The sequence below is a fragment of the Bos mutus genome, chromosome 6 (assembly GCF_027580195.1).
Source record: "Bos mutus isolate GX-2022 chromosome 6, NWIPB_WYAK_1.1, whole genome shotgun sequence".
Taxonomy (NCBI): Eukaryota; Metazoa; Chordata; class Mammalia; order Artiodactyla; family Bovidae; genus Bos; species Bos mutus.
Window position 1 is genome coordinate 10,507,098 of NC_091622.1, and position 576,716 is coordinate 11,083,813.

At 38.2% G+C, this 576,716-nt stretch overlaps 2 protein-coding genes and 1 pseudogene across 2 annotated transcripts; 1 reads left to right on the top strand and 2 right to left on the bottom strand.

Moving 5' to 3' along the window:
- Positions 1 to 24,905: 24,905 nt before the first annotated feature.
- LOC102270097 (bifunctional heparan sulfate N-deacetylase/N-sulfotransferase 4) lies at positions 24,906 to 309,124 on the top strand. The gene is made up of 13 exons (XM_070372913.1): positions 24,906 to 25,883; positions 155,140 to 155,227; positions 161,581 to 161,735; positions 195,938 to 196,123; positions 198,001 to 198,129; positions 267,690 to 267,872; positions 285,725 to 285,821; positions 288,543 to 288,666; positions 290,792 to 290,966; positions 297,741 to 297,911; positions 298,792 to 298,901; positions 303,787 to 303,889; positions 309,005 to 309,124. Exons 1-13 carry the CDS (start codon positions 24,906 to 24,908, stop codon positions 309,122 to 309,124), a joined length of 2,619 nt encoding a protein of 872 aa, XP_070229014.1.
- Positions 309,125 to 438,944: 129,820 nt separating this feature from the next.
- On the bottom strand, positions 438,945 to 548,932 carry UGT8 (UDP glycosyltransferase 8). The gene is made up of 6 exons (XM_070372914.1): positions 548,377 to 548,932; positions 513,877 to 514,700; positions 459,731 to 459,873; positions 457,188 to 457,264; positions 443,279 to 443,498; positions 438,945 to 441,543 (listed from the first exon to the last, which is right to left on the bottom strand). The coding sequence occupies exons 2-6, from the start codon at positions 514,696 to 514,698 to the stop codon at positions 441,180 to 441,182; spliced, it is 1,626 nt and encodes a 541-aa protein (XP_070229015.1). The 5' UTR covers positions 514,699 to 514,700; positions 548,377 to 548,932; the 3' UTR covers positions 438,945 to 441,179.
- LOC138988252 (ribosomal protein eL22-like) lies at positions 449,102 to 452,557 on the bottom strand (annotated as a pseudogene).
- Positions 548,933 to 576,716: the final 27,784 nt, after the last annotated feature.

Below are 576,716 nucleotides of genomic sequence, written 5' to 3' on the forward strand. Positions count from 1 at the left end.
CCATTTTTAAATCAGCTTATTAAATTTCTTATTGTGGAGTTTTAAGAGTTTTTCATATAATTTGGATGTGTGCCTGCATGCTAAGTCGCTTCAGTCATGTCCAACTCTTTGCCATCCCATGGACTGTAGCCTGCCAGGCTCCTCTGTCCCTGGGGATTCTCCAGGCAAGAATACTGGATTGGGTTGCCATGCCCTCCTCCAGGGGATCTTCCAGATCCAGGGATTGAACCCACATCTCCTGTGGCTCCTGCACTGCAGGCAGATTCTTTACCACTGAACCACCGGGGAAGCCTATATTTTGGATGACAGTCCTTTATCAGATACTCCTGTTGTAAATATTTTCCCCTAGTCTGTAGCTTGTCTTTTCAATCTCTTGACAATGTCTTTCACAGAGAAGCTTTTTTCTTTCTTTTAATGGAGTCCAACTTACTAATTCTTTCTTTCATGGATCAAGCCTTTGGTGTTGTACCTAAAAAGTCCTCAGCCAAGCCAAAGTCATCTTGATTTTCTCCTATGTTATCTTCCAGGAATTGCAAGTTTCTTCTTTTTTTTTTTTTTGATTTGCAATTAAGTTTCTGATTCATTTTGTGTTAATTTTAGGGAACAGTGTAATATCTGAGTATTTATTATATTTTTTAACACGTGAATGTCCACTTGTTCCAGTATCATATATTGAAAAAACTATCCTTTCTCCATTGAATTGCCTTTACTGTTCGTCAATGGCCAGTGGACTATCTTTGTGTGGGTTTACTTCTCTGTTCTCTATTCTGTTCCATTGATCTGTGTATCTATTATTTTGCCAATACCACACTCTTTGATTACTGCAGCTGTACAGTAATTCTCAATGTTTGTTGGTGTCAGTCCTGAGACTTTGTTCTGCTTTGGTGTTGTGTTGGCAGCTCTGAGTCTTGCTTTCCATATAAACTTTGCTTGCTATTTTTAAAAATACCTATTTCCTTTTTATTTTTAGTACTTGGTCTTTGTCTCTTTGTTTCCAAAAGGAGAGATGAAATAGAGTAGCTGTTACGAGCATGAGCTTGCCGAGTTAAGATTCCAGCTTTGCCACTTTCTAGTCACATGGCCCTTGAGCACACTGCTTAAATCAAGCATTTCTCCTTTATTAAATAGAGTTGTGATGTCTGCCTTGTAGATTTATTGTGAAGATTGAATGAAATATTATAAATAAGGTATATCACATGGTGCCTGGCATAGAGTAAGTCCTTCCTTAGCCATGATGTGCTTCCAAATAGGGTTGAGACTAATTCTCCACCTTCTCCTCTGTTTTGTTGCTTTAAAGTTCTCCTTTGGCATCCCCACCCCACTGTTTTAAGTATTTAACTGTTGCTTCATGACTTTTTATTCTTTTTCATTATAGCTCATTACTAGATGTAGAATATGGAAAATGCAATGGCAACCCACTCCAGTACTCTTGCTGGGAAAGTCGCATGGGCAGAGGAGCCTGGTGGGCTGCAGTCCATGGGGTCACTAAGAGTTGGACATGACTGAAGCGACTTAGCAGCAGCAGCAGATGTAGAATATAATTCCCTGTGCTATACAGTAGATCCTTGTTGTTTTGCTATTTCCATTTTCCAGTGTCTTCATCTGAACTACTGTAATCAATTTTTAATTGATTTCTCCTTTCATGGCTTCAGTCTGTCCTCCTATTCCCTCAGAAAAATTTTTTAAAAACATTTTCCATGTCAGTGTTGAAATTAAAGTTTTTCAATAATTGTCCAATTTTCAAGGCAATTGTAAATCTGTAACATTTTGAATGAGATCTTTTTCATCTTCTGGTACCTACCTATCTTATCAACAGAATTACCAGAGAACATATTCAGAGAACATCAAGAAGGCCAGTGGGGTTGCTGAGAGTTCAGAGAAAGAGAAGTGGTACAAAGTTAGAGCTGTGGAGACCACTATGAAATTTACTGTGGGAGTTGATCAGAAGAGGGACCTAATGTGATATAACTTGTAAAATGATTCCTCTGGCAAAAAAAAAAAAAAAAAAACTGATGTGGGGAAAAGGCAGAGGCAGAAATCAATTAGATATAATGCTAATAGGGATTAGAGTGACAGCAAAGAAAGTTTTAAGACTGTTCAGATTCTAGCCATATTTTACAGGTAGAGCCAATAGATTGAAAATCTAGTGAGTCTGATGGGAAAGAAAGTCAACTATGCCCAAAGTGTGTGCTTCTGTGCATACGTGTGTGTGTGTGTGTGTGTGTGTGTGTGTGTCCCTAAGCAAATAAAATAATGCATCTATCATTTATGTATCTGGGGAAACAGTGAGAGGAATCCTTTTGGGGTTCAGAAAAGTATCAGGCAATCAGATTTGGTCTTTTTAAAAGAATTTTTAACAGAGTGTAGTTAATTTAAAATGTTGTGTTAGCTTCTGATGTACAGCAAAGTAAAATAGTTATACGTATACATGTATCTACTCTTTTTAAGATTATTTTCCTGTATAGGTCATTACAGAGTATTGAGAAGAGTTTTTTATGCTATATAGTCAGTCAGTTCAGTTGCTCAGTCATGTCTAACTCTTTGCGACCCCATGGACTGCAGCACACCAGGCCTCCCTGTCCATCACCAACACCTGGATTTTACTCAAACTCATGTCCATTGAGTCTGTGATGCCATCCTACCATCTCTTCCTCTGTTGTCCCCTTCTCCTCCCACCTTTAATCTTTCCCAGCATCAGGATCTTTTCAAATGAGTCAGTTTTTCTCATCAGGTGGCCAAAGTATTGAAAGTTCAACTTCAGCATCAGTCCTTCCAATGAATATTCAGGACTGATTTCCTTTAGGATGGATTGGTTTTATCTCCTTGCAGTGCAAGGGATTCTCAAGAGTCTTCTCTAACGCGACAGTTCAAAAGCATCCATTGTTCTGCGCTCAGCTTTCTTTATAGTCCAACTCTCACATCCATACATGACTACTGGAAAAACCATAGAGTTGACTACATGCACATTTGTTGGCAAAGTAATGTGTGTGCTGTTTAATAAGCTGTCTAGGTTGGTCATAACTTTTCTTCCAAAGAGCAAGCGTCTTTTAATTTCATGGCTGCAATCATCACCTGCAGTGATTGTGGAGTCCAAAAAAATAAATCTGTCACTGTTTCCCCATCTATTCACCATAACATGATGGGACCATATGCCATGATCTTAGTTTTCTGAATGTTGAGTTTTAGTCAACTTTTTCTCTCTCCTCTTTCACTTTCATCAAGAGGCTCTTTAGTTCTTCTTCACTTTCTGCCATAAGGGTGGTATCATCTGCATATCTGAAGTTATTGATATTTCTCCCAGCAATCTTGATTCCAGCTTGTGCTTCATCCAGCCCAGCGTTTCTCATGATGTACTCTGCATATAAGTTAAATAAGCAGGGTGACAATATACAGCCTTGACATACTCCTTTTCCTATTTGGAACCAGTCTGTTGTTCCATGTCCAGTTCTAACTCTTGCTTCCTGACCTGCATATAGGTTTCTCAGGAAGCAGATCAGGTGCTCTGGTATTCCCATCTCTTTCAGAATTTTCCACAGTTTATTGTGATCCACACAGTCAAAGGCTTTGGCATAGTCAGTAAAGCAGAAATAGATGTTTTTCTGGAACTATCTTGCTTTTCTATGGTCCAATGGATGTTGGCAATTTGATCTCTGTTTCTTCTGCCTTTTCTAAATCCAGTTTGAATATCTGGAAGTTCATGGTTCATGTACTGTTGAAGCCTGGCTTGGATAATTTTGCATATTACTTTACTAGCATGTGAGATGAGTGCCATTGTGCAGTAGTCTGAGCATTCTTTGGCATTGCCTTTCTTTGGGATTGGAATGAAGACAGACCTTTTCCAGTCCTGTCACCAGTGCTGAGTTTTCCAAATTTGCTGGCATATTGAGTGCAGCACAATCACAGCATCTTCTTTCAGGATTTGAAATAGCTCAACTGGAATTCCATCTCCTCTACTAGCTTTGTTTGTAGTGATGCTTCCAAAGACCCACTTGACTTCACACTTTAGGATGTCTGGCTCTTGGTGAGTGATCACACCATCATGATTATCTGGGTCATGAAGATCTTTTTTGTATAGTTCTGTGTATTTTTTCCATTTCTTCTTAAGATTGAAAGGTTGTTGCTGAACCAGAAAAGATTCTGGGATTCTTGGCCTCTGGAGGAGAAGAATTCACTCCAGGGCCAGAGACAAGGCTTGATCGCTCAGAGCTTTTGTGTAATAAAGTTTTATTAAAGTATAAAAGAGATAGAGAAAACTTCTGACATAGACATCTGAAGGGGGCAGAAAGAGTGTCCCTCCTTTCCACAGTAATAGCAAGCCCATCTGTTTTCACCTGGGTCCCTCTTGGCATTTTTCTCAGGCTGTTTAAGAACAGTTCTGACAGCCATTACAAGGGCTTCCATCTGTTCCTTTGTATTTTTCTGCCTTCCTTTCTTTCCTCCATATTCCCTACCATAATAGACTGTTTGAGCCAGTTGCAACAGATTATCTAAAGACTGGCTTGGTCCATACACCTGTTTTAATAGCTTATGGCAGGTATCTGGAGCCGATTGAGAAATCTTTTAAGATCACTCTTCCCTCTTCACTTTCAGGATCAATCTCAGTGAATCTGCAAAGGGCTTCTCTCAGTATATCTAGGAATTTACCAGGAGCTTCCTTCTCCTCCTGTTCTATGTTTGCCAATTTGGCATAGTTTAAGTCTTAGCATGCATTTGCCTGAGTCCTTCAAGAATATATCTGACAAAATGACTCAGAATCTTCTGCTTCTGTTAGGTCCATATCATTTCTGTCCTTTATCGAGCCTATGTTTGCATGAAATGTTCCCTTGGTATCTCTGATTTTCTTGAAGAGATCTCTAGTCTTTCCCATTTTATTGTTTTCCTCCATTTCTTTGCATCGATCACTGAGGAAGTCTTTCTTATCTCTCCTTGCTATTCTTTGGAACTCTACATTCAAATGAGTATATCTTTCTTTTTCTCCTTTGCCTTTTGCTTCTCTTCTTTTCTCAACTATTTGTAAGGCCGCCTCAGACAACCATTTTGCTTTTTTGCATTTCTTTTTCTTGGGGATGGTCTTGATCCCTGCCTCTGTACAATGTCACAAACCTCTGTCCATAGTTCTTCAGGCACTCTGTCTATCAGATCAAATCCCTTACATCTTTTTGTCACTCCCACTGTATAATTGTAAGAGATTTGATTTAGGTCATACCTGAAGGGTCTCATGGTTTTCCCTATATTCTATATAGTAGTTCCTTATATTTTGGTCTTATTCTAGTTTGAGATATAAATTAGATTTCCAAGTAGAAATACTAACAAGTGATTGAACACACAAATAGAAACAAGCAAAAGATTTAGCTAGAGATAAAAATTTTCATCAGCTTCTAGATAGTGTTTAAAACCATAAAACAGTGTGAGGTCACCAAGGAAATGAATGTAAATAGAAATGAGATGAAGTTCAAAGACTAAGCTCTAGGGAACTCCACGTTTCAAGGAGAGATGAGAAGGAACCAGAAAATGTGACAAAGAACTCATAGAAAACAAAAAAAAATGTATGATTTCCTAAAAGTTGGATAAAGATGGTTTGTGTGGATGAGGGGCTAGTCAGTAATTAGTGTATTAGTTTGCTTGTTTGTGGTTGTTCAGTAGCTAAGTCGTGCCTGACTCTTTTTCGACCCCATGGACTGTAACCCACCAGCCTCCTCTGTCCATGGGAATTTCCAGGCAAGAATACAGGAGTGGATGGCCATTTCCTCCTCCAAGGATCTTCCCGACCCAGGGATGGAATGCACATCTCCTGCTTTGCAGGTGGATTCCTTACTTAAGCCACAAGAGAAGCCCCACATTAGTTTGCTATGGCTACCATAATAAGGACTTCCCTAGTGGTTCAGCTGTAAAGAATCTGCCTGCAGTGCTGGAGATGCTGGAGACACAGGTTCCATCCCTGGGTTGGGAAGATCCCCTGGAGGAGGGCATGGCAACCCACTGCAGTATTTTTGCCTGGAGAATCCCATGGACAGAGGAGCCTGGCAGACAACAGTCCATAGGGTCGCAAAGAGTTGGACATGACTGACAGTGACTGAGCACGCACACCATAATAAAGTTTCACAAAATGAGTAGCTTAAACATTAGAAACTTATTGTATCACAGTTCTAGGGGATGGAAGTTTGAGATCAAGGTGTCAGCAGAGCTGTGCATAGCTGAAGGCCCTAGGGAAGGAGATGTTCCAGGTCCCTCTCCTGGCTTCAGGCAGTTCCTGACTTGTAGCAGCATAATTTCAGTGTTCACATGACATTCTCCACTTGCGTGTGTCTGGGTTGTGCTGATTGCTGATTGCTCATTTCTCAGTTCCTAAGTCCTGTTGGACGCTTTGTGCCTCTGTCCATAGGATTTCCCAGGCAAGAATATTGGAGTGGCTTGCCATTTCCTTTTCCAGGGCATCTTCCCCACCTATGGATTGAAATCACATCTCCTGCACTGGCAGGCGGATTCTTTACCACGGAGCAACCTAGGAAGACCTGTTGTGTTGATTTTCTCCTTTTTATAATTTCTCTTTTTACCAATCAGATGGGTTTAGGGGTCTTCCTTGGTACAGTATGACTTCATTTTAACTGATTATATCTTTAATAATCTTATTTCCAAATAAGTTCACATTTTGAAGTAGTAGGGGCTAGGACTTCGACATACCAGTGTGGAGGGAGACACAAATCAACCTACAGGAGCAACTCTCAACTTTGTCATAACATTTCATTCTTTTTTATAGATAGCTACTTTGATTTATAAATACTTTGTTTAGAATCTTTATGCTTTATATTCATGAATTATATTTCCTGTAATTTCCTTTTTTATATTATCCCTTTGTCAATTACTGCTGTCTACCAAAAGAGTGAGACATGACTTGGCAACTAACCAAAAACAACAGGTTATGTTAGCCTAATACAATGAGGTTGACAGGTATTGTTCTTTTTTTTTTTTTTTTTCACTTATTTGACAAAAGATTGTGTACAATTTGAATCATTGATTCCTTAAAACTTTGATTGGACCTTATGGTGAAGGAATCAGTGACTGGAGTGTTCTTTGTGTGAATGTTTTTGACTATTCAAATTATTGCATTTTGCTGTATTCATTTAAAGCTTCTTTAAGTCACTCTTATAAAGCTTCATTTTCTCAAAAGTTCATTTAATTAAATCCTTTTAAACATATTTTTATAAAGTCATAAATAATGTTCTCATATCTTTTCAATGTCTGAAGGAAAAGTTACTTTCTCTTTCTCATCCCTGTAGCGTAAAAGTGACTTATCTCCTTTTAATCTTAATGTTTGTCAAATTTGTCAGCCTTTTGAAAAGAATCAGGTTTTAGATATTTTTACTGTATTTTTTGGAGAGGGAATGGCAACCCACTCCTGTATTCTTGCCTGGAGAATCCCACGGACAGAGTATCCTGGCGGGGCTACAGTCCATGGGGTCGCAAAGAATCAGACTCAACTGAGTGACTAACACACACATTGTATTTTTATCTGATTTTCTTCAGCCCGTTTTGTTATGTCTTTTCTTCTACCATCTTTGTTATTATTGTATTATTTTTTAGCTTCTTGAGAAGACTGTTTGCTCATACTTTTTATGAGTACCTGCTTGTAAGATTCTAAATTTGTCTATTATGATAGCTTAATACACAAATTTTCATAGGTATTATTTTGGATATAATTTGTAACATAATGTATATATTCAATTTTTCTTTGCTTTAAGTTATTTAGAATTATGTTTCTAAGATTTCTAATATATGAGAATTTTTTAGTTGTTTGTTATTAGTTTCTAGATTAATTATATCATGGTTATAGTACATTTCTATATGGTGTTTAGTTCTTTGAAATTTATTGAGACACTCTTTAGGACTCAGTGTGATTAATTTTTGTAAATACCTATAAGATCAATATGCATTCTACAGCTGTGGACTATGATAGTTTAAGTATGTCTTTTAGACAAAATGTGTTAATTGTGTTTATAAGTATTTAACCTTACTAATCATCTGTCTGATTTTTCAATGACTTCTTGGCATATGTCATAAATTCATTCTCTATAATTGGAAATTTGTAAATGATAGCTTGTAGTTCTGCTTATTTCTATTTTATATATTTGAGATCATGACATCAGATGAACATAAATTTAAATTTAATGATTTCTAGTGAACTGAACTTTTTACTGTTTTAAAGTGATCTCTGTATCTCTAGTAACTCTTTTGCCTTATATCTAAATTTCTGATATTTATATAGCTTTATTAGTTTTCTTTTAATTAAAATATTTCTGATGTGTCTTTTTTCAGATGTTTACTTTCACACATTCTTTCATGTGTAACTTTTAAACAACATATATTTGGATTTGTGAGCTTTTCCAAGTCAGTCTGCCAATCTTGTTTTTAAAAGATAATTTAGTTTATTTATATTTAATGTGATTATCAGGGCTTCCCTGGTGGCTCAGTGGTAAAAGAATCTGTCTGCAGTGCAAGAAATGCAGGAGATGAGGGTTTGATCCCTGGGTCAGGGAAGATCCCCTGGAGGAAGGCATGGCAAGCTACTCCAGTAATTTTGCCTGGAGAATCCCATGGACAGAGGAGCCTGATGGGCTATAGCCCAGATAGTCCCAAGTAGTCAGACAATTTGATTACTAACATAAACAGACCTAAATATTTTTTGTTTTGCATTAGTCACACATATTCAGGTTTCTTTTTTCCTGCTTATTCTTTTTAATTAAATATTTTTTCTAGCACTTCTTTATTTCTCCTCTACTAGTCCCGGAGATATACATTCTGTATTGGTTTCATTAGAAATCAAAATAGGCATACTTAACAATGTCTTAAGTCAATTAATATCATGACCTTAATACAGGGTTCTTAGAACATTTTTACTCCATTTACTCCCTTCTGACTTCTATTGATTCTATTGATCTTATTTATTTCAATTGTCTTTGATTTTATTTTCAGTCCCATGAAAATTTATTATTATCATTTCATATTTTAAGGTCATTTAGTTTAATTTGCATTTTATCAATTATTTTATCTTCATTCTGTTCAACAATTTGAACTATTCTTATGCTTAAAAAATTCATGATCATAGAAGTTTCAACTTCTTCACATTAGATATCAGATAATTATTTCCCAGCCTCTTTCACAGCCAAGGCAGGGACGTGCCAACTGAAAGTGTATAGAACAAATTCCCTATAGGTTAGGGTGTCTTCATCTATATCCATGATCCAGAGACACCAATAGCAGCAGTTCATAGAGAACTGCCAGATCTTAATCCTGACAGTGATGTTGCTTATTATGCAATATTTGGTCTATGGCCACTTTTCCAAAATGGGTTTTTATGATTTGCATTGTGCATGCATGTGTATGTGTGGCCTTGACTATGACTTGAGCTGAATGATGTGACTAAATCTAATTAAGAACTATTTTTTAATTGCATTTTCAATCATCTTGATGTTTGCATTCCAGTTATAGTTTGAAAGCTATGTTACCATCTGATTCAATACTCATTTATGATATATTCTGTGATACTGAACATCATTTCTTAGTCTCTATACTTTAACAAATTTTAGTGACTAATTTATGGAAATAACTTTGGGAAAGTCTCAAAACATGAACATAAATAAATTTTGTTATATGTTTGTACATATTACTCAAGATGATTAATTTCATTGCATGGACAACCTCCTAATGATTCATTGTCTTTCAAATCATCAGCAACTATATACAAACAGGTATCTTTTACAGATTCTCAGGTAAATGATAAATTATAATGAAAACACATAATATAATTCTAAGATATAACTGGGAGCACTATAAGTTGGTATCTAGAAATCTTTGCAAATAAATCACAATTCCATTTTAAACAGAAATTGTGACCACAATTTTAAATTATTTTGAATAAATTCTTATGTTTTATATTACCACATAGAACTGAAAAGTAAAGTAAATTGGGAGATGACCTAAATCATTATATTCACATTTCTCTTTTGTATTTAAGTTTTTATTCCATTTATCTTATGTTATTTACTTACTCCTAAGATTATTAAAAGGAGGTAATCATTTAAGCAGAATCAAATCTTCAGAAATCATGTTTTTGCGGTCCAATGAAATTATGGCACAAACATGATTGCATGGTAGAGGAATGTAAAACTGAATGGTAACTCTATTTCACACAAAAAAGTATAGCATTCTACCCATTTAAGAAATAAAATTTGTATATCCTAAAGAAAATGTTAGTTGGAAACAAGATGTGGCAAAATTTGTTTTATACATCTTTGAATTACAGACATTATAATTTTGTTCCCTTAAGTAAAAGATTTAGATCTTAAAAGTTTGCAAAAATTAGTAAGATGTTAAGAACAGGTGATATTTCATTTATCTTTATCTTGGGTACAACAGCAAAAAATATATTTAATGAAAAAACAGAACTAAGAATTTGGAAATGGAATCATATAAGCAGTATAATATTGGTTGTTTTTATTTCAAGTATGAATTAACTAAATGTATTTGGCATAGAAATGTGGTGTAATTGGTATTTTAAGAACCACTGATGTTTCTCCGATGTCAACAGCAGAATGCTTGTCCTGAAAGCAGTTACCTGTGCACTTTTAATCAGCTACTTAGCATTTCAGCTGTCAACAAGAGGAAGTGCTGTGGTTCTATTTTAATAATAAAAGCAAGAACACATCGCCCTCTAGTGTTGAAAATGCTAGGAGATTCAAGTTTAGAAATAAGAAATAATGCATTTTAAAAAACAAATGTCTTATTTTTCTCTTTTCAAGTAAATGTAATATACCAATATTTAAGTTAACATCTTGAATCCTAGGAAAACAGATGGCAAACATAACTGATTAACTTATTTGTATGGCCTGTGTTATAAAAAAGGTTAACTAGATTGAGAATAAATTCTTTTTAATATTTTACTTTTTAAATTATATTACATTTTATTATAGTTGTAAGATTTATGAAAGATGAATTATAATACTTTATCTCCTAGAATTTATAGTAACTTTACTTGTGTTATAAAAATTAGTTGTAAGTATTCTTTTAATTGTTAAAAATGTAATGAACACGTGGAAATAGAAAGATAAACAGCTAAGTTTCTTTAGTTTCCCAAGGACAAAACTGAAGCTCAGACTTTTTCTCCCACCCCGCAAGTTTCTGGAGAAGATAGCATTTGAGTTATTCCTTGGGGTAGAGAAAAAGGTTAATATATGCAAAATGTGAAAAAGTTGTTGATTTAGTATGATTGTTTCATGCATGTGACAAAGACACTTTGCTTGACCAAACTCTAAGCAGGCTTCTGAACCTTCTCTCAGGTTTGCATTTTCTTGCAAAATCTAGTTTTAGCCAGAATCCTGATAACTCAATCTAATCAGACTCCCCACCCTCGGTATTTGCTCACCCTCAAGTCCAGTCTGGTTCCTCATCCCCTGCTGCTGCTACTGCTGCTGCTGCTGCTGAGTCACTTCAGTAGTGTCTGACTCTGTGCGACCCCTCTACCACACCCTAGACAAAGGCTGATAACCCTGCCTGTCTTTCAGCGAGAATCCTGTTAGGTAGTTTTAGCTGAAACCTCCCATATGTACAATGTTTCCTTTTCGTAATTTTCCACCCACTGATCTGACCCTGATCCTTGGCTCTTCTGTGTGTGTGTGTGTGTGTGTGTGTGTGTGTGTGTATGTGTGTGTGTGCTCAGTCACATTTGACTCTGCAATCCCATGGACTGTAGCTCACCAGGATCCTCTGTCCATGGAATTTTCCAGGCAAGAATACTTGTGTAAATTACCATTTCCTACTTCAGAGGATCTTCCACAACCAGGAATCGAAACTGCATCTGTTGCATCTCCTGCATTGGCAGGCAGATTCTTTACCACTGTGCCACCTGGGAAGCCCAAATTCTTAGTTGCCTATACTGTATTTGGAGTTGAGCCCATCTCTCTGCCCATTGCAGTGGTGCCTATACCTATCACAACGGTCCTAAATAAAGTCGGCCTGGCCACCTTGAAGTGTCACTAAATAGTTTTTGCCAACAGGGTGGTCTGCAATGTGCTGAAGATTCTGAATAAATTTACAGTCCCTGCTTCATGGAAATTCATGCATAATTACACTGAAACTCATATAAACTAATTTTTGCAAGGCATGGGAGGGAGACTGATTTTCTTGACATGGCTTTATCTAAACTGAACTTTTAAAAGTGAAATAGAGCTGGTCAAACTTAGAAATAGGAAAGACAGCATTGGTCATCCAGTACTGCAAATGATTCAAGATGTAAAGAGCAGGAATTACAAGATGAAAGAATTTTGCAAGAGAAAACTTTCAGAAAGTTTGGCTCTAAAGGTGGAAAGAAAAAAGACAGTTGCTAGGGCTGGGGTTGGAGGATAACTGTGATAGAAAATTATATGAAGATGAGAGTGATCCAAATTTGTGAAGAAAATTATATCTGTAATACAGCCATGAAATTAAAAGATGCTTATTCCTTGAAAGGAAAAGTTATGACCAACCTAGATAACATATTAAAAAGCAGAGACATTACTTTGCCAACAAAGTTCCGTCTAGTCAAAGCTATAGTTTTTCCAAAAGTCAGGTATGGATGTTAAGAGTTGGACTGTGAAGAAAGCTGAGCACCAAAGAACTGGTGCTTTTGAACTGTGGTGTTGAAGACTCTTGAGAGTCCCTTAGACTTCAAGGAGATCCAACCAGTCCACCCTAAAGGAGATCAGTCCTGGGTGTTCTTAGCAAGCACTGATGCTGAAGCTGAAACTCCAATATTTTGGCCACCTCACGCGAAGGGTTGACTCATTGGAAAAGACCCTGATGCTGAGAGGGATTGGGGACAGGAGGAGAAGGGAACGACAGAGGATGAGATGGCTGGATGGTATCACCAACTCTATAGACGTGAGTTTGAGTAAACTCTGGAGTTGGTGATGGACAGGGAGGCCTGGCGTGCTGCGATTTATCGGGTCGGAAAGAGTTAGAACCGACTGAGCGACTGAACTGAACTGAATCTTTCAAATAAATGCAGGCCAGGCAAATAGACTTAAATTAGTAAGCAAATGTTGGCAACTAAAGCCATTCAGATATTAAAATATTGTAATTACCAAACAGAATATATGCAAATACTGTTTATAATGAATTACTAAAATGATTATCCCCAGTTTTTAACTATATTCTCAGAAAAGAGAGGTTGAAGTTCTAGAAAATAGGTAGGGGCAAAAGGAAAAAAAAATAAAGATAATAACTTTGTAAGAGATATACATTTTCCACAGAACCAGGAAGCAAGTAAGCAAAGTGATTCTTAAATTTGGGAAACATTGATGGGAGTTAGTTTGGCTTCCTGGGTGTTGTTTAGGTAATGTATCCCTGACTTTCTATTTTCTTTGTAGCATAAATTGGGCCTTCCCTGGTAGCTCACCTGGTAAAGAATCTGCCTGCAATGCTGGAGACCCCATTTCAATTCCTGGGTCGGGAAGATCCCCTGGAGAAGGGATAGGCTAACCAGTCCAGTTTTCTTTGGCTTCCCTGGTGGCCCAGACGATAAAGAATCTGCTCACAATGCAGGAGACCCGGATTGGATTCCTGGCTTGGGAAGATCCCCATGGACAAAGGAGCCTGGTGGGCTACAGTTCATGGAGTCATAAATAGTTGGACAGGACTGAGTGACTAAGCACACTGTAAATTGAGGAATTAGGTGGTGGGTCTACTTGGCTTACAAAGTTACTGAAATCATTACAATATTATAAATTAGGTTAATGGAATAAAAAAAAAAGATGGGTATTAGAAGAATTTCTCAATCATGTTTCCCATTTATTATAACAACTTAAGCTATAGTTTTAAGTTAAAAGGTAAAATAAAAATTATGTTTTTGTCTGCTGCTGCTAAGTCACTTCAGTCGTGTCCCCATAGAGGGCAGCCCACCAGGCTCCCCCTGGGATTCTTCAGGCAAGAACACTGGAGTGGGTTGCCATTTCCTTCTCCAATGCATGAAAGTGAAAAGTGAAAGTGAAGTCGATCAGTCATGTCTGACTCTTAGCGACCCTATGGACTGCAGCCTACCAGGCTCCTCTGTCCGTGAGATTTTCCAGGCAAGAGTATTGGAGTGGGGTGCCATTGCCTCCTCCGTTTCTTGTCTAATCACAACAATTTATAGAAAATGAGCCTATTTTTGAGAGAAAATTAAGATTATATCTAAATAAACATACCATGGCATTGTATTTCTTCAGTCTTCTTTTGTAGCTCCCATGTAAATTGTTTATATGGCCAGAAAATAAAACTGAGACAGGAATTGGAAATGTTACATTAGATTGGCTGATTAATGGCCACATTCTTCACATTTAATCCATTAGCACAAGTTTTAAATCCACTGTTAAAAAAAAATAAAGACTTATTAGAAATGAAAGGAAAATAGTAAAGAAAAGAAATTAAGAACAGATGAAAGCAAAAGCCAGACAGGTGTGTTTATTTCTTTATTGATGAGATGATATAGAGCTGAATTTGAAGATACCTGAATACTTGAAAAATAGACTGTTTTTAATAAAATAATTCTTTTTGGCTTTAGTTTATTGATTACTTAGCCCTAAGTTTTTTTTATTTGATTAAATTAAATTAATTTATTTTCACCTGTGCTGGGTCTTGCGCGACCTTTCTCTAGTGGCAGCGAGTGAGGGCTGCTCTCTGGGTGCAGTGTGTTGGCTTCTCACTGCAGCGGCTTCTCTTGTGGAGCACAGGCTCCAGGCTTCAGCAGTTACAGCTTGCAGGCTTTAGAGCACAAACTCCGTGGCGGTGGCGCCAGGGCCTAGTTGCCCTGCAACATGTGGAATCTCTCCTGACCAGAGATCGAACCCACATCCTGTGCATTGGCAGGCGAGTTCTTAACCTCTGGACCACCAGAGAGGTCCAAAAAATAGTAGGCTCTTGATAAAAGTTGGTAGATTTTTGTGTTGAATGCATGTTGGATGAATGCATTTGCTTCTTACCTTATAGAGAAAACAGGAGCATTATCCAAAACTGAACTGATTGTTTGCCTTTCCAGTCCTAGTTTTATTTTAAATGTCCAATTATAAATATTAGGGCTTCCATGGTGGCTCATATTGTAAAGAATGTGCCTGCATTGCAGGAGATCCAGATTTGATCCTTGGATTGGGAAGATCCCCTGGAGAAGGTAATGGCAACCCACTACAGAATTCTTGCCTGGAGACCCCAAATCTAGACAAAAATTAGACAGATGCCACAGATCTATCCAAAGTCATCCCAAGTTTCTAAGGGAGTTGTCTGGATTTTTGGAGCCTTTAGGAAAAATACAGGCATGCCAGAACTGTTTAATTCTATTTGATCCTGGACCATACTGGAGATACTATTAAAAGCAAAAATCAATCATGAAATTTTGAATATAAATATGAAACAGAGTTTTACATAATGATTACTTACTCACCCCACACGGTCACAAATAGCATTTCTGCTACCATATCTAGAAGTCTGTGGCAAATCCAAGCAAATGTACACTTAGTATTTTCCTTCTTCTCAAAGGTCCCCTGTTTTTCTAATAAATAAGATAAATATACATACATATTTGCAATTTGACTTTAATACAAATAAATTTTTTTTTTGAAAATTGTATTGTTTCTCTGCTTTAGAAAACAAGACCTAGGAAAATGGTAAATAGGCACTATATATATATATATATATATATATATATCTGTATATATATATATATCTCTCTAGGAAATGGTGAGAAATCACCTTGACATTTGCTCTCTATTTACTGAGTTGCTTTCATAAGCTTTCGAACTGTGAATGTAACTGATAGCTCAGAGCTATGTACCTAGTATAATACGATGTTACAATAAAATACAGTGGTAGTAATGGTATCATTACATTTGAAATTACACTTTTAGGAGTTTTTAGTGATAAAAATGCACACTTTGAGGATTAAAGTAAGTGTATATTATATCACTGAACTCAAGAAAATATGAAATGTCTAAAAGTTAGACAATAGTCAACTGGTTATTTACAAGGGTAGAAAATATCTTTATTGTAGAAAAGGATAAAATAAACATGCTTCTTTGATTCTGATTAAATATAATAGTTACTCATCACTTTGTACATTCATCTGAAAAGTTATGTATGAAGCTATGGTTGTTACCAAAAATAATGTTGCAATATTTTGTGTCCTGGATGCTGAAAAGAGTACCAAGTGACCAAAGCATGTGTTATCAATCAATTCCTAGTCACAAGTTTGGTTAAATCAATAATGGATACTTTCAGGAATCACTTGGAATCATAAGAGACTGTTTTCATCTTCAGCTAAAACCTCTGTGTTATTTATAAAATCAGGTTAAATAATTTGAATTAGCTGTGCCTTCTCGAGTAGTGTTTCTCAAAACCTTTTGACCCTGACTCAGAATAGAAAATAATCTTACATTGAGATCCAGAACACTAATACACGCACACAAACACACACCCCACACACAAGACACACCCCCTCTCCCCCCGCTAACAACAAACATTTCCTAAAGCACTACTTACCTTTACCCCTGAAATGTATCTGTATTTCTATTCTGGTCCGTTTCATTTTTCTTTATGTGGTGCTGACCTATACTTTGAAAAATAAAAAGAGTATCTCTCTTGGAATATGGTTACAAATTTTGGAATTCTCCCCTAGAGAGTGAAAGTACAATTAATAAATGTATTTGCATAAATTGTTAAATGTTTACATAGCACAGTTTTTAATTAAGACACTGCTGTATATGAAATATAAGCTGTTTATTATAATCTTAAGGGTCAAACAAGAATCTCATGAAACATGTAGAAATGAGGTATTTGGTAAAATACCTTTCCCCTTCCATATATCATGAAAAGTCAAAAGTGATCAAATTGTTGCAATTCTTATGTCATCACAACTTACAATACAGCTTCTTTTGAACTGATCTACCAATAATTCACTTCTAGATGTTTTCTGCATTTGCGTTACATATTTTTAACTTTGAATATATGAACTTTTAAAGTTGAAATAAAACTTGCTGATATCTTAAATTATTTCATTATGGTAACTGCTAAGGTTTTGGTTTCATCTAACTTAATTTTGATTTTTCTCAACAAGTGCTATGGTGAGAAAACGGAACTCTAGCATCACAAATCACTCATGATGTAGCTCAGTCTTTTTCTTACACCCTCTAAATCTCAGTTTCTTCATTAAAAAAAATAGACTAATAATGGCTAAACAGGCCGATGAATGCCAAGAATGTAGAATAATGACTGGCAAACAGCAGCTTCTCATGAAATGCCAGTAAATATTTTCTCCTTTTTTTCAATTTCAGCTGAACTTTGAGTCTCTTTGAAGATCTCATCAGAACACCTTCAAGAAAGAAACAATCACGTGTATAATCATTGCTGATCCTAGTTCCTAACTTCTGAATTTCCTTCTTGGCAAAATTCGCAGTGACTACAGTAATACCTGCAGTTGCTTTGTTTACTGATTTCTCTGCTGCTACCAGAGATTAGTAAAAATTTACGATAATTGAGGACCTGTTGGGAAATGGATTTTGCAGACTGTATTTTAGAAAATCTATAAACACAATGTGGAAATGAGTCAAAGAGTGATTTTAAAATAGATACACAAAACAGTAATTTCTTCATAGTATCCAATCTTAAAAGAGAGGGAAATTCTGGTAGATATTTGGTAGATATTCCACTACTATTGATGTGATAAGTCACACTTGGAAGATTAGAAGTATAAAAAAGAGGAGGAAAGAAAAGAACGAGAACAAGGAAAGCAGCACCTATAAACCCCACCCCTCTTTTTTGTCCCCTCACCAAAATATGCATAGGAATCACACAGCTGGAACTCTGGGATAGATTGTTGCCAAAATAATGAGAAATTCTCCCTCTCCAAATTTTTAACAATACACTTATTCAGTTCAGTTTAGTTCAGTCGCTCAGTCATGTCCGACTCTTTGCGACCCCATGAATCGCAGCACGCCAGGCCTCCCTGTCCATCTCCAACTCCTGGAGTTCACTCAAACTCACGTCCATCGAGTCGGTGATGCCATCCAGCCATCTCATCCTCTGTCGTCTCCTTCTCCTCCTGCCCCCAATCCCCCCCAGCATCGGAGTCTCTTCCAATGAGTCCACTCTTCGCATGAGGTGGCCAAAGTACTGGAGTTTCAGCTTTAGCATCATTCTTATTAGGAAATGTAAAAGGCAGATTTAGCAGAATTGGGATCAAAGCATATTTAACTTGCTTGATGTGGTGCTTAAGGAAATAGTGCTTCACAGATGCAATTACTCCTTTATCCACGTGTGTCCATTCATACTGTAAGGAAAGTCCAACATCATGGTAGAAGGGAAAGTGGGCAGAGTGCCCCTGTGAGCCTGTTTGTTGCTAACTGGCCTCAGATTCATCCTTCACAATGCATTGTATTAAGGTAAAATTAAAATTTTAGCCTATCACCTAGACTCCTTCATAAAACACTCCATGTAATTTTGGATTTTTGGAGCAGCATTTTAATGGCTTCACTATTATCCTTAAATGAATATTAATTTTATATGACTCATTTAACATATGTGTGTCTCTCAGGTATTCCTACCCCTTTGCACTCTGCATTGTCTTTTTTTTTTTTTTTAAGGGTCATAATACCAGATAGGCGTATAGAAAACCTACTTTTCCTCCTGTGTGTTTCTCTTTTACTCTCATACTACCATCATACTTATAACACTTCTGATACAGGGAGTTTGAGGTTTTTTTCCCCATACCAACCAGTGCTTTGAGTGTGACACTAGCTGGGTGTGTGTGCTAAGCCGCTTCAGTTGTGTCCCACTCTTTGCAACCCTATGGACTGTACCCTGCCTTGCTCCTCTGTCCATAGAGATTCTCCAGGGAAGAATACTGGAGAGGGTTGCCATGACCTCCTACCGGGATCTTCCCAATCCAGGGATGGAACCCGCATCTCTTATGTCTCCTGCATTGGCAGGGGTGTTCTTTACCACTAGCCACATCTGGGAAGCCCAGGACACTAGCTAGTGTCCTACAATTCAAACTGGACTCTAACTGGAGTTAGCACAGACCCCATAGGTTAGGTAGGAATCAGTCCCATAAGACTGCTCCTCAACTTGGATTCAGTTACAAGTCCTGCGTCTGTCCTACTTAGCTATACATCAGAGGTTCCCAGGATGCCCCCACCTTGGATTTGATTACTTGCTAGAACAACTGAGAGAACTCAAGGAAACACCTACTTAATTTTACTCATTTATTATATAATAAAGGATATAGTTGAAGAGCTAGATGAAGTGATACGTAGGGGAGGGCTGCATGGTCCTGAGGGTGAAGCTGAATCTAACCTCCATATCCTGACACTGAATCAAATCTCAGAGACAGAGTTTTGGGTGAAGTGGAAAAGAACAGCTTTATTGCTTTGCCAGGAAATGTGAAGAGGGGTGTGGGGTACAGTGGGCTAATGTCCTCAAAGCTGTGTGTCCTCACTTGGAGAGGGTAGTGAGAAGTTTTACTGTAATGAGTGAGAATGTTTCCAAAGAGAGAGTGATCAGCTCATGGACATTCTTTTGATTGGTTGGTGTTGAGGCAAAAAGGAGACAGCATCATCAATCTAATGGTTCCAATTAGTCTGGGGTCCACGCGCTTGTCGGCAGCATGCCTTCATTGACCCTTAACTTCTCCCATCTAGTGGGCTTTTAGTACCTGCAAAAGAGTTTAAAGATAATGTTATGTATATCCACTGATGCAGAACAGGGCCTTGCCCCAGGGTTGCACTACTGTTTCTCTTGACTGTTTGTTTTCTCCATAGTCCTGAATCCCCTCCCTTCCTTAATCAACAACTGCTTGAATCTGCCCATTGGAACTCAGGGAAAGTCATGGAGTCAGAATGAAGCCTATTTCTTCTAATCAAATAAATGCACTAATGCTTTTGTGCCCAAGAGCTCCACAGGGTCCTGTGTGGTATTGCATCACTAAAACAATAGACACTCATATCACCCAGGAAATTACAAGGAATTTAGGAGTTCTGTGCCAGAACCTAGGAGGAGAGGTCAATATATATTGCTGGAGCTTAGGGTGGACCATCCCCAAATTTGCCAAAGTGGCATGTTGATTGAAAGTGTTAGTTGCTCAGTGGTGTCTGATTCTTTGTAACCCCATGGATTGTAGTTCGCCAGCCTCCTTTGTCCCTGGAATTCTCCAGGCAAGAATACTGAGATCTTCCTGACCCAAGGATCGAACCCAGGTCTCTGGCATTGTGGGCAGATTCTTTGCCGCTTGAGCCACAAGGGAAGCCCCAGATTAAGAATCTGACCGTCAATGCAGGAGGCACAGGAGGCATGGGTTCAATCCCTGGAGTAGGAAATGGCAACCCATTCCAGTATTCCTACCTGGAAATTTCCATGGACAGAATCTTGGTGGGCTACAGTCTATGAGGTCACAAAGAGCTGGACACAACTGGGCATATTGATTATTTGGAATTAAGTTACTTAAGAAATAACAGTGAAAGAACACTCTCCCTCTCCTTTGTCTCCAGAAATTAGGAAGTAATCCCATGTGAAAGGTATCCTCCTTGCCCCAGGAGGTAGGGAGACATCCTTATCATCAGAGATTGGAAATTCAGGGTGGAGAAGGCTATGTAAACTGCTTAGATTCTTCACTAAATAGTACCCAAGACAGTTTCTTTGTCTTGTCAGTTCTCAAATTTATTGTTCTTTGCCCAAAAGCTGCATGCTTTGTTCACTTCTTAGGTCCTGTATCTATGAGACCTCCATACATGTGAAAGTAAATTTGATTTTCTCCTGCTTTTTTCCTCCCATTTTAATGATTAGACCAGCCGAAAGAAACAACTGGGCTAGGCTGGAGATTTTTCCCCTCCCCAGATATATATACTTTGTTTCTTTGGCGTCCCAAACAATACCATACCATTTCTTTTCTCAGGCATAGAACATGAGTAAATTTCTTTGTTACATCATCTTCTGTTGTCCAGCCTTCCTCACCTTCACTGGTGAATCTTTTCTATGGAAGAATGAACAAGTGGATTGAATGAGAACTACAACTCACTTGATAAACAGACACACATAAGTGCAGAGTCACACACACACACAGACAGTGGTGGTAATATGCATCTATCATTCTTCTAACTCTGAACATATTAATGTTAAATAAATGTCACATTTAAATTTTATTCTTTTGGTTGGCAGATTCTGGTCCCATATGCTTTTTTATTTTATTTTATTTTTTACTATTGCATATTAGAATGCGCTGTTCTAATATGCAAAACTGACATCTCATCCTTTGTATATTCAAAAATAAATGTCACATTTTTGATGTCAGATTAGATAAGGATTTAACAAATATTAAGTTGTTACACACTTTGTTTCTTTTCAAATACCTGATTAAATATATTCTGAAAATACTAAACAAACCACCAAAGTATACAGATTAGATTTCTACTTTTGTGGGGTGATGCAAGGTGGAGGTGTAATTGCAACAGATTCCGTTTCCGTAAGTAATTTTTTTAATCAAATACTTAAATTTGGAGAAGTCTGGGAAAAATATGATAAAGACTGGATAATTTTCTTTGGCAAATTTCAAATCTCTTTTAATAATTATTTTATGCAGTTTAATTTGATTTTTATTTTTAAAGTTTACTTTATGAACATTTTCAAATAAACATAAAAGTATATGGTAGACCATACCATAATTGTTTTATGTATTTTATATCAAACCTAATAAAATACAACTGTATTTTATTTCTTTTCAGTAAATATATAATTTAATTTGTTCACAGGAGCAAAACTTTAAAACAATTGAAAGGTTTTGGGGGAATCAAATAGTCACTTAAAAATTATATTTGATAACAACATATTTGTAAGTCCTGGCATATGGCGTTAATTTTCCTTTAAAGTGAATTTGAAATCAGTGGGAAGATTTTCAGAATTGGTTCACTCTTTCAAAGGGGAGAAACCATGTCTATTTACATATTTGGAATCTGAAAAATAAAAATGTTTGGTAGAAATTTAAATTTTTTAAATTGTTAGCTTTTGAGATTGCTTAAATTTTTTTCCAAAATCTGAGGCATATTATTTTTCAACTTGTTGAAAATTTTTTAATTTAAATTACTAAGTAAGGAAAAACGTATTTGAGAACATAAAAACATAAAATGGAAGTAATGATATGCTTATATCTGTAATCATTTAATCTAACAATCTTCTAAAAATTTAATCTCTAATTAATAATAAATAATATGCATAATTTTTCAGTTTATTCAAATGAACAATTTTTAAAATAAATATTAAAAATTTACAAAGTGATGGAATGTACAGCTCATATTATAAAACAGGTTAATTTGTTCTCTATGACATAGTACATCAATAACACACAACTTACAGTATATGTATCACAAATTAAGAACATAATAAAAACACAAAAATTATAATGGAAAATTATATCCAGGTTGGTGAGGCAGTTTGGGGAAATTTGTTTTAATGGTTTCCATGTATTATTTAAGGCAATGCCAAAGAATGCTCAAACTACTGCACAGTTGTACTCATCTCACACGCTAGTGAAGTAATGCTCAAAATTCTCCAAGCCAGGCTTCAGCAATACGTGAACCGTGAACTTCCAGATGTTCAAGCTGGTTTTAGAAAAGGCAGAGGAACCAGAGATCAAATTGCCAACATCCACTGGATCATCAAAAAAGCAAGAGAGTTCCAGAAAAACATCTATTTCTGCTTTATTGACTATGCCAAAGCCTTTGACTTGTGTGGATAACAATAAACTGTGGAAAATTCTGAAAGAGATGGGAATACCAGACCACCTGACCTGCCTCTTGAGAAACCTATATGCAGGTCAGGAAGCAGCAGTTAGAACTGGACATGGAACAACAGACTGGTTCCAAATAGGAAAAGGAGTACGTCAAGGCTGTATATTGTCACCCTGCTTATTTAACTTCTATGCAGAGTACATCATGAGAAACGCTGTGCTGGAAGAAGCACAAGCTGAAATCAAGATTGCTGGGAGAAATATCAATAACCTCAGATATGCAGATGACACCACCCTTATGGCAGAAAGTGAAGAGGAACTAAAAAGCCTCTTGAGGAAAGTGAAAGTGGAGAGTGAAAATGTTGGCTTAAAGCTCAACATTCAGAAAACGAAGATCATGGCATCTAGTCCCATCACTTCATGGGAAATAGATGGGGAAACAGTGGAAACAGTGTCAGACTTTTTGGGGGGCTCCCAAATCACTGCAGATGGTGACTGCAGCCATGAAATTAAAAGACGCTTACTCCTGGGAAGGAAAGTTATGACCAACCTACATAGCATATTCAAAAGCAGAGACATTACTTTGCCAAAAAGGTCCGTCTAGTCAAGGCTATGGTTTTCCTGTGGTCAGGTATGGATGTGAGAGTTGGACTGTGAAGAAAGCTGAGCACCAAAGAATTGATGCTTTTGAAGTGTGGTGTCGGAGAAGACTCTTGGGAGTCCCTTGGACTGCAAAGAGATCCAACCAGTCCATTCTGAAGGAGATCATCCCTGGGATTTCTTTGGAAGGAATGATGCTAAAGCTGAAACTCCAGTACTTTGGCCACCTCATGACTCATTGGAAAAGACCCTGATGATGGGAGAGATTGGGGGCAGGAGGAGAAAGGGATGACAGAGGATGAGATGGCTGGATGGCATCACTGACTCGATAGATGTGAATCTGAGTTAACTCCGGGAGTTGGTGATGGACGGGAGGCCTGGCGTGCTGCGATTCATGGGATTGCAAAGATTTGGACACGACTGAGCGACTGAACTACTCAACTGATGTATTATTTTTCTTTTGAATGGTAGAAAGTAGTTTGTTGGATAAAAGTTAATATGGAAAACAATTTTAATTCTGATAAGAGATATCAGCCAAATTTAGGAATATGCTCTGAGAAAAGCATGTGAAGATTTTTCTTCTCATCTAGAAGAGGCTTCTGGCCTCTATTTCATTAGACAGTTCTGAAGATCCTGTTCCCATTGTGTTCTTTGTCCCATAGCTTCTCTGTCACTTTTCTTCTGGTAATGGAGAAAAAGAAATCCTTTATTATGGTTGTTTTGCTGAAGAGGGCCAGGTGTCTCCCTGTAACTTCAGAAAATAATATTTCCAAAGGGAAAAGTCCTTAAGTACTGTTTATTTGAGACAAAATCATTCTCTCACCTTATAATCCATATACCTAAGTACATACTTAAGAGCATGCTCCAGTGTTCTAAACCCATGCAGATACATGATTTCCTAATTCTATAAGTATATAGTGTTTACCAGGGTTATGGAAGCAAGTTGCATGATATGACCATTATACACTAAACCTTTTTTCTTACCATTTTTTTTTTTTGAGATGACTAGTTTGTAAAATGATCTCAATCTGTGTTTCTATATATTGATATATGGCAATCAAATAGGTAAAATCTAATAGGGTTTTATATTGTTGAGGACATGAAAAATCAACTACAATCTATGTAGTAAAATCTAGACTGTAAACCTTAGGCTATTAATATTTTAGCATATCAACACACTAAAATTATCTTTGATATGTATATTTCTTATGTATCAGCATAGGTATACCCACAAATACTTAGATTACTATTTTTATGTTAGTCATTATATTTTTTCTCTTTTTCAGGTAATGTTTCAAGGACTCTACAGCAATTTCTGGTATTGGACATATTCAAAATCTCTTCAACTTTTTCTATCCTGGTCCACTGTTCTGCTGCTTTAACTTGCTTGAGATCCCATCACGCATTTTACATGGTTTGCAATGGTTACATGAATGTTTGGGAAGTGGCATTTGTACCATCTCATACTTTATTCATGATGGCACTTTAGGAAAGTAATTTGGAAAAAGCTTCCAAAGCCTCATTTTTAAAAAAAATGAATCTTATTGTGAAGCTTCGGAGAAGTTTTCGAACATTGATTGTTCTCTTAGCCACCTTTTGCTTGGTGAGCATTGTCATCTCTGCCTATTTCCTCTACTCTGGCTATAAACAGGAAATGACACTTATTGAGACTACTGCAGAAGCAGGATGTACTGATGTTAAAATCCTACCTTACCGGTCAATGGAGCTGAAGACAGTTAAACCTATTGATACATCCAAAACTGACCCTATTGTCCTCCTGTTTGTGGAGAGCCAATACTCTCAACTTGGGCAAGATATTATTGCTATCTTGGAGTCCAGCCGATTTCAGCACCACATGGTCATTGCCCCTGGCAAGGGAGATATACCTCCTCTAACAGACAATGGCAAAGGGAAATATATTTTAGTTATTTATGAAAATATTCTGAAGTATGTTAGCATGGACTCATGGAATCGAGAGCTCTTAGAAAAATACTGTGTGGAATACAGTGTTAGTATAATTGGTTTTCATAAAGCCAATGAGAACAGCTCACCAAGTACACAGTTAAAAGGTTTTCCATTAAACCTTTTCAATAATCTAGCTCTAAAGGACTGTTTCGTCAACCCTCATTCTCCTTTGCTGCATATTACCAAAGCCCCCAAGGTTGAGAAAGGCCCTCTTCCTGGGGAAGACTGGACGATTTTCCAATATAATCATTCAACCTACCAGCCTGTACTCTTAACTGAATTACAGACAGAAAAATCCCTTTCATCCTTGTCCGGCAAACCACTCTATGCGACGGTGATTCAGGATCTGGGACTGCATGATGGAATTCAGCGAGTTCTTTTTGGCAACAACTTAAACTTTTGGCTGCACAAGCTCATCTTCATAGATGCCATCTCCTTCCTGTCAGGGAAGAGGCTGACCTTGTCTTTGGACAGGTATATCCTTGTGGACATTGATGATATCTTTGTTGGGAAGGAAGGAACAAGGATGAATGTCAAAGATGTGAAGGTAAGAACATTTATAAATAGCAATATTATTTTTCTTTCACTAACTCTGTGGTATTGATAAAATATCATTTTGAATATTTTAGATTCCAAATTACTCAAAAATTTAAGATGCAGTAAGTTTGAGATAAAGTAAAATTAAAAAAAAAAAACAACCTTGAACTAAACCTTAACTATTCCTCCATTCCTTATCCACTCCTGAAATGCTTCTGAGGGGCATAAAACTAAAATACCCCAAAGTTTCTTTGATCTTAATCACTTGGTCTCTTACGCTTTACCTGTTGGAGTGAGTACCCCATAGAACAGCCTTCTTTGCTCCACACATGTTACAGTTTGTAGCAATGAGACGAAGACAGTCATGAAAATCTGTCACTGGATGGATTCTCCTGCCCTACATGGGTTTGAAAATGGTGCTTGAAATATAGGATAGAGAAGCAGCCCAAGTCTTTTCTATAACAAGTAAGCATAGCACTTGCTTATATGAAGTGTTCATATACTTGTAAATATAGATATGAACAAAACTAGTTTTATAGGGAATGTGGTATTAAACTTAGCCTCAGGAGGCTATCCTCTATTATCACATCACTTTAGGTAACAGTGTCATTGGGAGTACTTCTAAATTATGGTCAAGTTGACTGCAGTATAGCAAATTCACCCTGTGATTGCTATCAGATAAAGAAAAAGTCAAACATGTTTTACTAGTTTGGGCAGGTAATTCTGAGAAAAATTCCCTTTTTTTATTATCTTGATTCAACATTCTCACTTGTGTCTATCTTGTTTTATATATAATTAAATTCATTCTGTGAGCAAATGATTTTAGCAAACGTATAAACAAAAATAATAGGGCACAGCTTAGAATAATAAACTAACTAGAGATTGTTAAGATCATGTCATCTTTTTTGAATTTCTGCTATTAGGCATTTTATCCTTCAAAGATGAAACCTCAGTACTACTTCAAAATAACAGCTTTTCTACCCATCCTAATACTTCATGACCTTTATAATAAAATATCTCACTTTGGACATTGTTATAAAGAGATTAAGTGATCCATCTTGAATCCTGGCTAGATTTTCTGGTTTTTTTTTTTTTTTTTCACATTTTGAGTCTTTACTATGTCTTTAAGTTAGTATAAATTCTACTTTTGTTTTAATTTTAAAGTCATAAACTTAAGGCAAGTTCATGTGGTGCAAATGGTTTTCTGAGTGATTCCTTTTCTGAAATCCTGAAAAGATTTTCCTAATTTTAATCTAATAAGCTATATGAATTGAAAAACTTCTTTATAACTCTTAACAAATTTTTCAGCTCTAATTCAACTATATCACTTATTCTCAACAGAAAAACAGAGAGCTATTTACCACTACTCATATAATTTTCAAGGATTACTGATGACTTTTTGAGTGACATAACCCCAAACAAAATAACAGAATACTGAAAATTTACAAAGGCTGGAGCAATGCCACAGGCAGATAATCATATAGTGTGTATAACTGTGCATTTGTTTACTATTTTTATATCCTACACACACATACACTCATACTCACAAGTGCCCAGGGTAAGTGTCACTTTGAAGAAAATCCTCTTTTTTGCCCCTTTGGGTGTTGTATCTGGCTCTCTCTCAGAACTATTAATCAAAGAATATCAGAAACTTGATTGGGACTGAAGTAACATGTTGGGTTACTTATAAGTCAATAAGGAAATGTTGTCTTTCAATATAAAAGTGATACTTTTAATCTTGGGCATTTGATTTCTCCTTTGACTATTATTTTTTGGGTAAAAATGATTTTGTGGCAAATGATCTCGAACTGTCCATAGAAAAGTTCTGCATTCTCCCTGTACTTCATCCTCATGTTCCTTTTCTGGCAGTATAACATTTCATTACACACTAATATGTGAGGAAAAGTCCATTCTCCCTGAAAAATCTCCCTGAATTTTCCAGAGCGAGGGTATTGGATGGCTGGTGAAATTTTTCTATATTATTCCAAATTAGAGAGTAGAGCTATTCTGTTCCTCCACAGGACAGTTTGAGGAAAGCTGGAGGGTTTCGTTTGAAAACTGTTGGTTATATGTGTGCTAAGAGCCTCCCTGGCCACTCTCACAATTAGACTGGGGCATAGAGCTGGGAGTAATTAAGAGCAAATTCAAACACAGCCTTGTCTGTAGCACCACCTCACTCTATGGACAAAAAATATATTAGCATATTATTATTTGAGTCATTTTTTCACTTTGAAATAGAGATTCTGGATCAAACTGCTGAAGAATTAGTATTTTTATGGCATAGAATTTGGTGCAGTGAAAACAATGCAGGTTTTTCAGTCTATATTCTTTCTATTAAATGATTCTGCCAGATAAACTACATAAACTAGGTAAACTACAGTATATCTAGTTGTTTTTTTTTTAGAAATTTGCATTTCATTGTTCCCTTATCTGACCAAAGTCACTGACATAGAAATTAATATGTCCTTTTCTAAGGGAAGCAAAATCAAGCTCAGACAATTAGAGTGACTGTCATCTGATTGTTAATAAAATTTCATTGTGTATCTAAAAACTCAAGATATCAGATAAATTTAATCTATAGAAACTTCCAGAAACTAATTGTATTTCTAAAGATTGTGAAATATTACCCATGGATGAAGTCAGAAAATATGGTCATGGTTTGTTTGTGTATGGTCCTCAAGGCAATCACAAAGCACTTCCTGTAAATCTAAAGCACTCAGCATGCTGACCTTAGGCTGTAGAGGATGATGTCTTATATGCTTGAATTTATTCTTTCTTGCTTATGTTTAGTTTCACCGAACCAGGGTCTCCTGCATTTCAGGCAGACTCTACCATATGAGCTATCAAGAAAGCCCTTAATTATAAAGTTCATTACCAAAGTGATATCAGTTAGATGATGCAGCTTTTAGAGAAAGGTAAAAGGACCATTCTGATTATTAAACATTTAATGTTCGGTCTTCTTGAAGCCTGCTAACCAATTTCTATGAATAATATTTTGTCCTTGGTTATAACACTTGATATAATCATAGAAGGGCTTCCCAGATGGCACTGGTGGCAAAGAACTGGTCTGCCAATGCAGAAAACGTAAGAGATGTGGGTTTGATCCCCTGGAGGAGGGCATGGCAACCCACTCCAGTATTTTGCCGGAACAATCCCATGGACAGAGGAGCCTGGAGGGCTACAGTCCATTGGATTGCAAAGAGTCAGACAAGTTAAGTGAAATGAAGTGAAAGTCACTCAGTCCTGTCTGCCTCTTTGCGACCCCGTGGGCTATACAGTCCATGGATTTCTCCAGGACAGAATGCTGGAATAGGTAGCCTTTCCCTTCTCCAGGGTATCTTCCCAACCCAGAGATTGGACCCAGGTCTCCCACTTTGCAGGCAGATTCTTTTCTGCCTGCAAGGGAGGCCACAAGGGAAGCCCAAGAATACTGTAGGGGGTAGCCTATCCCTTCTCTAGCAGATCTTCTTGACCTGGGAATCAAACCCGGATCTCCTGCATTGCAAGTGGATTCTTTACCAACTGAGCTATCAGGAAAGCCCAGATAAAACTGAAGCAAATTAGCGCACACACATACCCATAGAAATTTGAGAGAATTGAGAAGATATGTTCTTTTTTCATAGTTTACTTAAGACAGAATAATTGCTCTTTCTTGATGCGGGTTTTTAAAAACCTTGAACATGGTGAATATAGGTTTTCACACTGGCAACAAAATGAAACTTATTATTGATGCTACCAATACTTCTGTGACTTTCATCAATTCTGTTGACATGTCATTATTTCCTCTGTTGGCAAGCAAACATCATTACTAGCATTTTTATATGTCTTTATATTTATTGAGAACATTCATCCACTTAGTCTCTGGATATTTACTGTATATAAGTTCTAAGTTCTGTCGTGTCTGACTCTTTGCAACCCCATGGACTGCAGCACACCAGGCCTCCCTGTCCATCACCAACTCCCGGAGTTCACTGAGACTCACGTCCATCGAGTCAGTGATGCCATCCAGCCATCTCATACTCTGTCCTCCCCTTCTCCTCCTGCCCCCAATCCTTCCCAGCATTAGAGTGTTTTACAATGAGTCAACTCTTCACATGAGGTGGCCAAAGTACTGGAGTTTCAGCTTTAGCATCATTCCTTCCAAAGAAATCCCAGGGCTGATCTCCTTCAGAATGGACTGGTTGGATCTCCTTGCAGTCCAAGGGACTCTCAAGAGTCTTCTCCAACACCACAGTTCAAAAGCATCAATTCTTCGGCACTCAGCCTTCTTCACAGTCCACTCTCACATCCATACATGACCACAGGAAAAACCATAGCCTTGACTAGACGAACCTTTGTTGGCAAAGTAATGTCTCTGTTTCTGGATATGCTATCTAGGTTGGTCATAACTTTCCTTCCAGGGAGCAAGCGTCTTTTAATTTCATGGCTGCACTCACCATCTGCAGTGATTTTGGAGCCCAGAAAAACAAAGTCTGACACTGTTTCCACTGTTTCCCCCTCTATTTCCCATGAAGTAATGGGACCGGATGCCATGATCTTCGTTTTCTGAATGTTGAGCTTTAAGCCAACTTTTTCACTCTTCACTTTCACTTTCATCAAGAGGCTTTTTAGTTCCGCTTCACTTTCTGCCATAAGGGTGGTGTCATCTGCATATCTGAGGTTATTGATATTTCTCCCAGCAATCTTGATTCCAGCTTGTGTTTCTTCAAGTCCAGCGTTTCTCATGATGTACTCTGCATAGAAGTTAAATAAGCAGGGTGACAATATACAGCCTTGACGTACTCCTTTTCCTATCTGGAACCAGTCTGCTGTTCCATGTCCAGTTCTAACTGTTACTTCCTGACCTGCATACAAATTTCTCAAGAGGCAGATCAGGTGGTCTGGTATTCCCATCTCATTCAGAATTTTCCACAGTTTATTGTGATCCACACAGTCAAAGGCTTTGGCATAGTGATACATCTAATTATATCCCAGCATACATAAGAGGAAACCTTAGACATAATATAAAAACATTATACTGACAATTATTATACTGTTTTTTAACTGATAAGTACAGAAATAATTAGTCTCAGAATTGACTTACTATTTAAGACCTTAAAAAACAATAATTTAAGGATAGATTTGAGCTTTGTCTCTAAAGAAGTTATATGTATATTTTTAAAGAGAGACAAAACTAGTGGGAAAAAGAAAATCTCTGTTGTAGACCTGAAGTCCAAAATAAGTGGTTAATAGGCTGATTCATTTTACTTTTTCCCCCACATATTGCTTTTAATAGATCTGTACCTAGACTGTTACTAAAGTTTGATCCAGATAAAGCAATTTACTAATGTCTTAATTTAGATTTTTTACACATTTAAATGACTACATATTTCTTACATTGAAAACCCTATGTTCAAAGATTTATAGCACAAAGGTAATAAATTGTGCAAATTGAATGACTAAAATGGAGAAGCTAAATTAATAGATGTAAAGGAACAACTTAATAGAGGGTCTTGAAGTTCAGGGAAATGAGTTTTGATTAGTTCCAATACCTACTTAAAAGCCGTCTTACAATAAGAAAATGACCTCATAAAAATATTTGAGGTTTCCATTATTAATGTAAATATCTAAATAAAATCCTAGTTTAAAGTTTTATAAGAATTACAATGTTTAACAGAAACCAGATTACTATGAGTAGGAAAGAAGAAATCTATCCTAGAATTTGAAACTTTTGTTATTGCTTTTAATAAGTGTTAGATGAGATACAGAAAAAAAAAATCCCATGATACCTAAAGAAGTGATGTAAGAAAATAGAAAATTATTGATGCTATGAACATCTACACAGAGGGCTACATTGGCAATTGAAAAGATGAGCTTACTAACATTCAACTAACATTGAAATGGGTTTGTTATATTTGACAAATTAATAGAAAAGCATTTTTAAAAGAATCCTTGATATCTTTGGAGTCACAGTTATAAAGAGGAGGCTAAAAGAAAATGCTGGTATGTGGTAGATGGAATCCAGATATGATACATCATCAGGCAGTATAAATTTAGCAAAGCAGAACAGTCCAGGCAGCAGGAACTGGGTGGATGGCCCGTTGGAATCAAGCAAGCATCATTTCAAAGTTCCTGGGCAGTTTCCAGGCAGGTGAGTCAGTGTGCACTCGGCCAGTGTAGCGTCAGACCTAGGCAGTGGCTCGGGCAGATGGGGGAAGGCAGTTCTCAAGATACTTCATGGCAAGAATGAGTGGGTCGGGGTTTGTGGGCATGTCTTCTTTCTGAAAAAAGAAAAAAAAAAAAAGTACATGGGTAGAGGCCTGGGCATAGAGGAAGCGTGGGGTTTGACATCATGGAGTTTGGCAGAGAGCATGACAGAGACCTCGGAAGGCAACAGCTCAGTCACAACAACAGTCCTCTAATGCAGAGAGGGGCCATTAGCAAGACGTGTGAAGCTGCAGCCCTGACACTGGCTCAGACTCTAAATCTCCAGGAAGAATTGCATTTAGAACTTACTTAAGATGCCCAGGTGCAAAAACGTCGATGTACTATTTGAAGACACTCAGTGAGCTCAAAAGGAAAAGCAGATACTACCAAAGGTTTATAATAGGAATGATCCATTTTCTATATAAACGTAGAGAAAATTACTGTCAATTCAAATGTTTTATTTTATTTATTTTTCAGCTGGGTAATTTTATATTTTGTTTTTTAAAATGTTTATACAGCTTTTTAAAGTTTACTTTCCCTCTAAGGAATTACAAAATTTTGGTTCTGTTCCCCATGTTGTACAGTACATCCTTGAGCCTACCTTACAACCTGCAGTTTATACCTCACACTTACCGCTGTTACTGTCCTTCACTCCCCTCCCCACTGTAAACCACTAATTTCTTCTCTTTATCTGTATCTGTTTCTTTATTTTATATTCACGTTTGTTGTATATTTTAGATTCCACATATGCATGCTATCATAAAGTATCTGTCTTTTTCTGACTTATTTCAATTATCATAATAGCCTCCAAGTCCATTCATGTTGCTGCAAATGGAAAAATTCCATTCTCTCTTATGGCTGAGTAGTTTCCCACAATGTGTGTGTCTATATATATATAACATCTACTTTATTCATTCATCTGTTGATAGACATTTAGGACATTTAGGTAGCTTCCATATCTTGGAAGTTGTAAATAATGCTGCCATGAATATTAAAGAAAGAAAGTGAAGTCGCTCAGTTATGTCTGACTCTTGTGACCCCATGGACTTCAGCCCACCAGGCTCCTCCTTCCATGGGATTTTCCAGCCAAGAGTACTGCAGTGGGTTTCTATTTCCTTCTCCAGGGGATCTTCCCGACCTAGGGATCGAACCTGGGTCTCCCGCATTGTAGGCAGACGCTTTACTGTCTGAGATGCATTTAAAATGTTTTTGTAAGTAGAGTTTGGCTTGACTGGAAAGAGAAGCTACCTATGAATATTTTGGCAAAGTCAATAATGACTTCAGTACACTAAGAAGAAGGCAGCCACTGTACAGTATGTATGTAATAATTTTTCTTCCTTCATTTAAAATCTCAATATAAATATCCTACTTTTTTTTTTCTTCTGAATCCTTTCAAGTGGCCATATATTTAACTTTGTCAATGGAAGTAAAAAGTATTATTTCAAAAAAATTCCTTTATGGAAGCAAATAGGGTTTGTCTCCACTTTTAAAAAATTGCCCCAATTATGTAAAAGTACATATTTAAATGATAAGAATTAAAAAAGGATAAAAATATACACCAGTAATATCTCTTCAAAATTGACTATTCAATTAAACACACTTGCAGTTTGTATAATAGCTTCAGTTCAGTTCAGTTGCTCAGTCATGTCCAACTCTTTGCGACCCCATGAAGCACAGTACACCAGGCCTCCCTGTCCATCACCATCTCCCGGAGTTCACTGAGACTCACGTCCATCGAGTCAGTGATGCCATCCAGCCATCTCATCCTCTGTCATCCCCTTCTCCTCTTGCCCCCAATCCCTCCCAGCATCAGAGTCTTTTCCAATGAGTCAACTCTTCGCATGAGGTGGCCAAAGTACTGGAGTTTCAGCTTTAGCATCATTCCTTCCAAAGAAATCCCAGGGCTGATCTCCTTCAGAATGGACTGGTTGGATCTCCTTGCAGTCCAAGGGACTCTCAAGAGTCTTCTCCAACACCACAGTTCAAAAGCGTCAATTCTTTGGTGCTCAGCTTTCTTCACAGTCCAACTCTCGCATCCGTACATGACCACAGGAAAAACCATAGCCTTGACTAGACGAACCTTTGTTGGCAAAGTAATGTCTCTGCTTTTGAATATACTATGTAGGTTGGTCATAACTTTTCTTCCAAGGAGTAAGCGTCTTTTAATTTCGTGGTGCAGTCACCATCTGCAGTGATTTTGAAGCCCCAAAAAACAAAGTCTGACACTGTTTCCATTGTTTCCCCCTCTATTTCCCATGAAGTGATGGGACAAGATGCCATGATGTTCATTTTCTGAATGTTGAGTTTTAAGCCAACTTTTTCACTCTCCACTTTAACTTTCATCAAGAGGCTTTTTATTTTTTTATTTATCATTATTTATTTTTTTCTTTCTTTCTTTTTTTTTTTAATTAATTTTATTTTATTTTTAAACCTTACATAATTGTATTAGTTTTGCCAAATATCAAAATGAATCCACCACGGGTATACATGTGTTCCCCATCCTGGACCCTCCTCCTCCTCCCTCCCCATACCATCCTCTGGGTCGTCCCAGTGCACCAGCCCCAAGCATCCAGCATCGTGCATTGAACCTGGACTGGCATCTCGTTTCATACATGACATTTCACATGTTTCAATGCCATTCTCCCAAATCTTCCCACCCTCTCCCTCTCCCACAGAGTCCATAAGACTGTTCTATACATCAGTGTCTCTTTTGCTGTCTCGTATACAGGGTTATCGTTACCATCTTTCTAAATTCCATATATGTGCGTTAGTATACTGTATTGGTGTTTTTCCTTCTGGCTTACTTCACTCTGTATAATAGGCTCCAGTTTCATCCACCTCATTAGAACTGATTCAAATGTATTCTTTTTAATGGCTGAGTAATACTCCATTGTGTATATGTACCACAGCTTTCTTATCCATTCATCTGCTGATGGACATCTAGGTTGCTTCCATGTCCTGGCTATTATAAACAGTGCTGCGATGAACATTGGGGTACACGTGTCTCTAGTTCCTCTTCACTTTCTGCCGTAAGGGTGGTGCCATCAGCATATCTGAGGTTATTGATATTTCTCCCGGCAATCTGTATATTAATACACTCTAATTCAGTGTTCACATCACTTATTTCTCACCTATGAGCTCTGTATATTATTTTTCATTATAGAATTTACACAAATATGTGAAATATCTGGCTCTTGATTTCAGTAGTATAAGTAAGACATTCATAATTATCAACATTACAAGGCAAAGTACAATATATGCCATTACAAAATTACTATGGACAATGAGAACAAAGAAAGAGAAACCATATTTCTTCTAGGAATTAGGGATATTTCTTGGAGGAGGTGACACTTGAGTGTTCTGTGATGGTTTGACAGAACAGTAGCCAATCAAAATGGGGAAGTAGATTCTTGGCTAGTAGGTCAGCCCAAGCTAAGATTTGGCTGAGACTATGAGGACAAATGATATGTTGCTTGTGTTAGTTGGATGATAAAGTAAATAAGAAATAGTAGTGGAACTAAATGCTGAAGATTTGTTTGTGGCCATATTATGGAGCTCTCTGGGCAGAATGCCATTTGAATCATTGAAGATTTTAAGCCAAAAAGTGACATGATCAGATCTAGGGTTGAAGAAAAATATATTATTTGAGTCAGGGAGATGCTTTTGAGAAGATCTGTAAAAGAGCCAATTACAACAAGACAGACATAATAATTATTGCACATTTTAAAATAGCATTTATTTAAGATATTAAAAGACACTGAGCACTGGACTAGTCATTAACAAGCAGTATATCATTTAATGGGGGCGTCCCTGGCAGCTCAGGGGTAAAGAATCCACATGCAGTGTAGACATGCAGCAAGAGACACGAGTTGGATTCCTGGGTAGGGAAGATCTCCTGGAGTGGGAGATGGCAGCCCACTTCAATATTCTTGCTGGGAAATCCCATGGACAGAGGAGCCTGGCAGGCTTCTGTCCATGGGGTCGCAAAGAGTTGGACACCTCTGAGCAACTGAGCACAAAGCACATATCATTTATTAAAACAACATTGAGAAGAAATATTTTGTATATTTTCTGAATGAATAAAATGAGGCTTAGCAGTATCAATACTCAGCTACCCAATAAGTGGCAGATCAAACACAGACTATTTTGTCCTGAACATTTAAGCTCTCTGTTAGAATCCAATGCCTTGTTTGGGTTTCATTCTGGGCATCTGTTCTTACTAGTCAGCCTGGAACATGTTTGAAAACTTATCCACTTCTCAAATTGCAGATCTGTGTAAACAATGTAAACCAACACAATTCTCAGAGTTGTGATGAGCACTGAATGAGATAGGGATGAGAAAGTTGCTTGGACAGAGCTTGGCTGGTTAGATTGACACAGCTTGGTGGCAGTCAGGATAAAAAGGGGAGAATGGGAGAGACCACGTAGAACTGACATGTCTTGGGCACATGCTCAATGAAGGAGCAGAAAAGAAGGTGCAATTGCTATAGTATTATGAGTTTTAGCCTGAGCGTGTCCATAAACATGCAGAATTGGACAGAGGAAATGGTGCCAGGAAGATAAGAAGTTTGGTTTAAGGTCTAATGACATGAGACATTAAGATATAAGAAACCCCTCAACTTCTCTCTTGGTATGGGGAAGAAAGCCTAAAACAGTAAATATTGGTAGTCCTCAGGAAAATTAAAAGAATGCCTAACTGGGAACAACACTGTTCATGCAGCAGGAAAAGCACAGTCTTTCATTGGGAATTTGGTGTTTTGAAACTGTTTCCTTCTTATTTATGAACCTTTGATTAACAAGAACTGCAATAGGATCCCCTCCTAATTGATTGTGACATGTACCAAATGATGCTATCTCATAAATATCCCTCATAAATATATCATGTGCAATGATATGTAGGAGTTGAGTATTAAATGAACAAAGAAACTAAAGCTGCATTTTTAGTTATTGTGCCCAGAAATTATAGTCTATTCAGAGCATTTTATTTTTTACGTATTTATTTTCTTGGTGACATCATTTATTGTGTACATGGCTCTTTTTTGTTAGAAATGAGGCTTTTAGAAGCATACTTTCATTTAAACCTACTTTCAGCATATCAATCAATTATCATTACTTTAAAAAGCATATTTTAAAATAAGATTTATTACCAAGTATAATAATTTTCTGTTTAGGACATTTTTAAAGCTTTTCATATATAAATTCAGTTTTAATTTAAAATTAGACATGTCCTGAATTCATTCACACTCAAAACAAGCTAGAGCATAATGGATCTAACACTAACTTGAGTGCTCACTTTGTTAGTTCATAGTGTAAAATAATTACTGAGCAGAGAGCAGTCTCTTGACACGCCAGGAAAGTACACAATTACAGTCCATGCAGCTCCATTTTGATGCTTCAGATATAACAACTGTCTCCATGGGAAAGAGGAGATGTTAGAAAATACTTTGGTAAGGGCAACCAAGCTGGACACCTCCCAACAAAGTAGAAAACAACCTCTATTAGAGCCCTTCAATCTTATGGTTAATGCCTTAAAAGCCCCAGGGGTAAACACAGGGAGTGTTTTCTGATTGGTTTTATATATTTTGTCATTCTCTGTGATTATCTAAATAGTGATTAATTAATTAGCCAATTAATTGGCTCAGAGTATAATAAGCCTCTTTAGCCTAGGCAGCAGTGCTATTAATAATAATCACTGAAATATACTACAAATGGTTTCATATCTGAAGAATGACTGACAAGAAAAGCAAAGTAAAAACTTGCTCCTTTTATACTCCCTGTAGAAATACTCATTATATTTTGAAATATATCAAATTATCATGGAGAAGAGCACCTTGGTTATAAAATCTTGTAGCAGGTAGAATATACTATTGTTGTTATTATCATTATTATTATTCAGATAACAGATTAAGCTGTGAAGGCAGTCACAGACATTGTGTTTTATTTTCATTCAACCAATCACTTTTTATGAATACTCTGAGTTTTGCTCTGGAGCTCTTTGCTGGGATTGACAATTTCTACCCACTACTCTTTTCTACTTCTTTTAATTGAAATATACTTGACATATAATATGTGAGTTTCAGGTGTACTACCCAGTGATTTGATATTTGCATGCTTTACAAAATGATCACCACAAGAAGTCCAGTAACCATCATTAAAGTTATCCTTTTCTGTGGTGCACAAGCTTTTTATTGAAGTGGCTTCCCTTGTTATGCAGTGTGTACTCCAGGCACACAAGCTTCAGTAGTTTTGGTACACAGGCTTAGTTGCTCTGCAATATAAGGGATCTTCCTGGACCAGCAATTGAACCCATGTCCCCTGCATTGGCAGGCGGATTCTTAACCACTGGACCACCACAGGGAAGTCCTCACATATTCTTAAAGTGTAATATTTTAAAATGAAAGTCACTCAGTCACGTCCTGCCAGGCTCCTCTCTCCATGGAGTTCTCCAGGCCAGAACACTGGAGTGGGTAGCTGTTCCCTTCTCCAGGGGATCTTCCCAAACCAGGGTTGAACCCTGGTCTCCCACACTGCAGGTGGATTCTTTACCTGCTGAGCCACCAGGAAAGCTCAAGAATACTGGAGTGTGTAGTCTATTCCTTCTCCAGCAGATCTACCCAACCCAGGAATTGAACCGGGGTCTCCTGCATTATAGGCAGATTCTTTACCAGCTGAGCTACACTCAACTGAAAATCACTTAAAATGCCAACTTAAAGGATAAAATTTGCTTATTTTGTTTATAAGTTATCAGTTCAGTTCAGTCACTCAGTTGTGTCTGACTCTTTGTGACCCCATGAATCGCAGCATGCCAGGCATCCCTGTCCATCACCAACTCTCGAAGTTCACTCAGACTCACGTCCATCAAGGTCAGTGATGCCATCCAGCCATCTCATCCTCTGTCTTCCCCTTCTCCTCCTGCCCCCAATCCCTCCCAGCATCAGTCTTTTCCAATGAATCAACTTTTCGCATGAGATGGCCAAAGTACTAGAGTTTCAGCTTTAGCATCATTCCTTCCAAAGAAATCCCAGGGCTGATCTCCTTCAGAATGGACTGGTTGGATCTCCTTGCAGTCCAAGGGACTCTCAAGAGTCTTCTCCAATGCCACAGTTCAAAAGCATCAATTCTTTGGCACTCAGCTTTCTTCACAGTCCACTCTCACATCCATACATGACCACTGGAAAAACCGTAGCCTTGACTAGACAGATCTTTGTTGGCAAAGTAGTCTCTGCTTTTGAATATGCTGTCTAGGTTGGTCATAACTTTCCTTCCAAGGAGTAAGCGTCTTTTAATTTCATGATTGCAATCACCTTCCACAGTGATTTTGAAGCCCCCAAAATTAAAGTCTGACACTGTTTCCACTGTTTCCCCCTCTATTTCCCATGAAGTGATGGGACCAGATGCCATGATCTTTGTTTTCTGAATGTTGAGCTTTAAGCCAACTTTTTCACTCCCCGCTTTCACCTTTGTCAAGAGGCCTTTTAGTTCCTCTTCACTTTCTGCCATAAGGGTGGTGTCATCTGCATATCTGAGGTTATTGATATTTCTCCTGGCAATCTTGATTCCAGCTTGTGCTTCTTCCAGCCCAGCATTTCTCATGATGTACTCTGCATATAAGTTAAATAAGCAGGGTGACAATATACAGCCTTGATGTACTCCTTTTCCTATTTGGAACCAGTCTGTTGTTCCATGTCCAGTTCTAACTGTTGCTTCCTGACCTGCATATAGGTTCCTCAAGAGGCAGGTCAGGTGGTCTGGTATTCCCATCTCTTTCAGAATTTTCCACAGTTTATTGTGATCCACACAGTCAAAGGCTTTGGCATAGTCAATAAAGCAGAAATAGATGTTTTTCTGGAACTCTCTTGCTTTTTCCATGATCCAGCGGATGTTGGCAATTTGGTCTCTGGTTCCTCTCCCTTTTCTAAAACCAGCTTGAACATCAGGAAGTTCACGGTTCACGTATTGCTGAAGCCTGGCTTGGAGAATTTTGAGCATTACTTTACTAGCGTGTGAGATGAGTGCAATTGTGTGGTAGTTTGAGCATTCTTTGGCATTGGCTTTCTTTGGGATTAGAATGAAAACTGTCCTTTTCCAGTCCTGTCACCACTGCTGAGTTTTCCAAATTTGCTGGCATATTGAGTACAGCACTTTCACAGCATCATCTTTCAGGATTTGAAACAACTCAACTGGAATTCCATCACTTCCACTAGCTTTGTTCGTAGTGAAGCTTTCCAAGGCCCACTTCACTTCACATTGCAAGATATCTGGCTCTAGGTGAGTGATCATACCATCATGATTATCTGGGTCATGAAGATCTTTTTTGTACAGTTCTTCTGTGTATTCTTGCCACCTCTTCTTAATATCTTCTGCTTCTGTTAGGTCCATACCATTTCTGTCCTTTATCGAGCCCATCTTTGCATGAAATGTTCCCTTTGTATCTCTAATTTTCTTGAAGAAATCTCTAGTCTTTCCCATTCTGTTTTTTTCCTCTATTTCTTTGCATTGATCGCCGAAGAAGGCTTTCTTATCTCTTCTTGCTATTCTTTGGGAACTCTGCATTCAGATGCTTATATCTTTCCTTTTCTCCTTTGCTTTTTGCTTCTCTTCTTTTCACAGCTATTTGTAAGGCCTCCCCAGACAGCCATTTTGCTTTTTTGTATTTCTTTTCCATGGTAGTTTGTCTAATTTGTTTAATTATTTTAAGGAATTTTTGCTTTTATACATGCTGTATTTGATGTACAATTAAAGGAAAAGTAACATTTTGAAGGTGGAGACATCTTTGTATGAAATATTGTTTATGGAAAAAAAAACATATTAGTCCTTGTCATACAAAATCCCAAATATATACTAGCCCCTGAAACAATATTTAATAGTATATAAGATGGACTCTCACGATTGGTTCTCCGTTTCTCCCCACAATCAAGACATAAAATTTAAATTACCCGATGTGTTTCAAATATTACATTTCTATCCCATTTGAGTATTTTAAATAAAATTTTATTTTCCATTGCATAACTAATATGTAAATTTTGTTTTTAAGTTTCTTAGACTGTTGATAATAGTTTGTGTAATTGCAATTAAAGCTTTTATGATGCTTAAAAATGCATCCTTGACTTCTCAAAGTACACACTGTATTTTCACAGTGTAAAGGAAGTTACAGTAATATAATGGAAATACCATAAATTGCTCTCTCTTTCAAAACGTTAGACTAAATTAAGACGTAAGAATGTTCCTACTGAGAAGTGTTTATTTTGAAACTTTTTTTTTTTTTTTCAAATGGCACAAATAAAGAAACGACCTAGCAAATTCTGCAGAATGAAATAGGAAGACTTTGCTTGACAACTGTGCAGCAACACTCTGGAGTGTAAGTGAATTTCATTTGAATGATTTGTGTACCAAAATAGCCACTATTACCATATCATGTTTGTCACTTATTATTGGAGAAGACTCTTGAGAGTCCCTTGGACTGCAAGGAGATCCAACCAGTCCATTTTAAAGGAGATCAGTCCTGGGTGTTCTTTGGAAGGACTGATGCTAAAGCTGAAACTCCAATACTTTGGCCACCTCATGCGAAGAGTTGACTCATTGGAAAAGACTCTGATGCTAGGAGGGATTGGGGGCAGGAGGAGAAGGGGACGACAGAGGATGAGATGGCTGGATGGCATCACCAACTCGATGGACATGAGTTTGGGCTCTGGGAGTTGGTGATGGATGGACAGGGAGGCCTGGTGTGCTGCAATTCATGGGGTCGCAAAGAGTCGGACATGACTGAGTGACTGAACTGAACTGAACTGAACAAGCATGTTTATAGGATATAAACAATAAAGAAAATTTTTTCAAGGAAATAAAGAATAAGTATGAAAGGAACATCTGAGGGAAGACAAGAGCACTTGAAATAACAGAATTTTAGAGGTTTAGTGGGAATAACTCAAGAAAAGACAAGCCAAGTAGCTTCTTTACTGAAGTTTTAGAGCGAGCTCACCTAATAAGGTGAGTTCCAAGAACTGTTATAAAAGTTTGAAGATTTCTTGTGACTGCTCCTTATGTGCCCTTGTAGAATTTGTTTTTCTTGGTTAGTTAAAAAGCTTAGAAAACTTGGAAATGTTTGTGACTGATTCCCATGCTGGCTCAGCCGGTAAAGAATCTGCCTGCAGCTCAGAAGCCCAGGTTCAATCCTCAGGTTGGGAAGAACCCCTGAAGAAGGGAATGGCTACCCACTCCAGTATTCTTGCCTGGAGAATCCCATTAACAGAGGAGTCTAGTAGGCTACTAGCCCATGGGGTCTCAAAGAGTCAGACACAACTGAGCAACTAACACTTTCATTTTTTCACTTTTCAGAGAGTAGAATAACTATATGAATGTACCTTTATTTAAAACAAGAAATTTGGATGAAACACAAAGTAATGCTAAGTTAGAAAAAGTGGTGCAAGGAGAGACGGTCTATATAAAAGTTTTCTTTAGGAGAGTTTATAAGGAAAATCACTGAATTCTAGAGGTTAATAATATTGTCTACCACTTTGACATACTTCTAGGGCTGTCCTTGGTCTCTGCATATCTGTGTTTGTTCTCAGCTCATTGGAAAGCCAAATGTATCTCTTTGTAATTCTCATCGTAAATTATTACATTCATATATAGCCACATGTGTACCATATGGAACCCCTTCCCTAAATAAGGTAATAAAAGGTTTGATGAAGTGAAATACTACAAATGTCTGGATGTCCATAGGTATGTGGTTGGGGTTCTGTGAGCAAAGGGTAAATATGTTTATTTCCTAGGATTATATTTGTCATTTCATACCCAGCTTAATATCACTTCCAATTAATTTCTGATCTCTTCACTTTGATAATGATCAGTTCTTACTGTACTTATTATTGTAATTAGAAGTCAGTTGATTCTTTTTTTTTTTTTTGATTGTTGGGAGAGGTACTTTGGACTGTTCTCATCATTATACTATTAATATTTATATTATATTATTAAGGTTTTAATAATTTTCTTTTCAGTGCTATGTGCTAATAAAAAAATATATAAATTCTTAGTTCTTGGCCTCAAAAAATTCAATTTTGAGTGTGTGCAACTTAGAGAAATTTGCATAGTGCTGGCTAATCATTTGTTCTGAATCAATGAATCAATTTTTAAAATAAAAAGCACAATTAACTTTGCTACATGCTTAGTTTATGTAATTTAATTTCAAGTCTTTCTTATTTCTCTACTTAAGAAAAAGTTTGAGCTCCTGTGGAGTATAATTTCACTTTGTATCATTACTACTGAAAAAGGGATTTGAAAGAGATGTTGTTGAAACTGAAACTGCTTCAGAATATGCTACATTTAAACACTGCTGCTCTTACCTCAAAACTGAGAAATCAGTTCAAAGCTCTGTGTTCTGCTATAGAGAAGCACATTTGGATTTCAATGAAACGAGATGCCAGTCCAGGTTCAATGCATGATACTGGATGCTTGGGGCTAGTGCACTGGGACGACCCAGAGGGATGGTATGGGGAGGGGAGGAGGGAGGAGGGTTCAGGATGGGGAGCACATGTATACCTGTGATGGATTCATTTTGATATTTGGCAAAGCTAATACAATTATGTAAAGTTTAAAAATAAAATAAAATTAAAAAAATAAAATGTAAAAAAAAAAAAAGATAAAAGAAATAGGTGGTGTGCATTGAGGGGGTAAAGTTAAACTATGTTTTAAAATCTCAGAACAAAGTAGTAAAATTTAACAGGAAAGCAAAAGAATTGTTTCCTATATTGAAGCAGAACATAGAAAAGATATATATATACACACACACATATATATATATAACTAGGATAACTAGCTCATTCAAACTTAAAAAGCAGTTATAGAATACTTAGCATAGCTTGAAAAACCTTGTTGTAGTAACAAAGCCATCACAAAAACATTGTCAAATATATTGTTTTCACATTTGCACTGGTATTAATAATGTTGCTCTGCTATTCAAATGCAAGTGAAGGAAAAAGTAAATAGAGCAATAATACAGTTTAATATCATTAACGTTATTCAAGCAGTTAAAAAATGTTCTGTTCATCAGTGACAGTAATGGCTCAGGTGAATCAACAGCTATGAAGAGATGAAAGTATTTCTATGCACAGTAAGGAGAGAGAAAAAGGTGTGAAGGGGACCCTGTATATATATTTATTTATATATGAATGCATACATGTGTATACATATAAAAACATATACAGTGAAAACACGTGTGTGTGCATATATATGGAGTACTGTAAAAGACATTAGGCAGCTAGATAAACAGGAATCTCACATCTGAATCCTGTCCATTCTGATATGTGTGTGTGTGTGTGTGTGTGTGTACGAGCATTCAAATTTGTGTATATACCTGTGTAGTTATGCAGAAAATTTCTAGTCACATAAAACAAGGCTGTATCTATTCACTCAAGCAATTGATATGTTTATTGTCAGCCAAAGTAATAGCCTTGTAGGACTAAACTGAAATGTTTAAAAGTTTATGAAAATGTAAACTGCACACCTATATGCAGATTTTTTCCAGAAATAAAACATGATTGATTTGAAAATTTTGAAATTTCTGCCAGATGTCTTATAATTTAAGCATATTGTATTTAATTTGCTTGGATCACTTGACTGAAAAGAAAAAGAAATGAAATAATAGAGATGAGACAGTAATGAATGGCATTGATGTGTTAGAATGAACATTTTAACAATGAAGCAGTAGGTAAAAAGCAACAATAATAAAAAGTAACTTTTCTTACTACTGACTCTATGCAAAGTATTATTCTTAGTATTCTACAGATTGTAATTCAGATCCTCAAAGCAATCTGAGTCATGGGTGCTTCTATTACTCCATTTTACAGAATTAACAGAAGTGGTTTGAGTGTAAAAAATGTGTTCAAAGTTACATAACTGGAAATTAGGAAAGTTATTTGAATTCTAGAAGTCTAAACTCCTATTACTCCTAATATACTACAATGCCTCTTAATACTGACTTTTGATCTTGAAATTTTCCATTGGTCTTTATATTTACAGATTGTTATAGTTTTATTTGAACAAATATTTTGTAATTAGACTGTCCTTATCAAAAGATCCTAGTAATCCTAGTAAATGAAAATTTAAGGTAAAAGTTTTAATTCATAATTTGTTCCTTGGCCAAGCTCATCTAATACATTTATATATTTTAACATATGATAGTGAAGATTAAATTTAAAAATATTAGGTGGTCTGTATTCCCATCTCTTTCAGAATTTTCCACAGTTTATTGTGATCCACACAGTCAAAGGCTTTGCATAGTCAATAAAGCAGAAATAGATGTTTTCTGGAACTCTCTTGCTTTTTCCATGATCCAGCGGATGTTGGCAATTTGATCTCTGGTTCCTCTGCCTTTTCTAAAACCAGCTTGAACATCAGGAAGTTCACGGTTCACGTATTGCTGAAGCCTGGCTTGGAGAATTTGAGCATTACTCTGTGTATTCTTGCCACCTCTTCTTAATATCTTCTGCTTCTGTTAGGTCCATACCATTTCTGTCCTTTATCGAGCCCATCTTTGCATGAAATGTTTCCTTTGTATCTCTAATTTTCTTGAAGAAATCTCTAGTCTTTCCCATTCTGTTTTTTCCTCTATTTCTTTGCATTGATACTTGAAGAAGGCTTTCTTATCTCTTCTTGCTATTCTTTGGAACTCTGCATTCAGATGCTTATATCTTTCCTTTTCTCCTTTGCTTTTTGCTTCTCTTCTTTTCACAGCTATTTGTAAGGCCTCCCCAGACAGCCATTTTGCTTTTTTGTATTTCTTTTCCATGGTAGTTTGTCTAATTTGTTTAATTATTTTAAGGAATTTTTGCTTTTATACATGCTGTATTTGATGTACAATTAAAGGAAAAGTAACATTTTGAAGGTGGAGACATCTTTGTATGAAATATTGTTTATGGAAAAAAAAACATATTAGTCCTTGTCATACAAAATCCCAAATATATACTAGCCCCTGAAACAATATTTAATAGTATATAAGATGGACTCTCACGATTGGTTCTCCGTTTCTCCCCACAATCAAGACATAAAATTTAAATTACCCGATGTGTTTCAAATATTACATTTCTATCCCATTTGAGTATTTTAAATAAAATTTTATTTTCCATTGCATAACTAATATGTAAATTTTGTTTTTAAGTTTCTTAGACTGTTGATAATAGTTTGTGTAATTGCAATTAAAGCTTTTATGATGCTTAAAAAATGCATCCTTGACTTCTCAAAGTACACACTGTATTTTCACAGTGTAAAGGAAGTTACAGTAATATAATGGAAATACCATAAATTGCTCTCTCTTTCAAAACGTTAGACTAAATTAAGACGTAAGAATGTTCCTACTGAGAAGTGTTTATTTTGAAACTTTTTTTTTTCAAATGGCACAAATAAAGAAACGACCTAGCAAATTCTGCAGAATGAAATAGGAAGACTTTGCTTGACAACTGTGCAGCAACACTCTGGAGTGTAAGTGAATTTCATTTGAATGATTTGTGTACCAAAATAGCCACTATTACCATATCATGTTTGTCACTTATTATTGGAGAAGACTCTTGAGAGTCCCTTGGACTGCAAGGAGATCCAACCAGTCCATTTTAAAGGAGATCAGTCCTGGGTGTTCTTTGGAAGGACTGATGCTAAAGCTGAAACTCCAATACTTTGGCCACCTCATGCGAAGAGTTGACTCATTGGAAAAGACTCTGATGCTAGGAGGGATTGGGGGCAGGAGGAGAAGGGGACGACAGAGGATGAGATGGCTGGATGGCATCACCAACTCGATGGACATGAGTTTGGGCTCTGGGAGTTGGTGATGGATGGACAGGGAGGCCTGGTGTGCTGCAATTCATGGGGTGCAAAGAGTCGGACATGACTGAGTGACTGAACTGAACTGAACTGAACAAGCATGTTTATAGGATATAAACAATAAAGAAAATTTTTCAAGGAAATAAAGAATAAGTATGAAAGGAACATCTGAGGGAAGACAAGAGCACTTGAAATAACAGAATTTTAGAGGTTTAGTGGGAATAACTCAAGAAAAGACAAGCCAAGTAGCTTCTTTACTGAAGTTTTAGAGCGAGCTCACCTAATAAGGTGAGTTCCAAGAACTGTTATAAAAGTTTGAAGATTTCTTGTGACTGCTCCTTATGTGCCCTTGTAGAATTTGTTTTTCTTGGTTAGTTAAAAAGCTTAGAAAACTTGGAAATGTTTGTGACTGATTCCCATGCTGGCTCAGCCGGTAAAGAATCTGCCTGCAGCTCAGGAAGCCCAGGTTCAATCCTCAGGTTGGGAAGAACCCCTGAAGAAGGGAATGGCTACCCACTCCAGTATTCTTGCCTGGAGAATCCCATTAACAGAGGAGTCTAGTAGGCTACTAGCCCATGGGGTCTCAAAGAGTCAGACACAACTGAGCAACTAACACTTTCATTTTTTCACTTTTCAGAGAGTAGAATAACTATATGAATGTACCTTTATTTAAAACAAGAAATTTGGATGAAACACAAAGTAATGCTAAGTTAGAAAAAGTGGTGCAAGGAGAGACGGTCTATATAAAAGTTTTCTTTAGGAGAGTTTATAAGGAAAATCACTGAATTCTAGAGGTTAATAATATTGTCTACCACTTTGACATACTTCTAGGGCTGTCCTTGGTCTCTGCATATCTGTGTTTGTTCTCAGCTCATTGGAAAGCCAAATGTATCTCTTTGTAATTCTCATCGTAAATTATTACATTCATATATAGCCACATGTGTACCATATGGAACCCCTTCCCTAAATAAGGTAATAAAAGGTTTGATGAAGTGAAATACTACAAATGTCTGGATGTCCATAGGTATGTGGTTGGGGTTCTGTGAGCAAAGGGGTAAATATGTTTATTTCCTAGGATTATATTTGTCATTTCATACCCAGCTTAATATCACTTCCAATTAATTTCTGATCTCTTCACTTTGATGATGATCAGTTCTTACTGTACTTATTATTGTAATTAGAAGTCAGTTGATTTTTTTTTTTTGATTGTTGGGAGAGGTACTTTGGACTGTTCTCATCATTATACTATTAATATTTATATTATATTATTAAGGTTTTAATAATTTTCTTTTTTCAGTGCTATGTGCTAATAAAAAAATATATAAATTCTTAGTTCTTGGCCTCAAAAAATTCAATTTTGAGTGTGTGCAACTTAGAGAAATTTGCATAGTGCTGGCTAATCATTTGTTCTGACTCAATGAATCAATTTTTAAAATAAAAAGCACAATTAACTTTTGCTACATGCTTAGTTTATGTAATTTAATTTCAAGTCTTTCTTATTTCTCTACTTAAGAAAAAGTTTGGAGCTCCTGTGGAGTATAATTTCACTTTGTATCATTACTACTGAAAAAAGGGATTTGAAAGAGATGTTGAAACTGAAACTGCTTCAGAATATGCTACATTTAAACACTGCTGCTCTTACCTCAAAACTGGAGAAATCAGTTCAAAGCTCTGTGTTCTGCTATAGAGAAGCACATTTGGATTTCAATGAAACGAGATGCCAGTCCAGGTTCAATGCATGATACTGGATGCTTGGGGCTAGTGCACTGGGACGACCCAGAGGGATGGTATGGGGAGGGAGGAGGGAGGAGGGTTCAGGATGGGGAGCACATGTATACCTGTGATGGATTCATTTTGATATTTGGCAAAGCTAATACAATTATGTAAAGTTTAAAAATAAAATAAAATTAAAAAAAATAAAATGTAAAAAAAAAAGATAAAAGAAATAGGTGGTGTGCATTGAGAGGGGGTAAAGTTAAACTATGTTTTAAAATCTCAGAACAAAGTAGTAAAATTTAACAGGAAAGCAAAAAGAATTGTTTCCTATATTGGAAGCAGAACATAGAAAAAGATATATATACACACACACATATATATATATAACTAGGATAACTAGCTCATTCAAACTTAAAAAGCAGTTATAGAATACTTAGCATAGCTTGAAAAACCTTGTTGTAGTAACAAAGCCATCACAAAAACATTGTCAAATATATTGTTTTCACATTTGCACTGGTATTAATAATGTTGCTCTGCTATTCAAATGCAAGTGAAGGAAAAAGTAAATAGAGCAATAATACAGTTTAATATCATTAACGTTATTCAAGCAGTTAAAAAATGTTCTGTTCATCAGTGACAGTAATGGCTCAGGTGAATCAACAGCTATGAAGAGATGAAAGTATTTCTATGCACAGTAAGGAGAGAGAAAAAAGGTGTGAAGGGGACCCTGTATATATATTTATTTATATATGAATGCATACATGTGTATACATATAAAAACATATACAGTGAAAACACGTGTGTGTGCATATATATGGAGTACTGTAAAAGACATTAGGCAGCTAGATAAACAGGAATCTCACATCTGAATCCTGTCCATTCTGATATGTGTGTGTGTGTGTGTGTGTGTGTACGAGCATTCAAATTTGTGTATATACCTGTGTAGTTATGCAGAAAATTTCTAGTCACATAAAACAAGGCTGTATCTATTCACTCAAGCAATTGATATGTTTATTGTCAGCCAAAGTAATAGCCTTGTAGGACTAAACTGAAATGTTTAAAAGTTTATGAAAAATGTAAACTGCACACCTATATGCAGATTTTTTCCAGAAATAAAACATGATTGGATTTGAAAATTTTGAAATTTCTGCCAGATGTCTTATAATTTAAGCATATTGTATTTAATTTGCTTGGATCACTTGACTGAAAAAGAAAAAGAAATGAAATAATAGAGATGAGACAGTAATGAATGGCATTGATGTGTTAGAATGAACATTTTAACAATGAAGCAGTAGGTAAAAAAGCAACAATAATAAAAAGTAACTTTTCTTACTACTGACTCTATGCAAAGTATTATTCTTAGTATTCTACAGATTGTAATTCAGATCCTCAAAGCAATCTGAGTCATGGGTGCTTCTATTACTCCATTTTACAGAATTAACAGAAGTGGTTTGAGTGTAAAAAATGTGTTCAAAGTTACATAACTGGAAATTAGGAAAGTTATTTGAATTCTAGAAGTCTAAACTCCTATTACTCCTAATATACTACAATGCCTCTTAATACTGACTTTTGATCTTGAAATTTTCCATTGGTCTTTATATTTACAGATTGTTATAGTTTTATTTGAACAAATATTTTGTAATTAGACTGTCCTTATCAAAAGATCCTAGTAATCCTAGTAAATGAAAATTTAAGGTAAAAGTTTTAATTCATAATTTGTTCCTTGGCCAAGCTCATCTAATACATTTATATATTTTAACATATGATAGTGAAGATTAAATTTAAAAATATTAGATATTATTTGATCTATTAAATTCCTCCATTATGAGCATTCAGATCAGATCAGATCAGTCACTCAGTCGTGTCCGACTCTTTGTGACCCCATGAATCACAGCATGCCAGACCTCCCTGTCCAACACCAACTCCCAGAGTTCACTGAGACTCACATCCATCGAGTCAGTGATGCCATCCAGCCATCTCATCCTCTGTCGTCCCCTTCTCCTCCTGCCCCCAATCCCATCCAGCATCAGAGTCTTTTCCAATGAGTCAACTCTGCATGAGGTGGCCAAAGTACTGGAGTTTCAGCTTTAGCATCATTCCTTCCAAAGAAATCCCAGGGCTGATCTCCTTCAGAATGGACTGGTTGGATCTCCTTGCAGTCCAAGGGACTCTCAAGAGTCTTCTCCAACACCACAGTTCAAAGGCATCAATTCTTAGGTGCTCAGCCTTCTTCACAGTCCAACTCTCACATCCATACATGACCACAGGAAAAACCATAGCCTTGACTAGATGGACCTTTGTTGGCAAAGTAATGTCCCTGCTTTTGATTATGAGGATTAGATTTTGATAAATCATTCAAACACACATATGATATATGCATATGTTTTGTATATTTAATCACATTCATAAAAGTAATTTTTCCAAACATCTGGAAATTTGTCTGTTTATAGCTATTCTGTTCAATTCTTACCATGTTATACTAGAAAGAATAAAAGCTTTTTAGAAATGTATTTTATTTATCTCAAGCCTATTTTCTTATCTACATAGATGTTACTAATGGTTTGCTTGGTGTTGGCTATATTTTTACTTTAGTGATCAAACAATAAATTAATAAAAGTGTTTTGTTTTAAACATCAGATATGCAGAATGATCCTGGGTCCTGAAAACACAATTTAATGAAATATGTTAGGTGAAGTTGCAAGAGTTGTTTCATTCTTTTAATTTTTCAGCATTTTAAATCTTCACTGTATTATTGCCATTTTGATTTTTTAAAATGGAGTTGAAAGTTAAGGAGTTTGTAGGAAAATAGGAGCTTTACACCCGAGCTCTTCCATCTTAAGAATTTTGATCTTATTACGTATTATCCCTCTACCAATACTAGGATATGAATTGAAATATTGAAAATATTATATATATATGTTTATATATGAGCTGATCTGTACACACAGAAAGTCATAGATGATACGGAATACAGATTATTTTAAAATATCAGGATATTTGTATTTTTTTTTAATTTGGCTGAAAAAAAACACAAAGTCCAAATTTTTAAATGGATATGGGGTATATTTTTTAGTCTCTCAACTGAAATTGCTGCATCTTGCCTTACATGGGTTTATAATTTTCATATCAAAATTTGGATATTCCATTAGATAAGAACTTAAAAATCATTTTAACTAATCAAAAATGTGTAAGAGATGTGTGTGTGTGTGCACGCATATGCACCTGTGTGTATCCTCCCAGACTTATAGTGCTTGTAAACTATGTAACTTCTTTAAGAATATGAGCAAGACATATCAGCTCCATAAGGCAAGTTTCTGATAGTCTTGTTAAATATGGTTTATCAGTAAGTCAACCTCTTTATGCGTACTTTAAAATTCTTGTCAACTTCCAATAAATAACAAAATATGAAATAGTATATCCTAATGAAATAGCAATAATGCAGAAATATGCCAGAATTATCTGGTGTCTGGCAATGAGTGCCAGTCGTAGAGTAAACATTATGTAAGAGATGGTACTCTCTATAGAACTGGCTTAGCCATGATGAGATTCAAGAGAAGCTGAATTCAATCAATAAAATGTATTAATGAAATTCTTGCTGCAATCAAAGTGCAATTTTATATGATTTGGGCAAGAATATAGAGTAGCTTCTGGAAATTTTGAATAAGATCTGTGGTCTGCTAGAGGTAACACATATATGAAAATAATTGCAATATTTTATATAATATGACAAAAGCAAGATATAAATAAAAGATGAATTGTAGCTACTAGAATCTGAATTGTGATGAAGATAATCAGAAAAAAAAATTAAAGAGTAGGTGGTATTGAACCAGTCTGTTAATGATTTAAGAGAATGCCAGCAATCAGAGAATAGATCAGACAAAAAGAATTTCTCAAGAAAATTCTGAGATGGGACGGTACAGTATTTATCTGATGTGACTGGATCTTATATTTGTGTAGAAAAGATGAAATGGAAAATAAAAAGCTAATTTAATATTATTTTATGTTGGGTCACAAAGCACACAATGAGTTTAGGCTTCATTCTGCAGCAAAATGAAGAACCATTGGGTGTTTTGTTTTTTTATGTTTCAAGAAGGACCAATTGAAGTTCTGACTTAAACAGTGTAGGATGAGCGGGAGGACTTGGGGCAGGAGACAAGCCTCCAGAGACATGGCTCAGGGAATTGTGGCAATAAATCAGGAAGACAGTAACAAGACATGAATTAACCCTATGTCAGTGGAACTAGACAGGAGATGATGGATACAGGAGACATCCCGCAGATAAACATTTGCTACTCTAGAAGAAGGGTAACAGAGGTGGACATCTCTAAGGAATAGAAGAGAAGACACATCTAAAAATTAGTCTAAGGATTGAACTAGGGTCTTTTAAATGTTGGATAGGCCATCGAGAGAGAGAAAAAACTCAGTGTGTATTTTGGGGTCACAATTAGGAAGACAGCTGGAATGATAACGAAGATAGGAAACATACTACTGTTTATAAAATAAAAAGAGTGAAATGTTGAAAAAAGTTAGGTAAGTTTCATGAAGATGATGGGTATTGATCAAATTGTTCAAGAAAAGTAAAAGGAGAGAGACGAAAAGGCTGTCTGTGGAAATTCAATGGGAAACGAGGATTAAGGAACGGTTTTAAAATCCTTAAGGGGAAGCATTAAAAGTTACAAATGAAATTAGCTAAACTAAGCTGTATCTTTAAATTTATTCGGATTTGCTCACACAAACCCAAGGAAAGAAGTCATGGGGATTTGCCAGGACAGATTTTCAAGGACAATTGTGGTAAATTGAAGCAGGAAATCATATTCACATGGAGTTATATCCTGAGATGAATTCAAGCAGGAAAGCAAGGAGATGTGCTATTTCAGTGAGGTGTTGATGATTATGTCAAAGTGGTCACGTAAAAATGGGGAGGAAGAGATAAACCTGAGATATTTGATGGATAAATCTGCTGAAGTTGTGAATTGAATCTAAGGAACAAAGAGAGGGGAACCATGAATATCACTTTAAGTTTGCATTATGAAACTACTAAGTGAGGAGGAGATAATTCCATTGACAAAATGAGGATCATGGGAGGAAAATCCAGTTTGAGAAGATTTCAATCTAAGCAAGTAGATATGAAGACAAAAAAATTCTGAAGAAAATATTTGTCTAGTACCATATTTATAAGTTAACCAAAAGGAAAAAAGATATAAAAAAAGTTTAGAAAAGCATCTCATGATGATTTTCCTATTGTTTATTAATAATGTCAAATTTTATATTTTGAATATGTACATTGTGATTGGTATTTTGTATTTCTTCTAATCTCAATAATTTCAAACTGGTTATCATTATACCTAGATTGTTTTCAGGATTTGTGTTGAAACCGGTAGAACACTAAGAATAATGCTGTTTTGTACAGTTGTTTAGTCGCTAAGTTGTGTCCAACTCTTTTTAACCCCATGGACGTAGGTCCCCAGGCTCCTCTCTCCATCGGATTTTTCCATCAAGAATACTGGAGTGGGTTGCCATTTCCTTCTCCAGGGGCTCTTCTTGACCCAGGGATCTCTTGCTTCTCTTGCATTGGCAGTCAGATCTTTGCCACTGAGCCATGAGGGAAGCCCAGGTTTTTGCACAGAGTGGGTAGTAAATATTGAATAATTTACTTAAAGCCACAGAGTGAGTAACAGAGAAACAGAACCAAGCATTCTGTCTCTATATCCTTATTCCCCTGAACACTGCCATATTTCCCTTGATTTTCTCTGAAAACCATGTAGACAGAACACTTATTTATTACAGATATTGATGGAGATGTCTAGTTACATAGGAACCAAGACCATACTACAACACTACATGTTAATAACAAGAAGAATTTGAATTCAGTACTGCACATCAACTTTTAAAAATCATTTAGCCACTTCCATATCTGACAATTTCTGACTGACGTTTTCCTGCTAATCCCTCGTGGATCTCTATATTGCTAAGACTCTTTCTTTCTCCCGTCCTCCACCCTCTCTCCCTCTTCACCTCCCTCTCCTTTCCCTCTGCTTTCTCATCCCCATCCTCCTCATCCCCTTTTTCCTCCTCTTCCTCTGCTTCTGTTTCTCTTTCCTTCTTTAACTTGCTTAATATTCACCCAAGACCGCCAAACTGATATAATCTGTTATTCAGAACAACTTCAACAACTTTTGTTTAGCTACTTCTTTCCTTCCAATCCATGCCCTTGGACAACAACTTTTTGTTTAGCTACTTCTTTCCTTCCAATCCATGCCCTTGGACAACAACTTTTTGTTTAGCTACTTCTTTCCCTCCAATCCATGCCCTTGGACAATTAGTTCCCCCATTAATGGATTTGCTAACCAAGGACAGCTTATTCCAGAGAAAAGCAATCTCTCTTTCTTACAAGCAGAAGAAGCATCAGCCTCTGAGGTTATATACTATGGATTTACTTATACATATATGTTACCTTGGTTAAAGTAACTATTAATACAATTCAGTATACTAATACTCTTCCCATTTAGCAATATATTAATACAAAATATCAATACTTGCTTTGACAACCTTCTCATTTGGCAATACATATTCGTATACATGGGTTTCCCAGGTGACTCAGTGATAAAGAATCCACCTGCCAATGCAGAAGACCTGGGTTCAATCCCTGGTCGGGAAAATCCCCTGGAGAAGGAAATGGAAACCCACTCTAGAATTCTTGCCTGGGAAATCCCATGGACAGAGGAGACTGGCAGGCTACATAGGGTTGCAAAGAGTCGGACATGGCTTAACAACTAAACAACAACAAACGCATATACACTAAGCCCTTCCTATTAGGCAAAATATCATTGGCTATAGTCTGTCTGATGCTCTTCAACTTTATATTTTGCTCAGACTTAGATCACCAACAGGTTATGATGCGTAGTTTCCAAACCACTGACATGAGAATGTAGTTTGGTCTGATCATTATTACTAATAGCAGCTTCAAGAATAATAGCCTATCATGTTTTAGTCCAGATGTTAAGTCTAAAAAAAATACTTGATGTGGAAATATTTATGGTACATTTTGTTTCAAGTTTTATTTTAAAGAAATACTCTCCTTTATTAACAAGTGTGTATGGAGGGGGAAAAAAAAGACTAAGTATAAGTATTAAGTTAGGGTATTAAAATAATTTAAAGGATTTGTAACTATACCTATACTAATATGGATTCTATCTTATTTAAGTCAAAGTCTTTAGGGAAATAAATACTGCCTGAAATATGTAATCGGTGAGGAGTACAATTCCAGTTAAATTGAAATTTTAATTTCTGAAGATAATTTTACTATAAATATGGGTTTGTATGAGGATATGCATGAGAGTAAGAAAAAGGAAGAATAAAAATACAAAAAAAAAGTCAAAATGGTGCTGCTTTTTCTTACAGGAATTTGTTGTTGCTACTTATTGTTATTGTTAGGACTTACTAAGCTTAGCTGTTGAAACTAAAATCTGATGAAAAGCATCCAGAAACATGGATTTCTTTTTCTGTAATTTAAATTTCTTGGAGAGTAATTAGCCTTTGGAAATAAAGAAATCATGTTAAGACCCACAGTTTTGAAAGTCTATAAACTGTGCTTAAATCATAGAATAAATATTTATTCACTAAGCATGACCAGAAATATAGTGAAGAGTTTGGTTTTATGGTGATACAACAATTTCTAATAAAAGTTGTATGGCACATTGTGAAAGCAGCATTCTATCATAGACTGGGTAGAGGGAATCTGATTCCAAGTTTATTTCCTATGGCCAATAAAATGGTCTTTCAGAATGCTTTATGAAACTACAAATCACTTGAGCTGCTCCCTGGTTGAAAAACTTAAAATTAAATTGAAAAGAAACTCCAAGACAAATCAACAGTTTTTTGAAACTAAGTTAACTCTGTCAACACCACCATCACCCTTACAAGCTTACAACTAATAGAGAAGCCTATAGGGCAGCTTTTATGCTTTTTAAAAATTTAAGCTAATACTATAATTTTAATGCAATTTACTATGAGTTGTACTATTAGCCATGTCTCTATTCAGTTCAGTTCAGTTCAATTCTGTCACTTAGTCGTGTCCTACTCTTTGCGACCCCATGAATTGCAGCACACCAGGCCTCCCTGTCCATCACCAACTCCCAAAGTTCACTCAAACTCACGTCCATCGAGTCAGTGATGCCATCCAGCCATCTCATCCTCTGTCGTCCCCTTCTCCTCATGTCCCCAATCCCTCCCAGCATCAAGGTCTTTTCCAATGAGTCAACTCTTTGCATGAGGTGGCCAAAGTACTGGAGTTTCAGCTTTAGCATCATTCCTTCCAAAGAACACCCAGGACTGATCTCCTTTAGGATGGACTGGTTGGATCTCCTTGCAGTCCAAGGGACTCTCAAGAGTCTTCTCCAACACCACAGTTCAAAAGCATCAATTCTTTGGCGCTCAGCTTTCTTCACAGTCCAACTCTCACATCCATACATGACCACTGGAAAAACCATAGCCTTGACTAGATGGACCTTTGTTGGCAAAGTAATGCCTCTGCTTTTGAATATGCTATGTAGGTTGGTCATAACTTTCCTTCCAAGGAGTAAGCGTCTTTTCATTTCGTGGTGCAGTCACCATCTGCAGTGATTTTGGAGCCAACAAAAATAAAGTCTGACACTGTTTCTACTGTTTCCTCATCTATTTGCCATGAAATGATGGGACCAGATGCCATGATCTTCATTTTCTGAATGTTGAGTTTCAAGCCAACTTTTTCACTCTCCTCTTTCACTTTCATCAAGAAAGAGGTTTTTTAGTTCCTCTTCACTTTCTGCCATAAGTAAGTAAAGTAAAAGCCAACTTTTTCACTCTCCTCTTTCAGTTTCATCAAGAGGCTTTTTAGTTCCTCTTCACTTTCTGCCATAAGGGTGACTCTATTAGTGTTTTTCAAATTTGAATGTTTTACAAGTGCCTTTTAAGAAACACACTTATAAACAACAGTGATAACTTAAAACATTTTTATAACAGCTATTTAATTTTAAACTATATGTAACCTTGGAGTTTGGATGCAAGTTTAACCCCCCAAATCCACACTTTATATAAAAGCCAAGTTAACTAATGGTCAGTATTAAAATGAACATTAATGTAATGTGATGGAAGACGTTATTGCTTGAATATTTCTCACAATGTGAGTATCTGAACAGTATGAATATGGTACCATCTGCTGGGCAGGGACTCATGTAAGTTCAGCATGCTCAGACTTTCTCTTAGCATCAAGAACTCATTTGTGCATCCTATTGGTGTTTACTTGGTATCACTCTACCACCTACTTATTAATTATCCCTGTGTCCTTTCTCAGTAACCTATGAAATCAAATAAGTATTACTTTGCACAAATTACATTAGACACTCAAATTAGGCATTAATATAACCAGTACTAGACCATAAATTGGAAAGTTAAACACATTTACAAAATCTGTTTGGATTCAAGAATTGAAATGAATGACAACTTAAATTCAGAATAAGCTCATTTTCATTTTGGTTTATTTCCAAGTTAAAAAAAAAAAAACAGAGAATAAAAGGATTTATACAAGTTAATAATGTAGGCATATCATTGCAGATATTTACTCATGGGCAAGTGTGGACTTTACAATAGACAACATACTTTAATGGAATAGGAGCTCCCCAAGTCAAAGATGATAAATATTAGTTTGAATGCATGAAAAGTTGAATGAAGTGCTCTATCCTGAGTTTTGGGTTTTCTGACTTTTACAAAACAATTGGCCAAGGGGTAGGGACCATAACAAGAATAAAGGACTTAAAATTTCCAGTTAATAGTAACATATGAGGAAATTTTTGATATGTAATGGTCAGATGTACACAATAAGGCTCATAGCAGACCACTGACTGCCCTAACTGTTGCTCTGGGTCAGTGGTCTACAAAGGGGCTGGGTACACCCCACTGGAATGCCAAGAGGAAACAGAGTTTCAGCCTTTTAGGTTTTATCTCACCTTTCTAACAATCATATTTTGCAGTATAGCTGTATAAATTCATAGAAAATGAAAAGTTTGGCAATCATATTTGTATTTAATATTAAACATGACAATAATTTTTAAGAATATCACTGAAATAATATACAAAATTGTGTATTATATATAAAACAGACCTTGTATTAGTTCAGTCGCCCAGTCATGTCTGACTCTTTGTGACCCCATGAACTGCAGCACACCAGGCTTCCCTGTCCATCACCAACTCCTGGAGTCTACTCAAACTCATGTCCATTGAGTGGGTGATGCCATCCAAACTTCTCATCCTCTGTCGTCCCTTTCTCCTCCAGCCTTCAATCTTTCCCAGCATCAGGGTCTTTTCCAATGAGTCAGTTGTTCTCATCAGGTGGTCAAGCTATTGGAGTTTCAGCTTCAGCATCAATCATTGCAATGAATATTTAGGATTGATTTCCTTTAGGATGGACTGGTTGGATTTCCTTTCAGTCCAAGGGACTCTCAAGAGTCTTCTCCAACACCATAGTTCAAAAGCATTAATTCTTCAGCGCTCAGCTTTCTTCACAGTCCAACTCTCACATCCATACATGACCACAGGAAAAACCATAGCTTTGACTAGATGGACCTTTGTTGTCAAAGTAATGTCTCTGCTTTTGAATATGCTGTCTAGGTTTATCATAACTTTCCTTCCAAGGAGTAAGCGTCTTTTAATTTCATGGCTGCAGTCACCATCTGCAGTGATTTTGGAGCCCAGAAAAACAAAGTCTGACACTGTTTCCACTGTTTCCCCATCTATTTCCCATGAAGTGATGGGACCAGATGCCATGATCTTCGTTTTCTGAATGTTGAGCTTTAAGCCAACTTTTTCACTCTCCACTTTCACTGTCATCAAGAGGCTTTTGAGTTCCTCTTCACTTTCTGCCATAAGGGTGGTGTCATATGCATATCTGAGGTTATTGATATTTCTCCCAGCAATCTTGATTCCAGATTGTGCTTCCTCCAGCCCAGCATTTCTCATGATGTACTCTGCATATTGGCCCCAGGTCAATAACACAGGGAGGGAACAAAGCTCTACCCATCAACAGAAAATTGGACTGAAAGTTTACTGATCATGGCCCCGTGCATCAGAAAAAGACCCAGTTTGCCCCTCAATCAGTCACTCCCATCAGGAAGCTTCCATAAGCCTCTTATCCTTCTCCATCAGAGGGCAGATAGACTGAAAACAAAAATCACAGAAAACTAGCCAGTCTCATCACATGTACCACAGTCTTGTCTAACTCAGTGAAACTAGGAGCCAAGCCCTGTAGGGCCATCCAAGATGGATGAGTCATGGTGGAGAGTTCTGACAAAACGTGGTCCATAAGAGAAGGGAATTGCAAATCATGTCAGTCTTCTTGCCTTGAGAACCCCATGGACTGTATGAAAAGGCAAAAAGATAGGACACTGAAAGATGAACTCCCCAGGTCGGTAGGTGCCCAATATGCTACTGGAGATCAGTGGGGAAATAACTCCAGAAAGAATGAAGAGACGGATCCAAAGCAGAAACAACACCCACTTGTGGATATGATTGGTGATGAAAATAAAGTCCGATGCTGTAAAGAGCAACATTCCATAGGAACCTGGAATGTTATGTCCATGAATCAAGGAAAATTGGGAGTGGTCAAAAAAGAGATGGCAAGAGTGAACATTGACATTTTAGGAATGGTTCTACGAAGACCTGTAAGACCTTCTAAAACTAACACCCCAAAAAGATGTCCTTTTCATTATAGGGAACTGGAAAGCAAAAGTAGGAAGTAAAGAAAGGCTTGGAGTAATGGGCACATTTGGCCTTGGGATACAGAATGAAGCAGGGCAAAGGCTAATAGAGTTTTGCCAAGAGAATGCACTAGTCATAGCAAACACTCTCTTCTAACAAGACAAGAGAAGTTGTATGGTCACTAGAATAAATCCAATGATTCCAGTTTGAAAAATACTGCCTTACATATATACACCAAATCACAAAGAAAAGTAATTCAATGACTTGATGCCTGGTCTTCCTTTTTTACTTAGTAGAACTCACATGCAAGTGCATGATGCCAGTGATTTCCTGCCTCACACTAGATATGAGAGGTTCTGTTTCTTTCTCTTGCTCTATGATTCTTATAGTAAAAGATACCCTCTTTGTTTTATCTCTTCATACTCTTTCATATCTGTTTACTTATTAAAATATTTTAAATATTGATGTATTATTAAATATAGAGATCTTTATAATAATTTTGGCTTTTTTTCCCCTTTCAGAAAACTCGTTGTGACTTATTGGCATTGAGAAATTCAGGAGGTAACACATATAGAGATTTCACTTGATACAAGACTCTTGACTGACAGCTAGTATGATTAGTATCCATTGTGTTTCATAGCTGACATAAGTAAACAAAGACATTTGAGATCGTAAGGTAGATAGCCCTCATTGTCAGAGGGACAGTATCATGTTCATACCTGAGTGGTTACAGGAAGCTATTGAACCAGCATGGTGTTGATTAAAAAGATGAGATGTTCAGAGGCAGTTTGGAAGAGACCACATTATCTAGATTCATATTCTCTCACTCTCTTCATCTGTCTCTTTTACTTTGCTTGGCAGTGTAAGTGCATGCTGCTGCTGCTGCTGCTGTGTCGCTTCAGTCGTGTCTGATTCTGTGCGACCCCATAGACAGCAGCCCACCAGGCTCCTCCATCCCTGGGATTCTCCAGGCAAGAACACTGGAGTGGGTTGCCATTTCCTTCTCCAATGCATGAAAGTGAAAGTGAAGTCGCTCAGTCACATGCTCAGATCAGATCAGTTGCTCAGTTGTGTCCGACTCTTTGCGACCCCATGAATTGCAGCACGCCAGGCCTCCCTGTCCCTCACCAACTCCCGGAGTTCACCCAAACTCATGTCCATCAAGTCAGTGATGCCATCCAGCCATCTCATCCTCTGTCGTCCCCTTCTCCTCCTGCCCCCAACCCCTCCCAGCATCAGAGTCTTTTCCAATGAGTCAACTCTTTGCATGAGGTGGCCGAAGTACTAGAGTTTCAGCTTTATCATCATTCCTTCCAGTCACATGCTAGACAGTACTAATTATTATGACAGCGGTTTTGATAAATGGTTTTTGCATTCCCAGGAAAATGTTCATGTCCTTGAGTATCATTTTGTATGTGACCATGTTTATTATGTAAGTGTCAGAGTTATTCATGCATATTAGTAAAGTATTCTGGGAGTACAGAAGACTGAGAATTTAATAGTCAGAGAAGAGTATGGCATGGAAATAGAGACAAAATTAGGTCCTAGAGAATAATAAAATGTAGAGTGCTGTGACAATTACCTCATGAGTTTTTCCAGCTTTATTGAGATACAGTTGGCACGTAGCATTAAGTATAAAGCATACAATATGTTGATTTGATACATATTGCCAAACGACTACCACCATTCTCATACTTTTTAAAGAATAAGACTATGTGTTGAGTACGTTTTCCTGAAATTCCACTACTAATTCTTTACTGGTGGTTAGAATATTCTTCTCTGGTTACTATCTAGATTTCTCTATAAGTCAGACAACAGAAGTTTTATTTACATTGCCTGTATCATCTACAGCTGCTGCTCACTGGCACTGTGAGAGATGTGCTTATCATTCAGTTTTACTTTTAGACAATATATTAACTTCCCATAACATGATGGACCTTCTATTTATTGATGGTTCAGCATATTCTGGCCACCATGATTTTTCTACTGGGCTCTAGTATGGAATAAATAGGCTCGTGGGTGTGTGTTAGCCACTTGGTCATGTCTGACTCTTTGCAACCCCATGGACTGTAGTCTGCCAAGCTCCTCTGTCCGTAGAGTTCTCCAGGCCAGAATACTGTAGTGAGTAGCCTATCCCATCTCCAGGGGATCTTCCCAACCTAGAGATGGAACCCAGGTCTCCCACATTGCAGGCAGATTCTTTGCTGTCTGAGCCACCAGGGAAGCCCTTATAAACAACCGTCATTTCTTTAAGTAATTCAGACATTTTGACATAAAATATTCTTGTTTTTTAACTTCATTTACATCTGTACTTAACTTCAGCATTTATTATGCGGCCTTTCTATACTAGGAATCATGACAAATTTCAAAGTGATTGTCATTCTTTCTTAAATGCCTGTCTCTGGTAGGTTCTTAAAACCAAGCTAAGTGGGTTAGAATGAATCTGATATGCCGTACAATGTTTATAGGATCCACTAAATATTTGTTTGAATGAATGAAAAGGTGAAGGAAGTACTGTATCCTGGCAAAATACTAGGATGAAAACTTATGTCTATTCCTTTTCTCTATGTATTTTCTGAGAGGAGTTGGGTAAAAACTTTATAGGGGATCAAATGCTATTTCAACCTGATTGCCTACTGACAGAGTTAGTTTACAAAACAACCGCAGACAACTCTGGTTTGAAAAGAAAGCCTGGAGATGGAAAAGTATTTAGGTTTAGAGTCATGTGAATTTTAAGTCAATCCTTCAATGTTTGGTAAGCTAGAGACCAGTTTTCACATAAAATTTGCAGGAACATATGCTTTATATGTATTTATGTAAACTGTGTAAAGGCTTTGAATTTTAAACTTTTGTGGGATACATTTAAAACTAAACAAAATCATAAAGGCAAGAAAGAATTTAATAAAACTAGAAAATATACATATATAATACTGTCTTGGGGTGAAAAGAAAATATAGGAAACCAGGGAACAACTCCTAGGTCAGTAAAATCTTGCAATTCTAAAAAAGAATTCTATCTATAAAACGTGTTTAGCTTGAAATTATAAAAGAACATTCTTATTTAGGTAAGTTCAGAATTACTTAGAACAATTTTACTAAAATGCTTGCAATCTAAATAAAATGCTGTATGCCACTCTACGAAACCATTTTCCACTGATTAGTCAGAGGATTTGCTTCTGCAATAGGATTTTCTACATTACAAATCCATAATATTTTCCTGTTTGAAGGAGACTTTATATTATCAAGGCATGTATAACCCACTTATTTCTACAGTCATAAGAATTTAATGTAGTGTAACATCTGATATCTCACATTTTCAAATTGTGACTAATAACAGTCCTTTTAGAAGGAAACATGCAAACCCAGACTATGAATCTTTTATGACTCTCACAAACTGTGCAAGTCTCCTCCCAGTAGTTCCTGCTATGATTCATGGATACAATAACCAAGCATGATTAGGGTTTACAAAGTATTATTCTACTCAGTTCACTATTGACAATGAAAACAACGTTTCCCATAAAATGACATCATTATTTCTTTGAAAACTAGAAGCACACTTCTAAAGCATGGCCATAACCATAAGTATCATAAATATTTCTGGGCAGTCTCTGAGGTATTTCATTCCATTAAAAACCAACAGACATGTTCTCAACAGTGGTGTGTGTGTGGTGGGGGAGGGGTTGCTTCATTTTCAAAGTAATGTATGCCAAGTGAGTGGGTATAATTTATGATTAACTATACTTTTAGCTGTTTACAGCTTCTGGAAGATCATTTTGCAGTATTTATAATTAATGCCTTCAGAAAAATTTTTAATTGTGGTGACATATTTACATGTTTGAGTATTGTGGCTACCCAGGGCACAGACATAAGAACAGATCCAAACTATTATCAACAGGATCTTTCCTATATATGGAAGAATAAAACTTTAAGAAATCATTTTATTTGTATTCTGATAGAAGGGGAAAATGTGAACTCTATGGGAGTTAGTACGACTATCTAACATGGAAACAAGGTATTGAAAAAAAGTCACTTTTGGAGGGATGGAAAAAAATTAATGAGCCTGATAATCAGGAAAGTCAGATCTTGGTCCTAGTTCTGATAGAATTTTAGGCAAAATTCTCTCATTTAAGGTCACTGGATCTCAGCATCTTCACCAGTAAAATAACAATTTACTAGAGGTAATGTAATGAGCTAAAGCCTCCTACATGTTAATACATGTCATATGGATGTAACAGAGTATAGAGTATGTTTTATATAACTTCAATTTTAAACTTCCCCCTTTCATGCCATCACCTCATATTTTTTTCTCTATTAAACAAATTCCAACAATAATTTTACTTTTTACACCTCCTCATACACGTGTTATCATTTCCCAATTAATTCATTACAGGTTTAATTCCTTTTTATACACCCTTCAACCTCTGGCCATAACTCGGGGCAAAACTCTAGCCCTATTTAAATTTAACTGTCCTTTTACTCCACTTATGACTCCAACCGTGAAAGTTCATGGGAGAAAAACACACAAACACATTGCTGTTTTTCTTGTGGTTCAGTCGCTAAGTCGTATCCAACTGTTTGCAACCTTATGGACTGCAGCAAGCCAGGCTCTTCTGTCCTCCACTATCTCCCAGAGTTTGCTCAGATTCATGTCCATTGGGTTAGTGATGCTATCTAAACTACTCATCATCTGCTGCCTACTTCTTTTGCTTCAATCTTTCCCAGCATCAGGGTCATTCCCAATGAGTCAGTTCTTCGAATCAGGTGGCCAAAGTATTGGAATTTCAGCTTCTTTATCAGTGCTTCCAATGAATATTGATGGTTGATTTCCTTTAGGATTGACTGGTTTGATCTCCTTGCAGTCCAAGGGACTCTCAAGAATCTTCTCCAGCACCGTACTGCTGATTTAATTGATTACCTCTTATCTTAAAAAGGAGCTTAGTCATGTACACAGTACTCTAGCGCTAGGATTTTCCAAACAGCTAGCTGATGTGCAATCATAAGAGTACACAAGGACATTTCTAGCAGGAGTAGTTTTATGCTAATCAATTGCAACAGCCTAACAGTCCTATGCCCTCCTTCTTGTACTTGATTTTCATGAGAAGGCACCAGAGATTGTGACAGCTTACTGGTCTTCTTTTCTACTCTCCCTTGCATAATGGTCTTTTTTTCCGATTTGTAAAAGAAAGACAACCTAAATTATTTTTTCTCATCAAGCTAAATTTTGCCATAGTACATTGCTGAGTTACAAAAGAAATAGTTTCAAAATTTGAGTGTTGATAGAATATACTAACTAAAGATGAGGCAACAAACCATGTTTCAAGTCAAGTGGTTCTAATTGTTGCTTTCAACAAAGGTAACTGAACATCCTCAGTCATTTGGGGGGTAAGGGAGAACACAGAGTAAGCATAAAGAAAGCCCCTTTTAACATTCAAAAGAATCATTGCTTGTTTATTTATTGTTTCTTTTTCTCCTAAAATTTTGATTCCACTCAATTTATTAAACAAAAATTATTACCCTAGTGTAATTTATGTACGGAAATATTTTTGTTGTTCAGACTCTTACATAACTTTAACAATATGTAGTAACTTGAAATTTTGTAATGAGTTCTATTTCCTTTTTCTGTAAAATTCTAAGCTTTAAAAAAGTTCTTCTGGATTGAATTTCAGGTATTATCATTAGTAAGAGTTTGATTAAAATGCAATGATCTTGCAAACTTCTAAAGGAACTAGTAAGCATAACATATTTAATTTGAATTCTCTGGTGGCTCAGATGATAAGAAATCCTTCTGCAATGAGGGAGACCTGAGTTCGATCCCTGGGTCGGGAAGATCCCCTGGAGGAGGGCATGGCAACCCACTCCAGTGTTCTTGCCTGGAGAATCCCATGGACAGAGGAGCCTGGTGGGCTACAGTCCATGGGGCTGCAAAGAATCAGACATGACTGAGTGACTAAGCAGCAGTACGTCTTAAGGATGTTGATGAGGCCTATTTTTCAGCTTATATTTCCTTGAATGGATTTATTTAGAAAAAAGATTAGGTCAATATCAGTTCTCTTTATTTATTTATTTATTTTACTTTACAGTATTGTATTGGTTTTGCCATACATCAACAGCATCCGCCACGGGTGTACATGTGTTCCCTATCCTGAACCCCCCTCCCACCTTCCTCCCCATACCATCCCTCTGGGTCATCGCAGTGCACCAGCCCCAAGCTTCCTGTATCCTGCATCGAACCTGGACTGGCAATTCATTTCTTATATGATATTATACATGTTTTAATGCCATTCTCCCAAATCATCCCCCCCCCCACAGAGTCCAAAAGACTGTTCTATACATCTGTGTCTCTTTTGCTGTCTCACATACAGGGTTGTCGTTACCATCTTTCTAAATTCCATATATATGCGTTAGTATACTGTATTGGTGTTTTTCTTTCTGGCTTACTTCACTCTGTATAATAGGCTCCAGTTTCATCCACCTCATTAGAATTGATTCAAATGTATTCTTTTTAATGGCTGAGTAATACTCCATTGTGTATATGTACCACTGCTTTCTTATCCATTCATCTGCTGATGGACATCTAGGTTGCTTCCATGTCCTGGCTATTATAAACAGTGCTGCGATGAACATTGGTGTACACGTGTCTCTTTCCCTTCTGGTTTCCTCAGTGTGTATGCCCAGCAGTGGGATTGCTGGGTCATAAGGCAGTTCTATTTCCAGTTTTTTAAGGAATCCCCACACTGTTCTCCATAGTGGCTATACTAGTTTGCATTCCCACCAATAGTGTAAGAGGGTTCCCTTTTCTCCACACCCTCTCCAGCATTTATAGCTTGTAGACTTTTGAATCGCGGCCATTCTGACTGGCATGAAATGGTACCTCATAGTGGTTTTGATTTGCATTTCTCTGATAATGAGTGATGTTAAGCATCTTTTCATGTGTTTATTAGCTATCTGTATGTCTTCTTTGGAGAAATGTCTATTTAATTCTTTGGCCCATTTTTTGATTGGGTCGTTTATTTTTTTGGAATTGAGCTGCAGGAGTTGCTTATATAATTTTGAGATTAGTTGTTTGTCAGTAGCTTCATTTGCTATTATTTTTTCCCATTCTGAAGGCTGTCTTTTCACCTTGCTTATAGTTTCTTTTGTTGTGCAGAAGCTTTTAATTTTAATTAGATCCCATTTATTCATTTTTGCTTTCATTTCCAATATTCAGAGAGGTGGGTCATAGAGGATCCTGCTGTGATGTATGTCAGAGAGTGTTTTGCCTATGTTCTTATCTAAGAGTTTTATAGTTTCTGGTCTTATGTTTAGATCTTTAATCTATTTTGAGTTTATTTTTGTGTCTGGTGTTAGAAAGTGTTCTAGTTTCATTCTTTTATAAGTGGTTGACCAGTTTTCCCAGCACCACTTGTTAAAGAGATTGTCTTTTCTCCATTGTATATTCTTGCCTTCTTTGTCAAAGATAAGGTGTCCATAGGTGCGTGGGTTTATCTCTGGGCTTTCTATTTTGTTCCATTGATCTATATTTCTGTCTTTGTGCCAGTACCATACTGTCTTGATAACTGTGGCTTTGTAGTAGAGCCTGAAGTCAGGCAGGTTGATTCCTCCAGTTTCATTCTTCTTTCTCAAGATTGCTTTGGCTATTCGAGGTTTTTTCAGTTCTCTTTCTATATTTTGTTTTTATAAATGCTTGGGGGTAGATCTTCATAACCAGACTTGTCAATAAGGTTCCTGTTTGACCTAGATTGTAGTTCATCTGAAAGGAAACAGCTGTGAGCCATTAGCAGGCAGCACCTTGACAGTTGAAGGATGGATGTACCTTCTGATAAAGGTGATTTGGACAAGAACCAACAGACCCACTACAACTATCCATAACACCTGATACTTTGCCATTTCAAGTATGAGTAGCTCAACATGGAGTTCACTGCTCACGGACTTTGCTCGAGCTCTTCTCCTATCTCTCTCCCTCTCTCTACTAGACAAGACTCATCACACCCCCACATGCTATTTTATCTCCACCTTAAACCAAAATGAAGTAACCAACAAAAGTACTATAGGCAGGGAAGGCACATCCATATTAGAAACATGTGTCATTTATACGAGGATGACCAAAAGAGATCTCAAGGGAAAGTGGGGCCCAGTTACTCAATGTCAGTCTCTACAGCCGAGAAGGTCAGCCATTCAGCAACAGCAAGACCTAGAACAGCCTTGTGAGTGGGGTCCCCGAATAGCTTTCATATCTAAAAGCCACCCATGCCTTTCATAGATTATTCCCATGGAAGTCACTAGAGGAAGGTGAGTTGCTCTAAGAAGTCTACACTCACTTAAAATAGTCTCCTAGGGGCAGTATTGCCATGTTCCAGGTGGCACAATGGTAAAGAATCCACTTGCCAATGACTCAAGAGATGCAGGTTTGATCCCTGGGTTGGCAAGATACTGGAGTAGAAAATGGCAACCCACTCCAGCATTCTTGCCTGGAAATTTCTATGGACAGATGAGCCTGACAGGCTGTATACAATCCATGGGGTCACAAAGAGTCAGACAGGACTAAGCACCCACACAAGAGCAGTATCAGCAAAAGATCATTTTAAATTAAATTAACAGGTGAAGGTTTTGTAAATAACAGTTTGGATGATTTTGAACTTCAAATCCAGTAGCATATCTATTAGCTTAAGATTCCAAATTCTTCTACCACCCAGGCAAATTTTCCCTACCATCTAGGCAAATTTCCGTGCTCCTCTAAGAATAGTTGATTTTCACATTACCCTTAGACTTCTTATGTAAAAACCTAGGGTCTTGTTTATGTGTTTCTCTTACTAGACCTCATTAGAGGTTTTTCTATGGATTAGAATTGCCAAGTTGTAGGGAATGCACATGTTCATCTTTATAATTTGTGCCAAATTGTTTTCCAAAATGATTCTGCCAATTTGCATTCCCACTAAGAGAGTATAAAAGTTCCCACTGCTTCACATTCTTTACAGTATTAAGATTCCCGGAACTTAATTCTCCCTCATCTAGAGGGTGTGAAATGGCATCCATTGTGATCTAATTTGAATTTCCATGATTACTAATGGGTTCTAGCATCTTTTCATGTATTTATTAGCCATGTCTATGAAGTTGCCTAGTCACTTGTTTTTGTCTCATTTTACTTACTTATTTTATGTTTGTCCTTAAACATTCATGCATAATTATGCTGCATTATTCATCTAATAAGTCCAATATCTGATATTCTAGGCAGTCAAAATCTGTTTTGTTTTGTTTTCTTCCTTTCTGCTGACTTTTACTCACAGTGACTTATTTCCTTATATGTTTGAAACATTTGACTTTGAGTTGAACCTATGAAAATATGTAGGGCCAAAACTTGAGGGTGCTTCTTGTCAGAGATGATTTGAGTTTTCTCCTGCTACTGAATCAGTATTTATAATTCATTTGGAATATTTTGGGTCTTATCAATGACCCTGATATAATAGGCAGTCTCCACTTGACCCCCCACCATCCCACGACTGCAAGATTTACTGTGTTTCCCTGTAGGACACCCACATGGGCATTTGCCCTAATAGAAAATGTACCAATATCCTCTCTACTCACTAGTTTCCTCCTTATTGCTCCCTGCTCATGGTTCAGCTTATAGTTGTGTGTGTATTTATTTTTCCTAAATCTTCACTCTTTCCTCTGTTAATATTAGTTAGCCTATCAATATGAAACATATATGCTATTGTAATATATTCCAAATCTTGTAATTTGTCTGGCAATATCTGCAGAATATTTAGCCCACTATACTATCAGACTGAGATAAAAACTCCAAATCGGTTTCTGCCTGTACTTCAGATCAGATTCTTTCAAACTGTGGGACAGAATAATAACTTTGGTTCACCATCCAGGTAATCAGGATGGTGTGATCACCAACCTAGAGCCAGACATCCTGGAATGCAAAGTCGAGTGGGCCCTTGGAAGCATCACTACAAATAAAGCTAGTGGCTGCTGCTGCTGCTAAGTCGCTTCAGTCGTGTCCGACTCTGTGTGACCCCATAGACGGCAGCCCACCAGACTCCTCCATCCCTGGGATTCTCCAGGCAAGAACACTAGTGTGGGTTGCCATTTCCTTCTTCGATGCATGCATGTGTGCTGTCACTTCAGTCGTGTCTGACTCTGTGAAACCCTATGGACAGCAGCCCTCCAGGTTCCTCTGTCCATGGGATTCTCTAGGCAAGAATACTGGGGTGGGTTGCCATTTCCTAAGTGATGGAATTCCAGTTGAGCTATTTCAAATCCTGAAAGATGATACTGTGAAAGTGCTGCACTCAATATGCAGCAAATTTGGAAAACTCAGCAGAGGCCACAGGACTGGAAAAGGTCAGTTTTCATTCCAATCCCAAAGAAGGGCAATGCCAAAGAATGCTCAAACTACTGCACAATTGCACTAATCTCACATGCTAGTAATGATCAAAAGTCTTCAAGCCAGGTTTCAACAGTATATAAACCGTGAACTTCCAGATGTTCAAGCTGGATTTAGAAAAGGCAGAGGAACCAGAGATCAAATTGCTAACATCTATTGGATCATCAAGAAAACAAGAGAGTTCCAGAAAAACATCTATTTCTGCTTTATTGACTATGCCAAAGCCTTTGACTGTGTGGACCACAACAAACTTTGGAAAATTCTTAAATAGATGGAAATACCAGACCACTTGATCTGCCTCTTGAGAAATCTGTGTGCAGGTCAGGATGCAGCAGTTAGAACTGGACATGGGACAACAGACTGGTTCCAAATCGGGGAAGGAGTACATCACGGCTGTATATTGTCACCCTGCTTATTTAACTTATATGCAGAGTACATCATGAGAAATGCTAGGCTGGAAGAAGCACAAGCTGGAATCAAGATTGCCAGGAGAAATATCAATAACCTCAGATATGCAGATGACACCACCCTTATGGCAGAAAGTTGAAGAACTAAAGAGTCTCTTGATGAAAGTGAAAGAGGAGAGTGAAAAAGTTGGCTTAAAATTCAACATTCAGAAAACTAAGATTATGGCATCCAGTCCCATCACTTCATGGCAAATAGATGGGGAAACAGTGGAAACAGTGGCAGACTTTATTTTTTGGGGCTCCAAAATCACTGCAGAAGATGACTGCAGCCATGAAATTGAAAGACGCTTACTCCTTGGAAAGACAGTTGTGACCAATCTAGACAGCATATTAAAAAGCAGAGGCATTACGTTGACAACAAAGGTCCATCTAGTCAAGGCTATGGTTTTCCCAGTAGTCATGTATGGATGTGAGAATTGGACCCTAAAGAAAGCTGAGGGCCAAAGAATTGATGCTTTTGAACTGTGGTGTTGGAGAAGACTCTTGAGAGTCCCTTGGACTGCAAGGAGATCCAACCATTCCATTCTAAAGGACATCAATCCTGAATATTCATTGGAAGGACTGATGTCTAAGCTGAAACTCCAATACTTTGGCCACATGATGCGAAGAACTGACTCATTTGAAAAGACCCTGATGCTGGTAAAGATTGAAGGCAGGAGGAGAAGGGGATGATAGAGGATGAGATGGTTGGATGGAAGCACCGACTCAATGGACATGAGTTTGAGTAATCTCTGGCAGTTGGTAATGGACAGGGAAGCCTTGCGTGCTGCAGTCCATGCTGTTGCAAAGAGTTGAATACAACTGAATTACTAAACTGAATTGAATTGAAGCAAGAGACATCAAATATAGAAAGCAAATTATTATTTTGAACATATTAAAACTTTATCAGCATAAAGTTTTAATGTCACAAAAATGTAATTTTTTTGGGGGGGGTCATGATAAAAAGTTTGAAAGTCACTACTCTAAGCTACCTTCAAAAACACTCCTGCAATATCTTATTAGACCCTTCAAAATGTACTTTCTCTGTCCACATAAATATAGTGTTTTGATTATGTTATTCATGTAATACATCATGTAGTCAACTTTTTAATAATATCCCTTCTTTATTTCATTTATTCAATATTTATATGATTAATAATGTGTGCCAAGCAGTAAACTTTCTTGGGAACTTATTTAACTCAGAACAAAATAACAAATTGTATTTTCCAGCCTGGATGGGAGGGGATTTGAGGAAGAATGGATACATATAAATGGTATGGCTGAGTCCCTTTGCTGTCCACCTGAAACTATCACAACATTGTTAGTTAGATATACTCCAATATAAAATTAAAAGTTAAAATAATAAATTATTTACCCACTTTGTAAATGTGGAAATTGATGTGCTAACAGACATTAGGCAGTTTATTTCAGTGGTTGATCCAGGGTCTAATCCAGATCTCTCACGCTAAAAACCTATGTTCTTCATATTACCATGCTGCCTTTATGAAACTCTAAGCAGTGGTTCTTCACTTTTTTTTTTTTTTTTGCAAAAGATATGACCCTGATGAACACATATATATTACCAATACTCATGAATTTATCTTATATAGATGATATTATATAGATATTATTTAAATTTATATAAATTTAATTATATGTATTATATATATAAAATGAGCAACTCCTGATGAGCTGGATGTAGACAGAATATTTTATTTCCTCCATTCAATAAAATATACTTTAGTGATAACTTTGAACCACCTTTAGGTTGTTTTTAAAATGTGCATCACTCATTGGAATTTTGTTTTGATTTTTAGCTGTAATTTTGTTTCTTGCCTTGATTTTTTAAAGTAATTTTTAAATTGATAGAGTGTCTCTGGTTTCCTCTTGGTCAGAATCTGAACAAAGATTAGGTACTGTTTTTAATGTGTAAGCGGCATGTGCAGTGGTTAAACAAGTAAATCTGTATTTCCCAAACTTTGTACCTAAGCTCCTGGGAATGCAGTAAACACCCAAGAGTGTCACAAGATCTTTAACTATTTGAGAGAAACATAGGGGCATCTGTCAGGTACCAAACATGCTATTATTATTAAGTTCAGGAAGCCAAATATGTAATAATGGAACTGTAAGGTATTTCTTTTGGCCTAGGAATACCATGAAATAAATTAGTAAGACACTAAAAATGCTGTGAATGGAAAAAATTTGGGAACCTCTGACACAGAATCTGAAATCACCTTCTCTATGGTAGACTCAAGTCTACCAGTGCTAAACATGTCCGGCATATAATGAGTACTATACACTGTTTGTTAAATAAATTTAATAAGTAAATCATTTTCTCTGTAGCACCACCCTCAGATGTTGGCAAACAACAGGTACTTAATATTTGATGGCAATGACAGTGAATAAATGACTGAATAACTAAGATTTTTCACAGTAAGGCATCCCTTCATAAGTAAAAACATTACCGCCTTTTTCTTTTCAATTTCTCAAGTTATTTCCACAAATATTGAGGAGTGGAGTCTTTGCTGAGTGTATGCTGAGAAACTTCAAACCTATAGGCAGGGACTCAGACATCTCACAAGTATATAATGTGATTTGTCAGAAAAAAAAAAATGAAAAACACCAAATTGTGTTGATAATGATCACGAACATCCTTGGAGTGAAAAGGAGATAGATATCAAAGCTCTGTGATTAAATTAACTTCAAAACAAGACATGTAATCTTTTCCCTTTGCATTCATATTTCAGTGATACACTTTTTCATTCAGAGGTAATCCTTCTCAGAGAATGCCATTAGCCAGCCTGTCAGCACAGAGCTAACCAGAAACCACCTTGTACTGTATTTAATATTGAGGATTCTTAAAACCTGTTTGAATTTCCCTTCAGTGATCTGGGAGAGTTCTTCTGGAAGGCTAAGCTACTTGATAAATAATTATATATTTAAAAAAATTATATTTAGGAATGCAAGGGATTTCTGTGTGTTGATTTTATATCCTCCAACTTTACTACAGTCATTGATTAGTTCTAGTAATTTTCTGGTGGAGTCTTTAGGGTTTTCTATGTAGAGGATCATGTCATCTGCAAATAGTGAGAGTTTTACTTCTTCTTTTCCAATTTGGATTCCTTTTATTTCTTTTTCTGCTCTGATTGCTGTGGCCAAAACTTCCAAAACTATGTTGAATAGTAATGGTGAAAGTGGGCACCCTTGTCTTGTTCCTGACTTTAGAGGAAATGCTTTCATTCACCATTGCAACGGAAAGAATAAAATACTTAGGAATATATCTACCTAAAGAAACTAAAGACCTATATATAGAAAACTATAAAACACTGGTGAAAGAAATCAAAGAGGACACTAATAGATGGAGAAATATACCATGTTCATGGATTGGAAGAATCAATATAGTGAAAATGAGTATACCGCCCAAAGCAATCTATAGATTCAATGCAATCCCTATCAAGCTACCAACAGTATTCTTCACAGAGCTAGAATAAATAATTTCACAATTTGTATGGAAATACAAAAAACCTCGAATAGCCAAAGCGATCTTGAGAAAGAAGAATGGAACTGGAGGAATCAACCTACCTGACTTCAGGCTCTACTACAAAGCCACAGTTATCAAGACAGTATGGTACTGGCACAAATACAGAAATATAGATCAATGGAACAAAATAGAAAGCCCAGAGATAAATCCACGCACATATGGACACCTTATCTTTGACAAAGAAGGCAAGAATATACAATGGATTAAAGACAATCTCTTTAAAAAGTGGTGCTGGGAAAACTGGTCAACCACTTGTAAAAGAATGAAACTAGAACACTTTCTAACATCATACACAAAAACAAACTCAAAATGGATTAAAGATCTCAATGTAAGACCAGAAACTATAAAACTCCTAGAGGAGAATATAGGCAAAACACTCTCCGACATACATCACAGCAGGATCCTCTATGACCCACCTCCCAAAATTTTGGAAATAAAAGCAAAAATAAACAAATGGGACCTAATTAACCTTAAAAGCTTCTGCACAACAAAGGAAACTATTAGCAAGGTGAAAAGGCAGCCTTCAGAATGGGAGAAAATAATAGCAAATGAAGCAACGGACAAACAACTAATCTCAAAAATATACAAGCAACTCCTTCAGCTCAACTCCGGAAAAATAAATGACCCAATCAAAAAATGGGCCAAAGAACTAAATAGACATTTCTCCAAAGAATACATACAGATGGCTAACAAACACATGAAAAGATGCTCAACATCACTCATTATCAGAGAAATGCAAATCAAGACCACTATGAGGTACCATTTCACACCAGTCAGAATGGCTGCGATCCAAAAGTCTACAAATAATAAATGTTGGAGAGGGTGTGGAGGAAAGGGAACCCTCTTACACTGTTGGTGGGAATGCAAACTAGTACAGCCACTATGGAGAACAGTGTGGGGATTCCTTAAAAAACTGGAAATAGAACTGCCTTATGATCCAGCAATCCCACTGCTGGGCATACACACTGAGGAAACCAGAAGGGAAAGAGACACGTGTACCCCAATGTTCATCGCAGCACTGTTTATAATAGCCAAGACATGGAAGCAACCTAGATGTCCATCAGCAGATGAATGGATAAGAAAGCAGTGGTACATATACACAATGGAGTATTACTCAGCCATTAAAAAGAATACATTTGAATCAGTTCTAATGAGGTGGATGAAACTGGAGCCTATTATACAGAGTGAAGTAAGCCAGAAAGAAAAACACCAATACAGTATACTAATGCATATATACGGAATTTAGAAAGATGATAACAATAACCCTGTGTACGAGACAGCAAAAGTGACGCTAATGTATGGAACAGCCTTATGGACTCTGTGGGAGAGGGAGAGGGTGGGAAGATTTGGGAGAATGGCATTGAAACATGTAAGATATCATGTATGAAACGAGATGCCAGTCCAGGTTCAATGCACGATACTGGATGCTTGGGGCTAGTGCACTGGGACGACCCAGAGGGATGGTATGGGGAGGGAGGAGGGAGGAGGGTTCAGGATGGGGAGCACATGTATACCTGTGATGGATTCATTTTGATATTGGGCAAAACTAATACAATTATGTAAAGTTTAAAAATAAAATAATATTTAATTAAAAAAATTTGCCTTTGCCCTAAAAAAAAAAAAAATTATATTTAGTAAATAATAGATGGCTGGATGGCATCACTGACTCAGTGGACATGAGTTTGGGTGAACTCCAGGAGTTGGTGATGTACAGGAAGTCCTGGCGTGCTGTGATTCATGGGGTCGCAAAGAGTCGGACAAGACTGACTGAACTGAACTGAACTGAATGATATCCAAGTAAAAAAGTAATCATTCATTAAATATTTTTGTCTAAAAACTACTAACATTTTCTGTGTTTTCTATAAATTGAGAATTGACTCTAGAGACTAGATGATATTAAGGCTCAATATTTAAATAAAACTCCATCACAAAGGGAATTGTCTTCTTTCATCAGGAGACATACAATATCTGGTTGTCTCTATTTGGTTTTCAGTTCAGTCGCTCAGTTGTGTCTGACTCTTTGCGACCCCATGAACCACAGCACACCAGGCCTCCCTGTCCATCACCATCTCCCGGAGTTTACTTAAACTCATGTCCATCGAGTCGGTGATGCCATCCAGCCATCTCATCCTCTGTCGTCCCCTTCTCCTCCTGCCCCCAATCCCTCCTAGCATCAGGGTCTTTTCCAATGAGTCAACTTTTCGCATGAGGTGTCCAAAGTATTGGAGTTTCAGCCTCAGCTTCAGTCCTTCCAATGAACACCCAGGACTGGCCTCCTTTAGGATGGACTAGTTGGATCTCCTTGCAGTCCAAGGGACTCTCAAGAGTCTTCTCCAACGCCACAGTTCAAAAGCATCAATTCTTCGGTGCTCAGCTTTCTTCACAGTCCAACTCTCACATCCATATATGACCACTGGAAAAACAATAGCCTTGACTAGATGGATCTTTGTTGACAAAGTAATATCTCTGCTTTTTAATATGCTATCTAGGTTGGTCATAATTTTCCTTCCTTTAGCAACCATTAATGATCAATGCCTAGATCCATTAATTTATTAATAATTATTAAATGGTGATATTGTAATTCCTTCTCTTTTCATTATCTAAGGTACCTCTACAAAGGGAGATTTCATTATTTGGATATTTGTGGTACAGTTCATAAAGGAAAGGTGAAGTAAATGCTAGTTTGTTTTTTAACCCTCAAGTTTTCAAAAGGGTGTGTGTGTTATTCACTGAGTCATGCCCACCTCTTTGTGACCCCATGGACTGTAGCCCTGCCAGGCTCCTCTGTCCTTGGAATTCTCCAGGCAAGAACACTGGAGTGGGTAGCCATACCCTTCTCCAGGGGAGCTTCCAAACCCAGGATCGAACCCTGTCTCCTGCATCGCAGGCAGACACTTTCCCATTTTGAGCCACCAGGGTTTGGTTAACTGGCATTCTCCAACTGTGAATAATTATTTGCTTTTTGGTTTCTCTATCCTTATGAGCTATATAAACTGTATAAATATATACATGTTTATATTTAAATCCATTGACAATGTTCTTATTCATTATTGATACTCAAATTATTCCCACTTGATTTGTGGGAAACAGTTCAATTCACTATGTAGTTCAATTCACTATGTAGTTTAATAAGATGTTTCAGCTTCATCTTTTTCATTTTCTGGTCTAAAGCTGGCTCCAACTATTTTGCCATAAAGCCCTGGTTCTTGTAAGACATATTTCATGGCCACCAACCATGCCTAAAGATGCTTATTGTTTTCATATAAAATACATTATCCATTCAAGTGTCATACTCATGCTCGTGACACAAACTGGACCACAAAGTTGCATTTCTGTCTTAAATGTATATCTCATTTCTCCAATGCTGAGAGGTGTTTCATGACACTGAGAATATTAAAAAGGATAACTGACTTATTTGCCATATCTCACAATAACAACTGAACATTCCTGAGATAATAATAGTAGTTGGATTATTGATAACACAGAATCTTTTGTATTTCCTTTGGTTCTTAAGGTATCTTCCAGTAGAAAAGTATAGAAAATTACTTGGATTAAAAGCTTCATGGCTAGTACCCTACTGTGCACTTAACATACACTAGTGTGATCTAGTTGAATTCACATTTATCTTCAATTCTTTCATCTTTAAAAAATATTAATGGAATGCTTTTTAAAAATTATATTAAATTGCTATATGATTTCAAAGAAAAAAATCACCAAACAAGGTATATTCAAAGAAGTCTAGCTTTTAGATCTGTCTTTCATTTTATTCCATCAACCCCATGTAGGTTACCTTTTCAAAACCTGGCTTTGACTTATCCTTTTATTTTTTTTATTAAGTAGACACATATGTATTATTCATATGCCCCTCTTTCCTTAGATACATGATAATACACACTACAAGCTCTTCTCTACATTGATATTTTTTTTTTCCTTAACAAAAAGAAGTTGGAGGTCAGTTCATAGTAGTATAGTGAGATATACAGCACAGTATTTGACTTAGGATCGTTGGGCAATGTGAATACAGTTTTTTTAATAGATGAATTAAGCCATTTATATTTATTGATTAATCAATATGGATGACTTTGGTTTTGTTATATTATGTACGTATGTGTGCATACACACACACACATTTTGTATCAATGTGTTTGCCCTGCTTTCAGTCCTTGCTTAATTTAGATTCTGCCGTTAATAGTTTTTTCCCCCTCAGTATAGAATTTGTCCACACCGGAAGCTTCCATTATTCCTTATGAGGTTCATATGGCCAGATCTCTCTAATTACTGCAAGTATTCAGTGTTTCCTTGACTCATCTGTGGAAGATATGTCTGTTCTCAGGTTTTTCCTGTACCCTCTTGCTCCCTTTCACTTCCTCCTCTACAGATGCTGAAACTACATTAACCTTTTACCTGAAGGCAGTTTGAGCCTACACACTCATTTTGTGGGTTTCATTGGGAATACCTGTCCACCTACTTCTGTTTTAGATGCCGTCTGTACCTTCTAGTTTCCCTATATTTTATGTCTGTGGGATATTCAAAGAGGTGTGCTGCTGCTACTATGTTCCATAGTATTTCTTATAATTTAATTTTTAAAGGGGAAAAGTCACACGTTTAAAAAATAGGGCTTCCCAGGTGTCTCAGTGGTAAAGAATCTGCCTGCCAATGCAGGAGACACAGGTCTCATCCCTGGGTCGTGAAGATTCCCTGGAGTAGGAAATGGTAACCCATTCCAGTATTGTTGCCTGGAAAATCCCATGGACAGAGGAGCCTGCCAGGCTACAATCCACGGGAACACAAAGAGTTGGACATGACTGAGCTACTGAGCATGCACACAAGCTTAATAACAGGTTATTTAATGCTTTAAAAATAAATGATCATAAGTCTTTATAAGAAGATACAGTATTGATATTAGAGATGGGATATCTCAGGATCTTTGATTTGTTGAATGTTCAATTTAATAAATGGATTTTAAGTTTTTGGACTCTTTTTCAGACTTAAGTTTGCTTTTTGCCAATCAGAGAAATTTATAACTTCTTTGGTAGCATTCATCACCTCTTCTCTTGGATAGAGTTCCTTTTTCCATTGTCTTATCCTTTCCCCAAAGAGTCGGACACAACTGAGCGACTGAACTGAACTGAACTGATCCTTTCCCCAGTTTTCCTCTTTGTGTTGCCTCTGAAATTAAAGACAAATCAAATTATAATGATTTTTCTAGCGAATAACCACATAAACAAGACACAGGATAGCAAAAGAAAAAAGCAATGGTAGAAAGGTTATTGGACTTCCTAAAATTTATTGCAGGTGTTCCAGTTTATTGTTTCTCACTCTTTTATGAAATGGTATAGAAAAGCCCACTTGAGTCCATCCAGCCACTAAACAAATATTAATTGAACGGGTATAATGTGTCAGGCACTGTGCATGATTCTAGGTGCACAAAATGTACAATCCAGTCTACCTACATGAGGTTTTGACTTCTGATTTTACCCTTACTTTCTGATTTTAGCTTTGGATGCAAAGTCAAAATATGTATTTAATATAGAAGTCACCTGTGAACTTAACTGAAGTTCCCATCTTTGATGGCACATCTATTCCAAAGATATTCTCCCATCCTCTAGTCGACCCCTTCAGATATTTTCTCATAAATTTATTTCTTCTAATTTAAATGTAGGGTCCTGAAGCTGGCATAATATTGATGGTTTATTTTGTTGAATACCTGAATCAGTAATGATGATTCAGAACTGGCACCAGCTAGAATTACTAGGATCCTAAATTTGATTTTCAGCATTAGCTATTTATTAAGAGTTATTTAAACCAATTATTTATCCCTTAATTCAAAAGATACTATTTAACACATGTGATGTGATGTTCCAGATACTAAATTTATGCTCTAGAGATATTTAAAAACTCCCTGATCACAGAGAACATTCTGGAGAAAAAAGCATATACATTATGTTAATATATACGTGAATGCATAAATACACACACATAACAGTAGTTAGGAAAATGAAAAATTTTGTTACTGCTGAGGATTCACATGATGTATAGATAGATACATTAAAAGAAAAATTTATATCTTTTTCATTTTGCTATAGATTTGCAAACTCAACTCTTGATGCATAGATTATCAATTTATAAGTTCAATTCCACATTCAAAAGTCACCTATATCTCCTTCTGCTCTTTGGTAGTACATTTTGCTTATTTACCTTGACTTGTCTTGCTTGGACTCTATTTCCATGGGTCACCAGTCTCTAGCAGTGTTCACAGCGTTACAGATTACTCTTGCCTCTCTATCTTTTTCTCTTTCTGGAAGGCTCATTAATGGCCACCATCCTTTGAAAGGAAAAAGAACCTTTGGATCACAACCTTGTTGATCTTAATTAAATCATTCTATTTCTCTTCATGAAAGCACTTGTAACATATACATTCTCCACATTCCCCCTACCTTTGTCTCTCTCTTAAAATACAACATAGTTTACTAAGTGAAAGCATAAAAAGTTCCTTTCTCTCACATATTATTGAAGTTTTATTCTTATATTCTAACTTTTGTTTCATACTTAGCATCTTCCATTTGCTGATGAAAATATTATAACTATGAAAATAAATATAAAAATATTATATAATTGTGCTCCTTATTTAACATCAAAATAATGTTTGAAAAATGTTGTTACAATTGAATAGTGTACTATGTGCCCATGGGATTTCCCAGGCAAGAATATTGCAGTGTGTGGCCATTTCCTTCTTTAGGGGATCTTCCTGACCCAGGGATTGAATCTGCATCTCCATCTTTGCAGGCAGATTCTTTACTGAGTGAGTTACCAGGGAAGCCCAGAGAAATACCTAGCTTATATTAAATCTGTATTTAAAAGCGAATAGTGTACAGCTATAAACTATTGTGAACAGAGATGTTTTATATTTAAACAACAAGAAGATAAACAGAAAGATCATAGTTTCTTATATGATCTTGTGTTGTAAATATTTCCTAAAGAAAAAGCTCTGTTAAGAAATATTATGTGGTAGTCAACTTAAAGGAGAAAATTTTCTAACCAGATGAAACATTTTTCTCCTTTGAGAAGTAAGATTTTTGAAATAAGAAACACAGTTAACATTTACATTTTTATTAATTCTGTGTTCCCCACTACCTGTTAAAACTATGCTTAATAAACAATCAAAGAAAGCAGTCTAACTAGTCATTTACGTGAATCTTTGTTTCCAAAGTTAACTACTCAAAGGCTTTACAGTCCCAATTATCTTGGTTTGCATGCAGTGGCGTAAGATAAATCCAAGTTATGGTCTCATTGTCTTTCTGTATCCTCACTGGGTAATGACATTTTCCATTGTAAGTAGATTTCTGTAATTGACTTTCATGGAATGAGTTAGATTTTTTGACATATCCTTGGTATGCAGCTGACAAAGGAGGAAGTAAGCAAGGAGTCAGGAATCAACACATTACTTCTATACCCATATGTGACTTATATTCACTGTGTTTAAACATTTACAGTGTACCTATCCATGTGTGGGATGTTCTTACTCCTTAACTGGTAGTTATCTTAAAACCAAAACCACTGTATTGTATTTTAAATAACATGGCATGTATTTTAATCTCTAAATTTAATGGCGTCTACAAGTTATATTTCCACAATGAGTTATTCAGTAGCCTTCAAACAAATCACAGGTGCCTTTTGCTTACCTCTTCTGTGTCCTTTGTCCACACAATTCCTGCCATTCTCTTTCTTTGTATTATCTTATTTTGAGGAACCAGCACCAATACTTTGACCATGTGGACTTTACTCACTCTTTCAGTTACTTTTGTCTTCCCAATTCATAGCCTTTGTTTTCTGGGTTTTTTTTTTTTTTTTTTCTGTATCATAAAATGAAATACTATCAAATGAAATTTACTTTCTTCTATTTTGCATATTTCTATTGTTTAAGTTAGACACAATATTGTTTTTATCACAAACTTCCAAGTACCTTAGTGGTGTGGACTCTGGTTTAGGGAGGTATTAAAGAACCAGGTGTAGGAATAACAAGGAGCAGTCTGTTTCCCACTTCTGTCACTGTCATTTTTAAATCTGAGATGGCGAAAATAAAACATATTAAACCAGGAAGGGATCTAATTTCTTACTTATTGGGACTGAATTTCTTTCAGTTCCTGAAAACTAAACTGTTGTAACACTGAAAAAGTGAACAAGAAAGTTATAAGTTATACTGGAGATATCATTGGGGTTTAGAGAAACAAGACCCAGTAGAGAGGGGGTGATGACAATCCTGGGGAAATACTAGTTACATTTGGTACATTTGCTTAACATTTCCTTACCGAGCATGGTATCAAGGTTTCGAAACATCCTTGTAATCCTTTTTATGAATTATCTATTTTATCTAATGTTTCTTCATTAGACTGTGAGGTCAGTAATTGCCATATTATAGTACTGTCCTCAAAGGAACACGACACAGTTTTATATTCATCCTCAGTAGCATGCTCTTCCGGAGAAGGCAATGGCACCCCACTGCAGTACTCTTGCCTGGGAAATCCTATGGACGGAGGAGCCTGGTAGGCTGCAGTCCATGGGGTCGCTAAGAGTCGGATACGACTGAACGACTTCACTTTCACTTTTTACTTTCATGCATTGGAGAAGGAAATGGCAACCCACTCCAGTGTTCTTGCCTGGAGAATCCCAGGGACAGGGGAGCCTGGTGGGCTGCCATCTATGGGGTCTCACAGAGTTGGACATGACTGAAGTGACTTAGCAGCAGCAGCAGCATGCTCTTCACTTTGTCTTATAGACATCTTCTGACTTTGGCAATCTTTGGAGAACTCTCCACGCAACAGATTTTGTTTTTCTTACCTTGCTTTAAAATATTATTTACAAAAGTATGATCAGAATTATGTTTTGGCATCCTCCATTCATCTCCTTTGAGGATTTGTGTGTGTGTGTCTGACCATGAGATAACAATAAAATCTACTTTGTTATTTTTTTTTCTCAAAAACCTGACTCCTCTATAAAAATTCTCCTTTTCTGTATTAAACAGTGCAGGAAGTTTTTTTTTTTTTTTTTAATTTTATTTTATTTTTAAACTTTACAATATTGTATTAGTTTTGCCAAACATCAAAATGAATCCGCCACAGGTATACCCATGCTCCCCATCCTGAACCCTCCTCCCTCCTCCCTCCCCATACCATCCCTCTGGGTCGTCCCAGTGCACCAGCCCCAAGCATCCAGTATCGTGCATCGAACCTGGACTGGCGACTCATTTCATACATGATATTATACATGTTTCAATGCCATTCTCCCAAATCTCCCCACCCTCTCCCTCTCCCTCTCCCACAGAGTCCATAAGACTGATCTATACATCAGTGTCTCTTTTTCTGTCTCGTACACAGGGTTATTGTTACCATCTTTCTAAAGTCCATATATATGTGTTAGTATACTGTATTGGTGTTTTTCTTTCTGGCTTACTTCACTCTGTATAATAGGTTCCAGTTTTATCCATCTCATTAGGACTGATTCAAATGTATTCTTTTTAATGGCTGAGTAATACTCCATTGTGTATATGTACCACTGCTTTCTTATCCATTCATCTGCTGATGGACATCTAGGTTGCTTCCATGTCCTGGCTATTATAAACAGTGCTGCGATGAACATTGGGGTACACGTGTCTCTTTCCCTTCTGGTTTCCTCAGTGTGTATGCCCACCAGTGGGATTGCTGGATCATAAGGCAGTTCTATTTCCAGTTTTTTAAGGAATCTCCACACTGTTCTCCATAGTGGCTGTACTAGTTTGCATTCCCACCAATAGTGTAAGAGGGTTCCCTTTTCTCCACACCCTCTCCAGCATTTATTGCTTGTAGACTTTTGGATCGCAGCCATTCTGACTGGCATGAAACGGTACCTCATTAGTGGTTTTGATTTGCATTTCTCTGATAATGAGTGATGTTGAGCATCTTTTCATGTGTTTGTTAGCCATCTGTATGTATTCTTTGGAGAAATGTCTATTTAATTCTTTGGCCCATTTTTTGATTGGGTCATTTATTTTTCTGGAGTTGAGCTGTAGGAGTTGCTTGTGTATTTTTGAGATTAGTTGTTTGTCAGTTGCTTCATTTGCTATTATTTTCTCCCATTCTGAAGGCTGCCTTTTCACCTTGCTAATAGTTTCCTTTGTTGTGCAGAAGCTTTTAAGTTTAATTAGGTCCCATTTGTTTTGGTTACTATGACTTAAGGTTTCTGTCAAGATGACATTACATACAAGCTTTTTTGAGCAGAGCAGAATTAAGTTCAAACTAGCAGTTTTTCTTGTTATATCTTCCTTCTGAGTAAGAAATCATCTATAAATTCCATTAAAGATTTATTAGATGCATTAACAGAATAAAAATTACAAAATGTAATTCATGTAAATGCTGCTTCTGATCAAACCATATTTTGTACATTTTCATATTGCAATTTGTGTTAGGAAAACATCCCTGGTATCTTGTGACTTGTTGGTAGTTTCTATCATATTTTGGCAAATGTATCATTTCTATTTCTCTCTTCATTTATAGGCATTCAAAGTTTATACTTTCAAATTTCTAATTTATGAATTTTATAACAAAAGAGTAATCGCAATGAAACCACATAAAATATATTGATTTTTTTGTTTTAAAAGGAAAAAAAAAATAAACTAGACTTACTTTATGCTCTTCTGAGTTCCTCAAAAAATTATGCCCCACTTCTAACTATATACTTCCACACTCCATGTTCCCTACAACGCTCATTTGATTATGAACTATCTATCCTGCCTTCTCAACTTTTCTACAGAACACGTTTATCTTGTCTTCAATGAAAACTGGAGCTCTTACAGACACTCCATTCTCGGCAGCTAAAAAGAGACTGATCTAACCGAGAATTTGGCATTTTCCTGAGGCTTTACTGCTCCTCGTCCAGAATAAACATTTGGGTTGTTTCTGTATCCTGTTTGGAGCATCAGACCAATTAGCCACATAGACCTCAACCTGTGCCACTGTCATTTGAAAACCTCCTAATCATAGACTGAAAACTATGCTCTCATAGTCCCTTTTCCCATTTAGCTTTCCACATCTTCACCACTACTTCTGCTTTGTTTGTCTTGGAGAATTTCTTAGCCCATGATCCCCTTGTTTCTTCTGTCACACATGCATAACAAAACTCTGAATTGAATCAATATTAAAATCCATGTTCTCTACCATTATGAATAATAAGTTTTATGAGAAAATAATTTTCTGAGTTTGGATCTCTCTAATATAATGCTTCTCATACATAAAACATACCTCTATGTGCATGTGTCCTTCCTTTTCCCCCTAAAATATCAGATGAAGAAGTGCCCATCTTCCTGTTTAATACCAGATCCTCAATCTATGTCCTTAATCGCATCACATTCTCTCATAGAATCTTGGTTTATCAATGAATATCTTTGGTCCCTATGTTTTCAAGCTCTCCTTCTCTAAGGCATTCTTTGTTACAGCCTATTAACATGCTCCATACTTGCTTATCCTAGAAACCCTTCTTTGAACTCTCATGCCTTTCTGGTTGCTGCTGCTATTTTTAATTCTTCTTCTTACTAACGTATTTGTAAACAGCAGTCCACTCTCACTTTTAACACTTTTTTTTTTTTATCACATATGTGCTGGGTATCTTACATGTGACATGTGTCTTTCCAGATCTGAGCTGACCTATATGGGTTACATCACTGAACTGCCTTGTTCTACAGCTTCAAATTGAGTTTTCCCAATATGAAACACACGCAAAAGCTTGAAAAAAGGAAAGTGAGGTAAAACTATCCATTTCCCTGTGGGGATGCTGCACTCTGCTTTAGTGTCTTGACCAAAACCCTCAGCTCTCTCAGGTGGTCCCTCTACGTAGAATCATTTTTGTCTTTGATCTGGTGAGCACTCCCTCTTCATGACCTCATGACCAGTAAGGTTTGGAAATGGCAATGAAGCCTTGTGTTTAGGTTCTTAGATATTATATTATCCTTTGTGCTTTTTCCTGCTTCCCATCCTCATTTTTATAAATCACGCCTTTGTAAAATTCCCCTTTCAGTTCAGTTCAGTTCATTTCAGTCGCTCAGTCGTGTTCAATTCTTTGCAATCCCATGAATTGGAGCACGCCAGGCCTCCCTGTCGATCACCAACTCACCGAGTTCACTCAGACTCACATCCATCGAGTCAGTGATGCCATCCAGCCATCTCATCCTCTGTCATCCCCTTCTCCTCCTGTCCCCAATCCCTCCTAGCATCAGAGTCTTTTCCAATGAGTCAGCTCTTCGCATGAGGTGGCCAAAGTACTGGAGTTTCAGCTTTAGCATCATTCCTTCCAAAGAATTCCCCTTTAGTCATCTTAATTTTAATGAGTCATGATTTCTGCAAGCATCTTAACTAATAAATATTATGTTCAGTTCTCACCCAATGTACTCCGGCTCCTAGCACAAGTCTGTAATAGTTTTTCTTGCTAAATGTTCTAAGTACCTCTTAATTTCTAATTAGTCTTTTTTCATTTTTATTTTACTGACATTGCCACTATATATAGCAATACTTCCTGCAACTTAGTCTCTCCAGAAATTCATAGATACAGTAGTCTTTTGTTTTCCTTGTAGCTTTGTGTCTCTTCTTCTTTGGCTCTCCTGTTTATTTCTAATATCTCCTCCTTGCGTGTTGTGGCTCCCAGCAGTTCCAGCTCAGGCCATTGCTATTTTTATTCTGTAACTTCAGATTTCCAAGGTTGATCAATAGAGTTTCAGTACACATATACACTAATGTATTTTAAATCAATAATTGTGCCCACAAGTCTGTCCTGAGATTCAGATTTTTAATACTAAACCACTTGTTAGGCCCAACCCCTTGGCAGTTCCTTTCCAAAGTGTACCCACAACTCAACCCTTTATAAATGATTTTCATCCTGCATTTTTAAAATCATTTTTCTTTGATAGCAAGTTCATCCAACCAGATATTGCTGCTAAGGGTTCTGAGAGCCATGACTGATCCTCTCTATCACCTCTAACATCTAATCAGGACTTACGACTGATTATGCCCCCTAAATATCCCTTGGAATTTATGCCCTCCTATCTTTCTCTACTACAAGTGCATTCATATAAATCACTGAGATAATAATTTCTTCCGCCCTGGTTATTGTAAGGAGTCAGTGGGTTGATATATGTGGAACTCTTATAACAGAGCCTACTAAAAAAGTTAAGTGACCCAAAATAGTGCTTTAACATAATGGTAAACTTTAAGTTTCCAACAAGATGTAATAGACATGAAATCACAAAATCAGATCAGGATGTGAAGGGTTTACAAAGAAAATAGTCAAAAACTGTATCCGAAGATACTTAAGCCTTCTCACTCACTAAAAGACTATAAAAAAGATCAAGAGATCAATTTGAGAAAAATTCTTTTAAAAGATCTTGTGAAGTCTCATTCTTTTCCCTAGGAGAAGGTGGGATGTACGTTACTCTCTTTTTCATGTCAAACACACAGAGATTGCACTTCAAGGAGACAACTCAGAGAGCTTAATATGTTTTACCTACAGTTTTGAGACATATCATTCTCACCCAGAAATTTAGAAATCAATCCATGAGCTGAATTACTGCTTTGGTGGAGAAGTTAAGTGAAAGCAGGGTTTCATTTCTCATCACAGATGGCAAAGGATCTATGTAAGTTTCAAAGGGAGCAAATGTAAAACTCAGGGTCAGAAATGGGAGTCAGTTGACTTTAAGTCCTGCCGAAGAGGAACTTCTGAAGATATATGTAGACTCTTGACTCATTGGAAAAGACTCTGATGCTGGGTGGGATTGGGGGCAGGAGGAGAAGGGGACGACAGAGCATGAGATGGCTGGATGGCATCACTGACTCAATGGACGTGAGTCTGAGTGAACTCCGGGAGTTGGTGATGGACAGGGAGGCCTGGCGTGCTGCGATTCATGGGGTCGCAAAGAGTTGGACACGACTGAGCGACTGAACTGAACTGACTGAGCATAGTATGGTGCTGCTCGCCTGTAAAACTCACTGAAAAGGAGTGGCCAACAGGGAAATTAAATTCCATACCAATACACCATGTAGAAATGCAATCTGAGAATTCATAGTATTCACAGTACTGGAAACATTCAAGTGAAGTCGCCCAGTCATGTCTGACTCTTTGTGACCCCATGGACTGTGGCCTGCCAGGCTCCCCTGTCCATGGGATTTTCCAGGCAAGAACACTAGAGTGGGTTGCCATTTCCTTCTCCAATATTCAAAGAACCTATGAAAACACCCCAACAGAGAAGGGATCAGCTAGGTTACCTCTTTTCCCTACTATCCTTCCTTTGAACCAGTCTGTGAGTTAAAGAGCAACTAAGGAAAATGGGGGAGTCAGCAAAGACAACAGATGCTGACTACACCTTCTTTTCAAAGGCAGGTTGTAGAGTGAGGAAGGGAGAGAAAGGAGAAGTCTTATTTGAAATAATGATTAATTTGTATTTAATGTGATTAACATTTCCATCTACCTACTTTTAATTTCTGAGTGAATGAACCTGTGAGGAAGCAGAACTGATTACTATTTAAAATTGAATAGAAAAGTCTGTCGTCTATCGGGTCGCACAGAGTTGGGCACGACTGAAGTGACTTAGCAGCAGCAGCAGCAGCAGAAAAGTCTGAAGCCGGCTCAGGTGTTCTTTGTAGTGCAAAGGAACACTACGCTTTATTGTATGCACTCAAAAGGACAGTTCTCTTGCCAAAACTCTATTAGCCTTTGCCCTGCTTCATTCTGTACTCTAAGGCCAATTTGCCTGTTACTCCAGGTGTTTCTTGACTTCCTACTTTTGCATTCCAGTCCCTTATGATGAAAAGGGGATCTTTGGGGGGTGTTAGTTCTAGAAGGTTTTGTAGGTCTCCATAGAACCGTTCAACTTCAGCTTCTTAGCATTACTGGTCAGAGCATAGACTTGGGTTACAGTGTATTGAATGGTTTCCACTAGAAACAAACAGAGATCATTCTGTCATTTTTGAGATTGCATCCAAGTACTGCATTTCAGACTCTTTTGTTGACTATAATGGCTACTCCATTTCTTCTAAGGGATTCTTGCCCTCAGTAGTAGATATAATGGTCATCTGTGTTAAATTCAACCATTCCAGTCCATTTTAGTTCACTGATTCCTAAAATGTCAACTTTCACTCTTGCCATCTCCTGTTTGACCACTTCCAATTTGCCTTGATTCATGGACATAACATTCCAGGTTCCTATGTAATATTGCTTTTTACAGAATCAGACTTTACTTTCATCACCAGTCATATCCACAAGTGGGTGTTGTTTTTGCTTTGGCTCTGTCTCCTCATTCTTTCTGGAGTTATTTCCCCACTGATCTCCAGTAGCATATTGGGCACCTACCGACCTGGGGAGTTCATCTTTCAGTGTCCTATCTTTTTGCCTTTTCATACTGTTCATGGGATTCTCAAGACAAGAATATTGAAGTGGTTTGCCAATCCCTTCTCCAGTGGACCATATTTTGTCAGAACTCTCCACCATGACCTGTCCGTCTTGGGTGTTAGACAAGGCTGTGATCCATGTGATCAGATTGGTTAGTTTTCTGTGACTGTGGTTTTCAGTCTGTCTGCTCTCTGATGGAGAAGGATAAGAGGCTTATGGAAGCTTCCTGATTGGAGAGACTAACAGAGAGGGAAACTGGGTTTTGTTCTGATGGACAAGGCCATGCTCAGTAAATCTTTAATCCAATTTTCTGGGGATGGCTGGAGCTGTGTTCCCTCCCTGTTATTTACCTGGGGCCAAACTATGGTGGAAGTAATGAAGATAATGGCGACCTCCTTCAAAAGTCCCATGCATGTACCGCTACACTCAGTGCCCCCAACCCTGCAGCAGGCCACCACCAACCCACACCTCTGCTGGAGACTCCTGGTCACTCCCAGGCAAGTCTTGGTCAGTCTCTTCTGGAGTCACTGCTCCTTTCTCCTGGATCCTGGTGTGCACAAGGTTCTGTTTGTGCCCTCCAAGAGTCTGTTTGACTCTACACATGGACATCACCATATGGTCAATCCCGAAATCAAATTGATTATATTCTTTTCAGCCAAAGATGAAGAAGCTCTATACAGTCAGCAAAAACAAAACTGGGAGCTGTCTGTGGCTCAGGTCATGAACTCTTTATTGCCAAATTCAGACTTAAATGGAAAAAAGTAGGGAAAAACACCAGACCATTTAGGTATGACCTAAATCAAATCCCTTATGATTATACAGTGGAAGTAAGAGATAGATTCAAGAGATTATATCTGATAGAGTGCCTGAAGAATTATGAATGGAGATTCATGACATTGTACAGGAGACAGTGATCAAGACCATCTCCAAGAAAAATAAATGCAAAAATTGAAAATGGCTTGAGGAGGCCTTACAAATAGCTGAGAAAAGAAGAGAAGCAAAATGAAAAGGAGAAAAGGGAAGATATACCCATTTGAATGTAGAGTTCCAAACAATAGCAAGGAGAAATAAGAAAGTCTTCCTCACTAATCAATGCAAAGAAATAGAGGAAAACAGTGGAATGGAAAAGACTAGAGACCTCTTCAAGAAAATTAGAGATACCAAGGGAACATTTCATGTAAAGATGGGCACAAAAAAGGAAAGAAATGGTATGGACCTAACACAAGCAGAAGATATTCAGAAAAGGCAGCAAGAATACACAGAAAAATTATATAAAAAAGATCTTCATGAACCAGATAGTCACAATGGTATGATCACTTACCTAGAGCCAGACATCCTGGAATATGAAGTCAAGTGGGCCTTAGGAAGCATCACTATGAACAAATCTACTGAAGATGATGGAAGTCCAGTTGAGATATTTCAAATCTTAAAAGATGATGCTGTGAAAATGCTGCACTCAATATGCCAGCAAATTTGGAAAACTCAGCAGTGGCCACAGGGCTGGAAAAGGTCACTTTTCATTCCAATCCCAAAGAAAGGCAATGCCAAAGAATGCTCAAACTACCACACAGTTGCACACATCAAACTACCACACATCTCACACACTAGTAAAGTAATGCTCAAAATTCTCCAAGCCAGGCCTCAGCAATACATGAACCATCATCCTCCAGATGTTCAAGCTAGATTTAGAAAAGGCAGATGAACCAGAATTGCCAACATCTGCTGGATCACTGAAAAAGAAAGAGAGTTCCATAAAAATATCTATTTCTGCTTTATTGACTACGCCAAAGCCTTTGACTGTGTGGATCACAACAAACCAAAAAATTCTGAAAGAGATAGGAATACCAGACGACCTGATCTGCCTCTTGAGAAATCTGTATGCAGGTTAGGAAGCAGCAGTTAGAACTGGACATGGGACAACAGACTGGTTCCAAATCGGGAAAGGAATACGTCAAGGCTGTATATTGTCACCCTGCTTATTTAACTTATGTGCAGAGTACATCATGAGAAATGCTAGGCTGGAAGAAGCACAAGCTGGAATCAAGATTGCCAGGAGAAATATCAGTAACCTCAGATAGGCAGATGACACCACTCTTATGGCAGAAAGTGAAGAAGTACTAAAGAGCCTCTTGATGAAAGTGAAATAAGAAAGTGAAAAAGTTGGCTTAAAGCTCAACATTCAGAAAATGAAGATCATGGCATCTGGTCCCATCATTTCATGGCAAATAAATTGGAAAATAGTGGAAACAGTGAGAGACTTTATTTTTTGACTTCAAAATCACTGCAGATGGTGACTGCAGCCATGAAATTAAAAGACGCTTACTCCTTGGAAAAAAAGTTATCACCAACCTAGACAGCATATTGAAAAGCAGAGACATTACTTTGCGAACAAAGGTCCATCTAGTCAAGGCTATGGTTTTTCCAGTGGTCATGTATGGATGTGAGAGTTGGACTGTGAAGAAAGCTGAGCACCAAAGAATTGATGCTTTTGAACTGTGGTGTTGGAGAATACTCTTGAGAGTCCCTTGGACTGCAAGGAGATCCAACCAGTCCATTCTAAAGATCAGTCCTGGGTGTTCTTTGGAAGGAGTGATGCTAAAGCTGAAACGCCAATACTTTGGCCACCTCGTGCAAAGAGTTAACTCATTGGAAAAGACCCTGATGCTGGGACGGATTGGGGGCAGGAAGAGCAGGGATGATACAGGATCAGATGGCTGGATGGCATCACCAACTCGATGGACATGAGTTTGAGTGAACTCCGGGAGTTGGTGATGGACAGGGAGGCCTGGTGTGCTGCGGTTCATGGAGTTGCAAAAAGTTGGACACAACTGAGCGACTGAACTGAACTGACTGAAAAGGACAGTGAAAGACAAAATAAATTAGAGTTTGGGTTATGCCACAAACTTTTCACTCTGACTCTCTGGGTATTAGCTCCTATTATTATTTCTATTATTATTATTAATGAGGATGGTTACTATCTTCCCTTCTGTAAAATTATAACAGCTTTCCGATTTGGCATATTGGTGAAGAATCTTGTCTGCCAAGCAGGAGATGTGGATTTGATCCCTTCCTTAGGACGACCCCCTGGAGAAGGATATGGCAACCCCCTCCAGTATTCCTATCTGGAAAATTCCATGGACAGAGGAACTTGGTGGGCTACAGACTATGAGATCACAAAGAATTGGACATGACTGAGTGACTTAGCACATTTGACACCTACATTGCTGATAATGTAGGATCGAGGAATAACTGTGAGTGAAAATAAGAATTTGGCTGATTAAATGAATATTGAGAGATAAAAAAGAAATAAAAAAGGAAATGGTTTTGAAGGGAGAGCTTCACCTTATTTTTAATTTTTTTGATTGATATATAAAGTTTGTATTGTATATGAACAGTAAGCCTAATAATAATTTTATAAATTCTTTATTATGTTGACTCCACAATTGATTTTATAACCATTCTGAATTGTCATATAACACCACTTAATTTTGGTTCCTGATGTTTATGTAGAACTCTGCCCAGGGTACTAACTGATAATCAAAGATTTATAGTCCATCTTGCAATTACTCACAAATCACTTATTGAAGAGAATATTACGGAAATACTTTTTAATTTCGATTTTGTTTTTTCATTTTTATCCATTTGTGAAAAAATAGTCAAAATAATGAGCTGAGATTGCTTACAAAGAAAAAATTTTAAATATGCAGTTAAAAACTCAGTTGTGTCCGACTCTTTGCGACCCCATCAACTATACAGTCCATGGAGTTCTCCAGGCCAGAATACTTTAGTGGGTAGCCTTTCCCTTCTCCAGGGGATATTCCCGACCCAGGAATTGAAACAGTGTCTCCTGCATTGCAGGCAGAGTCTTTACCAACTAAGCTATCAGGGAAGCGTTAGTTAAAAACTCATCAGCCTCCATATTATAAATATTGAAAAGGAGATTTCATATAGAAAATTTATATAACATTTTTCCATATTGTACTGAGGATTTTAACTCTGTCTTCTATGAATAAATCTGCTACACATCATACTAGTTAATATGGCAAAATTTCTGCTGCACATGCACAAATGCAAATATTGCAATTTGGGTTAAAGATACTTGGAAATCAGTACATTGAGAGTAGGATTGGTCGTTGCTCTCAATGGCTATCATTTTTCTATTTTTGAAAAGAAATTATTACTAGTTTAATTTCATTTATAGTTATCAATTTTAAATATTTAGGGTACAGTAGTGTTTAGTGACAGACATATGCATGCCTCAACAGCATTGTAACATCTAAAAAATAATTAGATCTTGAAGAAAATATATATTGTTTTTCAAACACATATATACAACCCCCTACTACCAACCCATGATATCATAACTTTATTAATATAATAGACATATATTAAATTTTCTTCTCCAATATTTTTATGGGAAAAAAGTCTCTAAATATTGTAACCAAACAAACATATGATACTCTCCACTCCCCTCTCTGCCCAAAAGATTAGGAATGGGCTATGAAGTTGGACCGGAGAAGGCAATGGCACCCCACTCCAGTACTCTTGCCTGGAGGGTCCCATGGATGGAGGAGCCTGGTAGGCTGTGGTCCATGGGGTCGCTGGGAGTCGGACATGACCGAGCGACTTCACTTTCACTTTTCCCTTTCATGCATTGGAGAAGGAAATGGCAACCCACTCCAGTGTTCTTGCCTGGAGAATCCCAGGGATGGGGGAGCCTGATGGGCTGCCTTCTATGGGGTCGCACAGAGTCGGACACAACTGAAGCGACTTAGCAGCAGCAGCAGCAGCATGAAGTTGGACACTGGGAGACTTTGCTTTAATTCTGGATAATCTCTCATCTAAAAAGTTTGAGAAGCACTGTTCTAGACAATAGTTTTATGAATGATTGCTTTGTTATGACTAAGTAATCAAGACATTCTATGATATAGTTGGCACATTTTTACACTGGATTCACCTCCTGTCATCCAAATGTTTTACTATACATTCCTTTTGAAAATAAAATGGAATCCTTTCAAAGAAGTGAATTTGATGGCAAGGGAAAATCAAATCCATATCCACACCCTTTGTTGCCCACACTAACCTTTTCTGTAAGATTTTACTAAGTGGAATAAGATAATACTGGGAATTTAACTGTGTTTAGGGAAAGAAGGAATTGGCTAAGCAAGGAGTGTTCTGGAGAACAGAGTACTGTATGCAGCAATGTTCCATGAAGAAAAAAAAAATCTATTATGTGGCTCTTATTTGGGTGATGTGTTTGGTGGATAAATTGAACAAAATTATATATGTTGAATAAAAATGAAGAGTAACTGAGTTCCATAGAATTCAAAAGTGACATTAATCAAAAGAAAATATTTTGTAAGATATATAAGATATTCTTAGTTTTTTGGTAAAAGCATGTTGAAACTTTAAAAAGCCAATTTGCTTTATTAAATAGTGAGTTCTCCCTTAGTAACAGTTAGCAATACTTGCGACATTTTAAGTGTTTATTCTGTTTGAGTGACTTAATTGTAATTGAAGTCATTTTACAGTTAAGCCTCAAATAACTAAAAATTATTTCAAAAGCATAATAAATACCTACTTTCTGTTAAAGAAAACCTATTTCCTAATTTTAAGATCTTTCAGGTTTTTCCAAAATTGCTCTGAAGTCTGATTCTGACAGTTAACAGTACTTTATTGTATATTTGAAAATTACTAACAGAGTAGATTTTAAAAGTTCTCATCACAAGAAAGAAAAATTGTAACAATGTGGGGTGATGATATTCAGTTCAGTTCAGTTCAGTCACTCAGTCCTGTCCGACTCTTTGTGAACCCATGAATTGCAGCACACCAGGCCTCCCTGTCCATCACCAATTCTTGGAGTTCACACAAACTCACATCCATCGAATCAATGATGCCATCTAGCCATCTCATCCTCTGTCGTCCCCTTCTCCTCCTGCCCCAACCGCCCCCCTCCCCCCGCCCCAGCATCAGAGTCTTTTCCAATGAGTCAGCTCTTCGTATGAGGTGGCCAAAGTATTGGAGTTTCAGCTTCAGCATCAGTCCTTCCAAAGAACACCCAAGACTGATCTCCTTTAGAATGGACTAGTTGGATCTCCTTGCAGTCCAAGGGACTCTCAAGAGTCTTCTCCAACACCACAGTTCAAAAGCATCAATTCTTTGGTGCTCAGCTTTCTTCACAGTCCAACTCTCACATCCATGCATGACTACTGGAAAAACCATAGCCTTGACTAGATGGACCTTTGTTCGCAAAGTAATGTCTCTGCTTTTGAATATGCTATCTAGATTGGTCATAACCTTCCTTCCAAGGAGTAAGTGTCTTTTAGTTTCGTGGCTGCAATCACCATCTGCAGTGATTTTGGAGCCCAGAAAAATAAAGTCTGACACTGTTTCCACTGTTTCCCCGTTTCCCATGAAGTGATGGGACCAGATGCCATGATCTTAGCTTTCTGAAGGTTGAGCTTTAAGCCAACTTTTTCACTCTCCTCTTTCACTTTCATCAAGAGGCTTTTTAGTTCCTCTTCACTTTCTGCCATAAGGGTGGTGTCATCTGCATATCTGAGTTTATTGATATTTCTTCTGGCAATCTTGATTCCAGCTTGATGATATTAACTAAACATATTTTGGTAAACACTTTGCAATATACATATATCAAGTCATTATTTTGTACACTTTAACACTGTTATATGTCAGTTTTATCTTAATAAATCTGGAAAAACTAAACAGAGAAACAGATTAATAAGATATAGAGATAAGGAGATTGATTTATTATAAGGAATTGGATCTCGTGATTATGGGAGGCTGAGAGTATAATTATCTGAAGACTCTGGAGGGCTGATGGTGTAAGATCCAGTTTGAAAGCTGGCAGACTCAAGATCCAGAAAGTACTGACTGTTCCTTTTAAGTCTAGAGGCAGGGAGAGACTGATACCCCAATTCAAATAGTCAGGAAGGAAGAATTTCCTCTTCCTTTTTTCTTAATCAGATCTTCAACTGATTAAAGGAAGCTAATGCATATTAGGGAAGACAGTCTACTTTACACTGTCTACCAACTCAACTCTCATTCAAAAATACCCTCAAAGGCACACCTAGGATAATATCTGAACAAATGCCTGGGTGCCCTGTGGCCTAGTCAAGTTGAAATATGAAATTAACATGGAATTTCAGTTGAGTTATTCATTCAATAAATATTTGAGACCCTATGCTAAGTGTGGTAAGGTGATAGCAGATACAAATATTTTGGGCTATTCTTAACTCCAATTGAAAATATAATACATTAATAATATACTTATTGCAGAATGTTACTAAGTGGTATAAATTCAAGGCAGATTGCCCTTAAGCACAGTCCACATGACAATACTATTTGTTCAGAGCTGAGGGGTTAAGGAGGTCATGGTGACATTGCTTAGGCATAGAGGAGGAAATAATATTTTTAATAGGCTTTGAATTATAGATATAACTTGAATATGTGAAAATGAAGGGTAAGCTGAATGTCATTTCCCAAGGAGAATGGAATGCATATTATGTACATAGAAAATTTCCTCATTTAAACTTAATTTAATATTGTTTGAACTTGGGTTGCATAAGGAAAACTCTGGCAGGTAGGCTGGGAAAATAATGTGGGAGACATATTTTAGAGAATTTTGTATGCCAGACAATAGCATTTGAATAAACTTTGGTAGATAATATGTAGCCACTGAATGTTTTTGAATGGGCTAACATTGACAGTGATCTAGTATTGGGTTAATAAGAGTCTGAAGTAGTTAGAGGCAATGAAAAGATTTTAAAAATGGATCATGAGAAGAAAACTCTTAAAGACACAGTGGGCAGATGTTGAGAGACTGGAGCATGACCTTGATATTTTTAGCCTTGGATAAAGCATTAGAAATGATCATAGCATTAGAGGAAATCAGAAAACTGGAAGGGATATGATTTTGAAATGGAGATGAATTTTAGATATATTAAACTTGAGGTGATGGAAGGCATTGGACCTGAGAGATTCCTTAGGTAACTGGCAAGTGCACTGTGACTCAGGAAAAAAAATTCCAGGCTGGACATGTGTTTAAAAGGTGTGTGTAATGTGGTGGATAATTAGAATAATTTTATTTTTAAAGTATTTAAATTTTACAGAAGTGAAAATAGTATTCTACACTGAAAGTTAAGGAAAGCCAATGCAATAGAAAAAACAATAGGGATAGTAATAGAAGAGGATTACCATATACAATACCATGCAAAGACAGGGAAAGGATTTTTTAAATGTGATTAAAGAAAGTAAAGATGGAGGAAAAGATCTATTCTGCAGCTGTGTGTGTGTGTGTGCTCATTCGCATCTGACTTTTAGCAATCCTGTGAGCTGGAACGCTCCAGGGTCCTCAGTCCATGGAATTTTACAGATAAAAATACTGGAGTGGGTTGCCACTTCCTACTCCAGGGGATCTTCCCAACCGAGGGATCAAACTGGGTATCCTGCATGGCAGCTAGATTCTTTACCACTGTGCCACCTAGATTTTATTAATAGCAACTGTGTTGATTTTTTAAAATACTACCATTAAAATTAAATTGAAATTAAGTTTAAATTATGATATCTAAAATCTGGGCCATATTTAAAGTCTTCATTGAATTTGTTACAATGTTGCTTCTGTTTTATGTTTGGTATTTTGGCCTGGAGGCACATGGAATCTTAGTTTCTCAACCAGTGATTGAACCTGCACCCCTGCATTGGAAGGCAGAGCTGTAAACACTGGACCACCAGGGAAGTCCCTGTGGTGAATTTCTGATAATGCTAATTCTAGCTAAACTATGGGAAGGAAAAGAGTAGCTTATTTTTTAAAGAAGTTTGCTAGTGAAAGGACAGGCTTCCTTGGTGGCTCAGTAGTGAAGAAGCCACACGCCAATGCAGGAGACACAGGTTCAATCCCTGGTCCAGAAGATCCTCTGGAGAAAGAAATGACAACCCACTCCAGTATTCTTGCCTTAGAAAATGGATAGAGGAGCCTGGTAGGCTAGAGTCCATGAGGCTGCAACAGAGTCAGACACGACTTAGTAACTAAACAGCAATAACAACAACTTTAAAAGAACAAATGGAATAATACTGAGGGAGCAAGAAAGTTTTGGCGTCTTCTTTGCCAAGGTAGAGAAATTCTTCCTATTCTTTACACATTTAATAATGGTTTTGAAAAAGACAAAATAAAACACAAGTTAAAGGTAGGAAATTCCAACTGTTCGTTATTCATTGAAGTGCTCAATAACTTTACAAACTAATAAGGTTAATTATGGTATTGAAAATACATCTGAGTCAACATTTATATTATAGGAATCATAATATATGTTATTTTTATATTATATTCTTTACATTAAGAGTCATAGGGCAAGCACTCACTCCGAAATGAAAAGTTTATTTTACGTAATTTGGATGAAGAAATTCCAGTAAGAAAAGACAGCAAGTGAGGTCACAAACTATGGTGTTGGGATGATAGTTTTATTTTGTAACCATCAAGTATTAACACCATTGATTTAAAGTGACATTGAGCCATAACATCAGGTAGTGAAAATTTAAGATGCTGGTTCAATTTCCCATCAGATAACCCAGCCATTTATAAATGAAAGCTCCCATATATCAGTAATAGATATAAAAACAAGATGTTTTACTGGTTGTAAAAAATAGTCTCAGGAATACCTAGCTTTAATAGGCATAATATCTAGATTGTAAAACTGATAAATTATCATTTGTTTTATGACGATAGCAGTAATGGTTAGAACCAACAGTTGCTTGCTTATTGGTTTGTATTTCTTGTTTGTTTTATTTTGTTCTCTGAAATAATGGATTAGTTCTAAGACTCCAGTACTCATTCTTGGTGGTCATTAAATCCCCCTTTCACTTCATCCACTTCACCTCTGCCACACACACACGCACAAACTTTCTCTCTCCTTCATTTTGCTATTTCTGTATCCTATTTGTAAAGCTTTTATGAATTATTACAATTCTGTTACATTTAACAAACTATGTTTTTGATTGTAGACATGTAAAATTTACACTGGACAATGTATCTGTAACACTATTTATGTAGGCTCTTGTAGTATTAACAATTAAATATGTTATTTCTTATTTCTGTTCTTAGTGATTGGGTTCCATACAAAATAGTTCTGTTGCTTTAGGGAGATATATTGACTACTAAATAAAGCAAGTTTTGCATCTCTTCAGAAAGATAAAATACTTTAAAATATTTTGACGGGTGCTATATTGTTTGTGATTTTCAGATGAGCAGATCTTAAATAAATAGATTTTTATTGTTTATTTATATATTCGTATTTCTATTATACATTAATACTTCCCTTAAAAAAGGATTGTGTAAGTTGACAGCAGTAGGTCTTACAAGAAATGTCAGTTCATAAAGCTATCAATCATTTTAGAAAAGCAAGTATATACATGAAGATTGTATCATTAATAAAAGTGATGATCTGAAACTGTTATAAAAGTAGAAAATTTGATGGTGCATAAAGGATAATGAAAGGTTAAGAAATAGACTTCAATGGAGTATCTGAAGGGATAAGTGATAAGACTTTTCCTAGAGTGTAGAAATATAGATAAGTACCAGAATGGCATGACAGCTGTGAAGTGAAGCTAAGGTAATTGTTTAGTGTACAGCAGACATGTAACATAGAGATGAATAGAAAGTATTCAGCAGACAAGTCATGTAGCGGGATACGATAAGCACATTGTATCTGACTATTAAACTTCTGAAGGCAAACTGAATGTAAATAACACGGACGATTTTATCATTGTCCCTTTTTTTTCCCTTCAACTTGTGAATGCCCCATATTGTGGTGATTGTAGGAGAGTAAAAGCATTGCAATAAGATTGCATAAGAAAATTAAACTCTCATCAATGGAGAAAAAACTACCATAAAGGCTTTGATTATCATTTTGTATTATTTAGTTCTGAGTCAATGATAAACTTCAGCATTTTATCTGATCAAGATATTGCAGATATATTGCAGAATAGTTGCTGAATTTTTGTAAGCAATGATTCATTTTTTGTTTTAATTGAGAAAAATAAAGCTTCACTTTTGGAAATAGTTTGGAAGAAATTAGCATTGTGTTTGAAAGAATGAAGAATTTATATGGTAACTGTCTTTCATATTATCTGAAATTCCAAGTCTATATTCAGTCAACCATTTAAGATATTGAGGTCACAAGGAGCCATTTGACAAAATGAAGTGACAGATATAAAGAGATCTATCTTATTTCAAGTGGAGCAACAGAAGAATGAGAATAAGGAAGGCAAAATAAGATATATTGGCTGAAAATATTCCCAAATCACTGAAAGATATTAACTTCATGTTTTAAAAAATTGGGCTTTAAAACAAGAAATGAATACCAAAATAAATAAGTAAATAAAACAAAAGGAAAAAAAACTTCACTTGGACACATTGTGGCCAAGCTACTGAAAACCAAAGTAAAAGAGCATACCTGTAGGGGACCAGCTATACAAATTATATTGACTTTTCAAAAACAAGGGACTTGAAGAGTATGTGAAAGACATCTTTAAAATAATTAAAGAATAAAATCTGTGTATTAGTCTACTTGGGCTGCTGTAACAGATTACCATAAATCGGACGGCTAAAGCAACAGAGATTTATTTCTCTTGGTTCTGGAAGCTGCGAAGTTCAAGATCAAGGTGAAGGCTCATTCAGTTCCCGGTGAGACCTTTCTTCCTAGCTTGTAGAAAGCTGCCTTATTGGTATGTGCTCACACACCCTTTCCTAGGTGCATGTAAGCAGAGAGTGATCTCCCTTCCTCTTATTACCAAGCCACTAATATCATAAGAGAGCCCCACTTTCCTGACCTAATCTCAACTTTATTAACTCCCAAAGGCCACATGTCCAAATACTATCACACTGGGGGTAAAAGCTTCAACTTTGAGAGACACAACATTCAGTCCATTGTTCCCTGTGCTTCACAAAAGTCATGTCCTTCTCACATGGAAATACATTCATTCTATCCCAAGAGCACCCAAAATCTTAACTCACTGGGAGCAGTAACTCTAAAGTCTGAAATCACAGTTTTATCTAAATATCTTCCGGATCAGACATGGTAAAACTTGAGATCCAATTCATCCTAAGGCAAAGTCCCTCTCCAGTGCTGAACCTTTAAAACTAGATAAGTTATGTCTTTCCAAAATAGAATGATGGGATGGGCACAGGATAGACATTCCTATTTCAAATGGAGAAACAGATAAAAAGGAAAAGGCAATGGGTCCCAAACAGCTACAAAACCTAGCAAGGAAAATTCCATCAGATCTTAAAGCTCAAGAATAGCCCCCTTAGTGTCTTCAATAGCTGGTCTAGAGAAGCTAAGTATCTACATGCGAAAGACCTCATCAGAATCAGCCTTGATGTCCATGTTTCTAGCATTTACATAAAAAATCTTCCAGTTTCTACCCATTACCCAGTTGCAAAGCTGCTTATATATTTAGATATTCATTACAGTAGCACTCCATTTCTCAGTAATAAAATCTGTATTAGTCACTCAGGCTGCTATAGCAAAATACTGTAGATGGTGTATGAAGCATCAGATTTATTACTCATAGTTCTGGAAGCTGGTAACCCCAAGATCAAATTGCTGGCTGATTTGGAGCTGACATCTCACTATGTCCTAACATGCCGTCCCCTCAGTGTATAAATACAAAAATCTCTCCACCCACTAATCCCACTGTGAAGGCCCCACCACTACCTAATCTAACTCTAATTACCTCCCAAAGGCCACATGTTCAAATACCATCACATTGGGACTTAGGGCTTTAACATATGAATTAGCTGAGGAGCACACATTCAGTCCATAAAAACCTGAGTTCTGTACCCTATAAACATATCCTTTAAAAATTAAGATAAAAAATGTTTGAGACAGAATTAAAAACTGAAAGGGCTTGTTTCCAATACATATTGGTAAAGAATCTGCCTTCTAATGAGGGTTTGATCCCTGGGTTGGAAAGATTCCCTGGAGTGGAGAATGACAACCCACTCCAGCATTCTTGCTGGGATAATCTCATGGACAGAGCCCGGCAGGCTACAGTCCATGGAGTCACGAAGAGTCACACATGACTTAATATCTAAACAACAAGAATCAGATGCCACTGAGCATCTACATATAACCTATAAGAAGTGCTAAAATGGTGTTTCTGAATATAAAGTGAAATATCATATAAAAGTCAGTATTAGCAGGAAGCATTTAAGAACACCAAAAAGAGGTAAATATCTGGGTTAATATAATTGACACCTTTGTCTTTATTTTCTGTACCCACATAGTTTAAATTTTTAAAAGCCTATTAATTGCATAAAGTGACAAAATAGCAATATATTTTAGAGTTCAGAGCATATGTATAAGTGAAATATATTCCAACAAGAGTATAAAGAAAGGATTTACAGTATTGTAAGGCTTTGACGTTGTCAGTGAAGTAGTGTATTATTTGAATATAGACTGTAATGCCTTAAAGATATATAGTAATATTTAAAGCAATCTTTTAGAAATGGCTATAGCTAAAAAGTCAATAGAGGGGAATTAATAGAACATAAAATCTTCAATTTACCCAAAAAGAATGCATAAAAGTAAGAATAAATAACACATAAACCATCAGATCGGATCAGATCAGTCACTCAGTCGTGTCCGACTCTTTGCGACCCCATGAATCGCAGCACGCCAGGCCTCCCTGTCCATCACCAACTCCCGGAGTTCACTCAGACTCACATCCATCGAGTCAGTGATGCCATCCAGCCATCTCATCCTCTGTCATCCCCTTCTCCTCCTGCCCCCAATCTCTCCCAGCATCAGAGTCTTTTCCAATGAGTCAACTCTTCACATGAGGTGGCCAAAGTATTGGAGTTTCAGCTTTAGCATCATTCCTTCCAAAAAAATCCCAGGGCTGATCTCCTTCAGAATGGACTGGTTGAATCTCCTTTCAGTCCAAGGGACTCTCAGGAGTCTTCCCAACACCACAGTTCAAAAGCATAAATTCTTCTGCTCTCAGCCTTCTTCACAGTCCAACTCTCACATCCATACATGACCACAGGAAAAACGATAGCCTTGACTAGATGGACCTTTGTTGGCAAAGTAATGTCTCTGCTTTTGAATATCCTATCTAGGTTGGTCATAACTTTCCTTCCAAGGAGTAAGCGTCTTTTCATTTCATGGCTGCAGTCACCATCTGTAGTGATTTTGCAGCCCAGAAAAATAAAGTCTGACACTGTTTCCACTGTTTCCCTATCTATTTCCCATGAAGTGATGGGACCAGATGCCATGATCTTCGTTTTCTGAATGTTGAGCTTTAAGCCAACTTTTTCACTCTCCACTTTCACTTTCATCAAGAGGCTTTTTAGTTCCTCTTCACTTTCTGCCACAAGGGTGGTGTCATCTGCATATCTGAGGTTGTTGATATTTCTCCCAGCAATCTTGATTCCAGCTTGTGTTTCTTCCAGTCCAGCATTTCTCATGATGTACTCTGCATAGAAGTTAAATAAACAGGGTGACAATATACAGCCTTGACCATAAGAGAGATATTAAAAAAAAAACCAATGAGATGGTTGGTGTAAAAAGTAACCATATCAGTAATTATTTAAATGTAAGTGAGTCAGATCCAATTAAATTTGGCAAAACTAATACAATTATGTAAAGTTCAAAAATAAAATAAAATTTAAAAAAAAGACAGATTATAATATTGACAAATGTAAGGTCCAACTCATTTTAAATATAATGGTGAAATTAAACAAAAATTAGAAGCATGGAAGTGTGTGGTAAAGAAAGTCAATTTATCTAAGTTAATAACAGACAATAAACTTCAGGATAAATGGTGTTTTCAGATATAAACAGTGATTTCCATAATAATAAAAGGACCAATTCATCAAGAAAATGGCATACTAACCACAACCTGAGTTGTGAAGTACACGATGGCCATATTATTAAAAACAATAGTATAATACACAAATCCATAATTATAGATGGATATTTTAACACTCCCCTCTCAATACTTGACTGAAAAAGCAAATAAAAATTTAGCAGTGATGCAGAAGATTTGGACAGTGGTAACAATGGACCTGGGATAATTGATACCTTGGAAACACTATACCGAACAGCTATACGACGGCCATTCTTCTTAAGAACACATACACCATTCACTAAAGTATACTATATACTGAGCCATAAAAAATTCTTTCTACAAATATCAGAGAATCAAAATAAAAATGCACTTTTTTTTTTTTTTTTTTTTTTTTAAGCACAAAGGAATTCAATAAGAAATCAACAAAAAGATATATGGAAAATTCTCAAATATTTTTAAGTTAAATAGCTTGCTTCTGTATAGCCCCATGAGTCAAAGAAAAAAAAAAAGCTCAGAATAAATATAATATTTAAATTGAATGGTCACAGAAATACTACATATCTAAATATGTGGGTTACAGCTAAGCAATGCTTAGATGGGGATTGCTGCTGCTGCTCCTGCTGCTGCTGCTGCTGCTAAGTCGCTTCAGTCATGTCCGACTCTGTGCCACCCCATGGACTGCAGCCCACCAGGCTTCTCCGTCCATGGGATTCTCCAGGCAAGAACACTGGAGTGGGTTGCCATTTCCTTCTCCAACGCATGAAAGTGGAAAGTCAAAGTGAAGTCGCTCAGTCGTGTCTAACTCTTAGCGACCCCATGGACTGCAGCCTACCAGGCTCCTCCATCCATGGGATTTTCCAGGCAACAGTACTGGAGTGGGGTGCCATGCCTTCTCCAATGGAGATGGAGATTAGTAGCTTTAAAACCTATATTAGGAACAAAGAAAGGTGTAAATGAATAGTTTTCCAGCTTAAAAACTTAGAAAAAAGAAAGAAAAATTAAACTCAAAGTAAATAGAATTGAAAAAATAATTAAAAATAAGAGCAGAAATCAAATAGAAATAGGAAATAAGATAAAATTAACAAAGTAGTACTGACTATCTGTGGAGAAGGAAATGGCAACCCACTCCAGTATTCTTGCCTGGAGAATCCCGTCGACAGAGGAGCCTGATGGGCTGCTGTCCACGGGATCACACAGAGTCAGAGACATGACTGAAGCGACTTAGCATGCATGCATGCATGCATTGACTATCTGAAAAGATTAATAAAACTGATAAATCTCTTGCAAGACTGACCAAAAAAGAGGGGGTGGAATTAACTTTAGGAGTGAAATAAGGATTATCATTACGGAGCACAGAAGTGTTGAAAGGATAATTATAAACAGCTCTGTAACAATAAATTTTAAAACTTGAATGAAATGGAAAAATCCCCTGGAAAGACAACTTACCATATGTGACACAATAAATAAGTACAAAATATAAAAATTCTAATTGTAAAATGAAATTTAAACAAATACCAGTTACATTATCAAAAAACGAAAAAATGCAAAGTGTTTTACATTGAAAACCATCAACATTGTTTAGAGAATTAGAGGCCTTAATACAGGAATTTGATTAGTTCATGGATTAGAAGAATTTACAGTTATGATTCTTAAAATTTTTTTAATACAGTCACAATTGAAACTAATACAAATGTCCAACATCCAGAGAATTGTGATATATCTATACATTGAAATACTGGTAAATAAAAGTAATGAAACTACATGTTTCCACTGATATAAAATCTTGGGATAAGGTGGCAGGTTAGGATAGGGTGGCAGGTTAATTTAAAGAGTCATAAGGGAACATTTCAGGTGACAACAATGTCACTAGTGAACTCATTACACTAAAATCATTGAATTGTACATTTAAAATAGTTGTTAGTTTCTTTGTACTGTGAATTATACCTCAATAAATGTATTTTTTTAAAACACAAAATTTACTGTAGGGGGATAGAAATAAGATGATGTTTCTCCAAAGGGAGGAATTTACTGAAAAGGGGCTCAAGAGATCTCACTGCAGAATAACTGTTTTATATCTTGTTTGAGCTAGTGCTTACCCAGTTATCTTCAATTACACAAAATTCATTAGACTGAGCATTTAAGATCCATGCATTTCATTTCATTTAAATTATTTCTCAGTAGAAGCCTAACCTAAAAAGAAGCAATTTCAGGAAATCTCTTACTTTTCTGTGTTAGTTTTCAGAACAAGAACTGAAGATCATAGCACAAAATGTTTTATAATCATCAATATGCCTTAAAGTACACTGGACTGTAAATATATATTAGAACTCTTTATATTGTGATTCCCTCATATCCTTACCTTCTACTTCATCAGTAAATTATGTCCTTCTCTTGTTTTTATGTAGGGGATTGATTTAAAAATTATTCCCTCCTTTATCTTTGACCATTTATCAACAAGTTCTTAATATGTATGCATCATTTATTTGTTTTTTAATTTTTATTAACAAGGTTAATCAACCATGCTGTAATATTAATATAAAATAAAAATTAGTTTTGAGTGTATAGCACAGTGATTCAGTTGTACATACATGTGTATCTACTCTTTTTCCAATTCTTTTTCCATGTAGGCAATTACACAATATTGAGCAGTGTTCCCTGTGCTATACAGTAGCTCCTTGTTGATTATCTATTTTAAATATAGTAGTGCATACATGTCAATCATTGCTTGTTGATATCTATAAGAATTAGAAGCTGGGACATCATATCTTACATTCACTTTTAAAGTGAAAAAAAAAAAGGTTTCCTACACCCCTATGGAGGCAATTCATTAAATTAAAAAAGTAATCAAATGATATTACTTTAGATAAAAAATATAATGTGCCCTAGTACGGTGACACAGCAGAGTAAGTCATCTAATAGGGTGAAAGGAAGAGTGGAGGAAGATATACCAGAATTCTATTATTTTGAAGAGTTAAAATTAGTTTGGTTTCCATACAAATATTTTAATTAAGAGATTTTGGAGATGACAGTCCAGTTGCAAGTCTTCCCCTAACTCAGTTCTCTCTCTTGTTTAATTATCTGTATTCAATGAAATAGTTCTCAAGATTTTGAAGAGAGCACATCATATTACCAACACTGTCCTATATATCAATGACTCATTTGTCTAGAGTAGATATTTTAGAAGAAAGTGAGTGGTTAATTCAGTGAATTTTATGAGGAGATTTTCCCCTAGGAATCCTTACTGGAAGGTTACTCCAGTAAATTATTTAGTAAAGCACTGAAAGATCAAGGAAATGGCTGTGATCTCATCTCAAAACATTGGATGCTCTGCAGTTTATGGGAGGGCTAATAGGCAAATTGTTTTCTGTACCTCAGAAAACACAATATACCATCTGACATCCTTATGTGTGAGTGCAAGTGTATGCAATTGCTTGAGGCAAGAATAATAGCAATCCACTGTGTTAACACTAGTATGTATGTGACAATATTTTGGGTCAGTATTATAAAGTAAGCATTTCAGGGCTTCCCTTGTGGCTCAGCTGGTAAAGAATCCGGCTGCAATGCAGAAGACCTGGGTTTGATCCCTGGGTTGGAAAGATCCCCTGGAGAAGGGAAAGGCTACCCACTCCAGTATTCTGGCCTGGAGGATTCCATGGACTATAGTCCATGGCATCGCAAAGAGTCGGACATGACTGAGTGACTTTCACTTTCATTTTTACTTTCATAAAGCTGCCTATGTCTCTCAAAGACAGTCCCATAATGTAACTGTCACTTACTATTGCCAAATATATGGAGAAGATAAATTGAGGCAAATGCAGCAGTCAAGATTACTATCCAAACTTTTAGTTGAAATCTTGGAAACATCTTGAGTAAAAGATGAGTCTAGGTAAAGGAAAAATCTAAAATATTAAACTTACAGAACTAGACTTAAACAATGAATGTATTCATTGGAGAATCACAAAATCATCTTATGACCTCTTATAAGACATTTGCAACTATATATATATGGCAATAAGGAAAAGACAAATAGTATACTTAGACATAAAAGTTTTTATTGTGCCCCCTTGAAATGTATTACATCTTATATGTGCATGATGGAAATTCTATAGTTAAGATTTCCTCATCCATCCAGAAAGATCAATCGGAGTTTATATCTCTGAGGCTATTTTAAGGCCTACTCAGAGATTCTTTTCTGGGTCAGAAACCTTGAAAAAGCCTGTGTGCATGCTAAGTCACTTCAGTCATGTCCAGCTCTTTGGGACCTCATGGACCGTAGCCCACCAGGTTCCTCTGTCCATGGGATTCTCCAGGCAAGAATTCTGCAGTGAGTTGCCATGCCAGCCTCTAGGGGATTTTCCCAATCCAGGGATTGGCAGGCAGGTTCTTTACCACTAGCACCACCTGAGAAGCCCCCTAGAAAGGCCTACTAAGTTCAAAATATACTCAGCACATATTTATTTAAAAGCAAATAAAAAAAGTGTAACTGAATTATTCTTTTAAGGTCATATAGCACCAAACACATAATAAGTGTGCAGTGAATGTTCATAGAGTTAGTGATGAATTAAAACTTTAAATTATTAAATTTTAAGAATTGTATTAAAGATAAGCAATTTAAAATTGCTTTATTAAGGATTTGATTTAAAAGAATCAAATCCTTATTAAAAGTAGAGGGAAAATTCCCCCATTATGGTAAGACTGAAAAATATTCAACCTTGTAAATTCAACTGTATTTCAGTTTGATCATGTGAAAATTCAATTTGTTACAGCTTCATTTTCCTGTAAAAGAGGTTAAACTATTTTTCACTTTTTCTCCAGTCCCTAATTTAGAGACAATCCTAGGAACTTTTTGCTCAGTTAGCCCAGAAAAGGATGAAATATTAAGTACTGTGGAAATACCATACTCAAAACCAATACATCTGTTACAGTAGAATAACTTCCTATTAAATGTTCAAATGGTGCTGTAATTTGGGGTTGACTGAGAAGGGGTGGCTACTGTGACGAACAGCAAGATGAAGATACATACATACCAACTCCATGCTTGAGGCCAGCTTAATTTACAGAATGACAGATAAGTCATTTGTCAGCTACAGCTCAGAACACTTATTGTATTCATTGCACGTAGGGCGCCCAAAGCTTAGGGGTTGTGGAATAAAGTATTATGGAGTGCCAGCTGCAAAAGTAATCAGCAAAATCCCTTTACTCCCAAAGGAATGAAAAATGAATTGTACTATTTGAAAGACTATACCTTTTCTAGATCTCCACCGAAGAATCTCATATATTTACTGTTTTGACTATAAGTAAGTAATACGGATTTAAAGCCAAATATCTATCAGTACTGAATGATGACCATGATAAAACACCTCCAGTTCCTTTTGTTTGTTTTAATGGGCTATGGCATCGTGTAGTGTGCGTGTGTGTATGTATGTTCAGTTGCTTCAGTCATGTCTGACTTTTTGCAACCCCATGGACTATAGCCAACCAGTCTCCTCTGTACACTGGGATTCTCCAGGCATGAAAGCTGGAGTGGGTTGCCATGCCCACCTCCAAGGGATGTTTCTGACCCAGGATCTTCCTGACCTATATTTTAACCATCATTGTCTCCCGTGGCTCCTGCCTTGCAGGCAGATTCTTTGCCACTGAGCCACCAGGGAAGTTCCATGGCATTGTGTTAATACCAATGAGTAATTTTCCACTGTTTATATTTTTAAATTGAAATTATTTATTTTTAGCTACTTAAATAAAAAAATTAAAATTTAGGAGATGACATTTGATAGAAATAGGAAAGGGCAGGACATTTATTTAATGTTGAAAAGTAAAGGCAGCCATAGGTCAGTGAGTGATCTAAAAGCAGGTTCTTGCTATAATGGGCTGCCCAGTTGTCAGGGGCTTACACAGACTCAAATCGACTCATCAGTTGGCCACTACTGACCATGTAAACACATAAAATCCATTAAGAATTTTTGTGCTTCATTTATAAAATGATTATAAATAATTAACATTTATTAAATCCTTGTACCCATTTTATAATACTCTATATCATTGTATAGTAGCCTCATAAATTCAAGGTAGAAGTTATCTATTTATTATTTTTCTGAGTGTTTGTATGATCTCTATTTCTTTTAATTAATTATTTTTGAGTATAGCTGATTAACAAGGTTGTTTTAGTTTCATGTGTACAGCAAAATAATTCAGTATACAGCACAATTCTAACCCTGAAGGAATTTGTAATATTATATACACACAAGACTAATACATTAGTGAAAAAAGTAGTGAAAACACTTATAAATATGTAACTAAATTCTAATATAGGGCTCCAGTAAAAGTTACATAATATACAGACCTGTTCTTTGGCAATCAGATGGGATCAGACTATGGTTATTTTAAGTAAAATCAATTGATTGGAAGACATATGTATTATTATAAAGCTGAAAAAAAGTAGTTTTCAAAACAGAGAGCAAGACAGCCCTGATAGTCTAGGTGGGGGAAATTAATGGCCATACTCTACAGCATCGCTTAAATAAGTCAGTCAGCTCTAACCATCTGTCTTTGGGTCACTCCACTGAATAATTAAAATCCTAGAGGAGAGAGTCTGGCTGGTCTAGTTTGTGTGCATGCTCACTCCTTAGATAAAGCAGGACAGGCATTAAGAATCCTGCTATGACCTCGTGCAATGGAGAAAAATTCAGGTACTAGTACAGGGGAAATGAATAATTAGCGAGGAAAAGAAAAATGACCACTTTAAGGAGAAAATTATCATGGGTTCCCTGGTGGCTCAGATGGTAAAGAATCTGCCTGCAATGCAGGAGACCTGGGTTCAATCCGTGGGTTGGGAAGATCCACTGGAGGAGGGCAAGGCTACCGACTCCAGTATTTTTGCCTGGAGAATCCACATGGGCAGAAGAGTCTGGTGGGCTATAGTCCATGGGGTTGCAAAGAGGCGTACATTACTGAGTGACTAAGCACAGCACAAAAGATTTCAATGAAGGCTTCAGGAAAGATGTAGATCTTGAAAGACAGGATTTGAACAGTTGGATGCAAACACTCTTGCACAAGGGAAAGACTTTTTGCATAAAAACTAGTACCATACCAAGATTTTGTACAATACAGATGGAGTTTTAAGTTTCTGCCTTAAGGAATTCGGCAATTGTTTGGTTTTACTTTGTTTTAAAAATGATTGGCAATCCACCGGGAATGATGTTTAAACAGAGTTCTCACTGTATTCATGGAAAGGAGCTAAAACATTTTAAAATCCTTTACATCTTTGTGATTTATCATTATGAGTTGATTAATGGAGATATTTGATTACTTAGCAGACTCCTGAGAAGCATATATTCTCATGAGGCACTATATAAGAAAAAACAAAAGATTAAATTCCTAGGAAATCAAGTAAACTGTTAAAATAAAGATACTTGATTTTCCTACATTGTCCATAATTTATGTCAATTAACTTTACCCTCATTTTATCATTGTTTTGACTTGGCATATTAGTCAAATAAATTCCCAGTAAATGTAAGATGATCTGGCTGTCATGATATTTTAGAAGTGAATTGGATTGATAAACTATAGCCTTAAAGCAATTATAAAATTTGTTATTTTAAAACAATTTTAATATTTCACATTGTTGCATTACAACATAGAATAACAGATGTTCATGACTATTGATGAAAAAGTCAAAAGTGTATACTTAATTATGTTTTTTGAATATGTTCTAGAAAGATGGAAACATTGCCAGTTAAACTAAGATTGGCAAAATGAGGATTTTAACTGCAGATCTTTTAACTGATAACTTCTACCCTTCTACCAAGGGTCTTCCAATACATGTGAATTATGAGTTTATTCAATCTCTTGTTGGGACTGTGAGGTATTACGTACTTCCTAACTGTCTTTACCATGATGATTCCTTCCCTACTGTAGCCCAAACTTCAGAATAATGTTCCTGGAAAACTATGTGCTTACCTGTTGCCTAGAAAATAACTCCCAACATCTTAGCAAGAAGAGAAAAGAAAGGACATTCAGAATATTTTATCATTCCACGAACACGCCATGACCTTTGATAATTTCTGTCCTTTTTGCATGCATTTCTTATGCTTTAAATCTTCTCCATTTAGTAGAATCAGGAATCCAGTAGGTTTAGTTCAGTGAATGCACATCCAGAAAAACAATTGCAATGAGTGTTTTATTATGACAGTGTCAATCACTTATGTCTCTGTCTCTCTCTCTCTTTTTTTTTTGACTGCACCGGGTCTTAGTTGTGGCATATGGGAGCTCTAGCTGCAGCATGTGTTACTCTTGGTCGTAGCACGTGGGATCTAGTTCCCCAGCCAGGGATCAAACTAGAGTCTTAGCCACTGGACCACGGTCACTCATCTTTATTGAGTGCTTTCTGTTTGCCAGGAAGCAATTGTAAACACTTTCTATGTAACACCTCAACTATTGCTCACAAGAAGCTATTGTGTAGATACAAATATTAGTCCCATTTTACAGATGATGGAAGTAAGAGGTGAGCTAAGATCCAAATGGTCATACTACTACTACTTAGCAAGCCAGGATTCAAAATTCAGAGATTCTGCACATGCTCTGAAGCGATACCACCTATGATTAAATCCAGGCTTCTGACTCATACCAGCTGTTTGACTTTAAGTGATGTATTATACTTAACCTCTCTGAGCCACGATTCATCATCTATAACATGCAGTAACAGTAACATATACCCAGTTGGTACAGATTAAATGAGTTAATATGTAGATATTAATAGTACTTAGGACAGTGCTTACTAAATGCTCAATATAGATTAGTTTTTATTACCTATTATAATTTGAAAACCACATTTACAAAAATGAGCATGTGATTAAATATCTTGATGAAGCATAAAACTGTCATTAATATGTTAATCTATCCATTCATATGCACACATGCATTTAAGTATGTGTGTTTTTCATTGTAAGTTTTCATAAGTAAGTAAGTTTTTCATTGATGATATAGCAATAAACAAAATAGACATTGACTCTGCTTTTTATGAAGCTTCTTCTCTCAATCTTTCATGGTTGTTAACAAGAATTAAGCAAGATACATTCCCAATTTGATCCAAAGTATGGCCTAGGAAGCATCACTACTAACAGAACTAGTGGAGGTGATGGAATTCAGCTGAGCTCCTTCGAATACTAAAAGATGATGCTGTTAAAGTGCTGCACTCAATATGCCAGCACATTTGGAAAACTCAGCAGTGGCCACAGGACTGGAAAAGGTCAGTTTTCATCCCAATCCCAAAGAAAGGCAATGCCAAAGAATGTTCAAACTGCCACACAGTTGCACTCATCTCACACACTAGCAAAGTAATGCTCAAAATTCTCCAAGCCAAGCCTCAGCAGTACGTGAATTATGAACTTCCAGATGTTCAAGCTGGATTTAGAAAAAGCAAAGGAGCCAGAGATCAAATTGCCAACATCCATTGGATCATAGGAAAAGCAAAAGAGTTCCAGAAAAATATCTGCTGCTAAGTCACCTCAGTCGTGTCCAACTCTGTGCGACCCCATAGACGGCAGCCCACCAGGTTCTGCCATCCCTGGGATTCTCCAGGCAAAAACACTGGAGTGGGTTGCCATTTCCTTCTCCAATGCATGAAAGTGAAAAGGGAAAGTGAAGTCTCTCAGTCGTGTCCAACTCTTTTGCCACCCCATGGGTTGCAGCCTACCAGGCTCCTCCGTCCATGGGATTTTCCAGGCAATCTACTTCTGCTTTATTGACTATGCCAAAGCCTTTGACTGTGTGGACCACAACAAACTCGAGAATTCTGAAAGACCACCTGACCTGCCTCCTGAGAAATCTGTATACAGGTCAAGAAGCAACATTTAGAACTTGGAATGGGACAACAGACTGGTTCCAAATAGGGAAAGGAGATATCAAAGCCGTATATTGTCACTCTGCTTATTTAACTTATATGCAGAGTATATCATGTGAAATGCCAGGCTGGATGAAGCACAAGCTGGAATCAAGATTGCCGGGAGAAATATCAATAACCTCAGATATGCAGATGACACCACCCTTATGGCAGAAAGTGAAGAGGAACTAAAAAGCTTCTTGATGAAAGTGAAAGAGGAGAGTGAAAAAGTTGACTTAAAGCTCAACATTCAGAAAACTAAGATCATGGCATCTTGTCCTATCACTTCATGGCAAATAGATGGGGAAACAATGGAAACAGTGGAAGACTATTTTTCTGGGCTCCAAAATCACTGCAGATGGTGACTGCAGCCATGAAATTAAAAGACACTTGCTCCTTGGAAGGAAAGTTATGACCAACCTAGACAGCATATTAAAAAGCAGAGACATTACTTTGCCAACAAAGGTCCATCTAGTCAAGGCTATGGTTTTTCCAGTAGTCATGTATGGACGTGAGAGTTGGACTATAAAGAAAGCTGAGTGCTGAAGAAATGAAGGTTTTGAACTGTGGTGTTGGAGAAGACTCTTGAGAGTCCCTTGAACAGCAAGGAGATCCAACCAGTCCATCCTAAAGGAAATCAATCCTGAATATTCTTTAGAAGGACTGATGCTGAAGCTGAAACTCCAATAGTTTGGCCACCTAATGTGAACAACTGACTCTTTTGAAAAGACCCTGATGCTGGTAAAGATTGAAAGCAGGAGGAGAAGGGGACCACAGAGGATGCAACAGTTGGATGTCATCACCAATGCAATGGACATTAGTTTGATTAAACTCCGGGAGTTAGAGATGGACAGGGAGGCCTGGCATGCTGCAGCCCACGGGGTTGCATAAAGTCGGAAATGACTGAGTGACTCAACTGAACTAAACTGATCTGTAGCTAGACAGCATATTGAAAAGCATAAACATTACTTGATCAACAAAGGTCCATTTAGTCAAAGCTATGGTTTTTCCAGTAGTTATGTTTGGATGTGAGAGTTGGACTATAAAGAAAACTGTGCCAAAGATCTGATGCTTTTGTATTGTGGTGTTGGAGAAGACTCTTGAGAGTCCCTTGGACTGCAAGGAGACCCAACCAGTCCGTCCTCAAGGAAATGAGTCCTGAATATTCATTGGAAGGACTGATGCTGAAGCTCCAATACTTTGGCCACCTGATGCAAAGAACTGACTCATTAGAAAAGACTCTGATGCTGGAAAAGACTGAAGGCAGAAGGAGAAGGGCACAACAGAGGATGAAATGGTTGGATGGCATCACCAAAGCAATGGACATGAGTTTGAGTAAGCTCCAGGAGTTGGTGATTGACAGGGAAGCCTGGCATGCTGCAGTCCATGGGGTCACAAAGAGTCAAACACTACTGAGTGACTGAACTGAACTGATCATTCTCAACTTCATCCAAAGTTTAGGCCTCGAATGGAGGGTACAGCAAATCCTGTCTTGTTATGAGGCTTTGTGGTTGAAGTGACTCATCTGAGAAAGACAAACCCAATTTAAATCCAAGGCTTAAAATAGATCTTTTAAGCCGGTGAGAGATCCTCCACCAAAGCGCAAAATATACATCATGGGGCAGGAATCATAGCAAACAGAGGCAAGACCACAAAACACTCTATTGATTAAGTCTGGGGTTAAGTTAAAAAAGGTCTGATTGCAAAACTATAGTCAGACCAAAAAATTTCCTCTATCAGCAGTGTCACTTTGATGATATATCTGAGAGCAATGAGGCTTAGAAACCTGAATTCTAGCACTTATGTTATGAGGCTGCTTTTAATTCTTGCCTATAGCATGCTTTCTTTTAGAAATGACTTTTCCCTAAGGCCTTAATCAGGGGAATGAGGTATGCCCTACTCCAGAGTATCTGCTACCCAGGGAATTGTTAATGGGGTTGCACAATATGAGCCATAACCTTCAGGTCTCTGCACTCTGGAGAATCCATTTTCAACTTGGATTCTAAGCTGGAAGTGATCCTTTACATTAAAACAGGTTTCAAAAAGCCTCTCTCATAACCACAATATGCCAGGAAAATATCTCCAGCAAAGACTATACATACAAGATGCTCACTTGGGGGATAGGCAGAGAAAGCGGCAGTGTGAAACAGCCATTCTTGCATTCAGCAAAGCAAACACTAAGTTTTGTGGACAGTTGCAAGAATTCTAAGACTAGAGGACATGACAGGAAAGCAGGCAAGGGATAAGAGCCTCGAATGGAAATTATTAATCCTCAAGCCCTCTTAGTACAGAAATCCAGTCCAAAGCAGAATGATTCCATTAGCCACACTACTTAAGTTATCATCCGCAGAGAAGAATCAGCGATGACTATCACAAGGTACTGTAGATGCTTACATATCATAGACTACATATAATTTCCAATATAAAGTGTCATTTCCAAATCCTTTAATCCTCTTCAAAAGGATGCAAGTATAAAACCCCTAGAACCAGGGAAATGGTACTTCACTATTACAATCAGGATTTTGATGGTTGGAGAGGGCAAAAAGAAACATCACTTACATAATTCTTCCAAAGTGAGTCATATTTCTCTCTGGATATATTGAGAAATCTAATGGTGTATTCAGTTCAGTGCAGTCCAATAGCTGCTGTGTTTGTACTATGGACAGCTCACCATGCATATTTTACATAAGAAATATGAAGATAAATAAGATTAAGTTCCTCTGTCCAAGTCCTTGCTATCATGTAGGAAGTTAAGGAGAGACCCACAAAAACTAAAAGATTGAATCATTGGCATAGCTTTCTTCAGATATAATGTTATGCCTATATATTCAGATTACTTGTGAATGGAGGTAGATATTATTTTTATGTACGGGAATATTAGTCACCAAAAAAATTAGAATGGTGACATACTTCATAGCCTTAAAGAGCTGATTATATGAATTTTTGATAATATTATCACCTATTTTACAGATATATATTTCCTTTAGAAACTTGGAGAGCCTGTCTTCCTTTTTCACATTTGTTCTGTCTCCTTCATCTATATTGATGACTAAATAGGCTAGGAGAAGTGGAATGAAAATAAAATGGAAAAGGAAATTCCCTCGTAATGAAGATATGGGAAACACATCATGAAAATTTAGATTTATATGTTTATTTGACAAATGAGTAATTTTTATACTAGTTAGAGCAGCAGTGAAAGTGAAAAGTACCTCCACATGCACAGAAGCTCAGAAGTTGAAAAAAGATCATCTTTGCTAAGCAAGGAGTGATTTTGAGAAAAGCTAGGACCTGGAAACCTTTCTGCAGTGCTGAGATGCTTGCTTCTGGATGAAAGTTTGCTCCAGCAACAAAATACAAAGGAACTATATGGGACTAAAAATAACTGTATGCATTAGCAGTTGGGGTCAATTCTGGACAAAGGATACAAAAAGGCGAAAAAAACAAAACAAAACAAAACAACTTCCACTTCTGAAGAACTGGGAGCAGAAACAGGGTATTGGGAACAATCGCAGGGTATTGTGCATTCTCCCTGCACTCAACATCACTTAAGAAGTGAGAAAAACACCTAAGTCACACCTCTGGTCTGACCCTTGGATACATCCGTACCCTTACCCCATATATGGAACCAGCTCAACCATCCCTTTGGGGAGTGAGCAAGGGAAGCTGTGACTTGGTTTTGCTCCCTTCTACAGCCACAGGAGCCCCAGTAAAGCTTTGAATAGATTTCTTGTCTAGCCTCTAGTCAATTTCTATTGATTGGTGAAGGCCAATATATGGTCACCCTGCTTATTTAACTTATATGCAGAGTACATCATGAGAAACGCTGGGCTGGATGAAGCACAAGCTGGAATCAAGATTACTGGGAGAAATATCAATAACCTCAGATATGCAGATGACACCACCCTTATGGCAGAAAGTGAAGAGGAACTCAAAAGCCTCTTCATGAAAGTGAAAAAGAGAGAGTGAAAAAGTTGGCTTAAAGCTCAAAATTCAGAAAACGAAGATCATTGCGTCTGGTCCCATCACTTCATGAGAAATAGATGGAGAAACAGTGGAAACAGTGTCAGACTTTATTTTTGGGGGCTCCAAAATCACTGCAGATGGTGATTGCAGCCATGAAATTAAAAGACACTTACTTCTTGGAAGGAAAGTTATGACCAACCTACATGGCATACTCAAAAGCAGAGACATTACTTTGTGAACAAAGGTCCATCTAGTCAAGGCTATGGTTTTTCCAGTGGTCATGTATGGATGTGAGAGTTGGACTGTGAAGAAAGCTGAGCACCAAACAATTGATGCTTTTGAACTGTGGTGTTGAAGAAGACTCTTGAGAGTCCCTTGGACTGCAAGGAGATCCAACCAGTCCATTCTAAAGATCAGTCCTGGGTGTTCTTTGGAAGGAGTGATGCTAAAGCTGAAATTCCAATACTTTGGCCACCTCATGTGAAGAGTTAACTCATTGGAAAAGACTCTGATGCTGGGAGGGATTGGGGGCAGGAGGAGAAGGGGACGACAGAGGATCAGATGGCTGGATGGCATCACCAACTCGATGGACATGAGTTTGAGTGAACTCCGGGAGTTGGTGATGGACAGGGAGGCCTGGCGTGCTGCGATTCATGGGGTCGCAAAGATCGGACATGACTGAGCAACTGAACTGAACTGAACTGAAGAGCCCTGGTGGGTATCAGTATCATCAGCCTGGATTAATAGAGAAATGTGAGGAAATGTAAAGGTATAATGGACTCCCTCTAGGTCCCTACATTCAAAGTAAGTACGGCAAGGGCAGTTGAGGCAGCTGCGCCGTGGAAACCCAAACTGCCTACTCAGTTGAACAGGAACACGGATTGTTAAGAATGCATTGAAGTAAAAACAAGTCACTATTTCTTCTAAACATGACTTTCTGTTTTTTGGGGTTTTTTTCCCCCCATTTTAGTCAATTAGGCCACCTGTGAACACATGAAAGTGTTCTCCAGATCATTTTCTAATTTAGCCTGAGTGAAGAGACTCACACTAGCAAGTAATTTGTGTTCTCAATTTAAACCAGTGTGCACTGAATGAAAACTGGATTTTTAATATTGGCCATGTTTAAATAACTTAAGAAGATTCTCGTAATAAAAACAGGGGATGTTTATTTCATTCTAGGCTGATCACCTTTCTGACAGGTTCAGGAGGTACAGCAAGTGTCTGTAGAGCTGAGACAGAACTTTGGAAACAGAAGATTCAGCTCTGAGAATGCCTCTTGCATATTATTAGTGTTTGTGTCCTTAAGGTGCAAAGGTGTTCTCTGACACAGCAATATGGAGTTAGACATGAATAATAGCATAGCAGAAAATGAGGGATCAGAAAACAGCATCCCAATCTCTAAGATGAACGTCCTGTAAGAACTTGAGAAGTCTTATTGTCTGAGTTTTCTATTTCTCCATACATAAAAAATATATGCACAAGGCAGGTTTTCATGATTTGCATCATTAACAACATGACATGCACACAGCCTCAGTAGTGTCCAACTCTTCTGTAACCCCATGGACTGTAGCCCACCAGGCTCCTCCGGCAAGAATACTGGAGTGGGTTTCCATTTCCTACTGCAGGAGATTTTCATTAATTCTTCAAGGTAGATCTTTTTATTTCTGTTTTAAGGATGGGAAAACCAAGGTTCAAAAAATTTACTGTTAGTTGGCAACTCAAGTTTCTGCTTTAAATCTTTACTTCATTATAATTTTAACACATCAAAAAACCAATAGAAGTTTGTTTTTTTTTCATGTTAACAAAATAGATTTTAAAATATTATAGAGAAATTACAAAAGATATTTATAAGAATCAGATGTACAATATCAATATAGGAAGCAAACAGAAACCAAGGTATTCCAATTAAGATGAATGATTAGGAAGACAATTTTGGAGAATTGAAATAAAATTTGCACAGAAATGTCAGGATCTTTATATATCATTTAGTCTCTGATCATATGCTGGGAGGGATTGGGGGCAGGAGGAGAAGGGGATGATAGAGGATGAGATGGCTGGATGGCATCACTGACTCAATGGACGTGAGTTTGAGTAAACTCCGGGAGTTGGTGATGGACAGGGAAGCCTGGCGTGCTGCGATTCATGGGGTCGCAAAGAGTCAGACACGACTGAGCAACTGAACTTAACTGAGAAGAAATGTATTGGACCACACAAAATAATGTCTACACATGTGTCTAATGTAGATACTTACTCAAGTTAACATTGTATTTCAGTGTCAGAATTTCAGTAGTGTAATGATAATAGCTATATATAAGAGAGGTCAAAATACTTTCATTTTTATTACTTCTAAGTAAAAATATCAGAGGTATAAGTTTATTGAGAATTAATCAGTGATATAAATGATTATGAATCAAATCTCTTAATTCAAATAAAAATATGTTAATATATCATTGTAAGCATTTCATATACTGATTCTAGCTTCACGGTTCCTGTAACAGTGATGAGATAGCTCTGGCTTCATCTGATTATATCATTAAACACCATTTCATAACTGTATAACTTCCTGCCCAGTTTAGAGGAAATTAGAAAAGAATGAGAAATAATAACTTAAATGCTTCTTTGAGATTCTAGGAGAGGAACTGTGTGAATTATAGCAAACAGTTCAGCACACATTTCAGTCTCTAAATTTATACTTCTGGTACCACTTCAGTGATCTGTAATAGTTACAAATCAGAGAGAATTTCAGAAGTGACATCTTAAAGTGACCTCTTCCAAGAAAAGCAGGTAATTTATTCAGAGATTTTTTTCTGCTGCTGCTCAAAAAGTATTGAGATTTTTATGGTTTTCTCTATTCAGTGTGGCGTTTTCCTGGTTAGTTAATCAGCTTGTTGATTAATTAAAAATTTTTAAAAAATTTTAAAACCATTTTTTTTAAATTCTAGGGGTTTTGTTTTTCACAAGATCTAAATGTTCTTCAAGTTGCAATATTATTCTTATTGTATCATCCGATTATCTAACCCAACAGGCTCAAATACCTAGTTGTATAAAATGACTCAGAAACTGAGGAAAACATGTGTACCTTTGAACATGACCCTCTATTCATTTCAACCAGCTGACAGGAATTGCAACCGCACTGGAAATGTCTTCAACCTAGAGGTGTGAAATGTGAGCACCTACCTCCCAGTAATTGATCTCCATTGATTCCAAATACTGTCATCATTCATTCACTGCATGTTTATTGAGCACTCCATGTTTCAGGTACTGTTTTAGCCCCGTGGAATATCAGATCAGATCAGATCACTCACTCAGTCATGTCCGACTCTTTGCAACGCCAGGCCTCCCTGTCCATCACCAACTCCCGGAGTTCACTCAGACTCACGTCCATCGAGTCAGTGATGCCATCCAGCCATCTCATCCTCTGTCGTCCCCTTCTCCTCCTGCCCCCAATCCCTCCCAGCATCAGAGTCTTTTCCAATGAGTCAACTCTTTGCACGAGGTGGCCAAAGTACTGGAGTTTCAGCTTTAGCATCATTCCTTCCAAAGAACACCCATGTCTGATCTCCTTTAGAATGGACTGGTTGGATCTCCTTGCAGTCCAAGGGACTCTCAAGAGTCTTCTCCAACACCACAGTTCAAAAGCATCAATTCTTTGGTGCTCAGCCTTCTTCACAGTCCAACTCTCACATCCATACATGACCACAGGAAAACCATAGCCTTGACTAGATGGACCTTTGTTGACAAAGTAATGCCTCTGCTTTTGAATATGCTATCTAGGTTGGTCATAACTTTCCTTCCAAGGAGTAAGCGTCTTTTAATTTAATGGTTGCAGTCACCATCTGTAGTGATTTTGGAGCCCAGAAAAATAAAGTCTGCCACTGTTTCCACTGTTTCCCTATCTATTTCCCATGAAGTGATAGGACCGGATGCCATGATCTTCATTTTCTGAATGTTGAGCTTTAAGCCAACTTTTTCAACTCTCCACTTTCACTTTCATCAAGAGGAATATATCAGAGTATAAAGACGGAAAGCTTCTCTACCCTCATTTGAGTGTCGGGGAGAGTTGACATATATAACTAAGTAAATGTAGAATAGGATAAGGTGTACTGAGTGAGGTTTGGAGGAGGATATATTAGTATACCACAGTCAATGTTGTTTTAGGGGATATTAGATGGAAATCTTGAAAGAGGTCCCAGAATTAGTTAACTGTCAGTATTACTTCAACAAACCAAGGATCCTGTTTATCTGTGTGAAATCAAGAAAATCATTGTCAGCCAAGGAAGATCTATTCAAAATAAATAATTACATGAAATGATGGAATATAACTCCCATTACATTTGAAATGCAAATTATACTGAAAATCTCCCCAAGAGTTCCCTTCCAAGAAAAAGAGACTGGGTCACAGTTGTTTTGTTTTGTCTTTAAATAATGTCATCAGATTGATTTCATAAAGTTATAATCTATCATATATTGAAAATTAACATTTTAGAAGAGAGGAAGGAATTTACTAACATATTCCAAAAGGAAATTAAGCTACAGCTGACACAGCAGCCCAACACATTGAAAGATAACACATTGAAGACTGACGAAAAAAAGGAGGTTTGAGGTAATGCCAAATAACTCCAGTATATACATGTACATTTGATTTTGTGGAACTAACATAATCTCACACATTCTGGAAACTGCATGACTCAGATACATTCTTTGTTGTCATATAACAACATTTTGTGTTTATTGAAATCTTAAAATGTACCACATATTTTTCACATATAGGAGTATTGTATGTTACTTCAATTATTCCTAACATGTTACTTCAATTATTCCTAACATGTGGGAAGTTAAGAAACAGAAGGCATGAGTAATGTAAGCGGTAGAGCTTGTTTTGAATGCATACTGACTCCTTGGGCTTCCCTGGTGACTCAAGCAGTAAAGAATCTACCTGCAATGTAGGAGAACCAGGCTCGATCCTTTGGTCAGGAAGATCCCCTGGAGAAAGGAATGGCTACCCACTCTAGTATTCTCGCCTAGAGAATTCCATGACAGAGGAGCCTGGCGAGACGGGGAAGGGGACTACAGTGCCTGGAGTCACAAAGAGTCAGACATGACTGGGTGACTAACAGTTTCATTTTCAAACCGACTCCTGATTTCCTAACCACAGTGTGACCTTAACTCCTATAACAAGTTTGTCAAACACTACTCCAGTGTGGACTGAATACAAGGCAATCCATTGGCATTTGGGAAAAAAAGTACTAAGACACTGATTGATAGTCATCTAAAAGAAAGAAAGATTTGACCTAAATTATGATTTTGTAGAAATGAACCCTGATGCCCCACTAGACTGAATCTCAGACAGCATCCTATCTCAGACCATATGCACAGCATCCTTGGAGGAGAAAGGGAGTGATACAGTGAACAGCTTTGACAGTAGCAACCTCCCTGATTCAATTCCAATCTTTTGTTACATATTGTTTATGAAGTCACATAAAGGCATTTACAGATATGTATGCCCTGGTTTGACTATATTAACCCTCCCAGAGGAAGCGAGAAGTTTGAACACTCTTCCTAGGAATAGACTGCCTTTTAAACATAATACCAGGAACTCAAGCACAAATGAGTAGCAAGAAAATGGCACAGCCAGCAGTACTCCCACTTCCCGGATGCATGCTTTGTCTGTCAAGTCACATTACAGTTTTCAAGCCAGGATCTCTAATCAGATCTGACTTGTTCAGTCACATTTCTTTCAGTTAAGACATTAAAATTTTTGTTTGCACCAAACAAAGGTATTATGCTGTTAACAAATAGAATAAAACATTGAAAATAATGTTCATTTTCTCATTTCTATTCTGCATATTTTATAAAGAACATAAATGATTATAGGAGGACAAGTATTTGATTTATAGAAATAAATATTCATGTATTAAGGACATAACCTCAAAATATTTACTGACAGTTGTGAGGCCACAGATCTAGATCAAAACAATTATCATTACAAATGGGAATGAATTTTTATTATAAGATTAACATTAATTTATGTCTGTTTAACATGCAAATTAATAGACATTAAGTGTCCATACTTACCAACTTTTGAATAATGTCCTTAAATGTCTGAATAAATCTTACTGTTTCAAGGTTACTTTTAACTCTGAGTTTTTTCTGTCCTTTTATAAGTGATTAAATTTGGGACATATGCATGCATTTCTCAAGAATATAATATGTTTAATTCATCTTCAGATCATTTTAACTCAAAGTACTTAACACTCCACTGGTGTCACCATCCACACCAGTTATTTCCTTTACCTTCAATATCATTCTGTGAGTGGGCTTCCCCTGTCTTCTCAGATACTCAGGCTCAAAGATTTCTCTATTTCCTCTCTATTTTTTAGCAAAGAAGAAAACTGACAGGCCCTATGTTTTCTTCCTCTGCAAGGCACTCCATTTGTCTCTTCTTTGCATTCGCGGCTAACACCACACCAAAGCTCTTAAAATATTACTTTAATAACCTCTGTTTTGCTGGTTTCCCCTGTCATGCCCAAATCCCATCTGACAGCCAGGATTGATCTGTCCACATTTGCCAGTTTATTCTAACTTTAAAGATTACAGTTTTTTGAAGAGGGCTTATTTCCAACCCTCTTCAAAAAACCATCCTGAACTCAAATTTTCCCATCTGGCTCACAAAACTCTGCCTCAACTGCCTTATCCTGCATCCTTTGGCCTGCTCATTCTGTATTTTGCCTGTTGTCCTGGTATAAGACAATACTGTCAAGCCTCTTTTTGAATGTTCATAGCACTTTGCTGATAAAATTCTTATGACATTTTTCCTTCTTCTTTTTATAATTACTCAGGTACATCTTTTTCTTCACACTGATTATCCTTGAGGATAGACATCATGGTTCACAAAATTAAAAAAAAAAAAGAAAAGAATCTTACCAACTTCTAGCACTTTTGCATGCTGATAAATACTCAAAATTAATATTTGATGAGCTACTGCTAAGTCCCTTCAGTCGTGTCTGACTCTGTGTGACCCCACAGACGGCAGCCCACCAGGATCTCCCATCCCTGGGATTCTCCAGGAAGAACACTGGAGTGGGTTGCCATTTCCTTCTCCAATGCATGAAAGTGAAAAAATAAAGTGAAGTCGCTCAGTTGTGTGTGACTCCTAGTGACCCCATGGACTGCAGCCCACCAGGCCCCTCTGTCCATGGGATTTTCCAGGCAAGAGTACTGGAGTGGGTTGCCATTGCCATCTCCATTTGATGAGCAAAAGTAGTCTAAAATAATGTAATATTTTCCTAGTTATTTAGAATGGACTATAACATATTTTAGTACCGTACAGGCCCTAATTACTGTTTACATTTGTCTGTGGGATTGATTTTGAATAGTGTCCTCTTCGGCCAAACCCACCTGCCAATGTAGGAGACACAGATTCCATCCCTGGGTTAGGAAGATCCCTGGAGAAGGGAATGGCAACCCACTCCAGTGTTCCTGACTGTAGTACCTCATAGACAGAGGAGCCTGGTAGGCTATAGTCCATAGGGTCAGAAAGAGTGAGACACAACTGAAGGGACTTAGCAATAGCACAGGCCCTAATAGTCTCTATTTTTCATTGATCAGTGTATTTGACAGAATATTAGCTAACAGAAAGCCACTATGCATGTGGAAGCTACTTAGGGACATGTACAAAGAGGTAAAGGAAATTTGGCAGTATGTCATTTTATGGGAAGGTAAAGTATATTCTGGGTCAGGAAGATCCCTTGAAGGAGGGCATAGCAACCCACTCCAGTATTCCTTCCTGGAGAATCCCGTGGACAGAAGAGCATGAATGGCTACAGTCCATGGGGTTGCAAAGGGTCAGACATGATTGATCAACTGAATAACAACAAAAGTATATTATCACAGCCAGATATTTAAACTGTGTTATGCCATTTAAAATAATTCATTTATCTCTAAAATCTGAGAAGGGGAGAAGAGAGATACAATTTACAAAAAATATAATAAATAATTCACTTTTGCATACTCTTTCTCACCTTTCTTAGATTTATTTTTTCCTTTTTGTACATTAGGTCAGATATCATAGTTTCTTCAAAGATCTGTTTTAAACTCAATGAAATCTCTTCTGATTAACATTATACTGCACTTTTTTAAATTTTTTTATTAATTTATTTTATTTTGTTTTTTAACTTTACAATATTGTATTGGTTTTGCCATATATCAAAATGAATCCACCACAGGTATACATGTGCTCCCCATCCTGAACCCTCCTCCCTCCTCCCTCCTGATACCATCCCTCTGGGTTGTCCCAGTGCACCAGCCCCAAACATTCAGTATCGTGCATCGAACCTGGACTGGCATCTCATTTCATATATGATATTATACATGTTTCAATGCCATTCTCTCAAATCATCCCACCCTCTCCCTCTCCCACAGTGTCCAAAAGACTGTTCTATACATCAATGTCTCTTTTGCTGTCTCGTATACAGGATTATTGTTACCATCTTTCTAAATTCCATATATATGCATTAGAATACTGTATTGGTGTTTTTCTTTCTGGCTTAAATCACTCTGTATAATAGGCTCCAGTTTCATCCACCTCATTAGGAAAAATTCAAATGTATTCTTTTTAATGGCTGAGTAATACTCCATTGTGTATATGTACTACTGCTTTCTTATCCATTCATCTGCTGATGGACATCTAGGTTGCTTCCATGTCCTGGCTATTATAAACAGTGCTGCGATGAACATTGGGGTACACGTGTCTCTTTCAATTCTGGTTTCCTTGGTGTGTATGCCCAGCAGTGGGATTGCTGGATCATAAGGCAGTTCTATTTCCAGTTTTTTAAGGAATCTCCACACTGTTCTCCATAGTGGCTGTACTAGTTTGCATTCCCACCAACAGTGTAAGAGGGTTCCCTTTTCTCCATACCCTTTCCAGCAATTATTGCTCATAGACTTTTGGATTGCAGCCATTCTGGCATGAAATGGTACCTCATACTGGTTTTGATTTGCATTTCTCTGATAATGAGTGATGTTGAGCATCTTTTCATGTGTTTGTTAACCATCTGTATGTCTTCTTTGGAGAAATGTCTATTTAGTTCTTTGGCCCATTTTTTGATTGGGTCATTATTTTTCTGGACCTTGTATATTTTTGAGATTACTTGTTTGTCAGTTGCTTCATTTGCTATTATTTTCTCCCATTCTGAAGGCTGTCTTTTCACCTTGCTTATAGTTTCTTTTGTTGTGCAGAAGCTTTTAAGTTTAATTAGGTCCCATTTGTTTATTTTTGCTTTTATTTCCAATATTCTGGGAGGTGGGTCATAGAGGATCCTGCTGTGATGTATGTCAGAGTGTTTTGCCTATGTGCTCCTCTAGGAGTTTTATGGTTTCTGGTCTTATGTTTAGATCTTTAATCCATTTTGAGTTTATTTTTGTGTATGATGTTAAAAAGTGTTCTAGTTTCATTCTTTTACAAGTGGTTGACCAGTTTTCCCATCACCACTTGTTAAAGAGATAGTCTTTAATCCATTGTATATTCTTGCCTCCTTTGTCAAAGATAAGGTGTCCATATGTGCGTGGGTTTATCTCTGGGCTTTCTATTTTGTTCCATTGATCTATATTTCTGTCTTTGTTCCAGTACCATAATGTCTTGATGACTGGCTTTGTAGTAGAGCCTGAAGTCAGGCAGGTTGATTCCTCCAGTTCCATTCTTCTTTCTCAAGATTTCTTTGGCTATTCAAGGTTTTTTGTATTTCCATACAAATTTTGAAATTATTTGTTCTAGCTCTGTGAAGAATACCATTGGTAGCTTGATAGGGATTCCATTGAATCTATAAATTGCTTTGGGTAGTATACTCATTTTCACTATATTGATTCTTCCAATCCATGAACATGGTATGTTTCTCCATCTATTAGTGTCCTCTTTGATTTCTTTCACCAGTGTTTTATAGTTTTCTATATATAGGCCTTTAGTTTCTTTAGGTAGATATCTTCCTAAGCATTTTATTCTTTTCATTGCAATGATGAATGGAATTGTTTCCTTAATTTCTCTTTCTATTTTCTCTTCATTAGTGTATAGGAATGCTAGGGATTTCTGTGTGTTGATTTTATATCCTGCAACTTTACTATATTCATTGATTACTTCTAGTAAGTTAGAAATGAAAATGGAGAGATCACAACAGACAATACAGAAATACAAAGGATCTTAAGAGACTACTATCAGCAATTATATGCCAATAAAACAGACAACATGGAAGAAATGGACAAATTCTTAGAAAAGTACAACTTTCCAAAACTGGACCAGGAAGAAATAGAAAATCTTAACAGACCCATCACAAGCACCGAAATTGAAACTGTAATCAGAAATCTTCCAGCAAACAAAAGCCCAGGTCCAGACGGCTTCACACCTGAATTCTACCAAAAATTAAGAGAAGAGCTAACACCTATCCTACTCAAACTCTTCCAGAAAATTGCAGAGGAAGGTAAACTTCCAAACTCATTCTATGAGGCCACCATCACCCTAATAGCAAAACCTGACAAAGATGCCACAAAAAAAGAAAACTACAGGCCAATATCACTGATGAACATAGATGCAAAAATCCTTAACAAAATTCTAGCAATCAGAATCCAACAACACATTAAAAAGATCATACACCATGACCAAGTGGGCTTCATCCCAGGGATGCAAGGATTCTTCAATATCCACAAATCAATCAATGTAATACATCACATTCACAAATTGAAAAATAAAAACCATATGATTATCTAAATAGATGCAGAGAAAGCCTTTGACAAAATTCAACATCCATTTATGATAAAAACTCTCCAGAAAGCAGGAATAGAAGGAACATACCTCAACATAATAAAAGCTATATATGACAAACCCACAGCAAACATTATCCTCAATGGTGAAAAATTGGAAGCATTTCCTCTAAAGTCAGGAACAAGACAAGGGTGCCCACTTTCACCATTACTATTCAACATAGTTTTGGAAGTTTTGGCCACATCAATCAGAGCAGGAAAAAAAATAAAAGGAATCCAAATTGGAAAAGAAGAAGTAAAACTCTCACTGTTGGCAGATGACATGATCCTCTGCACTATTTTTTAATTTGGATTCACTGAGTACTTACATCTAGTTGCTTCTACCTTAGTAACAAAACATTTTGGCTAACCCAATAACATTCTTTACATGCTGCCTTTTTCCAGATTTATTTTGTTCTGTTTGTTCAATAGAAGATTGCTTCTCTTAGATATAGTGACAATTACTTTTATTTATTTTGGTTCCTGCTAAAACCATGGAACTGTTTCAAGTACATACTAAGTACTACATCTGTACAAGTTTCTTTGAATGGGAACAAGAATATGATTTTTAACGGGTAAGACACTATATATATTTAAAAAAAAAAAGTCAGCACATTCTTTTGGGGCTTACACAAATATATGTGAACAATTCAGCATCAATCTCTGAACCAAATAGCAAGGTTAGATATGGCTTTCAAAAATGAAACGGATAAAGAATCACAAAGGATTCCTTTGTTGTTGTTCTGTCACGAAATCATGTCTGACTCTTTGTGACCTCATAGATGGCAGCACACAAGGCTTCCCTGCCTTTCACTATCTCTCAGAGTTTGCTCAGCTTCATGTCCATTGAGTCAGTGATGCCATCCAGCCATCTCATCCTCTGTCGTCCCTTTCTCCTCCTGCCTTCAATCTTTCCCAGCATCAAGGTCTTTTTCCAATAAATCGGTTCTTTGCATCAGGTGGCCAAAGTATTGGAGCTTCAGCTTCAGTATCAGTCCTTCCAGTGAATATTCAAGGTTGATTTCCTTTAGGATTGACTGGTTTGATCTCCTTGCCAATAAACAATGTCCCTGTCAAGATGTGGAATGTAGTTGACCATGTATGAGTCATGAAAAAAAAAAAAAAAAAAAAAAACCAAGAATTACTAATCTACTTTTACCTCCTGAATTGAAGTAGTACAACAAAATCAGAGGAGCAGTGTCCTTATGGAAGTTCACTTTAAGAATAAGGATTTTCACTTTAAATAACTAGATAACTCCTAAGCAGATGATATCCTTGATGAGTGCACAGCTTTTCAGAATTCACATAAAACTTGTATAGGTGATTGCCTCCATCACTTGGTTTTGAAAGCAGGAGCTGGAATGTAAATTTAAAGATTATTTTAAATTTGTTCCTAAAGTACCCATAAATTATTTAAAAAAAAAAACAGATCTAAAAGTCAGCAGAATAGGGATCCCCTAGAAGATATCATCATAACAACTTGGAATTAATGCTGAGACAGAACTACTTTCAATTGTCTTATCCTTCCCCTGCCCCCACCACATCTAAAACTGGTCTTCTTTAAATCAGTCACAATAACTTGGAGGTTAGAGGGCAAAGAAACAACTAATAAGTTTGCATCTTATTCTATTCTTATCAGATAAGGAAAAAATATGAAGAACTGCATTATTAAGACAGGTTACTGTCAAAATAAATGAGTCTTAAACCTTTCAAATTGGGTGCAGTTTAGTAGTGGATCCAGATGAAATTCCTCTATCGAAAACACCTCTAGATTCTTAGCCTGTCAATAAGAGTAATGAACAAAAAGATTTTTTAAACTTTCAACTAAATTGTTTAAAAAAATATGAACGCTTTGCAATTTGAGTCTCATTTCTTTGAGATTCCAATAACATACTATCTATAGCACATCATGAAACAGTTATAATTATATAACATTAAATGTTATTTTGTTTACTTAAGTTTTGACTCCTTCCTGTGAAACATTAAATTCTGAAACTAAAGTGGCCATTTTAAGTAACATATATGTGGCTCAGTGGTAAAGAATCCGCCTGCTACTTCAGGAGAACCAGGTTCAAAACCTAGGTCAGGAAGATTTCCTGGAGAAGAAAATGGCAACCCACTCTAGTATTCTTGCCTGGAAAATCCTGTGGACAAAGGAAGCTGGCGGGCTGCAGTCCATGGGTTTTCAAAGAAATGAGCATGACTTAGGGACTAAACAATAATAATAATATGTGGATCAGCTAAACTATTCATAATTGAGCTAACTATCATAAGTAGATAATGCCACATGTGGCACAGTAGCCATAGGCACTATGAGGGACAAGAGATTTGGAAACATAAGATTCGGATTTCAGAGCCTGGTTGAGTCCCACCATTTTTTAAATGAGTTGCTAACCTCAGCCGTGAAATAAAGATATTATAATACCTAGAATTATTTTAAACATTAAATGAAATACTATATGACAATATTCAAAAAATTTTAAATTCTCAACAAACATTATTCATATAATAGCAATATTTTATATTTTCTCAACTTAAAAAAAAAAAGCTTTTGAAGTAAGCCTTCTTTTTTAAAATTCTATTCTTTTCCAAATCTAAGCTTTCCCCTCTGCATATTTGGAAAAAGCCAAAGCAAAGAAATTGTCAATGGCAAAATTTATAGCCAATTTTACTGTCTCTCATAACTGGGTATTTGGGGCTTTGTAGTTAATATACATTAATATTTATTACATAACTTTCCAGCACATAATTGACCACCTTAGATTTCATTTAAGCATGTTTAGACAAAAGCATAAAATTATGTTTAAATATATATGTAGTGATTTCTTATAATCAACAATAATATAGAACTTTAAGCTCCATTAAAACAAGGAATGCTCCTGGGTTATCTCCTTCCCATCTTATTTACTCTAGTCCAATTCACAGTGCTTTATACATAAAAGATGCTCAAGAAAATCTGATCTGACTTTATGAATTGAATCCATTTAGCAAATAAATGTTATTTCAAGCATTATCTATGAAAGAAAAAATTGGTAAGCAGGACTTCAGTAAAATTCAAAACTTCTGATGTCTTCTATGGGCTTCCCTGGTGGCTCAGCTGGTAAAGAATCCACCTACAATACAGGGGACCTGGATTCCATCTCTGAGTTGGGAACATCTCCTGGAGAAGGAAACAGCTACCCACTCTAGTATTCTGGCCTAGAGAATTCCATGGACTGTATAGTCCCTGGGGTCTCAAAGACTCAATGTCTTGTACAAAAGATATCATTAAAAGAATGGAAAGACAAGTCAGAGAAAATATTTGTAAAATGCATATCTAATAAAGGATTTGCATCCAAATATGTAAAGGACTCTAAAAACTCAACAACAAGAAAACAGGCAACCCAAATGAAAATGGGCCAAAGAATTGAATAGATACCTCACCAAAGAAGATAAAAAGATGGCAAAGTATTTGAAAAGATATTTGACAGTGTATGTTGTTTTTGCTATTTAGTTGCTAAGTTGTGTCCAACTCTTTGCAACCCCACAGACTACAGCAGTCCAGGCTTCCCTGTCCTTCACTATCTTCTGGAGTTTGCCATGAGTCTACTGTCATGTCCTTTGAGTCTATAATGCCATCCAACCATCTCCTCCTCTGTTGTCCCCTTCAACTGCTATCCTCAGTCCTTCCCAGCATGAGGGTCTTTTCCAATGAGTCGGCTGTTAGCATCAGGTGGCCAAAGTATTGGAGATTCAGCTTCAGCATCAGTCCTTCCAATGAATATTCAGGGTTGATTTCCTTTAGGATTGATTGGTTTTATCTTCTTGCAGTCAAACGGACTCTCAAGAGTCTTCTCCAGCACCACAATTCAAAAGCATCAACTCTTTGGTGTTCAGCCTTCTTTACAGTCTAACTCTCAAGTCTATGTATTACCAGGGGAAAAACCATAGCTTTGCCTATACAGAAGTTTGTTGGCAAAGGTCCATATAGTCAAAGCATATGTCATTAGAAAACTTCTCATTAAAACAATTAAATTCCACTACCATACCTATTAGAATAACCAGAGCCAAAGTACTGACATTACCAAATGCTGGGGAGGATGTAGAGCAGCAGGAGCTTTCAGTCATTGCCTATGGGAATGCAAAATGGTAAGTCACTTTGGAAGACAATTTGGCAGCGCCCCCTGGTGGCTCAGACGGTAAAGCGTCTGTTTATAATGCGGGAGACGCAGGTTTGATCCCTGGGTTGGGAAGATCCCTTGGGGAAGGAAATGGCAATCCACTCCAGTACTATTGCCTGGAAAATCCCATGGACAGAGGAGCCTGGTAGGGTACAGTCCATGGGGTCGCATGGGGTGACTGAGCCATTTCACTTCACTTCTATAACATTAAACATTTTCATACCATACCATCCAGTGCTTGCACTCTTTGGTATTTACTCAAATGATTTGAAAACGTATGTCCACACAAAAACCTGCACATAAATGTTTATAGTAACTTTATTCATAATTGCCCAAACTTGGAAGTAACCAAGATGCCCTTCAGAAGGTCAATGGATAAACAATATATGTATTTCTGGACAGTGGAATATTATTCAGCAATAAAAACATATGAGCTATGAAGCCACAAAAAGACATGGAGTAGTCTTACATGCTTATTGCTAAGTGAGAAAAACCGATCTGGAAAGGCTACATACTATATAATTTCAATTAAATGATACTCTAGAAAGGGGAAAATTATGGAAACAGTAAAAACATCAGTGGTTGCCAGGAGAGGAAAGGGATGAATAAGTGGAAAACAGGAGATTTTTAGGAAAGTTAAACTATTGTCCATGAAATTGTAATTGTGGATTCTTGACATTCTGTGTTTGTCAAAACCCATAGAATTCACAATGCAATGAAGGAATCCTAATGTAAACTATGGACTTTCGTTAATAATAATGTATAAATCCTAATTCATCCATTGTCACAAATGACAGATCTACAAGAAGATATAGGAAAAAAGATGTATATGGGAATTCTTGCTTTTTTTTTCTGTAAACCTAAAACTCTGTTTAAAAAAAAAAATAAGTGTGACTCTCATAGCCAAAAGGAGCTTAAGGAAATATGTACCTAAATGTAATGTGGTACCTGAAGCATAAACAGGAAAAAGTGAGAATATGAATAAAGTATAGACTTTAGTTAATAATAAGGTATCAATATTGGCTCATTAATTGTGACAAATGTACCACCCTAATAAAAGATCCCATAAGTATTGGTATATATGAAATCTCTGTACCATCTCTGCAGTTTTTTTGTAAATCTAAAAAAATTCTAAAATAAGTTTATTGAAGAAAAATGTTTATGGGTCATATACTCTTGAGTCAGGAACAACGCTTGGAAACATAAAAAGGAACATAATAGATTTCATGCATAAATGTAAATTTAGTTATGGAAATCATATGTTTAAATTAAAAAATATATTATCATTGAAGATTTAAGTATTAATTAGGAAGCCATGTACAAGATTAAAATCATTCATGTGTGGATGTATGTGCTGTCAGAGCAAAACGAAAATGTTTTTCATTTTAATCTAACCACACTATTTGTTAAGTGCAAAGGTTCCATGTAATTGTTATGCTCTAATCTCTTATTTTGGTTCATATTAAAATTTACATAAGTAGCAAGTTGTCCCTACTATCTGCTATGACAGGACTATATATTATTTAAATTTACCTTCCCCAGTGGTTAGACATACGCATTGCCTGCAAATACAAATAGCAACTGACATTCCTAGGAATTTCACAGTTTAGCAGCTAAGTTGCCTCAGCTTATACATATTCTTATACCTCATGCTAAGCCCACATATCCTATACATTATTAAAAATAGTTCCCCCCAAATACTGACTTGCTTTTGCTTCACAATCTGTGATAAATTATTTGAGATTAGTTTTTCTAGTCTCAATGAAAATGCCGTTTTCTCTCAACTTCATAACTCATTCCTCATGCAAAAGACAAATCTTGCTCCTGCAGCCCTATTGATCCAGGTGGCCCTTTTGGTTAGGAGTAAAGCCTCTTTAATTACTTTGGCTGACTTTCATTTTTTACAAAGTCTTAGGCACATTAACTGTCGTGCTGTAGTGTTCTCATTTGTCTTAAATTTAAATGCGCCTTAGTCTCCGGAGATTGATTGACTGTCTATATTCTTGAGAAACCACCTCCTGCCCAGTCTATATTAACTCTGCACAGCTTAGAAATCTGAAAGAGCCATCTCTCAGCTTCTCCTAGGGTTTGATAACCTCTTCTCTTTCCTTCACCAGAGGTGTTTTGACCTTTAATTAAAAGGAAAATTTGTTGTCTTCCTTTTAGAAGACAGCAAATAATGAACTCATTAAAATGAGGTTAGTGTTCAGGCCTTAGAGCAATAAGAGTTGAAGTCTCATTAGCAGCTAACAATGCAGAACACAGCACATAAATAAGCCTAATATGGCACAGCAAAATGCCTCAGTGCACTAAATTTGAGCAGAATCAAATGTTTACCATCAGTGATGTCTAGGGCATGAAGTTTTAATGCACTTAATAAAGGAAAGCAAATTGCTTCCTATTAGCCTTGAAATGTTACCACAGAAATTGCCCCAAAAAGTATATTATGTAAATGTAGGATATGTTAGTAATTAACAAGGATATTGTAGAAAAATACCTGTCTTACATAGTAGAGGCAGCAATTAGAATAAAGATGGCTCAAAATCTCTAAAGGTAATTCTAGAAATTAATGTAAAATACTGCAGGATGTGAGAGTAAGATTTTTTTAAGAGGCTTTATCTCATTCATGGCCCAAGGTGAGAGATATTTGCAATGTCAAACTAGAGAGCTGGTTAATAAAATGAAGCATTCCTGTAGTTGATTAAATATATTTTAGGAAAGAGATTCCTAAGAACTTATTTTAAAGAGTTAACTACACTGAATTTATAGACGTTCAGAATTGTTTCAACAAATTCTAATATTTGGTTAAGTTTTTTCTTATAATGCTAAATGAGTCATAATTAGTAAAATAAGAATTAAGTTTTATTGAGTTTTATTTCAGCAGTTCAGAGCATGGAATGAAAGTATAAATCCTGTTTAATATCTGATATCTTTACCACAATATTTACATAGAATGGTAATGATATGCTTTTCGGTTTACATTGTTTCAGATTCCTTATATAAAGCTAGTTAAATATGTTTAAATATATTTTCTCTGCTTTTTTTTTTGTCCTTTTGGGGGTTTTTCTTATATTTTAATTTTACTTTCAGAGAAAAAGGAATTTATTACAGCAGGAAGAATGAACATCTGCATATTTGTATCATATTTTTACATGAAGATTTTTTTATTCTGCAAGATTTCTTAATTTACTTTTTTTAAAATCAGAGGATAATTGCTTTATAACATGTGTTGGTTTCTACCATACAACCACGCGAATCAGTCATAACTACACACACACAGACACACACACACACACACACACACACACATATATATATATATTTCTCATCCCTCATTTTGGCCATCACAGAGCACCAGCTGAGCTCCCTGTGCTATACAGCAGCTTCCCACTAGCTATCTATTTTACACGTGTGTGCGCGCTAAGTTGTCAGTCATGCTGGACTCTTTGCGACCCTGTGGACTATAGCCCACCAGGTTCCTCTGTCCGTAGGATTTTCCAGGCAAGAATTCTAGAGTGGATTGTCATGCCCTCCCCCAGGGGATCTTCCCAACCAGGGATCTAACTATGTCTCTTATGTCTCCGTCATTGGAAGGCGGGTTCTTTACCACCAGCGCCAACTGGGAAGCCCTCTGTTTTACCTTCTCAATTTGTCCCACCCTCTCCTCCTCCCACTGTGTCTATGAATCTATTCTCCACATCTGCGTCTCTGCTGCTGCTGCTGCTAAGTCACTTCAGTCGTGTCCGACTCTGTGTGACCCCATAGGCGGCAGCCCTCTAGGCTCCCCCGTCCCTGGGATTCTCCAGGCAAGAACAGTGGAGTGGGTTGCCATTTCCTTCTCCAATGCATGAAAATGAAAAGGGAAAGGGAAGTCGCTCAGTCATGTCTGACTCTTCACGATCCCATGGACTGCAGCCCACCAGGCTCCTCCGACCATGGGATTTTCCAGGCAAGAGTACTGGAGTGGGGTGCCATCGCCTTCTCCAACATATATCTAATATTCATCTTTTAAAAAAAAATCCTTAGAGCAGTACTTTTACCTTATAATTCACTCCAGTATTTTTTCCAAAAATATTTGAAAAAAGCTTGCTTTAAGTCTATACTTTTGGGGCTCTCATGAAAACACAAAGAAAACAAATGTTATTTAACAACAAAAAATAATAGATTAGGAACACCTGCTTTCTATAGCTAAAGCCAGTTCACTAAATGATACCCTGGGGGTGTTGAAGAGATACTTCACTACCCAAGAATAAATGTGGTTGGTAATTTCCAGTGTTCATCTGATACACAAAATAGGGGAACAAATGCAGGAGTCATCATGCACCACATCCAGTTCTCTTATGACCTGTATTCAATTCATCATCCAATATTTAAAGTCCTAAATATCTTCAAACTACATCCCAAATCTGAACCACTTTCCTCTTACATTACCACCAACTCCAATGCACTTTTTTCTCAATGAGCATAGTTCCTTCTTCTAAATGTCTTCTTCTTCCACACATGTCCTCCTTGATGCAATTAATTCTTCATACAATGACCAGATTTTAAGATGTGATGAATATGTTATTTCTGCTTGATCAAAATTCTCCAATGGCTTCTTAGTACTGTCATCCTACTGCACCATTAGCTTATTGTTTTCTATCTGTCTCACCTACTTGAATATGAACTCATAAAGAAAGGACTTTGTTTTGTTCAAAAGCCAAATCTCTAGTATGTATGACAGCTGGAATATATTAGCTACTCAAATATTTCTTAATAAGTAAATACAACAACATATTTCACTTATTTGAGAGTCCTTCTCAAAATTAAATTAATTTAATTAAAATAATTTTTAATTCCAGAAAAATTCCTTATAAAAATATACTGTGAAAGGTGGATAATGTCAATCATAGAACTTTAAAGAATATCATTTACATATGAGATATTTTGAATGCTGCCTTCTTTTGTTGGGAAATGAGAACTGGACAGAAAATGTTACCATTAATACCAAAAACATTTTTGTTTTTGTCAGTCTCCTCTATGAATACCTCACTAGCTTTCCTTTATTTACTGAGAAGTGGAGTTGGTAGACTAGTAGGTGTTTATCAGATGATGTCAAGACTGTTTTGTTAAGAATCTGAATTGTAATTAGACTTTAAATAGAATTGAGCTTGAGGATGTGACAACATCTCACAGGAGCTTTCAATTTTCAAAACTCTTTAAGTTTTGTCAGAGGGAGGGAGAGACTTGCTAAAAGATGATTTGTCTACCAATATAGGAAATATCCACCTTAAAGTAGTTATACCATGAATTACGATACACTTAAGTTATAAACAAATCTAGGTGAATAATGACATGTGTATTTCACACTTATTTAAAAAAAAAACAAAACACAAATAGATATATCTTTTCCTTGCTGGCATTATATTGAGAAGATTCTACTACATATGAATTTAAACAATAAAAGAGATTTAATGCCTCAAATGTATGTAAGTTGACACATGACTTGATACTTAGCTTTTGGAAATGATTTTTTGATATGCATTTTAAAATGTATGTATCTGAATATATATTTGCAAAATATTAACCTATGTAGTATATGAAAAATTTCCAAAAGTTTATGGAATTGATTGTGAAAATTTTAAATAACCTAGATTTATTCAGATATGGTAAAATAACATGAAAATAAAATACAGAAATGCTTTCACCCAGAGACTATGTACTTATTTGCATAATTTTTAAAGGGGCACATTATATTAGCAAGACCTAGGAGACTGAAGATAGAAGTGGTTTGATAAATGCTTGCTGAAGTATAGTTACTTATAAAGTTTTTGGTATTTCCTTGAATCTATTTGGTGGCTACAGATAGATGTGTTTATTTACAAGTAATTTTTTGTCATTTCACCTGTTCAAATAAGGTAACTACTGAATTTATGCTATTATAATGAATAAATGAAAAACTAACTCTAGGTTCAATTCTATTATCAGCAATAACATTTTACTGCTTGTTTTCTAAGCCTTCAAGGGAATGTCCTTTAATTTTTTAATTTGACATTTCTGTCCTTTTATCCAAATATGTCAATATTCTGAAATAATGATGCTTTTTAAAAGTTAAGCAAATAAGTTATCATGCACTACCTTAAAAGATTAGACCCTGATAATAAATAATAAATTTGCTAATAAATGTAGTAGGTTTATTCATCTATTAGCTAAACTATGTATTCTAAAATAGATATCCTTATTCAGAAAGACAGTGAGAGACTATTTCCTTGGGCTCCAAAATCACTGCAGGTGGTGACTGCAGCCATGAAATTAAAAGATGCTTACTCCTTGGAAGGAAAGCTATATCCAACCTAGATAGCACATTAAAAAGTATAGACATCACTTTGCTGACAAAGGTCCATATAGTCAAGCTATGTTTTTTCCAGTAGTCATGTGCAGATGTGAGAGCTGGGTCATAAAGAAGGCTGAGTGCTGAAGAACTGAGGCTTTTGAACTGTGGAGTTGGAGAAGACTCTTGAGAGTCCCTTGGACTGAAAGGAGATCAAGTCTGTCAATCCTAAAGGAAATTAGTCCTGAATATTCATTGGAAGGACTGATGCTAAAGCTGAAACTCCAATACTTTGGTCACCTGATGCAAAGAACTGGCTCATTGGAAAAGACCCTGATGCTGGGAAAGATTGAAGGTAGGAAGAGAAAGGGATGACAGAGGATGAGATGGTTGGATGGCATCACCCACTTGGTGGACATTAGTTTGAGCAAGCTCCAGGAGTTGGCAATCGACAGGGAAGCCTGACGTGCTGCAGTCCATAGGGTCACAAAGAGTCGAATATGACTGAGTGACTATGTCGAATATGTGTGTGTGTGTGTGTGTGTGTGTGTATTTCACATGCCACCTAATCTACACATGTTATGCAATTTTTTGGTAGCCAATAAAGTCAGTGATTTATCTTTGTTCAAATCATTTATAGCATATCAATCTGCTGAATAATTACTACACACAACTATTTTCACCTTTAAAATCTTGCTCTGCCCCAGTGGTTACTTCAGTTGAGAAGATTCAGTTCAGTTCAGTTCAGTTCAGTCGCTCAGTCATGTTCCAACTCTTTGCGACCCCATGAATCACAGCACGCCGGGCCTCCCTGTCCATCACCAACTCCTGGAGTTCACTCAGACTCACGTCCATCGAGTCAGTGATGCCAACCAGCCATCTCATCCTCTGTCGTCCCCTTCTCCTCCTGCCCCCAATCCCTCCCAGCATCAGGGTCTTTTCCAATGAGTCAACTCTTCGCATGAGGTGGCCAAAGTACTGGAGTTTCAGCTTTAGCATCATTCCTTCCAAAGAAATCCCAGGGCTGATCTCCTTCAGAATGGACTGGTTGGATCTCCTTGCAGTCCAAGGGACTCTCAAGAGTCTTCTCCAACACCACAGTTCAAAAGCATAAATCCTTAGTTCCTTTTAAATTAATAACAGAAAGTCAGTAAAAATTTAAAATGTATGATTTTCAAGTACAGTCTTAATGAAATAGGAAAAGCTTGATACTGGAAAGACATTCGGATGTTCACTGGAAGTTTATTTATATTTTGAATAGAGAACAACTGAGAGAAATCACAGGGAAGATGAGAAGAGACTATATCTTTCTAAGAGAAAGTGGATAAAAACCTGCAGACAACTTGATGCTCTTAGTAATATATCCCTTGCTCCTGTGGGACATGAATGATGGAAATTGACAAGAAAGTTATTTTTTTGTTTGTTTTTTATTTTGAATGAAATGTCTGTAGATACAAAAATGGTTGGTTCCAGGAAATTTTTAGAATTATTATAAGACCAACATGTCTGCCAAAGCTGTGGCAGGAAGCCTGTCTCCAAGACCCTAAAAATGTGTCACAGAGTTCAGATGTTTCCAAGGTGTATCCATGAAAGAATGGGGAGTATTATAAAAATGAGAATAGAAAGTATACCTTCTGTGCTCAAGAAATACTTGGAAATTGTTATAATTTTTAGTGAAAGAATGATATGATATAATATGGCTAATAAGTGAATACCTTGCAAGTGGTAAAGCAGATGGCAAGAATGGACATTGACATTTTAGGAATCAATGAACTAAAATGGGTGGGAATGGGCGAATTTAATTCAGATGACCATTATATTTACTACTGTGGGCAAGAATCACTTAGAGGAAATGGAGTAGCCCCCATAGTCATCAAAAGAGTCTGAAATGCAGTAAGTGGATGCAATCTCGAAGACGACAAAATGATTTCGATTTGTTTCCAAGGCAAAACATTCAAAATCTCAGTAATCTTGCAACTGAAGACAGAGAAGCTCTATACCTTTCAGCAAAAACAAGACCTGGGGCTGATGGTGGCTCAGATCATGAGCTCCTTATTGCAAAATTCAAACTTAAATTGAAGAAAGAATGGCCACTAGGCCATTCAGATATAACCTAAATCAAATCCCTTATGATTTTACAGTGAAAGTAAGGAATAGATTCAAAGGATTAGATCTGGTAGACAGAGTGTCTGGAAAATTATGAACAGAGGTTTGTAACATTGTACAGAAGGTGGTAACCAACCCATCCCCAAGAAAAAGAAATTCAAGAAGGCAAAGTGGCTATCTTAGGAAGCTTTACAAAAAGATGAGAAAAGAAGAGAAGTGAAAGGATAACCACTGTGGTATGGTAACTCACCTAGAGTTAGACATCCTGGAGTGTGAAATTAAGTGGGCCTTAGGAAGAATTACTACGAATAAAGCTACTGGAGGTGATGGAATTCCAGCTGAGCAATTTAAACTACTAATATGATGCTGTTAAAGTGCTGCACACAACACATCAGCAAATTTGGAAAATACAGCAGTGGCCACAGAACTGTAAAAGGTCAGTGTTCATTCCAATCCCAAAGAAAGGCAATGCCAAAGAATCTTCAAACTACCATACAATTGTGCTCATTTCACGTGCAACTAAGGTTATGCTCAAAATCCTTCAAGCTAGGCTTCAGTAGTATGTGAACTGAGAACTTCCATATATACAAGCTGGGTCTAGAAAAGGCAGAAGAACCAGAGATCATGTTGCCAACATTCATTGGATCATAGAAAAAGCAAGAGAATTCCAGAAAAATTCTGCTTCATTGACTAAACTAAAGCCTTTGACTGTGTGGCTCACAACAACATGTGAAAAATTCTTAGAGGTGGGAATACCAGACCACCTTACATGTCTCCTGAAAAACCTGTATGCAGATCAAGAAGCAACAGTTAGAACTGGACATGGAACAATGGACTGATTCCAAAGTGGGAAAGGAGTACATCAAGGCTGTATAGTCACCCTGCATATTAACTTCTATTCAGAGTGAAGTGAATGTAGCTCAGTCATGTCTGACCCTTTGCAACCCCATGGACTGTCCGTGGAATTCTCCAGGCCAGAATACTGGGGGGGTAGCCTTTACCTTCTCCAGGGAATCTTCCCAATCCAGGGATCAAACCCAGGTCTCCTGATTTGCAGGCAGATTCTTTATCAGCTGAGCTGCAAGGGAAGCACAAGAACACTGGAGTGGGTAGCCTATCCCTTCTGCAGGGGATCTTCCCGACCGAGGAATCCAACCAGGGTCTCCCGCATTGCAGGCAGATTCTTTACCAACTGAGCGATCAGGAAAGCCCTTTTATTCAGAGTACACCATGCCAAATGCCAGGCTGGGTGAATCACAAGCTGGAATCAAGATTGCCAGGAGAAGTATCAGGAGAAATATCAGCAATGTCAGATATGCAAAATATACCACTCTAATGGCAGAACGTGAAGAAGAACTAAAGAGCCTCTTGGTGAGGTTGAGAGAGGGAAGTGAAAAAGTTGGCTTGAAACTCAGCATTCAGAAAAACTAAGATCATGACATCAGTCCCATCACTTCCTGGCAAATAGATGGGGGAAAAGTGGAGGCAGTGACAGATTTTATTTTCTTGGGCTCCAAAATCACAATGGGTGGTGACTGATGCCGTGAATTTAAAAGGTGCTTGCTCCTTGGAAGGAAAGCTATAACAAACCTAGACAGTATATTAAAAAGCATAGACATTACTTTACCAACAAAAGTCCTTATAGTCAAAGCTATGGTTTTTCCAGTAGTCATGTACATATGTGAGAGCTGGACCATAAAGAAGGCTGAGCATTGAAAAACTGATGCTTTTGAACTGTGGTGCTGGAGAAGCCTCTTGAGAGTCCTTTGGACAGCAAGGAGATCAAACCAATCAATCCTAAAGGATATCAACATTGAATATTCATTGTAATGACTGATGCTGAAGCTCCAACATTCTGGCCACCTAATGTCAAGAGCCAACTCATTGGAAAACACCCTGATGCTGGAAAAGATTGAAGGCAGGAGGAGAAAGAGGTGACAGAGGATGAAATGTTTAGATGGTGACACCAACTCAATGCACATGAGTTTGAGAAACTTTGAGAGATACTGAAGGACAGAGGAGCCTGGTGTACTGCAGTCCATGGGTTGCAAAGAGTTGAACACAACTTAATGACTGAACAACAACAACAAAAATGAATACCTTGGTGTTGAAGATTTCCAAATGCATGTGAGAAGAGAATTTTTCTAGAAATGAAATTAGGTAAGTCAGTTACAATACCAGACAACAATTACTGAATATCTGTATTGTGCCAAGAACTGTTATAAGAGCCCTCAAACTTGCACTGAATGATGAGAGATTAAAGAATTCAAAATGGAGACTGTGAACAAAGATAGAGCATGATTCCTAAGGAAGAATGCCAATATCTGACCCTGATTAAGACAGCTGCTTTAGAGGCTTGCATTTTTAAGACCTAAAATATAAAATGAGAATTTTTATCTTGAAATAAAACATAATTTTGGTAATGAAAACAATTAATAGTTGATTTTAATCATTTTTCATCAAGATGCTCCAAGAAGTAACATCATATTTATCAAAAGGGTAATTGTTATTTCTAAGTATATTTCCACAGTTTCATAATACTAAGAAATTGATTTTGTTCTTAAGCTCTTGTGGGATAAAAAATCCTGGAATAATGGAAAAGAACTCTTTTTCTACAGAATACATACAGATAGTTAATGCAATTATATAACTGAGTACATGTGCAGAACACATTTCTTATAAAATCACAGCTATTATATTTTGCACCTTGCATTGGATACTAAATAGGGAACTGTGTTTGATCAAGGCTATCATGACCCCAGGAAACACGTCTACTTCCAAAGTATTAACCACCTTTTAAATGTTTTTCCCTAAGACTATAGCTTAAAATTAGGCAGGTAGGAGTGTGCATTGCTGGCAAATAGTTTGGGGGGAAAACTAAGATAAGTCAGGTACAAAATGTTTCCTACTATAGTCTTTAGCATGTTAATGTGAATTGAGAACTTCCTAAGAGATATAGCTTCCCAGTGGTGTTTGTGGTATAGAAACCCACTTGCCAATGCAGGTAGATGTAGGTTCAATCCCTGGGTTGGAAAGATTTCCCTTGAGGAGTGCACAGAAACCCTCTCCAGCATTCTTTCTGGAGAATCCCATGGATAGAGGAGCTTGGAGAGCTACAGTCCATGGGGTCTCAAACAGTTGGGACCCCATGACTGAAGCAACTCAGCATTCAAGAGATATAATAGAGTTTTTACCAAACATTTTGAACATGAATTTACCTTTCATGGAATTATTAAATTTTACAGACTTAGTGACACACCAATCACCATTTGGAAATGTGTAATCAGGAACTCTTGTTTCACTGGTTGTTGGCTGTTCTGCAATAAAATCATCCATGATAACCCACTATTGAAGGCAGCCCAAGCTTTAACACTTCAAGGACCCCAAGCTAGCTCTGAAGATAATGATTCTGTCTCTGCCTCAGTGCAGACATAGCAGAACAAAGCATTTCTATCAAGTAGGCTCTCCAACACAGAAGTCAGGATTATTTATTCAGGGTGATTCAGATTACATACTAAAAGTTTCAACCTAACACAGAGAGAATTGGGGTCCAGTTTTGAATCTCTGGAAATATTTTGAGTTCTAAATGACTTTGCTCCCATCCTCACCTAAAAAAAGGTTTGACATTGTTTTTTTTGTCCATGTTTATGTTTCTCTCAGCTCTCTGATTCCTTAGATTCCTGAAGCTATCTTTCTGTCATTGGGCTTACAATGACCAGTTTCATTCTACATCCCCAAAGAAGTCCTAATATAAAATAGTTCTATCTCACTATTCTTTTATCATTTACTTAAACACTTCAGCCTAATGCAAATAAGACAATTATTCTTGCCATTACTCTATAAAATCCTTTGAAATAATCATACTATATGAGCCATGTATTCTGTTATACATGTATCTTTTTACAACTCAAAAAATTCTTATAGGCCATCATGGAGACTTAGGCCCAAAGCACATGGAATATATCAAATAATATAATTGACGGGGAGACTTAAAAGCACTAGTAAAGGACAAACCCAGAAATTCAAGAGGTAATATCTTAAGGGTCTTACGAGTACATGTTTATTTGAATTTATTTATTTGATTCAAAATCCCAATCAGTTAAGTAGAACATGAAAAATATGGAAACAGAAGTACAGAGAGAAGGGAATACTCAGTCTATGATGACCTTTGTGGACTGAACCTGAGCATAGCATTGAAGAGAAACTGGAGCGATATTTTACCACCTTTATGAAATTTTTCTGATTCCAGAGAGACAACCAGAGGGCTAATAAAAAAGCAGAAGCAGAAATTTATCTCATATACTTCCAGATTGGACTGAAGTCGGTGCCTTAGAATCCTGTGGAGACAGATATACCAGATACCGATGACATTCCCCCAGTGATCAAAGTATAGGGCACAAGACAAATTCAACCACAGTCGCTGGAAATGGAGAGCAAGACACATGGAGTGCTTTGCTGATACAATCAAATAAAATCTACAATACTCTAAATGCACTTCAAGTTTAATGATTTATAGCACCTTCATTGTGTTCTTTGATAATCAAGCAAAAAATGCAAACTCTTCACATACATGACATGAATTAATATTATTTTACAAGGTAAAACCAGTTTTCAAATTTGTCCTCCCTTTGCCTGTATCTTTTAATCAGTATCAATGTTTAAACTTCTGGTATCCAAAAATCACTCCTGGTATGTTGAGACCACTCCCCTACTAATACATACACATCTTGTGCATATTGGTACCTATATGCTATGTGTATTGGAAAGCAATGATGATGTAGGACTTTAAACTCTGTTTTTCATACTAGGGATGATTGGGGAAGAAATATGTAGTGTAGCCATGGAAGTATTGATTTTTCCCTCAAAACTTTTCTCAACTTTTCCTTCACCTCATTGAATGTCAGAAAGCTGAATCATAAATTAAATCACTCCACTTTACTTCCCACATAAGCTCAACAATAGTTATACAATTTACTTCTTTCCATGCCCAGTACCACCAGTAGAAGTCATGCCTGTATTCTCTCTTACTGGAACTACTGCAAAAGCCTCCTGAATGATTTCCCTATTTTCTTTACAGTTTTCCTATGATTCCTTCACAGCCAGGAGCCAGGGGAACCAATTTAAACTATAAATAATATGCTAGGTGAGGTGAAGTAGAGTGTGTATTAATAAATAACAATAATTAATTCATAAATGATAATTAATTAATAAATGATGAAAATGTAGGTCCTCTATTGTAGTTTCAATAATAGCATATACTATTTTAGCATATTATAATACTATAACAATAGCATATACTATATAACATTCAAAAAACTAAGATTATGACATCTGGTCCCATCAATTCATGGCAAGTAGATGGGGAAACAATGGAAACAGTGGGAGATTTTATTTTCTTGGGCTCCAAAATCACTGCAGACAGTGACTGCAAGCCATAACATTAAAGGCACTTGCTCCTTGGAAGAAAAACTATGTCCAACCTAGATAGCACATTAAAAAGTATAGACATCACTTTGCTGACAAAGGTCCATATAGTCAAGCTATGTTTTTTCCAGTAGTCATGTGCAGATGTGAGAGCTGGGTCATAAAGAAGGCTGAGTGCTGAAGAACTGGGGCTTTTGAACTGTGGAGTTGGAGAAGACTCTTGAGAGTCCCTTGGACTGAAAGGAGATCAAGCCTGTCAATCCTAAAGGAAATTAGTCCTGAATATTCATTGGAAGGACTGATGCTGAAGCTGAAACTCCAATATGTTGGCCACCTGATGCAAAGAACTAACTCATTGGAAAAGACTCTGATGCTCGGAAATACTGAAAGCAAGAGAAGAAAGTGACAACAGAGGATGAGATGGTTGGATGGCATCACCCACTCAGTGGACATTACTTTGAGAAAACTCTAGGAGATATGAAGGACAGGGAAGCCTGGCATGCTGCAGTTCCTGGGGTTGAAAAGAGTGGGACATGACTTAGCTACCGAACAACAATAATAATTGTTTTAACATTAAAAATAAAAAATTCAATTAAATAATTATTTAATTGATTTACCATGCATTTGTGTGTCTAAAAAGAGTGATAACAATATACAAAGTAGTTTTGTCTGTCAGACACTTTCTGTCTCCATAACCGAAGGTAGTTTATTTAGGCTCTTTGCAACTTACTTTGCCCACTTGTGAAATGAGGTTAATAAAGGGATCATGGAGAGACTTGAAGAGAGTGCTTGGAGTGTTTCTCATAGTACCTAACAGTACCTTACACATAGTAAGTGCTCAATGACGCTAGATATTGCTGTCACCATTCTCCACTGTGTCCTCAGTATCTACAAGAATGCCTAAAACAAGAAGCAGGGGTCCAATATCAATACTGTTTGAATGGATACATGAGTGAAAAACAGCACAAGGAGGTAGAGAGCCAGAGGTCCAGATTCCTGGCTTCCTGGAGACTTAAGTAAAAGAAGATGGGCAGCAGTGGAACACTTAGATGGTGGGCAGAAAGCAACAGGATAATTGCTCTGAAACAGTATGGTGTTTTTCTACCTGGCCAGTTGTTCTTCAAATTGATTCTGATTTCTGCAGAAAGACCCCCAAACCCCAAACCTTTTTCCCCATAAGAAACCACCACATCTCTTCACTATTATCAGAAGACTGCATTTATTCTTCCTTAATTAACTCACCCATTCCACAATCAGAGCTAATCTGCCCCACATAAAATTGTTTAGAAGACTCAGCACATTGGTATAATGTTTTGTCGCAACATAAATTATATCAGATAGTTTCCTCTTTGAGTAGCAATGAGGGTTTATCAGGAAAAGAAAGAGAATAGATTTCTGAAGGAATAGAGATTTCTCTTAAGGGGAAAAGAGACGAGAAAGAACCGAGGCACAAACCATCAATGACGAACTTCAAAAGCTTCATATTTTAACCCCGGGTCAGACCTATCAGTCTTCATTTGTACATTGACAAATAGTCTCTGCACAAAAGTTCGTGAAATTCTGAGTCTGTTTCAACCTGGGTGGCCACACAGATTTACTCTAGTGAGACCTGAAGTTAAGTCAGACCAAATGTTTAGGCAAACACGCTCAATTTTGGCACCCTTGCTTTGTTACCTGGTTGTACCATTTAAACTTTCCATGAAGCATTTTTTTCCCACTTGGAAAATAGTATAGATGTAACTTCTCTGATTCCCACATCAAGATCTCATAAGGATAAATGCGCTTGGTGGTACAGTTGTGTCCGACTTTGTGACCCCATGGTCTGTAGCCCACCAGGCTCCTCTGTCCATGGAATACAAGCAAGAATACTGGAGTGGGTTGCCATTTCCTACTCCAGGGGATCTTCCTGACCTAGGAACTGAACCCATGTCTCTTACATCTCCTGCAAGCTGATTCTTTACCACTGCGACATCTGGGAAGCCATGTAAATAGGACCCCATCTTGAATATTGAAAGTAATAAAAGACTGTCCAAGGAAGACAAAAACTATCACTCTTTGGTATTTGATTTGAAATTCTGGAAGTGTAAGCCTATACCAAAGTATGTATATAGTCATGACTTATTAATTACGTACATGTAGGGCAAGGGTTCAGTTCAGATCAGCCACTCAGTCGTGTCTGACTCTTTGTGACCCCATGAATGGCAGCATGCCAGGCCTCCCTGCCCATCACCAACTCCTGGAGTTTATCCAAACTCATGTCCATTGAGTTAGTGATGCCATCCATCCATCACATCCTCTGCAGTCCAAGGGACTCTCAAGAGTCTTCTCCAACACCACAGTTCAAAAGCATCAATTCTTCGGCACTCAGCTTTCTTTATAGTCCAACTCTCACATCCATACATGACTACTGGAAAAGCCATAGCTTTGACTAGATGGACCTCTGATGGCAAAGTAACGTCTCCGCTTTTTAATATGCTATCTAGGTTGGTCATAACTTTCCTTCCAAGGAGTAAGCGTCTTTTAATTTCATGGCTGCAGTCACCATCTGCAGTGATTTTGGAGCCCAGAAAAATAAAGTCTGACACTGTTTCCACGGTTTCCCCATCTATTTGCCATGAAGTGATGGGACCAGATGCCATGACCTTAGTTTTCTGAATGTTCAGCTTTAAGACAACTTTTCCCTCTCCTCTTTCACTTTCATCAAGAAGCTTTTTAGTTCCTCTTCACTTTCTGCCGTAAGGGTGGTGTCATCAGCATATCTGAGGTTATTGATATTCCAGCTTGTGCTTCATCCAGCCCAGAGTTTCTCATGATGTACTCTGCATATAAGTTAAATAAGCAGGGTGACAATCTACAGCCTTGATGTACTCCTTTTCCTATTTGGAACCAATCTGTTGTTCCATGTCCAGTTTTAACTGTTGCTTCCTGACCTGCATACATGTTTCTCAAGAGGCAGGTCAAGTGATCAGTTTTCCCATCTCTTTCAGAATTTTCCACAGTTTATTGTGATCCACACAGTCAAAGGCTTTGGCATAGTTGATAAAGCAGAAATAGATATTTTTCTGGAACTCTCTTGCTTTTTCAATGACCCGATAGAGTTAGCCTGATGGTAAACAATCTGAATGTTAGAATTGCTTAAAATGTATGCAGTATACCTTGAAATTAATACAAACAGTGCACTAACAATATTTTCTGAAGTTCCTTGATGGCTATAATCTCTAGTTTGAAGCTATAAGAATCACCATTATAAACACAGATTCCTAGGCTCCATCCTATTCTCCAATTCAGAATACCCAGAAAATGGGCCTAGGAGGAGCATCCTGGTGATTCATTTCATTTCTTATGGGTAAGCTGGAAACAATTGCTTGACCTTCTTTAAGAACCAACAGGGGTGTATAATGAAATACATGTCCTTGAGTCCCATCATAGACAGATTAAATCAATAATTCTTCAAGTGGGTGCACAGAATTGACAATTTTAGCAGTCTCCTCTAGAAAATATTATGTGTGATGAAGTTTGAAAAACATTGCTCTCTTCATTATTTTGCAATAAGACAAAGTTGTACTTGCTTTATTAAACACAGAGGAACTCATTAGAAGAATATTAAATGAATGCAAATTATGTTTATTAAAATAATGAATTTTTGCTTTTACTTAAATAAGTTATATATTTATTCTCTTTAGTATCCAAATGACTTAGTGAGTCCTTCATGAATAATGCAAGGAAAACCTTCAAAGCAGTTAATATGTATTTTTATGACTTATAAAATATTAAAATAACTAAAGTTTGTTATCTAAACATTTAATATATTTTATTTTACATATATTCTTAAAAGTTAGTCAAATTTGTCCACAAAATGTTCTGATAAAATTAATATATTTAAAGCTGCATATTATTTCCTATATTTTATTATTTGATTTTTATTTCAAATTGAGACATATTATTTCTAGTCCATTAACAAGTTTTCCTAAATTAAGGTTTGTTTTTTTTTTTTTGCTTTACTGTATTTTATTTATTCATTATTTTATATTTATATTTTTCCTGTCTGATATTTCCTGATATTTTACATTTTTCCTGTATTTTAATCCTTTATTTTTTCTATGCTTCTTCTTTAATTTTCATGATTTAACACTTTTTTCTTTTATATTTATTTCTGACTTTTATTTTTTAAGTTATATCCATTTTATACATATTAATTTATTTGTTCTCTTTTTTTTTAATCATTGAAAGACATGGAACCATTCTTCCCTTGAATTTTTAAACTCAAAGAACATTTAGTTACAATGAAGTAGGAAATTCTGAATCTTTTAGAATTTTCTTCTTTTTATCCATTTGTTTTGTTTTTGCTTATAGAAATTGTTATTTTACTCCAAATTAATCAAGATTACATATTGGGAGGTGTGACTAGACAACTCAAATTATTTTAGAAATGGAAAGGTCTGTCAAATTCTTCATATGGCTAATTAGCTCCAGTGGAAGAAAATCCATCTGCCCTGCCCTGTGAGAGCCTGTCTTACTACACAATTTACAATTTAAGATTATAAGACATCCATGTGATAAATGTGTGGGTGAAATACAGAATCCTATCTATGTCATGTAATGGTATGGCCCATGAGCCATTTTTATCATTTTACCATCAGAAAAAAATGTTAGTAATAAAAGTAAATGAAACTAACTCAGTAGGTTGCTGTATATTAATGTAGCTTTTATGTTTTAAATGTCTTCCACATATATGCAAATGTATTTAGCAACATGGCATATGTAAAATGAGCAGTAAATGAAAATGATGCAAGTCTTAAGAAAAACAATTTACGATCTTTCTTTGGGAGATGAGAAAAGGAAAAGCCTTAAGGCATCAAGGAAGGCTTCATACAAATAGATGACGTTTGGCCCAAGCTTTAAAAATGGGTAAGGCTGAAAAATGGGATGAGGAACAGCTGGACGCTTTTCAGGACAAAAAAAAAAAAACACAAACAGAAAAGACATGGAAAAATGTAGAAGGTGGACAGAGGACAGGGTGATTTACAGGTAGCTTAAACATGGAGACACCACTGATACCTACCTTGTGGTAAGAGATTGCCATATTACGTAGTCATCAACAGCATTTTTCAAGATTTTATTATGTACCAGGCACTTAGCTAAGCACTTTGTATGCCTTATACAATGTAATCTTCACAATAATTGTGTGAAACAAGTATTAAGCACGATCTCATTTCACAGATAAGGGAAAAGATAAGAAGAGAAATGACCAACAAAGCTGAGTCCCTAATTGAATGGCTTCCCTGACCACAAGGGTGAAGTGCATTGCTTTTTTTGGGATGTTAGCATGACAGCACAGGGTAAAATAGAATAGAGGAAGGTGGGAAAACCGTTAGTAGTCTGTAGTGTTTTAAAGTCCAAGAAAATAATATGTAGGTCTGCCTAAAGTTGGTGGCACACTGACTGGGAAAAAAATAGATCATTTGAACTTTTTTAGATGGCCCCTAGGAAAGCATCAAGTGGGCTCACATCCTCAGTCTAAATTAAATGTCTTACTGCATCTGTCACAACATGCTCTAGATTTCTTTCGGAGCTCTTATGATTTGTAATTTTGCATTTGAGGGATCCTCTATTTAATATCAGAGAAGGCGGTGGCACCCTACTCCAGTACTCTTGCCTGGAGAATCCCATGGACGGAGGAGCCTGGTGGGCTGCAGTCCATGGGGTCGCTTAGAGTCGGACATGACTGAGTGACTTCACTTTCACTTTTCACTTTCATGCATTGGAGAAGGAAATGGCAACCCACTCCAGTGTTCTTGCCTGGAGAATCCCAGGGACCGGAGAGCCTGGTGGGCTGTCGTCTATGGGGTCACACAGAGTCGGACACGACTGAAGCGACTTAGCAGCTATTTAATATCTCTCTCCCTCTCAGTAAAGCCCAAGGTGACAGAGGCTATGCCAAACCCCACATTGTATCCATCTAGAATAAATATTTACTGAATTTAAGAATGGATAGTGGATTAGTAAATATGGAATAAAGAATGATTTCAAGAACAGAGATGGAGTGGATGGGGATGGACTTGTGAGAACAGGGGAAGGAAGAACTTAATAAACTTAAATTTTGAAAAAAAAAAACAGAACAAAACTATTTCAAAGTATAGAAGCTCAGGGATTGTGCATTGAGTCAAACAATAAACACAGAAAAAAAAAAAAAAAACTTCCTAATAAAAAAAGATGCATAATTTTTTTTAAAAAGTTTAAAGCTATATTCCAGAGTATATAACAATAAGCTCAACTATTTATTTTTAATTCTATCTTTTTATTTTCATATATAAATTGCTTTTGGGGTAACTTTTTAAAACCAGTTACATATGTCTATTTTTTTTTCCTTTTTCTATTTAGCTGATGATATTTAATTAAGATTAGCCAGGATTACACTTAGTATAACTGTAACCTTGGATAACCAGGAACCATACAGCTTATCAACCTTGTAATTCTCTTTTTTTCTTTACAAATTTTCAGGAAAGCTCCCTTAACTCTGGGGGGAATAAAAAGTAAAGTTCATTCATGCTCAAAAGAAATTGTCTAAACCTCTGCTCTTTTGTACCTTAAAAAATGGATAGGAGTAACCAAAAAACAATCTTAGTTATATCTCTAGTTGGAAGGAGTTTCTCACTTACATCAGAAGAAAATAAACTCCCTTTTAAAGATTCATTAAAAATTGAGAAAGCATTCTGAATCAATAATCAAATTACAATGTCCAAGGATATGAGATTCTGAATTATACTACATATGTCGACACAGAAATAATAGCAGTAGAATGATTGGCAGAAAATTTAGAGGACTAAGTCTGACTCAAAGATTACTGTCCAGATGTTCTTATCCTGTCTACAAGCAGGAAATTGACCTCTAATAACTCCAGAATGAGAAGTTAGGAAATATTTTTCCATGTTTAGAGAGTAGTTCTTTATGGAATTACTGATTTCCTACCTCCACTTTCCTTGTTCATATCTCCAGGTCTGTAATTAACATCCTATAAAATATAAATTTCCCTTTAATTTGTAAAATAAAAATCCAAGCTTTCAACTCAATAAGTATGCCTTAAAAATGACAGGAGAGGTTGCACAGTTAAATAAAATACTCAGTTGGAACTCAAACTAAAGTTATCTTCCTATCCCTTACCAACAAATACAGAACATGTCTATATGCAACTACTCTGAAAAAATGTCCCCAAGGAAAAGAACTATAATAATCTAAAATTCAAGAAATGTCTCACATAGAAATGAAAAATGATTTCAGTGCTGTGTGGTTAGAGAATTGCCTCTCAGCAATTTATAATGTGCTTAAGACTTAACTGCTTCATAATTTGGTAAACCTCAATAAAAATAATAACAAAAGTGATTATAATACCTGGAATATGAATAGCACATAACAGTAGCTATCAAAACCCCAAAAAGCAACAAAGACCACATTATTTTGTTTCGTTCATGCATACGCACTTGAAAAAGAGGCATCCCAAAAGCTTCATATTTATTTTTCTAAAATCATGTTAATTTCTTATTTATTTCAGGCATTACTAGAGACTCAAAATTTACTGCGCACTCAGGTTGCAAATTTTACCTTCAACCTTGGATTTTCAGGGAAGTTTTACCACACAGGTAAGAAGGAGCTTTGTGTTCTCAGGCAGCTACATATAAATAGGAGAGAGGATTTTTAATGTTTTAAAAGTAGGAGAAATAGAATATTCAGACTGATTATGGGAAAAACTTGGGTGCATTATGAGTAGCGAAATCCAAAATCAATGAGACTTGCTTACTTTGGCAAATACTGTTGGAGTCAGGGCAAAACAGGAAGAGAAATGACTTAGTCAACTCCGTAAAAGAAACTATAACCATTATTCTATGTCTATGCATCCTGTGAAGCGTGGAGACGATGGTGGTGAAGATGATGACAATGAGATGATAATGATAATAATAACAATGGACAGTGTTTTAAAATTGTAGGACAACCTTAGGGGCACATATTTTTAGTATATTTTTTTTCTTTGGAAAACATATAGTGGTAAGAGAAGAATTTTAGCTTCAAAGAAATTTAATAGATGTTACGCATCATCTTGCTTAATTTATTGTCCCTTCAGGATTTTCCTTAAAAATATTACAATGATTTGGCCAACATGCATTAAAACCATCACACTCAAACTTGTATTTCTTACCACATCTATCCAATCACAGTTTCATTTCTTGTCAGTCTCAGCCTTCAGACAAATCCTCAAAATGTGATTGGTGCGCATGGACTACTCCATGTTCTGCTATTTTTCACCTCTTTACCCATCTTTACCTCCAGAATTTGACTCTTATTTTCTGAATGCAGCATGATAATGGCAGGTACTAGTATGGAGAAAACTATGTGGGTGAAAGTAATTGTCTTAATGGCACAAAATGGTGTCTTAGGGTTTGTATTAGGGCAATGCCTACTATCTGCTACTATTTCTGCATCTTTGGTGAAAGCTAAATGCTTTGTTTAGGGCTTTCCATTGTTGTTACTTCATAGTATTGTAGTAAAAACATTTCACAGTATTCTCTATGCATGCAATTTATTGACTCATTAAAAATATCCCATGCAAAGGTAGTCTTTAATTATCATAAGTTCAGTTCATTTACCCAAAGAGGTTTTTTAATGTTTACCCAAAGAGGCTCAGGAGGTTTATTAGAATATTGAAGCAGCAGTGTCATATTGGCTTTTCTTTAATGCTTTTTTCCCTCCTGCTTTGAAACATGTAAATCTGTTTAAAGTAATAGAAGGAAAATTGGTATTTAGACCAGTTGACAAATGAAATCACTGCATATTTTAAAAGGATATCTTGCAGTAAAAGATTTGGGTCATCACATCTGCACAGCCACAGCAATTCTAGCTTACAATTTTGAAAATAGACATGGTTTTATAAACCTTTTTCAAAACCCCCTCAAGAAATGAGTTCAGACCCAAAAATCACTGATTATGAAGTTATAAAGCAGGTAACTCTAAAGACTATGTCTACTCACACTGGGGAAAAAATATGGGATTGTTTGGAGTTCACACACTAACAATACTATTTTGTCTTAAATAGCTGTATAAGAAAAGTAAAAAGATTCTTCTGGCTGAAATATATCTGGATCACTGCCTCAGCTTTTATTTACTTTTCATATTCAAATCTACTAAACCTGTCAGACGTTTGCAGAGTTAATGTTGATAGCAGGTTATAACACTTCCCATTTCTTTTTTATAATCCTGAGCATGTACACACTACACATCCCACTAGGAAATGAACACACTAGTTAATATCACAGGGACCGTTGTTGGAGGAGGAAACCAAACAATAAAAAAAAAAGATATTTTAATTATATCTCTTAATTGGGCCTTATTGACACTTTATGTTGGTACTGACCTAATAAAAACAATGGAAGACACACTGTTCTGTTTTGCTCTGGGATAACGTGCTTTACAGATTCTGTAATATATATAAGTTCTGGAAGCTTAATTACCGTCACATAAATATGAAGCTTTATTTGATTGGCTACATTATGTGTAGAATCATTGAAATGCATCCATGACATTTTCCAAGGGTACAGTCATGCTATATTAAGTACTTATTTATTCACTTGAGGATATCAAGGTTTCTTCCAGATTGGAGTTAAATATTGATAGTATTCACTTTCGCTAGGGCATGCCTCTTCCCTATCTAGTCGCTTCCTATATGAAGTTTTAACTATCAGGAGCTTAACAAATCAGAAAACTTCTTTCCTTATCTATACACTTGATTGTGACAGGTAACCATGAGAAGATGGCCTTGCACAATCACCGTCTCAGATTCTCACAGAATGATCTGATTTTCCAGTGCATGAAGATGCTGATTGATGAGTTTCATTGTTTTGAAGACACTTAATCACATATGCCTAGTGTAATAAAGATAGATTCTGTATTCCTAGACTGCTTCACTTATTTGTATTTTCCATGTATTCTTCCCTGTTCAGCTTCTCTGTCCTTCACATGCTGAAAACAATCTCACCCAAAAAGCACATTCCTAAAAGTCATTCATTCATGGGTGCCAAATTGAAAGAGGAAGGACGTTCTGCTGATTGAAAGTAAAAAATAATAATAATAATAATAAAAGCATGGAGTTCAGAGTATAATCTTTTAGTCTGGAAATATTTTAAAGCATGATTGGAATTACACAATGAAAGCTCAATTGAAAAATGGAGACATTACAGTATCAAGATGACTTGCAGGGATGGAGAGCTACAAATATTTTGTGGGGCAGGATTTCTGGTGACAATCATTACCAGTTTTTGTAATTGACAATAAATTGAATATGACACAAACAATTACCTCATGTATAATATTTTCAAACTGGAAAAATACATGTCTTTTCCATGAGAGTTCACTTTTATATAAACAAAACAGAATCTTATAAAAAACTAACTTTTAAATATAGAAGTGAAAAAGTGTTACATTCATTCTCTTTTGCTTGCTTTTGTTTTACTTTATAATGTGCTGTTTCAAAGACTAGACATTGGAAACAACCTGCTTTTGTTTAAATCTAGGTTCTGACATTACACTAGCTATGTGAACATAAACAGATTACTTTTCTGTGCCTCAATGCCTGCATCTCCAAAATGGGAATAATAATATCTCTCATATAGAACAGTACATAGCATGTCATGATATGCAAATATTTTTATTACTAAATATTTTTGTATAAGAATCAAATATTATTTAAAAATAGTGAACTATTCACATGTCTCTGTTTTCCAAATTTGGAACTATAGATAGCTTTTAATCAATTTTAATCATCAAACAATTCTTTTTATTTAGTATATTTAATTTATTCTATACTCACCTATGTGGAAGTGTGCCAGATTCAATACATGAAGAAAGTTAGAAACCTCTTCTTACAGTTTCAGAATTACAATATTTCACATATAATAGCAAATATAAGACAAACATTTATACAAAACTGATAAGACTCTGGAATTTTATGTATCTGATTTTAATATCACAACTGTGCCTTATGGAAACTAATCTACAGCCCAGAACTTGCTAAACTTATTCTTATTTGGCAGACTAAAAAACTTTTAGAGGCATACTCTTATCATATAACACAGATACTCCAAAAGCAGAAACAAAGAAATGAGTGCATAAATAGTTTACTTCTGAATTAAACACTTTTATCTTCATTAACAATGATGTAGATTTGAATCTAATCAGGTTAGAGGTAAAAGGGTCCATTTGAACACAGACACCTGAACAGACTAGCTTCTGCTGCTAAGTCGCTTCAGTCGTGTCCGACTCTGTGCGACCCCACAGACTGCAGCCCTGCAGGCTCCCCCGTCCCTGGGATTCTCCAGGCAAGAACACTGGAGTGGGTTGCCATTTCCTTCTCCAATGCATGAGAGTGAAAAGTGAAAGTGAAGTCGTTCAGTCGTGTCTGACTCTGAGCGAGCTCATGGACTGCAGCCTACCAGGCTCCTCTGTCCATGGGATTTTCCAGGCAAGAGTACTGGAGTCGGGTGCCATTGCCTTCTCTGGTGCTAAATAGTCATGTATGAACTACAAATTATATTCTCACATGTAATTTCATCATATGTTAGGTATCAAAAAATAAGTATTTACAAACGAGTCGAAAATTTTAATATTTTCATTTAGCTGGATTCAAAAACATTTGAAATTCTTCTTTGATCCCTCAGCATGACTTGATGTCATATTTTTCATTAAGCAATTCTAATGTCATCAGCTTGCCTTATGTGGCTTTGAATTATATGACTTGTATAAAATAAGAGAAAGGCTGATGGGAAATTAATCCACGGAATGAAAAACAAAGAGGTCTTAAACATCACTCCTAATATTGTGGGGAGTGCTTACAAATTACCACACTTCCTGGTATAAAAATTACCAAGATTTTGTGATCAGTCATGCATCTGTTTATATCAGTAGTCAGAAAAATTATCTTTAAATTTGAGTAATTTAAAAACACTTCATACTTAAAATCCATCTGAGGAAGTGACAAACTTCTTTACATTTGGATTTCAATATTTGAAATTCTTAATATATTAGCAAAACCAATGAATTGTAAGTCTATAATGCTAATAATTTTGGCTCAAGTTAACAAAATTAAGAATTTTTTCTGCTTATCTTATTTATAGAACTTTATCACTTTCAAAACTTCTCTTTATATATAGTAGCAACTATTACAGTAGTAATACTGCCAATTAAACTTGTTGGTCCTTACACCTTTTGAGAATTATGGATTATAAAATATATACCAAGAATAACACATACATATAAATACACACAAAAGTTGACAGGCACTTAAGCTGATACATGAAGGTTCAAAAATTCAGTGACTATATACTAATATAGACTAAGGTAAAGTTTTCTCTTATTAATGCAAGTTAAAAGGATCCAATTTCAGACTTCAAGAATTTGATAATCTTGGTAAGGCAATATTTTTAAGAATGTGTGAAAATATGCAACTTTAGACCACCGCAGGCATAAACCAATAGGTACTATTTTTAAGAAGAAAGTGATCTTAATATTTATGAATCAATAATTCACAATGTTAAGTGCTTTAATAAATTGATCTCATTGATTCTTCATAAGAGCCCATGAGATAGATTTTTATACTTCCATTTTAAACCAGGAAACTAAGACTCAAACAAATTAACTTATACAAGATCACATAGCCAAGGATACACTTTAACAAATATATGCTTTAACCCTCTCATGGCACTCCTTCATGATTCATGCTGTCTTTACTACAGGACACTTGAAAAGGAATATTCAGAGAAGACTCTTTTAAAAATTCCTTTAATATTTTTTAAAGTAAACAATATAAAATCATCATAAAACATACTCCAATTTGAAGAAAAAAATTATCCAAATAAATCCACCTCACACTATAAGCCAGGATTTGTTACTTAGCTTGTTTAGTTAAGTATCCAGAGACCATATAGGAATCAATTATGTTACTGATTGAGAATATTCTAAAATTGAACTGTTATAAAATTGTACAAAAGTTATGATTTCATACCATGAAAATGTCCTTGGATTGCTGTAACATAGTGAATTTCCTTGGAACTAACTTGCTGATGTTGTTTTCCTTCCCTTATTTCCCTTCTTGTATGACAAATGGTTTTTTCCTATGCATTAGGCATTGTTAACAAATTTTCCTAATAGAGGATGAAAAATTAATACTAGTTTTAAATTCTCAATTCAAGTTTTTATTGTGTTAATCGATTTTTTGTTTACATTTTATTAAATTATTATATCAAAATGAGAAATATTTATGTTTGTAATGGTAAGTCTAAAATATAAGGACACAAACATATTTATACAGTAAGATCTCAACTTTTAAAAAAATAAGTAGAAAAAGAGTTAATGAAAAATACAAAAATGCTTCTACTGGTTAGTTCCAAAGATGATTTTTGGTTTTGGTTTTGTTTCTGAGTTTTATATATCATTGTCTATGCTTTCTTCCTATCTTCAATGAGAATATATTTTATAATAAAAAAAATTAACAGACATCATCATTTAAATTTAAAATTATTCAGTTCAATATTGGGCTTATATGCAGAAATATTTTTAAGAGTAAAAAGAATAATCATCTTTTACCAGGTTTCCCCTATTCATCCAATAAAGGAGAGAATTAATAGTTGATAACTTTAGAACAAAAATAGACTAAAACTTGCTCTGTTTTTTGCTGATGTTGTCGTTACCACCGTCTGCTAACAAATCTAAACAATGCCAGTGATAAAATATCGCTAAAATCTAAATGTAAACAACATCTGCACTTACCGCTTCCCATCCCAACCCCTAATCCCACTGCCTCTGATATAATTTAGGCTATGGTCATTTCTCTTTTATTAAAACAACACAAAATTGGATTTAGGTATCAGTAGCAAGAAGAATAATCTGACAAACATAACCTTTAAGCTAATACAAATTTTTCACTTAAGCCATTTTTTATGTTTTACAGGGACTGAAGAGGAGGATGAGGGAGATGACCTTTTGCTTCGGTCTGTGGATGAGTTCTGGTGGTTTCCTCACATGTGGAGCCATATGCAGCCCCACCTCTTCCACAATGAGTCATCTTTAGTTGAGCAGATGATTCTCAACAAGGAATTTGCACTGGTGAGTACATTTTATTGAAGTATTTTTCAAACTATGAATTGTGATGTATTAGTGGATTGTAAAATCAGCTTATTGGGTTTACTCCAATAGAAAGAGAACAGAGCAGAAAATACAGGAGTGTGCCACAAGTGTTAGGACTTCCCCAGTGGAGCTACTGCTAAGAATCCACCTGCCAATGCAGGAGACATAAGAGATGCAGGTTTGATCCCTGGGTTGGGAAGATCCCCTGAAGGAGGGCATGGCAACCCACTCCAGTATTCTCATCTGGAGAATCCCATGGACAGAGGAACCTGGAAAGCTACAGTCCATAGGGTTGCAAAGACTTGGACACAACTGAAGCAATTTTGCCACCATAAGTGTTAAGTGTACATACTGCTTTGTATTATTTTGTTTCAGGCATGTGTGTGTACATGTATATGTACTAGGTCATGATGTGCTATAAAATGTATTCAAAAAATTAGGTCATTGTCTGAAAGTTCCTATCTCCTGCTTTATGAAAGTATTATACTATGAATAGGGAAAATAGTACTTTCTCCATTGTATTCCTTGCTCTTGCTCAGTTGCTAATTCATGTCCAACTCTTTGTGACTCCATGGACTTCAGCACACCAGGCTTCCCTGTCCTTAACTATCTCCCAGAGTTTTCTCAAACTCATGTTCATTGAGCCAATGATGCCACCCATGGGATTCTCCAGGCAAGAATACTGGAGTAGGTAGTCATTCCCCCTCCAGGGGATCTTCTCAACCCAGGCCTTGAACCCGCATCTCTTGCATCTCCTGCATTGGCAGGCAGGTTCTTTACAACTGTACCACCTAAGTCAGATTTTTATTGTATTCTAGTACACAATAACTGTCCTCTCAAAAAGTATTTGTTGCAAGGTTGAATAAATCAGTTCAGTTCAGTCACTCAGTCATGTCCGACCCTTTGAGACCCCATGGACTACAGCAGGCCGGGCCTCCTTGTCCATCACCAACTCCCAGAGTTTACCCAAATTCATGTCCATTGAGTCGGTGATGTCATCCAGCCATGTCATCCTCTGCCGTCCCCTTCTCCTGCTGCCTTCAGTCTTTCCCAGCATCAGGGTCTTTTCAAATGAGTAAGCTCTTCATATAAGGTAGCCAAAGTATTGGAGTTTCAGCTTCAATATCAGTCCTTCCAATGAACACCCAGGACTGATCTCCTTTAGGATAGACTGGTTGGATCTCCTTGCCATCCAAGGGACTCTCAAGAGTCTTCTCCAACACCACAGTTCAAAAGCATCAATTCTTCAGGACTCAGCTTTCTTTATAGTCCAACTCTCACATCCATACATGACTACTGGAAAAACCATAGCCTTGACTAGATGGACCTTTGCTGGCAAAGTAATGTCTCTGCTTTTGAATATGCTGTCTAGGTTGGTCATGACTCTCCTTCCAAGGAGTAAGTGTCTTTTAATTTCATGGCTGCAATCAATCTGCAGTGATTTTGGAGCCCAAAAACATAAAGTCCTCCACTGTTTCCCCATCTATTTGCCATGAAGTAATGGGACCAGATGCCATGATCTTAGGTTTCTGAATGTTGAGCTCTAAGCCAACTTCTTCACTCTCCACTTTCACTTTCATCAAGAGGTTCTTTAGTTCTTCTTCACTTTCTGCCATGAGGGTGGTATCATGAGATTATTGATATTTCTCCTGGCAATCTTGATTCCAGCTTGTGCTTCTTCCAGCCCAGCGTTTCTCATGGTGTACTCTGCATATAAGTTAAATAAGCAGGGTGACAATATACACCCTTAATGAACTCCTTTTCCTATTTGAAACCAGTCTGCTTTTCCATGTCCAGTTCTAACTGTTGCTTTCTGACCTGCATACAAATTTCTCAAGAGGCAGGTCAGGTGGTCTGGTATTTCCATCTCTTTCAGAATTTTCCACAGTTTATTGTGATCCACACAGTCAAAGGCTTTGGCATAGTCAATAAAGCAAAAATAGATGTTTTTCTGGAACTCTCTTGCTTTTTTGATGAATAGAGTCCCTAGAACAATGACTCTAGGCCAGTGATTCTCAAACCAAGCATGTATCTTTTTCACTTAGAAGACTTTTTAAAACACATATGCTGGGGTCTCTGGTTCAGTAGATTGTCAAATAGGCCTGAGAATTTGCATTTTTGACAAATTTACAGAGGATGCCCTTGCTGTTGGAACTGCACTTTGAGAACCATTGCTTTGGACTAGGAGTTGGTAACTATGGCCAATGAGCCAAATTTGGCCTGTTATTGGCTTTATATTGTTCTTGAGCTAAGATAATTTTGTTTGGGTTTTTTGAATTTATGTTTTAAAGTGAAAAACAGAGACAATAATATTCTGTCACATAAAAATTACATACAATTCATGTTTCAATGTCCATAAATAAAGTTATTGGAATAGCACCACACTCTTCTCTTTATGCATTGTCTGCAGCTGCTTCTTCATTGCAATGGGAGAGTTGGGTAGCTGCAAAAGAGATTGGATGTCCTACAAAGTCCACCTCAAATAATTACTATCTGGACCTTTACTGAGAAAGTTTGCCCACCCCGTGCTAGATAGGAAGTAAATCATCTATCCTTTTAACAATCTACTGAAAGAAATCTTTTCCCCAGAAAAACACTCAGAGGCATATTCTCACATCTTCACACAGTGTGGCAGATGGTCACAAGGGGTATGTGAATCCCCCAAAGGCCTCCATCTTAAGGTGGTTTTTTAAAAAATAAATAGTTTATTTGCACTGTGTAATTGCTGATAGATATCATTTTTTAAAAGTCAAATTGGGAGGCACAAACCCAAGGCCTTATAAGTACTAAAATATTTTATGACATTATGCCTAATTATTATGTTAATAGATCACCCTTCTTTCCATCTCTAAATCCCAAGACTTATGTCAGATCTGCACGTAGGATCCTCACTAGTCATTGTGGGAGCATAAAAAGCAGTTAAGATCATGGACTCAAGACTGTGTGTGAATCCTGGCCTTCCATCAATGGCTGTTTGAACTTGAACAAAAATTACTTAGCCTCTGTGTCTCAGTTTCCCCATCTGTAAAAATGAGAATAATCATGACAACCACCTCATAGGACCACTTTGTGGATATGTATAATGTACTTAGCATACAATCAGCATTCAGTGGTTATTAATCAATTATGATCTTTCTAAATCCAGACAATTATGTGGTTATATCTTACTTTTAAAAAAATATTGTTCAAAATATGGCTTTACAAAAGTTTGATCTTCACTTACTTTTGGGGAATGTCTAAAAAATTTTGTGCTGCCTCATAACATTGGAAAATTAAGTAAATATTCCTTTTTCAAAAAATAAACTTACCTTAAGTAAGCATGCTGAATTTTCTCAGAGCAGTTACCTTGAAAATAAACTGTATTTATCATTTGGCTTGAACCTCCCCCCACCTCATTTTCTCTCTGAAGCCTTGCTTTTTAGGCATGTAGATTATATTTCATAATGGTTGATTTCACCTGTTTATGTAAAAAATTTTAAAGCCATGCTGAGAGCACTGGGAAAGACTCAGATGTAATTGCTTTGTAATGAAATGTTGAAAGCTATTTAGAGTCCATTCAGCACACTTATATTTGTTCAGTCAGTGTGCTTAGAAACTAGACTGAAACCTATAAGTATATTTTATAAGGAAAAAATCTTATTATAGTTTGCATAATCAAAATATAATAACTAAAGTGAAGTCTGTTAAACACACATACTGAAATGATATTGTTCTTTTCCTTCTGATGTTGAGCTCAATAAAACTAATCAGGATTCTTCTCGGGGTGACATTAGAACCCCAGCTTTATGTCATCCTGTACACATAAGATGACAATATGTGTGTTGTCCAGAGAGTCAGGAAGCATATTTCTTTCTTACTGAATTATTATCTTTCTATATCCAGATGACACTTCAAAACCCTCCACAGTATTAAGATGGGATAGGATAGTGAAAAGCATTATATTGGCAGGCTACATTTTACCCTTGACTGTTAGTAACATGTTCTAATACAGCTGGCACCTCATTTAATGTCTTCATACCTCTGTTTCCTCCCCTGAAATGGTAATGATTCCCTTTTTCACTCTCTAAACTATAGAGCTTTTAGATAATTAATTTATATCAACTCATCTGCCAACCTAAAGCACAGGACCAGATAATCCACTGATCAATTTCAGTTCTAAAATTCTGTGATCGTTGATATTGGTCCACAAATTTGAAATGAACATCTTGAAATACTCATCTAGCTACAATCGAAGCAATTATGGAAAGGGATTTTCAAACTAAAAGGCCAATTTATACTGAAAAACATCCAAAGTGTTTAAATCTCTTTTTTATTCCATCCTGACATTACTCCCTATTCCTTGGTTTGACCTTGGCTGGCAGAGGTGTGCTGTGCTTTTATCAGTGAAAAGCACAACTGTTCTCACAACATTTACAAAAATGATTCACCTAACATATTAATAGCTTCATATTGATATTTAAAAAATTGTTAAACAATCAAACAAAATGGTTCATTTGTAGATTTTCTCTGAATTGTTTCTGGATAGAGTTTATTTTGTGTTGCAATATGTCTAAAAATCATGAGAAAAACATATTGCAAGACTGTTTCTTTACTATTTCATTGTGTAAGAAGAATTATTATTACTGTAAAGCACCATCATTCCTTAATTCACACACACTTAAGTCTGCAGTGTGAATGTTTGTGTGTGGGGGCAATGACGTATGTCTATGTTGAATCCATGACCACATGTGTACATAGTGTGTGTTTGTGTGTGCATTTATATATATATATGTATGTTTAATCCATGAACATATATGCCATGAGAATGTGTTATAGAAGATGTTAGTCTATTGGTTAGCACAGGCAACCCAAATATGGTCATTGTAACGAGTAAGGCAGTAGGGTGGGAGAAATAATTTTGACTCTTCTTTTTTTTTTTTTTACTAAATCATACATTTTGCTGTCAACAGACAGAAATAACACTTCGAAGATGACAGCAAAAAATTAAGGCTAAAGAGAACAAGAATATTCAGCTAATCTGCTTGATGAAAAAGTTACCAAAAAATCATTCCTGACTTAACCCATATCTCCTTTTCAAAGGAGAGAGAGAATACCTGTAGCATAATCCTGAATTATTTATTTCATTCCACAATAGATTTGTGGGGAAAAAGTAAGAAATGGTGGTTTGTTGTTGGAAGTTTTGTATATATATATATTCATTAAAATTTCCAAATGAGAGGAGCTTTTTAATTCACTAACAGTAGCAGACCGAAAATATCCTGAAGGGAAAAAAGCACACTTTTCCTCTTCAATGGTGACTTTTCAAAAATGCTGGGGTTTTTTTTGACATTTTATCAAACAGTCTGAAACCTTATTCATAAGTAAATAAGTAAAAGTTTCTAGAAATAAAGGCACAGGTTTTTTAATCTGCTTTTAAAACACTACATGTATTTCTGAACTCTATATAACTTGTTTTCATAAGACACAATATTCCTGATATGAAAAATTCTGACACTAAAATAGTTCTCATAAAAAATCTAAATTCATCAAAGAGCAAATGTGAACAATTAGTAAGTGTCGCAGTGACCTGCACATAAAATCAGCTATGTAGAAATTTCAATTAAAAAATAAAAGGTATGTGATAGTGGAATTAATGGCACAATGAAATAAAACAGAGACAGTGCTGCCTTTCATTAGCTGCTAAACCTGTGTGTTTACTAAATGATGCAGTATATAACCTTATGCTAAGTCACTTCAGTCCTGACTCTGCAACCCTATGGACTGTAGCCCACCAGGCTTCTCTGTCCTTGGGATGCTCCAGGCAAGAATAACGGAGTGGGATGCCATGCCCTCCTCCAGGAGGTCTTTCCAACTCAGGGATCGACCCAGGGTCTCTTAGGTCTCCTGCATTAGAAGGCGGGTTCTTTACCGCTAGTGCCACCCAGGAAGCCCCAGTGCTGTATAGCAAATAACAGATGTCAAAAAACTCTGATAATTACAACCAATAGGGTATTTCAAAAGCAGGAAATGTAGAGAAGGTAATAATATTTAATCAAAAGTAAAACTGTGAACAAACATTGATTTGATAAAAGTTTTTGGGTTTTTTTGTGATTGTGTTTAGTCGCTAAGCTATGCCTGAGCCTTTTGTGATCCCTTGTGGACTGCAGCATGCCAGGTTGCTCTGTCCATGGGCTTTTCCAGGCAAGACTACTGGAGTGGGTTGCCTTTTCTTCTCCAGGGGATCTTCCTGACCCAGGGATTGACCCTGCATCTCCTGCAATGGCAGGAAGGTTCTTTCCATTGAGCCAACCAAGGAAAGTTTACTTTAAAAGTAAAGTAAACAAGTAAACTTTACAAGTAGAGTTTACAAGCCAACCTGATGAAAGTTTACTATGGAGCAAATAGTATATTTTGTAGGTTCAGTGATGTATAAGGCAGTCTGTATTTAGATTAAATATAAAGAAGCAAAGCATCTAGGCATAGAAAAGTTTCAAATATTTTCGGCAATTGCATGAGTTCTTGAGGGATCCTGCAACATACATACCCATGTGGTACAAATATCCAAGTGAAATACTTCTAATTACTAATGTAATTGGGTATATTTGTTATCTTTGGCTTCACAACAAGTTAGTCAAAAACTTAACAATTTAAAACGATGCACACTGATACCAAACAGTTTATGTGGGTCAGAAAGTTGAATATGACTTAACAAGATCCTACAGTTTAGGATCTCTCAAGAGATCTCAACCAAAGTGCCAGCTGGGGGAGCAGTCATTTCAAAGCCCAACTAGAAGGTGGACCAGCTCTGAAGCTCACCCACGTGGTTGTTGATCAGACTTAGGGCCTCGTGGGCTTTCAGGCTGTGGACCTGAGTATCTCATTTGCTGCCTGGTTCCACGCTCAGTTCCTCACCATAAGGGCTCCTCTAGAGGGAATTAACAACAAGCAGTTGTTTGGTTATTTGGGTTCTTTGAATTTCCATAAGAATTGTAGGATCAGCTTATTAATCTCTGCACAATGGCCAGCTAGAATTTCAATAAGGGTAGCATCCATGGCTTTCATGGATCAATTTGGGAAATACTCTCATCTTAGCAATATTAACTCTTCGAACAGGCTGTTTTTCCATTTACTTAGGTGGTCTTTAATTTCTTTCAACAATATTTTATATTTTCAGGGCATATGTTTTGCACTTCTTTTATTAAAAATATTTCTACTTCTTATATTCTTTTTAATGCTATTGTAAATGGACTTTTTATTAATTTCATTTCATATTGTGCATTTTTATGTGTAGAAGTACAATTGTTTTTTGTATATGGATCTTGTAACCTTCAAATTTGCTGCACTCACTTGTTAAAGAGGTTTTTAAAATGGATTCTTCTGGTGAGTCTATATGCAAGCTCATGTTATATCTAAGTAAAGATAGTTTTACTTCTTCTCTTGTCTGGATACAGTTTATTTTATTTTATTGTCTAATTTTCCTGACTAGAACTTGCAATATAATTTTGAATAGAAATGGTAAGAGCAGATATCCTTGTCTTATTCCTGATTTAGGAGGAAAAATCCAGTTCTTCACCATTAATCATGATGCTAGTTGTGGACTTTTGAAGATACCCATTATCAAACTGAAGTGTCTATCTATTCCTACTTGGTTGAGTATTTTTATCATAAAAGGCTGTTGGATTTGTCACATTTTTTTAATGTCTATTCAATTGATTGTGTTTTTTTCCCTTTTTTATTGTGATTCTATATTGCATTAATAGATTTTTAGATTTTAAACCAACTTTACATGCTTGTGATAAATCTCAGTTGGCCAGAGTACATGCTTGACATATGTTGTCAAATTTAACTGCTTAGTATTTTGTTGAAGATTTTGCATCTATATTCTCAAGGATATTCTTCAGTAGCTTTCTTTTATTACGAAATCTTTGTCTGGTTTTGGTGTTAAGGCAATACCCGTATATACTGATGCACTTAACAGTGTGCCACATCTCTCTGAGATTTTATGCAATTTTAATTATTTGTTTCCTCTCTGTTCTTCAGATTGCATAATCTCCATCAATGTATCTTTCTTTAAGTTTCTGGATCTTTCCTGTGCCAGCTCTTCTGTTGAAACCCTTTAATAAACTTTTTATTTTAGTAATTGTACTTTTCAATTCCAGAATTTCTACTTGATTCCTTTTTATAATTTATATCTTTTTATTGATATGCTCTATTGAATGAATCGTTGTCATCACACACTTCTTTACGTGTGTAAGTATGACTTGTTTCAGTTCTTAGAATGCATTTGAAATCATTGTCTGCTATGTCTGGCATCTGAGCCCTTTGACAGCAGTTTGCATTGCTTACTTTACTCTGCTATCTATGGGTCACATTTTCCAGTTTCTTTGCATATCTTGTAATTTTCTGCTTAAAACTAGACATTTGGTTTGGTGACTCTGGTTTTGACCCCAAGGTTCTACTCTTCCTACAAGTCACCACTGACCTCATTCCCTCTAGGCTCTGGGGTTCTGGAATTTGGAGGAGCTTTCCCTACCTCCCATTCTCTACACCACATACACATGCTTAAGAACAAACTAGAAAGGCATGGGTCAAAGAATATTTTAGTGACTTCATCTTTTGTTAATTCAAAAGTTATCCTTGCCGGTACTGAAAAGAAGTTGAGGAGAGAGAAGAAAAGTCTTGCCTTTGTCTCTTCTACCTAAAGGTAAATTGTCTATGTTCTGGTCTTATCTTCCACTTCCCCTTTTCCTTGCTCCTTAAGGATAAGACCACTTTTATTTTACTGCTTTTATCATGCAGTTCAATCTGTGTAATCCACCATCCTAATTCTCCATACCAAAGCTACCATCCCACTTTTAAATTTAAGCCTTGTGATAGAAATGAGGCTATAATTGTTGATAATTTCCCCTGATAAGCTAGAATTTCTAGACTAGGTTTCCAAATTAAAACCCACTCTATTTTTGGAAATAATTTTTTGTAATGGTATTTAATCCTAAAGCAGGCACAATGCATATATTTTTAATTTTGGAAAAAGCATTAAATAAGGAAATCAAATATTAATGGCATTTCCTTGGAAGATAGAACAAATGTTTAGTAAATGGAATATTTGTATAATCTTGAATATAGTTATTTAATTATACTTATTGGAAATCTGTAATGAGCAAAATGGTGTCAAACAGAAGAAAATACTAAAAATCACAGTGGGAAGTTTATAGAAACCAGCCAGCAAGCTTGAAGCACATTATATGAGCAATTTAAATGACTTTGTTACTGAATATAGAACATTTACTTATAGATGTCATTTTCCAGCTGTTTAAAAGTATTTTCGTATATCTATGTGGTCAGTAGAGATATCCTTTCATCATTATGCCTATATATTATTTTTGCTTTTTATATTATATATGCATATATTTCTCATATATTGTTCAGAAGTATCATTCACTCCATCACCATATTCCTTTCCTGTGACGGTACTGCCTGTCACAATCCACAATCCTTTGTGCCTTCCTGTCAATACTCTTGTGTTTAATTCACAATAAAAATGAATAAAACTTTGTGTGAAAAAATGGCACAGCTGCAGATTCAACCTTTAGTATATGCTGTATCAAGATGGAATATTGTGTTACAGTGAGTGAGCTATTCATTTGTCACTGAAAATCTTCAGCATTTGAGTGCTTTCCTGTTTTAACCATTTCAGAGAGTAACCTTTTAAAATACATAACTTACCACTTTTCAATTGATAAATGTGTACTAAGTATTATGCCACATTTTTTCATGATGGCTAAAAGCTTTCATGTTGATTCAGGTTATTTTACTATACTCTGTTCTTGCTGTGTTCTCAGAATCAACTGCAATTATGTGGATTGTTTGTTCCTAAACTATGTTCACAGAATTTTTTGAATTCTTGTGTCTACTTTTTCTAGTTTTCCAGTCTGTGGTTTGTGATATCGGTAGCTTTCTCTTCTAGCCATTGTCATACTATCTGGGTCTAGCAGCCAGGTTGCCATTTCAATAAAATGAAGTGGTCAGACTAGATGACTACTGAAACCCTGATGTCTCTAAAATTATATGAACTTGAATTGCCTTGAGCTTCGAAATCAGAGTAGGCTTCTTAGGCTTGCTTCTCAAGTAAAAATGAAAGCTCTCAATTTCACAAATGAAGAAACTGAGTTCATACATGACATGTACTTGGTCACACAGAGAATCCACATTCTGCCCTGGGGAGCCTAATTCAATGTTCTTTCAATTACACCACATAGCAACCCAAGCAAGAGCTGATGATTTGTGGGAGAACCAGACAGTCTCTCTCTAAGGCAAAATAAACCAATTTGTGTGCCCTGTTTTCCTAACGGCTTTTTGCTAATCATGCGTGTGTGCTGTGTGCTAAGTTGCTTCAGTAGTGTCTGACTCTTTGTGACCCTATGGACTGTACCCCGCCAGGCTCCCCTGTCTATGGGATTCTCCAGGCAAGAATCCTGGAGTGGATTGCCATGCCTTCCTCCAAGGGATCTTTCTGACCAAGGTAATAAGTGTGACCTCTGCAAAGTTGAATCATTGTTGAAGAACCCAGACCTATCTCCTGTATTGAGAGTAGATGGTATTATATAAAATTTCAAAGATTAATATGGAAATTTTAGTGTATTAATGGCATAATGACCAATGTATTGCATAACAAGCAAAAATATTTTGACTTCTCTCTCAGCTACCTGTTGACAGCAGGTAGGTTTTTTACTCTTATTACAGTTGGATAATACTATTTAATAAAATTCTAGTTAGTTTATAAAAAGAGCTGCTAAGATTCTCAATTTCTGTTTTCACCAAACCTATGACATAAAGAGTAGGAAAACTTTTAGCCAGGAAATTAGAATTGGTTTTTCACTAGCTATTAATATTCATACTGCTGAGTAATGGATTTAGAGAAAAGGAGTGACTTTTCTTGTCATGGTCAATCCTTGATTTGCCAGTGTAGTATTGACAGGTAGATGAAAGAATTTCCCCTAGATGGAAAATTTCTGCAATATGTATTTATCTATTTGCTATTTTTAGTAGAGGGCACCATTAGAAACCCCCGTCCCCCATATTCCTATCTTAGCTGCAACATTTTTTTTTCTGTAAAGTGGCTATTTTTTCCCTGAACATGTTTAAATTCAAAGGAATAAATACCAGCTAGAAAATACACTTTAATATTGAGCAGCAATGATTGAAGGAAAATGAGCTATTTACATTACTCAGATACATTAACATGAATCTATCAAGGTTTGCATCTGTCTGTTCCGAGTATCTTATTATTATTTTTAGTAACTAGAAAATCTTAAATGTCATTCTTTCTGCTTTATGTTTTTTATGTATTTAAATATTTTAAGATTAACTAGAGGAACTCCAGTTCTTTTCAGCTGCTGGTACATATATTAATTGCAACAAAGATTTCCCCTAGGAGGTAAGCTGATAACTGCTTAAAGTAGTTGTTAATATTTAATTTACTTACTATAAGGTAAATCCATATTTCCTCTAAATATTAAGTTTCATTTATATAATACTGTCCACAAAATACAAAAGAAAAATTCACGTTCCTCTGAAGAAAACAAAAAGTTAGTTATTTTTATACATAAACATCTTTTATGACATGAGTTTACCCTGTGGGAGCCCTGTGTAGTTGCCCAGAGTATTAATTAAGCTCATGTGTTTAGCTTCAGACATATCTTGGTTCAAATTGCATGTCTGCCAATTACTAGATGTGTGTCCTTAGCAAATGACTGAAAATTCCTGTGCGTTAATTTTCAACATGTAAAATGGGGATGATAATAGTTTCTACCTGATAGGTTTCTATGAGGATTAGATGATGTGTGTACATAGTCATATGTGTATAATGCTAAGCTAAGTGCTTGGCACATAAGTGTTTCAAAAAGTGTTTGTCATCATCACCATCACTGTTGTTGTTGTTTAGTCGCTGAGTAGTGTCCAATTCTTTGCAACCCCATGGACTGTAGCCCGCCAGGCTTCTCCATCCATAAGGTTTTCCAGGCAAGAATACTGGATTAGGTTGTCATTTCCTTCTCCAGGGGATCATCCTGACTCAGGCATTGAACCCAGGTCTCCTGCATTGCAGGAAGACTCTACCTTCTGAGCCTCCAGGGAAGCTGGAAAGTGTATCAAATTTGAATCATAATGATGGACAGTATTTCATGAATCCCTAATTAATGCACATCTAAACCTGCTGTGCCCTTAGAAATAATGAAATTTGTGGAACACAGAATACATTTAACTCTTGCCCTTATGAATCTCCAAAAGGAGCATAAAGAGTTGAAGAAAGGAAGAAGAAATTGATTTGGTGTCAGAAGAGGTTTGAGTTGGGAATCAAGAGAAAATTAGATTGTGTGGTTCTTGTGGGGCCAGAATATGCAGGAGCTTTTCCCCTTGGATTTGAGGGTCTCAGAAACCCTAACTTCAGCTGTACTGATCACTTTTGCTTAGAATGCTATCTTTTGACATTCCAATTCTCCAGATTCTCATATCACCTCCCCTAATTAATGTATCCTAATTTACTGCTCTCCTCTAACCTCCTAGATCAGGACTCTTATGTGCCTTTTATACATTAGATTAGGAAGTGGGCTGCTTAGCAACAAGGCATTGAGAATTCTTATTTCTTCATTCTCATTTCAGGGTACAGATGTCTTTAGTACTTGATGAACACTTCTAACAGAGAAGGCAATGGCACCCCACTCCAGTACTCTTGCCTGGAAAATCCCATGGACGGAGGAGCCTGGTAGGCTGCAGTCCATGGGGTCGCTAAGAGTCGGACACGACTGAGCGACTTCACTTTCACTTTTCACTTTCATGCATTGGAGAAGGAAATGGCAACCCACTCCAGTGTTCTTGCCTGGAGAATCCCAGGGACGGGGGAGCCTGGTGGGCTGCCATCTATGGGGTCACACAGAGTCGGACACGACTGAAGCGGCTTAGCAGCAGCAGCAGATCACTTCTAAATGCATCCTCAGTACCCATTTTTACACTGTTCCTAGTAAACAAAGCCAAAGTGTGATAGTGGAGCCAAAATGTCTAGCTAGAGGGCTGATTTTTCAGCTTTTTCTTTAAGGTAGAGAGCATTTGCTATCGTTCTGGCCAGTTAGATGCAAGACTGTGCTGTTGTATGGAACTTCCAGGAAAGCAGGTGAGATATGGTTAATGTCTGCCCTTTTGCACTCTGCCTTTGTTCCTTTCTCTTGCCCAGTATATTGTCTTACTGGCTGGAAATGACACATCCATCTTAAAACTATGAAGGAAAGGCCAAGAGAATCAGAGACCTCACTTCTGGCATTCTTGAACTTCTGAACCAACCACTTATCTCCAGATTTCCAATTACTCAAGAAAAATAAGCTTCTTTTTTTTAATCCATTGTTTTTTGTTTTCATTTTGTTTTTCTGATACAAAGTTTGACCATTTCCTATCCAATGCTTTTCCATTGCATTTTTTCTCATAAGTCATTTTTAGATTTGCCTACATCCAAATTGCCCCCATTTCTAAAATTTGTAGACCCTTCAAAGGAATATTCATATGGAATGCCCTAAATAAGCCTTGGCTTCCCCAGTGGCTCAGTGGTAAAAAATCCACTTGCAATGCAGGGGCCGCAAAGACTCGGGTTTGATCCCTGAGTCGGGAAGATCCCCTGGAGGAGGGCATGGCAACCCACTCCAGTATTCTTGCCTGGAGAATCATACGGACAGAGGACCTGGCAGGCTACAGTCTATAGGGTTGCAAAGAGTCAGACATGACTGAGCAACTTAGCATGCATGCACACAAACATGGCCTAACACTTTTTAAGAAGTGTTGATGGTGAAAATTTTATGCTAATTATCAATCAATTATTAGATAGCAGTTCTGTGAGTGAATTCTTAGAATATTCAATAATACCATAATTACATTTCACTGACAAATTTTCATTATTTGCCTCAGTAACCAAAGTTGTCTGCAATTAAGTGATTATGAGCTAATTAAAATCTGAGACTTTTAAGATTTTTTTCAAAAATTTAACTCCACTCTACTGAGCATACCCTATTCAGATTGAATAATCTATCAAAAGCATTAATCAACATGTGTTTTTCTCTTTTGTTTTTTCAATTTGAAAAATTCATTCAGCTCAATAGGTTTTTTGTTTTTTTTTTATGTTTTATCTATAGTGGTTGAATGTTTTCATCATTCTGTGATTACCTCTTGAGAGTCAACACTTCAGATCCCTATAGTCATTTCTCAGTATCCTGAATAATATGAGAATATGAGAAATTGTTTTCAAACATGTTGACAGTGGAAAGAGTTAAAGCTGGTTATTAATACATGAGAATTGGAGTGATTGACTGAAGTTGTTTTGAGATGAAAACTGCACTGATACTTTGATTTCCAAATGGGATGCTACTTTAACATGAGGATAAGAAAATGGAAATATAATATTTGGTATGACAACATGTCTACAGAAAACCAGTAATTTAATCATCTTTATAGGCAGTTACTTAAGTGATCATGATTTGCTTTTTATTATATAGGCACCATTTGTTAACATAAACTTACTTTTTATTTGATGAAATTTATTTAACAGGCTCATAAAGTTTCCACGAAATTGGAAACAATCACAGATGGAAATTAGTTTAACTCTTAGAGAAGGTACACAATGTCACAGAAGGACAAAATGTAATAATACCCTGTATTTTGGAGATGGGAAGGAAATTTACAACCAGAGGAATGTCTCATTCTCATACCAAATGTTTAAAGCATTTTTCCATAAATGCATTAAGCTGACATTAAGGCAAAAAATGACTCCTAAGGGAAATTTCAGCATGACTCAAAAATAATATTAGAAATAAATCCCATTGCTCAGAGAAAATAATAGTTTATGCAAATATATTTCTGCAAAGTGAAATGCTTAAATTAATGATTCCAAATCATCAGCCATATAATTGTGGAAACATCCAAAAATTAGGAAATGTGCACAAAATTTTTAAATAAGGGACATTCCAGCCAGCTTCAAAAAGAACAAGTTGCTCTTCTCAACTTGTCTAACACACACACACACACATACCACAGGCATTTCACTTAAACCAGTGCTTTATTTCAGAAACATAGATAAGCAGGTAGATTTTCTTTTTTTTTTTAATTTATTTTTTATAGAAGGATAATTGCTTTATAGAATTTTCTGTTTTCTGTCAAACCTCAACATGAATCAGCCATAGGTATACATATATCCCCTCCATTTTGAACCTTCCTCCCATCTCTCTCCTCATCCCACCCCTCTAGGTTGATTCAGAGCCCCTGTTTGAGTTTCCTGAGCCATACAGCAAATTCCCATTGGCTATTTTACATATGGTAATGTAAGTTTCCATGTTAATCTCTCCATACATCTCACCCTCTCCTCCCCTCTCCCTATGTCCAGAAGTCTTTTCTCTAAGTCTCTTTCTCCATTGCTGCCCTGTAAATAAGTTCTTCAGTACTATTTTTCTAGATTCCACAACATTTATCTTTCTCTTTCTGATTCACTTCACTCTGTATAACAGGTTCTAGGTTCATCCACCTTATCAGAGCTAACTCAAATCTGTTCCTTTTTATGGCTGAGTAATATTCCATTGCGTATATGTACCACAACTTCTCTATCCGTTCATCTGTTGATGGACATCTAGGTTGCTTCCATATTCTAGCTATGTGGTAAATAGTGCTGCAATTAATAATGGGATATGTGTGTCTTTTTAAATTTTGGTTTCCTCAGGGTATATGCCTAGCAGTGGGATTGCTGGGTCATATGGTTTCTTTATTCCTAGTTTTTTAAGGAATCTCCATACCATCTTCCAGAGTGGCTGTATCAATTTACATTCCCACCAACAGTGCAAGAGTGTTCCCTTTTCTCCACACCCTCTCCAGAATTTATTGTTTGTAGAATTTTTGATGAAGGCCATTCTGACCGGGTGTGAAATGGATATCTCATTGTAGTTTTTATTTGCATTTCTCTAATAAAGAGCAATGTTGAGCATCTTTTTATGTGTTTGTTAGTCATCTGTATGTCTTCTTTGGAAAAATGTCTGTTTAGGTATTTTTCCCATTTTGGATTGGGTTGTTTGTTTTTCTGGCATAGAGTTGTGTGAGCTTCTTGTATATTTTGGAAATTAATCCTTTGTCAGTTGTTTCACTTGTTATTATTTTCTCCCATTCTGAGGGTTGTCTTTTCACCTTGCTTATGGTTTGCTTTGTTGTGCAAAAGTTTTTAAGTTTAATCAGGCCCCACTTGTTTACTTTTGTTTTTATTTCCATTACTCTAGGAGATGGGTCATAGAGGATCTTGTTTTGATTTATGTCATCGAGTGTTCTGCCTATGTTTTCTCTGTAAGTTTTATAGTTTCTGGTCTTATATTTAGGTCTTTAATCCATTTTGAGTTTATCTTTGTGCATGGTGTTAAGAAGTGTTCTAATTTCATTCTTTTACATGTAGCTGTCCAGTTTCCCCAGCACCATTTATTGAAGAGGCTGTCTGTGCCCCATTGTGTATTCTTTCCTCCTATGTCAAAAGTAGGTACTTATAGTTGCATGGGTATATTTCTGGGCTTTCTATTTTGTTCCTTTGGTCTATATTTCTGTTTTTGTGCCAGTACCATACTGCCTTGATGACTATGGCTTTGTAGTATAATCTAAATTCAGGAAGGTTGATTCTTCCAGCTCTATTCTTCTTTCTCAAGACTGCTTTGGCTATTTGGGATCTTTTGTGTTTCCATATGAATTGTGAAATTTTTTGCTCTAGTTCTGTGAAAAATGCTATTGGTAATTTGATAGGGATAGCATTTAATCTGTAGATTGTGTTTGGCAGTATAGTCATTTTCACAATATTGATTCTTCCTACCAGGAACATGGAATATCTTTCCATCTGTTTATGTCATCTTTGATTTCTTTTATTAGTGTCTGATAATTTTCTGTGTACACACATTTAGTCTCCTTAGGTAAGTTTATTCCTAGATATTTAATTCTTTTTGTTGCAGTGATGAATGGGATTGATTCCTTAATTTCTCTTTCTGATTTTTCACTGTTATACAAAAATGCAAGTGAGTTCTATGTATTGATTTTGTATCCTGCAACTTTGCTAAATTCACTGATTAGATCTAGTAATTTTCTAATACTATATTTAAGGATATCTATGTACGATACCTAGAGCCAGACATCCTGGAATGTGAAGTCAAGTGGGCCTTAGAAAGCATCACTATGAACAAAGCTAATGGAAGTGATGGAATTCCAGTTGAGCTATTCCAAATCCTGAAAGATGATGCTGTGAAACTGCTGCACTCAATATGCCAGCACATTTGGAAAACTCAGCAGTGGCCACAGGACTGGAAAAGGTCAGTTTTCATTCCAATCTCAAAGAAAGGCAATGTCAAAGAATGCTCAAACTATTGCATAATTGCACTCATCTCACACGCTAGTAAAGTAACGCTCAAAATTCTCCAAGCCAGGCTTTAGCAATATGTGAACCGTGAACTTCCTGATGTTCAAGCTGGTTTTAGAAAAGGCAGAGGAACCAAAGATCAAATTGCCAACATCCACTGGATCATGGAAAAAGCAAGAGAGTTCCAGAAAAGCATCTATTTCTGCTTTATTGACTATGCCAAAGCCTTTGACTGTGTGGATTACAATAAACTGTGAAAAATTCTGAAAGAGATGGGAATACCAGACCACCTGATCTGCCTCTTGAGAAATTTGTATGCAGGTCAGGAAGTAACAGTTAGAACTGGACATGGAACAACAGACTGGTTCCAAATAGGAAAAGGAGTTCGTCAAGGCTGTATATTTTCACCCTGTTTATTTAACTTATATGCAGAGTACATCATGAGAAACGCTGGGCTGGAAGAAGCACAAGCTGGAATCCAGATTACCAGGAGAAATATCAATCACCTCAGATATGCAGATGACACCATCCTTATGGCAGAAAGTGAAGAGGAACTCAAAAGCCTCTTGATGAAAGTGAAAGTGGAGAGTGAAAAAGTTGGCTTAAAGCTCAACATTCAGAAAACAAAGATCATGGCATCCAGCCCTATCACTTCTTGGGAAACAGATGGAGAAACAGTGGAAACAGTGTCAGACTATTTTTCTGGGCTGCAAAATCACTACAGATGGTGACTGCAGCCATGAAATTAAAAGATGCTTACTCCTTGGAAAAAAAGTTATGACCAACCTAGACAGCATATTCAAAAGCAGAGACATTACTTTGCCAACAAAGGTTCGTCTAGTCAAGGCTGTTTTTCCTGTGGTCATGTATGGATGTGAGAGTTGGACTGTGAAGAAGGCTGAGTGCCAAAGAATTGATGCTTTTGAACTGTGGTGTTGGAGAAGACTCTTGAGAGTCCCTTGGACTGCAAGGAGATCCAACCAGTCCATTCTGAAGGAGATCAGCCCTGGGATTTCTTTGGAAGGAATGATGCTAAAGCTGAACTCCAGTACTTTGGCCACCTCATGCTAAGAGTTGACTCATTGGAAAAGACTGTGATGCTGGGAGGGATTGGGGGCAGGAGGAGAAGGGGACGACAGAGGATGAGATGGCTGGATGGCATCACTGACTCGATGGACGTGAGTCTGAGTGAACTCCGGGAGTTGGTGATGGACAGGGAAGCCTGGCGTGCTGCAATTCATGGGGTCGCAAAGAGTCCGACAGGACTGAGTGACTGATCTGATCTGATCTTATCTGATATACAGTATCATGTCATCTGCAAACAGTGAGAGCTTTACTTCTTTTCTGATCCAGATTCCTTTTATTTCTTTTTCTTCTCTGATTATTGTATTAGGACTTCCAGAACTATGTTGAATAATAGTGGTGAAAGTGGACACCCTTGTCTTGTTCCTGATCTTAGGGGGAATGCTTTCAGTTTTTCACCATTGAGAATAATGTTTGCTGTAGGCTTATCATATATGGCCTTTACTGTGTTGAGGTAGGTTCCTCCTATGCCCATTTTTTGAAGAGTTTTAAACATAAATGGATGCTGAATTTTGTTAAAGGCTTTTTCTGCATCTGTTCAGATGATCATATGATTTTTATCTTTAAATTTGTTAATATGGTATATCACACTGATTGATTTACATATATTGAAGAATCCTTGCATCCCTGGAATAAGCCCAACTTGGCAACCCACTCCAGTGTTCTTGCCTGGAGAATCCCAGGGACGGGGAAGCCTGGTGGGCTGCCATCTATGGGTTGGCACAGAGTCGGACACAACTGAAGCGACGCAGCAGCAGCAGCAGCAGCAGCAGTCATAGTGTATGAACTTTTGGATGTGTTGCTCAATTCTGTTTCCTAAAATTTTGTTGAGGATATTTGTATCTATGTTCATCAGTGATATTGGCCTGTAGTTTTCATTTTTTGTGTTGTCTTGGCCTGATTTTTGGATCAGGGTGATGGCGGCCTCATAGAATGAGTTTGGAAGTGCAATTTTTGAAAGAGTTTTAGAAGGATAGACATTAGCTCTTCTCTAAATGTTTGATAGAATTCTCCTGAGAAGCTATCTGGTCCTGGGTTTTCGTTTTATGGGAGATTTTTTTTTTTTTTTTTTAATCACAGCTTCAATTTCAGTGCTTGTGATTGGGTTGTTCATAATTTCTATTTCTTCCTGGTTCAGTCTTGGAAGATTGAACTTTTCTAAGAACCTTTCCATTTCTTCCAGGTTATCCATTTCATTGCCATATAGTTGTTCATAATGGAAGTGAAAGTTAAAATTGCTCAGTCGGGTCTGACTCTTTGTGACCCCATGGAATAGTCCATGGAGTTCTCCAGGCCAGAATACTGGAGTAGGTAGCATTTCCCTTCTCCAGGAAATCTTCCCAACCCAGGGAAGGTCTTCCCAAATCTTCCCAAACCCAGGTCTCCTGCATTGCAGGTGGATTCTTTACCAGTTGAGCCACCAGGGAAGCCCATTGTTCATAACTGTCTCTTAATCCTTTGTATTTCTGCATTATATGTTGTTATCTCTCCTTTTTCATTTCTAATTTTACTGATTTGATTCGTCTCTCCTTTTTGCTTTGTAAGTCTGGCTAAAGGTTTATCAATTTTGTTTATATTTTCAAAGAACCAACTTATAGTTTTATTAATCTTTACTATTGTTTGTTTCATTTCTTTTTCATTTATTTCTGCTCAGATCTTTATGATTTCTTTCATTCTACTAATTTTGGGGGGGGGGTGTTCTCTTTCCAGTTGTGTAAGGTGTAAAGTTAGGTTTCTATTTGATGTTTTTCTTGTTTCTTGAGGTAGGATTGTATCGCTATAAACTTCCCTCTTAGAACTGCTCTTGCTGCATCCCATAGGTTTTGAGTTGTCATGTTTTCATTGTCATTTGTTTCTAGAAATTTTTTGATATCCCTTTTGATTTCTTCAGTAACCTGTTGGTTATTTAGAAACATGTTGTTTAATCTCCATGTGTTTGTTTTTCTTACAGTTTTTTTTTCTTGTAATTGATATCTAATCTCATAGCATTGTAGTCAGAATAGATACTTGATATGATTTCAATTTTCTTAAATTTACTGAGATTTCATTTGTGACCCAAGATGTGGTCTATCCTGGAAAATGTTCCATGTGCACTTGAGAAGAAGATGTATTCTTCTGAATTTGAATGGAATGTCCTCAGGATATCAGTGAGATCCATTTCATCTAATGTATCATTGAAGACTTTTGTTTCCTTATTAACTTTCTGTTTTGATGATATGTCCATTGGTGTGAGTGGGGTGTGAAAGTCTCCTATTATTACTATGTTACTGTCGGTTTCTCCTTTTATGTCTGTCAGTGTTTGTCTTATGTATTGAGGTGCTCCTATGTTGGGTGCATCAGTTCAGTTCAGTCACTCAGTTGTGTCTGACCCTCTGCAACCCCATGGACTACAGCACGCCAGGCCTCCCTGTCCACCATCAACTCCAGAGTCTACCCAAACTCATGTCCATTGAGTCAGTAATGCCATCCAACCATCTCATCCTCTGTCATCCCCTTCTCCTCACGCAATCAATCTTTCCCAGCATCAGAGTCTTTTCAAATGAGTCAACTCTTCGCATGAAGTGGCCAAAGTATTGGAGTTTCAGCCGCAGCATCAGTCCTTCCAGTGAACACTAAGGACTGATCTCCTTTAGGATGGACTGGTTGGATCTCCTTGCAGTCCAAGGGACTCTCAAGAGTCTTCTCCAACACCACAGTTCAAAAGCATCTGTTCTTTAGTGCTCAGCTTTCTTTATAGTTCAACTCTCACATCCAAACATGACTACTGGAAAAACCATAGCTTTGGCTAGACAAATCTTTGTTGGCAAAGTAAAGTCTCTGCTTTTAATATGCTGTTCAGGTTGGTCATAACTTTTATTCCAAGGAGCAAGCATCTTTTAATCTCATGGCTGCAGTCACATCTGCAGTGATTTTGCATAGATATTTACAATTGTTATGTCTTCCTCTTGGATTGATCCCTTGATCATTATGTAGTGTCCTTCTTTATCTCTTGTAATCTTTAAGATCTATTTTGTTTGATCTTAAAATTGTTACTTGAGCTTTCTTTCCTTTGCATTTGCATGGAATATATTTTTCCATCCTCTCACTTTCAGCCAATATGTGTGTTGAGGTCTGAAGTGGGTTTCTTGTAGACAGCATATATATGGGTCTTGTTTTTGTATCCAATTAGCCAGTCTGTTCTTTTTGCTGGAGCTTTAATCCATTTACACTTAAAATAATTATTGATATATATGTTCCTATTGTTATTTTCTTAATTGTTTGGGGTTGATTTGTAGATGTTTTTCTTCTCTTGTATTTCTTGACTATATAGATCCCTTTAACATTTATTGTAAAGCTGGTTTGGTGGTACTGAATTCTCTTAACTTTTGATTTTCTGAAAAGCTTTTTATTTCTCCATCAATTTTGAATGAGATCCTTGATGGGTACAGTAATCTTGGTTGTAGATTTTTCCCTTTCAGTACTTTAAATATATCCTACCATTCCCTTCTGGCCTGCAGAGTTTCTGCTGAAAGGTCAGCTGTTAAGCATATTGGGTTTCCCTTGTATGTTACTTGTTGATTCTCCTTTTCTGCTTTTAATATTCTTTCTTTGTGCTTAGTCTTGGTTAGGTTGATTAGTATGTGTCTTGGTGTGTTTCTCCTTTGGTTTATCCTGTATGGGACTCTTTGTGCCTCTTGGACTTGATTGACTATTTCCTTTTCTGTGTTGGGGAAATGTTCATCTATAATCTCTTCAAAAATTTTCTCATACCCTGTCTTTTTCTCTTCTTCTTCTGGGACCCCTATAATTCAAATGTTGGTGTGTTTGATATTGTCCCAGAGGTCTCTGAAACTATCCTCAGTTCTTCTCATTCTTTTTACTTATTCTGCTCTTCAAAAGTTATTTCCACCATTTTATCTTCCAGCTCACTGATTTGTTCTTCTGCTTAGGTATTCTGCTACTGATTCCTTCGACAGTATTTTTAATTTCAGTAATTGTGTTGTTTGTCTCTGTATGTTTATTGTTTAATTCTTCTAGTTCTTTGTTAATTGATTTTTGCATTTTCTCCATTTTGTTTTCAAGGTTTTCTATCATCTTTACTATCATTATTCTGAATTCTTTTTCAGGTAGCTTGCCTATTTACTCTTCAGTTATTTGGATTTCAGTGCTTCTAGTTTGTTCCTTCATTTATGTAGTATTTCTATGCCTTTTCATTATTTTTTTAACTTATCGTGTTTGAGTTCTCCTTTTTCCAGACTTCAAGGTTGAATTCTTTCTTCCTTTTGGTTTTTGCCCTCCTAAGGTTGGTCCAGTGGTTTGTGTAAGTTTTTTATAGGGTGAGATTTGTGCTAAGTTTTTGTTTGTTTGCTTTTCCTCTGATGGGCAAGGCTGAGTGAGGTGGTAATCCTGTCTGCTGATGATTGGGTTTGTATTTTTGTTTTGTTTGTTGTTTGGATGAGGTGTCCTGAACAGGGTGCTATTGGTGGTTGGGTGATGCTGGGTCTTGTATTCAAGTGGTTCTTTTGTGTGAATTCTCATTATTTGATACTCCTTAGGGCTGCCATCTATGGGGTTGCACAGAGTCGGACACAACTGAAGCGACTCAGCAGCAGCAGCAGGGTTAGTTCTCTGGTAGTCTAGGGTCTTGGAGTCAGTGTTCCCACTCCAAAGGCTCAGGGCTTGATCTCTCAGTAGTTGCCAGTCCAACAAGCAAAACTAACCAGCTGCTCCACATCAGGGGCCAGAAGGACTCTAGAGAATGTGACATCTCAATCAGGACTTATATCCCCTCCTTCTCATACTGACACAGAGCAAGAGCGTAGCCAAGAAGAACCAAACTTAAGATGTGCAGTAGCACTTCTGATGTCTGACATAGGCCTTCCTGCTGCAGAGTGTTTCAGGAGGAGCAGTGAAATGAGAAGCAGGCACTCTGAATAAGAAACAAAGTCCAAGAATGACTAGAGGTGCTTTCCCAGTACTTGTGGCAGCTTGGAGTTACCCAGTTTTTGTGGAAATAGGATTGCCCAGGTGGAGCAGGAACCACCCTGATTTTCTTTATTTAATACATGCTGTGCATAGATACTTGAGGTGCTAAGAATAGATATATATGGCAAGGTAAATTAGTTATATTATTTACTTGAGATAAAATTACAAATGAACATGTGAAAATTCTGTGATTTGCATTAAACAGAATTATTTTGAGTACTTTCTTTTTCTCATTTCTGCTTATAGTAACTGTGGAAATGATATCATAATGGGATGGATAATGCTATTGTTGTTTCCATATCACTCAACACATTTACAAAGATTCTCTAGTGTTATTTCTTCCAGGTTAAAAACACTGTTACATGTTCTAAATATTTAATATCCAGTATCATTTCTCTTGTCACTAAGTTACTTCTAGAACTAGATCTTGACATGCAACAGAGGCAATAACTAATAGAAAGGTACTAACAGGCAGTCCTGGCATTTCTGGAGATAACCTGATAACACGTCTTTGCTACCCCTAACCCTTCACAGGTCTTTGCTTTCCTCTTTATTCAGCTTTGCTCAATAATCAATCACCATAACCATTCCCTTGAATCCTCCCTGAACTCCTTTATACTTCTTGGTTCATCAAACTCCCTCACAAAGTCTCAACTCAGTTTAAATCCAAATCTCTACCTAGTCCATACCCGTACCCCTGAAAGTGAATGTGGCTGGGACTAACACTGGACAGTTCTCACTTTACGAGGACTGCAGACCTCACGTAGATCCTCAGCGCTGCCCAGAAGTTAAGTAGCTACTTTGTTCACAGCCTTACTCCCCTGGACCACTCTTTCATACCTTCTCTTTCTGTAAAATATACACATCTTGCCCCATCCTCACTCTCAACTGATGAGCTTCTTATTTCTCTGAAAAAAAAAAAATATATCAATCAGTTGAAAGGGAACTTCTACTTGGCCCCATCACTACAGCTACTACTTCAGTGTGAGGATAGCAAAATGGAAATATAGGTTTGATTTTCATCTGCAACATGTGAACCTATCTAGACAGAAAACAAACGTAAAGATTGTAATAGTCATCATAGCTAGTGACTCTGGTGGTGATAATTATTTAGTACAGTTTTTTGAATATATAGATATATCACTTATTACCATAAACTGTGTTAACAGTGACTTAAATATACACTGTGGCCTGGCATCGGGAGCTTGTGGGGCTCTGGATCCAGCCCTCCATTCAAGAGCCTCTGCTACGAGCCCCCACATTTCAGCCGGTGGGAGCTCATCCCCGCGTGGTGGGCAGTGCCTGTGGCCTGTGATGTGTCGGACCTGCAGGGTGAGTCAATCACCCAGTGCTGGGAGATCTCTACCTGCATGCATGCCACTGCCTCATTGAGGGCAGGCACAGCGTCTTCCAGCATCTTCCTGGCTCTTGGACTGGGCCCAGTGGCGGCCCTGCAAAGATGCTTACCTTGAAAAACCAGTGGGCGGAGGTGGCACCTACTCTGCCAGTCACTTTGATGGGATCCCGTGCAACATGTACCCACCATCTCAGGGGACCTAGCACACACACCAGTTCTGTTTCATTATGGACCATGCCTTCTGCCTGCTGAAGACAGGAGCATCCTTGCCCTACTGCAATCTCACTCCCAGGGAAGCTGGTAAAGTCCAGGTACTCAGACATCACCACCGAATTCAAGGAGATGCAGGTGGACACTCTGCTAGAGGCTGGCTTCCACCGGGAGGACACCTGCACACAGGTTGAGGCCGACTGCCTCAGTGAGCCTTGTGGAAAATGATCACGCCCTGGACACCAAGCACTAAAGCCACCGGGCCCAGCTGCTCAACTGCCCACACAGCCCTGGGGACCCCAGGCTTCAGGTACAGCCAAACCCCATGCCCCCACTCGGCACCTTTGTGACCAGGAGTGCAGGCTCTGGCCTCTCAGCCCAGGTCCAGACCCACACCAGCTGCGCGAGGTCAGTAAGCTTCCCTAACCTTTTCTCTGCACCTGGATTATCACTACCTTCCTCCCAGGGTCTTGAAGGTGAAATATACATTATATATATATACACACACACACATTATATATACATATATGTAATATAATTGTATATGTGTATTATATATATGTGTGTGTGTATGCATCTGTATACACATAACTCAGGCAATTCCCACTTTTCTAAAGCATTTACCTTTCTATAAACATGCAGTTATTTTTCTCATCTTCAGAAAATCCAGTGCTTATGTCATTTCTCCCTCCAACTCCTGCACCATTTCTTGATCCTTCATTTTAGCAAAACTTTTTAAAATCTTTGTTATACTCACTGTCACCATTTCAGCTCCCTTATTCTCTCTTAAATCCACTCTGGCTTGCTTGCTCCTCACCACTCCATAAGGTCTTCTCTTTTCGGGTTCCCTAAACAGCACTGAGTGTTAAACCCAATGGGCAGTTCTTAGTTCTCATTGTAAATTCCTGATGTCCCTCCCGTCTCGCTTGCAGTAGTCTTTCTGAGTGTATTTCCTGGACTTATTCTACTTTCTCCACTTTCTTGATGTTAATTTGTCCCAAAGATTTACCCTAGGCCTCCTCTTCTGTCGGCATGCTCATTCTGTTGGTGATCTTAGTGAGTTTTATAACTTTAAATAAAATCTATATGTTGCTACCTCACCAAATTTAGGTCTCCAGTGGAACTCCTCTAAACACTAGATGTATTTATTTGACTGACTTCCTACCTGGTACATCCAATTGAATGTCTAATCCCAAACATGTGTCCTGTCTTTCTCCCCCTAACCTGTTTGATTTTTAAACTTTGCAGTCTTATTTGATGGCAATTCCATCCTTCTAGTTGAGCACCTTCTCTCATGTTTCACATTCAATCTATCACAATTTCCTTGGCTCCACTTTCACAATATATCCAGAATGAAAATTACTTCTCACTAGTTACATTGTCCCCACCCCATTCCACGCTATCCTTATCTCTCACTTATTATACAAACCTACTAATTGGTTCTTACCTGCCTCCTTACTTCCTTTCAGTCAACTCAACATAGCAGCCCGAAGAATTTTGTTTTTAATGATAGTCTAGATTAATCTATCTCTCAAACGTTCCCAGTAACTCCTCCTCTCATTCAAGGTAAATAAACATCACCATCCTTATTGAGGCATATTAAGGACTTACATGCTCTGCACCCATTCCTTCTTGTCATTGATACTGTGTCATGCAACTTCTGTAAAAGCATATTCAATGTGAATGGTGCCCCCTGGAGTTGTTCAGTAAAGAACTTGCAGCAGTGAGGCCTCTTGACATCACCTCTTGCTACTCTCCCCCTTTGCTCATGCTGTTCCAAATATAATTGAGTTCTTATTCTTCCTCAAAAATACCTGATGGGCTTTCAACTCAGAGCAATGTACGCATGTACTGTCCCCTCTGCCTGGAATGATCTTCCCCAAGTTATCTGTATGGCTTAATCTCTCACAACTTTAGACCTGGACTCAAAATACTACCTTCTTCATGAGACCCTCAGTGAATGATCTATTTATTATAATGTTGCCACCCATACCCTTTGTTTCCTCTTCATTTCTCTGCTGTGTTTTATCTCCACAGCTCTTGTGCTTAGCTGTTCAGTCATGTCTGACTCTTAGCAGTGCTATGGACTGTAGCCTGCCAGACTCTTCTGTCTATGGGATTCTCCAGGCAAAAATACTAGAGTGGGTTGCCGTGCCCTCCTCCAGGGCATCTTCCCAACCCAGAGATTGAACTCAGGTCTCCTGCCTGCAGGTGGATTCTTTACCATTTGAGCTACCAGGGAAGCTCTTAGCTCCTTCTAATATAATATTTATGCTCTGTGTGTAGTAAGTTGCTTCAATCATGTCCAACTCTTCGAGGCCCTATGGACTGTAGCCTGCCAGGCTCCTCTGTCCATGGGTGGAGAATACTGGAGTGGCTTGCCATGCCTTCCCGTAGGGGATCTTCCCAACCCAGGGACTGAACTCACATCTCTTATGTATCTTGCATTGGCAGGCAGTTTCTTTAGCCTAGCACCACCTTGGAAACCCTAATATAATATACACTTTACCAACTGTAATGTTGTTTATGATCTTGTTCTTACCCCACTAAAATATAAGCTTCCTGCTGGCAGAGATTTATATTTGCCCATTGCTATATCCTCTGTAACTAAAATGGCTCTAATACATAATAATAAATAATAAATAGATGTTGAATAATTAGGAATAAAGTGGGAATTCTGAGCACAAAAAGTTAGCAGTGAAAGTGCCTAATCAACTACATTTTATACAGTGTGAATGAAGACTTACTTAGTTTTCCTGTTAGTCATCTTTAAGCAGCTAAGTAGATCTTTAGCAGGTCAAGAATACTAAAGAGATGTGTCTCAATTGCTCAAAATAGCTCACTTAGAATTGGAAATTTCACACTATAGAAGCAATGCCATTGCTGTGCTATTTCTTTTTCAAAAGAAAAATCCATTTGTAACACAGAGCTCTCCAGAGATTTGTCACCATTTACTAGGCTTCGCTCCAAAAAGTGTCAGGACTGACCCAGCCAATTTCCAGGGTCATGCAGCCATTGCTTTTATCACTTATGAAAACAGAAGACAATCTCAGTACCCAAAACACAGTGCAAAATCAATGATCCTAGACTCATTCTCAAAGTTGACAATGTGATTCCAAGTCCTTATTAAAAGGAAAAATAGATAATGAGATCTGTTTTCTTGGGCACTAGTGTCACTCCCTAGAAGTTGTGTAATTAGGAGGACAAATCAATAATTTAAGTTCAAAAGGGTATTGTTAAATGCATTGTCTCTTTACTATGAGTATATTCATTTATGCTTTACACGTATATTCATTTATGTAATCATCATTTCATTTATTTTTCTTCTATATTCATTTATTAAATATATGTGATGAATTTGTTTAATACAAATTTTTATTTGCTATTTTCTTTAAAAAATATTTATAAAACAAGCATGCTGCTAGGAGTGGGCATATTAAACCATCCTAAAATGTGTTAGGTCTGGTTTCATAATAACAGGGAAAAATGCCTTTTGTCTGACTCTTCTCCTCTCTGTATCAGGACCTCCATCTATTGTTCAGGTTTCTCTTCAGCTATTGTGATTGATCTAGGGAATGTCTCTGGTATGTCCATGAATCCAGATCTCCCAACTCCCGTTTTTCTCCTTTTCTCCTCTGACTCTCTATGGTGTGCCAGGTCTTCTAAAAAGTACCTACCAATGATTGACCACAGAATTGTTCTTTCTAGCTCTTGTGTTGTGCCTGCAGATCTTTTGGCCCACATATTAGGATGTGGTTATCTTATGAAGGGGTATTCCTTTACATGCTGGCACAAAGGTGCTTGTAAGTCGTCAACATTAATACATTAGGCAATGTTAATTGCAATTGATTCACCTTCTCTTGTTATGATATGGTTTCACCATGAGTTGACCTTTGACATTTATTACTTAAGACTGATCGCATGTCAGTCAGTCTGATGGCCTCAGCCTGCAGTGGTATAACTCAGGGTGTCAGTTCTGGCCAAACATTAAGGTCAGGTTTAGGTGGTGAGGGCATCTAGCCACAAGTCCAGTGGTCAGTGACACAGCCCTGACTCATCAGCTTTGCAGAAGAGACTTCCCGCAAAGACTGAAGGTACTGAAACAAGTAAAGTGCTTATTAGAATGAAAAGAGAACAGTTATTTGTGGACAGGCACAGAGGCAGGCTCAGAGACTGAGTCACACCCCTGTGGTGGTTTGAATCACTTTTATGGGGCATTTCTTCCAGGTTTCCTTTGACCAATCATTTTGATTTGCCTGATTCTGAGTCTATATTTGGTATATCTCAGGAACCTCACATGTGTGTACTTAGGTCTTAACCAAGATGGATTCTAATGAAGAGGCATATGGGTAGTTGACATCACTTATCATGAGGTGACACTCCCTCCCTTTTTTACCTCCAAGGAGCCTTTCTGCACATGTGTAATCCAGGAGATCCCCTTGACTTCAAGAATGAGGATTATGTGGTCTTTTATCTCTTATCTGGGCAGGGCCCAGCCTCGTCCAGCATCCTGCTTTTATAGAGTTTCTGCTATTACGGAGATTTTGTCCACAGGGGAGAAACTGTTCAGCCTGGGGCCCATCTATTTCCTGCCTCAAGACTAGTCTTCTAGTTATTTTCTCTGTACACTAATCACTGGCTGATCAACATAAGATTTAATGTTTTTGTTGTTCAGTTGCTAAGTTGTATCTGATTCTTTTGAGACTCTATGGGCTATAGCCCACCAGGCTCCTCTGTCTATGAGATTTCCCAAGCAAGAGTACTGGAGTAGGTTGCCATGCCCTCTTCCAGGGGATCTTCCTGACCCAGGGGCCAGACTTGCACCTCCTGCCTTGGAAGGCTGATTCTTTACCATTGAGCCAGCAGGGAAGCCCAGGAATTAATAGTAATATATGATAGTAACCAGCTAGACAAATAAATGTTTCTCGTGTATTACTGAATTTTCTTGAAGATAAACCATGCAGTACTTTGGCAAACTCTCTCCTCAGTTTTCCTAGAATTCAAGCCACTGACATCTCACCTGAACCCCTTAAACCTTTTCTATTTATTAGAAAGGGGAAAGACCACCTGTATCAGTCAGATTTCCATGACAGAAGCAGAAGCCATTTGGAGCTTTTTTAAACAAAGAGAATTTTTATTCAGCTATTCAAGATTCAAGTACTTCCAAAACTTTGGAAAGGCTGATGGAGCAGATTCTAGGCTGTACTCCTCCTCTGGGACTTGCAGAGCCAGACAGAACTGGCTCCCTAGGGGAGCAATTGTTTCTAAAGTTGCTACTGGAGCTCTGACAGAAGTATAAGTTTTCACTGCTCCCCTGCAAATGGGCACCAAATTCTGCTTCAGAAAGGATCTTCCATACCAGCAACAGGAGCCAGGAGCTGCCAGGCTTTAGCATCTGCCCACCTACTGCCTTCTGACATCTTTTCTAAGTACTTCTGGTTGACTGAAACTTGTTTGCATCAAAAATGATAGCTGCAGAGTTTCGGAAGTGTATAATTTTGCTTTATAACCCTTCCAAGTAAAAATAGTGGTAAGAGTTCTGATTCAGAAATATATTTATATTAAAATCAGTTCCCTATTGTCAGTAAAGTGCTTCTAGTCATTACCTGGGAATGGGGAGAGAGGGTCACAGTAGTAGTAACTGAGTAGAAAAGCAGAAGCAATGAATTTAGAGGACTTGGGTACAATTCTAGCTCTGACATTTGTAAACATGACCAAGTTATTTGCCTTCCCTGAGCCTCAGTTTCCATATGTGATAACATCCAGGCTACCTTACAGGGAAATTATGAAGATAATGCTAGACATGAATGTAAAAAAACTTCATAAATATCCGATACTAAGCAGTTACAAGCAGATATGATCAGTAGGAAGGACTAATGAAAAGTTAAATGAGATCATGTCCATTACTGTTAGGTGTTTGGTGCTAAATGTATTTTATTTTATTCTAGTTTTTGAAAACTGATGACCCTCTTTTTTAATGGTCTATAAATTACCCCATTATCTCATTTTCAAGTCAACTGGGAATTTAACATAAATGTAAAATTAGATCAAGTTAAGCTCCCAATCATTATTTGTGATGCCGTGTCATATTATGATATCATAGAACTCCTAGATCCTTTAAAAGACATGGTTTTAATAAATAATATAAAATAATTTACTCTGTCATTTATATTTCTAATTTTGTAATCTCAAATGTTTCCTATATTCACATTAGAAAATATTTCAAATTTTGAAATTTTTGTGATCTTGTGAAAATATATTTAGTTCACTTTTTAGTTGACCAAGTCACTGTGAAGTATATTTTAAGCTCTAGACAGTAAAGAATGAAGGTTTCTACAGCAAGCCCCTTGATAACAGAAAAAAGAGTTACTAGGGAATTACTTTTCATTTTGTGTTATCATTTAGATGGAAAAAATATAAACCCATAATTATCTAGTGTGATTTAGTATTTTGATTGAGCTCCAGTTGTCAGTGTGATAAGATGACTTTATGAGCAGTAGAACATTAAGCCCCCAGAAATCAATAGATATAATAAAATCCTTTTACTGTCCCTTCCTTCCTACTCACCAAATCAATTGCTTTTTACCTTCTAATTTTTTTCATGAAAGTTCTACAATTCATTTTACTACCTGTCAAAAGTGAAATGTCTTTTTTTTTTTTTTTTGCTGAATAGATAGATGTTTAATATTTCAATTCTTTCATGATTTTATTTTCTATCTCTTTGCTTCTAGAAGATTCACATACTTATCTAGTGTTCTGAGCCCAAAATTTGGAATAAAGTATTGAAGTGAAAGTGAAAGTTGCTCAGTTGTGTCCGACTCTTTGCGACCACATGGACTCTACAGTCCATGGAATTCTGCAGGGGAGAATATTGGAGTGGGTAGCCTTTCCCTTCTCCAGGGGATCTTCCCAACCCAGGGATTGAATCCAGGTCTCCCTCATTGTGGGCGGATTCTTTACCAGCTGAGCCACAGGGGAAGCCCAAGAATACTGGATTGGATCAGATCTTCCCGACACAGGAACTGAACCAGTGTCTCCTGCATTGCAGGCAGATTCTTTACCAGCTGTGCTACTAGAAGTGATACAAATGAGGACTAACAAAGTGATTGGTAAAGATGTTAGAATTCATGCGTTGTTGACTTTGTTATTCTTTTAATCATGGAACAAGACTAATACAAAACCATATGAATCACTTGAAAGAATAATAAGAATATAACAGGTTGTCATCCCCTTTTTTTGTAAATCAGAACTACTTCTCTCTGCACCAGTTACACAACTCCTATTCACCAGACAGAGAGATTTGAACACACTTGATCTTAGACTTCTCTCATGAGAAACTTTATCTGTATGTCATACCCAGCTCATTCACATTTTGACTGCTGCATGATACTGATCCTCAGAAGGCTTTGGGACCATTCACTGAGCAACGTGGAACTAACCAGAGAGATCTAAGGCTTTTCCCAGTACATGTTCCCCAGTGAGTGTCAGCATAAAAGTAGTTACCTTTTCCTTCTGGTAGTTTCCTAGCATATTTATAACTGGACTTTGCCAACCTTACTTTATATTGAAAACATAAGCTCCTGGAAGAAGTATTTTTCTTCTGCATACACAAAGAAATGAATTTTCCTCAGTACCTAGCCAAAGACTCCAGCTCATTTTACAGCATTGATTTCATAATTCAGTTTTTCTATGGAGCCATTTATTGTAATAGATGTTGGAAAACACATACTCCTAGTGAAAGAGAGGTGAATCTGGCTGTACAGTGAGGGCCAGACTGTGAAAGGAAGAATGAAGACTTGTTTAGGGCCTATCTTCTGAACTGAATGTGGCATTGACTTAGGCATTGTAGACACGTGATCCATTCACTACTTGCTTATTATGCCAGACTGAATTCTTTCCCTGCTCTGTGTATCATATAATAGAAAATATATGTGGCAATTGTCAAGTCAACACTTTTTTGTGTTCTGTTTTTTGATTCAGTCAGCCTTCGTGTATTACTGAATATTGTCATCTATACCCTCAATTGATGAGATCCAACCCTTCAAGGCGTCTTTATAAAGCAGATAAGCATTTAAAGGGAGAAATACAAAGAAGCAGAAATTAGAAGACTACAGGTCGATATCATGTAGTTTACAATGTAATACCATCCTTCTACAATTTTCTCCTATTATTGTTTTAAATTTATCCTTCTTTCCTTTAGAGTTCACTGTTTACCCAAGAGAAGCATCTCATAGTAAACAGTAGGTTTTATAAAAATAAACTGAGCTGCTAAGATCTAAAACCAATCTTCACTTTTCCTTTACCCACTGTATCCACAACATCACTGACTCTCATATGGCATTTTTTCGTAGGCTTTTAATCTGACCACCAACAATCTAGGTTAGGTCCTCACGTTCCCTCTAAACGGTACGATCACAATAGCTTTGTAATGCACAGGCTTAATTCACATCTTCCTCACTTCTGGTTCATCTTCGCATATGTCACCATATCCTGCTTCCTAAGACATAGAGCAGTCACGATCCTCCATGATCACAGAGCTTCCTTGTCTATGCCATTCAAATACATTAATTCCCAATCCCTGATGTTAACAGTAAAAGCTCATCACATTATTGTATGTACTTACCTTTTTGGTTGTCTTCAACATCATAGACACACACCCTACATTGTACTATTCATCTCTTAGTTGGGCAACTTACACACATGCCATTTTTTTGTTGTTGTTCTTTTCTGAGGAAGGGCCATGTCCTCTTCCTATCTTCCTCCCAAACTTTCTGTATTCAAAATTCAGAATTAATCTTAGCATCCCAGCTGACAAAGAACCTGTCTGCTAATTCAGGAGATACAGTTTCAGTCCTTGGGTCAGGAAGATCCACTGGAGTAGGAAATGGCAACCTACTCCAATATTCTTGCCTGGAAAATTCCATGGAGAGAGAAATTCGGCAGGCTACAGTTCATGGGTTTGCAAATAGCCGGACATGACTGAGCAACATGCCCAACGAATTTACTATGATTATCATAAGATCATGAGTTACTGAAAGACAAAAATGCCATCCTATTAGTTTTTATGTATTTCATCCTTCTCATAGAATTCAATATATCCTAAATAGGTATTTGTGGAAATGATTTTAATTAAATTCAACTGACCACATGGCATATGATGTTATTCTGGCTTTCTTTTAGGAACATGGAATACCTATCAACATGGGCTATGCAGTGGCACCACATCACTCAGGGGTCTACCCAGTTCATATTCAGCTGTATGCAGCTTGGAAGAAGGTCTGGGGTATTCAGGTCACCAGCACTGAAGAGTATCCGCATTTGAAACCTGCACGATACCGAAAGGGCTTCATTCACAATAGCATCATGGTGAGCATGTATTGTTGTGTGTATCAAAGGCTCTCAGTACCTACATGTGGAATGAAGACAAAATCTAACTTCCAAAAAACTCGTTTACATGAGTATCATAAATCCCTTGCACACCATGATGGTCACACATTAATACACTGCTTGGCTATAGACTTGCTTCTTAAGCTGTGGGGTAGTTTTGGCAAATTCGAGACAAGCTCAAAATGTTGGAAGCAGGTTTCATGTAGGTCATCCCCTGCAGTTTCTGGATTTGTCTATGGACCTTATACTTCTGGAGAGTTTCTCTAGGTCCATTTGTTTGGCTGGTTCTATTTAGAGTTTTCTAGGCAAAATGTAGGTTCGTAAATCAAGAAAACACCTCTCAAATCACTACACTATCAACAGACAGAATCTAACAAGTAGTATCCAAGAGCTAAATTTATCCACTCAGTTTATTTTCAGTTTCAGACACTGGAGAATATCTTAGGATAGCAGTTTTTCATTGTTTTCTTCCTAGCATATTATAAAAATGAAGGTATATATTTTATTTTCAAATATATTAACTGAAAAATAACAATTTGATGGAAGGATGATGCATATGTTCCTATAAATGAAAATAAAACCAAAAGTATATCAGATGGGAATTTATAATTATTCATGAGAATGAAAAAAATTGTCTTGTTTTGCTTTGTGATAAAATAGCTCATCTTAAAACATCCATCCCCACATCCAGTGCCTTAGGTCATGTTCTCATCACTGGTTGCTAAGATCATAGGAAAGGTTTACAACTCTTCTCCCTCCTTTAAATATTTACACCTTTTCAACCCATTATTCAGGTTACTACTAGAATCATCTGCCTATCTATCTTTCCACCCAATAAGTATCTAAAACCAAAGAATAATAGCACTCATGTTAACAGAGATAATACTTAACATTCATTAATCATAAAACTTTAATTTTTTTATTGTAAATTGGTACTAGAGGACCTAAAGAAGCCTCAGATTTAATAGATCTATTGAAAATGCAACTAAAGGTATTGATGTCCATAGAAATCCAGCAGATATTAAAAGTTTTACCCTGATACAAATGCAGATCAGAGTGAAAGCAGTTTTCCCTTAATTGAGTAGTGTGACCATTTGCTATATTATTAAATAGAAACATTCCTTTAAGTCAGCACTATGTATTTTCATTTACCTTGGTTTTAATAAAACCTGTTATGAAAATTAAGCAAAGAATAAATAGTTATTCTGTGCAATTGAATACATGTCCTCAACCCCATTAGATTATAAGTGGTTTATTATTCAATACAAAGTTTTTGGAATAAAATTACCTATTCACTTTCTCTGTTGAACATTCTGAATTACAACAGAATTAAGCACAAGACATGCCAGAAGCAATCATTAGATAATTTGACTATTACTGGGATTAAAACTTTAATTCAGAGTAGTAAAAACAAAACAGAGTGGTGAGGCTGATGAAAACTCATTGTTTTGAGGACTCTGAGATGTAAGTACATGTAAACTGTATTTCAGGATCAAGGGAAAAAGCGATCTAATACCATGAAAAATGTAACCTTGGAGAATCTCTATATTTGAATTACGTTAACCCTAAGAAGCCTTTTTTTTTTTTTTTAACCAATTCTGTAATATAACTCAGCTGGTAGGTGAAATTTGTAGGCATGAATGAAAATGTTGTAACGTATATGTCCTATGATTTTGGGCAGCTGTCTTAATACTTACATAATTACATCAGTGTCAACTCTTGATTACAGTAAGATTTTGGCTTTATCCACTGGGAAACTCCAATAGGAATGATAATATGCAGACTCTGAAGTCATGACACAGCAATGGAACTTTTAATTAAGTCATGTCAATATGCTGCTTTTTCTTTTTTCTCAGGTCCTCCCTCGACAGACCTGTGGGTTGTTCACACACACTATTTTCTACAAAGAGTACCCAGGAGGCCCCCAAGAACTGGATAAAAGTATCAGAGGAGGTGAACTTTTCCTCACAATCCTTCTAAACCCAGTAAGTATCCTATTTATGCTTTTCACAATAATATTAGACCTTTCAAATATATGTTTCATTTTGTTTCCGTTGTCAACCTTCTCACAAGAGAGTAGATGGTAAATACTAGAGAGAAATTAGACTATATCTCCAAATTATTAAATTTCCTTAATAAATGTCAATCAAGAAAAGTACAGATTTGTTAGGATCCATGTGTTGACTATAACAATTAAATGTAAGCTAATATCTTGGTGTTGGCTCTTATACTTGAATTGTAGTAAAGACATATATACAGTTGTCTAGCAAGAGATACCAATTCAAGTGGGTTCGATCTCTTGGTCTGGAAGAAACTCAGGAGAAGGAAATGGCAACCCACTCCATTATTATTGCCAGGAAAATTCTAAGGACAGAGGAACCTGGCGGGCTACAGTCCATGGGGTCACAAAGAGACATGACTAAGTACATCCAAAAACATTCACAATATAGTGGTGTGTATTTTGTCTGTAAGTTGAATCTGCTTCTAGCTCAAGTAGTAGTATGTCTATCAGTAGACATACATATTGCCATCTCTAAAAATGATCACAATGAAAAGCTGCATTGAAAATACACAATGTTTGTATTTAGTTCCTCACTTACGTCTAAGACTTTGTCACCCCATGGACTGTAGCACTCCAGGCTCCTCTGCCTATATAAATTCCAGCCAAGAATACTGGAGTGGGTTGCCATTTCCTTCTATATAAAAATACATAACTATGCATTATCTTTAAATACTAGGGTCATCTGAGGCTTCTTTTTAAAATATTCGTTAATTTTATTTGGAATCAAAGCTAGAAAATTTGTCCCTTTTAGTTGTGCCCTTTGATTATTCAGAGTTTTTCAATTTGATTTCCAGTTATATGTGGGAAAGTATAGCAATATGGGAATATATTGTCACTAGATAATGTTGCAATTACTTCAGCTTTTTCCATTTTTTCCCTTAAGGATTTTATTTCTGAGGTTTTAGAGAGGCATGTCCTTTTTTTTACATCCCACTGCACACAAGAAAATGTGAAAGAGTGAGTTGTATGCTGTGTCTAACTTGTTTGAGTAAGAAATTTTCACACTGAGAGAAAATGATTCATGCTTTAAACAAAACTATGTTTCAGTTGTCTCTGTTGAAGCTCCAGGTATGTTTAAATAAATTTAGATCATGTATATGCTATTTGTAACCCATGAAGAAAGGAAATAAAAACCTACCTTGTGTATAGATGAAAACTTGTAAATTGGATTGAAGGGGTTGAGAAATGGGGGCAAAAATGCATGTTGTTATTCAGTCACTAAGTTGCGTCTGACTCTTTGAGACTCGAGACTACAGCACTCCAGGCTTCCCTGTTCTTCACCATCTACCAGAGTCTGCTCAGATTCATGTCCGTTGAGTTGGTGATGCTATCTGTTGCCCTCTTCTCTACCCTTCAGTGTTTCTCAGAATCAGGATCTTTTCTAATGAGTTGGCTCTTCCCATCAGGTGACCAAAATATTAGAACTTCAACTTCAGCATCTGTCCTTCAATGAATATTCAGGGTTGATTTCCTTTAGGATTGACTGGTTTGATTGCCTTGCAGTCCAAGGGACTCTGAAGAATCTTCTCTAACATCACAGTTTAAAAGCATCAATTCTTTGGCACTCAGCCTTCTTTATGGCCCAACTCTCACATCCATATATGACTACTGGAACCACCATAGCTTTGACTAGACGGACCTTTGTGGACAAAGTGATGTCTCTGCTTTTTAATACCCTATCTAGATTTGTCACAGCTTTCCTTCCAAGGAGCAAGCATCTTTTAATTTCATGACTGAAGTCACTGTATGCTGTGATTTTGGAGCACAAGAAAATAAAATCTGATACTGCTTCCACTTTTTCTTCTTCTATTTGCCATATACGATTGGGCCAGATGCCATGATCTTTGCTTTTTGAATGATACAAGTTTTAAGCCAGCTTCTTCACTCTCCTCTTTCATCCTCATTAAGAGCTTCTTTAGTTTTTGTCGCTTTCTGCAGTTAAAGTGATATCATCTGCATATCTGAGGTTGTTGATATTTCTCCTGGCAAACTTGATTCCAGATTGTGAGTCATCCTGCCTGGCATTTCATATGATGAACTCTGCATAGAAATTAAATAAGCAAGGTGACAATATACAGCCTTGATGTACTCTTTTCACAATTTGGAAACAGTCAGTTGTTCCATGTCCAGTTCTAACTGTTGCTTCTTGACCCACATACATGTTTCTCAGGAGGCAGGTAGGGTGGTCTGGTATTCCCATCTCTTTAAGACTTTTCCAGTTTGTTGTGATCCACACAATCAGAGGCTTTAGCATAGTCAGTGAAGCAGTAGTAGATGCTTTTCTCTGAAATTCCCTTGCTTTCTCTATGATGCAATGAATGTTGGTAATTTGATCTCTGGTTCCTCTGTGTTTTTTAAACCCAGCTTGTACATCTGAAAGTTTTTAGTTCATGTACTGCTGAAGCCTAGCTTGAAGGACTTTGAGTATGGGGAATGAGCGCTTTATCTGAGTATGAGTAATCAACAAACTTCTTCAAACTGCAGGACTATTAAAAACAAAACAATACATTTGACTCAGTTCTAATGAGGCGGATGAAACTGGAGCCTATTATACAGATTGAAGTAAGCCAGAAGGAAAAACACCAATACAGTATACTAATGCATATATATGGAATTTAGAAAGATGGTAACAATAACCCTGTGTACGAGACAGCAAAAGAGACACTGATGTATAGAACAGTCTTATGGACTCTGTGGGAGAGGGAGAGGGTGGGGAGATTTGGGAGAATGGCATTGAAACATGTAAAATATCATGTATGAAACAACATGCCAGTCCAGGTTCGATGCACGATACTGGATGCTTGGGGCTAGTGCACTGGGACGACCCAGAGGGATGGTTTGGGGAGGGAGGAGGGAGGAGGGTTCAGGATGGGGAACACATGTATACCTGTGGTGGATTCATTTTGATATTTGGCAAATCTAATACAATTATGTAAAGTTTAAAAATAAAATAAAATTAAAAAAAACAGAACTGTCTTTTTTGTTGGGGTTCCACTAAACTGGGGAATAGCTTGGATGCTCTATGATTTTAGTAAGAAATTTTATTTTTCAAAACTTGTTTGCTCTCCTGTAAGACAAATTTATAAACTAGACAATCTTTAGTGTTCCTCAAAAGTATTCCTTTTGGATACTTCATTTTGTATGTGTTTAATTCAAGCTCACTGAGACTTAAAAGAATCAATAACATCACAAAATATTTTTGAGAGTTGATATATACATGTGAATGTGAGTGAAAGCAAATATGGGAAATCTTTCTCTTTACTCCTTCCCTCATTAATTGAGAATTTGGTCTTCATAGAAGCAAGGGTCACATCTTCATACTGTTTTCACTTTGGGGTATACTCCCAACCCCAAATCTGCCCTTGTCCCCTCTTCAGGGGAAGGGATAAGCATCAGAACAATGATGATTCCCTCCCATGAACCTCTAGCCCCAAGGTCTGATTGTTACTGATATTCACCACCTGGGTGCCCATGGGGCTACTTGCCATTAAAGAGATGTATTTATAACTCTGCTTTTCAAAAACTTTGAATTTAGCACTCCATATATAGCATCATTCACAGACTAACAGTTGGCCCTTGACAGTGGTAAAGAACACGCCTGCCAGCACAGGAGACATGAGACCTGGGTTCGATCCCTGAGTTGGGAAGATCCCCTGAACAAGGAAACAGCAACCTACTCCAGTATTTTTTCCTGGAGAATCCCATGGACAGAGGAGCCTGGCAGGCTACAGTCCATGGGGTCGCAAAGAGTCGGACACAACTGAAGTGACAGGATGCAAGCATGCATAAATCGTTACTCAGAGGGTAATAGCTGGTCCTTTAAATAAGGTGGAAGACTATTTGGCACTTATACATGTAGCACTGCTATAAACTGACAAAATAACACTAACCTCACTTAAAAAGCTAATCATTGCCAACCAAAGTTATTTTAATTGCAGGAGAAATAGAACAATGAAAGAGGGGAGTTTTCAGGAGATTTCTAGAATCCAATAACAAACTATACTTAATCATTGTGAACTAATGGTGATCTTAAAGTAGGATTCATGAGTAAAAGCGAGAAACCCAGATAGACAAATAAGAAGGAGCAATGTTAGAGATGATTAACAGTGTGGATAATATAAGTCATTCTACGTACAGTGATATGAAACTGGGATCAGACAAATAGCAGTCCACAAAGATATGGGAGTAAGGAATAAATGCTGCTCAAAACATGAACAGTGTAATAATAGGCAATCCAAGTAGAGGCTACTCAGCTCTCTAGGGAGACACACTGTGGGTGGCATTTGACAGAACCCAGATTTAAAAAAAAACAAAAAAAAAACAGGTCTTAGTTCTAGAGCTGCATAAGCAGAAGTTATCAGATATATTAATCAGGGTTCTTCAAAGAAACAGAACTAAGAGGATGGGTGGGGGAGAGAATTATTATAAGGAATTTGCTCATGTGATTATGGAATTTGGAAAGTCTCAAAATCTACAGTGAACAAGCTAGAGTCCCAGGGGAGCTGATGGTATAGTTTTCGTAGAAGTTCTCTAGCCTGAGAACCAGAACAGCTGATGGTGTAGTTCTAGCCCCAAAGTAGACAGGATTGAGACCCAGGAAGAGCCAGTGTTTCACTTCAGGTTCTTAGGCAGGTTAAAAGAAAATAAAACACAGTAATCAGTTCAAAGGCAATGGGGCAGAAGAAATTCCTTTTTATTCACAGAAGAGTGAGACTTTTCATTCTATTTGGCCTTCAGCAGATTAGATCAGACCCACCCACCTTATCTGCTTTCCTCAGTTGACCAATTTGGTTGTTAATCTCATCAAAAGCATCCTCATGGACACACCCAGAATAACGTTTGCGCTGCATAACTTGTGGCCCAGTCAAGTTGGTACAAACTTAACCATCACACCAAATGAGGAAATGAAGATGGGAACAGACAGGAAGGGAGTGAAATAAAATGGGAAACAAAGGAAGAGGGAAGAAAGTGATGAATGAAGTAAAGATACTGTAAGCTTGGAATTTTTTGTAGCTGTGTCCTGTTATGAATAGAGAGGCACCAGAAGTGATGCATTTCATGCAAAGATGAGCACAATAAAGGACAGAAATGTTATGGACCTAACAGAAGCAGAAAATATTAAGAAGAGGTGGCAAGAATACACAGAACTACACAAAAACCAACTTCATGACCCAGATTACCACAATGGTGTGATTACTCATCTAGAGCCAAACATCCTGGAATGTGAAGTCAAGTGGGCCTTAGAAAGCATCACTATGAACAAAGTTAGGGGAGGTGATGGAATTCCAGCTGAGCTATTTCAAATCCTAAAAGATGATGCTATGAAAGTGCTGCACTCAATATGCCAGCAAATTTGGAAAACTCAGCAGTGGCCACAGGACTGGAAAAGGTCAGTTTTCATTCCAATCCCCAAGAAAGACAATGCCAAAGAATGCTCAAACTGCTGCATAGTCGCACTCATCTCACACATTAGTAAAGTAATGCTCAAAGTTCTCCAAGCCAGGCTTCAGCAATACATGAACAGTGAACTTCCTGATGTTCAAGCTGAATTTAGAAAAGGCAGAAGAACCAGAGATCAAATTGCCAACATCCATTGGATCATCGGAAAAGCAAGAGAGTTCCAGAAAAACATCTGCTTCTGCTTTATTGAATATGCCAAGCCTTTGTGTGGATCACAACAAACTGTGGAACATTCTTCAAGAGATGGGAATACCAGACCACCTGACCTGCCTCTTGAGAAATCTGAATGTAGGTCAAGAAGCAACAGTTAGAACTGGACATGGAACCACAGACTGGTTCCAAATTGGGAAAGGAGTATGTCAAGGCTGTATATTGTCACCCTGCTTATTTAACTTATACGCAGAATACATCATGTGAAATGCCAAGCTGGATGAAGCACAAGCTGGAATCAAGGTTGCCTGAAGAAGTATCAATAACAGCAGATATGCAGATGACACCACCCTATGACAACAAGCAAAGAAACACTGAAGAGCCTCTTGATGAAAATGAAAGAGGAGAGTAAAAATGTTGGCTTAAAACTCAGCATTCAGAAAACTAAGATCATGGCATCTGGTCCCATCACTTGATGGAAAATCGATGGGGAAACAATGGAAACAGTGACAGACTTTATTTTGGGGGGCTCCAAAGTCACCGCAGATGGTGACTGCAGCCATGAAATTGAAAGACACTTGCTCCTTGGAAGAAAAACTATGGCCAACCTCAGTTCAGTTCAGTTCAGTCACTCAGTCATGTCTGACTCTTTCCGACCCCATGAACCGCAGCACACCAGGCCTCCCTGTCCATCACAAACTCCAAGAGTCCACCCAAACCCACGTCCATTGTGTCAGTGATGCCATCCAACCATCTCATCCTTCGTTGTCCCCTTCTCCTCCTGCCCTCAATCTTTCCCAGCATCAGGGTCTTTTCAAATGAGTCAGCCCTTCACATCAGGTGGCCAAAGTATTGCAGTTTCAGCTTCAGCATCAGTCCTTCCAATGAACACCCAGGACTGATCTCCTTTAGGATGGACTGGTTGGATCTCCTTGCAGTCCAAGGGACTCTCAAGAGTCTTCTCCAACACTGCAGTTCAAAAGCATCAATTCTTCTGTGCTCAGCTTTCCTAGCCAGCATATTAAAAAGCAGAGGCATTGCTTTACTGACAAAGTTCCATCTAGTCAAAGCTATGGTTTTACCAGTAGTCATGTATGGATGTGAGAGTTGGACTATAAAGAAGGCTGAGTGCTGAAGAATTGATGCTTTTGAACTGTGGTGTTGGAGAAGACTCTTGAGAGTCCCTTGGGCTGCAAGGAGATCCAACCTGTCCATTCTAAAGGAAATAAGTCCTGAATATTCATTGGAAGGACTGATGCTGAAGCTGAAGCTCCAAGCTCCAATACTTTGGCCACCTGATGCAAAGAACTGACTCATTTGAAAAGACCCTGATGCTGGGAAAGATTGTAGGCTGGAGGAGAAGGGGACGACAGAGAATGAGATGGTTGGATTATATCACCGACTTGATGGACATGAGTTTGAGTAGGCTCCGGAAGTTGGTGATGGACAGGGAGGCCTGGGGTGCTGCAGTCAATGGGTCGCAAAGAGTTGGACATGAATGAGTGACTGAACTGAACTGAGAGTTGATCTGCTGTGATCAATAGTCCTTCATTGACATCCAGAAAATAAGTACTGAGACTGCTTGATTAATGGCTATTTTAAGTTAGGTGGTTTCAGCAAGACTGGCAAAGAAGAAGCCTTCTGGAAGGAAAATGAGAAAAGAAGAAAACAGAAATAAAGTAATACTGATACCCAGTCTTCTCCTCTGGTCTCTCCTTTTTCTCTAATTTCCACTTAATTCTTTGTCAGAGTAAAGAGTATCTCCTTATTCTTTTTCATCAAAACCATGCTGAAGAAAAAAAGCCTACAAATTCAGTGATGTGAATGTATGTTTTCAACATGAGTTCACTGATATGTTGACTCTAAAGACTATTTGTATCCTCACAGAGCCTGTTCCCAAAGGAGATTCTATGACTGCATTTTTTTTTAATGTATCAAAGTCCCTTAGGGAGATATGATTTCAGTAGAAACAATCAACATCCATGAAATCATAGAGAAAGATGATCACTTCTCCCACCTACTGTTTGAACTGATTTTGAACATGGAAAACCAATGTCTTGGGGGCTTATAAGTAGAATAAGTGATCATAGTGTTAGTATAAACTCTAAAGATTTAAGACCAATCTCACCTTATTTCATTTTTCAATAATGACCTAAACTTTCACATCCTGGAAATACTATAGACACCTTATATTGTGGCATCTCTCTTGCATAGTGATTCTCTTTGAGGATTTGTAAATGATCCATAGATTTTTGTCCTTAGTGTTGGGTTTTCAGTATATTAATGAACGGATGGATAAGGATAAGATAGTGTGACACAAAGGTGGCAGTGATGGTAAATACATCTAGTATACATAGCACAGTGAATTTACAGACCAAATCTAGCAAGATGAAATTTAACAGGCAATAATAAAAAGCCCCAAAATTACGTTCAAAGAAAATAGTGCATAAATTCCAGAATTATTTAAGTATAAATATTATATAAATATAGATTAAATCTGCCAGTAAATTGTATGGACTGCCTCATGACATATTTGGTTTCTTGTCATTGAAGCTGTATAAACAAAAATTTTGTAGGAATGTCAAATCTATTACTTTTAATATCTCATCTGATGCTAAAACTGTGTAATTCTGTTCTTATCCAGTTTAGACATAGGTATATATTTTTGATTATGAAACATAAAAAATATGAAGTAGGTTTAATTTTACATATTACAAACCAGCACTACATATTTAATTATAGTAGGGTCAGAGGAAAAAGGAAATGGCAGTTTATCAACATGTAAGAGAATTAATAATCAACCCTGCATATTCATTGGAAGGACTTATGCTGAAGCTGAAGCTCCAATACTTTGGCCACCTGATGCGAAGAGTTGACTATTTGGAGAAGACCCTGATGCTGGGAAAGATTGATGGTAGAAGGAGAGGGGGGCAACAGAGGATGTGATGCTTGGATAGCATCATTGACTCAATGGACATGAGTTTGAGCAAACTCAGGGACATAGTGAAGGACAGGGAAGCCACCAGGCTTCTAGCTCATGCTCTAGTCCATGAGGTTGTAGAGAATTGGACACAATTTAGTGAAACAACATCAACAATAAGAATTAAGGGTTTCTCTGGTGGTTCAGTGGTGAAGAATCCTCCCGCTAATGCAGGAGATATGGGTTTGATCCTTGAATCAGGAAAATCCCCTGGAGAAGCAAATGGAAACCCACTCCAACATTCTTGTCTGGGAAATCCCATGGACAGAGGAGCCTGGCGGGCTACAGTCTGTGAGGTCACAAAAAGTCAGACACAACTTAATAACTAAACAAAAACAATAGCAAAAGAATTAAAAAATTATATAAAATGAGAAGATATTCACTGGTAGATGTATTGAAGGAAGTAGAAGAGGAAGAAATTTCTATCATCAGTATCCTGAAAGAAATATTACTGCCAGATTTAGCAGAGCATTTGAACTGATTGAATAGTTTCTGGATTCATTTGTATGTACATATCCTATGAGGATAATAAAAGCTGGGAAAGGTATATGAGGGACTATCCTGGAATTTCCCTCTCTAGAGTACTTTAAAATAGAATCAAAAGCTATAGAGTTCTTCCTTATTGCCTTGAGGAATGGGACTGGATTAAATATCCTTGAAAAGTTCTACCCCCTTGTTTGTTTGTGTTTTGTTTTTCCTGGTTTATAACTTCCACAACTCTGTTCTGCAGTCAAAAAGGCCTGAACCACACTAAGACTTGTAGCTGCTTTCTCTGTCTGGCTTCCACTTTAGGAATTCACATTATTTTGTGTTGCCCTTCTCTAGAACAGACCTGTATATAGCCTGTGCTCGAAAGTCTCTAATATTTGTCTTTATGCATGTTCAATGTTTTTTTTTAATTTCATTTTGATTCTAGCTGCCATGCTGTTCTCATAGTTTTACACATTTTAAAATATATGTCATTATTTTCTAATACACCATAAAGCAGAAAATGGAAATTGGAATATATTTTTACATCTTGACTCATATATAAACTCCTGTTATTGTTGCCCATTAGATCTTTTGATTCAGCAAAATGCAATAATTGGGGTTTCTTGATTTCCTTAGATACCAACTGGTTTTGCCCAGATTAATGTAAAAAAATGAAAATTAAATGAAAGCTGTTTGAATGACATTTCAAAAGAATAGCTAAGCATCTGTCCACTTAACATTCAGATAACTTTCTCCTGGCTTTTTTTTTTTTTTAGATTCCATCATGACCTCATCACATATTGATATTTTCCTGCACTGTTCCACACTTGTCAAATGCTAACATGTATTTCCCTAGTGCCGAATTCTTCCTGCATTTTCAATATAATCTTTGTACAGGCAGGAAGAAATATAATTTAATCATGTGTGAGGTGAAACAGCTTACACCAGGTAACCCACTATCATTCAAGTCAAGACACCACCCCATAAATTATGCAACAATTTACTGTAGTAGAGGAAGCCTGGAGTCTTGTCAGTTGCTGTCATCACTAACTATAAAAGCTTAAAATGAATATGCCTTGCTGGATTTAATATTTTTATAACTCATTTAATTTTGTGCTCCACAAAGAACAATATGAAAATAGAATTTTTTAAGTTTTCTTGACAGATATATCTAAATATTCTCTGATTCTAGAAGGCTTTAAAATGGCAGTACTGGAGCCACGAAATCCACTACATCATCCAAAGTCCAGAGCAGTGCCTAGACTCACTAACCTTTGTCTGATTTTGGCCTGTTGCAAATCCAGGTGAACAAAAAATATGAGCCTGAAAGAATGGTGTACTTGCAGTTGCCAGTAGAGTATAATGAAACTGCAGTGATGTACTTCCCCACTACTGTCTCCTGAACCTTCACACACCTAGGCTGGCTAATGAGCTTTTCTTTCTTGTGTATATCAGTCTCCAAATTCATGGAATCTAATAGCAGGTGCAGTACATTATGAATTAGTGCTCGCTTTTCAGATAGATTAAAGACAGCTGCAAGGCTTAGGAAAACATCAACATGAACTAAGCTGAACTAAGCTTTAAGTTCTTTTAAATCCTAAAATAATATGGAAGTGGATATGTAAGATAATTCACAGAAACATATGCAGCACAGCAAAATAAAATGCACAAAATATCCCACAGCTTTTTTAAAGAAAATTATAAAGCATTACAGATTACTAATACTCAAGACATCCAAATATTCTTTGGTAATTTTGATTTCCTATGAATGCTGTGCTTTATAGAACATTGTAACCATCAGATATTTCATGTAGAACAAAGCAAATGCATATTCCAAGTGGTAAAGAACTGCACCTGGTTTTCCCTGGTGGCTCAGCAAAAAAGAAATCCACCTGCAATGCCAGAATCCCAGGAGACACAGGTTCGATCCCTGAGTCAGGAAGACCCCCTGGAGGAGGGCATGGCAACTCACTCCAGTATTCTTGCCTGGAGAATCCCATGGACAGAGGAGCTTGGTGGGCTATAGTCCACAGGGTCTCAAAGAGTCGAACACAACTGAAGTGACTTAGCACACACACAAAGAACCCACCTGCCAATGCAGGAGACATGGGTTCGATCCCTGGATCAGGGACGATCCCCTGGAGGAGGGCATGGCAACCCACTCCCGTGTTCTTGCCTGGAGAATCCTATGGCCAGAGGAGCTTGGCAGGCTACAGTCCATAGCGTCACGAAGAGTCAGACACAATCAAAGCAACTTAGCACACACGAACATAAAATGTACTTCTTTATAAAATAATATGTTAATATTTCTAACTCAGGATCATGGAAGATATTGACATATGTTCCAGCAGTATTTATTAAAGAATAATAAATTAACTTCTAACTGCTCTACTACAGTGAAATGTGCCTCTTATCTGGGCAGGAACTTTTGAAGCAATTAATGGTATTGGAGCTCTGAGGCTTTAGAGTCTGGGAGAACTGCCACCAACTGTGAGAAGAATGGACTCCTGTAGAGTATATAGATTGTGGAAAATTCTATTTCCACTTACTGAAAGACCTATAGTAACCTCTTTTTTTCCCTTTATCAGTTTTTCGTTTGGTCTTTAAAAAAAAAAAAAAAAAACTTAAAGATTTGCAAGACTAACCTTTACAAAAGAACATGAATCTTCACTTCTGCAACGATTCACACTCACAGTAGGAATGTTGCAGAATATGGAGTCCGCTAATATCCATGGCTTCACTACCGATAATACTGTTTTGTTTTTGTCTACACTGAAAATCAGAATCAGAGTTAGTATAACGTTTTAGAGAATGCCGAGAAATTTTTGCTTTCTCCCAATTTGGGAATAGTGCATGTTTTTTTTTTTTTTTGCAGTCAAATTTACTTAGCAATTAGTATTTCAGAATGTAAAGTTTGCCACCACAAAAGACCAGAATAGTTTGTATCCTAGCCCTGAACTCTGTCTTCTCATCAAATGAGGAAAAGGTTGCTATTATTATGTAGACATGCATCTTTCTATACCAGCGGTTCCTACAGGTCCTGATGGGATACAATTTACATTCCAATATATTTCTAGATCATGAACAAATCCATAAAATTGCACTGTTTTTTTTTTTTTCAATTCTGTTTCCCTAGAAAAAGAAATGAAAGCAGCATTATTTTATTGGGGGAAGTCTGTTTCATCTTGTGTAACTGGATAATTTAGTTTTCCCAAAGCATGTTATGAAAGATTGTGGAATAGCTCTTTTACATAAATAAATTTTCAACAGCAAAAAATACAACCTCCTATTTGTGTAAATGTTAGTCGATAGATTTCTCCTATTTTGAGGCTTATAATAGGTAAGTATTACATACATAATGTTCTTAATAAGTTAAGGATTCTTTGAAAGCAAAATCAGTAAATTTGTGGTTATCAAAAATAAATCGCTCTGTATTAGTGTTTATATGATTTGGTGGCTAGTGAGATAATAAGAAAGTAGGTGCATTCTGTGGGAGTCCACAAAATTAATACTGATTTGTGTGTGGTTTTTTTTTTTGGTTTGTGAGTTTTCACCCCACCATTTATTCTGTCTTCTCCCCCACAAATTATATAACACCTAGATATTTCAGTGTCTTGTTTCTTTCTTTAATATTTATTTATTTTTAAAATTTGAAGTACATTGAAGAAAGACCATTTTGGATCACTTTATTTTATTTCATTTTCATTATTTGTACTTTTCCTCTGGCTGCTCCTCAGAGTCAGATATTATGAAAATAAACTACAAATTATTTTCTAAAACATGTTATTTTCATTTTTTTATTTTAGAAAACCAAATTATTTTGTCTTAGATTTTCCATCGGTGGCTTATAATTTTGATATAATAAGGATATTTAATATTATATAGATATTAAACTTGCTGATATCCACTGAAGAATTAAAAAGTCTTGTCATTTTCATCCATATAGTCTTATCAGATGAACAAAGGTGTCTATCACTAAATTTGTTAAATGCTTCTTTGAGATTCATAAACTCTCAAATGTATTACTTGTCGATAAAAATAAGTGGGAATGTGGTGCTTAATTTATGGTGAGTTGTTAGAATGTCATCAGTTGCTTAGAGTGTTAAACCTTGGCTACTATTTATATCTCCACTGTTTGATTTTTTCAAGGAGATCTTCGTGATGTGTTCACCAAAAAGCAGTTCTGTTGTGTGGATATTGATGTGTGTGTATAAATCCATGAAGGAAGGCCTGGGAATCCTTCAAATCCTCAAATACCAATCCAGAGGAGTTGGTATTTGAGCTGAGCATTGTAGGGACTCATCAGACAAATGAGCTAGTGAGGTAGAAATAGGGAATGGGAGTTTGCAGCAGTAGAGGGGAAAGGTGTACAGCGTCACAGAGGGTAAAATGCTCATGGCAATTTGGGGAGCTATAAATGTTTGTGTTTTGCAAGAGTACAAAATGAAGGTAAAGTCATTGCTGCTGCTGCTAAGTCACTTCAGTCGTGTCCGACTCTGTGTGACTCCATAGACGGCAGCCCAGCAGGCTCCCCCATCCCTGGGATTCTCCAGGCAAGAACACTGGAGTGGGTTGCCATTTCCTTCTCCAATGCAGGAAAGTGAAAAGTAAAAGTGAAGTTGCTTAGTCATGTCTGACTCTTAATGACCTCATGGACTGCAGCCTACCAGGCTCCTCCGTCCATGGGATTTTCCAGGCAAGAGTACTGGAGTGGGGTGCCATTGCCTTCTCCGAAAGTCATTAAGAGTAGGTAAATAAAATCATGGAAATTTTTGTATGATATGTCACAAAAGAAGAGGAAAGGAATTCAAACAAGGAAGTGATAGACCCAAATAATATTTTGATTTATAATTCTAGCTGACAGGTTAGGGCCTTGGATACACACTCCTTCTAATGTCTACAGTACTTTTCTTTTTTTTTTAATTTAAATTTATTTATTTTAATTGGATGTTAATTACTTTACAATATTGTATTGGTTTTGCCATACATCAACATGAATCTGCCATGGGTGTACACGTATTCCGCATCTTGAACCCCCCTCCATCCTCCCTCTCCATACCACCCCTCAGGGTCATCCCAGTGCACCAGCCCCAAGCAACCAGTATCATGCATTGAACCTGGACTGCCGATTCATTTCATATATGATATTATACATGTTTCAATGCTACCCTCTCAAATCATCCCACCCTCTCCCTCTCCCACAGAGTCCAAAAGGCTGTTCTATACATCTGTGTCTCTTTTGCCTTCTCGCATATGGTTACCATATTTCTAAATTCCATATATATGCATTAGTATACTGTATTGGCGGAGAAGGTAATGGCACCCCACTCCAGAACTCTTGCCTGGAAAATCCCATGGGATGGAGGATCCCATGGGCTGCAGTCCATGGGGTCGCTAAGAGTCGGACACGACTGAGCGACTTCACTTTCACTTTTCACTTTCATGCATTGGAGAAGGCAATGGCAACCCACTCCAGTGTTCTTGCCTGGAGAATCCCAGGGACAGAGGAGCCTGGTGGGCTGCCTTCTATGGGGTCACACAGAGTTGGACATGACTGAAACGACTTAGCAGCAGCAGCAGCATACTGTATTGGTGTTTTTCTTTCTGGCTTTCTATTCCCATTACTCTCGACTTCACCTCACTGTTTTCCCTCAGACTCTATCTCTGATTTCTCTTCCTCACCTGGATCCCCTCACAGGTGAGCTCTCACTGCTACGTGAATATGTAATATATACAAAGAGCCACGTGTGTAATACTGCTCACAGTGGTAAATAGCTTTATGTTTAGTGAATGTCATCTCCCTCACCTGTGCTGAATGTACCCTCAGGAACAAGTATTCCCTCAACAGGCAACTGTTCAATAAGACAGTACATAAAAATTATATCATCAGACTACCTGTGTCGACTGCATGCCATCATTTCACATGAGTTGTTTAAATTGCTTCAGAAGAAAAGGGAAAGGAAAGGAGAAAGAAGGAATAGAAAAAGGAAGCGGGGAAAAGAAATGAGAGCAGAGGGCAAATGTGGAAGAAAGAGAAGGAAAAAGAAGAGGCAAGGATGGAAAGATGAGGAAGCTAGTTCTCTCTCTTTTTGTAAAATCAGATGAACAGCAGGAATGTAAATGTATTCACCAAACTCAGAAGTTCTTGTTTTATTTTTCCAGGCTGGCTAAATACTGAAGAAAAAGTTGTGTAGTTTCTCTGTGCTTCAGAATTTCTCTGTCCGTAAATGAAATGAGGAAACTAATGTTGGTTCCTTTAGAGGGAGTATGAGATGTGACAAAAACTAGTGTTGGATTTTTTTTCAGAGAAAATGTAAATAATTTGGAAGTAATTCTTATTTGAGAAAGTGGAAGTATATATCACTTTTATTATCAAATATATTTGAGGATGTTAGCAAACTGCAAACCCTGAGTTTATTTACAGTGTGAATTTGCTTGATTGTTTCTCCCTGCTAGAACACATAAATCATGTGATAAATGCATTCTCTTTTACAAAGGTATTTATTTTATTATAGGCTTCGCTTCTGAAAATGTTCTTGATTGTCACTTTATTGTGCCTTCTGAGCTATTTTTAAACAATAAAATATCCATCATTATTCTTTATTCCAGTGAAGCAAACTGTGTCATCAAATGCAGTGCTTGCTTGGTTGGTCAAGACTTGTTTTGTTTTAATTTGATTTTGTTGTCTACCAAAGTACGTCAGATGTTTTTGCCAAAGGTTTTTGTTTTTGTTGCTGGCCTTGCTGATTTTAAGGCCTTTTGTTTATTTATTTTATTTTATTTTATTTTTTTGGTTAATAGGAGCTCTGCTAGAAACACTAGGTCCATACTTTGATATATTTTATGTTCCAACACTGACTGTTGTGCTCAGATGAGGAGTATTATAGAATTACAGCAATCTCTGTGTTTAGTACATAAAATTAATGATATGAAAAATGGAAGACCTTCCCAAATGAGACATAATTACAATAATTTAGATGAATGAGTTGAACTTATTAGAAATAAGAAAACCCAAACCCACAAACCAAATGCAAAACTCTAGACTGACTTTCATTACATATTACAATGGGGAGACACTTTTCATGTCTGCCAGCATTGACCCTATAGATCTGTCTTCACTGGACTTCACACCTAACAAAACAGTCAGTGTTCAAACCTCTCAGTGATAACATTAACTAAAAGTAGAGAAGGATCCAAGAGATTTACTTTTCATGAAAGACTGTGTTTTTGTGAATAGGGTTCATGGGGAGTTTAGCCCTGTATGAAAATTACTAGCTTAAGCAATGTAAAAGATAAGATATCAAGCATGAAGTGTTTCCCTGATTTACAATTGTCGCTTTTAAGCCAATTTAAGGTATCCAATAATGTCATTCAAAGTATAAAGTGTAAGTAGCAGAATTGTGCTCCTTCTTGAAGCTGTTATTATAGCCACTTAAACTTTTTTTCACACATAGATACACCTTCAAACTAAATGTGAATAAAAGATGTGACTTGAAAATTGCCATTCTCTTGCAATTTCTTTTCAGAAGTCCATTCTGTAGTTCACTTAAATAACTTGCTCAAGCAATCAAATCAATACAGGTAGACTTTTCTACATGGGCTGCAATGTTATGATCATAAACACAAAGATTTTAGAAATTATGAGCTATTTAAAGAAATAAAAAAAGAAACTTTAAACACATCACAATGCCCCAAATTGAAATCATCTTCTATTCCATCTTTTGCTGAATACACCTTTAAAAAATATACGCTATAGCTTATAATGATTCTTGAATCTTTAGTAATTTAGATTTTAGAAAAACACCCATTCATAGGAAGTACGGTGATGGTAACTTACAATGTGAGGAGTTATTAACTCAATCTAATGATTGGCTTTGGAAATGATTTTGTAGAGAGCAGGCATATTCCCAAGTAATATCAGGAGACATTCGTTTTGCACATTGATGCTCACTATAGGTCATGTTGTGTATCTGTTGAATGACTAAATCTATCAGTGCTACTGCTGCTGCTGCTGCTAAGTCACTTCAGTCGTGTCCAACTCTGTGTGACCCCATAGACAGAAGCCCACCAGGCTCCCCGGTCCCTGGGATTCTCCAGGCAAGAACACTGGAGTGGGTTGCCATTTCCTTCTCCAATGAGTGAAAGTGAAGAGTGAAAGTGAAGTCGCTCAGTCGTGTCCGACTCTTAGTGACCCCATGGACTGGAGCCTACCAGGCTCCTCCATCCGTGGGATTTTCCAGGCAAGAGTTCTGGAGTGGGGTGCCATTGCCTTCTCCGTGAAAGTTTCTTAGTCATGTCCAACTCTTTGCAACCCCATGGACTATACAATATATGGAATTCTCCAGGCCAGAATACTGAAGTGGATAGCCTTTCCCTTCTCCAGGGGATCTTCCCCATCCAGGGATCGAACCCAGGTCTCTCACATTGCAGGTGGATTCTTTACCAGCTGAGCCACAAGAGAAGCCCAAGAATACTGGAGTGGGTAGCCTTTTCCTTCTCCAGGGGATCTTCCCCACCCAGGGATTGAACCCAGGTCTCTCACATTGCAGGTGGATTCTTTACCAACTGAGCTATGAGGGAAGCCATCTACTTTCAAAGTATGTTCCAATTAGTGTTTTTCTCTCCACTTTCCGATGATGGCCCCCTTATCTCTCCTCCAGAGAACTGTTAACCATTCTGGCCACCAACTCTGTTATTCCCAAGGGCAGTCAGAATGATATTGTTAAATCCAACACAGACAAATGTCGTGGTCATTCTTAAATGCCTTCAAAGGCTTCTCACTTAATCTCAGAATAAAATTCAAACTCTGGTCCATGACTTGGCCTTCTGCTGGCTTCTCTGCATTGACCAAGTTCCACTCAAACCACACCATGCTTGTTTCCGCACAGTCCTTCAAAGATGCCAAGATCGTTTGCCCTTCAGGGCTTTTGTGCTTGCATCCTTTTTGCTTATAAGGGTTACTTCTAGGAATTAACCTTGATGTCTACTGCCTCTCATGTCTCAGGTCAAAAGTCACCACCTCAAAGAATGGTTGCCTGGCCTTTTTTGCAGTCATTGTCTATGACTTGTCTGTCTTATTTTTCATCTTTTCATTTCATGGCTGCAGTCACCATCCACAGTGATTTTGGAGAAGAGGAAAATAAAAGCTGTCACTGTTTCCACATTTTACCCTCATATTTGCCATGAGGTAATGGTACTGGACTGGAAAAGGTCAGTTTTCATTCCAATCCCAAAGAAAGGCAATGCCAAAGAATGCTCAAACTACCACACAATTGCACTCATCTCACATGCTAGTAAAATAATGCTCAAAGTTCTCCAAGCCAGGCTTCAGCAATACGTGAACTGCGAACTTCCTGATGTTCAAGCTGGTTTTAGAAAAGGCAGAAGAACCAGAGATCTAATTGCCAACATCTGCTGGATCATGGAAAAAGCAAGAGAGTTCCAGAAAAACATCTATTTCTGCTTTATTGACTATCCCAAAGCCTTTGACTGTGTGGATCACAATCAACTGTGGAAAATTCTGAAAGAGATAGGCATACCAGACCACCTGACCTGCCTCTTGAGAAATCTGTATGCAAGTCAGGAAGCAACAGTTAGAACTGGACATGGAACAACAGACTGGTTCCAAATAGGAAAAGGAGTTCGTCAAGGCTGTATATTGTCACCCTGTTTATTTAACTTATATGCAGAGTACATCATGAGAAATGCTGGGCTGGAAGAAACACAAGCTGGAATCCAGATTGCTGGGAGAAATATCAATAACTTCAGAAATGCAGATGACACCACCCTTATGGCAGAAAGTGAAGAGGAACTAAAAAGCTTCTTGATGAAAGTGAAAGTGGGGAGTGAAAAAGTTGGCTTAAAGCTCAACATTCAGAAAACGAAGATCATGGCATCTGGTCCCATCACTTCATGGGAAATAGATGGGTAAACAGTGGAAACAGTGTCAGACTTTATTTTTGGGGGCTCCAAAATCACTGCAGATGGTGACTGCAGCCATGAAATTAAAAGACGCTTATTCCTTGGAAGGAAAGTTATGACCAACCTAGATAGCATATTCAAAAGCAGAGACATTACTTTGCCAACAAAGGTCCATCTAGTCAAGGCTATGGTTTTTCCTGTGGTCATGTATGGATGTGAGAGTTGGACTGTGAAGAAGGCTGAGTACTGAAGAATTGATGCTTTTGAAGTGTGGTGTTGGAGAAGACTGTTGAGAGTCCCTTGGACTGCAAGGAGATCCAACCAGTCCATTCTGAAGGAGATCAGCCCTGGGATTTCTTTGGAAGGAATGATGCTAAAGCTGAAACTCCAGTACTTTGGCCACCTCCTGCGAAGAGTTGACTCATTGGAAAAGACTCTGATGCTGGGAGGGATTGGGGGCAGGAGGAGAAGGGGATGACAGAGAATGAGATGGCTGGATGGCATCACTGACTCGATGGACGTGAGTCTGAGTGAACTCCGGGAGTTAGTGATGGACAGGCAGGCCTGGCGTGCTGTGATTCATGGGGTCACAAAGAGTCGGCACGACTGAGGGACTGAACTGAACTGAACTGAATGGTACCGGATGCCATGACCTTAGTGTTTTGAATGTTGGGTTTTAACCCATTGTTTTCACTCTCTTTTACACCCTCATCAAGAAATTCTTTGGTTGCTCTTCACTTTCTGCCATTAGAATGGTGTCATCTGTATATCTGAGGTTGTTGATACTTCTCCCAGCAGTCTTGATGCCAGCTTGTGTGCCATCTAGCCCAGCATTTTGCATGATGTACTCTGCATGTAAGTTAAGTAAACAGGGGGACAATATACAGCCTTGTCATATTCCTTTCCCAGTTTTGAACCAGTCCATTGTTCTGTATCTGATTCTGTTTCTTCTTGACCTGCATACAGGTTTCTCAGGAGACAGGTAAGGTGGTTCGGTATTCCTGTCTCTTTAAAAATTTTCCATGGTTTGTTGTGATCCATACAATCAAAGGCTTTAGCATAGTCAATGAAGCAGAAATAAATATTCTTCTGAAATTCTTTTGGTTTGTCTATGATCCAAGGGATGTTGGAAATTTTATCTCTGATTCCTCTGCCTTTTCTAAACCAAGCTTGTACATTTGGAACTTCTCAGTTCACATATTGTTGAAGTCTAGCTTGAAGGATTTTGAGCATAACCTTACTAGTATGTGAAATGAGCACAGTTGTCCTGTAGTTTGAACATTCTTTGGCATTGTCCTTCCTTGGGATCAGAGTGAAAACTGACCTTTTTCCAGTCCTGTGGCCACTGCTGAGTTTTCCAAATTTGCTGGCATATTGAATGCAGCACTTTCACAGCATCATCTTCCAGGATTTTAAATAGCTCAGCTGGAATTCCATTACCTCCACTAGCTTTGTTTGTAGTGATGCTTTCTAAGGCCTACTTGACTTCACATTCCAGGATGTCTTTCTCTAGGTGAGTGACCACATCATTGTGGTTATCCTGTTCATTAAGACCTTTGTTGTATAATTATTTTCTATGTATTCTTGCCACCGCTTCTTAATCTCTTCTACTTCTGTTGGGAGGACAGATTCTACCCACATTCTTTCAGCAGTATAGTTCAGTGTCTCTCCAAGTTAGACTACTGTTCAAAATAATAACCTGGGGAAAATCTGTCTTTTTGTGATAGAGTGATTTTAACAGCAATAACTAACTATATTACATCAACTTCCAGGGCTGAACACATTTATCGCAGATATACATCTATCTATATCTGTATTTTGGAAAATTCCTTGCCTACCTCTCAGCCGTAGCCTCCTTGATTCATTCATAAACACCTATTAAGTGTGGTTAGTGTGCCAGAGATATAAGAAGACAAGAGTGCAGTCTTCACAGACTGGTGGAAGAAACAAACATACAACAGAAAATTTGGATATGGCTTTTGTGCGATCACAAAAGGCATAGAAACACAGAAGAGGGGAGATTATCACTGAGTGAAAAAAATCAGAAGTCTTCAAGGGTGATATGACATTCGAGCTGAACAGAATGTATAGAGTTTTGAGTGTCATTGAAGGAGAAGTGTGTTTCACCCTGTGAGGAATCTAATGAGATAGTGAACCAGAGTTATATAAAGAAAAGGGGATGGAAAAAAAATAAATAATACAAAAAGGATGGGATAAGAGTAAAGAGAGGAAATGAGGTGAGCAGAGGGCTGGGGCTGCTTTGTGCAAGTTTTTATGGATCATTCAAAAGGACACTGACTGATGTGATGCTCAGATTTAGAGACAATGCTAATATTCTTATTTCTTAATATTCAAGCTATTCCATCAACATGTTCTTCTTTGAGAAAGGATCGCCTTTTATTTTAATCACACCATGAGTTTGCTAGAACTTTTGAAAAAATCATCCTCATTTCAAAGAGCCCAGAAACCAATCCTGTTAGTCCTTTGCTCACAAAGAGGATGCTGGTACAAGAGATGAACAGTATGTGCTGTCCTTTCTCCCTAGGATGCTTTGCAAAATGAACAGCCTCAGAATTTATGAAGGTTAGTCTTTTAAAATTAATTTTAAAATCGTGTAACAAATGGAAATATTTAATGTTGTGTCCATAGTCTTTGTGGGTTTTTTTTTCTTTTTTCTTTCTTCTCTTTCTTTACTTCTTTCCTCTTTTCCTTCCCTTCCCTCCCCCTCCCTTCCTCCTTGTCCCTTCCACCTTCCCTCTTCTTCTGTTTTCTTTAATTAAGAGCTTCAACACATTTATTTCTAAAATCAAGATAATTATTAGACCACAGAAAACATATTGTAATTTTATACTATCCACTGACATTTAATGTCACTTATAATGATAAAAATAATGGATTCCAATTAACAACCAATAAAGTAGAGTTTAAAATGAACTTATATTTAGAAAAACACACAGGCTTTGTAATATTTCACCTAATATCTTTAATGGAATGTTTTCTGTGTTAAAGAAAAACAGAAAGAAATCTGTTACACTGCCATTACCCAAGAAAAGTAACTTTTAACTTATAATTTTAATGATAAAAAGGAGGACTTTTTCATTACACATCACAAATGTGTAATTTTTGCACATTTGACTGTTAAACAGATGACTAAAAGGAATAGATTTAATATCTTACGTGTGAGTGTGTGTTAGCTTAGTTGCTCAGCTGTGTCCAACCCTTGTGACCCTATAGACTGTAGCCTACCAGGGTCCTCTTTCCATGGGGTTCTCTAGGCAAGAACACTGGAGTGGGTTTCCATTTCCTTCTCCAGGGTATCTTCCTGACCCAGGAATTGAACCCGGGTCTCCTGCCTTGAAGGCGGATTCTTTACCAACTGAGCTATGAGGGAAGATCTAATGTCTTGTGTGTGTATGTGTATATATATATTTCTTTAATTAGACTTATTAACCTCAGTGCATCTTATTTGGTGTCACTGGGGGGAAAATACTGATCCATTAACAAACAAAACCAAATTTAAGTACAACTAGTTCACTGGCTCTGCTATGGCATTGACCAAGCTTTACAGTTTCCCTCTTGGAGATCTCACAGCTTTGTGGTTCGTTCTTTGTTCTTAGAACATTGAGCAGACGCTACGTATTTTTGATTGCTGGAGAGCCCCTGAGAACAGAGGGAGTCTAGGGAGAACAGTTGCCTTCAAGGGAGGTTCATCTTACCAGTTTACTGGAGAATCTTGCTTTTCGAGTTCATAGTTAACACTTTTGCTAAGCAATATCTTATATCCAATATTTTTCTTCATTTTAAAAAATTCATTTGGATGCTTGCTCAGTTGCTCAGTCATGTCTGACTCTTTGCGGACTCTAGCCCACAAGGTTCCTCTGTCTGTGGGTAGGATTATCCCGGCAAAGATACTGGAATGGGTTGCTGTTTCCTCCTCCAGGGGATCTTCCTGAAAATAAAAATCAGATCAACATGTGTAGTAAAGGAGAAATTATAGGAGCAGACATAAAAATGCCTCTCTTCTTACCTGCCTTCTGTCTGAGTACAAGTTACCTGTTCTCCACCTGATGATGCCAGGAGTGCAAAATAATTTGATGAAACATTAAAGGGAAACAAGCAGTTGCTCTTGCCTTTCAAAAGCTAGCATTAAAAGTGTGAACTGGAAATCTGAGTCCTCCCCATCTCAACTTCCTGATGCTCCAGGATGGTACTAATTCTGAGAGGATGATTGTTATCTTCTTAAAAAAGTAAATGTAGATGGATGAAAGCATGTTTACTGAGATGGGGAATATTGGGAGAGGAGCCAGTTGGGAAAAGGCCTATTAAGAGTACATTTATTGATAAGTTGATTTTGATATATACTTTAGGCATCCACAACATTATCTGTTTGTTATTTGGCTACAGCTCAGGAGCTCTGTCTGTAATATCTGAAATAGTAAGATGTATTGTCATCAAGATGACATATAAAGTTATGGTACTGAATGATCTATCTACAGAGCAGTAGAATAGATTCAATAACATGCAAAATTTCTTTCTCATATTTAGGAATATTATCCAAACTGCTATGTCTTATTAGTAATTGCAAGGAAAATCTCATTTTCTCTACAACAAAGAACAAGTCACTACACACACATAGACACAAAACCCAGTCTCTGAATGACTGTCATAATATTGAAATATGGTGATGTTTTAGGGCCTCTTTTTTCTTCTAATAGAGATATTCATTTCCTGAAATGGAAGTGTTGAGAAATTAAGGACATGGATGACTGAGATGACTTTCCGATTTGCTCACATACTAAAGTTTATGCTTCGTTGGATACCTTTAATTTCCCCCCTATTTCGTCACCAAGCTTTTGAGTCGGTCTGAAGAGAAAGTGCTCTTGCATATTTAAGGCATTGTGACACAGGATCTATACCCATGATCATATCTCTTTAGTGTCTACAAGGTCTCATAGTATCTTTTCCCCAGCTCATCTTTCTTGCTCCCTTGCCATTTTGGACGATAAAGAACCAGCTCATAAATGTTTAACAGACAAGATAAGCTAATAAATACAGCTGCAAATACCATCCCCTTACAATAGTCCAGGAATTATCTATCTTGGAATAATTCTTATGCCAACCAAGAAGAGCTCTCTAGAAGCCAAACTGTTTAAGTCAAAATTCAAAACAAAATCTACATTTCAAATGAGATATTAGCAACTCTTCTGGCATTTTAATGATGCATCTTGCCACTCATCTCAATAACCTTTTCATTTAATACTAATGCATTAGATTGTCTTTACTAATGAGTAAGGATTTGCCCAAGGAACTTGGTGTTATGTTAACAAATAAATTTTTGAATGGCCATTGAATTAATATAAATTAGAAATGTAGCTTTCATATAAGTCTTAGTGGTTGAGATATTTTAAGACTCTAATCCTGATGTCATGTCAGCCTGTATGTAACAAATTACCTAACAGCCTCTTCATCCTCAACATGCATTATTCATAGTCATCATAATGATTAAGATAAAACATTAAATTATATATTTATTTAATATTTTATTTTTTTGAAGGGTGAGATATCCCAGAATAGGAAGAGAAAATTTTTGATAAGTGAATTTTGAAAATAATAATAAATAAATAAATATTCCTCTATTATAGGTTTGTGTAAAAGTGAGATACTATTTTGGTTAGGATATTGTGAGAGGAATAATATTGAGTAATAAAAGAGAACTGGTCCATTTCAAGCATTGTACTTTGTAACATATTTTTTGATAAAATTATTTTTAATAAAGGCATTATTTCATTTAATAAATTTAATTGGAGACATTATTTTTATTTGTTGAAACAAAATTTTAATAAAATATACAAAGACTCCAGTCTTGACAAACGGGCTCAAAAATAAATGCATTACAGTCCCTTCAGAAGGGCTGGATATTTTCAAATGCAAGTTGATTGGAAGCTTGCCTCCAGTCTAGATAAAGACCAGATTTATACATATAATATATATCCTCCAAACTTAAAGTCAGAAGGTCTATAACAAGATAGATAAAGAATATGATTTTATTCTGCTTCAGTAAATATGGGAAAAACTTAGCAAGTAAGTATTTTACATATCTTGTATCTGTGATGGTATGTGAAATTAACTGAGTCAGGGAACAGCTGGGTTAACCACATCCATTTGTTTACAGTATTGAAGTTTAAAGATTACATTTATAGTGAAAGGTGTCTTACTAAAGAATGCTTATCTGTAGAATAATCTTCCCCAAATATCTCCTTTCATAACAAGAAATGCTGCTAGAGGTGATAAAATGATGGAAAAATTACAGCCCAAACATAAAAGTCAAAGGGGCTTTTATCATCCAACTCCAGATACTTGATTAAATCTATTTCTCCCTAACTCAAGCTTTTCTGCACAATTTTTCTTCCTAAATATGATTGTGTAAGTCTATCTTTCTTTTCAATCTTTTCTCCTCATTTTCCTTCATAATACAGAGTTCCCAAATGAAGCAAAACATCAGGATGTAATGAAAATAATACATTCCTGCTTCATATCTTATAGTTAATTGTGTTACGACTCGTAGAAAAATTGATCCCAAGGTTTGTAATTTTTCTTTTTCTCATTTCTTATGTTTGAAAGCTGCCTTTCCACCATTTCCTCATTAATGTAAACCAATAGTGGTCCTTGTTTGAAAGCACTTAATCAGAATTAGCCTCAAGTGAGTCGACTGATGGAAGAAATGGTAATAAATGAACAGGTGTCAACAAGAGTGCTGTTGAGCAAAAAATTCAGTTACCTTCCAGCATAGACTACAGGATAATTTATTAAAGTGTCAGAAGCAAACCTTTAAGGTAAAAAATGGCTGATGCAAAGTTCTCTGATTACCCAAAATGAATCTTTAATGTAAGTAAATGGAAAAGAACAGAATTGCAACTGTGCTGTTCACAATTCAAAATTAATTGGAAAATGGTTGGCTTAAAAATATGAAATACTCTAGCAAACTGACTACATAGTGAATAACATTAATTCCAAGGATTGTTTACACATAGTAGAGATCCAAAATGAGCAAGTGCTTTGAATCATAAACCTTATTTTTAAAAAGCTGCATGAAATCAGGCAGACAATGGAAAACAAAAAGTCACAAAAACAAATGTATGTTTCACTAGTTCTTTGCAGTTTTTATAATTTGAATTTAAAAAAAAATCATTCTTAATCTAGTTCAGTTCAGTTCAGTCGTTCAGTCATGTCCGACTCTTTGCGACCCCATGAATCACAGCACGCCAGGCCTCACTGTCCATCACCAACTCCCGGACTTTACCCAAACTCATGTCCATCAAGTCGGTGATGCCATCCAGCCATCTCATCCTCTGTCGTCCCCTTCTCCTCCTGCCCCCAATCCCTCCCAGCATCAGAGTCTTTTCTAGTGAGTCAATTCTTCGCATGAGGTGGCCAAAGTGTTGGAGTTTCAGCCTCAGCATCAGTCCTTCCAATGAACACCCAGGACTGATCTCCTTTAGGATGGACTGGTTGGATCTCCTTGCAGTCCAAGGGACTCTCAAGAGTCTTCTCCAACACCACAGTTCAAAAGCATCAATTCTTTGGCGCTTAGCTTTCTTCACAGTCCAACTCTCACATTAATACATGACCACTGGAAAAACCATAGGCTTGACTAGATGGACCTTTGTTAGTAAAGTAATGTCTCTGCTTTTTAATATACTGCCTAGTTTGTTGGTCATAACTTTCCTTCCAAGGAATAAGCGTCTTTTAATTTCATGGCTGCAGTCACCATCTGCAGCGATTTGGGAGCCCCAAAAAATAAACTCTGACACTGTTTCCACTGTTTACCCATCTATTTCCCATGAAGTGATGGGACCAGATGCTATGATCTTCGTTTTCTGAATGTTGAGCTTTAAGCCAACTTTTTCACTCTCCTCTTTCACTTTCATCAAGAGGCTTTTTAGTTCCTCTTCACTTCTGCCATAAGGGTGGTGTCATCTGCATATCTGAGGTTATTGATATTTCTCCCAGTAATCTTGATTCCAGCTTGTGCTTCTTCCAGCCCAGCATTTCTCACGATGTACTCTGCATATAAGTTAAATAAGCAGAGTGACAATATACAGCCTTGACGTACTCCTTTTTCTATTTGGAACCAGTCTGTTGTTCCATGTCCAGTTCTAACTGTTGCTTCCTGATCTGCATATAGGTTTCTCAAGAGGCAGGTCAGGTGGTCTGGTATGCCTATCTCTTTCAGAATTTTCCACAGTTGATTGTGATGCACACAGTCAAAGGCTTGGGGATAGTCAGTAAAGCAGAAATAGATGTTTTTCTGGAAATCTCTTGCTTTTTCCATGATCCAGCAGATGTTGGCAATTTGATCTCTCGTTCCTCTGCCTTTTCTAAACCCAGCTTGAACATCTGGAAGTTCACGGTTCAAGTATTGCTGAAGCCTGGGTTGGAGAATTTTGAGCATTACTTTACTAGTGTGTGAGATGAGTGCAATTGTACTGTAGTATGAGCATTCTTTGGCATTGCCTTTCTTTGGGATTGGAATGAAAACTGACCTTTTCCAGTCCTGTGGCCACGGCTGAGTTTTTCAAATTTTCTGGCATATTGAGTGCAGCACTTTCACAGCATCATCTTTCAGGATTTGAAATAGCTCAACTGGAATTCCATCACCTCCACTAGCTTTGTTTGTAGTGATGCTTTCTAAGGCCCACTTGACTTCACATTCCAGGATGTCTGGCTCTAGGTGAGTGATCACACCATCATGATTATCTGGGTCGTGAAAATCTTTTTTGTATAGTTCTTCTGTGTGTTCTTGCCATCTCTTCTTAATATATTCTGCTTCTGTTAGGTCCCTACCATTTCTGTCCTTTATTGAGCCCATCTTTGCATAAAATGTTCCCTTGGTATCTCTAATTTTCTTGAAGAGATCTCTAGTCTTTCCTATTCTGTTATTTTCCTCTATTTCCTTGCATTGATTGCTGAGGAAGGCTTTCTTATCTCTCCTTGCTATTCTTGGGAACTCTGCATTCAGATGCTTATATCTTTCCTTTTCTCCTTTGCTTTTCACTTCTCTTCTTTTCACAGCTATTTGTAAGGCCTCCTCAGACAGCCATTTTGCTCTTTTGCATTTCTTTTTCATTGGGACGGTCTTGATCCCTGTCTCCTGTACAATGTCACAAACTCTCCATCCATAGTTCATCAGGTACTCTGTCTATCAGATCTAGTCCCTTAAATCTATTTCTCACTTCCACTGTATCATCATAAGGGATTTGATTTAGGTCATACCTGAATGGTCTAGTGGTTTTCCCTACTTTCTTCAATTTAAGTCTGAATTTGGCAATAAGGAGTTCATGATCCGAGCCACAGTCTTCTCCTGGTCTTGTTTTTGCTGACTCTATAGAGCTTCTCCTTCTTTGGCTGTAAAGAATATAATCAATCTGATTTCAGTGTTGACCATCTGATGATGTCCATCTCAGCAGCAGTGCTCTGCTTCTTAATCTAAGGCAAAGTCAAGTAAAGCCCTTTATCTACACTAATAAAGACATTCTGATTAAAAAGTCAGATTAAGTCTTCTCTGTGAGTAGTTGATAAGTTGATAAGAAATCCCTATTAACACATTACAGAGATTCAATTTGTGTGTGCTATACAGTGGCTTTAAGAAGAAGCTAAATATTATCTGTATTAATTCTATCAAGGATAAATAGGCCATTTAACAAGCTTTACAAATTAACAGTGAAGTGGTCTAGGGATGTATAATGTAGAGTTTTATAGGGTGGTGTATTAATTAGGTTAAGGTTGTACATGTACCACTTATTGATCTTTAAGAGGGGGAAAAAAGAAAGAATTTCCATCATGCCACTGAATTTAGGGAAGGACAGATGAAGAAAGAGACTCAGTTTAAGTAAGTTATTATAGCCTGTTTGTTTGTCCATTTGTTTTTCATTTTCAGCCTGATTTGATGATGTAGACAAAGTAGCTTTAAGGGTAAATTTTAAGTGGAAATTTTTAAGTGGAAATTTTTGACTTTACAAACCCATTACTGGAGAGTGACAATGTTCATTTTGGGGTCTGGTCCAGTCTTAATTAACTGTTAATTTATGGATGGGTAAGGCTAACAAAGCCTCAAAATTGCTTGATCACCTGAAAATTTCTGTAATGGATGTGTGACCTACAGTAATAGGTGGGAAGATAATCAATTTAATACCTATCAGTCTATTTGGAATTGCATATATTTAATAATATTGGTATTGATATATTATATCTTGTTCCTTATTGAAAACCTCTAGAACTTACTGAAATGATACCTGTTCTTTTTGTCCAATATCTCAGAATTACCAACATAATTATTTAAAAAATTTATTTTAATTTTCAGCTATTTCTAGCATCTATGTGGCAAAGCAATTAGATAAATATTGTCAAAAGTAAGTTTCAGATACACATATATTTCTCTTTTATATACATTTTTATGATCTTTAAGCAATCTGATATATCATGTACACATAAAGTGAACATGTATCATTGATACTAAAATTTGCTTGTTAGATGAAATTATGATTGGCAGTAATAGCAGTAATCATTACTAATAGCTTATTCAATTCTAGAATAAATAAACAAGAATATTCTGTGAGACTTTCTGCTTCTACACTGATTATCCTACTGTTTCAGATTTTTTCATATTGTAGATATGTATTAATGTGTTAGTTGAGGAGAAAAAACAGATAATAAGTATGTGATATACATTAAAGTAAGGACTTTTACTTGTGTGAGAAATAGGAATTGAAAAGAGTACTGTTACTCAGATATGAATAGTTCATATAAAAAAGTATAACTTTTTGTGATTTAGATCTCTCAAATTCTTCGTTCATACTTCTAAATATGCATTAATTAAAGAGAAAATATTTTCATATTTAAGTCATTAATATTACAAAAGATACATGACATCAAGACTAACATTTTTTTAAAATATCTATATAGGAATTATAATGCCAATCTCAAAGGAACCCTAAGTCAACCTTGAAGAATCTTATTTCATTCCATTAGCTTCTGCCTTTGGCATCTACAAGTTGAGTGAAAATCCCTGTAAGTGTCAATAATCTTGAGATTTCCAGATGCTGGAGAGTTAAAATGGGAAACCAAAGTTTAGATTACAAGTGTTTCAAGTTTAAAGATAGCACATATGTTGTTGTTTTTAATTTTTGTTGTTGTTGTTCATTTCTCTTTACTAAAAGTCAAACCAGACTTCAGATATCTTGTCTGGTATATAAAGAGTTTGGAAGTCACTACTCCATCCAAACAATAAATAAAAAGAAAAATCAACAAGTCTTCTTAGGTCAGAGAACTTAGGTCATAGGGCAAACTGCTATCCCCAAAATTAGAAACACCAATGAATAGGGATAATCACAACTTACTGGAGTAGAAACCCCCATGCAAACCAGTGGCCAGATAGAAAAAGCCTGAACTGTAGTTGATATGTCACTGGAGGCTCAGTAGAGACAAGTCTGAGGGTTCAACAGGGGCACTCAGTCCCAGGGGACTCCCCAAACTTTTGTGAGTTTTACATTTCATAAGCTCAACCAGGAAACTTCCAGTTATAAAATAAGCCACAGGAATGTAATATATAGCATAAGTGAAAGTGAAGTTGCTCAGTTGTCTGACTCTTTGTGACCCCATGGACTGTAGCCCACCAGGCTCCTCCATCCATGGGATTTTCCAGGCAAGAGTGTTGGAGTGGGGTACCATTTCCTTCTCCAGGGGATCTTCCTGACCCAGGGATCGAACCCAGATCTCCCACATTGCAGGCAGACGCTTTACCATCTGAGCCACCAGGGAAGTCCATAGCATAAGGAATGTGCCCAATAATACTGTAATAACTTCATATGGGAACAAATGGTTACTAGACTCATCATGGTGATCATTTCATAATGTATTCAAATTCATATCACCATACAGCACACCTAAAACTAGCATAATACTACACTTTGATAATATATATATATTTTTTAAGAGTGAACATCTGAGGAAATGCTTCTTGTGTTTCCAGCAAGGGGAAGGAAAAAGGAACCATTTCGATATACCCCAGAGCACTTTGTCTTTCTTAACAAGATCTTCTCTTGGGAGACACTTTTCAACCAAAGCCTAGCCTAAAGGGATTTTATAAGAATCTAATTGATCTAGGAGAAGGAAAACACCCAACTCCAGGCCAATCTAGCCATCCTGTCCCACCTGAATGAAGAAGGTGACTGAAAAGTCCTTAAGAAATTCACAGTCCAAGACATAGGCTCACCACATGACTGAGAGCTAATCATAGGACCATAAACTGCTTCACCTTCTCCCACACCTCACCACCACATCAACACACATCTATTTAACATAGTACTTTTTATCTAGTACATCATGTCAGGCTATTAAAAAAATTAAAAGCATAGTAAGAAACAAAAACACAATTTGAAGAGACAAAGCAAGCATCAGAACTAAACTCAGATACAGCAGATGTTGGAATTAGCAGACCAAGGTTTTTAATATCTTTATGATTAATAAGGTATACAGCATGCAAGAATAGATGGGCAATGTAAACAGAGAAATGGAATTTCAAAGGAAGCACCAAAAGAAATGATAGAGGTCAAAACACTGTAACTTAATGCCTTTGATGGGGTTATTACTTGTCTGGATATGGCTTAGGAAAGTGTCTCTGATATTACAGATCTCAAAAAAAAGAAAACAACTCCAAAACCAAAAAACAATGAAAAAAGACTGGGAAAAAGAAAAAAAACAGTACATCTAAGAACCTTGGACAACTAAGAAAGGTATAATATACATGTAATGGAATTACGAGGAGAGGAAGAGAAAAGGGAAAGAAGAAATATTGGAAGTAATAAGCAGTGAAAATTTCCCCCAATTGGTGTCAGATACCAAACCATGGAGCCAGGAAACTGAGAGAGTATCTTGTAGGATACATGCCAAAAAAACAAGAAGCCAGAGAGAAAAACACCTAAACCAAGACAGAAACAAACATAAAAATTACATCCAACTTCTTCCCAGAAACCATGCAAGTAAGAAGAGAGTGGAGTGTAACAGACTCAGAGATACAGATGACAAACTGGTGGTTGCTAGGGAAGGAAACAGTGGGGGCTGCGCACAGTAGGTGAAGGGAATTAAGTACAAATTCCCACTTATAAAATAAATAAGGCTTGGGGATGTAATATACATACTAGGGAATATACAACTTTATAGGATGATGTATGTAACTAGATTTATGGTGATCATTTTGTAAAGAAATACTGAATTACTGTGTTTTAAACCTGAAAATACCATAATGTAACTCTGTTATATGTAAATAAATAGGAAAAATGAAGAAAATGGAGTAAAATATTTAAAATGTTGAGAGAAAAGCATCCACCAAACTAGAATTTTGTGAACTATGATATAATCCTACAAAGTGAAGGAGAAATAAAGACTTTCTCAGACAAAAATTGAAGGAATTTGTTGCCAGTATACTTACCTATGAGAAATGTTAAAGACATAGCCCTAGAGAAGAAGAAAATTATATAGGACGTAAACTCAGAACTACACAGAATGAAAGGCAAAAGTAGGAACAAAGATTAAGGACAATGAAGAAAAAACTGTCAGGACCAGCCCAGCAATGAACCGACCTGAGGGAGTGGTTCCGCAGAAGAATAAGGAAAAAGAAGACTCAGAAATAAAGTGGGGATCAGGGGGCTGATGCTGTTCACAGGCAAAAGCCCGAATCCTAATCCTTGCACGCCTTTTACTGTTAACTTCTACTTCCTCATTTGTGCTCTAGAGATATCTATTCTTTACAATCTCAGATCAGGGATAAAGATATACAAAACCCACTTCAAGGCAAGAAGTTATCAGGAATAAAAACAGGAATTACATGATAAGGAATCATAAGGGATCAACTCTTCAAGAAGACATAACAGTTCTCAGCGTTTTTATGCTGAATAACAGAGCATCAAGCTCTGTCCGACTCTTTGCGACCCCATGCACTGTAGGTCGCCGGGCTCCTCTGTCCATGGGGATTCTCCAGGCAAGAATGCTGGATTCGTTTGTCGTGCTCTCCTCCAGGGGATCTTCCCAACCCAGGGATCAAACCCAGGTCCCCCTCTTTCCAGGTGGATTCTTTACCATCTGAAAAGGGTACAAACTGTATAACCCCAACTATATGACCTTCTAAGAAAGCAAAAACTATGAAGACAGTAAAAATATCAGTCATTGCTAGGAGTTAGAAAGCAGAAAGAGATGCATAGTTAGAGCATAGAGGATTTTTAGGGCAGTGAAACTATTCTGTATGATATTATAATCATGAATATCTGTCCTGTGTGTGTGTGTGTGCTAAGTCACTTCAGTCATGTCCAACTCTGTGTGATCCTATGGACTGTAGCCTGCCAGGCTCCTCTATCCATGGGAGTCTCCAGGCAATAATACTGGAGTGGATTGCCATGCCCTCCTCCTGGGGATCTTCCTGACCTAGGGATCTAACCCATGTCTCTTATGTCTCCAGCACTGGCAGTTAGGTTCTTTACCATTAGCACCACCCAGGAAGCCTGAATATCTGTCATACATTTGTCCAAACCAATAGAACATACAACATTAAGAGTAAACTCTGATATAAACTATGGAGTTTGGACGACAATGATGTGTCAGTGTAGATTCATTAATAGTAATAAATGTACCAATATGGTGGGGAATGTTGATAATGGGGAAAGTTATGTATGTGAGGAAGCAGGGCTTATGGGAAATCTCTGTACTTTTAAGTTTAGTTAATGCCATGAACCTAAAACAGCTCTAAAAAGATAGCATCTATTTAATACATGCATATATACATACATTCTTACATACATAAACCCTTGACTTTAGACGTGGCTGACTCTGACAAACATTTTGACAACAAACCATAATTTTCTTAAAAACATGACAACAAACAAGAACAAGTAGTAACCCTTAAAAAAAAAATGTAAAATAACTGTTTGCTTAGATTTTCTTGAAAATAATTTGCATGCAATTTGAATAATTAATATGTAGTCCAGGTGCATATTAAGAATTATATATATATACCAATATGTAGTTTTTTGTCCAAAGAAAATAATTTAGGAATGAGTAATCACGATGGTGTGATCACTCACCTAGAGCCAGACATCCTGGAATGTGAAGTCAAGAGGGCCTTAGAAAGCATGACTATGAACAAAGCTAGTGGAGGTGATGGAATTCCAGTTGAACTATTTCAAATCCTGAAAGATGATGCTGTGAAAGTGCTGCACTCAATATGCTGGCAAATTTGGAAAACTCAGCAGTGGCCACAGGACTGGAAAAGGTCAGTTTCCAGTCCCAATCACAAAGAAAGGCAATGCCAAAGAATGCTCAAACTACAGCACAATTGCACTCATCTCACACGCTACTAAAGTACTGCTTAAAATTCTCCAACCCAGGCTTCAGCAATACGTGAACCATGAACTTCCAGATGTTCAAGCTGGTTTTAGAAAAAGCAGAGGAACCAGAGATCAAAATTGCCAACATCCGCTGGATCATGGAAAAAGCAAGTGAGTTCCAGAAAAAACATCTATTTCTGCTTTATTGACTATGCTAAAGCCTTTGACTGTGTGTATCACAATAAACTGGAAAATTCTGAAAGAGATGGGAATACCAGACCACCTGACCTGCCTCTTGAGAAACCTATATGCAGGTCAGGAAGTAACAGTTAGAACTGGACATGGAACAACAGACTGGTTCCAAATAGGAAAAGGAGTACATCAAGGTTGTATATTGTCACCCTGCTTATTTAACTTATATGCAGAGTACATCATGAGAAACGTTGGGCTGGAAGAAGCACGAGCTAGAATCAAGATTGCTGAGAGAAATGTCGATAACCTCAATGACACCACCCTTATGGCAGAAGTGAAGAGGAACTAAAAAGCTTCTTGATGAAAGTGAAAGAGGAGATTGAAAAAGTTGTCTTAAAGCTCAACCTTCAGAAAATGAAGATCATAGCATCTGGTCCCATCACTTCATGGGAAATAGATGAGGAAACAGTGAAAACAGTGTCAGACTTTATTTTTGGGGGCTCCAAAATCACTGCAGATGGTGATTGCAGCCATGAAATTAAAAGACACTTACTCCTTGGAAGGAAAGTTACAACCAACATAGATAGCATATTGAAAAGCAGAGATATTATTTTGCCAACAAAGGTCCATCTAGTCAAGGCTATGGTTTTTTCAGTGGTCATGTATGGATGTGAGAGTTGGACTGTGAAGAACGCTGAGTGCCGAAGAATAGATGCTTTTGAACTGTGGTGTTGGAGAAGACTCTTGAGAGTCCCTTGGACTGCAAGGAGATCCAACCAGTCCATTCTAAAGGAGACCAGTCCTGGGTGTTCATTGTAAGGACTGATGCTGAAGCTGAAACTCCAATATTTGGGCTACCTCATGTGAAGAGTTGACACATTGGAAAAGACCTTGATGCTGGGAACGATTGGGAGCAGGAGGAGAAGGGGATGACAAAGGATGAGATGGCTGGATGGCATCATCAACTCGATGGACATGAGTCTGAGTGAACTCCAGGATTTGGTGATGGACAGGGAGGCCTGGCATGCTTTGGTTCATGGAGTTGAAGAGTCGGACACAACTGAGCAACTGAACTGAACCAAGTGATACTTTAACAGCTTCCCTGGTGACTCAGCAATAAAAAATCCACAGGCAATGCAGGAGAAGCAGGTTGAAGGTCTGGGTTGGGAAGATCCTCTGGAGAAGAGAATGGCTACCCACTCTAGTATTCTTGCCTGGAGAATCCCATGGACAGAGGAGTGTGGTGGGCTACAGTCCATGGTGTTGAAAAGAACTGGACATGACTGAGTGACTAACACTTTGCTTCCACTTTTAAGGCATCATTCTTATACAAAAGAAGGATAGACTTTATGACTCTTTGAGAAAAAGAATGTAGGAAGACTCACACAACTAGATTCCAAAGCTTATTTTAAAAATATATTATGTATCTTTCCGTATATGAGTTATATCTCAAAGCACAAGATGTAAAAAATTTAGGATAGAAAAATACAAGTAGGCTAATAGTACTAAGTTAATTATTCAAAATATATCCAACTATATATGATGTATATAGTATTCATTATCAACTCATAAATTCAGTAAGTTAATATTAATTGAGTGATCATAGATATAAATATGTTAGAAAAAATTCAAAAATATCTAAAATCCATTGCTATCTTTAAGGAGCTTCTAATTTAATAAGATAGACGTTAAGTTATGCTAGGTAAAAGTACATGTACTCAACCATTTTTGTCCTATAAAAGGGCAATTTCATATGGTTTACATAGCATAACAAAAACCTCACACGTTATGTTTGATATAGGCAGTAAGAAAAGGATGGAGTGCTACAATTATTCAGAAGGTAAGTTTGAAGAAGGACTAGAATTTCCAAAAGTAAAATGGAGAGCACATAGACAAGAGTACATACAAAGATACGGGGAAATAATTGTTACGTTTGAGAAATGGCATGCAGTTATATCAGAGTCAAGACCTGGATCTCGAGGTTAGGATTACATTGCAAATGGTCTCAAATAGTGTTGAAGTAGCTTTAGCATTAATTAACAGGTACTGAATGCAGTGAACATTTCTGAGGGAGAAAGACAAAGTTATGCTTTATGGTGAATAAAGTGGTGGCTGATGCTGAATGAACTATGGGGGCAAAGATAGAAATTTGGACCAGGGAGGAGAGTCTTGTAATAAAGCTAAGGAGAGGTAAATAGACTATAAATTAAAATGGTGAAAATGCAAATAGAAAGGAAACATTTGCAGCAAGACTACCAAGGTAGACTCAATAGTCAAATGACAAAAAGATTCTACACTGGTAGAAACGGTAGAGAGAAATGGACTTGGAGAAATAAATAAGGAGTTAAGAAAAGCCTGGAAGAGCCACGTCTCAGACTGTACACATGGCAGTAAACTTTTCTGATCTTGAAGGTATTTCTGATTCCCTTACTTTAAGGTGGTTATATAACGAGACCTTTTATAGTATTGGGAGAGGATATTGTATAGCAAGAGAAAAGGAAATAAATGATTATACACAGGACTCAGAGGACTTTTCTAAAAAAAAAAAATCTATAACAGAAAACAAGAAAGTATGACCTGAGTTTGTTATTATTGTGGAAGATGAGCACTGCAGAGGCAGAGGAAAAAGTCAACATTGTCAAGAGGTTGACACCTCAAGTGGGGTGACGATGTTAGGTTTGATGAAATCCTCTGGAGTTGGCAATGAGGAAGTTATTGTGTGTAAGTCGCTCAGTCGTCTCTGACTCTTTGCGATCCCATGGACTGTAGCCTACCAGGTTCCTCCATCCATGGGATTTTCCAGGCAAGAATACTGGAGTGGGTTGCCATTTCCTTCTCCAGGAGATCTTCCCAACCCAGGGACTGAACCCAGGTCTCCCGCATTGTAGGCAGACGCTTTACCATCTGAGCCACCAGGGAAGCTCAGAGAGTTTCTGATATGGAGGTCAAAACCAAAACCAAATTTAAAGTACTAATGAGTCAGTGCTTAGGGACAAATATGAAAGAATTTGACAAATTCAGTCAGGGGGACATAGCAGAAAGTTTGCATAGCTGCTCCAGGGTAGAAGTAAATTGAAGGCTATTTTAGAATTAAAAAAAAATAAAAAAAAGAAACCTAGATGATTGTAGACAAAGTGGTAGTGGAGAAGTAGGTAGAATAAATTGCAGGAGTTTGACTTAGAACAGAAGAGAATGGGTAATTAGTAGGAAAAATGCCCTGAGGACAGAAGAGAGTGCCACCAAGAATTAACCTTGGGCGGGCCAGCCTAATCTGGTTCTTCTGAGGAAGCAGGAGAGAAAAAGAAGATAAAATTAAAGATTTTCAGAGATATTGGGAAAGACATTGCGGGAATGCTTAACTATCTCTTAGCATTGCTTTTATACTAAGATAGGAGTAACAACTGTTAATACCTGTTCGGAGAAAATTTCTGCAGTAGTCAACTTCCATAATTTTACTGAAAATATTGGTGGTGATGACTCTTAAGGAAAAAGTGTTTTGGGGCTTCTCCCAGGACGTTCATGAATGAGTTACATTTCATTACTTGTAAGGTGATTCTATAGACAAGGCTTTGTGTGTTAATGAAGTTTTATTAGAATGCCCTTGACTTCCTGTTGTTATTTACTTAAAAGGGCTCTGACACTTGGGGTCACATGGCCACGACTTTGCGACTGAACACACAAACACACACTTTATTTATATTTTGACTCACAGTTCTCCCAATAAAATATATTAGATTTGTAAATATTCTTACCACCCAAACTATAACCTGGAAAATGGTACAAATGTAGACTCTTTAAGAGATGCCAAGAGATTTTAGAAAGAAATCAGAACTTTCCACATTTAACTATTCAATTTGTATATACTTGCTATACAATGATTAAAAGAACTATCGGTATAAAACAACAAATTATTTAGTGCTTTAACATTGGAGTTATTGAAGAATTGCTTCAGAAAGTTACTAAGATTTCTTAAGCTCCATCTCTGTTATTATTGTACTTTCAGTGAACATTCAAAAACACAGTTTTCTGTTCACTCTGAACCAAAGTACTTTTCTTCTCACAATAACCTTATGATGTGGGTATGATTATCCCCAGTTTGCAGATGGAGTCACTGAGTTTCTGAGAGGATAAATAACTTCCCCAAGGCCAGTAGTTAGAAAATGATGAAGTCAGAAGTCACAGACGGTTGCATCTGGTACGAAATTCTGTGCTTTTTTTCTCATCCAGTCTCCCTGGAAAGTGCAGCTGTTCCATTTGAAGACATCACATAACATTTTTTAAAGAAGTTTATAATTGATGTTTGCTTTGACATTTTCTAAAGGTCTTTGTAAACCTCTAAGAGGATTATCAATTTTGCCGCACCTCTCTTGAGTTTTGTGCTTTGTTCCAAGTATGGTTTAACTTTAAACACTTTATTACCTAAAGTGAACACAGGTTTTATTATCTCTGCCAGACATCTCATTCAGCACAGTCTTAATATTTGACTTAGTATATTCTTCAAGGTCATTGTCCATCTACTCCCTTAGACTTCTTAATATTTGATAAGAAATAACCAGTTCTGTGATCTGTATATTCATCACCTGCCTAAAGTAAACAGAACCAAAATCCATTTAGTGTAAGATGTACTAAATTGAGCCACTTCTTGCAAAGGCCATCTGAAAAAATACCCTTATTTTCCAAAGAAAGGACTACAAATTGAAATATTCACTTTGGTGGCAAAGGGGATAGCTGTTCTTTTGCTCAAAAACATGTGCTTTTTTGAGATACAAAAATCTATGAAAATTGGTTTGAAAATGTAGATGTGCATCTTTTTTACCACGGAGGATACTATTTAAGAAAGTATGATAATATCCAGCCTGCCTAAATGTGAAGACAGAGCAGAGATGTGTGGATGAGAACCAGGAGGTGGACATGATATTTAAAAAAAGAAGAAAGAAGGGAAAAGAAAGAAAGAGGAAGAAGGGAGGCAGGGAAGGGAGGGAAGAGGAAAGGGGAAAGAAATAAAGGAAAATAAATTCAAAATAGGAATAAATTGGTTCTGATCTTCAGAGTACCAAAAATGCAGAATGAGAAAACAAATCCAAACAAATACGGAATGTAAGATTCAGTAGCTAACTGTCATGATCTCTACAGAAGAAATAGGGACCAATTGTTTTTCTTAGGGCCAAAGTCAAGGGTTTCTCACTGGTCAGGAAAGTAGTAACAAGGCCAACAAAATTAAGGGGGTTAAGGAGGAAATTTTTATCAAATGTTAAAAAAAAATTGTGAATTAACAGGAAAATGATACATTACACATAGAATATTGTTTAAGAGGGTTTGAGAATCATAAACTCCTTGCATTTTAAATCCAATCTGTGTTATTGTGTGTAGGTATGTCTCTTAAGTTTTAGTTTCTTCAGAAATTAAATGAGCATATTAGGGCAGTTGCAATGCCTAGAATTTAGGTTTGTATGTACTTGTGATTAGATATTTTTGAACTTCAGCTGTCCTCTTACTCAATGACTAGGCAAATAAATGCTTTTAACCTTGGGCCTTAATAAGTAAGCAGCTTGACACTGAACTGATTCTACTTCTCAGGTGTATTATTTCTACCTGTAATTTCCATCACTTGCAGTGGAGTATACTTGCATTCTAAGATAGCACTGGCTATAATGAATAAGAGGAAAAGCAGCAGAATCAATGTGCAGACTCCAGTAAATTTGTTAGGATCCAGACAACCAATTATATGAGAAGAATCTTCCTCCCTTTCCACCACAGTGAAGACAATAAAGGAAATCTGAGATTACCTAATGACAGCAAGTGGGAAATCCCTAGGTATATTATCAATGTCCCTTGCTGACCTGTGGTCCAAAAAGTGAGAAAGGTAAATTGCATGGGGATAATAAACTAATTAGTACATGAACTGAATGTACTCCAGGTGAACAAAGATACTGTCTAACATTTCAGGGATTGTAAATGCCAAATTACATTTAGCTAGATAGTTTGGGGTTTCATAGAATAATTACTGAGCAGATCTACACATGGATGTCTGTTTTTGTGCCAGCAGGCAGGCAGGAGATGGCTCTAAGTTTTAATCACAGAGTCTCTTCTGTGCAGCTGCAGCTGAATGTCAAGTTACCCTTAGTCTAAAGCTCAACACTAAGCCTTATAGTATTATGTCCAGGCAGAGATTTCCTTTAACAGTTTTTACTTAAGCACTGTACTCTTTCTCATTCAGGTTTGAAATCTCCTGCATGATTCTTAAAAAGATACAGATTCCATTGTCACAATATTCGCTGCTTTATATTTATCTCTTTCTTTACATTAAAAATCACATTTAATTTTTGAAGTAAATTAATATTTACATTAACCCAAGAGTTTGCTGCTGCTTCTTAAAGTAAAGCAAGTTAGATCCTGATATTCTTTGTTGTTCCATTGCTCAGTCTTGTGTGCGACTCTTTGTGACTCCTTGGACTGCAGCATGCCAGGCTTCCCTGTCCTTCACTCTCTCCCGGAGTTTGCTCAAACTCATGCCATTCTTAAAAGTTTTAATTCATAAATTGTTTGGTTTCTCCTATGGACACTGATTTTAAATTCAGATTCTTTGAGAACAAAAACTTCAGCACATTTAGGAATACTTGGTTTCACATTTGCCTCTGGGTGCTCTATCGCTGTTTTTTAAGTATAATTCACAGTGGACTCATTCCTATTATGCACTTCTTAAAAAGCACCTACATAAGTCTATGTGACAGATAATATCACATACTCACTAAAATGCATAACTATGTCTTATCTTTTCTGGTTTTCTCAGTTCTCCTGTGAGGTCCTTTGTTTGCAAGGGGTTCATAAATCTAAGCCCTCTGTACTCACATAAAAATATTCAAAACTTCTGTTTGTTATTTGCCAACAAGCAGGCAAGAGATAAGGAGATGGGGAAAGTCCAGATCCATGTAAGCTGCTGGCTTTCTTTCTTTCCATCTTTCATCACATGTTTCTCATTTTCTCATTGAGTGAAGCAGCAGATGGTATCTAAGAGTAAGAGAAATAAATTTTTCCTGTCAAAAATGTTTAGTTCTACCAAAAAAATACATGGTAATGAGCAAAACTATAAACTGTAAACATAAAAAAGGTTTGTAATACTTTACAAGTTAGACAATACCCAATAGTATACAACCTACTCCCTTTTTTAGAGTTTACAACCTGATTGCTTATGTCACAAATATTTTATTTCTTTTGGTCAAGAATTGGCAGTGTGAAATCTTCATACAAAGTGGAGAAAACCTTCAGGAAAACAGTAAAGTGCTATGATGAAGTGTTTTCTGCATCTATCTAAAGAGCTCCTCAGTGAATCCAGGGACTCACCTCTGTGTTCTGAAGAACTTGATGGACATTCAGTTGTTTGTCTGATTCCAAGAACGAAATAGGAGAGCTACATGGACCAATACTTCTCTACTACACAAGACAGTGAACAAGTCCCCCATGAAACCACATATGCCTTTATTTGCTGCTAAGTCGCTTCAGTCGTGTCCAACTCTGTGCAACCCCATGGACTGCAGCCTACCAGGCTTCTCCATCCATGGGATTCTCCAGGCAAGATCACTGGAGTGGGTTGCCATTTCCTTCTCCAATGCATGAAAGTGGAAAGTGAAAATGAAGTCGCTCAGTCATGTCTGACTCTTCACGACCCCGTGGACTACAGCCCACCAGGCTCCTCCATCCATGGGATTTTCCGGGCAACAGTACTGGAGTGGGGTGCCATTGCCTTCTCCCATGCCTTTATTTATCACCCCGTAAATATCTTTCTCATTGCTGATGGTTCAGTGATCTCCCCCATCTGGCCTCAAGCTTTCTTAAGCTATATTTCACTGTCCAGCCACATAAATCCTCTATTCCTGCTGAAACAGTGTGCTCACTGTCTTAGTATGCTGGGGCTGCCAAAACAAAATGCCACAGAAACCAGTGGCGTCATCAGCAGTTACCTTGTCACAGCTCTGGAGGCTAGAAGTCCATGATCCTGAGACCTCACTCCTTAGCTTGCAGACAGGTCCTGCCACGATCTTTGCTCTGTGCTCATGCATCCTTGATATCACTTTCTTCTTATAATGATACCAGTTAAATTGTATTGGGGCCAATACTGGGCTTCCCAGATGGCTCAGTGGTGAAAGAATCCATCTGCTAATGCAAGACCCACAGGAGACACAGGTTCAAGCCCTGGGTGGAGAAGATCTCCTGGAGAAGGAAATGGCTACCCACTCCAGGATTCTGGAGTGAATAATATTATTACCTGAATAATCTCATGGACAGAGGAGCCTGGCAGACTACAGTCCATGGGATTGCAGAGAGTCAGACACGACTGAACTTGCAGACACAGGGTCAGTACTAAAGGCTACACTTTAATGTAATCACTTCTTTAAAGCCTCTGTCTTTAAACACAGTCATGTTTTGACATATTGGGGGTTAGGGCTTCAACAAATGAATTTTAGGGGAACACAATCAGCTCATAAGTTGCTTTTCTCCTATGTGTCCCATTTTCATGCTTTCCTTCCTATCCAGAGTGAAATAATACTAAATGCTTTCTTCTGAAGGTAGTCAAAATTTACTTACAGTCAAAGTCTAATTGAAGTTCCACCCATTTTGTAAATTCTTCCTGGACCATGCAACACACTGAAGCCCTTCTCTCTGTTTTCAAAGCAAATGTGTTCATCCAACTGCCTTGTAACTTAAAATATTTAAATTAAAGGAAAAGCAATCTTCTAAACTCTGCAAGAACTCATGCAATTTGAAATTCTCTTTCTGCTCTTAATAAGTTTTTTTTTAATTTTATTTTATTTTTAAACTTTACAATATTGTATTGGTTTTGCCAAATATCAAAATGAATCCACCACCGGTATACCTGTGTTCCCCATCCTGAACCCTCCTTCCTCCTCCCTCCTTATGCCCTCCCTCTGGGTCGTCCCAGTGCACCAGCCCCAAGCATCCAGTATCGTGCATCGACCCTGGACTGGTGACTCGTTTCATACATGATATTATACATGTTTCAATGCCATTCTCCCAAATCTCCCCACCCTCTCCCTCTCCCACAGAGTCCATAAGACTGATCTATACATCAATGTCTCTTTTGCTGTCTTGTACACAGGGTTATTGTTACCATCTTTCTAAATTCCATATATATGCGTTAGTATACTGTATTGGTGTTTTTCTTTCTGGCTTACTTCACTCTGTATAATAGATTCCAGTTTCATCCATCTCATTACTGGAAATAGAACTGCCTTATGATCCAGCAATCCCACTGCTGGGCATACACACAGAGGAAACCAGAAGGGAAAGAGACATGTGTACCCCAATGTTCATTGCAGCACTGTTTATAATAGCCAGGACATGGAAGCAACCTAGATGCCCATCAGCAGATGAATGGATAAGAAAGCTATGGTACATATACACAATGGAGTGTTACTCAGCCATTAAAAAGATTATTATTTTAAATAATAACTTTGCATTGCTTGTTTTTGTGTTTTTTTACTTTCCTTCTCTGTTGATATTTTCATTGGATTATATTTTCTTTCTGCATAATAATATTTAATGGTTCCAGGTAAGTATAACTTCAGATACTTAAGTAAAACTAAGAGAGATGTTGAAAGTGTTCTATAGTCTCTTTTTACATCTGTTCAGATCAGATCAGATCAGTCGCTCAGTCGTGTCCGACTCTTTGCGACCCCGTGAATCGAAGCATGCCAGGCCTCCCTGTCCCTCACCAACTCCTGGAGTTCACTCAGACTTACATCCATCGAGTCAGTGATGCCATCCAGCCATCTCATCCTCTGTCGTCCCCTTCTCCTCTTGCCCCAAATCCCTCCCAGCATCAGAGTCTTTTCCAATGACTCAACTCTTCACATGAGGTGGCCAAAGAATTGGAGTTTCAGCTTTAGCATCAGTTCTTCCAAAGAAATCCCAGGGTTGCTCTCCTTCAGAATGGACTGGTTGGATCTCCTTGCAGTCCAAGGGACTCTCAAGAGTCTTCTCCAACACCACAGTTCAAAAGCATCAATTCTTCGGTGCTCAGCCTTCTTCACAGTCCAACTCTCACATCCATACATGACCACAGGAAAAACCATAGCCTTGACTAGATGAACCTTTGTTTACATCTGTTATTTCCCTATTAAATGATGATTTCATGAAAATATAATAAAATATATAATTTTATTAAGAGCACAAAGAGAATTCAAATTGCATGAGTACTGGCAGAATTTCAAAGGTTGCTTTTCCTCTAATTTAAATATTTTAAGTAGCCACATATTGATCAAGCAATTCTTCACTTATTTCTTCACAATTTTCTAAATCTCAGTATGGATTTTTAAAGAAAAAAATATTTGGGGCTCACTTTCTAGAAAACTTTATGGACATTGCATTTTACTTGTAATAACCTTATGCATTTGCTTAGCATGCAACACAGATCCCATTATTGAAATTTAGAAATTTCTGATGCAATATGTATAAAATTGTTTGATCAATATATGGTGGCTTAAGATATTTAAATTAAAGGAAAAGCAACTTTTCAAATTTGCAAACACTCATTCAGTTTGAAAACTATCTCTTTATGCTCTTGATTTATAAATTTGTATAGCCAAAAAAGAGGTAAATTGTACTGCATTTTATTTTTGCAACTTTAAACATGTTATTAGTAGAATTGTTATCCATTTTATTAATTAATATAAATGTATGTTTTAATAAGTGATCACTTTTAATATACAAACAACTAGTTAGTGAAACTATGCTTCAAAATGTATGGGCTATGAAAATATTTTACTTTTCATGCCCTGCTTTTAGCCATTTGCATTTCAGTTGAGTGTCTTCTTCAAAGTTTATGAAACTCAACACATGGCCTAAATTCAACTCATAGACATGTTTTGTTTGGGAGGAATGTTGTTCAGTATTATTTTAAAATGTAAATACATTATCAAAATGTATAGGAAGTTTTGAAAAGTAGTATGGCTATCTACTGGAGAGTAGAGAGCAAAGAATTAGCTTTTCAGTTCAATACTAATGCCGCCACCCCTGACTGTCTTGAATGTGAATTTGAGCTTTTTCTCATTTGCGTCTTTTGGTTTGCTTTTATAAATCCAAACTATTTTATTGTACTTTAACTACTGCAATAAGTGCTTCTGAGTGTGTGATTCCTGTCCTTCTTATACCAGGAACTATGCAGAGTCCAGGGTAAAGAAATGTATAAAAATGTTTTCCCTGCTCCAGGTGTGCTGACGATCTAGTGGGAAAATAATTAATTAAAATATAGTAAATAAGCATATAAAGCCATATTCAAAGTGCTGTGGGAACACAGAAGAGAGAAAAAACTTTCATTCAAATCTTGCCTCTTTGGCCTTTCATTGAAGAAATATTACAAAGGAAACATTTAACTCATGTCAGATGTGCTGAAATAAAGACACATGGTATCTATACAAGCACCAAATTAAATCACAGGGACAATTTTCAGGCACATAAATTACCCTGGTTCAGGAGCAAAAGGATCATTAATATGAAAAGTGGTGAATTCGGAGACAATTTGTCATTATTAAAATTAGTGTTCTGTCAGTCCAAAAATCTCTGTTTCAGCAATCCTTTTGTGTTACTGCAGCTGTTTATTGAGTTACCAGATCCAAGTGTTACAGGAGGTCCAACAGTGAGTGTATTATGCTGTTAAATATACAGGAGCAGACTGTAATCTGTAATGGTAGACTGACAGAGGATGACACATGTTAAACACTCAAATCTCAAAGAACCACTGTAACAGATAACCATGCATGGAACTGTTTGGGTACTGAGAAATGGACACATAGGGATGTTTTTGTTCACAATGCTCTTCATGTATTTAAAAGTATAGCCTGCTGGCGTGTAGATCAGATTTTGACAGCTTGGAAATTATAGAACATTTTGCTAGTTTAATAAAAAGACTGAGGCCAGCGAAACCCATAGTTATGTCAATACACAACAGAGAGTGGAAAACAAAAATGGTAGCTGCTGCTGCTGCTGCTAAGTCGCTTCAGTCGTGTCCGACTCTGTGCGACCTCATAGATGGCAGCCCACCAGGCTTCCCCGTCCCTGGGATTCTCCAGGCAAGAACACTGGAGTGGGTTGCCATTTCCTTCTCCAGACAGAGGTTTAAAAAAATGGTGAAATGGAAAGATACAAATTTTTCTTTGTATGTGATCACTGCAAAACCACAAAGCTCGCAAGTCACTGAGATGATTATCACCACAGTAGGGTCAGCCTCCAAACCAAACTCATTTTAGCTACCTGGCTTACTTTAATCAAAATTTTAGTACCCCTCTATTTAAATATCTTAATATGTATTTTGATATTGTTTGTCCATCATGAGTTTCAATTGAGGAGTTATTATGATACTCTTTATTCAGCATCAGATGGAGAACCATTCATATCCTTCCCTTTGTTGTCTTCAGTAAAAGACAATAAAGGCAAAAAACACCAAAAAACCAAACGACAGATACTTTTAAATGAGAAACAATACATCTTGAGAGTTAATTTAAGTCAATATTATAAATTATAAAAATAAAAGATTTAACCCATATTAAAAAAAGTTTTAACAAACATATAAGCATTTCTTCTGTTAAAATATGTAGAGAAGATCATTTTAAAGACACTATATCACTATGAACTATTCAGTTCAGTTCAGTCGCTCAGTCGTGTCCGACTCTTTGCCACCCCATGAATCACAGCACGCCAGGCCTCCCTGTCCATCACCAACTCCCGGAGTTCACGCAAACTCACATCCATTGAGTCGTGCCATCCAGCCATCTCATCCTCTGTCGTCCCCTTCTCCTCTTGCCCCAAATCCCTCCCAGCATCAGAGTCTTTTCCAATGAGTCAACTCTTGGCATGAGGTGGCCAAAGTACTGGACTTTCAGCTTTAGCATCATTCCTTCCAAAGAAATCCAGGGCTGATCTCCTTCAGAATGGACTGGTTGGATATCCTTGCAGTCCAAGGGACTCTCAAGAGTCTTCTCCAACACTACAGTTCAAAAGCATCAATTCTTCAGCGCTCAGCCTTCTTCACAGTCCAACTCTCACATCCATACATGACCACTGGAAAAACCATAGCCTATGAACTATTAGAGAACCATTATTGGACAACATATGATTATATAAGTTTATTGAGAACACTCACATGTGCTGCATTGAACCCTACTTCCGACAAGGTAGAGGATTCTGTAGGTGTATCTTAACCTGAATCCATAACTCTCTAGCCACTTTTAGTTATAAGAACATTGTAAATATTTTAAGTTGAAAATTGTAATTTTCAACCCAAAGTCTTTTCTGTCTCCCAGTGTTAACTGTGTCTGCTTGTCTCCCCAGTAGCTTGAAGATGGTATGCGTGTGCATACATGGCTACATATGGGTGTGCAAGGGAATGTGTTACTATCTGAATGCTTATGTGCATCCGTGCACATGAGTGTATGAAGAGCATACGTGTGAGTTGCAAAGTCTGGGGTCTCTTTTTGGCAGTGTGTGTGCTCTTTATCCCTGAAAGTCTTCCTGTTCTGGAGCCGAGTTTTCTAAAATAAATGCAGGTACTCGAGCTGTCTTTGTTTCATGTCAGCATGACATATCTTTCCCCATCCTTTTACTTTTAACCTAGTTGAGTCATATTTAAAGTGGGTTACTTGTAGACAGCATATAGTTGAGTCTTGGTTTTTTAATCCACTCTTGTAATATCTTTCTTTTAATTGGTGGATTTAAAATATCTACCATTAGAGCAATTATTGATAGTTGGATTAGTATCTATCATGTTGTAATTCTATTTGCTGTATTTTCTCTTGCCCCCTACCCTTTCTTTTTTGGCCTTTGCTGGTTTTAACTGGACATTTTAAATGACCCTATTTTATTTTCTCTTTTAGTGTATCAAATATACCTCATTTTAAAAGATTTTTAGTGGTGGCCCTAGAGTTTGCAACATACATTTTTAACTAACCTGAGACTACATTCAAATAATGCTATACTGCTTCATATGCAGTTCAAGTGACTTGTACCAGAGTTTTCACAGTTCTTTCTTCCCATTCCTTATGATGTTCTGTAGCTAAAAGTGAGTAGTTTAAAGTATAAAAATATACTTTAAAGTTTGAATATATTGTTAATTATAGAAAGCACATTGAGATAATGTCAGTCTCTGTCTGCCAATCATTACTAAGAAATCCCTTGCCCCACTTTGTTTCCATCCCATTAATTTAACAAGTCCCCAATTCTGGAATAATTTAACTGCCTGCTCCCTTCAGATCTATAACCGACTTCTAAAATGGACAAAATGTTAAAGAATATCATACAGCTTGAAGTCTCTATGAATTGATGTGATCTCAACAGGACCCTCAGAGCAACCACAGCAAGAGACTGTGCTTTCCTTTAAGCTTTCTGTCTGGTTCTATATGACCACTATTTTAAAGCTTTTGTTTCTCTTAATCTCTTCTTCTATTTATTCCTTTCAGTAAAATTCTTTCAGTATCCATCAAGTTACTTATCCCAGAAAACTAAATGTCATCTTCAATTACTTCTTTCTTTCACTTTTCACATATAATCAAACAGGTCATTAGAGATTCATTATTTTTTTCTGTTTTTATAGAGATATGATTGACATATAATATCATGTAAGTTTAAGATGTACAACAAGGTGATTTGATGCATGTACATCACAAAATGATTACCACAGTAAGATTATCATCATCATCTCACATAATTATCATGTGGTCGGTGTATAGTAAGAACAATTATGATTTACTCTCTTGGCAACTTTTGAGTATATACTAGAGTATATAATACAGTATTTTTAGCTATAATCACCATGCTATACATTAGATCCTCAGAATCTATTCCTCTTATAGCTGGAAATTTATACACTTTGACCAACATCTCCCCCTTTCTCCTATCTCAGAGCCCCTGGTAACCAACATTTTAGTCCTTGTTACTATGAATTTGGCTTTTTTAGATTCCAGATATAAGCGATACCACATGATATTTGATTTCCTCTGTTTGCCTTATTTCCCTAAGTAGAAGGCTCTCAAAGTACATTTATAGTGTCTCAAATGACAGGGTGTCCTCCTTTCTCGTGGCTGAATAATATTCCATGATCTCCACATCCTTGGGGTTACTTACTGGAAGATTATTGTGATTCTTTGGCATTTTCTTGGACGTGGGGTAGCTCCTCTTGGCTGCCGCCCCTGACCTTGTACGTGGGGTAGCTCATCTAGGCAAAAAAGATGGGCTCAGTAAAGGACAGATATGGTATGGACCTAACAGAAGCAGAAGATATTAAGAAGAGATGGCAAGAATACACAGAAGAGCTACACAAAAAAGATCTTCAGTTCAGTTCAGTTCAGTCACTCAGTTGTGTCCGACTCCCTGTGACACCATGAATCACAGCACACCAGGCCTCCCTGTCCATCACCAGCTCCCAGAGTTCACTCAAACTTACGTCCATCAAATCAGTGATGCCATCCAGCCAGCTCATCCTCTGTCATCCCCTTTTCCTCCTGCCCTCAATCCCTCCCGGCATCAGAGTCTTTTCCAATGAGTCAACTCTTCTCATGAGGTGGCCAAAGTATTGGAGTTTCAGCTTTAGCATTATTGCTTCCAAAGAACACCCAGGGCTGATCTCCTTTAGAATGGACTGGTTGGATCTCCTTGCAGTTTAAGGGACTCTCAAGAGTCTTCTTCAACACCACAGTTCAAAAGCATCAATTCTTCGGTGCTCAGCTTTCGTCACAGTCCAACTCTCACATCCATACATGACCACTGGAAAAACCATAGCCTTGACTAGACAGATCTTTGTTGGCAAAGTAATGTCTCTGGTGTGACCACTCACCTAGAGCCAGACATCCTGGAATGTAAAGTCAAGTGGGCCTTAGGAAGCAGCACTACGAACAAAGCTAGTGGAGGTGATGGAATTCCAGTTGAGCTATTTCAAATCCTAAAAGATGATGCTGTGAAAGCGCTGCACTCAATATGTCAGAAAATTTGGAAAACTGTGTAGTGGCCACAGGACTGGAAAAGGTCAGTTTTCATTCCAATCCCAAGAACAGGCAATGCCAAAGAATGCTCAAACTACCACACAATTGCACTCATCTCACATGCTAGTAAAGTAATGCTCAAAATTCTCTAAACCAGGCTTCAGCAATATGTGAACCGTGAACTCCCAGATGTTCAAGCTGGTTTTAGAAAAGGCAGAGGAACCAGAGATCAAATTGCCAACATTCACTGGATCATTGAAAATGCAATAGAGTTTCAGAAAAACATCTATTTCTGCTTTATTGACCATGCCAAAGCTTTTGACTATGTGGATCCCAATAAACTGTGGAAAATTCTTCAAGAGATGGAAATATCAGACCACCTGACGTGCCTCTTCAGAAATCTGTATGCAGGTCAGGAAGCAACAGTTAGAACTGGACATGGAACAACAGACTGGTTCCAAATAGGAAAAGGAGTATGTCAAGGGTATATATTGTCACCCTGCTTATTTAACTTATATGCAGAGTACATCATGAGAAATTCTGGGCTGGAAGAAGCACAAGCTGGAATCAAGATTGCCAGGAGAAATATCAATAACCTCAGATATGCAGATGACACCACCCTTATGGCAGAAAGTGAAGAAGAACTAAAGAGCCTCTTGAAGAAAGTGAAAGAGGAGATTGAAAAAGTTGGCTTAAAGCTCAACATTCAGAAAACTAAGATCATGGCTTCTGGTCACATCACTTAATGGCAAGTAGATGGGGAAACAGTGGAAACAGTGGCTGACTTTAATTTGGGGGGCTCCAAAATCACTGAAGATGGTGGTTTCAGCCATGAAATCCTCCTTACTTACTTACTCCCTGGAAGGAAATTTATGACCAAACTAGACAGCATATTAAAAAGCAGAGATATTACTTTGTCAACAAACGTCTGTCTAGTCAAGGCTATGTTTTCTCCAGTAATCATGTATGGATGTGAGAGTTGGACTATAAAGAAAGCTCAGCACCAAAGAGTTGATGCTTTTGAACTGTGGTGTTGGAGAAGACTCTTGAGAGTCCCTTGGACTGCAAGGAGATCCAACCACTCCATCCTGAAGAAGATCAGTCCTGGGTGTTTATTGGAAGGACTGATGTTGGAGCTGAAACTCCAATATTTTGACCACATGATGCGAAGAGCTGACTCATTTGAAAAGACCCTGATGTTGAGAAAGATTGAAGGCAGGAGGAGAAGGGGATGACACAGGATGAGATGGTTAGACGGCATCATCGACTCAATGGACATGAGTTTGGGTAAACTCCTGGAGTTGGTCATGGACAGGGAGGCCTGTCATGCTGCGGTTCATGAGGTTGCAAAGAGTCGGACACGGCTGAGCGACTACACTGAACTGAACTTGGTGTTTTCTTGATTTTTTATATTCCTTAATGTCTTGCATATCTGCCTTCGCATTTCAAGTAACAATCACCTCCTCTAGTCTTTAGTAACTGATTTTAGGAGAGAAATACCTTCTGACAGTCCTGCAAGGAATTCTGAATCTTTCTCAGTTCTTCTATAAATCGTTTGCTTCACAGTCTTCTCTTTTGAGAGAGTTCTTAGTTTTATGCCTTCTCTGAATCCAGCTATGTACTAGGCTGGGTTCCGAGACTCTCCCTTTTGCTTTCCCCGAGGTGGAGCTAAAGCTCAAATTTGTAGCCTCTCAGAGGCAGGCTTGGCCTGGTCTCCTGTGCATGCTCACTATGAGTCTCGGGAGCACCACTGCAAGCCCGCCTGCAAAGTTGACCTGGTTTACTGCACATGCTCACTAGCTTTCTCAGGAACACATACTGAGGACCCTCCACAGGGTAAAGCTGTGTGTGGGTGAGCCGTGCAAAGCTCTGAGGTTTCCTACGGCCCACTTGAAGGAATCTGCAGACAGACATGCCCAAAGGCTTCTGGATGGGCTTCTTGATGGAATGAGAAGCAGTTCTCATTGAAGGAACTGAAACCCTTCAGTGCCTCCAAGAGTGTTATCTGCCCCTCTTCCAGCCTGTTCCCATCCACCAGTCATTCAGCTCATGACTCAGGACTCTGGATGGGTTGAAAGACATGAGGATTCTTTGGGAGCATCCTGCACAGCTGGGGGAAGTGGGTGCTCCCTCACAAGCTTTCACTTGCCCTCTCAGGAGAAATCGTGGCTTGAGAAAAATGTGTCTTGGCAGTGAACTGTGCTGTCCTGGGGGAAAGGTGATATGGGGTAAACTTGAACTCTTTCTTTTATCCTCTCCAGTGCATCCAAACTCTATTTTTTTTCCTCCACTGGAATCTGGACTTCCACAAGGGCTCTATCTTCAGTGGGTGATTGTCCAAGATGGTGTTCTCCAGGGACCCCTGGACTGAATCCAAGAGGAGCTGGACTCAGTTCATAGGCCACTGTAGGGGTCACAGCTGGGACCGAAGTCTGTATACCTATTACCCTTACCCACGGGTGGGATAGACTCCCTACAGTTCCCTTGGAAATGTTCCTGGATCCCACAGCTTTCTCAAAGGCACTTTGGTCGTTGTTGTTGTTGTTGTTTAGTCACTCAGTCGTCTTTGCAACCCCGCAGACCGCAGTGCACCAGGCTTCTCTGTCCTTCACTATCTCCGGAGTTTGCTCAGATTCATGTCCATTGAGTCAGTGATGCTATTTTACCATCTTATCCTCTGCCGCCCCCTTTTCCTTTTGCCTTCGATCTTTCCCAACATTAGGATGTTTTCCAATGAGTCAGTTCTTCACGTCAGGTGGTCCGTGAATGTACGTCAAATTGTTATTGTTTGAAGGTGAGACACAAATGAGGGACATATTCATTCACATTGCTGACATCACTCCTCGACTGATTATCTTAACACCATTTGAATCTGTTTAATTTGTGTCGCTTCCCATGGGTACTGGCCAGGTCATCATTATCTCTCAATCATTTGACTAGAAAAACCTCCTCAATGACTTCTGACCTCCAATCTTCACCTGTTTTCAAAAGAAAGTCAGGATGTATTTCTTAAAATGCACACCTGACTATACTTCACCCCTATTCAAAATTTGTCAGTGTTTCTCCATCGTTCTTAGGATTGAAACTCAAACCCTTCAAGAACTTAAAAGATCTATGTGAACTGGTCTTTTCCTTTCTCTTGCTATCTTGCCCCCTTGTATGGACTACATTGCATTTTTAGTTTCTGGAATGTAAACTTTCACCAACTGTCACACTCACATTTCTCTCTTCTAACATGTGACCTTAGCTTCATGTCCCCATTCCTACTCCAACTCATTCTCTTACATGAAGTGGCCCTAACTCATCATTTTTCAGATTTTTAAATCCAAGCTTCTTAAAAAAAAAAAATTTCCAAAAGTCCTTCTTTAAGATTTTTTTTTTTATATGAACCACTTTTTTTTTTTTTAATTTGTTACAATATTGCTTCTGTTTTAAGTTTCAGGGGTTGAACCTGTACCCACTACATTGGAAGGCAAACTCTTAACCACTGCACAGCCAAGGAAGACCCCTTCTACAAGTCTTAGATCAGTGCCCAGCTCCCTGCATCTGTGTGATGTCATAGAGTAGGGAATTGCTACATCACATTGTATTATAATCTGCTATGTTCTTTACTATATCACCACTTAACCCTCAACTCTTCTAGGCAAAAAGTATTTATAGTTTATTAATAATTATATCCCCAGTCCCTAATTAACTGACACTTGGTAGGCAATTACTATTTAATAAATTAAAATATTAATAAATAAATAATAAATTGGTTGATTGAAGAAATAAAAATTATTTCTTTTCCCCCTTGAAAACTGTTGAACTCTGAGGCTATTAGCGCAGCTTACACTGATCACTAAAGGACATGTTTCCTCTGCCCAGGGGCTGAACTGCCCATGATTATTCCTGGGATTATGAATTTGCACTTCTATGACTTTTACATAGCACTATTGAAGCATGGTTGGAAAGGAGATTCAATCTTTTGAAAAGAGAGTAATGCTAAGTAGCTCAGATGGGAAGCAGCTTTGGTTGGTTGTCTCCCTTCATGTAAAAACGATACGTCTTTGTTCAGAATCAGGCCGTGCTAAAAGGCAATTATGGCCAACATCTAAAACCTGGATTGTGACTTGACTATTAAAACAAGACAAAACACAAATATATTCAATAGTGATATGGTTGTGAGCATGTGTTGCCTTTTAATGACTTAGGCCTCTATTAATGTACAAGAAAAATGGAGAGTATAGCTCCTGCTCACTGAAATAGAGCCTGCACCCACTGTTCTCTGTTAGGACAGATGCCTTCTTCCCAATGGCTTTGACGTTCAGGAAGCTTCTTCATTCAGGAAGATCAGTGTTTACACTCTAGTTGGTCTTGAATCAAAATAGTTCTAATTTGTTAATAATTCACTAACCAAATATTATGACTGAAAAACTGGGACACTGGTAAATAATCAGATGCAGAATGGAACTTCTGTTGCATTTAGCCTGATAAATGGAAATGGAAAATACAAATAAAAAATGTAATTTAGCAATTCATTATCTCCTATTAAATACCAGCTGTTTTCAGGGATTTAGGATAGGGTGTTTTGTGTTTCCCCTCACGTTTGGAGAATATGGGGAATAATTGGAAAGCAATGAAGTTATTTCACATTTTCTACTAGCAAAAGTAGTGTATGGTATACCAAGGACTCATTTGTTTATTCAATAAATATTTGTTGTGAACCTAGTATTCCCTGACATCTTGCAAACCCAGGGTAGAGTATATGAACTCAGAGAGCTTACATTTTAAAATGGGAGGAGGGAGCAAGAAACAACCAGATGCATAATGTCAGGTGGTAAATGCCTTGAAGGACAAGGGTAGGGGTCTAGGGGTACTCTTTGATTTAGGTGCGTAAGGGTGGAGCAAAGCAGACATCAGCTCATGGCATTACTTCCCTTGAGTACTGTCTGTCTATGAAATCTCGTTGCACTTTGTGAAATAAAACAAAAGATTACATTTAACCATCTTGTCCTATATTGATTCTTAACTGCAGCTGTCGGAAGTGATTCTGGGGGATAAAACTTGCATTTATTAAGAAATTGCATGAAGACTACAAAAGAGCTTCATATGTTAGATGTCAAACAGTGATTTTTACTCTGGTGTAAATATATCCAACATTTTCTGGTCTGACTAGAAATCACAGTGACTATCATAAGCATGATATATGCAGTTATTTCAGCAAATCAAAGAAACACCAACTTTGCTTACAAAAGATATTACCTCTGAGATGTATATCAACTAATTAAAAACTATATTAGATATGTTAACTACTCCATAGTTACTTTAATTGAATATGCATAACGATAATACATTTTATAAAACTGTAATTTATTGTTTCTATTTATAGTAGAAAATTCTGAGATTCAGAGATGTTAATCTATATGGTAGGGCAGAGACAGTCTTAAACCCAGGCATTTTGGTTCCATATTTCATATTGGTACTGTCCCACTGTGTGCACACCAAATCGATGTGAATTATAACAGCAACCCAAAATCCTTTATGTTTTCTGACTTGGGCAGTAAAGACTCCCAGGATAATATGTTATTATTTCTTTCTCTTTTTTTTTTTAACTGTTTGATTAGCATTATTTTCTTCATCAAACCTGCTCTGAATTAAAAACAAAAGTTTAGTTTTTTACACACCCAGGAAAAGTCTTCCTTATAATAGTCAAGGGTGTGGGATGCTAAAGCATCAGCTGAGAGCAGTAATTAATTATAAACGCCTGTGGCGACGCTCATCTTACATGAAACCGCACTGAAAGTCACAGGGAAGGAAAGAGCTCCCTCTGCTTAGAGAAGCAGGGTGAGTGGTTGAATCAATAGCGGGAGTGTACTCAGTAGAGATTTAAAGACGTGAACTAAATCATCCCTACATTTTTCCTGTCCATCTGCCCTAGAGATGGTGAAATATGTTTGACTCTGGGCCTTTCTCTGCTTCCCTTTCTTCCCTTTGCTCTCTTCCTTCCTGCCCTCCTGCTTCTTCCTTCCTTCCACCCTCCCTCCCTTCCTTCTTTCCTTTCTTTGTTCCTTTCTTCTTGTTCTTGTCCTCTTTTTGTTTCTCCTTCTAAGACCAGTTTTAGAGAAAGACATTTTGAATGGTCTTTTGAAATCAATGTTTCTTTAATATTGAAAGTTTGGAGTTACTGTCAACTTGTAGAACACATTTCTATTAAGAAATACGCTAATCTTCCCATATGAAATAGCAGTTTCTGTCTTCACTGTGTATTATTTTGAAATGTTCAGAGTCAATAATCAGTTGAAATTGTATATGTGTAGAGATATAAATATTGAAGTAGTGACCTATTTCTTTCACTTCTAAAAACATTTAATACATAAATCAAATTTTATGTTAGATCAATTCTAGGAAAAGTTCACAAAGAAATGTTAGTTTTGACCTAATGTTGTTATGAATAAAATCTACCAGATAATTAAAATGATATAAGGAGAAAAAGAAGAAAATAGAAATTAGATAAACTTGTTACCAAAGTCTCTGGCAGAACCTTGGGTGTGAGCACTTATTCTGAATTCACATACCCAACTTTGAGCAATGATTTGCTGGGATTCCATTTATAATCTCAGAGAGACCACTCAAACCCTTTGATCTTCATGAACCTTTTCTCTAAAACAGGGTGAGTTCTTAGCACTTAATCAATACAACAAAAATGAACATAAAGCCCCATGGCAAAGTTATATAAATAAATTAATATTATGATTCAATAGCATCATGTATTTAAAAAATCAATCATTGATCAAATTTTCAACATATGATACTTTAAAAAAAAATAAAGTGGTATAATTCAATAGTGAATTCCAAGCTAATGATAGGCTTTTAGACTGAGTGGCAAAGTAATATAACTGTATTAGATTTGGGCAAATATTCCTTACTTTTGGCATCTGAAAACATAGACATAAGCATATACCAAGTTATTAGTTGCCCAGGTCTGAAAAGGTAGCATTGGGGTGCCTCTAATTATAATACAACAATTATGTCATAAGTGCTTAAAGCTGGTAATGTTGGTATACTGCTTAAAACTTGGTAATGAGTGCTTAAAACTTGGCAATGTTAAGCGTAGTTTAATTCTTAGTATCTCTTGGTGGTTCCAGCCTATGTTCAGAACAAAAAGACATAAGATCTCCTTTTATAGGAAATATATGAGTACAATGCCAAAGCCCATCAGATGAACCATCAGAGATGCCTTCCCCTATATTCCATCTATCTTCACATTTTATGAGAACTAAAAGCCTAATCAATAATTTAACAAACTAATGGACATATTTTTGAACACAATGAACTCTTTCTGAAGAGCAGCACACTGACAGGGCCACAGAGGCAGAAATGGAAACTACCCACAATTATTTAATGTTTATCTGTGCTGTGGCATGAAGACAAGTCTAGCTGCTTTAAAACAGGATACATTTCTTCTTGCTCTGCAAAGTTACTGTATCTTCCTGTATTTGTTATAATACTGTGCTTTTCCTATGAACCAGGTATCTGACAACTCTGAACAATTGCATTTTTAGAGGCACTATAAGGCACAGAATTGATACCCAAATATTTCAAGTGTATTTTAAATAAGAATATATGCTCTAAAAATGATTTTAAATTCCAATTTAAGCTACTACACTTGATTTTCTGGTTATGGATATTAGCATCCATACGATTTACGCTGCCATTGTGTCTGTCATACAAGTAGGAAAAGCCAGAAAACTGTTCAGGTATTGGCAGTCTAAAAATATTTTTGCTCAATTTAAAGAAAGTTGATGCTTCATTTTCTGGATAAAATAAAGCTTTTGTTTTTGTTTCCCGCCCCTCCCCCCCCTGCTTTTTCCCTTATCCTTTCTACTTAATAAGAGAGACAAAATAAAATGATATACAAAACAACTGAATGACTTGCAGCTAAAGACTCAGAAGAGCAGTCACTTGCCCACATTTACAGAATAATAATTTGTTTGTCGCTACAACAGGCTGTGCTTTTACCCACATTTAAAAACTAGCCTCCCCATGGCTCAGCAGGGGAAGAATTCACCTGCAATTCAGGAGACACAGATTCGATCCGTGGATTCAGGGTAAGATCCCCTGGAGGAGGAAATGACACCCCCCTTCAGTATTCTTGCCTGGGAAATTCCATGAACAGAGAACCCCGGGGGTTACAGTCCAGATGGTCACAGAATCAGACACAACTGAGCACGAGAATGACAAAATGAAAGGTTACCCTTTAGAGTTCCATTATTTTTTATCCAATTCCCTGTTACCAACATTTATATATCACTTTATTTAAAACCTCCTCTTTCTTTGAACAGTAGATACCTCCTTCAATAGATTTATTCCAGGTCATGATTTTCCTAAATTTGGTGCGTGTGTATTGCACCTGACATCGAGAAACTCTGTTTTATGTTTTTCATGAATAATTAGACTATGAGAGTAACTTCCAGCTTGATTTTAATTTTTACGACAGATTAAAGGAAGAATTTAGATTTTGTTCATGTTTGGTTATAATAGAGTTGAGAGTGTGGAGAGTGAGGGAGAGACACATGTCTCAGAGACAGTGACAAGGTGGAGGCGGCCCAGAGGCCAGCGTGGTGACAGAAGCCTGGCCTCAGTGACCCCTCTGGAAGCCTTGCCAACAGGGGGCCTACTGACATTAGCATTGGATATCTCATTCTTAATCTCATCCGTTGAACATGATGTCTATGAATGGTAAAGTGCTACGCAAATCTCTGAGCTACAGTATTTCCAGGTCCAGTTGGTCTGCATTTGTAAACCATTTGCAGCATGTATCACAGTCATACCTTTTCTAGATGATGCTTTGGGAAGTATTGGGCAGGAGTAGTTTTACTATATCCTTAAGGAAATAACAATCAGAATAAAAGCACAGGATAAGTGGAGGAACATATTGTTTAGTTGCAAAGTCGTGTCCGACTCCCCATGGACTATAGCCCTCCAGGCTGCTCTGTCCATGGGATTTCCCAGGCAAAATTACTGGAGTATGTTGCCATCTCCTCCAGGGGATCTTCCTGACCCAGGGATCAAACTCACATCCCCTGCATTGGCAGGCAGATTTTTTACCACTGAACCATCAGGGAAACTGTGGTGAACATATACTGTCATGTAAAAAATAGTAGCAATATATTATGTCTGTAAAAATTTATTTACAGCTATTTTATACTGAATTTCTTTTGACATTCCTTATTTATGCTTCTGAAAACATCCAATATTAATTTGTCTTACTCTTCCTCCATGCTTTGAATAGTTTTTTTTTTTTTTTTAATAAACAAGACATGTGGCCAGAAATCCTAAAACTAAAATGTTCTGTCTGCTCAACAGGCACTTTTAGCAACTCATATATGCACAGTTCAGCTGTGCTTACAGAATTTTTCTTCTTAAAGTGCAGTCAGTTGACCACGTACCAGCACTAATTTATTTCTAACCAGTAAAACATGCACGCATGCTGCCTGGTACACAGCTATTGGAACTGTTGTGGCCAGGTTGCTCGCCTTTTTTCTCAGCAATGGGACATTTAAATGCAGAGGCGTGCCTCAGCTTAGAACCACACAGTGTCTCCAGACTGCTTTCTTCCAAACGTGCATTTTCCATTTGCCTTGCATCCGTGTTTTACTTCCTTCAGAAAGCACAACTTGTTCTCCTAAGGAAATTCTGGATAAACGACAAAATTAGTAGGCCACAAAATCTTTTAAGAGCACTATGGCAATGCCCACTCTATAGTATACATCTGCTCATGATATAAAAATAATTTTTACCATATTCTCCAAGTAGTATTTTTTTATTTATGGTTTCGTCGGATTTTAGATAACAGGTGCCTTAAAATTCCATTTTAAAATAACAGTGCTAGAGGGCAGGTGGGAGATTTCTAGGACCTTATAATATTTCTTCAGACATTTGCCTGCAGCCTGGTTTTTCATAATAATTTCAGTCCTGAGGAACTATAATTATCCTGGACAATTCTACTTATACTGTCTTATTTCTTAATTATAGTAGTGACATGAGATAAATGTACACTTATTGGGATCAAATGCATATTATTTTGTGGTGATTACAAAGACGTTTTCATGACCGCAATTGCAATTATATGGTCATCAACTAGTGATACTATGTTATGTTCTAAAAAATCTATAATTAAGTCCTGCCAAGAGGGAACTTTCTATTTGGGGGAAAAAAAAATGAGCTTAAAAGTGAGAGAGAGTTTGACCAATGTAAAGACCCTGAACCTGTTCAAATGATTCCACATGAATCTCAAAATCATTATATCAACTAACATTTGAGGGATTTAATTTGAATTTCTATCTAAACAAGCTTTGTAAAGAATATTCTTTAAAATGGTTTTTCTCTCTTCTGACCTTTAAAATAAAAAGCTTTGAATACACCCCAGGGGGTTGGGAGGCGAGTAGGAATGGACTGGAAATATGATAGGCGTAATACTGCCTTCAAAGATAAATTTGTAGCCTATCTGTAAAATTCTTTTCAAATACTATAATTTGTTGTCTTAAAAATAATCATGTGAGTCCAAAAATAATTTATGTTCTGTTGTCATTCTGAGTTAAAAAAGAAAACCTTTACGTTGCCAAGATAATACCTAGATTTTCTACTTTCTTCATATTTTGGTCTTTTATTTTCAAAAGGCAAAAGTAAAGCAATGATGGATGTCAAACTCTATACATAAAACTGTTTAGGTGAAGGTTTGGGGTATATCATGTATCAGCTTTCCCTAGGTTTTAAATTCTGCTCTGCTGTTGAATAAGGGACCTGAACAAATTATTTAACTATGCCTCAGTCCATGGGGTTGCTAAGAGTCGGACATGGCTGAGCGACTTCACTTTCACTTTTCACCTTCATGCATTGGAGAAGGAAATGGCAACCCACTCCAGTGTTCTTGCCTGGAGAATCCCAGGGACGGGGGAGCCTGGTGGGCTGCCTTCTATGGGGTCTCACAGAGTCGGACATGACTGAAGTGACTTAGCAGCAGCAGCGGTTTCTTCATCTCTCGAAGGGGACAATAACCATACCTGCCTTATAAGACTGTGGTGAGGACTTAATCATTTCATACATGTAAAGGGCTTAGAGTTATGCCTAACACATAGTAAGTGTTATATACTTGATGGTGATATTTTATGTAATTCAGGATTTTGAGGAGAATAGTCCAAGTTCATCCACTCTCCTCCCTACCTTCAGCCATGATGAGGAGTATCTTTAACCAGCTTAGTGAGCTGTCCTCAGAAGATCCTTTTCAGCCTTCTAGTAAAGGGCATTCCATGAATCTGATACCTTTGACATACAGCTTATACTACCTTACCAGAGTGCTTTTTTCTTAATTCTTGGGCAAGCTAAAGCTCTATTTTTTTCTAGTTTTATTGAGATATGATTGCCATACTGCATTAAGTTCAAGGTGTACAGCACAATGACTTGACTTAGCATACATTATGAAATGATTACCACAATAATTTTAGTGACTATCCATTATTTTATATAGACACAAAATTAAAGAAATTAGAAAAGAAATATTTTCTCCTCATGATGAGAACTTATAATTTACTCTCTTTACAAGTTTCATGCATAACATACAGAAGTGTTAATTGTATTTAGCATGTTGTACATTATATCCTTTGTAGTTATTTATCTTGTAACTGGAAGTTTATACCTTTTTGACTAACTTCATCCACTCCCTCCTCCCTCTTCACACCCCCTCGCCTCTGGTTGCCACAAATCTGATCTCTTTTTCTGTGAGATTTTATATTTGTTTGTTTTTGACATATAATTGATGTACCACACTATCTTAGTTTCTGGTATACAACATAGTGATTCATTATTTCTATACATTTTTTTGCTTTTTAAAAAAAAATTTTAATATAAATTTATTTATTTTAATTGGAGAGGGAGAAGGTGGGATGATTTGGGAGAACGGCATTGAAACATGTATAATATCTTATATTTCTATACATTTTTAAATGACCACCACAATATGTCTAGTTACTATCTACCACCATACAAAGGTATTACATATTTATTCACTATATTCCCCACACTGTATATTTCATGAGTCATTGATTTTGCAACTAGAAGTTTGTACCTTCTCATCTCCCTCACTTATTTCTCTTCCCCCTGAGCCCCCTTTTCTCTGGCCACCACCTGCTTGTTTTGTAAATCTGTGACCCTTGTTTCTGTTTTGTTATGTTTGTTCATTTGTTTTGTGTTTTAGATTCCACTTGTAAGTGAAATCATACAGCATTTGTCTTTTTCTGTCTGACTTATTTCAGTCAATATAATACCCCCTAAGTCCATCCATATCACAAATGGAAAGATTTCATTTCTTTTATGGCTAAGTAATATTCCATAATATATATGTGTTACTATATATATATATATATATATATATATATATATATAGCATCTTCTTTATCCATTCATCTAATGATCAGCATTCAGGTTGCTACCATATCTTGGCTATTATAGATAACACTGCAAAAAAGATAGGCGTGCATGTATCTTTTCTAAATTGTGCTTTCATTTTCATCATATACATACCCCAGAGTAGAATTGCTGGATTATGTTAGTTATCTTTTTAATTTTTTGAAGACCCTCCATACTGTTTCTCACAGTAGCTGCACCAGTTTACATTCTTAGCAATATAGCATGAGGATTCTCTTTTCTCCACATCCTATCCAACGCTTATTATTTATTGTCTTTTTTTATAATAGTCATTCTGACAGGTTTGAGATGATATCTTACTGTGGTTTTGATTTGCGTGTCCCTAATAATGACTAGAGATCTCTTCAAGAAAATTAGAGATACCAAGGGAAAATTTCATGCAAAGATGGGCTCAATAAAGGACAGAAATGGTATGGACCTAACAGAAGCAGAAGATATTAAGAAGAGGTGGCAAGAATACACAGAAAAAATGTACAAAAAAGATTTTCACGACCCAGATAATCATGATGGTGTGATCACTCACCTAGAGCCGGACATCCTGGAATGTGAAGTCAAGTGGGCCTTAGAAAGCATCACTATGAACAAAGCTAGAGGAGGTGATAGAATTTCAGTTGACCTATTTCAAATCCTGAAAGATGATGCTGTGAAAGTGCTGCACTTAATATGCCAACAAATTTGGAAAGCTCAGCAGTGGCCACAGGACTGGAAAAGGTCAGTTTTCGTCCCAATCCCAAAGAAAGGCAATGCCAAAGAATGCTCAAACTACCACACAGTTGCATTCATCTCACAGGCTAGTAAAGTAATGCTCAAAATTCTCCAAGCCAGGCTCAGCAACATGTGAACCATGAACTTCCAGTTGTTCAAGCTGGTTTTAGAAAAGGCAGAGGAACCAGAGACCAAATTGCCAACATCTGCTGGATCATGGAAAAAGCAAGAGAGTTCTAGAAAAACATCTATTTCTGCTTTATTGACCATGCCAAAGCCTTTGACTCTGTGGATCACAATAAACTGTGGAAAATTATGAAAGAAATGGGAATACCAGACCACCAGACCTGCCTCTTGAGAAATCTGTATGCAGGTCAGGAAGCAACAGTTAGAACTGGACGTGGAACAACAGACTGGATCCAAATAGGAAAAGGAGTACGTTAAGGCTATATATTGTCACCCTGCTTATTTAACTTATATGCAGAGTACATCATAAGAAATGCTGGGCTGGAAGAAGGACAAGCTGGAATACCAATAACCTCAGATATGCAGATGACACCACCCTTATGGCAGAAAGTGAAGAGGAACTAAAAAGCCTCTTGATGAAGGTGAAAGAGGAGAGTGAAAAAGTTGGCTTAAAACTCAACATTCAGAAAACGAAGATCACAGCATCTGGTCCCATCACTTCATGGGAAATAGATGGGGAAACAGTGGAAACAGTGTCAGACTTTGTTTTTCTGGGCTCCAAAATCACTGCAGATGGTGATTGCAGCCGTGAAATTAAAAGACGCTTACTCCTTGGAAGGAAAGTTATGACCAACCTAGATAGCATATTCAAAAGCAGAGACATTACTTTGCCACAAAGGTCCGTCTAGTATGGATGTGAGAGTTGGACTGTGAAGAAAGCTGAGTGCCGAAGAATTGATGCTTTTGAACTGTGGTGTTGAAGAAGACTCTTGAGAGTTCCTTGGACTGCAAGGAGATCCAACCAGTCCATTCTGAAGGAGTTCAGCCCTGGGATTTCTTTGGAAGGAATGATGCTAAAGCTGAAACTCCAGTACTTTGGCCACCTTATACGAAGAATTGACTCATTGGAAAAGACTCTGATGCTGGGAGGGATTGGGGGCAGGAGGAGAAGAGGACGACAGAGGATGAGATGGCTGGATGGCATCACTGACTCGATGGACATAAGTCTCAGTGAACTCCGGTGATGGACAGAGAGGCCTGGCGTGCTGCGGTTCATGGGGTTGCAAAGAGTCGGACATGACTGAGCGACTGAACTGAACTGAATAATGATGTACGGAGAAGGCAATGGCACCCAATCCAGTACTCTTGCCTGGAAAATCCCATGGACGGCGGAGCCTTGTAGGCTGCAGTCCACGGGGTCGCTAAGAGTCTGACACGACTGAGCAACTTCACTTTCATTTTTTACTTTCATGCAATGGCAACCCACTCCAGTGTTCTTGCCTGGAGAATCCCAGGGACAGGGGAGCCTGGTGGGCTGCCGTCTATGGGGTCACACAGAGTTGGACACAACTAAAGTGATTTAGCATCAGCAGCAGCAGCAATAATGATGTAAAGCATTCTTTCATGTGCTTCTTGGCTATCTATAAGTCTTCTTCCAAAAATCATGTCTATTTAGACCCACTGTCCATTTTTTAAGTGAGTTGTTTGGACTTTTGTGGTGTTTTTTTGTTGTTGTTTGAATTCTTCATATACTTTAGATCAGTCAGTTCAGTTCACGTGTGCAGTTCTGTCCAACTCTTTGTGACCTCATGGACTGCAGCATGCCAGGCTTCACTGTCCATCAACAGCTCCCAGAGCTTGTTCAAACTCATGTCCATCAAGCCAGTGATGCCAACCAACCATGTTCTGTAGTCCCCTTCTCCTTTTACCTTCAATCTTTCCCAGCATCAGGATCTTTCTAATGAGTCAGCTCTTTGCATCAGGTGGCCAAACTATTGGAGCTTCAGCTTCAACATCAGTCCTTCCAAAGTATATTCAGGACTGATTTCCTTTAGAATTGACTAGTTGGATCTCCTTGCTGTCCAAGGAACTCTCAAGAGTCTTCCCAACACCACAGTTCAAAAGCATTAATTCTTCAGTACTCAGGTTTCTTTATGGTCCAACTCTCACATCCATACATGACTACTGAAAAAACCATAGCTTTGACTAGATGGACTTTTGTTGGCAAAGTAATGTCTCTGCTTTTTAATATGCTGTCTAGGTTGGTCATAGCTTTTCTTCCAAGGAGTAAGCATCTTTTAATTTCATGGCTGCAGTCACTACCTGCAATGATTTTGGAGCCCCAAAATGTAAAGTCTCTCACTGTTTCCATTGTTTCCCAATCTATTTACCATGAAGTGATGGGACCAGATGCTATGATCTTAGTTTTTTGAATGCTGAGCTACAAGCCAGGTTTTTACTTGCCTCTTTCATTTTCATCAGAAGGTTCTTCAGTTCTTCTTCGCTTTCTGCCGTAAGGGTGGTGTCATCTGCATATCTCCGGTTATTGATATTTCTCCCGGCAATCTTGATTCCAGCTTATGCTTCATCAGGCCCAGCATTTCGCATGATGTACTCTGCATGTAAGTCAAATAAGCAAGGTGACAATACACAAGTTTGACGTTCTCCTTTTTCAATTTGGAACCAGTCTATTGTTCCATGTCCTGTTCCAACTGTTGCTTCTTGACCTGAATACAGATTTCTCAGGAGGCAGGTAAGGTGGTCTGATGAATTTTCCACAGTTTGTTGTAATCCAGACAGTCAAAGGCTATGACATAGTCAGTGAAGCAGAAGTAGATGTTTTTCTGGAATTATCTTGGTTTTTCTATGATGCAACGAACGTTGGCAATTTGATCTCTGATTTCTCTACCTTTTCAAAATTCAGCTCAAACATCTGGAAGCTCTCAGTTCATGTAGTGTTGAAGTCTAGCTTGGAGAATTTTGAGCATTGTTTTGCTAGTGTGTGGGATGAGTGCAATTGTGCGGTACTTTGAACAAGTTTTGGCATTGCCTTTCCTTGGAATTGGAATGAAAACTGACCTTTTCTAGTCTTGTGGCCACTGCTGAGTTTTCCAAATTTGCTGGCATAATGAGCGTGACACTTAATCTTTTGAGTGCAAATTTGCTGGCACACTGAGTGCAACAGCATCATCTTTTAGAATTTGAAATAGCTCAACTAGAATTCCATCCCTTCCACTAGCTTTGTTTGTAGTGACCTTCCTAAGTAGACTTCACATTCCAAGATGTCTGGCTCTAGGTGAGTGATCACACCATCATGGTTATCTTGGTCATGAAGATCTTTTATGTATAGTTCTTCTGTGTATTCTTGCCACCTCTTCTTAATATCAGTTGACATCTTTTTTGGTGTTAATTCTAGAAGGTCTTGTAGGTCTTCACTGAACCATTCAACTTCAACTTCTTTGGCATTAGTGATTGGGGTATAGACTTGGATTACTATGATATTGAATGGTTTGCCTTGAAAACAAACAGAGATCATTCTATTGTTTTTGAGATTGCACCCAAGTACTGCATTGTGGACTCTTTTGTTGACTATGAGGGCTAATCCATTTCTTCTAAGGGATTCTTGTCCACAGTAGTAAATATAATGATCATCTGAATTAAATTCACCCATTTTGGTCAATTTAGTTCACTGATTCCTGAAATGTCAATGTTCACTCTTGCCATCCCCTGTTTGACCACTTCCAATTCGCCTTGATTCATGGACATAACATTCCAGGTTCCTATGCAATATTGTTCTTTACAGCATCAGACTTTACTTCTATCATCAATCACATCCACAACTAGGCTTTGCTTTGGCTTTGGCTTAGCGTTTTCATTCTTTCTGGAGCTGTTTCTCCAATAGCATATTGGGCACCTACCGACCTGGGGAGTTCATCTTGCAGTGTCATCTTTTTGCCTTTCCATACTGTTCATGGGGTTCTCAAGGAAAGAATGCTGAAGTGGTTTGCCATTCCCTTCTCCAGTGGACCACATTTTGTCAGACCTCTCCACCAATACCCATCAGTCTTGGGTGGCCCTACATGGCATGGTTCATAGTTTCATTGAGTTAGACAGTAATTCATATTTTAGATAGTAACCCAATAAAGCTCTACTATTTTTAAGGTGAAAGATGTCTTCCCTACATGATATTACTCCTACTTTTCTCATGAAGTTAATGAAATAATTGTATTCATTGTTCCAAAATATATATGTTAATAGTAAATAATAAAATGTATTTTTAAAATTCTTATATGTGTATATGAGGTTGAGGAACAAGTACAAGTATTGTCTATGGTAGAAATGATGAGCTCCCTTTTTAATGAGTTGCATTTGTAATTTCTTCAGTTTAGACGAAGATTATTCAAGTTCTCTTTTATTTGGTATTATTTTTTTCATTCCAGCTGCAATCCTTGATGAGTTGTATATAAGATTATATTTTTAATCACATTCGAATTTTTGTTGCTCTCTCAAGAGCAATCAATCTAGATTTATACTTTTTCCTAGACTCTGATCCACAATACCCAAATGCTGCCATATATTTAAAGTTAATCCTGAGGAAAGAAAAGTTATAAAAAAGTAATAAGTATGGAAGAGTAGTTGGCTAAAGGCAATCAGTGGCTGTGCAAACATCAACAGTTTCTTTATTGCAGTAAAATTCCTCATTAGACCCACAAAAAGACAAGTATTCTTAAGTTTGATTTCATTTCAACCCATATACATATATAGACTAAAAAAGTTCTGAAACAATTGTTTAATTTTAAAACTGGTATGATTCTGGTTCTTTGCTAGTCTGGAAGTTATTAGATTATTGAATTTGATAGTGTTGATTCCACAATGAGGAAAAAGCTAATATGTAAAGTAACACTATACCTTTAATGAACAATGAGGTTGGCTTATTCCAATTTCAATTTTTATTTTTAGAGTGAGTTTAAGAGTGACTTTGAAATAGAAATCAGATGTGTGACTTTCTACCAGTATTCAGTTCAGTTCAGTTCAGTTCAGTCTCTCAGTAGTGTCCGACTCTTTGCGACCCCATGAACCGCAGCACGCCAGGCCTCCCTGTCCATCACCAACTCCCGGAGTTCACTCAAACTCACATCCATTGAGTTGGTGATGCCATCCAGCCATCTCATCCTCTGTCATCCCCTTCTCCTCCTGCCCCCAATCCCTCCCAGCATCAGAGTCTTTTCCAATGAGTCAACTCTTCACATGAGGTGGCCAAAGTACTGGAGTTCCAGCTTTAGCTTGCAAACTGCCATAACAAGAGATTACAGACTGGGTGGTTTAAACAACATACATTTATTTTCTCAGTTTTTGAGGTTATAAGTCTATGATGGAGGTGCCAGAAAATTCAGTTTCTTCCTGACTTAAAGACAGCCACTTTCTGGCTGTGTTCCCAATTGGCCTCTCTTCTGTGCATTGCAGGAGGGAGGGAGCGAAAGGGAGAGACAGAGAGAAAAGGAGAGAGAGAGGGGGAATGCACTGTGGTATTTGTTTTCTTATAAGACCACCAGACCATCAATCTAGGATCCTTATGACTGCATTTAAGCTGAATTACCTCCCTAAAGAACCTATCTCTGAATACAGTCACATTGGGAGTTACAGTTTCAACATGTGAATGTGGAGGGTGGGACTACGATTCAGTCCCTAATACCACCTAAAATGATAATTGTACTTCTTATAAAATTCCACGTTTAGGTGAAGTTCTTCTTAGAGCTTCCATGCCACTTTTGAGCATATGCATATGATATTTCTGGTCATTTTTATTTTTCAGATCAGCATTTTCATGACCCATTTGTCAAACTATGGGAATGACCGCCTAGGGTTGTACACCTTTGTGAACCTGGCCAACTTCGTTCAGAGCTGGACCAACCTGAAATTGCAAACTCTGCCTCCAGTGCAACTAGCGCACAAGTACTTTGAGCTCTTCCCTGAGCAAAAAGATCCTCTCTGGCAGGTAACACTGAACATTCTCTCCTGGGGTGAAAGAAAAAAACTAGCAATTTGTGAGTGCTGAATTGATGTTGGGAACTCAGCTGGAAATACTATAGCTGGCATTCAGCACAAACTTCTTTTTTATCCAGTAGTTGTATTCTCTTCAATAATGCTTTATATTTGTTTTGTGGATTAAGTATTTGCATTTGGGATCTGTTTTTCTGGGGTTTTGTTTGTTAGTCAGTTGGTTTGGAAGTTTTGCCTAGAGGATATTGTTTCATTGTTGGTATTTTCTCAGAGCTAATCGTTTTGACTTGCATTTAGTGTGGCCACTGACTAGCAGGAAAACAGTTAGGTGTTAGGTAGCTAGTGTTGCGGAGAAGGCAATGGCACCCCACTCCAGTACTCTTGCCTGGAAAATCCCATGGACAGAGGAGCCTGGTGGGCTATAGTCCATGAGGTCGCTGAGTCGGACACAACTGAGCAACTTCCCTTTCACTTTTCACTCTCATGCATTGGAGAAGGAAATGGCAACCCACTCCAGTGTTCCTGCCTGGAGAATCCCAGGGATGGGGGAGCCTGGTAGGAAGCCGTCTATGGAGTCACAGAGAGTCAGACACGACTGAAGCGACTTAGTAGCTTAGTAGCAGCTAGTGTTGAGGCAGTCCGAGTGCAGGTTGGAAAAGAATTTCCAGACATAGAACATTTCAGAAAGGAGGAAGTTTATCAAGAAAAAACAGCAGAGATAAAGTGGGCACTGTGAGCGCAGTGGGCCAACACCTCCTGACAGGCCTGGGAGAGTCAACCATTTTTGTGAGTTAATAGCCAATTTTTATAGCCTCAGGACAAAGGAAATTCTTGCTGGATGGTTTGCATTAGGTGATTTGTTGGGGTGCTATAGTGTGTTTACTGGAGTGGGCATCTTTGCCTAACTGGGAGTCAGGGAGCTTGTTAGTGATTACCAGGGGGCTTTTGGTAACAGTTACAAAGGGGCGTAGTCAGCTTTGGAGGTGACCTTGGTTCTGTGGTTCTGGGGCAGGACCCATCTAAGAAGATGGGCTTCCCAAGTGGCTCAGCAGAAAAGAACCTGTCTGCAATGCAGGCGCCACAGGAGACATGGGCTGATCCCTGGGTTGGGAAGATCCCTGGAGGAGGAAAGGGCAACCCACTCCAGCATTGTTGCTGGGAAAATCCCATGGACAGAGGAGCCTGGTAGGCAGTCCATGGATAGCGTTGCAAAGAGTCGATCACAACTGAGCATCTGACCACACAGAGTACATGTCTAGGAAGACAGAAATCAAGGGCCACCATAATCTAAATGCCTATAACTAGACCTTGATATGTACGTGTACAACACAGATAGTCTAAATAGAAAAGGAAAGGCAAGTGTTGCTTCAAGCCCATACAGATTCTATCTATTGATAAAGAATTGTCAGTTTTAATTCAACTTTTTGTGGGAGCCACTGAGCCTCAGGGCATGAAAATGTAAACTAGCTGCTTCTTACCATTTATCTAGGAAAATGCTACCTTCTACTTTCTTGGTTCTTTATGCATCAGATTACATTGACCCACACAATCAATAAGCTGACTGCAGAGAGCAGATCAGATGGTCCCCTGCTAAGTAGTCAGTAGAGGAGTAGCATCCTCATTAATGAGAAATCACTGTGAAACACACTTTTTACCATTTCCTCTCCCTTTCTTGTGTTTCTCTTTATTCCATAATTCATGTTACATGCCCTTCTGTATCTATATGGTAAAAAAAAAAAAAATCCCCCATATGTTTATTGAGCATCTCCTATGTATAAGGCAAGGCTAATTGCTCTAGAAAATTCAAAGAAGAATAAAATGCAGTGCTTTCTCTCGAAGTCAATAGAACATTTTCTTGTTATTTTTATTGACCATTACATATTTTTAAATCTGTTTTAAAACAGCTACCGTAAGTCATACTTTATTTTAATGATTTATTCAGCAGTTTGGTGTATATGTTAAGCAGACAGAGAAGTAAAAACATAGTTTTTATAATGTGTGTAGTCATACTACATAGATGTTGAATTTCATAAAGGCAAAACCTTGTGTCCCATAAATGGTAGTTAAAAGTGCTCACATATGTATAAACTTGACAAATCATTGATAGTAAATCAATTCTTTTCTCACATATTTTTATTTATAAGATATCTATAATTCATGGTACAGGAACAATAAAAAGTAGCCAACTTAACAAAGGTCATAGATGACCTAAAAATGAGTCAGTGACCCCAAACTCTACTATCTTCAGAGGGAAAAAAAATGCTTTTTAAATGAAAAATTTATACATCTTAATGCTATATGAGTTTTAAAAGATAAATAATTGTGTTCACTGATAGTTTTCCATCTTAGAGACAGTACTTGTTTTCTTTGGAAATGAGCATAATCAAAAACACATCAGCTCCAATAAGATTTGGTCAATATGATGGTTTTAAATTTAATGATCAAATGTTAGATATGAAATACTGTGCTAGATGAATAGGGGTATAAATGAAAATTAGAAAAAGAAAACAGTGTTATTCCTTAGAGAACTGCATCACTTTGGAAGACATGAAAACATATGCATACACACACACAAAAAGACATTTGTGAGTGTGACTGTTATAATTTTGAATAGCATCATACAGGTAAATTCCTAGGGAGTTCTTAATAAATGATATAATTAATCAGAAAAGGCATCAGATCACAAATTTAAGTTGCTGTTTTCGTTCATATTTCTATTATGAAAACATAGCTTATTATAAGAGTATTTAAATAATACTCAACAGTAAATGTTTACTAAAAGTCTCCTGCTTTAACACATGAATTATACTATTTATATGGTTACTTTTAACTGAAAAATGAAGTTGTAAACATTTCTTATTAACTAACATTCCATATGTTCCCAAATGTATTTAAGAAAGAAAACAAGAACTAGTAAACAGAAATACAGTTAAGTTGAACAGGGAAATATTCACATATATGAGATTTTGAGAACCATAGACTCATTGAAGCAAAACTTTTCCAGTCATAAAGGATATCCAGTGAACTAGTGAAGTTGCTTAGTCATGTCCAACTCTTTGTAACCCCATGGGCTGTAGCCTACAAGGCTCCTCCATCCATGGAATTTTCCAGGCAAGAGTACTGGAGTGGGTTGCCATTTCCTTCTCCAGGAAGATATTCCTGACCCACGGATCGAATCCAGGTCTTCCGCATTGCAGGCAGACACTTTACCATCTGAGCCACCAGGGAAGCCAGAAAACTGCAAATGATCTAGTGAAGATAAAGGGCATAATACTTTTGATTTCCTTTCTATGGTGGTTTTCTCTTCTTCTCATTTCCTGTTTATAATAGCAAGCAAACAAAACAGCTATAAGCATTATCATTGTGTCCTTTGAACAGCATCAATTTAATTTTACAAAATATATATAATCTTGAAATTGAAAGTGTTGCTCAATCATGTCTGACTCTTTGTAACCCCGTGGATTGTAGCCTGTCACATTACTCTGTCCATGGAATGTTCCAGGCAAGAAGTGGAGTGGGAAGCCATTCCCTTCTCCAGGGATTGAACCCAGGTTTCCTGCATTGCAGGCAGATTCTTTACTACCTGAGCCACAAGGGAAGCCCCACACATAAGCATAACCAACACTAATTAAAGGTTTTACAGTCCATTCATGACAACCCTACAGAGATAAGATCAATTAATATTACGTATCTCTGTCACTACTATACCAGAGAAGGCAATGGCACCCCACTCCGGTACTCCTGCCTGGAAAATCCCATGGATGGAGGAGCCTGGTAGGCTGCAGTCCATGGGGTCGCTAAGAGTCGGACACGACTGAGCGACTTCACTTTCACTTTTCACTTTCATGCACTGGAGAAGGAAATGGCAACCCACTCCAGTGTTCTTGCCTGGAGAATCCCAGGGACGGGGGAGCCTGGTGGGCTTCCGTCTATGGGGTCATACAGGGTCGGACACGACTGAAGCGACTTAGCAGCAGCAGCACTACTATACATTCTCTAAATGTTGCAGATACTGTATTATATTTAATATAAACATGCCTTTTTATTTAGTGTATTTTACTTTTAAAAAGTCAACTGTTATATTTCCTTAGATTTTCAGTTCACGCTTTTTTATTGTCACAAATAAAAAGAAAATGTGCAAAATGATAATCTTAACAGCTATTTAATTTCCGTTGGTTCCTTATGTAGATTTTCATTAGCACCAACTAATGGATATGTGAAAACTTCTTTGTCACCTAATTAAAAAGTGCAATATGAATATCTGCCAATGGCCAGCAGGGAAAGTACAACACAGAATGTTCTCCCTTCACTGGAAGTGGATTCTTTTGAAGTTGTTTAATATGAGATATGTACTGAGCACACAAGGAACTCGATCCCTAGAGTACATCTGCCTCAGTGCAGTCCCTGGCATGTAAGATTCCTAAAATTATACTCATGGATTTCTATTAGTTCATGCCCCTTTTTGTTTGGGTGGAATAATCACTATAAAGCATAAAGGAATAAGGTTTCCTCTTTTTTTTTTTTTAACTCCCATTATAGAAACCCAAACCCCAACATGGAGGCAGTTGGAAGGTCAGATCATTGCACATTCACTAATCGATGCTTTTAAGCTCTCAGGCTGTCAGGTTAGCTCAGTCTCTATCTCCAGTCAGTCACTCCAGGGTCTCACTATCAATAAATGTGCCAAGCGTGATGTGGATTCCTGCTCGCCTGTGTGACCAAGGGAATGCTCAAAGAGCTGCAGCTCCTCTCTTTCCAGGCCAGTGTCTCTAAAAGTAAAGAAACAGGGGAACAAAGCCACAGGGTGGTAACCTTAGGGAATTAACACCTTGGTAGATTCTCGCTGGGAAATCATCTAACTCCCGCTTAGAAATGTTGAAATCTGAATGTCTATGACATAAACAAATCACATGGTCTAGTGATACAAACACTGTAGATTCTATAAGTTGGTGCTGACACGGAGAATTAAGGATTGTAACAGCAAGAGGCAGTGGGGCATCTAGCTCAACCTATTCATTTTAGACACCTGAGGAGGTGCAATGTCTTGTTCTAAGTTACTTGACTTATTAGGGACAAGTCAGAACTGAAGCTCAAGTTGCCTTATTATTCCTGGAACTCCAGTTTAGTCCCAACCACACCAAGATGGTAGTTTTATGTTTAGAATAATAAATATACTTCTATCATTGACTGTCTATGTAGAACGAAATAACAGGAATACCTTGTGACTTCAGAAGCACAGGATGGAGTACTCAGTGAGAATTTATGCAAACAATGCTTTTGAAATACCTGTATAATAAAAAGAAAGGTCTTTGCCTTCATGGAATTTACAAACCATTATAGCTCCTGGTTATGTGAACAAAATGACATCATAAATTTGTCTTCATATTTTCCTCCTTTTTGTTCAGTCTATACCTCATTTATGACTCTAGTATTGCATTTACCATATGGTATTGCAGACACTTGTGCTTGTCATATACCGGCTCATGCAAACCTTAAGGGGTAAGATGTTCGTAATCTAGAACCTAGCATAGTACCATGCTGCTAAGTCACTTCAGTCGTGTCCGACTCTGTGCAACCCCATAGACGGCAGCCCGCCAGGCTCCCCCGTCCCTGGGATTCTCCAGGCAAGAACACTGGAGTGGGTTGCCATTTCCTTCTCCAAAGCGTGAAAGTGAAAAGTGAAAGTGAAGTTGCTCAGTTGTGTCCGACTCTTAGCGACCCCATGGACTGCAGCCTACCAGGCTCCTCCGTCCATGGGATTTTCCAGGCAAGAGTACTGGAGTGGGGTGCCATTGCCTTCTCTGATAGTACCATAGCTACTGTCATTAAAGTGTCACAAATGTATCAGCAAACACAGAGGGTGTGTGTTTTTGTGTGCAAAACAGCAATAACGGTGGCACACTTGTTTCTTGGTAAGAGTAGGCATAGGACATGACCTTGAGGAGCATGCGCAAGCCAGTCAGGAAAGCTTTGTGAGCTGTCAGAGTAATTTGGGTTTGATAGGCAACAAGTGTGTTCTGAAGATGAGAGGGAAATACTTTTTTAAGTGTTGGCCAAAAAAGATCATAGCAGAAGTTTTTGTTTGTTTGTTTTCGTTGACAAATGAGAACAAGGAGGAGCTGGAGTTAGGTAATAATCTAGATATGAAAGAGGGAAGCCCTGAGTAGCTTCATGGCTATGGGGGGAAAAAGTGAGATCTTAAAAGAAAAAGTGTTAGAAATTGTTTGTGGGTGAGACCCTGAGATTAAAGGAACTCTGATATAAGTAATTATCCCCATAGCTGGGGAAATAACGGTTCTATAATTTCATAGTCTTCACTTCCCTTTATTCATCTTTTAGCCTTTCCGGTAAAATAGCCAGAACACTTTTATCACTTCACACTCAGAGCAGAGGCCAGACTTCAACACCATCTGATACATTTTTCCTAATCACCATGTGGATTTACGTGTTACAGCACTACATTTCTCTTCTTAATTCCGAATAGTATTTAAACCTTTCAGAAATTCTTCCCAAATACTCAGGTAATTCCTCATGATTTTAATTCTTTTAGTATTTTAGTTCTTTGGTTTACCATGTACCATTTCATTCTTTTGAGCATACAAGGCTGTCAGACAGTCTGACATCCAGATATGGTGACATAAGTCATGGATTTTTTTTTCCTGTCAATCAGTTGCAAATACAATCTTGTCAGGTGTCAGATTCTCCACACAAGTACCTTACTAAGGTTTCATCATGGAAAAACTACTTGCAGATAGCAAAAGAAAAAAAAATTATAATACTTTCATACTTGATGAATCAAAATCATCATCAGATAACTATTTTGAATCCTTAATCCAAGTATAACAATAAAAAGTGAATTTTTTGTGTATGCCCTACAGAAATGTCTGATAACTTTTAATATACTACTAGGGAAACATTATATGAGACCAACCTATTAATAAGAGTTTAAAATACAGTTTCTTTCATTGAGTTGATTATCCAGATTCCCTGATAGTATATTCATAAAGCCATAAATAATAATATAAGGCATTATATGCAAGAGTGTACAGTCATGTTTGAAGATACTCAGAGCTACAGAGTAAACTTGTCACTTCCCCCTGGGCTCAACTATGCTTTTGAGAATATTTCATGGGAAAATACAAATAGTGTGAATTTATTGAATAAAGATGGTGTAATATGGTGAGTAGCTTAGGTGTTTAGGATAAATCAGAGGTATTTTGTGCTTAAAGCAATTCTTTTGCACTATTACCGTGATCCACACATGAACCGCAGGCCTCTTTCACCAATCTCACCCCCAGAGGCGGGCGTTTATGCACCTTTGTAAATCAGACTGGACTCCCAGATAGTGCTAGTGGTAAAGAACCTGCCTGGGTTCGATCCCTGGGTCAGGAAAATCCTCTGGAGGAGGGTATGGCAACCCACTCCAGTGGTGGGCCTATGAGTCCATAGGGCCCAAAGAGTCAGACACAACTGAAGCAATTTAGCATGCAGGCACGAATCCGAGTGCTTTGGTAGAAAAGTTTTCTGAATAAGAATCAGACTATTACACAGGAGTTCTGTGGAGAAGGCATTCATTATGGATCAGTGCACACAGAAAGGAAAAGCTCTTCCAAGGAGCTGATGGACTCCCCGGCTTATGTGATGTGCAGGTAGAATGGAGTCTTTGCAAAGATGGTGTGCGTCTCAGAGTTTCTCCATAAGGATTTGCTGACTGAAGCACTGAGGATACATATCCCTAACCTATTAAAATTCTTCATCAGTGTACGTGGATTGTATTAGGCTTAAATGACTTTGAGAGACAAAACATTGAAAGTCACCAGCTCGTATGATGCAGACTTGGAAAAGAATTTTCTTTAAAGATGTGCGCGTGGCAAAGTTTAGTAAGCAGAATAAAATTTAAAACAACACACCAAGATGGGCGGAAGCTGAAGAACTTGAAAAACAGAAACACCTTTCGTAGCATTCTCCTTTAAACAGTGAGGTCAGAATAGCAGAAAGCAAGCATAGGGAATGGAGAGAAAACCAATAACCTGGAAATGTTTCTAATTAACAAAATAATCCTTCTACCATGAGCACTGGGCAATTTTAATGTTTCAGCTATTAAGGTCTAGAGATCTCCTAGTTATCTGGAAAAGACACATGACCTGAGACAGGATAATCAGTCCGATTGATAGTTCCATGGTGTCCTTCTCAGGGAAGGGTGTGGAGAAGCGGTGAACAGAACAAATTGTTGGTAAAGAAAAGGCAGGTAGGTTGGAATAACCAGATCTAATGAGAGCAAAAGTTATTTTCATCATTCTATAAAACATGAATTTCAGGATCAGGACAGTGGTGTGACTTTTTTAAAGTATGTGTCTCTAGCTTGATAGTAAATTTGAAATTTTTACTTAATTAGAGAGGGAAAATCTGAGTGCTCATACCCTTCTTAGTAACATGATTTCATCAGAATTACTGCCCTTTCTAAGTCTGGTTAATCATCTCAGGGAATCTCATGTCCACTCTACCTATATCTACCAAAAAGTATATCTGCCTCACCTCATCATATATTCCATGTACAAAAGCTACCTGTATCCCGTTTACCTGTGTGAGAGATAGTTGCATGCATTTTCACTATGCTGGCACTGTTATCATACACACTGCCTAAAGCAGTTTTAACTGAGTATTTTTCCAAAGTTTCAGCATATCTATCATGCTACATACTAAAAACAGAAAATTACAGTGTGTAACAGTTTCAGATATGTAGGGAACACTCAGGGATATAATTGCTTTATAAGTTTCTGATCTTTAGAATTAAAACAATAACAATGGCACAAAGTATGAGAAAGTGCATGCAAATGAACCCCTTTTCTTATAATCACTGTAGAATCTTCTCCCCCTGCATCCCTTCTCTCATACACACACACACACACACACACACACACACACACGTGCAATTTAACAGCAGAGACAACCCCAGCTTTGGATTTAAAATCTGAAACTAATGTCCCGTGTCACCTTCAGCAAGACCTAAATAAAACACCTTGCATCTCAGCTTCCTCAGCTATAAAGAAGGGATAATAATATCTGTCTTGCCAGGTTGCTTTGAGGATTAGAAATAATCTATATCAAGCAAGTGCCTGGAATATAGACGGTGATCAATAAAAGTTAGAAATTATGTTAGCTGTTATTCAGACAATAAAAGGAGAGTCAGAGTAGGAAAAGTCTAAACAAACATTTTCAGAATATAAAATAGGAAATGCAAACATCCTGTTATTAAAGCTGTGATTAACAGAGACAAGAAGGAACATACCAAGAAAAGATGAAAGAAGAAATGTGGGCATCCCAGTAGGCCTAAAATGCTCTAACATAGAAGGAATGCAGTTAGAAATAAAGTCTGTCCAGACCAATGTATACAAATGCCACCAATTATAAAATACCTACAGGAAAACTGAAGTAGTATAAATTGAATTAATAATAAAAACATTTGGGACAGAAATATACCTGATAAGGAAACAGCTTGGAGTTTCTTCAGGCAAACTTGAAGCTATAGGCTATTCTACCAAATGATGCAACGACTCCTATATAATCCTAATTCAGTTTATTTCTGGATATTTTTTCTTCACATTTTATTATATTTAAACATAATCTAGATACATTTACTGCTTACTCAGATGGCTTTTAAACAATGTTATTTTATTTTAATTTATTTTTTAAAAAGCTTTTAATGTTGTGTTGGAGTATAACCGATTAATAGCGCTATGGTAGTTTCAGCTGAACAGCAAAGGGACTCAGCATACACATACATGTACCCATTCTCCCCCAGACTCTCCTCTTATCCTATTTTGGGATATTCTTGCTATTTGGCTACTGCGACTCATCCACTTCATTATTTTAGCACTTGTTGTCATTCAGGGCTCAACTCACGTATCACCCCAAGCCAGAGGCCTTCCCTGATGACTAGAGCCAAAGCACTTCCTCCCATTCCTGTTTCTTTGTAAGAGCTTCCTGTCATGTTTCCTTCACTGCATTTCAGTACCCAGAATTATTTACTTCAAGTGTGTGTTTCTAGTCACAGTATGTAACATGCATACTAATAGTTGGTTATATTTCCAATAATTATATTCAACTAGAATGTAAGTTCTCTGAAGAGGAGACCTCTGTCTTCTTTATTGCTGCACTCTAATACATAAGAGTTGCTTGATAATTATGGACTGAATGGTTGATTAACTGTTATAGGATGGGCACCATAAACATTTGGTATAAGCATAGGCAGGCTTTGATACATGTTTGAAAACTATTGTAATATAAACTGTGTAGATATTTTACTTCTCAAACACCCACAAAAATTTCAGTCACTGATGATGTTCTTCATGGTAGCCCCAGAAGCTATTTCTTGCTATTTATTCATATTATCACTATAGAATTTAATCTTTATTTTCCTCGTATTATCATTTAACTGCATCATTTGCAAAGAAATTTAGTTTTCTACTATATTTTAGATATTAAGCAATAGGAAAGCAGTGTCAATTGCCTATTCTTATTGCATTTCACCATATATAACTCAACAAAGAACAAATCTCAGAATAGGTGTTCAGTTCATTATCTCAAATGGTTTTCTTACAAAGTGGATGAGCAAACTGATTGATTTTTTCAGTGCCACTGTTGAAAGTCAAAATCTTTTGTGAGACCTCTCTTGGTTCTGTATGTTTGACTAAACCTCTTTTCTTCTTTATCACAATATACACAGCTTTGCCATTCAAATTTCTGCATGCAAAACTGGTGAAACAAAACTCTCAGAGAAATAGGCAGATTGATAATGTAAGACTAAGAGTTTGACTCTCACACACAGAACGTGGATAAACATTCATTTTGGCAGACAAAGACACTAGTTATTTTAGTTGTACTTTCCCAGGAAATTACATTGATGGGAGTAAACTATAAAATAAAATTACCTGGTGCTAAGGTGGGCTTTCCTCGTGGCTCAGAAGGTAAAGAATCTGCCTGCAAAGCAGGAGATCTGAGTTCGATCCCTGGATTGGGAAGATTCCTTGGAGAAGGGAATGGCAACCCACCCCTGGAGAGTATTCTTGCCTGGAGAGTTCCATGGACAGAGGAGCCTGGCTGGCTACAGTCCACGGGGTCACAGAGTTGGACAACTGAGCTCCTAACACACTGGCACACTGGCACACTGGCAAGATGTTACAATATTTCTAGATTCAAATTTAGAGGAATCAAGGGATTATTTATATTGTGTGCATGCTCAGTCACTCAGTCTGATTCTGTGACCCCATGGACTATAGCCTACCAGGCTCCTCTGTCCATGTAATTTTTCAGGCAAGCATACTGGAGTGAGTTACCATTTCCTTCTCCAGGGGGTCTTCCCAACCCAGGGATCGAACCTGTGAGTCCTCTGTCTCCTGCATTGGCAAGTGCATTCTTTACCATTGCACCACCTTGGAAGCACTTTAAGTATAATAAGTGTGAAAAAAAATAATATCCATGACTGATTATATAGGAGTCTTTGGATCATATGATAGAAGAGTCCGTAGCTTCAAGTTTGCCTATATCTCATGCATCCCAGGAATCTAGCCATCCAGCTCTGAGAAGGGGCAGTCACCTTAGTTGCTGGTGCTTCTGACAAGGACCAGGAAGTCAGATCTCAGGATGAATATCTGCAATAAACCAGTCCATCAGCAAGTGTAATCTCTTTCTGCTGCTTCAGTTGCCTAACTAATCTGAACAAAGGGGAAAAAAGAGTTTATGGGAGATCACAGAATAAACTTCCCAGGTGGTGCTAGTGGTAAAGAACCTGCCTGCCAATGCAGGAGACATAATAAACGAGGGTTTGATCCCTGGATTGAGCAAATTCCCCTGAAGTAGGAAATGGCAACCTGGTTCAGTATTCTTGCCTGGAAAATCCCATGGACAGTGGAGCTTGGCAGGTTACAGTCCAGGGGGTTGCAAAGAATTGAACACGACTGAGCGACTGAGCCCACAGAGTAAGCACTTTTTTTTATAGAGCACAATTTAATGTTGTTTAATATATTAACTCATTTAATGTTCTCAATAACTATGCAAGGTAAACAATATTAATCATGATTTAATGGATGAGAAACCTGAAGTCCAGAGAGTTTGGGGAAATTGCTTAAGACACAAGCCTCCTGAGCTCACACTCTTAACTACGGAGCTCTGCTGCCCCACCAAAATAAATAGGAATGATTTATGACAGATATTAGCTTCAATGAGAAGAACTGGCAAGATTTTGACCCTGCATTGTAGGAAAAAAATAAAAGTGTTGCCCAGAAATATAAATAATTCAAAGATTCACATGCGGGTATGAGTGTATCTATAATAGTGAATACAGCAGAACGGAAGCTTCGGTTGGTGTTGGCATTTGTTACCAGTGCCAGTTTCTCAGTCCTGTCTGACACTTTGCAACCCCATAGACTATAGCCCACCAGGCTCCTCTGTGTCCATGGAATTTTCCAGGCAAGAATACTCGAGTGGGTAGCCATTCCCTCCTCCAGAGGATCTTCCCGACCAAGGGATCAAACCTGGGTCTCCTGCACTGCAAGCAGAGGCCCCTGAATAGGTCTGAAGTATTTGTTGACGATTCACCATGAGACAAAAAGATTGTGCCAACATATAAACAATCTATATCAAAAGCAACCGGTTACTTCATCCAGAATCTTTTCTTTTTTCCTGCAGTGAAATGTTCTTGTTGAAGTATGCAGTGCAGTAATTCATATTGTGACACAAATTTATTTTATTTTTACTAGTGTTTCTATTTTCTGCAATCAGTTGTTATGTAAGATAGATAAGACCTGTTGCGCTTATTGGCTTGTAATCAACTACTTGATCACAGTTTCTATAGATGAATTCATCAAGAAATTCAAGATGTATAGGAGAACCTTTTGTGAGGTGAATTCCCACAGATTGCATACATGACTGGCATTTTTGTATTACACTGCACTCTTGTTCCAGTGAAAGATGGTGATGGAAAATGCATCAGTTCTGTGATATGGATCTGGTTCAATGATTTGTCGAGGAAACACTTTTAGGAAAAGCTTATAAGGGAAAATGTGGAACAGGAAAAAGCAGAGCACAATGCAGTCTTAGAAAAGCCAGGCCTCGACTGGATCTGCAGGGAGAGAGCTAATCATACAAATTGTCTGACCTTGAAGCAAGCTGGTCAGGCTGTCACACCCCTGAATCAGTCAATCACTGGACACGGGCCATCTCTGGAAAGTGGCAAGGGATGCATGACTTCCTGTCAAGTGGCTTCTATTTGGCCAAGGCAGTACTGTCTCCCCAGCTTGTCAGAAATAGGGTGTTTCCTTCAGTGGAGGAAAAGGCATTCAACCTCTATCACTGCCCCATCCACACCTTGTACCACAAAGCTATACCTGCTTCTCATAGTACACTCACTCACCCAGGCACAATTTTTCCACAATTGTGAACATAATTCCTGGGGAAACCTATAAGCGGAAGGTCATCAGGAGAAACTGCAGCCTCATTGCTGCAGCCAGTTCCAAAGCTGAAACCAACGCACATTTTCTCCACACTTTCCCACCTCTGTATCCCCTACTCTGGCTTTCCCCCACCAGTGGGTAACAGTCCTGCTGGTATGGAAAGCTGACCTGGTGTGTTGAGTAGTTTCAGGACCAACTTCAGTAGCAGCAGCTTTAGTTTGTCCCACTAATTCCTTTCTTATAATTTTCTCTGGGAATTATGACAGAGGAAGGCTATGCCTGGATAAAGATAACTTATGAAGAACTGTACCAAAAGATCTTCACGACCCAGTTAGTCATGATGGTGTGATCACTCACCTAGAGCCAGACATCCTGGAATGTGAAGTCAAGTGGGCCTTAGAAAGCATCACTACGAACAAAGCTTGTGGAGGTGATGGAATTCCAGTTGAGCTATTTCAAATCCTGAAAGATGAAGCCGTGAAAGTGCTGCACTCAATATGTCAGCAAATTTGGAAAACTCAGCAGTGGCCACAGGACTGGAAGAGGTCAGTTTTCATTCCAATCCCAAAGAAAGGCAATGCCAAAGAATACTCAAACTATTACACAATTGCACTCATCTCACACACTAGTAAAGTAATGCTCAAAATTCTCCAAGCCAGGCTTCAGCAATATGTGAACTGTGAACTTCCAGATGTTCAAGCTGGTTTTAGCAAAGGCAGAGGAACCAGAAATCAAATTGCCAACATCTGCTGGATCATGGAAAAAGCAAGAGAGTTCCAGAAAAGCATCTATTTCTGCTTTATTGACTATGCCGAAGCCTTTGACTGTGTGGATCACAGTAAACTGTGGATAATTCTGAAAGAGATGACCACCTGACCTGCCTCCTCAGAAATCTGTATGCAGGTCAGGAAGCAACAGTTAGAACTGGACATGGAACAACAGACTGGATCCAAATAGGAAAAGGAGTACATCGTGCTTATTTATCTTATAAGCAGAGTACATCATGAGAAAAACTGGGCTGGATGAAGCACAAGCTAGAATCAAGATTGCCAGGAGAAATATCAATAACCTCAGATATGCAGATGACATCACCCTTATGGCAGAAAGTTAAGAAGAACTAAAGAGCCTCTTGATGAAAGTGAAAGAGGAGAGTGAAAAAGTTGACTTAAAGCTCAACATTCAGAAAACGAAGATAGTGGCATCTGGTCCCATCACTTCATGGCAAATAGATGAGCAAACATTGGAAACAGTGGCTGAATTTATTTTGGAGGGGGGCTCCAAAATCACTGCAGATGGTGATTTCAGCCATGAAAATAAAAGATGCTTACTCCTTGGAAGGAAAGTTGTGACCAACCTAGACAGCATATTCAAAAGCAGAGACATTACTTTGCCAACAAAGGTCCGTCTAGTCAAAGCTATGGTTTTTCCAGTAGTCATGTATGGATGCGAGAGTTGGACCATAAGGAAGGCTGAGGGCTGAAGAATTGATGTGTTTGAACTGTGGTGTTGGAGAAGACTCTTGAGAGTCCCTTGGACAGCAAGGACATCAAACCAGTCAATCCTAAAGGAAATCATTCCTGAACATTCATTCGAAGGACTGAAGCTGAAGCTCCATTACTTTGGCACCTGATGCAAAGAGCCTACTCATTGGAAAAAACCGTGATACTGGAAAAGACTGAAGGCAGGAGAAGAAGGGGGCAACAGGATGAGATGGTTGGATGGCATCACTGAATCAATGGCCATGATGTAGAGGCATCAGTGAGACCATGATAGGTAACATGGGGTCTGGGCACTTGTAAAGTTTACTCATAGCCTTCGTATCTTCTTGAAATAAATTGCAGCTGTATCACTCCATCTTATAATGAATAGCTCCTGGGTATGCTTGAACTTGACTTGGTTGGTCTGTCAGTATTAAACTTATGATAGTGAATTGTGACCACATGATTACTTTGAAAATCCATGACAAACATAATCTCTTCCAGGGCCCAGTAGCATGCCAGGAGCTACTGTTTGAATGAGGTGCTGCAGAACCTTAAGGGTAAATACTGTGCTTCTCCTCTGGGACTTGACCAGAACTCTGTTTGGTGTCCTTTTATACCATAGAGGCCATGGTCCCATGGGTCTGCCACAATGCACGGCCCAAGTGGGAGGACTGCTTAGACTTCAGACTTACCTCTTGCAGGGCTCTTTCTTGTTCTGGGTTCCCTCAAAACCAGCAGGTTTCTGCATCATTCAGTCAGTGACTCAGAGAAGTATTTCCTAGGTCCAAAAAAAAAAAAAAAGTGTCTAAAACCCAAAAGAAGCCTATCAAGCTTTGTGCTTCTATCTTAGTGAAAATGCAAGTGTTAGTCACTCAGCCGTGTCCAACTCTTTGAGACCCCATGTACTGTAGCCCGCCAGGTTTCTCTGTCCATGGAATTCTGCAGGTAAGAATACTTGAGTGGGTTGCCATTCTCTCCATCAGGGGTCTTCCAAAGCCAGGAGATCAAACCCAGGTCTCCTGCATGGCAGGCAGATTCTTTATTGTCTGAGCCACCAAGGAAGCCACTCTATCTTAGTAGTAGGAATTGCAAAGTACAATACTCACCTTTTACTTTGGAAGGCATGTCACCACATGCTCCAGGCCCCTGGGCCTCTAAAAACCAACCAAGGTGATAGGCTCCTGAAACTTGGCTGGTTTAGTAAAAGCATTCTTCAGAGGAACTTGGGTGACATATTACTAGAGCAGATATGGATTAAAAAAAAAAACTGGTTTAAGTACATAAATATGCACCATAAATGATTAATTATCTTATGCCATTTTTAAATTGAATAATAAATGTAAAATTATAATTGTTAATGGTCAACATATAGTTTTTAAAAAGAATTTTGCAAAAATAATTTTTGAATATATTTATTAATTAGATTACCAATATAATAAAACCATTTTGTCAGTCAATAGATATTTTAAACGAAACCCTGTATGTGAGACAGCAAAAGAGACACAGATGTATAGAACAGTCTTTTGGACTCTTTGGGAGAGGGAGAGGGGGATGATTTGGGAGAATGGCATTGAAACATGTATAATATCATATAAGAAACAAATTGCCAGTGCAGGTTCAATGCAGGATACAGGATGCTTGGGGCTGGTGCACTGGGATGACCCAGAGGGATGGTATGGGGAGGGAGGTGGGAGGGGGGTTCAGGATTGGGAACACATATACACCCGTGGCAGATTCATGTTGATGTACGGCAAAACCAATACAATATTGTAAATTAATTAGCCTCTAATTAAAATAAATAAATTTAAATAAAAAAAAAAGTGGTATCACTATCGTTTACCCTTTTTTTAAAGATTATTTAGTTACTTATGGCTGTCCTGGGTCTTGTTGCTTTGCATGGGCTTTCCCTAGTTGCGGCCAGCGGGGGCTACTCTTGGTGCAGCACTCGGGCTCTTCACTGCAGTGACATCTCTTGCTGTGGAGCACAGGCTTTAGGGCACACAGGCTTCAGTAGTCGTGGCACATGGGTTCAGTACTTGTGGCTCACAGGCTGTAGAGTATAGACTCGATGGCTGTGGCACATGGGCCACGAGTTCAGCGGCATGTGGAATCTTCCCAGACTGGGGACTGAACCAGTGTCCCTTGCATTGGCAGGTGGATTCTTATCCACTGACCCACTAGGGAAGTCCTTAGGACTCTTAATTCTCAAGTGTCATGAATTGGATGGTAAATTTGGACCTCTATACTTGAACAGAATGGAGGCTGGTATAAGAGAAAGTTGAGATGGAGATAAAATTGGATATATGGCTATGTTGGTTCATTTCCTCACCACGTCTGTGCAACAGTGACATATACACAATTTAAATTATTGTTTAGGAGGAAAGTAGGGACTAGAAATAATGATCTACATGGTATCTGCTTGTGGAATATGGCCAAACTATGAGATTATCTGGATCAGCAGAGAACAGCATATAGTGTAAAAAGGGAAGAAAAAATTGGCCAAGTCCAGAGTTCAAGGATGACTTTCCAGCCCTCTAGAGAAAAACAAGTAGGAATAATTAGGGCAGAGCACAGATATCTGAAAACCTGAGTTCAAACCAGGTAGAGACAAGCTAAGGATCAAGTATACAGATATAAAACATGAATTCAGAGGTAGGGTGGAAACTCAGAAGTTAGAACACCAAGCCAAGCCTGAGAAGAGTGATGGCAGGAGAGACTTGATGCAGAGTTCTAGCCTTGAAGGAAAGGAAGGTGCCATTTTAGAAGGAAACAATTTGAAAATCAGAACCAGAACAAGGTCTATCTCTTAGCTTAAGGGTAGTAGGCAAGAATTTGATGCTGTGGTTTGACAATTTTTATGGAACAGAGCCAGGTATTGATTACACGATAAGATTCATTATTCTTCCTTCTTGCAGAATCCATGTGATGATAAAAGACACAAAGACATATGGTCCAGAGAGAAAACTTGCGACCACTTACCAAAATTCCTCGTGATCGGGCCACAAAAAACAGGTAAGACTAACCAACTGTGCAGTTTGTGGGGGTTTTTGCATTTGTTTGTCATGAAACACAATGTCATATAGTATTAGATTAAGTTTGCCTTGGTGAAATATTTAGACAGCCATTCAAGTTCATTATTGAATTTCTCTTCATCCCTATGGATCATCTTTATGCCATGATCCTCAAAGGGACCCTAAAGTTGCTCATTTAATTAATTAAGACTTATGGACTAAATTTTTAAGTATGAATTTTAAAGCTGTTCAACAGACAACACACTTTTGACAACTCTGAGCTTATATGTCACAGTTGTGGTATCTGATTTTTAATTTCTACCCTTTTTGTGGCTTTGCCTAATTAACTGCTGAATTAAATTATAAAAGAGAACTTTGGCTTCATTCAAACTATTTTATACTGCATATGAACCTTGAATTGGCTTTTTTTCAGAACCACTGTCATTATCACCTTCAAATATTCTACCTGTGTGGTTTGTTTGTTTCTTTGCTTGTTTTCAAATAATCTTTATGTATACATATGGTTTGGATTTATTTTCTGATGCACCTTAGGCTTATTAGGCAGCTTTTCCCCATGATATTTTCTCATGTGCTGAAGGACATGTGTATAACAATGCAGTAAAAGAGAGTGACAGTATTTCGCCAATGAGATGACACTTTCAATTAGACTATTTTATACTTTCTTCAGCATGTGACAGCTTTATATACTTTGCTCATGTCCTGATTAATTAAACTTTTTATTGACTTGCTGTATTTTGAATTCACAACTCTGACTAGAAGCATTTTCATCAGTGAGTGCACAAGCCATAACACAAAACAAACAGTGACGATAAATAAGCCTGGCCCAGATGAAGATATTTGTAATACAAGCAAGTAGATCATTTTAAAGGTTGTGGGCAAAATTTCCAGACTATTAGATATTGGCTGTTGAAATATTTTTTTCCTCCAGGAATATAAATTGCGTTGCAACAATAAGTTACATGTGTGCAGGGAGAGAAAAAATGCAGCGCGTATTTTCATATATATCACTTTTGTTATTGTTCTTGTTATTTAAAATGTTCATTAATTTTCCACCAACTCCCTCACAGCTGTTCTAACACTGGAATGATGACTAAAGAAAGAAAGCATTTCTATGTTGTAAAACTATGTTGAAATTTTAATTTAAAATCATATCTTCTATCATTTGTCATTGAATATTACTACTTCTTAGTTCTACTAGGACACTACAGGTTAGTAAGTATAAATCTAGTTTTCCTCTTTGCTGGTTGTATTTATAAAGACAATAACTTACACCTTTAGATTTTCATATTTGACCTACCAGTGTGGAAATGATAAAGCTTTTAGCTGGTTTGAGCTTTCCCAAGATGAACAAACAAGTCAAAGAAATTGGATGATGATTTTTATATGCTATAAAAATGAAATCTCCTTAAGGGCATTTATTAAATTTTGCCCTGCCATTGCACTAGGAGCCACCATTCTGGATTTCCTGGGTGCCCTAAGACCTAGTGTTACTTTCTTTACCTACACAGTTCTCTGTGATCTCTTCTTCCAGATGCCCAGCGGTTATCATTATTGTTCTGCCAGTCCACCTGTGTAGTTCATTCCACGCTCTCCTAGGGTTGGGAAACCCAACGAAGTCTCCTGAGTGCACCATGTTACAAAAAGAAATAACCTTTTCCATAGGGAAGTTTTGATTTATGAGAGCCAGTCATTTCATGGTCCTTCCTGCTATGGCCCTCAATTTCTGCCTTAACCTAGGTTTAGCTGTGACACTCATGCCTTCTGTGATGTCATCCACTCAGTGGTTAACGTCAGCCAGTCTGTTCAGCCTAGTGCCTCATTATCAGGCTTGTCAGGGTAGGACAGTCAACTGCTGTCTTCCACAATCTTGCACCTCTCTTTCTGCCTTTCGGGAAATACTGAAATTTTTAAGGTACAATCTTGGGAAATGCTTCCTCCTGGAAGCCTTCCCTGATAGCCCGAGTCTAAATTACCCATTTTCTCATATATTGGAAAAGCACTCTACTCTTTTCTCATCATGGGACCTTCCTCACCTGTTTACTTGACTCAAATCCACAAATACACTTAAAGTCTACTGAGGCCAGCAAATATGTTTTTCTTATCAAGAGTTATCACCAATCATTACTACAGCGAGTTGTTCAGAGTTGCACTGGTCGACATCTGTTGAATAGTTTGATTAACTTTAATTGATTTGAACATAGTATTAATTGAGGTTCAGGTACTGTGCTGGATGTTTTTGATACTTTAGCCACTCATCTGACTTCAGCAGGGAAATCTAATCACCCAATTTCTGAATTTCTCCCCTAGCTGTATCAACCTACTTAACTTTGACTATGTACTCAGATTAAATGAAATGTTTAGGTCAATAGAACCATGAAGACGAATATAAGAACACAAATCATTGCCACATGAAATGCACTTAACTGCTTTTTAGGAAATCATTTTGACACCGGAATGATTTGGTCTTGCATATTACTTTTTGAGCAAAAATTTTGATAAATATTTGTCTTAGGACTTCCCTGGTGGTCCAGTGGTTACCACTCTGCACTTGCAGTGCAAGGGGGCCTGGATGCAATCCCTTGTCGAGGAAACTAAAATCCCATATGCTACTCCGCAAGCCTCCACCCATAATAATAATACAATATTTTTCTTGTCTTTTATTGCTATATAACCTTTTGTCTCCTTTTTTTTTTTGTAATAGGAACAACAGCACTTTATTTATTTCTTCTTATGCACCCTTCCATCATCAGCAATCTCCCCAGTCCCAAAACATTTGAAGAAGTCCAATTCTTTAATGGAAACAACTACCACAAGGGAATTGACTGGTAAGCAAAATAACAAAAACCAAAGTCCATTATTAGCACATGCTCATTCACAGATGGGCAATTATAGGTGTATGCAAGGCATCTACGTAATTACAGAATAAATTTGTTATGTTCAATTCTACCATAGTGAATTAAAAATTAATTTATAATGATGATATGTTTAATCAGTGTTGCCTATAATTTGATTTGGACAGTGCAATAATGATAATATTTTTCTGGTAAATTAATATGATTGAATAAAGAGGATTATGGAATATTTTCATCAGAATTATTCATAAGGATATTTAAAATTCTCCTTAAGCATATTATTATTTTACTGAGTCTAGAGGTTTTTTTTTTTTTTACTAAATACATAATTTGTCTTCACAATAATGCCTGAGAAAACAAATAAATCAAAAGGTTGTTTTCTTTTATACTCTGTGACTTGTATCTTCATTAAACACATAGATGGTAAATGTTGTATTGTAATCTAAGCTGATATTTGTCATGCAAATACCAGAGCGTTTCTAAAACCTTATTAATGCTAGTCACACAAGTGCATAAGAGGAAAATTACTTTGTACTTAATAAGTTATGAAAATTTTAAAATCACAATATTATCCCTAAACTAAAACAGAATAAACCTGATACTGTAACTGATGTTCACTCTGGTTTTTTTTTCCTAGCCATGTCCCAATTTTTAAGGAAAATATGGCCCTGATTTCCAAATCCCAAGTATATAAGGCAAATTCCCCCTGAGGTAAACTCCCCTCACTGCATACCTGGGTAGCATGTACTGATGGCTCAGTGGGTAAAGAATCCGCCTGCAATGCAGAGACCAAGGAAATGTGGATTGGATCCCTGAGTCAAGACAATCCCCTGGAGGAGGGCACGGCAACCCACTCCAGTATTCTTGCCTGAAAAATTCCATGGACAGAGAGCCTGGTGGGCTACAGTCCAAAGTGTCGCAAAGAGTTGGACACAACTAAACAACTTAACATAGCATGTAATGTTATGTCAACATCACACGTGAATCTGTCCTCATGAAAAGCTCATTCTTTTAAGATGCAGCTAGGATGAGAGTGGGGCCAAGGCGATGGCAGTGAGCAGATTTGAGTTCCCATTATGAGTATGGACGTGTCCACTCTGCACCTAGGATAGCACTATTCTGTCTTATTTAAAAAGACTAAATGAATTTGGAAATTGCATGCAAGTTACTGAAGGCAGAGCAGCAATTTCCTCTTATCTGTGGGCTCAAATGGAATGCAAATTGTTAAGCAGGAATATAGATGAGACTTTTCACCACTTCACATTTGGGAAACATAATAACAAATGTCAAAGAGGAAAATAAGTATCTTATATGAATTCTTAATTGCTCTCATTATTTATTTCTAGAACATTTGAGGGTTAGAGAAGTGGTGAGCTGTAAGGAGGGTTACACACATAATTAATGCCTTGCACTGAAATAACCTCTGAACATATTGATTCTATAACCTACACACAGAGGACTGTTCCGACAGCATATGGAGGGGTGAACATGCCGAGGCTCCGCAGGATCAACTGGCAGGAAATATCTCCTTAATTACTCTAGATAGACTATAATGTGTTCACATTGCTATACACACTACAAATTATGCAGAAGTTAAAAAGGAGGAAAGCAGCTATGCCCTAATCTGTCTAGTATTTTATAGCTATTCTGACTTACACATTTTCCTCTTTTGTGCACTTTAATCTCAATTTAAGAATTTAGCATTCAAGTATGCAAACATAAATTTACTATTTTAAAATATTTACTAGGCAATATGGTGTAATTTGCTGTTTGCCAAGGGTGAACTTAACTTCTTTAGATTTGGCTTTCAATAGCACAGAACATCAACCCAAATTTAAAGAATTTTCCCTCCGTTCCTTAGCAACCTACCCATTCCATCTCACTCTTTCGCCTGCCCTAAATAGCCCATTAGAACAGTAATACCTGGGATTGTTTTCACTTTCAGAGTGTACAGAATAGTCTCTATTTTAACTATTATAATATCAATAATTAAAAATGTATATAAATGGATGTAAAAATGTTTAAATAATTTCCTATCCATAGTATGGTAGGAAACAATTAGACCTCAAATTAATTAATTGTCTTTCTCTGCCTTCAGGTATATGGACTTTTTTCCTACTCCATCCAACATTACAAGTGACTTTCTATTTGAAAAGAGTGCTAATTACTTCCATTCAGAAGAGGCTCCCAAACGAGCTGCATCTCTGGTCCCCAAGGCCAAGATCATCACCATCCTCATTGACCCTTCGGATAGGGCATACTCTTGGTACCAGGTATGAAGCAGTAAAAAATATCGTTAAAAGCATTTGGTGATAACTTGAATGTAAGCAATGGTGAATTACTAAAGTCCAGATGTATTCAACAGTCAAATGTTAAAAGAGCTATACAAACAAGCAAAAACTATGAGAAATAAGAGCTAATATCTAATTCATATCAATTTGGGCAAGGAATTTCAAGCATAACATAATAGAAAAAAAATCAAAACATTAAGAGATTGAACCATGTAAGCATGTAAAATGTTGTTCTGTCATAATTAACAAACTTAAGTATCCAAGTAGACCATCTTTAGCAATACATGGTAAAGGGCTTAGTTCCCTCAATTTGTGGGAAAAAAAAAAACTTCCTGCAAATTGTTAAAAATAAATAAATAGTAGAAAAATGAGGAAATAAACAAAAGACATAGATATATGATTTATATACACACACACACAAATCCAACTGCACAATTTCTGTGTAAGAATGATCAACCCAATTATTTATCAACAAAATATAAAATCAAAATGGTACTCATAAATATCATCCTAGCATCCTGTTACCCTTATTCTCTCTGCTGACAAGGGTGTCATAATAAAGATGCTCAAATGTTCCAATAGAAGGATATATATGGAGATGTTTTTTGAAAACTGATGACAGTTATCAAACAGTTTGTAAAGATACTTTTGTGGTATGCTTCCTCTTCTGGGAGCAGCCATAAGAAAACTTCAAAAGGATTAAAAATATATATCCTTTTTTATTCATCAGGGTACTAATCATAATAACAAAAGGAAAAGGAAATATCCAACAATATAGAATTGTGTCACACCAAAATGGAGTCTTCTTCAGCATTGAATGCTGGTTTTAATCCATAGAATGATAATTAAAACATTGTGTTCATTCTAATATGTGAATAGTAGTTTTAGTCGATCAGTCCTGTCTGACTCTTTGTGACCCCACAGATTATAACCTGCCAGGCTCCTCTGTCCATGGGATGCTCCAGGCAAGAATAGTGGAGTGGGTGGCCATTCCCTTCTCCAGAGGATCTTCTCAACCCAGGAATCGAACCCAGGTCTCCTACATTGCAGGCAGATTCTTAACTGTCTGAGTTACAGGGAAGTCCTAATAGATACTGATCCAATATATCTCATTAGAAATTTTGAAAGCACTGTGAGGAAGCATGAAAGGTGCTATAAGAGCAGTCTGGAGAAATAAACTTTAGACTTAAAACTGAAGGACAAGTAGGTATTAACTGAGTGAGGCAGAGGGAGACTGGACAAGAGAGAAACTCTGTGTAGTCCACTGGGTACAAAGAACCACAGCCTAGCTAAAGAACTAAAAACAAAGTCCATGTGATTAGAAAGCAAAGCCAAGGAGAACATCTGCAGGAGATGAGCCTGAGAGGCACATGGGAGCTGGAAGCCAAGTGGGAGACCAAGTGGCCACCATTCCTTGAGCAATCAAAGTGAGGTGAAAGTGAAAGTCACTCAGCCATGTCTGACTCTTTCTGACCCCATGGACTATACAAGTCCATGGAATTCTCCAGGAGTGGGTAGCCTTTCCCTTCTTCAGGGGATCTTCCCAACCCAGGGATTGAACCCAGGTCTTTTTGCATTGCAGGAGGATTCTTTACCAACTGAGGCACGAGGGAAGCCCAAGAATACTGGAGTGGGTAGCCTATCCCTTCTTCAGCAGAATTTCCCAACCCAGGAATCCAACCGGGGTCTCCTGCATTGCAGGTGGATTCTTTACCAACTGAGCTACCGGGGAAGCCCTGAGTGATCAAAAGCCTTTTAAAAGTGTTAAGCCAGTGTGTAACTACCAGAATTTCTTTTAGAAAACATGATACTATCTGATCTTTGAAGAATGGATTGGAGTGGAAGAAATGACCACTCAGAGAAATCAATTAGAGGCTGTAGCAATAGTCCTGCTGAGAAATGGCGGTAACAAGGACAAAAATAGGAAGCAGAAACTAGGTGAGGCATAAAGTATCAAGAAATCTTTAGGGATTAAAATCAATAGAACCTGATTATAAAACAGTGTCAAGAATAACTCGAATTTCCAGTCTGGGCAACTAGATGATAAGCATATATTCCCATGAAAAAGTACTGAAAAAGGATACAGGCATTGTGTGGGGATGGGGAAGGCTAAAGATGTGACATAGATGGAGATCAGGAGCTTATGGAATCACTGTCACACGAAAAGCAATAGTAGAGGTCGCTGGTGCTCTAGGGAGAGGTCTGAGCAGGAGACGGAAATTTGCAACTGAGAGGCCAAACACAAAATCTGGTGAAATCATCTAAGGAAAATGTTTAGAGGAGAAAAGTATAGAACAGAATGAGGCAGCCAGAGGGGTAGAAGAAAAAGTCAGCGGTGTCATGATACCAAATACTAGGAAAAGAGCACAACCAAATGAAGGATCAAACAGCTGCTAAGAAATCAGACACCATGGACTGCAGCCTACCAGGCTTCTCCATCCATGGGATTTTCCAGGCAAGAGTACTGGAGTGGGGTGCCATTGCCTTCTCCGAGAAATCAGACAAGCAGGCAAAATAAGGCCTGAATTATTTTCACTCAGTCGAAAGACGGGGGAAGAAGTAAAACCTTTAACAAACAAGAATCCATGCACAGCAGTCTGGATGGGTCAAGGAAGGTGTTTTCTGTGGTGGTGATTTGAATAATAATGAGAAACTTTCAAAGGAAGAGGGCAGTTAAAGGCCCCCCAGGGGAAAATGGGAAATCAACCCTGGGAGGATCCAAACTTCATATCACAAGGGTGAAGGGCTCAGTCTTTGCGGCCTCATGGACTATACAGTCCATGCAACATTCCAGGCCAGAATACTGGAGTGGGTAGCCTTTCCCTTCTCCAGGGGATCTTCCCAACCCAGGGATCGGACCCAAGTCTCCTACACTGAAAGCAGGTTCTTTACCAACTGAGCCACAAGGGCAGGAAACAGCTTAGATGGGAGGCAGCACTCCTTTTACAGAGTCTTACTTTTCTTGTGCTGGGTCCATCCTGGCTGTCAGATGAGTCTATGCGCTCCATTTCAGAAACATATTTTCAAAGCATTAAACTATATAATATTACAAAGGAAACAAGTATATAGAAGTATAATTATCAAATCAGTATATACCAATATATCAGAAGTATAATGATCAAGTTTGCTACTTTTAAAAGTAACATCATTAAATGGCAAGATCTAATGCTGGGGATAATACTACTGTTTGAAGCAGTGATGAGCATAAACAACTTTTGATAGAACTGAAAGACCTATAATGTGATATAAAAGAATTGATTCTTATTGGTGGTAAAATCACAGGTACAATAACTGCTAAATTTTATTTAAAAGATACTAAAAATAAAGAGGCATCTTCTTTTTTTACAGATCCAAGTTCTAAAGTCCTCTCAGTTCTATCAGTGGGTATCTATTAAGAACCCCTGCACTGAAACTTAAGGGAGGAAAAGTGTATAAATGTACATGCTGGTAAATTTGGAGGTCTGGGATAGAGAAATTAAAGTGACTATGACTGTCTCTTTTATTTTAGAAAGTTGAGAATGAATTAACCTAGGAAAAAGAGAGGGATAATTTGGGAGGCAGTAGTTTGAGGAGCAAAAAGAGAGGGTGTGAATTCTTGGTACAGGAATGAGATAAACTTGACCAGAGAAATGTAAAATTGCTTACTGCAATGAACACCTAATTAAAGTTGATGCTCTTGAATGTATGGTGATAACAATCTATATGTACTAAAAACCAATGAATATGAATGTATACATAAATTAATGCCAAAATAAAGAAGATTAAAACATTTAATAACATTTTTAAATAACATGTAATTTTTATTTTTCCTTTTTTCTCTTGGCTTTTCAAATTTTTTTCAATAAACATATGTTGCTGAGAACAAATAGCAATGGACAGAAAAATATGGTTCTGCAAACTGAGATTGCAAGAGGTTGGGGACTGAAGTGGAACACTTGTCTTGGGAGCAAAATCCAGAAATTATTAGTAGAATCCATGAGTCAGTGACTCTCTCAAGATACAAAAATGTGTCTTTCTCACTTTATCAAAATTCATGTTGCAAAGCAAGATAATTTTTTTAATTGTGCCAAAAATACTGAGATGTTAAGTCTTAATGAAACATTTTGAATGTGAATACATGGGGCAAAGTATTGCACATTTTCCTGGCAGAAAGCACAATCACTACTCAGAACAGATTTATATGAATCTTTTTATTTCCACATGGATTCAATCATTTTTTAAAAAAAGAGAAACTATGCGTCTTTTTTCAAGTAAATTCTTTGAACATACACATTTGAAAGGAATAATTTTTTTCTGATAATACTTTTTACTGCTATATTGCTAAGAGTAGGTTCCCCAGACCACTGTACATTTCAAAATAATGCAACCTATTACTTAGCCAGCCCTGTCTCTTCAGTAAGTACCATAAATCTGAAGCTTGACAGGTATAATTCAGAAACTCCTACAAATGTCACCTGCCACTATAATTTCTACCCCACATTTTTATAATGGGCCTCACAGAGGACCTGCAGTGCTATTTTTTCCAGTTCTTTTGTGACTTCTGGTCATATTTTTATGCTAATCTTTTTCATTGCATGAATATAAAAAAGTTGATGCTAGACTGGTGTAAGTCAATATAAAGCAGAATAGGTACAATTCCATATTATCACAGTGTGAAGTAAAAATGTTAGCATTACTTTATTAATAATGCACAGGGTATATTTATATTTATTCAAGTTATGTTGTTTCTACATCTTATATTAAGTAAATATATTATGTAGTCTCTATGTATATAGCATTTACAGAGAAGGTCAATAAATATACAATTATGAGAGAGGTTCAAAAGTTTTATTTCTACCCATCTACCACTCTTTGCTGCTGCTGCTGCTAAGTCGTTTCAATCATGTCTGACTCTGTGTGACCCCATAGACGGCAGCTCACCAGGCTCCTCTGTCCCTGGGATTCTCCAGGCAAGAAAACTGGAGTGGGTTGCCATTTCCTTCTCCACTACCACTCACTAGTTACTCTTTAACCATCCATCAGTTAATCATCTTTACTTTCTTAGTAGTTTTTATTTCTAACATATATGGGGCCTCAGTTCAGTTCAGTTGCTCGGTTGTGTCCGACTCTTTGCAACCCCATGAATCGCAGCACGCCAGGCCTCCCTGTCCATCACCAGCTCCCGGAGTTCACTCAGACTCACGTCCATTGAGTCAGTGATGCCATCCAGCCACCTCATCCTCTGTTGTCCCCTTCTCCTCCTGCCCCCAATCCCTCCCAGCGTCAGGGTCTTTTCCAATGAGTCAACTCTTCGCATGTGGTGGCCAAAGTACTGGAGTTTCAGCTTTAGCATCGTTCCTTCCAATGAACCCCCAGGACTGGTCTTCTTTAGGATGGACTGGTTGGATCTCCTTGCAGTCCAAGGGACTCTCAAGAGTCTTCTCCAACATCACAGTTCAAAAGCATCAATTCTTCACCACTCAGCTTTCTTCACAGTCCAACTCTCACATCCATACATGACCACTGGAAAAACCATAGCCTTGACTAGATGGACCTTTGTTGGCAAAGTAATGTCTCTGCTTTTGAATATGCTATCTAGGTTGGTTATATAGGGCCTACTATTACATAATTCTATCAGGCTGTGATATACTTCCAAACTTATCCTGTAGTAAATTTTCTTTAAGTTCACTTTGAGATATCTTGCAAAAGCAATTCATCCATTCCCACACACCTCATTCATCTTCACTCAGATTTACTTTAAAGTTCTTCTGTTTCCACATTAATTTTTTTTCTGCTTATCAAAATCTTTCTCACTATATTTTAGCTCAAAAGCTTCAATCACTAAAAAATACCTTCACATTTCATTCTGAACTGATCACTTATTGGTCTGGCTATCACAGCAAAAAACTTATACCTCTATCATACATATGACTTTATCACAATCTGTTGATTTGTTGCTTTCCATATAAGGTTTTCATTTCTTTGAAGATAGCATTTTGTCTTACCTATATCTTTTTATCTCTATAATCTATTGCAGTTCTTTATTCTGGCAAGGATCTTGATAAATGCTTGTGAAATTATATTGACTTGTGTTGGGCTTTTGAACTTGACCAATGATGGTTGGATGTGAAGGACTCAGAGGATTTGGTACTAAAAAGCAGCCTAGTGAATTCATATTTAGGAATTAGCAGAGTTAGGTGGAAGCCCTTGGGAGGGAAAAAGCAAAGTGCCTTGGGCAACATCAACATGAATGTGACACCTAAACAAGTGTTATAGACACCTGTCTTCTCTGTACACATAGCACCTGCCACACAGGGATATTGGGGAATTGTCAGAACTTGCCGGAGCGGCTGTAACCAAACAAGAGCACAGTAATGTGGAAGCCAGCCCCCGCCAGTTGAAGTCTGTTTTCATCAGGCTTGATTCATCTGGTCCCTGATATCTTTTCACTTCTAATCAGATCCATGGAGAAAATCCTTGTACTCTGTCTCTTGTCTTGCACCTAAATATTTTATATGTGAAGACAGCTACAGGCTTACATGAATGCCACTTGATATGTATAGAAGGCTTATACTCTAGAGAAGCCATATGCCAATGCCTCGGTTTCAATATAGCATGTACTTTTCACCTTGTTTCTCATTCTAAAATCAAGTAATCATTTTTCATTACTTTTTTGGAAGAAAAGACACACACACTCATCCACACATCAAACACATACAGGCACACATACGTTTGCAGGCATAGTGATTGATTTTACAACTAACTTTCTTGTTAAAGCACCAAAGATCACATGAAGATCCAGCTGCCCTGAGGTTTAATTTCTATGAAGTTATCACAACAGGACATTGGGCCCCATCTGACCTGAAAACTTTGCAGAGGAGATGTCTAATACCTGGCTGGTATGCGGTCCACATAGAAAGATGGCTCACTTACTTTACTACTTCTCAGGTAATGTCGTGAAATGAATTTCTTCGGTTTATTGTATCATGACAGTGTTGCACTGACAAACAGAAAATATAAATTAACATTGCCACAGATAGCAATTTATTATCAGAGATGATCATACCTGAGGAAGAAATGTGGCTTTTTACATTTCTAATGGCAGTGGTAGTACTACAATGTTAAGTGACTATGAAACACGTTCTTGGGATCTTGTCCTCACACAGGAGGCTTCAGGTGCTTCATAGGCAGTAACCAATAGCAGAACTGCCAGTTAAATGGAACATCTATTGAACTCCATGTGCAAATACCCATGCATCACCTATCCCATGGAACTCTTATGAGAAAAGAAGGCCATGGATTAGACTGTCAAAATGGGAAGAACCTGGGATAGAACAGGAAATAAGGATTTGAGGAAAGTGTCCACATCCTTTATCTTCTTCATTCCTGTTCGGCTCACAACCATGTGAGTTCTCTGCCATGGTTTGTAAGGAGAATAGATGGGTAATTTTCATCTGTATGTCCATTATTTCTAAGCCCTTCACTCTAAAATTAACTCATGGGACTTCATAGTTTGGATAATTTCCTGATTACAGAACAGATGGAAAATCGTGTTTCTACTGCACTACTGAATCAAGAAAGTGTCAATGTCTATTTCTAATTTACAATCACATTAGTTAAGGGTTATGAATAATGCCTTTGGCAAACTTTGTTGTTTTATTTGGAAGGACATCAGAATAGTAAATATGCATATGTATGCTAAAGAGTGCATATTTTCTTTCTACTCACACTGATCTAATTGATTAACATCCTACCAGGTCAAGGGAGACAGATCAGTCTACCTAATATAGTTTTGTTCTTCATAGAGTGACTATTTTTGACTCTACAGTTGCTAATTATTGATGGACAGCAGCTGAGATCTGACCCAGCTACTGTGATGGATGAAGTCCAGAAGTTTCTGGGAGTTACACCTCATTATAATTACTCTGAAGCACTAACGTGAGTCTATTCTCATGCTTGATTTCATTTCCATTATTTGCCATCATAAATTATCACTGGTAGGTGTGTATATAGCATCATTAATACTAGCTATGAATTTATACATCATTATGCTTCTCAAAAGCAGTCAAAGGAATGTCCTCATTATTCATGTAGTACATCCCTTTCGAATACCAGGATATTTTATTGGCTAAGAACATGCCTATAGAACACCTTATAGCCATTTTATATATCACAAATTTCCCTTTTTGTGAGCTCTTTCCCAACACAAGTTTATGTAAATGTTTTACATGCCTACTCTGTGCAGAAAGTGTCCTAGGAATGGAGGGTACAGAGGTGAAACAGATGATCTTTATCTCCAAGTAATTTGCACGTTAGAAATAAAATGTTGATGGCCACGATTAGCCCTATGAAAATGAATAGTATTTCAGGCAGAACTGGGAAAGGGATGCATTCATGTTTTACTCTGTATTTATTACATTGTATATAACCAAAAATAATCATGTATAACATTGCAGTGGTCTATTATTGTACAGTAAACCTCCCAAAACCTACCAGCATGTAACCGTAGCCATTTTATTATGTTCATGGATCCTGTGGGCTGGGAATTTAGACAGGACATAGCCAAGACAACTTGTCTCTGGTCAAAATACCTGGGACCATATCTGGGAAGACATGAATATCTAGGTATGACTTGAATGGCTGAAGACTGGAGTTTTCTGAAGGCTTCCTCACTCACATCTTTGGCTCTTAGACTGGATAGCTCAAAGCTGAGCTCAATGGGAGGAGATCTCTCTGGGTGGCTTTCTTGCAGTGAGCATCCTAAGTCACTTCAGTCATGTCCAACTCTTTGGAACTCCATGGACTATAGCCCCCCAGGCTCCTCTGCCTATGGGATTCTCCAGGCAAGAATACAGGAGTGGGTAGCCTTGCCCTCCTGCAGGGGATCTTAGGCCCCCTGGGATCGAACATTGGCAGGCAGGTCTTTACCACTCACACCTCCTGGTAGAGACTGTGTGTTCTGAGAGGGAACGAGATGTGGAGGGAACACGGTTCAAGGCCTTCTCTGACCTAGCCTTGCAAGTCATGCAGCATCACTTACACCATATTCTGTTGATTGCAAGCAAGGCACTAAAGCCAGTCCAAACCCACGGGGAGGGAAAGGCACCTCCTCATCTTGCTGGGGAGGGGCAAGGGCGTCCTGCAGAAGAGAGTGAAGGTGGGGAGGGGTTATGGTTGCAATCAGCTTGGGAAATAAAATCATATACTTCGGGTAATTAAAAATGGAACAAAAAAGGAAAGAGGCAAAATAACAAACAAAAACAAGAGCTCCAAGCTGTCAAAATATACATTTAAAAGGTCATGTTCTTGACTCCCTTCACAAGCCCTGATATAAAGTCTATTATGTTTTAGACAAAATTTTACAAGCCTGATTATATAATTTCCCAGTTCAAAGCAGATTAGAATCAGCAATTAGACAGAGAGGGTAATGGAGGGGCAGGAAAAGCAGTAATAAGACTGGGTTTTTCCTTATCCACTAAAACACATCTAATGAAGTTTTTACCTACACATGGAAATAACACACGGCATGGCCCCCACCGATTAAGTAGACAGATCGTCCTCTAATACACTTACATGAAGAGTCATTGGTGTCAGCACGGCCTCCCCTTACTCCCTGCAGTAATTCAGGGAATGGTTTTAGCCTGTTTACTACAAATAGTTCCTTATGGTTCAATAAACTTATAAAATCATACTTTTAAAGAAGAGATTGCAAACAAGTACAGAATATATGGTTTTTAATATGTCTCACACATCACAAAAATTAATAACTACAGTGATGTTCAATGTAATAAAAGAAGTCTTGTGGCAACCAATTCATGTCCTCAAAGTTATCTAACAGTTATTTGAAAAAGCCTTTGCATCTTAATTTCACAATTTCATGCCTGCTAAACCAAACCATAAAACAAGGAATTGATATAACTTAGCAAGAATAAATGTCCTTTGTTAGACTCCGTGTTTATAACATTGCCAATGCAATAAATGATACCAGGACAGCAAAATAATGTGGATTCAAGGTTTTAACAACCCTATCTAAAAGAATGACTTTCAATAGTCTGGATGGCTCTCCTTCCTCAGATCATATTAAGCTCTGCCTCATAACAGATGTTTGGAGAGTGAGAGAGACGGGAGCCCGTCCTGAGACCTCTGCACACCCGAGAGCAGAGGAGATGCTCTCAGTGTGTATAAATATCTTGACTTGGTTGCCAAAGCTGTATTTTACCTCAATGCAGTTAAACATTCTCATCCTGAGGCAGGAGATGCTGTTTAGGGGCACCGTTATGCCACCTCCCCCATTTCATTTTGCACAGCATGCCAAATTGTTCTTCCTCTTGGGAAATTAATGAAAACGAAAGAAAGGCCTATGATAGGCAAGACGCAGATTGGAAACGTCCAGGTTGGAAATGACTCTGTCTTCCTTTTATCCATTTAACCGGTGATGTATTTAATTTTAATTGATAGCATGTACTAGGACAACCTGGACTGTGAGGATCAGGTCTCTAATAATAGATTGGGCTGGGAACTGTGAAGAAAATTTCCCTCTCCCCCTAAATGAGTTCACATATGTGCAGAAGCAAATTGCAGGTGCATCGCTATTATAGGAATGGGCCCAGGGCAACAAAATATTCTGCAACTAATTAACTTTACATCCTAGTCAATTATGCTTCATCCTCCTAAAACATCTGCTGAGAAACAAAAATGCAAACCTTTTCGATGTTTTATGCATGCAGCAATTCCCACAGCAGTAAATTTAAAATTTCCCTTCCTATTTGGTTTATTCTTTCCTTTTTCCTATCTTGTTAGTCCTAAACAAAAATTCTTACATATCTGAGTTTAAACAAATAATTAGATTACACATTCTTTCTTTGGTAACTTTGTGCGACCAAGGATGCAAAACAATGTTAGAATACTTTTTATGAGTATAGAGATCTGAATGATCCAATAGAATCATTCACCTTCAACAAAAGAAAAGAAGAGTTGTCTAATGTTCCACTCACCATTTGTATAACCCATGTCTTATTTTCTCTGGAAAAAATACTGAATTATATTGCTAGCCTTTTAATTTCATCCTTGAAAAGTGTAAACGTTTTGAACTGTTAAAAAAATCAGTATTTTTTCAATTTGTTAATTAGGTATATTACATTGATTGATTTGCGGATATTGAAGAATCCTTACATCCCTGGGATAAAGCCCACTTGGTCACGGTGTATGATCTTTTTAATGTGTTGTTGGATTCTGATTGCTAAAATTTTGTTAAGGATTTTTACATCTATGTTCATCAGTGATATTGGCCTGTAGTTTTCTTTTTTTGTGGAATCTTTGTCAGGTTTTGGCATTAGGGTGATGGTGGCCTCATAGAATGAGTTTGGAAGTTTACCTTCCTCTGCAATTTTCTGGAAGAGTTTGAGTAGGATAGGTGTTTGCTCCTCTCTAAATTTTTGGTAGAATTCAGCTGTGAAGCCGTCTGGACCTGGGCTTTTGTTTGCTGGAAGATTTTTGATTACAGTTTCAATTTCCGTGCTTGTGATGGGTCTGTTAAGATTTTGGAGAGGGTGTGGAGAAAAGGGAACCCTCTTACACTGTTGGTGGGAATGCAAACTAGTACAGCCACTATGGAGAACAGTGTGGAGATTCCTTAAAAAACTGGAAATAGAACTGCCTTATGATCCAGCAATCCCACTGCTGGGCATACACACTGAGGAAACCAGAAGGGAAAGAAATACGTGTACCCCAATGTTCATCGCAGCACTGTTTATAATAGCCAGGACATGGAAGCAACCTAGATGTCCATCAGCAGATGAATGGATAAAAAAGCAGTGTTACATATACACAATGGAGTATTAGCCATTAAAAAGATTACATTTGAATCAGTTCTAATGAGGTGGATGAAACTGGAGCCTATTATACGGAGTGAAGTAAGCCAGAAAGAAAAACACCAATACAGTATACTAACGCATATATATGGAATTTAAAAAGATGGTAACAATAACCCTGTGTACGAGACAGCAAAAGAGACACTGATGTATAGAACAGTCTTTTGGACTCTGTGGGAGAGGGAGAGGGTGGGATGATTTGGGAGAATGGCATTGAAATACGTATAATATCATATATGGAGCAGTCTCAGTCCAGGTTCGACGCACGATACTGGATGCTTGGGGCTGGTGCACTGGGACGACCCAGAGGGAGGGTATGGGGACGGAGGAGGGAGGAGGGTTCAGGATGGGGAATACATGTATACCTGTGGTGGGTTCATTTCGATATTTGGCAAAACCAATACAATATTGTAAAGTTTAAAAATAAAATAAAATTTTTAAAAAATCAGCATTTTTCTTAGAAGCTTTAAAATTCATGTTTGTATTTAAAGAAATATGTTTACATTATATTGTCACCTTAATATATACTATTGAATGATTTCAAAGAAATTTGCTAATATATTTTGACAGGGAAATCATATAAATAAAAAAATAAATATTGTAAAGTCTTGTGTATATGATTGTAGTTTTGTTGATTCATCCTTGATCTTTTATGGATGAATAGGTAAAATATAAAAACCTAATAATTTCATCATAAAAAGACTAAATATCCATATGTCTTTTTCATTACATTAGAAATATTAAAAAATATATAACATATAGTTTATTTAATTTTAATTAAATTCTCTCAAATTGATTCAATTAATATTTATAGAATTGAATTAAATTAAATCAAAGCATGAGTATATGAAAGTGCATTTCCATTGTACAATTGGTGAGGTTCTCTTAAAATTCTGTATATAATTTATAATCATTATATCTTTATTTTCATTTATATCTTTGATCTTTTGTAGTTTTGATCCCCAAAAGGGTTTTTGGTGTCAACTATTGGAAGGAGGAAAGACCAAATGCCTTGGAAAAAGCAAAGGTCGAAAGTATCCCCCCATGGATCCAGAGGTAATATTTTCCTTATCTTTGAAATTCTCTGGTAGTGCTGAGTCCAAGCATGCTCTGCTGCAGCACAATAGGCCAATGAATCTGAGCAAGGAGGTGTTGGGATGAGGAATATGACTTTATTTCGAAAGCTGGCTGACAGAGAAGATGGCAGACTACCATCTCAAAATAGCCGTCTTATCTGGGTCTGGATGCCAGTTCTTTTATGGATCAGAGATGGGACAAGGTAAGGAAACAACGTAAAAAGGCCATTAATCTTGCAAACATTTACCAGAATGGCAAGCCTCAGGCAGAGGGATGTGTTAATTTCTTCCTGCCATCTACAGGCGGACAGAGTTCTGAACAAAGGCACTTTAACAGTCAGGCAGAGGGGCAGGATTCTCTGAGGCAGACCATTAATTATGATTATGATGACAAAAGCAATGGAAAACAAGTCAAAGAAACAGTTCCAACATGAAGTCAGAATTAATCCTTTCCTGTTGCAGTAGAACCCTGTATATACAACTGTTTCAAAATTAGTAGACAATAAACTTGACTCCTTTTTCTTGACTTTCTTTGCTATCAATAGTTTATATATTTAGAAGAGAGATAGACCAACAGATAGAGATGATTAGTAGATATTTATGGAAATTGTATCCTGTTGGGATGCAATTCAAATATAAATACTGAACAGTAACTTCTTTCCAAATGTGTAAAGGGCTCAAACAAATAATCTAGTAAAAAATGATTTTGTATAAAATATACAAGTATTATTGTTACATATTGAATGTGTATATCCAGTGCCTATACCATGCATGGTATGGATCTAACAGAAGCAGGAGATATTAAGAAGAAGTGGCAAGAATACACAGAAGAACTGTACAAAAAAGGTCTTCATGACCCAGATAATCACAATGGTGTGATCACTCACCTAGAACCAGACATCTGGAATGTGAAGTCAAGTCGGCTTTAGAAAGCATCACTATGAACAAAGCTAGTGGAGGTGATGGAATTCCAGTTGAGCTATTTCAAATCCTGAAAGATGATGCTGTGAAAGTGCTGCACACAGTATGCCAGCAAATTTGGAAAACTCAGCAGTGGCCACAGGACTGGAAAGGGTCAGTTTTCATTCCAGTCCCAAAGAAAGGCAGTGCCAAAGAATGCTCAAACTACCGCACAATCGCACTCATTTCACATGCTAGTAAAGTAATCCTCAAAATTCTCCAAACTAGGCTTCAGCAATATGTGAACCGTGAACTTCCAGATGTTAAAACTGGTTTTAGAAAAAGCAGAGGAACCAGAGATCAAATTGCCAACATCCTCTGGATCATGGAAAAAGCAAGAGAGTTCCAGAAAAACATCTATTTCTACTTTACTGACTATGCCAAAGCCTTTGACTATGTGAATCACAATAAACTGTGGAAAATTCTGAAAGAGATGGGAATACCAGACCACCTGACCTCCCTCTTGAGAAACCTGTATGCAGGTCGGAAGCAACAGTTAGAACTGGACACAGAACAACAGACTGGTTCCAAATACGAAAAGGAGTATGACAAGGCTGTATATTGTCACCCTGCTTATTTAATTTATATGTAGAGTATATCATGAGAAACACTGGACTGGAAGAAGGACAAGCTGGAATCAAGATTGCTGGGAGAAATATCAACAACCTCAGATATGCAGATGACACCACCCTTATGGCAGAAGTGAAGAGGAACTAAAAAGCCTCTTGATGAAAGTGAAAGAGGAGAGTGGAAAAGTTGGCTTAAATCTCAACATTCAGAAAACTAAGATCATGGCATCTGGTCCCATCACTTCATGGGAAATAGAGGAGGAAACAGTGGAAACAGTGTCAGACTTTATTTTGGGGGGCTCCAAAATCACTGCAGATGGTGATTACATCTGTGAAATTAAAAGACGCTGACTCCTTGGAAGGAAAGCTGTGACCAATCTAGATAGCATATTCAAAAGCAGAGACATTACTTTGCCAACAAAGGTCCATCCAGTCAAGGCTATGGTTTTTCCAGTGGTCATGTATGGATGCGAGAGTTGGACTGTGAAGAAAGCTGAGCACAGAAGAATTGATGCTTTTGAACTGTGATGTTGGAGAAGACTCTTGAGAGTCCCTTGGACTGCAAGGAGATCCAACCAGTCCATTCTGAAGGAGATCAGTCCTGTGTGTTCATTGGAAGGACTGATGCTAAAGCTGAAACTCCAATACTTTGGCCACCTCATGGGAAGAGCTGACTCATTGGAAAAGACTCTGATGCTGGGAGGGATAGGGGGCAGGAGGAGAAGGGGATGACAGAGGATGAGATGGCTGGATGGCATTACCGACTCGATGGACATGAGTTTGAGTAAACTCCGGGAGTTGGTGATGGACAGGGAGGCCTGGCGTGCTGCGATTCATGGGGTTGCAGGGAGTCAGACATGACTGAGTGACTGAACTGAACTGAACTGATACCATGCATGGTAGTGAGTTGAGCCATGGAGAGTAAACTGTTCTGATCAACAATTACAACATGTGGTAGGGAGGTTTTTCCATATCACCAAGCAAGGCTCAGATACCAGCTGGGTCTCCAGAACCCAACACAATACTGACACTCTCTACAAAGAGAGAGTGTGTCAGGTCCCACAGGGAAAAACAGCAACCACCTCACATATCCAGATACCACTCTAATGGTAGAAAATGAAGAGGAACTAAAGAGCCTCTTGAGGGTGAAAGAGGAGAGTTAAAGAGCCGATTTAAAACTAAATGTTAAAAAAAGAAGAAAAAAAACTGAGATCATTGCATTCAACAGCTTTACTTTATGGCAAAGAGAGGGAGAAATGGTGGAAGTAATGACAGATTTCCTCTTCTTGGGTCTAAAATTACCACGGATGGTGACTGCACCCGTGAAATCAGAAGACATTTGCTTCTTGGCAGGAAAGCTATAACAAACCTAGACAGTGTGTTGAAAAGCAGAGACATTACTCTGCTGGCAAAGGTCCATATAGTCAAGGCTATGATCTTCCCAGTGGTCAGGTACGGTTGTGAGAGCTGGAGGCATAAAGAAAGTGTAGCATTAAAAGAATTAATGCCTTCAAACTGTGATGCTGGAGAAGACTCCTGAGAGTCCCTTGGACAACAAGATCAAACCAGTCAATCTTAAGGGAAATCAGCCCTGAATACTCCTTGGAAGGATTGATGCTGAAGCTGAAACTCCATTATTTTGTGATCTGACACAAACAGCTGACTGATTGGAAAAGTCCCTGATGCTGGGAAAGATTGAGGACAGAAGGAAAAGAGGGTGTCAGAGGATGAGATGGCTTGATGGCATCACCGATGCAATAGACATGAACTTGGACAAACTTCAGGAGATGGTGAGGGACATGAAAGCCTGGCATGCTGCAGTCCATGTGGTCACAAAGAGTTGGACATGACTGGGCAACTTAACAACAAAAACAAAAAGCCACTTCATTAACATAACAAAGTATACCTTTACCATTATCTCACTTTGGAAATTCCAAGTGCGCCTTGTGCCAGAAATGGAGTCAATGACCAACTATATATTTCTTATTGTAATTCAAAATGTCACAATAGGTTACAGGATAAAACAGTTATTATGAGCCTAGATTTATTATAAGAGAGTAAATTAGTTATGGTCACTTGTTTATAATAAAATATATAAAACAATATCAAACTGCAAAAAGGCAGGGGAGAAAAATCTATCAGTAAAAGTTATGAGAAGACAGAAGGATTGGAAAACTAGGTAGCAATCAACTGAGCAGATATAATGAGTTATCTCTCCTAAGACAGTGTGGGCCTAAGGAGGATGGAAGTGATTAGGTGTTACTATGGAAATAGAAGAACCAGAAGGTTCTCAAACTACACCTTTGAACCCAATAATTTCAAAAAGGCTTCAAAAATCACGTTGATCTCCCAAGAAATCAATGTAACAACTCCACTACTTCTATAAACATCTTATCCAGAATTTGAAGTGTTCACAATCCACTCGAAGGGAAGAAATGTGGTGAAAAACCTAGTGAGCGGACAAGAAAAAAAGTAGTTATCTGGAATTCATTTCCACAGTATATAAGTTGCTAAGGGAATTTTAGGAGGAAAGAGACTAATTTGTGCTAAAATATTGGGAGGGGTTTAAGAGAGATGGTTTAAGTTTGACCAAATGGAAACGGCTGCCCATATTTCACAGGAAAAACATTCACCTCTATTATTTTATCAAAAAGACACAGAACTATGTTCAATGGATTCTAATATAAGATAAATGACATCCAGAGAAAAACCCATTAACAAGTTTTTTGTCTTCTTGGAATAAAATAAACTAAAACCACAGACTTATTTTATAATCCTTTTTTCAGCCGTTCATCTAAAAATTGTCAATCACTCCAGCTTGGTTAGGAACATAAAAATTCCAAGAAAGATCACTTTAATGACCTTTATAATAAGACCTTGTAATATTTGTGAAGTAGAAAAGCTTAATGGTTTTTCAAAAAAATCTGTTTTGGTCCTAAATAAATATAGAAAGCATTTTATAACATGGCAAGTTATTTCTTTAATCATGAAATTCAGCTTTTATGATTATGTTGACTGATTATCTTAATGCTGTGACCCAATTTTACAGACAGTGACCAATTTCATAAACCTAAGTGTTTCTTTTCGTAGATTTTGTGCCACATCTGGTCTCTACTTACCTCATTCTTCTTTAGTATTACATGCCTCTCATCAACCTCTTCACCAGTCCCTCAGTAAATAAGTGTGCTTTATATTGAGTGGGACACCATGCCCTCCTCACTGACAGATGGTATTTAATGTACAAAAATATTGACTCAATGTTGTATACCCAAAACTAATATAATATTGTAAGTCAAATTATACTTCAGTTTAAAAAATTCAAAAAGCTAATTCTCCAAATGCTCTAGGAAAAATAAGCTATATAAGTTATTCCTGGACCCATTTTTATTTTGCAACAACTTACCTTTAGGAAATCTTTCCTAAAGGTAAAAATAAGTGGCATCCGTGGGAAAATAGAAAGAAATGCCTGTTTTATATGCAGTCCCATTGCTGGAGAATTTCTTAATAAATTTGCAAAATCTCATTTAATGAACTAATAACTCCCTTTGTCTTCTTTTTGCTTTCAGTCTAGAACCTTCCTCTCTAATTACTACCGAGATCATAATGTGGAACTGTCCAAACTGTTACACAGACTGGGGCAGCCTCTACCATCATGGCTGAGACAGGAGCTTCAAAAAGTGAGATAGCACTGGAGAGGAGAACTAAGACTCACAAGACACTGACTTTTACTATGAAACCGAAAAGCAAACTCCCCATCTTTTATCCCTTTAATGCATTTGTGATTGTCAATAGAGGACCGTGTGAATAAATCTCCTATCTTTTTCATAAAAATGAAAACTATTATATATGCACGCATTGGCGATTACTAGCATAATTCCTATGTGAGCTTTTGGGAAATAATGTGGGCTTTTATGGCATTATCCAGCTTCCAGTGTGGGGATCATGACACAACCCAGTTCCTCCTTTAACCATAAAATTTTGGAAACTATGTTTTACTGAGAACCCTGATTATATGCAATTGACAAGTTGAAATCTTAAGAAACACACTGTGATATCTGTAAATGAGACTGGTAGTAACCCAATATCAGAATTAAGGGTATACATTTTCCCTTGCTAATTTGAAAACAATTTTGCATTTGTTGTGAAATTATCAGTGTAATCTTATGTTCTTATTTTGAGCAGTTATTATTTATTCTATTTATAGAGTAAATAAAATACATTTTCCTCTGTTAATCCTCTTTAGGAACGTCTTTGACTTGCCCAAGTTGTAAAGTTGTAACCTCCCACATGCTTGATCTGTTTTGATCTTGTAGGAGGATACCATCTGCAAGTAGCTCATAATAGTATTTTATCTGGCCAACATGCAATTCTCGGTGAATTTTGCATTGTGGTTCCAACACCATCTATCAGAGATTTGGGGGATAAATGACTGTGAAAGTGCGTACTTTACATGATATTAACTACTATGTGTAAGGCCATCTTTCCATGGGTAAAAATCTTCAGTTCAGTTCAGTTCAGTTCAGTCGCTCAGTCGTGTCCGACTCTTTGCTACCCCATGAATCGCAGCACGCCATTACCATACTATTAATCTAGGTATTTCCACTTTGATAATGATGTAGTATTTATATATTTTTTTCTCTATCCCAGAAGGAAAAAAAAAAAAACTTTATTGATAAGGCTGGAATGAAAATACTAATATGTGTTTACAGGTAGAGTGAGGCACTCGTGCCTTTTGTATAGTATATGTCAGTCATTTAAACCATGGACTTTTATGCATGCCAGTGCATATACTAATGCAGAAGATTATGTTTTTAATGCCTATTTAACAGAAGAAATGTAATCTAAAATTTACCTCTTTAAACACCACAAATTCTCTAAATTAAAACCTATTTCTCAGCCATGTCATCCAAAAATTAATTTCTGGAGAAGAAATGATACTCTTCCTGTCTTAGAGTTGTAGGTTACTCTCCCATTTGGAAATTGTCATGCTAGTTGAATGGTTGTCTCATTTGTCAATGAAGATACGTTAAAGCTTTGTTAATCTTTTCAGTGATACATGAGGGTAAAATTTAAACAGAACAGAAAATCAAAGTAAATTTGGAACGTTACCTATGAATTCATCCTTCACCAGAGTAATTTTTCTACAGGCTGTAAATAACATTATGCTTGACATAATTCTTCAAAGGAAATGGAAGATCTTTGTTTTTGTTTATTTGTTGTTTGTGGTTTTAAGCAAACAATTCAAGTATAATCTAAAAGAGAACCAATAATTTTTACATAGTTTATTTCGGGATTCAACTTTGGATTTGTACTTTATTAAGATTTTTGTTTGCTTTTCGTTTTCCTACTGCATCTAAAGGCTCTCTCTATTTTTCAGAAAATGTTAAGATTTTTTCTGGGCATGTGTTGATACAAACCACAAACTGATGCTTTTGTTGATTCTTTGTTAGGCATGAGGCTTAATTTCTCAATCTTACTGTTACTTAGGTGAGCATGTGCTTGATAGCATTCCATTAAGCACACTAAAATCATAACAATTGTGTATTTAGAGCTCTAGCTTTTTTGTTAATTTCATCCAGTTTGCATTCTAATTTTTTCTTTTGTGAACTAGAGATTAACTTTTTTCCCCCATAGATATTTATAGAAATCAGATGAGATACTTTTCATATTGGGTAAAATTCATGTAATTAAGAGTCCAACTTATCTCTAGATTTTTTTTAAATGTAACTAATTTTCAGCATTTTCTTATTTTTTCCAAGTAATATATACAGTATCATTCACCTATGTGCAGAGAGCTGGGAGAAAAATTCCCCCAAATTCCAAGTTCATCTAGTCTCTTCTCCCCTGGTTCATTTCAATCAGTGTGTACATTTTTCTTACTGAGACTGATAATACAGACAAAACAAAATTTAATTATGTAATTCATCTCTTACAGTGAACTACTTAGAGGGACTCTGGGCTGTGAGATTATAATAAATCTGAAAACTTTCAGTTTTAAGAATATCTTCGTTTTCCCAAATTTCACCCACTGGCTATTGAACTATTGACTCAAGATTTAACATACATAATTATTTAACCTTCTAAATAAATTATCTTCATTTTGAATGACATACTTTTTAAAATTTTAAAGAACTTCCTAAAACCTTTAAACAAACAAGCCAGTATCTTCTCTTCATTCCTTCTTTTTCTTTATTCCAATTGCTTAATTTACAAATATAATAATTGATTACATTAATAAAGATGAGACAATATCTGATATAAATCTATATCAAAATATGTGTGCTTGTCAAATACCAGTCTCTAAAAATTACATTACAAATCTCATGCAAAAACAAATTTTGCTTGTATTTAACAATGGCCTCAAAATAATTAAGCAACAAGGGAGAATGCTAGAGAAGAAAATATATATTCCTCTAACACTGTATTTTTTCTAAAAAAAAAAGTTCTCCATCCAATAAGAGATTTTATTTGCCTTGATTTCAACAAACCCATTCACATGTACCTTATGGAGTTTTCGTTCTTCTGTCTCACTGTTTTAATATGACACAAAGTAACCTGTTGACCATGAGTGTTGATTCAATTATGCGAGCAATTTATAGCCCAATGATATTTTGAAAGCCTGTTTTTGGTGGCTAGATAACATATTAACTATTTGCTTGGTGGAGTTTGCTTGAAAACAATTGTGGTCAATAATTTTAGAAATAAAGAAATCAAACAGTCTTGCATATATGGTTTAACTTCAACTATAGGAACACAGCTTGGCCATGAGAACATATATATAGTCTATAGATGATGAGTGTGTGTGTGTATATATATATATATATATATATATACACAAATGATTATATTCTTGTGTGAGCCTGTGAGGTGAGCAGGAAAAGCAGAAAGAGAACTCTGCATTTACTGAAATTGTTAAATAACTGATGTGTTAATAGTACATGCATAACGTATCTTTGGTTCTCATTTCTTCAGAATAAATACTATTGCTGGTATGGTCACTAAAGTAATGTTGTTTCTCCTCTGAAGCCCAAAGTTTTAATCAACAGATGAATCTTTTTCTTTCCCTTTTCCTTCTTTTGCTCTATACACACTCCCTGAATTCCAAACATATAACAAGTGTAACCAGGAAGCTAGGAGAGTGGATTTGGGGTATCTGGGTTTTACATCTCAATCCTGCCTTGAGCAAATTGTGTAGCCTCAAAAATTTGTGGAACTTCTCTGAGTCACAGTTTTCTTTTCTGTAAAATAGAGACAATGGAGTATTACTTACTGGGTCATTGTAAACATTAAATGAGAATATATTTAAACAACTAACTACAATGCCTAATGTAGTTATGCTGAAACATGTTTCTTATAGAAATAATGTATAATATTCAAACCACTCTTTCTTGATTCATCAAACAAGTATATGTTTTTCTACTCCCTTTAATAATAAAGCATATATATCTTAAACATATAATTAACTGTATTTGGTTAAAAATAGAAATTTTCTTCACCATCATTATCCAAAAAAAATTTTTGTATGGCTCCCTGATATTATTTTGATAAGTATTCAGAGCAAAAGTTTTCCATCTCAGTCCATTCTATTAAGGTCTCTTTATCCATTTCCTCCTACTTACTTCTCCCTCCGTTTATCTAATAGAATATCTCCCTTGTAAATCTCTCTCTTCAAATTTTTATTTAGCTGGCTTCCCTGGTGGCTCAGCCAGTAAGGAATCCACCTGCAAGCAGGAGATCCAGGTTCGGTTGGAAAGATCCCCTGAAGAAGGAAATGGCTACCCACTACAGTCTTCTTGCCACTATCACCAAACCTATAGCTTTATATTGAAGAGATAAATGCTGTTCCCTCAGATAAGACCCTGAGGACACATGGATCCCATTTCAGTAGCATGGCAAAGCTGAAATGAAAGACTACAACAGACTTAGGTAATAAGAAGTTATGCCTTTGTCACAGGTAACATACAATACATACAATCTCCAACCGCTTCTTCCCTCAGCCAACTTCAATCGATAGAAATAATAAAGTGAGCATTTATCAGCATGCGTGCTAGTCTCTGAAATGAACCAATGAATAAGACTCCCTCGTGATTTCTGTGACAAAGTCTATTAAACTATTTGAATTATTTCAACCTGAAGAAACCCAGTGCATAATGTGGTACATAGATTTCTGAAGCCAGAGTCACAGTTCAACTCCTTGCAATCCCACGGAGGCCTGGCGTGCTGGGGTTCACGGGGTTGCAATGAGTCGGACACGACTGAGCGACTGAACTGAACTAAACTGAACTGAATCCCACTTAGCACTGTGTAAGTTTCCTTAGGCACATTCCTTACACTCACCGTGCTACAATTGTCTCAGCTCCACATTGTGGATAATAATAACAGCCACCTCTTGAGGTTATTGTGACAATTATGTGAGTTAAAATACATAAAATAGTAGCTGGCCACTGTAAGAGTGTTTGCTATTGTTAACTATTTTGTGCGTTATCTATTTTAGATGTACAATACTCATCTTAAAAAAGCATGTCCCAAGAGAGTTGGTTTCATATAAATTTAATTAAGTATATTCAAATCACAAGAATCCACAGCCACAAGACAGTTATAGGTAATAAGAAGGCAATAACACGGAATCACTTAAAACATCTCCACATTTTAAAATTCTAATTCTGTCAACTATTTTTATATGGGTGACCAAATCATGGGATTCCTCTGAGCCTCATTTCTTCCTGAATAAAGAACTGAGGATAGAAACCCAAGAAATGAGCATGGGATAAAAGAAACTAAAGTCCAAGAACAATGAATAAAAATTTATATTTGAACACTGAAATATGCTCATTAAATTCAAGTTTCCTGGAAGGGATGGATTTATTCATCATAACACTGAGAGAATGTGCAAAGTAGATCATCATATCATCATATTTATAAAAACAACAATGCAATATTGTTTAGGCATTATTATTGAGGAATAAGGGAAAAGAGAAGTTCCCATTGATAAGTTCTAGAAAATATCAACCTAATTTCTTTAAATGGAGAAAAAAAAACAGTGTAATCTATAAATAATAGATCATTGAATGTAACAATATGTGCACATGGGCAAGTCTGCAACTATTTTTGCAAAAAATATTCCACAGAAAACTAAATTGTCAGGACATAAATCTAGATGAGATAGAATGTCCAAATTCCTCATGTGATTCAAATACAGTCTCAGACAACTCTTTTTGAGATTTAAGAGTGTACATATTTAAAGTTTTGAGACCCCAAATATATCTAGATTTCAACAAATCCTGTCAGCTTTATCTTCCAAACTCTTTAGACCCTAAGAATGCTGCATCATACCCAAACTTGGCACCCGAATTCAAGCCCCCACTATCTTCTCAAAGGGAATTAATAACACTTCTCACTTACAGATGTGGGTGCCTGTACCTATTTTCCACATCAATCAGAGCGGTTCTTTGACCACCTTTCCCATCACTTTCCCTTTGTCACCATCTTCAGTTCACACCAGCCTCCTTACTTTCCTCTGAGCATATGCCAAACAGGAGGCCAGAGTTTTCACACTCCCTGTTCCCTTAGCATGAATACAATTTCCCCAGGCACCTCCTCCTCATCCCCCTCCCTCCTTCGAGTCTTAAATGTCACCTTATCAGACAAGTCTTTCCAGACCCCACACCATCAATCTCCCAACTCTTTACCTACTTGGTTCTTCTCCCTACCACACCTACCAACTGACCTATAAATTATTTGTTCATTTGTCTGCTTCCCCGAGCTATATTTTAAGGTTCATGAAAAAAGGGCTTTTCTTTTGTTCATCATTGTGATGCCTCCCTGTGCCTGGAGTTCACTAGAAATTTGTATAAACCCTCAATAAATTGTAGTGAAAATAATTAAAAGTAAAGCCAAGATGCTAAGAAGCATAATACATGTAGAGGACATACAGAAACTGGAAATGTCTTAACAGAAGTTTGGGTATTGACAAGGAAAATGAAGTCAGCAAGAATAAGAATAGGTTTCAAAAATGTGTTCGTCTCAAGACTCTGTCACAAAAGGAGATAGAAGTTATAGAAAGGTAAATTTCCTTTTAATAAAAAATGCTTTTTAGTAAACAAGGCAATTGGAATGATCTTGAAAGAGTAGTAATTTTCACACATTTTTAAGTCTTTAAAAACAGAATAAATTGGAATTTTAAAGGAAAATAATAAAATGAAAATCTCAGCTTTATATTCCCTTCTCATTCTGAGGACTATGATATTAGCAGTAAGAAAAAGGATATAACATTTGATGGAGAATGATAGCTAATGTTTGATTGGTTGATTAATTGTGTAGAAATATTTCTATTTTTCAAGTATTTAATTTATTCTTATATTTAAGAATGCTGCCAACCATCTTATCTACAGACTAGGAAAGAAACTTGTGAGCAAGGGACTTATCTCTAACGCCAGGTAGAAGAGGAGTAATAGTCCTCGTTTTCAGATCAAATCATCTTCCTAGTCAGGAAAATACACGTTATATATATGTATATTTATATATAGTATATATATGGAATATACGGATGTGTGTGTGTGTGTGTCTGCCTTAGTTAGTGCTAGTTGCTCAGTCGTGTCCAACTCTTCACAACCCCATGGATTGTAGCCCACCAGGCTCCTCTGCCCATGGAATTCTCCAGACAAGAATACTGGAGTAGGTAGTTGTTCCCTTCTCCAGGGGATCTTTCTGATCCCCAGGGATCAAACCTGGGTCTCTTGCATTGCAGACAGATTCTGTACTGTCTGAGCTACCAGGGAAGCCCTATATACACAAATCCATATATAAATGAGTACACATTATCATGTGTATGTGTGCTGTAATAATACAGAGCAGTAATCACATCTCCAATATAGGAAGCATGCCAAAATATTATGGTTTGGAAAAAAACCCTGAAATTTATCATCACTGGGAATGCAGTACTATTATCTTTTTCAAGCTGTTTCACTTCTAACAGCAGCAAATAAATACTTTTATTTTGTCTATAGCATTTTATTCTTCACATTATGACACTTATACTACTTATCACCAAATTCTTTCTTTCTAGTTGATTTTACAATTCATCTTCTCCAATAAAAGTTTTATAACAGGAATCTAATGAATTAGACCCTACAGAAAGAAAAGCAAATTGGTCTGTTTCGAAGCTCAAAGCTACAGCAGTAAGTTCTATGGATTTATGGCAAACTCCTCCACTGCTCCCGAGAGGATGCCGAATGCATTGTTTCCTAGCCTCCTTTACAACTTTTTTTAAAAGGAAGAAACTGCTCAGATCTATTCCACTAGAATCATAAAAGACCCAGAATTCACAGAGCAGCCAAATAAGAAAAGTCATCAAAAAGATGAGCACTGGAGAAAACAGTGATTGTGTGGGATGCTAAAATACGGCATTCAGGTACTGGTCTTAGAAAGCCCATCACATGAAGAATCCAGGAAAACAAGGAAAGCCACAGAAATAAACCTAACTCTTTGGGGAAACATCAGAGCAGTTCCGGAGGGTAGAATTGGGCAGGTCAGGGCATCCTTGTGACCCAAGAAGCCTAGAAGAGAAGCAGCACCCAGGACATCAGAGATTGTGGCTTGCATCTCAAAGAGCACAAAGCGAGAAACTTATAAGAGGGTTATAAAATAAAATCCTTGACTTTATCCGTTGTTAAATTCTAGCAAGGGATTGTCTTTTATTGTTGCTGCTGTTTACCTTGCTAAAGTGAAAGTCTTAGATCTCAGTCAAATCGTGTCTGACTCTTTGCGACTTCTTGGACTGTAGCCCACCAGCCTCCTCTGTCCATGGAATTCTCCAGGCAAGAATACTGGAGTGGATTGCTATTCCCTTCTCCAGGGCATCTTCCCAACCCAGGGACTCAACCTAGGTGTCCTGCATTGCAGGCAGATTCTTTACCGTCTGAGTCACCACGGAAGCTCCTTACCTTGCTAGGAGGAAACCAAAGAGATCTGGAAAGGTCACTTTCTCTTAGACACACTGATGCTTACTAATTTCTGTAAAGGCTGCAGGTCTGCTACATATGTCTTGATGTTAGATTTAGATAAAAAAGAAAATAAAACCTCAAATCATTGAATTCATTGTTAAAATAAGTTTAAAAATAGGAAGAAAATTAAGCATAGCATTTACATGATTAAGCAAATGGCATTCATTTTAGTTGATATATAGGTGATAGCTACTTCACATCCATAATTTATCGTCATAATTTAGCAACCAATAATTTAATTTAAAAGGATTTTGAATGTGAATGGATCAAGTGGAAAGTACAAACGAAAAGTTGCTAAAAATCCACCGTTTTCCTTTTTAACATGCTTAAATCATATTTAAATAAGAAAACAAAGTTATTGTGGGTAATTAGGATAGTATTTTTGATTAAAATAATCATCATAAGGTTCTTCAAATGAACAAGAAATTTGGGAACAGTAAATAATAGGCAAACTTTAACATACTACATTGGTAATATTATATGAAGTTGCATTTTTCTTAGCATTTATGAAGATAAAATAATAACAAAAAATGTTTGTCCATGACACCCAAATACTTAACAGAAAGGTTTTTTTTGTCTATGTATTATATACTACTGACTGGTCCATATATAATTAAAAGCATATTTTAATTTAGGATACATTTGTTCATATTGACACTATTCTGCAATTGTACAGTCACCAATTTTATTGAGCAAATTAGCCTCCATTCATATTAATAAAATTGTTTCAAGTGTATTATGTATTATATTACTACAGATAGGTATTAGAGGTGCTTTCTATGTTTGAGAAAAAGTCCCCACCAAATATTAACATGCCTTCTACTTCTCCCGGAGGAATGCTGGTGCCTCATTATCCCACAGTAAACCACTGCTGCCATGTCAAGTCACAGCAGTTGTCCAAATTTCTCTCCTTCATTCCCCCTACAGACTTAGCGTGCCATTTTTACGAAGTTTTAAAAATGGGCCATTCATGTACTTCTACTGAAATATTATTGCACCAGTATTAAGCTTTGTTGATCAATAGAGCTTTTAGTTTATATTGTTAGAATTCTTTTTTCTTCAAAAGTTCTGTCTCTTCTTGTTTATTCTCCAACACAATTTTAGTACTTGAGAAAAGTAAATAAATACATTAATTCTATTAATGTTTTCAATGGAACTGCATTATATATAAAATGTAATTTAAAATATCATTAAATCATCCAGTCTTTCCATCAAAAATATTGTGCAGTTGTCTTCTTTTTGTATAAAATTATTATATGTGTAATATAAGATTTTAGACATGCTTATTAAGACATCTGTGTGTGTGCTAAATTGCCTTAGTCACATCCCACTGTTCGCGACCCTGTGGACTGTAGCCTGCCAGGCTCTTTTGTCCATGGGATTATCCAGGCAAGAATACTTGGAGTGGGTTTGAATCAAACTCATGTCATCTCATTAATATTAATTAGTCCCTAGTTTCCTCCATGCATTATATAATTTAGCTGATATTAAGCATGAGGAAATTTTTTCCCCAGTGTTATTTCTAAAGTAATAGTTTTCATTATGGGGAACCTGGGAGAGTTATGAAAATCTTTGAATTGTTTTGGTTTGGTACTATCTGATGGCTTTCCAAAATTTTTGTTTTTTTCAGTTGATTTGAGTTTCTTGGATAGCAATTTTTGAAATAAAACAATCACATTCATTTTATCTCTTCCCTTCATATGGCCATATATCTGTTTTTATTCCATCATTAAGAACTTCAAAAAGGTTGAACACAGTATTTTAAATTAATAAGACATATTCAGTTTGGATAACTTAGATTTTTACAAGTTTGTATTTCGTGGGGGCATATATGAACCTATAAAGTACGTTCAAAGGTAAACTAATTTAATCATTTTAAGTTTTAAAGCTTAATGTAGTTCAGATTTGCTAAATATGGCATTTTATTATATTTAGCAAACTTTATCAAGGTTTAGGCATTAGGGATAAACCCTAGGGACTTCAAAACATAAGTATAAATAAGAAAGAAACATATCTGGAAGGTTTGTAAAATGTGAGCAAATCATGGAACCATTCCTGAAGGAGCTTGTTAGACCTCTATCACCTACCTACAAAGCCCTGTGAGAGTTTCACATACTACAAATGTTAGAGCCATTCAAGCTCAAAATATCGTCAGGATATTATAGACAAAATTGCAGTGATAGGAAGAAAGTTCAGAGATGCCTGTGTATAGCTAAGCTACTCAGTATGAACAGCGCCAAAATAAATTTTTAATTAAAATGACTAACTTTAACATTAATCATTTGATAGAATAATTGGATTAAATTTAAGAGGAATATGCAAGTGACATTTTCAAATGTGCTTTCTATAGTATCTTCTACTATAACAAGAAGACACTGTTATTCATAAGATTGAAAATCATCAAATGAAAAGATAGCTATACCTGGCAAGAGAGTTAAAGTACTATTTCACTTTATAAATCGTGACTTTACACAATGAGATAACAGACAATAAAAACGTATATGGCCATGCTGTTTTATTGTTGAACTATATCTAATATCTTTATGACCACTACCATATTAATCTAATAATTTACTCTGTAAATTTATTTTTATATTGATTTTTCCATCCAGAATATAAAAATGAACACAATAAAATTAGTTGATCTGCTCCTAAGATATATCATTTAGCTTTCACTAATCAGGAAATATAAAAATAAGTGATAACATTGTACTTATGAACTTCTTTCAAAAAACTCCTTGAACCTGGGTCAAAATCAAAGGAATTAACATTTTTTTATAGCATTGATCTACCAATGCCCAGGTCTATGCATATCCATCTGATTGTTTTCAGATCATTAATTTAAATGTGTAGTAAGATGATGCCAACTATTCTCAAATATCCATTCTTTATAATCAGTTGAAATATTTCTTGTATCTCAGACCCTCAGAGAGTCTATATCAGAGATGCTTGAAATTGATTGACCCCTTTCAGATGGATTGACATTTCAGCTATAGCTTCACATACGTGAGTCATTCAGTCACTAAATAGATATTTATGTGTGCGTGCAAAGTCTCTGCAGTCGTGTCTGACTCTTTGCGATACCATGAACTGTAGCCCATCAGCCAACTCTGTCCATGTGATTCTCCAGGCAAGAATATTGGAGGAGTGTGTTGCCACGCCCTCCACCAGGGGATCTTGCCAACCCAGGATTGAATCCACATCTCTTATGTCTCCTGCACTGGCAGGTGGATTCTTTACCACCAGTGCAACCTGGGAAGCCCTTTGATATTATAGAACTCTTAAAACAATTCACAATTGCCACATGTTAATGAAAAAGATACACCTTCTGCCTTCCAGTTGTTCAGAGTAAAGCAAGGGAGGAAGCATATGACCAATCATTTCAATGCAGAATGTTAGTATTCTGTTAAAACTCTCCATGGCTTTACAAGGAGAAATAAGAAGGGACTTGATGGGAATATAATGTACAGTGTGGCTATTATAGGTAATAATACTGTATTGCATATTTAAAAGATGCTAAGAAAGAAAATCTTAAAAGTTCTTATCACAAGAAAAAATTATAACTATGGAGGTTTACAGATGTTAACTAGACTTGTGTTGATCATTTCACAATATGTATAAATATTGAATCATTATATTGTATACCTGAAACTAACATAATGTTAGTTGCATGTTAGTTGCATGTCAATTATACTTCAATTTAAAAGATTTAAAAGTAAAAAAAAAAACAATAAAAATGTCTTATAAATGCACAGACACACACACACGCACACAGAAGGAACGTGACACAGGCAGTAGGTTAGGAAACACTTCTTAGTTTATTATTTTTTTAATTTTATTATTTAACTTTACAATATTGTATTGGTTTTGCCATATATCAACATGAATCCGCCACAGGTATACACGTATTCCCCATCCTGAACCCTCCTCCCTCCTCCCTCACCGTACCATCCCTCTGGGTTGTCCCAGTGCACCAGCCCCAACACTTCTTAGTTTAAATTGATGGGAGAGATGGGAATTACAGAGGTCATAGTGAAGAAAATTCCAAAAACCCATATTAATGGAGTAGGTGGTTATTATATGAGTGTCTATGTATGCAGTCCTGGGAAGAGATTTGACAGTCATCAATATCATTTCAGGTCAAAAAATTCTCTAACCTGATATATAATAGGTGGTTAGTTCAAAGGCAAATTTTTTTTCAGGCTGGAATGATACAAAAAAAATTTTTTTTCTCATTACAGTATCTTTTAAAAAGCTCTACTGCCTCTGCAGAGATTGGTGCACGCATGAGTAATCAATTGTATCTGACATTTTGCAACCACCTGGACTGTAGCCCTCCAGGCTGCACTGTCCATGGCATTTTTTAGGCAAGTATATTGAAGTGGGTTGCCACTTCCTGCTCCAGGGAATCTTCCCAACCCAGGAACTGAACCCGTCTCCTGTATGTCCAGTATTGGCAGGTAGATTCTTTACCACTGTGCCACCTGGGAAGCCCCACAGAGATTGGTACCACTTGTGAATCCTGGTCTATACACCCCTCCCACCCTTCTGAGGTCTAAAACCCAGAAATATGATCCAACTTACAGGGACAACTGTCACATTAAACATTCTGATTTTGAACAATGAAAAGCAGATGACACCACCCTTATGGCAGAAAGCGAAGAACTAAGAGCCTCTTGATGAAAGTGAAAGAGGAGAGTGAAAAAGTTGGCTTAAATCTCAACATTCAGAAAACCAAGATCATGGCATCCAGTCCCATCACTTCATGGCAAATAGATGGGGAAATAATGGAAACAGTGACAAACTTTATTTTGGGGGAGGGGGAGGCTTCAAAATCACTGCAGATGGTGACCACAGCCATGAAATTAAAAGACATTTGCTCCTTGGAAGAAAAGCTATGACCAACCTAGACAACATGTTAAAAAGCAGAGACATTACTTTGCCAACAAAGGTCCGTCTAGTCAAGGCTATGGTTTTTCCAATAGTCAGGTATGGATGTGAGCGTTGGACTGTGAAGAAAGCTGAGTGCCGAAGAATTGACACTTTTGAACTGTGGTGTTGGAGAAGACTCTTGAGAGTCTCTTGGACTGCAAGGAGATCCAACCAGTCCATCTTCAAGGAAATCAGTCCTGAATATTCATTGGAAGGACTGATGCTGAAGCTGAAACTCTAATATTTTGGCCATGTGATTAAAGTACTGACTCACTGGAAAAGGCCCTGAGCTGGGAAAGATCGAAGGCGGGAAGAGAAGAGAATAGAGGATGAGATGGTTGGATGTCCATCATGTTGATGGACATGAGTTTGAGTAAGCTCCGGGAGTTGGTGATGGACAGGGAAGTCCATGGGGTCACAAAGAGTCAGACATAACTGAGCGACTGAACTGAACTGAATTGAATTTAGGAAACTTGGACAATCTATATAATCCTTAGCTATGAAAGTATTAAATGTGTTCGACTCTGAAGCCACAATATTTAACATTTGAAGCAATCACACAAACTTACCAGATGTAGCATTAATTTAAAGAAGGCACCTAGAAGTTAGCTACAAGATAGAAAATAGTGTATCTTGATTTTGTGTTTTTAGGGAATATCAAATTATTAAAATGGATACTTTCCCCAAAGTTTCTCAAAATGCAGAGTTTATTAAATTTGTATGTAAAAAGTCATTTAACCAAAATGCCCAATCAGCTTTAATTTCTGCCATCAATAGAGCAGCTGAACAAAATGTTCATAAGCACATTCTAAGTAAGATGTCTCAAGAATAAAGTGAAATGCATATTGTAACTCATTATAAACACAACTAAATACAGAAATTAAGACACAGTAGCACAGAAATGAAGTGATGTGAACCCATAAAAGAGTATTTGCAGGATCTAATGCACTGTTTCTGCTCATCATACGAAAAAAATCAAATTTTGAAAAAAGTAACTATAAGCAAGTAATTTACCTTGAGATATCAAGGAGAATGAGCACAATGTCATAAATAGTATTTGGAAAAATACCCTCCTTAATGGTCATCTACAGCTCATTGAGTGTGGTTTTTATCTGAAGTTAAGGGCACTTTTCAAATTTAGTTTCACAACTGATTCATGTAAGTAACAGTAAGTGCATTTTGGATTGATAAATTTGTATAATTCTAGATAATAAAAATCTACTGCAATTTTTACAAACGGAGTTGCCTTCCAGATGCTCACATGCTCAGGAATGATATTATATTTTTAAGACTTCTTTGTTTTGTCTAAAGAATGAAACATGTCTCCACATGGGAGATTACAGTGTGCCCATGTATACTGAGTACCAGGTGTATACTTAAAAGAAATATACTCAAATGACTGAAACTTGGGCCTTGAGATGAAAAATGATAAAAAATAAAAGTTTACAGTTTACTACATATTTATTGTAGAATATCCATAAACTAAACATTTTTAATGTTTCAATCATTATAAATGTATTATAAGCACTTCTACACTTATTGAAAAGAATTAATGAGTCAAAACACTGAATCAGTTCAGTCGCTCAGTCGTGTCCAACTCTTTGCGACCCCATGAATCACAGCACGCCAGGCCTCCCTGTCCATCACCAACTCCCAGAGTTCACCCAGACTCACGTCCATCGAGTCAGTGATGCCATCCAGCCATCTTATCCTCTGTCGTCCTCTTCTCCTCCTGCCCCCAATCCCTCCCAGCATCACAGTCTTTTCCAATGAGTCAACTCTTCACATGAGGTGGCCAAAGTACTGGAGTTTCAGCTTTAGCATCATTCCTTCCAAAGAAATCCCAGGGCTGATCTCCTTCAGAATGGACTGGTTGGATCTCCTTGCAGTCCAAGGGACTCTCAAGAGTCTTCTCCAACACCACAGTTCAAAAGCATCAATTCTTCGGTGCTCAGCCTTCTTCACAGTTCAACTCTCACATCCATACATGATCACAGGAAAAACCACAGCCTTGACTAGACGGACCTTTGTTGGCAAAGTAATGTCTCTGCTTTTGAATATGCTATCTAGGTTGGTCATAACTTTCCTTCCAAGGAGTAAGTGTCTTTTAATTTCATGGCTGCAGTCATATCTGCAGTGATTTTGGAGCCCGAAAACACAAAGTGTGACACTGTTTCCACTGTTTCTCCATCTATTTCCCATGAAGTGGTGGGACCGGATGCCATGATCTTCGTTTTCTGAATGTTGAGCTTTAAGCCAACTTTTTCACTCTTCACTTTCACTTTCATCAAGAGGCTTTTGAGTTCCTCTTCACTTTCTGCCATAAGGGTGGTGTCATCTGCATATCTGAGGTTATTGATATTTCTCCCGGCAATCTTGATTCCAGCTTGTGCTTCTTCCAGCCCAGCGTTTCTCATGATGTACTCTGCATATAAGTTAAATAAGCAGGGTGACAATATACACTAATATACATATATTAGTGATACTAATATATTCTCTATTTAGCTGATTTGATGAAAAAAATTAAACTATGGTTTAGAATACCAAATTTTGCATTTTGAAAATTCAAAATGTTAGTAAACCTTTAAAAAATTTTCCTAAAAATAAATAAAAGTATTTCCTTTGTGTTAAAAGATTAGATTTAAATAAATACCACAGATGTCAATGATATTTGACAAGGAATAGGATTTAAATTTTCAACTCTTTCCTTATTCCTCAAAATTATGCATTTTAAAATAAATCTCATGTCATTTTTGTATACCTATTATTTTTGTATAGTTATTTTGAATTAGTAAAACTTTGTGTGGCATATGTATGAAGTAACAAAAGTTATTTGTTATTTTAAGTACCTAATATCCTAAACATTTTAAGATTACTGCATTAGACAAAGAAATGAAACAGACTTCTGCACATCAGTATTCAAGCTGAGCAGAATGACAAAATGCAAACAGCAAGGACAATGAATGACAAATGTAGTATCACTTTATAATTCTTTTTTTATAATAGTGTATCTAAGGAAGTCATTAAATTAAAGTGAATTCTGTAATTGCTTTCATTGAACAGACAATTGAAAATAGAATTGTATAATGCAGACTCATTTAACATTGCATTAATTTCCCATTTTTAGGAAATTGACAAGACTTCCAAATTACTCATTACATTTCACACTCACTTAAATAGCTATCTATATAAATAATATTCTACATAATATAACAATATGATGTAAGATTTCAAATGCTGTGTTTGGGGCTTGTTGTAATCAATCTTAGCTCCAGGCTTTTTCTTTCCCTTTGACTAGTCACAAAAGTCTTCTATCATACTACTAAGAAACCCGAAATTCCTTTCCTTACCTTTTTTAAAAATAATAATAATTATGTGCATATATATAGAAAGATATAGACATATGCTATACCCCTCACAAGAGAAATCAGAATCTAGCATGATCTATTATGTCAGTGTATCAGTTACTCTCACATCTTCCTTTCTTCCTCATCAGTACCAAACCTTCAGTCAGGTGACACTAGTCACTTAGAAAAAGAGAAAGATAAGCATGCAAATAATTTCAGAAAATAATACAACTTGAAATTTAGAGCCTGAACTGATTGCCCAATTGAAAAACTGGTGAACCTCCCTGGTGATCAGTGGTTAAAATTCACTTCCTCTGCCTAGGGAGCAAGTTTGATCCCTGGTCAGGAAACTCAGATCCCACATTCTATGTGGCACATCCAAAAAAAGAGAAGAAAGAAAGAAAAATTGGTAGAACAACAACAGAGGAAAACCAATAATAAGCCTAGCACAGAAGAGAAAATCTGAATGGCTAACACACCTGTGAAAGGATGCTCAGAATTATGCATTACCTCACCTACTACTCAAATCTAGGCAGAAGTACTGTTATATTCTTTCAATAGATTGGAAAGCCAAGGCTCAGATACGGTGAGTGTATTAATATCAAGGTCACACAGGTAACAAATTACAGAGTTGAGATTAAATCCAGGTGCCACACTAGGGAAAACCTAAATTGCTTAAGATAATGAAGTAAAAACATTTTTTTTAATACACAGAAATCTTTTTACTAAACTACTAAAGGGCAGAAACATATGCAACTATAAATAGGATACAAAGAAAAGCAAGGACTAGATGAGAGTGAAAAACTAGCTTAAAACTCCATATTCAAAAAAAGCTAAGATTATGGCATCCAGTCCCATGACTTCATGGCAAATAGACAGTGTATTAAAAAGCAGAGACTTCACTTTGTCAACAAAGGTTTTGCCAGTAGTCATGCACAGATGTGAGGGTTGGAGCATAAAGAAAGCTGAGCACAGAAGAACTAAAGCCTTTGAACTGTGGTGCTGGAGAAGACTCAAGAGTCCCTTGGGCTGCAAGGAGATCCAACTAGTCCATTCTAAAGAAAATCAACTAGTCAATCCTAAAGGAAATGTAGCCCTGAATATTCATTGGAAGGACTGATGCTGAAGATGAAGCTCCAATACTTTGGTCACCTGATTGGAAGAGCCTACTCATTGGAAAAGACACTGATGCTGGGAGAAGGGGATGACGGAAGATGAGATGGCAGGATGGCATCACTGACTCAGTGCACATGAGTTTGATCAAATTCCAGCAGGTAATGAAGGACAGGGAAGCCAGCATGCTGCAGTCCATGGGGCTGCAAAGAGTAAGACATGATTTAGTGAGGAAGCAAGAACAAATTGCCCAGAGTCAAGCAGAATGACATTCCTACCCCACTCAGATAATTTACTTCCTACCAAGACAATTTATGGAGAAGGAAATGGCAACCCACTCCAGTGTTCTTGCCTGGAGAATCCCATGGACGGAGAAGCCTGGTAGGCTGCAGTCCATGGGGTCTCACAGAGTCGGACACGACTGAAGCGACTTTGCAGCAGCAGTAGCAGCAAGACAATTTAAACATTCTGATCCAGAGTTTTTTTATCAGTCAAATGGGAATAATCATTTCAACACAGATTTTTCTGTGGGGGTTACATAAGGTAATTGATATGAGAGTCATATAATAGTATGTTGGTAAAAGAAAAAACCATCTTTAAATATTAATTTTCTTACCTACCCTTTGCATCTGCTACTTATTACTTGATTTGTCCTATGTATGTATGCTGATAATCATGTCATTAGATGTTTTTTCTTTCTGCAAAGCTTTGCACTTAGTCTTATAAAAAATGGGTTAGGAAAAAAAAAAAAAAACCTCAGCCTTGTTATAGTTCCAGGTTATTCATTAATTGCAGCACCACTCAGCTTTCTCAGAGAATATGTTATGTAGCTGTGACCCAGTTTACAATAATGCTTAGTAGCATTACTTCCTTGTTTCTATATTAGAAAGTAGATGTCATGTTTTATTAGTCACACAACTGTTAAGAAGTTCCAGCTGCCTGTGGAAAAACAGAGAAAGAAAGTAATGCTGTTCCTTATTAAGTTTTAGAAGTAATATTACAATGTCTTCTGTGTATTGGATATTAGAGCCTTATAGTTAAGATCATCAAAACATTAGAACATGATCACTTTACTGTTGCAAAGTCTCATTAAAGGTAGTATCAACAAAAGCAACTGATAAGCTGCCTTCTTAAAGCAAAAATAAATTTGTGATAATAAACCAATCTCCAACCAGACTTCAAAATCTTAGAAGACACAAAAATAATATTAATGCATGGTTATTTTTTTAATGAAATGCATATCAACCATTATCAGAAGTCTACTAATAAAGAAATGATTATGCATGTTTCATATGCTCCATTCATAATTATAAAGATTTTTTGTTACTTTTCTAGTAGAGATTTTATTATTGAAAGTCTGAACGTTCATCATTGTGATCAAATTTATTTTGAAGATATCTCACTGACTCTAGTGTACATGTAGCAATGGAAAATTCTGTGATAAACGTTAAATGCAGTGTAATGGTGAGGTACTCGTTAAAGTGACACTCATATTCCATTACAGTGCTATCCTCCATTTAACACCCCACTTCATAGTTTAAATAACAAACCTGCTCTAGAGAGCAGAGACCCTGAACTTTCCCATTTCCAGTTCAGGAGTGGTGTCAGATGAATTTCTAACACTGTCTCTTTACGACCACCTGGCGTGGGTGTAGTTTAAGTCATTTTCTTCATATATGTGTATATATGTATATTTTTTTTTCTTCTTAGGGCCTCAATTTTCCCATTTGTAAAATTGATGTAAAAATAAAATTTGAAAAGGTAGGTAAAACATCTGAATAGACTTGTTTTCCAAAAAAAAAAAATGGGTATTTCTTCCTCACATCCCTAGTTTCTTTGTGTAAATAACTGCAGAAAATCAGAGGTAAATATTTGGAAAGCCTCAATAATAGGCCCCAGTAGGCTTCAGTATTTGAAGTGGAGGATGAATATTAGAAAATGGGTACCAATTTTTTTTGCATCCATATGCTGCTACTGCTAAGTCGTTTCAGTCGTGTCCAACTCTGTGCGACCCCATAGACAGCAGCCCACCAGGCTCCTCTGTCCATGGGATTGTCTAGGCAAGAACACTGGAGTGGGTTGCCATTTCCTACTCCAATGCATGAAAGTGGAAAGTCAAAGTGAAGTCGCTCAGTTGTGTCCGACTCCTAGCGACCCCATGGACTGCAGCCCACCAGGCTCCTCCGTCCACGGGATTTTCCAGGCAAGAGTACTGGAGTGGGGTGCCATTGCCATCCATATGCAGTAGAATATAAACATATACATGAGAAATATACACACAACCCTGTTACCTTGGGCTTAGATGTATTTGTAATATTATATTTTATTAAAATATCTAAATCAATATAGCAAAGAGTCACAGTTTTAATCTTGGTAGTTATGATTTTCTGCAGGTATGAAATACATCAGAAGTGGGGAATTGAAATTCCTCCCTAATTATCTCAAATGTTACATGCACAGTGAGCTGGGGAAAGTCTCAACATACTATGGTACCATCTGGAAAATATTTATTTTCTTTAATATGAATGTAGATTCTATATCTGAGAAAGACATGTGAGTTGTTAGTATTTATATTTCTGTGAGTTCTTTACTTTTCAAGATTTAACAATGAAGCAAAAGCTGAAGGGGAAAAAAAGTGGAGAATTTAAAGGGGCCAGGACTTGAAATGATTAGTGTCATTCCTCCCTGTTCTGCTGTAGTTCCTCCACATTATGTTATTGTTCTAACCAGAATATTTCTAACTTTCTTGAAACTAAACTATGGTTTATTTTAATCACTGATTTCCTTGGTAAGAGGATGGGGGAAGTGTGTGAGTGGGTGCTAATTATAGGGTGAAAAACTCCTTGTAAATGTAAAATGAAGCTTTTCCAAAAGTGATTGAATACTCACAATAAATGAGTAAATAAGTGACCTTCTGAGCAATGTGGATATAGACAGAGGGCAGCAACACTAGGAAGTATGTACTCACTAAGGGAATATTATAAAGGACATAAATTATCTTTTCTAGAGTAAAAGCAGGTTTATTTAGCATCTAACTTATTTTCCCTGTAATATACTCAGTTCTTACTATCCTCATCTCTCAAGTCAGAAAAGCATAATTGCTGTCAGTTATGTGGGATACAAGAAATAGCATAGTGCTGAGTCCTTGATTTGCCTGCGAGTTTAGAACTGAATGGAGAAGGCGATGGCACCCCACTCCAGCACACTTGCCTGGAAAATCCCATGGACGGAGGAGCCTAGTAGGCTGCAGTTCATGGGGTCGCTGAGGGTCGGACATGACTGAGCAACTTCACTTTCACTTTTCACTTTCATGCATTGGAGAAGGAAATGGCAACCCACTCCAGTGTTCTTGCCTGCAGAATCCCAGGGACCGGGGAGCCTGGTGGGCTGCCCTCTATGGGGTTGCATAGAGTCAGACAGGACTGAAGTGACTTAGCAACAGCAGCAGCTGTTTTTCTGGAGAAGGCAATGGCAACCCACTCCAGTACTCTTGCCTGGAAAATCCCATAGATGGAGGAGCCTGGTGGGCTGCAGTCCATGGGGATGCTAAGAGTCAAACACGACTGAGCGACTTCACCTTCACTTAGAACTGAGCTGGGCTTGGAGAAAGGTAAGCCCTGGGGCTAGATGCCTGGTTCTAGGAAACACAAAGGATACCCAGGGATAGGCTGAGAACAGCAGACCAAGTCAGGCAGGAGCCGAGAATACATTACAAGGGGGGCTGACTCAGTGGGGGATGAGAGAGAGCTCCTTCTCCCTTCTACACACAACTGCTAGGAGATGAAGCTTGAGGGGATTAAGTGGATATAGACAGGACTTCCAATTTCTCATCTATTTCTACTGTTTTTCAGTGCTTGTGTGGAGTCCTAAGGAAGTGCTTCCTTGACTCAGAGTAAATGGTTTAGGAGAATGGCTGAAAAGGTGAGCTATAAATCCAATAATCCTTTTCACCGAAGCTTTTTCATTTTTTTAATTAACTAATTTTTTTTATTGAAGAATGATTGCTTTACAGAATTTTGCTGTTTTCTGTCAAACCTCAACGTGAATCAGCCATAGGTATACATATATCCCCTCCCATTTGAAACTCCCTCCCCTCTCCCTCCCATCCCACCCCTCCAGGTTGATACAGAGCCCCTGTTTGAGTTTCCTGAGACACACAGCAGATTCCCGTTGGCTATCTATTTCACATATGGTAATGTAAGTTTCCATGTTACTGTCTCCGTGCATCTCACCCTCTCCTCCCTTCTCCCCATGTCCATAAGGCCTATTCTCTATGTCTGTTTCTCCACTGCTACCCTGTAAGTAAATTCTTAATACCACTTTTCTAGATTTCGTATATATGCGTTAGAATACGATATTTAACTTTTTCTTTCTGACTTACTTCACTCTCTATAATAGGTTCTAGGTTCATCCACCTCATCAGAACTGACTCAAATGTGTTTTATGGCTGAGTAATATTCCATTGTGTATATGTACCCAAACTTTTTTATCCATTCATCTGTTGATGGACATCTAGGTTGCTTCCATGTTCTGGCATGTAAATAGTGCTGCAGTAAACAATGGGATACATGTGTCTTTTTAAATTTTGGTTTCCTCAGGGTATATGCCTAGAAGTGGGATTGCTGGGTCATATGCTTTTATTCCTAGTTTTTAAAGGAATCTCCATACTGTCTTCCATAGTGGCTGTATGAATTTACATCCCCACCAACAGTACAAGAGCATTCCCTTTTCTCCACATGCTCTCCAGCATTTATTGTTTGTAGACTTTTTAATGATGAACATTCTGACTGGTGTGAGGTGAAATCTCATTGTAGTATTGATTTACATTTCTCTAATAATGAGCTATGTTGAGTGTCTTTTCATGTGTTTGTTAGCCTTTGTATGTCTTCTTTGGAGAAATGTCTGTTTAGGTCCTTTCCCCAACTTTTTGATTGGGTTGTTTGTTTTTCTGGTATTGACTTGTATGAGCTGCTTGTATATTTTGGAAATTAATCGTCTGTCAGTTGTTTCATTTGCTATTATTTTCTCCCATTCTGAGGGCTGTCTTTTCACCTTGCTTATAGTTTTCTTTTGGAGAAGGCAACGGCACCCCACTCCAGTACTCTTGCCTGGAAAATCCCACGGACGGAGGAGCCTGGTAGGCTGCAGTCCATGGGGTCGCTAAGAGTCAGACACGACTGAGCGACTTCACTTTCACTCTTCACTTTCATGCATTGGAGAAGGAAATGGCAACCCACTCCAGTGTTCTTGCCTGGAGAATCCCAGGGACGGGGGAGCCTGGTGGGCTGCCATTTCCTTTGCTGTGCAAAAGTTTTTAAGTTTAATGAGGTCCCACTTGTTTACTTTTGTTTTTATTTCCGTTACTCTAGGAGGTGAGTCATAGAGGATCTTGCTTTGATTTATGTCATCGAGTGTTCACCAAAACTTTTTATATGGACTTCCATCTAAGAATTAATCTGTCAAAAGATTCCTGAGACACAGAAAAGGAGCAAATAAAATTTCTATTTTTATTAAATAACAAAATTTGTATAATACAGATAAAATAAATAAATTATGTTTCTCCACAGTGGCAGAATATGAAGGGAAATAGTCCAGGTATTTGTCATAGTAGACTGACACTTTAAAGATCTCTATAATACTACAGAATAAGTTACTTTTTTTTTTTACTTTAAATTTTCTGTCTTTGTAGAATTAAGTTAATCAAATCCTTAAGCTTATAAGCAGAGGTTTTAAAGGAATGAAAGGAATAAAGTAGTTTTGTGTTGTACAGAATTTAAATGTACAGAAATTAATCCCACATTGAAGAATCTATTAGAATAGAGGTGCTCACTGTCCTTTCAAATACCTGCTAACTAGTAATTAATAGTAGGTCAACTGGTCAAAAAGATGTAGGAGAACTAAACCCTTGAGTGTTACCCTTACCTTTTGGTGAATGCCTGATGTTTCTAGGCCACCATTCCAAAATGTAATTTTGTTATCCTTCCTTTCTTGACTATCAAGATCTCAGAAATCCCCTTTGGAAAGTCTTTCATATGCTGTAACTGAGTCTTTTTGCTCACTACAGATATAGGACTATCTGTGTCATCTGTAACCCATAACCCATTTCTTTAGTATCCCTCCTCACTACTATGAGATACATGCAGAGTGGAACAAGAAAAATGAACATTATATCTCCTCCTAATTCTGTTAACCAACTGATAGTAATCCATAAGCCTCCATGAGATTGTGTTCCCTCACTTGAAAATGAAAGTTTATTCTGTGGAATATGATTTCATTTCAGATGTTAATAAGTTTTCAGAAAAATATTAAGTAACATAAATCGTTTTATTTCTGGCATGACTTTTTAGGACTTTTACTGTGCAAATGTTCACTGTAAATCTTCAAAATTGTGCACCATTTCCTGCTTTATTTTATCATGAAACCCCGAGTTACCAGGACATCTTACAGAAATAGTGTTATAGGCATCAGATTTAGGGAACATGGCTTTTGATATTTCTCCCATCCAAGCTTCTACCTTACATCTTTCTGAATGTAAGAAAAGTAAAGGCATAAACCCCATCAGTGGCAAGGTAACATAATGGGTTTTCTCAGACATATTTAATCAGAATATCTAGGGTAAGAGGATTAGGAATATAAAAAGCATCATGCATGCATGCTTAGTCATGTCTGGCTCTTTGGGACCCCACAGACTGTAGCCTGCCAGGCTCCTCTGTCCATGGGACTTTCCAGGCAAGAATACTGGAGTGGGTTGCCATTTTCTGCTCCAGGAAATCTTCCCAGCTGAGGGAACGAATCCTGTCTCTTGTGTCTCCTGCATTGGTAGGAGGTTTCTTTACCATGAGCTACCTGGGAAACCCAGTGAAAGAGTATGTGGTCTTTCATAGAGCTTAGACTCCAGTGCATCCAGCACACTCTGATACCCATCAGCAGCATATGAAAAAAGCAGACAAATATGACATTTTTACAAGGCGTATGCTAACTTTTCATTTTATTGTGAAGAGGCTTTTATATTAGAAAATCAACTGATGGAATTCATCATGTTAATAGATTGAAGGAAAATAGATGTATGATCATATTAATAGAGGCAGAAACACAGTTGATAACAAAGAGTTTATACCAAAACTTTTTGTACTAGACACAGAGTGATAAATGTTTAACTGGATATATCTGTGTTAAATATATACTCTTACATGTATATATGAAATATTCATAATAAAAATGTTTAAATATTAGTGATTGTAATTCATAGTTATACCTAGTAATCATTGTTCTAAATGGCTTATTCTGTAAGGAATAAATATAAATATATTGAGCAAAAATAATCTAAAAATGTATTTTATGTGTTAACTGTAGGATTTAAAAAATAGCATATATAGATAACCAACAGGGATCAACTGTATAGCAGAGGGAGCTATACTTAATATTTTTAATAACCTATAAGGAAAGAGAATCTGAAGAATATATATATATATATACACACACATGTACACACACACATCCAACTGAATCACTGTGTGGTACACCTGAAACTTACACAATACTGTAATTCAACTAAACTTCAATAAAATAAATTTGGTTCAAAAAATGATGCATACAGAAGCATAACATGTCTCACTAGCAGCTCCAGCTAATCTTCAGTTCAGTTCAGTTCAGTCTCAGTCGTGTCCGACTCTTTGCGACCCCATGAATCATAGCACGCCAAGCTTCCCTGTCCATCACCAACTCCTGGAGTTCACTCAAACTCATGTCCATCGAGTCAGTGATGCCATCCAGCCGTCTCATCCTCTGTCGTCCGCTTCTCCTCCTGCCCCCAATCCCTCCCAGCATCAGGGTCTTTTCCAATGAGTCAACTCTTCGCATGAGGTGGCCAAAGTACTAGAGTTTCAGCCTCAGCATCAGTCCTTCCAACGAACACTCAGGACTGGTCTTTTTTAGGATGGACTGGTTGAATCTCCTTGCAGTCCAAGGGACTATCAAGAGTCTTCTCCAATACCAATCAAAAGAATCAATTCTTCAGCTTTCTTCACAGTCCAACTCTCACATTCATACATGACCACTGGAAAAACCATAGCTTTGAATAAACGGACCTTTGTTGGCAAAGAATTGTCTCTGCTTTTCAATACGCTATCTAGGTTGGTCATACCTTTCCTTCCAAGGAGTAAGCATCTTTTAATCTCATGGCTGCAATCACTGTCTACAGTGATTTTTGAGCCCAAAAAAATAAAGTCTGCCATTGTTTCCACTGTTTCCCCATCTATCTGCCATGAAGTGATGGGACCAGATACCATGATCTTCGTTTTCTGAATGTTGAGCTTTAAGCCAACTTTTTCACTCTCCTCTTTCACTTTCATCAACAGGCTTTTCAGTTCCTCTTCACTTTCTGCCATAAGGGTGGTGTCATCTGCATATCTGAGGTTATTGATATTTCTCCTGGCAATCTTGATTCCAGCTTGTGCTTCTTCCAGCCCAGTATTTCTCATGATGTACTCTGCATATAAGTTAAACAAGCAGGGTGACAATATACAGCCTTGACGTACTCCTTTTCCTATTTGGAACCAGTCTGTTGTTCCATGTCCAGTTCTAACTGTTGCTTCCTGACCTGCATATAGGTTTCTCAAGAGGCAGGTCAGGTGGTCTGGTATTCTCATCTTTCAGAATTTTCCAGCTAATCTTAGAATGTAATATCTGTAATGCACACCAGTGTAAGTTCTTGTTTTTGCTTGAGGTTTTTCTTTCTGTTCATTTTTCAATAACAGCTTTACTGAGATCACTCACATTCCATAAAATTCACCTTTTGAAAGTGTACAATTCAGTGTTTTTATTATATTCACAGAGACGTGTAACTATCATCATTCTCACAGTTTAGAATAATTCTGTAGCCCTCTAAATAAATTCTGTGCCAACTAGTTTGCAGTCCCCATCTCCCCCTTCTTCCCAGCTCCTGGAAACCACCACCCAACTTTCCTTCCTTATGGATTTGCCTCTTCTAGAAGCATTATATAAAAGGTCCTATTCGGTATAGGACCTTTTCATGTGGATTCCTTCACTTAACATAATGTTTTCAAGAGTCATCCTTGTTGTAGCAAATATTAGTACTGCATTTCTTTTTATGGAAGAAAAATATTCAGTTATACAGATATACCACATTTTGCTCATCCATTCAACAGTTGGTGAGCATTTAAGCTATTTCCACCTTTGGCTATTATAAATAATGTTTGTATGCACACTAGTTACAATTTCTTATGTGGACATATGTTTTCAATTTTCTTGAGTATATACCTAGGAGTGGAATTGCTGGTCTTATGGTAACTATATGTGTAACATTTTGAGGAGCTGACAAACTGTTCTCCTAAGAGAGAGCAGCATGGTACCTTTCTGCCAGCCGTGTATGTAAGGTCCACTTTTTCCACTTCTTCACCGACATGACTTATTCTCTCTCTCTTTTTTTAAGCATCTGTGAGTATGAAGTAACATTTCATTATGTTTTTGATTTGAATTTCCCTCATGACTAATGACATTGAGTATATCTTAACTTGCCATTAGACAATTGTATATGTCCTTTGGAGAAACAAGCCCCTTATCAGATATATGATTTGCAAATATTTTATCTTATTACATGAGTTATCTTGGAAGCACAAAATTCTTAATTTGTATAAAGTCCAATTTATCTTTTTCTTTTTTTTTTTCTGGTCACTTGTGTTTTTGATGCCATATCTAAGAAACCATGAAGAAGGTTGACTTTTCTTCTAAGAATCTTATACTTTCAGTTCTTACACACAGGTCTGTGATTCATTTTGAGTTAATTTTTGTATAGTATAAGGTAGGTAATCTAACTTCATTTTTTGCCTTTGGATATCCAGCTATCTCAGTACTATTCATGAAAGGCTTCCTTACATTTTAATAAGTGAGAATTTGTAAATAAAATCCAAATAGAACCGACCATATGGCTCAGAAATTTCCCTTTCAGATGTAAACAAAAACCTGACATAATGCGGGAATTTTAAGGGAGTTTGTAACAGAAAAGTCGGTGCTCATCTACAGCGGTCAACATGAAGAGACTTATTGGTACATTAAATAATTTCATGTGTAAATCTCTCACAAACTGATTTACCACTGGCCAGTAAACTTGTTAAAGTCTTAGAATTTTAAATATAGTAGTGAAAACCCACATTTACTCCTAACATAAGAGCCAGGCATCCATTCAATCACTGAATCTATTTTATAAGCTGAGTGTCAAGTAACAGTCAAGTGCCAGAGATTCTGCAGTGAGTAAGGCATACAAATAAAGGCTTCCCTGGTAGCTCAGAAAGTAAAGAATCTGCCTGCAATACAGGAGACTTGGGTTTGATCCCTGGCTTGTGAAGATTCCCTGGAGAAGGGAAAGACTACCCCTTCTAGTATTCTTGCCTGGAGAATTCCATGGACAAAGGATCCTAGCAGGATCCCTAGGGTCAAAAAGAGCTGGACACGACTGAGTGACTGACTGACTGAGGCAGATGCAGGCTCTGTCTGGAGAGAATCCAACCAGCATTCCTCAGAAAGCAATATGCTGTGTGTTTTTTCCCCTCTAAAATGAGTCTCTGTTTTATACGTTTATTTATTCATCTATTCATTAAAACAAATTGCCTACTATGTGTCAGGCACAAGCTAGGAAAGAATAATACAACAATAATTAAAAATAGATACTATTCTGCTCCCTTAGGACTTTCAACCTAGTGATGAAAATCCATATTAATCAAATAAACTGCACGTCAAAGACACAATACCTTCTGCGAAAGAAAGATTCACAATGTGGTGAAATTCTCTAACGGAAAGAAGGATTTGACCTGGTCAGAAATTAAGGAAGATATTCGCAACAAAATACCACTTTATCTAGGATCTGAAGATAGAATGGTATTGAAGAAATTGGAATGACCTGAGGAGACAAGGATCCTTGTTCTTCCCAAGAAGAATAAAGTATTATCCAGTAGGTCAGGATATTTGCTTGCGTTTAAGTCCGTGGGAGATGACTGGATGCTCTGCCCGCGCTGAGAGAGCGTGTCCATGTCTTCTGTTTTCACTCTCTCCTTTGCTGTCAGCCTTTATATACTTCTGGGTATTTGTTTCACCCGTACAATTTTATGCTCCTTCTCTAGCAACCTGCCGTTTATAGTTAAACTACTAGATAGTTCTATGACATCGTGGTGAGGTCTTCCTAACCCAGTCCAATTACACTCCTTCACAAGACTGTCAGAGCCCTCAGAGGTCTGCGCTGAAAAATTACTGGCACAAGGCCAGGATATCTGTCTTCTTGTCTCAACTCTGACAAAACAAGTTATAAGACCTTGAGCAAATTTTTTGCCTTACGTAAACCCAGTTTTCTCTTGGTTGGCGATAGATGGCGATTATTGCCCCTGCTAGCTATAAAATTGGCAACTTTCTACACATCCTCTGAACTTGAATCTGGCCACCCTTCATACCAGTCCCAAAGGCACTTCAGTTTAGCCTAATGTTAGCTTTTTCATAAAGTAGTCCATGCAAAGGTGTTGCTTGCATTGGAATATTGCATGACCGTTTGGAGCATGGTTCAGCAGAATTTCTGAAATGCCCAAAACAGAGTTGACTTGAGAAGGGAGAAAAGAAGAATGTTCAAATGCATCTCAAGAGTTGACTCTCCTCACTCAGTGTAAATTGTCATTCACCTCCCGTGAGTGGGCAAATGACTATTTACAAAGCCATTAGAGGACTCATTAATTGTCATTATTATTCACAGCTATCACTGCAATTACCAGAGGGCCTCTGTGCATTTTACCTTGGAGTTCTCTTTTTTAATTAGTCATATTGAATGTAACTGGCTGACCTCCTTGCATAATGGATAAGTCAAAGGAAGTACGCTGCAAAGTGATGAAAAACCAGATCTTTGTTGTAAGGAGGGGATCTGTGAGGCTCAATCAGTGGCACTTCATCACCATCACCACGCACGCCTGCAATTTTACCTGCACACCAACCAAGAGAAATGACATCATTAAGCATGCAGACTAATGACATTTTAATGGACCTCCCCTCCTCCAGGGAGGGCGAGGAGAGACTCTGTTTTCCAGAGCCTGGAAATCAAGAATTAAATTGCCAGCAAGAATCCTATCATCCTGTTATTTAAGCATTTAAGCCCATGCCCTGGTGAAGCAAGATTAACAAGAGACCTGCCCAGGGTATCAATTTCTGTTGATGGCACTTATTGTCAAGTGACACAAGCACAGTCCAGACTTGCAATTCATTATTTAGGCCGATTTGTCTTTAAGGTTCACTTGAATGTAAAGATTGGTACGTTTAGCTTTATCTGGCAATTCCTAATCCAGAAAGCAATGATTTCTGTTTTCCTACTATAATGCAATGCTTTCATTGGGACTTTTTCAAATGATATTAGGAATAAACTATTTCAAAGAGGGATTTGTATTTGCTATATTGTACAACGCTTGCTACTCATATGAGTCAGTCAAAACTATTATCGAGAGCCTACTACAGTGTGAAAGAGAAAGTGTTCGTCTCCCAGTCGTGTCTGACTCTTTGTGACCCCATGGACTGTGGCCCGCCAGGCTCCTCTGTCCATGGAATTCTCCAGGCAAGAATATTAGAGTGGGTTGCCATTCTCTTCTCCAGGGGATCTTCCTGACCAAGGGATCGCACCCGGGTCTTCTGCATTGCAAGCAGTTTCCTTACTGTCTGAGCCACCAGGGAAGCCCCTCTCCTACAATGTGGTAGTTGTTAAAGTGAAAGAGAAATAGTAGCAACAACAAAAGTGGAATTAGCTGTTACAATGAGTACTGCAGCAAGTTATCAGTGATAAAGTTTAAAGAGAGAAGAGATTGTGATGGCTAAGGCTATCAGAAAAATTTCATGGCAGAAATAAAGATGGAACTGGACCCAAGAGTGTATCTTGACAGATGTATACAAGAGAGAATGATAATTCAGACAAAGGGAAATACCACACAAAAATATACAGGTGGGAAGACTTTTATTGTATTTTTAAGTCAGGGAAAACTTCTCCTAATGGGTTAATTTTGAGAAGCAGCAAAGAAATGTGGAATAGGAAACAAACAAACAAAAAAATGTATGGAGTTTCAAAAAGTAAGAAGAAGTTATAAACTTAACATGTGATAATAAAAGTGTAGCTCTTGACAGTTCTTTCTAGTTTTCTCACAGTAATAATCCACAGTGGGCAAGTCACACACTGGCATCATCTTCATTTAGAAAATGAGAAAACAGTTCTCCTGTAACGCAGGGGTGAAGAAGTGGTGTCCACACTTAGTCAACGTGATCTGGCTCTGGAGGTAGGAATCCTACAAGGTGACCATGTCAGTCCAGGGAAACGATTCTTACAGCACATTCAAGATGGATTAAGGAGGTGAGAAGCCAAGGTCAGAGTCACCTGGAATCAGGCAGCAGCTTCAATGCCTCCTTTGACTTAGATGGTAGGATGGATATGGAATCCTCTAAGAAGAAATGTGATAACCGAAGAAGAATAGTTCAGAAAGGGGATAATAATAACAAACTAACAAAGATTCAGGTTTTGGTTAGATAAACTTTGGAAGATAGATTTTTAGGAAGTCGGGAGTTCATGAGTTCATATTCAGATTTGGATATTTGAATCTAACATTCAAAAACAATTCCAGGTTCTCTGTGAGAGAATAAGCATAAAGATATAGTTAGTGTGAGGGACCTCCCTGGCAGGTCGGTGGTTAAGATTCCACATTTCCAACGCAGTGAGTGTGGGTTAGATTCCTGGTGGGGAAACTAAGATCTCATATGCCACAGCCTCCCCACCAAAAAAAGATAAAGTTGGACAGAAGAGCCTGGCAGGCTATAGTCCACAGTGTCACAAAGACTCAGACATGACCAAGTAACTATCGCTTTCAGTTTTCACAAACCACGGAAGAGAAGAAATTAAGCGGCCCTGCAAAAGAAGCACAGGGAGCGTGGAGGCCTTCCCATTGCCCTGACCACTGTCCCCAATACTCATTCTTCAAAGCTTGGCTTATGCAGTACAGACAGTAGAAGTCCTCGTTCACCCGATTCGAGTTCTATTGTGTTAGTACCCTATATCCAACCACACCTAAGTCATGTGGGACTTATTGATGTACTTGCATTTCCCCCTGACTACTAGGCTGTAAGCCTTGTGACAGCATCTAGTTCATCAGTACATAGCAATGAACTACAATGCTGCAAGAGAAGAGAAAGAGGCGAAGGTGGTTTACAGATACGGGTGGTTTTTTACATCACATCCCTACCTCCCTACCCTGCCAAGCTAAAATTAAGATTATTCATCCATTAAGTGATTTTTATTGCCTTTGAAATGAGGGAAAATAAGAGAGTTTTGAGGGAGAGTAGAGCATGTTTGATAAAGTTATGGAAAACAGGAAAGGAAGTTGTTGAGCAAAACAAGGCAGCATGGTCAGGTGATATTATTAATAGAAGACCAACTAATGTTGCAACTGTACTTTCAGTGTGGTTAATAAGATCTCTTGGGTTTTATTGAGAGGAAAGCAGTATTTCAAGAAGATAGTCACCAGGATAAAACTTTGTGAATCTTCTGGGGCAACGCATGTTGACTTGTAAACATACTGCTAAAGAAAAATGCAAAGAGAAATGGAGATAATATTAATATGGAAGTATTCTAGACCATTGGATTCATTCTTGTCATAAAGATAAGAAGCCATTGGCAACTTCTAAATACTGGGAAATCCTTGGAGTTTATTTAGCTAATAAACATTTTTTGCTTTTTGTTCAGTACTAAGTTGTGTCCGACTCTGCCATCCCATGAACAAAGAGTTGGATACAATTTAGTGACTGACTAAAAACCAAAAGTGATTACAAGCATCAGTTCAGTTCAGTTCAGTTGCTCAGTCATGTCCAACTCTTTGTGACCCCATGAATCGCAGCACGCCAGGCCTCCCTGTCCATCACCAACTCCCGGAGTTCACTCAGACTCACGTCCATCGAGTCAGTGATGCCATCCAGCCATCTCATCTTCTATTATCCCCTTCTCCTCCTGCCCCCAATCCCTCCCAGCATCAAAGTCTTTTCCAATGAGTCAACTCTTCACATGAGGTGGCCAAAGTACTGGAGTTTCAGCTTTAGCATCAGTCCTTCCAAAGAACACCCAGGACTGATATCCTTTAGAATGGGCTGGTTGGATCTCCTTGCAGTCCAAGGGACTCTCAAGAGTCTTCTCCAACACCACAGTTCAAAAGCATCAATTCTTCGGTGCTCAGCTTTCTTGACAGTCCAACTCTCACATTCATACATGGCTACTGGAAAAACCATTGCCTTGACTAGATGGACCTTTGTTGGCAAAGTAATGTCTCTGCTTTTGAATATGCTATCTAGGTTGGTCATAACTTTCCTTCCAAGGAGTAAGTGTCTTTTAATTTCATGGCTGCAGTCACCATCTGCAGTGATTTTGGAGCCCCCCAAAATAAAGTCTGACACTGTTTCCACTGTTTTCCCATCTATTTCCCATGAAGTAATGGGACCAGATGCCATGATCTTAGTTTCCTGAATGTTGAGCTTTAAGCCAATTTTTCCCGAACAAATTCTCACCTGCTAAAAATCCATCTTAGAGAGAAAAAAAAACCCACTACTCGAGGCCAATAAGGATGAGTTTGTGTTAAAGTGAAATTAGCAGGAATCAGGTGGATGAAGCCACAGAGAATCTGAAAATAGAGAAAATGAAATTATTTTTGGAGATTTAAACTATTAACACATAAGAGCTTAAAGTAGAAACAGGCAAATTTACTTTGGGGAGTGTGGAACAGCAAGGAAATATTTTTATTTCTGTACAATTAAGGCTTTCTGAATAAATCTTACTGGAACTAGGAGTTTGGATTAAAAGCAAGATTTTTCAGGTTATTTGTGACTGGGAGCAAAAATAAACTGTGATTTGGGAGCAAAACATAAGAGATACTTAGTTTTTAATAAGGAGATAAATGGCTTATAGACAAGAATGTTACTTGATTCAATGAGCTAATACACCTAATAAAAACTTTAGTGTATATGATAGGAAATGGAGGGAAAAAATTGGGACAAATCATACTTCCAGATGTCAGTAGTTGTTTTTGGTGTTATCCAGGGCCAATGGTCTAATCAACTACAGCAAAATTTTCAAACTTAAGTAGGCTATGGAGCTTCTTATCTTTCCTGGTGGCTCAGTCGGTAAAGAATTCACCTGCAATGCAGGAGACCCCGGTTTGATTCCTCTGTCAGAAGATCCCCTGGAGAAGGAAATGGCAACCCATTCCATTATTCTTGCCTGGGAAATCCCATGGTCAGTGGAGCCTGGCAGGCTGCAGTCCATGGGGTAGCAAGGGTAGGACATGAATTAGTGACTAAATCACAACTGCTTTCTACTTGTTATGCTCAGAGACTCTTAAAAATACTTACACCTCTAGGAACTTATTCACATTGATTTCAGAACATTCACTTGAGAATTAAAAATTATTTTCAATTATGAATAATTCCTTAAAATAGTCTGATATTTATAATTCATTTTTTATAAACTACAAATGAAAACCAGAAGTAAACTCTAATCACAGAACTAATAAATCCCCAAACATATTGAAAGTCTAGAATTTCTAAACAGTAGTGTGAAAAACATTCCTATTTGGATATTTTCCTCTTGCAAAGGTTGACACATCATGCTTTCACAGAATGATGCACCAATGATTAAAATCATCCAACTCATTTTAATTTATCTGATTTCATGATTTTAGATTGCAGGTTGACATTTTGTGCACATTTGACTACAGAGGTCTTCCTCTGTAGTCATTTAATGCAAATATCTACATGTCCTGGTTGTAGATCTGTTTGTATAAATTCATAAATTGTCATGTTTTTTATTTTGTTTTGCAATGTTCTTCACTAGTTTTGCAGCGAGGCAAGTGACCCTGCATACATTAACAATTATATTTCCAAGGCAGCAAATCTTGAACAAAATCCTGAATGTGATCATCAATCATTTCTTTTGAAGGATGACTAGCTTTCCTCAGGTGGCACTATTTCTTCTCATTGCAAAAATGAAACAAGGACAAAGAAACTATGTCATTTTAGAGTTTATAATAACTGAAAAAATGAAGACATGTATCCTTGAAGGCAGAAATCCAAATATTTAGGAAAGAGATAGTATTGATCTCATGATATGAGATTCTGTCATAGAAAGTGCTTAGGGGTTCTTAGAAATATAATATTTATTTTTCAATCATAAATGATTCTGTTGAGAAAGATAGAAGAAGATACCTGAAGAATGCCAGGAAAAGTACATATTGTGTGCTCTGATCAGTTCAGACTTTAAAATCCACATATAAAAGTGGAGAAAATACTTAAAGATAAATAAGAAGATGACACATACAAAGCTGATCAATGTCCTTGTATCTAAATCTCCTAATGAGTTTAGGCTTTGAAAAATTGCCCTCAACAACCATGTTTATTCTTTTGTTTAAATGCAAACCAGAAAAGATGATGAGATAGAAAGGTTTGCCTTCAGCAGCCTGTGATGCACTATTGATGAGCAACATGAGGCGCATTTCCTCTGTTATTGTGTTTCTATCTCCCCTCTCAAGCAGAATGATTTCCAGCCTGGCAAGGAGAAAATACCACCTAATATGAACAAGGAGACTGTTAGAGAATACTCAGGCTGTTGTAAATGAATTAAGTCCTCATGGTGAGAGGATAATTATATATCAGGATATAGGGAAATGTGTAAATGAGATCAGTGAACTACTGTTAGAAACCTTTGAAGAGTTTGGAGGATAGGAATGATGCCAATGTGCTGTGGAGAAATAAATGCCACAGCTAATTTAAAAAGAGGAAGGAAATAGAATCCTTCATCTATTTATCATTTATATGTTTATTTTTTGTCCTACTAATTTCATATAGGGTTTGAGGGGATTTATACAAAAGTGTAGGTTAGATGGTAAAGAATCTGCCTACAATGCAGGAGACCTGGGTTTGATTCCTGGGTCAGGAAGATCCCCCTGGAGAAGGGAATGGTACCCTACTCCAGTATTCTTGCCTGGAGAATTCTATGGACAGAAGATCTGGTGGGCTACAGCCTACAGGGTCACGAAGAGTCGAACATGACTGAGCTACTAATACTTTCACTTTTCATACAAAAGTACTGCAGAAATGATAACAGTGATGATTAAAATATAATAGAAAACATAATCAAATGGGGCTGAGAGAGGAGAGCCCTGGCTGCTGGTGTGTGAAGTGCAGAGAACATCTCCTGTCTTCTCAAACCTGGACTTTTTTCTGCTGGCTACAGTAACTACCGCTCCAGGGTTAAACAGCTAATCAACTTTGGACCACTCAGATTATTATTTCCAGCAAACAGAAGGTCAGAATTAGGTAGTATGAAGGCTGGTATTTGTTGGAGCTGTATTACATGTAATGCTCTAGATATGAGATTAGGAAAGGACCTGCCAGAATCTCCCAACTGGCCTGGGTCCTTTGCTTCCTGAGATCCTCTCATCGAACTTGTCTTCTGATACTTTCCTCTACAGACTTAATGTTGTAAACAAGAACCCCTAAATCTCAGTGGCTTACCACGGTAAAATGTGTCTGCTGCTCATACGGTAGCTCAATGGGTTTGGTTAGGTAAGACGGTTCCCCTAAGAGGTGTCTTTCATTTAACAATTTGTCGACTTCAGCAGCTTCTTCCATCTTGTGACTCTGCCTTCCTTGAAGTCCTCAGAACTGAGCAAGTGAGAAATGTTAAGTATTTTTATGGTTCAGCAATGCACGTGTCAGAATCATTCCCATACCATCCATTGGCTGGAACCCAGTGCAATGGCCTTAAACTACTTGCATGTCATTAGCTGTGTGCCCGGGAGAGAGAAGAAAGCAGTTTGGTGACCAGCTAGTCAGTCTCTGCCATAGTCAACCCTCTGGTCACCAAATGCCTTTTGCTCTTCTCACACAGAGAACACACTTACCCCGTACTCAAGAGATTCTCGAAACACCACACCGTCACTATACCCAGTTCATGTTCCCAGGAAAAGGCAAAAGCTTGGTGTCAAGTCTCTATCACAGCTTAAATCCTGTCTAAGCTAGTAAAAGTAGATTTATGATGCTTGCAACCAAAAGTGTTGCCCAATAAGCACCAATTGGAAACAGACTTTTAAGGCAGTTTTTTTTAATATGTGTTGGATCTTGAATTACTTAGGTTTTTTATTTCATTTGTTTGTTTGTTTTACTTAATACAAATAGACTCTACCTTCAAAGATTCTGATTTAATTTAACTAGGTCAGGATTTCGGCACTGGTGTTTTTTAAATATTCCCCAAATGAGTGTAATGTTCATGTGGGACTGAGAACCATTTACCTACAAGAAAGTTGAAGAGACAGCAGCTACATGTATAAGTAACCACTTCTACTAAATAAACAGAACCAATAGGTTAGGAGAAAAATTGTGCACATAGAAGAAATCTACTAATTTTCTAACCCTTGTCAATAATCATCTGAATAATGAACTTTATTATAGCCAACATATGAATATTAATTTTTTATTACCAGGGTTACATATCAAATAAAGATTTTTTTAAAAAATGTTATCTGAAAGAATTTGCATTTTGACTTGAATAAAAATGATCACAGAGCTGAGAGACCACAAACACCTGAGCTAGAGAGAAGACAATCTGGCCCGAGTGCTGTTCAGTGTTTGAGAATTAAATCTGTGTCTCCCAGGGAATATCATCTTAGATACCACTATGGTTTCCCTCCCTGTAAAAAAATTCTTCTTTTTGATTTTTTAATAACTATATTTGAGATGAAAGAAAAATTTAGGCAAAAATTCACCAAAGGAGTTGTTTTTAGACACTAGATTTCCTGTCCCCTCCCTTCATGGAGTCCTTTATTTTGCTAGACTTGTTATCTGCTTCCACCTCCCCACATCCAGTCCTGTAAAGGTGGGACTGAACTTCTAGCTGCAGTGACGGGGGTAGGAGCTTCAGGCAGAAAAGCCCTATAAGCCACTTGGGTTTGGAACTTAACACTAAATTAGGGACCTCAGACTGATATGCTGTCTGCACACAAGTTGCTTCTTGAATGTTGCTCTAGGATACAAACAGGCATACCTTTAAAATCACCTTAAGATTTCAGCAGGTTTTCAAAGATCGCTAAATCAACACTTTCAGATATGAAAACAATGGAAGTGAACACGAAAGAAAAGTACATTCTCTTAAACAATGGTTTGGACTTAGAAGAGTTTGACTAAAGTGAAGTTTCTTTGATGCATCAAACTCAGAAAGGGTAAGGGTTGTGACATGTGGATAGACCAATTTTACTCAAAACAGACTGCCCAATTTACAGCTATGTGTGTATGGGTGGACATGGTGTAAATGAACACTCAGAAATTCTATCTATAGACATGCAAAGGTATTAGATAGAGTACAGTAAAATATTTTATCTAAGTATTGAAATATGACACAATGGTGTGTTTTAAAATCATATGCAGTTGCTAAGTGATTTTAATAACTTCAAAGAGCACATTTAAATGTATGGGTATTTCTCAAATTACCTATCTCTAAACAGAAAGGTATCAATATAAAGAAAGACTTGTTTCTTATTGCCCTGCCAACTCAAATTCAATCTATGTGTGCAACATCCCTTCATTTAGAGTCAGAAATAACAACAACAAAATGTAGCTGTTGTTCAAAATTGATCATGTCGAGAGTTGATTAGCTGTAAATAAGGTATTTTGGAATGTTTGTCAGCAAGTGTCATCTATTTATTTTTTGAAATTGTAGGCATATACATGGGCTAAAATTGAACCACTTTTGATACACGTATAAGAGCTTGAATTTAGAGCTTGTTTCAGGCTAATTGGCCAAATATGATAAGACAATTTTTCAAGCTACTTTATGTATTTCCATTTTTCACTCATTTTATTTTTAATTTTCTGCCCATCACTCTCTTTCAAACTTATCACTTAGTCTTTAAAAGGAAACTGATTATAATGTCTTGGGAAAAGAGCTCCAAATTGCATACAATCATGACAGACAGTTTCAGAGTCTTCAGCTTGGCTCCAAAAAAAGGCTACCTACACTGAGGAAAGACATTGGATTAAAAAATTGCAGACAACAATGAAAATGAGACACTGACTGGAGTAGAATGTAATTCGGTGCTAAATTGTTTGCTTTTTGCAATTTTATGTAACGTAAAGCATTCTGCAAATGCTTCTTGTGCCTGTTTTTATGGGAAATAGTTATAGTTGCTTTTGGTAAACTGCCTAACTCCATCATGTGATGACATTAGCTTTTCAATGTCATTTGCATTGTCTTCATTATCAAAAGATGTTGCAGGTAAATGCAATGCAATCCTAAGGATTTTTTAAGGGTGTGCTTGGGTTATCAACTCTTAATGAATCTTGTTGATAAAAACTTATGAAACTCATGTTGTAAACCAATGTTACCTCAATAAAATAAATTTTTTAAAAACACTATTTTATTTGATAATAACGTATTTTGCATACCCTAATTAAGATAAATTTGCATTGTAGAAGTCAAATGCTTTGTCATCATGACATATAAACATTAAAACAAGAAACCTATTAAATGTTAGGACAGTCAGTGGCTTTTAGACATCATAATTAATCTAGGATGAAGACTGTGGAAAAAATAGTCTGCACAATATGAAAAGTAAAGACAGGCTTTTTGTTTTTACCCTAGGAGATATATTGAAAGGTGAAAAGAAATATTTTTGTGTTTTGTGTCCCAATTGAGAAAGTATATTTTCACATGATATAAAGTGACACTTTCTTGTAAAACAGATTAAAATTGAACCCACTAAATTCAATGTCTCTAACTCACACAGAACTCTAACAATTGAAAATGTCATTTAGTAACCCCTCCTTCTGCAGGTGGCATTACACCTCTCCTCTCCAGCATAGAAAATTAGAAAGAATTTACAGGTGAAAGATTTGTTTTAAGATCCATGAAGTGCTGCACCATTTGTCTAATGATTCCATTAAAGAGAAGAAAAATGAGAAGAACAGGGAACAACTGAAGTCAGATATTCTATCTTCTGAAAAGAAACGGTCTCTTTTCATTACAGCACAGAAATTTCTTTTAAAAGGATTGTTCCTATTACTGACATTTTAAGTTGTTTTTGCTCAAAGTTAACATACTCTTTCCTTAAACAAACATGTTAACTGAAAATGGAATCAGGAAACTAATGATTTATGTGGAAATAATTTCAGTATACAGATTCTAGGTTGAAGGCTTTGCTTATTCAGCTGAGACTGGTGGTTTGGTGGCAAGAGCAGGAAGAAAACCCTCATACAGGTTTGTTTGATTTTCCTAACTTCGGTTCCTCTGGTCTGGTTTTGTTTGACGTTGTCTTTCATCATTCATTGACTCACTAAATGCATTGATGACTAGAAAAATCCATGTTTGGCACACTTAAATTTCCTCAGATTGCAGAATAGACAATCACAAACTAGGTTCCTTTTGAACCTGAAAACCCCTGTCCTTCTGCCTCTCTATGGCAGCAACCCCCACCCCTTGGCTCTCTATGGCAGCAACTCTGCCTCTCTATGGCAGCAACCTCCTCTCTATGACAGCAACCCCCACCCCTTGGCTCCCAAGGAAAACTGGCGATAGCAATCCCATCAACAGAGACAAATAAAATGTGTCCCAACTGATGAAAGAGGAAAAAAGGAAAGGAGGAAAGTAGGGAGAGAAGGACAAAGGGAAAGAAGAAAGGAAAGAAGGGAGGGAGGAAGCAAAACCACAATGACCAAGGTTTTTTCCAGACTGTTCCCAAGCTTTCCATGGGACTGGATTTAGAAACTGTACTAAACTGAGTTTAAGTAGGAAAGAGCTAGACTACAGTCTGCATAGAAAATTCTACATTGTTCCTTTAATATTTTATTATTATTAAGTTCATACGTTGCTGTTGTTGTTTCACCCCTATGTCATGCCCAACTCTTTGCGACCCCATGGACTGTAGCCCACCAGGCCCCTCTGTCCATGGGATTTCCCAGGCAAGAACACGAATGGGTTGACATGTCCTTCTCCAGGGGATCTTCCCGACCCAGGAATAGAACCTATGTTTCCTGCTTAGCAGGGGGATTTTTTACCACTGAGCCACCTAGAAAGCACTTGAAGTTCATAGATAGAGCCTTACTAAAATTAATAGTCACTATTTATTGAGCACGGTGAAGAAAGCACATAATGAGTAAAGGATTGTTGAATATATTAAGTCCTCAGAACAACATTATAGGGTAGATTTTCTTAGTTTGCAGATAAGAAAATTGAGGCTCAGGAAATGCTGTTTAGTCTAAGTATTAAAACTAAGAAATTAACCCTCAGTCTTTCGCTTTGTATAGGTACTGAAACCTTGGCACATTTTACTGGCTGCAGGGGATAGAGTAGAAGTCTAAGTGCTTCCACTAGCTTTGATAACGTTGGGGCAGATACTTAACACCTCACTTGGTGTCTGCCAGTTGTGGCTGTGAGTAGGTCACTCCAACTGGCCTTCATTTGCTCTCTGAATGTCTCCTTAGTAGCATCCATCCCAGACTTAGAGACCGTCATAAAGAGTGAAATAAATCAGAAAGAGAAAACCAATTGTCATACATGAACGCATATATGTGGAATCTAGAAAAATGATACAGATGATCTGACTTGCAAAACAAAAATAGAGACTCAGTTGTAGAGGACAAACCTATAGACCCCAAGAGGGGAAAAGGGGAGGAAGATGGGGACTAATTGGGAGATTGGGATTGACACATATACACTATAGACACTATTTTATGTGTAAAAGAGAGAACTGATGTGTTCTCAGGGGACTCTACTCAGTGCTCTGTGCTGACCTAAATGGGAAGGAAATCCGAAACAGAGAGGATATATGTGTACATATAGCTGACTCACTTTGCTGTACAGTAGAAACTGAATTGCAAAGCAACTATACTTCAATAAAAATTTAACTAAAAAAGAATAACAGTCATCCCACTGGTATTAATTTGTGTGATGTACCTGGACCCCTCTAGATTGCAAACTGCCTGAGGGCCCTGTATTCTGGAACTCTTTAAACTTCCACAGACTGATAAAGCGCTAAGCATGCAATTGAGACTCAGGAAATGGTTGCTGAATTATTGGTTATAAATTATTACAACTTACTGTGATCTCAAAGTACTTGGGGAAAAGATAAAATTCTGTGCAAACAGTAACCTTCTGACAGTAGCTACTTAAATGATTAACTGCTGACATACTGTCTCATGGTCCAGTATTTGCCTCTCTGGTTTGAAACAAGCTAGGCAACTCAACTTGGAGGAAATTGGGTGTTCATCTCTGTGCTAATATTTGATTCAAATTTCATTGCCAAGCAAAACCCTTCCTATTCATTGTTAGAAGGTGCAGAATAGAGTTTTCTCTCTACTTATATGTAGATGAGAGCATAACTATATCCAGAGTAACTGGTTCCACTATAGTTGCAGGAATAAGTCTAAATATGTTACTTAAAATAGGAGGTTAGAGAAAAATTGTTCCTTTCATAATTTCTGACTGGTAGTGTATAAAATTCATTCTTTTCCAAATGTAAAAAAAGACAATCACCTTGGGCTATGAGTGCTGAATAAACCCTTCATTTACATCCATCATCCCCCCTGGCTAACTACTCAGGTAATTTGGAAGTTCTGGCACAATAACTTGCCACCTGAGAAAGAGAATTATCAATAGCAAGAAAACTGTTGAATCTTACAGTGTGCCTGGTAGAAGGAAAAACATAGCAAATATATAATTAAAGTGAATTAAGTAATTTTGCTAGATTGGGTAAAAGCAATTGATATACACAGACATATATATATTTAGATAAATAAAAGAAGCAAATTGAGCATGTCATTGTTTCAAATTGGAAATTAAAAAAAAATAATAGATTACTCATAAAGCCATCCAGAAATAGAAAAAAATGGTCATGGTGGAAATTTTAACTGTGGAAGTTTAATTGGACATCACTCTGAATAGCAAGATGATACTCAGGGCAACCAAGAATAGATTCGGAATCTGAAACAAAAAATTGAAGAAGGCACCATCCACAGTCATACTTCTAAAAATGTAGACAGGCAATGTGCATTATGGCTTTCAAGTAAAATTAACAATTTCATTTGGCCCATAAATGAAACGTTTTGTTCACCAAGTCTCTGTAGCACCTCCAGACTTCTGAAAGTCATGTGTGCTCCATTGAACAAGGGGCTGTTAAACTCAGGCTTAAAATGCATGCAACGGTATTCTGAAATACACCTACTTTTCATGTATACAATAGTTCAACAATCTCCAAAACATTTCTACCATGGATCACGTAATAGGAACTATAATAATGTATGGTCCTTGCCCTCATGATATGTATGATTGCTCTAGGTGATGAGTTGTGAGGGTCTTATACAAAGTGCTAGATAATCCAAGAAAGAGAGATACTAACTCTCTGGAATTATTAAGGAATTCAGTTTGACCTGTCTTTCTAAATAGAAATTTGCTATATAGAGAGAAGGAATAAAATAATCCAGATATGGAAGATCAAGGGGGGAAAAATCTCTTTAGGTATTTGTGCTAAAGTCTCCCTAAGAAACATTACACCCTATGAATGAATTGAAAAAGCAAGAGAGTTCCAGAAAAACATTTATTTCTGCTTTATTGACTATGCCAAAGCCTTTGACTGTGTAGATCACAATAAACTGTGGAAAATTCTGAAAGAGATGGGAATACCAGACCACCTGACTCGCCTCTTGAGAAACCTATATGCAGGTCAGGAAGCAACAGTTAGAACTGGACATGGAACAACAGACTGGTTCCAAACAGGAAAAGGAGTATGTCAAGGCTGTATATTGTAACCCTGCTTATTTAACTTCTATGCAGAGTACATCATGAGAAACGCTGGGCTGGAAGAAGCACAGCTGGAATCAAGATTGCAGGGAGAAATATCAATCACCTCAGATATGCAGATGACACCACCCTTATGGCAGAAAGTGAAGAGGAACTAAAAGCCTCTTGATGAAAGTGAAAGTGGAGAGTGAAAAAGTTGGCTTAAAGCTCAACATTCAGAAAACGAAGATCATGGCATCTGGTCCCATCATTTCATGGCAAATAGATGGGGAAACTGTGGAAACAGTGTCAGACTTTATCTTTTGGGGCTCCAAAATCACTGCAGATGGTGACTGCAGCCATGAAATTAAAAGATGTTTATTCCTTGGAAGAAAAGTTGTGACCAACCTAGACAGCATATTAAAAAGCAGAGACATTACTTTGCCAACAAAGATCCATCTAGTCAAGTCTATGGTTTTTCCTGTGGTCATGTATGGATGTGAGAGTTGGACTGTGAAGAAAGCTGAGCGCCGAAGAATTGATGCTTTTGAACTGTGGTGTTGGAGAAGACTCTTGAGAGTCCTTTGGACTGCAAGGAGATCCAACCAGTCCATCCTAAAGGAGATCAGCCCTGGGTGTTCTTTGGAAGGAATGATGCTAAAGCTGGAACTCCAGTACTTTGGCCACTTCATGTGAAGTGTTGACTTATTGGAAAAGACTCTGATGCTGGGAGGGATTGGGGGCAGGAGGAAAAGGGGAGGACAGAGGATGACATAGCTGGATGGCATCACTGACTCGATGCACGTGAGTTAGAGTGAACTCCGGGAGTTGGTGATGGACAGGGAGGCCTGGCGTGCTGCGATTCATGGGGTCGCAAAGAGTCAGACATGACAGAGCGACTGAACTGAACTGATGAATGAATTATCTCATGAGAAATACTACTTAATTAAGTGTACACACAGCAACTTTGACACTTCCACATTATACGGTCTTGGATAAAGATGCAAAATTGATGTTTCCCCACAGAAATCCAGACTGCACTTATTCATGCCACACTGATTAAGAAGTTGTGATATGCTATCATTTTGCATTTGTGTAAGTCCTCCCCTTTCCACATGATATAAAAAAGTTGCAGATGAAGTAAATCCATGAAGAAGTTGTATACCTTTTTTAAAGTCAACATAAACCTTGAGAGTAAAGTATATTTGTTAAAAATTGAGACTCTGGAGTTGGACTACTTAAATCTGAATCCTGGCTCTGACTTTTACTGGCTTCAGGAAGCTGAGCAAATTTTTTTTTAATTTTGGAACTCTAGTGTTCTCTTCTGTAAAATGTATACAGTAATATACAACCTTTAAAGTTTGCTGTGAAAAGTAAATATGATCATGCCTATTAGTGCTTTGCATGGTTCCTGCCACTGAGTAAGCATTTAGTAGTCTAGTTATGATCATCATGACTATAATCAAAGCATAATCAAGAGGCACACACAGGACTGCCCTGGTGGTACAGTGGATAAGAATCCACCTGCCAATGCAGGGGACACAGGTTCTACACCTGGTCCAGGAAGATTCCACACACCGCAGAGCAACTAAGCCCATGTGTCCCAACTACTGAAGCCTGTGCTCTGCAACAAGAGAAGCCACTGCAATGAGAAGCCTGCGCAGCACAGCAAAGAGCAGTGTCCCCTTGTAGCAACTAGAGAAAGCCTGCACAAAGCAACAAAGACCCGTGCAGCCAAAAATAAGTTAATTTTTTTTATAAGTCACACATGTACATGCAGAAAAAGAAGGGACTTTTATATATATCTTGAAAAAAATTAACCAGAATTGGCTGACAGAACCAAGCCTCTGTCTTCACCTTGACCATCCTTTATTACATCTTTTGAATGTTTATTGAAACTAACAAAAATAGCAGTGGACAATGTGCTTCTCATCTTGACAGTGCAGCTTTCCTAGTCATCACTAAGACAGCTTGTTATATGAACAGCTAAGAGAAATAATAAGGCTGTCCCTCCAATATGATATACTGTCTACACTGTAAGGTGACATGTCTTTTAAAAATTATTTTCTTTTTTTTTTTCTGCTACCACTGTTACCATTTTCTTTCTGTAATATTTTACTTTCTTTATTTTCTATTATATGTAATTCCGTCTTTCGTTTCTTATCACAGAGTCACCTGAGTCCTTACCTACAACTATAACTGTCACTTTTCACACAGCCAATTGGCAAGTCCTTCTGGTTCCTCCTTTACAAAACTATCTCTTCCTTCCATTTCCACTGCTATCAACCTAACCGAAGCCCCAGTCTTTCATGTGTGACCTATTATAATAGCCACCTGTCTTCCAGGTTGTAATCCCACCAATTGATGCTAGAGTTCATAGGCAGAACACTCTGATGCTCAATAGTCTCCAACGATACCATTATCTGTAAGATAAAGTTAAGATTACTTAGCAAAGTGTTCAGGTGGAAAATTCAAAGAAGAAAGAAAATTGCACTAAGATTTTTTGAATAGGCAGTAGGTTAAAAGATGGACACAAGGAAGAAAGGAAGAAGGGGAGGGATGGAGGGAGGTAGCGAAGGAGGGGCTCTTAGACTTTACAGGTCAAGATCAAGCCTAAAATTTAATGTGATAATAGAGCAGTAACCCTGAATTTCTTGGTTTGTGCAAGATGAGTGAAGCTGCACATCATGGACTATGACCATTGCAAGGTCACTTTTCAGATGTATTAACTTAAAATACTGATTTTTCCTTAAAAGTTGTCATTATTAACCAAATCTATAAAAACAAAACAATTATACTATTCCAAAATATGATTTCAAATCATAGTTCTGTTATAAATAATATATTTAGTATATTGTGCTGTACAAGCATTCCTTCCTATTATATATACTTTTTGTAGTCTCACTGATCACTATAGAGAAGTACAACTCTCCTCTTGCTAACTGTAAGAATACAGTATCCTCTAATTAAAACAACTTATAATCTATATTTTGGCAGGAAACTCCTCTCAAGGAGTCATAAAACTAAAAATTTTCATCCTATGATCAACCCCAGAGGCTCTGTCATGATTTATTTGTGCTACTGAACTAATTTCCCAGATATTTTTAAGTTTCTCTATCCTAAAAATTCATCAAGATTTGAGCACACTTTAAAAAAAGGGAGCATCAGCAAAAACAAAAGGTAAATGATGAATTTCTTGTGTCTTTTAATTGCATTTCCAGTTTTAAGTTAGATAGGCCCCAGGTAAAAATCTAGCTTAGGTAGCTCGATTGATTCTGTTTTATTTGTTAAAGGTTACAAGTTTTTAAAGTTCTTTTTCTAACAGAAAAAAAAAAACCTTTCCACAATTTTCAACAGTGGTTCAGAAACCACTGCCATTCTTCCCTTCTTTCAAATTCCATCTGAATAAATTTTATCTGAGCTCTGTTTAATCATGGAGCTTTCTGCCATGTTACATATAATGTACATTTTTGAATGTATGCATGCATGTCTCCAAGTGTTCTGTGAACTATCAAACCACCCTGTGATTTTCCCCGTTCCCAGAGGCCAGAACATACTTTATGAATTCCTTTATAATCTTCAAAATGGCACACACATGCCAGAAGTAAAATTGAGGCTTGTCACTTCTATGTGGATATTTTGGCTAAATATCTTTTAAAAAGTGAAAATATACATTTTCTTTATCATAAAACCAACTCAGGCCTCCATGTTTCTCCCACTAGCAACCAGTCCCACGTGCCTTCAATTTTACTCAGATATTTTGGGGAACAAATTCCTTCATACCTCTTAAAGCTATACTTATTATTTAAAAGAAAAGTATCTATTAACTATTTTGAAAGTGTTATTAGAGGAAAAATAAGATTATATGCCTATGCAGAGCAATTGTAAAACATCTCGGCAATTTCAGTTTTAGATGATCTGGCAAAAATGATGGCACATTTGTGAATTGGTGAAAAATTTTGTGGTTGGTTAATCAAACCCAGCAAGAGAGTCACTTCTTATTTACTCCAATTTCTAATGTGATAATAAAGATTTTAAAAACAAAAGAAAAGCAAAAAGACTTTGGGCCAGAAAAATTGATGTGAAAATGAATACTTAGACAATAAGCAATCATGGCTGCAAAGTCCTACCTGACAGCTTTAAAACCCAAAGAATCTACAGAACCAGCTTGTAGCTCCTCCTCTAAGGTTATGTTTGACTTACTAGTCCCCCCGACACCACACAGAAATTCATTGCCTCCCTCACAGCCAGATATCATAACATTTACCTGCTCAAAGCTTTTCAATGACTCCAATTGCCTTTAGAGTAAAAGCTACATTTCTTTGCAAAGCACTTTGTGATGTAGCTCTGCTTATGTGACCATACTTCTCCCCATCCCCTTCCTGAGTTCTCCATGAATGCTGAAAACAAAAGCTGTAGTTCCCCCAGGCATATCATGAGTTTTGCTAAGATATTCTGTCTTTTTGATTCCTCTCCTCCATGTATAGTGCCCCTTCTCATTTAGGAATCAGCTCAAACATTAACTTTTCTAAGAACCCTTCCTTGACCATTCACCCCTTCTGCCCCAGTGGAACTCTAGGAATAGTATTCCTCACGTTCAGCTGTACTTACTTAGGTTTATCCTCTCCATCAGATGGTAAGCTCTTAGAAGATCAGAATGCTATCTTTCTCATGATTGTATCCCATACATGGCTTACTACCTATCATAATAAGAATTGGTCATATTCTGCATTCATCTATTATATATGGAACAATTAGGAAGGACTGTCTTAAAGGGCAATAAAAAGCACAAAAAGTGTTTTTAACTAATCCAAAAACATTAATACAGAGAGTTGACCTCTACTCTATTTGAATGAGCAAATTTTTTAGATATAAAACCTTCAGAAGAGGTCTTCTAAAATGTAGAAGAAAACCATAAGGCTTTCAAGTCTAAAAAATAATGATGCAGACAGTGCTCTAGTACTGTTCACTAAGTTCATGAATGCTAGATGTCAGATTTGATGTGTATAAGTGACTATTCACTTCTTGTTACCTCATCTGCCATTAAATATTATACCACCTCATGCTCAGCAAGCTCAATAGAATTTTAATTTAATTTAAAGCTATTAATTCAAGGTTTTCAAGGTTTTGGATGGACTTCACAGGCAGCTGAGGTGGTTCTTTCCTTAATAAGGATATCCTCTCCTTAAGGATGGTCCTCTCCTTAATAACAAGTAAACCAACTCAGAGGATCTGCCACATATATAACTTTATATCCAAATAAAAATGGTGGTAATAATGAAGTTATTAATAACAACTGAAGCAAAACAAAAAACAAGCAATTGTTGAACAACTTGTTCAACCAGGTATTGTTTGAAATGCCTCACAAACAATGTTTGATCCCCACAATATTCTGTACCCCACTAGGAAAATGCTATCATTTCACAGATGAAGACCCTGAGGCTTGGAAAAATAAAACATCTTATCAAGGTCATGTAACTAGCAAAATCAGAACACTGAGATTTGAGCCCAGAGACCCAAACAGCAATACCTGTGTGATTAACCACTCTGTGATAGCCTAAGTTCCAACTTAATACTTTACCATTGCAACCTACACTATCCATAGTTATTAATCATGATAATAACAAGTTCTGTGTCAACCTCTTTCATCCCCTTAGATTATATAAGAAATAATACTCACCAATATCATCTTTAGTGCTAGAATTTAACACATAATTTTGATTAAGATAGGTAACAGAATGCACATGAATTTGCAATAAACATTACTGAATTTTGAATTGCTAAGATGTCTTTAATAGCTTCAGGAGACATGTGGCTTGCAACTTCCACTTTTCTCAACCACTGCTGGTTAGTCCTCCAGTTATACAGTTTTCCTCATAATGCATGCTGTTATTAAAAAAAAAAAAATTACATTGTGAAGCCTGAAATACCGGCCAGTTGAAAGGAGAATATCCAGCAGGGCTCTTTTTATATATGTTTGAGAATTTAATCATGTGCTGCTGCGTGGATATGTGGTCTGTGAAGGTTACACAGTGGTCTCTTAAACTATATTAGTAAAGTGCTGGTACTGGGGGAAAGATCTGACGGGCTGATGAAGCTTCCAACCTGGGCAATTATTTCAGCAAATCTCTATACCCTGGACTTTTTAAGCCACATGACCCTTTTCATATCCTTGTGTGTATTAATTGGAAACAATGTCACATAGGAAAAAAGCTCCTTCAGTTTTCTTCCTTCTCTGATCCTAGCTGAAGGGAAAGCTATTAAAAGCTCCTGGCCCCTTCGATACAACTAAAATTCAAGTAGCGTTCTGGATTTCACACACACACACACACACAAAGTATTTGCTTATGTAAAAAGTGGTGGAAAAATAAAATTTTATTGTGTTCAGCTGCCCCTGAAAACATCTGTTTTCCTCTCTTATTTTTGGAATTTGACAAATATACAATATCCAGAAAACTCTTTTGATCTCCTAGCTAAGTATGCGAGTCATAACAGTGTTTTCCTGCAAGACGCCTTCCTTGGGAGTGTTGGTGAGTTACATGATCCCAGTATAGTGCCCAAACACTTGGTTATACCCTTGAAAAACCAACATTGCCAAGATGGACAGCCCAATATTAAAAATCACTCTGAGATTGTCATTATGTCCATTTGCGGTCTGCCTGGGACTAAGCAGAAATTCGAAATGGACCCTGGGAATAAAGTCAGTTTTGTGGCATTTGTCAACAAAGCTATATTACTGTTTTGATCTGGATGACTCTCTAGATAAAAGAGAGATGCCTGTAAATCATACAATGGATGTAATTTAAGAAGTGGTGAGCAAAAATGACCCTGAGCAGCAAAGAATACTATGACTCTTCTTTTTTTTAAATTCCATGGATTATTAGTATCACATCCTTCACAATTCTCTCCCGTTAATTCTATCAGCTGGGAAAACACCTCTAGCTTTGAAAAGGGACAAGAATATCACACTTAGCAGCACGAGAGTCCTGCTGAGAGGGAGTGGTAATCATTGCAGCGGCCTCTCTCTGTGAGACCTCATAGGATCCTCCAATCCAATTTACACTATGAAATTACCAGCCCTTATTTGGTAATGAAAAAATATTTTTTTGCAATGAGAATGTTCATTTCCAAAACTTCAGGACATTTCCTCTTTGAATGAGCAAGAAATAGGTTTTATTACTATGCTAGTTGCTACCAGTCTTATTCTTCCCTTATATTGTATATTTATGACTTTGTTTTTTTAATTAACCTTAGCACTGCCCTGGGAATCTGCTCTATTATTCTGTTCTTTCTGAGATAAAGAATTTAAGTTGACGTCAACAAGCAATGTGTACTGAAAGTCACTGGCAGATTAGATTCAAAAGTCAGCCATTGTGACTTCAAGCACTGTTACTACTAGAACAAGCATAAGGAGATACTTCTGGTTATACATTGTTATCTGATTACTTCTGTTCTTATTAATTTTTTTGAGATTGGATTTGGCTTGCAAATGTCCTGCTTATTGCACACATATACAGTTTTTCCTAAAGCAAATAAAATAATTCCAAATACGATATGAAGATATGAAGATTTTATTATGATATAAAATACTGTCTTATGTTGTAGCCATTGTCTAAGAACAGATAATGCTGATGAACAAACTGGTAGATCTTTTTGTTATTTAATCTGTTCTCTAATATATGCTTTGCTCACAACATCTGAAATTTCATTTTCTGAAAGAGCACATATTGCATTTTTTTTAATATCTAATAAAAAGAAGTTTTTATAGATGTTTATTATTTTTTTACACAATGATTTTCTTCTCAGTGCTAAAGACTTAAAATCTGTTCATGGTGAAACAGTACTGTATGAACAATATTTGTTCACAGGGACAGAGAGTAAGATAGTAAAAAAAACTTTGTTTTGTTTTCAAGCAAACTTAAGCTCACATCAGTGACATGTCTTGAGAAAGTTACTTTCTTCCTTAGAGATTCATTATCCCTCTGTCTGATAAAGAAATTAGTACTAATACCTGCCTTATAGGATGGTTAAGAAATCAAAAACACTGGAAAGTGTCTACTGTCTGATTTAGTAAATTCAAAGAAAAAGCAGGATTACTAAATTATTTAATTAAATAGTTTTTTTTTAATTGTAATAAATCAGTTTTTTTTTTTGCTCTGTGACTTAGTAGCGCTTTGATTTTTGTTTTACCACTGGTCAGATCATTAATAAATCGTCTAATAGCACCCTCTGATAGTTTTTATATGTATCTTCCTGACCACTGCTGTTTATTAATTCAGAAATGAACTACTCTCTGTTTTCTTTCTCTTTCTCCAGTCTTAACATACTTCTTGGTGACTTTATTGTGAAAAATACATTCAGTCTTTCTTCCTTGCTTTCATTTTGTCTTTAAAGACATATCCATCAAGTGAAACACTGTCCTAGGCAAAGGAGATATTACAGTGAACGGAGCAGGCACTTTTTCTGCCTTCAAGGACCTCACACTACAATTGAGGAGCCAGCCTTTAATTCAACAATACTAATATACCAAAATATTATTGCTATAATAATAAATCAGAACTATGTTAAATACTACATAGGAAATAAATGTGGTCTTTGTGACTAAAAGAGGAGGCATCTGGGAGTCAAGGAGGCTTTACTGAATGAAAATTAAAATTGGTATGAGACTTGAAAGATAAGTTAGAATTAAGTAGTTGAAAGGTACTGTGGGGGTTGAGAACAGAGGTGAACGAAGCAGGAGAAACAATAGGAGCTAAAGCCCTGAGGTGGGAGGGAGCAAGGGGCGTTCAAGTGCCCAAGAGAGGGCTGTAGCACTGAAGAGACCGAGGTGAGAGAGGAGATTGGTCTGGGAAGCAGGGGATAAGACTAAACTCTGTCCTCTCAAATGTATTAATAATTTTAGTCTTTAACAAGGGAAGCCACTGAAATGTTTTTAAGAAATAGTAGGTGACAAGATTATATTTGCATTTTTAAATTTGAACTTACATATATATGGGAATATATATGAACATATATATGGGAATATAGCCAATTAACAATGTTGTGATAATTTTTGGTGCACAGTAGATCTACCCCTATACATATACATGTATCCATTCTCCACCAAACTCCCCTCCCATCCAGGCTAGAATAGTGGCCACCAGACAGAGTACAATTAACAGATGGTGGAGATACTTACATGGCAAAATAGGATGAGAGAGACTCTGGCTTTTGAAGGATGAGAGAAAAGATTTGACGAGGCAAAATTCTAGGATTCAAGTTATCTTTGAGATGGCCACAGATAGTACACTTTTAAATCTATGGATTTAGAGCTAAAAATAGAGGTCAAGGCTGTCAGGATTATCGTGAGTCAGATTTTCTATAGGTTGAGTGTATGACGCCTTGAGTGTATTTCAGTGTGGGCGTTGGGTGTCCTCCAGTCCCGCGCACTATGGCCAGCTCAATCGCACTTGCCTCCTACTCATCTGAGAAAAATAAGGCCATCAAACGTTTTTCTGTTTCCACATTCATATTTAGCTGTAACTCAACTCACAGTCACTTCTTTTCTCCAGTATCTGAAGAGCAATAGCTCCTTTTTGAAATTAATCAGAGTCACATTCCTTAAGTTAATAATTTATGTTCATTGTGTCCTTTTTCTCATGTGGCATTCCTGTTCTACTCACTATGATATAATTCTGCCTTGGCAACTCAATCAACCAACTCTATCTACAGTTTTTAAGTTCTCAACTTGTTTTTACTTCTCTGCCACAGTACTGCCCATGTCTGTCTTGTAGAAACTCTCATCCTTTGGCTTCTACTACATATAGTGCAAATGTTTTCCTTTTATCTTTCCAAACATTCCTTCTCACCGCTTCTGATGGTTGGTCTTCCAGGAATCTGTTTAATGTTGACACAGCCTAAAATTGTGTGCACTCCCTCTCATTAAACACTAACACTTCTCATTAAACACTTAACCCAGTGATTCAGCTGCTATTTACATGTTTGAAAACAGAATCACTAATCCGTTCTTTCCTGAGCTCCAGACCCATATAGCCAACTGCCTATAGGACATGCCACTCGAGTAACCCCAGACACCTTAAAGCCAACAGACCTAAAATTGAACTCATCTTTATTTACTGAAATGGCTCCTACTGTTTTAGGTAAATATTCTTGGCAGAAAGCTGAGATCCAGTCAAGACTTATTTATCCTTCTCCTTCCTACCCTCAAACCAGGAGATGATCAAAATCTATCAGTTCTTCTTCCTCTCCACCGTACCTCCACTACTGGTGGCTTTTAGGACCTCTTCAGTCCTTCCAGGCATCACTGAATCAGTCTCAAAAAAAAGTCTCTGTGTCTTTGCTCTTTTTTTCTTCCACTTCATCTTCAAGCCCTTGCTAGTGTGATTTTCCACTTTGTGGCTTTAAATATCTTTACCAGTCTCCTATTCTCTATGAGAAAATGGTAGAGCATACTAGCATCCTGGTAAGGTTCTTCCTGATCTAGATGTGTTTATAGCTTCTGTTTCTCATAACAATTTCTCTTTCATTCCAATAGTCCTGCACTTCTGGCATTTAAATTGGCCAGGCTATTTCATAACAATATGTCCTTCAATGTGGAACGTCATGGGATCCCCCTACCTGAAAGGCCCTTCCCTAGTCAATTTGGAAGAAATACATTTATCTTTCCAAACTTCAAGCATCTCCTTCTTTTGAGATGTTCTCTGATCCTGCCCCTCTCTTTTGTGTCTATACTGTACACAGGCACATATTTCTTTCATGGCAGAGCAATTTATCTGTGTATTTTTTAATATGCCTAATATACTAAACTGTGAATTACTTTAGGAAAAGATTTTATAACACTGAAGTTCCCAATCCAACTCATTGTAGTAATATAAACTCAACACAAAATGTAATATATATGGTGATAACTCAGTTTTCAACCCATGCCTGCACAGTGCCACATCTTGTCCCATGCCACTAAGAAACCCACTGGCCTACTGCTCTTGAGTTTACCTGGGGTCATTTCTCCCCTATATTTTTCCTTTACACATTTAGGCAGTATTTCAAAATAATCTCCCTTCATGACAACCAGTAGTAGGAAACCCACTCCTCTGGCTCTCTCATAACAAGCTTGGATGTCTAGGCATCTGGCTTAGATCTCCCCTTGTTCAACATAGGCCTGGACTGTCATCCTTTATTGGAAGACACATCTTGGTCCACTTTCCCACATCCATTTTATACACATTATTTGTACATTTGGACAATTTTGGAGAGTTTTAACACCCCTATGCTTTCCTGGTGGCTCAGTGTTAAAGAATCTGCCTGTCAATGCAGGAGACACAGGTTTGATCCCTGGGTCAGGAAGATCCCCTGGAGAAGGAAATGGCAACCCACTCCAGTATTCTTGCCTCAGAAATCCCATGGAGAGGAGCCTGGTGGGCTATAGTCCATGGGATTGCAAGAATCAGACACAACTTAATGACCAAAACCACAACAAAACCCTATACATAGATAGAATAACATAATAGATAGAATAACATTAGGTTGGATAAAAACTATGTTTGCACTTTTCCATATGATGCAACAGAAAACTTTAGATGAATTTTTGGGCCAACTCTCTACAAATTGTCTTGGACAGTCTCTTCTGGATACATCCTAGTTTATTAATTTTAATATTAAAAGGATTCTAATTTTTATTTGTGGCCTAGATACTATAAAACAGGACTTCTCTTTGTGAAACTGTTATTTATTGAGCATTTCTGAAGTACCAGATATTCTTCAAAATGCTTTGCTTGTGAAACAGGAACAGTAGGAATGGTTCAGTACCAAATCAGATAAGTTAGAGAGAGAGAGAAAGGAATTCTTCAATAGTTAACAAAACTAAATTTCCCTACAAGATCCTGCTTCTGTTTGGCACCAGCTAGTGTTACTACTTAGAGTCACAAGTCAAAACATACTCAGAGTTAGGTGAATATTTAATGTAATTAATGTAGCATTGCCTCAGCCAATGCTTACCCATCCCTCTCTGATCTTCGTCCAATTCTCAGAGGTCTTTCCCTCTTATGCCACCTGTTTCTATCATTTAATTTCCCTCTGTCACTCGTGCCAGGAGCCAGGAGCAGCAAGGACAGAACAAAAGTATCACTCATGGTTGGGTGCCCATCGGCATCGTTGTAGGGAGCACATCGTTTCTTCAGCTTCATCTGCTCCTCCAGCTGGTGCAGGTAAGTTACCGTCTCTTGGCACAGATAGCTTTGAGGTTGGCTTTTACTGTGCAGTCATGAGAATGACCTTCATGTGCCCATATGGCCCTCTAGTAGCTTTCTCACTTGGGTACTTATCTAGAGGGATGGTGGAAGCTTCCCTTTTTCATCCCGCATGGGTGACCCACCCTGCAGGGTTGCATGGTCATTGGGCAGGCTGGGCTCAGAGATATGTTTTATTCCACCTCCAGCCTGCAGAAACATTTTAAAAGAATCTAAAAATAAATTTGCTTTTTCTCACAGCTTCGTGCAATGTGCCAATTTGATCAGCATGCCTTATTAATTGAAATAAAGTTATTAATTGAAGACGTTGAGTATTACTGTGGAGAGAATAAAGCTCTGAGACTTCAGGTTAGCTATCTTTTCATGCTAACAGCTCATTAAATTTTTAACCTTTGTGTCCAATTAATCAACTCCTCACAATTCTACCTAATTATGCCAGAAGCCATCCCTCATTCTCATCCACAAAAATGCTATTAAAAGCTATTGTCAATGTCTTACAGAAAATCAGGACCTATGTGTCTAGAAAATTCTCTGGTACACTTAAGCAAAGAAAGAAGGAAGAAGACTAAAAACTAAGAGGGAAACTGAGGAAGGGAATAGGGAAAGACAGTGGGGTGAAGGGAGATATGGAGGAAGGAAATAAATAATAACAAAAGGAAAAGAAAAGAAAAGAAAGAGAACCTCTCCTGATTGATTGTCACTCAGTTCCCTGAGGGCTGTAGTGTTCACTGCAATCCTATTCACAGATCAAGGGCTTATTAATCCACTGTATTATGTGGGAGGTTTTATCATGATTAAAAAAAAAATTATACAGTATTCAGCTCCCCTTCCTCAACTTTTACTCATTCATGTTAGAATCTTTCATTATTAAGAATTCTTTGTTTTTGAGTTATCTGGAAAAAAAAGCAAAGCATTGATGTTTTGTTTCCCAGTTTCAGGACTGATACTCAGCTCTCTCTGTGTCTCTTCTTCCTCACTCCCCGCCCCTTCTTCTGGCATGGCTACCCTTATATTTCCATTAATACCACCAAGGCATGGAAACCCGTAAGGCATGGATAATCAAAGTTTGTAAAAGGGCAGTTCTGTAGATTTTGGGGGAATTGCTTTAGGCTCACCAATCTGCAGTGGATAATCTATTCTGTCTTCTATTTATTGGAAACCAGAATGTTATTTTCTGCCTTCAATTTTCTAGTGTCCTTCCATTTCCCACAACTCCTCAAAATGTATTAGCAGCAGACATGCGGCCATCTCCTCCCCGAGTTCCCTTGGAACTGAGGATACAATTTGTGTGAATGGTTTGAAGCACCAGATCTACTCTATAAATTATCTCACCTCTCTCACAGATCAATTCCCACCTGACAATATGGGCTCTACCCTCTCTAGCTGAAGGATCATTTCCTCTGACAAAGTAGCTAAAACTTTGTGAAGTGAAGGAATCCTGTTTATCCCCCTGTCGTCTGTTAACATTATACCATCTGTCCCAGGCAGCAGGTTTCTACTTACTTTTGCCTTCTACTTGCTTTTAGCATGCTTGAAAAAGCCCTTTGGCACAGTGACATTTTTCTGAAGCCTCATTTGACTCAGGGTTATACATTTCCTGATGCAATTTATACAAGTTTGCAACAATTTTAATATTAATGTCATTAAGGCCATGTCAGCTAGTTTCTATTCTTGTGCATGATTAATTTCACAATAAATCAACAGAACCTAAGTGTTAGTAGATGTTCTATATTATCAACTTGAACGCTTCAAAATTCTCTTTCTGAAAAGAGCAATGCCTCTATACTTGCTCCCCTTCCTCAACTTTTACTCATTCATGTTAGAAGCTTTCATTATTAAGAACTCTTTGTTTTTGAGTTATCTGTGCTCAATTTTTCAGTCCTGTCCAAGTCTTTGAGACCCAAGGCTCCTCTGTCCACGAGATTCTCTAAGCAAGAATATTGGGTATGTGGGCAGCCATTCCCTTCTCCAGGGGATCTTCCTCAGGGATAAACCCTCATCTCTTACATCTTCTGCATTGGCAGGTGGGTTCTTTATCACCAGTGCCACCTGGGAAGCAACTCCAATATATACTGCTGCTGCTGCTGCTGCTGCTAAGTCGCTTCAGTCTTGTCTGACTCTGTGCGACCCCACAGACGGCAGCCCAGCAGGCTCCCCTGTCCCTGGGATTCTCCAGGCAAGAACACTGGAGTGGGTTGCCATTTCCTTCTCCAATGCATGAAAGTGAAAAGTGCAAGTGAAGTCGCTCAGTCGTGTCTGACTCTAGCAATTCCATGGACTGCAGCCTACCAGGCTCCTCCGTCCATGGGATTTTCCATGCAAGAGTACTGGAGTGGGGTGCCATTGCCTTCTCCGCCAGTATGTACACCACTATTTATAAAGATAGACAATGAATGAGAACCTACTATTTAGCACAAGGAACTCTACTCAATGATCTGAGGTGACCTAAATGGGAAAAGAATCTAAAACAAGAGTCGATATATGTATATGTATAACAGACTAACTATATTGTACAGCAGAAACTAACACAACATTATAAAGCAACTGTACTCCAATAAAAATTTTAAAAAAATAATTTGTCTTCCACTCATAATTTATGGTTACCTGGAGGGAAGGTTGGAGGAGAGGAATAGATTGCATATAATATATACATATTATTGTATGCAAAATAAATAACCAAGGAGGACCTACTGTATAGCACAGGAAGCTACTCAATATTCTATAGTAACCTAATGGGGAAAGAGTTAGAAAAAGAACAGACACACGTAAATATATAAGTGAATCATTTGCTGTACACCTGAAACTAGCTCAATGTTGCTAATTCTTTAATACAAAATAAACATTAAAAAAAAACAATGTGTCTTCCAGATAAATCCTCATGAGAAGAAACTCTCATTACTATAGGAACTGGCATATTTCCTTTGTTAGCTATTTTTGTTTTTATTCATTTTTAGTTTTCCTAAAACCCGTCAACCACTTTCTTCATCTAGCTGGAAAGTCCTACCTCTATGTAAATTTTACTTGCATTTGTTTATTGCTTGGTCACCTTAAAGGGAGGATAAATATGTTTCCTGATGCTCTTTTTTTTTAATTTATTTTTTTATTGAAGGATAGTTGCTTTACAGATTTTTGTTTTCTGTCAAATCTCGATATGATTCAACTATAGGAATATATATATCCCCTCCTTTCTGAAACTTCCTCCCATCTCCCTCCCCATCCCATCTGGCTAGGTTGATACAGAGCCCATGTTTGAGTTTCCTGAGCCATACAGCAAATTCCCATTGGCTATATATTTCACATATGGTAATGTACGTTTCCATGTTACTCTCTCCATACATCTCACCCTCTCCTCCCCCTTCCCCATGTCCATAAGTCTATTCTCTGTGTCTGTTTCTCTACTGCTGCCCTTTTAGTAAATTCTTAAGTACCATTTTTCTAGATCCCATATCTGTGCGTTAGAATACAATATTTATCTTTCTCTTTCTGACTCACTTCACTCTGTATAATTAGATTCTAGGTTCATCCACCTCATCAGAACTCACTCAAAGACTCAAAGGTGTTTCTTTTTATGGCTTTTGGAAGGAATGATGCTAAAGCTGAAACTCCAGTACTTTGGCCACCTCATGCGAAGAGTTGACTCATTGGAAAAGACTCTGATGCTGGGAGGGATTGGGGGCAGGAGGAGAAGGGGACAACAGAGGATGAGATGGCTGGATGGCATCACTGACTCGATGGACGTGAGTCTGAGTGAACTCCGGGAGTTGGTGATGGGCAGGGAGGCCTGGCGTGCTGCGATTCATGGGGTCGCAAAGAGTTAGACATGACTGAGCGACTGAACTGAAGTGAATAGTCCATTGTGTACATGTACCCAAACTTATTTATCCATTCATCTGTTAATGGACATCTGGGATGCTTACATGTTCTAGCTATTGTAAATAGTGCTGCAGTGAATAATGGGATACATGTGTCTTTTTAAATTTTGGTTTCCTCAGGGTATATGCCTAGGAGTGGGATTGCTGGATCATTTGGTGCTTTTATTCCCAGTACTCTAAGGAATCTCCATACCGTCTTTCATAGTGATGGTATCAATTTACTTGTATCAGTTTATATTCCCACCAACAGTGCAAGAACGTTCCCTTTTCTCCACACCCTCTCCAGCATTTATTGTTTGTAGACTTTTTGATGATGGCCATTCTTACTGGTGTGAGGTGATATCTCATTGTGGTTTTGATTTGCATTTCTCTATAATGAGAGATGTTGAGCATCTTTTCATGTGTTTGTTAGCCTTCTGTATGTCTTTTTTGGAGAAATGTCTATTTAGGTCTTTTTCCAACTTTCTGATTGGGTTGTTTGTTTTTCTGGTATTGAGTTGTATGAGATGCGTGTATATTTTGGAAATAAATCCTTTGTCAGTTGTTTCACTTGCTATCATTCTCTCTAATTCTAAGGGTTGTCTTTTCACCTTGTTTATAGTTTCCTTTGGTGTTGGAAAGCTTTTAAGTTTAATCAGGTCCCAATTGTTTACTTTTACTTTTATTTCTGTTATTCTAGAAGGTGGGTCATAGAGGATCTTGCTTTGATTTATGTCATCTAGTGTTCTGCCTATGTTTTCCTGTAAGAGTTTTGTAGTTTCTGGTCTTATATTTAGGTCTTTAATCCATTTTGAGTTTATCTTTGCACATGGTGTTAAGAAGTGTTCTAATTCATTCTTTCACATGCAGCTGTCCAGTTTTCCCAGCACCATATATTGAAGAGGCTGTCTTTGCCCCATTGTATATTCCTGCTTCCTTTTAAAAAATAAAAATATCAAAAAAAAAAAAAAAAATCTTGTTCCATTGGTCTATATTTCTGTTTTTGTGCCAGGACCACACTGTCTTGATGACCATAGCTTTGTAGTATAGTCTGAACTCAGGAAAGTTGACTCCTCCAGCTCCATTCTTCTTTATAAAGATTGTTTTGGCTATTGGGGTCTTTTGTATTTCCATATGAATTGTGAAATTTTTTGTTCTAGTTCAGTGAAAAATTCCATTGGTAATTTGATAGGTATCATATTGAATCTGTAGATTGCACTTGGTAGTATAGTCATTTTCACAATATTGATTCTTCCTACCCAGGAACATGGAATATCTCTCCATCTGTTTATGTCATCTTTGATTTCTTTCATCAGTGTCTTATAATTTTCTGTGTATAGTTCTTTCATCTCCTTAGGTAAGTTTATTCCTAGATATTTAATTATTTTTGTTACAATGGTGACTAGAATTGATTCCTTAACTTCTGCTTCTTTTCACTGTTAGTATACAGAAATGCAAGTGATTTCTGTGTATAGATTTTGTATCCTGCAACTTTGCTAAATTCACTGATTAGCTCTAGTAATTTTCTGATACTATCTTTAGGGATATCTATGTATAGTATCATGTCATCTCCAAAGAGTGAGAGCTTTACTTCTTCTTTTCCAATCTGGATTCCTTTTATTTCTTTTTCTTCTCTGATTGCTATAGCTAGGACTTCCAGAACTATGTTGAATAATAGTGGTGAAAGTGGACACCCTTGTCTTGTTCCTGATCTAAGGGGGAATGCTTTCAATTTTTCACCATTGAGAATAATGTTTGCTGTAGGCTTATCATATATGACCTTTACTATGTTGAGGCAGATTCCTTCTATGCCCATTGTTTGAAGAGTTTTAACCATAAATTGGTGCTGAATTTTTTCAAAGGCTTTTTCTGTATCTATTGAGATTATTGTATGGTTTTTATCTTTCAATTTGTTAATATGGTGTATCCCATTGATTGACTTGTATATAATTAAAGAATTCTTGCTTTCCTGGAATAAACCCAACTTGATCATGGTATATGAGCTTTTGGGTGTGTTGCTGAATTCTGTTTGCTAAAATTTTGTTGAGGATTTTGCATCTATGTTCATCAGTGATATTGACCTGTAGTTTTCTTTTTTGTGTTGTCTTTGTCTGGTTTTGGTATCAGGGTGATGGTGGCCTTGTAGAATGAGTTTGAAAGTGTTCCTTCCTCTGCAATTTTTTGAAAGAGTTTAGAAAGACAGGCATTAGCTCTTCTCTAAATGGTTGATAGAATTCTCTTGTGATGCCATCTCATCCTGGGCTTTTGTTTTTTGGGGAGATTTTTGATCACAGCTTCAGTTTCAGTGCTTGTAATTGGATTGTTCATAATTTCTATGTCTTCTTCATTCGGTCTTGGAAGATTGAACTATTCCAAGATCTATTCATTTCTTCCAGGTTATCCATTTTATTGCCATATAGTTGTTCATAATAGTCTCTTATAGTCCTTTGTATTTCTGCATTTCTGTTGTAACCTCTCTGTTTTCATTTCTCATTTTGTGGATTCGACATTCCTCTCATTTTTCCTTGATCAGTCTGCCTAAAGGCTTGTCAATTTTTTTTTATCTTCTCAAAAAACAAGCTTTTAGTTTTATTAATCTTTACTACTGTTTCTCTCATTTCTTTTTCATTTATTTCTGCTCAGATATTTATGATTTCTTTCCTTCTACTAATTTTGGGGTTTTTTTGTTCTTCTTTTTCCAGTTGTTTTAGGTGTAAAGTTAGGTTGTCTATTCAATATTTTTCTTGTTTCTTGAGGTAGGATTGTATTGCTATAAACTTCCCTTTTAGAACTGCTTTTGTTGCTTGTTGCATACCATAGGTTTTGAGTTGTGGTTTCATATTCATTTATTTCTAGACAATTTTGATTTCCCTTTTGATTTCTTCAGTAACCAGTTATTTAGAAACATATTGTTTAATCTCCATGTGTTTGCATTTCCTGTAGTTTTTTTCTCTTATTTTCTAGTCTTGTAGTGTTGTGGTCAGAGTAGATGCTTGACACAATTTCAATTTTCTTAAATTTACTGAGATTTGACTTGTGACCCAAGATGTGATCTCTCCTGGAGAATGTTCCATGTGCACTTGAGAAGAAGGTGTATTCATCTGCATTTGGATGGACTGTCCTGAGGATATCAATGGGATCCATCTCATCTAATGTATCATTTAAGACTTGTTCCCTTATTAGCTTTCTGTTTTGATGATCTGTCCATTGGTGTGAGTGGGGTGTAAAAGTCTCCTATTATTATTGTGTTACTGTCAATTTCTTCTTTTATGTCTGTTAGTGTTTGTCTTATGTATTGTGGTGCTCCTTTGTTGGGTGCATATATATTTACAATTGTTATGTCTTCCTCTTGGATTAATCCCTTGATCATTATATAGTGTCCTTCCTTATCATGTGTAATCTTTATTTTAAGATCTATTTTGTTTGATCAGAGGATTGCTACTCCAGCTTTCTTTTGCTTTCCATTTGCATGGAATATATTTTTCCATCCTCTCACTTTCAGTCTATATGTGTCTTTAGGTCTAAAGTGGGTTTCTTGTAGACAAAATATATGGGTCTTGTTTTTGTATCCATTAGCATTTAATCCATTTACATTTAAAGTAATTATTGACACATATGTTCCTATTGCCATTCTCTTAATTGTTTGGGATTGATTTTGTAGATCTTTCTTTGTGCCTTATATTTCTTGGCTATAAAAGTCCCTTTAACAGTGGTACCGAGTTCTCTTAACTTTTGCTTGCCTGAAAAGTTTTTATTTCTCCATCAATTTTGAATGAGATCCTTTCTGGGTACTGTAATCTTGGTTGTAGATTTTTTTCCCTTTCAGTACTTTAAATATATCCTGCCATTCCCTTCTGGCCTGCAGAGTTTCTGCTGAAAGATCAGCTGTTAAGCATATGGGGTTTCCCTTGTATGTTACTTGTGGCTTCCCCCTTGCTGCTTTCAATATTCTTTCTTTGTGTTTTTTCTTTGTTAGTCTGACTGGTTTCTGTCTTGTTGTGTTTCTCCTTAGGTTTATCCTGTGTAGGACTCTTTGTGCCTCTTGGACTTGATTGACTCTTTTCTTTTCCATGTTGGGAAAATTTTCAACTATAATCTCTTCAAAAATTATCTTATACCCTTTCTTTTTCTCTTCTTCTTCTGGGACCCCTATAATTCAAGTGTTGTTGTGTCTGATATTTTCCCAGAGGTTATCCTCAGTTATTTTCATTCTTTTTACTTTATTCTGCTCTTCAGAAGTTAGTTCCACCATTTTATCTTCCAGCTCACTGATTCATTCCTCTGCCTCAGATATTTTGCTATTGACTCCTTCTAGAGTATTTTTAATTTCAGTAATTGTGTTGTTTGTCTCTGTATGTTTATTCTTTAATTTTTCTAGGTTTTTGTTAATTGATTCTTGGGTTTTCTCCATTTTGTTTTCAAGGTTTATGATCATCTTTACTATCATTATTCTGAATTCTTTTTCAGGGAGTCTATCTATTTTCTCTTCGTTTATTTGGACTTCTGTGTTTCTAGTTTGCTCCTTCATTTGTGTAGTATTTCTCTACCTTTTAAAAAATTTTTTTAACTTATTGTGTTTAAGGTCTCCTTTTCCCAGACTTCAAGCTTGAATTCTTTCTTCCTTTTGGTTTCTGACTTTCTAAGCTTGGTCTAGTGGTTTGTGTAAGCTTCATATATGGTCATATTTGTGCTGAGTTTTTGTTTGTTTGTTTGTTTTTCCTCTGATGGGCAAGGCTGAGTGAGGTGCTAATCCTGTCTGCTGATGATTGGGTTTGTATTTTTGTTTTGTTTGTTGTTTAGATGGGGTATCCTGCATAGGGTTCTATTGGGGTTGGGTGATGCTGGGCCCTATATTTAAGTGGTTTCCTCTGTGTGAGTTCTCACTATTTGATACCCTCTAGGGTTAGTTCTCTTGGAGAAGGAAATGGCAACCCACTCCAGTGTTCTTGCCTGGAGAATCCCAGGAATGGGGAGCCTGGTGGGCTGCTGTCTATGGGGTCGCACAGAGTTGGACACGACAGAAGTGACTTAGCAGCAGTAGCAGCAGCAGGGTTAGCTCTCTGGTAGTCATTTTGGAGTCAGTGCTCCCACCCCAAAGGCTCAGGCCTTGATCTCTGGTCAGGAATAAAGATTTCACAAATGGTTTGTTATGGCACTGAGACTAAAACAAATATCCAAAAATGAGAAAAAAAAAAAAGATGAAGCCCAGACAAATGGCAGTTACAAAATCAGGCAAATAATAATTAAAATAATGGAATATCCACATATACCTATACCCCCAAGAGCAAAGTAAAACAGTCCACAAAAATAAAGCACAATAGATTGACCTGGCAAACAAAGGAAATCAAAAATTATATTTACCAGTTAAGAACAAAACTAACTGAAGCACCAAGTGGAAAACAAAACTAAATCAAGGTGCCAAGTGGAGAATAAAGCAATGAAAACAAAACTAATAAATATGTTGAGAGAAAGGAATGAAAGAAAGAATAGTTATGGAAAGTTAGAGGTAGATGAAGAAGATTTATACACATTAAAGCTTAGCTACAAGGGGAAAAGAACAATAGGAAAGGCAAACAAAGGAATAAATGTAGAAAAAATATAATAGGTTTTTAAAAGTTTAAAGTATAAAAAAGAGAGGAGAAAAAAAAAATGGAAGAAAGAAAAAAGGGGAAAAAAAGGAAAACTCCACAGAACTGCAAAAGCCCAGTGTAGAGGTTTATAACCACAATAAAAATTGTGAATGAATATACACATATACATATACACCCATAAGAAAAATCAAAACAGCCCAACAAAAATAAAGTACAATAGATTGATCTGGAGATCAAAGGAAACCAAAAATTATATCTACCAGAACAAAACTAACTAAAGCACAAACTGGAAAACAAAACTAAAGCCAGGTGCCAATTGGGAAATAAAACAATGAAAATAATACTAACAAATATGTTGAGAGGTAAGGAAAGAAAGAAAAGAAAGAATAGATATGCAATGTTAAATAGAGGTAGATGAAGATTTATATACATTAAAGATTAACTGCAAGGGGAAAAGAACAGCAAAGGGGAAAGCAAACAAAGGAATAAACGTAGAAAAAATAATAATAGGCTTAAAAAATTAAAATCAAAAAAATGAGAAAAGAAAATAATGAAAAGGAAAACTCCCCAGAACTGCAAAAGCCCAATGTAGAGGCAGAGGTTTATGAGAGCAATAAAAAATGTGACTCAGTAAAAAAAAGAAAAAGCTCAAAAGCTTAATTAGATTTCATAGTGCCAATAAAATCAACAACTACAACAGAGGGGGAAAAAAAGAAAAAAAAAATCAAAAGAATCTACAGAACAATTCAAAACATGAGAATAATAAGTGTTTTCTTGAGTCACTGCTGTCAGTCTTTTCCCTCGCTGGGAGTCACAGTCCACCTCACCGCCCTAGGATGCCCTCCAACACTGTGCCGATCTCTGGACTTATTTGTGGGGGCAGCTCAGATTCTAATCTGGTCCCACTCCTCTATGTTCTTGCCTCCAATGTCCACAGCTATCAGAACTAGTGCGTTATCTTTTGTGGGAGCTCTCAATGACCTTTTATATATTCCGTAGACAGAGTCTCCCTAGTTGATAGTGTGGATTTAATCTGCAGCTTGTACAGCTGGTGAGAAGGTTTTGGGTCTTCTTCCTTAGCCACACTACCCCTGGGTTTCAATTGTGGTTTTATCTCCACCTCTGCATGTGGGTCGTTCACTGGGGTGTGCTCCCGGGGCTGCCCTGGAGGGCTTTAGTTTGCTCCTGTGAGGGCTAGGTGTGGAGGTGGTGCAGCTGCTTGGGTCGCAGGGGCTCCTGCAGCACCAGGTTCTCAGGGGAGTTGGCAGCCAGGGCAGCAGAAAATACAGTGCTCTAGAAGGGTATGGCAGCCAGTATTGGCCAATACGCTGTAGTATTCTTGCCTGGAGAATCCCCCTCCCTGACAGAGAAGCCTGGCAGGCCACAGTCTACAGGGTTGCAAAAACTCGGACACTACCGAAGGAACCCTGGGCACATAGATTCAAGACTATTTTTTTGCCTGTGACTGCTCTGCCCCAGTAAGAGTTGAGCATGAAGGTGGAGCAGCTGCTTGGCTTGCGGGGATCCTGGCGGCACCAAGTGTGCAGGGACACGGACTGCCTCCACCACAGAAGTTATGGCCCTGTTGGAGTCTTCTTTCAAGTCTCTTGTAGCTAGCGATCAGAAGGTCTTTGGCCAGTCTTTCTCTCTCGCTCTGCCCATTCAGTCACTTAGAGGGCTCCCTTGCCTGGAGTCCTTCTCTGTTCTGCGCGTCAGGCACTTAACGGAGCACCCTGGGTGGGGTCCTACTCTGAGTTCAGTGCCTCAGACATTTGATGGGCCAGCCTCTCTACTGTTCAGCTGCCAATGCTGGCATGTGGGAGGAGAAAGGCTATGGTGATGGCTCCACTCCCTATACCTGACTTAACAGTATCGCCTTGTTACCATGGCTGCCCGGCTTTCCTCCACAGGTGTTTCCCACCACAATGTCCTCCCTCACATCCCTTCTCTGCAGTCAACATCAGCCCTCACCCTGGGATTGCACCACAATCCCTGGGGATCTATGTCCCTGTCCGGGGTATGTATGGCTACGGCAAGGACTGTCTGATTCTCATTCCATTTAGTCCTCCACAGATCAGCTGTTTCACTTAAATGCTTCACCTCTGACTCAGAAAATCACCCCGCTGTGGGGATCTGCCCCTGCCTCAGCTCCTCCACCCGCTGAGGACAGGTCCAGCCCTACTAACACTCCTGCTTTTCCCCCTAGTGCCTTCATCCTACCTAGTTTTGCGTGGATCTATATATTCTTTTCCACTAGTCAGGTACTCCTGTCCGCTCTCAGCTGATGTTCTGCATGCACTTCTGTGTCTGAAGGTGTATTCCTGATGTATCCATGGAGAGAGATGTACTCCACATCCACCTACTCCTCTGCCATCTTGTTCTCCCCTTCTTGATACTCTTAACGGTTTCTTTACCAAATTTCTTGTCACTTTCTCTACGATTGCCACCTATTTATGTCAGCAAGACAGACAGAATACTGTTCAAGTCCATGTGCTCCAGGAGACAGACTATTGATTTTACATCTTTACTAACAATATGACCTTGACCAAGCTTTTTTTATATCTTCAGGTCCCAGTTTTCTAATTGACATTTTGTGATTTAAATTAAAAAAAAAATCATACCAAGTAAGTTAGTGGAGATAATTAAACAAGCTAATGCATGGAAGAATCTTAGAACTTATAGTGTACCTTAAGAACTTAATAAAATGGAGTTCTCATGATCTATGTAACTCTAGTGTTTTGGTTTTCATATAATAAAAGCATTTTTTCTCTCCCTTTCCTCTCTCTTCTTTTAGATGAAAATCCCACTGATTATGTTGGCAATGTCTGGGTCACTGTTCTTTGTCCCCACCAAGTAATTCAACCCAAATCAAGGACACATTCTCGAAGATTAAAACAGGTCAAGGAAAATAAATCCTGTTCTTCCACAAAACAACCATTTGCTTACTCCCAATTTTCTTTCTCCTCTAAAGTTATGATCGTCCATTATAAGAGAAGGTAAAAATCAAATATATCTTCAAGCCTTTTACTTTTCTACCTGAATGTCTATTGTTCCTTAGAGACCCCTTGCCAATTGATCTGGCCGTGGCATTTGTTCCAATATAGACCAATAGGAAGAAGGTCATTTCAAAATTTTTATAAGATGCTCTGTCCTGTAAACAATAATTGATATGTGAAGGCCAACACTCTCCCTTCCTCATAATAGCCTGTCCACAGAAACTTGCCGTAAACTTCAGTCATCAGCCATTAGCTTCCTTGGGTCTTTTTCTTAGAGGCCGTCAGCAGGTTTCCTCAAATCTGTTAGTGACTAAAAATCCTCTTTATTGTTCAGGAAAACAAAAGCTGCCTTTCCTCTTTAGATATCTCAATTTGGCTCCTGTGAAAAGGATTTATAGCACTGTAGGTTCACAGTTTCTCTTCTTTCTCACCAGTTTTTTCAGGCACTTGCAAAGTTTTGCTGGTTTTGACTGGCTTCAGCTTCCTCACACTGTTCCTTCCTCACTCTTAAAATTCCGGTTATTTCTTATGTGCAGTCTAGGAATAGTTCAACCCCAATAAAGAAATCTTCCTCAAATACACACAGGTTCTTTGCATTCTTTCACCTTCTCTTTTGCTTGAACATGCAGAAGTTCGTAATAATCTGCCTACTGATTAGCACTAGTCCTCTGGCTATTTTCAATCACAAAATGCAAACACAGATATAATCAGTCATATCACAGAGAGCATTACTAGATTTTTTAGACAAATTTTGTTTTCTTAAACGTTTAAAAAGTCTGCTTCTCTTCCCTCTTTGGCAGACCTTTAACCATTTTCAGACTTAAAAAAAAAAATCAGGTACCTATATCAATGAATTAAATCAAGAAAAGGCTTCCTTAAATTTGTTATGCTGCATTATCCACCCAAGACAGTCCTGACCCAAAATCCTTGTTTCCCACTTTTCTTTCATTAAAGGCTGCCAACTGTACGGTGATTTAATAATCCCCTTTTTGGCATGGGGAGGAGTGCAAAAGGACATTTGGATGAGATGAGCAAACTCATTATTCATATCAACCTAAAATGTGATACTGTGAATTCTAGTGGTGAGAGGTTAATGGTATAATTCACTAGACTCCTTTGAATTTTAATTAAAATTATTAAAAAGATTTTGAATTTCAATATGAACTGGAGATTTCTATATTGACTATCAGATATATCATCACACCTAAATCTCCTTAAGCAGTAAATGAGGAACTCTGACAGTACTTCTCATTTACTTCTCACGAATTTTATTTTATAAATACATCTGATTATGCATTTCAAATTATCATTATATTTATTAGTGGGCAATACTACCTAATATCTGTCAATAAACTGTATATACCACGTCCCAAGAGCCAGACTCTCTGAATGATAGGTCAAACTTCAAGTTTCAAGTGTTCTTTATTTGTTGCATGTTCTCCTTTTGCTGTGCCACTTTTAATTTCTTTAGGTCTTAAAGGGGACATTCAATGTCACCTACAGTAAAGCCCTTAGGAAATTAAATTAATCTTCCCTTTTATTATTAAATGTCAAAAGAGTGTATCTCTTTGGGAATCATGTTACATAGCACCATACTAAGAATGTTGATAATAGCAAATAAGTTGGTAACAGCACGTAACTATATAATGCTTATGCTGTTCTAGGCACTACTGCAAATGTTTTACATATATTAACTCAATTAGTTCTTACAATAATCTTATAAGCAAGTACTATTATTACCCCACTCTTCCAGGTGATAAGTGTCCAAGCCAGGATTCAAAGCTGGGTATTTGGAACTAGAAACCACAATTTATTTTAAGTAAAATCACTTATTGTCTCCAGATCTACATCTGTAATGAAACCTGATACCGAAAACATGAAGAATTCTCCATTTAAATAAAACTTTATGCTAAATATGGTATACAGAATATTGTTAGATACCATGGTGTGATGTCAAACATTGTGATTTTGTTTTCATACTATTAAATACAAAAAAAGAAAGAGAAAGGAATCAGGATTTTAAAATTCAAAAGGCGGTTTGTTAGGTGCTTGGGAACACATGCAGTAGAGGAAAAAGTGTTGCCTGGAAGCACTAGAAAGTCTTGACTTGTAGCGGGTTCTGTCTTTTTCAGCACATGTATTGTGGGTTTATTCACCAATATGCTATCTGTTTTGGAGCCAAATGCCACGTAGGAGCCTTCCAGGGTTAGAATTTTTAGATATTTCAGTATTATGTGCATCACTGCAGATTCACATTGTGTGTAGTGTATTCATATCAGTTCATTGAGGATATACGTATAAATTCACTTTTATTATTTTTTCCTCAAAGATGGCAATAAATAATTATTTTTTTACAATAACTTTCTTATAACCAACCTTGCTAGAAAACAATGATTCCATTTGATTGGGTGTGCTTGTATTCATAATTACAAACTCAAAATTCTCAAGATAATTCTGAATTATCAAGCCTCATTACACTGCTTATACTAAAGACTTAACTTATTTACATAATAGGTATGCTATTTAAAGCATATATTCCATATGTTTTAGTGAGGAAAATTCATCATGTTTTGAAAATACTTCAAAAGTGATCTCACTGTCTGTATTTTTCTTTTATGAGCATCTTTTAACATTACCAGTGAACAGACTGATGTAGAAACAATTAACAGCAGAAAACAACAGACAGAATCTGAACTGAAGGATTTAAACCGGCAGGTAAAGATGGATTCATGGTTTACCAAGGTTCGATCCATAGTCTGAAACAGCAGGTGGAAAGAAGACATGACTCAGGAGAAGGGGATATTTTTATTTTAAAGAAGTGGTCAATCAATCACACTGAGAAGTATCTTTGAATTAATGAAGAACACATACTACACTGACTTATTTAAGAGAATCAGTTGGCGTGTTTTTAGTTTCTGTTTTGCTTTCCTTTCCCCCCTTCCTAGAAGCATGAAAATCCAATTCTTTTTAACCCTGCTGATTTTTTGACATTTTCCATTTGGCAAAAAAAGGAATTTCTCTCCCTCTCTGGTGTTTCTAATGGACCTGAAACCCGTGTGATTACATGGCTTCCTTCTTCACACTAGGCTTGGCATCAATAACGCTTTCAGAAATAATGTGTAGATCTCCTTAGATCAAGTGCTAATTTCTGCAAATCCTGGCTAAAAAGCTGTTATTCTTGGCCTCCCTTATTCAACCTGAAATCTAAGAAGAAAATACTTTTGCTGCTTATGTTTTTGCCTTTACATTATTCAGAAAATTAAAATTATGTTAATGGAATGTCAAGATCAAGTTATAAGATTTTCTTCTTTGGGGGGCACAACTTCCATTGGCTTAGAATAAACAGGCCATGTTTCAAGGTACCTAACCAGTCTGCCTAGGAGAATCATCCAGGAAACTTTCAAACTAAAAATATCAGTACCCACATTCCAGCTTCAGAAAGGCTCAGTCAAGAGTTCTGGACTAGCACCTGGTATCGAATAATTTTTAAATTTCTCCAAGTTAATACTAATGTACAATCAGGAGTTAAACCATTTGTTTACTCTACCTAACATTCATATAATTGAAAAGTTAAAAAAAAAAGGCATTGGTGAAATTGATGTTTTGAGGTGAAGTCACAAGAAATATCTTCATTTAAATAAAAGTTGTTTACCAGGTTAAGACAGTCATGCTGGTTTAACATTTCGTGCTTAACAAAATTCAACTTCATGGCCAAAGTTTAAAGTCAGTTCTGGAAAAGTAATCCTTTCTGTTAAATCCCACAACCAATTTATCAGTGAGTCAAAATATTCAGAGAGCTTGATCTCTTCTTACTGACCCCACTCCAACCACACTTACCTAAGCACCGTTCTGTCTTACAATCCAGGTCTGCTAACTGGTCATTGCCCTTTCTTTCTTAAATGTCACCTTCTCAATGAGATCTATCGCAATCACTCTGTTTAAATCATAGCTGTCCTCCCAGCACTCCTTAAGTTGCTCTCCTTTTTCTTTTTCTACAACCCTTAAATTTTGAAAACTACATAATAAGATAATTTATCATTTTTATTGTATAGTGTTTCCTCCTTTTAGACTGTGAGTTCCATAAAAGCAGAGTCCTTTACCTATTTCCTTTAGTGATCTATTTTAATGGCCTGAATGTGTGTGTCACACAACACTAATAAATACCTGTTGAATGCATAATGTGTGTAAAGTGACTAAATAAATAACAAACACCAACCCTGTGGGATTATGCTTTTTAATTGTAATTGATAATATCTTTACAATATGGTAATATCATATTTTTGTAGAAATGTTATTATATTTCTAATTAGTTCTTCATGTCAAATGTTATGTACTGTTTTGAGGGCTTCAACATCCTGGCAGCCCCTCCAGGCCCTCAGATAATTTTCATATAGGGACACAGGTATACAAAATAATCTATTAAAATATTAGGAAGGCTTTTCCATAAAACTATTCCCTATCCCTAAAATCATTATCATATCATTCATATAGATACAACTTTCTACTTCATCTTCATATTATTGTGTAAAATGAACCACTTCCATTACATATCAAGCAACTTAATTGTCTTCCTATTATTCTTCATCAGGATATTGGCATCAGGATACTTTATCAGGGCTTTAAGTGATTTCTATATTGGTAATTTCACCAATTAAAGAGATTCAATAATATACCTAACTTGATTCAAAAGCTTGTGAAAGAAGCTAACTTCAAACACAAATAAGTGCTGCATCTCTTCTCCTTCCTAATAGTAAATGTAATTCCCTTGTTTTTGGCTGATGTTTCTCACTTGTCATTTTATTAATTCAGCAAATACTTTGTATTGCCTGTCTCTGTTCTAGGAACTTAAGTTTACAATGAACAAATCACACAATGATCCCTCCTTGTGAGCTCACACTCTCATCTTTTGATTCAGTGACAACTCAACAATTGGTTTCATCCGAGTGCTAAATATACCTAGTCTATGCAAATCTTGAGGGGCTTCCCTCGTGGCTTAGCCACAAAGAATCCACCTGCCAATGCAGGAGACACGGGTTTGAACCCTGGGTCAGGAAGATCCCCTAGAGTAGGAAATGGCAACCCACTTCAGTATTCTTGCCTGGAGAATTCCAGTTAGAGGAACCTGGTTGGCTACAGTCCGTGGTGTCACAAAATGTCGGAATTGACTCAGCTACTAAGCACACACATGCACATGCAAATCTTGATTAGATGCATCATTAAAGACATGTGGACACATTTTAAAATAAAGAATAGCAAATGCAAATACCAGCCTCCTGCTAATGAACATACTTGCTCTGACTTGGATTCTATTGCCCTGAGAATTACAAAGCTTGTCAGCGTTGGAGACATCAGACCTGCAAATCCATCTTTCAACTCCATCACTTCCTGCTCATGTGACCTGGAAAATGCTACTTCAGTTCTGTAACTCTCACAGTTTCTATATCTACCGAATGCAAATAGCACTTCACAGAGTTGTATCAAAATCCTATAAAGTTGCATTAGTTTACATTCCCATCAACAGTGTATGAAAGTCGCTCAGTCCTGTCCGACTCTGTGACCCCATGGACTACACAGTCCATGGGATTCTCTAGGCCAGAATACTGAAATGGGTAGCCTTTCCCTTCTCCATGGGATCTTCCCAACTCAGGGATCAAACCCAGGTCTCCCACATTGCAGGTGGATTCTTTACCAGCTGAGCCACAAGGGAAGCCCCAACAGTGTATGAGGGTTCCCTTTTCTCCACATCTTCTCCAATATTTATTGTTTGTAGATTTTTTGATGGTGGCCAAATACGTGATACCGTATTTGATTTGGTCATAAATTCTCTCTAGAGTAGAGGGTATAGAATTTCAACCCTAAGAAGGAGACCAGTTGCATCAGAGATAATGTTCTTTGCTGGGCTTCCCAGGTGGCTCAGCTGGTAAAGAATCTGCCTGCAATGTGGGAGACCTGGGTTCCATCCCTGGGTTGGGAAGATCCCCTGGAAAAGGGAACGGCTACCCAGTTCAGTTTTGATTTGTACTTTCCTAATAAATAGTGACATTGAGCATCTAGAACTCTACTCAATGCTCTGTGGTGACCTAAATGGAAAGGAAACCTCCAAAAGAGGGGATATGTGTATGCATATGGCTGATTCACTTCACTCTACAGCAGAAACTGACAATATTGCAAAGCAACTATATCCCAATAAAAATTGTTAGGAAAATCCTGTAAAGAATCTACAATATTAACCAATAGTAAGTATTCACCAAATTATAGTTATTGTTAAGTTACATATAGCAAAGGAGAAAAAAAGAACCCAATACTCACTAGCTATAACATCAGGAAATTGAAGAAAACAATTCTTGAAAATAAAGACCCTGCAAAAGTACTTTACTAGCAAAGAAAGTGAAAGCTGCTCAGTCATGTCTGACTCTTTGCAACCCCATGGACTATACAGTCCATACAGTCCACAGAATTCTCCAGGCTAGAATACTGGAGTGAGTAGCCATTCCCTTTTCCAGGGGATCTTCCCAACCCAGGGATGGAACCCAGGTCTCCCACATTGCAGGCAGATTCTTTACCAGCTGAGCCACCTGGGAAGCCCAGCAAAGAACATTATCTCTGATGCAACTGGTCTCCTTCTTAGGGTTGAAATTCTATATTCTCTACTCTAGAGAGAATTTATGACCAAATCAAATCAGGATGAATTCCCTTACTCTGGTCCTATATTAACTAGTGTTTTCCCTTCCCTACTTGTCACAGTCATAATTACATGACTCACATTGGACTCTACCACTTTACTGCAAGCTGCAAGACAGCAGGAGATGGGTCTTAGCATTCTATAGCATAGTCTCCTTCCTACTGAATGCCTAGCACACAGGGCATGAGACACAGTTAGGTACATAATGGTATTTGTATTTAACTGTAATGCAATCTCACAGTTCCCTGTTGTCTAGTGGCTAGGATTTGGCCACTGTGGCCTGGGTTCAATACCCAGTCAGGAAAGGAGTGTTTTTGGCAGCTTCCCAAATGGTGCAAGTGGTAAAGAACCCGCCTGCCCAGGCAGGAGACATAAGAGATGCAGGTTTGATCCCTGAGTTGGGAAGATCCCCTGGAGGAGGGCATGGCAACCCACTCTAGTATTCTTACCTGGACAATCCCACGGACAGAGGAGCATGGTGGGCTACAGTCCATAGGGTTGCAAAGAGTTGGACATGACTGAAGCAACTTAGCATGTAGTCCAATTAGTGAGAAGTTTGTAATTTGCCTCATAAAAGGTCTGTTTAAATTTTTTTTAGTGTAGCTAAGTCATGTTTTAAAAATGTAGGTGCCAATATCCTGAGAAACAAAGCAGATCCCTTGTAATAGCTTTTATTTTTATCCATAAACCTGTCTTATCTGTTCTGATTTTTATTGGTTTTCTTACTTTCATTTTATTTTTCAGAGAATTGCCTCCCTAGAAACTATTATTCCCAGAAATACTGAAGAGCAGTCTGCATGAGCTGAGAAGAATGAAACTGGTATTCCTAAAGAGAAAAGCCAGGTACAGTCAGAGAGGGATTAGGAATAAGCTGAGAGGAGAAGGACGCAGCTCCCAGGGCGGCTGACCAGTCCTTTTGTGTGCCATTGTTTAGGATGTTCTAGGCCAAGTCTTTCCCTGACATACATATGTTGAACCCTCACCATGACCCTAGGTGGGCCTCCTATTAGTGCTTCCATTTTGTCCATGAAGAAACATGTCTCAGTTGAAGTTTAGAATTCTCAGAGGCAGATGCTGCTAAGAAGACAAGATGGGTTTTCAGCCCAGGACTCCCAGACCCCTCGTCATGACAGTCCTGAATGTCTCATGAGTGTCCTTTTGTAATCTTGATCCTGGGTTCAAATAAGAACAGTTTTACCTATCCTACAAACAAAAAATAGACTTATGACTTAATCAAAAGCTAAACAATGGGTATATTTTTTTCCAATTTGCAAAGAGAAAAGAAAAAAAAAAAAAACAGAGAAGAACTATTTCATAACTACACCTTAGTTTAAGAGAGCAATTTCTTTTTCCAAAATAGTAATGTTGGGAAACCTTATCTCTACAATTAGAAGGAAAAAATATATCCTGCAGTATTATAAATTAACATTCAGTAGTGAGCTTGCTTAGGACTTCCTGAGACATAGAAGAAAATAAAATTGCATAGGAAAAATGACTTTTAGCAGTTGACATCTGGGCAATACTTCCACATTGTTTGCAGTATCTTTCTGTCATGTACTGCTGCCACTACTGTGTGTGCTCACTTCTGTCTGACCCTGTGATCCCATGGACTGGATCCAGCAAGGTTCCCCTGGCCATAGGACTTCCCAGGCAAGAATTCTGGAGTGAGTTGCCATTTCCTACTCCAGGGGATCTTCCCGACCCAGTGATCGAACCTGTGTCTCCTGCATCTCCTGCACTGGCAGACAGATTCTTTATCACTGTGCCACCTGAGAAACCCCTCTATCGTGTACACAGACAAATAATTGGTGAATAAAAATTAACATAGCTACTTTCATATATTCAGTGTTGCAACTGATACACTAATAAAAATGCTAGATTAAGTTGAATGCAGTGAAAAGCTTCTAGCCAATTTCCTGGATGGTGTGAAAAGTGCTAGAAAAAGTTGACTATTTAATTATATAAAGTCTCTAGTTTTAATGACTTCGCAACAATTTGTAAATTATAATTTTAGGTATTATCAGTTCTTACGACCATAGTAAAGGGATGTTATGTTACATTAACCCTCATGTTCTTGGGGAATATATTGAAACACAAGCTTATCTAAAACACGACTTATCTAAAGTGACTCCAATTGCCGATAGGGCCAGAAATGGGAAAAATATTCCTTTTTGCACAATGTACCCCACATTCCTATTCATCACATGCATATATCAAAACCTTTGCTTCTCATCACTATACTACCGGGAGTTTCTGGCTATTGAAAGTGTGGTTAAATGGTACTATCAAAAAATAGATAGGTTGAAATTTTGTTTAAAGAGTGGGGTGACATCAAATACATGAAGAAATCTAGGGAAATAGTAAAACAATGGAACTCTGAGAAGAAAGAAGAAGGAATATTATTCTTTCAAAAATGGTGCTGCAGTCATCCTTCAGAGTAGCAGTTTCCATTTCCTTAAAACCTATGGTCTGTCCTCAAATATTTTATTTGCGATGACCTTCAACATGAGAATTATTAATTCACACCACATTGCTACAAGCAAATGATGAAAATTAATTTCTTGAAGATGTAGTATCAAGCATAATAAAGCAACACATTCATAAGCTATGTTTTTGCTCAGCTTTTATATAGTACTACTGATCTGAATCTTGCTTCATCACTTCACATCATTTTGTATCAGTTGGATATATTCAGTTTATGTGGTGTGTATGTGTGTGTGTGTGTGTGTGTGTTTTCCAGAACACCACAGCCCAGTTCTAACCTTGGCTGTCTTAATATTCTTTCTTTTGGATGTACTTTGGATTAAAAGAATTGCAAAGCACAAACATGGATTGCCAGTACAGTTGACCTTTCTTTAATACTGGATTATAACCTGTTTATACAAAAATGAGTATCACTGTCCTAAATCTTGGTTCCAAGAACCAGATGCTTCCTTAGCTTATTACTGGTTAAGTGAGGTGAAGTGAAAGTCACTCAGTCGTGTCTGACTTTTTGCAGCCCCATGGACTATACAGTCCATGGAATCCTTTAGTCCAGAATACTGGAGTGGGTAGCCTTTCCCTTCTCCAGCGGATCTTCCCGACCCAGGAATCGAACCAGGGTCTCTTGCATTGCAGGCAGATTCTGTACCAACTGAGCTGTCAGGGAAGCACATTACTGGTTAAGACAACATTTAATTAGGCATTTACAGGGCTAAAGAGTCTCTACTGGTGCAGAATATCTTTATGCTACGGGTTTCTGCTACCGAAGCTACTGCTTCGGGTTTCCATGGAAGAAAACAGGCACTGACGAAATAACCAGTTACGGGTATTCATGAAGAAGAAGAAGGTCGTTCTACACAGACACGAGATGTTCGACCCTGCCAGTTCATGTGGTCTGGCTGACTGAACTTAGAATCAGGTGGCCTCAACCCTTGATTTCTCAGAGAATGCTAAGCAGGGTTGATGCCTGGTTTGAAGGGCTGACAGCAGTTCCGCCAGGTTCCTGCTCCATAGTCTCTGCTGCCAGCTGCATGCCTGTGCTCCTGCCAGCCACACGCTCACCGCGGCTGCCTCCTGGTGCTGCCAGCTGCCGGGAGACAGCCCCTGCCCGTCACACGCTGGGGCCTCTGCCGGCTCCACAGCCGTCCCTCCCTGCCACATGGCAGCCACTGTACCCCTGTGACAGCCCTGCTGTCACATGCAGAAAATCAGTCGACGGGTTGCCGAAAATTAACTTTCCCACAGAGCCTCCTTCCCTGAGCTCCTTTCTTGAGTGAGATGTGGTTTCACTTTCTCCTTTGAGACAGTGAGCATATTTCATGGAAAGGGATTCTTTGACTGGTGCGGGTACACTGTCTGAGATGCTCGCGAAACATATTTGCTTCTCACACATTTACCACAATTTTCTTGCACTTAATAAGGTCACTGGGCAGAAACAACTAAATTTGAAATCTGGAATCCAGATTTGAAGAAAGGAAAGGAACTTTAAATAATCTTCTCCTAATGTATACACAAAGTCATAAGTTAACAAGAGAAACTTCAGAATTCGTAGCTTCCATGCTTTTCATCTCCCCAGTATATATTAGTTTGGGCAGAATTCTGTCTTGAACAAACTGCTACCTAAAAATCTACATATTCTTTTAAAATAGTGGTCAAATACCTACTGTGCTCTAAGGTATTAGAACAGACAAAGAGATATAAAAATGGGTTCCAAAAAATGGTTTCTGTTCATAAGTAATTTTAAATATGTTTGGGGATCCCAATAACATTATACAGAGTATTTGCAACATGAAAAAGTCAGCTGTCATTTAACTACACATTGTATACCATGGCCTATGTGCACATACAGCGCCAGGGGTTTAGGGGAAGGTGGACGACAGAGAATGAGATGGCTGGATGGCATCACTGACTCAATGGACATGAGTTTGAATGAACTCCGGGAGTTGGTGATGGACAGGGAGGCCTGGCATGCTGCGATTCATGGGGTCACAAAGACTCGGACAGGACTGAGCGACTGAACTGAACTGAACTGGTTTCTACATTGAATTGTGAAAGCTTCTGAAGGAAATGGGCCTTGAGTTGGGATGAATTGACTAGATTAGTGAATCTGTGGTAGACAATGCTGTGCCCAGGTTGTGAAACCTCTTGAATACCCAGGTTATGGACCCTGGATTTTAGAATATCAGCAATGGGAAGTGATTGAAAGTGTCCTGGGTAGAAAAGTAACATGATAAACTTTGGAACAGGTTGAACCATATGCATTTCCCCCTTTTTTCCCAAGTCAAAAGCATTCAGTATCTGTGCTTTCTTAATGTTCAACCTAATATAAAAGACAAGATGAAGAGAAAAGAACAGAGAAATTGTCTTCTCAATAACACATTTTTGCTCTATCAACATATTTGCCAAATTACTCCCTTTACCAGTGTCTACTTTCTAAAACAAAGAGATGAAAAGAATAAGAAAAAAAAAAAAGATTAGAAGATAGAACCAAAGAAGGAAACAAAAAGGCAGAAAATTAAGAAAAATCATGGAGCATCTTCAACTATGTTCTTGGAAAGTTCCTAAGCAAATCTGCACAAACACTCTTGTTAGATCACAAGGAATAGAACAGCTCTGTTGAATCTATACAAGGGTACATTTTGAGTTCAACAAAATATAATTTGAAGGTTATATTTTTCCCCTTCCTTCCCCAATTAACTGTTATTTACTTTTCCTTAAAAAAAAATTCACTTTTTCAGGCTCTAAGGAAACTTGTTTTTTAATCCACTACTTTAAATTTAAAGCTATCAGAGGATATCTATTTCCTTGCATCGTATTTAGTGGAAGAATTGTATTTTCTACTAAACTTCAGATGATGCGATTGAAATACCAAATATTTGACTTCACAGAATATAAGCACACTGTCCTGCTGCCCTATAATCTTCACAGCTGGCATCATTTAACTCTTGGCCCACACTCCAGGACCTTTCACCTCCACAAGAGAATCTAAGGAGCCCAGTTCAGGCATGGTATCAGCAAAAATATTCTTATTGTTGATCATGTATAATACCACGCAGAGCCTCCTGCATGATGAACACCCCACACTGACTTCCAAATCCCCATTCATCTGGCCCACATCTTTCTGCTTCCTTCTTCTCTGCAACTATTCTTCTCCCAAAGGACATTTTCTCTGAGGCCATTACATAAAGGAATGCTATTTCCCTGTCTCTTGGCTACTTTTCTTTCTCTGAAACAGCTAGAGGGAAACATAGAGGAGATAATATAATAGTCAATGGTAAAATTACAAAGAGAATACTAGCCTCGAGAATGGTAATAGTCATTCAGGTTCTATGCAAATAAACTGGGTCTAGGCATGCTCCTGGATGGACATGCAAAGAGTGGGACACGACTGAGTGACTGAACTGAACTGAACTGAGGCATGCTCCTGTCTACATTTTTACCTTGTTGTTTCACTGGCATAATGTTCTCCGTGAAATTCAGAGGCTAATAAAAACTCTCTCTTTTTCTTTCCTAGTAAACTACTGATTTTTCTTTGTTCTTTGACAGGAAGCTCCAATCTCAGACTCTGCAGTTCTCAGACAGAAAAGAAAACTGATGAGGGTTTGACTTTGTTAGAATAAATAAAAAGATTCATTTACAGGAGCCAAGGTCTCTGCCAATAGCCTGTATGTTGATCTTTGAATTTTTGTTGATTGGCTGTACCAGTCTTTGCTCAGAAAGACACACTTCATCTTAGATTCACTTCCCAAGGGTCAAAACTCAAGTTCCTAAAGAGTCCAGAAAGGTAATATAAATTAGTGACACAGAGTCAGGTGTAAAAAAAATAAGAAGTGACAGGAACTGTGATGATCTGAAGGGCTTGTGCCCCATCTTAAGGGGACCACATAAATAAATCAATAATTGCTTTGAAGAAGCAGGGCCAGTGTTTTCAGATCTTTTTACATTTTTGAAAATGTTTTTAATTTTAAAAATTAATTTAAAATTATTCTAAACCTTATTAAATCAAATGAAAATCTCTTTACAAATGTACCTTAAAAATATTCATTTGCATCTCACAGAATAAGGCCCAAAATTCTCAACATGGCCTTTGCTCTCCATAATCTGCCTCTGCCAACCTCTCTCATCATATTTCTTTATACACTCATTATTCATTGAGCTCTAACCCCACTTAGCATTCTTTGTAAACTTCAAGAACTCTCAACTTGGGGCCTTTGCAGTTGGAATTTTCTTTATTTGGAATTCTCTTCCCTTATCTATCTTCAGCTCTTTATTTCCTTCATGACTCTGCACAAATAGCACCTTATTGGAGTGCTTTTGAGTTTTTCCTGTTAAAAATAGTGCCTTCAATTCTTACCCTAGCTTCCTTATTCTGCTTTATTTTCCTACCGAACATTTATTACTATTTGACATATTACATGACACATGCAGTGAAATATAAGCAGCATGACAACAGGTATGTAATTGCTTTTATTTTTTTGGCCAAGAAGCCAGTGCTGTTTTCTTTATATTATTGCTCTTTTGATTGCTCTAGCCAAAGCACTTTCACTAACTCTGGATGCATTTTAGACACAGAATAAATGTTTCTGAATAAATTTATCACATCTATCCAGATTTTATGCATATTTGCATGTATTTCTGACAAATTTATCTTGTGTGTGATACTCTATGGCTCTAAGTAACATATTTCTAGAAATGCCAAGCCCTCTCATCAGGTAGATTCTAAGTGAATTTCAGGGCAATGTGACATATTAAGACCAAACCCAGTGGTTTTCAAAGTGTGTAATTTGTGAGGCTACTCTAGATAAAGATGTGAGGACAAAGTTATAAAGTGACATGAGCCAAAGGGTCCTAGATTAGGGTTTAGAAATAGAAGCGACGGAGTAGGACTTGGAAAAGCAAGGGAAAAAAAGCAAGTATAAACACTGTTTGTGCTTGTGTTAGTCACCTCCTACTCTTTGTGACACCATGAGCTGCAGCCCAACAGGCTCCTTTGTCCGTGGAATTCTCTGGGCAAGCATACTGGACTGGGTTTGGGTGGCCCTTCCCTACCCCGGGGAATCTTTCCAACCCAGGGATCAAACCTGGGTCTCCCACATTGCAGACAGGTTCTTTACCATCTGAGTCACCAGGAAAGCCCCACTGAATGAGCCTATTTAACTCTGGCAACACAGATTGAGTCTTTCCTCTGTGAAGCTGTGTTTAATGGCTGGGTATGTGTGATCATACTACATAGCAAATAAGGTCACCACCCAATCAATATCTTTGCAGAAGAAACTGTTTTACAAACTTGTGTAATCTCAGTGCTTAGCAAAATATTCTACACATAGTACACACTCAATGAACATGTAAGAAAGCTGAGAATAATAATTCTTAAGATAGGAGACTGACAGCCCCAAATTATTAAAATATGTGCGAGGTTCTCAGCAGGTGAATACTCTCAGAAATATATTCCTTTAGCAGACAAAGCACTTTGCTTCCATTCTGTTTCCCTGTTGAAGTACAAATTACTGATTGCCAGCTAAACAAACTGGAGAAACAATCTTTGTGTCTCTTTTCTTGGAAACAGTTGTGAAATATGTATAGATGTCAAAGAGAAAAAAGGATTCTTCTTTGGGATCTCCCCAATAGTGACGACAACCTTTCAACATTGTGTTTATTTAGTATTCTTATATCTGTCATTTTATTTCTTTCAAAGAACACACAATCTCACCTTTACCTTGACAGGTATCTTCTTGTCTTCATGCAAATGTTATAAAAAAACTCTGAAATTTCTCTATTGTCTCAATAGCCCAAAGAAGCTTATTGGTATGCGGGCATATTGCAACTTACATATGAGCAACTTCATCCTCACCACATTTGTAAAATTATTCAAACTACTGTTCTCCCTTATCAAAATTAAATTCTCAATGAATAAATATCTGACAATTACCATTTTAATGGATTTTGTTTACATATGTCATACACATCATAAAATCCAGCCAAGGCAAATTTAGCTTTATCCAAAAGACAGTGACTGATTGGGTGGAGGCTTTTTGTGTTAAATAATATATCATTTGATGTTTATATGTCATTGATATAATATTTGGTGCTTCAAGCTTAATTTTCTGCAACCCAAGCCTTTGCAGCTCACTTGAGAGAAAATAAGTAAAATAACTTAGAAGGACAGGGGCACTTTTCCAGGGACTATCCTTTAAAGTGAATGTCACTCCATCGTGTCTAGCTCTTTGTGACCCCATGGACTATACAGCCCATGGAATTCTCTAGGCCAGAATACTGGAGTGGATAGCCTTTCCTTTCTCCACGGGATCTTCCCAACCCAGGGATGGAACTCAGGTCTCCCAATTGCAGATGGATTCTTTATCAGCTGAGCCACAAGGGAAGCTCAAGAATACTGGAGTGGGTAGCCTATCCCTTCTCCAGCAGATCTTCCAGAAAAAAAAATCTATTTTTATTCCCTACAATAGTGAATCATGGCCTAGCTTGCCCACAGCAACAAGACAGGGAAATAACAAACAGAAAATTCTGAGGGTGTTCCACTATTTCCAGTTGTTTGGTAAAAGAAAATGAGGAGAGACAAAGTAAAGACTTCTTATTTAGTAGCAACAGATGGCTTTAACACCAAGTAATAGTATATTCTTTTCACCTCCATCTGCTTGCATTCTCTATATATTCAATCGCAGACCGTAGGCAATAGTATAGGCTGGGAAACTGTAATTCTAGATGCATGTTTTATTGTCTTATTGTAATAAGTATGTGACTCGGCTAATCTCGTTCTTTAAGCTTATTTTTGCTTAAAATGGTAACATTTCAAAATACCATGTGAAATTCGATAGTTAAATCTTGTAAGAAGTTAATCATGGGTACGAAGGATATAGGCAACTTGGCATAAACAGTGTCGGGCATCTATTAGCCTGTTCACAAATACACGGAATATCTGGCATTGTCATTTTAAGGTAATCTAGAAAGAACTTAATAGCTTTACTCCATGTATTAGGAAAGGATGCAGAAAAAGATGCAAACATTAAAAATAAGAGGCCTTGACTATTAAGTTTGTGGCATTTTAATCCTTCTTGTTTGCCTTTTGGTTATCAAACCCCATCATGTTACTAAGAAATATAAACAGAATTGAACTGATGATAACATTTTCTCTAAGGTGTTTTCCATCCAGAACCAATGAGCTATTTCTTTTAAATCTATGGTCTTTTCACTACATGCATACAGTTTGCTATAATGAAAATAAAAGTTTTGAGAAGTCAGTCATTGTAAATATATCTGATTCATCCTCTTGGTATTTTAACTACTAAGGTAAAAGTTTAAAACTTTAAGGAGATGACTGAGAAATCATACAAGTCATACCTGAACCAATCCAATGGAAACTGAGCTTTGTGTATAAGTTGTTTTCTGTTCATTTATATTGGATCTGAAATTAAATATTATTACCTTTCTCCCAAATGGCTTTCTCTCACATCTGGAATTTATTTGATGGAATAAAAGTTTCTATTTGGACATAAAAGACCAAAGTGGTGAGAAACCTCTGCAAAAGTCTAAACTGACAACATCTGAACAACCCAGACACAGCACATGCCCGGAAGAGGCCTGACACCCTACTCTGATAGAGTGGAGATTGGGCACTCAGATCACTGGGTTTGTGAATAATTGATAGGTTAGTGTAGGAATAATTAAATCTCTTCTTAACCTGAGAGGACTGGGAATAAAACTCTCCATTAGAGTATTTTCTGTTCCTTTCCATCAGGGTTATGGCATTATTAGGATTCCAATAATGTCCAATAATGTCCAACTGACATAGACAGATGGATGATGTGTCTATTTATTTCAAAGCTGGATCTGCTTTAACGAGGTTTACTTTAAACTATATTTTTAGTTCGATATTTCTTCAATATATATTCAATACCCATAAAGCATTTCAGTATTTTTAACTATATAAGATGACAATATATCTCAATGCAAATAATTTTGTTCATTTTGAAACCATCTGTTCTGTCTGAGGCGTGGTAGAAATAGAGAAATATAAACTCCTTCCCTGTATGGTTTAAGTGTCTAAAAGGGAAGACTGCTGTGCAAATTAATAATTATAAATGAATAATTATTAGACAATCATATAAATATACAAAATTCTTGATTAATCTAGAGAAGAGAGTAAATAACTGCTCAGGAAATTAAGAAAAATGTAGAGAGCAATTGAGATTTGAGACAGGTTTAAGTTTGGATAGGAATTTCCAGGTGGAAAAGTCAAGGAGAGATATAGCCAACTGACTAACATGCAGTCAATAGAAACATAAAGGAAAATGGCCCATTTATTACTTAGAATAAATGCTACGTGCTGTTACAAAAAGACTCAAGATGGACAGAAATAAAAACAAAAGTTTGCCTCTCACTCATATAAAGTGGATATTCCTGACTGACCTGTGGCTTTTCTCCAGGCAGTAGTCCAGGAATGCAGGCTCCTTCCCTCAGAGTCTCTGCTGTCTCTTAAGGTACCATTACTTCTTACACCCTCCTAACAGAGTAAGAGATCCTAGAGGGTCATATCTACTGGCCTGCAAATGACACACGGTGCATCTCCTCCTATTCCATTTGCTAGAACACAGTCACCCGTCTGACTGAGGGAGAAAAATTCAATGAGGCAGAACTTAGATTTACTGTTAGATGCAAAAGGCATAAACACACCTACACCCCAATGTTTAATGTGGGGCATATGTAAAAGGTCTATGCGCTCGGTCACTCAATCATGCCCAACTCTTTGCGACCCCATGGACTGTAGCCCACCAGGTTCCTCTGTCCATGGAATTTTCCAGGCAAGAATACTGGAGTGGGTTGCCACTTCTTCCTTCAGGGGATCTTCCCAACCCAGAAATCAAACCCACATCTCTTGCATCTCCTGCATTGGCAGGCAGATTCTTTACCACTGAGCCACCAGAAAATCCTGATGATGAGATGGCTAGATAGCATCACCAACTCAGTGGACATAAGTTTGAGCAAACTCTGGGAGATAGTGAAAGACAGGGGAGCCTGGCATGCTGCACTCCATGGGGTTGCAAAGAGTCGAAGAATTGGACACAGTTGAACAACAATAACAACAACAGTCATATGGCCACAATTAACTCTAAGGGGAGCTAGGAAGTCTCCAGCTCTGGAATTCAAGTGTATTGGGCAGGGGAGGCTAACCCCTATGGGGGGTGGGGGGGAACTTCAGTGGCTTATCATAGTAAATGTTTGCTTCTTGCTTGTATCACCGTGTAATAAGGATTATCAAGAAGGCTCTCCTGCAAACACTCATTCAAGCTTTCTTCCATGTAATGGTTGGACAACATCCTGGGACCTTAAGGCTTCTTCCTGACCCTGAGCAGTGTGTCCAGAATACAAAGGGAGAGAGAATCATGTGAGGGGCCTGCCTGACAGTGGTGGATGGCATTTCCACCCTCAGTCTTATAAGCAGAGAATAGTCATATAGCTCCAGCTGTAAAAAAGGCTGGGGAGTAACGTCTAGCTGTTTGCCAAGGAAAACTGATGTTTATAAACTAACCAGTGTTTGATACCCCTGTGTTTTGAATATCCCTTTGCTCGTTCCACATAGAGAATATCCTTGCCATCTCCCCAAAAGGACAGAGCCAGAGTCTCATTCAGTCACTGCCTCTAACCCAAAGTCAAGAATCTCCAGGAGATGTGCAGTCCTCAAGTGCAAATGCTGTTCCTGATGATTTTATGTGTAGTAAGAACACAAATTGAACTCCGGGAGTTGGTGATGGACAGGGAGGCCTGGCGTGCTGCAATCCATGGGGTCGCAAAGAGTCAGACAGGACTGAGCGACTGATCTGATCTGATCTGATCTGAAGAACACAAATTAATTTGGATGGTATATACAGATATGTGCAAGCATGCTCAGTCACTTCAGTCATGTCTGACTCTTTGTGATGTTATGGGTTGTAGCCCTCCAGGCTCCTCTGTCCATGGGCTTCTCTGGGCAAGAATACTGGAGTGCTAGCCATTCCCTTCTCTAGGGGATCTTCTTGACCCAGGGTTTGACCTACATCTCCTACATTGCAGGCGGATTCTTTACCACTGAGCCACTGGGGCAGCCCAGATATAGATATGGATATGGATATAGAATATGGAGCAGGGACAGAATAACCACAGTAAATATGCTCATTTGAAGAAGGAAAGAACCAGAGTTGTAATTAAACTGCATAGATTCTGAAATCCTGTAGGGTCAACCTGGTGAATGAATGGAGGTCCCTCTCCTGGCACCTGGTTTCTGAATCAGACCTGCTTCTGCCTTCTGGGAGGCACTCCTCATTTTTCACTGTTCTTCACGGCCCCTGACTCAACTTCTCAGACGGTTCCTCATTTGCCATTGCTCTCTACCAGAAGAAAGCCATCCTTCAGGGGTGTCCAGTTTTCACAGCTCATTTTCTCTTGGAATAAGCTTGGTGGCCTGAAATTTGTTTGACAGCTTGAACATTCAAAGGTTCTTTCTCATTGACACTGTTTCATTGACAGCACAACTCCAAAATGTCGTAACAAGCTTCTGCTTACTTTGACTTTCACGTGCCAGTAACCACACATGAAGTACTGTCCTAGGCCTCTCGTTCCCGTGCTTTCTCACCCTTAAACCCATCTCTCAGCTAATGGGCCTCCTCCACACCAGGTGGGACAATAGACCAAATTAGAAGATACTTTGATTTGTGTCTGGGCCTGAGTAACTCACTTCACCTGAAAAGTCTCACTGGGTTTTCAGTGTTCAAAGCCTTTTTTTAATCTTATCTTTTATATCTCTCCCAATTCGACGTTCGGAATCAATTGGTTTTCCTATTAATAGCCAGATCATGAAATCTGTTTATGCCATGATAGAGAATTGTTTTCCATTCTGAAGTCAGGCAGAATCTATTTGAGATTATTTTTCACAGTAGAATACCACAATCAAATCTGCATTATAGGAGGACTACTCTAGAAATATAAGAGGAAGAAGGAAACTAACGTTAATTGAACATCATTTAACACCTTAAATGAGCTAGGTTCTTTTCATTTAATTATAGCAATAATCTTGTAAAGAAGGTAATTTTTATTGTGTCCCATTTTGACAAGTGAGGAAAGTTTAAAATCTTAAAGCTTTAATTATCTTTTTTCTTGTCCAACAAAAAGTTTCAAAGTCAGTATGCAAGATATAAATATCTGACTTTGGAATCCATACTCTTTCCACAAGCTAAGCTGGTTAATTGGAAGTGAGACTAGAGACATAAAGGCATTTTAGAAAATTCCTTTAATATCTCATGCAAGTAATGAAAAGAGGGTATGTACTATAGGTCAGCAGCTGTGAGGGTAGAAAATGGAGACTTGTTTGGAAAGTAGCTTGAAAATATAAAGAATCTGCCTGCAGTGCAGGAGCCCCTGGTTCAGTCCCTGGGTTGGGAAGATCCCCTGCAGAAGGGAAGGGCAACCCACTCCAGCATTCTTACCTGGAGAATCCCATGGACAGAGGAGCCTAGTGGGCTACAGTCCAGGGGGTCACAAAGTCAGACACGACTGAGCAACTCACACACACACGCATACAAGGCAGAACCTGGCCAAAAAAAGTGATTCTTTCTTTCCAACAGCCTCCAGAAAGAAGCTCAAGCTTGCCTTCACCCCGATTTTAGGCCAATGAGACATATTTTGAAACTGTAACATCCAAGATCATAGCACAATAAATTTGTCTTGTTTTTAATTGCTAAGTCTGTGATGATCTGCTACAGCAGCAGCAGGAAACTAAGGTGTACTCCAACACCAACAATCTTTAACCCCAGAAACAACAATAATACTTTGATCATATTACGTTTTCACTGCCTCCCACTGACCTCTCCACTTTACTCAGTCAATTCACCAGCTTGAAATCCCTAGCCAGTTATTATAATCATTCCCCTCTCCTGTTTTATGATATTCACTTAGCAAAATCCAAACACTAGCTCTCTACCCACTCTAGGCCTGCATTTAGATGATAGAACATGTTCACGACAGCGCATGCAGATCACAACCACCTTAAATCTGTTGCGTCTTCCATCAAGTGTCTCCTTAACACTGACCTGCTAAAACACTGCATTTCTCTAGTCCATTTATTAAGTAACTCTTCTGTTGACATTTCTATACCTATTTCTCTCCTCAAAACCTTCACATCAATTCCCCTATTACTTTATTTCATAGATGAAAGGAAACAATCTGAAGATTAATCTGCCTACTTGCACCATTATGTCTAACCAATCTTCCCATGTCTGTGCCCTAACATTTCTCTCATTACTATGGCTGATTTGTCTGTGCTTTTAACTGAAGTCCAATCTTTCATTTATATACTAACTCTTGAGTCTTCTTGTTTTTTGTTTTTTAAAGAACTTAGCTGGTTTATTTATCTGTTTAGTTTTTGCTCTGCCCCAGGCATGCAGGGTCTTAGTTCCCTGACCAGGGATCGAAATACAGCCCCTTGCATTGGAAGTGGAGTCTTAACCACCGGACGGCCAGGGGAGCGCCAGCCTTGTTTCCTCTTATCTATTTAACCCAGAATTTCTCCTGTGTCTCTCAAGCTTGAACTTTCCCTACCTACTGACTGTGCCATTCTATATGTGAACAGACTGCTGTTTCCTCTACCTGAAGAATTGACCACATTCTCTTGGTTCTCCCATCCCTCTCCATAGTTGTCCCATTTTCTTCTTTAAGGTAAACTTCTGAGAAGAGTTGCCTGCACTTTTATCTTCTATTTCTTATCTCCACACGCCTCATGCCCTCTTGAACCCCCTCCACATAGGTTTTCCTCAAACACTATAAAAGAACAGCTTTTGTTAAGATGCCAATTACCCTGTATTCCAAAAACTAAAGGTAAATATCAGCCATCATTTATTTGATCTATCAGTTCCATTTGATCCTGTAGCTCACATTCTCTTTCTCGAAATGCTTTTTTCACTTTCTTCCCAGGTCACCATCATTTCTTGGTTTCCCTCTCATCTCAGAGATGTCTCCTACTTCCTCTTCTTTGTTCTTTTCATAGCATATGTACAATCTTTAAAGAGTACGGTGTCATTGGGCCTCTTCTCAGCACTCACCTATTTAGTGAGCTCATTCAGCTTCATTGCTTGAGATGCTATGCTGACAATTCTTAAACTGATGACTACCCATGAACTCACCTCTGAACCTCAGCCTCTAATGTTCAAGACTTTCTACACAGCACCACCATTTGTACGTTTAATAGGCATCTCAAACAAAATATCCCAATTGACTCCTCCTCTCCCTGACACACAAACCATGGACTGATGTACTGAGAAAATAGGGAAAAAACCCTTAACAAGCATCACACTGAAGAAGATATACAGATGGAAAATAACATATAAAAAACACACAAATAGGCATTAAGATGCTCCGCATTGTATGTCACCAGGGAAATGCAATTAGAACAATGAGATACCCGAACATGCCTATTGGAACAGCCAAAATTTGAAACACTGAAGACACCAAACACTGGCAAGGATGTGAAACAATAGAAACTACCGTTTGTTCCTGCTGGAAATGCAAAATAAAAGAGCTACTTTGGAAGACAGTCTTGTGATTTCTTATAAAACTAAATGTACTCTTTTCATATGATTCGGCCATTACAGTCCTTGATATTTACCCAAAGGAGATGAAAACCTGTGTCCACACCATGATGGAATGATGATACGTTGGGGAGGCTATGCATGTATTGTATTAGGGTGTGTGGGAAACTTCTACACTTTCCTCTCAAGTTTTTTGCTGTTTAAAAAGTATGCATCTATTTCTCCCCTTTCCTCTAGTAAATAGAGCCCCCAAACAAGGCATCCAGCATAAAAAGCCTTCCCCATCTACCCTGTTTATAACTGCAGTGGCTCCTCTCTCCACTCCCACTTCACCAGAACTCACTTTCTTCTATCTTGACTTATTTTTCTCCATTGCATATTATATTTCTCACCTATTGATTTTGCTTAATTTTGTGATTTTCTATCTCCCTGCTCTAGGATTCAAGGTCCATGAAGACAGGCATGTTAGTCTGTCTTGTTTACTACTGGATCCCTAGTGCCTATAAAAGTGCTTGATGTAGAAGAGGTGCTCCATTATTTCTTGACTTAACTATATTTTTGAGGGAGAAAACCTAACACCTTTGAAACATAATGAATATGATCACTCAGAAAAAAAAATGTTTAAAATGAAAAAACATAAAGCAGAAGAAACAATGAAGGAATGGAAACAAGAAAGGACAGTGAGAAGGAATGGCTCAAACCATTCCTTCCAGCTTGATTCCAGCTCGCCAGACTCAAAAGAAATCAATTGCTTCCTGTGATGACATAGATCATCCTAATGATTCTTGAAGCCGTCAGATTATTTCTAACAAGGACTGTGTGAGTGTGAGTGTGTGTGCACATGTGATGGGGAATTAGGAGAGGGGAAGAGATGACTAACAAATTTAGCCTTAGAAATTTTTGGAAATTCATTCCAAGCAATGGCTAGCTTGGAAAACCTCAGGCTAGAGTAAACTGAACAACCAATGCTCGATTTTATTCGTGTTTGTCTTTTCTCTGCTGTGTCTCTCACAAAGTACAAAGCCACAAGTGGTAGAAATATATGTCAACAGCTCAGAAATCAAAGCAAACAACACTCACGTTTGTTAAGCAAAAAAACAACCCCTTTGCCTTATCATTTTCTAACAGAAGATCTAAAATTTAAACTGCACTGACTTTACCAAAGTTTTACTCCTTTGCATCAACGTATCTTCCTGGTGCTGAATCCTTTTAGTTGGATCATAACAGTCAATGACACAGAAAATGTTAGAAACTAACTTTTTTAAAAGTAACCTTGCTTTTCATGCTCCCCTGTTGTTCACCTCACAGGACATCTCCTCTCTATTTGAAGGTGTTCACAAATTGAATATGCCCACTACACTGGAACTCCATGAGATGAAAGGCAAAAATCACCCAGCTGCAACATTAAATGCATAATTCATCAGATCAGTTTCTTTCTATAGAAACAGTCATGAATTCTCTGTTCTATAATGTCAGTTCTCAGGTTCGTGTTATTGTTCATTGTCAACTTGCTGAAATCAATTCTAAAAGCATGACTCCCCATCCTGTGACATTGGATTCCAACTGCAAAAATACCAATTGCCATGAACAGCATGCTCTGGCTATTGGTTCCGATTGACAGAATGTTCTAGCCAGGTCTCTTCCTTGCCCTTTCCATTTGTCTAACATTTGTCCTGTTCTACTAGCCAACTTGTAAGAAATTAATTGCTCAAATGGTCAAATGATATTTAAATTATACGGAAAGCAACTCAGCAAGTATTTTTCCATTTAAAATTTCTTACTAGACAAACATTTTGTGAAAGACCTTTTGGGGACAAATGGCAGTTTGATAGGGGACTGGGGACTGAGGACTGGATGGCATTAAGAAGTTCTTATTTTCAGATGTGATGTTATTGTGGGTGTATATGTGCTTTTGTAAAGATGCAAATTGGAGGTAGTTCAAGATGAAATGTAATGATGTATGCAATTTATTTCACAATAGCTCAGAGAATAAAAAATGAAGTTATAAAGTGAAAAATAAAGGTATCAATTCCCAAAACATAATTGATGATTTTCATTAGCTCTCATGTTGGCATATATTCTTCCAGTTAAAAGGTAGGTGTTACTACATAATAGTTATGGAATGCTTGATTTGTGCCAGGCACTCTCATAAGTATTTCATATGCATGATCTCATTTAAGTATCCAATAAACTTGTTTGTGGTAGATAATAATTTCTTCATTTTAAACATGGAAACTGTACTTCAGAGAGATTAAATAATTTTTCTAGATTATACAGGTTTTTCAGTTACTCTCCATTGTGTATACTCACACACACAGAGATACACACACAAACACACATATTGAAACAAAAACATACATACCTCCCCAAAAGCTTTCATTCAAATATGATCTTTTTTTATTATGCATATACCTCACTATTCCCTAAGTTTCTTAGACACAGACTTACACACCTTCACCTGAGTAAGCCTCATCTGGGCTTGAAACCCCAAATTTAGACAGTGTGTACATGTGCAGTCACTCAGTCATGTCCAACTCTTGGTGAACCCATGGACTGTAGCCCACCAAGCTCCACTGTCCATGGAACTTTCCAGGCAAGAATACTAAAGTGGGTTGCCATTTCCTCCTCTGGGGGATCTTCCCAACCCAGGATCAAACCCGTGTCTCTTGCAGATTCTGCCTAGCAGGTAGATTCCTTATGACTGAGCAACCTGAGAAGCCCAAATTTAGAGCAACAGTTTTGAAATTGTTCTTTGCAAAGCTGCGGGTTCCATGGAAGACATCATGGTTCCCATCTCAGGGAGTCAAGAGACTCCTTTTGAGCAGACTCCTCTTTAAATCCATCATATTTATCAGGCTGCACATAAAATCCCATTTGATAAAAAATATTCTGCTACTAGAGCTTCCCAGGTGACGCTAGTGGTAAAGAATCTTCCTGCCAATACAGAAGCGCAAGAGAGGAGGGTTTGATCCTTGGGTCAGGAAGATCCCCTGGATGAGGGCGTGGCAACCCACACCAGTATTTCTGCCTGAAGAATCCCATGGACAGAGGAGCCCAGTAGGCAACAATCGGTGAGATTGCAGAGTTAGATACAACTGAAGTGACTTAGCATGCATGCACGCACATTCTACTACTAAAAAAAGTTTTAAAAATGCATATCTAGATAAACAAGTAGATAATACCTTCATGCAATCCTTTATGACTTATTATTTATCTCAACAAAGCTCTTGAAAGTTATTGAAAGGCAAGAGTATACTCCTGGAAAGGACACTGAGTCCAGTAGCTCCCGCTGTGGGAGTCCAGTGCAGCGCTGTCTGCTACAATAGGCAGGTGCACTGCGAGCAGGCCGACACCCTCCTGTAAATCGTTTAAAAGGGGCTGATCTCCTCTGCTCCTGGGTGAGCCAGGTGACACCCTCAGGCGAGACTAAGATTGTCATCAGACAGCAATTCTGAGCGTGATCTTATACAGCAGTACCCAAGCAAGCTAGGCTTCACAATTCCAAGCCATAGCCCCTGCCTGAATAATTTTACTTGGAACACATTTATAGGGTTCTACCCATTGCCCCTTAAACCATATGAAAGTGCCCAATAAACCATACAGAGCACAGGACGAGCATCTATATATTAATCTGCAGTAAATTGTAAATAAGCCGAATATTTTACCTACATTAACTTCCACTTTAAGATATTTTATATGTACTAAATAACTCTTTTCTTCTGCCAGCAAATATATAACTGGAGCTAGCTTCTATTAAGGCCACTATTAGATCCTGATAATAAAATGAATTCATTTTCATATAAGAGAATGCTTATCGTTCAATTGTCTAGAGCAGAGACTATTCATCTAGAGATATAAAATATTTATGAAGTGTGTAGAAATGGGCAGAGAGAGTGACCAGAACACAATTCCTTCCTCTTGAAGACATTATGTGATGCATCGATAACCCATCCCCACTGACTTAACTCTCTTAGTATTATAACATAAATCTTTATACATTGTTAACCAGTTGATGTTAATTAGTGTATTGCAATCCTTAGTAATAATCTCTGCCCACAAATTTAAAGACAAGAAAACTTGGGTGAAAGCCAGTTTTAGATGACCCTGGAAATTTTTGACAACAGAGTAACACAAACTGTGACAGTGGTTAGTCCTGGAATTGTTGTTGTTGTTTAGCCGCTAAGTCGTGCCCAACTCTTTCGTGACCCTAGAACAGCAGTGTGTGAATGCAGCCTGTATCCTCTGGAATATTGGCTTGAAATAGTTTCACTTGTATTAAGCAAGAAAATAGCACACACTTGATATTAAAATCTTAACGAGTTCATAACTTGGGAGAAATAAAGAGCTGCTTTCTTAAAAAATAGAATGGACCACATACAGCATGATACCAAGGGGGAAGATAGTGACAAAATCAAAAGAACCGTGAAAAGTCTGTGTACAGTCACAAAAGAACCAACTTCCTCACCCTGCAATCCACTATTTAGCCAGATTTTGTTATTTTAGCTCAATTATAATATACGGCCCAATCACAGAGTAGCTAAGAATATAGCAGTTAGTATTGGTATGTTTTGATTTAGGTCATACCTGAATGGTCTAGTGGTTTTCCCTACTTTCTTCAATTTAAGTCTGATTTTGGCAATAAGGATCTCATGATCTGAGCCACAGTCAGATCCTGGTCTTGTTTTTGCTGACTGTATAGAGCTTCTCCATCTTTGGCTGCAAAGAATATAATCAATCTGATTTCGGTGTTGACCATCTGGTGATGTCCATGGGTAGAGTCTTCTCTTGTGTTGTTGGAAGAGGGTGTTTGCTATGACCAGTGAGTTCTCTTGGCAAAACTCTATTATCCTTTGCCCTACTTCATTCCGTACTCGAAGGCCAAATTTGCCTGTTACTCCAGGTGTTTCTTGACTTCCTACTTTTGCATTCCAGTCCCCTATAATGAAAAGGACATGTTTTTTTGGTGTTAGTTCTAAAAGGTCTTGTAGGTCTTCATAGAACCATTCAACTTCAGCTTCTTCAGTGTTACTGGTTGGGGCATAGACTTGGATTACTTTGATATTGAATGAAATATCAATAACCTCAGATATGCGGATGACACCACCCTTATGGCAGAAAGTGAAGAGGAACTCAAAAGCCTCTTGATGAAAGTCAAAGAGGAGAGTGAAGAAGTTGGCTTAAAGCTCAACATTCAAAAAACGAAGATCATGGCATCTGGTCCCATCACTTCATGGGAAATAGATGGGGAAACAGTGGAAACAGTGTCAGACTTTATTTTTTTGGGGTCCAAAATCACTACAGATGGTGACTGCAGCCATGAAATTAAAAGATGCTTACTCCTTGGAAGGAAAGTTATGACCAACCTAGATAGCATATTCAAAAGCAGAGACATTACTTTGCCAACAAAGGTCTGTCTAGTCAAGGCTATGGTTTTTCCAGTGGTCATATATGGGTGTGAGAGTTGGACTGTGAAGAAAGCTGAGTGCCAAAGAATTTATGCTTTTGAACTGTGGTGTTGGAGAAGACTCTTGAGAGTCCCTTGGACTGCAAGGAGATCCAACCAGTCCATTCTGAAGATCAGTCCTGGGTGTTCTTTGGAAGGAATCATGCTAAAGCTGAAACTCCAGTACTTTGGCCACCTCATGCGAAGAGTTGACTCATTGGAAAAGACCCTGATGCTGGAAGGGATTGGGGGCAGGAGGAGAAGGGGACCACAGAGGATGAGATGGCTGGATGGCATCACTGACTCGATGGACGTGAGTTTGAGTAAACTCCAGGAGATGCTGATGGACAGGGAGACCTGGCGTGCTGCGATTCATGGGGTCACAAAGAGTCGGACACGACTGAGAGACTGAACTGAACTGAACTGATTGGTATGTTATACTGAGAAAATCAAATCCCTCCTGTGTGAGTTTTTATGTAAGCTTCAACAGCTTACTTACCAAGTTCATATGTGAATGATACGGATTCATAGCTTGGATATAGCTTATCTATCCATCCTTCTTTTCCTGAATATATCCACCAAGTTGGGGTCTCCCCACAGAATGACTTAACTAAGTTGTAAAGTAAACATATGCAGTTATGCATTTCATCAGATTTAGTATGACCACGTCCAATTTTTGTCTTTCTCATTATCTCACTAAACTGGTTAGAAATTTTTCCATTCCCTAATCTTTGCAAAGAGTTGATACTAAACCAGAAACTTCCAGTTTCCTGGGACATTGTACAAATTAAATACATGTAGGTTATTTATTCTCTATGGTGTGAAATGAGAGGCTCTCCCTCAAATGCTGAGTTTTCAGTGGTCTTCTAGTGGCAGCAAATCTCAAATACAACCTGAAAGTACTTTGTTCCTCTTAGCATTTTCTTTGGTCCCCCTATATTTCTCAATTCAAATTTGTGTACAGAGAGACCCAATATTGTGGGGGGAAAGTGCTAATTAAACTGATGCCTAAAACCACCCATTATCAACTATACCCTGAGAAAAAAAATATAAATGCAAAAATGCAAAAAAACAACAACAACAAAAAACACCTAACCCCCTTCGTCTGTTCCTAGCTCAAATAACTGAGCATAGATATGTTTTATTTTTCTCAAAATAAAAGAAAAATACTCTTGCACAGTCCCTAGCACATAGTAGGCATTCAATAAGTATGTGTTGAATAAAATCTTTGAATAAATGAATAAAAAATGCTGTTAGTTTCCATATCATGTTCATCATGGCTTCCTTTTGAATTTATTTTTCCAATATGGTGCTTGAATTCTCAGTTTAGACTATTAAACTTATCTGAGTTGTGAGTAAGAATCCATTCATTCTTCTTGGGCAGCATCCACTTTGCTTTCTGCTGACAGGAAAGCTACAGACCTAAGGTTCTGACTTCCACTGGCAACAGTGACATTTTAGAAAGATTCATTCACACAGGCTATGACTTAACACATCAGCACTAACGGCTCATTCATGTTTTTTTAACTGTTAAAGCACCTCTAAGCATGTAATATTAGAAAATCAACCAAACATTGACTCAGGCCAATCATACCAAATTATGGGGGGAAAGTGGAAAGTAATTAGTTCTCATTAGGATGAATAACATGTTTCATAGGCTTATTTTAATATCTCAAGTGTAATTATGTATAAGGTCAGGAAGCAACAGCTAGAACTGGACATGGAACAACAGACTGGTTCCAAATAGGAAAAGGAGTACATCAAGACTGCATATTGTCACCCTGCTTATTTAACTTACATGCAGAGTACATCATGAGAAACGCTGGACTGGAAGAAACACAAGCTGGAATCAAGATTGCTGGGAAAAATATCAATAACCTCAGATATGCAGATGACACCACCCTTATGGCAGAAAGTGAAGAGGAACTCAAAAGCCTCTTGATGAAAGTGAAAGTGGGGAGTGAAAAAGTTGGCTTAAAGCTCAACATTCAGAAAACTAAGATCACGGCATCTGGTCCCATCACTTCATGGGAAATAGATGGGGAAACAGTGGAAACAGTGTCAGACTTTATTTTTGGGGGGTCCAAAATCACTGCAGATGGTGACTGCAGCCATGAAATTAAAATACGCTTACTCCTTGGAAGGAAAGTTATGACCAACCTAGATAGCATATTCAAAAGCAGAAACATTACTTTGCCAACAAAGGTCCGTCTAGTCAAGGCTATAGTTATTCCTGTGATCATGTATGGATGTGAGAGTTGGACTGTGAAGAAGGCTGAGTGCCGAAAATTTGATGCTTTTGAACCGTGGTGTTGGAGAAGACTCTTGAGAGTCCCTTGGACTGCAAGGACATCCAACCAGTCCATTCTGGAGGATATCAGTCCTGGGTGTTCTTTGGAAGGAATGATGCTAAAGCTGAAACTCCAGTACTTTGGAAGTACTGGAGCTGACTCATTGGAAAAGACTCTGATGCTGGGAGGGATTTGGGGCAGGAGGAGAAGGGGATGACAGAGGATGAAATGGCTGGATGGCATCACTGACCTGATGGACGTGAGTCTGAGTGAACTCCGGGAGTTGGTGATGGACAGGGAGGCCTGGCGTGCTACGATTCATGGGGTCACAAAGAGTCGGACATGACTGAGAGACTGAACTGAGCTGAAATGATAGATATTTACAAGTACCTTCCTGTAGCAAGTTTTCAATAATCAACCACAACAAAAAGAGATTACAACAGAAAACTTTTGACATATTTATACAACTATGTTGATAATAAATTCCCAGGTGGTTCAGTGGTAAAGAATCTGCCTGCAATGCAGGAGACCCAGTTCGATCCCTGGGTCGAGGAGATCCCCTGGGGAAGAAAATGACAGCTCCTCCAGTATTAGTGCCTGGAAAACCCCATGGACAGTGGAGTCCATGGGGTCATAAAGAGTCAGACACAACTGAGAGACCAAAACACACTTATTGATAATCATTGTTTTAAAGGGATAATATACATATATGAACTTGCATGAGCTGAAACCTAATATATTACTGAATGTGATCAATTTATTAGAATAAACAACTCTTTTCTGTCTCGTCAAAGGAAATGAACAAGGTTCGATTTGTCTCTCCATTGGATGTCACTGCTACTGCTAAGTCGCTTCAGTCGTGTCCGACTCTGTGCGACCCCATAGACGGCAGCCCACCAGGCTCCCCCGTCCCTGGGATTCTCCAGGCAAGAACACTGGAGTGGGTTGCCATTTCCTTCTCCAATGCTTGAAAGTGAAAAGTGAAAGTGAAGTCGCTCAGTCGTGTCTGACCCTCAGCGACCCCATGGACTGCAGCCTACCAAGCTCCTCCGTCCATGGGATTTTCCAGGCAAGAGTACTGGAGTGGGGTGCCATTGCCTTCTCCGATTGCACCCCTAAAATATCACTGACACCTTTACCCTGCTAAAAGAAATTAATCTTTTATGGAGAAATACAAAAATTAAACAGCTTCAAGTAATTTTACCTGCAATCCAACTAATGATCTCACTGTTTCTGGTATACTGCCTTTGTGAGGCTTTTCTTAGCAGCTACAGAATCCTGTTGGTTCGTAAATGAATGCCTTCGAAATACGACTTGAAAATGTCACCACCACTTTGAATAACCTTCAAAAACGCTTAGAGGAGGTCAGTATTCTGTCGAGGTTGGTGTGTAAGTGAGGATGATTAATTTTTTAAAAGGCTAATAATTCAATTTTAAAAGATACACAGTTACTCACCTTGAGTGCAATAGCCTATTTGTTCATTTCGGAGGTGGTTGGCAGGAAGCTACACAATGATTTCTGAAACTGCAAATGGAGGTATATAGCATATCATAATATATTTATTAAGGACTAATGCAAACCACATTGAGTTATAGGAAGGAAAATGTATTCCCCAGTGCTGAGAATTTACTGAACATGAAGAACTCAAATGAGATTGTTTAGTGAGAAGGAGGAGAAATTTCCATCCCTACCTCCCCAAACAAATAAATCACTATTTATGTCCTGGGAATGTTTTCCGAAATACTGTGCTTAATGATATGAATAGTATTAATAACTGAGTTTATATTCACATGTCTTTTCTGCTTTGCTTTTCAAATGTATACTTCAGAGTAGGACTGCGAATATTTTATGCTTAGGATATAATACAGGATATCAAGTCAGTTATCCTTGCATTGTTCTCTTGGGTTTAAGGCAGCAGCAGAGTTCCTTCACTGAATATCTAGCTTGTATTCATCCATAAACTGCACAGCATAATGTCATGCAATAGAATAAGAGCATCTTTGAAGTCATTTTTATTCCAGCTCAGAAAATATCTGAGATCAAACATATTTAGAAGACATTTGAACAAAATTACATTGAAATGAGTGAAGGAATAAAATGTAAAAAACAGGTTTGATGTCAGAAAATCCAAATGCCAGTTCGCTTATTGGCAGACCTCACAGTAAAAATTGTAACCATCATTCAATGAGTATTCATCAAGGTCGGTGATGGGCAAGGCATGTAACGGGATGAAACCTGAGCAAGACAGAAAACAGGCACCTTGAACAGGACACAGACACCGGTGCTGAGAAAAACTTTAACGTAACCAAAAATGACAAATCAGAGCGAGAAAAGCACATAATAATAAGAGCAAGAATTATTGTTTATCAACTGGGAAGAAAATCAGTTCAGGCAAGTATCTCACATTAAACACTAAAACCAATTTATCTTGATGAAAAACTAAAATTCTCAAAATAAAACAATATACAACTAATAGAAATTAGAGCTAAACATTTATCAACACTCTAGAGTGACAAACATGACTTTTTAAGTCTGAAAACAAGTGAGTGAAAGTTGCTCAGTCGTGTCTGACCCTTTGCAACCCCATGGACTATACAGTTCATGGAATTCGCTAGGTCAGAATACTGGAATGGGTAAGCCTTTCCCTTCTCCAGGAGATCTTCCCAACCCAGGGATTGAGCCCAGGTCTCCCACATTGCAGGCAGATTCTTTACCATCCAAGTCACAAGGGAAGCCCATGAAAACAAGGGAAGAACTCAAAAAAGAGAAGAGATTAGAGGAAAAACTAACCTATTATCTACAAACATTAAAGGCAAAGAATATAGTAGGATATATATTTGTTAAAAATATGAAAACTTATGGAAAACCTAAAGAAACAATTCAATACTTACAGATAGACAAGAAAATGTATACAAATATCTTTTTTAGTGAAAAAATGAAAATTAAAATCAAACTGAGACAGAATTTTCACTGGGCAAATGAGCAAAAGAAGGAAAAACAAGTTTAACTCTTAATAATGATGCATGATAGGAAAACAAGCACTAATAATACTGTAAACAATTGAAGGTTTTTTGGAAAGCAGTTTAACATTGCCTACCAAGAGCAATTAAATATTCTTATTCATTATCAGTTTAATTTCAGTTTCTTGGACTCTGTTATAATAAAACAAGCAAATACATAAAAATAACAAATGGAGATATTCCTGAAATCATTTTCTTAATAGAAAGCAATAGAAAAGAGATATAAAGCAAAAAATGATGTAGATATATACATGAGGATTAAGCCATGACGTATCTTCTGATGGACTATTACACAGGACTACAAATGTAAATATAATCCTTAACTATGTGGAAACATGCATATTTTGCAGTCAAGTGAAAGAAGAAACAGAAAAATTATTCATACACTACCATGATTATGCTGAAGAAAAAAGTTATAAATCCTTTAATGAAGACAGAAAAGAATACTTGGAAACAAGGACATTCTCATTTGGAGTTTGAGAATTTTCCTTATCCATTCATTCATTCATTCATCCTTCAATAGATATTTAGGTTGTTTCTATGTCTTGGATATTGTAAATAGTGCTGCAGTGAACATGAGAGTGCATATATCTTTCCAAATTAATGTTTATCAGCTTCCATTTCTTTACATTTAAAATCATGTTGTGGGAACTACATAACTCGAGCAAGCCTGGGTGCTTACTAGAGTCTCAATTAGAGTTGTGGGATCTGACTCCCATAACCAAAGTTGCCAATTGCAGCTTTACAATCTATAGATTTTTTTTGGAAAAGGACAAAAAAAAAAAAAATCCTCCATTTCTGAAAAAGACAAGAGCCCAAGAGTCATACATGATGCCAAACCAGAGGAAAATTAAGTACTACAAAAATACTCCAAAACAAAGGCAAGGGCTTTGGTTTCTTCAGCCTGGATGTTCAGAATAGGCAGACAACATTAACAAACTCCTCTCATAAGCCTGTAAAAGTCCTGATGAACCGGCTGTAGGCACTTCCTCCCACACACCTAAAGGTCAGAACAAATGAGTGAAAATAGCATTGTTACAGTGACTTTGAATTGCCTCTGCTGTTAAAAAAGTAAGCTTGTGACTCACATGGCAACTGATCAGACCCACAATGTCTTTAAAGTCTGAATTTGAGTAAAGCTCTCACTTCTGGTTCCAAACAAAAAAAGGTAGACTAAAATAACTGATAAATCTTTGTTTTAGAGGCATCTAGGAATAATGGCAGAGAAGGCACTGGCGACCCACTCCAGTACTCTTGCCTGGAAAACCCCATGGATGGAGGAGCCTGGTAGGCTGCAGTCCATGGGGTCGCTAGGAGTCGGACACGACTGAGCGACTTCACTTTCACTTTTAACTTTCATGCATTGGAGAAGGAAATGGCAACCCACTCCAGTGTTCTTGCCTGGAGAATCCCAAGGACGGGGGAGCCTGGTGGGCTGCCATCTATGGGGTCGAACAGAATCGGACACGACTGACATGACTTAACAGCAGCAGTAGGAATAATGGATAAAATATACCTTTTTAATATGCATCTTAAATTTCCTGTCACAATTAGGGTCTCATTATTACACAGCCCATAGGATTTCGCACAGCTCCATTTTTAGCTCTAAATTCTGTCAATACCAGTTTTCTCAGCCAGACTGGCCACTCCCCGAAGACTTGGGTCTGCTGTTCTCCACTGTCTTCCTAAACGTAATGCCCTTGGCAAATAGCAGGCAGTCAGCAAATGTTTTCTAATGAATTAATAAAACAAAAATTACTGCTCCTAAAATTCTGACCATGTATTTCAAATGTTTCCTTGTTCATTTAGAGTATGATTAATGCAGTGGAGCTTATCTAGTGTAGAGAAAACATGTCTTTCCGCTGAGAAACTATAGTAGTTTACATTATTATATACTGTCTCATTATTTCTCTGTCAGTTCACAGAGCTAAATCAACACAGTAAAGTGCAGACTAAACATTTAATTTAATCAATATAGACACATTAATGTAGGTAAATGAAGCTATGAAAAATTGAGTTTGGCCTTAAATGCCTAAAATAATTAAATTAACTGGGTAATTAATTAAAACTCCAATTCCACTTGTAATACGTAGACACAGCCTTCAGAAGAATGACTGTTTTGTTTTTTTTTCCCTATTCTTTGGTAGAATTTTGTTCCAAAGAGTAGATAAAGCATATGTGCCGTGCTTAGTCGCTCAGTTGTGTCTGACTCTTTGCGACCCCATAGACTGTAGCCTGCCTGGGGATTCTCCAGGCAAGAATACTGGAGTGGACTGCTGTGTCCTCCTTCAGGGGATCTTCCCAACCCAGGGATCTAACTGGATCTCCTGCACTACAGGCAGATTCTTTCCAGCTGAGCTACAAGCGAAGCCCAAATAAAGCATATAGATAGTCACATAAAAATTAAGTAAGATTGGGATTCAAGGGAGCTTGGAGTTTGTCTAACCAATATATTCATTCTGAAAATAAGTTGAAGCTTAAATATATTAACTGATTTGCCCCAATTTGTGTTAGTAGATATACAGCTGAATACAGGCTCTGTCTTCACACGGTGGTTTTTGACACTTAGACATTCTGACTCAAGCTCTAAGTGAGTTCATTTGTTAAAAATATTAATCATTTTGTGCTCTATATAGCCAAGTGAAAATCTAAGACTTAATTGTTTGGTAGGTTCTTTTGCTTAAATAATACAAATTATAAACCTAGGTCAACAAAATTTGTTGTCACCAATTATAAGGACATCTCCACCCCATCATCCTAAAATATAATGATAATAAATATGGTGAATACTGGTAGATTAAGGAAAATAGAAAATAAATACACAGGTTCCATCTGATTTCTTTTAAGAATTCACATTTCTGGAATTTGCCCAGAGTAAGTAGGTGTGGTAAGTCTACTCAGAATTGGAACTTATCTACATCAGGAAAACATAATTGAAGAAAAAAAATATATATATATATTTATAATATAAGCTGATGAACAAATTGTTTTAAATGTTATTGGTACATAAATTTCTCACAATAAAAGGTAAAAAATCTAGTAAAAGTTTATTTTATTCTTTTATACTTTCCTCCTTGCTATTAACCAGTTTTAAGTTACTTTTCTGAGGAAAATTAGTTTACTAAATTTCTCCGTTTTTTTTCCAATCTCTAAATCTCACCATCTCTCAAGATTGTATTCAATTATCAGTATCCTAAAAGTGAGAGAAAAAAAGAATAGATAAGTCTACATTTAACCACTAGATGTCACCAAAGGCTTGTTTATTATAATAGTACCTACTCAGCATTTAGCTCTTGGATTACCAGCCACTGTCACAAAAATATTTGTTCTATTTCTCAGCACAACCAGGAAACTACTTAAATAATGTGTTTCTACATGCAACGCAAAATAATTCAAGTACATATTAATACAATAGTCACTGTTTATCATTTCAAAGTTTTTCACAGACCCAACCAACAACTTGATGGTTATATGCATGTCAACGTGATCATAATAAATATGTATGAATACACATGTCCATGTATATTTTCTCTCCAGTTTTCTTTAGAAAATAACATAGGCTCTCACCCATGAGAGACCTCATTAATGTGAAGACTTACGAGACTATTTGCAACTGAAACTGTTCATATCATTATGAACATCATAATGAACTCAAGATGAAAATCTTGCAATTAATTTTACATGTTTAATTGCCTTATATAATTTTAAAATCAATATTTTCATTTACTGTATTTATTTCCACAAGAAGTAATAGGGGATTATTTGCTTCCTAAGATTCTACGGTAAATTCCTTCACAGAGCAAACTTCCATGACACACGCATAATTTTATTGGAAAAATCCAGTCTAATCATCTCTACTCTTCGTTTATAGTGAGAAAGGTAAGGTTCACTTGATGGGCAGACTTTTAAACCTAAAGAAATGAAGAAGGAAAAATGGATAATAATATAATTTAAATAATGACTGTTATTTTAAAAATAGAATTTTTTCTTTTTAAACTATCAAAAACCACCTTTGGGTGGTTAAATGCTTTCCTTAGATGTGCTTTGCAGCATCTCTTTTTTTATGGCATAATTTAATATAATTGAAACTGTTTATCTTCCTTTAAACACTCACTAATTAGAGCCAGACATCCTGGAATGTGAAGTCAAGTGGGCCTTAGAAAGCATCATGACAAACAAAGCTAGTGGAGGCGACGGAATTCCAGTTGAGCTATTTCAAGTCCTGAAAGATGATGCTGTGAAAGTGCTGCACTCAATATGCCAGCAAATTTGGAAAACGCAGCAGTGGCCACAGGAGTGGAAAAGGTCAGTTTTCATTCCAATCCCAAAGAAAGGCAATGCCAAAGAATGCTCAAACTACCACACAATTGCACTCATCTCACACGCTAGTAAAGTAATGCTCAAAATTCTCCAAATCAGGCTTCAGCAATATATGAACCATGAACTTCCAGATGTTGAAGCTGGTTTTAGAAAAGTCAGAGGAACCACAGATCAAATTGCCAACATCTGCTGGATCATCGAAACAGCAAGAGAGTTCCAGAAAAACATCTATTTCTGCTTTATTGACTATGCCTAAGCCTTTGACTGTGTGGATCACAACAAACTGTGGAAAGTTCTGAAAGAGATGGGAATACCAGACCACCTGACCTGCCTCTTAAGAAACCTGTATGCAGGTCAGGAAGCAGCAGTTAGAACTGGACATGGAACAACAGACTGGTTCCAGATAGGAAAAAGAGTACGTCAAGGCTGTATATTGTCACCCTGCTTATTTAACTTATATGCAGAGTACATCATGAGAAACGCTGGGCTGGAAGAAGCACAAGCTGGAATCAAGATTGCTAGGAGAAATATCAACAACCTCAGATAGGCAGAGGACACCACCCTTATGGCAGAAAGTGAAGAGGAAATAAAAAGCCTCTTGATAAAAGTGAAAGAGGAGAGTGAAAAAGTTGGCTTAAAGCTCAACATTCAGAAAACGAAGATCATGGCATCTGTTCCCATCACTTCGTGGCAAATAGATGGGGAAACAGGGGAAACAGTGTCAGACTTTACCTTTTTGGGCTCCAAAATCACTGCAGATGGTGACTGCAGCCATGAAATTAAAAGATGATTATTCCTTGGAAGGAAAGTTATGACCAACCTAGATAGCATATTGAAAAGCAGAGACATTACTTTGCCAACAAATGTCTGTATAGTCAAGGCTATGGTTTTTCCAGTAGTCATGTATGGATGTGTGAGTTGGACTATGAAGAAAGCTGAGCGCTGAAGAATTGATGCTTTTGAACTGTAGTGTTGGAGAAGACTCTTGAGAGTCCCTTGGACTGCAAGGAGATCCAACCAGTCTATTCTAAAGGAGATCCGTCCTGGGAGTTCTTTGGAAGGAATGAGGCTAAAGCTGAAACTCCTGTACTTTGGCCACCTCATGCGAAGAGTTGACTCATTGGAAAAGACTCTGATGCTGAGAGAGATTGGGGGCAGGAGGAGAAGGGGATGACAGAAAATGAGATGGCTGGATAGCATCACTGACTCAATGGACGTGAGTTTGAGTGTACTCCGGGAGTTGGTGATGGACAGGGAGGCCTGGCGTGCTGCAACTCATGGGGTCCCAAAGAGTCGGACACAACTGAGCGACTGAACTGAACTGAACTGAACTGAATTATAATTTTCTTTCTAGGACGTTGATGGTGTTTTTTGCAGTTTTCCCAACTTCAAGACAATCTCTATGTTATGGAGAATGCATTGAATATCACCAGGATGGAATATTTAAAATTATATACATTACCAACTCAATCCTTTCAAGAAAAAGAAAAGAAATTTTATACTATAGGACTCTCTTATGTAATGTCTACTCAAAATTATTATATTTATGGTATGTTGAGCATTGGTTATATTGATAATTTTGTTTTAGCACAATATTCATAAAAGGGTGAGCATAGTATATGTTTAGTAACTCATAGTTTATCCTCTGACATATTTCCTGGCACATATTAGGCATTCTGTATGTATTTGTTGAAGGAATTAGCAAATGTATAAACGATACATGGTAATAATCATGAAAAGAGAGATTTTGGATTTTTCCAAACCTATCCCTGCTTCAGTTAAAAAAAAATTCAAATACCGTGTGTAATATTGATGGCAGTAACATATTGGCAAAGCATTTTATATGGGAAGTAGTTTATTTATACAACTTACACTTGCAAAAAGGCAGAGATTATAATCTACTCATGAATGGAGAAAATTAAGATATTGTCCAAATTGTCACAGGAGCCTAAGATAAACTGACTGAGATATTGAGTCACTGTATTCACCAGACTTTCCTTTGAAACTTTAGTCTGGTATCCCATCTTCTTTGTAACCCAATATTTTTGGTACTCAAATCCGTGCTGATCAGGGATAGCGTTTGAGGTGGTTTCCAGTAGTCATATATGGATGTTAGATTTGGACTGTAAAGAAAGCTGAGCACAGAAGAATTGATGCTTTTGAACTGTGGTGTTGGAGAAGACTCTTGAGAGTCCCTTGGACTGCAAGGAGATCCAACCAGTTCATCCTAAAGGAAATCAGTCTTGAATATTCATTGGAAGGACTGATGTTGAAGCTGAAACTCCAGTATTTTGACCACCTGATGCAAAGAGCTGACTCATTTGAAAAGACCCTGATGCTGGGAAAGATTGAGGGCAGGAGGAGAAGGGGCCAACAGAGGATGATATTGTTGGATGGCATCACTGACTCAATGGACATGGGTTTGGGTAAACTCCTGGAATTGGTGATGGACAGGGAGGCCTGGCATGCTCAGTCCATGGGGTCGCAAAGAGTCAGACACAACTGAGCGACTGAACTGAACTGAACTGCTATGTTTTAGGAGATGTATTCTTTACTTATATTTAAAGAAAGGACACCTATACCAACAGAGAGACTATATGATTTGTTCTTGATTGTTCCCACATTTTATTAGAAATATCCCCTCTTGAACCTTCACTAATTCAACACTATTTATTTAACAAGTACTAGATGCTAGGCATTGCTCTAATCACTGAGGACTTAGCATTGAAGAATACCCATGCTCTTGTAGAGTTTGCATTCTTATTGAGAGAAATAAGCATAAACAGTTCAGTTCAGTCGCTCAGTCATGTCCAACTCTTGGTGACCCCATGAATTGTAGCACACCAGGCCTCCCTGTCCATCACCAACTCCCAGAGTTCACCCAGACTCAGGTCCATAGAGTCGGTGATGCCATCCAGCCATTTCATCCTCTGTCATCCCCTTCTCCTCCTGCCCCCAATCCCTCCCAGCATCAGGGTCTTTTCCAATGAGTCAACTCTTCGCATGAGGTGGCCAAAGTATTGGAGTTTCAGCTTTAGTATCAGTCCTTCCAAAGAACACCCAGGACTGATATCCTTTAGAATGGACTGGTTGGATCTCCTTGCAGTCCAAGGGACTCTCAAGAGTCTTCTCCAACACCACAGTTCAAAAGCATCAATTCTTCAGTGCTCAGCTTTCTTCACAGTCCAACTCTCACATCCATACATGACCACAGGAAAAACCACAGCCTTGACTAGACAGACCTTTGTTGGCAAAGTAATGTCTCTGCTTTTCAATATGCTATCTAGGTTGGTCATAACTTTCCTTCCAAGGAGTAAGTGCCTTTTAATTTCATGGCTGCAATCACCATCTGCAGTGATTTTGGATACCAGAAAAATAAAGTGTGACACTGTTTCCACTGTTTCCCCATCTATTTGCCATAAAGTGATGGGACCAGATGCCATGATCTTCGTTTTCTGAATGTTGAACTTTAAGCCAACTTTTTCACTCTCCTCTTTCGCTTTCATCCAGAGGCTTTTGAGTTCCTCTTCACTTTCTGCCATAAGGGTGCTCTTGTACAGTTAGCATTCTTATTGAGAGAAATAAGCATAAACAAGGAAAAAACAAATGTATAAATAAGGCAATTTTAGGTAATGATTTGTGAAAAAGCATGTTGTGAAAAAGTAAGAAAGAATGATTGTATAAGTGCTTTCTGAGCAGAAGGCATTTGGACAGAGGTCTACATGATAAGGAAGGGCATGGGATGAAGATCTGAAGGAGGGGGGCCTTTCAGGGAGGGAACAGCAGTGTAATCCTTAGCAGAAAGTGAGAAACACTGAGAAGCACAGAGAGCCCAGGAAGGCTGAAGCTCAGTGAGAGTGGAAAGTATAGTCTAGCTGGTTGAAAGTACAGGTCATGATGAGAACAGTAGTGTCAGGTGGGCCCCAGTGAGACCTTTGGGAAGCCTGAGGGTTTCAACAGGGCAGTGACACGGCAGAATGTGTGTTTTCTTAAAGGGACTCTGGTTTTTGAGTAGAAACTACATATTAGAAATCCAAGAATGGAACGTGAGAGACCTTTGAGGAACTTCACGCCATAGGCTAGAGGTCATCATGATTGTGGTGGAGAGAAATGAAAGGTTTCAGGAAAATTTCCAGTGGTAAAGCAATAGGACCTCATTGTTTGATGGCGTATGTGAAAACTATAGTCATCACAGTGTTTAAGTAACGGGGCAAGTATTAGCCCTATACATAAAATGGGAAATAACAGGGGGAAGCTAAAAATTCCAGTTTTGACATTTGAAGTGCTGTTAGACTTAAAAGTGCAGATGGCCAAGTAGACAGTTAAGTTGGAAACTGTAGGGACAGGTAAGAACAGAAGATATACAATTGGGACATCAACATATGTATGACAGTCAGAAGCATGATCCTCTGTGTGTTCATATAGGGAGAAGTTCTGATAGAAATAGAGGCCCAGGACTCTAGTTCTGGGGGGGGGGGTGCCAACATTTTAGAAGTCTGACAGCAGAGGGGTAGCTGGAAATCAAGCTTGGAAATGGTCATTGAAACAGGACAGGGAACACAGTAGCACATCTTAGGAAACACTAATAGCTTTCATTTATTGCAAAATACTACATTAGTTACCATCCTAAATTCTGTTCCTGTTAACCCCCAAACAACCATATGACACAGGTTAAACACAGATTCTATGTTCTCCTTTAAAGAAGAGGAAATAGATGCAGAAAAATTAAGAAAGTAAATCATTCCAAGGCAGACGGAATTATGTCAAATATTCTGAAAGGCTGAATTTGAAATAAGACAAAGATGAAAAATGATCCTTGAGTTTAATGAGATGGAGCTAGTTGGAGGTCTTGGAAAAAAAGTTTAATAGAATGATGAGGGAGGAAGTCCAGCAAAAGTGGATAATATAAAGAATGGGGGAAACTCTGTGAGAAGTTTTGCAATTAAAGGGAAACTGAAGACATAACTTAATCAGAGGGAAACTCAGTGTTAAAATCTCCTCTCTCTCTCTTTTTTTGTTTTTAGATAGGAGATGCTAAGAAGTATTTTTATTCCACTGGGGATATACATGGAGAGAAATTAATGCACAGAAAGATGGTGAGTAATTCCTGCAGTAAAATCTTGGAGAATCAGAATGAGCTCCATACTGCAAGCAGAGAGGAGCTGACTTCTGATGGGAACTGAGGCATCATGCATTTTAACAATTATTAAGACAGAAAGAATGCGGATATGGAGGCAAAGAAGGCTGGTAGATTTGGTGCAGAGTACATGAGGAAGGTCACAATGATTTCTATTTCCTGAAAGAAGTATGCTGTGAAATCATCCTCTAAACTCAAGGAAGTGGAGGGACTGTAGAAGGATTAATAAGAGAGAATATTAAAGTAGTAAATCTACTAAGAAAGAGTACAGAGAAGGGTGGGCAGCGCTGACAGCTCTGTTAAGATTGGGGCCATGAGTCTGGTGAGACACTGACCAGGCGCTGCAGTTCCCCTGGCAACATTCAGCTGTTCTGGGGTTGGTGTGGTGCAGGGAAATGAGTTTTCCCAGGCGAGTTAAATTGAGGGGATTGGTTTTGCCCAGGAGAGTCTGATGAAGATCCACCTCTAGAAGCCTGGTGCAGAGATTAACCTTGTGTGTCATACTCAGCAATGGGCCTTTGCTGGACTAAAGTGAAAATTCCTGCTGTCTTCACACCCTGCTCCTCTCTCTGAGTAGGAGAACTTCCACTTTGCTTGTAAGATGCTCTTGGAGCTATCATGCTCACCAAGTCCAGTGTTCAAGTGGTGTTGTGTTTGAAAAGTTTGGGGCTTCAACTCATGTTATGAGCATTTATATGGACTCATATACATTCATTCACAAAGTGAGTTGTAGCAAGTTGTCCTTTCCTATTCTTTGTGTGGTCATGCTAAGTCATTTCAGTCCTATCCAACTCTTGGTAACCCCATAGACTGAAGCCCTCCAGGCTCCTCTGTCCATGGGATGCTCCAGGCAAGCATACTAGAGTGGGTTGCCATTTCCTTCTCCAGAGGATCTTCCCAACCCAGGGATTGAACCCAGGTCTCTTATGTCTCCTGCAGTGCAGGTGAGTTCCTTACCACTAGAGCTGCCTGGGAAGCCCTCCTATTCTCTAGGACCTCCCAAACTCCTGGGGATCTTCCACTCTCACCACAGAGTGCAATCTTCCAAATTATGCCATCTGATGTTTTATTTTTAGTCAAAATTTCTCTTACAATCCTTGAATGGCAGCTGCTGCCTGCCATTTCTTGAGCTACCTGGAGTCATTCTTTTTCTGTCTGCCATGGTCACCATGGCTATTTGTTAAGAGAGCTGGTTGAAACTACATTTGAGAATACTAATTATGCTACAATTCTCAACCTGGGCACTTTCTACAACATCACACTCGGAAAAACCTCTTGCTGTCAAATATTATTAGACAGTAGAATCTTTGTGCGAAAGACAATGTCTTATTCAACCTGGTATCCACACACAGAGTCCTGTGCCTAGCACAGAGTGGGCGCTCAATAAATGTGTCTTTGAAAAAAACAAAGAAGTGGATTATCCTGCTGGGGAGCCTGAATAACACACACAGACAAGCACTAAGCCAAGAGGGGAGAAGGAAATGAAACATTAATCTGTGAGAACACATTGGCTTTTCATTGTGCTTATACCTGAAGAGTGTAGGATTAAACATTCTGTTCCAAATCACTCGGTGAGATGATTATAGAGTGATGATTTAGACCCACATTTCATTTGCCTAGGTATTCTACACCCAGTATGTGACTATTCACTTTCTCACATTTCTTAGACCAAGGTCCCTGACTGTTTTGCTCTCTTTAAAAGCTGTTCCAGAACCAGCATCACAAGATCCTAAAGATGTAGCAGATTCTGAACTATTGAATGAGAAACCCAAGATAACCATTTCAATCATAAGGACTCTTACAGGTAAGTCTTACTATCTGATGTAAAGCTGAGGGTCCATGCCTATCACCTGGAAAAGATTCGACAAGTAAGAAGGAATTTGTCTCCAAACCACTAGCCTTAGTTTTTGTAACATCTATCCTATAAATATTAAATGTCAAGATTTTAATTATATGTACATACGCTATTTCTTTTGCCAAAAGCATTCAGTATATTTTTGTATGCTGCTGCTGTGCTATGCTCAGTCATGTCCGACCTTTTGTGACCCTGTGCTCTATAGCCCGCCAGGCTCCTCTGTCCATGGAATTTCCCAGGCAAGAATACTGGAACGGATGACCATTTCCTCCAACAGAGGATCTTCCCAGCCCAGGGATCAATCCCACCTCTCCTGTGTCTCCTGCTAGGCAGGCAGATTCTTTACCACTAAGTCACCTGGGAAGCCCATATTTCTGTATATTTATCTCTAAAATAACTCTACGCTATGGATGACAAGTATAATTTCCTCATTTTGTCCTAAAGTGCTATTCTGTGTAGTTTATTCTATAAAATAAAAGCAAAAATTATGTGAATTTAAATGATTAGAGACTATTATCCAAATTTTAAAAGCATAAAAGGAAGCCACAGTAAGACCATGAATGAAATTTGTCCAACTATAAAAACTTCTGATGAATTCTATATTTTCTGGATATTTATGAGTAACCTGTTAATATTAACTCATGAAAAGATAAAGCCTTCCAACATGGGGGAAATGATGATTAAAGAACTTAAAATGCCTGTAGGTTGCCTGCTTTTGACATGGCTGAAATTGTTATTATTTTAAGCTTTCTACTTGGGTTAAAATAATATATTTGCGTGATTTTTTTTAAAAAACAGCATCTTTTTTGAGGTATAACTCATATGCCACACACTACAACACATAATTATATATACATTGTATAAAATCATGGTAAACACAATATGTTTATTTCATGTTTTCCACTAAGCATGGAAAGTCAGTGTGTTTAGGTCTTAATTTGTAACATCTATAAGTTAATCAGGGCAATGAGAAAGAAAGGCAAATACTACCAAAACAGATAGTGTCCAAAATAAGGCTCTCTTTACAGGATCAAGAAGGATGTGGACTCAAGAAAGAAGCAGAGCCTCTCCCACTCTTCCCCTAAACTTCCTCCTGAAGGGAATTGATTAATTAGTTAACCCCACAACCTCTGTTGAGAAACTGTGCTGTGCCAGACACAAGCTGTACATCCATGAGCAAGACCGAAGTGGTTTTTTTGATGCAGGAACTCAAAGCTCAGAAGGGGAAAGGAAAACATTGTGATTAGTGGTACAACACAGCTAGGAAGGGGGTCTTACTTGAGTCACAGTGTAGGAAGGTAATAACAATTATTTTGTCTCATCATACATAAATGCAGCCCTACTCCCATCCTAAGTTCTCATCCTGTTTCCTAACATACTGATACGGAAGCAGTAGGACAAAAAAAAAAAAAGAACCAGAACACGCTTTCATTCACTCGGTGTACACTTGGTGCGTGCTCCCCAGGTCTCAGGTCCGTGCTGTGTGCTGGGAATACAGGTATCAACATCTCTAACGCAGTGTCTGGGGTGGAGAAACTGATATGTGAACAATTCCGATGAGCAGTTATGAATTCAGAAAATCAGAAGAGAAATTGAGGGAAAGGGGCATAATTCACACTGAGGTCTTGATTGAAGAGATAATATCTGAGCTGAGATTTGAAGAGGTAAGAGTTAGTCAAGGAAAGGGTGAGGACAGAATTAGAATGAAGAGAAAGAAATACTAACACATATATTTACCAGAGAAAGTATAACGTAGGAGAAATAACCAGTAGTTCCAATTTACTTTTGAGATGGTATAATAAGTGGCAAGAGATAACTTTGGGGATGGTGTCAAACACCAGATAACGAAAGGTCTAATGTTCCAGTCTAGGTTTTATCTTATTATATAGGAAGCTATTGAAAGACTGAGTAATAAGTAGCGTGACCAAATGTGCATATTTAGACAGATCATTCTTTAAGTAGAAGGAAGAGAGTTCATAGAGAAAGAAATCCAGAAGCAGCAAGAACAATTGAGGGGGATGTGGCAATAAATCAAGGAAGAGATAATCATCTGAGGTAAGACTGCCGTGAAAGAGTAAAGATCCAAGATATACTGCTGCTGCTACTAAGTCACGTCAGTCATGTCCGACTCTTAGCAACCCCATGGACTGCAGCATACCAGGCTCCTCTGTCCATGGGATTTTCCAGGCAAGAGTACTGGAGTGGGTTGCCATTGCCTTCTCTGACCAAGATATACTAGGGATATAGACTTAGCAAGACATCTTTACGGGAAGGAAGTAGTAAATGAGGAAGAAGTCCAAAATGATCCAGAGTTCATGGCTTGGGTGATTTATTTAATGACAATGCAAATAGTTGTCAATAAGAGAGGCAATAAGGAAGCGACTTAGCAGTAGCAGTAGCAAGGAAGAGCAAGTGATCAGGGAAATAGGAACAAAAAACAGCTGATATTGAGTGCATTCTATGTGCTAGGGACTTTTCTTCTGCCACAATTTAATTCAGGTGTTGTTTGCTGCTGGATCCTATGTGTCTCTCTCCAGCCATGCTTTCTCTCCTGAGTTCCAGATCTGTATGTTCAATCCTAGATGTTTTCACTTGCGTATATTGATGCCATGACGAAATCGAAGCATTCCTAAGTGAAGTCTAGATAATGAAATGAAAGACACTAAGAGAAAATGTGTGTGAATTTTGTTATTATTTGTTTTGTTAGGTTGTTATATTTTTCACTGAAACTATAGAAAGGGGAAAAAAAAAAGGAAGACATGGGTACAATGAGTGAGGAGAAATGGCAGGATGTGAAGGAACAGTGGATTATGAACACCATTTTTTTTTCAGTAAAGTAAAAGCACGACCATCCACAGAACCAATGGGGGTACATTAGAAAGCTAAAAGACTTGAAGGGAAAATGATGAAAGTTTGAAATAACGATAGAGACCCAGGGAGTTGAAACGGAACAAATAGTATGATGAGTAGCTATCACTGATGTCCAACTAAAATGAAGAGCCTGCTTTTTTAGTAGCATCAGCCTATGTGGCTATTTGATTTTTGCACATATTGCTTACCAGTCCAGGTAGAGGGAGAGGGAGCACAGGTGGTTGGGTTGACACAGGATTGGACTTTGCTACTTGGATGCAGCAGGAAGGTTGAGGTCAAAGTCTGTCAGTATAGACAATAGGGATTTTAAGTTAGGGATCAAAGTCCCAGACTTATTGCCAAAGAAAATACTCCAGGAAGAACCTTTTAAATTGAAAGAAAAAAAAATGGAATAGTTATGGAACTGGATACCAGTAAAGTATAGTAAAACGGGTACTGGAATAACAGGAAGCTAAGTCAGAGAGTGAAGTACTGGAGCAGAATATTTCAGAAGGGGAGAGTTTCTGAGAGGGTAGTAGGCAGGAAGGGCAGGGGTCTCCAAACAGAGGAAACAGGCTGCAAGTCAGACATTTTTAATCTCTTCCTTAAGCTGCAGGAGGAAACAAACTACAAGAGTCAGACTTTTCTTCCTTATCCATACAAAATTAAAAGCAGGTTTCTCTTAAAATTCTGTGTTGCCATGACAACACCTGGTTCCACCTGAACTTAACTTTTCTCAAACCTTGAGCTCACCAATGCGGTTTTTCTTATGGAAATATTTTTCTTAAGCTATGTTAATGAAACTATGTATTTCCTTTGGAATTTGCCTTTCTTCAAAATGGTTCCACCAAAGACCAACTTTTTTCAACTTTTTTCTATTTTCAAACCTTGGGCTGATAATACCTCAACAAACCAGTATTCATATCAATTGTTTTATGGCTGGGACACAGTTCGTGCTATCCTATCTCAAAAATGCATATTGTGGGAGAGGGGCCTGGTGAAACTCCCTCAGCCTTGAGGTGTCTGTCTCTCTTATCTGATTAATAGCTTTCTAACAGACCATAAAACACCTGGCTAAAGACTAGCAGGGGGGCACTCTTTCTGCCCCCTTCTGATGTCTATGTCAGAAGTTTTGTCTATCTCTTTTATACTTTAATAAAACTTTATTACACAAAAGCTCTGAGCAATCGAGACCTGTCACTGGCCCCAGAATGAATCCCTCTCCTCTGGAGGCCAAGAATCCTGGTGTCTTTCACGACTCAGCAACAACATTTCATTTCCATGATAAAAAGCCCAGATTTGGCTGGAGGTGATAACTGAAGGGGAAGGGAAAAAATGATAGCTGCTTTGACAACAGCAAGCAAATATGATATTCTTTTGTTAGATGGTCCTCACAATATCTGAAAAAGCCTTAAAGACTACTAATCAACCTTCTTAAACAGAAACTTATATTAAGCATGTTGTTGTTGTTTGGTGGCTAAGCCATGTCTGACTCTTTTGCAACTCCAAGGACCATTTTCCAGGCTCCTCTGTCCATGGAATTTCCCAGGCAAGAATACTAGAGAGGCTTGCCATTTCCTTCTCCAGGAGATCTTCCCGCCTCAGGGATCAAACCCACGTCTCCTACTTGGCAGGTGGATTCTTTACCACTGAGCCACCAGGGAAGCCCATATTAATGCATTACCTTCAATAAATTACTTGGCCAAGTAGCTGTCATCCTAAGCATAAAGCAATGACCCAAGATAGAACATCCTCTAGGAATGATTTCACTCACATTCTTTAAAATGAGTGTAAAATAGAATCAGTCATACTTTTTGTTTAGTTAAAATTAATGATTTGCATACAAGAGTCAGTATTTTTTACTTTATTTTTAGAAGAAATGATGACATGATGTGGAAAGAAGGAACTTTTGGTTCCCTCTGAGTCAAAAGCACTTGAACGAAACTTCTAGTGGGAAAAGCAGTCAAGGATGTAACTAAGGTTCTCTGTGAGTTGACATTTAAATTACTTCTCATGTACAGACATGAAGCCAATCTGTTTTCCCAGCCCACTTCCTGTTGTTCAGGAAGTTCCATTATCTTAAATACTCAGTTTTGGCAATATATCAGACCACTAAATCCTATTTTTTTAACCTTTCTATAAATGCATCCCTGGACTCAATATAGAACTAAACATAATTCAAAATATCAATAGTTATCCTTGGAGTTTTAAATCTACTAAAAGATTGTACCACTATCAGTCTCTATAGAAAGAAAACTTAAGACTACTGGCTTCCCTGGGCTCTTTTTCACATTTTCTTTCCAAAAATGAGTCAAGATCAAGAAAAAAAGTTTAGTTCCCCTTCCTCCGTGAGGAGGAGTGTCGCTTTTTGCCAGCTGCGAGGCTGAAAAAGGCTTGTTGAGTTAAAACGAGCTAATCAAACCTGAGTAAGAAGAACTGGCTTCCCAGGTGGCCCTGGTGGTAAAGAATCCACCTGCCTGCCAGTGCAGGAGACACTAGAGATGTGGGTTTGATCCCTGGGTCAGGAAGATCTTCTGAAGGAGGGCATGGAAACCCACTCCAGTATTCTTGCCTAGAGAATTCCCATGGATAGAGGAGCCTGGCAGGCTACAGGCCATAGGGTCTCAAAGAGTCTAACATGACTGAAGTGACAGAGCGGGCAAGCAAGAAGAACTAGAAGATATGTGCTGCTGCTGCTGCTGCCGCCACCACTAAGTCACTTCAGTTGTGTCCGACTCTGTGTGACCCCATACCGGCAGCCCATCAGGCTCCCCCGTACCTGGGATTCTCCAGGCAAGAACACTGGAGTGGGTTGCCATTTCCTTCTCCAGTGCCTGAAAGTGAAAAGTGAAAGTGAAATCATTCAGTTGTGTCCGACTCTTAGCGACCCCATGGACTGCAGCCTACCCGGCTCCTCCATCCATGGGATTCTCCAAGCAAGAGTACTGGAGTAGGGTACCATTGCCTTCTCCAGAAGATACATGCAGATGTTTCTGAAACCTTTATTAATCTTATAGTTTAACTATCTTCATCCATTGGTAGAGAAAAGTTATTGAATCTGAGAAGAAACCTAGCTATTGAATTGAGTCAGATGCCATAATTGCTTCATTTACCACACGTGGTTCCTTCAACCATACTAGAGTGGGGTTTAGCCATCCTTCCATTCCACAGTTTTAGGAAGCTTTATAAGCCACAGCTGATCTGATTCTGGGACCTGAGTTTGGTGTTTGGAATACAAGCTTTTCTGAAATGGAGACTGGTAAAAACAGTAGTAACTGCTCAAGCAAAGCCCAAAACTGTAGGAAAAAATCCAAGTGCTATTTGGATAATACTCATGTCTTGATTCAGAGAAAGCAATGGCACCCCACTCCAGTACTCTTGCCTGGAAAATCCCATGGACGGAGGAGCCTGGTGGGCTGCAGTCCATGGGGTTTTCGAAGAGTCGGACATGACTGAGCGACTTCACTTTCACTTTTCACTTTCATGCATTGGAGAAGGAAATGGCAACCCACTCCAGTGTTCTTGCCTGGAGAATCCCAGGGACGGGGGAGCCTGGTGGGCTGCCGTCTATGGGGTCACACAGAGTCGGACACGACTGAAGCAACTTAGCTGCAGCAGTAGCAGCATGGCTTGATTTACAGGAAGCTTGGGGCTGGTGCACTGGGATGACCCAGAGGAATGGTACGGGGAGGGAGGTGGGAGGGGGTTCAGGATGGGGAACACGTGTACACCCATGGCAGATACATGTTGATGTATGGCAAAACCAATATGATATTGTAAAGTAAAAAAAAATAAATAAATAAAAATTTAAAAAATAAAATACAAAATAAATTAAAAAATAAACCATATTGTAAAAAAATAAATAAAATAAATAAAAGCTTAAAAATTTTAATCTATAACATTCAGTTGTTATATTTCTTGCATTTTACTGTTGTGGCCATAGCAGTTTCTCTTTTGTTCTCATGGACATTATGTCATAATCTCAACGATCATTTAACCCATGAATTGCCTAAATAATCATAATGCTTACTCTGTTACTGTCATTCTCAAGCACTCTGTCAGTCAAGATTCCTAGGCATTTATTTTTCTTTACCAAGTCAAGTAAAACACAATTTATAAACTGTCACTTTTGCTGAAGCCTTTCATTACCAGAACATATTCTTTCCTATTTTAAGATGAAAAAATTCCCATTTCTTTTCCTTCAAACTAGTTAAGAAGCTGGACTTATTACAACTATTTTGCAGATTGCCTAAGGACACAGGTAGAGTTAAGAGTGTTCGAGTTTGGTCTTCTACAGTTTAGCATAACAGAATGGCCTTTGCACGCTTGCATGCTGTGTTGCTTCAGTTGTGTCTGACTCTGTGCAACCGAATGGACTATAGCCCAACAGGCTCCTCTGTCCATGGGATCCTCCAGCAGTGGGTTGCCATGGCCTCCTTCAGGGGATCTTCCCAACCCAGGAATTGAACCCAAGTCTCCTGCATTGGCAGGTGGGTTCTTATCACTAGCACCACCTGGGAAACGGAATGACCTTGACATTATGTCAAGTGTCTAATACAAGAAACTTGACAACAACAATGGTGAAACTGTGCCAGAAAACCAGGTATTCAGCACTCAGGCACAGACACAGGCTTCTGGGGGAAGTTGCTGCCTAGCTAATGCAATGCAGACTATGTTTGAGAGTGATTAACTGAAGATCCAAAGGGAAGAATGTTGTCAGAAAATCACTTTCCTCAGTATATTGGTCCTCCCTTCTTCAGAACATCCCAGGTGTGTCAGTGGTAAAAAATCCACCCGCCAATGCAAGAGACAGAGGTTCGATCCCTGGGGTAGGAAGATTCCCTGGAGAAGGGAACGGCTACCCACTCCAGTATTCTTGCCTGGAGAATCCCATAGACAGAGGAGCCTGGCAGGCTATAGTCCATGGGTTCACACAGAGTTGGACACCGCTGAGTGTGCACACACACACACACACACATACACACGCATCCCTTCTTCAACACATATCCTTCTGTTAGAACAAACTACTCGTAGCTTCTTTTTGTGCCACACCCCTCCATAACTCATGATCCACCATAGAATCATGCCTTCCAAAAATTATCTCTACTTACTTCTCTGCCTCTTGAATGTCTATTCATTCTTTGTAATTCCACTAAAACAAGCCTAGGTGGAACATTCCCTCCTCCTTCTCTATGCCTCAACAGCACATTTTCCGAGTGTACATTACAATATATATTCCACTGCTGACTGAAGCTGCTTGCTTGTGGGCTTTGTCTCCTTCAAGTCCAGGACTGTGGCTTCTTCATCCTTCTGTTCCCAGGGGTACATACAGTGCCTGGCACTTTAGAAACACAGAAAACAATGTTTGATTGTGTTTTAATAAAGGCAGTACTTAGAGCAGTGAGATGGAGAGGATAATAAGAATACTGACAAAGGAATGTTATTTTGTGGTGTTGTAGATGAAGATACAACCTTTGACTATGTGTAAATTAAAGTTAATGTTATAGATTACACCCAACTTAGCATTAGAGATGTCAGTATGGTCAGAATTGATAGCAAAAAAAGTAAGCTACCTGTGATGTAACATTAAGAAGTGTTAGAAAAACAGGAGGTAGAAAGTGAATATAAGCAAATAAGTCAAGGATTTTGGATACAAAGATAATTACAGTGTAATCAGATGGATGTTTTTCATAACAGCTTTAGCAAAGATTTAATAGATATATCAAATGTTCTAGTGTACATGAAACAGAATATTTCATTAAGATGCTTATATTAATGAATGAGGCAAATAGAAAACTATAAAAACATTGAGGTTTATAGTTTAATTATAAAACAGTATGAGAACACAGATATCAGAAGGGAAGCAGTCATGTAAATGAACAGATATTTCAGCAGAATGAAGAGAAGCGATAAGCTGGTGTTAAAAGGAATATAAGGAACAATTGACTTGTTAAAGAGATGTACAGCAAAAACCCAGGTGAGGGGTAAAAATGACATAGATATATCTGAGAAACAGAAACACCAGCCCAAAGAGGACAAAGCGCTGTTCTGATGGGTGGCAGATGTTTGAGCTAACACCAAAAATCTGGGCTGGAATATATGAAATCTTTCATCTCCGTAGATCTTCAAATCTTTTCCTATGGCACTGACCATGAAGCCAATGTATTTTTGACTTACAATGAAATAGAGAGTCTACTAGGAGAAGAAACACCAGAACAAACGCAATTGGAGCTATTTAATGCTGGTAACAAGGTGTTCTCCTGTGTTGAACCAGTAAGAGAACTTGGACTGACTGGTAAAGGGGCTTCAAGGGCTGGACCATAGATGAAGGCCCAGGGACAGGTAGCCTTGAACAGTGCTGTGTATTACAGCCTAAAACTAGGCAACCTGCAACTTACGATTTTTAGTTTACAGTCAGATCCAAAAGCAAAGATTATAAGAAAACCTTGGAATTAACATATAAACATGGATTCCCATGCCAAATGCAGTGATAATGTAACGAATTAGTCAATCTAATTGCATGAGTAGAGGGCTTATATCTTCTGGAGATAAAGGAAAAGCATAGTAATGTCTTCCTCTGTACTTGCTTAAAGGATTTTAGAACAACACTTTTAAGACTAGAACTTAAAGCTGAGTAGTATAAAGTGATGAGGTAAAAACAAAACTAGAAGGCTACTATTTATTTTATAGAATAAAATGTTAAGGCAATATGTTACTACCTATGAAATACTACAGAATCTAAAACACCTTTTAAAATTAGATGGCTTCCCTCATCTGCTTCTTTTCTATTTAGTTTTCACAGACTCTGTGGTGTAAGGAATTTAAAAATGCAGTAAATATCTAAGGGTAGTTTCTTAACCAGTGATATGAGCAACAGCAGAGGGAAATACGGATGGCTATGGAAAAGAAGTATTTGATCAATTAAATGGAGGAAATTCTGATGTGAAAAAAGGAGACTTTCTGAGGTATTAATTCCTTTAAAGACATGTTAGAGCTTACGTTTGAAGCTGGGAGATTAATACAACATACTTGGCCATGAAACAAAATTCCATGTAATCAAATGCTGAACTTAACCTATTTACTTTTAATTGTGTGTGTGTGTGTGTGTGCTAAGTTGCACAATTGTGTTCAAATCTCTGCAACCACATGGATTGTGGCCCACCAGGCTTCTCTGTCCACAAGATCCTCCAGGCAAGGATATTGGAATGGGCTGCCCTTTCCTCCTCTGGGAGCTCTGCCCGCATCTCTTGCATCTCCTGTATTGACAGGTGGATTCTTTACCACTGTGTGTGCCACCTGAGAAGCCCACTTTCAAAACTGGAAAATAATAAATTATTAAATTGCAGTCATTTCCCTCGTTTGAGAAAATAATAACCAGCAGAGAGATGCTTTGCACCACTCCATCTCGTCATGGACACACAGGCGCTGACTCCCAGTGCGGTCACTCCACTCTCAAGAATCACATCTGCTGCACATGGACACATCTATGAAATAATAGGACCCGCCCGGCTGTAGATGCCTGGATACTGCAAAGTCCTGCATTGTTGGCCAAATCCCCTTGACTTCCTTGGGTCCTATATTCAAGACTTTAAAGATCTTTGCTTGATTTTGCCCCTTCCCAGTTTCATTTTTGTGAAGGAAAAAACAAACAAACAAGATAGGCTAGCATTCCGAAATACAAATTGCATGGTTGGAGGAACCATTCATCCAAAGCATGAGAGCCATTCTGAGGTGGATTTGGATCTGAAAATGCTGCCTCCTTCCCAGGTCACCCTTGCTTCACTCTCACACCTTTCTATTGCTCCAGGGAAGATGAACACACTGCCATCCTAGGCTAAGTTCTTGAATGGCTGCCTCCTATCAGGCCTGGGCCTTTCTCCGTCTCTAACCTGCCAGCTGGCTGCAGTTCCAACATCTTCTGTTAATATCGGGGACATGAGTGATGCTAAATAGGTGAGAGTTAGAGAATCAGAGATAAAATGCATCCTGGTGCAGAAGACCCTTTTAGAAGTTCCAATAATGAAATGAGGCAGGCTCTTGCTGGGGAAAGATCAGGTCTCTATTTATACAAACTAGTTGTACAAATTTTGATTTGTACAACAGGTTTTGTACAATTTTGATTACCAAGTAGGAGGTAAAAAAGGGAATACATGGCTTGACAGTTTAAAAGATCACTAATCTATGCCCTAAACCAGTTCACAGGGCCCCCCGGCTGTCCCCTGCTCAGAGCAGGATTCCTCCCAATTCCTCCCAAACCAAAGACAAAGCACCATTTGTACATTCATTGTTTTCGATGGAAACTACATCCTAAAGGACGTTCAGCTAGTGCATGCAAAATATTTTTTAACACAGTTGAACATTTTCTCAATTTGGCCTTCAGTAATGAGGAGTGCTTGAACTTCCAATTGGATTTCCATACTCTGTTGAAAAACACGTTATTATACACATAAGCACAATCTATGCACCATAAACCGGGAACTGCTAAGGCAACTTAGAAAACATTGACCAGCAGACAACCCAAGAGAGGAAACTGAAAGCTTGGAAGCAAGAAGATGGGAAGCAGGAAAGGGAAGAAGGCAGAGTGTATAATCTGTAGTATGAAATCTGTAACTGGAAACCAACACACTCCACTCAAAGCTTTCACAAATGGCAAAGCTAACTTATCCATTCTCCTGGATCTACGAAATGGATTCAGAGGTACATGAGTAAATTTCTTTCTCATTCTCATCTCCTTGAGATCCCAAATGAAAAATTGTCTGTGTCCGTTGAATTCATTGTAAGAGAAAATGTTACAACTAGGATCTAGTTTAAACTTCTAAATCTCAAAATATTTTTATTCTAGAATAAATAAGAAGATGGAAGTTCCAGAAAGAAGACTATATTCAGAGCAGTAGCTTGATTTTATTTTATAGCTATTTAATCCTATTTTTTGCAATATTTTGGCCATAAGTTTTACAGAGGTACATCTGACTTAGATGCTAAAACGCCCTACTTCTTTTGACTAACATTCAGTTTCAAAGAAGTTTTTGTTTTTTAAAATAAAATGTGTTTAAAATACTGCCTTTATTTAAAAAAAATCAGATGAAGAATTATTGGTTTGAGTTCATTTTTATATAATCTAAAGAACTGTTTAGCATAATTTAAATGTTAACTCCACATATGCACAGTCTTATATATTTTTCCATGTATATAGGCATTTGAATTTGCTTTTTTTCTATTGACCAAGCTTTAACCAGTTGTTCACAATGGCATATTTAAGTATCTAGAACCACCTTCTTATTCATGCTGCTGCTGCTACTATGTCACTTCAGTCTTGTCCGACTCTGTGCGACCCCATAGATGGCAGCCCACCAGGCTCCTCCATCCCTGGGATTCTCCAGGCAAGAACACTGGAGTGGGTTGCCATTTTCTTCTCCAGTGCATGAGTGAAAAGTGAAAGTGAAGTCATTCAGTCGTGTCCGACTCCTAGCGACCCCATGGATTGCAGCCAACCAGGCTCCTCCATCCACGGGATTTTCCAGGCAAGAGTACTGGAGTGGGGTGCCATTGCCTTCTCTGCCTTCTTATTCATAAGGTAAACTTATTATGTCCAGAGGGCAGAATCAGAATTGGAAGCAGAATTGATGATTTTTATATCATAGCCTTGGGCTTTTCTTAATGCCTGGTCTCTAACTACCAGCTCTTTCAATTCGAGAAAAAAATGTATAGACATCAATCAGAAATATAACACCACATATCATCATTAATGTGAATTTGGATGTTACATTCAATTTACCTAATATGTTTATATCCAAAGTCACCATTTTCTGCTAAAAGGAATACTCAGTCACAGTCCCATGAGGGTAACTAAAGCATAATTAGCATAAATACATAAATTTCTTCCTTTCTAACATATTAGTAATTTACATTCTAATGCAGCACTGTGCTAAGAGTAATATATCCTTCAATAGCAAAATTGCTTTTATCTAGGATCTCAATAAGTAACTATTTTCTGTTACATTGTGTTTTGCTTCTGCCCTGGATGGAAAATTGATCTTAATATTAGGACTAATATGGTTTGGTAGAAATTACCTTTTAAAAGTGTAAATATTATATTGAATTCAAGGTAATTCTGCCTTTGTAATAAAAAATGATCACTTACTGCACAAAATATGTTACTGAAAGAGTAATAATTAATTGTAGATAGAAACTAACATAGCAATAAAATATTTTTAGTTGCATAAAATTCTGTGAGGACTTTAGATTTGATTATTTAATACATGAAAATTCTTTGTAATACCTGAGATATTTAATGTTGGTGCTAGACTTCTTAGAGTAGATTTACACTATAATTGGGGGCTCTCTTGGTGGCTCAGTGAGTAAAGAATCTGCATGCAATGCAGGAGACCAGGAGACACAGGTTCAATCCCTGGGTCCAGAAGATCCCCTGCAGGAGGAAAACGACAACCCACTCCAGTGTTCTTGCCTGGAGAATTCCGTGGACAGAGGAGCCTAGCGGGCTACAGTCCATGGGGCTGCAAAGAGTCGGACACAACTGAGCGACTAACACACATGTACACACATTAGTGCTTTGGCTTAGTAATAAATATGTGAGACCTTCTGTTGGGAAAAATAGCTGGCTAAAAATGCTCTCTCAGAAGTAAGAAAGAAGCTCTTTAATAAAATTCATATAATTCTTAAACTTTGTCATATAAGATTTAAAAGCTTTGTTTCAAATTGTTTTTGATAATATCGATTGCAAATAAGCATTCTCTAGTGCGATTTTATATTTACAAACCAGCTGAATTAGAAACTAGAATGAAAAATAACGCTTTCAATAATAAAACAGATGACTTGAAGTTGTTTTGTCACTTCAATTTGGTTTTCTCGTGTTTAAACCTTGTCAAAGTGGAGTCATTCCATTTCAGTGGCACTTTGGAATCTGGTGCAGAGTTGAGCTATGAAGAGAGAGGATACGATGTAACTGTGATGGCCAAATGCACATCTGAAATACCAGCGGCTGAACAGAAGCCTTAATAAATAGTTGGTGGGTGAATGAATAAAACATTTTTCTTAAACAATAACTTTGAAAAACTGAAGGCACACTAATATGAAAGAAGTTCGTCTATTCAGTATGTGTGTGTGTGTGTGTATCTGTTAGTTGCTCAGTCATATCCAACTCTTTGTGACCACATGGACTGTAGCCCACCAGGCTCCTCTGTCCATGGAATTCTCCAGGCAAGAACACTGGAGTGGGTTTCCATGTCCTTCTCCAGGGCTATTCAGTATATCCATGACTAACACTGTGGATTTGATGGCCCAATCTGTGCTGGCCATTATGCTAAATGCTTTCAACATACAGTGTTTTAAACATTTAGTATAGTTGGAGAAGACTCTTGAGAGTCCCTTGGACTCAAGGAGATCCAACCAGTCCATTCTGAAGGAAATCAGCCCTGGGTGTTCTTTGGAAAGAATGATGCTAAAGCTGAAACTCCAGTACTTTGGCCACCTCATGTGAAGAGTTGACTCATTGGAAAAGACTCTGATGCTAGGAGGGATTGGGGGCAAGAGAAGGGGACGACAGAGGATGAGATGGCTGGATGGCATCACTGACTCGATGGATGTGTCTGAGTGAACTCCGGGAGTTGGTGATGGACAGGGAGGCCTGGCGAGCTGCGATTCATGGGGTTGCAAAGAGTCGGACACAACTGAGCAACTGATCTGATCTGATCTGATCTGACAGTGGGCAGAACAGAGCATGTGTGTGTGTGTGTGTGTGTGTATGTTTGTGATGTATGTATTCAAGATAAGCCCATGAGGTAACCATTATCACACAAATAAGAAATCAGCAGATGGATGGATAAGAAAGCTGTGGTACATATACACAATGGAGTATTACTCAGTCATTAAAAAGAATACATTTGAATCAGTTCTAATGAGGTGGATGAAACTGGAGCCAATTATACAGAGTGAAGTAAGCCAGAAAGAAAAACACCAATACAATATACCAACGCATATATATGGAATTAAGAAAAACGGTAACAATAACCCTGTATGCAAGAGAGCAAAAGAGACACAGATGTATAGAACAGTCTTTTGGACTCTGTGGGAGAGGGAGCGGGTGGGATGATTTTGGAGAAAGGCATTGAAACACGTATAATATCATATAAGAAACTAATCGCCAGTCCAGGTTTGATGCAGGATACAGGATGCTTGGGGCTGGTGCCCTGGGACGACCCAGAGGGATGGTATGGGGAGGGAGGTGGAGGGGGGTTCAGGATGGGGAACAGGTGTACACCCGTGGCGGATTCATGTTGATGTATTGCAAAACCAATACAATATCGTAAAGTAAAAATAATAATAATAATAAAGAAATGATAAATGGTTAAAGAAAAAAAAGAAATAAAAAGTTAAAATTAGTAGATGTTGGGGTAAGCTTTCAAAGTCAGGACCCTCAGACAATTAGAGCTTGAGTCCAACACATGATTCAAAAACTAAATAAATTCATGAGGATGTTCCTGATGAAGCAATTCATGGACATGCTGTATTATAAGACAAACAGTAGTGAGTGAACTCTCTAGTGCACACAAAAGCTTTTTTGACACATACTCTTGCCCTCTGAGTGTCCCCACAGAACCCTGCACATATATTGACTATAGGTGCCGGTATTTATAGTTACTTATATGCCCATGTCTCCCAATAGACCACAAGCTTCTTGAAGGAGAGACTGTCCTTATCATCTATAAATTCTCTTGGTATCCAGCTTATTGTCTGGAACAAGGTAGCAACCACAGAATATCAAACAATTTCTACCCCTTCCCCTTCACGGCAGCTCCTAAGTTCTGGTGGATAAATATTCTTTCAATTCACTACAGTTGTGTATTTCAGAGGAAGTACTTACCGTTTATAAATAACAATGGTCCACAAAATTTTTACAACAAGCAGCTGAACTTTTTTCATGTTGATTTCATTGCAAGTTTTATGTTCCACAATGTTTAATTATAATGTCTAATATACTTAATTATTCGGCTTCCCAGGTGGCTAGGTGGTAAAAAATCTGCCTGTCAATGCAGGAGACAAGACGCAAGAGAGGCACGTTTAATCTGTGGGTCAGAAGATGCCCTGGAGGAGGAAATGTCAACCTACTCCAGTATTCTTGCCTCAGAAATCCCACGGACAGAGGAGCCTGGTGAGCTACAGTCCACGGACACAACTTAGCGACTGAGCAGGCAGGCCTGTGTATCTAATAACAGGCAAAGCTGGCAGTAGGGCCCTGAAGCAGGTCATCTGGGCATAAGTAATCTCATAGCTTTGGCAGAAAAAGGATATGGGTGGGAAAAAACCAAGAGGTCCGTCTTGTCTCAGCAGCACCTCACGACTATGGTTCCTAGCAGGGCAGGGCGGCAGGGATGGGTACCAGATCACAGAAGAGGGTTTTTGTTTGTTGGTTGGTTTGTTTTTTAATTGGAGTCCTTAAGAGGATCCAGTGTGGTGGATTCCAGTACAGCTGGAGAAGGGTGTTGCGTATCACAATATGGAGAGGGGGCAGCGGTAAATATGTGGTTGGGCAGGAGAGGTTCAGAGGAGACTCTTTTAAGGACAATACACTCAAATCTAAGTTGATAAACATCAGTGGACTCTTTACCAGAAAATGCCAACTTTGTACTCAGCAATCTGAGAATGTCCCCAGATTGTAATACAAAATGTCTACATCCTCAAGAAATAATCTCCAGCTTTCTTCAAGCTTAATCATATACCACTGCTTTAACCCAAACATTGCTTCCCTCCAATCCTGGACATCCAAGCTCTGTTTCTACATCTGTGTGGGGAGATATTGAAACTTATGGCTCTAGATAAAGAATGATTAATGTCTTAATTCTTATTTGTATTTGACAAGATGATGACCAGTTATAGAAACACTTGCAGAAGTTTTTTTTAAAAAAATAAATGAATAAATACCTTCATGAAAACTTCACTTTATTAGAGAATCTAGCCCGTGTGGAAAATTTAAAATCACTCTATTTACCAAAACTGGCTAACAATAAGCTTACTAAAAAAAAACAACAACAACAACAATGATCAGTAAATACCTACACTTAACATTCTTAATTATGGGACAATTTTATGATCCATGTTGATGTATTTGTAAGGTAAACCCCTCTGTTTAATAATAATAAAAAAAAACATTCTCACATGTAACACACTGTTTTCACACTCATATACACATATAAAAGATGGGAGACCTGTCTCAGAAACATGTTTATAATGGATATACATAATATTGTGAAATAAAATCTGAATAAAAATTTTATTCCAACAACATTTCTCTATTTTTAAATCATGTTTATTGTTTAAGTTCTTATCACAGTGGAGATTAACTTATGCTTAATCATCTAGTGAATGCCTACTGTCAACTTCATCCAATTCCAAAAAAGCAAAATCAGCTCAGTCATACACTCTAATTCCTGTTGCCATCCCACCACTCATTGCCTGCGTTTTCTTTCCCTTTAACGGCAATATTACAAGATTGTGAAAAGGTAGAACTAATAGGCTTATATATGTAATACCATTTCTTCAAGTATTCAGAGAGCAATGTATTTGCCTGCATTGTACATGAGAAAACTACTTGTGACATTATTTCTAAGTACAGGAGAGTGGCTCCTGGTGGGAGTGTGATGAAGTCGTATGTCATAGTGTATGACAAGGATTTACAGCATTCTAGAATTTTCACAACTCTTCCCATGTTAGTGAAAGTCGTCAGGTAAAAATGCTGTAGTTTTCTACTTTCAGCTGTCAGACATAAGATTTTGAACTACAAATAAATAAAGCATACACTCAACATGTGTAGTGCAAATGCTAAGTAAACAGAATGACATGGAATGAACTCCTAGATGCCAGTGAGTATATGGTTCAGTGGGGAGGTCCTGATTTTATGATGTCTGTGACTTGCACCCCATTCTCAAATGAATACTGTCACTATCCCATGTCAGCCACAAGGATCGAAGAGTCAGAGCAGGCTGAAGCGAGGTGAAGGGAGTGACGAGGAAGTGGGAACTCCTTTTCACAAACAAGTGGGACAATTTCTCTGTCACTTCTGTATGTCATGGCAAGTTTGATTTGGTAACCAGATCTCAAACCTCTCAGACAAAGCAGGTACCAATATGGAGAAAAGCAAAAGATCCAATGAAAAGAATTAAATGTTGGCACCTATATAAGAGATTGTGTGACCCAGACACCAAAAGGGGATGAAGAAGGTGGTTTTTTAGTTAAAACTTTGGAAATATCACATCTGAACATTCAAAAATTACATTATAGAAAAGTCGTCAAACAACGGCCCTGTTTAAAGATGCTATATAAGCAGTAGTCTTCAGTACTTTGAACAAAAATTAGAGCTTTGTTGCTTTGTCTGAATTATATAGCTAAGATAATGTTATTCATTAAAATGAAATAGAAAAAAAACTATAAAATTCTCCCAGAGGCAAATTATTGGTAGGGGGGGAAATAAAAATAAACTATGACAACCAATTTATACATTTACTTAATTGTACGTTCCCCCTCCAATCCAGTTGTTAAAAAAAAAAAAGAAAACAAATTAAAAAACCCCAAAGTACAAAAACAGGTGCCATTTATCTTTTGCATTTTCTTCCTCTGCATTCACTTTTAAGGAAAAAAAGTGTTCTTTCGTGGTACTGTTTCTGAGTTCCCATATATTAAGTTCTAGAAGAGAAACACTTGGATCCTAACTTTCTATTTCATTCTTAGATGTGTTGTACTGTCAACAAATATAACAAGCAGCTGGCTAAAAGTCTCTCATTTAGGAAACATACACACACATAGACATACACACATACACACACAGACAAACCTTTCTAAGAGAAAATAAACCGTTCCTCGTCTGGGACACACATATATCAAGACTTAAAACTAAAGTCTGACACAGTCACTTAATTGATTTAAATAATTAAGGCTTCTAAAAGGTCCAGTGCCAAAACTACCTGTATCAGTATTCGAATAAAATACATTTTTGCATTTTAGGTTTGTGCTTTTTACAGCCGTCTTAATTCCACAGAATTTCATTAATAAGATCAGAAAAGGGAGTGTTAGAATTGTTTACTGATGTTTTTAATTTAGTAGTTGTTAGACTAACTTGTAGCAATAAAAATTCAATGACTGAATAGATTTGTTACTACCAGGTGGGCTGTTGGCTCATTTCACCTTCTTTTCATGTTTAATGTGGCCATTTCTTTTATACTTGCCATTGAGGATTCCATTATGGTAATGTCCATTCACTGTGCTGTGCTTATTGCTTGACCACAGACTTCTGATTCTTCTGCAGATAAATTTTGTCACCCATGACAAGAGGAAGTAAAACAAGGCAGCACCAAGCAAAAGCACGAAGACAATATCCAGTAAAAAATACTGACAGAAAGAGATCTGATGGACGGCGGCACGTAGGTGATGGGCTCCATCGTGACGGAGAATGTAATCGATCCAATAGACAGTCCGGTTGACGGGGTGACCAGGTTGATCCTTGTGGATTTCTGAAAGCTTCTGAGCCCTCTGACGGTAGCTACAGAGTGGAGGCAAGGCACACATGTCATTTTCCACAAGAACATCACATTTTGAAAAACACTATACTTATGGCTGGATGGCATCACTGACTCGGTGGACATGAGTCTGAGTGAACTCCGGGAGTTGGTGACGGACAGGGAGGCCTGGCGTGCTGCGATTCATGGGGTTGCAAAGAGTCGGACACGACTGAGAGACTGATCTGATCTGATCTGATATTTTTAAAGCCTTGATGTACTCCAATACTTTGGCCACCTGATGCAAAGAACTGACTCATTGGAAAAGACCCTGATGCTGGGCAAAACTGAAGGCAGGAGGAGAAGGGGATGCAGAGGATGAGATGGTTGGATGGCATCACCAACTTGATGAATATGAGTTTAAGCAGGCTGCGGGAGTTGGTGATTGGCAGGGAAGCCTGGTGTGCTGCAGTCCATGAGGTCACAAATAGTTGGACATGACTGAGCGACTGAACTGAACTGATACGTTTAAAGGACTTCCCAGATGGTGCTAGTGGTAAGGAATATGCCTGCTAAAGCAGGGAGACACAAGACACATGGGTTCCATCCCTGGGTCAGGAAGATCCCCTGGAGAAGGAATGGCAATCCACTCCAGTATTCTTGCCTGAAGAATACCATGGACAGAGGAGCTGGGTGGGCTAAGTCCATGGGGTTGCAAAGAGTTGGACAGGACTGAGCATCTGAGCACAGTTTTAAAAGGAAAGCTATAGAACACAGATGAAGGGGTCCCCTACTCTGACACCTTGGATGATCAAACATACTGCTCCAAGTGCCAAGAATTACAACCAAGACCCTAGATCCTCTAAGGGGTCAGTGCATAAAGGCTGCCTCTGAGCCCACATATGGGAGCATAAAGAACCCCAGGGCACTTGAATCCAGTCTTTTACATAAAAGAAACATTATTTTATATGAAAGAGCTTTTCTTTATTGTGTGTTCTTAGAATATGGCAATATTTCTCAATCCAGTGTTATGCTATATATCCTGGGTATTAAGAGGAAAAGCTCACACATTTCCAGACATTAATGCCACTTGAAATGCAGGATCAATTAAATGTTGCATAAAAATGGGAAAACCTATACTTTGTTTTAAAACTATGCAGGCCAACTCCCGACCATTTGAGGCTCAGTTGTGAACTGGGTTAACTCAAGACACATCAAGAATTTAAGAAACAAGATAAAAGATTCTGACCAAGTCATTCATCTGAGTAAATATATCTTGGCATTTCATTGATGCCCAGTGCTAGGGAAACCCAGCACCTGGCAGTATCAAGAGCACCTGTTTTGAAATCAGACAGTCTTGGTTCAAATCCCTACTCCAAAGCTGTATAATTAGGGGTGTATTACTTAAGCTCTCTGAGTTTTAAGTGCCTCCTCTCTATAATGGAAATAAGGAAAATGGTGATATAAAGTTTTATGAGCATTAAAGTGACATAAAGGACACAAAAATTGATAAACTCTAGGGACCCAAAGGTTCCCATGGTGGTTTCTTCCCCAGTTTGGCAAACAGTGGTGGAATATTATTCGAGGTAATACATGGCTGGCCAAATGATTGCGATTTTTATTTTTCAAGTGACAGAAGCATGCACAAGGCATTACACACAGAAATCTAAAGGATATGTCTGTATTTAGTTTATTGATGATTTACTGGCAATTTTCAGCTATTGACAATATGCTGTGGTAAATATAGTTCGCCTGCTTTAATAGCAGTTGAAACCTTACCTGGGGTTATTGATAACTTTCACTAGCGCTTCATACAGCTCTCCTTCAGTCACTGTCTTCCATTCCAGCAGTATCCCCATGCCTTTTGCCTGTACCCGGATCATAGTATCATAATGGTCTCCAAAGAGCGGGATTCCCACCACAGGCACACCATGATACATAGTTTCAAAAATACTATTCAAACCACCATGGCTCAGGAAGGCTTTAATATTGGAATGCCCTAAAGAAGGATTAAAAAAGAAAACCACTTAGAATATTGTCTATTACTCTAGGAAGATGTTTTCCAGAAATTTCTTAAGAGTTGACATTATAATAAACATGCATTTCAGATATAAGATTTTTAAAGACACAGTTTCACTGATTCCTACTCTGTGCCAATTACAATGTTTATTATAAGCATAATTATCAGATGTGTATATATGAATTAAAAGCCATTTTCAGTAGTTAACATTTATAGTTTTAAGAAGTATATTAAAATATCTTCTCCCAAAACACAAATACCAACTGCATTCAAATAGCCAGTAATTAATAATAGGTCAATGAAAGCAAGGAATGACCAAAAATACCAGAGTATAACCACATTCTACTAAACGCAGACACCCACTTCTGGCTACTTAAACATTTATCTATATTAAAGCCAAACACACTCTGTAAAAAAAAGTAAAAATGTGAGGCTGGACTCCAGATGTCCAAGAAACGTTTCTGTGCTTATCCAAGGAGGAACATTGCACAGTGCTCAGTTTTCACAACATTCAAGTCATGTCTGTACCACCTGCACTTCTTAATCTTAGGGTCCAATTCTACATTTTAGGAACAAAAACAAGCAGGGACAGGTAAATACAAAAATTAGTTCTAAGAGATAGGACATCATGTAACATCTGGTTGTCTTGGAGATAAAAGAGATAATTTATCAAAGTTAGTGAAGTATTTCAAACTCCAGATCTCCTTGTGAGCAGAGAGACTTGCATAAAAAACGTAGGACAAAAAAACATGGCACTTGAGATGGGTGTTAGATGGCCAGAAAGAAATTACAGCTTGCAAAAACACAAGCATTTTTTTTAATTTAATTTTTTAACTTTACAATATTGTATTGGTTTTACCATATATCAAAATGAATCCGCCACAGGTATACACGTGTTCCCCATCCTGAACCCTCCTCCCTCCTCCCTCCCCATACCATCCCTGTGCGTCGTCCCAGTGCACCAGCCCCAAGCATCCAGTATCGTGCTTCGAACCTGGACTGGCGACTCGTTTCATATATGATATTATACATGTTTCAATGCCATTCTCCCAAATCATCCCACCCTCTCCCTCTCCCACAGAGTCCAAAAGACTGTTCTATACATCAGTGTCTCTTTTGCCGTCTCGTATACAGGGTTATTGTTACCATCGTTCTAAATTCCATATATATGTGTTAGTATACTGTATTGGTGTTTTTCTTTCTGGCTTACTTCACTCTGTATAATTGGCTCCAGTTTCATCCACCTCATTAGAACTGATTCAAATGTATTCTTTTTAATGGCTGAGTAATACTCCATTGTGTATATGTACCACTGCTTTCTTATCCATTCATCTGCTGATGGACATCTAGGTTGCTTCCATGTCCTGGCTATTATAAACAGTGCTGTGATGAACAGTGGGGTACACGTGTCTCTTTCCCTTCTGGTTTCCTCAGTGTGTATGCCCAGCAGTGGGATTGCTGGATCATAAGGCAGTTCTACTTCCAGTTTTTTAAGGAATCTCCACACTGTTCTCCATAGTGGCTGTACTAGTTTGCATTCCCACCAACAGTGTAAGAGAGTTTCCTTTTCTCCACACCCTCTCCAGCATTTATTGCTTGCAGACTTTTGGATAGCAGCCATTCTGTCTGGTGTGAAATGGTACCTCATAGTGGTTTTGATTTGCATTTCTCTGATAATGAGTGATGTTGAGCATCTTTTCATGTGTTTCTTAGCCATCTGGATGTTTTCTTTGGAGAACTGTTTATTTAGTTATTTGGCCCATTTTTTGATTGGGTCATTTATTTTTCTGGAGTTGAGCTGTAGGAGTTGCTTGTATATTTTTGAGATTAGTTGTTTGTCAGTTGCTTCATCTGCTATTATTTTCTCCCATTCTGAAGGCTGTCTTTTCACCGTGCTTATAATTTCCTTTGTTGTGCAGAAGCTTTTAATTTTAATTAGGTCCCATTTGTTTATTTTTGCTATTATTTCCAATATTCTGGGAGGTGGGTCATAGAGGATCCTGCTGTGATGCATGTCGGAGAGTGTTTTGCCTATGTTCTCCTCTAGGAGTTTTATATTTTCTGGTCTTATGTTTAGATCTTTAATCCATTTTGAGTTTATTTTTGTGTATGGTATTAGAAAGTGTTCTAGTTTCATTCTTTTACAAGTGGTTGACCAGTTTTCCCAGCACCACTTGTTAAAGAGATTGTCTTTAATCCATTGTATATTCTTGGCTCCTTTGTCAAAGATAAGGTGTCCATAGGTGCATGGATTTATCTCTGGGCTTTCTATTTTGTTCCATTGATCTATATTTCTGTCTTTGTGCCAGTACCATACTGTCTTGATGACTGTGGCTTTGTACTAGAGCCTGAAGTCAGGCAGATTGATTCCTCCAGTTCCATTCTTCTTTCTCAAGATCGCTTTGGCTATTCGAGGTTTTTTGTATTTCCATACAAATTGTGAAATTATTTGTTCTAGCTCTGTGAAGAATACTGTTGGCAGCTTGATAGGGATTGCATTGAATCTATAAATTGCTTTGGGTAGTATACTCATTTTCACTATATTGATTCTTCCAATCCACGAACATGGTATATTTCCCCATCTATTAGTGTCCTCTTTGATTTCTTTCACCAGTGTTTTATAGTTTTCTATATATAGGTCTTTAGTTTCTTTAGGTAGATATATTCCTAAGTATTATATTCTTTCTGTTGCAATGGTGAATGGAATTCTTTCCTTAATTTCTCTTTCTATTTTCTCATTATTAGTGTATAGGAATGCAAGGGATTTATGTGTGTTGATTTTATATCCTGCAACTTTACTATAATCATTGATTAGTTCTAGTAATTTTCTGGTGGAGTCTTTAGGGTTTTCTATGTAGAGGATCATGTCATCTGCAAACAGTGAGAGTTTTACTTCTTCTTTTCCAATTTGGATTCCTTTTGTTTCTTTTTCTGCTCTGATTGCTGTGGCCAAAACTTCCAAAACTATGTTGAATAGTAATGGTGAAAGTGGGCACTCTTGTCTTGTTCCTGACTTTAGAGGAAATGCTTTCAGTTTTTCACCATTGAGGATAATGTTTGCTGTGGGTTTGTCATATATAGCTTTTATTATGTTGAGGTATGTTCCTTCTATTCCTTCTTTCTGGAGAGTTTTTTATCATAAATGGATGTTGAATTTTGTCAAAGGCTTTCTCTGCATCTATTGAGATAATCATATGGCTTTTATTTTTCAATTTGTTAATGTGGTGTATTACATTGATTGACTTGCGGATATGGAAGAATCCTTGCATCCCTGGGATAAAGCCCACTTGGTCATGGTGTATGATCTTTTTAATGTGTTGTTGGATTCTGATTGCTAGAATTTTGTTAAGGATTTTTGCATCTATGTTCATTGGTGATATTGGCCTGTAGTTTTCTTTTTTTGTGGCATCTTTGTCAGGTTTTGGTATTAGGGTGATGGTGGCCGCATAGAATGAGTTTGGAAGTTTACCTTCCTCTGCAATTTTCTGGAAGAGTTTGAGTAGGATAGGTGTTAGCTCTTCTCTAAATTTTTGGTAGAATTCAGCTGTGAAGCCGTCTGGACCTGGGCTTTTGTTTGCTGGAAGATTTCTGATTACAGTTTCAATTTCCGTGCTTGTGATGGGTCTGTTAAGATTTTCTATTTCTTCCTGGTCCAGTTTTGGAAAGTTGTACTTTTCTAAGAATTTGTCCATTTCTTCCACGTTGTCCATTTTATTGGCAAATAATTGCTGATAGTAGTCTCTTATGATCCTTTGTATTTCTGTGTTGTCTGTTGTGATCTCTCCATTTTCATTTCTAATTTTATTCATTTGATTTTTCTCCCTTTGTTCTTGACGAGTCTGGCTAATGGTTTGTCAATTTTATTTATCCTTTCAAAGAACCAGCTTTTGGCTTTGTTGATTTTTGCTATGGTCTCTTTTGTTTCTTTTGCATTTATTTCTGCTCTAAGTTTTAAGATTTCTTTCCTTCTACTAACCCTGGGGTTCTTCATTTCTTCCTTTTCTAGTTGCTTTAGGTGTAGTTAGGTTATTTATTTGACTTTTTTCTTGTTTCTTGAGGTATGCCTGTATTGCTATGAACTTTCCCCTTAGGACTGCTTTTACAGTGTCCCACAGGTTTTGGGTTGTTGTGTTTTCATTTTCATTCATTTCTATGCAAATTTTGATTTCTTTTTTTATTTCTTCTGTGATTTGTTGGTTATTCAGCAGCGTGTTGTTCAGCCTCCATATGTTGGAATTTTTAAGTTTTTCTCCTGTAATTGAGATCTAATCTTACTGCATTGTGGTCAGAAAAGATGCTTGGAATGATTCCAATTTTTTTGAATTTACCAAGGCTAGATTTATGACCCAGGATGTGATTTATCCTGGAGAAGGTTCCGTGTGCGCTTGAGAAAATGGTGAAATTCATTGTTTTGGGATGAAATGTCCTATAGATATCAATTAGGTCTAACTGGTCTTTTGTATTGTTTAAAGTTTGTGTTTCCTTGTTAATTTTCTGTTTAGTTGATCTATCCATAGGTGTAAGTGGGGTATTAAAGTCTCCCACTATTATTGTGTTATTGTTAATTTCTCCTTTCATACTTCTTAGCATTTGTCTTACATATTGCGGTGCTCCTATGTTGGGTGCATATATAATTGTTATATCTTCTTCTTGGATTGATCCTTTGATCATTATGTAGTGACCTTCTTTGTCTCTTTTCACAGCCTTTGTTTTAAAGTCTATTTTATCTGATATGAGTATTGCTACTCCTGCTTTCTTTGGTCTCTATTTGCATGGATAATCTTTTTCCAGCCTTTCACTTTCAGTCTGTATGTGTCCCCTGTTTTGAGGTGGGTCTCTTGTAGACAACATATGTAGGGGTCTTGTTTTTCTATCCATTCAGCCAGTCTTTGTCTTCTGGTTGGGGCATTCAACCCATTTACGTTTAAGGTAATTATTGATAAGTATGATCCCGTTGCCATTTACTTTATTGTTTTAGTTTCGAATTTATACACCCTTTTTGTATTTCCTGTCTAGAGAATATCCTTTAGTATTTGTTGGAGAGCTGGTTTGGTGGTGCTGAATTCTCTCAGCTTTTGCTTGTCTGTAAAGCTTTTGATTTCTCTTTCATATTTGAATGAGATCCTTGTTGGGTACAATAATCTGGGCTGTAGGTTATTTTCTTTCATCACTTTAGGTATGTCTTGCCATTTCCTCCTGGCTTGAAGAGTTTCTATTGAAAGATCAGCTGTTATCCTTATGGGAATTCCCTTGTGTGTTATTTGTTGTTTTTCCCTTGCTGCTTTTAATGTTTGTTCTTTGTGTTTGATCTTTGTTAATTTGATTAATGTGTGTCTTGGGGTGTTTCGCCTTGGGTTTATCCTGTTTGGGACTCTCTGGGTTTCTTGGACTTGAGTGATTACTTCCTTCCCCATTTTAGGGAAATTTTCAACTATTATCTCCTCAAGTATTTTCTCATGGTCTTTCTTTTTGTCTTCTTCTTCTGGGACTCCTATGATTCGAATGTTGTAGCATTTAATATTGTCCTGGAGGTCTCTGAGATTGTCCTCATTTCTTTTATTTTTATTTTTTTTTTTTTTGACTGTTGATCAAATCTATAGATTTTATTATATAGTTACACCCAATTGTGTTTTTGCTATATACTTTTAACTTGAGGCATCTGTAAAACCAGTACACTAGATAAATCCTGAAATTCCACCAGCTATAAGCTATTTAAATATTGTTTATACAAAGTACTTGGGGTGGGGGGGAGGTGGACAAAGGCTTATTTACAAAATGGAAGTCAGATGCAGCAAACTTATGATTACCAGAGGATACAGGGGAGAAGGATACATTGGGAGATTGACACTGGCATGTACACACTACTATACATAAAACAGGTAAGAGTAGGAAATGGCAACCCACTCCAGTGTTCTTGCCTGGAGAATCCCATGGACAGAGGAGACTGGCGGGCTACAGTCCGTGGGTTTGCAGATCGTTAGACACAACTGAAGCAACTTAGCATATAACTAAGAAACTGTATAGCACAGGGAACTCTACTCAGTACTCTGTAATGGTCTATATGACAAAAGAAACAGTGGATGTCTATGTATAACTCGTTCACTTTGCTATATACCTGAAACTAACACAACACTGTAAATGAACTACACTCCAATAAAAATATAAAAAGTCTTAATGGAAAGCCAGCACTATATAAACAGCATACACTTAAATAAAGATCAATGTTTAACATACAAAGTAAGGTTTTTTATTCACTGATAAGCTAAAGGTCCATTTCAAGATGTTTCTTTTGTATGCTTAATAAGTTTTATTAGCAAGCAAAGCCCTGTGAAGGATGGCATCATCTAGTCCTCAGACTCAGATTCATCTTCATCTTGACTAATCTGAAATAACGGCTCGTAAGTCTCCTTGTCAGATGCAACCACACGAAGCCAATCACGAAGATTGTTTTTTTAAGGTATTTCTTGGTAAGGTACTTCAAATACCTTTTAGAGAACTGTTTCTCAGAAACGACTATGATTTTATTCTTGAGGCGTTCAATGTGAACGACATTCCCAAGATTTCCAGTTTTTCCATTCACTTTAACCTTCTCCCGCAGAAACTGTTCAAAATTTCCCGAATCAAAAATTCCATCTTCTACTGGATGAGTAAGATCCAAATTAAACTTCCAGGTTGACTTCTTAGGCTTCTTGTCTTTCTTGGCGCCATCTTGAAGGCTTGCCGCACGATGAGAGCCTCATTTCTTTTAAATCGTTTTTCTTTTATCCTCTCTGATTCATTTATTTCTACCATTCTATCTTCTAATTCACTAATCCTATCTTCTGCCTCTGTTATTCTACTATTTGTTGCCTCCAGAGTGTTTTTGATCTCATTTATTGCATTATTCATTATATATTGACTCTTTTTTATTTCTTCTAGGTCCTTGTTAAACCTTTCTTGCATCTTCTCAATCCTTGTCTCCGGGCTATTTATCTGTGATTCCATTTTGATTTCAAGATTTTGGATCAATTTCACTATCATTATTCGGAATTCTTTATCAGGTAGATTCCGTATCTCTTCCTCATTTGTTTGGTTTGGTGGGCATTTATCCTGTTCCTTTACCTGCTGGGTACTCCTCTGTCTCTTCATCTTGTTTAAATTGCTGAGTTTGGGGTGTTCTTTCTGTATTCTGGCAGTTTGTGGAGTTCTCTTTATCATGGTGTTTCCTCACTGTGTGTGGGTTTGTACAGGTGGCTTGTCAAGGTTTCTTGGTTAGGGAAGCTTGTGTCGGTGTTCTGGTGGGTGGAGCTATATTTCTTCTCTCTGGAGTGCAATGAAGTGTCCAGTAATGAGTTATGAGATGTCTATGGTTTTGGAGTAACTTTGGGCAGCCTGTGTATTAGAGCTCAGGGCTGTTCCTGTGTTGCTGGAGAATTTGCTTGGTATGTCTTGCCCTGGAACTTGTTGGCCCTTGTGTGGTGCTTGGTTTCAGTGTAGGTATGGAGGCGTTTGATGAGCACCTGTCAATTAATGTTCCCTGGAGTCAGGAGTTCCCTGGAGTCAGGGTTTGGACTTGAGCCTCCTGCTTCCAGTTATCGGTCTTATTTTTACAGTAGTCTCAAAACTTCTCCTTCTATACAGCACCATTGATAAAACATCTAGGTTAAAGATGAAAAGTTTCTCCACAGTGAGGGTCACCCAGAGAGGTTCACAGTGTTACATGGAGAAGAGAAGAGGGAGGAGGGAGTTAGAGGTGACCCAAATGAGATGAGGTGGAATCAATAGAGGACAGAGCAGGCTAGCCAGTAATCACTTCCTTATGTGCACTCCACAACTGGACCGCTCAGAGATTTTCACGGAGTTATACAGAGAAGAGAAGAGGGAGAAAGGAGACAGAGGTGGCCAGGAGGAAAAAAGGGGGAAATGAAAAGGAGACAAATCCAGCCAGTAATCAGTTCCCTAAGTGTTCTCCACCATCTGGAACACACAGAAATTCACAGAGTTGGGTAGAGTAGAGAGGGGTTAGGGAGGAGACACAGGCGACCTGGTAGAGGAAAAGGAGAGTCCAGTAATCTCACTCCCAAGTAAAAAAATGGGTACTGAAGATTGGGTTCTTAAAGGTACAAAATTGGTAACAAATACCTAAAAGCAAAAATTAAAAATCTAGAGTAGAGTTTGGAATTTCAAAAATACAATGTTAAAGAAAAGAAGAAGAAAAAGAAAGAGGAAAAAAACAAACAAAAACAAAGTCACAAAATTTATAAAGAAAATATAGGTACAAAATTGATAACAAATACCAAAAAGCATAAATTAAAAATCTGGAGTAGAGTTTGGAATTTCAGAAATACAGTGTTAAAGAAAAGAAGAAGAGAAAGAAAAGAGAGAAAAAAAGTCACAAAAATTATAAAAAATATATAGGTAAAAAACTGATAACAAATACCAAAAAGCTAAAATTAAAAATCCAGAGTAGAGTTTGGAGTTTCAAAAATACAATGTTAAAGAAAAAAAGAAAAAAGAAAGAGAAAAAAAAAAAAAACAAGGTCACAAAAATTATAAAATATGTATATATGAAGTTTGCTTTAAAAAAAATAGGGTCTTTTTTTTTCAAAGTAATAGTAGGTTATAAAAGTGAAAATTAAAGGAGTAATAGAGGACTTAAAATTTTTTAAAAAATTAAAAAAAAAAGGAAAGAATGAATGATTGTAAAAATATATCTAGGACTTTCTCTGGTGGTGTTGTGGGTATTGTGGGGTCAGTTCATTTTTGGCTAGTTCCTTGGTCTGGCTTATATTTCTCAAGATCTATAGGCCCCTTCCTATGTAGTCGGTACTAGCGACAGGGTTTTAATCTATTGCCTATCGCTTCCAAGGCGGTTCCCTCTGTTACAGCTTCTTCTGTTTGCTGGTCTCTTCAGTGTCTGATTTCTGCCCTGATACAAAGGGGGTGGTGGTGGACACTTTTTTTTTTTTTTTTTAGGCTCACTTATTCAGTCGCGCTGTGGGGAGGGAGGGACATCGCAAACAAATAACACTGGCGTGTGCTCGCACTGCCTCAGCCATACTGGGCCTGCCCCCGCTCACGCGCCTGTAGCCTCCCTGCCCACACTGCTCAGGCTCTAGGTTGCTCCACTGGGAACCATCCGTGGCCAGCCCTGGGCTGCTTGCACCTCCCAGGTCTACGCCGCTCAGGTTCAAGCACTCGGGTAGTCCTCAGAGGCGCAGACTTAGTTGGGCCTGCATTTTGCGCCCTTCCCAGGTCCGAGCAGCTCAGGTGATGAGGTGTTTGGCGAGCGCAGCTGCTGCGACTTATCGCCTCCCCACCACTTGGTTTTCTGGGTGTACAACCGGCGCACCTTCTCAGGCGGATGTTGACCGTCCAGAACCCCAAGAAGTCTTAGTTGGCAAAGAAGCCTGCTTACAGTTTTGTAGATAATGTCTCTCTGGCACTGCGATTGTCCCATTCCGGCTCTGGCTGCCTGTCACCGGAGGGGGATGGTCTGCATGCAGCCCGCTATCTCTGTTCAGTCCTTTGTTCTGTGCGCAGGTCTGGAGGTGTCTTAGGTTAGGGCTGGCTTTTTGCGTGGTAGTTATCCCACAGTCTGGTTTGCTAGCCCAAATTAGTTCGCTCAGATAGCGCTCGGGGCATTAAGGCCAGATCCTTACTCTGAGATGCAGCCCGCGCAGCGCGCCTCCCTGCCCAGCCCCCGCTTGCTAGTGGCGGGTGCAGGCGTCTGCACTGCTTCTCCTCTGGGGGAGTTACTCTTGGGCTCTTAATCTGTGGGTTTTAATTGTTTATTTATTTTTCCTCCCTGTTATGTTGCCCTCTGTGCTTCCAAAGCTCAGCACAGACTCGGCAGTGACAGTGTTTCCTGGTGTTTGGAAACCTCTCTTTTTAAGACTCCTTTCCTGGGACAGAGCTCCATCCCTCCCTCTTTTGTCTCTTTGTCTTTTATATTTTTTCCTACCTCCTTTCGAAGACAATGGGTTGCTTTTCTGGGTGCCTGATGTCCTCTGCCGGCATTCATAAGTTGTTTTGTGGAATTTACTCGGCGTTTAAATGTTCTTTTGATGACTTTGTGGGGGAGAAAGTGGTCTCCCTGTGCTATTCCTCTGCCATCTTAGCTCCTCCCCCTTGAGCATTTAAAATAAACACACGTCACATATGAACCTAGGTCTCAGTGGGGCTCCAGGACTCTCTGCCCCCAACATCTAGCAGGCTGGTCACTGTGTCTCTTGCCCTGACCCACAAGGGGCCTCTCAACTCAGCCCAACTAAGGAATCTGCCCTCGCAGTGGATTTCAAACTTTCTTTTCAGCAGTAAAACTCTTTTTCTTCGAGTGAAACCTGACCACCAGCAAGGCCAGCTGTGAAAAAGTAAAGAGGATTGGTGTGTGGAGAGCAAGGGGAGTGCACTGAGAGAGGAGGGGACCCTGATTTGGTTCCTGCTTCTGTTCCTGGAGGAATCTTCTGAACAAAGTCAGAAACCAGCAGAGGATGCACAGAGGTCATGGCTGGAGTTGAAAAGGATACTAATCTCAGTAAAGGCGGAGAGCTGAGATTCTGAGGAACCTGGAGGAGCTGCAAAATTGGGAGGCCCTCTGGGAGCAGCTACACCCTGCTGTATAGCCTCAGAGAAAAAAATGGCATGAAACCAATTCCGATGATCCCAGATAGCACTGTCTGCTGTTGCAGTGAGATGGCTGAGGGTCAAGAAGCGGAGATATTTAAATTTCCTGCTTCCTTCCTACTTTCTACGGCATCTGACATCATAACAGTAAAGATAAGAAACAGAAAAAAATGCAAATATCAAAAAAGGTAAATTGCCTTTTTTTCCCATAATTTTTATAATTTATAGAATAATATTTATAATAAATTAGATGAAAAGGAATTATTTATATTTACTGTTTTATAGTTCAGTTCAGTTTAGTTCAGTTACTCAGTCGTGTCCAACTCTTTGCAACCCCATGAATTGCAGCACGCCAGGCCTCCCTGTCCATCACCAACTCCCGGAGTTCACTCAGACTCACGTCCATCGAGTCGGTGATGCCATCCAGCCATCTCATCCTCTGTCATCCCCTTCTCCTCCTGCCCCCAATCCCTCCCAGCATCACAGTCTTTTCCAATGAGTCAACTCTTCACATGAGGTGGCCAAAGTACTGGAGTTTCAGCTTTAGCATCATTCCTTCCAAAGAACACCCAGGACTGATCTCCTTTAGAATGGACTGGTTGGATCTCCTTGCAGTCCAAGGGACTCTCAAGAGTCTTCTCCAACACCACAGTTCAAAAGCATCAATTCTTTGATGCTCAGCTTTCTTCATAGTCCAACTCACATCCATACAAGACCACTGGAAAAACCATAGCCTTGACTAGACGGACCTTTGTTGGCAAAGTAATGTTTCTGCTTTTGAATATGCTATCTAGGTTGGTCATAACTTTCCTTCCAAGGAGTAAGCGTATTTTAATTCCATGGCTGCAGTCACCATCTGCAGTGATTTTGGAGCCCCCAAAAATAAAGTCTGACACTGTTTCCACTGTTTCCCCATCTATTTCCCATGAAGTGATGGGACCAGATGCCATGATCTTAGTTTTCTGAATGTTTAGCTTTAGGCCAAATTTTCACTCTCCTCTTTCACTTTCATCAAGAGGCTTTTGAGTTCCTCTTCACTTTTCTGCCATAAGGGTGGTGTCATCTGCATATCTGAGGTTATTGATATTTCTCCTGGCAATCTTGATTCCAGCTTGTGCTTCTTCCAGCCCAGCATTTCTCATGATGCACTCTGCATATAAGTTAAACAAGCAGGGTGACAATATACAGCCTTGACATACTCCTTTTCCTATCTGGAACCAGTCTGTTGTTCCATGTCCAGTTCTAACTGTTGCTTCCTGACCTGCATACACATTTCTGAAGAGGCAGGTCAGGTGGTCTGGTATTCCCATCTCTTTCAGAATTTTCCAGTTTATTGTGATCCATACAGTCAAAGGCTTTGGCATAGTCAATAAAGCAGAAATAGATGTTTTTCTGCAACTCTCTTGCTTTTTCAATGATCCAGTGGATGTTGGCAATTTGATCTCTGGTTCCTCTGCCTTTTCTAAAACCAGCTTGAACATCTGGAAGTTCACAGTTCACGTATTGCTGAAGCCTGGTTTTGAGAATTTTGAGCATTACTTTACTAGCATGTGAAATGAGTGCAATTGTATGGTAGTTTGAGCATTCTTTGGCATTGCCTTTCTTTGGGATTGGAATGAAAACTGACCTTTTCCAGTCCTGTGGCCACTGCTGAGTTTTCCAAATTTGCTGGCATATTGAGTGCAGCACTTTCACAGCATCATCTTTCAGGATTTGAAATAGCCCAACTGGAATTCCATCACCTCCACTAGCTTTGTTCATAGTGATGCTTTCTAAGGCCCACCTGACTTCACATTCCAGGATGTCTGGCTCTAGGTGAATGATCACACCATCGTGATTATCTGGGTCATGAAGATCTTTTTTGTACAGTTCTTCTGTGTATTCCTGCCACCTCTTCTTAATATCTTCTGCTTCTGTTAGATCCATACCATTTCTGTCCTTTATAGAGCCCATCTTTGCATGAAATGTTCCCTTGGTATCTCTAATTTTCTTGAAGAGATCTGTAGTCTTTCACATTCTGTTGTTTTCCTCTATTTCTTTGCATTGATCGCTGAGGAAGGCTTTCTTATCTCTTCTTGCTATTCTTTGGAACTCTGCATTCAGATGCTTATATCTTTCCTTTTCTCCTTTGCTTTTCACTTCTCTTTTTTTCACAACTATTTGTAATAGTTACAAAATTCAATTTGCATGGTTTTAGAGGGTCCATTTAGCTTCTAAAAGATACTCTCCAAAAGTCTATTTTTAAGAATGTAACTTTCACCTACTTTCACATAATCTGTTAAGATTAGTACTATTGAACAAATAAATGAGTTGATATTGCCAAAAAAAATAACATTTTTTATAACTTCCTTAGGAAGTAATATCTTAAAGGATAACATGGCATTATGTTTTCCTAGAGATTTAATGAATAAAGCAACTTACATTTTACTATCTCTGCTCATCAAAGAGAATTAAATTGTTTATATTCAAATCTTGAGATATGCATATAATTTGCATTTTAATTTTGAGTTGAGGATCAGAACCCCAATAAATAAATAAATCGAAAGAAATAAAGTATTCAAAATTTCCCAGTGATTTAGGGGTAAATTTAGTCAGACAATTCAAATAAAGTTGAAATAAATTGACTGTTTTTTGGCTTTCTGCTTGACTGTGGTTTCAAACAAATGAGTAACTTCAACTTTCTCTGGTTTCTTAGATACAGCTATAGTAAAAGTATAATACAAATCTAAATTTTCACTGTTTTTAGTTTGACTACTTTTAACTGATCAGTCTAACTAGGTATAGCTTTACTCCTACTAGTTTATGCAGTTTTAAGTATATTTTTCAGAAAATCAAAATTTGTGACTGGTCTCATCATTTTAGGCCTAAATGATTACGCTTTAAAATGATTTGCCAATAACTGAAGATCTGACTTGGTCTGAAATCTAGGACTTAGCACTCAAGATAATATAATGATTCTATTATAAACCACACATATACTATATAAGCTACTCAAGTGTAAAATTCACATTTACACAATTAAAATCAAAAAGCCAAGTAAGCACCCATGGGTCAATGACTTACCAAGCAGGTCATTTTGTGGTAACCATTCTATGAGCCTGGTGTTGTTTCCCAGATTCTTTGGTTTGGTTCCAGAAAATCTGAAATGTACACCAGACAATGAATGTTTCAAAGAATCAAAGTTGAACTCTTGGTATGAACTGTCTGGTTAAACTTTCAGGTTTAAAATAAACATTACATGATCTTTTGTTGATATTCTTAAGAGAGAAGCCATGCTTCAATAACAACAAAAATTTTAGTTACTTTTTCACATTTTCACTGATTGAGGGACAAATATGAAACATTCTGGATTATATTGAGATCCATGTTCCTTCAGCAATTCTCACAGAGCTGAGGAAAATAGCAACCACATGAACCTCTGCTAGAAAGTCAACTTTCTACCAGCATCCAGAAGGTGAGAGAGGAAGGCAGGGAGGGCCACCAGTGGGCGGTTCCCACTTCCCATCTGGACACCCAGAACCCGAGGAAAGGCTCGAGAACTAGGAGAATGCAAGAAGTACTCCTCTCCGACTGAGCCCCAGGGATGGTACTGTAGGGTAAAGATGCAGGCTGTTTCCTGCCTGGGTCTTTGAAACACAAACCATAAAGTGCTCATCAATTGAGAGAAAGGCAAAAGCCTGAAATAGGCTGATACAAACCAGCCCAGATAATTAACAGAAGGGGCACTATCTGGGTTAAGCCTAACATAGGAAACCCAACATCCACTTCATAGCTTAGCCGGGAGAAAAGGAAAAGTGTTAGCCCCTCAGTCGTATCAACTCTTTCTAACCCCATCGATTGCAGCCTTTGTCCATGGGGTTCTCCAAGCAAGAATAGGGGAGTAGGTTGCCATGTCCTTCTCCAGGGGATCTTCCTGACCCAGGGATTGAACCCGGGTCTCCCATATTGCAGGCAGATTCTTTCCCATCCAAGCTGCACCAGAAGTGGGAACTAATTCTCCCACAGTCTGTACAAGGGAGAAAACCACATTCCTTACAGCATACTTGTAAAGGTTTGACACCATGGGGCTGACCTTGTTCACTTCTGTATCCCTAACGCTCAATGGTAGGGGCAGGTACTAAATAAATACGTACTAAGTAAGTGCTCAGGGCCAAGTTTAGACACTGGGTTAGAAATTCCAGAGACCAGACTGCCCCAGTGGTTCAGTGGATTAAGAATCCACTTGCCAGTGTTGGAGACATGGGTTCAATCCCTGGTCCAGGAAGACTCTACATGCTACGGCACAACTAAGCCCATTCGACACAACTGCTGAGCCTTTGGCTGTTGAGCCTGGGAACCACATGTACTGAGCCCAAGTGCCACAACTACTGAAGCCCGTGTGCCCTAGAGCCCATGGGCACTCCCCAAAAACAGAAGCCCCGACAATGAGAAGCCCGAACACCACAACGAAGAGTTGCCCCTGCTTGCTGCAACTAGAGAATGCCGGAGAGCAGCAATGAAGACCCAGCGAAACCAAAAATAAAAATAGGTAAATAATTAAAAAAAAAAATTCCAGAGACAGACAGGTGTTGGCCGTGCCTCCCAAAAGAAGAGGGGTCTGTTTTGACCAGCACTAACTGGCAAGTCACTGTCTTTTTTAAGGCCTGGTCTCTGGGATGAAAGGAATCAAAAGCATTTATAAACAAAGTGGGAGCCCAAAGGTTCCATGAAACATTTTACCTATTTAATCATTCATCTATCAGTTTTTAATCTCATTCCAACACTAATTTGAAGCAATATATAGAAATGGCTTCTCTGGTGGCTCAGACAGTATCTGCCTGCAATGCAGGAGACCTGGGTTCAATCCCTGGGTCAGGAAGATCCTTTGAAGAAAAGAATGGCAACCCACTCCACTATTCTTGTCTGGACAATCCTATGGACAGAGGAGCCTTGTGGACTGCAGTCCACGGGGGTGCAAAGAGTTGGGCACAACTGAGCGACTAACCCACACACACAGAAATGCACGCAACTATACATTTTTAAATGATCATAAATAACGGAAGGGTCCATGGGGTTGCAGAGAGTTGGACATGACTGAGCAACTGAACAACAAAAATGAGAGTAACATAAAAATGCACATCAATAAGGACACATCACTATGCACTGTATCTTCTTTTTATGCTATAGACTAGATGCCTCTCTCCATCACAGAGTATTGTATAAATTAATCCCTAGATTTTAACACACTAAGAAACAAAATGAAAGCATTATATAAATTATGTAAATTTTATATATTAACATTTAATATATATTAAAGGGTATTATGTACATTATTATATTTATAAATATAAATTATTTTATAATTTATATAAATTATAATTATATAAATTAATTTATATTTAATATTATATATTAATAATATATAAATTAATATGTTAATTTATATATTAAAGAGTATTATATAAATTAATCCCTAGATTTCAACACATTAAGAAACAAAATGAAAAGTCAGGGCATCTTGCTAATGTTGCCAGGGTATCAGTGTGTTGTGGTTATTTATACCCGTGGACTAAGCAAGAGGATACAGAAAATCAGTGGTGAAGAAACAATCTATATTATTACTTTACCTCCAAATCACTTTTTGGGGCAATCTCCCCAGAGCTCCGGCCAGTTTGGTAGCAATGTCTTCTGACAGATACTTGACGCCAGCTCCAAAAGACACCAGGACAAAGCCATGCTCATTAGCACCATTTACCCACCTTTGGAGATCCTGCAATTCAAAACACGGCGGTTAATTTTATGAAGGAGTAATATAGTTTATAATCAGTGTCATCACAGCTCTGTTTTTAAAAAGCACTCAGATAATTTTCTTAAACAATCAGAACCTGAAGAGGATATAATATTTTCCTTTCAAATATTCCACCTGCTGATGCTAACTAAAATAAGGAGAACAGATAGTTAATTTGGTAAGATTAATAAACAACAACAAAATATCAGTAATTAATGGCCTAAGATCTCAGACAGAATTTTAAAAAATTGAAACTTATGTTTAAAACATGGCTAGAGATAAATCTGTATGAGGATATACCTGAAAGATTAGACATATGACAAAAATAAAAACTACTACCGCAACAGCCACCCAGGGAGAAGCTCCAATACTCTGGCCACCTGATGCAAGGAGCTGACTCATTGGAAAAGCTGGGTAAGATTGAAGGCAGGAGGAGAAGGGGATGACAGAGGATGAGATGGGTGGATGGCAACACCGACTCGATGGACATGAGTTTGAGCAAGCTCCAGGAGTTGGTGACAGATAGGGAAACCTGGTGTGGTGCAGTCCATGGGGTCGCAAAGAGTCGGACACAACTGAGCAACTGAACTGAACTGATGTGAACTGAGGCTGATTTTATCTTGGTCTAAGCATTTCTGAAAAGCGTACTGTATTATATGACTGAGAAAGAGAAGGAATTAGCTGATAGGGGCACAGAACCATAGGCCTAACAAGTTTTACTGTTTCTCTAATTATTTCTTCAACTTCCACTCACACAGAACAGAAATCATATGTACTGTATAGAGAGGCATCCCAGGGTTCTGGAAATCTCCGAGCAGAAGCTTTCCCTCATTGTGTGGAAAAACACTAAATTCTCAAACATGTCCATCTACAGCTAATAGATACAGGGCCATAGCAAATCTGATACTAACTAAAGAAACTGTCAAACTGCAGGAATTACTCATTTCATAGGAAGACACATTAACACCCTTCCGCCAGTATCACTGACTTGTGCTAAAGATGAAAGCAGTTTGTTTTAAGGAACACGAACCTGGCAGCATTTTATTCTGTAAGCACCAGCTTGTTTTCGGGGTAACTCATCCCTCTGACCAAGTCTTTCATCAAAGGCACTGAGCTTCAGTTTCCCATATGAAAATTCATAAAGCCACAGTGCTTTGAAGAACACATAATTCTACTGTAAGGAAAACAAGTATACTGTCCACTGGCAATACCTATGCCCTATTACAGTCATGGAAACAGGGGACAGTCCCACGTTGTCGTCACAACAGGCAGGGTGAGCTTTCTCAGTTACAGCTTGCAGACCTGGGAGGTCTCTGGTTCAGGATGAAGAAGTTATTGAGACGACTGTGTCGTCTGTGCTTTTTCATGGCACACCACTTTCTGGCATAATTGAGTTGCAGCCGAGAGGTAAGAAGTACAGCATGGAGTACCATCACAATGGCATCACCATGCAGCTCAATACGAAGTATTTATATGGAATGTTAGGCCTCTTTATGTCTTGATTTTCTCTGCTGTCTTTCCCACCTCTCACTTAATGAGATCTGTGTTAACTGGCTCTATTACACTTTTTCTTAGCAGGGAAGAGAGGACTACATTTTATGCCCCAAATGAATTAGTAAATAGTGTCATTATATGACCAAGAATGAAGATGGAAAGGAAGTACATCCTTCCAGCTACTGAGTGAGTAAAATAGGCTATCATTATTTGGGAGGGAAGAAAATCTTATCAAAATACCTCATTTTCCAGGCAACTCTACTTATTAATGAATATATGAAAGAAACAGAAGATATCAACTGTAGATTAATGCTTTTAACGTACATGCTACCACATTTATCAAGAAGATCACATGTGCTAAAAAGTTAACAGTGAAATTTGAAGATTCAAAGTAAGAAACACAACAAACTGATTCAGAATTTTCATTTTATATACAGTCTTAAGCTAGGTGTACTTAGAACAGATATAAACATAGCACAGTAGAATGATCTGAATACATATGGTGGTTTCTCCCTATGGTTTGTCTTCAAATAATTTATCACCAACTATCCAATTCTCTAAAGCCAAAAATTTCAGGGCCAATGCTATTTACAAAATGTTTACATTCAAAAATACTAAAACTTATAGGAAAAAATAATGCAAAAAAATAGAGGAAAACAATAGAATGGGGAAGACTAGAGATCTCTTCAAGAAAATTAGAGATACCCAGGGAACATTTCATGCAAAGATGGGCTCAATAAAGGACAGAAATGGTATGGACCCAACAGAAACAGGAAGTATTAAGAGATGGCAAGAATACACAGAAGAACTAAACAAAAAAGATCTTCATGACCCAGATATCACACAATGGTGTGATAACTACGAACACAGATATTGGAAGTGATGGAACTCCAGTTGAGCTATTTCATATCCTAAAAGATGATGCTATGAAAGTGTTGCACTCAATATTCCAGCAAATTTGGAAAACTCAGCAGTGGCCACAGACTGGAAAAGGTCAGTTTTCATTCCAATCCCAAATAAAGGCAATGCCAAAGAATGATCAGGGGAAGTGAAGTGTTAGTCACTCAGTCGTGTCCAACTCTTTGTGACCCCATGTACTGTACCCACCAGGCTCCTCTGTCCATGGAATTCACTCATCTCACACACTAGCAAAGTAATGTTCAAAATTCTCCAAGCCAGGCTTCAGCAGTACGTGAACCGTGAACTTCCAGATATTCACATTGGATTTAGAAAAACCAGAGGAACCAGAGATCAAATTGTCAATATCTGTGAGATCATAGAAAAAGCAAGAGAGTTATGGAAAAACATCTACTTATTGACTACACCAAAGCCTTTGACTGTAGATCAAACAACAAATTGGTGGATCACAACAGTTTGTGTGGATCACAACAAACTATGGAAAATTCTTAAACAGGTGGGACTACCAGAACACCGTACCTGTCTCCTGAGAAACCTGTATGCAGGTAAAGAAGCAACAGTTAGAACTAGAAAGGAGTACGTCAAGGCTGTATATTGCCACCCTGTTTATTTAACTTATATGCAAAGTACATCATGTGAAATGCCACACTGGATGAAGCACAAGCTGGAATCAAGATTTCCAGGAGAAATATCAAGAACTTCTGATACACAGATGACACCACCCTTATGGCAGAAAGCAAAGAGGAATTAAAGAACCTCTTGATGAAAGTGGAAGAGGAGAGTGAAAAAGTTGGCTTAAAACTCAACATTCAGAAAACTAAGATCATGGCATCCAGTCTCATCACTTCATGGCAAATAGATGGCGAAACAATGGAAACAGTGACAGACTTTATTTTTGGGGGCTCCAAAATCACTGCAGATGGTGACTGCAGCCATGAAATTAAAAAACACTTGCTCCTTTAAAGAAAAGCTATGACCAACCTAAACAGCATATTAAAAAGAAGAGACATTATTTTGCCAACAAAGGTCCGTCTAATCCATCTAGGTTTTTCCAGCAGTCATATATGGATGTGAGTGTTGGACTATAAAGAAAGCTGAGTGTGGAAGAATTGATGCTTTTGAACTGTGGTGTTAGAGAAGACTCTTGAGAGTTCCTTGGACTGCAAGGAGATCCAACCTGTCAATCCTAAAGGAAATGAGTCCTGAATATTCATTGGAAGGACTGATGCTGAAGCTGAAACTCCAATACTTTGGCCACCTGATGCGAAGAACTGACTCACTGGAAAAGACCCTGATGCTGGGAAAGATTGAAGGCAGGAAGAGAAGGGGACGACAGAGGATGGGATGGTTGGATGACATTACCGACTCAATGGACATGAGTTTGAACAATCTCCAGGAGTTCGTGATGGACAGGGAAGCCAGGCATGCTGCAGTCCATGGGGTTGCAAAAAGTTGGACACAACTGAGCAACTAAACTGATGGGAATAACATTATTTAATTTTTGTCTCGCAAGAACTTAGAATATCTTTAAGTTTCAGCTGACTCTATGGATACATAAAGAATTACAGATACTTCTTCAGTTGTTCTCTGCTTTGCTTGATACACAATGAAATCATAAACCTATTTTTCCAGCTTTTCCTATCATAGTCATTAGCCATAAACAGAATATATTCAAATATATTGTCTTTATTGGTATGTAACAGACTAGAAAAACTTTTATTCATTATGGTTCACTCCCTCCAGGGGAAATACTCAGCATTTTTAGAAGGTAATACCACATTTGGCTTGCAATTTCCAGGTGGCATTAGTGGTACAGAACACTCTCGTCAAAACAGGAAACATAAGAGACACAGGTTCAATCCCTGGGTCAGGAGGATCCCCTGGAGGAGGGTGTGGCAACCCACTCCAGTATTCTTACTTGGAGAATCCTGACAGAGGAGCCTGGCCGACTACAGTCCATGAGATTGCAAAGAGTCAGACCCAACTGAAGCGATTTAGCACGTATATGCGCTGTACTTGGCTTAATGTGGGGACTGAGGCCCAAGGTGAATTCCCAACTCTCTGTCCTGATCTGGAGGCGTAAGAGGATAGTGAGAGACTGGGGTAGAGAGAGGGAGGGGCAGGGGCCACCTGGCCACGAGGGGACGGAATCCCTCCCCAAGATCTCCAATCTGCTGCGTACATCAGAAAAGGTTTGGCGTGCCTGATGTCCTACAAGTACACAGAAGCGGCTGGGTTTGGGGTTTGACTGGTTCAGCGACCCTCAGGTAACATGAGTAGATGCAGGAGCTAGACGCCGAGGGGGTCTAGAATTTGCTTAACTCATGATGAAGACTCTGGAACTGAAACTTCACTGAAAGGTGTGCTTAGGTTGCCAAAGAGCTAGGAGGCCAGGCAGCATCTCAATTCTATGTACATGTACTGTATCTTCTAGAATTTAAGACCCCATTGGTTATAAAGTGTAAATTGTTTTAATAACAGTTCTTCACAAAGCCCTCTCCACCCTTCATAATAAATGTAATTAATGTAAAACAAATTCTCCCAATTCCAGAAACCATTATTAAAATTATAGATACTTTAGAATCCCCCTGCTCTGTGGCAAACACTAACTTAAAAAATTGGACTAAAAAAAAAAAACCCTCAAGATAGCAACAAAGATAATACACATTTAAGAGTTAGAGTGAACTTATTAATAAAATATAGAAGATCCACAGAAAGAAAACAAGAAAACTTTACTGAAGGACAAAAAAGAAAATCTATTCAAATAGATGTAACATGAGATGGGAAGGAAACATCAATGTTATTAAGATGCTGATTTTTTATAAAATTTAGTTCAATGCATCCTCAGCCTACATTCCAAAAGGATTGTTACAGAACTTAAAAATCTGAGCCTACAATTTATCTAGAAAAGAAAATGTATAAGAAAGGCGAAAAAACTTTTGAAAAAACAAGAGTTTATGCTTCAAGATATTAAAATGCACTGTAGAATCTAGGAGCATCACAATGCACGTCTTCAGTATTAGGAGCAGAGAGAGCCATGAGGTGGCAGACAAGATGGACTGCCTTGTGGATAGGAAGTCAACATCTTCATCAGCACAGAAATGAGGCCTCCAGCCACGGGTTCAGAAAAAAGAGTGAGCTAGATCCTTCCGCTAGCACAAATCAGAGAAGGATTAAACAGCTAAACTAAATTAAAACAGATGAAGTACTTGGAAAAACCCCAAAGATAATTTTATTGCATTTGGGTGGGGAAGACCTTCCTGAGCCAGTCACATACCCCAGAAGTCATAAAGAAAAGACCGACAGATACGACCACAGAACAATAAACATCTAGAGAATGGAAGACGTTTTATCAATAAAAAGCAATGGAACCATAAGTTGATGCAGAGTATTTGTAACACACAAAATAAAGAATTAATACATAGAACAAAATAATGAGGAAATGGGTAACCCACAAGAACCCACTGTGCAGTACAGGGAACTCTGCCAGTGTTATTCGGCAGCCTGGGTAGGAGGGAGTCTGGGGGCAAATGGACACGTGTATACGTACGGCTGAGCCCCTCCGCTGTACACCTGAAGCTATCACAACTTTGTTAACTGGCTATACTTCAAAACAGAATGAAAAATTAAAAAAAATACTTACAACAAATAATGAGGAACACCCCCACGCCAAACAACTTGAGAAAACACCTATTTCACAGAAGAAAAGCCAACGGCATAACACAGAAGCTGTTTAGCCTCAGATGGATAATCAGGGAAATGCAAATTCAAATGGTTTTCATCTCTCGTTCTCCAGCAGTCTATCAGATGCTGTCAATGCAGTATCACCTGATTCACTTTAACTTCAGAACTGAATGTGGCATTTCTCTTTAAGTATTGTTGCTTTATAATTTTCTGTCAACTATTTTTTTTCTTTTGGGGGGCCAGAAGGATAAATGCCTTTTCCTAAGTGGTCTCTGAGTTTATTCTCAAATTACTTAGCAAACATTTCCCACTTTAAGATTATCTTTTAAATAGTTCTACTTCATTTTATATTGTTTCTTTAATTTTTAGCCTTTCCTCATCTGGACATTTTTTTCTTTTTTTGAGGAAAGAATGAGACTGGGATCCATTTAAACTAAATATCCAGCCTTTTCAACACTTCTAGGTATTTCATCTTATTCTCATTTATTTGAAATGTCACCCTCCCAATTTCTAAATTCTATTTTTTTTTTTTTTTTTTGGCCATGCCTCATGGCTTGTGGGACCTTAGTTCCCTGATCAGGGATTGAACCCATGCTCTCGGCAATGAGAGTGCAAAATCTTAACCACTGGATTGCCAGAGAATTCTCTCTAAATTCTATTCTGTTCCACTGAGCTATCCATCCATTTCTGTGCCTGTGTCAAGGAGCTGTACCTATTGGTACAAAACATTTTAATATTTGCACTACTAAATTTCTCACTACTTTCCATTTACGGACTTTGCTTTTTTAACACATCAATGCATGCAAGGCAGGAGACCCCAGTTTGATTCCTGGGTCAGGAAGATCTGCTGGAGAAGGAATAGGCTACCCACTCCAGTATTCTTGGGATTCCCTTGTGGCTCAGCTGGTAAAGAATCTACCACCTACAATGCAGGAGACCTGGGTTCAATCCCTGGGTTGGAAAGATCCCCTGGAGAAGAGAAAGCCTACTCTCTCCAGTATTCTGGCCTGGAGAATTCCATGGACTGTCACATGGAGTCCATGGGGTTCTCAAAGAGTCAGACACGACTGAGCAACTTTCAACATTTATTAGCAGTACCATTTTCTTATGGATGTTATTGATATTTATGCATATATGCACAGCATAAACACATCATTTCACATATCATATGAGTTTAGAAATGCATTCAGTACTACTTAATTGAACAGCACTGTGGCTTCCCACAGAGAAGGCACTGGCAACCCACTCCAGTACTCTTGCCTGGCAAATCCCGTGGACGGAGGAGCCCGGTAGGCTGCAGTCCATGGGGTTGCTAGTAGTCGGACACGACTGAGCGACTTCACTTTCACTTTTCACTTTCATGCACTGGAGAAGGAAATGGCAACCCACTCCAGTGTTCTTGCCTGGAGAATCCCAGGGACGGGGGAGCCTGGTGGGCTGCTGTCTCTGGGGTCGCACATAGTTCGGCACGACTGAAGCGACTTAGCAGCAGCAGCAGCAGCGGCTTCCCAGGTGGCACTAGCGGTAAAGAATCCCCCTGCCAACGCAGGAGATGTAGGAGACTCAGGTTTAATCCTTGGGTCAGGAAGATCCCCTGGAAGAAGAAATGGCAACCCACTCCAGTATTCTTGCCTGGAGAACACATGGACCGAGGAGCCTGGTGGGCTAAGGTCTACAGAGTCACAGGACGTTGGACGTGACTGACGCGCCTTGGCAAACGCAGGACAAGCGCTGCGTCTATGCTGTTCCACCAGACGGCAGGGCAGGAGCAGAGCACGGATGTCTGGGCTCTGCAAAGCATCACCACAGGCCCGAACCCACATCCTATCTCTACGGTTTTTCCTGCTTATTGTTCAGGGGAAGCACTCTGTGATTTCCACAATGTAAGTAAAAGCAAAATCCAGACAGTACTAGGTCAAATACTGAGCAGAAAAAAGCAACAACAGTCACAGGTCTCACTATATTACCGTGTGGTGGTTTAGTCACTAAGTCGTGTCCAACTCTCCCTACCCCGTGGACTGTAGCCTGCCAGGCTCCTCTGTCCATGGGATGCTCTAGGCAAGAATACTGGAGTGGGTTTCCATTTCCTTCTCCAGCTATATTACCATGAATAATTACATATCTATGCAATTTAACCAATTTAGATACATACTTATATTTTCCTATAATTATACAATATATTAGCTTTTGAAAAGACAACCTTACAATAAGAATAATCATGTTATCTTCCTGTAGCATTAAATAGGGAAGGTGTCTTATGTGCAAAAGGGTAGCATAATAGGGAAATATGGATAATATATTTATCATATTCAAGTGCTATATATTTACATATTTGCTTTTTTTTTTATAAAGACCATTAGTGCTACACATGATGTGTTTTCTGGTATGGCCAGATTCCTTTCCCTAGAGTAATTATACACCACGTGCCTTGATGTGGTTGTCAGAAGAATAAGGCAATGCAAAGTATATTGTCCTCCCCCTCTCCACTTCCCTCGGTGGAGCGCTGGTCAGGACGGGCGGGTACACAGCCTGGCCCTGTGAGACTGCAGATGGGTGTACAAGAGAAGTACCAGCATTACACTGAGGCAGCAAATGCTCCCAAAGTGTAAAAAGTCCAATAACTCTACATAATGTCCTGACATGGTGAATGTCGAGAAATGAAGACAGTGGATCAATGGAACACTCAAAGAAGGAGCAGAAAGCAGATCCTGAGACTTCTAGAGAAGGCAGTCATTGAGTGACTCCTTTTTTTATACCGTCAGGCCTCCTATCCAAAAACAACGAGAAACTACCTCTTAATTGTATGTATGTAAAACACACCCCAGTTTCAGAAATGTAAAAGTCGATCTTTAAAAGATAGTCACTTCAGAATCAACAGAAGACTATCGTGAAAAGGTGGATGGTGCAGGCCCACCTCTATCCTGTCCTGGCTTCACTGTAGGATGCGGGATGTGGAGAGACCCCCCCTCCTCCTCAGAGAAGTCTTTCACAGTTTCGAGCCTGGGGACAGATGGGGCTGCCGAGGTGAGGACCAGATCTGTCCTGACGGCAGCCTATGACCCAAACCTACTCCCTTCTCCCCACAAAATAGGGGCCTTGAGAGGGGGCCAGCGCAGTGGAGACACCAGAAACACTGCACCCTTTGTCAGCCCCATGCGTTCTGAGGCAAAGAATGCCTGGACTGTGAGAGAATCCCACACAGAGATGGTGGCGGGAGAAGAGGAGGGTGGGTGTTGGGACCGCTCTTCTTGTTTCCAACACCAGTATCAATAGCTCTCTTTTCCCATTTTAAAGAGCCTGATACAAAGAATGTTCCGATTTGGTCAGGTGGGCTGCACAGAATTGAAATATTCATTCTGCAAAATCCAGTACAGATAAGATAATACTGACCATTTCTGATATAAAATGTTTTAGAAACACCATGGGACATCAAGCGTGATCTTTGACTACTGCTAAGGTAGTTAACCAAGACGTAGTAAACAAAAAAAATGACCAAAAAATACCACTGAGAATACAGAAGGCACCATTCAAAATGGAAATGCACCAATCATGGCTGTCACTGAGTTAATTGGGAAAGCATTTGGTTTAAACCTCCAATTCCATGGTTTGCCATGTAATCTCCATCAAGTGCTCATTCTCTCTGAGACCCAGCTCTCTCTTCTCTAGAAATTCTGATAATACTTCATAGGGACATTGTAAAGATTAAATGAGATCCAATACATAAAAGTGTTTTGTCACATAGAAATTACAGGGTCGTTTTCCCAGAGCAGGAAGTCTGAAAAACAATATACAGAGGGAGGACTGAAATGATTAGCTACGCTGAGAAAAGGAAGAAAAAAGGCCATTTGCACGAACATATTTTCTCTCAATGATATTACTCTCTTCGTCATGTTTATTCTTCAAAATAAAGCTGATTAAAACAAATACATAAATGAGAAATAACACAAAAATGTTTTATATCTAGTTCTCAGTTTTTCAGAATATTCAAATGATTTCTAAGATGATCCAAAGGGGTTATGTCACAACTAACCTGAAGAATGACCAATGTCAGTGACCAATATCAAGGTGATGGTTCTATTTAAAAAACAAAAAAACAAAACTCTCAGAAGATGCCTTCATTAACACAATGAACATCCAGGAGAATGAAACAGGCACCTAGAAGGGTGCACTCATTTCCACTGAGATTCTGCAGTATCTTTTTTCTTTCTCATAAGGCTTTTAAATTTTTGCCATTACAGTTACAATGAAAAGAAGTAAGCAAAATTTGAAACCCTGATTTGACTGTGAAGAGAGTTCAGTTTTCAAAGTTCTTAAGACCTTCAAGAAACCGCACACAGTCAGGATGTCCCCAGGATGCGATTACGGCAAGGGACTCGGGCACTATGCAAAGTACTGCACGTACTTTTGACTGAATGTTAAAAGATGAAAACCTCACCTGAAAAAAAAAAATCAGTCCCCAAAAATGACATCTACATCTTTCTTATGTTACCAAAGGAAATTAAGAATGCAGAGGTCTGGGGCAAATGAGAGAGATCTGAGCATGCTGATCTGCAACAGACAAGGAAGATGGGGGTGTGGGCAGGGGGATAAAGACGCAGGAAGAGGAGATACTTTTCCTTGCACATGTGAGTATTGTGCTCAGATCTGAGATCCTGGAACATTCTTTCCAAAACAATCTGCTGTCAAATAAATATTCACATTTCTGCTGAAAAAAAAGGGGTGGGGTGCAAGGCTATCAAATATTTGATTATTAAATAGTATCCCAGCAAGTGAGGAGGGTTTCAGAGTCTATTCATGGATTCAGTAAATATTATTGAGGACCTGCTGTATACCATACCTGGCATTCTTCCAGATATTTGAGACATAGCAAAGAATAAATTTATGACCAAAAATTCCTCTCTAGACAGTTTACATTCTTAACCACATGGCCATAACCTAACTTTCTACCCTCACCTCCATCAGGCTTCCACACCTCATCTACTCTTCACTCCTCAGATACAGCCTGCCACGGGGTGCTTGCCACTTCCTCCTAAGCCCACGGGTACTTGTCAAAGTCATGACAAAGGATGCGCTTCCCAGGTGGCACCAGTGGTTAAGAATCCACCTGCCAATGCAGGAGGCATAGGAGACGTGGGTTTGATCCCTGGGTCGGGAAGATCCCCTGGAGGAGGGCATGGCAACCCACTCCAGTATTCCAGCCTGGAGAATCCCATGGACAGAGGAGCCTGCGGGCTATAGCCCATGGGGTCACAAAGAGTCAGACATGACTGGAGTAACTCTGTGTCATCTCTTCTGTGAGATGTGCTGTCTCCCAGGACACAAAGCGCACGCCCTGTAGTGTGTGAGTTTACGCACAGGACTGTCTGTCTTCCAGGGCGGTGAGACATAGTAGGTGCTCACTACTTATGTCTTTGAATAAATCAAGAAAGCCAGTAGTAACCTACAGCCTTCAAAGGATAAACAACAAATAGCTTTATATTTTTCGTTCAGTAACACTGTCCATTCCCTAGAATTTGAGCTAACAGAATGTTGGGTTTTTTAAAATCAAGTCTAACCACATGTCCTGCCTAGAGAAAATAAAGGTGGGCTTGCCAGCCAGTGTACCTGTCTGCCTTCTTCTCTTGGAAAGACAAAATGAAACTTTCTTCGTGATAATCATAATGCTATGCCACAAAGATCATGAACTCCTTATTGCCAAAATCAGACTGAAATTGAAGAAAGTAGGGAAAACCACTAGACCATTCAGATATGACCTAAATCAAATCCCTTACGGTTATACAGTGGAAGTGACAAGTAGATTCAAGGGATTAGATCCGATAGAGTGCCTGATGAACTATGGACAGAGGTTCATGAAATTGTGCAGGAGGCAGGGATCATGACCATCCTCAAGAAAAAGAAATGCAAAAAGGCAAAATGGTTCTCTGAGTAGGCCTAACAAATAGGCGTGAAAGGAAGAGAAATGAAAGGCAAAGGAGAAAAGGAAAGATATACCCATTTGAGTGCAGAATTTCAAACAATATCAAGAAGAGATAAGAAAGCCTTCCTGAGTGATCAATGCAAAGAAATAGAGGAAAACAATAAAATGGGAAAGACTAGCGATCTCTTCAAGAAAATTAGAGATACCAAGGGAATATTTCATGCCAAGATGGGCACAATAAAGGACAGAAATGGTATGGACCTAGCAGAAGCAGAAGATACTAAGAAGAGGTGGCAAAAATACACAAAGAACTATACAAAAAAGATCAAAGATCTTCAAACCTAGATAATCACTATGGTGTGATCGCTCACCTAGAGCCAGACATCCTGGAATGCGAGGTCAAGTGGGCCTTACGAAGCATCACTACAAATAAAGCAAGTGGAGGTGGTGGAATTCCAGTTAAGAAATTTCAAATCCTAAAAGATGATGCTGTGAACGTGCTGCACTCAATATGCCAGCAAATTTGAAAAACTCAGCAGTGGCCACAGGACTGGCCACAGTTTTAATTCCAATCCCAAAGAAAGGCAATGCCAAAGAATGCTCAAACTATAGTATAATTGGACTCATCTCACACACTAGCTAAGTAATGCTTAAAATTTCCCAAGCCAGGCTTCACAGTATGTGAACTGTGAACTTCCAGATGTTCAAGCTGGTTTTAGAAAAGGCAGAGGAACCAGAGATCAAACTGCCAATATCTGCTGGATCATTGAAAAAGCAAGAGAGTTCCAGAAAAACACCTATTTCTGCTTTATTGACTATGCCAAAGCCTTTGACTGTGTGGATCACAATAAACTGGAAAATTCTTCAAGAGATGGGAATATCAGACCACCTGTCCTGCCTCTTGAGAAATGTGTATGCAGGTCAGGAAGCAACAGTTAGAACTGGACACGGAACAACAGACTGGCTCCAAATTGGGAAAGGAGTACATCAAGGCTGTATATTGGCACCCTGCTTACTTAACTTATATGCAGAATTCATCATGAGAAACGCTGGACTGAATGAAGCACAAGCTGGAATTAAGACTGCCAGGAGATATATCAATAACCTCAGATATGCAGATGACACCACCCGTATGGCAGAAAGTAAAGAATAACTAAAGATCCTCTTGATGAAAGTAAAAGAGGAGAGTGAAAAAGTCATGTATGGATGTGAGAGGTGGGACTATAAAGAAATCTGAGCACCGAAGAATCATGCTTTTGAAACGTGGTGTTGAAGAGGACTCTTGAGAATCCCTGGGACAGAAAGGAGATCCAACCAGTCCATCCTAAAGGAAATCAGTCCTGAATATTCATTGGAAGGACTGATGCTGAAGCTGAAACTCCAATCCTTTGGCTACCTGATGTGAAGAACTGACTCACTGGAAAAGAGCCTGATGCTGGGAAAGATTGATGACGGGAGGAGAAGGGGATGACAGAGGATGTGATGGTTGGATGGCATCACCAACTCAATGGACATGAGTTTGGTTAAACTCTGGAAGTTTGTGATGGACAGGGAAGCCTGGTGTGCTGCAGACCATGGTGTTGCAAAGATTCGGACACAACTGAGCGACTAAACTGAACTGACTGATGCCACGAAGACTCAAGGAAGGAGGCAAAATTCATGTCTAGTGTGAAGGCCAGGAATACTGGGGTGGGCAGGCTATTCCTTCTCCAGCAGATCTTGCCAACCCACAAATCAAACCAGCGTCTCCTGCTTTGCGGGCAGATTTCCCAACTGAACCATCAGGGAAGCCCCTAGTGTGAAGGCAGAGGTGGGAAATGGCTATTGTAAAGTGAGATTCATACAGGAGAAGATTATCCCAGGACATTTCAGAGGAGATGGGAGACAATGGTGAGGAGACTGGAAGGGGACAAGGTGAGGGTCTAAAGCTGAAAAGAGGAAGGAGTGGGTGCAGACGGGTGTTTATTAGAAGGAAAGACTTAGTGAGGGGTTGGGAGAATGTGGGGCTAGCATGATTTTCAAGTTTCTGGCTTGGAATAACATTATAATTCACCAAAAGAAGAAACCTATAAAGGGAGAAAAGAAACCTATAAGAACTATAAGAAACCTATAAGATCTGGCGGCGAGGGAGAAGAAGAATAGTTTTTATTTGAACATAATGAATCTGAGATGTCTGTGTCATATACATGTGGAGCTATCTAGAGAGCAGAAGGAAATAGAAAATTGGGGGAAGAAAACAGGGCTGCAGATACAGCTTTGGAGAGCACTTGATGACCTCAGGGGAAACATATCAGCATTACGGACAAGTGGTGACCAGCAGCCTCTTTAAAGAGAAGTGAGCAAAAGAGAGTCTGGGTCTCGAATACAGACAGAATAAATTAGTTACAGTTCTGCTCATAGCACGAGTCAGAATGCAGTCCCCTAGTTCAGTAAGCAGGAGGCAGAGAATCCACAGCACCCCACCCGGGGAACCCCACAAGAAGGCAGTTGGGCCCTACAGTCAATCTGGTTCCTTCAGGGAGGATCCCAAAGCAAGTCAAAGACTTGGAATAACCACTACTCCAACTCCAGAATGAGTCCTCTTAATCTGCTGGCTTTAATTCTCTGGGCGTCCCTGCTAGGCTCTCCAGACCCTCTTCAAGCTGAGAAGCAACTGGGCTTACCTCTAACTCACTGAATTCAGCGCTGATAAGGAAGGGAAAACACACTGACTTCCTGTTGAGCAAAACTAGCACCTGCACTAAAAGGAGATGACATAAAACAAAATAAGGAAGTTTGAGAAAGGGAGTCTCTATTTTTATTTGTCTTAGAATGATTGTCCACTGATAAATTCCTGAATGAGATATCTGTATAATTCCCTGTGCTATCACAAAATATAGCTTAGGACCATAAAGAAATAGACATGGTGGCTCACTGACAAGTACGTCTTTGCTATATACCTGAATTAAGATAAAACTGATTGATATTCAAGGCAAGAGAAAAGTGAAACAGCATACAGCAAAAAGAAACGGGAAAAAGTTCCCTAGAAGCTGAGTATTCATTATTTACTTGTGCAAGAGAAGGATGGGATAATTTTGTTCCTTTTACAATCAAATTTTATTATAAATCCTAACTGCTCTCCAAAGTACTAACAAACTGTAACTGCCTCACTGGGAAATACAAGACAAAAATTCTAGATAATCTAGTCATTTTTATTTTTAAATTTAAACTTCCCTCCATCAATTTCAGTACCTGATCAACAAGTGCACGCATGCTAGATTGCTTTAGTCATGTCCAACTCTTTGCGACCCTATGGACTGTAAGCTGTCAGTCTCCTTTATCCATGGGATTTCGCAGGCAGGTATACTGGAGTGGGTTGCCATTTCCTATTCCAGGGGATCCTCCCAACCCAGGGATTGAACTCGTGTCTCTTGGGTCTCCTGCACTGGCAGGCAGATTCTTTACCATTGTGCTAACGTGAAGCCCACGTGCTTTCTAAACCTCAATACTCCCCATCACAATGGGGCTGTATTCACACCCCTTGAACTTAGGCAAGCTTGTGACTCTCCTGATCACCTGATATAGTAGAAGGTCAAAAAAAGCAGACAGATGCCACCTGCTTCTCTCTTGCAACATGCAACCATGATACCCAATCCCCATTCTATAATAAATCCCCATCACATGGAGAGGCCACAAGTAGGTGTTCTAACTAACAGCCTCAAGTAGGGTCTCAGCCACCCACCAGGACCAACAGCCAAACATGTCACTGTCTGTACCTACAATGATGCCAGCTTCTAGTTTTCGAGGTGTCCAGCCAAGGCCGCAGAAAACGGAACCACTGGAAAGCCCTTCCCACTATGTCCTTCCTGAATTCCTCATCTACAGGTCCTGGGGGCCAAATGAATGGTTGTTTAACTGTCATCAAGGTTGTCCTCGCACCTCCAATAACTGGAATGTCTCAACAGATCTTCATTTGGTTAGCTTCTCAAGAGTCACAGGGAGATTCTAAAAACAGGGCTAAGAGATCCACATGAAGTTCCTGGCATAGCATTTTTTTTTTTTCTCAGAAAAGACTGGGAGAATAGGAATTAACTGTCCATCACTGAATACCTACTCTGTGATTATCAACCCACCTAAAAGTATTTCTAAGAAAAAGAGATAATGAATAAAGGTGAGGCCCAGTAATAATAAAAGAACCTGATTCTGAGCCATGGACTTGTGGTACTCATCCATAGTTCAACAGAAAAATATTTACCTTGTATTTTTCCAAAATAATTCTTACAGCCACATTCCCTTTTGATGTGTGTTGATACTGACATAGGACTGGGTGAAGTGCCCTTAACTAATCTGCAGGCATATTCATGTCATCAATAATTCGATAACAGTTAAACGCTTACTGTTCACTTTCTATGCTCCAAGTAACAGGGGCCAAGAATACAGAAGAGCAAGATATGGTTCTCTGCCCAGAACATCACAGTCCAGGGCAGATTCGTGGACTTCATTCACTATCGTTACACGATAGTGTTCATCATTACATGAATACGGCCTTTGCCCCATGTCTTCCCTCCATGCTGGGGAAATGGAGACTCAAGAAATAATTTCAAAACATTCTATTATGTTAAATTTATGTACATTATAAGTCAGTTTTCTCTTCACTTTAGAGCTGACTTTCCAATGGAAGAGTGTGGCAACAAGCAATGAAAAGCTGTATGCTAACAATTTCAGTAGCATGGGAAAGATGAGAGATCACGTCAAGAAAATGTGACATACCCAGGGAACATTTCATGCAAAGATGGGCACAATAAAGGACAGAAATGGTATGCACCTAACAGAAGCAGAAGATATTAAGAAGAGGTGGCAAAAATACACAGAAGAACTGTACAGAAAATATCTTCACAACCTAGATAATCACTATGGTGTGATCACTCACCTAGAGCCAGACATCCTGGAATGAGAGGTCAAGTGGGCCTTAGGAAGCTCCACTATAAACAAAGCTAGAGGAGGTGATGGAATTCCAGTTGAGCTATTTCAAATCCTAAAAGAATATGTTGTCAAAGTGCTACACTCAATATGCCAGCAAATTTGGAAAACTCAGCAGTGGCCACAGGACTGGAAAAGGTTGGTTTTCATTCCAATCCCAAAGAAAGGCAACACCAAAGAATGCTCAAAGTGAAAGTGAAAGTGAAGTCGCTTAGTCGTGTTCGACTCTTCGTCACCCCATGGATTGCAGCCTACCAGGCTCTTCCGTCCATGGGATTTTCCAGGCAAGAGTAGTGGAGTGGGGTGCCACTGCCTTCTCTGAAGAATGCTCAAACTACTGCACAATTGCATTCATCTCACACACTAGCAAAGTAATGCCCAAAATTCTCCAAGCCAGGCTTCAACAAGATGTGAACCGTGAACTTCCAGATATTAAAGCTGGATTTAGAAAAACCAGAGGAACCAGAGATCAAATTGCCAACATCAAATTTCCAGACTGTTCTGGAACAAGCGAGTTCCAGAAAAACATCTACCTCTGTTTTATTGACTATCCCAAAGCCTTTGACTGTGTGGATCACAACCAACTGTGGAAAATTCTTAATGAGATGGGGATATCAGACCACCTGACCTGCCTCTTGAGAAATCTGTATGCAGGTCAGGAAGCTACAGTTAGAACTGGACACGGAACAACAGACTGGTTCCGAATAGGGAAAGAAGTATGTCAAGGCTGTATATTGTCACCCTGCTTATTTAACTTACATGCAGTGTACATCATGAGAAACACTGGGCTGGAAGAAGCACAAGCTGGAATCAATATTGCCAGGAGAAATATCAATAACCTCAGATATGCAGATCTGCAGATTCTACCATCCTTATTGCAGAAAGTGAAGAAGAAATAAAGAGCCTCTTGATGAAAGTGGAATAGGAGAGTGAAAATGTTGGCTTAAAAATCAACATTTAGAAGACTAAGATCATGGCATCTGGTCCCATCATTTCATGGCAAATAGATGGGAAAACAGTGGAAACTGGCTGACTTTCTTTTTTTGAGCTCCAGAATCACTGCAGATGGTGACTGCAGCCATGAAATTAAAAGACACTTGCTCCATGGAAGAAAAGCTATGACCAACCTAGACAGCATATTAAAAAGCAGAGACGTTACTTTGCCAACGAAGGTCTGTGTAGTCAAAGCTATGGTTTTTCTAGTAGTCATGTATAGATGTGAGAGTTGGAATATAAAGAAAGCTGAGCACCAAAGAATTGATGCTTTTGAACTGTGGTGTTGGTTTTCCAACTCTTCAGAGTCCCTTGGACTGCAAGGAGATCCAACCAGTCCGTCCTAAAGGAAATAAGTCCTGAATATTCACTGGAAGGACTGATGCTGAAGCTGAAACTCCAATACTTTGCCACCTGATACGAAGAACTAACTCATTAGAAAAGACCCTGATGCTGGGAAAGATTAAGGGCAGGAGGAGAAGACGACGACAGAGAATGAGATGGTTAGATGACATCACCGACTCAATGGACATGAGTTTGAGTAAACTCTGGGAGTTGGTGATGGACAGGGAAGCCCGGTGTGCTGCAGTCCATGGGGACGCAAAGAGTCGGACACCACTGAGCAACTGAACAGTTTCAAAACCAATTGGAAATATATTGACAGTTCAATAAAATACTATGTCAAAAAAATTCCTTGGAAACTAAAGAATCCCTTCCTAAGTAAACGAAAAAAAAAAAATCTACCTTTTTCTATTTTAATACTGATATTCGTTTCCAGATTATAAACCTAATAAAAGAACAGTAAATGCAAAAACTAGCTAAAACCAGTCTAGTTCATTTCAGTTTCAGCATAAATCATTCAATTAGATCCTTCCAGGTCAACGACAGGATCAGAGTGCACTGGAGTCAGCTCCTCCCAAATGCTTAAAGAAATAAATAAGAAGCTAGACAAAAACCAACATATGCAATAAGCTGCAAGTAGCATCTGGTGGATGTTTCCATTAACTTCTGTGTCTTTCCTTGCAGATCATAAATGGTACACATGGCCAGGAGAAGTTTTTGGTTTACTTTTGCTGTCAGGTTGGGCTAAGAGACTATATAGAACAGAAAACTAAAAACTGACCCACCTCTTTCCCTCGATCTCTCTCCCCTGTAGATAATCTATTTCTATAACTCACCAGGAAGTACATCTCCCCCTATGCAACAAAGCCAATGACCCAGAAGGGTCTGGGCAACAGTGCGTTGATCCTTGGATGAGGAGGTGAGTCATCCCAGGGAAAGCATTTCTACCTGGGGCAAAAGCATGCAGAGCATGGTAACAGTGCCTGCTAGACTGTGTAATCTTCCATGTACTTCCATGTACTACTCTGCTGCTGCTGCTAAGTCACTTCAGTTGTGTCCGACTCTGTGCGACCCCATAGATGGCAACCCACCAGGTTCCACCGTACCTGGGATTCTCCAGACAAGAACACTGGAGTGGGTTGCCATTTCCTTCTCCAGTGCATGAAAGTGAAAAGTGAAAGTAAAAGTGAAGTCGTGTCCGACTCTTTGCGACCGCACGGACTGCAGCCCACCAGGCTCCTCCGTCCACGAGATTTTCCAGGCAAGAGTGCTGGAGTGGGTTGCCATTGCCTTCTCCAAATTTACAAAATAAATCTCACCCTTTGCTTGGATAGAGAACAGGAAGATCAGAATAAGATGAAAATCCTGGCTGGGCCTGGCAAAGGCTATACCAAAGAAGGAAAATCAAGAGAATGTTCAGTGGGGTTGCTCTGCCTCGCAGCCTCCCTCCAGGCACTGCTCTGACAGAAGCACACCCCCAGGTCAATTCTGTGGAACAAAAACTTGGATTGATCTGTTTGTCTAATTCACCAATGTCATGAATTCCTTCCACTGATACAGTTAATACTGGGCTTCTAGAAAAGCCTGCAGCGGAAATCTCTGAACAAACAACTCCAAATTCCCTTTCTCACCATAGCAATTTTCTTTTTATCCTAATACCTGGGCCCTCTCAAAAGTTTTCTGCCCAACCTGAACCAGTATATTTTCAAAGTATTATACAAGTACTCTCCATTCAGGGCTCAAGTTCTCACTTTCTCTTAACTTTACCCATTAAGAAAAATCTTAAAATTGTCATTGACAATGCAAGGCCCATCTGTTTCTCACTTCTAACATTGAACCACATCAGATCATTCCACATTCTCTTAGCTTCTTCCACCCTGCCCACACTGGTAACTGGGTTTTCTGTTTTTGCTGCATCAGGGTATTTTCATTTATCCAAATTCAGCATATCTTTAAAGGTCAGAACAATGTCACCTTCTACATCAATCTTGGATCTTGCCAAGTTTAAGAATTTATTCTTTATTTCTATTCTTCAATAGTGCTTTATATCTCTGGTATGGTACCATCCACATCTGAACTTGTTATAAAATTATTTGTATATATATGTCATATCCTTTAGCAGACTATAAATTTCTTAAATATTAAAGTACCCAAAATAGTGTATTTCTCATAACTTATCTAAACTCAATAAACATTCATTGAATATATATCTATCTGATGAATTACATTATATTTTCATTACTGTTTTGCTAAATCAAACCCATGCAAACATCCATCGGCTAATAAATAGGTTTATTCTTAAGGTTCGTTTAGAAATCTTTTTCTGAAATCTACTGATTTTCACAAAATGCTATTGTTATAGGCGGTAATTTAGGATAATTGAAGTTGACGTCAATACTTCAAAGATATTATGGATCAATTATTAATTTACAAGACAGTTGGGAGATACTGAAAGAACCTAGCTGTGATGGATATCATTTCCCAGTGGGAAATTTGGGACAACAAATTTACCTTCTGTACTCCTATTCTGGGACATCAGTGACTGACGGACTTGCTGTATCTGTTTAAAAAAAAAAATCACCTCTCTGTATATTTTAAAAGTAAGTATCTTAAAGAGTTTATGAATCTGAAATATGTTTGTAAGAGAGGGGACATAAAGGAAAACCATAACAGCATTTCAGCAAGAGAGCAGAAATGACATATATATGGAAAATCATCCAGTTCTTGTTTATAATTTTGGAACTGTCTCAAATTTTTCATAAAATTAAAAGATGTGATACTTTTATCTTATAAAAGAAAAACAAAACTAAAGAAAAGGGGTTAAGTAATACTACTCTTAGACGTAGGTTCTCCTAGCATTCTCAATTGAGAAAAAAATGGAAAGAATAAAGATTTGCCAAATCTTTTAAGGCAAATTGTTCACAGGTTTTCCTGATATACATGATTTAGTTCACTATGTGACTCCAAAAGAAAACTTGTATGATGATTATCTACTAGAATAAAAAATTAGAAAAGGAGTAAACAACCTTTTCCTCCAAATTAACAGCTTCAGGGAAGTTTGTTGGCAGAGATCTCAACACTCTCATCTAGGTCTAAGGCTGGGCAAACTGAGAACAAAAGTACAGAAGAAATGCTGAGTAAAGCAGAGATCAGGTTCTTCCAGGATCAATCAAATCATATTATGAGTTTATCCTGGATTCCTGTTACCTGACAGTTGATTCTGACAAACTGAATAACCCTCAAAATAGATGAAAAACCAACAACCAAAAGTCACAAAACAAACCAAACAAAAACACCAAGAAAGAAACTATTTTCATGGAACTGGAAATCACAGTCATAGTATTACACTAAGTATGACAAAAAATGAGAATATACATACATTAATTGTACACCCATGGCTGATTCATGTCAATGTATGGCAAAAACCACAAAAATATTGTAAAGTAATTAGCCTCCAATTAAAATAATTAATTTTAAAAAATTACAACAAACTTAAGGAAAAAAAGGGTGAATTAATTTTAAGTAGTAGCTGTATACAGACAGCTTCAAAGCATATCATCCTTAAGAAAAAAGTCGCTCATACATAAGAGAAATGTGAATGTGGGGATATTACTAACAATTGTCATTTGTAATATTGCAGTCTGCTCCAGGAGAAGATGTAGATAAGGTGATAAGAAAAAGGATTCCAAGGTTGGCCAACTGCCAGTCATTTGGAAATAATACAACTCCAGAGGTAACTAACATGACCACATAGCTGGGTCACAGTGAAGAATTCAGCACCTGGGAGAAGAGGAACCAGTGGTCCCTAAGCACATCAGGTCCTCAAGGCAAATGCAATCTCCAGCTCAGCCTGGGAAAGATCTCTGCATGCCAACCCAGTGAGGTTAAAAACAACAAAAACAACCAAACTCAAGACCCACTGGTCCAAAACACCGCTGCTTTTAATTAACAGTCCACGTATCACTTTAAGTCGGTGTGTACTGAATTTACATACTCACATATAAATCTGTACTTCTCAAAGTGAGGAAACACCCAGGTGTAGGAAGGAATACCCACATCATAAAGCCATAAAATAAAAACATCCTGGAATGTTAATTTTAATCACAAATAATATTAAAGTCTTTTAAAAAAATAAAACAAATGAAGGTATAAAAGTGTAGGAGAGACTGCTAGTTGCCTAGCAATATCTATTTTCTCGACTTCCTTAGTAACAATTCCCAGCTTTTAGCTGGACATATTGTAGCCCAAGCAAAGAGGACACTTTTCAGCCTTAGCTGAAGCTGAGCATGAACAGGTGAGCAGCCAGTGTTCTGGACAATGAGATGTATGTGGAAGTAATGGGTCTGCCAATGGCTGGCATACGGCAGCTGTCTGGACCACGAGGACCAGAGCTGCACTCCAGGACGGCAGTGCAAGGGCTGCCGTCAGAACTGCTGACTTCTCACAGTTGCCAACCTAGAGGTTCCTTTTTGCGACACAAAAATAAACTTCCACTGGGTCTATTTATTTGTTTTCTGCTTTTGCATTAAACTTTGAGTATAATTAAAATATAATTCTTAAGTAATGTAATTATGAAAAAGGATGCAAAATAGGAGTCTTCAAACAAATGTCCATGCTTCTGGCTGACTGCATATGCTTTCCCAGCATCACCCAGGTGCACAAACTCATGACTCCAGCGTAGGTCTGAGAAATAGTACAGTGCAAATTACTATAGAATGCTAATTTCTGGATCATTGGGTTGCTTTAAAACTAGAATGCTCTACCTGTACTATATTATCAGTCTCTAGTACCACAGTGACCAGGAGTTGCACCTGAAAATCAAACCATGCCAGCATCATAAACTCTGAACAGCTATAACTCATGTTGTCCTACTAAGCTATTTTACAACTAAAGAAACTGAAGAAAGCATAAACCAATGGCAGGAAATCAGAAGCAAGCGGGAACTGAGTCCCAGCCTTAAGTTCCAGTGCTCTCTATTATAAAATTATAGCATGGCCATTTATTCTATGAGACAATGCAAAGACTATTTTAAATTCCTCAGAAGAATAATGTTACATAAATCAAAGCTATTAATCCAGGGAATCCACAACGAATTTTTTTTACTTGCTCAATGAAAAGATACAATGCTGTACTATGTCCTCCAAAACTGCATTTTATCTTCCCTTTTGCGGTGCACTGGAAGGCAGTGAAAAACAGGAAATGAAAAAAAAAAAAAAAAAAACCCAACTTTCATTTTGCTACTGGTAAACACCGTGTTTCTTATTTTTCACTTTTAGTTATTTTTTTCTTTAATTTTTTTTGGCTTTAGCGCATATGTATTAATCCACCTGAAGCACAATGAAGCTTTTTAAAATGTGCCAACTGCTTCTTCTTCATAAGAAAGGCAATTCCAAAGAATGTTCAAACTACCACACAACTGCACTCATCTCACATGCTAGCAAAGTAATGCTCAAAATTCTACAAGTGAGGCTCCAACAAATGTGAACCAAGAACTTGCAGATGTTCAAGCTGGATTTAGAAAAGCCAGAGGAACCAGAGATCAAATTGCCAACATCTGCTGGATCATAGAAACAGCAAGAGAGTTCCAGAAAAACATCTACTTCTACTTTATTGACTATGTCAAAGCCTTTGACTGTGTGGATCACAATCAACTGTAGAAAATTCTTAAAGAGATGGGAATATCAGACCACTTTACCTGCCTCCTGAGAAAACTGTATGCAGGTCAAGAAGCAACAGTTAAAACCAGAAAGGGAACAACAGACTGGTTCCAAACAGGAAAAGGAGTACATCAAGGCTGTATATTGTCACCCTGCTTATTTAACTTATATGCAGAGTACATCATGTGAAATGCCGGGCCTAAAGAAGCACAAGCTGGAATCAAGATTGCCGGGAGAAATATCAATAACCTCAAATATGCAGATGACACCACCCTTATGGCAGAAAGCAAAGAGGAACTAAAAAGCCTCTTGATGAAAGTGAAACAGGAGAGTGAAAGAGCTGGTTTAAAACTCAACATTCAAAAAACTTAGATCATGGCATCTGATCCCATCACTGCATGGCAAATAGATGGAGAAACCATGGAAACTGTGACAGACTTTACTTTCTTGGCCTCCAAAATCACTGCAGATGGTGACTGCAGCCATGAAATTAAAAGATGCTTGCTCCTTGGAAGAAAAGCTATGACCAACCTAGACAGCATACTAAAAAGCAGAGAGGTTACTTTGCCGGCAAAGGTCCTTCTAGTCAAAGTTGTTTTTTCCAGTAGCCATGTATGGGTGTGAAAGTTGGACTATAAGGAAAGCTGAGTGCTGAAGAATTGATGCTTTTGAATTGTGGTTGTTGAAGAAGACTCTTGAGAGTCCCTTGGTCTGCAAGGAGATCCAACCAGTCCATCCTAAACTAAATGAGTCCTGAATATTCATTGGAAGGACTGATGCTGAAGCCAAAGCTCTAATACTTTGGCCACCTAATGCAAAGAACAGACTCATTGGAAAAGACCCTGATGCTGGGAAAGACTGAAGGAGGGAGAAGAAGGAGATGACAGAGGATGAGATGGGTGGATGGCATCACAACTGAATGGACATGAGTCTGAGTAAACTGTGGAAGTTGGTGATGGACAGGGAAGCCTGGCATGCTGCAGTCCACAGGGTTGCAAAGAGTCGGACACAACTTAGGGACTGAAGTGAACTGAACTTCATGACAAAATTGGACTCAAAGTACACATAAGTCAAATCTCATTCTAGTGTCATAATGGAAAGATTAAAAGAAGACATTGCCCCAAAATTGTTACATACAACCTAAGTATTACCTTGGATTTGATTTGACTGAGAAGTTTAAAGAATACAAAACAGGTTATCTGTGTGCCTGAAGATACGTGTAAGTGATGCTACTAAGCATTCATGTTCATGACACCATCCTGCTTCCTCACCACAGATATGAAGTGCATACCCTTCCTTTTCATATCCTGTCTTATATAATGAAGATAAATAAAGGGAATCAAACCAAGAAATGTTCTGTTCTAAATGCCCCGGCATAGAATAGGCAAAGGACTTTGGAAGAATAGTTAAATTCATTATATTTTAGCTTTTTGATGGTAGAAAACTTCCCCAATTGGCAAACCAGTGACACGGAACTGACGAAACTGTAATCGTGAGTAAGAACGTTATGCTCTGCATGACCTGGGCTATCTGCTTGTTTTCATGTGTCTCCCACAGTTCTGTCCTGTAATAAGCATGAAGATGAAATGAAATAGTGCCTGTAAGTCACTCAGCACCATGCCTCTTCATAGTAAGCCCACATCAAGTGACGTCAACCAGTATTATTTTCAAGCAAACTTGGTAGTGAAATTCTTGATGTTTATTCCCATTCAAGAAATTCTGCAATGGTTTTCCTAATAATTTTGACCAATTCATAGACTTGTTCATTTAACTGCTCATTAAATTTAATTTAATTGCTCATAAAGGTTTTTTTCCTCTATACAGTCTGAATTCCTCCCACAAAGTCTCCTTTTTCACGTTCAGTTCTTAAAGATGGTTAGGAAGCCTGTATCTCTGAGCCTTGTGCATTCTGTTCAGCTGCTCAGTCAAGTCTGACTCTTTGTGACCCCATGATCTGTAGCCCACCAGGCTCCTCTGTCTACGGGATTTCCCAGGCAAGAATACTGGAGTGGGTTGCCTCTTTCTTCTCCAAAGCCTTGTATATACTGGGTGTTTTATAAATACTTAGTTACAGTAGAAGCTGAACATGACTTTAATGAGCTAATTACCACATTAGTAATATTAATATGCAAATATGTGTTAGTTGTGTTAGTTGCTCAAATTATTTCCAGTTTGTGACCTCATGGGCTGTAGCCCACCAGGCTCCACTGTCCATAGAATTCCCCAGCAAGAATACTGGAGTGGGTTGCCATTCCCTTCTCCAGGGGATCTTCCTGACCCAGAGATTGAACCTGAGTCTCCTACATTGCAGGCAGATTCTTAACCATCTGAGGCACCAGGAAAGCCCATATGTATTATGTGTTAAGTCTCAACAACTAGTTGTTTTCATCTAAACAACTAACATAAAAGTTACAAACGCATTCACACATCCAGTGGAGATTCACTGAGGGTCTATTGTGTGTAGGCCAAATTCTGAGCTGTCAGAAGGAAATAAATTTGAATGACTGATCTGTTTCTGAAATGGTGCATTATTCTATAATAATGCCACAAAGAAGCTATTCAAAGGTCAAGAAATATTAACCTCACTCAGGAAAATCTGATAGCATTTTTTTCTAAGCCCTACAAGTACCTTTTTATCAGTACCGAATGGAATACCATAAAACTACTTCTACCTGTTATGATGTGGCTTAGGACTTTCTTTTGCCCCCAAGAATTTTCCCATCTAATTGTACCAACTGTAGTTAGGTGTCACCTACCTTACTCAGGTGCTTTATCACTCACCAATACTGTGTAACTATTAAAATTTAAACTTAACGTTTACAGTATTTGTTTCCATCCTCCGGAACACAAGTGCCTAATGGCCTAGAAGCTGCTTTCAATACCACTGCCATCATCTTGCATCCAAAACTGTTTTTACAACTTAATGTTTAAACCAAAAAGTCAGAGAGAATGTGACTGTGCATCTTAAGTACCGGGTCCTGCCATTTCACAGTTTTTACCTTGGATCTTAAGCCAAAATTTTACAAACCAAAACACCAATAAAAGAGAAAGAATGAAACCCAAGCTTCTTTGTTTTCCTTTTAAGCACCCCCACCTCAAATTGATTTTCCATTTTGGAGGAAAAATAACCCTTTAAAGGGCTCGTTGCTTCTAATTTTATTCTGATTAAAGCATGATGCTTATCAGAGATCACATCTCATCTCAGAGGCATACATGTAATATACAAAAGAAAAGCATTATATTTTTCATTAAAAATAATTTCTCTAAATGCAAGGGGAAAAACAGTGACTTTAGAGAATTTCATTTTATTAATTTTTTCTGTAAGTTATTTTTTTCCGGGACTTTAAAACAGCATAAGTTTTTGTTTTTCTTTAAATAAATACATTTTTCTCTTATACCAACAGAAAGTCAAACAGCAAGCTTAGATTCTGTTGCTTGCAAACTAAAGTAGCTTTGAGAAAAAGAAAAGAGAATTAAATAAAATGATGCTTTATTTACTGACTTGAGTGCTAGTTTATTCAGCTGTCCATACTGGGTGAGTCATTACAGCTGTTCATTCAACTGAAAATAGAAGGGTGGATTCAGGAAGCAAAATATTCATAGTCTAATAAGTTGGTAAAAAGAATAGGTTTAATTAAAGAATCTCATATTGAAAAGAACACATTGATACAATTCTAACTAAAACTACAAGAGAATATTTTCCTTACTGTGGCATTAAGTAATGTGCTTTACTTACTCTTTTGCCCTATTTAACTGCAAAACCTAACTGTAAGGTAGACAGTTTCCCCTATATACAGACGAAATATGTGCCGGCTCAAAGTCCCAGTATCTTGAAGACACAAATGGCCTAAAAAATTCCAACAAAGTTAAAGTAAGTTTTGAAAAAGTTCATGAATATTCTGCCAGCCATTGGTGTACCTGATCTCACAATTCTACTTAAATCCACGGGGTCATGTTAACAATTGACTACTACTCAGCGTAAAGGTACCAGTAACCCTCATATAGCCTACCTCATAAGACATAATGAGTCTATTTCCTACTCTTACTGATGTTTATTTCCCTTTAATAGAAATTACCATACACTGAAAAACTATTAAATCTAATCTGGTAACATTTCAAATTCACTTTTTAAACTACTGGTCATGTTGTAATATCTTTCAGTGGACAGACAGATGGAAAATGACTATGAATTTTTCCTTTTACTGTCAAATGCAAATGAAGATGGAAAGACTGATTTAGGCAATGGAGAAATTGAGACCCTATAATTTCTTCAAGTTTAACTGCATCTATTTTAGGTTCCGAAAATCTAATAAGATTCCAGGTACGCAAGGCTAGTTCAAGATTAGGAAATAAAATAATCCATCACATCAACAGGCTAAAATAAAAAAAAAATCACAATGAGGATATCAATATATGCATTAAAAGACATTTGATAAAATGGCCCGGTTCATTCTAAAGGAGATCAGCCCTGGGTGTTCTTTGGAAGGACTGATGCTAAAGCTGAAACTCCAGTACTTTGGCCACCTCATGCGAAGAGTTGACTCTTTGGAAAAGACCCTGATGCTGGGAAGGATTGGGGGCAGGAGGAGAAGGGGACGACAGAGGATGAGATGGCTGGATGGCATCACTGACTCGATGGACGTGGGCCTGAGTGAACTCCGGGAGTTGGTGATGGACAGGGAGGCCTGGTATGCTGCAATTCATGGGGTCGCAAAGAGTCGGACACGACTGAGAGACTGAACTGAACTGAACTGAACAGCCATTCATGATAAAATTAGAAATAGAGAAGTAAATAGAGAAGTACCTTCTCAACTTGAAAAAGAATAGCTATAAAACTCCATACAGTTAATATCATACTTAATTGAAAGAAACAAGAAGCTTTCCAACTAAGATCAGGAACAAGGCAAAGATGTCTCCCCTCATCTCTTTTCACATTGTATGGGAATGCAGTGTGCTAAGATAAGAAAAGGAAATAATCATACTGATTGGGAAGGAAGAAATAAAACTGTTCATAGGTGACATCATGATTATAAAATCCAAAAGAGTCAGTAACAACAATAAAATAAAAACTCCTTGGAACTAATAAGTAACTATATCAAGTTTTCAGGATACAAAGGTAATACACAAAAGTCAATCACTTTCCCCTATACCAGCAATGAACAAGTGGAATTTGAAATTAAAAACACAATATTTTTCAATTAGCATCTCCAAAAAGTTCTTTGGTATAAATTTAAAAAAATATATACAAGATCTAAATGAGAAAAAAGTGCTCACCTCTGATGAATGAAATCAAAAAACTAAAGAAATAGAGCAATACTACATGTTCACAGACAGACTCAATATTTTCAAAATGTTAGCTATTCCCAACTTAATCTAGATTCAGTGAAATCCAACCAAAATTCCAGCAAGTTCTCTTGTGGATAGCAGCAAACTGATCCTAAAGCTTATGCTGCTGTTGCTGCTGTTTAGTTGCTCAGTTGTGTCTGCCTCTTCGCAACTCCATGGAGTGTAGCCTGGCAGGCTCCTCTGTCCATGGGATTTTTCCAGGCAGTACTGGAGTGGGCTGCCATTTCCTTCTCTAGGGCATCTTCCCAACCCAGAGATCGAATCCAAGTCTCCTGCTTTGCAGACGGATTCTTTACCACTGGTGCCACCTAGTCCTTGTTCTGATAAAAGACCCAGAATAGCCAACATATTAATAATATTAAGAAGAGGAACAAAATTGGAAACCTGGCTTCCCAGTTACTGGGAGCTTACTAAAGTAAGTTCCCAAGACTTACTTTAAAAGCTATAGTAATCAAGACAGTATGGTATTGGCGAAAGAATAGGCCAATAGGTCAGTGTGACAGAACAGACAACCCAAAAATAGACGCACAAACTGTTCTTTGACAGAGGAGCAGAGCCACTACAATGGAGCAAAGACTTGCTCTTTAACAAATGGTGCTGGAGCAGCTGTATATCCACATCCAACAAGATGAATCTAGATACAGACCTTACACCATTGGCAAGAATTAATTAAAAAATGGATCACAAGCATAAATGTAAAGCAAAGAAATAATAATAATAAAAAACACTCCTAGATGATAATATAGGAGAAAACCTAGAAAACCTAGACAATCTTTTGGTATATTGATGACTTTTTAGATACAACAACAAAAATATGAACCATGAAAGACAGAACTGATAAGCTGGACTTCATTTAAAATTAAAACCTTACAGCTCTATGAAAAACAATTTCAAGAGAATGAGAAGACAAGCTGCAGCCTAAGAGAAAAAGGAAAAGACACATCTGATAAAGAACTGTTATCCAAAATATGCAAAGAATTCTTAAAACTCAGTAATACAATGAACAATGTGATTTTAAAATGCAACAAAGACCTGAACAGATACCCTACTAAAGAAGATATACAGATAGCAAAGAAGCGTATGAAAAGACGCTCCACGTTACACTATCGAGGAACTACAAATTAAACTATGAGATACCACTACATGCTTATCACAAGCCTCCTCCAGGGGATCTTCCCAGCCCAGAGATCAAACACAGGTCTGTCACATTGCAAGCAGATTCTTTACCATCTGAGCCACCAGGGAAGCCCTTACCAAAAGCCAAACACTGACAATACCAAATCCTGACAAGGATGTGGGACAAAAGGAACTCAAATTCATTGCTGGTGAGGATGCAAAATGGTACAGCCACTTCGGAAGACAGTTTCGCAGTTTCTTATAAAACTTAAAATATTCCTACAACTGAAACCAGCAACTCAACTCCTTGCTATTTACCTAAAAGAGTTGAAAACTTATAACCACACAAAAATCTGCATATAAGCATTTATAGCAGCTTAATCATAATTCCCAAACTTGGAATCAAACAAGCTGTCTTTCCTAGGTAAGTGGATAAACAAATGGTGATACATCCAGACAAGGGAATATTACTCAGCATTAAAAAAGAAATTAGCCATCAAGTCATGAAAAGACATAAAAGAATATTAAGTAAATATTCTCAAGTGAAAGAAGCCAATTTGAAAAGACTACATACTACATGATTCCAACTATTTGCCATTCTGGAAAAGGCAAAATGATGGAGACAGTAAAAAATGATCAGTGGTCACTAGGACTTGGTGGGGAGACTAGGTGGAAAGCATAGGATTTAGGGCAGAGAAACGATTCCGTGTAACACTACAGTGATGAACACACTTCATTACACATTTGTCAACACCCACAGAACGTGCAGCACCAAGAGTAAACCCCAGTGTGAACTGTGGACTGTGTGTGACTATGATGTGTCGAGGTGACACAGGTTCACCAGTTGATACAGATGCGCTGCTCTGGTGGGGGATGTTGATAATGAGAGAGCAAGGGGCTTATGCAAATTCTCAATTTTGCTGTGAACCTAAAACTGCTCTTTTTTTTTTTTTGCTGTTTTCTTTTTTTTTAATATAAATTTATTTATTTTAATTGGAGGCTAATTACTTTACAATATTGTATTGGTTTTGCCATACATCAACATGAATCCACCATGGGTGTACACGTGTTCCCCATCCTGAACCCCCCTCCCTCTTCCCTCCCCATACCATCCCTCTGGGTCATCCCAGTGCATCAGCCCTGAGCATGCTGTATCATGAAACTGTCTTTAAAAAAGGTAATAATTTTTTTTCTCCATCCTCCTCTCTCATTTTCTATGAATTTACTACAGTGATTAATCTCTCATTTTATAGATCAGTAAATACTGTCAAAACACTTGAGGTCTGCCTCTCATTGTAACACCAAACATATAAATGGCCAGCAAGGAGATCAAACCAGTCAGTACTAAAGGAAATCAACCCTGAATATTCATTGGAAGGACTGATACTGAAGCTGAGGACCCAATAATCTGGCCACCTGATGTGAAGAGCTGACTCATTAGGAAAGACCTTGATGCTGGGAAAGACTGAGGGCAGGAGAAGGGGGCAACACGCAGTGAGAAGGTTGGGTGGCAGCATGGACTCAATGGGCACGAGTGTGAGCAAACTCTGGGAAACAGTGAAGGACAGGGAAGCCTCGAGTGCTGCAGCCCATAAGGTCACAAAGAGTCGGACACGACTTAGGGCGGAACACGTGAATAAAGCTGTAACTAACCTCCACTGGGGGCTTCCCTGGGGGCTCGGTGCTAAAGAATCTGCTGGCCAGTGAGTAGACTTGAGTCCTATACTTGGGTTGGGATGATCCTCCAGAGAAGGAAATGGCAACCCACTGCAGTATTCTTGCCTGGAGAATCCCGTGGACAGAGGAGCCTTGCAGGTTACAGTCGACAGGGTCACAAAGAGTCAGACACAACTTAGTGACTAAACAGCCACAACAACAATATCCACTGAGGTTTGTACACACCAAATATTATTTTTTTCTTCTTTTTAACTAACATTATATTATGAAAATTTTCTATACTGAATATTTTAGATAAGACATAGCTTTCTCATCACTCATATGAATTGGAATCCATGACTGGGTCATGGAGAACAGTCACTAGACCAAAATTTAATATAATCCAAATTCAAGTTTGTTTATAGCAAGAGAAATAAAGTGAGATTGAACAAAGAGGGAAAGATTTCTTACATGGTCAGAAGAAAGGGAAGGAATAAACTAAAAATGATGCTGTATTTTAAAGAAACATTATTACCCATAAATATAATCCCAGTAACAGTGGGGTTTTGTGGCTCCTTTTTTAGTAACTGATTATCAGTTGACAATTATTCATTGCAAATTTTTATTTCAAACTTCATCCTTAGCTCTCTAAAAGGCTATGAACTTAGCTTTTAAATTTAGAATTTTGCCTGTCATGTTTGAACACAGTGACAGTCAAACATTTACCAGAATTTCTCCACAGAAATTACTCTAAGATTGACAACAATGATTAAAGTGCCAGAAAACATCAGGGCTTCATTTTTAAGGTAAGAATATCCTGTTCTTTTGGTGATATTTTCTACAATATATCTGTGAATTAAATATAATAAAAAAATATATGACTCTAAGATATTGTATAGATAAATATATTTATATAATAAATAATTACTTTAACTTTAAAATTATTTTGAAAACTATTTTCTAATTTATTTTGGATGGCAGCTAGCAGCTACTAGAGTAAATAACTATAAATGTATTCATCCTGAAGAATGTTACAGATGTAGACACCTGAGGAAAGTTTCTCTTCTAAGGAAAACTCTTAGGAAATTTACTAATATCTCTTTCCATGAAAATGATCAATCTATGAGATCAAAACAGTGAAAACCAAAGTGCAGCAAATGCCACCAGAAAGCAGAGTCAACAATGTGTTTCATGCACCCAGTGAAGCTCCTCTGACCTCCCTTCAGCTCAGTGCTTCCCTGTGAGCCCCTTCCTTCCCTGAAGGAAGGAAGACAATGCTAGGCAACCGGGGAAAAACAAGTCTACATGTGCCAGGTACTGACAACTTATCATGCTTATTTTCACGATGGGATTATTCTTCCTATGTCATGGATAAAAAAGCTGAGGTCCAGAGAAATGAAATAACCTGCCCAATAAGCTAAGGCTAGCAATAGGGAATCCATGATTAAAACATAGATTTGCCTAGCCTTAAAGCCTGTGTCCATTCCAGTACTGGTGGACTCCTTACATCAGGTTCTATCAAGATGGTTTCCAAAAAGAAGGGTACTTGGATCTTATGGGGAAAGTCAAGGGACAATAAAATTCATGTTGAAGTATGGCAAAACCAATACAATATTGTAAAGTAATTAGCCTCCAATTAAAATAAATAAGTGGTGGATGCATGTTGATGTATGGCAAAACCAATACAATATTGTAAAGTAAAAAAAAAAAGAAAGAAAGAAAGAAAAAATTAAATTAAAAAGGCAAAGCAAAGAGATGGTAAAGACTACATTCTTCACTTCATATTAACAAGAGGCAGGCAGCCTTTCCTGGCACTACTTTCTGGCTATACACCTTGGCATGACAGGGATCTGAAAGTCCTCGTTCAACAAGAAAGCCAGGACATCAGAATGCGCAGAAGGTCAGGTTTAGGGATCAGCTTCCTCCAGTTTCCTTTAACGCAGGCCATGGTTCACACACTACTTGCCTACGGCATTTAGAATAACATCTAACTCAATAAATATCTGCAGACAGAACCGATGAATGATGAAAGACGCTTACTCCTTGGAAGGAAAGTTATGACCAACCTAGATAGCATATTCAAAAGCAGAGACATTACTTTGCCAACAAAGGTTCGTCTAGTCAAGGCTATGGTTTTTCCTATGGTCATGTATGGATGTGAGAGTTGGACTGTGAAGAAGGCTGAGCGCTGAAGAATTGATGCTTTTGAACTGTGGTGTTGGAGAAGACTCTTGAGAGTCCCTTGGACTGCAAGGAGATCCAACCAGTCCATTCTGAAGGAGATCAGCCCTGGGATTTCTTTGGAAGGAATGATGCTAAAGCTGAAACTCCAGTACTTTGGCCACCTCATGCGAAGAGTTGACTCCTTGGAAAAGACTCTGATGCTGGGAGGGATTGGGGGCAAGAGGAGAAGGGGACGACAGAGGATGAGATGGCTGGATGGCATCACTGACTCGATGGACGTGAGTCTCAGTGAACTCCAGGCGATGGTGATGGACAGGGAGGCCTGGCGTGCTGTGATTCATGGGGTCGCAAAGAGTCGGACACGACTGAGCGACTGATCTGATCTGATCTGATACGGAAGTTGGCAGAGAGCTAGAAACTGCTGTCCTTCACTTCCACTTAGGGCTTTCTTTCACAAGTGGAACCAGCACGGAAATCCCAACAGGCAATAAAACTGAGAGATTACATGTAAGACCCTTTGGAGATTTAGGGACTCTGTTGTTTCACTCTGAACCCTTAGCATCTAATGGAGTACCCTGCACAAGGAAGGAGCTCAGCAAATATTGCTCAGTAAGTGAGTGAGCAAACCAAGGGCACAGGTATGAAGCACCGGGCTTTTTCTTTTATAGGGATGAAGAGTGTTCTCAGCTGAGATGCCCATCAGGTTAGGCAAGTCTATGAGCCCTAGAAATCCTGGGTGAGCTTGGGATGGGAGTTTAGGAAAATCTTCTGCAATGAGAGATGTCGAAGAATGGCAGTTGGACCCGAGCATGGCTGTGCTGGTGGCAGCCAACCTGTAAAGCTTAGTGAAACCAAAAAATGGCAAACGAGCAGCTAGTGGGACGGAGTAACTTTCCAATCAGCAGAGAACACTCAGCATGAACCAAAGATCAGAGTGACCTAAAACGTCAGCCACAGTGGTGTTAGGAGGAGGTCCTTGTTCCCTGCCAAATGAGATGAGTTTTAAAATGTGCCTCACACACGGTGACCTTCAATAAATCACTATGGAAAGAATGGCAGAGGGGAAAAGAGGGACAGAAGGAAGGAGGGAGGGAGGGAAGGAGGGAAGGAGAAATGAATGCCCCCAGATTTGCTACTCCTTAGAAAAAGCCTTAGTTCTGGGTTCCCTGAGGGTCTTATTAAAAGTCAGTGGACTATCCTTGGCACTTCCAGTTAAAAAGCTCTTAATGGACACTATCTGCCTTTCCTAGGTTTTAATGCAACACTCTTTGGGTCCCTACCCATGTTTTCCATCAAAGCACTTCCAAATGTCATTTAAGGTGATTAGAAGTTTAGTATCTGTCTTCCCATGGCACTTAAGTGCCCTGAGGGTACAAGCTCACTTTGCTAAATCTTCTATTCCCAGGAGCTGACAAGGTCTCTGGATTTAAGAAAGTGCTTCATGTATATTTGTTAAATAAATGAATATTTATAACTTAATTTCTAAGTGCTAAGACCTTAAAGATAAATGCTTTTTTAGTGGTTTTACATGAATAAAGCAAGTACTGCATGTCATCCTGTCTTTTATCAGATATATTCTGTGGAAAAATTGATTTCAAGAAATGTGGCTATTTTAAAATGCACAATATTATTCTTATAGAAGAGATATATGAAGCTACATATTTTAGCCTGTAATTTTAAAGATTAGTTAATTTTAAAGAGTCCAGGCTCTTCATTTTGCAAATGAATGGGCATGCTAAGTTGCTTTAGTTGTGTCTGACTCTGTGAGACCTCACTGGACTGTAGCCCGCCAGGTTCCTCTGTTCATTGGATTCTCCGGGCAAGAATGCTGGAGTGGGTTGCCATGCCCTCCTCCGGGGGATCTTCCCAAGACAGGGATCGAACCCACTCTCTTCATCTCCTACATTGGCAGGCAGGTTCTTTACCACTACTGCCACCTGGGAAGCCCTTGCAAATGAAAACACTGGGCCTACCTTGATGAAGTAGTTCTGGATCCCTTAACCTAAATTAAAATACAAACTATCTGAAGCCTGTTGTGAATTTGCATCTTTCTGAGTATTTTCATTTACATGATAGCTAAAGCATATTGTTGATGGATGGACTCATAAAAGGTGCTAGGGACACTTATTCTTTGCTTATACAGCGACTTCTATAACATATGAGCTCAATTATGTTTTTGCGTCACTATAACAGAGTGATGTCCTGGGTCTGCAACACTAAATAGCCCAAGGGGGCTATGCTCTTGGAGTTATTTATATTCTTCTTCTAGTTATTCTGGAAGGGTATCCTTTTTCTATCAGATTATTTAATTGTTACTTTTCATGATTTTGGGCATGCCAACATGAAAAACTTACTTGCTTTTTTAATCTTCCAGAGTCTTAGAAATAAAATAACTAAGCTGTTTCAAAGGTATATAATTAGAATGAATTCACTGTGAAGGAAGAAAGTCTAAGGGCATCTACTGTGAGTCGAATACATGAATTTTAGTTCCTGGACATTTTGGCATTTATAGTGGCTTCCCAAATGTCTTTTTGACTGAGATTTTAGCTCCTGGTTCTCATCCAGATAAGCAATACTGCCAGAAAAAAAGCCTGTTTGTTACTGAAGTTGGTAGGAGAAATGGCACTAAAACTCTGATCTTTGGGTCTCCAATAAATGTTCTCTGAAAAATTCAGCTCATCTTAATATATGCTTTTTTTAATTCATAATGTATAGTTCCTACGTAATATCTCAATTATCTTTTATATAATACTCTGTCCTTTGTAGAAAACAAATACCATTTCAACAGATCTTCAATGAACATTTTTTGATACAGACAAAAACATTATTATCCCCCTCCTTTTACAAACAAGATAAGTGCAACTGGCAAGTCTGGGTGACAAGTCCCAAGATGACAAAGTTAGTAAGTGGCAGACATGAGACACTTCAGTCTCTCAACCCAGAAGTCTTCTGTTACTACAAGGACATAGGTTTAATAATGTGAATTACTGGAGTGGCACTAGTCTACACCAGCTCAAAGCAAACAACCACAAAAAACTAAGAAGCTGGTATTTGTTGAACTTCAGAAAATCACTACTTCAGTACTTTCCCAAATGCATAACTGTAAACCAGGAAGTGTTTTCCACAAAATCTGTGCCATTTAAACATTTTCAATGCATTTAAATATTTTCTGCACATCTTAACTTCTCCACATATTATTTGTCTGGCTTATTTAATCCGTGGAATCTACAAGAGTGTTAAGCACCCATTATATAAGCACCATGTCAGACCCCACAACATTCCTCACAGTCACTCATAAGGACTGTGAGATCTGATTCCATAAAAAGCTAAAATTGCTGCATTGCCAGGGTAAGTTAGACCCTTTGAGAGTATAATCATTCATGGGAGTGGGTAATAAGAACTGGTATTAGGGACACCCAGAGTGTACTCTCTCATTTTTCTGGAACCATTATCTTCCCCTTTTCCTAACCAAACTAATTATGCTGCTGATATTGATTCTTCTGACGTATGCCTTACTGTCACTAGACCTTTGATTTCAGTATAAAATATTCACTACTCCTAGAAAGGTAATAGGTTAAATTGTTATCAGCCATTAACACAGCACTGAATAAATTAGTCCTCCTCTGCTGCTGCTGCCGCTAAGTCGCTTCAGTCGTGTCCTACTCTGTGCGACCCCATAGTCGGCAGCCCACCAGGCTCCCCCATCCCTGGGATTCTCCAGGCAAGAACACTGGAGTGGGTTGCCATTTCCTTCTCCAATGCATGAACGTGAAAAGTGACAGTGAAGTCACTGAGTCTTATTCGACTCTTAGTGACCCCATGGACTGCAGCCTACCAGGCTCCTCCATCCATAGGATTTTCCAGGTAAGAGTACTGGAGTGGGGTGCCATTGCCTTCTCCCTCTACACTACAGCTAACTAACGGCACCTAAGGTCTGCAAACAAGGTGGCTTTTACAAAGAAACGGAGAAGGGGATTTGGGAGCACTGGGCAACCCAAGCCTGAGTAAGGCTGACCGAAGGGGCTGCAGTGAGATTCAAATTAAGGCAAAAGGGCAAAGGGGAGCACAGGAGAAGGTCTGTGTCTTTAGTGCGGGGTGGATGTCAAGTTGAGGCTGCTGCTGAAAGGGAACAGAGTAAGCAAAGTGAAAAACTGAAAGAGGAATCGAAAAGCCATATGTAAGCTTGACAGTTCTGACTAAGGCTGGCCATATTCTACCGAGGTTACTGAGAAAGGGTGATATTGATAAAGCATTCCCAGTGGGTTAAAACATTTTGCTAAAGATCACCTACTTTCCAAACCCAGCACAAATTCTTATTAATGAAAAGACTACTTCGTAAAGATCATTTATTTATGTTTCTCAAACAAAAATGGTATTGTCTCAACTCCACTGGGTTCGCTTTGTCCAGTGTGATGTTCTAATTAGCAATTCTTAGTGTGATTAAATGCTAAACGCACAGCTGTGTGAGGCTTCAGCTGGTAGTAACCAGTAGTGCCTAATACTGATTTTTAAAGAGAAAAACAAAAGTACTCAAATACTGAATATAAAACTTTTGAGGCCCTATTCAGCTTAAAGAAGTAAAGTTATCAATAAAGGCACTGATTATGTACAAGATATGCATAAAGCTAATAGCTATGTAATATTTTTCATCTCTGTTAAAAAGCTATTTGGACTAGGAAAAAAAAACAAGCCTAGGCTAGGTAGCTGGCTTGATTTAATCCATAAACAACATACTATATATGATTTCCATTAAGTCTTCATAGTTTAAAAAATATTTTATTCCTAAGCAAGCCTAGAGGGATAAACTATCTATATTCAAAAATTATCATAGGAAGCCCATATATTTTTTGAAAAAAAATGAACTTTTCAGCATTCAACTAAAAATGAGTTGCACATAATAAACTAATAGATAAATAACTTCACTTTTTATCTTTACCCAACTTTAGTCCTCATAACATCTAACACTTTTCTAAAAGAGTTTACAACAATGGAGACTTTTCTATAAGAGAAAAGTGATCCAAACTGCATTTCAGCATAAATTTCTACCCTTTTAATCTGTAAAGATCCATTAAATAAGCTTCATTTGAAGTTTCAGTCATGAAGTAAGTTACTTTTAAAAAAATCAACTAAGTTGTAAAAGAAATAAAAACTTATTTGGTGAGGCATTTTTAACAGAAAATAAGTTTGTGCTTCAGATGACTGATTATTAATCTTATATGTATGTCTACATATAACTAACCCAAGTTTTCATGCGTCTAAGTTTTGGCAGCAAAATGGCCAAATTCCCTCATTTTACTACTCTACATAATATTCAACTAAGTATGAACTTTACCAAAATGAAACCAAGTTGCAAAGGCCTTCAGCATTTTCCTATGATTTCAGTTTTTGCCTTTGAGAAGAATATTTTACAAAATCCATTCACAAATTATCATGAAAAAGCTAAAAGATATAATCTTTGAAGCCAGGAAAAAAATTATGTGCATTGTTTGAGGCGTTCTAAAATTCTCCTTAAGATTCCAGTTCGGGAAAGTATTCTTCAATAAAAGTGGCAATTCAATTATATTCCCAAGGGAAAAATGCACCTTGTGTATTATACAAAATAAAACCAAATGATGATTTGAATTTTATCAGTGTTTTAATTTTAAAAATTTAATCAGTGTTGAGAAACACAAAAATTATTTCTCTTAATAACTATTCTTTATGATTTACCAAAAAATCAAAGGTTCACCATATGTAAATTGTAAATTCAATCCTCTTCTGTAGCTATGCCTCATCCATTCTCTGCAAGCCTCCGCTTTAATGAACTACGACTTAAAATACACCTACAGAGAGGTCTGCTTGACTTTGATTCTGTCAACATTAATTGCATCAAAAATAAAAAGTTTTAAGTTAAGAATAAAAGTCTGGATTTTAATGTATGTATGGTGCTGAAAATGTTCTATTTCCCACCATCACTGAAGTGGAAGAAGACTTTAAAGACCAGTTCAGCCCTCACCCACTCACCCACCCACAGCTTGGTGATAAAGGAAGGGGAGCCCACAATGAGAACGTGATCTCCCCAGGGCCTAGCTGGATGCTGAATATTCAGCTGACCTCTGACCCAGAGGCTAGGGGTGCCAAACATCCCGGCTGTTGATAAGACCAGTATAATTTATAGTTAGCTCTCTGTAATTCTGATTCCTCCACATCAGGGCATAAGAGGAGCCACCCAGTTCAAACTCCTATTGTTCAAGGGTCAACTGTATATATTCGTCTGATTCCGAGGAGTGCCCTTTCAACTGTACCAGTGGACTGAAGTAGCAGATGTGAGGCTGATTGTTAAAGATGAGTACAAAAAGTACTTTGCTGCTATTATCTACTTATTATTGTTGTTGTTTAGTCACTAAGTTTTGTCTGACTCTTTGCGACCCCATGGACTGTAACCCTCCAGGCTCCTCTGTCCATGGGATTTCACAGGAAAGGATACTGGAGTGGGTTGCCATTTCCTTCTCCAGAGGATCTTTCCGACCCAGGGACTGAACCCACATCTCCTGCATTGGCAGGCGGATTCTTTACTACTGAGCCACTGGGGAAGCCCCAAAGAGATCATAGGTTCTTGTATACTGATTAAGCAATTACCTACTTAGCAACAACTAAAGCTGTCCAGTGATATATACGACCACGTTTATATGCCTCCAACTAACACATGGGAACACCTGATTTGGTAGCAGTGATAACTGATGGACTTCGCTTCCAGAAATACCCATTCCTTGGATCCTAAAACATGCCTTTTTCCTGGTTATGCTTCACATCTCAGGTGCTGACACTTCTCAGAGTTCCTGGAGGTTCCTCTGCCTTTAACCAACCTCTACATGGTTGAGGCCTGGGGACTCAAACCTAAGTCCTCTTCTCTTTCTACACCTCTCTGTTAGTAACCTCATTTTTTTCCCACCGCTTCGGTACAGTCTTCTTGAAGATCATCCCCACATTTGAATAGCAAGTCTGGCCTTTCCTATCAAATCCATCTTCAGAGATACACAGGTTTCTCAAATTCAGTATGTCCCAAACTGAACAATGTGTTTTCCCTCAAAAATCTGTTCATTCCCTAGTCTTTCCATCCAGCAAATGCCCCCTCCTGGTTATTTAAGCAGGAAACCTGGCTGTTTGAAAGTGTCCCCACTCCCCAGATTGGACCTTAGTTAATTCTACCTCCCAGTGCATTTGGAATCATCTCTCTCTCACCACATCCACATTCATCAACCCATCTCCTTCCTGAGCTTCAGCAACATGCACTCAACTGGTCCTCCCAGCTTCTCACTTTCTCTTCTATAATACTATCTTCACAAAGTAACCAGAGGGAGTCTTTCTAAATGCAAACCCCATCAGGTTTTAACTCATTTGGTGAAATCCACTGGCTCAGATGGTAAAGAATCCGCCTGCCAATGCAGGAGACCCAGGTTTGATCCCTAGGTTAAGAAGATCCCCTGGAGGAGAGCATAGCAACCCACTCCAGTATTCTTGCCTGGAGCATCCCATGGACGGAGGACCCTGGTGGGCTACAGTCCATGGGGTCGCAAAGAGTCAGAAACAACTGAGCAACTAACACTTTGACTATTCAGTGAAATCTATACCCCTTGTAGTGACAGGCTCTTTGCTCACCTCTCCAAACCCAGCTGAACCACCTGCCCAAGTCTCAGGCCTTCAGCGCTTCAGCTTCACTGATCTTTCAAAGTGCAGGTGTCTCCCTACCTGGGGACAGGTGGGTCCCCTGCCAGGAAAGCTTTCCGCCCTGTGGCTTCACCTTCTCCTGAGATTCTACCCAGTCACCCGAGAAGACTCCTGTTCTCTATCATTGCACCCCACTGGTTTCCTTGCTGGTAGTTCAGCATCAAAATTGTGCATCTTATTATCCATCTACCTCTTTTCTAGTCATTTCTCCTCTTAGACTATAAGCAGCGCTTGATGAAGGTAAAAGAGGAGAGTGGAAAAAGCTGGCTTAAAACTCAACATTCAAAAAATTACATTCATGGCATTCAGTACCATCACTTCATGCAAATAGATGGGGAATAAAATGGAAACAGTGGCAGATTTTATTTTTTTGGCCTCCAAAACCACTATGGACAGTGACTGCAGGCATGAAATTAAAAGATGCTTGCTCCTTGGAAGAAAAGTACGACAAACCTAGACAGTGTATTAAAAAGCAGAGACATCACTTTGCCGACAAAAATCCATATAGTCAAAGCTATGGTTTTCCCATAGTCATGTACAGACATGAGAACTGGACCGTAAAGAAGGCTGAGCGCCAAAGACTAGATGCCTTTGAACTGTGGTGTTGGAGAAGACTCTTGAGAGTCCCTTGGCTAGCAAGATCAAACCAGTCAATCCTAAAGGAAATCAACCCTGAAATATTCATTGGAAGGACTGAGGCTTAAAATGAAGCTTCAACATGTTGGCCACCTGATGCAAGGGGCCATCTCATTGGAAAAGACTCTGATGCTGGGAAAAATGGAGGGCAGGAGGAGAAGGGGGCGACAGAGGATGAGATGGTTGGATGGCATCACTGATTCAATGGGTATGAGTTTGAGCTAACTCAGGGAGACAGTGAAGGACCAGGAAGCCTGGCGTGTTGCAGTCCATGGGGCTGCAAAGAGCTGGACACGACTTAGCGACTGAACAACAAGCACAAATGAAGAAAGTATGATTTGCACTTAACATTGCTAACCTGGTGCCAGGCACATACTGGGCACTCAAAAAACATGCCCTGAATATATAACTAGAGAGCTATCTATCCTTTCTATGAGTGGCCATCCCTTTGTGTTTTGCAAAACGTTTGCCCTGTCACACACAAGGAGAAGTTCTCAATGGACTTTCCACTGAAAAGAAAACCTTAAGTTAGTTTAACTGTTGCTCACACTGGGCTAACAATGCTAGGCAAGGAAATTAACTATTAGCCTCAGGATTTTAATAATATTTATCAAGCCATGTGAGCTGCTTTTTACTGATAAAAGCTCTGGGAATTTACCATTTAAAAACATTTTATCCCAGTTTTGCTAAATAACCTGGGCAAATGAACCAGCTTTTACAACTTGAAATTATATTAATTCAAAATATATGTATAAGGGCCTATGCTTTGCAAAGTGCTGCAGAACTAGGTATGAAAGTGGGTGGGATATAAATGATGACTAAACTGGGAACCCTGTTCTCAGAGAGTTTCTTCCGCTACTCTTTCTGAAAGGTCTTCAGTTTTTCAGAACCTGGTGATTTTCTTAGAGATCTATGCAGCTGAAATCTTTTCAGATACTATCAAAAGGACTTTTCTCTAGATCTAATTGAGCATAAAGCAATTCAAAGCAACAGACAATTATTAAGTAGTTACTATATTCAAAGAAGTATAAAATCAGGTCAGCTCACTTTGCCAGGTTTATTCTTACTGTATCATACATCTAGGAGGAAAAAGAGAGAAGCACATTGAGGGAAACTATTCATGACATTAAGTTTTCCCCTCTTGCGTTTGAACACCGTAACTCTTGCAAAAGTCACTCTGACAAAAAGTCATCCATATGAAATAATCTAAGAAAATGACCATTTTAATAGGCACTCTGCTCTTTCAGGTGGACAAACATTTTAAGGAAAAAAGCAGACATGCTTTCTCTGTCTCATGCCTCTCTCTCTCTCTCACAGCACTTTCTAAAACAAATGCTCTGTTAAAAGGCTAATTAACTGACTGCATTTATACTGATAGAATCAGAAATCTTGACTCTCCCACTAACCGTGATTCCTACAACAGCGATAAATGCTGCTTTACAAAAATACACCTTGACAGAAAGCCGAAAGACAACGGTGGAGGAATGTGTATGCTGTGCTGGTCCAGGCAGCGTGCGGCTGGCAGCACAGCTGGGTTTTAATTGTGCAGAAGGTCTCTTGGGCTGCAACTGCTTCGTTATCAGGATCTAAAGAACAGGCCTTCCAGCACCAGCACGCAGGGTCCTGGTCTGTACAGTTTTATCATCTCTCCTTGGGTGCCCAGTTCCTACCACTGAGTACAGGCACTGTGAGAGCCCTTGCCACACTTTTCCCTGCTTGGTGAAATGACGCTTTATCCGCACGGTGTGAGGAGCAGCTTTCTAGACTCTGATTTCAGGGGAATAAGAATGTATTCTGGGTTAAGAAGTACCTGAAAAAGTCCACCCCACTACTTCAATGCCTATCTCTCTTTGGCTATCTGTCCTGTTTGCCTGCTACAAAAATACCCATTATAAAGCCACTCTTGGCCCAGGACAACACTAGGTTTATCAGGCAGGGACCAGTTTTGGCTTATGTGCATGCTCAGGGTTTGCTGATTTATAAGAGAGATGCCTTCAAAGTAAAAAGATAAAAGTGGTTGTCACAGTGTAAAAAATACAGGTTTCTCTTGAACAACATGGGTTTGAACTACATGGATCCACTTCTACACTGATTTTTTTCAATACTAAATAGTACCATAGTACATGATCCATGGTCAGTTGAATCCACAAATGAGGAACTTTGAATAAAGAAGAACTGTGTACACAGATATTACTATAAATTACATGTGGATTTTGAGGGCACAGAGGGTCAACATCCCAACCCGTGTGTTGTCAATGGTCAGCTGCATTTTCTGAATAAGCAAGCTAATACAAAGACTGACTCTAAAACCCAAACCCTCACTTTGTTTTATTTATAAGAGATATATTGACATCTTATAAATACAAAAAAATTTTGATGGGTAGTGAGCATTTACAGAACGCTAACACTCTGCTTGTTACTAGATTTTGGACAAAGGATTGGACATAAAAGCTAGCACATGACTTCTTAGAATTTTAGAAAAGGGCATTTATGTAATATGACTTTAAAATCACAGCCTGCTTTGATCCAATGCTGTATATTAACCTGAGATAAAATATTTTTAGAGTGTTATTAAAAAAATAGTGGTGGAGATAAAGGAAAATAGGGAGTAGAGTTAAAGGATATTAGTTCTGAAGACCTTACCTACTATTAACATGGCTGCACATGGATGTTCTATTTAGACCTGCTTCCTACAGAAAGTGCTGATACATCAACAGCATCATCATAATTTCACAAAACAAAATGATAAGGTAATGAGTTCTCCAGATATACAATGGAATCCATGGCTCTCCTAGTCCTTGAAATCTACATACATATATACATTTATGGTGGTACAATTTATACTGAAAGTAATTTTCTAGAAGAGAAAAAACCCTATAATGATGAGGAAAAGATTATTCTCAGATAAAATATATTACAGGCTGTAATTAAAATGTATAATTCGTGCAGATCGTCTGAATCTAGGTCAGTGGTTCCCGTAGTGTGGTTAGTCCTTAGACCAGCAACAGCAGCCTCATCATGACCTAGGAACTTGTTACAAATGAGTAAGGCCCATCTCAGGCCTCCTAACTAGCCCTCCAATACGTGTTTTAACAAGAATGTAATGGGATTCTGATATGAACTATACTGTGGAGAGTGAAAGAATCAGACAGAAGCAACAACTTGCACAGCTTAAAGAGATCTAGGCACAAGTAAGGATAAACACTGAAGTTGACTGCAGAGTCTGCACCTCAGATCTTAGAAGAAAATTTCAAACTTTTTTTTTGAAGCTCATGTCTGACTTTTTGTGACCCCATGGACTGTAACCTGCAAGGTTCCTCCATGGAATTTCCCAGGCAAGAATACAGGAGTGGGTAGCCATTCCCTTCTCCAGGGGATCTTCCCAAACCAGGGATCGTACCTGGGTCTCCTGAATTGCAGGCAGATTCTTTACCATCTGAGCCACCAGTACAGGGTTATCTAATAATCTAGTGCATCAGGGTCGGAGTGTGGAGGAGAATCTGGGTAGAATCTTTGGCTAGGAGGCAGGTATTTATTTGTTCAGAGTGTCTCCTTAGGTCCGACAGGAATGAGAAGCACAGAGGAGGGAAAGGAACAAGGATGGAGCCTGCAGAACAGGGCTGGCGTCACTGCCCCTCCATTTAAAGGACTGAAAATCCACAGATAACATCACTGAGCCTAAAGAAGCCAGCATCTGGAAGCACCAGGAGGGCACTCCCTGAACAGGACACACCTGTCAGCTTCTGCTCATTTCTTAAGGCTCAGATGTCCAATCCCCATATAGTTCACTTGCTCTTTTCCTTCTACTTCAGTGAGAAAGAGGATGAAGGAAAGGGAAATAAACGTCCCCAAGATGGAAGGAGAAGGACCAAGGGCCAACCCCTGAAGTGAGTAGGGGTGATGCCATAGACACTTCCTCCCCCTCTGAAACCATTCTTCTGTTTGCCAGGTGGAAGATAGCAGGTGAGGGTGATTTAGTAACCAGAGCTCATCTTCAGTAACGAGAGTTGTTGGAACAATAATAAGAACAAGAACTATTCCCACCAGGCATTGCCACGGCTCTCATTCCCCGAAACCCTCTGAAGTAGGCACTGCCATCCTCACTTTAAGGAGGCTGACACCCTCCCTCTCCAAGTCTTATTAAGGCCAAGATTAAAGCCCAGGGCCATTTGGCTGAAAAAGCCCATGTTTTTCCATCTGGCTACTTTGCCACAGCCCCTGGACATTTTGGTATAAAAAATTCCGTAAACAAAACTATGAAATGGGTGGCTTGTCTCCAGAGCCACCACTTCTTCAGAAGCTCAGGCTCACTCGGTCCTTTATGTCAAAATCTGCACTCAAACTCATGGACAAACTGAAAAAAATGACAAACTCATGGACAGTAGCGATTTGCATTTCCAAACTAGAACTGTTTGGCTTGGAATGAGAGTATTTGTGAAAAATATTTTTCTAAAAAAACCGGAACAACTATTTAATTGTGAGAATTACTATTTGTAAATATGATCAGTTAAAATACATTTTCCTTGACATCACCACTGTCTAACATCTAAATGAATAACTCTACTGGGCATCTTAAAGCTTAAATACTCAATAGCAGAGGAAGAAAGGCGTTTAAAAATTATGTCAGACTGCACTTTCAATTATATACTCTCTAAAAGTATCAGAAAACTCTTCCAAGCCTATAATGCTTACAGAAGCAACTGATAAGCTATTCAAAACTACAGCGCTGCTTAGAAAACTTCCCTATCAGTGAAGTAAACAGTAACTTGTTGATGGTTGCAACACTGCCCAATTTACTTCCTGGATAGATTCACTTAGGTAATCTGGTTTCTCACTACAAAATAAAGACAAAATATATGATCCACCTACAAAACTTCTGCAAGAAATATCTGCAACATTTTACATTAATGAAGTACCATGGCTCTTTCACTCAGTCCTGTCCGACTCTTTTGCGAATCTATGGACTATATAACCCACCAGGCTCCTCTTCTCATGGGATTTTTCCAGGCAAGGATACTAGAGCGGGTTGCCATTTTCTCCTCCAGGGGATCTTCCCAACCCAGGGACTGAACCTGTGTCTTCTGCATCTCCAGTATTTGGCAGGTAAATTCTTTACCACTGAGCCACCTAGGAAGCCTATAAAATCCCACAGGGAATCTATTATTTATGCCCAACTATCATGTTGTGGTGAATCTTTCAGCTAAGAATTAGTAGTTGAAATTAAATCATTCATCTCTTGCAAATGTTATAGTTCTCAATCTTCTGATCCCTGCATAGCTACCAATATAGCACATGAATAAAGACACCCTAAAAAATTGTTTGTAGGTGATGGTATCCAAAATTAAGAACCAACTATGAAACATATAGATTAAATTATACCTACTTAAAAGAAGACAATTTAATCAATATAATACAATAGTTATAATCCTATCTCTAGCTTTATATTTCAAGAAATAATTTATAAGCAACTATTTAAATAGCCTTCAGTTCAGTTCAGTCACTCAGTCGTGTCTGACTCTTTGTGACCCATGGACTTCAGCACACCAGGCTTCCCTGTCCATCACCATAATTTCCCATATTTGCTGCAACCCTGGATCAGTCTGTTAGCCCCAGTAACTGTGGTCCCATACATAACTCAGCCTAGACATTCATTCACTCTAGGGGAAGTCAGCTTTCCATTTCCATATGTAATAATAAGGAAAGGCTTCTAGGTTACTCAATGAAAACTACATGTAAAAAGCCACTGTTTTGCTCCTCAGTTTTATTCTTCTTCTCATAACCTGATCTGTTCACAAGTGGGTTAATCTAATGAATCTGTTGCACAATGTCTCTTCCCCCCCCCCAACCCCCCGCCGCCACCAAACCTTTCTCTGTGAGGGAGTTCTGGCAAATGACAAAATGAACAACAGTGAGGATCTCATGACCCAGTCCTTGGGCTCTGGCTCTTTCTTATCTCTGTTCATCTTTTTATCTTATCTGTATCTCTCCCCAGGACTGTTTCCCTAATTTAAAAAAATGTCTGTACAAATGGTGCAATGAAAATGCCTTTCACACCCCTAGCCTGGCAATAAAGCCCCTGGAGAAGGCAATGGCACCCCACTCCAGTACTTTTGCTTGGAAAATCCCATGGATGGAGGAGCCTGGTAGGCTGTAGTCCATGGGGTCGCTGGAGTCGGACACGACTAAGTGATTTCACTTTCACTTTTCACTTTCATGCATTGGAGAAGGAAATGGCAACCCACTCCAGTGTTCTTGCCTGGAGAATCCCAGGGACAGGGGAGCCTGGTGGGCTGCTGTCTATGGGGTCGCACAGAGTCGGACACGACTGAAGCGACTTAGCAGCAGCAGCAGTAGCAGTCCAACCAGATGAGGGTCATACCCTCCCAAGCCATCTTAACACAGCAATAGTGCCTGAGCACTACTGGCCCTATTTCATATCTGGAACACACTAGGGACCATTTAGCTCACCAACTGGGTAATGAGCAGTGAGATGATCGTCTTTTCTCAATATCATATCATTAAGTAGCTATCCTAATTCACTGTAAGAACTTGGAATGTTAGGTTACTTAATGGCTGCAATGGCATCTGAACATAAATTTGGAATAAACAAATAATGGTTATAATATTAACAATATTGTTATACTCACTGAATCCCCTATTTTTTGGCAACGATTTCTATTTGATGCATTTAATTTTAAACAGTTATTGAATGACTACCATTTTCCAGGCACTCAGGGTACAAAGGTTATCCACCTTATTGTCTACCCTTTAAGGCATCCACACCATAGTAGGGGAGAAAACCATGTGAAAAACCAATAATTAAGATACAATCTGTTAGGTGCAACGATAGTTCAGGGCTGTAGAAGCTGAAAAGTGGCAGAGATCAGCAGCGTAGCAGGACTAGACCACTTTCTGCCAATGGGAAATCACCTAAAATTTATCACCTCGAACATGTGAATTTTAATAATCAAAAGACTCCCTAAGTAAATGTACTATTCTTTGGGAGTATTATTATTATTACCTCCTAGTCACAAACTACTAAAAGCTATAGTCACCCCCTACTAGATGTTATTATTTACTTCATCCACATTTAATACTTGAAGGATCTAGTCAAATGGGGGACTATTTACAGACTTCCTTCCTGGTGGAAGTAAACTTTTAAAAAAAAATTGTTCCTATGTTCTCTACCGCACTGTAATGATACAGATAAGCCGCAATATGGATACAGTCCAATCTAAACCTCTTCCTCTAAAAGTCATTACTCCTATTGTAGGCAGTCGGTAGTAAATAGCATGATGAGTCAGGTACATGCATTTAGAAATCATTCGATTATCAGTGTAGACCATTTCTTCACTCTACACCAAGACAACATTTTGTAATCAAAAGGATCTGGATTCTGGCTGATTTCTATCATTAAATCTCTGAAACACAAGTGTTAGTCTCTCAGTCAGGCACGACTCTTGGCAATCCATGGACTGTAGCCTGCCAGGCTTCTCTGTCCATTGGTTTTCCTAGGCAAGAATACTGGAGAGGGTTGCCATTTCTTCCTCTAAGGAGGGGTAAAAATGATGTGACTTGACTATCATATTAAGTCCTCACAATCTTTGAGCTATCAAATAAAGATGAGTGAAACTGTCTCTGCATAGTTTTGAATATGTTGTGCTTAGTTGCCCAGTCGTATCCAACTCTTTGCAAGCCCGAGGACTGTAGCCCACCAGGCTCCTCTGTCCATGGGCTTCTCAAGGCAAGAATACTGGAGGGGGTTGCCATTCCCTTCTCCAGAGGAACTTCCCGACCCACAGATTGAACCCAGGTCTCCTGCATTGCAAGGAGATTCTTACCGGTACAAGCTACAGGGAAGTTCCTTGAATATGCTATAAATGTGTAAATGAGTAAAATGAGTAACGAGAGTGCACGCATCTTGACAAAATATCTAATTCATAGGAACACGATCCGTGTTTCACCTGGCTGTGCCACAAACTGTGTGGCCTGGATGAGACACTCAAATCCTTTTAATCTCATATGTGACAAGTGAATGGGTCACTTCCGATATTTTGAGGTGGAAAAGTGGAGCTGAACTAGACGCTCTCTAGAGTTTCTTTAGGCTCAAACATTGTGAAAGCCTCTGAAAACATGTCTTTTAGACATTTTCTCTACCTTTTTATCCCAGGCTATGAAAAGAAGTCTCACTGTCAAATCATTTCTAGACATCTGGAAAACTTAAGGCACTGCCAGGGTAAGACACCAAGGCAGTTAACAATTAAGGTGTTATTAGTGAATCATGTGTTCTAAGAGGCCACTTGTGGGCTCTATTATCTTACTGTCACAACTGTGACCTGTAAATAATACAGGCATTTGAGAAACTCATTAACTTTTACAACGCTGAGGTACAGTGTATTGTATCAAACAAATCTACTAGAGAAATCTCAATAGAAATGCACGTGTTCCAAAGCATATAAAACCTCACAAGGGTAGGGAAAATATGAACAAATAAGACCCACCATTCTTCAAAATTCTCCCTATTGAAGAACTTTGTAAATGGAACACTGAAGTGAAAACGGCCCTTCACACTTTATAACCTCACAGATTTTCAATGATAATAATATACTTATCCCTGATGGTTCAGTGGGTAAAGAACCTGCCCGAATGCAGGAGACACAGGAGATGCGGGTTCGACCCCTGGGTTGGAAAGATCTCCTGGAGGAGGAAACGGCAACCCATTCCAATATTCTTGCCTGGAGAATCCCAGCAATAGAGGAGTCTGGTGGGCCATAGTCCAACAGGATGCAGAAAGTCAGACATGACTGAGCGAGCACACACACACAAAATATACTTATCTAGGTTCACATACCTAACACATACTCATGCCAGATGTGTATATTTCTGAGTGTGACACCTGTCGGAGCCAAAGCAGTAATTGTAAATAAGGAGCACATATTCAAAAGAATAATTACAAAATGCCCAGAGAGGAAAAAAAGAACAGGGAAGCCCACAAATTGGGTCAAACTGGTGCCAAACTAGAAATCATGGCAAGTCAGAAAACATCCTGGATAATAACATTATAGGAAGTTCCAAAAACCACGCAAAAGATGCTTTTAAAGTAAAACAAAGTATACAGTAACCCAGTTTATCCACGTGACATATGTTCCAAGACCCCCGGGGGATGCTCGAAATCTTAAATAATACTGAACCCTATATATACCATGCTCTTTCCTACACATACATACCTGTGATGAAGCTTAATTTACAAATCAGGCACAGTAGGGTATCAACAATAATAACTAAAAATAAAATAGATCACAATACACTGCAATAGACATTATGTGAATGTGGTTTCTCTCAATATCTTATTGGGCTCTACTCTCCCTTCGTGTGATGACATGAGATAAGACATGACCAGACAGAGTAAGGTCAATGACACAGGCGTTACGATACAGAGTTAGGCGACAGCAGGAGGATCATCTGCTCAAGGTGATGCTGGATCACAGAGCCATGATGATGCCGTTGGCTGGAGGTCAGAAGCAGACCACGTGGATGGATGGGGATTCAGGGCAGAATGGAGCAGGACTGCGCTGGACCATATAAGATATCATACTTCACTACTCAAAACAATGTACAATTTAAAACTTACACATTGTTGATTTATGGAATTTTCCAATTAATATTTTCATATTATGGTTGATCGAGGATAACTGAGCTACAGATAAGGAGGGACTACTGTAATGAAGCCATAAGGACCCACGCTATTTTACTAAGCATACAATAGTGTTCTGTACTTACAGTTCAAGCTGCTATAATACAGGAAAAATGAACGTCACTAATTCCTTCTTCCATATAAAGAGGGGAGACAGTATTCAAACAAAAATTCAAAGGAACAGGCAAAATGGCAGTGCTCTGGTTGGGAAAAGATGAAGACTTGAAGGGAGCAGGGCCAATATGCCCGACATTAGGAATGGCTCAGTTCAGGTAGAGATAAACTTGGTTCTGGGACTTTTATAAGCTATTTCTGAAGTTTGATTCTAGACACTTTTAGGAAAGGGGTAATACATCACACAGTGACTCTGAGAGAGACTAATTAAATTTTCCAAGTGGGCTTGATAATGGCTGAGACAGCCTGAGATTAACCTTTATTCTTTACAGCTGGCGTCAGAAAGAACAACTGCTCTCTCTCACTGTCTTCAAAAGTGGCAATCTAGGGTTTATAGGTCAAAGATCTGGCAAGTTCTATCTCTTCATGTTCCATGAAATATATCAGAGTGTTATTTATTAAATGTGCTTCTAATGCAGGCATGAGAGAAATCTACAGGCTATATCCCAATCACCTTATTTCCCCAAGAGAAAATTCTGCCAGAGATTGTGCTTATGTGACACCTATAGGAGAAAATCTAGACTGACTCTTCCTCAAGACTCTGGCAGATTTCTTTAATGTAGTGACCAGAGTTGGAAACGAACACTTTGACTGTTGTTGTGAGTGGCTGCTTCAAGAATTTTAAGAGTAGAAACAGTTGTGGTAGAGAAAACCACAGAACAGGCCCTACACTTCTGATAAATGCCACCAGAGGTTGAGTTTAAATCCAGAGTCAACCTGAGGCTGGAAATTCCCCCCACAACAACAGATATGCAACATGGCTCCTACAGGTTTTGAGATACATAATTGAAAAAAAAAGGGGGGGGGGGCAAACTAGGATGAAGTATAGAACACAAGTGTATTTGTTGACAGCTCAGCCAGAAAGAAGAAATCAGGTTTGACTCGGAGAGTAAACAGGTTTTGTTAAAATGTAATTACTTCCATCCTGACATGAAATCACAGTGAGACATGATTTCTTTAAATAGTTTTACTAACTTAAAATCAGCATCCTAGTCTGATGGAAGTTACTACCTCATTTTCATTGCTGGACATAAACTGTTTAGTGGTCATGACTGCTGAAAGAAGAGCCACTACTAACATTGTTCTTATTTGAGTTCCCAGGACCTAACCTGGACGTAGAGACTTGTGTTTGTGCTTTCTGGGGGAGATCAGAAGGAACTCTATGTTTACTTAAAAGTGAAATCACTTACACTCATTAAAATGAACTCTCTAACTCCATTCCTCTCAGAGTTGTAACTTAATCAAAAATCTACTTCTCAGAGAGTCTACTGACCATAAGGCACAGTGGCCTCCTGGTGTTACGGAAATGCTCATTCAAAGCAGGAATGCGTTCCAGAGGAGTGGGGTACCCACAAATAAAAGGGCCTTGGCAGGTTCTGTTTCTTAACCACTTTTTAGAATAGCATCTATTACCCAACAATACCCAATCCTCTGTCTTCTAAAAATCCAAACTGGCAAACTGACATTGATATTAAGAAAAGATCACCAAGGAGTTCAGCAAACCTTACTTCTGGTAGCGGGCTGGCCGGTTTGGTTAGGATTCCTCCTACATAAACAACATTAGGCAGGGTGGGTCTCGGGAACTCCAGGGCTACGTCTGTACACAGCATCCACAAGCTGGACCCGTAGACCAAGTCATACATGGACTTCTCCGGCAGCAGGTTGTATTTCTGCATGATCCTTTCATATTTGGGAAGAACCAGAAAGCTGATCCCTATTCTGGAAATGAGGTAAACGCCGGTGTTTTTCATCCTTTGCAGCAGGTTCATGTGGTCTGTGAGGAGTGAGTTAAACTCTGGGACGTAAGCCAAGGGTGCAGGAGCGCCCACTTCAGCAGGATACCAAAGGCCGGTTGAAAATACAGCATATTTAACCCCCAAGAGATGAGCTATCAAAAATCCACACATGTCATTAGGGTCCACCAGCAGCAGATCAAAGTTCTCCTGTTTTAGACCCTGAATCAGGGCGTGGTTGCCAACCATCATGTCACAGTTCTTGGTATAGTGATCCAGTATGTCAAGCAGTTCGATTGCTGTCAATCTCCCAGAGAAAATATTCCGCATTTTGGACTGCAGGAAAGCATCCGAGGTGGTACTGTTGAAGATCCCTGGGTAGCGCTGGAGGCTGTAGTGATTAGATGGCGCGATGTCTCTGCCTTCAGAGAGGAGGAACACTGTGTGGTGGCCTCTCTCATGCAAGGCCGAGGCTAGTGTCTTGAAAATGTACATATGGCTTTCGAACATAATTGGCGGCACGATGATGATTTTGGCAGCCCTGGCTATCCCAACAGCACTCCACAGGAGCATGAAATACGGAGTGTAAGACTTCATAGCTGAAATGACAACCAGAAAACTGCTTAAAACAGACAGCAATCCTCACCATTCAAAACTATCACAAAGATGCTTTCTCACAGGATCTGATGATCCAGTACTTTGCCTAGGGATGGCTTTAAAAAATTATCCCAGTATATGTTCTGTCTCTTCATTTCTGAAAGGTGTCTCTTAAAATATAGAATTGACAGTAAGACTGCCATAAACTGAAATAGATTTAAAATGTATCAGCTTTGGAACAACAATAGAGAACTCATTTTTTTTTTTCTAATTTGAAATGAAACCTGTAAGATTGAATTTGAAAAAAAAAACTCTCTTCATTGAATAAGAGCTATAAGCCATCTATGAAACCTTTGTATATCTTTTAATTGAACATCAATGTTAATCCCATACCCTGAACTGCCCACTGCTGTGACTAATAGAGCCTATTACTACTGGCATGTCCAAGAAGACCAATGTTAATACCCTTATTTTGGGGTATATCAGCATGTATGTCTCTTTTAAAATCATTTTATCACAGCAGCAACATTCCCCAAGTACAACAAAAGCATACCAAAGAAAGATTATGTATCAGAAAATCATCCTTTCAAGTAGTAATTCTATAGAAAATAAGTTTTTCCACAAGAGAAAAAAATGACTTTTAACGTGACTTTCTCCTTTATCTAAATACCCTTAAGTATCCTGGCCAACTCTGTTTATGTAATTTATATCAATTTGCTGACTCATTTCAGGGCATTATCTAAAAGAGAAACCTTTAATACAAAAGTTCAAGAGGGTTAACTGAATCTCAGTAAATACTTGTGAACGAGATGGCTGCTGAGTGACTGTGTCCTTGACTGTCCTCTCTGAGTTGTACTTGCAACTCAGGTGCAAAGGACAAGTGCACAGAATGGCTCATGTTTCCTCTACTCTTCTGCTTTACTTAAGTATAGACTATAGTTAGAATCACCTTCTACCATTTTTTTAGAAATACCTATGCGGGCCACTGCATATGGAAACTCACCCTATCTTCCCAATATAATTTACATTTAGATTCTAAATTAGCCTCCAAATAGGGAAAGACCTAAACAATAACTACCCATGAGAACTGGACTTTTCTACTTCAAAGAACAACTCAAAATAGATTTACATGCAATCACCAAACCAATATCTGTGTTTACCCATTATATATTAACCATCCTGTTTGTACAAATTCCCGCCATCTAAACAGAGTTTAAACAACTATACCTTCTCAACATTCAAACACTGCAAGAAACCTAAAAAAAAGACGTTAATAGCAGGCAAACGATAGATTTTTCCAATACCAAGATTAAACTATAAAATATATTTCCAGATGCTTTTCAAACCAATTTCAAATGATACTATATCATTAAGTTATCATTACTATAACAGTAAACTGAAGTAATATGTGTTATAAACATATGAAAGCCTATGTTAAATGTTGCCTGAATTAATGTGAGCCTTTAAAAAAATAATTTGGAGCAAACACTGTTTCTGTAGCAATGAAGTTTATTCTATAATTACAATGTCAATGAAAGAAGAAAATTAAATAGCCAATCTTAGAGCAAATCTTCCAGGCCTTTACTCTCCTGTGTTGTCTCTCCAAATGTGTCTCTCTGGTGTAGCCTTCTACCAATGGTGGTGGGGGTTTAGTTGCTAAGTCATGTCCAACTCTTGTGACCCATGGACTGTAGGCCATCAGGCTCCTCTGTCCATGGTCTTTCCCAGGCAAGAATACTGGAGTGGGTTGCCATTTCCTTCTCCAGCTTCTTTTCCCGACCCAGGGATCAAACCCGGTTTTCCTGTATTGCAGGCAGATTCTTTACCTTCTGAACCACCAGTGAAGCCCAGCCTTCTGCCCTTGCCAAAAGAGGATAAAAATTAGGAATTTTAAATAGACAAGTTATAAGAATGAGATCTATGCAGAAAAGTTATTTCGGCTGAACTGCCCACTGCTGTGACTAATAGAGCCTATTACTACTGGCATGTCCAAGAAGACCAACATCATGATGGACCAATGTTAGGCAACTGCTCTGCCAATTGTATTTCGCATTTAGCTGAGCAGATGGTGAGCATACTTAACTCCTTCAGCTGTAGTCGTAACTATTACTTGAACATAAATCACTAAGAAACAAAAGATAACAGTAGGGAAACAAATACTTTCACTGCATTTCTTAATTTTTTCTTTTAGTATTTTAGTAATTACTGCAAAGTAAAAAGAAATCACGCAAAATGACTGTTTAATCACAACTGCTTATGTTCTAGAACCACACTGTCCAACAGAACTACCTGTGATGATGAAAATGGTCTATCTCCTTACCATCCAATATGGGAGCCTCTAGTGAGCAATTCCTGGAGAAGGTGATGGCACCCCACTCCAGTACTCTTGCCTGGAAAATCCCATGGACAGAGGAGCCTGATAGGCTGCAGTCCATGGGGTCGCTAGGAGTCGGACACAACTGAGCGACTTCACTTTCACTTTTCACTTTCATGCATTGGAGAAGGAAATGGCAACCCACTCCAGTGTTCCTGCCTGGAGAATCCCAGGGACAGGGGACCCTGGTGGGCTGCCGTCTATGGGGTCGCACAGAGTTGGACACGACTGAAATGACTTAGCAGCAGCAGCAGTGAGCAATTCCAACGTGATTGGTGTGACTGAGGAACTTCTAAACTAGTATTGTACTGCATGTGTATGTGTTAGTCACTTAGTCATATCCGATTCTGCAACCTCATGGATTGTAGCCCAGCAGGCTCCTCTATCCATGGGATTTTCCAGGCAAGAATACTCGAGTGGGTAGCCATTCCCTTCTCCAGGGGATCTTTCTGACCCAGAAATTGAACCTAGGTCTCCTGCATTGCAGGCAGATAATTGACCATCTCAGCCACCAGTGGCTGTCGTATAACAAAATGAGGTTAGAAAAGGTACATAGACTCTGTACATGTAAATTATAAAACTATTCAGAAATGCCAATATTCATACAATAAAATATCTTCTAAAAATAATGTCTACTAGGTCATCATATGTCTTCAGGAAAAAGAACTGATTACCAACAAAGAAGCATCATTTGCACAAGTGCATTATTCACTATTAAAATACAAAGGTAATTATGAAGGATTACAACAGCACTTTAATCTCATAAATACCACCGTTATGGATAACAGAATGACTAACACAACTACCAATCAATGGTATGATCCTTGCTGGTCCAGAAATATCACAATGCATCAACTGAATAGATGGACTTCATTAATATTAAAATCTTCTTCTCTGAGAGAGATAATGTCAAGAGAATGAAAAGATAAGCAACAGATTGGAAGAAACATTTGCAATATATATATATATAAAGATTGCTACCAAGATATGTAAGGAAGGAACTCAAATCTCAATAAAAAAAATAAACAACCTGATTTAAAAGGGGCTAAAGATCTTAATGGACATCTCACCAAAGAAAATACAGGTATGAAGTAAACAGATGAGAAGATGCTCCACATCATACGTCATGAGGGCAATCCAAACCAAAACAATAATGAGGACTTCCTTGGTGACTCAGCGGTAAAGAATCTGCCTGCCAATGCAGGAGACGTGGGGTCAACCCTGGTCCGAGAAGATCAGAACAACTAAGGCCATGTGTCACAACTATTGAGCCCGTGCTCCGGAGCCCAGGAGCCACAATGACTGAAGCCCTAACAGCCCGTGCTCCCCAACAAGAGAGGCGATCCCGATAAGAAGCCCACACACCACAGCTGGAGAGCAGCGCCGCTCACCACAACTAGAGCAAAGTCCATGCAGCAACGAACACCCAGCACTGCCAAAAATAAATAAATAAATAAAATTATATTTAAAAAAGCAACTATACTGCAATAAAAAAAAATAATGATACCACTACACATCTATTAAAGTGGTCAATATCCAGAACATTGACAACACCAAATGCTGGAGAGGGTATGGAGCAACAGGAACTTTCATACATTGCTGGCAGAGGTGCAAAATCGTACAGACACTTTGGAAGACAAATCGATGGTTTCTATAAACATACTCTTACCATGTGACCCAGAATTTGTGCTCCTTGGCATTTACAGAAAAAAAATGAAAACAGATGTCTGCACAAAAATCTGCACATGAATGTTTATAACAGCTTTATTTATAATTGCCAAAACTTGGGAGTAACCAAGCACACCACCTAAAGTCAGTTGAATAAATAAAAAAAGACTGTGGTACTTCGCTATGGTGAAATATGATTCACCACTAAAAAGAAATGAACTATCAAGCCATGAAAAGAGAAGGAGGAAATTAAAATGTATATTTACTAAATGAAAGAAACCTATTTGAAAAGGCTACATATGGTATGATTCCAATTATATGCTGCTGCTGCTGCTAAGTCGCTTCAGTCGTGTCTGACTCTGTGCGACCCATGGACTGCAGCCTACCAGGCTTCTCCGTCCATGGGATTCTCCAGGCAAGAACAATGGAGTGGGTTGCCATTCTTCCTCCAGGGGATCTTCCTGACTCAGGGATCAAACCCAAGTCTCTTGCATCGCAGGCAAATTCTTTACTGCTGAGCCATCGGGGAAGCCCATCATGTGAACTGTCACTTTATATAAGACACATACATATAAATATTATACACAGGAATGATATACACCAAAGGTCAGGGTTTTTTTCTGAAGAGTACAAATTATAAGAGATTTTAACTTAACTTTTTCTACATTGGTCACATTGCTCTTCTCTTAATAAAAATAAGGAGTGTTATTTTTATATAATGTGATAAGAAAGATCCCATTCACAGTAACAACAAAGTACATAAAATACCTTTAAAATTAGCTAAAAAACATATACATTGGCTATTCTAAGTAAGGCAAGTCTTTCCCTGAAGATATACATGAAAAGAATATTAAGTGTATAGCAATACCACATTATTTTAATGGAATACAATATTCTAAAAAAGTCACTCCTTTCCATATGATAAATAGATTGAATAAATTCATCTCAAAATTCCAGTGGATGGTTTTGTTTTGTCTGGAATTTGACCAAACTATATCCATGTTTACTTGTTACAACAGGCTAGAAGGGAGATTTCACTTCTGAAAATGAAACAGTAACAACTTGGGACAGAAAGGTAAAAATTTTGTAATTAAAACACTATCTGGGCCTCTCCTTCAGGGTCAGTCCACCCTCATGCCTCATAATACTATGAGGCATACATATATGCGTACACTACATATGTGTATATATATACCCACACACATAGGTAGTACATATATACACAATTACACAATGCAATAGTACTCAGCCATAAGAGAAACACAAAATAATGACACTTGCAGCAACATGGATATAACTAGACATTATCATACTAAATGAAGTAAATCAGAAAGACAAATACCATATGATATCATTCGTACGTAGAATTTAAACTGTGATACCAAGGAACCTACCTACAAAGCAGAAACAGACTCACAGACATAGAGAACAGATCTGCGGTCCCCAAGGGGAGGGGTAGTGGGAGAGGGATGGAGTGGGAGGCTGGGGTTAGCAGACGTAAGCTATTATATACTGAATGGTAAAAAAGGTTCTACTGTATAGCACAGGAAATTAATTTAATATCCTGAGATAAACCACAGTGGAAAAGAATATGAAAAAGAATGTGTGTGTGTGTGTGTATATATATATATAAACTGAATCTTTCTGTACAGCAGAAATTAATACAACATTGTATATCAACTATACTTCAATTAAAAAAAAAAAAAAACACACTATGGAGCTCGTCCAAGAATCTTAATGCAAATCAATGGTAGTCTGTAAGAATTTCTTGAATATAACATGAGATGAAGGAAGTACCACAAGTAAATGAGGAAAGAACTCACTCAATGTGAAGTATTATAAACTGGATATTATATATATATATATTATATATATAATATTATATAATATTAGAGAAAGAAAATCACTAAAAATTTTACCTTAGACTTTCCCCAAAGTAAATCAGACTGATGATTGTCAAAAGACATTTTTTTTCTAATAAAGTCATTAAGAGTGTTGAGCCTTAAATGATCTCTGGAAGGAAAAAGATAATTTTGAGTATAAAGCAAAGGAAAAAAAATCACTATCATTAGATTTTATTACATAATCACTAACTATTTTTGGAATGTTTAGAACATCTGGAGCAGAAGTTTCCAGTCCAGGATGGCTAACTGAACACAGGGGTCTCTAGTCCTTTCTTCCTAAAGCTCCTTTGGAATTACAGTAAAGTCTATTAAAGGGAACAAATACCCCAAATCTCTGAGAACTGACATGAAGAAGTGAGGTGTGGGCAAGACACCAGTCAACAGCGGAATGGAGTTTGGACACTGTGTCAGTAATCTGACAAATGCTTATTGAGGGATACAAAAGAATGAAAGAAATGGCAGCCCAAAACACACAGAGGAAGCTGCAGTAGAGATGAAAATTGCTTCCAGATGGCTGAGAGCTTCAGAGGACACTCCAGGAGCAAGAGATGAAGGGGACGCGCTCCCAGGGAAAAGCAGGGGCTGTTGCATTTACCCCCCACAGTAAAGATGAAGACCAGCTCTCCAGGAAAACTGGATCATCTGCCTAAAGAGGAGTTAGAACTGATGACTAAGGGTAAAGCCCTCCTAACGTTGGCGTGTGGTGGTGGCAAAGGGCTCCTCACCCGTGGACCCCAGAGGCAGCATCAGGCACTAGACATGCCACCCTGCCACGTGCAGTCTGGACTCAACCTCCCAGTTAGTCTTAAGGAGCTCAAAACTTGCTGAATGACTGAAAAAAAAGAGACTTTTTCCTTCATGAAAATAGCAAGGATGTCATTTTTAATGATAAGGCTCAGTCTCCACGAAGGTACAAAGCAGTTTAATGAAGTCGGCAAAAATGTGCTTCATGCTCAGTCGCTTCAGTCGTGTCCAATTCTTTGTGACCTTATGAACTGTAGCATCCCAGGCTCCTCTGTCCATGGAATTTCCCAGGAAAGAATACTTGAGTGGGTTGCCATTTCCTTCTCCAGGGGATCTTCTCAACCCAGGACTGAACCCATGTCTCCTGCATTGTCAGGCAGATCCTTTACTACTCAGTTCAGTTCAGACGCTCAGTTGTGTCCTACTCTTTGGAACCCTGTGGACTGCAGCATGCCAGGCCTCCCTGTCCATAGCCAACTCCCAGAGTCTACTCAAACTCATGTCCATTGAGTTGGTGATGCCATCCAACCATCTCATCCTCTGTTGTCCCCTTCTCCTCCTGCCTTCAATCTTTCCCAGCATCAGGGTCTTTTCAAATGAGTCATTTCTTCGCATGAGGTGGCCAAAGTATTGGAGTTTCAGCCTCAGCATCAGTCCTTCCAATGAATATTCAGGACTGATTTCCTTTAGGATGGACTGGTTAGATCTCCTTGCAGTCCAAGGGACTCTCAAGAGTCTTTTCCAACACCACAATGCAAAAGCATCAATTCTTCAGCACTCAGCTTTATAGTCCAACTCTCACATCCATACATGACCACTGGAAAAACCAGAGCGTTGATGAGATGGACCTTTGTTAGCAAAGTAATGTCTCTGCTTTTTAATATGCTGTCTAGGTTGGTCATAACTTCCTTCCAAGGAGTAAGCATCTTTTAATTTCATGGCTGCAGTCACCATCTGCAGTGATTTTGGAGCCCCCCAAAAATAAAGTATGCCACTGTTTCCACTGTTTCCCCATCTATTTCCCATGAAGTGATGGGACCAGATGCCATGATCTTTGTTTTCTGAATGTTGAGTTTTAAGCCAACTTTTTCACTCTCCTCTTTCACTTTCATCAAGAGGCTCTTTAGTCCCTCTTCACTTTCTGCCATAGGGGTGGTGTCATCTGCATATCTGAGGTTACTGATATTTCTCCCGGCAATCTTGATTCCAGCTTGTGCTTTTTCCAGCCCAGCATTTTTCATGATATACTCTGCACATAAGTTAAATAAGCAGGGTGACAATATACAGCCTTGACGTACTCCTTTTCCTATTTGGAACCAGTCAGTTGTTCCATGTCCAGTTCTATCTGTTGCTTCCTGACCTGCACACAGATTTCCCAAGGGGCAGGTCAGGTGATCTGGTATTCCCATCTCTTTCAGAATTTTCCACAGTTTATTGTGATCCACACAGTCAAACACTTTGGCATAGTCAATAAAGCAGAAGTAAAATATCAATAACTACCAATCTAGACAGCATATTGGAAAGCAGAGACATTACTTTGCCAACAAAGGTCTGTCTCGTCAATGCTCTGGTTTTTCCAGTGGTCATGTATGAATGTAAGAGTTGGACTATAAACCTGAGTGATGAATTGATGCTTTTGAACTGTGGTGTTGGAGAAGACTCTTGGGAGTCCCTTGGACTTCAAGGAGATCCAACCAGTCCATTCTAAAGGAGATCAGTCCTGGGTGTTCATTGGAAGGACTGATGCTGAAGCTGAACCTCCAATACTTTGGCCACCTCATGCAAAGAGTTGACTCATTGGAAAAGACTCTGATGCTGGGAGGGAGCAGGAGGAGAAGGGGACGACCAAGGATGAGATGGCTGGATGGCATCACCGACTCGATGGACGTTGAGTTTGAGTGAACTCCGGAATTTGGTGATGGACAGGGAGGCCTGGCGTGCTGTGATTCATGGGGTCGCAAAGAGTCGGACACGACTGAGTGACTGAACTGAACTGAGATATTTTTCTGGAGCTCTCTTGCTTTTTCGATGATCCAACAGATGTAAGCAATTTAATCTCTGGTTCCTCTGCCTTTTCCAAAACCAGCTTGAACATCTGGAAGTTCAGGGTTCACATACTATTGAAGACTGGCTTGGAGGATGTTGAGCATTACTTTACTAGCATGTGAGATGAGTGCAATTGTGCGGTAGTTTGAGCATTCTTTGGCACTGCCTTTCTTTGGGATTGGAATGAAAACTGACCTTTTCCAATCCTGTAATACTAGCACCATGTAAAAATTTAAATAGGCACAAATGTTCTGAAAAACAATTGGCCATTATTTTACATTTATGAAACGATCCGAAATCAGAATTGCCAACACGTATCTACAAAGATATTCTCTGCATTCACTTCTGACAGCTAACAGCCAGAAACCACTAAGAAGCCAGCAGTAAAGGATTGATCAAAGTATAGTGCATTTTATAGAGGGATGGTATGGGGTGGGAGGTTGGAGGGAGGTTCAAGAGGGAGGAGACATATACATATCTATGGCTGATTCATGTTGACTTATGGAAGAAACCATCACAATTTTGTAAAGCAAATATCCTTCAATTAAAAATCAATTAATTTGAAAAAGTATAGCATATTTTACTATGGAAAACTCTAGCACCATCAAAAACCATGCTTTTAAAAACAATTTTAATTTGAGAAAATGCTTATAACATAAGAAAGCAAGAAACAGAATGTTATGTATATATATTTAACTTATATGCAGAGTACATCATGAGAAAGGCTGGACTGGAAGAAACACAAGCTGGAATCAAGATTGCCAGGAGAAATATCAATAACCTCAGATATGCAGATGACACCACCCTTATGGCAGAAAGTGAAGAGGAACTAAAAAGCCTCTTGATGAAAGTGAAAGTGGAGAGTGAAAAAGTTGGCTTAAAGCTCAACATTCAGAAAACGAAGATCATGGCATCCTGTCCCACCACTTCATGGGAAACAGATAGGGAAACAGTGGAAACAGTGTCAGACTTTATTTTTCTGGGCTCCAAAATCACTACAGATGGTCCCTGCAGCCATGAAATTAAAAGATGCTTACTCCTTGGAAGGAAAGTTATGACCAACCTAGATAGCATATTCAAAAGCAGAGACATTACTTTGCCAACAAAGGTTCGTCTAGTCAAGGCTATGGTTTTTCCTATGGTCATGTATGGATGTGAGAGTTGGACTGTGAAGAAGGCTGAGTGCCGAAGAATTGAGGCTTTTGAACTGTGGTGTTGGGGAAGACTCTTGAGAGTTCCTTGGACTGCAAGGAGAACCAACCAGTCCATTCTGAAGGAGATCAGCCCTGGGATTTCTTTGGAAGGAATGATGCTAAAGCTGAAACTCCAGTACTTTGGCCACCTCATGTGAAGAGCTGACTCCTTGGAAAAGACTCTGATGCTGGGAGGGAATGGGGGCAAGAGGAGAAGGGGACGACAGAGGATGAGATGGCTGGATGGCATCACTGACTCGATGGACGTGAGTCTCAGTGAACTCTGGGAGTTGGTGATGGACAGGGAGGCCTGGCATGCTGCGATTCATGGGGTCGCAAAGAGTCGGACACGACTGAGCAACTGATCTGATCTGATATATATATATATATATGGATGGACTTTCCAGGTGTTGCAGTGGTAAAGAATCTGTCTGCCAATGCAGGAGATGCAAGAGACAGAGGTTCTATCCCAGGGTTGGGAAGATCCCCCGGAATAGGAAATGGGAACCCACTTGAGTATTCTTGCCTAGAAAATACCATGGACAGAGGAACCAGGCATGCTACAGTCCATGGGGTCACAAGGAGTTGGACACGACTGAGCGCATACACACATACACGTATATATGTATACATAAAATGATTATAGGGCTTCCCTGGTGACTCAGAAGGTAAAGGATCTGCCTGCAGTGCAGGAGACCTGGGTTTGATTCCTAGGTTGGGAAGATCCCCTGGAGAACAGAATGGTAACCTACTCTAGTATTCTTGCCCAGAGAATTCCATGGACAGAGGAGCTCGGTGGCCAATGAGGTCCACGGGATCAGAAAGAATTAGACACAACTAAGCAACAACCACTTTTACTTTCACTTTCAAAACGATTATAGTAACAACAAAGTAAATATCAAAACTCTTATCAGTAGTAAATTTGGATTGTCAGATTGAGTGATTTTATCTTACTTTCTTAGTTATATATTTCCGGACTTCTGAAGGTTTCTGCCAAAAATACATAATATTTATAACACACTCATTCAACGTACATGCCACTTGAGCATGTCTTATTCTCATTTTCCCCTTGGAGTCAAGTGTCTTAAAACATCAGTCTCTGTTTATTGGACCCCACTTATTTCCCAAATGATTACAGTCTGCCATTGACTCCACCACAACTCTGCCTGAACACTCATTGTCAAGAGCACTAAATATCTCCTATATGTGTACTCAGTTGCTCAGCTGTGTCCAATTCTTTGTGACTCCATGGACTGTAGTCTGCCAGGCTCCTCTGTCTGTGAAATTTTTCAAACAAGAATACTGGAGTGGGTTGCCATTTCCTCCTCCAGGGAATCCTCCCAAACCAGGGATAGAAACCTCATCTCCCATGTCTTCTGGATTGGCAGGCGGATTCTTTATCACTGCACCACCAGGGAAGCCAAAATATCTCCTAATATTCACTGAAACACCTTTCTTTCCCAGTACTTACCTGACTGGGCTTTTCTTTCACGTGAGATACTACTGAGCCTCTGCTGCTGCTAAGTCACTTCAGTTGTGTCTGACTCTGTGTGACCCCACAGACGGCAGCCCATGAGGCTACCCCGTCCCTGGGATTCTCCAGGCAAGAACACTGGAGTGGGTTGCCATTTCTTTCTCCAATGCATGAAAGTGAAAAGTGAAAGTGAAGTCGCTCAGTCGTGTCCAAGTCTTAGCGACCCCATGGACTGCGGCCCACCAGGCTCCTCCATCCGTGGGATTTTCCAGGCAAGAGTACAGGAGTGGGGTGCCATTGCCTTCCTGCTCCAAATTCTCTCTTGGCTTCTGAGATGCAACTATTACTTGACTGTACTGCACTGCCAGAATACTGACAAAAATCCCAAATTCAAAGTCTTTAAACAAATTCTCAATCCCCAACCCAGGGATGGAACCCAGGTATCCCACACTACAGGCAAATTCTTTACCATCTGAGCCATGAGGGAAGCCCCAATGGACATGAGTTTGAGCAAACTCTTGGAAAGAGTGAAGAGGAGTCTGGTGTGCTGCAGTCCATGGGGTCACAAAGAGTTGGACATGACTTAGCAACTGAACACAACAAAACAAATTTCTTGTTGCCTATCAGTCCACCCTTCCTTTTTTATATAAAATTTTTTATAAAAAATTATTTCTAGGGCCATATTCAAGATAAGAAACAATGCTAGTCTTAATAAGTGTGCCCACCCCTTACCATATGAAAACCATTCAACATTTAATTATGAATTAATTTGGGCAAAACAAGAATATCTGGGTGTACCTATTTGTGTGTGTGTATGTGGTGTGTGTTAGTTGCTCAGTTGTGTCCAACTCTTTGTGACCCCATGGACTGTAGCCCATCAGGCTCCTCTGCCCATGGAATTCTCCTATATGTTGCCTCTACAAAACACTCATTTGCAAAAATGATCCCTGCAAGACCCCACGTTTGTAAACCCCTTAAGAGCACCAGAAAAAATTAATTATTAATAGCTCTTTTGTTCCTGCTCCTAAGCAACAATGGTTAACAAAGGCAGAAACTTAACACAAGAACATCCCATCATACCACTGAGATTTTAAAAGATAAACAATAGACTTTATGAACCCATATTGCTCCCATTTTCTCAAATATCAGAGCATAACACTATGCTAGACCTCCAGCAACCTTTCTGTTTCCATCCAATTATTTAAAAAGAAAAAAGGAGGGTGCCTAACATTTGACCACCACTTGAAAGAATCATTTCTAGTTTTTTTTTTCTATTTGAAGTTAGATCATTAATAACTCTGAACTAAACATACATGAGAATGAACTATATAGGAAAAAAAATATGAAAAATACAAAACAAAATTAGAACTCAGGTTTTGACAGCCTACCATCCCAGCAGCTCAACAATTCATAGTCTAACATTCTAAACAAGAACTAATCAAAATCTTTTCATGATAACGGAAAAACAAGGGCTAATGGGAAATTTAAGATCATGTCTGTATGTAGTGAATTGGGCTATTTAGAAAAACAGAGTGATTTAGTCGTCAACACAGATCATATAGTCTGCTACTGCTACTGCTGCTAAGTCGCATCAGTAGTGTCTGACTCTCTGCGACCCCAGAGACGGCAGCCGACCAGGCTCCCCCGTCCCTGGGATTCTCCAGGCAAGAACACTGGAGTGGGTTGCCACTTCCTTCTCCAATGCATGAAAGTGAAAAGTGAAAGTGAAGTCGCTCAGTCGTGTCCGACTCTTAGTGACCCCATGGACTGCAGCCTACCAGGCTCCTCCATCCGTGGGATTTTCCAGGCAAGAGTACTGGAGTGGGGTGCCACTGCCTTCTCCGTCATATAGTCTAGCAAGCTGCATAGCAGAATTTCTTCGTGCTTTTAAGTTTCCTTGGCATTGAGGATTATGTGGATGGCAATAAGAAGAGAAAATGTATCAATCATGACTGCCACCACAGGTTGACCTTGGTACTACATGAAATACTGTCGAGTAATTTCATTCTTTTCTAAGCACCTTTTACAAGTTAAGCCTCGGAAAATGCCATCCAGTAAAACAAAAATAAGAAAAATAAATCCAGCAAAGTAAAAACTAATTGGGGATCATTAATAGGGCTTTTAAATAAATGCAAATTTATTTTAAAAATCTATTTTCCTGTAGCATAATTTAAGTTCCAAAAGGGTAGAAATTGTAGTAGAGGTTTATAACTGTTTTATTCCTATGGCCTGACCATGTGGTGCTCAATAAAGATTTATTAAATGAAGGACTGTGACTGTGATTCTGAACCAGGATACATAGTTGGACCACATACACCTTCAGCAATGGACTCTTTTTTGTCCTTTAATCTGAAATGAATGAACTTGTAGTTATATTTATTGCCTTATTTCTGAACAAAATTCTAAATCAAAAGCTTTGCCCGAGGCACTGTAGTTAGCTACCCACTTCAATTATGGAGAGAATTTCTGGGCTAATGGGTACTGCAATTGGAAAAAGTTATCAAGTCAAAGAATAGATTTCATTAGAGCTTTTCCTTAACTCTGCTGCTACTGCTACTGCTAAGTCGCTTCAGTTGTGTCCGACTCTGTGCGACCCCATAGACGGCAGCCCACCAGGCTCCCCTATCCCTGGGATTCTCCAGGCAAGAACACTGGAGTGGGTTGTCATTTCCTTCTCCAATGCATGAATGTGAAAAGTGAAAGTGAAGTCGCTCAGTCGTGTCCGACTCTTAGCGACCCCATGGACTGCAGCCCACCAGGCTCCTCCGTCCATGGGATTTTCCAGGCAAGAGTACCGGAGTGGGGTGCCATTGCCTTCTCCGTTCCTTAACTCTAGGGGCCTTTTTTCATGTTGTTTGTTAACTTCCTATACATTCACAGCAATGTTGTAAATGGCCAAGCAAATGACCATTTATTAAATAATCACAATATGAAAGGAAACTGGATGCCATAAATAGGCATATAAGAGACAGTCGTGGCATATATTTTTCTTCTTTTTCCTGGTAATGGAATCCTCTACTTTAGCTTGGCTCAGCCAAAAAAGACTAAAGCCATTTCCCAGCCTCTCTAGGAGCTAGTTTAGCCACAAAAGTTAGTTCTAGTAAACAGGATGGGACAGAAGCAGGGTGGTATGTGCAATTTCTCATTTACACCCTGAGAGCTTTCACTTTTGGTCTTTCTGCCCGATGGAATGAGGACTTGGTAATGATTAACATCTTGGACCACAGGATAGAAGCACAAACCAGGAAACGTGTCAGAACAAAGACACTTAGCACTGTGCCCCCAGAGTATCAGCCCTGTCTGCTCTGCCACTGTAACCATCATCCATGAGCAAACTCCTGATACTTTTCTGAAACTGTCATTCGCAGACTGTTTCCAGCAGTAGGGTGACCAACCACCCCAGAACCGAGGGCATTTCCAGGATGCGGGGCTTTCAGCGCTAAAACTGGGAATGTCCTGGGCAAACCAGAAGGAGCTGGTCATGCCACAGCTGGAAATCTACACCGTAACATAAAACTCTCAGTAAATAGCAGCTCGTAAAGAGAGTTGTACTGTGTACTATGTACCTTCTCTGCATCACAGGCTTTATGAGCATTATCTCTTTTTATACTGAGATAAGGACAAAAATAGTTGTTCCCATTTACAGATGAGGAGAATAAGACTGAGACAAGAAATTACCTAGTATATTGCAGAGCTTCATATCCATTTTTAATCCACTTTCACCCCACCATTCGAAGACAGGAAGAAAGCGAAGCTGAAAAAACATATTGTGACTGTGGACAAACTGGGGGAATATTCAGCTTTATTGCTATAGAGTTGTTAAAGAGCCCAGGTTTAAACATTTCACTCTCATATGTAAACAATATCTTGTGTTCTGAAGCCAATTATGACCATATATTACAGACTGGTTCCAAATAGGAAAAGGAGTACGTCAAGACTGTATAATGTCACCCAGCTTATTTAACTTATATGCAGAGTACATCACAAGAAACACTGGGCTGGAAGAAGCACAAGCTGGAATCAAGATTGCCGGCAGAAATATCGGTAATCTCAGATATGCAGATACCACCCTTATGGCAGAAAGCAAAGACGAACTAAAGAGCCTCTTGATGAACGTGAAAGAGGAGAGTGAAAAAGCTGGCTTAAGGCTCAACATTCAGAAAACGAAGATCATGGCATCCGGTCCCATCACTTTATGGCAAAGAGATGTGGAAATAGTGGAAACAGTGGCTGACTTTATTTTTCTGGGCTCCAAAATCATTGCAGATGGTGACTGCAGCCATGAAATTAAAAGACGCTTACTCCTTGGAAGGAAAGTTATGACCAACCTAGATACCATATTTAAAAGCAGAGACATTACTTTGTCAACAAAGGTTCGTCTAGTCAAGGCTATAGTTTTTCCAGTAGTAATGTATGGATGTGAGAGTTGGACTATAAAGAAAGCTGAGCGCAGAAGAATTGATGCTTTTGAACTGTGGTGTTGGAGAAGACTTGAGACTTCCTTGGACTGCAAGGAGATCCAACCAGTCCATCCTAAAGGATATCAGTCCTGGGTGTTTATTGGAAGGACTGAGGTTGAAGCTGAGACTCCAATACTTTGGTCACCTGATGCGAAGAGCTGACTCATTTGAAAAGACCCTGATGTTGGGAAAGATTGAAGGCAGGAGAAGAAGGGGACAACAGAGGATAAAATGGTTGGATGGCATCACCAACTTGATGGACATGGGTTTGGGTGGACTCGGGAGTTGGTGATGGACAGGGAGGCCTGGCGTGCTGCGGTTCATGGCGTCGCAAAGAGTCGGGCAAGACTGAGCGACTGAACTGAACTGATTTGTCTGGATATGCACAGCTCAACTACAGAAATGCAAACTACTCAAGGAAATAAAACATTAGAAATACCATTCAAACAAATCAATTCTGCCCTTGGGACTCTGATGAGCAACACAAGGGTACAGGAAAAACCTCCTCTTGAAGGAGAAGTTATAAGGAATGTTTTTGTGGTCTTTATGGTTCTCGTTGCTGTTACAGCACTCCAAGCTAGCTGCACTTACCACTTTCTACACTGCCAGCACCTGCAGTTATCTCTTTCCAGACACCTAGAGTACAGGTGGGGAAGCTGTAATGAGAAGCCCAATGCTGTTCGCTTATCAGTGAGAGCTGGCCCAGAGGCACCTGGGATCCTTGTCTGAAATCATCAGGTGAGAAACTAAGATTTAAAAGAACAAGAAAATAGAGAGAAAAGAAAAACAGGATAATACGGATACTAACAGACATGGCAGTCAGTACCTAGTACAATATATGTATTCAATGCTCAATGGTAGCAATTAAATTTAACTATATTAAACAAAATGTAATCCCCTAATGAAATGATTCTCAAATGTGTGCATCCAAATGAAACACCTACTGTGCTAACTAAAAATGCAGATTCCAGTCTTTTCAACACACAGGCTATTATGAAGTCTGGGGGAAATCCCCAAATCTGCACTTGTAAGAAGCAGCTGGGGTTTTTGATGAATTTAACCATCAGTTTGAGAGACAAGGATCTCACACTTAATCCTTATCTGCAATGAGAGATACACAAGTGATGAAGTGGATGTGTGGTGAAATCTAAAGATCTGATAAAGCTCAACTGTCCTGGGGATGTGAAAAAGAACAAGGCCCATCCCCTGATCCTGAAGAACCCAGAATAAACAAATAAACACTCCCCAAATATTTTAAATGTCTTGTGATAAAGTGCCTGCAATATCTCAGGAACGCATGGATACAGTTTTAGTAATTTATAAGGACATGATTACCTTTCAGTTTTCATTAAGGTTAATATCACATATTCTACTTTCCCATCACCACTAAATTACACAAATTATAATCTGAAATATTAGTTTATTAGTAAAGTATGTCAATGCCGCTTTAGATATATAATTTAAATAAATGTCAATGTGTATTTAAAATTTTGGTGTTTTGAATATGTGTCATATTTGAGTAACCTGATTGTCTTTTCAGGTAGTCCACATTTCAAGTTGTTTATATTATGATAGTAAAATTGTTGTAAGTGACCCTATCATGATGTCCCTACAATTAAAGGAAAACACATACACACACACAGGGCAAGCAACTGCTGCTGCTAAGTCGCTTCAGTCGTGTCCGACTCTGTGCGACCCCATAGACGGCAGCCCACCAGGCTCCCCCGTCCCTGGGATTCTCCAGGCAAGAACACTGGAGTGGGTTGCCATTTCCTTCTCCAATGCATGAAAGTGAAAAGTGAAAGTGAAGTCGCTCAGTCGTGTCTGACTCTAGCAATGCCATGGACTGCAGCCCACCAGGCTCCTCTATCCAAGGGATTTTCCAGGCAAAAGTACTGGAGTGGGGTGCCATCGCCTTCTCCGACGATAAGCAACTATGGATGCCCAAATCCATAGTCTTGGTAATTTAGGCCATGTCATTTAATTTCTCTGCACCTAATTTTCTTCACCTGCCAGTGAGGATATTAAATTAGATGGTCTGGAAAACCACTTATAGTCTAAAGCTTATTGAAAAATGAGGTTAAGAATAGGTTTAATGAGATTGAAATGATTTGAATCATAAAAATAGTTAAGGCCAGATCAATGGATGCTGAGGAAAAAACAAAGAAAAATGCAATTTACCCTGACTTTAAACTTTATGTTCTAGAGAATCTTTACTGTGGAGATAAATTTCATAGGGATACTGTTAAAATGCAATTATGATTCAGCACGTCTGGTGTGGGGCCCCAGATGATTTATCTCTGACAAGCTCTCTGGTGACACAAGATGCTACAGGTATGCGCAGTGCACGGTGAGCAAGCGAGGATGTAGAGTGAAGCCAAGAGGCAGAATGGAGAGTCATAAAACACGGTCAATAAAGCGGTCAGTGAGTCAACACCACCAATAACCTCCTGGAAAACAAATTATTTGTTAATCACACACAAAAGACAATTTGCTTAAAACAATTAAAGGACAAGAGGAGCCTGGTAGGCTGCAGTCCATGGGGTGACTAAGAGTTGGACAAGACTGAGTGACTTCACTTTCATGCATTGGAGAAGGAAATGGCAACCCACTCCAGTGTTCTTGCCTTGAGAATCCCAGGGAAGGGAGAGCCTGGTGGGCTGCCGTCTCTGGGGTCGCACAGAGTCGGACACGACTGAAGCAATGCAGCAGCAGCAGCAACCTAATATACATTTCTTTTAAGGAACTGATATGTGTGGCAGGGAGCCAATCTTCCAGCACAGGGCGACCCTCCAGTGTCTCTCAACTGTGAACGCACATTATAGTCACAGGCGAGCCCAGGAAAACCAGAGACACCCGAAAACCTGCCACCCCCATCCTACATCAGTCAGAATTTCTGAAGATGGGGCCTACCTAGGTCTTAGCATTTTTTGTTTTCTTTTTAATGCTCCCCAGGGGATTATGCTACCGAAAGCCACTGGGTTACATTTACACAAAATCACAGTAAAATACACAAAAGTAAACTAATCCAACCCACTTTCTTTTTTTTTAATTAACTTTTAATTGGAAAAAAATTGCTTTATAATCTTGTGTCAGTTTCTGCCATGTATCAGGAGGAATCAGTCATGGTTATAACATGTCCCCTCCCTTCTGAACCTCCCTCCCACCTCACACCCCATCCCACACCTCTAGACTGTCACAGAGCACCAGCTTTGAGCTCCCTGTGTCATACAGCAAATTCCCACCAGCTATCTATTCTAAATATGGTAGTACATATGTTTCAGTGATACGCTCTCAATTCGTCCCACCCTCTCCTTCACCTATTGTGGCCACAAGCGTGTGCTCTATGTCTGCATTGCCACCGTTGCCTTGCAAATAGGTTCATCAGTACCATCTTTCCAGATTCCATACATATGCATTAACATAAGATACTTTTCTCTTTCTGACTTACTTCACTCTGTATAATAGGCTCTAGGTTTATCTACCTCATCAGAACTGACTCAAATGCACCCCTGTTCATAGCTGAGTAATATTCCATTGTGTATATGTTCCACAATTTCTTTATCCATTCATCTGTCAATGGACATCTAGGTTGCTTCCATGTCCTAGCTATTGTAAATAGTGCTGCAATGAACATTGGGGTACATGTGTCTTTTTCAATTATGGTTTCACTTAGGGTATAAGCCTAGTAGAGGGATTGGTGTGTCATATGGTAGATTTATTCCTAGTTTTTTTAAGGAATTTCCATACTGGTCTCCATAGCGGCTATATCAATTTACATTCCCACCAACCCACTTTCTGGTGGTGTCTTTTAATAAACTGAGGAGCTTGTGTGTGTGTGTATGTGTATGTATATGTGTGTGCTGGCAGAACCAAGAATACTTGAATATTCCTAAATAACCAGTTAGTATATAAAATACAGTATCATGAATTTAGGTTATAAAAACTAGCCAGGAAGTGTTAAGCAGGAAAACATTTTGAAATTCATATTGGATTTTTCTTTTGTCCCTAAAATGACTAGAAATTTTTCATTACATGAGAAAACTGGAAATGATTACATTTATTATCACAGATCAGCGGCTCTCACACTTCAGCAAGCAGCAGAATCATTTGACGAGCTTGCTGTAAATGGACAGACTTACAGGCCTGTCCACTGTTTGTTCCCAGAGATCTGGGATGCACGCCTAACAAATTTTCAGGTGATGTTTCTACTGGTCTGAAGATCATTTTGAGAATCATTAATAGAGGGAAAAGTTTGTGATTTTACACACACACACAGATGCAGCGTGGGTTTCTTTTGCTGCTAGGCTGGCACAGGTATCTCCATGTTCTTGTACCATGCGCTCAACACTCAACCAACAATAAGGAAACTCTTTGTTCTGACGCTGATCTCATCCTTAAACAAATGAGAAAAGTTTCATACATCATACAACTGGTTCTGTGTGAGGCTTTAAGTTCCGGTAGGCATTTGCTTTCTTAAAAAAAACTGATGTTTGATTCATGTTTTAAAATGTTTCATTAGGGCTTTTATTAGCTCTCATTCATTGGGATTTTAATTAGCAGAATACCACAGTCAATGCGGAGGAAATTCAGATCAAGTTTTCATATCCTGCCACAATGGGACAAAATCATATGTGGGGGAAGAGAGCTTTTCAATACACCATCACCTAGAGAATCTTAAAGTTTCAGAAATGTACTAGGTTCACAAAAGATCATGAGATTTTTTTTCTCCTACTTATTAATAATACCCTTCCTTTATATCACCAGTTTAAATTAGTTTAAATTGTAAACATTATCTACATTAACATTATTAAGAATCAAAAGAAAAATCCTTATGTGATATTTTTAACATGTTTTCAAATAAAAAATGTCTGACCAAATATAACCAAAAACAAATTTAAAATAACTCTGGATATTTCCCTATTTAATTCCTTGAAAGTCCTGGAGAATGAGCAAATAACACATTTCCCAACCGTAGTCTCATAAAATGCTAGTGAAGTCAGAAAGAGAAGTTTGTTATGGAGTATCAGATAAAACTGCAAAGTTGTATTAGTCCCCAGAAGAGGAAGATTTTGGTAGGTTCTACAGAAAGACAGAAGGCATTCTCTGAGACTCCCTTGTTAACAAGTGAAAACGTAGTTTTGTGGCTTCTAAGCATCTAGGATTAAACCTGATGTTCAACAGAATGAAGCAAGGCCAGAGAAGGCTTTTGTATATCACTGCCATTGTTAACAGTCTTGAAAACATAATATAAATATGCTTAAACATTGGTACTTAATACATTTGTTATGAAATGATGCCAAATATGTTTTTTAAATATGTATTTCATATTTTATAAAATAAATCAAAGTCCTAATTTCAAAACTAAAGATAACTGAGTCTAAACCCTTTCATTTGTAGAGAAAGAACAAGGTTTCAGGCAGTGGTTGCCAAGCATCACTTGGCTAGTTCCTAGTTACTCATTGGCAGAGTCGGAACTAGCACTCAGGTTTCCTGGGTCCTAATTCAGTATCTCTTACCTGTACCATAAAAAGACTCTCTGAAGTTGCCACTGCCACATGTCAGATAATAGGCTTTTTTTTTTAAATTCTGGGGAACATGAAGCAAATCAGCAATATTCAAAAAGCCTTTCAATGTTTTACTAGATTTTTTAAAACCACTGTATATTTTGGCTCTAAGGGAGAAGACATCTAACACATAATAGGCTGCTTGTGAATGAATGGTTGGATCAATTCTCTGTTACAGATGCTCATCTCACAAACCTCCTGGAATTCAATATGTCTGGTTCAAAATGTCTCTCCCTTTCCATGCCCTTGTGAGCAGAGTAGGGATATAGGAATAGGGCTGCATTTGCTTAGTATCAAAATGGCAAGCTGAGTGATCTTTACTGGTAAAAATACTGATGAGAAAGCATAAAGCATCTGGGCTTATACAGAGGCTGGGCAACTGCTACACAGGATGATTTGACTAAAATGACCAGATCCTACTCTAGAAATGGGCAGACTCCACCGCCCTCCCCTCTCCACACACACCTCTATCTGCATCCTTACCTGACAATGTGTAAGCCGATCACTGGGATCACTCTTCTGAGCTCACCACAAAGGCAGGGACATCATCTTCACAAAGGAAGACGATGTAAGCGGACAGAAAGAAAGAGTGGGACAGCAAAAAGAAGATGCAGGACAGCCAGAGGACCTTGTTTCTGCATGGTTTTCATTATTTAGAAATTTGAACAAAAAGTACATTCTATTCTCAGGCATATGCTCAGTGAAAGTGAAAGTCACTCAGTCTCCAACTCTTTGCACAATCCATGGAATTCTCCAGGCCAGAACACCGGAGTGGGTAGCCTTCCCCTTCTCCAGGGAATCTTCCCAACCCAGGGATCGAACCCAGGTCTCCCACATTGCAGGCAGATTCTTTACCAGCTGAACCACAAAGGGAAGCCTATATGTTCAGATAAAGTCTAACTGATCAAAACAAAATTACTTCTTAAAGCTCACATGAATTATTTAAAACTGGCAAATAACAGAGTCAGGCATCAGTTCTTATTAACAGTCTTACCTACCCGGTCAATTTCCTTTTTTGTTGTTGCTGAGATTTCTTAAGATCCAGTCTTATTCCTATTGCTACTCCTACAGCCCTGCCCATAATGACATGCAAGAGGAGACACTATGAACCAGAAAACTTTGGTATGAGGGAAAAGAACTCATCCTGTGCTTCTGGTTAACTGAAGGTCTTATCAGGGGGTCAGGGAGAGAGGATGATTTGATTGCTTCAAGTTAGAGCTTCCTAATATGTGTAATCATTTTCTCCAACTACTGTTTCTTGACATCAGACATGTCTGACTCGGTCATGTCTGACTCTTTGTGACCCATGGACCACAGCCCACCAGGCTCCTCTGTCTATGGGATTTCCCAGGAAAGAAGACTGGAATAGGTTGCCATTTCCACCTCCAGAGGATCTTCCTGACCCAAGGATCGAATCTGGGTCTCCTGCATTACAGGAAGATTCTTTACCATCTGAGCCACGAGGGAAGTCCATATTCAAATATAAATACAAATTAAAAACTAAATACACTTAATTATCTGTGTCATTATTTCCTCTTATTAGTCTTTCCTAAAATTAGCTGTGAATGTACTTCCATCCATTAGAAGCCCTGGGTAAATTTTAAAAGAAAAATCTCCACGATGTATAGAACAGTCTTTTGGACTCTGTGGGAGAGGGCAAGGGTGGGATGATTTGGGAGAATGGCATTTAAACATGTATAATATCATATATGAAACGAATCGCCAGTCCAGCTTCGATGCATGATACAGGGTGCTTGGGGCTGGTGCACTGGGATGACCCAGAGGGATGGTACCGGGAGGGAAGTGGGAGGGGGGTTCAGGATGGGGAACACGTGCACACTCGTGGCGGATTCATGTTGATTATGGCAAAACCAATACAATATTGTAGGGCAATTAGCCTCCAATTAAAATAAATAAATTTATAATAAAATAAAAAATAAAAATATATATATAAAAAAACCATCCAACTGTATACTTTAAGTGGGTGAATTGGATGATGTATGAACCATATCTCAATAAAACTATTTTAAAAAATTTTTTAAAAATCTACCAAACCATTACATATTTTATAATAAAGAGTTCAAAGACCTATAATATGATCTTTCTACAGACCAAACCTTTTTTTTTTGCTGTCATAACTAAATGATACAGCAGTCTATGCAGGACGATTCATTTACAAAGAAAGAGAATGTTTCTAGTTTGAATGATGTGGTTTAAAAAAAAAAAAAACAGGAAAAAAGTATCAATATACACACAGCGTTTTAGGGAATTTACCTCCTTTCCTGTTCTGAGTTACAGGAGGTATCATTCAACCATGTTTAAATATCTTATCTCTGATTAGTATGTTTGTCCAAGGCCTTATGGGGAAACCCAGAGTGAAAGTCCACCCTCGAACTGCACATACTCTTCTCAGAGGGAGAATTAACATAACCAAGTGTTCAACTATCACAGCCAAATACAGAAATGAAAGGCAAAGGAAAGTAATAGAAACTGGGACACAATAGTCTTGAGTTGGGACTTGAGTATCGAAACCATGAAGGATGACAGTTTGCAAGCCCAGAGGGAAAAAAGCAGAGCTATTCAGATAGGGGATATCCTGAAGCAAACGCCTAGAGAGACAAAGGGAACCCAGTGAACAGAACCATGCCGGGGGACAGGAGGAAGTAGAGAGGGGGGTTAGAGGGGAGCCCGATAACAGGGAGCTCTGAGAGCCAGCATTGCCAGGTGAAAACGAAGTGCCAGGAGCCCGGGTCCAAACATTACACCTGTCCTGGAGACCTCAGAGCGCTGTGTCTCCATGGTTTGGAAGATGTGATGACCTACTGGACAGGCTTCCCCACACGGCACAGTGGTAAAGAATCTGCCTGCAATGCCAGAGACCCAGGTTCGATCCCTGTGTAAGGATACCCCGGAGACGGGAATGGCAATCCACTCCAGTATTTTTGCCTGGAAAATTCCATGGACAGATGAGCCTGGTGGGCTACAGTCCATGGGGTCGCAAACAGTTGGACACGACTGTGTGACTAACACTACTGGACAGGCAATGCTTAAGATTTTACTGCTGCTCAAAGGAACTGAGTATTTGCAACATAAAGGGAGTGTCCGAGATGGTAGCTACATTTGGCCACCAATGTTCCTAGTACACCTCAGCCCTGAGCCAGTAGTGTTCCTTCTTCTGACTGTGGAGGATCACAGGCACTGGATTTTATTAAACTCATGCTCAGATCAATACTATAGTCTCCTGCTACGGTGCTCCAGGTTCACACAAAGCCCACACAGGCCACTGAAGCACTCATTCTCTTCTGCTTTTTTTTTTTTCCTTCCCCTTCCATATAGTCTCCTTTCCCACTCTCCATCTTGCTCTAATTCCCTGTTTCTTATCTACTTCTCCTTCCAGTTTGTCTTCTGATCACTTTAGCTCCAATAAGGTATTAATATATTCTCACAAATGCCACTGAAGTGTTTTCAAAACCAGGAAAAAAACAGTGATTAGCATTAATATTCCTTAAAATAGCTTCACCCTTAACTTTACGCACAAATTTTGCTGCCACCCCCAGCTCCCCCCGCCCCTTTGTAAATAGACAGGCAAACCTGTCTGACCAGTTTTCTTCTAAGTCCAGCTCTTCCAATTGGATGACAGTACAAATGAACCAGAGGTTCACAGCACAAATGCAAAGGCTATGAAAAGCACATGGCCTTCAGAAGAAGCAGCCACAGCTAGGGATCTGTGCCATCCACCCAGTCTCAGGGCAGCTGTCTCAATGCAGGAAGGCAACATCACTGAAGGGCTCACTCTAGAGCTAGTTTTTTTTTTAAAAAAATCCCTGTCTATGCATTCTCTTCTGAACAAGGGATATTACAATGTGGTTACGATTGAGAAACAGATTAAGCCTTTATCTTACAAGTTTAAGATGCTGGATGTGACTATATCATTTACTGTGTGGTACAGAGGTGTCCTTGCGGTTTGTTGCTGTTGTGTGTGTTTGCTTAAGTCCATTAGGAAAGTCTGAGTTTGCAAAACAGGTTAATCAGAATGAGATTTTTTTTTAGAGAGAGAAGTACTTTGAGATTGCTTGGTGTGTGTGTGTGTGTTAGTAGCTCGGTTGTATCCAACTCTTTGTGACCCCACAGACTGTAACCTACCAGGCTCCTCTCTCCATGGGATTTTCACGGCAAGAATACTGGATTGTATTTCCTATTTCAGGGGATCTTCCCAACCCAGGGATCGAACCCATAAATCCTGCATCTCCCTCATTGGCAGGCAGATTCTTTACCACTGAACCATCAAGGAATCTGAGATTGTTTTAAATGGGTACATTTTAAATATGATATGCTTTAAAATCATTGTCCATATTTTTTTGGACTGTCAACTATTTCAAACATACAGAAAGGTATAAAGATTAATATAAAAAAAATCTGTATACCCATCACCTATATTTTAAAGTTTAAATTCTGCCTTACTTTGAAGTGTTTTGAAACTTTTAAATTCTACAAATATGATTCAATTTATAAAAACTAAATTTTATATAACTTTTCAGGAACATATTATAAAAATCAAGGCATATCTGCACATGATTCTATTGCTTAAAATTTTTCTTAATCCAAGAGAACATTTTGTTTAAGCTAAAATATCTCACGTGGAGTAAAATCAGCCCCATGGTTATTATTAAAGCAAGTTATGGCCAACATACAGCTAAAAAAGTATAACTTGGTGTCTTGAAAATGTTTCAAGTATTAAATTTCTTTAAAACCTAACTGAAAAGTGTGAAGTGATTTTACACATATGTCTGTATTCATACTATTCTCAAATGAGGCAAATACTTACCAAAGCAGTTACAATATAAATTTATTTAGTGAAAGGCAATACCTCTAGGTGCATTTCTGTTATCTCAATCAAGTCAAGGGAAATTATACCTCCAATATAGTGATTGTTTCCATTATTAAAAATTCAGACAAACAGAAGAGAGTTATTAGCAAAATACACAGTATCTCTGAAACGTTCCTAACTACATGTTCTTTCTACCTAATCCAAATGTTTTACTGCTTATTGCCAGAGACTGAGAACTGACCTGGCTGTCCTACACACCCTGCCATTCACAAACCCAAAAGTTCCGTTTTCATCTGGGCTCTGAACCCCTAAATGCTGACCTCATGTCTAAGTCAATTTTACTGTGGCATCTGTCATCTCTGTAAGGGAGTCCTGAACGGGACAATATAGAGTCCAAAGCTGAGTTTGTGAATATACAATATGGAACTTTCAGAAGTCTTTGAAAATCACCTACATAGGCCACTATGGTTTGCAAGAGTGGGACCATACACTGAGAGGGAGTTAGCACAACAGACCAAAACTCAACTCCAAAACACAGAGGTCCCGATAACAAAAATGTGGGTAAAGAACTTCAGGGAAAGAAGGTCATCACAGGTTAAAAACTACATACATAATGAACTTCAGTTCATCTTAAAAATACTGAATATTTAATTTCATTTTACTCAAAAAACATTTATTGGGTGTCCCAAAACTATGTACTATTCTTCATGCTATATAAACAAATGATAAGGAGTAAATGTTGATAAGTATGTTTTGAAACAGACTTCTTAATTTGAACTAAAAAAGAATAATAATTAATTAATTAACCACCAATATGCCTAACTACCACTTGGTAAACAGTATGCACTATGTTATTGTTGATTGGCTCCCAAACCAGTTCACATATGTAAATATTTTTTCAAAATACCCACTAAATGCATGGCAAAAAAATCCATATACATATTAAAGTAGAAACCTAATTTCAGATGTTTCCAATATACAGCACTATTTCAACCAAATAGAGAAAATCCTGAGGAAAAAAGGAGATATTTTAAAATATTACTATGGTCAGCTCAATTTTTTAAGAAATCTATGAATCAGTCCCTCCTCTACTACACAGGTTAATACCTGCTTTCCACAATGTTGATTTTTAAGACACCATTTGACATGGAAGTGCCATCTGAAACAAGCATTAAATTATATTTTGTTGCTTTAATAACACCTATCTTTTTTGTTTTTGTTTTCAGAGTCTTTTAAAATGAATAATCTTTGGCCTTATTGGATTACCTGAGAAATTAGAACTCACTTAAATTCACTTAAATATCAAGAAACTTTAAATAAAATGTTAAAAATGTTTATGATTTGATTACCAGAGGCTTTTAAAAAGCAGCCAAGTTGCTCTGGACCCTCCAGGCTGGTGGGAGTATGCCCTTCCCTGAGGACACTAAATCCTCTCCAGAGCTCCTGACCCAACCCCACCCACGCCCCTTCAGGAACAGGTTCCAAAGTTCTCTCTTCTCCCTGCAAAATTTTCAATTGCCCCTATTATACTGGCTTCTTCCCCAAAGGCTATAAACATAATAAAGTTTCCATCTTAAAGTGAAAGAGTATTCACTCAGGCGTGTCTGACTCTGTGAGGCCAGGACTGTGGCCCCCCAGGCTCCTCCGTCCATGGGACTCTCCAGGCAAGAATACTGGACTGGGTTGCCAGGCCCTTCTCCAGCGGATCTCCCAACCCGGGGACTGAACCCTGGTTTCCGTCACTGCAGGCAGATTTTTTACCATCTGAGCCACCAGGGAAGCCCCTCTTAATAGATCTTTTAATCAACCTCCTTAAACCCTGAAAAGGAGGACTGCTAAAAGCAACAGTATCTACAGAATCCAAGTTCTGCTTCCACAAAGGGCTTCCCTGCTGGCTCAGACAGTAAACAACCCGCCTGCAATGCGGGAGACCTGGGTTCGATTCCCGGGTCAGGAAGATTCCCTGGAGAAGGGAACGGCAGCCCACTCCAGTATTCTTGCCTGGAAAATTTCATGGACAAAGGAACCTGGCGGGCCACAGTCCATGGGATCGCCAAGAGTCCGACGTGACTGAGGTTTCCATAAAATCAGCTAGCACTTATTGAACACAAACCAGTAACCTTCCAGTCACTGAGCTTGATTTACCTCATTTGATCCTCACAGTAGCCCTGGGAAGTCACACTTTGATCTTCATTATGTAAATGAGGAAAGGGAACTAAGCTCTGAATTCTAGGTCACAGAGATAGTCAGGGGCAGAACCAGGACCGTCTAATACCCCCATCTTAGTATTCAGCTTCTCATATCTTGAAATTCTTCCTTCAGTTGCTAAAAACAACTCTCCAGTAATTATCCTCCCAACTTGCATTTTACCTTCTCTTTCTTTACTACTCCCTGTATTTCTACCAACTCTTAAATTGTAGGATCTCCCCAGGCCTCTAATTCCCTCTTACTCTCTGAACCTGCCCTAGAAGATCCACTGACTTCCTTTTTTTGGCAACAACCTATATGTTGAAAATGGCTAAAGAAGTCCACCTACTCATTCACCCATTTACGTACCTACCTATCCAGCCAGAAGACTCTTGAGAGTCCCTTGGACTGCAAGGAGATCAAACCAGTCAATCCTAAAGGAAATCAATCCTGAATATTCACTAGAAGGACTTATGCTGAAGCTGAAGCTCCAATACTTTGGCCACCTGATATGAAGAGCTGACTCATTAGAAAAGACCCTGATGCTAGGAAAGATTGAAGGCTGGAGGATAAGGGGACGACAGAGGACGAAATGGTTGCATGGCATCACTGACTCAATGGACATGAGTTTGAGCAAACTCCAGGAGATGGAGAAGGACAGGGAAGCCTGGTGTGCTGCAGTCCATGGGTTCGCAAAGAGTCAGACATGGCTGAGTGACTGAACAACAACAAATGCAGCCCAGACCTCTCAGCTCAGAATTTCTGTGCAATGATCCATTGGACACTCATTTCCAGCTGGATTTTCTATAAGCACTTCTTATTCTACATTTCCAAAACTGAACTCTACCATCCTTGGTCCTCGAACCTGCTTCTCCGTTAAAGTCTCTATCCTGTCCTCCCATACCACCCACCAGCTAACCAGTCATCTAATCCAAGGGATTCTACCACCTTAACATCTGTGTGACCAAGCCCTTTTCTTCATCTCACTGCCACCATATTGGTGTAAAGTCCTCAACTTCTCTTAACAAGATCACCTCAATACCTTCTGACTTGTTATTCCTGTCTCCCAACTCAGATCAATCCTGCTAGACAGCTGCGAGAGCTGTCTTCTCATCACTCTTTAGTTTAAAACAACACTGAAGAGAAAATGGTCTATGTATCTTAGGATGACAGTCTTCCATGATCTTGCCCTTAACTGGTTACCTTCTGATTACTGTGTCTGGTTATCCTCTGCTGTTACCTTCCCTATGAAGCCTCTCTAGTATCTGTCCCCACGTGGAACTGGCCACATCCAAATGCCTATTTAGGGCGCTCTGAGTATGTCTATCACAGCACTCTCAGAACAAACAGTACTATATTAAAACTATATTGAAACTAACTTGTTTTCTGTCTATCTAATCCTCTTAAACCCAGAGTCCTCCCATGGTCTTTATGTCTGCAATATCCCCAGTGTACAAGACCACAGTGCCCAATGCATAGTATGTATTTAATAAGCATTTATTGAAAGTAATAAGTATTTATTGAAAAAAGAAGGATGTTTGTAAAATACTTTAGGAAGATATGATTACCACTGTTTTCAAGACTAACTAAAACAACTTTATTCAAATTCATTTGATTATGTAGCCCCTCTGTACATGGGTATGCAAAACAGTATTGAAATGATTCACCTAGCTTCAAGTATGGGAACCAGGATTATCAAATCACACTATTCGTGGCTTTCAGAGAAGAAAAATATTGTCAACATTGTGAACAGCTAGTCAATTTCAGTGGCAGGAAGTAGGATGTAAAATATCATCATATATGTATCCTTACACAAAGATAACCTGGGGCTACCATCAGAAAAGTAAACTCTTTTATTAAAGGGTTGCTTTGATTTCTCAGAAAAGCAAAGATCTTCCAGAAGACTGAATGTCTGAAATTAAGACACCCTTCTAAAGATCTCATATACAAATTTTCTATTTAAAAAAACACTTTAAAAACACTTTAAAACCACTTATATAGAAGCTACCCATCTAGGAACCTCAGCAACTGAGCTCACTATACAGCCCAGAAACAAAGGATGAGAACAGCATGTATCTGTCACAAATTACACAGGCTTTATACTAGAGCAATAGCCCACATCATTTCAGAAGCCAAAAAAAAAAGACAACAGATACAGCAGCAGGACCCGCTTACAGTCTGACAGCAGTAGAAAGTGATAGCTGATAACAGAAAGAGGACCCAGAAAAACCACAAAAAAAAAAAAAAAAGAGAGAGAGAGAGAGAAAGAGAATAGTACTTATGTCTCCATTCTAGTATTTCAACTGGGCAGGCTGAGACCATTTACCATAAACAAAAACAGCTCTATACACCTCAAGAAATATAACACTATTCAATTCTTTATGAATTCATGTTCATAAAGACAATCCAACAAAAAATTTAGCTTACATCCTGGGGACCAACTAAGAGGGGAACATTTAGACATTGCTTGTTTTAATAGCTAAATTTTTAAAGTTTCAGTAATGAATGGTGTGAGGGGTCAGCTATTTAGAAAATGTGCTTATGTAAAGGAGATCCAACCAGTCCATTCTAAAGGAGATCAGTCCTGGGTGTTCTTTGGAAGGAATGATGCTAAAGCTGAAACTCCAGTACTTTGGCCACCTCATGCGAAGACTTGACTCATTGGAAAAGACTCTGATGCTGGGAGGGATTGGGGGCAGGAGGAGAAGGGGACAACAGAGGATGAGATGGCTGGATGGCATCACCGACTCAATGGACTTGAGTTTGAGTGAACTTCGGGAGTTGGTGATGGACAGGGAGGCCTGGCGTGCTGCGATTCATGGGGTCACAAAGAGTCGGACACGACTGAGCGACTGAACTGAACTGACTGAAATAAGCAACAACCCAGATGGTGTCAAATAAATGCGGTTTCATTATATATTGCAAAAACAATCGAAAGTGTCTTACTCTCGGTGTACTTTGGAAACTTAATGTGAATTAAACAGCATCAAGTCAATATTATCTGATAAACATGTACATAATAACCTTCAAAAGGAGTCTAAGAATTGAGAGTGTGGTTATTTTGTTCCTTGGCCATCTATATTTACATAGTAATTAAGCTGATGGTTATTTATAAGATACCATGAAATGTTTTAAGTAATTTAAATCAAATGTGAACTATCAAACTCTTTACATACAAAAAAAGACTTTACAAAAGATAAAGTCTGTTATAAGTATTTTTACCTACTGCATTGGTTTACTTATTCTAATATGTGCTCCAGGCATTAACACCATAAGCATAGAGCTCTGGAAAGTTTAGATATAAGAGTTTGATCTCTATAGTAGTATTATCTATAGCAGTATCATCAAGAGAAAGTCACAAGTACAGTTTTCACTCAATTACACCCAAGCTACTAATATACGATCAGGCTATTACTAAATGTCAGGGCATTATGCTTTATTGTAGTTTTTAAACACTCCTATAGCAGTAAACCACAAAATTTTACCTTGTGGGTGGCAGGCAAAACAAATAATACTCCAGTGTTTTTTTCTGGAATTATCTAGAATAGTTGAACAGAGACATTCCAAAAGCAAACCTCAAACTGCCTGGAGATAAGTTTCTATAGGAGAAAACTAGTCCACTGTTTCTCCGAGACAGAAAAAAACATAGACTGATTTATGATCGGATTCAATGAATGCAAAGTGCAGATTCCCTCACTATACAATATTGATGTGCATGACTCTACAATTAATTTAAAAATCTACAGGGAATAAAATGCGATTACTTCTAATACTATTACAATATCATTTAAAAAGCACTTTCCCTCCTTTCTTCAAGTGGCTTTTTTTTTTTTTTTTTCTGGGAATAAGTGGAAATAAAGCACACCAATTACACCAATTCTGAGTGGAGACATTTTTCTTTGAACACGAAATTATCAGATATAGAAACAACAGCACTCTTGGCATTAGCCAAACTACCACATCTTCATGTCATTAATCTTGAAAAACTCATTATACAAGATGACAGCCTGAGGGGAAACGGAAGGTTTAGAGTAGCGTTTTTTCTACCTTTTCTGGATAGAAGCCACCTGAAATAAAAGGCTGCCTCTATCACTGATTCATAATAGAGGTGACTCTTGGGTCATGCCTAGTTGAAAATGCTACCCACTCCTCACTCCTGTGATACGCCCTCTTCCCCTTGAGGATGACTAGTTAACACAACCCAGTCGACTGAGTTAGTCTGCAGACTTTCAGAAGTTCTCTCACTTTCTTCCCTCCTGGCCCCCAGAGTTGCTTTGAGGTGATGGGAACCAGCGGCACAGGTACAGAGGTGGTCCTTTCTTAAGGAAGTGCTGCAGAGCGGCACGTTCCGGTACTCAACTTCATAAACCCTCTATTAAAGCAGTGAATTTACATATACAGACTGAATAAACCCCTCGCCACCCGTGACCGTCCTTCTGCCGGTTCGCACGGCTTGCGCCCCTACGCGGTTTGCCCGGTACAACTCCGAACTGCATATCCCAGGCCCCCTCGCCGCTCCTCCGGTCCATGGAAGGCGCCCTACTTTCGGCAGCGCGTCCTTTCTCTCGATTCCTCTCTCACCCGCACATGCTTCCCTAGCAAGGGCACGCCATATGGTCCCCTCATCCGCGCGGAGACCCTGCCACTACTGTGCATTCCCCAGGGTTGCACAGGCTTGCTGGCACTGAAAGGTCCCTGTGTCGGTGCCCCCAGCCATGCCCTTCCTTAACGCACCCAGGTCTAGTTCCCCCTCAAGGAGAGGACGAAGTCGAGGAGAGTTGGAGAGTTTCCGAAGAAGCACCTCCCGGGGCCCCCATCCCTGGCTGGCAGCGGGCTATGGCCTCGGGGTTCCGCGGTGCCCATCCCTCCAGGGTCAAGTGCAAAGTCCTTGGCCAGATCCGCGCCGCGTTATGCCCTCTCAGGCTGCACGCGCGAACGCGAGAGGACCCTCAATCGAGAGCCATATGGGAGGGAAGGGCGCACAGGCGCGACTGGGGCAGCTTAGAAAGATCTCCTTCACACCCCTCCGCCCCAGCTCACGGTCTTCCTTCCCACCCACCCCCAACACTTAACTCCCTCAGCCCAACCGCAACTGCACTTTCGGATCCCTAACCCCCACCCGAGGATCGCAGTCATTCGCCCAGTACTCACCTCCGGGATCAAACAACGCCCCTTTCCTCTCGCCTACCCGCCCCCCTTCCCCTCGCTGGAACCGCGTGGTCCCTCCGCTTACCTCGGCTCTTGGCTGCTGCGCGTGAGTTTGAGTGTGTCTCCGCCGCGTAATTGTATCCGGGGACAGAAGGGACCCGTGTTTGTGTGCTGGATCAGGTGTCGCCGCCTTCGGTGGCTTGGGGTTGTGAGGGAGGCTGCAGAGTTAGCGTGTTAGCTTAGGACGGACTTTCTGGACTCGGAATTGATGGCAAAGCTTTAACCGTGACCTGCCTCGGGGCCGCAGAGCGCCTGCTCCTCCGCGGCTCCCCGCAAGCGGCCGAGCCCCGCCAGCAGCCGCGCCCCGCCCCGCGCGCTGCGAGCTGAGCTGAAGTGCGCCCCTCACCTCCCGCGCCTGGCTCCGCAGGGCACGACGCGGGCCGCCACGCGCTCAGCCTCGCATTACACGCCTGGAGCTGCGAGCGCCTCCTGCTCCCGCGGCCGGGGCATGGATGCCGACGCGATTTCGTGCCGCGCGCTCGCGGGCTGAGCGAAGCGCAGAGTCCTACGACCGGGCTCCTAGCGGGCGGGTGGCGCGGCGGGCGGGCTGGGGCGCGCGAGCCCTCCGGTGCTGGAGCTGGGAACCCTGGGACTGGCACGTGGCCCCGCCCCCGTTCCCCTGCGAGGCGTGCCCTGTGCCCTCGTTGCCACCTCCCGACTGGTCCCCTGCCCGCCTTTTTCCGTCGCACCAGCGCCTCTCGAATCTGGTGGTGTGGTGGGAGCGCGCCTGCCCTGACTTCCCAGCCTGCTAGTCTGCCTCCTTTCCGAACCCACGAAAAAGTTGAACTTTGGCTAGGAGGTGAAGGAGATAAGTGAAGGAAAGGCGGGGGTCGGGGGGCGGGGGCGGTGCTTAGATGATCAGCCACCTGCCTTGTAAGTCAGAAAGGGTTTAGAAAAGGCGAGTTGGGAATCTTGGAGGAAGGAAATGGGGTTGCTGGGCTCAGGAACATCCCTCCTCACAGACTCGTGCTGAAAAAGAGCCATTTATGCTTTGCTTGGTTGAGTCTGTGGCGACTTTATCCTGACTGATCTGTGTTTGCCAGAAGCAGATCTTCGCCAAGTTGGCGTCCAGGCAAGAAAGCCAGGAAGCAGCTTTGCATACCCAGAACTGCTGTGGTACCTCACCTTCCCTCCCCTCTTCCCCAATCAGAGCCCAAGTACCTTTAAGAGTCTGATCTTAGAGTGCTGTCCTCCTGGGAACTAGGAAAGTCTAATAGTTGTTCGCTTTTCCTCTGAGCATGATTGGCTATGTATTCAATGTATATATATATACGACATAGCTTTCAGAAAAGCTACAAATCATGTGGGGTGTAAGCTGCAGAAGCTAAGATGCCGCCGCTGCACATAAACATTATACGTTTAAACACCAAACACGGGAATTTTAAAAAATACCAAGTCAAGCAGTTCTTTGCTTGCTCCAAACCGAATTTCAGAAATAGGTTGGGATTTTGTGCCCTTAGAAAAGAAAACGGAAATTATGTTTTACTGTGCATAGTATTACTTAACATTAAAAGGAGGGGAAAAAAAAAAACAACAAACTGATATACATTGCTATTAGCATTTGATTTATGTTTCTATGTTTAAGTACCAGAGTCCAAAGTTCACTGATAGACTTCTAAACGTGGATTTCAAAAAAGAATGTGTTTACCTTCTTTGCAGATTAGAAACACAGGGGATATTTTTTTCAGTCTTTGTACCTGACCAAAGGAGATCACTGACCTCTATAATCATTTTCCATTTAATTTCATTAGAAAAGCCTAAAATGTAAACACGGATAACAATCTGACATAAGAGAATTTAAGCATCTACTTTAAAAGCTCCCCTCTCTCAACTGTCAAGCTTTAAGTAATCGTTCAAGCAGTTGCAAGCTACTTTTTGGATAATGTTTTTGTAAATTCTTGGTTAAAAAAAGTACTAGAAATTAAGCAAAAATACTCAATTGTATGAAAAATTTTTAAGAATTTGTGTCACAACCCTTTGCTTAATAAAGTCGTGTAAACTAACCGTCAAGTAACATTTTGTCAGACTTTTGGAAAGAAAATGTGTTGCTCTAGTATGTAAGGATATATCCATGTTTATTGTTTCTTTGTTTTGTCTATTGCCTACAACACTCTTTATATAAAGATTGTTGAGTTTCTCACATCTCTGCACACAAAGGACATCCCATAACTTAAAATATATTAAGTCAGTCATTGTATACATACTTGAATTGCATTTTTGGAGCTTGAAATTATTCAAAAAAATCGGTGAGTCTCTTTCTCTACTTTTTAAGGATCTACCAGCATTTAACACTTAATATTATTGACTGAATGGCTGGATAAATTAAATGATGAAAGCATTTGCTACTTCTCTTCAAGGATGAATGCATATGTCTCATAAATCCATTTTCCAAGTTCCCATCCAGATTCACATGAAATTCTGCTCATTAGCTTTAGTTTATAGAATGTTGAATAGCACATCTGTAGTAAGGAAGTTCCAGCCACCCTGAAGTATGTTATTAAAATTCCCTCATTATTTCACTAGACAAAGTGTATCAGTATACTCAGTTGTTAATTTTTTTTTTAATGTTCATGATTCTTCAACCAGTTGGGTCCATATGATTTATTGGGACAGTCAAAAAAAAATAACTTATGAAGGATGCTAGCTTAGCCTGGTGATTATTAACCATGAACTATGGAATTTTAATCAGTTATGAATGGTACAGTTTTATATCATTTGTCCTTGTAATGTAGATGATATAATGTAGACTATAAAAGAATGGGAATAAGTTTAATCATGGCTATACATTCCAACACTCCCTTGCTAATTGTCTCAAATATCTGAATATATCACAGTGGGGTATCATATGAGTGAAAATATCACTGACTTTGCAAATTAGATGTTTGAGCTCTGCTGAGTTCCTAAGAAATGTGACTATCTATTTTAGAGCTCTGAGGAATTCAGAGAGTCTGAAGGTACATAAAAACTCTTTAGGCCTAATTTGATCCTGCACTCCATAATATTAATAATAATAGTGATTATTATGGTTTCTACTTGAGTTTCTAAAGTGTAATTTCAGGCACAATGCTAAGTTAACAAGACTGATCTCATGTAATCCTAATAAAAATCCTGGAGGTAGATAATATCATTTTCCTTGTGGAAGGTAGAGTAATAGAACGTTGGAGAGTCAAACATGCAAGCTCACAGAGGGAAATTGACAAAACTGGGAATTGAATTCTGAATCAAAGATCATTCCCTGAGTCACTATGTCTACTCAGACTATCTCATAGTACAGTTTTAAGACTTGGTCGGGGAAAACATTGAAGTACGTAAAGGCAGCCTGGCCATTTGGGGAAATCTCGGAATTCAAGAAACCTGTAAACCCAGTCTGTCTTGCTGCCTCTCTTTCACCCCCAAACAGCTGCTAATATGCAATCACACTGCAAACGTACCTAGTGATGAGAGAGGCTTAATTTTCTGTGTATCTGCTTTAAAACTATGGCCATTATTTTGTTTAATTCCTATTTCCTATGGACTCTGACTCTCTGTAAAAACACTAAGCCTGAGGGCAAACAGAATGAAGATCATGCAGAGTCCATATGACAAAAACAGGCACACTACCACATCTTCACCTTCTCCTCTTGGCTCTTTCCTTTTTCCTTTCTCATCATCTCCTATTTTCTTGCAAACATCTGCTTCCTGCTTTCAGATTTAACTATACACTCTACTTAGTGTCATATCCCATTTTTAAAATATGTACATTTTTACATTTTTTCATTTTTTATAAGCTTAATACATGCAATTTTCAACTTAATTCTGTTTTATTATGCATTATAGGCTTCTTTAAAAAATGCTGATCTGTGGGTCAAATTGTAACAAAGAATGATTGAAGAAACAAAGAGAGATTTCTAGAACTGTGGAAGTGATGGGGAACTTCTATTCTCATAAAAAAATATATCTTTAAATTGTCTAAAGGAATATCTGATATAAGGACAAGTCAAAAAAAAATCTTATACTTTTAGTAATTTTGGTTACATGATAGACATCATCGGAGAAGGCAGTGGCAACCCACTCCAGTGTTCTTGCCTGGAGAATCCCAGGGACGGGGGAGCCTGGTGGGCTGCCATCTATGGGGTCGCACAGAGTCAGACACAACTGAAGCGACTTAGCAGCAACAGCAGCAGATAGACATCATGTAACTGATTCTGTATGTCCTTATTTATTGTTTATTCTATGTCTTTCTAAAGCAATATTTATTTTCATGATTAGAAAATGGCTTCAATAAGACTTTGCTTTATCATCTATGTTTATTGTTGTTTTAGTCATTCAGTTGTATCTGACTCTTTTGCGATCCCATGAACTCTGTCCATAGGATTCCCCAGGCAAGAATACTGGAGTAGGTTGCCATTCCTTCTCCAGGGAATCCTCCTGATCCAAGGATAGAACCCACAGCTCCTGCATTGGCAGGTGGGTTCTTTACTACTGAGCCACCAGGGAAACCCTCTCTAATCTATACCAGTCAGTTAAAATCTTTTAAAATAATTTCTAACACTTCGTGATAAACTCCGTTCAAAGTTAGTTGTGGAAAACGTATGGAGGCAGAACATCTCTTTTAAGGCCTTTGGCCTTTCAGAACTGGGAAGTTTGCTATTCTGTATCTCTATTGTGCTGCTGCTGCTAAGTCGCTTCAGTCGTGTCCGACTCTGTGTGACCCCATAGACAGCAGCCCACCAGGCTCCCCCGTCCCTGGGATTCTCTAGGCAAGAACACTGGAGTGGGTTGCCATTTCCTTCTCCAATGCATGAAAGTGAAAAGTGAAAAGTGAAAATGAAGTCGTTCAGTCATGTCCTGTGGAGCCCTGTATTGAGTCTCTGTCAGTTATACCAACCAAGATTTAAGAGAGAGAATCAGGTGGTACTACATGACAGCCAAGCTAAGCCCGTGCCACAGCAGCTTCCTTCCCCATTCATCTTGCAGGCATTAATTTTTACAGCCATTCTGAATATGTCTAAAATATATCCCCCTGGTACCACAGTCTGTGAGCTTCCCAAAGTAAACATTAACTTATCTGCCTAGTCAACTTGCATTTATTGAGAAGGTTAAAGAACCCCAGAATCAACATTTTTTTAAGGATTATATCCTCTGCCTTTTAACATAAAGAACCAATTATTTTCAGAAAAGAAATAGCGGACTTGCCCTGGCAGATTGATATAAACAATATTTTGTGACCTTTATTTCATACGGTTATCTTAAAATCACAGTGTTTAAATTGTCACTTTCTCAGGTCAGGCTTTAACTCTCAGGTGAAACTATTAAGTATATTTTTGTTCATAAGTGTCAGCCCTAAGTGTAACTCTCCCAAGGTCTGCAAAGAAAGAGGGTTTCTGTATCAATGAAAAACAAGAAACACTAAGGACTTTGCCCCTAATGTTCAAATCATTAAATTATCGTGTGTATTTTATTTTATGGTTGGAATCCTGTTCTGAGTATCTCTTTTCTTGCCTTATTTTTCATTCATTGCCTCCCTTACTTTTGTGTCATAAAGAACTATGGTGTAATAAATTGTCTGATGAAGTATCCCTTACAAAGACAGGTAGGGAAAAACCTAGTCATTGACAGTGCTATTTCTATAGGGTGAAGATATGAAGATTGTGTGGGTCTTTCCAGAGTATAATTAGAAATTGAGGCTGTTGCTGTAAAGCAGATATAGACTACTTTTAAAATTGTTTTTAAAATGTGATGGCGAAGTTTTAAATGCCCCCAGTTGTATTGACCAATTCCCTATCCTTTCACACTAAAAATAATCCTCTTCTTTAGCCATCTTCCCCAAGCCATTTAGTTAAATACGTTTTTTTTTTTTTTTTTACTTTACAATATTGTATTGGTTTTGCCATACATCAACATGAATCTGCCACGAGTGTGCATGTGTTCCCCATCCTGAACCCCCTTCCCACCTCCCTCCCTGTACCATCCCTCTGGGTCATCCTAGTGCACCAGCCCCAAGCATCCAGTATCGTGCATCGAACCTGGACTGGTGATTCGTTTCTTATATGATATTATACATGTTTCAATGCCATTCTCCCAAACCATCCCATCCCCTCCCTCTCCCACAGAGTCCAAAAGACTGTTCTATACATCTGTGTCTCTTTTGCTGTCTCCCATACAGGGTTATCGTTACCATCTTTCTAAATTCCATGTATATGCATTAGTATACTGTATTGGTGTTTTTCTTTCTGGCTTACTTCACTCTGTATAATAGGCTCCAGTTTCATCCACCTCATAATAACTGATTCAAATGTATTCTTTTTAATGGCTGAGTAATACTCCATTGTGAATATGTACCACAGCTTTCTTATCCATTCATCTGCTGATGGACATCTAGGTTGCTTGCATGTCCTTTACCATTAAAACACACCAAGGTTTCAAAAACCTGTCCTAACCCTGATAACGTAGACATTTTTGATGGGGTAGGTTGGCTTTGTATGGTTATGCTTTTGCAAAACCTCTCTGTAACAAACAAAAACTTAACACTTGATAGAATATAAAAGGATAAAATACTTGATAGACATAGAGGAAGTAAGGAACAAGGAAAACATCTTCCTGAGCTAGTGAAAGAACAGAAATGCAAAGCAGAGAGCCAAGCTGGGGCCAAGAGTTGTGTCTTCTGGGACCGGACATCAATGGTGGTTTGGGAGCTGAAGGTGCTTGTAGTAAATAGACTCCAGGGTGACCCATGATTCTCACCTCCTGACATCATGCTGTCTGTAATTCTTTCCCTTCGTGTATGGGTGGGACCTTGACTTGCTTCTGGTCCCTATAATATGGCAAAGAAAGTGAAAGTGAAAGTTGCTCAGTCATGTCCAACTCTTTGTGACCCCATGGACTGTACAGTCCAGGGAATTCTCCAGGCCAGAATACTGGAGTGGGTAGCCTTTCCCTTCTCCAGGGGATCTTCCAAACCCAAGGATTGAACCCAGGTCTCCTGCATTGCAGGCAGGTTCTTTACCAGCTGAGCCACAAGGCAAGCCCATAAATGGCAAAGGTAAAGGGATTTTTTAAATGTAGTTAAGGTCCCAAATCTGGTGATGTTGAATTAATCAAAAGGGATATTATTCTCTGTGTGTATGACTTTAAAGGTATCAGGGGAAAACTCTTAAAAGAAGTAGAAGGTCCTTCTTGAGAGGAGAGACCCTGCCTGCAAGCTTGATGAAATAACGGGCCATGTGGAGGAAATCCTTGTGGCAAACAGCTGAAGGCAGCTTCACCGACCTAAGAGTGGCTTCCAACCAGCAGCCAGCAAGAAGCCAGGGTCCTCCGGCTGCTGAGGAATGAACTCTGCAAACAACCTAATGCTCCCCCTTTGTTTTAACGCAGTCTAAAGAAACTGATTTTACCTATTTATTTATTTTAGATTATTTTAACTGGAGTATAGTTGCTTTTGAATGCACTTTAAAGTCTTCTTTCCCAGCCAAAAGGCTACCTGGCCAACGCCTGGTGTGTAGCCTTGAGAATCCCTGGTCATAAGACCCAGGTAATTGGTCCTCACATTCCTGTGACCCATGACTGTTAGATAGTAAGTGTATCTTGTTTCAGTCTGCTGAGTTTGTGATAATGTGTGATCCAGCAATAGATAACTAGTTCAGTACTCCATTCGGGAAGAGAAACTAAGGGCGAGGCCAGGACTCCCACCCATGTGAATGGAATCTGAATGAAAGGCTAAAAACCCGGCTACATAGAAAACAGTAGCTAAAGGGGGTGTGGACTCCAAACTAGGAATCAAATCAAGCTGCTCACTAACTCTAGTTGCATAAAGCTTGTACCCCCAATATCTCCCCAGAGCAAGAACCTTAAAGTGCTGTTATCAAACTTGGTTCTGGATTGGTGGTTCAAGAGTGCCAGGTGAAGGCAGTCACAGGCACCTGAAAACTTAGAGCAGAAAGGCCAGGCCAAGGGAAAAAGCTGTCCTCCTCCAGTCAAGATAAAATGTATACTAAAGTCACAGGAAGAACTCTAAGGAAAGCAAACAAAAACCTCAGTGCTCCAAGCACGGATTCTTCGTAAATTATATTAATGGAATTACTTGACAAAGCTTTTAAAATCAAAATTACAAATTCATTTCGAATTTATAAGGCAAAAATATCTCAAAAAAAGTTTGAAAATGAGAAAGGAAAAGAAATCTTGAAAGTTCATTGTGAGGAATAAATTCTACACATTTGTGAAGAGCAATTAGTAAATCTAAAGATTGTTCTGAGAAATTCAGGATGGAGGAGAAAAAACAGACACACATAACGTGCATGCCAACATGAAGAGACCGGGAGGATATATTAACTCAATTTTACCTGTAAGTGGAGTTTCAGAAGAAAAGAAAGGAGGAACTATAAAAAGAAATAAGACATAATATAGCTAAGAGTTTTCCAGTACTTTGGCCACCTCATGAGAAGAGTTGACTCATTGGAAAAGACTCTGATGCTGGGAGGGATTGGGGGCAGGAGGAGAAGGGGATGACAGAGGAAGAGATGGCTGGATGGCGTCACTGACTCGATGGACGTGAGTTTGAGTGAACTCCAGGAGTTGGTGATGGACAGGGAGGACTGGCGTGCTGCAATTCATGGAGTTGCAAAGAGTCGGACGCGACTGAGTGACTGAACTGAACTGAACTGAACTGAAGAGTTTTCCAAAAGCTGAAGAAAATAGATTCTCAGATCTTAATCCTTAACTGGTGTCTGATTGTTACTAAACAGAGCAAATAGCACCTGAGAGAAGAGACAACTTAAGCAGTGATTGAATCCTGAAGAGGTTTTGAAAAATTATCGTGCATGATCCACACAATTATAAATAAATACAGAAATGTATATTTTAGAAAATCTTCAGTCTTATTTTCAAAGCTTAAAACCCCAGTTTAATCAGGAATAACACATTAGTAAGGATCATGAAGTAACCTCCAATAGAGGGACATTCTACAACATACTTGGCATTTCTCAAAACTGTAAAGGTCTTGGAAAAAATAACCTAAGAAACTACTATAGAAGAGAGGAGCCTATGGAAATATGATGTTTAAATGTAATGTATGCTGGATAGAGTCCTGAAACAGAAAAAGGACATTAGATAAAAAATAAGAAAACTTAAAAAGATTCCAATTTTATTATTTTAAAGATTTAATTTTGATGTGAATCATTTTTAAAGCCTCTATTGAATTTTTTACAATATTGTTTCTGTTTTGTGTTTTGGATTTTTGGCCATGAGGCATTGGATCTCAGCTGACTAGGGGTCAAACCGGCACCCACTTCATTGGAAGGTGAAGTCTTAACCATTGGACCATCAAGGAAGTACCTCCAATTGTATTTTGATCACCAGCTGGATTCAGAATTAATCGATTATTTCACTGTTTTATAGTACAGATGAGAAAACTGAGGCAATTTGATTGTAGGCATTTGTATAGTTCTAGTAATTTTAGAGAGAATAGAAGCTTTGAAATTATCATAAATTGTGATTATAAGTTTCTATGAAATATCTTAGAATTAACCTTGATTTGAATTCTGTAATTAAAATGAAATAGTAACAATATAATAATTGTAGCTAATTACAACAGATGCATATTATCCTTTTTTTAAGAGTGTTGGCACTCAAGAAAATTATTCTAAAGTCCATCTGAAAGAATGGACATAGAATATTCATATGTGAAAACTAATAATCTTTAAGTATATTGCACAAAGTTGTGCTGATGTTCATTTTAATCATATGTTGTCATGGTGGTTTAGTTGATGTCATGTCCAACTCTTCACGACCCCGTGGACTGTAGCCCTCCAGGCTCCTCTGTCCATGGGATTTCCCAGGCAAGAATACCGGAGTAAGATGCCATTTCCTTCTCCTGGGGATCTTCTCTACTGAGGGATCAGACCTGCATGTCCTGCATTTCAGGCAGGTTCTTTTCACTGCTGAGCCGCCAGGCAAACCTTATTCATATGTATAAAGCTGAATTTATGTCCTTTAGGATTGACTGGCTTGATCTCCTTGCTGTCCAAAGGACTCTACAAGAGTCTTCTCCAGCACCACAGTCCAAAAGCATTAATTCTTCGGTGCTCAGCCTTCTTTATGGTCCAGCTCTCGCATCTATACATGACTACTGGAAACACCATAGCTTTGACCATACAGACTTTGTCTGCAAAGTGATATTGCTGCTTTTAATACACTGTCTAGGTTTGCCATAGCTTTTATTCCAAGGATAAGTGTCTTTTAATTTTATGGCTGCAGTCACTATCCACAGTGACTTTAGAGCCCAAGAAAATAATATCTGTCACTTCTTTCACATTTTCCCTATCTATTTGCCATGAAGTGATGGGACCGGATGCTATGAACTTAGTTTTTTGAATGTTGAGTTTTAAGTCAAGTTTTTCACTCTCCTCTTTCACCCTTATCAAGAGGCTCTTCAGTTTCTCTTCACTTTCTAACATTACAGTGGTATCATCTGCAGGAATATATGTATGTGTGTGTGTATATATATATAACACATTGCTCTGGATGTGTCAAAATGATGTATTTTTATCACAAGGACCGCCCCACTCCCCACCACCGGTTCATGCCTTTCTTCAAATTGCTTAACACAATACATTTAATACCATATAAATGTATGAAGAGCTGGAAACCATACTAAATTGTATATTCCTGAGGAACTGTTCTTTACCCCTACATTTCTCAAAAAGGATGCTTGGCACATGCTTATTATTTATTGATTTAATCTGGAAGGGGAAAAAGTATGTTCTCTTGACCATCTATTTGTGTGACTTTGTAAAAATAACTTTCCCTTTCTCAGTCTTTTTTTCCTCATTTGATTATTGAACAGTGTATGGTTATTTTGTGTATCCTATAATTAGGGTCATTTTGCATGTAAGGACATATCTGTACTGAAATTAAGGCATCAAGAATCTCTGTGTTTTCCAATTATTCTCCCTAGAGTGAGTTTCTCCTCAAAACACACATACACACATATATAGAGACATCTATATTTCATTATCCTTTCCCTATTGATAGAGAGTATTATAAAAATAGTCTGATGACTCTAAATAAAGTTTGAGTACACAAAATGTAAGGATTATCATTATTTCTCATTTGTATATGGATGCATTCTTCTATTTAATACTAATTTCATGCAAGGTACTTTTCCACCAGAGAATACTAGACAGATTTGAAATCATTGTTTCACTAATCATTTGTAGAATTCTTAGAGGTAGTTGATGATAAACATCACATGTATTTTGTAAAGAAATAATGGTCTAGCACAAGGTATGACTATTAGCTGAGAGCATAAGAGATCATTAAAGGCGTATCTGCAAGGGAACTAAGAGATCTAGGTTTTCTGGCTAATGATATTGTACAACAAATAACATCATACATGAAAACTAAAAACAAAAAATTATCTTTTATAATCAAGGTGTTGTTTTGACTGTAAAAAGAAGTCAGGATGTCTAGGGTCATTTCACATTGAGACAATAACTCCACCAAGATGTTCATAGCAACAGTGCTTTTGATCTCTGTCACACGATGGATGTGCAATCAAAACCAGGGACCAAGAAGGAAAAAAATGTGATGCAACAGCCTTGGCTGCATCACTGTATCACTGTTGTAAGTAGAAATACACAGCTATCCATACATAGATGGCTCAGACAGTAAAGAATCCGCCTGCAATGCAAGAGACCTGGGTTCCATCCCTGGGTTGGGAAGATCTCCTGGAGAAAGGTAAGGCAACACATTCCAGTATTCTTGCCTGGACAATTCCATGGACAGAGGAGCCTGGTGGGCTATGGGCCATGCGGTCGCAAAGAGTCAGATACAACTGAGCAACTAACACTTTCACTTTTTCATATATAATAGAATTCTGAAAGAATAATGTATGCATATACATAACAGAGATATGAACTGGATTATTATTAAATGGATTAACAGAATACAGTCCACTTCCTTCCCCAGTTTGTAATTCTTTTCTAGTATGTCAAGATACTCAGTTAATAATTCAAGGCCCCAATGGAAAAGTAAAAGCGCAAGTCACTTAGTCGTGTCTATACAGTCCATGGAATTCTCCAGGCTAGAATACTGGAGCCTTTCGCTTCTCCATGGGACCTTCCCAACCCAGAGATTGAACCCAAATCTCCTGCATTACACATGGATTCTTTACCAGCTGAGCCACCAGGGAAACTTAAGAATACTGTTGTGGGTAGCCTATCTCTTCTCCAGCGGACCTTCCCAACCCTGAAACAGGGTCTCCTCCATTGCAGGCAGATTTGCCAGCTGAGCTATCAGGGTGGGTACTAATCTCACCAGACAGACCCTGAGCCATAACAGTACAAAACCATAGAACTGTACTTTCTAACAAATATATATTGAGCTTTATTTACTCAGCACGGCACTAAATTCGCTAGAAAGACTGAATAAAATATATGGCATTGTCTTAAACCTTTCAAGATACAGGATTAAACATTTTCACTGTGCAATCTGAAGATCTCATTATATTCCAAATGCTAGCTTTTCCATTGGTGTGAAACCTTTTGCTTGTAAGTTCTTTATTTTTAACTTTATAAAGTACATGGATTGCCATGTTCCCTGAAAACTTTGCCTAGCTAACCTACTCGGGCCTCAGGTTTCTCTTGCTTAGAGAACATCCTCTGAGACTTTATTGAAGTTCATTACCCATCTCTGTCATATCCCTATACTTCCCCTCTCCTGGCCTTTATGCTACTTTATTGTAATTGTTCAGCTGTCTCTGTCATCTGCTAAACTATAAATGCTACAATGACGGGGACATGGCACATAATGGGAAGGTTACAAATTAATGAATGACAGTAGATACATATTCAGAATCTTACTTCTTGAAATATGCATATTAATTTCCAGGTGCATGTATACTCAGTCACTTCAGTTGTGCCCAACTCTTTGTGACCCCATGAACTGTAGTCTGCTAGGCTCCTCTGTCCATGGAATTTTTCCAGCAAGAATACTGGAGTGGTTTGCCATGCCCTCCTCCAGGGGATCTTCCCAACTCACAGAAAGAATCTGCATATCCTGTATCTCCTGCATTGCAAGCAGATTGTTTGCCAAGAGCCACAAGGGAAGTCCAATTTCCAGGTATGTTACTACAAACACAAGCTTTCCCAGGTATTGAAGACTCATAAACCATTGAAAACCACTAATCTGTAGTGTACATCAGAAGTTTTTACTTGGAATATACCATTATATATCTTGCTATATAATACAAATAAAATTCATAATAGCTAACGTTTGTCACATACTCATCTGTGCTTGTATGATAAGCAGTTAACCTCATTATTGAATTCACTTCTCACAACAGTTCCTAGATGTTAACACTGTTCCTGTTTTATACCGAGGGCAAATTAATCCATCAAGTGTAAGGAACCAAAGATCACATAGCTTTTAAGTGATGGGGCCAGGAACCAAATTAGGGCAACCTACCTGTCTCCTCTCGTCTACCATGCAACACTTAATGTTGTGCTTTTTTTTTTTTTTTTTTAATTTATTCTTTAATTGGAGGAAAATTGTTTTACAATGTTGTGTTGGTTTCTGCCATACAACAAGGCAATTCAGCCATAATTATACATTTATCACTTCTCTCCTGAGCTTCCCTGCCCTCCCCCCACCCCTCCCCTCTAGGTCATATTTGCAGGGAAGGAATGGAGACATTGATATAGAGAATAAACTTACGGACACAGTAGGGGATGAGAGTGGGATGAATGGAGAAAGCAGCATAGACATACATACTCTACCATATGTAAAACAGATGGCTGGTGAGAAGTTGATATATTACCCAGGGAGCCCAGCCTATCATTATGCTTCTTCCACCAGTTATTAACTTATCTCTTGATCTTTGTTCCCTGTGCTTTGTGATTCTCAGGCTGAGAACCTGAGAATGTTTTTGTATCTCTGTCTGGATCTATGTTAATCTCTGCCAAGAAGGGTGTGTGAGGGTGACTGGAAAGTTGGAGGAAGGGGAATGTGTTTTCCTGTTTTCTGTGGGATTCCTACAGGCTTCTTGTCTGCTTGTATGTGCTATGGACTTTCAGTTCAGTTCAGTCACACAGTTGTGTCCGACTCTCTGAGACCCCATGGACTGAAGCACGCCAGGCCTCCCTGTCCATCACCACCTCCCGGAGTTTGCTCAAACTCATATCCATTGAGTCGGTGATGCCATCCAACCACCTCATCCTCTGTCATCCTCTGCTCCTCCTCTCTTCAATTTTGCCCAGCATTAGGGTCTTTTCAAATGAATCAGTCCTTCGCATCAGGTGGCCAAAGTATTGGAGCTTCAGCTTCAGCATCAGTCCTTCCAATGAATATTAAGGACTGATTTCCGTTAGGATTGACAGATTTGATCTTCTTGCAGTCCAAGGGACTCTCAAGAGTCTTCTCCAACACCACAGTTCAAAAGCATCAATTCTTCGGCACTCAGTTTTCTTTATGGCCCAACTCTCACATCCATAAATGACTATTGGAAAAACCATAGCTTAGACTAGACAGACCTTTGTCGGCAAAGTAATGTCTCTGCTTTTTAATATGCTGTTTAGGGTGGTCATAGCTTTTCTTCTAAGGAGCAAGCATTTTTTTAATTTCATGGCTGCAGTCACCATCTGCAGTGATTTGGAGCCCAAGAAAATAAAGTCTATCAGTGTTCCCATTGTTTCCCCATCTATTTGCCATGAAGTGAAGAGATCGGATGCCATGATCTTAGTTTTCTGAATGTTGAGTTTTAAGCCAGCTTTTTCTCTCTCCTCTTTAACTTCATTAAGAGGCTCTTTTGCCTTGAAGGTTTCTCACTCCATCAGAAGTGCATTCTCTATCTGCATGAAAATCCAGTTTGTAATTTGCCAACTCTAGTAGAACTAGATTCATTAAGCCCCTCTCCTCAGAGATCCTGGTCCCATGCTCATGAGGTCCTTTCTTCTATGGTTCTGCTGCTGCTGCTAAGTCGCTTCAGTCATATCCAACTCTGTGCGGCCCCATAGACGGCAGCCCACCAGGCTCCCCGTCCCTGGGATTCTCCAGGCAAGAACACTGGAATGGGTTGCCATTTCCTTCTCCAATGCATGAAAGTGAAAAATGAAAGTGAAGTCGTTCAGTTGTGTCCGACTCCTAGCGACCCCATGGAATGCAGCCTATCAGGTTCTTCTGTCCATGGGATTTTCCAGGCAAGAGTACTGGAATGGGTTGCCATTGCCTTCTCCGTCTGTGGTTCTAAATTTCAATAACTTTGTCTCTTTTCCTCCCAAGTACGTATTAGAGATGAGGGCTGCTTACAGTACTTGCAACCTCTAAGAAATTTAGAATTCTACTTCCTGTAACTTAAATAACAACTTTACCCTTATGTAACATTCAAGCTTCTGTCCTGACTGAAACTTGACCCGTACAAGGTCATATGTACAGTTATTAAGTGATGGTCAGGAACTAGACTGAATATACAGTTCCTGCACTGCCCACATTCTGGCAGGGTAAACTGAGGTTAAACAAGTGGGTACTCTATGAAAAGTATGTAACTTTAGGTTGCTTATTTCTGAGTGTTTTTTGAGGGAGGTCTTTGGTGGAAATAATAAAATACCTCTTAATGTACAACTGGATGGTAAAGAATCAAAACTTTTAGATTTTTTTCTAGGAAATGAATTTATTATCTCAATCAAGTTTGTATTACACAGAAACTTTGCAAGATTAAGGAGCTACAAAGTGACAATGTGTTGATAACCCTTGTTTGCTGTTGTTTAGTCACTAAGTCGTGTGTGACTTTTTATGACCCCATGGACTGTAGCCTGCCAGGCTCCTCCATCCATGGTATTTCTCAGGCAAGAATATTGAAGTGGGATGCCATTTTCTTCTCCAGGAATCGAACCTGCATCTCCTGCATAGGCAGGCGGATTCTTTACTGCTAAGCCTACTTTACCAGGGAAGCCCACTGACATCCTTACTTTCCCTAATTTTAGGCCATGTTCCAAAACCTAAGTGTCCAAGCAAATACATAGTTAAGCATATTTGCCAGGTTGTTTTCAGTCACTAAGTTGTGTCCGACTCTGGGACCCCTTAGGCTGTAGCCCACCAGGCTCCTCTGTCCTCCACTATCTCCCAGATTTTGCTCAAATTCATGTCCATTGAGACAGTGATGGGGATACTATCTAACCATCTCATCCTTAGCTGACCCCTTCTCCTTTTCCCCTCAGTCTTTCCCAACATCAGCATCTTTTTAAAGTTGGCTCTTTGCATCAGGTGGCCAAAGTACTGGCTTTCAGCACTCTGCCTTCTTTATGGTCCAACTCTCACATCCATACATAATTATTGGAAAAAACCCTAGCTTTGACTATTTGGACCTTTGTCAGCAAAGTGATGTCTCTTCTTTTTAATATGGTATCTAAGTTTGTCATAGCTTTTCTTTCAAGGAGCAAATGTTTTTTAATTTCGTGGCTGAAGACACCGCAGTGATTTTGGTGCCCAAGAAAACAAAATCTGTCACTGCTCCCACTTTTTCCCCTTTTGTTTGCCATGAAGTGATGGGACCAGATGCCATGATCTTGGTTTTTTGTATGTTGAGTTTAAAGTCATATTTTTCACCTTTGTCTTTTGCCCTTATCAAGAGGCTCTTTAGTTTCTCTTCACTTTCTGCCATTAGATTGGTATCATCTACATATGTGAGATTGCTGATATTTCTCCAGACAATCTTGATTCCAGATTGTGGTTCATCCAGCCCAGGATTTCACATGAGGTACTCTGTTTATAAGGTGCAATTTCATTGCCTCTTGAGTCATATTTACCTTTCAGTGTAAATATGTACAGTTCTCACAACCCACACACCAAATGCTTTGAAAAGCTTTCTTTAGTGTTACTAGAGAGTGGCTGAGTTGGACTGTGGGAAAGATGCTGTGACTAGAGGAAATGAGAGCAGGGTATTATTTGCCTCTTGTGCTCCCATAACTCATTGTCTTCTCTTGTTATCCATGCCATGTGGGCATGCTCAGTTGCTAAGTTGTGTCTGACTCTTTGCTATCCCATGCCAAGCAAGTTTTAATCCTATAGTCTGCAACTTTTGCTATACCCAGACATCACCCAGGAGGCTTAGAAATGCAAATTTCTAAGTGTATAGTGTATAGATTTTTGAACTGCAATTTTCCAGATTCATTCAAAAGGTCTGGGGTGAAAGCCCACTTGGTCATGATGTATGATCTTTTTAATATGTTGTTGGATTCTGTTTGCTAGAATTTTGTTGAGGACTTTTGCGTCTATGTTCATCAGTGATACTGGCCTAAAGTTTTCTTTTTTTGTGTCATGTTTGTCTGGTTTTGGTATTATGGTGGCCTCAGTGAATGATTTTTGGAGTTTATCTTCCTCTGCAATTTTCTGAAAGAGTTTGAGTAGGTTAGGTGTTAGCTCTTCTCTAAATTTTTGGTAGAATTCACCTATGAAGCCATCTGGTCCTGGGCTTTGGTTTGTTGGAAGATTTTTTATTACAGTTTCGATTTCTGTGCTTGTTATGGGTCTGTTACGATCTTCTATTTCTTCCTGGTTCCCTTTTAGAAAGTTATACTTTTCTAAGAATTCGTCCGTTTCTTCCAAGTTGTCCATTTTATTGGCATATAGTTGCTGATAGTAGTCTCTTATGATCCTTTGTATTTCTGTGTTGTCTGTTGTGATTTCTCCATTTTCACTTCTAATTTTGTTAATTTGATTCTTCTCCCTTTTTTTCTTGATGAGTCTGGCTAATGGTGTGTCTGTTTTATTTATCTTCTCAAAGAACCAGCTCTTAGTTTTGTTGATTTTTGCTGTAGTCTCCTTTGTTTCTTTTTCAATTATTTCTGCTCCCATTTTTATGATCTCTTCCCTTCTACTAACTGGGGTTCCTCCTGTATTCTTTTTCTAGTTGCTTTAGGCATAAAGTTAGGTTATTTATTTGACTTTTCTCTTGTTTCTTGAGGTAGGCCTGTAGTGCTGTGAACCTTCCCCTGAGCACTGCTTTCACTGAGTCCCATCATTTTGGGGTGTCGTGTCTTCATTTTCTTTTGTTTCTATGCAAGTTTGGATTTCTACCATGATCTGTCAGTTATTCAGAAGTGTGTTGTTTAGCCTCCATATGTTTGTATTTTTAATAGTTTTTTTTTTTTTTTCCTGTAGTTGACATCTAATCTTACTGCATTGAGATTAGAAAAGATGCTTGAAATGATTTCAATTTTTTTGAATTTACCAAGGCTAGATTTATGGCCCAGGATGTTATCTCTCCTGGAGAATGTTCCACATGCCCTGGAGAAAAAGATGAAATTCATTTTTGGGGGGTGAAATGTCCTATAGATATCAATGAGGTCTAACTGATCATACATCATGACCAAATGGGCTTTATCCTAGGGTTGCAAGGATTCTTCAATATTAACAAGTCAATCAATGTGATACACCACATTAACAAATTGAAAGCTAAAACCATATTATTATCTCAATAGATGCAAAGAAAGCCTTTGATGAAATTCAGTACCCATTTATGCTAAAAGTTCTCCAGAAAGCAGGCATAGAAGGAACATACCTCAACATAATAAAAGGCACATATGATAAACCCACAGCAAACATTATCCTCAATGGTGAAAAATTAAAAGCATTTCCTCTAAAGTAAGGATCAAGACAAAGGTGCCCACTCTCATCACTGCTATTCAACATAGTTTTGGAAGGTTTAGCCACAGCAATCAGAAAAGAAAACCATATAAAAGTAATCTAGGTTGGGGAAAAAAGAAGTAAAACTCTCACTGTTTGCAGATGACATGATTCTCTATATAGAAAACCCTAAAGACAGCACCAGAAAATTACTAAAGTTAATCAATAAATATAGTAAAGTTGCAGGATGTAAAATGAATACACAGAAATCCCTTGCATTCATATACACTAAAACAATGAGAAAACAGAAAGAGAAATTAAGGAAACAATCCCATTCACCATTGCAATGAAAAGAATAAAATACTTAGGAATAAATTTACTAAATAAACAAAAGACCTATATATAAAACACTGATTAAAGAAATCAAAGATGACACAAATAGATGGAGAAATATACCATGTTCATGGATCAGAAGAATCAATCTAGTGAAAATGGGTATACTACCCAAAGCAATCTATAGATTCAATGCAATCCTTATCAAGCTTCCAATGGTACTTTTCACAGAACTAGAACAAATAATTTCACACTTCATACGGAATCACAAAAAAACCTCGAATAGCCAAAGCAATCTTGAGAAAGAATAATGGAACCAGAGGAATCAACCTGCCTGACTTCAGACTATACTACAAAGCTGCAGTCATCAAGACAGTACGGTACCGGCTCAAAGACAGAAATATAGATCAATGGAACAAAATAGGAAGCCCAGAGATAAATCCATGCACCTATGAACACTTTATCTTTGACAAAGGAGGCAAGAATATACAATGGAGAAAAGACAATCTCTAACAAGTGGCTCTGGTAAAACTGGTCAACCACCTGTAAAAGAATGAAACTAGAACACTTTCTAACACCATACACAAAAATAAACTCAGAATGGATTAAAGATCTAAATGTAAGACCAGAAACTATAAAACTCCTAAAGGAAAACATAGGCAGAACACTCTGACATAAATCACAGCAAGATCCTCTATGATCCACCTTTCAGAGTAATGGAAATAAAAACAAAAATAAACAAATGGGACCTAATTAAACTTAAAAGCTTTTGCAGGACAAAGGAAACTTTAAGCAAGGTGAAAAGACAGCCTTCAGAATGGGATTACTTTGCCAACAAAGGTCCGTCTAGTCAAGGCTATGGTTTTTCCTGTGGTCATGTATGGATGTGAGATTTGGACTGTGAAGAAGGCTGAGCGCCGAAAAATTGATGCTTTTGAACTGTGGTGTTGGAGAAGACTCCTGAGAGTCCCTTGGACTGCAAGGAGATCCAACCAGTCCATTCTGAAGGAGATCAGCCCTGGGATTTCTTTGGAAGGATGATGCTAAAGCTGAAACTCCAGTACTTTGGCCACCTCATGCCAAGAGTTGACTCATTGGAAAAGACTCTGATGCTGGGAGGGATTGGGGGCAAGAGGAGAAGGGGACAACAGAGGATGAGATGGCTGGATGGCATCACTGACTCGATGGACGTGAGTCTGAGTGAACTCCGGGAGTTGGTGATGGACAGGGAGGCCTGGCGTGCTGCGATTCATGGGGTCACAAAGAGTCGGACACAACTGAGCGACTGAACTGAACTGAACTGAATAGCAAATGAAGCAATTGGCAAAGAATTAATCTCAAAAATATATAAGCAGCTCAATACCAGAAAAATAAACGACCCAATAAAAGAAATGGGCCAAAGAACTAAACTGACATTTTTTCCAAAGAAGACATACAGATGGCTAACAAACACATGAAAAGATGCTCAACATCACTCATTATCAGAGTAATGCAAATCAAATCCACAATGAGGTACCATCTAATACTCACCAGAATAGCTGCTATCCAAAAGTCTACAAGCAATGAATGCTGGAGAGGGTGTGGAGAAAAGGGAACCCTCTTACACTGTTGGTGGGAATGCAAACTAGTACAGCCGCTATGGAGAACAGTGTGGAGATTCCTTAAAAAACTGGAAATAGAACTGCCTTATGATCTAGCAATCCCACTGCTGGGCATACACACTGAGGAAACCAGAATTGAAAGAGACATATGTACCCCAATGTTACAACAGCTAGGACATGGAAGCAACCTAGATGTCCATTGACAGATGAATGGATAAGAAAGTTGTGGTACATATACAGTATGAATATTACTCAGCTATTAAAAAAGATCATATTTGAGTCAGTTCTAATGAGGTGGATAAAACTGGAGCCTATTATATAAAGTGAAGTAAGTAAGTCAGAAAGAAAAACACCAATACAGCATACTAACACATATATATGGAATTTAGAAAGATGGTAAAGATGACCCTGTATGTGACACAGCAAAAGAGACACAGATATAAAGAACAGACTTTTGGACTCTGTGGGAGAAGGCGAGGGTGGGATGACCTGAGAGAATAGCATTGAAACATGTATATTACCATATATGAAATAGATGACCAGTCCAAGTTTGATGCATGAAACAAGGTTCTCAAAGCTGGTGCACTGGGACAACCCAGAGGGATTTGATGGAGAGGGAGATGGGAGGGGTTTGGGGATCGGAGGACACATGTACACCCATGGATGATTCATGTGAATGTATGGCAGAAAGTACCACAATATTGTAAAGTAATTAGCCTCCAATTAAAATAAAATAATTTTAAAAAAGAAAAAGGTCTGGAGTGTGGCTCACTACATTTTTAAGAACAACTACTAGTTGAGAATTGCTGATGCAAAAGAGTCATTGCTTCAAATGTTAGCTAGGTGCACTGGAATGAGAGTAAGCTAGAAAAGTGTGATATGGATTCAGGACCTGGAACACAATGTAAAGTAAATCCACATGGGTTCTGAAAACATCTTGGGAAGATGATCATCTGAAGTTCTACACACTTACCTGATGATTAGGGAACTTAGTGAAGCAGATCCTTCCTAGCTTTGTCTCCTAGGGCAGCGGTTCCCAATTTCTCCTGCTCCATAGAATCACGTGGGGGAATATTTTAAAATCCAGATATCCAGGTCACACAAAATGTCTAGGGCTTCGTCCAAGCCTGAGTATTTGTTCTTGGAATATAATTGACGTCAGTTTCATGTGGACAACACAATGATTCAATATTTGTTGTTGTTCTTGTGAAATGATCACCACAATAAGTCTACTTAACAACCATCAACGTGCATAGTTAACAAACGCTGGTTTCCTTGTGAAGAGAACTTTTAAGGTTTACTCTCAGAAAATTTTAATATATGATTTGCTGTTTTGTTGTTTAGTCGCTAAGTTGCATCCAACTCTTTTGTGACCTCATGGACTATAGCCCACCAGGCTCCTCTGTCCATGTGATTTCCCAGGCAAGAATACAATATGGTACTATTAACTATAGTCACCATGCCATACCATCCATCCTCATGACTTATTGATTTTATAACTGGAAGTTTGTACCTTTTGACCTGCTTCACCATTTCAACTCACTCCCTACTTCTGAACTTAGATAACTGCCAATCTGTTCTTTGTATCTATGAGTTATTTTTCATTTGTTTGTTTAGAATCCACATATAAGTGAGATCAGATGGTATTTGCCTTCCTCTGTCTGGCTTATTTCACAGGCATGAGTATTTTGTAAAGCTCTCCAGTGATTTCAATGTGCAACCAAGGTTGGAGTGATTAGAGAAGGATCCCAGAAGTCAGGGATGGTGACCAAGAATCAGTATTTTTTCGCAAAAGCTACAGGTGGTTCTTATGAAGACAAAGTTTGGAAGTTATTAAATTTGATATACAAGGATATATTTCAAGTTATTTAAAGAAATAGCCATCCACATATGACTAACTTTATAATATATAGTTCATAATATACATAAAGTCTTTCTTTTTGGAATTGATTCTGCCATTTCTTAGTTCAACATGCCTGCCTTTAGTTGCAATTGATGACTGCTTTAAACACACACTGTAGCATTATCACCCTTATATTGTGAAATAAGGACTAAATACACAGATGACAAGTTATGACCTTAATAAGATTGATTGTTTCTTGACTAATGTGATGAAATATTATTTCCTTAAATGTGTTTTAGGGTATGGTGTTGAAATTGCTTTTCCTGGATAACTTAACATTGATTTCTATCAATCCTTTTAAAAGTCAGAGTGGAGCAACTTGTTCCCAAGAAGGAAAGTTCCACCCTACCTTCCAGAAACATAAACTGGAACACAATGTATGTCCCTCTGAGTATAGCAGAACAGAGAATATGTCTTAAACTGTAACCAACCAGGCAGAAGGTTATTTATTAAAACATCTCAATGATATCCTACAAAACAGACACCAGGGTAGCACCATGGCTCGAGTCCATGAAACCTTGACTATGGTTTCCTCCATCATGTTATACAACCATCTCATAGAGCCATAAGACCTCAACTCTGAGCTGCACTGCAGAGACCTCGGTGTAGTCTAGCTGCCCTGTTTGAAAGGAAAGGAAAATGATGAACAAAAAAATGAACTGATTTGCGTCAAGTCAACACCACTAATGCCTGGTTTCCATATCCCCTGAGTGGAATCCCAGAACTCTTAAATGCCCCAGATGCTGTCTGTGTTCTCTAAATCATGCACCTTTAGACTAGCTGTTATTAAACACTCTAAACTCTAGCAATCTGGGGAGATCTAACACTCTTCCTCATTCACCCCTGAGGAGTAAAAAACAAGCAATATTTTCCTAGGAAGATGGAGCTTTGACTGTGATTCAATAAGCCTCTGTATAGTGACTTTTCAATAGATTTTCCATCTTTCCATTCCCTTCAGTCTTTTAGGGGTAAGAACAAGGCCTGAGTCAGGAAGATAATTACATGAGCAATTTATTAAACTGATTCGTAGCCTTTAAAGAGATTTCATTTTCTTTTGGCCCTTGTTTCCTTATGTCTCCCTCATCTTAATTCTACTGTAGCTGCTGTGATGTTAACACTGCATGAACAGGGTATGTGTTCATGGAAATGGCCTGTTTTTCATTTAGGTCAGAATTTCTCCAACTGGTATGTACTCTTTGATGTTCTAGAATTCTCTATGTGAAATCAAAATTAATTTGAGTGCATTCTGTAACTTTTGGAAGACAATCTGTAATTTGAGTGTTCACATTTCAGTTTGTGTCACAGGTGTGTTCTCATCAAATGAAACCCAGGTAACAGCATAAGATGCTTTAGGAAGGAAAGTTTTTCATTAGTTTAAGTTAAAAAATGTGGCAGAATGGAGTCATTACAGACCACACAGTAGGATAGATCCCATGGCAGTCAGACTCTATTGTAATTGGTAATCTGTTGGTTTGGACCCACTTTTTGTGCAAAGGCTCCTCTGCCCTCCATTGTTTCCCAGAGTTTGCTCAAACTTATGTCCATTGATTCAATGATGTTATCTAAGCATCTCATTCTCTTTTTTGCCTTCAATCTTTCCCAGTATCAAGGTCTTTTCCAATGAGTCAGCTCTTTGCATCAGCCCACTTTGGCCGTCTTTGACTCAGGTGGCCAAAACATTAGAGCTTCAGCTTCAGCATCAGTCTTTCCAATGAATATTCAGGTTTGCTTTCCTTTAGGATTGACTGGTTTGATCTTGTTTGGGTGTTAAATTTAAGCAAATTAAGAAGGAGGGCTGAGCTGAAGTTTTAACATCACTATACCAGACCTGGTGGGCACTGGGCTGCCCAAACAACTCGTAGCCTTGGTGATCACCCCGTCCTTGTGGAACCGCATAGCTGATGAGCATCACCTTCTGGCCTTTCCTCCTTCATTTTACTGTTTATTACAAGACCTGGCATGACTATACAGTGAAGTTAGGAGGAATGGCCCTTCCACCTCATCTCTCCTTACTGCTCAATGCATGTAGAAGATCTGTGGTGTAGCTCACAGAATTCCTGTTGACACACACACATAATTTCTTGCAAAGAAAAGTGGGAGACAAATGTGACACGGTCAACTTAAGGTTTCACAATGATCTCTTGAATTTTAGAACTCAAGGTGTTTTATAAGAGGAATTTAAAATAGCATACTATTATTATCTAAACAAATCTCTATGCCTTTATCCATGTTGTTTCCTAGAATGCCTTCTGGTGTCCCTCAGCACCATTGTATTTTATGTCTAAATACTACCCACCTAACCTCACTCAAATGCCAACCATAAAAATTCCAGGTTCACACAGCAAGAAATGATCCTTCCCTATCTGCAGGAGACATTAACTTCTGACAGAAAGTACATTAGGATTACATGTTAAAATCTTAGGATTTTAACTAGGATTAAATCTTAAAAAATCTTTCTCTTGTCCAATTTACCCAAACACCAGCCCTATTTATACTAATATATGACAAGTGCCTGACAATTGCAGGAGGATAGATGATTTCAAGTTGAAAAAATAGATAGATCTAAAAGAGTCATTACTTAGGACATAGGTGTCTTTATTAAAAATATGACCTTGTTGTACCATCAACTATTTTATCTACAGCAGCCCATGAAAAAGCTTTTGTATGGGTTAAATTTCTTGAAGGCTTTATATTCGGTTCAGTTCAGTTCAGTCACTCAGTCGTGTCCGACTCTTTGCGACCCCATGGACTGCAGCACGCCAGGCCTCCCTGTCTATCAGCAACTCCCAGAATTTACTCAAACTCATGTCCATTGCATCGTTGATTTCATCTAACCATCTCATCCTCTGTCGTCCCCTTCTCCTCCTGCCTTCAATCTTTCCCAGCATCAGGTTCTTTTCCAATGAGTCGGTTCTTCACATCAGGTGGCCAAATTATTGGAGTTTCAGCGTCAGCATCAGTCCTTCCAATAAATATGAAGGACTCATTTCCTTTAGGATTGACAAGTTGTATCTCTTTGCAGTCCAAGGGACTCTCGAGATTCTTCTCCAATGCCACAGTTCAAAAGCATCAATTCTTCCATGCTCATCTTTCTTTATAGACCAACTCTCACATCCATATATGACAACTGGAAAAACCATAGCTTTGACTAGATAGACCTTTTTTGGTAAAATAATGTCTCTGCTTTTCAATATGTTGTCCAGGTTGGGCATAGCTTTTCTTCCAAGGAGCAAGTGTCTTTTAATTTCATGGCTTCAGTCACCATCTGCAGTGATTTTGGAGCCCCCAAAAATAAAGTCTCTCACTGTTTACATTGTTTCCCCATCTATTTGCAATAAAATGATGGGACCAGATGCCATGATCTTAGTTTTCTGAATGTTGAGCTTTAAGCCAACTTTTTCACTCTCCTCTTTCACTTTCATCAAGAGGCTCTTCAGTTCCTCTTCACTTTCTGCCATAAGGGTGGTGTCATGTGCATATCTGAGGTTATTGATATTTCTCCTGGCAATCTTGATTCCAGCTTGTGCTTCATCCAGCCCAGCATTTCACATGATGTACTCTGCATATAAATTAAATAAGCAGGGTGACAATATACAGCCTTGACATACTCATATCCTGATTTGGAACCAGTCTGTTGTTCCATGTCCACTTCTAACTATTGCTTCTTGACCTGCATACAGATTTCTCAGGAGGCAGGTCAGGTGGTCTGGTATTCCCATCTCTTTAAGAATTTTCCACAGTTTATTGTGATCCACACAGTCAAATATTAGTTGACTGAATAAATTATTTACATAGTAAGGTAGAGTTAATGATCTTGTGTTCTAGAATATTGAATTAATTCCTTGCATTTCAAAACATCAGCATTCTCTGTAACTTTCTGCTACATCCATGCATGCATGCTAAGTCTCTTCAGTCATGTCCAACTCTTTGGGACTCTATGGACTATAGCCTACCAGGCTCCCTTGTTCATGGGATTCTCCAGGCAAGAATACTGGAGTGGGTTGCCATTCCCTTCTCCGGGATATCTCTGACCCAGGGATTGAACCCATGTCTCCTGTGTTGGCAGGCAGGTTCTTTACCAGTAGTGTTCTGGGAAGCCCTTTCTCCTACTTAGAGAAGCTCATATTCAAGTGATGAAGAGATCACGTCTTTGACTTCACAGCTTCCTCCTCCTTCCCCTGTTTCTTCAACCATAGTTTTAAACACTCCTGTTTATAAAACTGGCTAAATTTGCTCCTGCCTTACGTGATTTGTACTAGCCATTTCCTGAACCTATAATTCCCTTCTGCCAAATATTCTCTGTCTACATGATGGAAGCTTCATCTTTCAAGTCTCAGGTCAGATACCCCTTGCTCAGAGAAGCCTTGCTCAATCATCTAAGCTAAATTACCCTAGTCCAACATTCCACCATGTTTGATTTTCTTTCTAGTATTAACTGAGTTTATTGTGTCTATTTTTGCCTAGTTTATTTTTCTGCCTTCATAAGATTGGAACTTTATAGGAGAAGAAATCTGGTTTGTCTTTGTTTATATAGGGCCAGCTCCAAGAAGAATGTATGAAAATGGAAGATGCTGAACATGTAACTGTTGAATGAATGGATGAATAAAAGAACAGCTTCCAAATAAAAGTGCTTTTACATATATTTTCAGTGAAAAGCCTCGGGGCACACAAAAGCACATGACTTTATATGCTTAACTTTCACTGGGGAGGTAGCCTGGTTTAAATTTTCTGCTCCGTAGGAACTTGAGTCATAGCATCTGTAACACCTTATTAAACACCTTATTGGTCATACCTTAAAGAGAGAGCAGGCAGGCTCTTGCTGTTACATTTTTATGCCAGTGCTTGACACAGTTCATGACATTAAGTGGAACAAATTGAGTAATGGGTTAAGTAAATGTGGCTTGATTCTCAAACTCTTATTTTACCTTAGTACTTACCCATTTTTCAAGAATAATAACTATCATTTTTGGAACAGCTACTCACTAGATAGGTATTTTGTATTCTTTATCATATCAATTCACTTAAATAACCATTTAAGAAAGGATTACCATAATCCATTTTTAAAAACTTAAGCAACAAATGATTCTTTGGCATTGGACACAGGTCTAGTTTCCAAAATTCATAATCTTAGTTCAATCAGTCAATTGCCTGTTCTTATTAGACTAAAAGAAATTCAAATATACTTGACAGACAGTTTATTTGAACATTAACTACTATCTCAGACTTTGCTGACTAATTCCTAATAGTCTTCATAGCAAATAAGTACTTTGTAGCATGAATCTGTTCTTAATATATAAACAAATCTATGGAGATTTTTGCTATACATCTAGCCTGTCATTTTTAATAGTTTAACATAAAAATAATTTTGTTATGATTGTAAAAAATAATATTGTCATTGCAAAAAGTCAAATAATATAGAAAATATGGAGAAGAATATACAGACTAAAATCCCATCTTGTGTGGGCTCAGTTGCTCAGTCATGTTTGACTCTTTTTCACCCATGGACTGACTGTAGCCCACTCCTAATGTAGCCCAGGCTCCTGCATCCATGGAATTTTCCAAGCAAGAATACTGGAGTGAGTTGCCATTTCCTACACCAAGGGATCTTCCCAACCCAGGGATCAAACCTGATTCTTCTGCATTGGCAAGCAGATTCTTTTACCACTGAGCCACCTGGGAAAGTCCATCCTAAATATGTACAAAATTTTATTTAAATAGAATCAAATTGTATATGATATTTTTTTCTTGTCTTTCACTTAGAATTATATCATGCTACTACTTTCACAAAAAAAGTTTAGGCACTATCATGGACATTTGGATTTATTGTCTCTATTCAACATGGATGGCACAGGTGACTTAAAATCTAGCTGAGTGAAACCTATTCTGACTTCTGAAGTACTACTAATCTAACTCTGCTACTGCTGCTGCTAAGTC

Excerpts from the sequence above, each read along its gene's own strand:
- LOC102270097 (XM_070372913.1), top strand. The coding sequence starts at position 24,906 with ATGAATCTTATTGTGAAGCTTCGGAGAAGTTTTCGAACATTGATTGTT. Across the intron at positions 198,130-267,689 it reads TCACAATCCTTCTAAACCCA|ATCAGCATTTTCATGACCCA; the intron begins GTAAGTATCCTA and ends TTTATTTTTCAG. Across the intron at positions 285,822-288,542 it reads GATCGGGCCACAAAAAACAG|GAACAACAGCACTTTATTTA; the intron begins GTAAGACTAACC and ends TTTTTGTAATAG.
- UGT8 (XM_070372914.1), bottom strand. The coding sequence starts at position 514,698 with ATGAAGTCTTACACTCCGTATTTCATGCTCCTGTGGAGTGCTGTTGGG. Across the intron at positions 459,874-513,876 it reads CGGCCAGCCCGCTACCAGAA|GATCTCCAAAGGTGGGTAAA; the intron begins GTAAGGTTTGCT and ends TTTGAATTGCAG. Across the intron at positions 443,499-457,187 it reads ACCACAAAATGACCTGCTTG|GGCATTCCAATATTAAAGCC; the intron begins GTAAGTCATTGA and ends ATCCTTCTTTAG.